Raw genomic sequence first — 565,706 nt, 5'->3', positions numbered from 1 at the left:
TTCTGCCATCACCACGGAGTTGTTTCAAGGTTGGGATCATCCTTGATGTGAAGTGAATGGAAATGGGCTTCTCTGTGCTGGTACTTTTGATGAGATCCTGCTTTCCATTGGATCTGATGGGAGGATAGGGAAGCTGGAAAGGTTTGGTGTCAGGAGAGCAGACATTTGGGAGCTTGTTAAATTGGGGAAGCGGGGGGAAGAATATTGGTTTTATAAAAAGGAGCTCTAAATGACTCAGGATGCAATAAAAGCTCCATTTCCAGCTGAGTAGATTGGGTTACACTTTGGATTGTGGAGTTTGGGGGGAAATAACACTGTGCTTCTCATTTGGGGCTGTGTGCAGGGATGGGGCACGACCTTCTCCTGGGCCCAGGAGGCCTTGGAGGGAGATGAGATCTGGGGCTTGGGGCTGCTCTCAGGATCCCTCCTGCTCTGTGTGCATGCAGGATGGCACAGTGCACTCTCTGGTGGCTGCTTATCAGGGAATGTGCCTTTGATGATACAGGACACCTGGGAGTATTAAACAGTGACTTATAATGGGCCAGATAAAAATAAAGACTCATTTTGTTCTGGCTGTGGCTCACAAGTGGAAGTTCTCATCTCTCCAGCTCTCTGAAGGGGCTGGGAATCCTTTGCTGTGAAACCTTGGGCCACAGAATGGGAAATGAGGAGGGGACTCAGGTCTTGTGTGCTGCTGTTGTGAAGTTTCTTGAGAAACTTTCTCCCTTAGTGATTCTCTGAGGGGGCAGGATGAGACTTCTTGAGGAAGTCTCCTAAACACTGCTCTGAAGTTGCTCACCAGGGACCTGTGATGGGACAGCCATGGCTGTGGCAGCTGTGTGGGGCTGGGAGGCTTGGGAAAGCTGCTTTTTCCCATGGCTTTTCTGCCTGTGGGATAGAGCAGGTGACTGAGACAAGCACCATCCTACAGGGCACCTTGCCCACAAGTGATGTGCAGGGCAAGGCTTTGCTGCTCTCATGCACACCTCCCCTGTGGGTCTGGCTCCTTCAGAACAACTGGCTTTGAGTGTCCTTGGTCACCCAGAGGGGAAAGGGCTGCAGGGAGGGGGGAATGGAGCAGCCTTTGCTGCTTCACAGGGATTGGGAAACCCTCTCAGACCAAACAAACCACAGAGGGGGAAAGGTCCAGCACAGCAGTGTTCTGGAAATGCCCTTTTTGCAGCCCAGGGAAGGAGCATCCAGCTCCTGCTGCCCCTCAGGTGTCCCCAAGATGCATTAAAACCTCAGCTTGTTTTGTGCCTGCTGGTGCTGTAAGGTCAGAGGTCAGGGTGCTTCTGATCCCTGCACACAGCTCTCTGCCTAATTTTCCCTCTTCCACCCAATAACTTGCTTCCAGATTGGTCTCACCCAGCAGCAAGGCAGAGGTTGGTGAGGAGGGGAGCAGAGTGGTGCTGGGGGTGTCCCCAGTGAGCACAGGCTGCTGTGAGAGCTCAGCACACAATGCCCAGGAGCCTCTGCCTTCTTCTGCTTGTGGCTTCAATCCCTGGGTGCTGCTGGGGCTGGGAGGGGATCCTGGGCTGCTCTGCAGGGCTGGGGCATCCCCACGAGCACAGCCAGGGGCTGTTTGCTCTGCAGGCAGAACTAAAGCTGGTGCATCAAGGGGACTTCACTGCCTTTAAGGAAAAGCTGCTTCCCTGCCTGCACCTTCCTCTCTGGAGAAGAACTGAGGTGCAGAACTGCAGGAACAGGACCTATTAGGCATTGCCTGCCAGCCCCCAGGGCTTGCTGATTTAATAATTTTTACATTTAATAGGAGCAAAGAAAGGCAAATAGTCTATGAGGAGACTCCCACAGCACAAGCTATTGGAATAACAGATGGAAATATTATATTTTTTGAAACATTCTTGCTGCAGAGCTGCCTCTTTGAAGTGTGTTTGAGCAGAACACACCGTGCCAAGAACAGGGGGAGAAATTATTTGTGTCAGCAGGGCTGGGAGTCTCAGATGCTGCAGAGCCCCAGCTTGCTGGACCACTCAGCCTTGCCAGGCAGGGGATGAGAATCTGGCAGGACCTGTCCACTGCAGGCAAACCCAGCAGCTGTGCTCAGGTGGGATGGTGAATATGGGCTTTTCCAGAGCTGCTGCTGCCCGGGAGTGGTGCTAATGTCCTGTGCTCACTCACAGCACTGCCTGGCCACATTTGCACTCAGACTTTTTTTTTTCTCCCAGATGATGAATGATTTTGGGGAAGGGAGGAGGATTAAAGGCTGATGGGATTTTTCTCATAAAAGTGGAAGAGTAGTTTTCCCTTCCACCTGATTCTCTTGTTCTCAGAATAAAAAATTCCATGTTCAGTCAATTTAGGGGAAGTTCAAGAGGGAGTGTGGCACCCCCAGGGCTCTGCCTGGGGATGTGGTGCTACACAGGAAGCTGTGAGGAAGAGGTGAAGGAAATGTTGATGCAGGCAGGCTCCACAGTTACCTGGGAGAGGTTTAGGTTGGAAGAAGCTCCCTTCAAAGCATGCAGGAAGGAATAAACCAAGGTCAGGCAGAGGGACAAAGCTCTCAGCTCTGTTTAAGAGGTGAATAAACACTGCTGTGATCTGCAGAAGCTTTTCTTGAGCCCTGACTGTGGAGGAAGGTGGCTCTTGGTGGGTTTGCTCCTGAGATGCTGCTGGAGGGCTGCAGCACAGCTGGGTGCTCCTGACCTCAAGGCAGGTGTCCTGTCCTATGAAAGCAGCATCCTCCTGCTCGCAGGTGAGTGCCTGCTGTCCTGGGCACTGACAGAGAGTGGCTGTGTCACCCTGCAGCAAGTCAGGGGGAAATGTGTGGGAGCGGGACAGGGCAGTGCCTTTTCTAGGCTGTGCTGGGTACACATCACTCTGGCTTGTCCCCAGCTCAGCCTGGCCAAGCAGGACACAGGGACTCCCCAGAAATGTTTTTGTGCCCCTGAGCAGCCTGTCCTTAGGGCTGCTGTGGGGAGTGGAGATGTGTGGATGCTGTGCCTGCAGGGATAGCAGGAGAGGCTGCCTTTGTGCTGGTGGGTTTGCTGAGCTGGTCTGGCTCAACAGGGTGAGCACATGTGGCTCTTCTCCATTCTGTCTGCACAGCAGGGAGCAGCACAAGCTGCTGGGGGCCGTGCTGTGACAGCAGGCTGTGCTGCCATCCCACACCTGTTTGATCTCAGGGTGCAAAGACGTGTGTGTTATGAGCTTGTGATAAAGTTCCTGTGATAAAGCAGCCAAGATGTGACAGCTCCAGCCAGGCCCCAGCCCCTGCTCTGGGATACAGATGTTGGCACTGCTGGTGGATGGTCCCAGCAAAACTTCACCAAGGAGAGTATCCAGGACTTGCAGAGGTATTTGGGAATTTGCTTCCTTTCCGATGGGAAGTGAAGTTTGGGGTGCTGTGAGGGGAATTGGGGAATGAGAGCTGCTTGCCTGTTGTGCCAGCCCCCCATACTGGATCCCCCTTGCCCTTCCTTGGAATAGTGGTGGTGTTTTACACCACTTGATTAGTGGTTTGTCTGGAATCTTCTGTCTTCACTCAGAGCCAGGATTAAAAAACACATGAAAATGGATTTTGGTTGTTTATTAAATCTTATCAAAAGTACAGAGAGTTCAGCAACACTTCTAGCTACCAGCTAAAAGCAAGAAAAGTGGAGCTGAATTTAGCCAGTTACAAAGTCTTTTAAAGCTAAACAGTCCAACAGAGAATTAACACCTGTATTATTTATACTTTTAACCCAATAACCAAATTCCCATGACCCTCAGTGCAGCACCAACTGTCCAGCCAGAAACTAGTGCCTGAAACCATGAAGAAGGAAGATGAGCACTGAGACAGCACCCAAAATCCTCCATCTTGTCCCATACCAATTACTATATAATAAAAACCTCAGATTTAAAACACATCACCATGTGAAAGCACACAGTTCTATTTAACTACACACCTCTGATTTTAACTCCATCACTCAAATTTGCAGCCTTCTCCAAGGCCTCAGGTCAAAAGCAGTGTTCTGCAGGGGGTCAGTGTCAGAAAGCACAGAAAGCTCAAAAACCCCAGGTTTCTGGGATCCAACACTTCCTGAGAGTGGACAGAGGAGCCTGAGGAGTGTGAGTAGGTTTCCATTCCTGGGCTATGGTGCTTGTTAGCAAAAGCTCTGCTGCTTCAGCAGGGAGATTTGACTTGGGTGAGGCTGCAGGGTGTGTATTTGCTCAGGGCTTTCCCTTCCAGCTCTGACCAACATTCTCCCTAAGGAATGAGGAAACTGAGGCACAGGGACACCAATGTGTGCAACATCACCTGTGTCCTGCACACAGCTCTGCCCCAAAGGAGCCCTGCTCTCCCCGTGTGCTCCAGGGAGCTCTCAGGCAGCCGGAGCCGGCCCCGCTCCCACCGGCCTGATGGCAGTTCCGCTCCTAATAAGTTAATCTGATGGGTTTTGTCATGAGCAAAACAAGAAATCACGTTTTTAATAATAAAAAAAGGGTCCTGCATCTTGTTAACATCTGGAGTTCAATCATTTCTGTGCTCAAAACTGTGGAATGCTTCAGCACAATATAAATCTTGCCACTTGCTGTACATGGGCTCCAGATGGGGAGGGAGAGTTCATGTTCACTTGTAGCCCAGATGGGTGCTGGAGCCTGGAGCCTCCAGGGCGTGTGGATCCCCTGCTCCCACGCTGGGTGAGAGGGCTGAACCCCCCAGATGGGCAGGGCTGTAGCTGGAGAGTGGGGGGATGTCTCCCCATTGCTTAAAAGGCTTCTCAGCACCACGGAGTGATGGAGACACAGCCAAACACCCCCATGGGGCCAAAGCTTGGGCATCTCCAGTGGGTGAGGCACAAATCCCTCCTGGGAGCCATGGCAGGGCTGGAGCTGTGTCCCTGAGAGCACCCAGTGCCATCACACAGGACACCCCCCTCTGTGCCCACCTTGTTTGGCATCCAGATAAATGCACAAAACCCTGGGGCAGAGCTGGGGGATGCCTGGCTGTGAACCTAACATCAGGCTGGAAACAAAGCATTTATCCTTGCTCTGCTCCTCTGCCAGCCTCAAACCAGTTCCTTCCCTTTTGCATAATGACTAATTTCCTTAATAATCCCTGGAGGTAGAGTTTTCTGAAAATCGGAGTGGACCCATCACACCAGGAACATTTTGAATGAAAGCAAGAGAATTTATTAATTTATTCTCTCTGGAAGTTTAATTTTCACTAAAAAGACACATGAATTGCATTTTTTTTTTAAACCAAGATTTTTGCAGCTTGAGACCAAAACTCTATCATTTTATAATTTTTTTTTTTTACATTTCAGACAAGCCAGGCAAATTTCCACAACAATATTTTCTGTGCTTTAAAAACAAATAAATAAATCTGCTTTTGACTGAAAAATGACCTGCTGCAAACTGTTTGGATGGAAATTTTTCAAGCAGCCATGGTCAGGGTATTGATGTGAGAAAGGCAGGAGAAGGAAATACGTGCTCAGAGAGTTGGGGAAGGGCTGTGCTGCTTGTGGGGCTGTTGCTGTTGTAGGTGAGGCACAGCAGTTTGGCTTTTCCACATTTTTAGAGGTTTTGGGGATGTCTGGAGTAGAAACACCACAGCCAGGCTGGAGGTTGGGTTTTCTGGGATAACATGAAGGTTTACAGGCACTGATACACAACCTGTGTGTCTGAATCTCTTCAGGAAAGCCACTAGGAATGTTTTTGTTGGGTTTTTTGTGAGGCAGTTCAAGATCTTGCCCACAAAAGTAAACTCTTAATTTCCATTAAAAACAGTTGGCCTAATTACTTTGCCAGCTGGTCTTATCTGTCCCTTTAGGCATTTAGATATCCTTAAAGTGCCTGGCTCCCAGGGGCTTCAGCAGAGAGTAGAGATGTGCCTGCTGCCTTTCCTAAATAGAGATGCTTCCCTGGACCAGGGCTGGATCAGTGTGGCTCTGATGGATGACCTACTGCTCTGACAACCCCCTTCCCCAATTTCCATCTTGGCCTTATTTATGGGGAAATGGAGCCCAGGCATATGAAAAGCATTTTTCTTTTTTTATCGGTTTGGCTGGAACACTCAGCCTGCTGCAGGGTGAAGTCAGTGCTGCTCCTGGTCAAGAGGAGGGTGGGGAAGGGAGGGTCTCAAGGGTGGCTTGCTGCAGGGAATCACAGAATTTCCTCTGCTGGAAGGCTCCCATGGGCATCACCAAGCCCAACTCCCTGCTTCTTGCAGGACATCCCAAAACCCACCTGCTGGGGAGAGAGTTTTGGGATCTGCACCAGCTGAGATCACCTGGGGGTTGACGCTAAACACCTGGTGGGTTTTTAAGAAATGTGTTCCCCTGTGTCAGGCTCAGGGGTCCTCCTTCTGCAGAGGAAGATTTGGGGATCTGCTTTGAAACATGGAGCTGTTCTTAAGGAGGAGAGGTGGTTATTAGCATGGATTGATGCAGGGGTGATGGTAAGGAGAGCATGTGAATGTCCCTTCCTCAAATGGAGGGAAGGAGGATCTGGAGGGGCATGAGGAGGTGAGTGTTGGTTGCCAACACAGACAGACTGATATGTTAGCCTTTGAAACTCTCTTTTCCACCCAAGCAAGCTTGACTTGCCACAAAATAAATGCTTCTATATGAAATATCAGGCCTCTTAAAAAAACAAAAAACCAAAAAACCCCTCCAGTTTTAACTGAAAAACCAAAAAAAAAACCAAACCGAAAATTAAAATATTTGGATTGTTAAAATTTTTTTAAAATTTAAAAACCAAGCTGGATTGTTTTGGTTCCCAGATTTTGGGTTTTTTTCCCTTTTGGCAACCAACTACCCTTAATTTGACAGAGAAAGAAAGAGACTGGCAAAATAAATCCACTGCAATTTATTGATTGGTGGAGGTGGGGGGGATAAATATTCCTTCCTGACCTTAAAGTCAGAAATCCAGTAGCCCCAAATACTAGCAGGATGCTCACCCAGCTGGTTTTCCAGTACCCCAGGACTCCCACCAAACCCCTTTGACTATCTTAGCTGGCAGAGAAGGGGAGAAGATGGATTGGAAATCATCTCCCCTGGATCAAAGCCACTTGAGGCTTAAGAAGCAGAAGGGAAAGTTTTATCTCTGGCTGCCCCAGGGTGGGTTTGTTTTGCTGACCAGGCTGTGGCTCTTCCATGCTCTGATAACCCAGTGAGGAGGAAGGGTCCCAGCTCCTTCCTCAGCTCTTTTAATGGAGATGCAGAAGGCAGCTCCCTCAGTTTGCTTTTCCCCCTGTCGATGGTTGAATATCTGTAGATGTTGTTTGCTAAACAAGAGCGCCAGTGGCAGAGGAATTAGAAGAAATCCCTTCTTAATTGGAAACAGTGAGTCTGTGTATTTTTTCAGTTGTCTATTTTGGGCCTTGTAAAATTAAAGTTATTAACTGTAATGCAGCGGTTTCCAGATTCCCACAGCCCTTTACAATAGTGGGGAAATTCATCCCAGGTCACTGGGAGCCTTTAATGAATACATTAAGGCTTATTATTAAAATAAAGTACTTGCAGCTTTATGGGAGACATCTGGCAAGGCTGCTTGTCTCTCTGAAGGCTCCCTGAGTGTCCTCTCCCGGCGTGCACCACGTCAGGCCCGGCTTTCAGGAGCTGTTCCCCGCACAAGGATTCCCACAGGAGGCTCTGGGAGACACACAGAGCTCTGCTGGATGTGATGGAGAGCAGGCCTGCCCCTGGGGTGTGCCTCCATGGATGTTCCTGTGCTGGGAAGGATGAGGGTTTGACAGGAAGGTCTCACAGATATGGATGTACAGCAGAAAGATCTTTAAAGGTAGAATCTGGAGAAGGAATAAAAATGATAGCAAGTTTTGATATAGAGGAAAAGAATTGCTGAGTCAGTCTTACTGGGTAGCTAAGAGCGAGTTGGAAGGGGCTTTTATGACTCTGAGCAAAGGATAAATCCACCTCAAACAAAAGAGGTTTTTACTAAGCAAAAGGATTTTCACAGACAAACAAAAATGCTGTGTTGCCAGTAGAGAAAAGATCTCAGAATTTTCCACTGCAAGAAAACTGAAAAATAACTTCTAGCTTAAACTTAACATACTAACCTTTTGTGATTGGAAAATAGTAACATGAATATGGTAATGTCAGTAGCTGTGATAGGCTATAGGGAATAGTAAAGGTATTGATTGGTTGTCATTTATTAAGATGATCTACGATGAAAAGTGTATCATGTATTGCAACCAGAACTCGAGGGAGCTTTCAGGAGAACCCACAGCTGTGGCTGAAAAGGTTGTGGGCCGGGCTCTTGTCACCCATGACCCGTGAATTGCTGCATCATTTGGACACAATAAACAGCACTTTAAAGAGCCTGGAGTTCTGCATCCCTCACTTTAGGCTCTGACATTCCTGGAGATGAGCAGGCGCTGCAGGTGTGAGCCCTGCTGGGATGCTCCCTCTCAGCAGAGAGGATTGAAGCTGCCTCACTCACCGGTGGATGAGGCAGAGCTGAGCTGGGCTAAGCCTGGCCAGGAGGAACAGTCTAGGCAGCCAGCTTGGAGCCAGCTGCTGGCCAGCTGTGCTCGCCCAAAGCAGGGCGCTACGACCGAGAAGAGGCTTCGTATCGCTGTGCAGCCACACAGCCACATCCCACAGCTGCTGGAGCCAAATCCTGGGGGCTCAGGGCTGCCCTGGGCTGGCACTGCTGGAGCAGGCACCTCGCAGCCAGGCTGCTCGCGTGCCGGGGCTGGGAAGGGGCTGGAGCGGGCTGGGATCTTATCGCTGCTTTATCTCCATCCTGCCTTGATCCGGCACAGCGCGGGGCCACGTGGCAGTAATTGTGTTAGGAAAACAAACTAATCTCCGAGGGGACACGGAGCAGCTGTCGGGCTATCGGTGCTATCAGGGAAATGGATGTGGCTTGCCAGCTCGCAGCGCTGGAGCAGGGGCCGGCCCGGGGACGCAGGGGGCACAAAGGGAAGGAAAATAAGCCTGGGCTGCCAGGAGAGACTGAAGGAGTGTTTGTGGTGGCATTCGTTGAGAAGCTCTTTGCTTGCCAGAATGTTTGTGAGATGTGGTCAGGTGTGGCAGTGAGGAGAGCCAGGTTAACCCTGGCAGACCCCTTGTCACCATCTGCTCAGTGTCTGCTGTGCGCTCTTTGTCCAAATGGGCAGCAGGTTTGAGGATGGCTCTGTGCCCCAGGCACCCCAAAACCTGTTGCTGATGCAGCTTGCCCATCCCAGGATCGGGCTTGCCCTCCCTTGCTAGCTTACTCCCCTCCTGAGCCCAGCCTGGCACTCCAGAAAGGGTGCAGGGGAGATGGAAGAGGTTCCTGGAGATGCACGTTGGGATCAGGCTGCAGCAGGAGGAGCCTCCCTCTGCAAGATTTCCCCAGATGCAAGGGAGAGGAACCACGCAATGGTCAGGCTGGTTTTGAGCTGGTTCTCTCTCCTGTGAGACCACTGGCAGGAAATTATTACAAAGATCCTCCGAATGTTGTGCTTGGCCCTGCCCACACCTCTCCTCTCCTCTCGTCCGTGCCCGGGTCTTTAGCCCAGGAGCTCAGCCACTGCCATGCAGGGAAACACGGGAAAACTCCCCCAAATTCTGAGTATGAACATCTTTGGGTGGGGAAGGTGGGGAGGAAAGCAAATGGGAGAGAGGCAGGGCAGTGCCACAGCTCACACATGTGCCCCTCTCCCCAAAAAGCTGAATCAATCCCCTGGCTCTGGATAACCCCAAACCCGGGGAAGGTTAAAATCTAGCTCTGAAGTGTCTGGCTCTGACCCAACACAAACACTGTTGTTCCTGGATTATATGTTCAAGAGAAAAGAAAATCCTATCAGAAAGTGATGCCAACAAGACACACAATTGTGTCTTGTATTTAGTCTGTCCTCCATACTCTACTAAGGCTCCAATTGAGATGGACTTGAAAAATAAAAAAAAGCCCAGAATTACACAACTCCCAAAAGTGTTCCTGAAAATAAATTTTTGCCAGGTTCCTCCCCAGCAGTTAATTAAGACTTCTATTAAATGCTGACAGGAGCTTGATAGTGTTATATGTTGCAGCAGGCTCTGTTCATGGTGTTATAATTATGGCAGTAAAACAGTTTCCATTATAGTCCTCCTTTTCATAAGCTCATAACTTCTGAAAACATTTACTTTTCACGTTGAAATTTTTGCATGCCTGGCCTTAACCAGGTGGGATTTTTAAATTTTTTTTTTAACTCTAAGGAAAAAAAATCCATGTAGCCCTTTTTGAGTTATGAGGGAGAAAAAATATGAGGTTTTTTCCACTGGAGTATAGGTGAGGGGGGCAAAGGTAATGACATCATTTTTCTAAAGAGATGGATAGCAAAAGCCTGTGATACCTGATGCTTGCTTTGGAAATTGATAGGCTGGGCTTTGCAGAGTGCCTGGGGCATTTCCCACGGAAAAAAAAAAAAAAAAAAAAAAAAAAACCTATCTCTGATTTTTAAAGCATTGGTGAAGCCAATGGTAGAGCCTCGAGGGAATCCACTTGTCACCCATTAGAAGTGACTCTTGGTTGCAGGTTAAAAATAGAGGTTGGTAATTAATAACTCTTCCCTTCTGGCAACATTTTTGAGGTACTGACAGTATTTCTCATCTCTCATGGGGATGAGGAGTCAGTTCTGAAAAATTTTGTGAACTAGAAAACCAAAGGGTAAGATCTTTTAAGGTCAATGAAAATATTTTTCTTTGATAATTTCAAGCTTCCTGTTTTGATAGGATTTTTTTTCCTATAAGCAGCTTAATTCTGAAGAGAGAAGACCTTTTCAACTAAAGCCCTGGGATGTGTCACTGAAGGAAGTACAAAAGCCAAACAGTTGGACAATTTGGACAAGGGCTTGAGCTTTTTTTCTTTCCCAGTTGAAACAACTGTCCAAACCATTCTTGCCTGCAAAAAGTAAAATGGGCATTTTCCCACTGCTCCCCTTGCCAGGCCCATTGCTCAGGGAGTTTTCCAGCTGGCCCACTGAGTGGTGGGCAAATGGGATGGAGCCACAGTTGCAGGAGCAGCCTGAACCACTGTGAGATCCCCTGGACTCTTGATTTTGTCCTTCTTCCCAGCCACCACCATCATGGTCCCTCAGCAGGGACTTCAAAGGCACAGGGATCCCTTGGGACACTGAACACACAGAGGAGCTTCTACTGCAGCCTCCAGAAGCTTTTAGGATGACTAAAAGTCTGCCTCCTGATGGGGCCTTTAAGCACATGGAAAGTGGGATTTAGGTTCTTAGATTGTTTCTCTGCTTTTGAAATTTGCTTTTTTGGGACAGGTGGTTCTTAGTTGCCAGTCAAGGAAGGACAGCTGGCAGTGAGATCAGGTGGGAGAATGGCTGGAAAGCAATGTTTTGTCCCTTGGTGCACTGACATGCAGCTTTCCAGGCAGAGCCAAGAGAGGTGTCCTGGAGGAGGATGGAGAGGATGAATGGAGACACAGACCTGTCCCTGAGGGGTCACAAATTAAAGCAGGAGTAGATTGACTGCCCCCAACCCTCCTGGTCCTCAAAAGTGGCTCAAGGAGCACTAAACACAGCAATTACATTCTTTTCCTCCTCTCCCAAACCGCTAAACTGGGCTGTATATTTATGCAGGGCTTCACATTCCCCGGTGATGGCTGCGGGGAGTTTCCAAAGGCTGCCTGGGATTCCCAACCCACAGAGGAGGATGGTGGGGACGTGTGTGTGGCAGAGAGGTGGCTCTGCAGGCTGGGCTGGCTTTGCCCTGCAGCGTGCCCCCTGCCTGGGGCTCTGCACAGCCCCTGGCCGGCCTGGCTGCTTTCTTTGGCGTGCTGGGAGCTCGCTTGGCTCTGGCCAAAAGCTGTCTTGACACTGATGTAATCGAAATATCGCTGAGGGAAGCTTATCTGCAAACATGCCCGGCCCTGGAGCCAGCACCCCCAGCCCCAATCACGCTGGGTTGCGTGGCTGGGGTGAAGTCAGCTCGAAATGATGGTGTGTAGGCACGCAGCTGAGACCTGGGGAGGAGATTAGAGCTGGAAAAAGCTGCCTTGACTGCCAGACCCCAGGGGCTTTGCTGACCTGGAGCCTCTCTATTTAGGTTTTGCTCCCTGGGGCTTCCCACAGGGTTTTCCTGTCAAGGAAGAGGGATGTGTACCACACGTGCTACCCAAATATCCTCTCTGGAGCAACTCCAAGGACACCCAAAGGCACAGGTAATGGAAATCTTGGTCTAGGTAGCAGACCCAATGTCCTTGCTGAAGACTGGAGCCAAGGAGGGATGTAGGCTGCTAGGGAGGATTCAGGCCAAATGTACATACCAGCAACAAAAGAGGAAAATTCTCCATTGATTGGGAAAAAAAACCCCTTAAACACTCAAAACTGTTGCAAAAATGGAATGAGGAGAGAGGTGTCAGAAGGTAGGAAATGACACCTAATGCTGCTCCTGGTGAGGGAGAGGCTTGTTCCAGAGACTGAAATTTTTAAAAGATTTGTGAATGCTCCAAACACCTGTGGGTGACCCACACTGTGGGATGGGTCTGTGTCACTTGGTCTCAGGAGGGTTTGTCACTGTGGCATCGGGCTGGTTGTGCCTTGGGTCTGTGCTGTGCTGCACCTCTCGGTTGGGTTCAGACTCCCTTTCTCTCCCACTCACCTGCTCCCTCCACCCCAAGTGTTTTTCCAGACTGCACCAATAATGGGATGTGCAGAGGTAGCAGGGCACGGCTCTGTCTGAGCCCCGCTCGCCTTCGGTACCCCGGGAGGGAAGAGAAGAAGTGGGGGCGGAGGAAGGCTTTTATCCCCTTTTTAAAAGCAGGAACATGGGATGTGCATTAGGCTTTCTTCTTCAGGGAGTATCGCTGCGTTTCACCTCTCGCAGCTGTCCCTCCCCGCGCATTCCTGCACAAACCCCTTTTGTTCGCTGCCCTCAGCCAATACACAGGCAGCAACAGCAGCCCAGATGTTCCCTATCAAACTCAGAGCCATGCCAACAAACTTTGGCACACATGAAAGTGTGCTGAGGAATGGGCCTCCGCAAATACCATTTCTTTTTCTTTTTTTTTTTTTCTTTCCCCCCCACCCTTCTATTCCTGTAAGTATTTTTTAAACGCTAATGGTTTCCACGCCGCGACAGCCGGCTCCGGGCTCCGGGGCCGTCTGGCAAATCCGTGCGCAGGTACCCCCAGGGCCTCGGGGGGCTGGAACAACCCTGAGCCCCTGCCCTTGTGTTTTCCCTGCTGCCTTTCCAAGGCTGGGGCTGCTTTCCCGTGGGTGATGTTTGCAGGCAGTGACCCACAGCCCAGCAGGCGATGCTTTGAGGGGATTTGCTGTGAATTTGTTTTCTCCCAGGACTAGAAAAGCACAATTAAAGGTGCTCTGGGGGCTGAGTGGCCCCTTTAGGCTTGGCTTTACCGCAGTCCCAGTGCTCAGTGGGTGTGTGGAAGTGAATTGGGTTTGTGGTTGGGGTGAGATGCAGTTTTTCCTCATCTCTTTCTCAACATCTTCCCCGCAGGCAATTCCTGCATTCAGCTGTGAGCCCTGGGTCACGGTGCAGACGGGGCCACTGCACATCCCAGGAGCTCTGCTGGCACCACAGGCTGACAGAGATGTCCTGGAGGACCCTGGAGGGACAGCATGGCCAGGACTCAGCTCTACAAACCAGAATCGACCCGGCATTGGCCATGAGCACATGGCTGAGCACACAAATGAAAACCTTGCTCTGTCCACAAGACAGAGAACTGCTTATGCTGAGTAAAACACAACCTTGAGGCTGTGCACGGACATGCTTTGATGTTTTTGCTTCCCTGATGTGTAAATGTGGTTAAAAGTTGCTACTGCAGATCTCAAAGGGTAGAGCCACGTCCCACCTCTCTGGCTCCACTGGGGTCAGTGCCACTTTTGGTGCCAGCCACCCCAAATGCAGCCCTTCACTCACTGGGGTGAGCAAAGGCCATTTCTGGCAGGACAACCATTCTCATCTAACTTCAACAAGAGAAGCCCATTTGTTTCAGCACCAGGGCTCTTCAAAGACAGCTTGAACTACATTTTTTACCCCTCCACTATAATGGCAGTGATGTGTTTTTTCACTCCTCTCTGATGCTGTAAAAATTGAAGCACTTTTGCTCAAATTTAAATTGGAAAAAAAAAATCAAATCTCATCTGGATGAAAACCAGAACTTGCAAAGTTTCCATGGAGGGTGGTGAACCCCTCTCCCCAGCAGTGGGCTTATCTGAGATCATCTACTTGAGGAGTGTGCCAAGATTTCCATCCTGGAAAAAGACCTTTCTCGGAGGGTTTTGCATAAGAAGAGATGGAAGGATCCATTGCACAGTGAATTTGGTTAAGAGAGGAGGACTCACTGAAGGTCCCAGGGGAGGGAGAACAGCTCCATTCCAGCCTGGAGCTGAACAGAGATGAAGCAATGATTGCAGAGGGGTTCAGAAGAACCACCAGATGTGCGGGCGATAGCCTGGGCTGGGGAAGGGGAGAAAAGCAGATTGCACAGTCCAGGGGCAGGGCTCAGCTCTGCCTACAAGGACATGCTCTGATGGCAGCAGCTCCAGCCTGACTGGGTGAACTGGGCTGGGTGAGGGCAGGGGCCATTTCCAGAGACATCCTTCCCCCAGGCTTGTGCCTCTTGCTGTGCTGACAGTGATTCTCAAAAGGCAGTGTCAGCTGCACCCTCTGTATCCTTGTCCTGGCTGTGGACCTCAGAAAATAAATGTAACCTCTGAAAAAAGGTTAAGATAAAGAGGTGGTGGAAGAAAAATGGTCTGAGCTGATGAAAACCCCATCTCAGGCAAGAGGGAGAAGGGGGAAAAAAATGTGGTTGTTTTTCTACAAAGGATTTGTAGGTACTGTTTCTAGAAAATAGGAAAAATTGAGCTCTGGTCAATATCTCTACTTCTCTTCATTAAGGAGTGAAGGCAACACAACAAATTTGCCATTAAAATAGTAGTAAGAAAAATAATAAGAAGAACCATAGCCCCTAAATGATCCTATTTAAAAATAAAATAAAATATAAAATCAAGAGGTAGTTGCCATTTCACATGTGGTCTGGTTTAAATCCTGGGAGCAAGGTGGCCCCTGAGATCTAACCTGTTGGAGTGGAGCCCTGCTGTGTTCAAAGGCAAGGGAGAACCCTTGAATTTGCTTTCAAACTTGGGCTGGGGCCACTGAGGTTTTCTCTGAGGTTTCCTGAAGCCCTGAGAGAGTTGGAGAAGACCAAACAGGCTGTGGGAAAAATCCATCCATAGATTTGCATGGAGGGAACAGTTTAGGATGTGAGGCAGATGCTTGCTGGGTTGTTTTGTGGCTTACACAGAAAGCCTGCAATCTTTGGGGCTTCATATAAAACCTGGAGGACAAAGGTCTTCTCTGGAAATCAGATTCCCCAAATGAGGCCGATTTCAGCAGCTGATCTTCACTTAACACTCCCAAGCCAGATGAAAAATTGCAGACTGCATGGGACCACGTGTACTTTGGAGGGGTTTCCAGTTGCTGGTGCACAGGTGTTGCTCCAGGCAGGACACAGACATGCCCTGCTCAATACAAAAAGTCCATGCTGGACTCAATGCTGGCTTGTTCTCAGAACTCAGGATATGTGTTTGTCCTCCCCAGCTCATCTTCATATCTCTGTCTGTGAGTGCATTGCTACACTGAGCACGTGGACAGGGATTGCAGAGCCTTTTCCCCTGCTAGGAGAGGGGTCTGGAAACAATTACAAGCTGCTCATGGTTAATCACTCGGGTAAATCTTAAATGCCTGTCTTAATATTTTGCAGGACTGAAGATGGCATCTGAATTTTTGCGGTGTGCAGGTTACCCAGCAGAGCATACAGACTTTGACAGTTCTGTGCATGTTTTGGGGGTCTTGAGAAACCCCCAGCTTCTTGAAATTCAGGTACAATTTCAAAGAAAAACTAAAGTGCAAAGGGGGGGTGGGGGGAAGCCCTGAAGTTTGCTTGATATCTGTGCAAATTGTCAGCTCAGTCATGTTCTCATGAACCTTTGCAGAACCTGACCATTTGTACCTCAAACTGAACAAGAAGAGAGTATTAAATGAGTTGAAAAATAAAATATTAAATCCCCTGTGCAAATAAAGGGCAACCAAAACAACTCACAAATCCGGACTGAAGTCAGTCAATGACAAGACAAAACAATAGAAGTCTTCCTTTACTTCCTTAAATATTGAAATGTTTCACTTCAGAATTTTCAGGCTGAAGCAGTTTGCTTTATTGAACATTATTTAGTTTGACGCTTTCTTTTTTATTTTCATTTTCAATAGACCTAAATTTAAAAGGAAAAGAGTTGTGGTTTTTTACATTGACTTTTTAAAAAGATGGAATAGTCTCCAAGCAAACCAGAAGATTTTGTTACTGGTCAAGCAAAATGTTTTTGGTTGACCCAAAATGAATCGAGCTTTCCTCATTATGTTAAGTCTTTCAGTTCAGCTCCAAAACCAGAACCTTCCTCCACTAGAAGAAACCAGCCATCCTTGTTTTCACCTTCCTGCTGCAGCAGTCAGGGGTCTAATTTTGGTTGCTCCCGTTTCAATCTTTATTCCCCTCTGGATGTGTTGAAGGCTGAGCTCTGTGGTATCAGAGTTTGCAGTCAGGGTGTGGTACAAATCTCTCTCCAGCTATCTCGGATACCTCACCAAAGAGCTGCTAAGCCTCCCTGGCCAGCAGCCTGCCTGTCTGCAAGCTTTACAGCTCTGCTTCAAACCCTGCCAGTGACACCAACACTTGGAAACCCTCATTAGTTCGTGGCCCTGGTAAGCCTGTGGGTGTCAGCTGGTGTGCAGCCATGGCATTGTTCAAAAACTAAAGTAAAAACTAAAGTAAACACTCTCTTCTGCAGAAAGCGCTGGGGAAAAAAAAAAAAAAAAAGAAAAAAAAAAATCTTCTACCAACCAACTGATGGGGGAACTTTCCAAAGCCATGGAAAGGAGTTACCCACTAAAGCCTTGGTGAGATCCAAGCATGGCAATCCTTTGAAAACCTCCTCACAGATCCAGCCTTGGCAAAGAGCAGCTCACTGAGAGCATCTATAAACACGTGGGCTTTTATATCTTCTTCTTGTGTGCTTGTTACAGAGACAAAGCATCGACAGTTTGTGAACTTTATTGCAGGAAAGACACAACGTTTCATCCTAAACACTTCCAAATTGTAGCTGGCGTTATCTGCGGGGTGGCTGGGGATGGAGGCAGGAGCTGGGGGGCACAGCTTGGGCAGAGTTTGTTCAGGGTGATGCTGGAGTGCTGCACACACAGTGTGCTGGGCTGTCCCTGAGCAGTGCTGAGGATATCCTGGCTGACCTGGGCTCCCCAGGGATGGGGAGATCCTAACTCTGCACACCTGCCTTGCACATCTTCAGTGTTAGCAGGATGGGGAGGGGAAGCAAACTGGTGCATGTCCTGAGGCGCACGCAGTCTCCAAATGGCTTCCTTGGTTCTTCTGCCTTGTATTTCTTCTCTGAACAAGGCTTCATGGAGACTCTCTTGCTGCAAGGACAGAGGAAAAGTGAGGGCTTGTTTTGCAGACAGGTGAGGTGTTGTCACACCACCAACAGCAGCAGCTCTGGGGCTCTGTGGGAATGCAGCAGGATGGGAGCAGCACCCCCCACCACTCCCTGAGGGTCAGCAGCACTTCACTTGCAGAAGGGAGTTGTTGTGTTGCAGAGCTGGGAGAGGTGAGAGGACAACATCCTCCTTGTGCAGCTGGAAGGAGAGATGTGAACTGGCCATGTGAACTCCTCATGTCAGAGCTACCTGGCACTTGATGGTAATAAAGTGATTTTCACATCATATAACGCTCTACTGCAAATACATCTTACAAGCAGTGCTGCTCTTGGGTTTGGCAGCCATCTGTCCTTCTGTCTTGCCCTGAAAACACAAGAATTTGCCACATAGACTCTTTCAGAGGTGAAACTTTCCTTTTCCACAGACTTTTTCAACACCCAGAGTGGTCCAGCTGTTGGTGCTGATGTGAGTGCCCGTGGGGAGGGTGATGGGGCTGTGCCAGCAGTGGGAAGAGCTGGGGATGGTGTGGGAAGCACCACAGTGACAAGAACAAGGCTGGCAGAGGTGTCAGGAGCTGAATGAAGAAAGCAAAGTCCAAAGCTGCAGAGCAGCCTGAGCCCATGGTGAGTCTGTGGGTCCCCATCTCCTCTGGGGATCCCAAAATCTCCAAAACCTGCATCTCGCTCTCCCAGGGCTTTACTGACCTTACCCAGAAGATGTTTGTTGTTAAAAATACCTGGATGGAGACTCTGGTGGCCTTCAGTCAATTCTCTCCATGTTCTGCTGCCCTGACTCCTCATCTCTAGCCTGAGTCCCTTTTTTCTTCACCTATCCTCCACAGGCCCTGAAAATACATCACCCTGTATCTCTACAGCTGTGCTTTATATATTTAAAGATGATTATCATGTCCTCTCCCCCACACTTCTCTCCCATCCAGACTAAACAAGCACAGTTCATTCTCTGGAGCGTTTAACAACAAGCAGTTTGTTTGATGAATACTCAATTTGTTTAGCACAGCGGTTCTAATCACTCAAGTTATGCCAAAGATAACAAACCTTCAGCAAATTTCTCTTCAAATCTTTAGTTTTATCAACTGTTTTGACAGCTAGAGTATCATTTTTACACAAAGGGTTAGAATGAAAGCAATTGCTTTCTAGTTTTTCTGTATAAAGATTTGAATTACGACTTTTACATTAGGCAATGCAATTAAATGCATTCTAGAATTGTCATGAAATATTAAACTTGGGGTTATGAAAAGAATCATTTTAATGATTCATAGTATCTTTTAAAAGGAATTAGCTGCAAAATATTTCATAAACTCTATAAATATATATACCAATAATTGCTCATTTCCACTGGTTTTACTGCTCAGCTCTGGTTGTGCCAGCCAAAATGGTAAGTCTATAATCTTCAGGATATTTCTGGTACTAATGAATTTTATTTTATTTTACCAGCTTTTTTATTTTTTATGGTGCTTTTAATTAGTCAAGGTTTAATCCTGTTAAGGTTTTTCTAACACAAATATTTTAAGATGAGGAATTATTACACAATATGTTTGTCTGTATGGAAAATTTATCTTAAATACTCAGAGTGACTCAAAAAAATGCCAGTAGGAATTTATATACTTTTAAAAAACATTTATATTGCATGCTGAGCTTCCTTCCAGTTCAGATTTCAGATTTGAAAGCTGAACTTATGTTAAGGTAAAAGCTCAAAAGTTGAAACGTGGAAACACAGGGTGGGAGCCTGAAAAGCTGGGAAGTTTTGAGGCTCAGTTTCAAAGCAAACATGTCACTGTAATGAGAAGTGTCCTGCAAAAACACCCAGCTCTGCACAGGATGCAGAGAGGAGCAGGTTCAGCCTTGCAATGCTGTGGAGTCCCTGTGGCACCATCTCCCACCAATCTGGCTGCTGACAGCCCAGAGTACCCTTGGGATGTTTGCCTCTTCCCTAGAAAATGTGTACAGATCCACAAATCAAAAGATGTTGAAAATCTTTGGTTTATCTTGTTTAAAAACCAGGGAGTTTTATGTCACTTTTTTTCACTCAGTAGCTCTTTAGATAAGTGGATTTTGGTTTCCCTCTATGAAATTCTTACAAAACCAAAAGATTGCCTTGGTCCCAGAAATGACAGTGCTGACTTAATCCCACTTACCAGGCAGTTAAGGGAACACAAACTGAGGAGAAGGAATAGTGCTGTACTTTTTAATTCAGTCTTCTGCTAAGAAATTAAATTCTTCATCTCAGGCTTTGAAGTTTGAGACAGTCCAGCAGAAAATCAACAAAAAAAAATTTCATAGATCTCAAAAGTGATTTTAAAGGACAAATTAAATCCTAGTTATTATCAAGAGTTGCTCCTTGCTCACATAGTGCCATAGCTTATCTGGACATGGTGGTTCTTCCTAAGCCAGCCTGTGTTATGATCTGGTAAAGAATGGAGTAGTATTGACATGGATACAGTGTGATAGATCTTTTTTTTTTGTTAGAAAAATGGCTAAATTGATTTAGGATTTTTTGGCTCTGTTATTTTCAGGATGGTTTTTTTCCCTAGGTCTCTTGAATTATATGCCAGAGTTCTTGGAAGCTCATGACAGGATCTGAAATGAAAGCAGAAAGAAACTCTCCTTCCCTATGCAAGCCTTTCCCTGTCTCACATTTGGGCCTAATCCTTTAGTGGGAAAATGTTGCTTTGTGTTTTACTGTGGCAGTGTGCAGAGCAGTGCAAGAATGAAGTTTTAAACATACATCTAACTCAGGGAGCCCCCTGATAGAAGATCTTATTCGATTCCTAAAAACCCCACAAGTTTTCAGTGTGAAACCGATGCAAATTGATGTTATGCCCTGGTACAAATTGCTCCTGTCCTGGGTTGAAATGTCATCTGAGGTCTGACCCTGAGCTCTGACCTGGGCAGCCCAATTTGCCAGCCCATGATGACATTTCCACGCTGATTTGGGAACTGCACAAGAAAAGATGTTTTTGTGATCTGTGGATGCTGGGCTGCTGCTACTCACCAGACTCCAGGGCAATTAGGCCAAGAGAAAACGGATGCAGCAGTCACGGAGGTCTGCAGCCTGCTCGTGAGAGAGCAGCTCCTGAAGCACAGAAAGATACAGGACTCAAATCCAGCTCCAGATGTAAAAGGAAGGTTTGTGTTCTTCCTGGGGATATCAGCCCAGGAGGTGGAAAAGATGTTTATTTTTTCCTCATCTTGCCTTCAGCCTGTGCTGGAAAAAACTTCACTCCTAGGTGGCAAATGTTCAGTACCATGTTGTGCTCACAGGACTTTAATCAGCCAGAAAACACAGCCAGCCTGTGTTTTCTGAGCATGGCCATCCTCTGTTTTCTGAGCATGGCCAGCCTGTGTTTTCTGAGCATGGCCAGTCTGTGTTTTCTGAGCATGGCCATCCTCTGTTGTCTGAGCATGGCCAGGCTGTGTTTTCTGAGCCTGCTGTTGGTAAATGCTCTGTGAAATGACTTCACTGTGCTGTAATTGTTCCTGGAGCAAGCTGGCCCAAAGGCTGGCAATTAAACCTTGGGCTGATGGAAACTGTTAACAGGGATTGCTGCTTTGCCCATAGCGTCAGAGTTAACAACTCCAAACTCTTTCTACTCTTTCTATAAAACACGTGGGAGCTTTGTGCCTGGAAGATCTGCAGCAATAAAGTGGATGTGGTGCTTCACTTTTGTTTGTGGTGCTAAAACTTTCAGGAAGAAAGAACAACTGAGGTTCAAGATGAGATCTGGTGTTTGTACTTGGTGAAGCACATTCAGTCGATATCTCTGGGTTTGGTATGGCCCATTACTGTGATTTAGACACCAGATTTAGATTCATGATTCTTATATAGTCATCTCCAAGGGAATTAGGTGCCTACACCTCGTTGTAAGCCAACCCTTGTAGGGCTGGCCAACACTGTTCCATTGTAAAATTCAAGCTGACACCTGGTTCTGCCATCTGGATTCCCCAGAGTCTGAGAGCTTTTTAGTCATGGTTGGACTGTGGTTCTCATTCAGATGTCTCCTGAGCTCGGTCAGGCATCCCAGGGAAGCCAGGAAAGGCTTCCCAGGCTTACCCGGGAAGGACTTCCAGCACAAGATAACCACACTCCCCTTCTCCTCTGCTGGATCAGCATCTCTGCTTGGCACCAAGGCTGAGCTGCAGGTGGAAAATGGTGCCACTCTTGTTCCCCCAAGGCACTCAAATCCCATCAGGAACACTGGATGCCTACCAGCTCAGGGAATATTCCCCCCTGAGTGGTATTTACGGGAAGACTTAGTCACGGGAGCTGCTGGAAGCAGCATGAATTGCAGAATCCTACACAGATTCTGGAGCCATGGATTTGCTCAGGGAGGCAGCAGTGCTTCAGAGCTTGACTAATCCCTCACAGACTGGAGCCAGGCAGGGATGTGACACTGAACACATCCCTGTTTACTGCCCATAATTTATTTAATGGACATTATTTAAGTATATTACCTAAGCCTCCAAGGCCATGGCTAAGCCAGGGGCTCGTGTCTTTGCCCCTGCTGGCTGTGCCCCAGTGGGAGGTGAACTCATCCATAGGGCCTCTGACAGGCTTGTAGCAGGCACAAGACTTTAGGATAGGCAGGAAAATGTTTCTTTTCATGGATATTGAGGGATAATGCTGCAAATTGTGGGGTCTTTTCAGGTTATACCTAAGGGTGAAAGCGAGTGTGTGTGCTCTTGTGCACAATGGTCAAAGCACATCTTAATAAACACCAGTACGGCAAAATAATACTTTTCCCTGATGGCCTCCCAGTGCTTATAGATAGAAGAGGGAGAGTGACTTTCTATGTGATGGGACAAGAGGGAGTTTTAAACTAAAAGAGGAGAGATTGAGTTTAGGTATTAGGAATAAGTTCTTTCCTGTGAGGGTGAGGCACTGGCACAGGCTGCCCAGAGAAGTTGTGGATGCTCCATCCTGGAAATGTTCAAGGCCAGGTTGGACAGGGCTTGGAGCAACCTGGTTTAGTAGAAGATATCCCTGTCCATCACAGGGTGAATTTTAAAGTCCCTTGCAGACCAAAGCATTCAGGGAGTCCCTGATTTCCTCAGTGTTGTCACTCTAACTTACTAGACATGCGGGAGCAGGATCTCACCTGCTTACAACTACCCAATTACGAATTATAAATTGCATGGCAGTACGTGTGATGTTCCTTATAGTCTGTCTGCTTTTTTCGGGAGTGGCTTCCCCTCTCCACTTCAGCCTCATTAGCCGGACCCACTGAGCCCTGTTCGTTCACAAGCTGGACTCGATGAGCTCATAAGTCTTTTCCAACCTAACTGACTCTGTGATTTTTTACGGCACTAGCTTCTCAGGAGCCGCGGAGATCCGTCAACTAGGGCAGCTATCCCCGGAGCAGAGACCATCCCCACCCCGCTCTCTCTATTCCCCTCACACCGCCATCTTGCCCGCCCCGCCCCGGCGCCGCGGCGGCGCGAGGCCCCCGGCCGTGCTGTCCGCGGCGTTCGCCTGCGGCGGTGGAACGGCGGCGCGAGGTCCCCGGCGTGCTGTCCGCGGCGTTCGCCTGCGGCGGTGGCACGGGGCCTGCGCGGCGGGAGGAGCGGGCAGCGCCATGGCCGAGGCCTGGGCCGGCTTCTCGCAGGAGGAGCTGCGGCGGCTGCGGGGGCAGCGCCCAGGTACGGACCGGACCGGACCGCGCCGGGAGCGCCTGGGGAGCGGGGGACAGTGGGGCCCGGAGCGGCGCGGAGGAAGAGCCTGGCCTCGGCGCCCCGTCAGCCCCCTCAGCTGCACCTGCCTCCTATCGCCCCTCAGCGCCCCATCTCCGCAGCCTCTGCACTCGCATCTCTGCCCTTCCCCTCAGCCCTTCCAGCCACATCTCTGTCCTTCCCCTCAGCCCTTCTGCCACATCTCTGTCCTTCCCTTCAGCCTGTCCATCTACACACCTAACCCTTCCCTCACCCCCTCCATTCTCACCTCTGTCCCTCCCCTCAGCCCCTGCACGCCTCTGGCCATCCCCTGAGCTCAGCCCCTCCATTCTCACCTCTATCCCTCCCCTCAGCCCCTACACGCCTCTGGCCATCCCCTGAGCTCAGCCCCTCCATCCCCCCGTCAGACCCCTGCGCTATCCCTGCCAGCCCCTCGCTTGCGCTTCAGTCCCTCCCATCCAGCCCCTCTCTCCACCCGCAGCTTCTCTGAAATCCCAGAAATCCCGGGCTTTCTAGCCCTTGTCCTGCACCCAGATCTCTGCCCAACGCTCCTCTCGTGTTCTTAGCCTCCTCTTTGCCCGCATGTCACCGAGCTCTTCCCCATTCTTCACTTTATAATCTGAGTTTGCCCACCAGGCTGGCAGGGACCCTTCCTTAGCCCTGGATCTGCCTCGTCATGATTATCCCAAGAGTCACCTCACTCACACCTATAGTTTCTCTTTTAGGCCTCTTATTCCTCCCTCTCCTCACTTAGGGATAGCGGTATCATTGAAAATTCCTGAATCTTAGGCTAACAGAACATTCCCAGCTTCCTGAGGTTCCCCCACATTGGCTTCCCGTGACACCCTGCCTTGTGTTTGCCTTATTTTGGTTTTTGCTTGCCCAGAACAGCTCTGTCAGAGCCTGTCTTTGATACTGAGGTTTGTTTTCATCCTGTTTCTCCACCGACAGATTTGTACGAGCCCTCACCGCCGCAGCAGCAGCAGCAGCAGCCGCCTCGCCCCCAGGCTGTGCCCAAGACTCGGAAGCAATTGCAGAGGGAAAAAGCCCTCCAGCAGCAAAGCCAGAGGCTGGGGCTGCAGGGAGGAGCAGCCTCTGTCACTCCAGAGCAGCTGCTTTCTGCACCACAGCCCAAACCTTGTCCCCCCCAGCAGCCCGGGCCCACACCTGGGGATCAGAGGCAAAGGGACAGCCAAGAGCAGCAGGAGGGAGTGACACCAGCAGAGTCTTGTAATGGCAGGGACAGTGGCCAGCCCCGCCCCACAAAGCCCAACAGCCAAGTGGAGAGAAAGAAAGTGGAATTGTTAGTAAGTCGGTAAAATCAAGGGGTGGGGTTTGTTGTTCTGTATCGATTCATTCTTTGGTTGTGAAGTCAACTTTTGTGTGTCTGATAGAAGCTCTGAGAGATCAAATCATTCCATTTTCTGTGAGGCAGCATCTGTGTGGCTTGTCTCAAATTCTAAACTCAGAAGGATCCAGGAGGTTCTGTTTACAGAGATGGGCCTTGAGAAGCTGTGGCTGGTGGTTGTGCTGCCTGTGATTTCCCTGCCCAGCTCCAGGCTGGGATCACCTGCCTGCACCTCCTGCACCATGACAGCAGCACTTTGAGAACACAAATTCCTCCTGTGGGTGCAGCTCACCAGTAATACTGGCTGCTCATCTCATTTTTGTGGTGGGAAAAACACAGACTCTGCTTGTCTGGGGTGAAAACAGCTGGAGCTTTGCTGAGAATTTTTTCGCACTGCTGAAAGCAAATGAGGTTTAGCTGCAACAGTTACCTCCTGAATCTGCTGGATTCTTCTCAGCCTGGATGCTTGAATTTAAATCTTACTAAAAATATTTCTGTATGTGAGGTTTTAGGAGTAGAGTGATGAGGACAAATCTGAAGAGATGTGCAGAAACATTTTTTGATAGCTGAGTTATTTGGGTAGTTTTAAAATCAGGCTCCTTGAGTGAGGGCATGAAGAACACAGTGGGGTGGAAAGCAGCAAACAATTCTTTGTTTCTCCTAAATCCTGCCACAGCTTGTGCCCTCTCACTTGAGACCTGGCCTTCCATCCTTTGGGATGGTTGAGATGTAGCCTAGGAAATGGAATCTGTATCAGTCCTTTACTGGTGGCAAAAGCGAATTCTTGTTCTTCCTTGCTGCTCATTTTCATTATAACTCGTACCAACCTTTCATTTGTATCCATTTAATTATTTGGGAGCTGTACTCTACTGCAGACCTGTGAAAGAATCTGTTTTAGGGGGAAAAAACATTTCCAAAAAAGAGGCTGTATTGGTAGACTGAATTTGTAGCAGCCAGTAAGAAACTTGAAACTGCTTCTACCTTGATAGGGAAGCACATCCTTTAAATGAAAAATTCCACCCATTTCTGAAAAAGTGCTCCATGCAGCTTATTTGGTTATGCAGACTTTAGTTCTGATCAGCAGATTTCATCTGGAAATGTTTTATTGGTCTGAATGGCTTCTTGCAGATGATTCTTCTTTCCTCAGAACCAAAACCTGTTTATTGTTCCTTCGACTTTTTTAAGAGTTTGCTTCAGAATATCTGACGGTCAATACGGGCAGCAGGGAGAGAAATGAACTTTCTGTTATTTGTGATGTTCTTGTCAATGGGGCAGCATGGAGAGAAATGAACTTTCTGTTAATTGTGATGTTCTTGTCAATGAGCAGGCAGGAGAAATCCCGATGGGAAATCCTCCAGCAGGAGCAGCGGCTGATAGAAGAGAAGAATAAACGCAAGAAGGCACTCCTGGCCAGAGCCATTGCTGAGAGGTGGGGCTTACTCTTCATCTGCAACCAGTTTCATATCTTGAATTAAATTTCACTTTTTCCTCTTCTCTGTGCTCTGTGAGCAGCTGTGATGGACATTTCCCTTGGATGACAAGTGCTGGTTAAGAAGTTGTGACTAAGCTTTTCACACTTCCCAAGCTGCAGCTCTGTGCACAGATGGAAAAGTTATTACACAGCTGGAGGATTAGCTGAAGTCCTGAAATTGGTTAGTGAGGTCATGTTTGGAAGTTGGGGTGCTCAGCTGCTTGTCCATGTTTTGGTCCTGATTTGTTTTTGCTGGATGTAAGGGGAGTTTATTTGATTTGTAACCTGTGAGAAGAAGCTATTTCTGTTTGGACTTTGGCTCATTAGTGTGTGAAAATGTTGAAAGGAGAAGATGATCAGCTTTAAGAAGGTACTGTTTTACCACCACTGGATGACCAAAAATTATAAAATTGCACATATTCTCACAGTTGTTAGCTCTTGCTCTTCAGGGGATCAGGTTTGATGGCACAAAGGTAGTTTAAGACTCCAGGGAAGGCAAAGTTTGTAGGGAAGGATGTTGGAACAGTTGATAACATTGGATCAAGGACAGTGGTGTGAAGTGTTCAGGCTTGCAGTGCTCTCCCAGGCCTGTGTTATGTTCTGCCCATCAGAGCCCTTGGATAGCACCGGTGAACACAGCCTCTGCTGTGCTAAAGTCCTGAAAATGTCATTTTCCTCTGCCAGGCAGAGATGAAACACAAGAATGTTTATTCTGAGTCACTGCAGGACATCAAACTTGGGTGTGGCCACCAGGTTCGATTTTTCCTCCTGGAAACAAAGCCTGAGGAGAGCCAAGACAGGGAAGGTGACAGCTAAGGAGTTACTTGTGTCACTCAAAGGCCTTCCTCGGGCTCCCAACAGTACCACAGGATGTCTGTCTCCCTCCCCATGCATCAGCTGGTCGAATGAGAGCTGCTGGCACTGCCTGCACACCTAGTCTTGCTTCCAGGCACCTGCCTTGGGTGTAAAGCAGTGCCTGAGAAGCATCCTTTTGCTGGTGGTGATGAATGATGGCAAAGTGATGTGGTGGAAAGTCACTTGGCTTGCTTGGGAGTGAAATCCATCAAAGCCTGTTGCCCTTAGTAACATTTCATTTTCAGAACTTAGGAATGAATGGCCTAGTTGAAAAAGGTTTCATAAGGCCTGATTGAAATCCTTTGTGTTTGATGTAAAACTTTCCATTCACTTCGTTGGGATTTGGCCGGGCCTTTTGGGAATAATTTTACAAAATGGAAATCAAGCTTAGGTTAGGTGACTTTTTGGCCCCTACTAACTGGGCTTCTTTGAAAGGGGATATTTGCAGGGCTAAAAACCCTTCCCCCTCTTGCTTCCCCCCAAGCCATTTCCTGTTTCCTTACACTGAGAACTACTTAGATACAGCAGCTTCTTGTGTGTTTCCACAGTGAAGAAACACAATCCACTTTAGGCACTTTGATTATAGTCATTACGAAATTTTGCTGTAGTCCTTTAATAGCAGGCATTTTAGATCCCTGTGGATGCTAAAAAAGATCAAAAGCCCTGCACCATAAAGGAGAAACCTTCTGAATAGGTCCTAAAGAAGTCAGTTGCTCTGCAAATGAAGTGGGGCCCAATATGTTGAGAAGAGAGGCTTGAAAAGGAAATTAAACAAAAAAATTATCTTCCTTTTGCAGATCCAAAAGAACTCAAGCTGAAACAGTGAAACTGAAGAGGATTCAGAAGGAGCTGCAGGCTCTGGATGACATGGTGTCTGCTGACATCGGGATCCTGAGGAACCGCATTGACCAGGCCAGCCTGGACTACTCCTACGCGCGGTAAGGGACAGCCAGGGAGGAGGGGATGGGGAGCAGCCCTGCCTCAGGGGAAGGGAAAGTGCTGCTTCCCCTCACTGCAGCACTAATGAACTCCTGTCACTGGAATAACGTGTCCTTGAAGTGGTCACAGGCTGGGGGGCTTTCACATCTGGAAGTGAAAGTATGCTTTTTATTTCCTAATTTTTTCCCTTGGAATCTGGGAACTGAAGCAGGTTTTCTGACTGGAGACTGCTGTCACAAGACAGAGGTCCTGCTTTAAGTGTGCAGTTGTCCACAACCCCTGCTTTATTGTTTCAAGGTTGTTTATTTCTTCTCTGGGGGAAAAGAGGTTTTTCTTGAAAAGCCCTGAAATGAAAATCCTGTTCAGGGAAATTTGCTGGTTCATGACAGCTCTGGTCCTGCTGGAATCAATGGGACCAGTTAAACTTAAAACATCCAATCCTGCTGAAGTATTTTTGCAACTAGGACCACAAACTGAAGGAAGAGGGAAGCTTTTAACCCTTCACAATGTGCCTTTAATCGCTCTGGGTGTGATGAGTTCCTCAAAGGCAAGAAATTAATGGGAACAGCCCATTAGCTGTGGGTAAACCACAACATCAGTAGATAAACAGCAGCGTGTTTGTGCAGCCGGTTCATAAAGCAGAAACGTTCACTCGTGGTTTTTGGTTCACCATTCAATGTGTTAAATGCTCATTTCTCCTTCTGACTTCTGCCATACCATGACCACAGGCCAATAAAGCTGGTAATTAGTCTTGAAAAAAATAGCAGTGGTAGCTAAAAAAAATTAAGATTTCTTTGGTGTAATTATCATTTTGAAATGACTAAGGTTAACTGTAGTTAACGTAGCTGACTGCATGTCCTCAAGGGGAAAAACATTACAATGGATTTTAGGTCTAATCTGGTTTCTAAAAACATTAAATGCTCCTGAAATCTTCTTACCCAAGTTTTGGAATAGTGTATCTATTTGAAATGCTTACTGGCTAAAAAGCACAAGCAGCTCTTGACATTAGGAAAGCAGCTTTTAATGGCAATAGCAAAAGGAGATGCTAGTAGGACAAGTGGGTAAACTTCACCAAAATCTTAATGACTTTGATTAATTTAGTAAGTGGACTTTGATTAATTTAGTAGGTGTTTTCTTGAGGAAGTGATTTGGCAATATGAGGTAGATACTTCCAGTGCTGTAGTTTTTATGCATTATGAGCCAAAGCCAATTTACTTTTAAGTGGAGTCTTTTTAAGCAATTTCTTACTATTTGCCTTTTGGTTTAGGGCTAAAACATGTAGCATTTCAGTGGGTCAAAAAGTGCAATATTCAATAGTCCTGGGCACATGCCTAGTTAGCAACATTTGCCAATTGCTGTGGAGTAGAATCTTTGTAAATACAATGTGACTGATAGGTGGGGATTCAGCCCAGAGGTTTAGCTGTGCAGACATTTCCAACATATCATTACAGGTATCTGACCCAGAGAAATCTTGACTTTCTTGAGAGGGAAACAGAAGTGGGCATCTTGTGCCCACAGCAGACATAGCCTTTACAGCTGAGTAAAAATCATGTGGTTATTATATAAAAGAAGATGTTTGGGAAGGCTTTTCTATGTCTTATTTCCTTCTGTTTCACTAAGCATAGGACCTTTCCTGTCTTTCTGTTGCTTTGTTTAAGCAGATACTGGAATCTGGTTTTATTAAAGAGCTGGATTCTTTATTGAACCACCTTACCTATAGCAGTTTTATAACTAATACTGTTTTATGAGTGCTTTGTAGTCAGGCTGCAAAAGCCTTTGTGTGTTCCCTTTCCTGATGAGCAAGATTGCGTCTATCTTTTAATTAGAATCAGTACACAGGTTCACTGATGCAGTGAAAGATGCATCATTAATGTGGACAGCAGCCACTAAAGTGCTAGATATTCTCTGTGTGTTAACTCAGTAAACTTAGAATATTCCCTTTTGGCTGTATTTGTCATGAGAGGAAGTGCAGATTGGCAGGAGGTGAGGCTCAGGACAGATGCTTGCAATAAAATTCTGCATCTGTGCTGATGTCATGTGCTGTATCAGTCTGTCCTGCCCCAGATTTTCTGAGTATGGATATGGGTGGCCAGAAAAGCACATGATCCAAATGTCATCGTGCTCCATCAAGCATCTGTATCTGTGGGGGGGTGGTTGGGTTAGAAAAACACCCGACTGCTTTGTGGTGTTTCAGTTCACTGAGTGGGTGTTCATTAGAAGTGTGAAAACACTGCACTTTCTGATGGGTTCTTTCTACTGCCAGTGATGCATCTCTTCAAACAGGCAGTAAACATGGGTGTTTGTGATTCAATCTGAGCAAGTTAACTCTTGGAATACACAACAGCAGAGCCCCCTGTGTCCAGAGACGTTTCAATCAATTCACTCTGATATGCTTTCTTGCTAACGTGGCAGGGTGTCACGAACAGCTGGCACGATGCATTGCAGAGCACACTGCATTCCAGGGATTCCTAAAGTACCTGTCCCTCTGTCAGGCAGTGAGGTACTGTGAGAATTAACCCTGCAGAAATGCTGGTGGTTTTGCAGGAAACGCTACGACAAGGCCGAGTCCGAGTACGTGGCGGCCAAGCTGGACCTGCAGCACAAGACGGAGATCAAGGAGCACCTGACGGAGCACCTGTGCACCATCATCCAGCAGAACGAGCTGCGCAAGGCCAGGAAGCTGGAGGAGTTAATGCAGCAGCTGGACGTGGAGGCAGATGAGGAAAATCTGCAGCTGGAGATCGAGGTGGAGCAGATGCTGCAGCAACAGGAGGCAGAAGCAGGGAGACAATCCAGCCAGGCACACAGCCACGCTGGGACAGCCCAGGAGAACCCTGCTCCCAGTGCTGTGGGGCAGGAGAGCCAGCAGGCTGAGCATGCTGCTGCTGCTTCTCCTGCACTTTCTGAACAGTCTCAAAACCCCAGGACCAAATCCCTCTCCAGCGTGGACAGCCAAACTCAGGCAGTAAATGTGACCTCAGGAAGCTCCCCAGCTTGTTCTGCCACATGACTGCTGGATGCAGATAAGCCAGCGGTTATGGATGAGGTACTCTCTGCAGGCTTGTAGCTGTATGTTGTATCTGGGCTTCAGCAGTGCCAGTAACATGCACTTCGTTTCTCTTTTCCTTTTTATTGTTTTCAAGTTTTAAAGGCTCTTTTCTTTCCACAAGACGCATTTGGGGTTCATTATCTGCCATCATTCTGGTGTACACTCGTGTCTTACTGGTCTGCTCTTCATGGGCTTTTGTACCTTCCTGAAACAGGACACTTGGAAGTGAACAGGAGGGTTTGTCCTAAGATTTTCAGCTTTTTGGTACCCATGGATTCCTGTTCTGAGCAGTGTGCAAGAGAAAGATACCTAGAAGGGAAACCTCAGAACACATTGTGACAACTGCAGTAGGATGTTTGTGTTCCTTTGTATCCATAAGGGATTAGTTTCCAACGGTTTCTCATGCTGTGAAACCCAAGTGCTTACATTAATTGCCTTCGTAGAGGTTACACTTTCCTGATTGAAGGGAAATTTGCATATTGAGGCAAACTGCAAAGTCAGTTTTAATACCTCATACTTATCACTTTGCCTGTTCCTTTCAGACAATGCTGAATCATGGAGCTGTACATTGATAACACTATTAGCTATGAAATCACAGCTGCTAGGGTTCAACAAAAATGATGGGTTACAGTTTAAGAGTTGCAGAATGTAGAAATAGAAACACACAAAAGAGAGTGTGTTACATTTAAAGCTGTTCCACAGCAGAGATTTTCTCTGTTGTAGTCACCTCGAAGTGCCGATAATTAGCCATAATTAGCCAATAATTCATCTTGTAATGAATAATCCCCACAGTATACTGGAAATGAGCCTATTTTTGTAGAACATGTAATGCATTTTCTTGCCTGAAGAGCAGGTTAGTACCCCACAAAAGTTCAGCTGGTTTGCTCTATTGCTGTTGAAAGGCTTTAAAAAGCCATTCCAGGTGGAGAAAGCCTCAGGAATTAAAAGAGAACACAGGAAAATCTCCCATAGACTAATTGCAGCTGCAAACCACGGGGACTGCAGTCACAATTAACCTCTTGGTACCAGGGAATTGTGGGAATGGTTCCTGGAATACCTGACCTGGACGTGTTGGGTCTGAGTTTATGAATGAGTTGCCGGATGACGCCGCCGAGTCTATAAATGGGACAGTGATTGTCTCTATGGCTTGAACAGTGGAAAAACATGTCACTACATTTCACTTTTATTCTATTAATAAATCAGTGCATCTTGTACGCAGTGTGTTTACTTTCAGTTGTGATATCTGAGACTAATAGAGGGATCCAAGCCTGTTTTTCCACAGGAGATGATAAATGGTAGAATCAGATACGTCCTTTGGCAACTTTCCGCTGTGTGAAAATAAATCCTCAAAAAAGGCTGTTCCAAAAGATGGAAATGCATGAAGTAAAGACATGGCAGGATACAGCTTGGCAGGAATCTTTTCAACTAACTGACTCAGGGCAACAGTGGAAAATCTCTCCTGGTGCCTTTCATGCATGGGAGAAAGTGGGATAAATACTTCTAGAGCAGCCACACATAATTTGGGCTAATTTGAGTTAGATTCTAACCCAAAGTAGTATGGAAATACATGTGAAGCATTGCTCTGTTATTGCTGATACACTGCATTCCCTGTTATTTTGCTGGAAAACCTAAAAGCAGAAGATTTGATGGTATTGTGAGAAAATTGTGACTGACTTCCTTCGCTGTGTCTGCTGTTGCAGGACACCTTGTAGCGTTCTGCTGATGGTTTTCAGGATGGGATACCAGTAAGTGCAGTAATAATTTAATTGTACCATTCTCGTTTCCATCCTCTGCAGCCTTCCCCAGTTGTTCCTCAAGAGATTCAAAGGCCTAGAGGATAGGTCTGTTCCTCATTACAGTTGTGTTCAGCTCGTCGGGGACACACAGAAGAGCTTCTGACAGAAGAGTTGAATCGCAAATGGCATTTACAGAAATCACACAGACACCATTTTGCATATAATTTATGGTTCTCTGGTAGGCCAACATGTGGTTAGAATATTTCTACACCTTGTTGTCACAGGTAAGATTATTGTTTGAACTCTGAAAATGGTGTTCCAAAAAAAATCCAAGTCCAAAGATTTTTTTTTTTGACAACTGCTTAAGATTATGAGTTTCCTAGAAGGGAGTAAGTTTATATGCAACAAAACTGTTTAAAGGCTGAAATATTCTTGTGTACCATTCTGATAGTGCTGGTGCTGTTTCTGCCCGAGAGGGAAGATGCTGTTACAATCAGCAGTTTCTGGTCTCTTACAAGTCCCTTGTTGAAGTTCTGGCCAGTTCTCTCTGCCTTTAACTTCTGAGCCTGCAAAGTGAAGTGGACTGGCTGGAAGCCACGTGAAACAGCCGTGTGGAATAACAATAGCAGCCAGCATCAGGCTGCTCTTGCTGGCCAGGGAGCTGAAGAGTTAACTTGTTTGATCCCAGTTGTGAAGCCTTTCTCTGACGTGTGATATAAACCACTACCGTGGTGTCAGTTCCACTTTGGAAGTTCGCGAATGTTTTGATGGGTGCCAGTGTGCCGGTTTAAAATTCCCCCTGTGCCGGAGCCAAGGAGTCCAGTCCTAATTGTAACAACATGTGTGCTGGTCAGAAATGCCAGGAGATGATTTTGGTGCAGCAAAAAGCTTGGGGGTTTGTTCTTGTTTCTTCTTGAAGGAAAGAGAAATGTTGGAATTGAGGCTCTTCAAGAAAATCCATTTCTACCTTTGTAGTAGTGATGTTGCCATGTTTGTCCTGCTGCCCCAGGTGTGCTGTCCACTTTTGTATCTTCAGAAGAAAGCTCAGCACAGCTCAGGAGTGAGTGGGCAGATTTTTAGTGAGGGCCTCTTGCAGTCTGAGTGTGAAGCACGCTGGGGTTGAACACCCATGGCAGGGAAAATAGAGACGTGTGATGCCTGACTGTAACACTGCTGGGCTTGGCACAGGGGACTCTCCTCTGGCAACGTGGCCATTTCTGTGCTGGATCACCACATTACCATTATGGGAAGAGCTGGAAAACACCAATGTACACCACTGAGAATGTTACAAAGCACACTACAATTATCCGTGTTGCATTTTGGCCAGGATGTCAGGATTAGCACTCCCTCCTCTGTCAAGAAATGTTTAAATGAGTACAGATGGTCATGACTCAGCCTGGGGTTCCCATGGATGTGTGGAGCATGGTGTAAAACACTTGGACAACCCCCAATCTGATTATATGTCCAGCCAGATGAGGCTGGGCTCTCAAGAGGTTTGAGCTTAGGGGAGCTTTCTGGGGAGGGACTCAGGTTCTCCATCAGCCATTTTTCTTCCCAATACCTTCTGTGATGCAGTGGAGTCTTTCCTTTGGGCCTGGATCCCATCTGAACTGAATGAGGAAAAACTACTAAAAGAGAAATGTAGAGATTGGCCTAGTGGTTGGAGGTATTGTGTTTTCTGGTCAGCTGCATTAGGAACAGGCTAGAGTGGAGTGCTCATGGCAACAACCTCTGGGGAAGTTCTGGAGCCCAAGAAAGGGGCAGAGCACTGTGGAATTCCCTCCTTTGCTGGATTCTGTCTAGTCTGTATTTTCTGCTTAGGACAGCAGGATCTGAAGACTTACTGTTCCTAACTCCCTTCTGTCAAGGTTCAAGTGTGGATTAAACACCCACACATGAGGCCTGTAACTTCACCAGATGTGAAATCTTTGAGCATCTGCATGTCCTGGACTGAGCTTGGTACTTCAGTGGGGTTCTGTGTAACAATGTTTTGGGTATCTGTGCTCCTCCTGCACATGCCATAGCTGTCTATAAGGGTTCATGCAGTCACTGAGACATAGCTGAAATGTTTCTGCAGGCCTGATCCATCCCAGAAATCCTAAGTTCAGCACTTTGGTGTTGTATCACGATCCCTTTCCCAATTCCATGGGTATCAGCAGGTGTGGCGTGTAATGGACAAAGGGTTCTGCCAGTGGCAGTGCGAGCAGGGTGTAGAGATGTGGGCTGGTATTATAGAAACCACATGCTTGTTAAGTGCCCTATTTGTGCTGGTCTGCACGGTCCCATTAAAGCGAGCGTTGGCTCCTTTGATGGGGCACAAGACTGGTTTCCTTCATGCTTTCCCTGATTTATGTCCCAGCAGAGAACTCGGACGTCAGCGGGGAAAGACCAAGTAACCAGAGAAGCAGCCAAGCCTCGCTCACCCCCTCGGCATGATAGGACATCAGATCCTTCAAATCCTTGCCTCTGGCAGCCTGTTAGTTACAGGGTTTAAATCATGCCTTTTAAGGCTCAGGTAGAGACACTAAAAAGCTTGGGCCTTTCTGAATTAGGGCCTGGATTGTGTAGTTAGGGTCATTTTCTCAATTAGCTTAGCATAAATCAGTCTAACGAGGCACTTGGGAGCACTGGGCAGGTTTAGTACCTTGTCTCTCCTGCCCCTGTCCTTACCACTCCCACCTGCTTGTTTGGCTGATCAGCCAGTGATTTTATTTTTCCACACTGCCAATGCTGAGCAGTAGGTTTGGATGTCTGAACTGATTTTCACACCTGGCAAGAGGGGAGAACTGGGAGAAATTGCTCTTGGGCAAGCAGATAAAACACCTCTTAGGTGTGGCAGAGATTCAACAGCCTCAGCACTCCAAGCCACACTGTCCTTCAGGGGCTGGGAACAGTGTCCTATTGAATGGGCAGTGGTGGGTGGTGGCATGAGTGCAGAGTTATTTCACCTCCCAGCTTCCTCCTCCATTGAGCCAGTAAAGGAGGAGCAGAGCAAAGGAAAGAGTTACTCCATGAGCTACAAGCTTAGCAATGGTGTCAGATACCAAGTGAGCCTGTGGCTGCTCTGCAGTCCTAAGTCCAGCAGCAACAGAAATGGGAGCCCTTCAGCTGCCTACCATGGAGCTGACCCTCTTGGCCATTGCCTCCACATGGACCACTGTATCCCCAGGAGAACTGAAGGGATGGAGAGCTCTGGGAGTCATTCCTAGGTAGCAGGTACCAGCACCTCCCTGCTGGTGTGACTCCTCCCAGGTAGGAGTTGGGTATCCTGCAGATGGTGTCTCAGCAAGCCATGTTTCCTTGCTCCCTTCCTTTTTCCATGTGGGAGAGAAGACTTTTGTACTGCCACTGCCCTAGGAGGTCATGAGCCATCAGCCCATCAAGGAAACCTCACTGGATGTGTTTGTTGACTGCATTTAAGAGTCCCAAACTGGCTGTCCCTTGGATTGTTAGCTTGGGAAACAAACTCTTGGCAGAGCCATGCTATGAGCCTCTGTCAAAATCTCTGCTGAGCACTCTCACTGCCTTGAGTACACGAGCTAGGTACAGCTCTGCCTTTGCAGGCTTAAGTCATTTTCCCCATTCCAGTGTGGACAGACTGTCCCAAGGAGGGGTTAATCCAATTCAGACATCATTTTCTTCAAAATTTCCCAGTTTACATCTGGAGTAGGTTTCTGAGCATCACCCCAAACCCACATCACGTCTTAAATAGTTCTGTAGCTGTTTAGGTGATGATTCTGGCTGCTGATGGTGCAGATTTCATTGTCTCTGGTGCTGATGGTCTCCTAGAGGTTGTGTCTCTGGCTTGGCTGTCGTGTGATCTGCAGCTGCTCCACGTTTTGGTGGTTTTCTTCGTGGAGAAGATGATACTCTCTGGCGTGAGGATGTGCTCATGAAGAACCAGGTCCATTCCAGGGTTTTCCTAACGTGCTTCTCTGAGTCTCCAAGAAGAACATCCTGCAGCTGTTTTAAAAAGTCATGCCTCATTCTCTGCAGGATTTTCTTCTTGCTTCCAGATCTCTTTTCCACCCCATCTGCTAAAATGCCAGTTGTTTTCTTTTCTTCATTCCTCAAATCAAAATATTTAGCAGTGGACTTTTCTCCATAACATCCCACTGCATCCCTTAACTACTGTGGAGTGTTCATCATTCTCACTGACATTAACCAGTTCTGCAGGAAAACAGCACTGCCAAGCAGGCAGGCTCCACTCCTGGACAGTATCTGGTACTGTCAGTGACAGTCCCCCTGTGAGTCTCTCAGGGATGATGCTTTTGCTGGCAGAACTTGAGAAGCTGTGGAACATACTTTCCTTGGCCTGGCAAATTGCACTTGGGCCCTCATGGTGTTCCTTCTGGCCTCATGAACAAAGCTCTATCTGCTTCTCAGAGAAGGGAGTCACCATTTGCTTTCCAAGGACTAGTCAGCCTCCTCTGCCCCAGCTGCCTGCCACACTGGAGCTTTTCATTACTTGCACCCTTCCAAGCCACCAGTTTTCTTTTCTCCTTGTGTCTTTCAAACAGTTTCCCTTTCTACTTCCAGCAGCTGCTGAGAAACTTCATGGACCCATCTGTCCTCCAGGCCAGGCAAATAAGCAGGGCTCCCCAGAGCCACCAGGCTGAGCAGAAGGTGGGTGAAAATGCTTTAATTCATAGAAGTAAACTCAGTAGGATTTAACTCACAGCCAGTTTTAGAAGCCCACGTCCCTGCTGTTCTTCCCAGGCTTTGTGGTTCTCCATGTTCACTGTTACACCCTAAACACTTGCACTCAGAAATCATTGCTTTTACCTGCCATGTCTGCACCCCCAGAGGTGGCTGGTTTGAATTGGGCACCTCTGGGGAGGTGACAAATGATAACTCAGCTGGGCATTCCTGGGGAGAGCCAGGAGGAGACTTCCTGGGGAAGGCATTTGGGATGGCTGCTATCCTCAAACACATCAAAGGTGCAAATGGCTTTTATCAAGTGGCAGTAAAACTAATCCAAAGCCCCCTTTAATCTGTTTGCCACATATTTGAAAAGGAACTGATTTCAGAAATGCTTTTGAGAGTTTTAAAAATTCTTCTGGACCTGTGTCTTAGAGCTCTTTCCACTCTGGAAACCTGATGCTTTTGTTTCCCAGATGTTCTGGATTCATGACTGAGGGAAGATGGAGAACTAAAACTGTTTCTAAACCTCTTCTCAAATATGGGCACAAATAGTTTGGCTTTTTTTCCTAGCTCTAAACCCCTGTTAAACTCGTGGTTTTTTTTTAAAAAACCCAGGCCATGCTTACAGTAAATACCACCTCCTCAGTCAGCAAGTGAGACATCTTCCCTTTCAGTTGTCAAAAACCCCTCATTTTCACCTCACTAAGCCTGCAAGACACTGGCCTTTTGACCTGCTGGGGTGCTTGCCCTAGTCTGGAGCTTTAGGCCAGTCCTGTTCTGCTGGAAGAAATCGACCTTTAGTGTTTAAAACAGGAGCAAATCCTTGGAAAGATCAGAGGAACTGTAGTCTTTCTCATTTTCTTTCTTTTTTTCTTTTTCTTTTTTTTTTTTTTCCCTGTAGGAGAGTTTAAACATCGCTGCTTTCATTTGGAAAGGGCGAGTGACTTTCCCATGCCGTAATACCCAGCAAGTGTTGAGAGAATGCGGTTACATAAAACCATATTTTTAATACAACCGACAGACTGTCTTGAGAGCTAAGTGTTTTTTGACAGTTTTTATGCACCTGTTAATTCAAAGCTCTTAACATGTGCCAGTTAAAAAGAGCCAGGCACTAAAACATCCACCCTGTGGACGGCCGGGGCTCAGCTGCACACCAGAGCACAAGGAATCCGTGCAAGGTAGAAACTTGGCTTCTCTCACAGCACCAACTGCTACAGAGCTAATTCAACTCAGAGCTTTTGTTTCCCAGTCCTGCTTGGCCTCATAGATTCCTGCTTCTGCTTTGGACCTGAAGAACAGCTGACATTTCTTTGGGTTTCTTCTGTTTGCTTTTCCCACCTATGTCAGAAAGCAAAGATGCCAAAGTTCCTATCAGGGCCATTGTTAAAAGACAATACTGACAATACTTCCCCAGGCTCCTCTGCTAAATTTGTGCCTCCTTGTTTTCCTGATAGTGGGGTTGGTTTTGGTGATCAGGTACAGCCCAGATGGAAACCTGCTGCTCTGTCCTCCGTGTGTCTGCTCAGGTATCATCTCTACTCCACTCCCTGCTCTGGTGGTCTCTTCAGACAGAAGGGAAATTCTCCTCCTCCTATTGTCTAACATTTTCCTTCCTCTCCACTCCTTCAATATTTACAAACTTTCAATGTAGAGATGTTCTCCAGGGTCATTTTAAACCCCCCACAGTCAGGTTCTTCCCTCTTCCTTCTTCAACTTCTCCCCACACTGTATCTGCTCACAATACAACTCCCCAGTTTTAGGGTTAGGTTTAGGCTTAGGGTCTGGCTCTGCACTCTGTGGATCACCCAATGGCCTCATCCCTGTGGAGAAAAGCTTGAAAACTCAGCACCATCTGACATAAAGCCTCAAAAAAGCCCAGAAGGCAGATAAAAACAAGGAAGCCTGAGAATTTTAAATACTTGCAGATGCTGACACAGTCTTTTCTGTGGTAGAAATGACCAGCTAACCCTAAAATGAGTGGCCACTCATGTTTTGTGCCAGTGACTGTGCATTTGGGATGTGTTTCTGTGTAAGGAAGGGTTAGCATGCCACTGCCACTCTCCTGCTGTGGAAATTTAGTCAAGCTTAATCAAGCCTTCAGCTGATAATTGCACTGCCTTGAGGAGATGGGGCCATGGCGGCTTTGGACCTTTCCTTTATCTCAAGGCCAAGAGGCATGAAGAGAGTCTCTGGTGTTAAGCCCAAAACTTAACAAAGCAAACATCAATATTGCTTCTTGCATGTCTGCTGAGTTCCCTACAGGCTGCATTTAGAGATCTGGCTCCCAGTGAATAACCTGTCAGAACAGTGTAAGTGTCCCTGAATGCTGCACATGAGCTTGAACTGACAGGGGGGTTCTTTCAGCAGGAAACACGAGGTGAGGGCTTGTCAGGACAATAGATGGGGCTAGGATTCCACCTCAATAACACTCAGGGTGTTTATTGCAAAATCACCTGGCAGGACAAATCTGCTCCACATCTTGTGTGTGTGCACTGTTCTTTGTGTTGAATTAGCTAGAACATGATATTTAGTGTTTTTGTTGGCTTTGCATTTTACACTGACTGCAGGAAGACATATTATACCCCAGGCATAAATCTTGTTGGACCCCTGTTACCCTGTGACAACTCAGGCAGAGTGGTATGACCATCAGTGGTTTTTTTGCTGCATGGGATCACAAAATTTTAATCATGTCCTAGGTACCCTCAAACTAAATTTTCTGTCTCAGTACTGCCCCGCTTTGCAGGTTATGTGTTGTGCTTATGATGTTTCCTTGAAAAACATGACTGCTGCTGCTGAAAGGCTGCATTACTGTTATTTCTTACACTGCTACTTCAGCAGCTGCTGAGCATGGACCTGACGTGCAGCCTGTGTCTTTTCAGGGTGTACCTTCTAAGCAAGATTAAGGTGTAGCTGGGGTGATCTGATCTGGAATGACAGAACTGGAAAGGATCTCAACACATCCTCTAACTCACAGCCACAGCCAAGTCCACACTGTGAGTCCTCACTGGTAATTGTCTGCCTCCTGCAGATGGAGAATCTGTCTCTCAATGGTGGAAGCTGAATAGAGCCCAAGGTCTAACTGGAAACTCCACCACTTGAACCTGGCTCTTCTCACCCCATTAACTGGGTTTGAGGAGAATGGTTTTTCTCTTCCCAAGGCACAGCCCTTTCTCTGTGTCACCCTTTAAAGCACTTGCACAGCAGGCTCTGCAGCGAGGCAGGGAGTGAAGTATTCATGGTGGGAAACATCCCAAACTCACTCAGATCAGTTGAGATTCCAACAGCAACCGAGCCATCTGTGACTCATCTTCGTGCTTGTGCGTCAGCTCGTGGAGAGATCCTCAGAGCAAGCAAGGCTCTGCTCGCCTGCATGCTCCCACAGAAAGCAGCACCAGGTTCCTGCTGGTTTGTCCTCACGAGGGGACAGGGCTATGATGCAAGATAAGTTCATAAGAAAAGTATGGTGGTTGTTTACTGCTCTGAAACACGCTCCGTTTTCAGCTACAGGAAAATTATTAGAGTCATAATCCTTGCTGAGAGCTGAGCTACTTCTCCAAACAAATTGACTCCATTTCCATCTGATTTAAATTTGAGAGAACTGCTTGTGTCCCAAAGCTGAGTGATTTTATCACCTCTTCACCAGCCCCAGCATATGATGACAGTTTTTCTGGATTGAACCAGGGAATAACTTCGCTGAGAAATCTCCCAGTTTTCACCCATCTGAGGAGCCTTGATGTTTCCTTAGAATCCCTTTGCCCTTAGGCTGCAAAGATGGGTCACTCTGAGGGCAGAACAGCTCTCTAGGGATTGAGAGCAAAAGGGAGGCTTCAGCAGAGCCTCCAGATGAAGCTTGAAGGTAGGAGCTTCTTTCCTTAAGCTCAAAGAATATGTGTCATTTTTAATTTCTTTGAAAGTGTGTGTTTAAACACTCCTGGGGTAAAACATGCAAACCTGAGTTAGGTTGCTAGAAGTTAAATTGCATTGCTTAAAAATGTACAGAGTAAAATCTAAGAGGCCTTTCCTTTGGCATGCTCTTTCTTCTTTGGAGAACTTCCTGAAAACCCCTTCCTTGGAGTGGTGACCATGCAGGGTGCTGGAGCCAAAAAGCATTTTGGCACAAAGGTAAATCCGAAGCAAAGCACTTGAATGCTGCTGCAAATTAATTGCCAGGACAGATGCAATAGCTGATCTGTCCTGGACAAAGATTTTCCCTTTGCACAGCCACGTGCAGCAATGAAAGCAGCAATTTCCACTGATATTTTCTGCCCAAGAACAGATCTGTTGCAGAATTTACATCCCCTCGATTAAAGCATCTCCAAGTCCCAACTGGACAGCTTGGTTCACTCTGGAACATCAGAGTGTGGCTGGTCCTGAGGATCCTGGGCTGGAATTTCTCACTGTCAGCCATAGAGGGAGCCGTGATGAGAGGCTGGGATGTGGCAGGAACTTCAGCACAATAGAAATTGCCCGGTTTGGAAGGGAATTGTGCAGCCCTGGCTGCAGGGAGAGCCGGGCTGATCTTCTCCTTAGGGTTTCTGGCCAGCGTGTTCTGGGGTGAATGGCAGCGACCTGGGTGGATAAAGGATGCTTTGTGCCGTGGGCAGATTGGGATATCTGGGGGAGGGCAGCAGGGAATGAAGCAATTCTGTTTGTTTTGAACCAAAACAGTCCCCCAAAAAAAAAAAAAAAAAGAAAGGTAAAATAAACGAGAAATACTGAGTCAACTTAGGACATGGTGTTTGATCCGAAACACAATGTTCCATTTTAGAGTTTAATTTCATTTTTTTCCCTAAAGTCGGGTTTTTCAATAAAAGCTCCAAAAGGCTCATTTCAGAAACACCTACATGAAGTCAACCCCTTTGCTTTGAAAACACTTTGGAATGAAAAGTTTTGAAGTTTAAAAAAGAGCCTCCTGTATTAGGCTAGTTGGTTTTGTTTGGTTTTTTGGAAAAAGGTGCTTGTCAAATTCAGCCCAACTTTGTGAGTGGTTTATGTCCCTCCAAAATTAAACTCTGCTCAAAATTACTGTTTGCTGCACAAATTCAGCCACTGTATCTGTGGATCTGCCCAGGGCAAAATGGAGCCTGTGATTCAACCCAGAGCTGTTGGAACCAGGGAGGAGAACCTAGGGTGTTTGCACAAAGGGAAGGATTCAGCTCTCAGCAATCAAAGCCGAGGTCTTGCTTCCTTTCCAGGGGCATCTGGAGTCCCCTGGCTCCACGTGGCCAAAATTCCCATTGTCTCCATGAGGAGTTAAAACACGAAATGAAGAAAATGCCAAATGGAGAAAGGAGAAGAGCACGGGAAGAAATTTATTTCTACGACCCATCTTATTTATCTGCTTCCAAGAAAAAAAAATACGAGCATGAGACATGGAAGTTTCTTTTCAGGCACTTTCTAATGACTTGGATGATCCAGTGAAACAAATGAGAGCAGCCAGGAGAGTGCTCTGCTCCGAAAGGGCAGGGAAATATTTGCCAATGCAGCAGCTCTGCAAATGTGTGAGGCTGTTAAGCTCCTAATCCCATGTCTTATTTTTATGAATTTTCACACTAGTGGGATATAATGAACGTTGAACCCAAAGACATTAATTACTCGGGTCCTTTTTTTGAGAGGAATTTCGATGGAGTGTAACGTTTTAAATTACAAGGTGTGAAATAAACTCTACAAAACTTACAGCTTTAGTGGAGGAACTCCAAAATCAAATAAAAATGCAAAACCGCTGATGAAGTCCAATTTACTGTAAAATGCCCTGGATCATGGTGTTCCAGTAATTTTTTTTTTTCCTACATACTTTGGTTAAAATAATTTATATCCGCTGCAGTGTTTATGTACCTTAAGCTTTATTTATTAAAGGATATGTATATTTCAAGCCCAGTTTTAATGAGACATGCTGAAATCTGTAAGGTACAGTGCGACTTTTGTTCTAATCAGCACTAAATCTCTTCTCTTTACTTTTTCTGTGTTGAAAATATTCATGTTGGACGGAAAGGGCCATGCGTGTATATAAATTGCAGAAACATATAAATATATATGTAAAGTAATAAGCAAAATTTATTTCTTTTTTTTTTCTCCCTATCATCAGGGCAAATACTCCACCATTGTTCAGTGTGAGCACTTAAAATCAGGGATGGACTTTATCCTTGCTCTTAGAACGGGACAATTACTTCTTTTTTTAGGCAAATTATGTATTTGCCAAAGATTGTGCTCTAGGTTGGCTGAAAATGTTTGGGAATTCACATCAGCTTGACGAACTGTTTTGGCAAAGGAAGAAAAAGAAGTCCAAGCGTTTTGGCTTTGTTTTCTAATGAAAAGTTTTGAGATTTCATTTTGAACCAACACCCTTAAACTAACGTTAACATGAACATAAAAAAAACTTTGGGAAACTGAGAAACTTCTTTAAATTCTGAATTAAATGGGGCCTTAGGGATGTTCCTTGGGGGAGTTGATTTGAAAGTTTCTTCCTGTGTTTTTGTTCTTGAAAAGAAATAGAAAATATTTTTGCTTAAATAGATGAATTTGAAAACTCTAATGTTTATGGCTGTTTCAGTGTAGCATTAGCAGTTTGAAAATTATATTCAGTTTAAGGAACTTATCAAACTTGAGCCATATTTTCAAGACATTGTAGAAAGCCTGCCTTTCATTGACACCTCAGGATGAGATAAAAGCTATTTAACTGCTTAACCTTTACTGATAGCACTCAAATCTGGATATGAAGCAGGTCATGCAAGTGTCCCATGTAGTCCCTAAACCGCTACTGAAAATGGTACAGTGGTTCCTAAATCCCTTTAAATGTAGTAAATGGTATCATGGGCAGGAAAGTGACTCTCTTTCCATAAAAAGCAGCCTTTGATGAAAAGGGAGAAGTCCATTTTGCCAATTTTCATTTTGATTTAATGAAAGAAGGAAATAGAAAAATCTTTAGATATTCCTGCTGCAAAGAGGGCAAAACCTCTTTGTTTTAAGAGATGCGACAAACCAAAACTTTCTGGTAAAAACCAGCTTTGCTCAACTTTTGCCCAGTCATCTACTTTTCAGAGGCAGTCTGTAAAGTATAGAAGGTTTGATTTCCTCACCTCTGCACAGAGAGCAACCTATTTTCTGATGGACCTGAAGGCACAAGTTCCCAGCAAAGCAAAGTGAAATCTGGGAGCAGAGGTGGGCGACTTCACTCTCTCTGTTCTGTGGAAAACGTTGGCTTTGGAAATGAATGCATTTCTCAGAAGAAAACCCTGAAGCCCAGAAATGGCTGACCAAGGAATTTAAAGGGAGAAATGCTGGGAATCAGGGAGCAGTGTAATAAAGTACAGGTTTGTTCTGTAACAAATTCCAGCACTTGTGAGACTCTTTTAGACATATGGAAGTCCATTTAGGAGGAAAATTGGTTGCAGCCGCTGACTCAGAACCTGTTGGAATCAGTGGAAACATTTCCATTGTCTTCTGTCCTGAAGAAATGGTGTTTCTGTCCTTCCTTCCATCCCTGGCCTGTGCTCACTCTCTGGGCCATATGGATTTCATCTCCCTCAAAGACATGTAAGAGAAGAGGGTTTGGCTGTTTAACAGCACGACGGAGCTGTGTGGACAGGAATGGCTGATTTCTACTTGATTTGCTACAAATCAGGTAACCAGCACCTTTGGAGGAGTCACCTGGGTGCATCTGGCTCTTGTATCCCAGAGCTGAATGTGGCTTTAATCACATCAGCTCGTTAACTGTGCCCCTCAAGACAAGCTCAGAGGAGTGAGGGTCTGCCTTTCTGCAATCATCTGATTCCTGGATTCTGACCATAATTGCCAGGCTATCCCTGGGAAAGAGCACTGGGTAATTGCTTATCTGGATAGTGCCCCCCCACCTTCAGCTATTTCAGACTTTTCTAGTGCTGAACCCAAAGCTGTCTGCTGGGAATGAGTGAACCAAGCCCATCAAGCATTGATCTTAAAGGATCAACTCCTGTTTTTCTTTCTGCAAGGCAGGCTCCCAGGAATGGGGACACAGAAGTGCTCCCAAGCACTCCCTGATGTCACAGGGTGTCACCTCCAGACATTCTCAGGGTCACTCTCTGCCTCCTACCGTCGAGGCCAGGGCAAGTCCCCATGGAAGGGGTGACAACCTGCAGAGAAAGAAATGTTTGAGTTTTCCAGCATCTAGAAGAAAACATTGATATTTTTAGACCAGAGCTCGGCTTGAGGGAGTGTAAGAGAACAGATGGATCAGTTCACCCCCACTGCCACCTCAGACCCTCTATGTGGCCTGGACAGGTCCCTTCCCTTCCCTGTCCCTCATTCCCTTTGGTTCCCTCTGCCTGTCCCTTCTGGTGCTCCCTGTGGGGTAAGAAGTGCCTTGCAGTCTCCTGTTTGTAATGACAACCCCAGTGTCAGCTCCAGCAAAAGTAGATGTGCCATCACAGAAACCTTCCCTGAAACCAGTTCTGGTATCAGCTGGCTCTGCTCTCCTCCTCTCACCACTGAACTAAGAGTTTCGTGGCAATCTTCTCTGGGTATTTTGGACAATGAATGTGTTTCTTGCCATGTAATTAAATTATCCACTTGAGAAAGAAAAAGATGTGGTTTTGTTCCCATTACAAAAACAAACAAACAAGGACTGATATTTATTACAGGCCAAGGCTACTCAACAAGTGTTTTCTGGAACTCTAATAAATTGCTGAAGAAAGTTTACAGCTGAGCCCTAAAGATGGTTTAGTTTTCCAAGGGGCTGGGATGTATTTATTTCCCATTTTCTTAACCCGCAGTATGGTGAACAGCTTAACGTGCTCTTTCCAGGGTTCAGATGGTGTCAACTCAAACCCATGCTCTTCACCCCGAAACAGTTAACCACTTTTTAATTAAAACCACACCAATTATTCATTTGCAAGTTTCGCATTTATTTTTCCCCGTTTGCTCAGCCTGCTATTTGGTTTTGCTCCCACTTCGTTAAAACAGCTTCCAAAAAAAATCTGAAAAAAAAATAAAAATAAACCTAAAACCTCCAGCCACACACCAAACCCAAACAACAGAAGTAGCCAGCAAGGAGCCTTTCAACCAAAGTGAGGGTCTTGTCCTGTGCAGCTGCTGTGGCGTGTCTGTCCTGTTGTGATGCCCGTGCAAGGAGTAGCCCAACAGTTCAGCAGCCAGGGACTCTCACCCTGCTGCAGTTTAAACCCTCTCCTCCCTTCAGGCACATCATTTGTGCACAGAGATGAGTGTGGACAGATGTGGGAGCAAGGCACTTAAACACAAGTTGGTTGTTAAGCACGTGCTTAAGTATTTGGCTGGATTAGCAAACTGGTTTTGAAGGGTTTGCGTTTAGAGAGAGCCCCCAAAAAACATTAGAAAGTTGATTTTTTTTTTCAGTTCATTACTGGGCCTGCCAATGACATCATTCGTTTGCAAGATGAGAAAAAGTGTTTAAACGAGATTTAAAAAAAAAATTAAACAAGACGCAATTTTAATGGCCACTTACAAAGGAGATTTATGGACGTGCATAAAGCTGCTTTCCATGGGAGAGGGACTAAGCTTTTAACAGTTACCTTCCTTTGGATTTTTTTTTCCCTCTTGCAATATAATACCCACAAATATTTGTGAGTTGTGACTGTGCTCCGAAGGGTTAGTCCTCTTCCAGAAAGGGGGGTGGAGGGAGAAAAGAGTGGTGCCAATTTGTCTGCCCAGACTCTGATTATGGGAGGTGGCGGGGTTTTTTTTTCCTTTCCTGCAGGGGAGAGAAGCTGGTGGGACGTTTTCTCTCTCCAGGGTTAGGGATATCTGATACCCAGCCCAAGAGCAGTCCAGCAGACTGAACTTTCATCTCCAGCAGCAAGGGATTTAAAATAAAAAACCCAACCAAACGTTGTGGATAAACTTCTTAGTTAAATTTGCAGGAGATCTTGGACTTTTTGCTGGGGAAAATTAGGGCCATTGGAAGGTCTGATTGTAAGGAGCAGAGTGTGTACATGGCGAAGGGGAGAGAGAGAGAGATCACTTGGAGGAAAGAGGTGGTTTCAATACATCTATTTATTTATTTGCATGCCCTGGGCCCTGCCCTCCTCCCTCCTATCCTGCTATCCAGTGACCCTCGGTGCTGATTAAAGTTCCCGGGTGACCTCTGAGTGCTTTTGTTCCCCTGGCTGGTAATAAAACCCCGGTTAAACGGCTGGCTTATCCAAACCCAGGGCTCCTTACACAGCCAGCTCTGGAGCCAGCTCCAGTCTGAGCCCTTGGCAACACGAAGCTTAGCCCTCATTTAGCCCTGCTGAGCTGGCCTGGGCCAAGGGGGAGTGCCTGAGGTCCTGGTGGCTGTCCCAGTGCCACCAGGTCGCTGTCACAGGGGAACAGGCAAGCTGAAAGTGCCACAGCCTGGTTTCTTGCCTGGCAGGGAAATCCACAGAAGTCCTCCAAGGTGCTGGAGCAATAAACACAAGTATAATCCACCTGCAGGACTGCTGCATATAGGTAAAAATCTTACAAAAGGAAGACCTTATAAAATTGTAGCTTGAACCTTTTGACTAAGTACAACTAACAACTTGTCTATTAAGTTCCCATAAAAAATTATGAAAATAAAAATCAATTTACATAACAGTCTATTCTTATAAGGTCAGTAAGTTGCACCTGCAAAACCAAAAAATCTATGCCATAAAAATCAATACACAAAACATATAAACTATCCAAAAATAAAAAGAAAAATAAACATACACACAAACCATTTACCAACCAACAAACTAAACATCAGTATATTGTTAACCAATTTGACTTAACACAGTGCCTTCTCAGATTCCTATAAAAATACAAGCTATACAATAAAGACACAACTTTTCTACATAAGAAAACTTAAGTCCCATCTATTTATATTGCAACACAGGACTGTGCCCTGTGCTCACAGGCTCACAGTCAGTGAGGAGGAGTTTGTGCTGATGCTTCTGTGGTTTCCTGGTGGAACCTCTCATGGTTTTGAGACACCACAGTGTGTGACAGATGTCCCTCCACCCCAGACTTGGTGCCAGCTCCAGGGCCTGAGAGCCCCACGGCATCCCTGGCAAGAGCAAAGCCAAGGGAGGGGAGAACTGAACTCCAGTTCAGACCCACAACCAGCCAGGCAGGACATTCCTCATAGGCCCTCTCCCACTTGATGGGAAGATTATGGAAAAATGAACCAGAAAAGCAGTTCTGGCCATTGGCAGCTGGTGAATGTGCCTGCCATCTCTGTGGAAAGCTAGGTGACAGCTGTGGAAGCTCTGTCTTGGAATCTAAAAACTGGGACTAGTGCAGACAAAGTGATAAACGAATTTCCACTCTCTCAGCCCCCTCCTCCACTTGTGTTTTATAAATGACAAGGCAACCCAGCTCAAATTGGGTTAGAGGAGGTCTGGGCAAGGCAGGTTGGAGCCCTGTCAGTGAAAACTCCAACCCAGGTGCTGCACAGCCAGCCCAGCTGCCCCTGCTGTGAAAACCAAACCTCTGAGACTGGGGGTACTCCCAGGAGCCGTCCAGATGGGGCTTGGCAGAAATACCATTGAGGAGGAGTTGTCCCTGGCTGCACTGGGCACAGAACTCCCTCCCCAGCGCTTAACTGAGCCTGCTACAGAGTGCCAGGTCCCCTGAAGGTTCTGTTGCTATGAGGGGGCTTCATCCCCACCTTGAGTGACCCAAAGTTTTCCATCCTTCCTCCCCCACACATGGCCAGGGGAGATAGTAAAGAAAAAACCCTCAGCTGCTATCCTGGGGCACATCCCTTATTATACCTGGTGCACAGCAAAAAAAAATGCAATACATGGCCTTGCCCCACCATCCACATGGGGCTGGAGCATGTGTGCAAGTGTTGTCCTGCCTCAGGCTCTAAATCTTGTACAGTGTCAATGCTGCAATATTCCTAAAGAAGTTCCCAGAGCCAAGTATTTATCACCCTCATGAACCAGTAACAAGGCACCTTGCTCTGACTGGAGATGTGATAGCACTTCCAGGAATGATTGTGTGTGATGTGAACTCAGCCTCTGGTTCAAAATATTGAGCAGAGGAATAATAAATCTCAGTGCTAAATTGCTGCCCCATTTAAGCTTTGATTAGACTCTGATGGTCTGTTCACCCTGGAGCTGCTGGTATTAATCTGCATGCTAAACCCTAATTATAAACTGCTCATGGCATTTCCAGATGACATCAAGATGTTTGGGATTAAAAGAAAGCCTGATGTTGAGTTTACAGCTTGGAAGCACTGTAGACTACCTGATCCCCACAGATGTAATAACTCACCTCTGTGTGGGGAGGAAAGAAAAAAGGGAGGTTTGGTCCAGGAGTGTAGCAGGACTTTGGGGGACAGGTCTGGCTCCAGACCCTGATATGTGCCCCCAAAATCTTCCTCCCCCACACCTGTAAAGATATGTGAGATTCACACACATGTTCCTGCAGGTGCTCCATGTCTCCAGCTCCACACAGATCTTATCCAGCCCTGCATAAGTGCAAGTGCAGAAGGGCTTGAGGCCAGGCATGAAAGTGAACCAGCAGGATGGGATGGCCAGGGGAAAACTTTTCAGGGTGAAACAATTCTGGTTTGGCTCCACAGCACTGCAGCATCAAGGAGTCAAGGAGTGGGAATACCACTGGGCAGGGCATGGGACATTGTGGATGCAGGCTGAGAAGAGCCAGAGGCAGAGAGATGTTCTGAATCACTCAGCTTTCTCCTAAGGAGCTGTGGCTGATGTTTTGGAAAAATGTGTGTTGGAGCACTTCCTCTCCAAAGCTGCCGTGGGTTTAGGAGAGGAATAAATACCATTTGTGCCCTCCTGCCCTCTGAATCACCAATCTGAGCTGTTTGCACCCCATCCAGGCCCTCAAGAGAGCAAAACTGGAGGGCATTCAGCATGTCTACAGATAGCTGAGCACCTTGCATGGAGCAGGAATAGATGGTGTGTGCATTTTGGTCAGGTTTTCTACAGGCACAGCCTTGTGCCATAGTTCTGGCTGTTCTTCAGCTCCTGCTCCTCATTGCTCCCCTGCATTATTTTTTTCCTTTAACTTCTAGGATGAAACACATTTGGCAGATCAAAAAAAGGCTCTGAGACTTCACACACTGAAAATGAAGTTGGGGAGACCCAAAGGAGCAAATGCTTCTTCACCTGAGTGCCATGATACAATCAGCCAGCTGAGGACACACACCTGGGCATCACAGGTTTCTTTTATTTAAACCCAAGTGGGAGAAAAGAAACTTAGGATGCCTGAAAGAAAGGGGAGATCTATGCTGGTGAAGGCACATGGTTGTGTTGGATGTGAGGGCATAGCAGGGGAAGGCTTGGCTTTCTCACTGCTTTGCACCTTCCTGCATCCAATAATGCCAACCCCAAAGGGTGTGGGCTGCCCTGGGGCTTCCACAGCTGCTCATCTGCTCTGGGTGTTTCTGGTTGGTTCCAAGACCTTTGGGAGGCTCATCAGGTCCTGTTTGTTGTGCCTGGAAAGTGTCACAGAGACTGTGCTGCTACAAAGCTGCTGTTCAGACAGATGTGAAGGTGAAAGGAATGTTTGAGGGTTTATAACATGCTTGGGCAGCCCACAATTTGGAGCTGGGAACCACAGGAGTTGTCAGTGCTGGACTTCATGGGAAACTTCAAGAATCAAAAATACACTACGTTTAGGGACTTTCTCACTGGCACTGCAGGGTACTTGTGACTTTCTGTGAGAAAAGAAAGCAGAAGCACAATGTGCTGGTCATCTTCAGAGATGCAGATATTTGGGGTTCCCCTTCTTGAAATGCAACTAGGGAAGGGAAAATGGGGGAGTTTGTGGTTTCTGCTTCACTTTCTCCCAGCATTGGACATAATCACAGCATAGGGAAGGTTTTGGTTTTTGGGGGTTTTTTTTCTTTTTTTAGGTTTTGAGCTGGCAAGTTTCACAGATGTCCTTCAAAATGACAACCACTGTGGGAGCAGGAAGGGTTAAACTGGCTGAGGTGTGAGGCTGGGCCTTTCAGCTATGGGTGCTTTACCTGGCAGACTTCTGGCTGTTTCAGGGCTTTGGGGTTGTTTTTTTTTTTTCCTTCTTCTCCCTTAGCAGAAGTGGCTCACAGGCTCCTGCCCTGCTGGGAGTGTGAGCAGAAGGCAACCATTTGCTGGACAGCTGGGAAAGGAAGGAATGGGGCTGTGAGCAGCTTCCAGGCAGGTGCACACTGGGGAGGAAAAGTGGGATGGGGGAAAGGGGAGCTACCTGTTCAGCTTGACACCAGAGCAGTGGTGAAGTAGGAAATTAATGTCTAGTCAACTTTTTGGTAGCCTGTGGGATGTTTAAAGGGTGCCTGCCTTTGCTGCCATGGGCCATCTGTGGCATGGGAATCCTTCCAAGCCTCAGGATTTCCAGAACTGGGGTACCCCATCACTTCTACTTTGGGTTTGATGCTGAGGAAGAGCATCATGAACTGAGATGGCAGCACAGGCACTGTCCCTGTCAGGAGGTTCCTGCAGCACTCATTTCCACGTGGTAGGTGTGCCTTGGCATAGGGCCTGTGTGCTCATAACAGAGATAACTGAGAGATGAACTGCAGCCCTGTAGTGCTCTGTGGCACCCACTGCTCCAGCCTCCCTCCCTCTGGGACAGACAGAGTGGTCAGAGCTCCCCTTGGATTCAGCTTGTCCCTCCCACCCAGTGACAAATCCAGTTGTGTTGCAGGAGGGGTTCAGGTCACATTCAGAACGTGAATCAGGCACCCTATACTGGAATTAAACCATGTGAGGGGAGCACCCAGGACTCACTTCAGGATAAAGCCTCAGTCTTGGAGCTGGGTGCTTCATCTTTCCAGGGGAAATTTGGGCTGCATTCCCAAACCCAGGGCTGGGAAGGAGCATTATCTGAAGGACATAGGGAGACTTCAGGGATGTCAGTGAGGGCATTGCTGAGGGTGGCACAGAGACCTCTTGTTCTGGTTTCTGTGGCTCCTGGTGACACCCCCAGGGCTAAGAGCAGACCCCAGTGCTTGTGGAAAGGGATGTTTATGGCTGGGCCTCTGCAGCACCCACTCAGCAAAGCCAGCTGCAACATCCATTTGAAGCAGATCAGGGAGAAAGAGGGGTAAACCCCAGCTCAGCAAGGCAGGAGGCAGCAGCCAGATACCCGCCAGATACCCGGGAAAGGCAGAGAAAAGGGCATTTCCTGATCAGGGTGTGTACAGGTGACCACCCAACCTGCCTTCCCTGGAAGAACCAGGGTACAGGATGCCAGTACACCAAAGCCAGCCAGATACAGCCTTGCACACCCATGTGAAGGCACAACTCTTCCCCCCATCCAGCATGTGGACATCACAGAAATCCTCCTTCAGAAGCAGCAAAAGTCACTCTGTGCTGCATATACAGATGTGCCCACAGCATTTCGGATGTATGTACACCCCCATGCTTCTGTGCACATGCACAACTTGCCCCAAAGTTGGTTTTGGTTTTGGCGTTTCCACCCAGTACCCACCAGCTTTGTCCACTCCCCCAGCCCCCCAAACTGGGCACAGCAGAGCTCTGCAGCCCTGCCCTGCTCATTTGGGTCTTTGGGACTGCAAAGGGTAAACTGGGACCAGAGTGGGGGGGCCCTGAAAGCAAACTAATGATGAAAATGTCTCCTCCATGCCTGTGCCTTAATTAAATGCATAGAGAGGCTCGGGGAAGCACATCTGTTTTCAATCTGGAGCCCTTTGATGGCATCAAATGTTCTTTCCCCAGATCAGGGGGGATGGAAATTGTGGGCTGGCTGTGGCAGCTCGGAGCCCCGGCTGCAGCCACCGGGAACCTTTCCTGGCCCGCGGCTCCGGCCCCGCTGTCCTGGGGCCCTTCTGCACCAGGGTCCGACGGCCACTACCTGTCCCTGGCCACAGGGGCCACCAGGGCCAGGACACACTGCGGGCACCTCTGCTTGCTGGCCTCAGAAGCTCCGATTGCATCCTTGGGGTTTTTTTGCTTTTTTCCCCCCTTCCTTTCTGTTCTTTTCACTTTACTCCTTTCGCTCTGTTTCTCTCAGTTCTCTGCTGCACTTTTCGCTGCTTTTCCTCTTCCCTGTTCGCACTTTCTCTCCCATTACCCCCGGTCACCTTTCCATCTGCATTTCTCATTTTCGCTCTCTCCCTGCTCAGCCCCGGCGGCGCGCCCACCCTCCCCTCCAGGTGCAGCACCGGCCGGACAAGGGGGGCTCTGCCCAGCACCCCGCTCTTCCCCCGAGGGTCCCCGACGAGCGCAGCTCTGCCACGTCCCCCGCGAGCCGCCCTCCCTCCCTCCTTCCCCCGGTGCCCGGAGCGCTGCGGAGCCGCCCCCGCCGTTTGAAGTGCGGGCGGAGGGGAGGGGAGGGCAGCGCAGGGGCGGAGGGAGCGGAGCCGGCGGCAGCGGGGGCGGAGGGACGGGGCGCGCCCGCCCCAGCGGCCCCACAGCCGCCCTGCGCCTCTCGGCCGCCGGAGCTCCCGGCGCCCCGAGCCGGCCGCCGCCTCTCCCCTCCGGCATGTTTTAAACGCGCTCCCCTTCGGGCTTCCCTCCGCGCCGCCGTCGTGTCCCGTGCCGAGCCGAGCCGTGCCGTGCCGTGCTCCTTGCGCATTCCCCCCTGGAAGCACCGGCGGCTGGGGGGGCGCGGGGGCGGTGGGCGCCCGAGGGGGGCCAGGGCAGAGAAGCCCCGCTCGCCACCATGGCGTCCAGCTATGCCCACGCCATGGAGAGACAGGCCCTACTGCCCGCCCGCCTCGACGGCCCCGCCGGCCTGGACAATTTACAAGCCAAGAAGAACTTCTCCGTGAGTCACCTGCTGGACCTGGAGGAGGCGGGCGACATGGTGGCCGCCCAGGCGGAGGAGGGCGGCGGGGAGCCCGGCCGGAGCTTGTTGGAGTCCCCCGGGCTGACCAGCGGCAGCGATACCCCGCAACAGGACAGTAAGTGCGGGGGCATCCCTTCCATCCCTTCCATCCCTCGCCGGCTCCGAGGGGGCTCCGCTGGTGCTTCCAGCCCAGCTTTCCCCGCTCCCCGAGCCGCCCTTCCCCGCCGTGCAGGGAGCCCCGGGTGCCGGTGTGTGGAAATCCGTGTTTTCCCCCAGCCGCGTCCCGGGAAAGGGGACAGCGCCTGTCGGGTCCCGTGCCGTGTCTCCTGCACCCTGTGGGGAGCCGGAGAACATCCCGGGGAGCAGGAGCGGGCAGGATCGGGTCCGCGGGCTCGTCCGCTGCTTGCCGGGATGGGCTGAGAACGGCGCTTGGCTGGACGGGGCGAGGCGCTGAGCCGTCCATCCATCCATCCATCCATCCATTCCTCCATCCATCCCTCCATCCCACCATCCATCCACCCGTCGGAGCGGGCAGCAGTGCCGTGTTTTGCGGGCACCGGGAGGCTGCTCAGGGATCAGGATGGGTCCGGACCATTGTCCGATGTCCCGCCGGGAGCGCCGGGGCTCGCAGTCAGCCCGGGGGTGCGTGCGGGGCTCCCGAGCGGAGCCGCACATTCCCTCTGCCCCGAGCCCCGCTGCTCCCCGAGCCGGGACAGGGGGCAGAGCCGTGTCTGAATTCCCCCTCCTGAGGAGCCCGAGCTCGGGAATTGCAGTAGCCGTGAGCCAGCGGGATGGGCACCGGCTTGCGCGGCGTTTTCCAAGCGCCGCGTGTTGTTTTCCAAGGGCAGCGCTGTCAGAAAGGCTGAGCGGGGTGTGCAGGGTCGGTAACCCCCCCTTTTAAATGTTAAAATAATTCTGTCTCTGGCCGGGAGTTCCGTGCGGGTCCGGGCTGGCCGCGGCTGCGGGCACGGGCGCGCTTCCGAGGGAGCTCCCCGGGAAAAACGGGGGAAAAAACAACAGAACGAAACGAGAAGTGAACGAAAACGCCAATTGCACTTTTTCGTACGCTTTTCGATTTTTTTGTTGGTTTGGCTTTTTGTTACGTTGGGTTTTTTTGTTTTGTTTTGTTTTTTCCCGGGAGCCGCTCGACCCTCTTTTCCCCGTGGATCCGACGTGCTTTTCCCGGTATTCCCCAGGAAACCGAGCTGGGGAAGGGGGAAGCCTTCCCAAAAGCGGCGCTCGTTGCAGAAGCGCCCGTGGGATGCCCGGGCTCGGCGCGGCCGGATGCGGTCCCGGCGGGGAGGGGAGCATCCTCGGGGAGCGGCTGCCCGAGCGGCTCCTCTGCCCTCCGACAGCCGGACCCAGGGCTTCCAAATATCTCCCTTCCCAGCACCCGAAAAACTGCAATTTCTAGCTCTAAACGCGTGTATTTTAGTGGGGAAAACAGCGATTGTGGCTGCGCCCGATTCAGCTCCTTGTGCCGCTGGAGAATCATCAAGATATCAAATGCAGACAACAATTTTTTTTTTAACTTCTGCTCTGTACCCAGTTTAGTTTATCATATTTTATTCGGATTTACTCCTGATTTACTCCGATTTACTCCTGATGTTGTCCCTTGCCAACTGCGGACTTGTTCGGCATGGAAAAGGGAAAAACTGCGCTTCACCAATACTCACCTTCCTCTTAAAAGCAAGGAAAAAAAAACCAAACAAAAATAAAAAACAGTCCAAGGGCTTTTTTTCTAGCCATCACTGCTGAGCAGGGACCAAACTACAGCTTCAAATAATTTATAAATTCTCTGAATGCTGTAAAAGTTGAAATGCCGTTGCGGCGAATTAGAAAGTTTTAGAAGTATTCTAAAGTAAGCAACGACCAAAAAAGAAAGGGGGGAGGTGTAAATTCTCCCGGGTTTATTGGGCAGAACTGTCACTGGGCTTTCTGGCTCTCTCAGGGGTGCATTTAGCACATCCCAGGAGGCTCCGTGCCTCAGTTTCCCTACCTGCTTCGGGTGTTCTGTGTTGTGCAATCCATGCAGGAAAAGGTCTGTGCTGGAGCTGGGAAGGGCAGCAGAGCTTTTCTCGGTGTAAAATGAGAGCTGGTTCTGTGGAAAAGCTAACACAGGGCTCAGTTACTCTCCATGGTTTTAAGTGAGAAAAGGTAAAAGCCGTTTGAAGAAATTGTGGATTTCTCAAGAACGCTAAAAATGTTCTTCCAACCTGAAGGAAAACCATCTGGCCTGCCACTGATTTCTGTCCCAAACTGAAGTGAAAAACTAAATTATTGTTGCTGGTTTTGTAAACAAAAATTAAGAGAAGTAGTTTGACGCAGAAATGACAGAAGGTTTTATTTGGGCGTTTGAGATTGAAGGAAATATTTTGCCACTATTTTATTTGAGAGAGATTCAGGATAAAACGTTTCTCTGATTAAGAAGAACAAACGTTCCTGGGAGTAGCTGTGACTGTAATATTTACGGGGAGAGCTGTCCCTGGGATAAGAAGTTGAGTTTTCAGCTGTCATTCTTCCCAACTTCAGTTCAACTCCTGGCTCTGAACACCTTACCCTAAAAGCTGATAAACATCAGGACAAACCTCCCCACCTCTGCTGCTTTGCTGGGAAGGCTTTGCAATCCCACTTCCAATTTGTCACAAAATAACCTGTTAAGATAAAACCAGCTCTTGCTGTGGTAGCACAACTCTGGCTAAAGCTGGGATGAAAATGCAGGTCCCAGCTCAGCTGAGGGGATCCCCCAAGTTTCCTGTAAAAAGGCAACGAGCTCCTATTGCTTTTGTGCCCTTTGAGGGTGACAGAAACCTGTCAGTTCCCTGTGGGCTCTGGGGTAATTCTCAATTGCTTGGTTTTTCTCAGATGGGCATTTTTTACTTCTGCTTTTTTTTTTTTTGCTTTGCTTGGTTTATTTGAGGCTCACTGTTGATGGCTCATAAAATGGTGTGGCGAAAGCACGAACAGCAAAAGAAAAATTGTTACGCTGGGATTTCTTTCGTAAGGCGTGAATAAGCCGTGCTTGAGTCCATTACATGCTCAAATTCTGTGTTTTGGGGTTATTGCTGTCCTTTAATCTCTCTTCAGTATAAAAGTGTTGGCACTCAGGGGGCTGACAGGTTATATCAGGCTGATTCGCAATTCAAGGTGAGCACAGGCTGCCTTGAGTCCCCCCATGATTTTTTGTCCCAGTGAGTGTTGTGGCCCCTCCGTACTGCTGCTCCTTGTCAGGAAAATCCCAGGAATCCTGCTGGGACAAGGTGAGTTCCTCTGCTCACCTTGCCTGCTCAGGCAGAAATAGGTGTTATTTCAAGAAAGGACTGACACATTCAGGGAGGATGAGGAAGGCTGCTCACTGCAGCAGGGTTTGGAGGCAGCGGCCGGCTCAGGGAGCCGCGAGTCGCAGGCTGGAAGGATGAGCTGGGGCAGAGATCTCTCCCTTGCTGCCTGGGCTTAAACCCTCAGACTGCTGTTCCTGGCTGGCTGAAACAGGATCCTGAGCTGGAGCACTTTGGGTCTGCTCCCACATGGCTGCTCATTTTGCCTTAATTGCCTCTTTTTAATCAGAACAAGTGAGGTTGTTGCAGGAGTAAAAGAGTGTGTCTAAGTACTGAATTGTCTGTGCTCCTGTGCCTCCCCATCCTTCATAAAATTAAAAAAAAAAAAAAAGTGGAAAAAGCTCTGACACTGCTTGGAAATGTGGAAAGCAATTCCTTGGGCTGAGGATGAAGGCAAGAAGAAGCACCTGGGAACAACTGCAGGGTTTTCTCTGCAAACTTTTATCTGCCTTATCTTGGAGTATTGGCCATCTCTTTTGTTAGTAAATCACAGCCCTTACTCCCAGAAGATGCTGAGTCCATAGACAGGAGCTGTACAACCAAGAGGAAAATTGATCAAACTTAGGACTTTTCTTCCTGTCTTGTCCTGCTGATGGACAGAGAGTCTTGGGGCAGCAGCTGGTGCTGGTGTCCACAGGTTACACCGGGGTGAGCCGGGGAATCCGGCCGGTGCCTCGAACCCCGCGGACAGCGGCAAATCCTCCTCAAGAAACACTCTCCAGACTTCTGAAAAAAGAGAAATCAGCAGATTTTTCTTAGGAAAAGCGAGGATCAGATCTTTATTATTTTTAAGGCGCTTGTTGCAAATGATCTGCGTGAAAAACGCGGTTCCTTGTCGGAAAAATCTTCGCGCGCGCCGATTTTACCGCGCGTATCCTCGAGGCTTTGAAGAGAGTTTGCTTGACTAAAGGTTGAGTAACAGATAACTAACACCCAGCAGTTGTTAGAAGTTTGATTAACTCCTTTCCATTTATGTTCCTTGGGCATATCTATCTAATTTTGCCCTCAGGCTGGCAGATGCGTGGTTATTGCAGCGAGTATCGCGGTGACAGATATTTTTCTGACATATCTGCAGTTTGAAGTGGGCAAAAGTTTTGTGTTACGTAAATTTCTGCAGCTTCTGGACAAAGGTAGAAGATGGAAATGTGGCTCTGCCACAATCTGGAGTCTTAAAAAAAAAACCCACAAGAAATAAATGAAAGTGGTCAAGGTATTGTTATTAACAAAGAAAGAAGAGCCATTTAGAATGAATTGGAATCAATTTAGAGTGAATTTAGAGGCTGGCTCTGTCTGTGAGTGCTTCTCCTTTAGACAGGTGAAAAGAAACTTCTATTTGTTTGTGAATTTCACTTTTTTCTGATCATAATCAGTTTTGCTTCCTGGTTCTCATGGTCTCATAATTTGCTGATGGTATTTGTGTTTTCAATCCATCCACTCAGAGCTTCCAAGTTTTTAATTTGAAAAAGATTTTGCCGAAGGTTTTTACTTTCCCTCGTTCCCCCCTTAACGTAATGAAAACATTTCCATGAAAATTAGATTTTGAAATCTCTCATAAAACTGAAAGGTTTGGTCTAAACTGCTCGAATGCTTTTAATGAACATCAGCTTTCTGTCATCTGCACCGAGTTTCCACTGCTAGCCGGTCTATTTTCCATCTTTTTGATGATGTATAAAGCAGTGATTGCATGGGAAAATATTATCTCAGGGTTAATTTGTGCAGGCCTTACTCACACGAGTCATTGCATGCGACTTCAATGGGCCACTTATGTGTGTGCCAGTTGATGAGTATTGGTGTTTGAAGACTTGACCAGCAGCCTTGAATCATGCAACAAAACTTCTTTTTTTCTTTTGGGCCAGTGGAGTATTTTTGTGCGGGTTTTGCTGTCTGCAGTCAGGAGCTCGATGCTTTTGCCTCTCTTCTGCAGAAGTGCAGAATGCATCCGAATCTGTGATGTGAGGAAGCCTGAAAGGGAAAGAGCAAAAGCATGGACAGAGCATAAGCAGGAGGGGCTGGGAGAGTTGGGCCTTTGACAAGGCAGACGCGGAATTACAGGACTGTAATTCCTTCAAGGATTTATTTTTATTTTTTCCCCCCGGTAACCGGGTTGACTCCCATGGTTTTTGACATCAGCAGAATGACTTGATGGGATTATAGGTGTTTATTCCTGGTTGCAAGTTGTTTATGATATATTTAATCGTTTTTGAAACCCATATTAAGTAGCCCTGAGGGAGCTGTGTTCCTGCTGGGCCTCTGTTGCATAATGAAGTACATCACGAATATTTACCAAGTGTCACAGTATTCCAGACTTGGGCCTCTGTTTCTGGGGAGGATGAATCACTGCCCTGCTGGTTCCCCACCCTGCTCGCCTCTCCTAAAGGAGACTTGGCTTTTGGGGTGGATTATGGAGATTCAAAGTGAAAACCATCACAGGCTGGCTGGAGGAGCTGTTGTCCGCAGCTCTGATGTTTGAACTGCCCTCTTGGCTTTATATGCAGGGTACAGAAAGGTTTAAGCTTCTGCTTGGGTGGTGGAGCAGGTTTTTCGTCTGGTTCCCCCAAGAAAAACCTGTTGTTTGGTCGCTGCGTGTGGGAAATATCTTCAGAATCCGCCAGCTGCTCTGGTGGGAGAGCAGACGGCTCAAAGGAGGGGAGAAATCCCAGTGGGTTTTATGGCATTCTGGAGGGTATGGAGAGGGATGGCAGCAGTGCCTCCTCCTGAGGGGGGAGATGCAGCAGAAATCCAACCTCTTCCTACCCACTGGAAACCTCTATGGAGGCTCTGTGGCACAGACCGTGTCAGTGGGAGCTCACACAGGTACATGTAGGTGCCACCAGCCCTACAATGTAGGGATCTGTCCTTTGTCACCCTGTGTTGGGACAGTTTTCCCGTTGTCCAGTGCCAGCACAGTTCACAGAGCTCCTCAGGGGCTTTTTGGCTATGATTGGTTTGATGGAATCCCAGAATGGTTTGGGTTGGAAGGGCCTTAAAGATCATCCAGTTCTAACCCTGACACCTTCCACTATCCCAGGGTACTCCAAGCCCCATCCAGCCTGGCCTTGGACACTTCCAGGATCCAGGGCCAGCCATAGCTTCTCTGGGCACCCTGTGCCAGGGCTTCCCTACCCTCACAGCAAAGGATTCCATCCATTTTATTCCTTTTTATTCCTGTGTTTTCTTTCCTGCACAGCTGCTGGGCCCAGCTGATCTCTGGAAGATGTTATGTGCTGGCACTTTGGGGGCATCACTTCAAGAGAAGTTTCTTTCAGGTGAGGGTGTCTGGAGGGTTCTGGTTGAGAAAGGAGCAGTGGAAAGCCTGGCATCTGCAGGGATGAATCTGGGAAGGCCAAGAGAGGCCTGATGAGCAAGCCAGGGAGCATCTATTTCAGCTTACATAGCATTCTGGGCTCCTCTCTCACCTCCAGAGGCCGAGAGAAGGTTACACCACTGTTTAAAGCACTGTCCCAGACAGTCTGGATTTCATACGTGCCCGTATGAAGTGAACATTTGCCTTGGGGTGGCAGCCCAGGACATCCTGGTGCCTCGTGTTCCTGGAAGGGAAGGTTAGATGAGAGGCAAAGGGAGCCAGCTAAGCTCTTAACAAATCACTACATCCTATTGCAGCATCCGGTTCATATTCCACCCAAATTTTCCCCCATTCTGGCTAGAGAAATTTTCCTACAGGAGAAACTCCAGCCAGTCAGCAAGACTGCTGGGCAGGGCAAACGTCCAAAGAGACGCTCAGGATCTGGCTGGGACCCTCTCCACGTCTTGATGAGCTGCTCAGGCAGCAAAGCTGCTTTTGCACTCAGAGCTGGAACTCATCAGCAGCTTGGGGACACTGCTTCCTACTCTGAGCCCACCAGCAGATGAACTTCTCCTGTGGCCTCCTTGACCAAAGCAAAATCAAATTTATCCATGGTCCTGCCAGTCTGGGGCAAGGGGGAATTGCCAGCAGCAGCTGCTGAGTGGGCAGGCTGGGAGAAGGAGAATGGGAGCAGCAGGGCACTGGGATCAAAGCAGTGCTGATGGAGCACTGGATGCAGAAGGCAGCATCCCAGCAGCTTCCAGCCCTCTCAGTGTAGGTGCTGGAGCAGGAGCAGTCTGTTTGCTCTGGGCTTTGCAGTTCGTGGCTGCTGAGTGAGTGGTGGGAGAGCTGGGCTGAGCTGCAGCCACACAAGGCCCTCCAGACCTGCTCAGTGCCTCTGGAAATCATCTTCTTTTTTTGGAAGTGTCACTAATACGATCCACATTTGTTTAAAAAAAAAAAAAAAGGGGGATGCTTGCAGCTTTCAAAGAGCTGTCACTTCTCCCCGTGTCAGCTCAGCCGCGTCGGGGCTCTGTGGGGATGGATTGCACTTAAAAGGGAAAAGAGCCTGAGCCGTAACAGTGAAAACAGAGTGTTAATGCTCTGGGCCTGCTGCTGCACAGAACTGACCTTGCTGGTGTCTCTGCAGGCAGCTCATGTCCCCACCATGCCTGGGCTGGTTTCCCAAAAAGCGCTGCAGCACTCCCCACCTTGCGGCCTGCAGCGCCGGCAGCGCTCCGTGCCGATCGGCCTACCAGCAGCCTCGCCTTTACCCCTGGGTGAAGGCACAGAGCAGAGTTTGTGAGCCCAGCAGAACTGGGCTGGATGGTTCCTGTGCCGGCAGTGCTGGAGAAAGCTGGAGACCAGGCTGTGTCCCAGGGAAGGCTGGCTGTGGGCACGGGCTGGTAGCACTGCCTGTCCAGTGCTGCGTCTCCAAGTAAATGCGTTGGAGATCTCGCACTGGAGAGGAAAAAAGCTCTCAAGAGCAGCCCAGAGCCAAACTCTGTATCCTGCTGCCTTTATCATGGCTGCTGATGGGGCTCTGTCCGTGTCTCTGTGCTGTGTGGGTTTGGTGCACACACACCCAAGGCAGCCCCGTGAGGAGGGTGTTTGCTCCCTGTGTTCCCAGGCACTGAGGGCCTCTCCACTTGGGAGAACCACTGGGCAGGTTTTTTAGGGTCAGGTGTGTGCTGGTGCTGGGAGCAGCCTGCCCAGAAAAGGCTTGCACCCAAAATCTCAATTGGAGCAGAAGGGCTTTTCTTCCTCCAAACATCGGAGCAGATGACCCAGCGTGTCTCCTGTTGCTCAGATACTCCTTTGTGTGTTGGCCACAGGATCCTGAGGTCTGTTTTTCTCTGAACTCACTGCCATAACTTGACCAGGATCACCTTGCCATGCCTCAGTTTTCCTATCAATATAACTGGGCCTTAATTAGGAGCTTTGTAATTTTCTGGCTATATGTGTTGTGTAAGAGCTTGGCTTGAACAGCAGTTTGGGAAGATTCTCCTCCTTCTGCACCATCCCGAGCAAACTGCTATTTCATCTGCTTGTCTTTGTGGAGTTAGCATTGAGAACATCCCTTTCCATGATATGGAGCAACCTCAGCAAGGTTTGTTCCTGCAGGGAGCCCTCCTGATGCTCGGGTGCTCCTGAATGCACTCCGTGCTGTGTGAACCCACCCCTGGGCTGGAACAGTTTTCAGGGACAGATTTTTGCACTTGGTTGTGAATCTGCTGAACATCTTGAGGTGCCTGAGCTCTCCACAAGCCCAAAGGATGCAAGGAGCAGCACGTGTTGATCAGCTGGAAGGTCCCCAGAGTGTGTTTGGTGGCAGGCAGTGAAATTCCCATTTGGGATGGTTGGGATGGTCACACTCTTTTTCTTGGCTGTAGCCTGCTCTTGAATGTTTGGCCAAAAAGGATCGTTACTTACAGTTTGTTTCATTTGGAAAACTTCTGATACGTGTCATGGAAACTAGGAGGACTGCTCAGGAATAAGTGCTTGCAGCACTATGCTTGTTTGTGATTTGTTTTTCATTGTTTCTCCTCAGTTTTTTTCTTTTTTAAATCAACTAATCAGTAAAAAGAAACAATCACCTGTGATTTAGGAGAGGGATCTCTCACTGTAAATAATAAATTAGTGTCAGGAGACCAGGCAGACAGAATGGTTGATGAATATCCTGCAGGCTGAAAGTTGTTTATCAAGCCTGTTTGAAGACTTATGACTAACAAGCTCATTTACAGAGCTTGGAGTCTGTTCATGAACCGTTCTCCAGCTGGGAGGATGTGGGAATCATCAGAAAATGTATTCACAAGTTACTCGATCATTTAAAAAAACGATCAAACAAACAAAGACTGGTTTTTGGAAGGGAACTGTAAATTCCTCTTTCCCCCCCACTGGGTTTTCTGAGGCATTCCCGTTAGGGAAAATGCAGGGCCTGGAGAAGAATGCAGAACCCCACGTTGCTCACTAATGACCTATTTTGGTGCTAACCCTCCTGCTCAATGCCCTGCCACCAGCCAAGCCCTGCAGCTGCGGGAGAGCTGCTCCCCCAGGAGCCCTGCATGGATCCGTCCGTCTCCACCAGAGATTCCCAGTGGAGAGATTTGGCTTGCTGGGGGAAGAGGCTGCCCGTGCTCCTCTGGTGAGATCACAGAGATTTCCCCACATCACAGTGCAGTGTTTCTGTGTGCTGCCCTGGCAAGGAGGGCAGCACGGGATCTGCTGGTGTCAAGTGCCAGGGGGGATGAACTGGGAGCAGAGAGGCTCTGTTGGAGCGCTCTGCATCCACGGCTTTTGCAAATCTGCTCGTCTGGCCTTGGACCAGCTCTCCTGCTCAATGCAAAGCGCCACATCTTTATGAGAGGCAGATGTTTTTCACCCCCAGCATGTCCTACAGCTTTGCCTTGTTTGTGGGGGCATCCTCTCGCTGTGCTGCTCTGTTTGGGCGAGCTGTGTGTCAGGGAAGGTGCACACTGAGCCAAAAACAGTCCAGAGAAGAGGTAAAGAGAGCTCCAGCTCCAGTTTAGAAGGAACTAAGAGGTGCTCAGGCTCAAGTATAAACTGATTTCCAAGCCCACCTACTGCAGATGTGAGGCAGTAGGGAAATCCTCCCAGGTCTAGAGAGGATAAGGAAACCTTGGAAGAGATTTCCCTGGGAGGAAACCTTGCTGAGACTTCAGTCACAGATCTGATGGGGACAAAATATCTCAAGGAATAAACAGCATAGAGCTCATCCTACCTTGGGAAGGGAATCCTCCCAAGTTTCAGTGGTTGTGTGACTTTAGTGGGAACTTGTTTAATCTTGAGTTTTATCTGGCTGGAAATTCAGGCTACCTGTGAATTTCTCCCCCCTGTTCCAGGCAAGTTGCTGTGCTGTGTTCAGCTGGGATGCCTGTGGGGCAAGAGGCACCCATTGAGCTGAGGGAAGGTGTGTGAGTGGGGAAGGGTCACAGTCACTGGGTGGGATGATGGAAAAGAAAAACTAGGATGTGATTAGCAGGAAAACCACCCCAGAAAGCTGCCCTTCATCAGTGTGGGCAGGTCCATCTTTGCTTTTATGTGTTTTTGCACATTCTTCTGAGCAGAGAGAGCCGATGTCTGGAGGAGGTTACAGCCAGCAAGTGGAGGGGATGCCTTGTTCTGGGAGGGTTGAAGACCTGGGGGCTGAATCCTGGTTTTCTTGCTTTTTGATGCCAGTTCTCCCTGCCTCTCGTGCTACACTGATGGTGCTGCTCTCCAGGAATCCTCAGAAGGACTTTGCTCTCTGCTCTGCTTCCCTGATCTCCCCTCTGAGTTGGACCACTTTAGATTGTGTGATGTGTCACTGTCCCTTTCAGGCCACACAGTGGTGAGGGCTCTTCCAGACACTTGGGATGATGGATTGGAATCCACATTTCTGTGACTTTCTAGGTAGAAATCTTTCTCCCCCCTGCCTTTAACCCATCAGAGAAAGGTGGAATGAGAGCCAGTGGCTGGGAGCAAAAGCCAGACATGCCTTCAGAGGAGGTAGGAAACGCATTTTTTAGCTGTGAGATGCTGTGTGATCACTAGCAATAACTCCAAAGGAGAGCGCTGGCTGCTGCATCCATGAATGTCTGGAAGCCCTTTTGGAAGAGCAGCTTTTGTCAGCCATGAATTATTGGTCTCACTGGTGGGGTGACTGGGTGAAATGCTGTGGCTGAGTCTCACACAGAAACTGAAGAGCTCAGCTCTGGCCAGGGGACAGAGGATGTGCTGCACAACCCGATGTTGGGATGTTCCTGCCAGGAAATCAGAGCACAGGACCAGATGGAGAGCACAGATCCACTTGGTATGAGTCTGTTTACAGGTTTGAACCAAAACAGAGCGAGAAACGCAACAGGAAAGCCATGTCCTCATCTCTGAGCATAACTCAGGCCCTTCTATCAACCAACTGCCCTTGTTTGTGGGACAATCCCCTCTCCAAAATCCCACTGTTGGGAATACAGAGGTAGGGAAGCCTCTGCAGAGCTGTGAAGGGCAAACATGGGAATAGCCCAACTTTATCTTGTATTTCAGGACCTCTTTGGAGTTTGCTGCAGCTCTGAAGGCAGCAGGTTTTGTGTGTGAATTCTCTGTGTGTGATTTCTGCTGTTTCTGGCCAGGTTGAGGCTCTGAGTGAGCCTTTGAGTAAGATGAGGAAAACAGGGAGAGCTGCAAATCTAATCAGTGGTGGGAAGAGGGATGAACGTGCTCAGCATCCTCCTGGGACAGAGCATCTCTGCAGTGGGGTGAGCTCCCTGGGGGGGTCAGAGTGGCACCAAGGGGAGGGAGCAGAAGGGTTTGCAGGGTTGGGATGATCAGAGCACTCACCCATTCCATGTGTCTGCACTCTGCTGATGCCAGCAGGGAGCTGCCGAAGCAGGAATGCCCAAAGATCTGGAGAAGGGCAGCTCTTCCAGCAAGGTTCAGAAGACAAAGCCCTTGTGAGTAGTTCTCTGTTCCACCACTGAGCATATCCAAATATCAAAAAAACCCTCAAAAATCCCCCCAAAAAATTCTGAAATCTGCACTGAAATACCCAAAATCTGCCAAAATTCCAAGGATTTCTGGGAAAAACATCAGGAAAAATCTAGAAAAAAAATCAACCTAAAAAAACCAGAAAAAACCCTAAAAATTGACACTAAGAAACACAAAAATCCCCTAAAAATCACACTAAAAATGACCAAAAAAATCCTGAAATGTGCACTAAAACCCCTCAAAATGGCCCCAAAATCCAATGAGATTCCAGGGATTTCTGAGGGAAAAAGAACAGGAAAACGGGTAGGAAAAACATCTGGGGAAAATCTGACTTGAAATGGCTGAAAAAGCCCCAAAATTGTACTAAAAATAGCCATAAAAGTCCTGAAATCTGCACTAAAATACCCCAATTCTACCAAAATTCCAAGGATTTCTGGAGGAAATATTGGGCAATGGGCATGGCAGTGGGAACCTTTCTCCACCTCAGTGGTCGATTTTCCAGCAGCCGTGCTCTGTGTTTGTGGACATGTGGTCATGGATGTGCTGCTGGCCAAGGAGTATGGAGCCATGGAGGTTTCCAAATGTGCTCTGTTCCTAGAAGGGACATTGAGTTAAAAATGTGCCGAGAAATGGTTTGGCAAGAGGTTTGGTTTGGAGAAATTGCACTTTCCTTCAGGATGATTAATCACGGGGATGTGGGGGAAAGATCAAAATAATCAAACTGCTTTAAAAACTTTGCTGGGCTGAGCCGTGTTCAGAACTCAGTCTGGGTGTGAAAAGGTGGTCTCTGAATTTGTCCCAGATCCTCCAGGCAGGATTCAAGCTTCTGAATGGATCCTGGTGCCTCCCTAAGCATGTGAAACCTGCTCCAGGCAGAGCCACGCTGCAGCTCCGGGGTGTTTGGTGGCACCATGTAGTGCCCACACACATCTTGTCGTGTGTCACAGGTGAGACAGGGACTGGGAGAATCCTGCAGGTTCTGCAGAGCCCATCCCTGGAGACCACCATGATCAGGTCCTTCTGAAAGCAGGGCTGTTCACCTGGATGATCAGGAGGTGCCACAAGGCAGGAATGGAATAGGATCATCCTTAACTCTCTGTGATGTGGATGGATTTTGCTGCAGGATGTGCACTGGCTGTTAATTCTGTTTTGTGGGATCTTCTTTGTAGGGAGAAAAATGCTTGCACACCTGTTATGCAAGAGAGAGCTGGGGAAAATACCCACCCTGACCTGAGCCAGTCCTGTTGCTTGTTTGGAGAGAGTTGAGATGATTCTCAACCCACTGGGGTCAGGGATGTTGCCACAGCAGAAGCTCCTGGGGGAGCAGTGCTGGTCTTTCCTCTAACAGTGCTGACAGTCACAAGAGCCAAAGAGAAGGGGACCTTCCTACCTAAAAATGTAGCTTGGCACTTCTCAAGTGAGTTGCTTCTATATCAAGAAATGCAGATCCTGTTCAAATGCAGCAGGCAGAGAAATTCTGTCAGTTCTGGCTGGATAGGGGAAGCCTTCTCCAAATTAGAGCAATTATGGGGAAAGCAGATGCTTTGGGTCAATACTTCATTTCTGTGTTTCATTTAAAAGCAGCATCTAATTTGCAGGAGAAGAAAAAAAAAAGAAAAATATATTTTATAAGCCTCAAAAAGGCAGGGTATCTTGTAGTTTGAAATCTTTTTGAAGCCCTGAAGAGGTCAGCTCTGAACAGGATTTTAAAAGAGAGCTGGAAGCCATGGGTTGGTGCCAGTGCTCTGCGTGCTGGGGGAAGGAAGGGATGCTGCTGTGGACGATTTGGGGAGATGCAGAGGGGCTTTTCTGTTATTCTGGTGCCATCTACTGGTCCAAGCCCACAGGAAGGTCTGTGGCAGGGGGAGTGGAACACGGATGGCTGGGGTGGGGTGGCCAGCATCCCCCCAGGAGCGGAGGCTGTGTTCCCTCCCTACAGCTACAACTGATGCTGCACTGCCCATCATCTCCATCTCTGCTTTCTCCACGATTGATAGCTAAAAACCACCAAAATCGGGAGCTTGGTCTGTTCAGTCAGCTCTTGCAGCTCTGATTTTACCAGGAAGGTGAGGGGGGTTGTGTGAAGGTGGCGGTGGGTGGCAGTGCTGCTCCTGCCACTGTGCACCTCCAGGGATGCCCATGGAGCAACCTGGGCTGAGCTCTGCTGGGATTTTCCTTTGATTTGTTAGAGCACAGTGTGAGACTCTGGGTTATTGTGTCTTGTAAAAGCTTGGGCTCACCCAGCTGCTTGGTGTTTGCTGCTGGCATTAATAATGGTCTTTCCTTTTACCAAGCCACCAGGTTTTCAAAAAACTATCAGGGGCTGAATTATCTTCACAATTTCTGTTCAAATGGTCAAAACGTGGTTGAAATCAGCCAATTCCTCAAAAACTGCCAGGAGATCAGAGGCAAAGAGCGTGTTGCATTGGAAGCATTTCCTCTGGTAAGCCAGTTGAAACCAGCTGGGTAAGCTGAGCTGCCCTTCTGGAAGGCACCTTGAGGGATTTGGGATTTGGGGTTTGGGGATGCAGTCTCCTCTCTGAATGCCCAGCTCCTGTGGGAGCTGCTGTGAGCTCTGCCCCATGGCTTCTCCATCATCCCTGCCTCTCTCCTGCTTGCCACACATTCTGGGCTGGCTTTGCTGTCCTGGTGGCCAGGCCAGCCCCGTGTGGCACATCCCTGAGGAGAGGATGCCCTCTCTGTTGTGGCTGCTTCAAAGAGCCCAGGCTCGTCCTCGACTCGCTTCGCTCAAGCTGGGCTTTGAGCGAGGCTCAGCCAGCACAGGGAGCAAGGAGGATGGGAAGCCAGGAGAGAGGAACAGACCTTTGATGGGGTTTTCCAACAGCTTTTCCCTCTTTTTTTATTTTGTAGTTTAAAGGCAAGAACCACGGCAGGAGACCTAATGGCTCAGGAGCAGCGTCTCTGCTCCAGCAAACAGGAGGCATTTCCCTTCCTGTAACCCCTTTGGTCACTATCAGCAACTTCTAAAGTTTTTGGGTTTCAAGCCTTTGACATTATTTCCTTGTTTCCTCTAATGATTTGAGGGAAGTCAGAGCCCTTTCTCTGTGAATACTGGAAGCATGGGGAGTAGGTCAAAGTGAGAAAGGCTTGTCCTCAGTAACCAGGGCTGCCAGTGGGACACCCCAAGCTGTCTAGGCAGTTGCAGGGATTTGGTGTTGATTTGGGGCAGCCAGGCCTGTCTCAGTGCTGGTGGAGCTGTGGGGCAGTGATTGGGGTGGCCATGGGCACCCTTCTCTCTGGGAGTGCAGCAGCAGGGCTCCCAAGGCAGGCAGTGAGGATGGGACACCTGATTTTGGCTATAGGCTGGCCGGTCACCAGGAGAGGGTATAACCCATGCCCAGGACTGAGAGTTTTGGTATTTTATCCTCAGAGTTTGGTATTTAATTATTTACCTCTGTGCCCAGGTGGTAGATTCCATAAAACTGCCAGAGCAACTGAGAAACAAATGCCAGAACAACTGAGGAACAACAGAAGAGGTTCGTGGGAGAAATCTGTGGGTTTTATCACAGCCTGGGCTCAACCAGCAAGAGGACTTGGAGTCAGCTGTGCATAAATGATAATCTTTGGGAGTACTTTAGCTCCCCTGAACAGAGTCCTGTTAGCCAGCACAAAATGCAATATTTGTTTTAGTAACTCATCCATCCTTCATCGGGGATGAGTTTTCCAGCTTAAAAGTAGATTTTCATCTCCAGCTCCTGTAATTCTTCTAATGCTGGGACCTGATTTGGTTGAAATACGACTTTGTGTGGAGACTTGGGGTTTTCTTCCTGTTGGTTTTGATTCAGGAAAGCGTCTCTGTTCATCAGGGGGCACTTAAACTCTCTGCTGAGAGAAGCAGCAGTATGTGAGCTGGGAGTGGTCCGTGCTATGAGCTGGGCAGGAGAGGCAGCAGGATGACAGTGGTTGATGCACTCCTTCCCGTCAGATGTTGGGAAATAAAACAGGATTCCGGGACACTCATTTGATGATGTTGGCTTGGTCTCCCTGCCAGTCGCTGTGTAAGGAGAGTCAATTTAAAAGGCCTTTTTTTTTTTTTCCCTAGAGGACTCCAGGGTCTGCCTTCCAAGCTGTGCCTTCCAGGCTCTGCCCCATAGAAATTGCCATCTGACTTGAGGACTGGGAAATGGCTCAGATTTTCCTGTGCCTCAAGGTCAAGGCATTTCAGCCTTTAGCTCTGTACCTGACTGTGAGTGGCTAGAGCAGCAGAGGGCTCTGCAGGTGGGTTTAGCTGACACACTTTTAAAACAAACCATCTGACTAAGGACAGGCGGTTTCTACCAGCATCCCAGCTTTTGCCTGGTTCTCTCAGTGCCCAGAGCCTTTATAGGAAGATTGTCACTTCCTGCCTGAATGTGCCACGCCAGCACAGCAAGACCAAAGCCTCATCTCAGCATTGCTTGAAGGGCTTTTAATTATCTATTTTATTTTTATTTTAGGCTTCGGATTCTGGGGTCATGCTTAAACCTGGGACGAAAAAAAGCACAACTCTGTCAGTGCTTGTATGGCAAAAGCAGGAGCCTCAGCCAGCTTTATGGTTACAAAAGAGCAGAGAATGCAGCTAGGGAAGGCACAGCCAGTCTGGAACCTGTGTGGATGCTGATCTCCAGCGGGGGCATAGCACAGCTCCCCGAGGATCCAGCTTAGCGTGCGTGAATATTGAGGTTGGTCCTGCTTTGGCTGCTCCTGCTGTGCATGAACAGCTCGGACATGGCAAAGCTCTCCCCTGTCCCCAGTAAAGACTCACAGACACACTTCATTTCAATTCTTGGCCTTGCAGGAGCAGGGGTTAACTGGTGCAGTCTGGCTTTTACAAGATCCTGGAGCATGCCATGGGCTGCAGCTGCCTGCAAAAAGGGCTCATCTTCCCCTTTATTATCTGATGGTGCTGCACAAGTCCTGTGAATGGTTAAATCTGCTTCCAGGACAAGGTAAACAAAGGGTATCTGCCCGATAAACCTCTTTCTCTGTGGGTCTGGGGAAGGAAGCAGAAAAGCTCTTGCCAAGCAGAGGGACGGGAACGTTTTACAACTCACCGAGGCTGTGGCAGGAAAACAGAGCTCAGGCTGACCTCTCTGGAGCCCCCTTTGAGAGCTGGGCTGGAGATTGTTTCTGGACTGTGAGAATCCCTGTCACTTTTTCCAGGTTTCCAGGTTTTTCCTGGTGCAGTGCAGGCAGCCAGTGGTGGCCATTCCCTTCCCCAGGAAACACGGCGTTCATCCCGACAAACACCACCCAGGATTCCCAGCTCTGAGCTCTCCTTTCCCAGAGCCAGAGTGGAAAAAGGTCTGAGGAGTTTGGTGGCAGAGCTCTTTCCTGCTCCTGGGAAGGTGCAGTAATGCAGGGAGCCTGCCTTGTGGCTGAGTTGTGCCGGATCAGGAGGTGATGGAGCTCCCAAACCTCCATACTGTAGAGCTCAGTCTATCCCAGCTGAGCATCCAGCCTGGAGCAATGGGATGTTTCCTTTATATTCCTCCTTAACCTAACGAGCTGTGGGGCTAATGAGCTCAGGGTATCTTTGCAGCTTAGCTTGCTGTATCCCAAACCCTGTGGGCAAACTGGGTGGTGAGTTCAGAGTTGGGCACGGGGCTATCAGCAGTGCCAGAGCAGGCAGCAGCTCCTGAGAAGGGGCAGGAAGGGAAGGGCAGAATTCCCAATCCCCCCGCTGAACCGGCAGCTCGTGCCGAGCATTGTAGCCGAGCGCGTTTGCAGCGTTTTATGGGGCATCATCTGTTGTCATCAAAGCCCGTGGCGAATTCCGTCCTCTCTGCAGCTGACACTAAATGGGGCTTTTGAAGGTTGTAATTTCTCGTTTAACCGGTGCCAGTCGCGAATACTTTGTGTTGAGGAATAACCCCTTAGTGCCAAATAAAACACAGTGGAAGTCTGTGGCGTGTTTTTCAGCGTATTGTTAGTTACAGCCCTCCTGACAGAGCACATTCTATGCTGAAGATAAATGCTTGGGAGTCTCTTGCCAATTCATGTCCGAAAGGGCTTTTCTTGGATGTCCTCCTCTCTGTGGAAAATGCTTTTCTGTTTTTCCAGCAAACATTTAATGAGCTGTGCTTAAAAGAAAAAGAGGGCCTATTTCAGGACCAGCCTGTTGTGCTTTAGTTCTCTCCCAGCTGGTTTGGGGTTCTTGGGGTGCTCTGATCTTTGTTACACCACGCTGCATGGCAGTGGTCTCTCTGTGTAGCAGTTTGGATGTTCCAGGACCTGCATGGGGGATGTTTCAGTCCACCCAGCAGCACTCTGGAGTGTCCCTTGTGCCTGGGATGGAAGGACATTTTGCAGCTGACCTGTACCAGAAAACCCAGGCTCTGTCCAGCTTGCAGGTACAGTTGTTGGCACATCAGGATGCTGATGGATTCCCCTGCAGGAATTGAATTCAGTTTCTGTGACCTCAGGGGAGCATGGGGAGTTGGTGTGATGGGCTGGTGGCCCCTGGCCAGGAGCCTCTGGTTGCTCACAGCTGCTCACTGGTTCCAGCTCAGCATGTCCAGCATCTGGCTGGGCTCTGGTGTTCAGCTGGCCATCCCTGTCCCCTGTTCTGGGAGGTGTGTGGAGAGCTGCATGAGCAAGAGGGAGAGGGAGGAGCCACCTCTGACAGGGAACCACCTGCACCCTTGCTTGTGTGACCAGAGAGGTGGAGATTTCCTAAAAGAAGGTTCTTGTGAGCAGCCAGGAGCAGCTGAGCTTTCCTTCCCAGGAGTGAGGTGGTTCCAGAAGTGTCCTTGAGGGATGCTTCTGGTGAAGCAGAGGGAAAGCCCATCCCGTGACTGCTTCTGTCTCAATCTGTCTCAATCCCAGGCGTGGGGCTGTGGGTCAGTAGGTCAGCAGGAAGGGTCTGCACTGCAGCACTGGGGTGATCTGAGGCTCTGTGCCCTGCCAGCACTGGGAAATGGGGCTGCAGGACTCACAAACACTGGAATGACACAGCTACTCCATGTACCTTTGTACCACACACTGAAAGTGGTTTCATTGCTTGCTGTCATTTTGTTTTCTCTGCTGTGAAGCTCAACATTGTGAATGCAATGCCGGTGCATCCCACTTGTGATTTATTTGGAGGTGATTTGCTTTTTGTCTGCACTCCTCTGAGCACTGCTGGATGTGTTAGGAGCAAAGATACAGTCAACAATCCACCTCTACTCCAGTGCCATATGGAATTTTCATGTGCTTTTTGACCTACTCTAGCCCTGGCACGCATTCTCTAGCTTGCTTTGAGGACCTCTGAGGATGGAGAAATCTCTGTAACTCACACTAATCACCCCTGCACTCCTGAATCTGCTGGAAGGTAATTTTGGTGTGGATGGGTTTAAATCTGCTCTTCCATGCGGTGTTGAATGTGGCCCTGAGGCTAGGCTCTCTCTAAACAGTCCCAAACATTTTTTCTCCAGTAAAAACATCACCTAACTCCCAAAAGTTTTGCTGAGTAGTATTTTTATTATTTGGAGAACATTTTTTCCTACATTTCCATTGCAATTCATATTCATATATCAGTGTTTCTTGGCGTAAAAATACTTTGTACTCGATTTACTTTATTTTTACTGTAATTGTTAGCAAAAAATATTTAATGAAATAATGAAATAATAAATTATTTTGCCAGAGGGTTGATAAAGAAAATCATAAGGCGTTTTCCTGCGTGTGTGGAGAAATCTGTTTTAAAACTTCTCATTAAACATAATGGCATTTCTGGACATGAGTAACACTAGGAAGTTTGAAAAAATGCCCATGCTAACTGGCTTGGGGGACAGGAATTTGCTGTATTTGACAGGCTGGATATGAGAAGGATGCAGCACTGCAAATTCGGCAGCACAGCCTTGCCAATGTGTCTAGACAGCCCATCTCTATGGGGGAGAGAAAAGCTTATTTCTTGGAGCTGCTCCAATGAGACCAGACCACTTCTGGTCTCCTTTATCCATGGAGACTTTCCATCCAGGCTTGGGGTTTGTGCTGAGCTGGCTCAGCCCTGGCTGCCTGGTGGCTGATGGTCCATGGGAGCTGATTTGGGTGAGCCATCCAACCTTCTGCTGCTTTTGAGACGCTCCTGTGTTAGGTGAGGATGTGGCTGGTCTGGCAGTGGGTGTGATTCATTAGCTAGAGCCCTCTAAAGGCTTAAATTGGGTTAAATTTTGCCAGGACAGCAGCAGCTGTCTGCTAACCCTGCACCAGACCAAAAGCATGGTGTTTTGTTGTATCCACATTTCTGCACAGGTCTCCTAAATTGTCCAGTCCTCCAGGTTAGAGTATCTGACATTTCAGGCAGATCAAGGGCAGGAATAAACAGATATCCTGTAACATATTCATCACCTGGAGGCAAAAATTATTACTCCATATTAAGGATTGTCATTTCCAGCATATCCCTTGTGTGCCTCAATTCACAGGAACTCTCATAATCATCATTTCACCTCCTTTTTGAGTTGTGCTTTCCAAACTGCGGTGAACTCTGGAAAGAAAGGGCTTTCCATTGTTCAGCTTTTTGATTTCAGATTTCTGGATGATTGTTCGCCTCTGGCAAGGAACCATTCAAAATACATTCCAAAATATTCATCATTCCAGCAGGCTAAGAAACATAAGATGTAGCAATTTATTAGCTAATGTGAAATGCATTCGCCGTCCAGAAGAGGCAGAGGATGGAGGTGGGTCTGAGCCTGGCTTCCCTTTGCATCCTGCAGAGCTGGGGTGTGGAGCATCCTGGAGGCCATGCTCTGTCCCATCTGCCTTCCTGTTTTTCTGGGTGTCCCTGTGTCCAACAAAAATCTCCCAGACACCAGCAGCAGCCTCCTTGTCCCTTCTCCTTAGAAGAGCAGGTTTTCACTGCGGGCTTGGGACGGAGAAAGTTGTTTTGAAATGCTCTGATCCCTTTGCCTCCTGCAGCAACTCTCAGGATCCTTTATCCCCCACCCAAGGAGTGTGCTCCTGATTGGGATGCTCAACCCGTGCAAAAGGCAGGTGGGCTGGATGCTGAGAGCCAGGCTCAAGTTGTTATTTCTGGACCTTGGACACCGTCGTTTTTCCAGTTGTGAACAAGAGGGACCCATAAAATCCATTAGCGGTAAAAAAATGGATTTCCAAGCGAAGCTTTGCAGCTGCTCCAGTCCAGTTTGCTCGGGAAGGGGTGCTGGTGGTCCAATTTCCCTGAAACACATTTGTTCTTGGATGCTAATGAAAGGGGAGCACAGCCTTTGGAGAGCTTTTTCCCGCGTTCTCGCCGCTGTTTGCACCTCCCTTTGGTCCTGGCACGGCCATTCCGTGCCATGCAGCTTGCAGTCCTGCATGTTCCAGGAATACACAGATGAAATTTCCATTGGGAGCAGTGTTCCTGCCCTGCAGAGGAGCCAGCTGGCGTGTGCATCCCACTGGTCATGGTCAGTCTGTTTGTGCAGGTCCCACGTACCAAAAGCCCTGTCCCAAGTGAATTTCCAGATCCAGTCGGGATGGCTGTTGGATAATGGCACTTCTCAGCAGCCCTGTGGGGACCTGGAGGAGCAGATTCATGGAGCCACTCAGCTTGAGTCAGTCTTTCCTCATGAGGGGAACTTGCTGGGGAATGTTTGCAGGTAGTGTTTGGAAATGAGCCAGCTGAAATGCCAGGCAGTTCATCTGCAATGGATGTATGGATTGGAAAAAATCCCCCCAAAGCAGCTCTTCTTTGTCTTGACAAAAACCCTTTCTTTTTTTCTTCCCCCACCCCCATTTTAATTTTGCACTAGCCAGTTTGTTGCAAAAATATCTGATTTTTCTTACATGAAAGCTTTTCTAGCTGAAGTTCACAAAGATTTTTTAGCACTTTTTCTAAATGCAAGAATAACTTTATTAAAAGCAGGGTGGCCCAGAGTCCAGGTGGGCATGCAGTGCCAGATCTTCACTTCATAGCTTCCACCAGTTCATAATTCATGGCAAGCTATAGGTCTGGGGGGTCACCTCTGTACATAAAAAGAAGGGGACAGTAGGAAAATTTACCAGGGGAGCAGGTGGAAATAATTCCATGTGCCTTTTGCCTAACCTGTAACCCCATGGAGCTCACTCCAGGGGGATGTGAGTATGGAAAATAAATTAATAACCTGTCCTGTAGCAGCAGTGCTTGTTGCCACTGTCTTTGAGGCAGCTTGTGGGGTATATCCAGGTGGATATTGGATATTGGCCTTCCTGACACTTCTGCTCCTGCATGCAAAGTGTGAATTGCACAGTTAAGAGCAGTGGTGGCTCTGAAGGAGCTGGTGTGCTGGTTTGGAGTACACCACATCTGCAGGAAAGGGCAGAGTCCCACAGCTTGGCTTTTCAAGGGAAAGGAAAGGTGCTGGACAGGAGAAGTTTTTATTATGGATGGTTTGGTTTTTTTCTGGAATGAACTGTGGCAGGGAGGGGATCAAGAATGTGGAGAGGAGCCTTTGGGAGTGAGAAGATGTGATGGAGCAGGGTGGAGGTTGGGGAGTTTGGTCTGTGCTGAATCAATGCCATTCCTAGGATCAGGAATCAGCATACATGGCACAGCAAGGGGAGCTGATGGGAAGAGGTGCTGGAAGTCAAACCCTGCCCTTGCAAAGCCCTGAGTTCACAGCTGCTCCTCCAGTGCCAATACTGATCCAGATGTGAAAGCAGCAGTGAGGGAGGGGCTGTGGAGGCTCAGTGGCTCTCAGGAAGGTCTGGAGGTCACACTGGCCCCGTGGCAGCTCAGGGCTGTGCTGGGACATTGGGGCTGTGACACTTTGGGGTGTGGTGGTGACACTGGGGTTTGGCTGGGACACCTCTGCCAGTGCATTCCTGCTCCTCTGCCATGGGTCAGTGTCTCTGGGCTGATCTAAAGAGGGACATGGGGGAGCTCAGCCCCCCTGGATCCCATCTCCTCCCAAGCCTGGTAAATCCACACTGCTGGATCTCCGCCACAGCCTGGTGGTTTGGGCTCTGTCAGTTACAAAGTGCAGTCTCACAGAACATGATTTGCCTCTGGCAGGCTTTTAAATGTATGTGTTTGCTTTTGATTATGTGTTGGGGGTTTTTTTTGCTGTTTTTGTTGTTTTTATAAAATTAATTTTCCAAGGATCAATGCGGTGATGCATATAAAAATTACAATATGTAAAACAAAGTATAAAAGCATACAAGGAATTCCAAACACATAACATACTGTGCCTTGGAGCTTATGAGATCCATACAGTGCTTATTGTATTATGGGAACACTCTGACCCCAAGACCTGTCGGAAAGGCTTGTTAGAAGAGCAGGACTAAGCCATGTGCCTTATGAGCTGTAGGATGCCCAGAAGGAAAACCCTAGTGAATAAAAAAGCAGAACTGTTGCAGCAGAGCTCAGACTGGTCTGTGGGATGTAGGGGGACTTTCCATGGCTTTGTACCAATTCCTGGAGGAGGATGTAAACTTCTGCCCCCACAAATGTTGTTCTCCCAATAATTAACACTTAATGTTAAGTCTTTCCAGGGAGACTCTGGATTTCCACGGGATCATGATTACTCTTTTTTTTTCCCCACCAAATATAATTTCTTCTGTCAGCTCCAGCAAGTGGGAACATTGACATGGTTAGGGAGGGCTCACATCTTAGCTGCTGTAACTGCCCATGTGCTCTGCAGGTTGCCACCAGATGAGAGGCAGAGAACCAGAGCTGAAACCACCCTGAAAAGGAGTTCTGGCTTATGTCTGCCTTAGGATAGGGCTCTTCTCGTGCTGCCCTGTCTGTGGGTCAGGAGCAGGGCAGGTTGGGATTTTAATCCCAACAGACCCACAAATCCAATCCTGCAGACCCACCAAAGAGCAGAGCAGAGCACAGGGAGAACCTCTGCACTCATGTCCCCAGTGCCTGGTGAGTTTGGGTGAAGACTGCATGCTGGAAACTATTTTCAGGAGCTTGGAGGTGTCCATAGACTCTCCACCTGGAAGGTGACAGCCCCAGGAACCTCATTCCAGGGGGCAGGCACCTGGGAATGTCTCCTTTGGCCACAGTGCAGGTGGGAGGACAGTGAGGGGTCCATCCCTGATGCTGGGGAGGCTGTGGCTGTGCAGGACCCCAGCAGGTCCTGGCAGGCAGAGCCAAGTGCAGCAGCAGAGCCAGGACAGGGCTCTCCCTGCTACCCATGCTCTGCAATGTTTGTGTGCAGGCAGCTAAAAATCACCCTGATGGGTTCCACATTGCAGACACTGGGGAGAGGAGCTGCCCTAGGCCCACAGGTAATGCTGAAAATGTGCACATTTTTCTCTTTGGTGTTAAAACTCGGGTTTGAATACCTATTAAAACTCAAGAGTGAAAAATTCAGTGTCACCTTTCTGAAGCTTTGTGCTCATGCACAGAACAACTTCTTATTTATGTGCAAAACTTGAACCTGGCTGTGAGATAATCACCAGAGATGGCTCTTAAAGGAAATGGAGTGTCTGTTTCTTTGTTACTTTATTTTTTTTCTGTGTTCCTGGTGCTTTTAACAAGACTGGAACTCTGGATTTTCTGTGTAATTGAAATAATTTAAACATTAAGATAGTGCAGGAAAAAACCAAATAAACAGCAGAGGTTAGGAAAAAAGCTCAGCTGGTGTTGTGTAAGGAGAGGAAGATGGTAGTTCAAGAATCCCTGTAGTCTGACCTGCACTCACAAGTAAAAGCCTGCTGTTCTCACTGCTGTACAGCTCAGTGCCGCTGCTGTACTGAATACATGACTTAGCAGGCATCTCCTACCTTAACATATTCCATTTCCTTTTAAGTGTTATCTTCATCCCATATTGCCTGCATTTCTGATGGCTGCTGTGGGCTGCTTACACCTTCTCTGTGCAGCATTTGTGTGCCCTGAAGTTAAACCTCGTTTCCATCCAAAAATACTTTCCTTGTGCACAGGAGAGCTGGAGTTCCTTCTCTCCTGGGAGGTTTTAGAAATATACTTGAGGCAGCTCTGAGCATGAAATCCTACCCATTTTTGTCCCCCTGCCCCTCTTCTGTCCCTGTTCACATCTGGAAGGACAGTGGATGCTGCTGCTGGACAAGGAGCTCCTCGGGAGGAGCGGGACAGAAAATCCTGTGAGCCTTGTCTCAAATCAGTGGGGCAGGGCTTTGGCACCGTGTGGGTTTTGTATGTCCCCATTCCTCTGCTGGGAGCCTTTGCTTTGATTAAACATTTTGGGTCTGGATTTTGGAGTTTTTACAACGCCAGTTGACAAAGCTGCCCTGCACCTAAAGTGCTGCGATGTTTTGGAGGGATGTGATGAATCGAAAGCAAAGCAGAGCCTGAGTAAAACTGGGCTGGGAGTGTGTGATGGGCTGCAAACTGGATGGCTGATCTTGGGGAGAGGAGCCTGCCCGGAGCTGGGGGAGCACCCAGAAATATTTCTACACAAGCTTCATGAATTTGAAGTTTAAGCCAAATAAAGGAACTCTGTTCCTTTCCCTTCTATTCTCCCTTTTCCTTTCTTTCTCCACCAATCTGAATTAAACTTTCTCTGGCTTGCAGTGTTTTTTGTGTTTGAAGAGTTTTGTGTTGTTGCCTTTTTAATTTATAGCTTACTATTTTTTTCCACTGTGAGATCATTTGTCTTGTTTGTTCTTAAACCTGTGCTCAAACGTTAGCTTCTTATTTTGAGGGCTTTGATTAGAGTGCAATTCCTTATTTTCTTCCTGGAGTCGTTTCTCAGTTTCCAGTTTCTGTAACTGATGTGACAAATCTTCCCTGCCTTACCGTGCATTGTACTGTGGTTAAGTGTCTCTGTCCCTCCCTTAATTAAATCCAATTGTTTACTTTCGATTCGGATCCAATTAATGAATTATAATAACTGGTTCTGGACTTATTAGAACTAGTCAAAAGTTTTCCAAACTGGCCACACAATGTAAATCCCATCTGGAAATTAGCTTTTGTTCTGACCTGGAATGAATGCAAGTATGCACAAGCATGCCTGCAAACTGGAAATCTAAAATATGTTGTGGTTGTAAGTATTGATGAAAAAAAATACCTATCTTGAAACTCCTGCATAGTAATTTAGTTCTCAACTCTGACTTGGTTTTTTTAAAATTTGTTTATTTATTTTCAATGTGGCATCCCAAGAGCAGCTGCCTGGTGGTGCCCCAGTGATATTTGCAGGCACCGTGCAGTGAGGAGAATAGATTGGAGTGTCTGCAAGTGTGGATCTCCCTCACTGCAAGAGGGAAAAAGAATAGGATGTTTCATGCTGAATCATTTGGGAGCACTTGAAAATGCTTTGGTATACTTGTGTGTGACACCAGGACTTGCATGTTATGGGGGAAAGTAGAAATAACACAGGAAAACACAAATGTGGAAACAGGAAACGTAGTTCCCCAGCCCAGCCTGGAAGGTTGGGATTTGGCAATGGAATTCCCAGATTTTCCAGCACTGGGTTCCAGAGAGAACACACATTTTGATCTCTCTGCAAGGCACATTTGCAGGCTGCTCAGCTTTTGAGAAAGCTGCACGTAATGAAAATTTTTCTGATTAAAAGAACGTTGACGAAAGATTTCTGACCTACCCCAAAAGCTTCAGAGCTGTTTTCCTCTCCTCTGCGTTTCTGCTGACTACAGTCACTAGTGCTGTCAGCACTGTTTAGGAAAGCCATTTTTCAGTGTTCAGTGTTGTTTCCTGATAAAGAAGTAATGGCAGAGAAGAAGAAATACCCTGCTGGCAGGCTGGAGGCAGCCGGACAGCGCTGTGAGCAAGGTGACATTTGCAGGCAGGCTGGGCTTTAGGTGTGTGCAGTCCCTCATTTAGCAGTTTGTAACCAGCATATGGCAAAGCACAAGGATTAACATTTGTTTTTGTTGTATTTGTATGTTGTATTTGTTTTTTCCCCTGCTACCCAAGTCGCTCCAGGAGACATTTGGGTTTTGCACCATTCCAGAGGTGCAGCGACGAGAGATCCCAAAATTCCACAGGTTGTGCTTTGCTGTCACCTCCATGCAGCTCTGTCCTGGAAGAAGGGGGTGACTCATCCCTGCTCCGTGCCAGCCCAGGCTGGGGGTGACCTGGCCATGAGTCACCCAGCACGGACACTTTCCTATTTTTGGGCGCAGTAATTACGAGGTGAGCCGTGAATCACCGCCGGCGTCTCGCTTTACGCCGGGAGGAAACCAGGAAAATTGTGTTAACGTGCTTGGCAGGGGGAACTCTTGTTCTCCAGCCTTTTACAGACTTTGGCCCCTTCTTCTTGCTCCCCAGGGGGATGTGCTCACCCTTCCTCATGTGTAGCTGTCACGCAGGATGGAGCAATGGCCAGACGGCTTCGGGCTCGTGTTCCCTCCAGCCGGGTGTTGGCTGCTGGGCAGAACCTGATCCTTCAGAGCCTGCAGGGGATTCTGAATGGCTCCCAAAGGCTTTCATTGATTTGTTCATATGCTCTGCATAGGCAGGGTTTAGATCAGGAAACAGCATGAAATGGGTAACTCCAAAGGAGCCCCTTTGTGTTGTGTTTGGCCTCTCCAGCAGCTGGTCTCGCAATGTTTGTGGCGTCCAGAGGGACGTTTGTGCCCTGAGGCTCCTGTGCTGTGTGGTGTGGTGCACAGCTATGTCAAAACTGGCCAGCAGAGCCAGGGGGAAATAGCTGAACCCTTCTGAGAAGGGTTTGGTGATGAGTCAAGAGAGGGGCATGCAGGGTTTTTCTCCCTCTGTGCTCTAAACCAGGGGGTTCTGCACAAGCAGGAGTTAAATCCCATCCCTCTGCTCCACTTTCTGATCCTCTGCTTTGCTTCCCAGCACCTGATTCACCTGTAGCCCTGCTTTAATTCCTTTGTTTTTCTTGCACATTCCTGCCTCTGCCAGCCCCTTCCCAGCTTAGCTTTACAGCTCAGCGTGCCTGTTAAAAACTGGTCTCCAAAAGCTTCCTCTGGGATACGGGAGAACCAAGGGCGTGTTTCTGCACCCAGGAATCCCCAGGCTTGGAAAGGAGCCTTCTGGGGATCATCAGGCTGTTGGAAGAGGATTAGGGATGGAGGCACTGTGAACCTGAAGGAATCTGAAAACCCTGCTTTAATTTAAGAGGAATGTCCTTTTGTTCCCAAATGGATGGGCCTGGCTCCAGAGGTGTTCAGGTGCAGTAACTGGTACCAGATGGGCTGTGAAAAGCAACACAAACAGGTGGTGAGGACAACACCTGCAGGCTTTAATTTCCTTGTCAGCCCCTCCCCGTGCCTTACACACCCCCTGGAGGAGAGGGGGACAAGGGAGGGACTGTCACATTTGTCCATGGCAAAAGTGGGACTCTCAGTGGTGACACTGTCACTGGGCCAAGGTGAACAGTGATGAACTTAGAATATGATTCACTAGCTTGTGCATTTTTATGGATTCAGGGTTCAATACACTTTAATGCTGACATGAATATTGGCTCAGGTCCCCCCCAGGGTAATGTGGAATTTTTGGTGACACCCCCACACATACTGGTGGGATCCAGATGTATTGATGAATTTCTGAGTAAATGCAAACCAGGTCAAAAAAATAGTTGCTTTTATGGGTGGTTGTTCAACACCTTGCTGGGTTTGGCAAGGCAAGGAGGATGCTGTAGGGGCACAGCTGCTCCTCCCTAACAGTGTCCAACATGCTCTTACCCCACTAAAAGCAATCCTTGGAAATTTGAAGCCAAGAGAGCAGGGCTTTGAGATTCTTTGCCGTCAGAGAAGATTTCTGGGGTTGTCAGGAGTGGAGAGATGCTTTTTTGCTGCTTTTTAGAGATAAGGAAGCAGAGACCTGGGGTAGCTTGAGAGAGCTGGTACAGGTCTGACACAGTGGAACTGAAAAATAAATGCTTGGGATCACTGCATTTTCCACCTCCTCTCCATGTGGGGACTGGCACAGCGTGGTTTATGTGTGGGGCTGGAATTTTGGCAGCTCCTTCCTCAGCCCTTCCCCTCCTGAAGCCACTGGGGTCGTTCCCCCTGTGGCTGCGGGCTCGTACCTTCCTCACTTTTCCCATCCCCAACTGTCTCTCCTAGATGATCAGCTGAACTCAGAAGAGAAGAAGAAAAGAAAGCAGAGGAGGAACAGGACTACCTTCAACAGCAGCCAGCTGCAGGCACTAGAGAGGGTCTTTGAGAGGACACACTACCCCGATGCCTTCGTACGGGAAGACCTTGCGCGCAGAGTCAACCTCACTGAAGCCAGAGTTCAGGTAATCCCACAGCTCACACCTCACCTGGGGCATCATCAGCCAGGCAGCAAGAAATCCTGGAGGTCTGGGTGGCACACAAGGGGCACCAAGCTCCTGGCTCATGCTGCACTCTTCAGAATTTGTAAAAATTTGATGAAAAGATAAAAGGGACAATAAACAGCCAGAGGCACACAGCAACAACAACCCTTATATACTTTTCCATCGAGTTGGGCAAATACATATTCATAAATATTATGCATATTCAGACATTCCTTTGAATTTGTTTACATGGAATTATTTAGCTTGGTTCGATTCCTGACTCGCGCAGAAATTGTGAGTTTTTCTCTTTTTGAGGGTTGTGTGTCACTTCCTCACAAGTGGTTTGAGCAGCTGACAGTTATTGATCACATCCTTTATTTAAACATTATCTAACCATATAGACAGCGCTGGCTATTTCCACAAATGCTTGAATCACCATTAGCTAGTTCCCAACTATGAGCTATGAGCTGTTCTTATTATTGTCAGTTAGTTACAAAAATCAAACCATTTGTTGTTATTTGACGACAATGGTTACTTCTGCAAAATTTAAAATTACAATGCACAACACATATTTTAATATTTTTCCCAAGGCCAAAACTATAATATATATATTTATCACACTGTCCACTAAATATCATCCATAAATGATGTTCTGAGAATACAAGCTACACAGGGGCCAAAAAAGCTGACAAATGATGCTGTACCAAAAACAGTTAAGAGTGATGACCAAAAAAAAATCATTGTGATTTTAACAATACATTAATAATATCATATAATATATTAATAATAGTATCATAAATAAACCATCATTATTAATGTAATAAATAGAATTATATAGATTTTAACACTATAAATAAATGTGCTCTTTTCCCCCTCCTGTCCAGGTGTGGTTCCAGAACCGGAGAGCCAAGTTCCGCCGGAACGAGAGGGCCATGCTGGCCAGCAAGAACGCCTCTCTGCTCAAATCCTACTCAGGGGATGTGACAGCTGTGGAGCAGCCCATAGTACCTCGCCCTGCCCCCAGACCCACTGACTATCTGTCCTGGGGCACTGCCTCGCCCTACAGGTGAGTGAGTGACCCCACGGACTGCTGCATCCTGGGATTTTTTATTTTTGAGCTTTCTGTACTTTGTGGCACTGACCCCCCTGGAGAACACTGCTTTTGGCTTGAGAAGGCTTCCAAATTTGAGTGAGGGAGTTAAAATCATGGGTGTGGAGTTAAATAGAAGTGTGTGATTTCACACTTGTAAATTTGAGGGTTTTATGGTGTAGTAATAGAAATGGGACAAGGTGGAAGATTTTGGATGTTGTCTCTCTGTCTTTTTCCTCCTCCATGGTTTCAGGCAGTAATTTTTGGTTGGACAGTTAGTGCTGCACTGTGGGTCACAGGAGTTTGGTTATTGGGTCAAAAGCACGAATAATATAGGTGTTAGTTCTTTATTGGATTGTTTAACTTTAAAAGATCTCAGAACTACCTAGATTTGCCTCAAATTTGCTCACTTTTAGCTGGTGGCTAAAAGTGTTGCAGAGCTCTCTCTACTTTAGATTAGATTTAATAAACAACCAAGCCCAAATGAGAAAATTCCTCTCCTTCGTATTTTAGTCCTGGCTCTGAGTGAAGACAGAAGAAACTGCAGACAAACCACTGATCCAGTGGTGCAGATACCACCCTTAACCATGGGCCATGCCAAAAGTGGCCCTCAGCCAGCTCTGATGTATGCACACAGGACAGCTGGAGGATGCAGCAATCTGAGCATTCCACTGGTTTTCCCCAGCTGCTCCCACCCCATCTCTGCCTGTTTTGCAGTGTGGCCCCAGCTCAGCATTGTTGATGGCAGCTTCTCTTCTGGGGGTCTCTCTCTGCAGTTCAGGGAATTTCAGAAGAGGCTCAGGTGGAAATACATGGAAACAGAAGGTTTTCCCTAGTGCATGTGGTTTATAGCAAGGAGGAAACCTTGGCATGGGGCACAGATCCATGGAGGGGAGGTCAGAGCACTTGGGGAGGCTCAGCCAGCACACAGTGGCCAGAAGAGGGAGTTCTGTGGCTGTCCCGTGGCTTGGGATGCCAGGAAGGGCTGGGAACTCACCTCATCCATGTGGAGCAGTGCTCAGCATGAGCTGGTGAGAGTTTCTCTCTGTTGCCTGAGCACAAGTGTGTGTGTGTGAATGCTGCCCTGTGGTTTGCCTGCACTAAGGGCCAGGTGACAGCCTGGCATTCAGTGTCCACCTCCTGTGGTCAGTGCTGCTTAAGGGATGGCAGGAAAGGAGCACGGATGTGGCAAGCCCAGTCTCAGAGGATCTGGGATGTCCCTGCACATCACAGGCCTCCCTGTGCCATTCCTGGCTCTGCAGGAGCTGGGTGTGGACACAAGATCCACAGGATGTGTTGGTTTGTGGGGAGCCAGCTGGCTCACAGGCAGTTAAAAATGAGGTTGAGTGTTTTTTAGCACAGTGGCTTCATTGTTGGTCAGGACCATGAAGACTTTGGCTGGATTTGTTGCTGGTCACTGCCAGCTCCCCTCTGCCTTCCAGGAGCCACACCATGCACAGGACCCCTCTTGCTCAGTCACCTCGACCCTTTTTTTGCTCCCAGCATTGTTTGCACTGTAAGAGCTGCAAACACATGGTCTTCCTGTTTGTTCCTTCAGTTCCATGGGGTCCTCCTCATATCCACCCTGTAAAAAAGAGTCACAGATCCACCCACTGCAGATATGGAAAAGGATGCTTTGGGTGGCCACCAGCTTCACCGTAGAAAGGCCCTTTATCCTTTGGCTGTTTTCTGAGGACTGCTCTCTGTCAAAATGCCTCTTTTTGGGGTTAAGGCTTTCTCCCAGTGAAGTGTTCTTGGTGCAGCATTCTGGGGAGGGGAGATCAGGGAAGGGAAGAGAGTTCCTTCCCCACCCCAGGGAGACTGCACTGATCACAGCACCAGATCCCTACAGAATGCTCATGGCTTATTTCTGCCTCTCACTTTCAAAAAGAGGTCACCCTCCTGAGATGTCATTTACACTGCTAGGAGAAGTCCCTAGGAAGGGCTGTCTGAGGTCTCTTGCAGCTCTTGGGATGTGCTGATGAGAGCAGGGGAGAAGGGACAGCCTTAGGGGTGGATTTTCAGCCCCTCAGCTGCAGGCTGTGCCTGCCCACATCTTCTCCTTGTCTTGTCTGAAGCCAAGATGTTTCAGCAAAGGCATTTGCAGCTGGCACATCAGAGCAGGCTGGAGTGCCCTGCACTGGCAGAGGAGCACAGCAGCTGCTTTGCACACTGTGGGATGCTCAGGACACATTTTCAGGACCCTCCATGCTCCCCAGGTTTCCTAATCCTCCTGCTCATCTCTTGGCAGTCACATTCACCTGAAGGGCTGGGCTGTCACAGCCCCATTAAAGCTTTGCAGTAAGCTCTTTCAAATACTGGACACTGGTGGAATCATAGTGAAACCCTCCAGCCATGTGGAGTGTTTGCATGGCCCTGTGCCCCCTCCCCATCTTCCCAGCAGTGCTGTAGCAGCCCCTGATTAACAATTAGCAACTCCTGGGGGGAGGGCTGAGAGCTGCATGGCCAGGGCTGCTTTTACTCTTAGATCTGGGCAAAGTTTTCAATCCATGTGTTTATTCTCCAAATACATTCAGCCACAGGTCAGCCAAAGCTATTTGCAGATCTCTGCTGTCACACAGACAGCCAAGTAGATACTATTATTTTTTTGAAGTTGAAAAATGTTTTGCTTAGGCATTTTTTAGCATAGGTTCCTAAGAAAACAAGAGTGGCAGCCTGCACTTCCCACTCCAGCAACCTTTGACTCCACGGGCCACTGAAAACCTTATTTGAAAAAAGAATTTTAGGCCTCAGAAACACGATGCTCCTCTGTGTTTCATGAAAGCAGACAGCTGAGGGGAGGAAGGAGATTTTTCTCTGCCTCAGTGGGGTGGAGGGAGGGGGCAACAGGGTGACTTCAACCCGTATTAGACCCTGGAGAGTCTCTGGAGCAACTCTCAAGCTATTCAGAGCCTTCTTGTGCACTGCTCCTGGTGGAATAACTTGATGAAAGAAAGCACTTGTGGAGGTTTTTGGTTCAGCAGGGATTTCACTTGGCATCAGTAAGTGAAATCATCCTCCCCACACCTCTGGGGAGCTGGGAGGCTCCCAGGAGCTCCAGCCCAGCAACCTGGTGACAGTTTACACCCCTGGCTGAAAACTCCTCTATTCTCTAGCTTAGAGTACCCTTGGAGGTCTCCAAATTTCTTCCAGCTCAAAAACATGGGAGAGATGCACCCTGGGGAAGCAGCTGGGCTTAAGTAGCCAGCACTTTTACACCTTGTGGGGCTTTGTAGCCTCTGTGACTCTGCAGGGAGATTTGCAGAAAAAAAAAAAAAAAAAAGACAAAAGAAGGAGAAGAATAAAAGGCAAAAAAAAATCCCAACCCATCTTGATTTTTGGGTCTGTGGATGGAACAGAGCCTCAGCTGTGAGCCACTCAGGCAAACAGATGGAAAAGCCAGCACCAGAGCTGAGCTGGCATCCAGCAGAGAATTTGGGGTTTGCTCCTGAACACCCTGTGTTAAATGGGCACCTCTAGTTCATGTGGGGCTTTTCAGCTGCTTTTGATCTGGGGACCCACGTAAAGGAAATGCAGCAGGTCAAATATTTTGCAGGGTTTTGGGGGAATTGGCATGGGGGAACTGCTTTTCACAGCAACCCCTGGGACACATGGATTAAACAAGTTTTCTAGTGGTCTGGGAAGCAGCTTTGCAGATTTTTGGTAGGATAAGAAAGGAGTTGGAGATCTTTGTTCAGCCTCTGCTGTCGGAAGTCGCAGTTTAAAGGAAAAAAAAATGGTTTGTGTTTTGGGCTTTTTCCTTCAGCCTTTAGGACATGCTCTTTATAATCAGCTGAAGTTTTGAGGGGGAATAAAATAAAGTGGAAATTTTCCTTCCAAAAGGCTGAAACCAGAAAAATCACAATTGTTGAAAAGGGTTTTTCCCAGAGTGTTTCTTTAATGTAACATGTGTTTCAGAAGTGACGTGGTTTCACAGGCTGTAAAAGCAGCAATTGGTCTCATCAAAAAGACATTGCTTCCAGTGGAATACTTTTAAGGACAATGGTCTGAGTGGCAGGCTGACCTCACTGCAAACCTTTTTGGGTTAGAAAAGAGGATGTGGAAATTTTTTCCTGTTGACTTCAACCAGCTTTGGCGCTGGGTGAGTGAACAGCAGTGGAAATAAAGAAATAAAGTTAAATAAAGGGGTGTTCAATAAAGGGGAGTGGTAATTCCCTGCTGACACCAGGAGTGCATCCCACAGGTATGGAAAAACATCAGGGTTTAGGCTCTGCTGGTGATTTCTGACGTGATGTTTCTCTTTCCACCCCTCAGTGCCATGGCCACCTACTCTGCCACGTGTACCAATGCCAGCCCAGCACAGGGCATGAACATGGCCAACAGTATTGCCAACCTGAGACTGAAGGCAAAGGAATATAGTTTACAGAGGAATCAGGTGCCCACAGTCAATTAACAGCTGGGGAGAAGAAGGAGAAGACACAACAGCACCCGTCCTGCTTCGCAACTTGTCTGTGCTGGAAGAAAAAAAAATAAGAGAAAGAGAAAAAAAAAGCCATAAAAAGAAAAGAAAGAAAAAAAAAAAAGAAGAAAAAAAAGCCAACCCTCACCCAGAACTGAACACGGGGAGCAAACTGATCCTGTGAGTGATAAGGTTCCTCCTTCCTTTTGGGATAATGCCACCGTTTTTGTTTTTTTCTTGTTATCGTCGGGTTTATTGCTTCTGCTCAATATACTACGAGCTTCTTCAGTAAAGGACAGTCTCACCCTCGCTGGTTTCCACTTTTGTACGGGACTGCAAAAGGAAACCCCTGCCAGTCTCAGCCCACGGACAAGTGCCACCAGCAGCATGCTGAGATGCAAAGCTTGCTCATCTCCCCGCTGCCCCAGCTCACCCTAGAAGAAGAATTTGTTTGGTCACCGATCTCCATGATATCCACCCTGCCCTCATCCCTCCAGTCCCTTGTGCCACAGAGGCAGCACATTCCTATCAGTCTGCCAGAAGCCCATGAATGCAACAAGATGGATCCCTGCTGTCTTGAGTTGCCTGGAAAAGCTCCCTGGGCTCTGCAGAGCTCCATTGTTTTGTTGAGTATTCCCAGCACTGCTGCCTTGAAAAGCCAAAGAAGAGAGCAAAGCCACCGTGGGTGTGTGAGCAGGGGGAGTGCAGCAGGGGGATCTCTGTGTAGTGCCAAGAACAGGACTGTCAGGACACTCCTTTCTATGCCTTACAGTTTGTGCCACAGGGAAAGGCGTTGTCCAGATGCATTTGTTTTATATATACTGTATATATTTATATATATAAGATAATACATGCAAGCTTGGTTGGTGTTTTTTATTAAACAAAATAAAATCCATTGAAAACCTTTGGGATGTCGTTGTGCTGCATCCAGGTGGAGCTGGTGCATTGAAATTCCAGCCACAGCCTCCCTCACCCTGTCAGAGCTGTTCCCTGCAGCCTTGGGCAGCTCTGGGAAAGGCAGTCCTCCTGTGAGAAACCCCAAAGAAGTGCTACTGCAGGGAGCCACACTCCTTTGCAGATTTTCCCCTTCACAGAGCACAGCAGGGATCTCCTGTGCAGTCAGCCTGGTTCTGGGGAACGTGCAGTGATATCCCCAGGGAAAGTCTCAGCAGGGAATCCCACCAGAGACCCCAGAGCACTGCTCAGTGAGGCTTGTCCTAAACCTCAGCCATTAACCTTATAGCCATTTTCCCTACTGCTGTCCTCCCTCTGGGCTCTGGAGACCTAACTGGGGCCTAATTTATTTATCTCCATGAAGAGTAGAGGAGATGCAGCCCAAAAGGCATTTCCTCCACACAAGCACCCTGAGGAAATCGGGATCTTTCTCGTTGTGCCCCCCACATTTTGGGGGAGGAGGGGCTTGATTTATGACAAATAGCACTTGTGTCCAAATTGAGATGGACTTTGGCATGGAGCATTCCCACTGAGGGCAGCAGAGCTAGTCCAGGATGCAGGCTGGACCATGAGAATGGAGCTCAGTGATGAGAAATACTTCTGGTGGGGTGGCTTAGATCTGCACCCTGGCGTTTGCTGCAGACACACTGGGCATGTGTAGGTGTCTGACAGTGGGCTTTGATAGTCTAAAACAGCATGTTGCAGGAAATGAGGAATAAATCTCTTGAAAGTGTAGGTGAAAATTAAACTGGCAGAGGATGAATGGAAATCCAGCCAAAATATTTGAGCTAGCACAAGGAAAAAAGTCCTGAATCCAAACTGGAGTAAGTTGTGCCTGTGATTGTATGCATTGCTGCTGGATTTATTTTTTTTCCTCTCTGTGTGGGTATTTTTGAGAAAAAAAAAACCTAATTGTGATCATGACAGAAAGCTGGAAGTCACAGGCAGAACACCAGGAAAAGCGAGGCAGGGAGAGTTCAGTGCTTTGAGAAATCCATCATGTTCAGTGTGATCACTTTTTTGCCGTCTGCAGTCTGGAGAACCTAAGGTGTGTAAACCAAAATATTTCTACCCTGCATAGTGCAGGTCTGTTTCCTGGAAAGGCTGACCTGGAACAGAGACTGGACAGAGCAAAAGGAATAAAACAGGGATTTATTGAAAGGATCCACCCGGGGCAGTGCAAGAGCCTGGCTGGGGCTGCACCCAGATCCAATCCAAGCTGGATCCTGGTCATGAGTTTTACACTTTTATAAGTTTGGGTTCATTTACACATTGGGGTCAATTGTCCAAGTCTCAGCCCCTGCCTTGCCCCCTTTCCCTCACTGTTGTTTCTGCTTTTTGGGTACCAGTTGTCCTTGATTCTCCAGCTAGAAAGGAATTGTTTTGTCCCACTCCCCTGTGAAGAGAACTCACTAACACCTAATATAAAGTTTCAGAATTACACACTAAGCGGCAGAGATTGTGCAAAATATAAAAGCTAAAACCCAAGGCATCAGGTCCAGCTCCTGGAGCCAAGTGATCATGTTGGAAATCTCAGGCTGCACTTAGGAACTCACTCCTGCTTCCTGTGCCTGCACAAACACCCAGATTATTGAAGAGTGTGGTCAGAAAGGACCCAGTGCCTTTCAGTAATATCACTCAAAGGTTGAATTGGTTCTTGAATTCCTTAATCTGGTGCTCTCCACCCTCCTTGCCTTGCTGCCCTCCTCCACACCCCACCACTATCCCAGCAGTGACAGCAGCCTGGATGAATTCCCTGTGCTGGCCTGAGCCCTCACCCTGGAGTTTCAGCTCTTTCCTTCAGTGCCTTGCTGGCCTGGGGTTTTCCCCCAGCCTTTTCTTCAGTAGAAAAACCACCCTGAGCAGCTTTTGTTGTTGTCTGTGTAGGGACACCACTTTGTGAGTGATGGAGGGGCGTGAAGCTCCTGGTGCCCCATTACCCAGCTGGGCTGAGATCATCCCCACGCTGTGATGCTCACAGGAAGGGGCTCACAAATGCCTGTGCAAGCCCTTGTTCAGCCTCCTCACATCATTTGAATTGTCTGGAGCAGGGCAGCTCCTGCAGGAAGTTTCTGGAAGCTTCTGCACCTCCAGTTTGGGCTGGGTCTTGCCTTGGCTCAGGCTGCTTGGTCAGGGATGGCACCACATCCTCATCTGAGCTGTTGTCAGTTCAGGTAAGACCTTTACATCCCCTTTGGTGACCCAGCATTCCTTTGTTTGCATGGATTTACTAACAGAGTCCAGCTGGATGGAGAGGCAGCTTTTGGTGTTTGTTTCTTTATTGCTCAGCCAAAAGACAGCGCCTGGTTGTCGATCAAGCCAAAGTGAAATTTTAGAGTTGTGTACTTTAATCTGGTTTTTATTAAACCATGTGCAAATCAAGGGCCTTGTCCTCAAAGAGTGGAGTTCTCCAGGGTTTCAGGAGATTTCCAGTTGTAGCTCTGGGAAGTTGCCATGGTTACCGTGGTTATCATTAAGTTTGGGCACCATCCAGGGGAGAAAATATGTCTTGAGGCATTTTCCTCTTGCCTACTCTGTTTTCCCAGGCTCCCCCTTTCTCAACAGAGGAATAGGTGACTGCTTCCCTCAAAGTGGGAATTCTGTGCATGACAGGGATGGATGATTGATGAGGCTGGATTTCCAGGTGGAAGTGTATCCTGTAAATTATCCCTTGCTTTGTGATGTAAAATGTACAGTGCTTGCACTAGGATACAAATGATCAATAAAAGGGGGAAGAGGCTCCCCAGCTCTTTTTACATCTTCTGTGTCACATGTTGGTGCCCTGAGGTGTCCTGCAGTGTTGGCTGGGGCTGGGAACTCTCTGGAGCTGGGCTTGGGCTCAGGCAGCTGCAGGTTCAGCAGCAGTGAAACACCCCCAAAGGCTCTCCTGGAAGAGAGGGAGTTCAGCAAGAGTGGAGACCCAGCTCCCTGCACCCCACCGGGCTAAGCAGGCACCAGGGGGTGATGATTTGGGGCAGAAGGGGAACACAGGGGTCTCTCCTCAGAGAAGGGAGGTGAGGGAAGGATGGACATTCCCCTGTGTGTGCTGGGGATGGGTGACCAGCAGGGAAGGGGGAGGAGGAAAAGCAACAAATGAAGAGAGAAGGGCTGAGTGCCATCACCTGTGCAGGAGTGACCAGAGCTGGGCTCAGCAGGGAAATCCCTCCACTGCACAGCAAGGCAGGGGGGCAGAAGGAGCTCAGAGGCTCCTCAGGGCTCACTTGTGAGAGCAGGGGTGGCAGTGGTGCTGGGTTTGGCTCCTGCAGATGTGAAGCTAGGCTGGTGTTGGTGAGCTGTGTTCCAGGGCTTGGGTCTCTGCTGGGAGGGGGGAGATGCTGGAGGGCTTCTGCAGCTTCCCTTCTTGGTCACTGGATGATTAATTCAGGTTTGAGCCAGCTGTTGGGAATCTGGGCTGGCATTCCTGTTTTCCCTGCTGCTCTGCCTTCTGACCCTCCCTGGGCAGCTAAATTTCAGCAGGGCAGACCCTGTTAAGGGGAGATGGGTATCTCTGCAAGGCCCTGGGCAGTCAGCCAAGCTTGCATTCCTTGGAAAGCTGATTATTCCCTCCTCTGAAGCTGAAATAATAATAGTATCACCCTCTTGCTTATTATTTCTTGGTTGCCAAAAGAAGTAGGTTTGTAAATAGAATCGCTCCCAAGTCGATTGTGAGACTGGAGTGGTTTGGAGTGAGTTGGGAGGAGCCTTGGGTGGCCATGCAGACCTGCAGCCAGCTCCTGTGAGCTGCATTTGGCCAGCTGTCCATCCCCTGGTCTGGCCCTGCTGTGCTCCTTACCTGATGCCTCCAGCTCAGTTGGGTTTGTGTTTCCCAGCAGGGTCCCCAAGAGCTGTGGCAGGAGCAGGGTGTGCAGCCTCCCCTCACCCTGCAGGTGTGTCCTGAGCACACCTGTGGGGGTCCCAGCATGGCAGAGGCACCTGATGGGCTCCAGAGCAATCCACATCTCCTGCTCACCCCTCAGTGACAGAGGTTTGCTTTGCTGTTCACCCTCCTGCCCCTCCAGTGAGACCCCAGCTGGGCAGGGGCAATGCCCAGCAGCTTATTTGGGTCTCTGCACCTGGGTTTGGGGCTTAGCTCTGCTCCTGGGCTCACCTGCTTGTCTCTTCCAGGTTTTTCTGCCTCTCAGCTGCCTGAAACCCTTCTTTGTCATCTTCTGGTCTCAACAATTCAGCCAGCTGTGGCACAAGTGGGTTATTCTGTGTCTCTGCCTGGCCATCAGATCTGGTGAAATCACATGAAGCAGCAAAATTCAGGAGAACAGAAGGAGTGGGGAAACCCCAGCTCCTTTAACAAGCCAGGAAGGACCTGTGTGTGTCCTACCAGCAAGTGCTCAAGGGGGTTCAGAAACTAGATTTGCAAAAAACAAACTCTCTGGCTGCTGTGGGGCAGGAGGGGCTGCTGGGATCAGAGTGCCCTGGCAAGGCTGGGGCATCATCCAAGAGCCAGGTGTTGATTCTGAAATGACATTGAAGGGTCATTGCAAGGAGTGGCCCCTTCCAAGGTAGGATGTTGGAACCCTGAAACTTGGGAGGTTTGAGCTTTTTGTGCTTTCTGGCACTGACCCCCAGGAGAACACTGCTTTTGATCTGAGCCTTGGAGAAGGCTCCAAATTTGGGTGAGGGAGTTAAAATCACAGGTGTGTGGCTAGAATAGAAGTGTGTGATTTCACATGGTGAAGTGTTTGGAATGTGAAGGTTTTAGAATATAGTAACAGGTATGGGACAAGATGGAGGATTTTGGGTGTTGTCTCTTTCTGTCATCTTCCTTCTTCTTCATGCTTTCAGGCAGTGGTTTCTGATTGGATAGTGCTGCACTGTGGGTCACAGGAGTTTGGTTATTGGGTCAAAAGTATAAATAATACAGGTGTTAGGTCTTTATTTGACTGTTTAGCTTTGAAAGACCTTGTAACTAGCTGAACTCACCCCCATTTTGCTCACTTTTAGCTGGTAGCTAGAAGTGTTGCAGAACTCTCTGCACTTTAGATAAGATTTAATAAACAACCAAGCCCAAACATGAGAAAATTCATCTCCTTCATGTTTTAATCCTGGCTCTGAGTGAATTCAGAAGAAAATGAAGACAACCCACTAACTGAGTGGTGCAGTTACCACCTTTACAGGTGCAGTTGCCACGTTTAAGTGGAGCTGGGAGATGGCTGTGCCTTGTCCTTCCCTGCAGCCTCCCAGTCCCCACCTTGGAGTCCTGAGGACACTGCTGGGATGGGACCCCGAGGTCTCCAGCTGTGAAGACAAAGCTCAAGTGACTTTGGTGGGGCAGTTTGACATTCCATGGCAGGAATGTGCTGTGGGAGTTAACAGCAGGCTGAAGGGTGATAAATGGCCACCAGCACATTATGAGATCTCTCACTTTTTTTTTTTTTAATATTTTAAAATCAGAGTTACTCTTTCCAGTGCCTTGGCCAAATTTTGCTCTCTGCCTGGCTGCAGTCCCTCAGCAGGCTCACACAGACACTGTTTTCTTTTGCTTCCTGCCTCTGCCAGATGTTGTCTCCCAGCCCAGAGGTGGCTCCAGAGCAGGGCCAGGTGGAGCCCTCCTTTCAAAGGGGAGGTGCAAAAATTAGCCATAAACCCATCTTGGGACCTCACCAGGCACCACATTTCAGTGGGCAGCTGATGGCCCAAAAAGCTGCTGAGTGAAGGGGATGAGAGCTCTCCATGGCCACCCCCAAGGAGCAGAGGAGGTGATGAGCTCTCCCCAAGGTGAGAATGGGCTGTGGGGGTTTCTCCCTCCCCAGAGGAGGAGCTCAGGTGGGAGGTGTCCGGTTTGGATTGTTTTCAGTCCAAGTCAGCCCCATCATTTCCTCCCTTCCTCAGCAAAGGGCTGTGAGCCTTGCAGGACTCTCATGGGATATCCTGGAGCTCCTTGCTCGTCTCTCTTGTGAGGGCTGGAGGGGACAAGGAGCCAGGGAACTCTGCCACGTGCCCCCTCCTGTTGTCACCTCCCACCAGCATCCTGCGGGAATCCTCAGCCCATCCTCGGAGGGGTGGGACAGCAGCACCTCCCCAAACTGGCTGCAGGACAAAGACCTTAAATAAAACATGCTTTTTGTTTAAGCCCTTATCTGAGAGGCTAGTACAGCTCCCCAGGCTGGCAGAAGATTTGTTACTGTGGCTTGAGGGCTGTATCTAAAGCTGATTGAAAAATGGAGTTTCTTTTCCTGTGGCAGCTTCCAAGATTTACATATTTGACTTTGTCCCAGATCAGGCCGAGGAGTGGAAATCTCTAAAAATACTGCAAGGAAAATGCAAATATGCACAGGCATGGCAGGAGAGCTGACACGATAGATTTTCCAGCCTTGCTGAAGTGGAACATGTTGGACTTTTGGGAAAAAAACACTCCAAGAAAACTCCAAGAAAGCATTTCAGTGATGTCTGTGCCCCAAGTGAAGTGTCCAAGCAGGATGCTCCACATCCTGAGCTTGGCAGGACCTGGGCTGTTTTCTCTGCTTTGGGCCAGTCCTGGGTGTCTCCTTGGCTGGCTCAGCCCAGGGGATGGATTTTTACAGGAATTGTGCGCACAGACAAAACAGCTTTGGGAATTCAAGGACAGCCCATGTCCCTGCTCCATGCCCATCACCAGCTCTTTTAACATGATGACCTCCCAGTGCTCTCCAGGCTGAAACTCAGGGTGGGAAGAGCCGAACCCCAGGAGAATGGGTTCCCAAAACCACAGGAACAGGGCTGGGAGTCACGGTGAATGTGCTAACTGCTTATTTTGGCAATGCACGATACTTCCTTTTTAAATTATTTTTCTTTTTCTTTCCTATCCCTTTGCAAACCATTTGTCAAGGTGGGGTTTCACTGATGGAATGCAGATGTCCAAGAAGATTTTCAGAGGTAAATGAATTAAATAAATGAATAAAAAGCCATTCCAACACAATGGCTTGCCAGTCACAAGAGGCCAGAGGGGAAGGTCCTGATGCATCTCCTACACCACAGGGTGACTTCTCCCTCCTCAGTCTGCATCTGTGGCCAACCTCACTTCACCAAGGACAGCTTGCTGGCCAAACATGGCATCTTGGAATAATAAATAGCAATAATCTGTCTTTGATTTCACCTCCCCTTTTGCAGTGATGAATGGCTCCCATCACAGCGCGTGGAGGAGAAGCAGCTGCTGATGGGGGGCAGGGTGGCTTCTCCAGGGTTTATTGTTTTAATCATGGCCTGAGTGAAAGTGGCAGCCTGAAGATGAAATATCTGCTGAAAGGAAATCCTAACTCTGGGTGACTCCACTTAGCTCCACGCCTGTTAAGAACTTATTTTTGTTGGACACTGAGGAACACGATTTCGACCAACTATGCACTTAAATGCCACTTCTGTCTGTGTTTGTGCTGTTGGGTTTGCTGTGTCTCTGCTGCCTGTGTTGGGAGCTCTCAGACCAACCTGGAGCCTTCTGCTGGGCCCCTCCAGCCTTGCCAGGTATGGGATTTTTGGTGGCTCTGTGCTGCACTGAGGAATGGAAGCCGTGACACTGAGCAGGCTTTGCCAGCCCAAAGGAGACAAGAGGAGATGGTGGCCATGAGGTCTGCTCCTGTTCCAGGCCAAGGACCCTCCAGGGGGGCAGATGGGTGCCAGCAAACGGGGGGAATGCACTGGGTGACACCTGGGCAGCTCACACCCAGCTGTGCCCATCCCCACCTCTGTCTGTGTCCTTTCCTGGGTGTCTGCAGTGCTCAGCACAACAAAACCCTGCTCTTCCCCAGATGTTTATTTTGGGGCACACAGAACAGAGTGTGGTGCTGATGGATCTGTGAAGGTGTGGATGGATGGACAGCACAGAATTTGGCCTGCAAGGGGCACAGCCATCCCCCCAGTCTGGGCTGCTGCCCGTGGCACTGAGGGAGTTAAACATTCCATGCTGTTGTTCCAACTGGTGCATCTCGTATCCAGGCACCAGGAATATGGGGGAGAACGGTTAAAAATAACCAATCTTCCAATGTTCCTGAAAAAAAAAAAATTAAAAAATGTTCTCATGTGCTCTGCTGGCTGCAGCTGCTGTTATGAAACAAAACATTTCCCATCAACAGCTATTAGCCTTGGAGCCCGGGCTGCAATGCTGTTTATTACAGTAAGAGTGGTTATCAAGAATGGAACAGAAAAATCAGCAAAGTTCTGACTTTCCTGATTTAAAAAACCACTAGTGGTGGCAGGAGGGGTGCTCTCCTTGCCTTGCCTAAAGTGAATTTTGTTACATGTGCTGGTTTTATTGAAACAAACAGGGAGGAGATGCTGAGCTGATTTCTCTCTCATTTTTGCTCACCTTTCCTCATTAGAAGAAAAACAAAACAAAAACAAACAAAGAAAAAAATAAACTGGAGGGACTTACTAAGAGAAAAAGAGGGGGAAAAAAATGTTTTTCCTGGCTAAAAAATGCACGTCCCAAACCTTTCAAGAGAAGACTGAGTATGTGTAAAACTCTTATGCACTCAAATGTTGTATTTCAATGAGCTCTGACAGTTTATTTGATGCTGTGTGATGCTGCCTGTGCTGGTTTTTTCTGAGATGTTGTCAAGGTGTGTCATGAAAAAAGCATCTTTCATTGTCTCAGGAATGCCTGTGTCCATTCTGATGCTGAATGGATCTATCCAGTCATAAATAATAACATTAATTATTATTTAATAAATAATAGCCAGCTAAATAAATGCCAGCTGAGTGGAGGATATCTGAGTACCTGGAAAATTCTGCAAGTAGTAAATACTACAAATACTACTCTCAAGCCAAAGGGTTGTTGAATAGAGGAGCCAGAGCATGTCCTGGTCTCCTGTTGCTGAGGCTGAATTGGGCATGGTGCTGCTTCCTTCCAGAAAAACCTGTGCTGCTGTTTGCTCAAACAAAGACCAAACTCATCCTGGTAACTGCCAGGGGTGAAACATCTGAAGCTGATTTGATTCCTATCAAACCTGCCCTGTTTTTTCAGCCTCAGTGGGAGCTGGAAAACAAAGGTGATGCAGCTCCCAGCAGTGATCCTTCAGGTCAGCAGTTCCACTGCTCTGCTCTGGAACCTTGTTTCTCCCTCCAGCAGCTGCTTCTTGGAAAATCAACCACTAGAATACATTATTTTAATAATGTTGATGATGAATGCCCAGGCTGAAAGGAAGGAACAATTTCAACCCAAAGAGGTTTGTCTTAGGAGGGATATTTTCTATTGGAGATTAAAGAAAAGCAATGCTCCAGATTCTCCCAATGGAAAGATCTCCTGAACCTGCTGGACATGAGGATTTGTTCCTAACCAGCAACCCTGGAAAAGCCCAGGCACAGGGGACCTGCCAGACCAGGACAGGTCACCTGCAAAGCCACCTGCAACACTGAATTAGTGTTTGTGATGCAGCTCATCCCAAATGCTTCCAGTTTGCACTTCAACAGCAGAGCTGTGAAATATTTGGAGCACTTTTAGGCTGAATGATCCTTGTCCACCTCATGGATGTCCTGTAGCCCCACTGCTATTTGCTGGGTTTCATCCCTACTCCAGGCATCCTGCTGTGCCTTTCAGGCTCTCCCTGATGCTGTTGGGATTCTGCAGGGAAGCAGCAGAGTCCCAGCTGGCATCTTCCCAGAGAGGTGATGGGGTGTCTTGGCTTGCAGTACAGGATGTGACCAGCAGTTTGTATTCTATCACCATCTGTTAAACCAGGTGGGGCAGTGCTCTTTATCTTTTCCACACCCCATCCTCCCTCCAGGAGATCTCTCCTGTTAATGGCCATTGAGTCCCACTGCATGACTGATAAAATTCCATCATCCCATTGAGAGATGCTCCAGCCAGGGGGAGGAGCCAAGCATTTCCTACCCAGATAAAATCTGAGATTTGGAACATCACAGCAGCCTTTTCCACTGGATTCCAGAGGAAAACCAGACCCTTCCACATCATCACTGCACCTTTGGAGGAAAACTGCACCTTGTACAGGAGCACTGCTCCAACTGAGCCACATCTGTCACTGCAGGAGGATGCAGCCACCATGGAATGGGACTGCTGCCAACACCCTGCCTGACTGATGGGGTGTCAGGATGGATTCTGACTCTGGCAGTGTGTTGGGTTTGTTTTTCTATTTTAATTTTTCTTAGTAAAGAACTGTTATTCCTATTCCCATATCTTTGCCCTGAGAGCTCCTTAATTTCAAAATTATAATAATTTGGAGGGAGGGGGTTTACATTTTCCATTTCAAGAGAAGCTCCTGCCTTTCCTAGCAGACACCTGTCCTCCAAACCAGGATATGGGGATGGGCCCTCTCCTGGGGCTGGGTCCCACCCTGCCCTTCCTGGCCTGTCACAGAGCAGGAAGGAAGGAAACACATCCCAACATGCTTTCCATCCCCAGGCAGCTCCCTTAGTCCTTGTGTTTAGTTTTATTAATGAAAAACATTAGCAGGGCAATATGTCAGCAGGCTGCAGCACTCCAGGACTCGGTCTCTCCGTGGGGATGTCCTTGAGCAGGAAGGTGCAGTGATCTCCATGTCCCTGATGGCACCTCCTGTAACCCTATAAATCCCTCTCTGATTGCTGAGAGTATGTAAATCTACCCAAAAATGTGATAGTTACCAAAGATGACTGCATTATTGAGCCATAAATCCCCTATCAGCTTAGGGAAATGTCTGGTTCTATGGAGCTAAACAAGTCAGGACAGCTACTTAACTATTCCCAAGCATCAGCCTGTTAAGATGCAGGTGAGGAGCAGCTCAGAGATGTTTTCTCAGCAGTCATTTATCACATTTGTACAAGTCATAAACAGCTCTATGGCTTTTGGCCGTGCCTTTTCATTTCCAGAAACGGAGACATGGCCAGGAGGAGCAGAGACAGGAACATCTGTTCAGGTGCAGGGGGAGGAGTTGGGGCACCAGCAGAAAGGACCAATTTTGTGCTGCAGGCAGGTGGTGCTGTGGTATTTGCAGCTTCCATTTCTGAGGGAAGAGAGATAAATATGTTTGGGAAGGGGGCTGGGATGGTGAGAAGCCAGCAGCTCCAAAATTCCAGTGAGGTAAATGATGAAAAACCATGGACTGATATGGTGAAGTAACAAATAATGGAGTTTTTTGACAGTCTGGATAGGAAAAAAAAATTTAAAAGCCTTTCTGAGCCAATATTTTACCATCCCAGGCTGCAAATGAATCCTTGTCTTGAGCTGGAACAGTCATGAATCTGCCCAGAGAACCAAGGCCAAGGATTTACAGCATCTCCTCCTGTTACCCTCTCCTCCAGCAGCTGCAGCAGGGTGCCTTTTCCCCCTTGGGATTCTCCCTTGCTTCTCACACTCTTTCTTGCAGTGGAGGATTTTTTTTTCCCTGCTAGAGCACAGGAGACACCGATATTCCACCCCAGCTCCATGACCTGGGTGCTCACAGGCTGTGCTGGGCAGCTCCTGGGAGCTGATCCTTCTGCAGGCACTGGAAACTGAGCCAGGGCTGCAGAGCCTCTTTGTGCAAGGACCCCTGGAATTCTCCCTGCAGGAAAATGAATCCAAACATCCCAAAAGCTGGAACAACCCTGCTGTGTTTGCTTGGGGAAGATTTAAATCCCCTTCCCTGCAGGACTGGAAGTGCCAGGATTTGAGCTGTGTGTGTGTTTTTGTTAAGAAAGGCAGGAGCCTTTTTTGAATTGGAAAATGTAAACCCCCTCCCTCCAAATTATTATAATTTTGAAATTAAGGGTCTTTCAGGCAATGCTCCAGATTCTTTTCCAAAGGGCAAAGGGTGGACCTGGCACATGGAAATTTCAGCCCTTTAAAAATGGTGATATAAAAGTAGAACATCTTGCAAATGCCCCAAGAGCTCTAGGAGGCTGATTTCAAAAGGAAGTTTCTCTTGGACAACATGGTCCCTTTGAGACAACTTTTTAGTTTTGAAAGTGGAAGCTGGGTGTGTGCAACAGGCTGTCAAATAGCAGCCAGAAAAACACTGCCCAGTCCTGGGAATATGTGTTAAATGGAGACTCACAGCACACTGCCCCTTGCTCAGTGCCAGTCCCTGGGGCTCCCTGGGAGCCCTCTTGGCATCCTCTGGGCAAGCAGGGCTTGTGCTCTGTCTGGTACAAGTCCTGACTGTGCTGTGTGGTCTGAACCCAAAATCTGAGCATCACATCCAGGCCTGAGCTCTTCTGTGGGGTTGGAAGGAGAGGCACGCAGCACTCACAGAGCAGGATTGAGTGCTTGGTCCAGACCTGTTAACCCAAGCAAAGGAAAAGCCCAGCCTGGAGGATGTCATCAAATTAACAAACTGAGCAGTCCCTCCTCCAAAAAACTCTGCTGGCTTCCTCCCATCCAGCTGGGCTTTACCCTGTGGGCTTCACCCCTTTCCTCAGGGCCGGGGTTCAAGTGACCTACATCTGATTTCTCACTGCCTTCTGATGAGTGTTTTCATAATGCTTTTCTCCTCCCCAGATCTGGGCACCTGCCAGAGCTCAAATCCTTCTGCTCTTTGACATCTAATTTGGTTCTCCACAGGATATTTCCTGCAGGGTTCACAGGAGTCTTGAGAGAGGCTGCCTGACCTTGCAGTGAGAGGAACTGGTCGTGGTGATGCTTTGTGGCCCTGTAAAGGTTTGGCAAGCACCAGAACCAACTCAGCCCTTGCCAGGGACAGCACATCCCTTGGATGATGCCTCACAGAGGTGCAGAAGGACCAGAGAAGCTGTGGCACAAGAGGAGGAAAAGGTGGACAGGAGAAAAAAGAGGGGGAAAATGTCCTTCCAGCTGTGTCATCCTGTCCCCTGCCAGTTGCTGATCCCTGGGATTTGATGCAGGATCGTGGGTCAGTGCCTGGATCTGGGAATGTCTGGAGATGCATGAGAGGGCTGGAAGGAGAGAGGTCAAGCAGCAGCTCTCTGGAGAGAAGATGGGCAATGGGTTAAGGATAGAAATGAGGAAATGGGGATAGGGATGAAGCTGCCTATCTGGGAGGGGGCAGCAGAAGTGGGGACCATGAAAGTGTCACTTGAAGCTGGTTGTGTGGTGGAAACCAGTGGTCAGGAGGGACTGAGGGTGTGGGTGGCACCCAGCAGAGCAAGGGAAGGTGTGTGCAGCAGGGTGTGTCCCCCTCTCTGGGCTCTGCAACCTGCTGGGATGTCCTGGATTGGAGGACAGGTGTCTGCTGAGAAAGGCAGGAGCCTCTCTTTGAAATGGAAAATGTAAATTCCCTTCCTCTAAATTATTATAATTTTGAAATTAAGGGGCTCTCATAGCAAAGATATGGGAATAGGAATGACAGTTCTTTATTAACAAAACTAAAAATTTTTAAAATATATCTAGTAATACAAAAAAATGAAACACTGACAGAGTCAGAATCCATCCTGACACCCCATCAGTCAGGCAGGGTGTTGGCAGCAGTCCCATTAAATGGTGGCTGCATCCTCCTGCAGTGACAGATGTGGTTCAGTTGGAGCAGTGCTCCTGTAGAAGGTGCAGTTTCCCTCTAAAGGTCCAGTGATGATGTGGAAGGATCTGGTTTTCCTCTGGAATCCAGTGGGAAAAGGCTGCTCTGATGTTCCAAATCTCAGATTTTATCTGGGTAGGAAATGCTTGGCTCCTCCCCCTGGCTGGAGGATCTCCCAATGGGATGATGGAATTTTATCAGTCCTGCAGTGGGACTCAATGGCCATTAACAGGAGATATCTCCTGGAGGGAGGATGGGGTGTGGAAAAGATAAAGAACACTGCCCCACCTGGTTTAACAGCTGGTGATAGAATAGAAACTTTTGGTCACATCCTGCTTTGCAAGCCAAGACATGGTATGAGGACAGGGCTGCCCTCAAGTCCCTGGAAGTGGCACCAGGGTCTCGATGAAAAGATGCTGAATTACCTACAGGAAATTTGATTGCAGTATTGATAAATCCACTTGGACTTTTCAGGGAGTGGAATGCTGCTTGTGGAAAAGAGCCCTTTCCCAGCTCTCTGCCCATGCTACTCTTTGCTTGACCTATCCATTTTCTCTCCCCATTTTTGCAGACAAGTGCCCTCCTAACTCTGCCCTCCTGTCCCTGCTGTGTGGCTGATGGGTGACATTATTTTTGCAGGTCTCTGTGGCTCACAGCAGAAGGTACATGTTGGAACCCAGAAGCCTGGGAGTTTTGAGCTTTCTGTGCTTTCTGGCACTGACCCCCAGGAGAGCACTGCTTTTGACTTGAGGCCTTGGAGAAAGTTTCCAAATCTGAGTGGTGGAGTTGGGATCACAGGTGTGTAATTAAATAGAAGTGTGTGATTTCATATGGTGATGGGTTTGGAATTTAAGGTTTTAGAACACAGTAACAAGTATGAGACAAAGTTCTTAGGTGTTGTCTCTTTCTGTCTTCTTCCTTCTTCCTAGTTTCAAGCAGTAGTTTTTAGTTAGATAACTAATGCTGCACTACACAGTTGCACAGGTGTTTGGTTATTGGATCAAAAGCATAAATAATATAGATCTTTATTGGACTGTTCAGCTTTAAAAGACCTTGTAGCTAGTTAAATTCATCTTCATTTTGCTCACTTTTAGCTGATAGCTAGAAGTGTTGCAAAATTCTCTGTACTTTAAATAAAATTTAATAAACAACCAAGTCCAAACGAGAAATCTGTCTCCTTCATATTTTAATCCTAACTCTAAGAAAAACAAAAGAAAATAACAACAAGCACTAATTAAGTGGTACAACTAACCCTTTACCAGTGGTGGGCAGTGGGTACCTCTCCCAGTCCCTGCTTCCCAGGACTCTGTGTTTTCCTCCCAGGTGCTTTTTTCAGCCCAACAGTGTGAAATCCCCACGTGTCCAGGCTTATTTGACCTAATCTGGAGTGGTGTGGGCATTTCTCACTCCCTCCAGTTCTTGCTGTAGTTCACTAGTAATGATTTTTTCTCCAAAACATATGAATGGAAAGTTTCAGATTCATGTGAATGTTCAATAAAAATATTTTTTTATTTTACACAATAATAATCTCCTTACAATTTACTCCAGTCCCACGAGTAAGACCTGTAATGTCTCTAGATCCTCCTGTTCTAGGAGGCTTTGTGGGTGAGAAGATGGAGAAGTGAAGCCCTTTGGGGTATTTAGCCCACCCCTTCCAGCCTTTTCTCTGCCACTTTAGGAGCAGAGGAGGAGCGCCTCTGGAGCGGAGCTGTCTTTTGGTGCCTCTGCTTGTTGGACATCTCTGCAGGCTGTTGACGCTCCTCTCACATCCCAGAGCCTGAGCTGGTGCCAGCAGCTCTGCCCTCTGACATGGAAGTGGCCAAACTCCGTTTTTGGTGTCCCTGGCTCCCTTTGATGTGCTGCCTCACTGCCCCGAGCCTACGCACCCCAACCCGTGCTATTCCCCGAGGTGCACCCCTCTTTCCCAACAGCCATGAGAAACATCCTCCTTGTGGTGTTTCCAAAAGGGAAAATATGTCCTTGGGTGCTGTAAATAGCACAGAGGAATGGTTTCTCATGATCCTGATCAGGCCAGCGTTTCTGCTGCTCCAGCCTCGTGAGCCCCCTGGGCAAATGTCAGCAGAGAGCCCTTCTCACCACTCTGTGGCCCTTCCCAAGCTGCTGCCTTCACACTGGCCTTGAGGAGCCCCTGGGGAGCCAGGAGCCCAGGTGCTGTGAGAAACAGCCCTTTCCTCACCAGTGGCAGGGTGAATTCTGCACATGCCAGATGAATCCAGGACCCCTCATTGACCTCGAGGATGATTGGGTGGTGAATCTGCAGGAATGGCTCTGGGATCCCTTTCCATGGATAGGAACTGACTGCCCCTGATTGTCTGTGCTAGGACAGGTGTCTCACAAGGTGCTGAGCAAGTGCTGGGACCAATATCTGGGGTGGGATTGATGCCTTAAGTTTGAGCTTTCATATTTTCCAGATTCTGTACAGCATTAGTGTGTGACTCTGAACTCCACACAAAGTGTTACAGGTTCTCCTCCCAGCTCAGGCACACAAAACAATCCTTTTCCAGCCCCAGAACCAAGGACACCGCTGCAGCTTCAGCCCCAAAAAGTGCAAACAGCAGGGAATGGAGGAGAGAATCTGGGAGGGTGGGACTGCAGAACCTGGAGCTGGAATTGGACAATGAACCCCAATATGGGAATGGACCCAAACTTATAAAAGTGTGAGAACTCCTGACTCAGAGCCCACCTTGGGTGTAGCCACAGCCGGGCTCTGGCACTGCCCAAGGTGAATCCTTTGAAGGGCTTTTAATAAATCCCTGCTTTATTCCTTTAACTCTGTCCAGAGTTAGGGTCAGGGTGAGGTGGTCCCTGTCCCACCTGGGGACATGGCAGCTTTTGGAGTGTGGCTGCCTCTCTTCAGCTCCACATGGCCGCAGGTTTCACACCTCAGGCACGTCCTGGTCACAGGCTGGGAAAGGTGGGGAAGGAGTGTAGAGCAAACCCATCTCATCCTGGTTCTCCGGAGCTCTACACCTGCACCCCAAGAAGGGCTCCCAGCAAGTCACAGATGCTGCCACATCCCTGTGCTTAGCTCCAATTCCATCCCTTTTCTGAAGGTACAGCCCCATGTGGGACAGGCAGAGATGAAGGAGCTGGGCTGCACAACTGTTGTTGTGACTGTGACAGCATCTTCCAGGCCACCTGTGTGGCAGAACAGACCATCCCAATTCACAGTGCAGAGATACAGCAGCAAACCAGAGGTACAGCTGGCCTGGCCAAGGAAAGCCCAGGGAGCAGTGGAGCCACCACTCCCTCTGCAGGAGGGCATCCATCCCCTTCCAAAGGCAGTGGCAATGTGTTCCCAGAGCACCCCAAGTGCAGGCTGCCACCAAACAAGCCCCTTGCAGGATGCTCCTCGCCTCTGAGGCTGCCCTGTGCACTTCCAGGCTGGCACAGAGAGACAATTGGCAGGGGGAAAAGAAGGGTACTTCCCATATGGAATAGGGCCCCCAGGAATCACCCTCTTCCCAGCCCCTTGGGGGAATGCACCACCAGGGGCAGACCTGGCACATGGAAATTTCAGCCCTAAAGTCAAATATTATTTGGAAGCTAACGACAAACAAAATCTATTTTTGCAGTGGTCTTGTTTAAAACATTTTTCCTTAATCCCCTTGAAATAGCAGTAATTGAAAACGGTTCTCTGCCATGCCAGTGCATACTTCTTTAATTATATCCTGCTCTGCCTGTTTCCAATGAAAGGGCCCTATCTGTTTGCACTTACTGGCCTTATGAAAACCAGGCTTGGGCCCAAGTCGGCAGGCACCCAAAATAAAAAACATTTCCCTTCAGAGGCACCATTTGAGCTCATTAACTTTAATCAGCCCAGAAACATCTCCCTGAGATATCTTCCCCCACCTTGGAGCTGGGGCACTTCCAAGCAGCCCCAGGGGTGATGGTGATGAGCCTTGACATCCCAGAAATGGTGGGACTGGGGTGATGCTGTCACCCAGGGGATGTGGGGCTGCCCCACAGTGCACAGGGTGATGGGTTCAGGTGCTCAGCCCATCTCATCCCACTCCTCCCACCTTGGCACAAGCCCAGGGATAGCAGCTCATTAAAAGCTCAGCCCCAGGCAGGGTTTGGAGCAAGGGGCAGGGGCTGAAGAGCAAACTGAAGTGAGTTAGGGGCCATCACATCTCCCCACGTGGCTGTGGGTGCTGCTGGAGGAGCTGGTACCCAGCCAGTGCCTGCAGGTGAGAAAGGAGGGGAATGCTGGGTGTCTGCTCCATGTGCTTTCCCCCTCCCCTTGTTTGGTGTCTGGGCTGTGCATGGGGTGGGATTTAGGGCAGAGCTGACAGGTTTCCCCTCCAAGCCCCATTTCAGACATTATTTCACCAAAATGCTTCTCACCTGCTCTTTGAGCTGTGCTGTGATTAAGCCTAAGGGAAGAACTGGATCCATCAGTGTTGAGGTCCTGAGGGATTGCTGGGCTTTGATGGCCCCAAGGAGACTGAGCCCCCCCAAACCACATTCTGGGTTGGGAGTCCCACTTCAGCTGAGGCTCAGAAATTTCTCTCTTTCCTGAGAATTTTCTCAAGCCAAAAATTCAATTCTGCTCTTAATTTTCAGTAGAAGGGTTCTGTTTGACACACTTTCTACTGCTAGGGTTTTGGTTTTTTTATTCTCAAGGATAGGATGCCACCCCAGGCCAGGGTAAGTGAGTAATTTTGTGGTTTTATTTTTTCTTATTTTTATTTCAATGGTTGTTGAGCAGCCAGGGATGTAAAGGATGTGCTGGAAGGGAGCAGAAGATGCTGCAGCAGCTCCCAGACACACCCAGGAGGCAGGGGATGGGTCAGGAGCATCCTGCCATGAGACTGGGGGGATTTTCTACCTTACACACCCAAGTATTTTAGGGCTGCATCTGTCAAGGGTCCCAAAGTGCTTGGGTCTTAATTTCCCAGGCTGGTGATCCAGGGAAATCCACCAGCAGGAGATGCTGGCTGCGAATAGAAACCACTGGTACAGAAAATGAGGGGGGAATGTTCTTCTGAGCTTGTTGGCAGGGCATTTAAAAGTAGTTACAGGAGCAGAAATGAGTGATTGCTCACTTTGCTGTCTGCTCCCTGTGCACTTGGAGAGATTTATTGACTGGTAGCAGAAGATCAGATCCCTTCATTCCAGATTGTGTGTGCAACTGAGCACTAATTATGGTTAATGGTTGTACTGAAGTGGATGATTTTTTTTTTCTAGCATGACAGCAAGAATAATATAATTTAGCAATATCCCTACAGCAAAAAAAAAAAAAAAAAAAGGCCAGGAACTGTTCTGAGGTTATTTCTGCAAGCTTTGCACAACAGGCAAAGCAGTGGCAAGAAGACAATGGGAAAAGGGCACAGGCATGGAAAGAAATCAGTCCCACTCATGTGGGACTTGGGATGGGCTCAGCCAACAGAACTGCTCATCCACAGCTCTTGGGGCAGCAAACCACAGAGGAACAGCCCCAGCAGCGTTTCCCATGCAGAGATATTTCTCTCCATGGGCTGCAAGGGGCTGATGTGTTCACAGAGCAGGGAGCTGCCTGTGGGAAGGCACTGAGGGAGGAGTGACAGCCACAAGTCCTCTCCACCCAAAAGCTGCCAGCTCCTGCTCAGGAGATGTGCAGTGGAGACAAAAAAAAGGGGCAGAGCTCTGTAGGTGTGTGCAAGTGCAAGTCCCAAACCCAGGGGATCTGTGCTGCACCCACTGCTGGTCAAAGTGTTTTCCTTTGTACCACCAGGAATTTGGTGCTTTTGCCTCCATACCCATTAGGACCATCTGGGAATGGGAACTGGAAGCACAAACAGGCTGTGGGTGTCAAGGTGAGCAGAACAAACAACATAAAAACATCCTAGCTGTAGGCACGTTGCTTTTGAGTATGTGATAAGGGAAGGTTATAAAATACATAAATACATAAACCAGCTCTCAGAGTTATGGCCAAATACAACTTGGAGAAAGCAATTTACAGGGCAAATCAGATGTGTGGGGGGGAAGCTTCTCTGGGCTGCCTTCCCTGGGGGAACAGGGACTGAGCACCCTGAAAGGACAGACCCGGCTGGAATGAGAGTGTGGATATGGAAACCCAAATGCAAGGTGTTGTTTTGTTGATTTTGATAAAATCTGGGCTTTGAATGGGAAAGGCAGTAGTATTACACCTGCTGATTCAGAGTTTCTCCCAGGTTTCCTGGCACAGCAGCAGGACAAACTGGATCGTGTGTGTGATGTCAACGCCCCTTCAAGCATCTGGACACATTTTACTTTAATTGTGTGTTAAGTAACTCTAAGATATGACTGGAAACTATAAATATTGCCACAGTGACAGTGGGATAGCTTTGTCCAAACCTGGATTAGAGCAGCCTGGATGCAGGAGTCACAAGAGGGAGCTCGAGATGAACTTTAGGGGTTTTTTTAAGGTGTAACTTTTTTTTCCCTATTTACAGGCAAATAGGCCAGAAATGCCCAGTGCAAAGAAAGGTGATGCTCCTTTTTAGCAGCTTTTCCCCCAGAGTGTGAGGACCTGGCTGGACATTGTGCCTCAGAGGAAGCAGCCAGGAAAGCACTGAAGATGCCCAGCTGGCAAGAGCCCATCATCCTGCCAGCCTCAGGAATTTGTAATGGGGGAAAATGGAAATTCTGGGTTTGCACCAACCTGCAGTACCCTGGGTCTCACCTCCACTGGGGCTGCCCCCATGGAAATGCAGCCCTGGAGGTTCTGAGCTGTCTTCTTTTGCACCCCTCATCCCACTGGATGCCCCAAACCTCTGGAAAATTCTCTGCTGAAGCAAGGAAGGTGTTATAAGTACATATTAGATTATTGGCTTTTTGCAAATATTAAAATGAATGCTATGTGTGTAATGTTGGAAAACTCTGCTGTGTGAATATAGTTTCTTTTAGTTCTGCTATGAACAAAATTTAGATATAGTCCTGTGATAAATATATATTTTTCTAGCACTATAGCATAGTGATGTAAAAAGCTTTTGTTCAGGTAACTAACTCAGAGAATGGTTAAAAAAAAAAAAAAAAAAAAAAAAAGATAATCAGGAAATTCTTCACATTCTTGAATTATCAGACACCAGAAGCCCAGGGAAGGAATTTATTGATCTTCCATTTTTAGGGAGAATCGACAGGAGGGAGCCACAAGGAAAAACAAAGGTTGATTTACAGGTTGGGGGGATGATTTTGAATTATGCATGAAGGTCTATGAATATGCAGCAGGTTGATGCATTTAAAGAAGTGTTCTCTGAGTTAAGGAGTGCTCTTGGCTGAAGGCCAAGCACCCAGCCATTATAACCTTTTGCTTTATTGTTTGTCTCTTACTGTCTTTTATTAAACCTTTTAAAAATAACCAGGAAAGTGAACCTCGTTTTTCACAAGGGGATCCTTGCCTTTCCATGGGGCACACGAGTTAAATGCAGTGGTTCAAGCCATGGGTGGCAACTTGTCATTGCCATGGGGCTGGAAGGCAGGAGGTGAGGGTGAGAGCTTTGCTCTGGGGTTAGTCCCAGCCTTCCTGTTCCAGGGGCTTAAACCAGACTCCTTCTGCTGCTACCTCCCTCCCAAGGACAAAGGAGAAAGCACAGGTGATCACCAGGAAATCTGTGATTGTTAAATCCAGGAAGCCTCTTCAGGCAGGTGGGGTCACAAAGCATCCTGGAGCAGTTTGGTGCTAAAACTTGAGCTGCTGGCGTCCTGTTGCTGAACAAAGATTGTTTGTTCCTTATGCAGAAAAACAGGTCAAACCTTGAAATCCCAGCCTGGGACCTCACCAAGATTTGGGGTGCCAAGCAAGTGCCAGAGCACAGTCCTTTCCCTGGGGAGGTCACTGACAAAATCCTGCTCAGGCCAGACAAAATTAAGGGAATAGAAAGCAGCTTATTTATATTTATTGAAGGGCCTTCAGGTACATTTTGGGCAGACAAATCCCCCCAAGGAGCTACACCCAAAATGCATTACAGGTCACAAGTTTTTACACTTTTATAAGTTTGGTCCATTTGCATATTGGGGATTCATCTTCCAATTGCAGCTTCAGGTAATAAAGTCATTTTACCCCAAGTTTGCTCCCCCCAAAACTCACTATTGTTTCCATCTCTGAGGACCTGAGGCAGTGAGGTGTCCTTGATTCCAGGCCTAGAGAGGAATTGCTGTGTCTGACCAAAATGGGAGAGCAATGTTAGAAAGATGGGAGAAATGTTATGCATATGGAGTTCAGAGTTACACACAAAAGAATTGCAGGACTGCAAATACATGAAAAATATAAAAGCTAAAATCCTAAGGCATCACTGGCAAGGCATAAGTCAGAGAAGCAACCAGGGGAGGAAAGGTGTTTTACTGAAGGGAGGGCAGCCCTTGGTACAATTTCCTGTATTTGGGAGCAGATCCCATGGCTTGTCCATGCCTTGCAGCCCCTCTGGCCCAGGAGAACTGCAAGCAGCCCCCTGCAAGACACAGGGATTGCTGGACAGAGGAGAGATGTCTTTGGGACAGATGCAGTGAGATATGTTATCCTGGGGGAGCTGCTCTGTGTGACAGAGATTTCATGGGAGGCAAGGTGGGGTTTTTGTTTGGTTTGTCCTTGTCTGGTGAGCTGTGAAGCTGAGGGTGAGCGGTGCCCTCAGAGCTCCTATCTCCACTGAAACAGCCAGAACAGCTCCCTGGGGAATGGCAAAAGCAACTTTCAGGACAGATGGAAGCTTAAGGAGGGTGAAGAGACACTGTCATATTTTCTTCCCCATCACAAGGCCTTAGCTCCCCTTGGGGTGCTCCATTCATCAACCCCAAACCTACTGGGAACAGTCCTGGAGCCCTTTCCTGGAAGGATTTTGCTCACAAACAAAAACGGGGGAGAGGGGTGTGGAAAAGCAAATGAAATATGGACTTTTAGCTGTGTTCAACAAAAACAAGAGCTGGCTGGGGATGCAATTAGAGCAGAGCCAAGGCGAGGGGAATGTTCTTGTGCCTGGCTTTGTGCTGCTCCAGCTGTGGATTTATTGTCCCTCGACCAGCCTTGGCTGCTGGCAGCTCCCGAGGGCTCTGCCCAGCCTCCACACAGGGTGGTTCTCATTGCAGACTTCAGAGATGCTGGAACAATGCAGCTGCACATCAAAGGGAGGAGAGGATGATCCCTCACCCCACGGGAGCTGTGGGGCACAGATTCCCAGTGCTCCCAGTGCTCCCAGTGCTCCCAGCCTCTGGCCAGTTTGGATCATCCCTGGCTGATGAGCCCAGCTGCAGCTCTCTGATCAAGGCACTGTGCTGAGGTTTATTCCCTTGGGCTACAGCAAGGAATCCAGCTGTTTCCAGCTGTTTCAGCTGGAATGCTCCTCAGGGGAGCATCTGTGGGTGTTGTGTCACATCCAGCCGTGGCATGAGCAGCACAGCACATGCTGAGCATCCCTCCAGCTCCAGTCTCTGAGAGCCTCTCCAGGCAGCCAGAGGATCAAAACTGGAGGGGTTTCCCTCTCTGCTTTGCTGCTGCTCCCAGTGAGAAGGTTGGGAATGGCCAGCCCAGGCCACCAGGACACAGAGCTGCAATCACAGGAGCTGTGCACAGCCCCAGGGGCATGGCACACACCAAGGCACACTGTGCCATTGACCTCCTGCAGCTTCTGCCACTGCAGGCTGTCCCTGATGCTTGGGATTTTAGCTTTTCTATTTTTCAAATCCTGTACTGCTTTAGTGTGTAACTCCAAACTCCATGCAGAGTGTTAGCAACTGTCTTCACATTTTATTCAGACAAAACAATCCCTCTAGACCTGAAACTCAAGGACACCCTACAGCCTCAGGCCCTGAAAAGTATCAGAAAAAGGGAATTATGGGGGAGCAAACTGGGGGTATATCACTTCATTTTCTGAAGCTGTAATTGGAGGATTAACCCCTCATATGTAAATGGACCAAACTTACAATTGTCTGAAAACCTTGTGATCATTGTCCATTTTGGGTGCAGCCCCTCTGGGAGGCTTATTTGATGTCTATTTGATGACCTTTATTAAATATCCACTTTTATTCCCTCAACCTTATCTAGCCTCTGTTTTAGGTGGCCACTCCAAGGCATCATCCCCAGCAGGATTCCTGCTGTGACACCCTCTGAGCATCTCAGGACCTGAGATCTCATCCTCTGAGCAGCCTCAGCCCTGCCACAGCTGTGAGGCAGCCTCAGGCTGGAGGATGGCAGGATTTTGTAGGTGAGACTTTCCATGTGTCCTAGGTTACAATGTAAAGATGTGCCCAGCAGTTTGTATTCTATCACCAGCTGTTAAACCAGGTGGGGCAGTGCTCTTTGTCTTTTCCACAACCCATCCTCCCTCCAGGAGATCTCTCCTGTTAATGGCCATTGGGTCCCACTGCATGACTGATAAAATTCCATCATCCCACTGGGAGATGCTCCACCCAGGGGGAGGAGCCAAGCATTTCCTGGCCAGATAAAAACCTGAGATTTTGGAACACCAAAGCTGCCCTCACCCCCTGGCTTCCAGAGCTACCAGACCTTTCTACAGGATCACTACTTCAACAAGACTACTTCATCTTATCTACCACCCCCCTAACCAGCAGGGTGTCAGGTTGTATTCTGACTCTGTCAGTGTTTTTTTTCTTTTGTACTATTGCATGTATTTTATTTTTCTCTTTTTTCCTATTAAGTTGCATTTCTGACTTGGAGTTTCTCACTGGTTTTGCTTTCAAACCATTACACCATGCTTTTTTGTGCTCTTTTGGACGCTGGGAGCCTTCTCTTCTTGTTTTCTTTTAGCATGTGGCCAAAATTCCATCAAAAGTTTGCAGATGTTGAGCAGAAGCTACCTCTATTGCCATTGGAAATGCTGAGGCTTTGATTTTATTTTTCTCTCTCTCTGGGTATATTTGAACACCTTCACTTTTCTTCTTTTCTCTGCTTTCCCATACCTGCAGTTCTTTTTTGTTTTTCCTTCTCAGAGAGGAGAGAATGCCCAAAATGCAGTTTTTTCTCTTTTGAGGAAAACTGCAGCCGGGAAATGATGAGTCAAGAGGTCCATGACCCTTTTCTGATTCAGTTGCTTGACATTTGTGTCAATCCAGGTAAATTATTAACTCATCCTGCACCTTTATTCCCCTCTCTCTGCCCCGGGATGACCTTTCCTATCCCTGTGCCAGGGCCAGGAGCAGGCTGGCTCTCATGCTGTGCAACACTCCTGGGTGTTGTTTTCTGACAAAACAAATCTTTTATTTCATAGAAATCCTCCTCCAGTTCACAAACAGGAAACAGCAGCCAGTGGGGTTCATTTTCAGTGGTGCTGAGCATCATCCCCAGGAGTGCAGGATCACCTGTGGGTGCTCAGCAGCTCCTCAGATCAATTAGCAATCCAAGGCACGAGCCCCTCAGAGCTCCTCTGTCCCACTAATCAGAAACTGAGGGAGGGGTGAGGCTGCAAAATGTTCCCAATTGTCCCCAAATGTCAGCCTGGCTTGGATGTGGAGAGAAAAGAAAATTTGATGGCCCCTCCAAAAGCAAGCCTGGAGTTGTATGAGAGTCTCCACAACCAGAAGTTTTTTAAACAGGTGAAGGAAACAAAGTGGTCCAGGTCAGTTGGAGCTGCATTTGGAGAGATGGGTCAGACATCCCTTCACATCCTGTCTCCTGGGGAGTGATGAAGGTCTTGGAGGTGGAAGATCTTCCAGCTGATGAGAGCTACTGCAGCTCCACAGTGCCTGGCTCCTCTGCCAGGTACCCCCAAGGGCTCTGAGAGTATCTCCTTGCTCAGGCTTGGAGGTCTGTCCTCTTAAAACCCCTAATTTTGGGGAATAAATGCACAAAAGTGCTCCTAGGGTGGTGCAGGGGCACATCTCTGCCTGAATCAGGAGTTGCTGTGCTGGGGGGTGAGAATGCCCAGCCACAGGGGCAGCAGGAATTGGAGGTATCCCAAGTGCCTGGTTTGGGAGCTCAGTCAATATTTATGGAATAAATATGCTCCGAGTGGAATTTTTGAAAGCACTCCAAGGCTGATGGATGCCTTCACCTGGTGGTGCTAGGAAGGGAAATTCTGGTCAGGTTTAACCATGTGCTCTCCAGACAGCTCCTCCTTAGGATTACTTTGCTTAGGAGTTAACCTAACCCTAAATCCTGTTTGCTCTGACAGTCTCCACAGTAGCTGTGCTTTACTGCCTGTGAATGACAGGCACAGACCTCCTGACACTGAGGAGTGGCTCAGAACACCTGAGAAGGGTCTGAGATCCTTCCTAGTGCTGTGTGTCACACAGGGAACCTGTGTGTTTGTCCACTTGGGTTCCTGGCACAAGGATGTGGTGGTAAAGGCAGGCTGTAAATGTCCATAGGGGGTGGAAAGCTGTAAAATGTACATTTGGAAAAAACCCAAGAAGTTAAAAACTGCAGCTCTGCAGGATTTATTAACACAACAGGTTTGATAACAGCAGCAGCCTTCTCTTGAGAAATTCCACAGGTTACATGCCTGGAAAACATGGTGACTTATTAAATCAGGTTAAATTTTGCCAAGAATGATGGAGTACAACACTTCTGCTCTCCATGCAGAGACCTCCTTGCTTAACAAGTAAATCCCTCTCCCACAGTCACTCTACAGCCCATGTCTGCTCCATCCTTTGGATCTCCTAAAAAATAGTATCTTTTGAGAGGTTTTGGGAAGAGTTCAAGATACTGAACATATCTAGCATAGTTTAAGCAGAAACAGAAGTGTCCTGCCAGTGTTTGTCACTGGGATTATGTGTACTGGGAATAGTAAACAGGAAAACAGCCTGCTTGGGGAGGGGCTTTCTTTGGTTTGGAGCAGGAAAATGCCTTCTGGCCTTGGAGGTGAAGGAAAAGGAAAAGTTTGCTTTTTTTTTTTTTTTTTTAAATCAACATCCAGGCTCCAAGAAATGGGTGGGGAAATACATTTTTCCACCAGCAGCTGCTTGTGCATCCCTTTATCCTGCAGCTCTGCAAGAAGCACTTGGAGGCAGCAGCCACCTTTGGGATCAATTAAATTCTATCAGTTAAAGCCTCTGGACAGTGAGGGGAGGCAGTGATAACATTGGAGAGGGGAAAATGAAGTGATTCATTGATGAGCCCAAACCTCCCATCCTATCAGGTTGAGCAGCTCCCTGGTGCTGAGTTCCCTGCCTTGCTTGGAGACTGGATTAACCAGAAACTCCACTTCCATTTTCCTTTTCCCCCTTTAGCATGGCACATGCCAAAAGCTGCTGACACAAACCTAGAAAACAGCGAAGTGGGCTGTGCTGAGAATTGTTTGTGCAGAGATTTGCCCCTCCTTGGCCTAAAGCATTACATTAAACAGAAATTGTAAAACTGGTGCCAGAGTTTTGCAGAGAAGGTGAGTTTCCCATCTGATTCAGACTAAATGGATATATTTAGTTTCTCCTTACTTTACTTTAAGGATTCAAAAGGCTGTTGGAGAGCACAGGCCTGTGCCACAGTGCTGGGGAACTTTGCTTCTCTAGGGGACAAGGGACAGGGACATGAATACCCCATTCCTGGTTCTCATCCTCAGCCACCACTGGATATTCCCTGGTCCTGGATCCTCCTAAGGTGTCCCAGGGCTGCCATCCAGCAGCAGAGGTGGGTAAAGGAACCAGAATTTTTCTGTTTTCAGTGCCCTGGGCATGTGTGTGCATAATTACAAGAACTGCCTCCCTGCTATCTCATCTCCATCAACACTTTGTTCTGCACACCTGGCCAGGGGTATGTGTGGAGTGGAACACCACAGCCCTAAGGCAGATTGCTGAGGCTTGGGAGGGATTTCTACCCTGTACTCCCATGGTATCACTCACTGCATCTAGCTCTGCACCTCTGAACTGGATTCCTCACCAGAACCAGGGTCAGCCTTACTGGCTGCACCACAGGCATCTGATCCCATTTCTGTGCCAGCCAAGTCTTAGCCAAAACCAACTTGTTCTTTTAGAAAGTGTCCCTGAACTGCCCTCCTAAAAGCCCTAACACCACTCCTGGAATGCTGCCACAGCACCCCTCTAAGTGCAAGTCACTTGAATGCCTGCTGGGGAACTCAAAAAATGCAGAAGCATATAAAGAACATAATATTTGCCTCAGTGCCTTCCTGACCTTTTTTTTTTTTTTTTTTTTTTTTTTTTTTTGTGCTGGTGAGCATCTTTGCAGGATCACCTGGAGAAGGGTCCAGTGTGAGGGACATAGAGCTTGTGCAAATCCCAACACACAAAGGTGTGCAAACCTTATTGACTTTCTTTGTTTGGGGTTTTTTTGTAAACATATCCCTTCAGCCTCTGCAAATCAAATTACAGGGCCAGAGCAGACATCTCTGGTGGATACTTTATTTACCACCCTCTGTTCTGCAGCCCTCTGATGGGTTTTTCTCCTCCTCCCTTGTGGACTCCTTGGTTATTCAAACTGCTAAAGGAGCTTGAATCAAATCTGGGATTGTGTTTATCAGTGACAGGGTGAGGCCCTGATGGGGCTGGCAGCTTTGAGTGTGTCCTCTGCTCCCCTGCACTCACTCTGTGAGTTTTGCTGCCACCCCCATGGCATGATTATCTTTGCCTTTTTCTAAACACTGGTTTTCCTAAAGTCCTCTATCAACTGTGTCTCCATGGCTTCTATATTCTCCATGCCCAGCTGGATTCATTTGCAGGGATTTCATACCTTCCTGCCAGTCACCCCTAAATATATTGAATATCTGGGGGCAAAGCCCCATCCAAAGCCACTCTTATCCCCTTTGTTTCCATGATCGTTTACTCCTGGGAGTAAACATGTTACATATTTAAGATAATTGCAACACAGCCTAAACATACTTAAACTTTTCCCTGAAAAGGTGGGTTTGATTATAATAAGTTCTGGGAAATAATTTCCATAGTCCCTGCCTTTGGCTCCTCCTGGTTGGGTCTGGTCCTGGTTCAGTGGCTTCTGGTGGTCATGGGCTGGGGGGCTTCAGATGAAGTCAGCTCCTCTTCCTCCAGCTGAACTTTTCACCTCTGCTCCTCACTCCTGCTCCTTGGACCCTTGGCATTTCTCCAGCCCAGTTTTGGCTGGTTTGAGATACTTCCTTACTTTTATCAGGGCCCAGTCCTGCTCCTGTCAGACCTTCCCAGCCCCCTTTACCACTGTGTCCTGCACTGATGTTTCAGCCCACAGTCCCCTTTCTTTGTGCCTGGGACCTTGGTACATTGGTTTTGGGGCCATTTCATGCTCTCCCTGCATGGGCAGCCTCCTGCCCAGCACTGATATTGGGAACTTATAACTAAGCTTAAACAGGCTCTGGTTTGCTCTGTAATCAAGTGTTAAGAGCAGATAATTTGCTATACAACAACAGGATTTTGCCTATTGTTTAAGACTGAAAAGCAGGAACTAGTGCTCAAAAAAATGGTTAAAAAAACTGGATCTATGTTTTGGACTATGGCCAGAAGCCTTGGAGCATGGCCAGATACCACGAGGGTCTGTGCAAGGACCAGGTTCATCCAGAGGACATTGTGACCACTTAGCTCATCCAAGACCACCAGAAGACCGACCACAAGCCCAGAACATGAAAAGCTGATTGACACACGGAGCCAGAGCAGGCAGGGACAGGTTATGAATATGCACGGACGATGTTGAAACCTTCATACATATGTATGAGCTGAAGTGTATACAAACACAGAGACTGGATAAACACACCTACTCCAAAACCTTGCTGCTTGTGGAGTCTTTTCTCCACGTTTCTCCCCTGGTGTGGCTGATGGCACAATGCCCCGTGAGCTCTCAAACCCAGCCCTCGTTCCTCGAAGGTGCAAAGTCCTGACAAACCCCTTTTTCAGCAAGTAGCCACTGGGCGAGTGAAGGCGTCGCACATCTGGAGCCGCCCCCTCGCCCGCGGGTGCACAGCTGGAGCGCTCCGCTCGCTGTCCCCCTTGGAGGGAACAACATCTGGGCAGTCCAGCTGGCTCCAGCCGCTCCTCCCACGGCCACTTGTGTAACTGCTGGGGGAATTGAGTGTTTTTCTTGCCTCCCTGCCCTCCTGGCCAAGCTCCACCTCTCGCCCATAACTCTGGAGCGAGAGGAGCCCTCCCTTCCCAATCCCGACCCGGAGCGACAGTGGCTGGGGCTGGAGGTGAGTATTCCCAGAAAAACCTTTCCTTCCCTCCCTACCCCACACCCGGGCACTTCTGAGTTTTGGGATAGTGTGGCAGAATTGATACTTCTTGCGTGTTACTTCTCTGCAAGAAGACAGGAAGTCAAATAGCAAATGTAGCTGGGAAGTGTTCGTGATGTAAGTTAGTTCCCAGCACGCAAAAAAAAACCAAAAAAAAAAGCTTCCCCCCAAAAAATTAACAATGAGCAGCTCGTGCTAGTGCTTTCTTTATTAACAATGGAAAAAGGTCCAGGTTTTATTCCAGCCTGGAAAAGCAGAGTGTTCAGCAGGTGTTGCTTTATGGCTGAAAGTTCAAATAGTTCTGGAAGACTTGGTCGGTTTTAGAAAATACTGTGTCCAACCCCAATTTTTTAATGTTTGTCTCTCTTTCCTGATGAATTGTGCATTGTGTCTGATGGAAACTGAAAGCACTTCTCAGGCCAGGCGAAGTGGTACCGCCCATAGTGACATCCTGCCATGCTGAATTAACCCCTGTGCTAATTAATCTGTTAAACCACAGATTGCAGCAGCACCCCCAGAGCACCTGTGTGGGGATCCTGGCTCTGGAATTGTCCAGCCCAAGGCAGAGAGCCTGGCCATCACCCCTTGTTTTATTTAGTTTTATTTCTGATCCTGGCACTACAAGGGTTAGGATCCATCATCCCCACTGGGAGTTTTGTAGGGATGGATGTCAAGCCAGGGGCTGTTGCCTTTCAAGCCCTGGGGTGGAGCTGCTTTCAACCCTGCAGGAGACACAAAACCATCCTCAGTCCAAGGCGTGCCACACCTGCAGCCCCTCTGTCAGCCTCAATGGCCATGTCAGAGTCAGTGTCATCTTCCTGGGGGATGAGGGACAGGACCCCACCAGAGAGGCAGAAGCTGAATAGTCCCAGTGCATTTTAATTTTTTTTTTCTTCTGAGAGAGGCAGGGGCAGATATCCAAAGATAAAATACAAATATTTGCGAGTCTGATAAGGCAGGTGAATTTAAACCCAGCTTGTAAATAAGGCAGGGAACTGTGGCTCAACTACATATTTTTCAAAGCCAGTTTCCAGGGCAGCTGGAGAGGCTTGAAAGCAGTTCAGGCAGTGCACTGTAAAAGTGGAAAGATCTTTAAAATAAAGAGAGGGAAAAAAGAAAATTATTATTAAGACATTAACTTGTAAGTGAAGGGCCCAGAATGCTGGTAAATGGAATGAGGTTTGGGGGTGGCATCTAGAGAAACTCCCTATGAAGGGCAATGCCTGCTGAGAGTGTGATGATCATCTGTGGGGTTTCTCCCAGGTTAAGCCGTGCTGACAGCCTGGATCCCGGCAGAGGCACAGGGATGAGAGTGGCCGTGGTGGGAGCGGGGGTCAGCGGGCTGGCAGCCACCAAGTGCTGCCTGGACGAGGGGCTGGAGCCCACGTGCTTCGAGCAGAGCCAGGACATCGGGGGGCTCTGGCGCTACACGGTGAGCCAGCAGGGCCCATCCTGCTGCCCTGGGCAGCTGCAGCTCTGCAGGGGGAGGGCTGGGAGGGCTGCAGGGTGCTGAGTGCACTCCCCGAGCTCAGGGCACAGCGCTGATGCGCCCGCGGTGCCGTGGCAGGAGCACATCGAGGCCGGCCGGCCGAGCGTTTACCCCTCGCTCATCAGCAACACCTCCAAGGAGATGTCTGCCTTCTCTGACTTCCCCTATCCCGAGCACTTCCCCGTGTTCCTGCCCAACGCCCTGCTCCTGGACTACCTGCGGCGCTACGCCGAGCGCTTCGGCCTGCGTGAGCGCATCAGGTTTGGGGTGAGTGATCCTGCCCTGCCCACCCTGCTCCCCACTCCTGCTGGGTGCCTTTGGTCACCTTGCTTCACTCCCACCTTTCAGACCACCGTGGTCAGCATCCGTAAGCACCCCGACTTCGCCACCACGGGCCAGTGGAATGTGGTCACCGAGGCGGGTGGCAAGCAGACATCGGATGTCTTTGATGCTGTCATGGTTTGCATTGGCAACTTCTCGGAGCCATCCCTGCCCCTGCAGTGTTTCCCTGGTATGGTATGGGGCTGGAAAGAGAAGATTTAGGGGTTATTGTGGGGAAATCCTCCCTCTCTTTTCTTGCTTCTGCTTTCCAATATTTTTTTGTGTCTCTGAGACCCCAATTTGGTGGGGAAGCATCAGTTCTGTGTGCATGGGATGGAGGGCTGGACCTCCCCGAGTCCCTGGTGGCCAGAGATTGTTCTTGCCATCCAGTTTGGGGTTTTTTTTACACCCAAGAAAATCCACAAATTCTCCAGTACTTCAAAGCTGTGTTTGTTTTCCCCCCAAGGCATCGAGAGGTTCCGAGGGCAGTACTTCCACAGCCGGCAGTACAAGCACCCCGACGTGTTCCAGGGCAAGCGTGTCCTCGTGGTGGGCATGGGCAACTCGGGCGTGGACATCGCAGTGGAGGCCAGTCGTGTAGCTGCAAAGGTGCCACCAGCTGCTACCCCTGGGGAGAGGGACATGGGGGACAGTAGCTCAGTGTGCTGCCATCACAGGGAGGTGGCATTTTTTGGTCAAAAAAATTTTGACCAGAAGTTTTGACCTGGATTTTTTGGTCAAAAATGTACAGTAATTTCACGATTATAAGCCGCATCATTTTGACTAAAATTTTGGTCCGAACCCAGAGTGCAGCTTATAATCAGGTGCGGCTTATATATGGACAAAGAACGAAAAGTTGCTGTTTTAGTTTGGAGGACAGGTGTCTGCTGAGAAAGGCAGGAGCTTCTCTTTGAAATGGAGAATGTAAACCCCCTCCCTCCAAATTATTATCATTTTGAAATCAAGGGGCTTTCAGGCAAAAATATGGGAATTAGGAATAATAGTTCTTTTCTAGGGAAATTAAAATAGAAATACAGAACTACAAAGAAACAAATTGCAAACCTGACAGAGTCAGAGTACAACCTGACACCCCATCAGGCAGGGTGTTGGTAGCAGTCCCATTAAATGGTGGCTGCATCCTCCTGCAGTGACAGATGTGATTCAGTTGGAGCAGTGCTCCTGTACAAGGTGCAGTTTTCCTCCAAAGGTCCAGTGGTGATGTGGAGAAATCCGGTTTTCCTCTGGAGTCCAGTGGAGAAAGGGCTCCCTTAGTGTCCCAAAACCTCTGGTTTTATCTTGGTAAGAAATGTTGGGCTTTTCCCCCTGGGTGGAGCAACTTCCAATGGGATGCAGTAATTTTATCAGTCCCACAGTGGGACTCAATGGCCATTAGCAGAAAATGACTCGCTGGAGGAAGGATGGGTTGTGAAAAGATAAAGAACAATGCCCTGCCTGGTTTCAATGGATGGCCCATTAGCAGAATATCTGCCGTGGAGATAAGGATCACTGCCCCCACCCTCAACAGATGGTGATAGAACAGATACCTTTTATCACACTCTGTATTGTAATGTGTGGCTTATAATCAGGTGCGGCTTATAATCGTGAAATTACTGTACCTTGAAAGCCAGCTGGTTTTCTTCTTGTCTCCTGTTTCACCCCCATCACCAGCAGCCAGGAGGTCGTAAAGGTGCTCTTGCTGCTTTTCCAGTGCACAGCTGTTTGTGTCATGCCCCTCTCAGTTTTTTAACAAAGGAAAAGCAGCAAATTCATCACCTGAACCGTTGAGTCTTCTCTTCCAGGTGACCATTAGCACCTCCCGAGGATCCTGGCTGCTCAGCCGTGTGTTTGAGCGTGGCTACCCCTGGGATATGGTTTCAATCACTCGCCTTAAGACCCTGATCAAAACCAGCCTCCCCGGAGCCCTTTCATGGGGCTTGACCAATTACAAGATGAACAAGAGGTTCAACCACAAAAACTATGGCCTTCAACCAGACAGCAGGTACTTCTTGGTGCTTCCCATGCCGTGCAGATGGGTGGGCAGGGGACGATATTCAGCAGCCAGCATCAACTAATGCCCATACTGAGGTGATCTCCAACAGCGAGGCGAAAATCAGCTGTAGCTCCCTTAAGTGGTGAAAGATTGGGCATGCTGGAAAAGCCCAGAGGAGTTTTCCTTGTGAGGGTCTCTGGGTAAAGAGGAGAGGGAAGGCTTAACGCACAGATAGTTCTGGAAAGAGATGATTTAAAGAATAACTGAGTGACGGGAATAAGGCAGCAGGAGATGTCCATGAATCCCTCCTGCTGTGGGACAGGGTGACATTGGTGACATGTGTCATTGTTTGGAGGTGGTGGGCAGGGCTGCTTGCTCAGAGAAAATGACACCAGGAGGTGTGAGCTGGTCGGCCTGGGCGGAGGAGGAGCAGGGGACAAGGCTTGTTGGTGGTGTCCCACTCTCAGAGCCCCTGCTCTCCACAGCTGGCACGTCCGTGAGCCCCTGCTGAACGACGACCTCCCGAGCTACATCCTGACAGGCAGGATCACCATCAAGCCGGGCGTGAAGGAGTTCAGGGACAACTCAGTGCTGTTCCACAACTGCCCTGAGGAGGAACCTGTTGATATTGTCGTCTTCAGCACGGGCTACATGGTCTCCTTCCCCTTCCTAGAAGAATCTGTGGTCAAGGTGGAAAACAAGCACGCGTCCCTCTACAAGCACGTGTTCCCAACGCACCTGCAGAAGCCCACCCTGGCTGTCCTCGGGTTCCTTAAGCCCTTTGGACCCGTCATGCCCGTGGTAGAGATGCAGGCACGCTGGGTGAGCCGTGTCTTCAAAGGTAGGGGAGCAAATGTGAGCCCTCCTGTGTCCCAAAATGCAGCTCAGGCTGGACACGTTTTATCCCTCCAGCCAGGGAGATCCCAGAGCTAAGAAGTTCAAAGTGGACAAGGGAGCATTTTCAAGGCCCAGACTTCCCAAGTTATTTCACTTCAGCTAAGCTACAGCAACATGAGTGAGGAAAGAAACCCACTGGTGTTTTGTTTGGGGTTTTTAATAAAAATAGTAAGGATAACCTCATGGAGGGCTGGGTCAGAACTACCCCACAGAGATGAGAAGTTCTGGGGTTTCTCTTTGGGATGATCCTCTCTGGGGCTTGCACAGCCCGTCTGACCCCACATCACCTGCCTGTGCCCTGACAGCACACATCTGTAAGAGCAGGAAAAGGTGGGGGTAAATTTGGAATACTGGAGGGCTGGTTTCTGGCAGGATTGTCACTACCGAGTAAATGAGACTTTCCTGCCCTCCCAGGGAAGGGATTCCCACATTTTGCGTCACTGAATGAGTTCAGTTTCCCCCCAGGAGTTGAACTCAGCAGGACACTCTCCTCTCTCTCTTCCAGGCTTGTGTCACTTGCCTTCCCAGTCTGTCATGGAGGAGGAAGTAAATGAGAACAAGAAAAACCAGGTCAAATGGTAAATCATTCCCCAGAGCCCCAAAGGATTTTTGTTGGATTGAGAAATCCCTGGAGTTTTTGGGGCAGCAACAGGGGGGCTCTCACTCTGTGCCTGTTCCCTGAGAGGAGAGGGGAGGATTCCTGGATCCAGCTTTCCCCTTACTCACTTGCAAAGAACCATTAACCTTTGATTTAACACTGATATTTTGCCTGTTTGTGACAGGAAGAATTTAATTCAGGGTACTCAAGGCTAAAGTTTGCTTGGGAGTTGGGGAAGAACGCCAGGATCCCCAGGGACTGAGAGATAAAATGGCAGAGAAATTAATGGTAATAAATGCAAAGTAATTCAGCTAGGGGGGAAAAAAAGCCAACCCCCAACCAGAGGGGTGTACACACAGATTGTCCCCTCTCTCAGCAAGGACACCTGACTCACTCTGAGCAGGTATCTCACACTGGTGTGTGGCTCACAGGCAGGCAAAAGGCTAAAAAGGATTAGGGAATGGATGAGGGAACAGGGTGGTACATAAATCCATAGTTCACTTAAATACCTATAGGAGAGAAGGTATAGAAGAGTGAGATAAGAATTGCTCAGAACAACTCCTGTACAATACCAGGCTAAGTGGATTTCGGACCTCTGAAGGTGGGACATGAAGCTGTGAATTCTGCAGAGAAGGTGAACTGGAAGCAATTCTCCAAGGCACCGTGTATTCTTGCAATATTTGGTGCAAATGAATGTGAGGGGTACTGAAGGGGGCACATGACTTTTCTGCAAAAAGCAAAGAGATTTGGATTTGAGAGATTTTTTGTTTGTTTTGAAAAAGACCCGAAACTGGTTTGCCAAAGTCTGTTAACAAAGATTCACCAAGGGGAAGGGGGGGAACAGGTGCAGTTTGTGGAAAGATTGACATGAACCAGCATCACTTTACAGGTGCTGTGTCCTGGGCAGGATTTGTGTCCAGACAGACACAGGTTCCCACTGCACGTGCATCCAGTCCTTTCCTAAAAAGAACCCAGTTGCATTCCAGCTGCAATAACAACGAGGATGCAGAGGACCTCAGTTCCTCTGAGCCCTGCTGATACCAATCTTTCTCCTGCCTCTTTTTCTTCTCTGATCCATCCAGGTTTGGCCTGACCTATGATGAAGTCCTGAAAACCGAGTGGCTGGTGTACCTGGACACGCTGGCCTCCTTCATCGGTGCCAAGCCCAGCGTGCTGGGGCTGCTCTGCACAGACCCCAAGCTGGCCCTCACCATCTTCTTTGGCCCCTGCACCCCCTACCAGTACAGACTGGGGGGTCCTGGCAGCTGGCAGGGGGCACGGCAGGCCATCCTCACCCAGTGGGACCGTGTCATCAAGCCCACAAGAACACGAGTCCCTGCTGGCTCCTCCAGCTCTTTCCCTTCCCTCCTGGTTGTGCTGGGATTCCTTCTGCTCCTGGCTGCTGTGATTTTTGGTTTCAAATAGCTTCTAGAGCATGTTTGTTTGTTGTTGGTTTTTTTTTTTTGTCCTGAGAGATGTTGTCTCGGGTGAGAGAGCTCCTAAGGTGCCACGGGACTGGGGAAAAGGAATTCAGTTAGATGACAACTTTAATTTGCAACCTGCAGCATAAACCTGCCTCTGCTCCAGCTCAACCCCAAGCACAGCTTTGCAGACCTCACAAGCCAGGGATGGCAGCCTTGCCCAAGTGTCTGTTGCCCCTCTGCTGCCAGGAGCAGAGCAGGAATTGGTGCCATAATTGTGCCTGGATCACACAGGACAGGATACAGTGAGGACAACACCATCAAGTGGTGTGTCACAGGAGCAAAAGTGCCCAGGAATTACCTGGGCTGTGCGCACAGGTCAGGCTGTTCCTTTCTCCAAGCCTAAGCACTGTGACCCCAAATCCCAGCTGGGGCTGAATTGGTGCCTCTTTGCAGGGCAGTGGTTGTGGTTTGTCACACATGAGCCTGTGGGGCTGAGCACTCCTGGCTTTGCTTCTCTGCATGCCCCACTGCTGGACAATCCTGAGGCTTTGTTTTGTGCCTGGAGAGACTGTAAATGAATAAAATCTCAGTGGCTGTAGCAGGAGTGTGCTGCAGATGCCTCTCTGTCCTGTCCTTGTGTGCATGGGAAGAGCTGGGGGTAGAGCCCATGTCCGAGTTGGGGCTGTGGGCAACTCCCAATGCTGGACTCCAGGGGTTTTCCCTGACTTCCCAAAAGGAGCCTGCAGGGTGCTCCATGTCCCACACCCACTCTGTCTGCTGGCAAAGGGAGCATGTTCTGATCTGGGGATGCCAAGGGAACACGAGCCCAGCACAGGCACCACAAAAGGGGATAGATCAGGACAACCCCAAGCCGGAGCAATGACAAGTTACACCGTGCAAGCACGTTCCCTTTGGGATTATCTCTGCATTTTCACCTGGCACTGCCCCAGGGAGGTTGGGAACTTTCTTCCAGTGCATTTAAACCCACAAGGGCGGGGGAATGCAGGTGTAAAGGTCACTCATGCAAGAGCTGTGGCGAGCAGCCTGGACTTCAGCCTTCCCTTCCAATCCACAGCGAGAGAAACTCAAGGGAAATTCGGCCGAGGGCTGAGCAGCGAAGGCACAGCACTGCAAGCACAGCAAGGTTTGGTCCTCACTGCTCCTGGATGCTTTGGCAGGGTTGGAGAGCGAGCAGACAGCTCTCCAGGGGTTTGGCATTCACTGCTGGCTTTGCCTTGCTGCTGCTGGGGGGAGAGGGGTATTGCAGAGAAGCCGAGCCCCCTGAGCTTGCCTGCCTTCTCCTGAAGCCAAAGAAGGCTCCAGAAATGAGGCAGACAGCTGTGGGCATGTCCTGCCCTGTTCCTGCACATCAAGGAGTGGCTCAGGCCAGGCTTATGGATGCCAAAGGGTTTTGGTGGTTTTTTTTTTTTTTTTTTTTTTTTGCTCTGCTCCTCCCTCATTTTCCCCTGGCTTTCTTCAGTTTCCTCCAGGTTCTATTTATCTATTTTTGACACGAAACTGATAGAAAAAGTTATAAATTACTCTTTCTGCAGACTCTGCAGTAGGAGTATTTCTTACCTAATCAAAGTTCATGTGGGTTCATTTTTTCCTAGTTTCTTTCTTCCCAGTCAAGCTGGGTGTAGCTCAGTTTACACGCCCCGGCTCTGAGTTCCTCCCATTTATAGCCAGCGTTTCCTGGGTTTCTTACTTTTTGTATGTCCTGTAATCCCAGCCGTGCTTTCAGAGAGCTGTCTAACTTCTGAATGGCTGTGCTGTGCTCCTGCTCAGTCAGGCATTGCTTTGCTTTTTTCCCTTTTTTTAAAAACCCTTTTTGTTCTCAAGAGATTGCTCTTTAATGGGAAATTAAAAAGGAAAGTGTGAAAACGAGCCAGCTTAGCTGGAGTTGTTTCTTACAGAGGTCTTAGGGGGAGCACTTTGTACAGGCAGAAGATAGCTGCACCTTCTTTGCATGCCCTGGTTTGGGCTGGAAAAGGGAACGGATGGAAGCAGCAGAATAGTGAGATTTAAATGCGCCTCATTTTTCCCCCCGTAGAGGAGGGCAATTCCTGGACCCTCATTGTGGGCTTAGCACAGTGGGAAGGGCAATGAGCAGGATCTTGAACCAGGAGCTGGCCATGCTTTCTCCAGGACAGTTTTCCTTCGTGGACACCTGCCAGAGAAGACCAGGGGTGTTTTGCTGGGGATGGCAAGAAAGGACTGGCATTTGTGCTGATCCCTGGGCTGTGTTTGTGTTCCCAGCTGCTCTCACACCAGCCTGTCACCTGCTGCAGGCCAGCATGGTCCGGCGTGTGGCCGTGATCGGGGCTGGGGCTGCGGGCTTGGCTTCTGTCAAGTGCTGCCTGGAGGAGGGGCTGGAGCCCACCTGCTTCGAGAGCAGCGAGGACATCGGCGGCGTCTGGCGCTACACGGTCAGTGCCTGCTGGGCTGGTCCCCGGGTTTGTCCCCTGCCTTGGGAGCTCTCAAAGAGGAAAGGGTGGCCACACCCTCAGGGACTGGCCCTGTCCCACTCTCTGACTCCAAGATGGAGAAGGAAATGGAGCAGAGATTGTCACCTGGTGCTAGTCCTTGTGCCAAAATGTGGGGAAGAAAAATACTCGTATGCCTTATGGGGAGAAAGTCTTTCCCTGCACATCTGGAAACGTCACCACTGGCTTCACACAGGACTCCAGAGCCAGCAGGAGGGTCAGCGTGTACCGCTCAGTCATCACCAACACCTCCAAGGAGATGTCCTGCTTCAGTGACTTCCCCTTCCCCCAGGATTTTCCCAATTACCTGTCCCATGGCCTCGTCCTGGAATACTTCAGGATGTACGCCCGGCACTTCGACCTCCTGCAGCACGTGCGCTTCCAGGTGAGCAGGGACCCCAAACCCCAGGGGAGAAGAGCCATGGGTAGCTGCAGATACATGGCCAGGGACCAGGCTGGGTTCCAGCCTGCTAGGACCACCTGCTTGTTGTGTCCTGAATGCAGCCTTTAGCCCCATGTTTTAAATAAGGCTGCTCCAACATGGGCTTCCCCCCCAGTGCCATTGCCAGGGGAAAGGTGCAGGGTGGGATTTAACAGCTTCAGACGTGACATGCAGCTCCCCAGGGACCCAGCCTGCTCCCGGCAGCCCCAGCCTTTGACAGGCACATCTCTGATCCCTGACTGCTGTTTTGTTGGGTTTCTGTGCAAGACAACAGTTCTCAGTGTGAGAAAGCGCCCAGATTTCCTCGCCTCAGGCCAGTGGGAGGTGGTCACCGAGGCTGGTGGTGTCCGTGAGTCCCACGTCTTCGATGCTGTCATGGTCTGCACTGGCCATTACCAGGAGCCCTACTTGCCATTGGCTTCTTTCCCAGGTAAGCCCTGTCCCAGCAGTGGGGTTGCCCTCCAGGGTTTCTCCCCGCTCCATGACATCCCCTGGTTGTATTTTCCTCTGCAAACCCAAATCCGGGCAGTGGAAACCATCCAGAATCTCCCATGGAGCGGGGCAGTGTGGGTGGGGGACAGTTTGTGTCCCTTTTTGGCAGGTGGAGGTGAGCTCTGTATGTGGGAGCTAACAGCCATGAAGCTCCCACACTGGAGCAGGCAGGACCCTGACCCCATGGAAATGGTGGGGAAATGAGGAAAAACACCTTGCAAAGATGCAGGCAGGCTTTTCTGTTAGGATTTGCAGAGCAAGACTGAGCTGAGGAGGTACAGCGGACTTCCATGGGCTTCTCAGCTACAAGCAGAGGTGGGAGGGGGAGATTTGGGGATCTGAGCATGAGGATGGGGTGGGTAAATGCATCTGGCAGTAGGAGATGCTCCCTGCTATGTGTCTAGGCATTGAAAGTCGCTTCAAAGGGCAGTGCCTGCACAGCCGGGAGTACAGAGACGAGCAGGAGTTCCGAGGAAAGCGGGTCCTGGTGATCGGCATTGGCAACACCGGCGGCGACCTCTCCGTGGAGCTGAGCCGTGTGGCTGCCAAGGTACAGCTCCATGGTGGGCCACACAGGGAGAGGGAGAGCCCAGAGCAGCACAGGGAGCTTCACCCCAGGCTCCTCAATAAATTCCACTTCTCGTTGAAGAAGCTTTGCAACTCCCCGGAGAGTTTGGGGCGGCTGAGCAGCTTTAGCAAAGCCACCACTTTGTCAAAGCTCATCTGGGTGTCATCTCCAACTCCGTGCTAAGTGCAGCAGATGGGATTTGCCACTCATCATTTTCAAGATGCCTGGGCAGGAGGCTGAGCCCTGCCTCCCTCCCCAGGTGTTCCTCAGCACCAGGAGCAACACTTGGGTCCTCAGCCGGGTCTCAGCCCACGGCTTCCCCCGCGACATGGTCGGCACCACCCGCTTCAACCACCTCCTGGACTGGCTTCTGCCAGCAGCCCTCACCAGGAGGATCAAGTTTCGGAAGTTCAATTCATGGTTCAACCACACAAACTATGGCTTGGCTTCCAGCAAAAGGTGTTTTTTCTGATTGTTTTGTAGGGTGGTCGGGGGGTCTTGATAATACTTTCACTTTTGGGGGCTATCTGTGGAATAGCAAACCACTGGAGGGGAATTCTGACCGTGAAAAAAAGTCATTTTAGGTCTCTCAGATGCTAACACTGCTGCCCTCTTTTCCCCACTGCAAGCTCCAAATTTAAGATGATTATCAATGAAGAGCTGCCGTTCTGCCTCCTCTCTGGGACTGTGGTGCTGAAGCCAAACGTGAAGGAGTTCACTGAAAGCTCTGTTGTTTTCGAAGATGGGACAACCGAAGAAAACATCGACGTGGTGCTCTTTGCCACGGGCTACAACTTTTCCTTCCCCTTCCTCGAGGAGTCTGTTGGCAGCGCCATCGATGACAACCGTTCCCTCTACAAATGCATCTTCCCTCCCCAGCTGGAAAAGCCCACGCTGGCCATCATTGGCCTGATCCAGCTGACAGGCTCCATTATGGTGGGGTCAGAAATGCAGGCTCGCTGGGTCACAGGGGTCTTTGCAGGTAGGAGATGGGGGAGATTCACAGAATTCACAGAATCCACTGAATGACTCGGTGGGAAGAGACCTTCAAGACCCTTGAGTCCAACCCATGCCCTAACACCTCAACTAGACCATGACACCCAGTGCCATGCCCAGTCTTTTTTTAAACACATCCACATCTTCTGGGTGGGAGGCTTGGGGCAGCCTGTCCTGCTGCCCACAGAGCTTAGGGCATATTTCAGCTCCCTGCTAGGCTCTGTGCAGCAGCTGCATCCCTGTATTCCTGCTGCTCCACACCTGGGGAAAGGTGCTGGGACCTTGGGAAGGGGCTGAACATTTCCTCTGAAGGTGCTGCTGGAGCTGGCTGGTTTCTCTCTTCTCAGGCTGGAACAAGCTGCCTCCCCCCAGCAGGATGATGGCTGAGGTTCTGAAGAGCAAGCCAGCAGTGAAAAGGTGAGTGATGCTCCTGCACTCGGGATGAGATGGGTGTTGTATGCCGGGATAGCCTAAGGGAAGGATGGCAGACACAGGAGGGATCTGCTCAGGACACACAGCTCTGCATTTATTATCCCACCACCCACTGGGAAAATGCTCTCCTTTATGGAACAAGAGACCATGAGTTCCTCTGGAGCAGCTGATGACAATACCAGGGCATGCAGCTCGCCATCCCTCTCTTCCCATCTCCTTCGTCCCTCCCTTTCTGCCTTTTCCCTGCCAGGCCTCCAAAGCCATGTCCTTGTTCCCATCACGTCAGGATGGAGGTTTGCTTTCCTCCAGGCTAACGGTGCCATCTCGTGGCTTCTCCCTCCCAAATCCAGGCAGTGGGGACCATTGGGTTCCATCCAGAACCCTGTGTCCCTTTTTGTGTCCCTTTTTGGCAGGTCCATGTGAGCTCTGTGTGTGGGAGCTAACAGCCTGCCTTGTTGGAGGCTTGTTGGATTTCACAGGAGGTCGAGATGTGTCCCCAAGGATGTGGGATGGATGATGATGAATCTCAGGGAGCAGGCTGGGTTGGGTTGGCTCTTGGGACACTGGGAAAAAACTGGGACAAAACAGAGCTGCAGGGATTATGGCCAGGAGCCACCACGATGCTGTTACACAGAAATATGGAAGTCTGAGGTGCAAGGGAAACAAACTTGAGGCTGTCTCAAATTTTCCTGAAGGACATCAGCATGTCCTCCCTCCTCTGAGGGTGATAAGGTTTCAAGCAGAAAAATCCTGAGCGTCCATCCCAGCACAGGAAGCTTTCTGCATTTCCCAAATTTTCCCAGTCCCCCTGGCATTTTTATCACTGAAAGTCTACATCTCTACAGCCAAATCCACACCCCTGAACCTCAGGGCAGGACATAGCGGGGGTACTTGTGGCATTACAATGATGGTACTGCTAAGTTAGAGCTGGTTTTGAAGCCACAGCTATGCTGCAGAGACAAAACATGCTTCTGGTTATCCCCTACCCCAGAGAACTGCTGGGACCAACCCCACAGAGGCTCTTTCAGCGCCTTTGGCTGAATTTGGGGCTGAGAGAGCTCAGCCCCAGAGACTGGGGCTCAGCTGATGTCTGAGCCCGAGGTTTTTGCTTTCCATGGAGCTGGAAACTGAGATAGGACAATGCCATCTGACTTTTATTTCCTCTGTCCCCTCGAAGGAATCCCTCTGAGAGGGAGAACCTGAAGATGAGTTTTATTGGCTACGTGGACAAAATCGCTGCGTGTGCCGGCGTCAAGCCCAGCGTGTTGAGGCTGCTCCTGACAGACCCCCAGCTGGCCCTGGCCATCTTTTTTGGGCCCTGCTCACCCTACCAGTACCGGCTGGTGGGTCGGGGCAGCTGGAGCGGGGCCAGAGCTGCCATCCTGAGCCAGTGGCAGCGCACGCTGAAGCCCTTGAGAACTCGGGTGCTGGCTGACACCTCCAACAGCTCCTCCAGCTGGTGCTGGATGTGCCTCCTGGCTCTGCCAGCAGCTCTCACTGCAGGTCTGGTCTTCTCCAAATACCCCTGGGCCGGTCCCCAGCTGTAGAGGGAACCTGGAGAGCTGCAATGCCAGGTGATCTGGGGAGGGTGCAGAGCTGTGCCACCTGTGCCAGCTGCTGCCAGAGGGCTGGAGATGGCACCAGCAACACCCTGGGGCTGGCTGGTGTCCACCCACCTCCTGCTGATGTGACAGGAGCACTCACCCTGAACCATCCTGGGATGAACTGCCAGCCTTCCTCCCTCCTGCTCCCGAAAATTTTGGCAAGACCTTCACTGCACTGAGCTTTTGTGAAACATGAACTGTGGAGAGCTGCCTCTGTGTCTGGCAACTTTTGGGGCACAAAGGAGGGAGCCCCAAATAAACCTCACAGATCTGGTCTTCGTGGATGGTTTTATTAATGGTTTATTATCAGGCAAAGTGGATCCCGAGCTGTGGCAAAGAGGAGAGTCTTGCCTTTGTATATATACCATCTATACATTATATAGATAGAAGTATCAACAAATAAGAGATGTAAGAAATGTTATATATGCTAATATATCGATATGTAACAATAAATTACACATTCAGTGATCAATCCAAGCAAGCAAGCATCCCTGACATTGCCCATTGCAAGCAGGCTTAGGACTGTAGGGAATCCTGAATTGCTGGGATGGGGCCGGGATGGGGGCTGGGATGGGAACTGGGATAAGATGGGATGGGAACCGGGATAGAGGCCAGGATGGGAACCGAGATGGGGCCGGGATGGGAATCGAGAGGGGAACTGGGATAGAACCGGAATAGAACCGGGATGGGGGCCGGGATGTGGCTGAGATGGGGCCGGGATGGGAACCAGGATGGGAATCCGAATAGAACCGGAATAGAACTAGGATGGGAACCGAGATGGGAATCGGGATGGGGCCGGGATGGAAACCGGGACAGAACGGGGACAGAACCGAAATGGGAAGCAGGATAGAACCGGGACAGAACCGGAATGGGGCCGGGTCCGCGAGGCCCCGCCCTCCGCCCCGCGCCGCCAGGGGGCGCACCCATCCCCGGGAGCCCGCGCGACTGCGGCACGGCGCGGTCACGTGATCGGCGGCGCGGGGGCGGGGCCGGCGGCGCGCGCTATGCGCGGTGACGTCAGACGTCGTTGGCGCCCGGCTTGGCCGCCCGCCATCTTGGCCCCTGTGTGCAAGCGGCCGAGGCGGCGGCGCCGGGAGAAGCAGCGGCCCCGCCGGCACCGGGACCCGCGGGCAGCCGAGCGCCGCCCTGCGCGCCCGGTAAGCGGGGGGGCTCCTCCGCTTCACCGCGGCGGAGCGCGGGCCCGCGTCGCGGCACGGAGCCGGCAGGAGCGGGCGGGCGGCCTGCGCCGCATGGCCCCGGGCGGGGGCGGCTTCCGCCCGGGCGGGCCCGCGGCCGGCGGGTGAGGGGCGCCCCGGGCCGGCACCGCGCCGGGCGGAGCGGGGCGGGCAGCGGCGCCGGCCGGCCGGGCCGGGGTTGAGCCGGGCCACCCCGCATTGGCGGCCGGGGCCGGCCGCGCCCCGGCGGGCACAGCCCGGGCCGCGCCCGGGGCCGGCGGGAGGGGCGGCTGCGCTGGGACCGCTCGTGCGGGGGTGCTGCTTCCTTCTCCCGCCCTCTTCATTGCCCTCCGCTTTCCCTCTTTTTTTAGCGGCGCTTGGTCTCCCCCTTCCTCTCTTCCTCTCTGCTTCTCTCCCTTCCTTTCTCTCTCTGGAGATTGCTGGAGGAACGCGCCGAGCCCTGTGTGCATTAGCGCTCACTTGGCGGCCGTGATTCCTCCCGCAGAAACGCGCGGGGGAGCGCAGCCTTTTCTTGCGGGGTGCTGGAGGCAGGGCGCCTCGCTTTTCCTACTCTGAAATACGCATCCACGCTTCTTTCACGCTTAGCCTACGGTAAAAGGCGGTTCTTGGGTGGTTTGGTGCAGGTTGAGTGAAGGAGGGCATTGTTTGTGCTGCCGGGGCCAGGGTTTGTAGGGGTGGGGTGGTCAGAGCCGGGGGTGTTCTCAGGGATAGCGTTTAAAGGATGGTGAGAGCGTGGTGGGATGACACGGCTGAAATTCAGGCACTTGGTCTGCAGTGGGCATAACCCAGGCATACAGGGATTGGGAAATGTTGAGGCTAAAAGTGGCCCAGATAATTTCCAGTTCGGTCCCTTTTCCTGAGGAAGGGGGCATGCACTGAGAGCATGGTGCTGGGCACTGAATGGAACATCGTGGTTTTTCCTTTTTTTTTTCTTTTGTGCTTCACGTGGGTGTTCTGTAAATATATTCTTTGGTGGAACGCCTTGTTCCCCTGATGTTTGGGGTTAGGTACGTTACTGAAAATTAGCAATATTTCCAGCAGAAGAAACGGGGCTGTAATTTTTAATAAATTTTTAATAGCTTTATTTCTTTTACAGTGAGCCACCTAGCCTACTTGGTGTCTCATCTTAGAGTTCTGTTCACACAAGAAACTGCTTTTGAAGGGACAGGAAACAGGACATGATCTCATTTGTCCATGTATGAGAAACAAAAGGATTGACCTGAAATACTGACTGCCAGGAGCTCTGGGTTCTGAGCTCTGGTGGCTGTCAGGGTTTTTTTTTAATCCTATAGTCTAGAGAATTTTGCTTCTGCATTAATTTAGTGGTGTTTCTGTTTCCTTGAGAATAAAGAATCTCAAAGTTTTGGGAGTTGTTTGAACTGGATGAATGTTCAGTGGAAAGGTGGTTTGATGGTGTGGGCTTGAGAGGTCGCTCTTTAAACTGAAGTGAGAGCTTGGTTCTGTCTTAGGCCACTGCCTGGGAAACAGGATTGAGGCTCTGTCTGCCACCTCAGACTCTGCCTTGGTGTGTGGAGGTGTTCCTTGTACGAAGTTCTTGGCTTTTGTAGATAATAGCCCATGAAATATGTATAACTCACTATACAGTTGCTTCTGTGAGTCTCAGTAATATAAATATTCTGTGTCTTGGCAGTTTAGTAGCAATTTATAATATCTTTGCTCTCATTTAGACTTTCCATAATGGGAACGTTGTTTTTTTTGGTAAAGCAGAACAGTTACATCAGTCTGCAGTTTTAACTTGGGCTCCTGGTCCAATGCTACAGATTTGTGGGATGCACCTTCCATAGGTCCTGTTTGCCTAGGGAAGGAGAAACAGGCCCCAGTGAGCAAGGGAGAGATGATGCAATTGCAGAGGGAGCTCCAGTGTGGGCTTGGGGCTGTCTGAATGAATGCTGGGTGGCAATTAGGGAAAGAATGGAAGGATTCTGTTCTACGGAGTCGACTTCAGCCAGGTGTCCTGCAGTACTGGGAGCACAATTCCTTTGTTCCAGGCTGATTTCCAGGCTAAGGGATATGAGAGCAGAGAGAGGGTAGGAAGCAGAGGCTAAATACCATATAAGGGGTGGTTGGATAAAATGAAGAGATCAAAATCTTGCAGAAGAATTAAAGCCTTGCACAGCGAGCTCTTGCAGAGGAGTAAACCCTCGTGTAGTGAATTGGGGATGTGAGAGAAGGAAAAACACTTCCTTCAGCTGGTGTCTTCAGAGCTCCTACAGTAGTGGAGGGTGAAAAAAAACCCATGAAAATGCAGCACCATCCCACTGGCTGAGGATGGATGTTGGGCTTGTAATGACGGGACTGCTGGTGGTGTTTTACTGGTAGAACCAGTTCATCTTCTGCAGGAAATTTTTCCTTTGCTCAGCTTCATGCTCTCATTGTTTCTTGCATTTGGGTTTTACAAAGCCCCGTAGAAGCTGCCAGGTGGAAGCAGTGTAAATTTAAAGCTGAAATCCTTGTGAGGAGGTGGGAGAAAAATCATACTCTGGGTATTGGTGAAATGAAAATGGAGTGCACAGGAGTCTTAAAAAATGCATCAGCAGAGGAAGATGAAGTCCTAATAAAAATCAGATGAAGACAGCTTTTATGTCTATGAAGAACAGGCTAACAGAAATAGACTGTTTTTATTACAAATACCTCAACCATTACATAACATTCTAAGTAAATGCTAACGAGCTCGTCTGTTACAGATTGCAAACACATACTAAAGGGAGAAACTGTTTAACATTCACATTGTTCATGGTTTAAATTATCTGACACTGTCTTGATGAAGGGGAAAATGAGAGTGCAGAATCAACCTTACGTGTCTTCAGTCTTAAGGATGATGGTGGTAAATTTTAGCTGATGTGTGTTTGAAAATGTGGGCTTCATTTTCAGGGTCTTCCAGCATCAGAGACAGGAATGGCTGCACTTTATATTCAGCTGCAACAAATTCACAAGTACTGCCTGAAGAACTGGGGCATCACCCAGTCCTGGGTAACTGAGAGAAGAGGGGTCTCTTAAATACCAATTTAATCAATGTACAGCTGATTCCTAAGTGAAATGGCAGCCTTACTCAGATTGTACCTACTTGGGCTATAAAATGCAGTTTGGCAGTGGCAATGCTGCTCATTTTTTGCTGCACTGCTTGCTTAAGTTAGCAAATCGAACTTTCTCTGCTTAGAAGATCAACCCTTTTCAGGCTGTCCTCATGAAATCATATAAACCACTACACCTTGGTGTAAAACTCACATTTTGTAAGCATGTGAGTTTTGTTAGATTCTATTGTTTATATATTTTAGCTTAAAATTTCAATCTGCAGTCAGAATTTTAAGGAATGTTTGCAGGAGTAGTGATTTAAGATGTATTTAAACTGATTTGAAGCTTCAGCTAAGGTGGAAGTGCAGCAACATTTGCTTTTTGTTTGAGAAGCCAGTAATTTTCCCCAGTTAAAGACCTGGTGTTGCTTTAGGACTTTTGTTTCAAACTCACCAGATATTCCACTGAAGGACCTCAGTCTTAATATGAATGAATCAATGCTTTCATTGTGAAAAAAAATAAATACTGATGTACAGGGCTTGTTTTTAGTCATGTTTAGGACAGTCTGTGCTTTGTGTAGGTGCATAGCAGAAGTCCTCTTATGGAAAGGAACAACAACATTTTCCTTTGACAGTGCAAATAAGAAAGATGCATTTTAGCAAGAAAAGCTTGCCTTTGGCTTGTGGCATTTCTCAGTGATTGCTTTGCTGGAGTCACCTTGGTTAAGAAGTGTTTTCATGCCACAGATGAAGCTACCAGCATGGACAGAGCTTTGTAGGACACACAGAGCTTTGGATAACAAAAAGTTCCTTGATAAGTATTTTGATAATGTGTTGAGCCTGAATTATTTACTGCATCTTGAAAGCAAAGTGTCAAGGGACATGTGGGTTGGTTGTTTTGGTTTTTTTCCCCTGAGCAGAATAAACAGAGAACCAAGAGCAAGTGAAGATGTTAAATCTCATCTGCAGCCATTCAGCAGATGCAAGTTAACTTCCATGGAAAATGGATTCTGTAGTGCTGACAGACAGATGTATAAAGCTGGCTATACTGATAAGGCTTTTTACATTTAGCTTCTCATCCTTTTTTCCCCTTTTTTTGTGGTCAAATCCAGTCTGAAGCAGAGGTCTGAAATCAACCCTTACTGTAATTAACTGGTGTTGTCCAGAGCTGTTGTCAGCGTGGTGTTGGCAGCTGCATCTCTTCCATGCTGAGCATTTTTCAGTGAACAAGATGTGTCTGTTCCAAGAAATCAGTGAGTCAGAGGGAAAAGCATGTAACCAGAGATCCAGAGGATAATGGGCAGCAGGTAAAAAGAGACTGAGCAGTTGTGAGTTCTCTCCAAGCTGGACCAGACCAAGAAGCAAAATTCTACCACCTTTCTATGTATTGGAGTGACATTTTTTTACTACTGTTGTCAGTGTGGAGCATTTGGCAACCCTGGCTCTCACTATCAATGGGAGTATCTTAAAAACCTTAAAAATGTGCTGTAACATCTCTTTAATAGAGAGAAGAAATTATATTTTTGATGTCCATGAGTCAGGTTAGGAGTATGGTAGAAGTAACAGGCAGCAATGAATTTGGGCAAGGTGGGAAGCTTTTAACATGGTGGCAAGTAGTTTAAGTCATTACATAACTGATTAGAGTAACTGTTTTGAACTTTTTTTTAATAATGATGAGGTTGTACAAGACTACAAAACTGTTTATTCTGTAGAGTCCTGCTGTTAAATGCTTCCATCTTCAAGTTTCCACCCTTCAAAAACAAAAATATCTTGAGAAGATGAACAGAAAAAATTGAGGGGAAAAACTGACAAAAGGGATGAATTTCGGCACATGTCTTCTAAAGAAGAGAGGAAATCCTGAAGGATGTAGCTCTAGAGTAGTTCTTGTGCACTGTCAAAATATTCTGAAGAAGCTCATGAACAGAGGAGCTTGCCTGTACATTATTTCAAAGCAACTTCTAACAAATTTCCAAAATAAAATCCCTAAGATGTAATTATTTCTTATTTAAGGATTAACTTATGAATAGGGGCTTTGGAAAAACAAGTTATGTATAAAAAAATTTTACTTCATTGCAGTTGAGGTCAGGGATATTTTAGAGTTGCAGAAAAGTATGATGTGGAGAGAAATCTACTGCTCAATGTTGTTGTTCCTGGGGAAGAACACTGAAAAAAAAGTATCACTACCTCCGTGAAAAAATATTAATTATTTCAGTGGGGCTTGGAAATTGTGGTAAAGGAGCAGGAAATGGAAGTTTTAAAGAGATTCCTTGAGTTACTCCCAGCAAAAGAATTGTTTAAATTTTTTCTCCTAATCTGTCCTGCTCTCTTCCACTGTCCCAAGTCTACAAGGGGTGGGTGGGAAGGATTAAAAATGTGCCACCAGCTCAGTGAGGGTTTGTAAAAAAGCTTTTAGGGGTTTGTAATTAAAGGGGTTTTTGCAGTGAGTATTAAAGGGAAAAATGAAACAGTGCAAAGATGGGTATTGACTGTAAATGGCTGCAACTTCTGCTCATCTGTTGGGAATCTGGTCTTTTTTCATGTACTTATTGATTTTCTTTCATCAGCTTCCTAAAGGAAGTGTTTTGCACCCACTTATCACTGGGACCTACTTAAGGAGTTGCCTCCTGCTCACCTCAGCTGTTCCTGGTAACTTCCCCCAGGCAGTTCTGCAGAGCTGTGGATTTATCTTTCTCCCCCTTTTCCCACTGCTCAGGAAGAGGACACTCCCCGCATCACTTTGTGTGTGTGTGGGGAGAAGAGGTTTGGATGTTTTTGCCTTTCCAGGCTTCTGCTGGATGGTGAGGTTCAGTTGAGCAAGAAACAACGTGGTGCTTGTGACAGACTGCAGAGTGTGTTTGTCATTTTTTAAGGGATTGTTTGTGATCCTAACCATTAACAGATGCCTTTACAGAGAGCTGCTGTGGTCTGGATAAACTGATCTAAATTAGCTATTAAGAAACCTGGTGAATAGTTGTGATTTTTTCAGTTAAAAATCCTTCTGACAGGTAAGACAGGTCATGGTAGTCTTGTGTACTCAGAGAAAAGTGCTGCCTACCAGGCTGCTGTTTGAATCCTGCACTTGGTAGCAGGTACACAGCTTGTTTCTGCAGGAATTTGCTTTAATTTATTCCCTTATCTTGTGCTCAAATAGGCAGCAATTCAGTTTCTTGAGCTTTGAAGTTTTCTCATTCTTCCAAATAATGGAAATTTCTTTAATAAATGGTTTTGCAAATCTTAAAAATAATTCTCATTTGGCATCTGCAAGTTGAAAAGCTAATTGGGCGAAAGCACTCACATTGTTCTGTTCCCAGAAATAATGAGAATGCATATCATTATGATGCTCTCTTTAATTCTATAGAAACAATTTGGGGTTTTTTTTCTGGCCCTGGCTTCCTTCCAGAACATCAGAACTCCTACCTCAATTAAAAATTCACAATTTATGAAAGTTTCTTAACCAACTGCATGAAACTGGAAAATCAGAAATCTATCTTGGAAACAATTTGCTTAATGCTTGGTGTCAAAGAAGTCAGAAAAGTCTTGTAAAGGCCTTGTCAGGCTAAGAAGAAATAAAACAGCCTACTCTAAAAGTGACCCACAGAGAAATCTGGGATGTTAGATTTTAGAAACTAATAGAATTTTATTGCAGTATGTTTGGTAATCTAGTGAATTATAATTTGTGTCTGAGGATTGTCAGTGCATGGCTGGAGGAACTGTGTTGGGTTGGTGCATTGGCTTTGTCCAGTGCTGCTTCTGACTTTGGGGGAGCACTCACTGTCAGTCTCTTCACTGGAATGTCCTGAAAAATCCTTTCTGGCAAAGAAACTCAGAGAATTTGAAAAGGGCTGACACTTGAAGGAATATTCTAATACAGGAGTTGGTAGTTACTCCTCATTTGCACAACCACACTTGAGCTGTGGTTGTGGTGTTGAGTTTCTCTCCATGGTCTGGTTTGTGTAAAGGAATGAGAAAATGAACTGGACACTTGCAGTACCAGGGAGGGCTGTGCTGTTTTTACCTGATCACTGTATTCCACTGTGGTATTCTCATTCTGTAGTCAGGAGTCTTTTTGGCCTCTAGAAGCTTTTTATTCATGTGTCAGGTTTGCTTTGCATTGCTGCCCTGCTGTGCCTCAACCCAAACTGGGAATTGCTCTGGAAAGAGCTGACAAGTCTGATGGTCGTTACTCTTGGAATCTGCAAGCAGATATGTGGGGAACTATTCTATTAAGCATGATTCCACATAATTCCATCAGCAGTGGGAAGCTCTCTGGACAAATGCAGCCTTACAAAACTGTGGCTGTACAGACAGAACAAGATGTGCTGGAGTGATGTGGTGTGCCTCTACCTGGGTCACTTTGGACTGTTCCAGTAGAGGGGAATGCTGAACCCATTGGTCTAGTGGCACATCCAGGGTTTCTCATCCCCATGATTTTGTGGTGCCTGTGCCAGCAGGTTCACAACTTCAACCTTGAAGTCCCTTCTCTTTAGTGTTTGATTGTGTGCAAATTCCATCAGTCTGTTAGCCTAAAGAACGATTCCTCACGTTGCAAAGAAGTTTGAAAAAAAATGACCAAAGTAAAATTTCCAAACTCAGACACCAAATTAAAATCACTTCTCTCTTTTAAGCCAGTCATCAGGTTTTTTTTTTTTGGCTAAGGGACTTGAGCCTTAAGGTTGAGTCAGGACTCATGTATTTCACTTCTTCAAGGTACTTAACTACCAGAGCAGGATTTCTGTAGGAGTCTTGCTTGCTTAAAAGTGCTGCTGCTTGACGTGGCAGATGTTGGGTTTTCAGTTCAGAATAGTAGAAGAGGTGTTGTTAAAACTCTCTGGTGATACTTTTTCATACATTTTTCATTCTCTAACCTTTGGAAGTTCAAAGAATTACCAGACACAAAATTCAGGGAGTTTGTTAAATTTGGTCTTGTTTGATACTCTGCTTTGAAAATCTATGTTTTTTAAAATCAATTTCTATTTTAATTATAAAGTTATCACTGAAATACAAGTAACAGTATTTAATTATAAAGCTAAACCAGATAGGAGTATTGCATCTTCTGCACGTGCAGTAACTGAGAACTGAATAAAATTCTTAGGGAGGAACTTTCTAATTCCAACATTTTGTTTTAAGAAGAGCTGTATTTATGTTGAGTGCATCTCTAAATTGCTTCCTTAGCTCCCTGTAAAAGGCAGAAGTAAATAAAAGAGATGTCTTGATGAACAGCTTCCCTTATCCAGTAGAAAGATGGAGACCAAAATCAGGCCATTGGTGTAAAACATGGAAGAAAGAGACAAACATTGAAAGCATTGAATTCCTGATAACTGCATAGTTCTAGGTAATATTTAGATAGTGTTTGTCAGGATGCTGGACAACTTTACTTGGTGCTCTGAATATAAACATACAAAAAAAAAAGATAAAATGAAATGAAGACTGCTTTATTTTCCCTCAGAGTTCTTGAATAGCTACACTGGAATCTTTCTGCCTGGGAGGGGATGGGATGGGACCAGAATCTCTCAGTTACCTGAGGTCACCAAAAAAGGAGAAATTAGCAGAAGAAATACCAGAAATTATCTTAGCTGAAAGAAAGCAGCTGTGTGACACATGAAAGTGTTCAGTGGATTTTTGACAGTTTTATTGCCAGTGTGAGTTTAACCTGTCTGTGGCTTTTTAATCCCTTGTTATGTGGACACGTTTAAGTCAAGCTGATTCTGATTGATCCTGCTGATCAAGCTTCTTTTGGCAGGGCTGTTCCACAGGAATACAGTTTCTGTGAAATATTCATGCACCTACAGTTAAATGTATATTAAAATCTATGACTAGAGACAAATTTGAGGTTTGCTGTACTTGGATCTGTGGGGTTTTAGTTATTTTTTCTTTTGTACTCAACGAAAAAAAATCAGAACTGACAGTTAATTTTTTTCTGTGCCCTAGAAGTTTGGTTAGTGCCATGTTAGTTTTAAAATGCTCCTAACAAAAATTCCCTGAGCTGTTGTGGTCTGCTGCTGGTTTTCCTGTTGGAAAGCCAGGATTTAGGTGATTAGTATTTCTCCCAAAAAATCAGTTCACCAAGCTGCCTTGCAGGCTTTCTAAGACAGCAGATTTGCTTGCTCCATAGATTGCTGGTTCAAAGTAACATATGCTTTGTGGTGAAGTTACTTTGAGTAGACTTTTTTTTGTGGGTGGCTAATTTGGGTTGTTTTTCATTGCTTAGCTTAGCAGCTCTATTTAGGCTGTTGTTGGATGTCTGTTGGAATTGATGCAGACATATTTGTGGATGCTCATTCCTGGCATCCACAAACTCCATTTTTATAGCTGCATCTCTGGGATGATGCCCTAAAATGGCTGTCTTGTGTTGTGTGTTTTCCACCTGACATACTCAGTTTTGATACTGTTCTGGAAATACTTTCTTAGGCTTGAAAGAGGAGTTATTTGAAGAGTGATTGAACTCACAAAGCCTGCTTTGCTACTGCTTTGTCTCAGAAGTGTCTTGGTTCTGAAGAGCCAAACTATTTTTTATTTTTTCCATTTGGTGGCTATTAACTCCTCTGTGGATTGTGCCCATCATACAGTTCTCCCACTGAGGTGATGGGTGCAGAAGAGATGGTGATTAAAGGTTTTTCTTGTCCTACTTGGCTGCCAATCTCCGTGGATTTTACAGAATCCATGCAATCAGTGCTTTGTACCCTCTCTCAAGCTGTGCTGGAAACCAGTGAGCCCAAAATCTAGAGATGGAAAAGTGTATTAGTGAGACTTCCTAAGGAAATAAAAACTGTGTAGGTCTTGTTCAAGAATGAATTGTACTGAGTATTAGTGAGACTTCCTAAGGAAATAAAACCTTTGTAGGTCTTGTTCAAGAATGAATTGTACTGAGATCTACCCAAGAACTCATTAAAGATTTGAAGAGCTTCTCTTCTTCTTGTAGGTCACAGATGGAGGTACATGAAAAACAAGCCTGGAGTCCCTGAAGTTTTCCTGCAATTTTCAGCCTACTTGGCAGCAATCTGCTTGAGAATGAACCCTCCTGCAAGTGGCTCTTGGAGGGAAGGGAAATCCTGAATTGAGAGCTTTTATTAAATACTTAGATTTGACAGAAAGCTCTTGGCTACCCAAGTGTTAGCGGAGGTTCTCCAAGCTTGCTTTTGAGTCATATTAAGCTGATAGTGCAGAAGTTCTTAAGAGTTCTTAACAGTAGGATAAATGGCTGAAACTGTTACTTGTTTTTGGAAATAGAAATTGGGCTAAAAGTGTTGATCCCAGAGTTGAAATGCCATCAGGAAGAGATTGCTGATGTGTATTGTTGATAAACATCCATGTCAGAGAAGTGAAGTCAGGCTGTTTAATTGGAATTCCATTTTTTTGTGTGCAACCTCTGTACAAAACCACATCCAAACCCCATGTATTCAGTAATTGCACAGTATTTTGGAGTGTCCTTTTAAAATAATAGGATTCCTTGAGAATGGGTTACAAAAAGCACTAAAGGCTTTCTTGGGCTTGACTCGAGTGTCCTCTGTTTCTTTGTTTAAAATTGGCATTCTCTTTCTGTACTTGATTTAAATTGGTCTTTTTTTCTGAAGATCACATAGTTGTTTTTCAAAAATTAGTATCTAGCTGGAGATTCTGCTTAGGTTTTGCAGTAGTGGGCAGTTCAGTTCTAGAATCTAAATATGCTAGACTTACAGATAAAATGAAAACTTTGAAATTTTTAATGCCACGTTTTTGTGTGCAGTGAATTTTCTTTTTAAATGCTAACACTGATTTGGGAGCATTTGCCTCTAAAACCTATGAAGTATGTGGTGAAAAAGTTTAATTTTTTTTTTTAGTAGTGGTATTTGGTTCCAGAATTTACCAGAACCACATTGTTCAGTGTCCCAGAAACAAAGCTATTCTTAGAAAAGTGAAGTTATGGCTGGATGCAAATAACAGATTTGTGTACGATGGTTTTTACCCTTTAACTACTTTCAGTGTGCTTAAAATAGCGTATGAAAATTGTTTCTGAATTGGTTTCTTGGTTTCTGTTTTGAGAGAGGTGCTAATGTGTCCCAGTTAGGAATAAACTTTCATGTAGTACTTTTTGTGATGTTTCCCACTTCACAGATGGGCACTGAGGCACTGAGAGTTCAGATCTTCAGCTGGTTTGCCTTGAATGCTACTCTGTGCCTTAAGTCATTCCAGTGCATCTTTCTCCAGCTTTGGCCAAAACACAGCCCTTGGAGTAGAGGTGACAGGGACAAGATATCCTTGCTGTGTTGAATAGGAATTTTGAGAATTGTTCCATTATTTTTAATGGTTTAAGCCTTCAAAATCCAGGAAAACTCCTGTACAGGTTACCTGTTCTGATTGAGTGCTTGTATGCTGAAGAGGTGGGTTAAGATGGAAGATACTAAACTGCATTAAAGCTAACTGTAATACTGCTGAAGGAGTCTCTTGGCATGTTACATTAAAAATCAGACCTTTTTTGTCTAGCTAGGGCTTTAAAAATACAGTGTATAAAATAATGGATGGAGAGAGTTTGTCATCTGGACTGAAAAGAATTTAGGAGTTAAGTTGTTAAATGTTTTATACTTCTAACCAGTCAGTCCTCAAAAGGGAACTCAAAATAGGTAATATTTTTACCTTGTGTGAGTAAAACTTTTTTTCTGAAGCAGAGGTAACATCTTTTTGAGGCTGCAGTTGGCCCTAATGGAACACTATGCAAAGTTTGCAAGCATAATAAATTGCATCATTAAATTCTAAACAAATCATAGAGGTGAGTTCTGAAATGATCAGAAGAACTTGGAATTCATTGGAAAGGGCCTTTGTGATATATCTGGGGTTTTGTTTGCTGGGATTTTACAATTAAAAGCATGTTTTTTGCAGTCTGAAATCCACTGCATTCAGTTTGTTCTTGTTCTCAGAGGGTACAAGTAAATGTTCCTTAACAGAGACCAGGATATTTAGAATTTGTGGCAGCTACTTTGTGTGCTATTTTCTGTACACAAGCTTCTGAGTTCCTTGCAGGATCTAAATGAGTCAACCAGTTGGGAGTCTGAAAAAATAGTCTGCTACAGAAATTAGCAATAATTTTTACCCTAAAATCTTCAAGCCACAGTGAAGTTCAGTTAACTTATTTAATGATATTGCAGAGCAGCTGAAACGTAAATTTTTGCTCCAGAATTTTGGGAGCATTGTGCTCTCTGCAGTTGTGAATAATATGACTGTAATCATTCAGAATGAACAGCTGACTTGCTTAAATTTGTTAATGGTGCAGTGAGCCCTGCCAAGTGCCATTATGGCTTGTGCTGTTCTGTCCTTCTGTTGGCTGTCACGGTGCTTGCTTAGCTTGGAAAGTGCTTCTGACATCTTGTGTGTGTTTTCAGAGGGGCACACAGCCTGAACCTAGTGCACAGCAGCACTTCACTTGGAAGAATTTGACTACAAAAGACAAAATATGGAAATGTTGGGCAGCTTGGGAATAACTTGGGGAGGAAAGTGTTGTGTGCACAAGTTAGATGTGTGCCATGTTGAAACACCTCAGAGGTTCTATACACAGGGAGTGATTCCAGTGCTCAGGTGTAGCAGTGTAACATTTACAACTGAAGTTTGGATAGCTGAAGTGTTTTTTTGAAGTCTTGGAGCTGGATAGTTTCACATGGCTCAAAATCCTGCAGTTGTCTCTTCATAGCTGCTGTCAGATGGCACCGAGTGCTTGTTTAATGTGTGACTCGGCAGGATGTTTGTTGAAGGCCACATGGGCTCTTCAGAGGGAGGATTTGTCATCCCTGGCTTGAGTACCTGGTCTAAAGTTTAATTTTGCAAGAATATCTTCTTTGGCAGCCAGTATCAGGTCTAAATGTACTTAAATATGTATTATATATTGTTGAATATATTGACCTGCCTAATTGAAATGATTGATTTTGTGCAAGTCAGACACAGCAATGTGCATTTTTAATAATTGTAAAACATTCAGTTTATTTTTCTGTGTAGAGTAAGTTGGGGAAAACTTATTAATTGAATTTTAATAGTATAAAAGGCATAGAGCTCAGCTGTAATGAGCAGGCTAATTTTTGTAAATTAGATATAAAAAAAGGTGTATTTGGGGAATGTGTTCACTGTACTCTGTTCTTGAGGTTCTCAAATGTTCTAGAAAGCGCAGTTGTCACAATTAAGGTCTGCCCAGGTCTGAAGTCTGTGTTGCTCTGTAAAGAAGAGTGTTATGATTAAGATTTTCTGTGTTTCATCTCTACCAGAGGTGCAGGCTTTGGAAAATAAGACCAAAGATTATCTTATCAAACTGCTTTCTGCTCTGTCTGTATCTCTTGGGGCATTGCTGCTGTTGAGAATTTTGGGGTAAAAAATGACCCAAGTGATCTTATTTTCATTTTGTTTACCAGTTTATAGATTATTCACCATTGTGAAACTACTTCTTGTTTTCAAACTCCTTGTCTGGGGTGAATCTTGGGCCAAAAATTAAAATTCTGGATGAGTTGTTTGCACCTGAAAGAATGTGTGAGCACAGTGATTGTAGTGTATGACTTGATACAGTTACAGGCTCCCCTGAAAGCTGGTTTGCCACCCTGTGCTCCTGGCAATTGCTGCCCAGTACCTTCTCTGATGCTCCAGGATGACTGTGGTGGACTCTGTATCATAAACACATGATCTAAACTCCAACCACAGACTTGGCTGCTAGGCTATCCCTCATCTATCCAAATAAAACTACACTGAGGCCACCAGCTTTCACTGGAAACCAAAGCTCACTGCTCAAATACCTGTACAGGAAAAAAGCCCAGCCAGTTTGATACATGGTTTTAGGCAAGCTTATCTTTGGGGAGTTATCAGCTGAGCAGATTTCAAGCAGCCAGTCACTCTCCAGGCTGCCCCAGTAGTTACTTGCAATTCAACATGTCAGGCTTTGCCCATCAGTGTTATTCATGGCCAGACTCCTGCTTGCAGCCTGTCTGGAGACCTGAATCCAGGCAGACTCGTTCATCAGGCTGAGCCTAGATCACACATGAGGCTCTGCACTGGCCTTTTCTTCTATAAGGAGACTCAGTTTGCCATAAGGTGTTCAGTAAAATGTCTGTGTAAGACCCTGGCAGACTCTTTCCCTTCCACTCTTCTGTTCCTCTCTGTTCCCAGCCTCATATTTATGATGAAGAGTCCACCACAGTCATCCTGGAGCATCAGAGAAGGTACTGGGCAGTAACTGCCAGGAGCACAGGGTGGCAAACCAGCTTCCAGGTGATGCTTTAACTGTGTCAAGTCACACACTACAAACACTCACAGCTTCTTCCAAGTGCAAACAGCTCATACAGTTTAAATTTTTGGCCTGAGTCTGTTTTGCTCGGTGGGCTGGGTTCACCCTGCTCCCATCCCACATTTCATATTTTTAGATGACACATAGAATAACTGTTGGTGTAACACTTGCTGTTGAAATAGCCAAATGCTGACTAATCTGGGAGTTGCTGTCTTGTTCTGAGGGGAGAATATATTTCTTGGCCGTGTATGTGGCCCCATACAAAGCTGGAGATTGTCCCCTTTGCAGCAGTCTGCATGGATTGTAATAGAAAAGCTTCTGGCCCAAGTTATGCTGAAACTGAACCATCCCAAGGTTATTTGCCATCTTAATTTCTTTTCAATCACAGCTTGTAAATTGAGGTAGAAGGCTGAGGAGGATAGAAATGTTACCATTCCTATATCAATGAAATTTCCATGGTCTTTTGACATTGCTGAATATCTGTCATGACCAAGTGAGTGCTTTGTTCTTTAGACTGCTTGTCCTTGCAGACTCTTCTTAATCCATGAGCACCTTGAATGTCAATCAAGTTCCCTTTGAAGATCTGCAGCTCTGAGTTTGACATGGGAGTTTGACCACTGAAGGGTTTGAGCAGGATGTCTTGCTTCTTCTGCCTGCTTTTAGAATGAAACACAAGTCTTTGAGTTATATACATATAACTCTTCTGGAATTCATATAGAAATAGATTAAAAATTGTTGTTGTGAAGAGGGTAGCAGGATTTTTTACTGTTAAGATAAATCAGCTTGTATAATAATGTTCTGTTTGAGTGAATGCTCACTTGTGTTCCTGCCTGGTGATGAGCAGCAACCCTGCAAGTTCCTTCCACGAGCTTCTAGAGAAGTATCACAGTTAATTACTGGCTTCTTTTTCTCAAGGGATGTTATCCTGGGGAAAGGAGGGAGGAGAGAAATGACCTGCTGCACCAGCCCTGTAATTTACTGCTGCAGGAAGAATAGTGCAACTCTTGGTTTAAGGAATTCTCACTTTCCCCATCTGAGCGTACTGTGTTCTAGTTTTGACAGACGAAAAATTCTTACTCTCTGTGTTTAGTCTCTGTCTGCTGTGTTTCATGATGGTTTTAATTGGGGAAAAAAGAAGCAAATTCCAGAAATGCTGTACTGCACTAACTGTTAATTGTGTCTCAGAACTTGGCTTTGGGAGTGGGTGAGGTCATTGAGCTTCCCCAGTGGGGAAGGAGCTGCTGGTGGAAATTCTGTGTGTTTGTGGAGTTTGGGATTGGGATTTTAGTATTCATTTTCTAGTGAAATCATGGATGGTATTTACCACTTTAACAGTGTTAGATGTTAATTAAATGCTGACCCTCCTGATTTTATGACATTCATATTGAAGAGATAGAAACTCTTCAAAATTCCTGGTGTTACATAAGGATAAGGTTTCTGGAGTTAATGCATTCCTTGGCATCCTGCAGAATGCTTAAATGAAACAGTGCTAATGGTGTTAAATCTGCTGTCCACTTGTACCCTGTGAACTCTGACTTAAGTGTTGGCTCCTGTTCAAATTGCTTTACTTGTGTTGTTTTTCTTTACAGGCAGATTTTGAGGAGTGAACGGGAGGTACCAGACTCGATGAGTTTCCAGCGAAATGTCGGAAAAGTCAGGCCAGAGCACAAAAGCAAAGGATGGAAAAACAAAGTATGCAACACTCAGTCTGTTTAATACTTACAAGGGAAAGTCACTGGAAACTCAGAAAACCACAGGTGAGTAAGCTCTCTTTAGAATTGCATTCTTTCAGTTTCATCATTGCTGCAGTGCTAATTAAGAGTGCAGAGTATATGAGCACTTAACCACAGCATGGTTTTTCATAACTGCTTGGTGCAGCAGTGAAGTGGAAGGATTGTGGAAGGCAGCATTCATTAGTTTCTGCTTAGCTGTAAACAGGAGTGTCAGTTGAGAGAGAGCATTTGCAGTCTAGTAGGAAGTAAAATGTGGGTAAATAAAGATGTGCCATTCCCCAGCTGTGCATTTTACTCCATTAACATTTACCATGCTAGAAGTGCTTAATTAAGGAAAAGGCAATGCTCACTTCCAGCTCAGGGATTTGATTTTTGGACATACACTGGCTAAAACTTAAACTAGTATGTCAAATAAAGTGACTGTGAGCCTGCTTTTTCATGAGTCATAGAATGGTGAACCATGGGGGAAATTACGTTCTGAAGGTTTTGAACTTGACTGGACGAAGTTGCCTACATTGTGTGTAAAAGAGAAAAACTGTGCCCAAGCTTGTTGAATTTGAAACAACATTTTTGAAAGTTGAAACTGAGCTGTTTGTTATGATACAGCTTACCCAGGGCAGTAACGTGTGCTTGTTCCCTGAGTTGGTTACTTGGAAGGTTGAAAGTCCTGTGGGGTGCATTGGCTTTGTACTTGTGGTCTGGAGTAAATACAATTTGTAGGAATGTTTTTGCAAGGGCAGCATCTGCCAGCTGAAATCTGCAGCAGAAAAGAAATGGGCTGGACCATAGCGGCATTCCTGCACTCATCAATGTACATTAAGCTCCATAAGAGCAAGAGAATAATGCTTAACATTAACATCATATTATAAATGGCTTCTTTAGCTTTCTCTCACTGAATGTTGTGTATAAAGGTGGGGCCATATATCCCTTTTAATCTCTGGAATAGCCTAACCATAATGACTTGCCGCTCAGAAAGTACTCAGGTTTTCCCAAACCAAGTGTTTTCAATTCCCTTTTTAAAATACTAAATTCTGAAACCTTTTAATTTTTTGATTCTTAACACTCTGAAGTTTTTCTGACTTTCTTACAAAACGTTTTTATGTAGCTCTGCCTAAACAGAGTTGTTAACTTGCACTTTCTGTTCTGGCACGCAGTTGCCGCACGCCATGGATTGCAGAGTCTTGGAAAAGTTGCTATTTCCAGGAGGATGCCTCCCCCAGCTAATCTGCCCAGCCTCAAAGCAGAGAACAAAGGCAACGACCCCAATGTGAACATTGTGCCTAAAGATGGCACAGGATGGGCTTCAAAACAAGAACAGCACGAAGAAGAGAAGTAAGTGAGCACTGAGCTCTGCTGTGATTTGCTGGGCTATTTCTCTCAGGTTTGCCCAAAACTTGAGATTGGCAGGACCTGGGAAGAAATTTGCTACACTACAGTGTCCTCAGCATAGCTACCAGAGAGGAAATAGCACCACTGTTCATTTCTGTGAGGAAGAATCTTGCTAGTAGAGGGGTAGCTAAAAAAAAACCTCCACAAATAAATTGAAAATGTTCTGCTTATAAATTCCATTTGAAGGGAAGAATATTTCCTTGGACATTTAAGTTTTGATGTCTACTGACAGGAAGTACCTCAGCTTGTTAAATAAAATTGTCTTGAAATCCCAAGGAACACTGCAGGAAAATCAGAGAATAGCTTGCAAGTTCATGAGAGCGTGCAAAAATCCACTGAATTGTGCTTGTGCTGATGTATGGCAGGGAAAACTCAAAAATTCTTGGTTTGCATTTGTTTGTTTAAACCTCTGCTTTATTTTCCTAATGGTTCTTAGTGTTTGCACTTTTTTCTTGCTAGAATACTATAAATTCTACACACACTCAAAATTTTCTTATCTTAAGCTCTACACTGTTGTTCCAGTCTCCTCCAATACCTGATACAAACAACAGAAATTGTGGCAGTGTTGATGCACTGTATACCTTATATTAACAAATTTCCCATGCTTAGTGCAGTTTGATGTGCTAGATTTGTTTCACATTTTTACAGCTAAAGAAAATAGAATGAAAGGGTCATAGAATATGCTGAGTTGGAAGAGACCCATCAGGGTCATTGAGTCCAACTCCTGGCCCTGCACAGGAGGAAACTAAATAGAAACTGAGACTTGACAGTTTCTGACTGGAAAGTATTTTAAAGCAGTTTTATTTTATAAAGTAGGTTTGAAATAGGATGTGATTCTCACTACCTAAGTGGAAGCAAGGTTTAAGTGTTAATTCTTTTCATACAAGTTGTTGTGAAAACCACTGGAATTTAGGGACAGTGGTTGTATGTTCCTGGTGCTTGTGAAAGCAAAGTATGAGGCTTAAAGATTTCCTTCCCCATCTTTTCTCTCCCTTTATTGTTCTTTATATACATTCCTACATTTAAATACCCATTTTTGACATCTCTCTGAAAAGCTGTTAGACTTCAGGCATATCATGTTGTGTTTAGCCTTTTATTTTAAACTTCTGAAACTCGAGATTCACTGTTTTCTACCCTGTTTTTACATCTCCCTGTACTTCAAGGTCACTTACACTCTGCCCTGTTAAATCTGTGTTGAGCTGTAGCTTGTTTGACTAAAACAGGCCTTTCCATGGCCGTGTGTCAGAAGATACCATAGTTGATACTCTGTTTACAAACAAATGAATAGCTGTCCCTTATCTGCAGCTGGGAGTTGTTTGTTTTCACATGTATTACTCTGATAAAGGCCTCAGAGTCCACATACAAGTAAAACTAGTGGGGGAGAGATTTATTCCCAGGAGCAGATGTGTATTCCCAAGCCATGAGAAAATTCTCCTAAATTTGAACCATCTGATGTGTTTGCTCAGATCTTAAGATCATTTGTTTGACTACTGCTGTGTTTGTGATATTCCAGTGTGCTTGAAGTGCTGCTGTTTACATGTGAAGTGTTTTATTGTTCCTCTCAGAAGTGTTGCAGATAAAGGTTACATCTTGATAACAGCTTGCTTTAGTTTAATGCCTTTTCTCTTGTATCATTGCAGAAGAGTTCACATGAATGTGTTGTTCCCTGTAATTATGAAAATTATTTTAGTGCTTTCTCGAGTTGTCACTCATTCTGTGGGTATTGCTTCAGTCTCTTTCCTGGATAGTGCAGGCTGTTGTGTATTGATTTGATTAATTCAGCTGAGTTCTTTTCCCTCATCCATATTTGCAGGGCAGTGCTTGGATAACTAAAATTCTAAATGGGCTTGTGTTTGAAACAGAAATGCAAGGAGTAGTTTCTTTAAGAGTCTTGTTCTTGTTCGCTTATGTGACAAAGTACAAGCATGTAAGTCATAAATTCCCCAAAGCCTGCTTAGAAAATGTGCAGCTGTAAGAAAATGCAAGTGAAAAATAGAAAAAAAAAGAACAGTTTTTTTTTTCTAGATTGTAATGCTCTCTTGGAATATGAAAATTGCATTTCATTATCCCTATGAGAAGCTTGTGTGTTTCTGCTCAGCAGTGATCTTTTTAATGGTATTTGCTTCTCTGTCAGTTCTGAGAGTCCTGTGTAGTGCTTTGGATTGGTCACTGCAGAACCCACATGGAACTGATTTCTTGGTGGTAGTCCTCAGAAATTTAGGATCACTTTAGGATCTACTTGAAGCATTTACAGTTGTTTCTTGTCAGTTCAATGACATGATACCACACTGCTGCTCTCTTCACTGGTGTAATAAAGTGATTCTAGACTACAAGATTTGCCCCATAGTTCCTGTTTTATCAGAAGTTCCTACTAAGGAGCTGGAGGGTTAGGCTTAGTTGGTTTTAGACACTAATACTTTGAGTCTTAAGTTATTTGAATATGCAGATTTCAGAAATAGCCTTCATTGAAAGAAGTTGAACAATATGACTGAGTCTGCAGACTAGAAAGGGCTTGTTTGCACTGGAGTTTTTACACTGGACAAAAAGAGTGCTTGTGCCTCTTCATTGTTAAGGTGGTGAGACTGAGACCATTTCGTAAGAGTTAAGGGTCTGGGCTCTAGTTCATGGTACCCATAAGAGTTTTTCATGGTGTCTTTAGCTTTCCTTATCAGCTCCTTTTGTTTGGTAATTCCTGACATGTATTTGCCTTCTTTCTCTCAGTTCATGGTGGTCTTGAAGTGCTTTCCTTTGTTAACTCCCAAGGCAAGAGAACATTAATCTAAATTATTCCCTTCGATGGTTGTAGATGGATTGTTTTTGTGATTGTCCAATACACTTCTTTAGAAGCTGTAATTCAGTTCATGCCTGGCTGCATTTTCTTCCCAGCCATTTTCATTCATTCCTCTCTTTGGGAGATGGAATCTTGAAATAATTAGCTAATTTATTCAATTTTTTAACTGTTACTATAACAACTCCTTTTATGTGAGAAAATGCCTTTTCTGAGGAAAAGTAGTTATTGGTTCTTCAGCTGCACAGCTCCCTTATTTTATTCTCTTGTTTGCAGTAGCCATCCTGACATTCTGTGCTCATCCTCTTGTATTCACAAGTGCTTTTCCTGTCATTCCAGACAGCCAGACGTGCCGCAGACACAGCCAAAACCTGCTGTTCCTGCTCCTCCAGAAGCAGCTCCTGTTGCCAAATCCTGGGCCAACACCAAGCCAGGGGGACAAGACGGTGAGTGCTGCTCAGGGTGGAGGGGCTCTGCACTGGGTACCAGGCTGGGGCTGTGCTGGGAGAGACCCCCACACTCAGCAGTGCCTTGAGGCTTGGCCAGGCCAGTTGGGACTGGGGAAAGTCGTGGAAGCAACATTCCAGACTGGGAAATGAGCCCATCCCCACTGGATTTATCAGCAGGTCTGACTGACTTTTACAAAGCTGATGTAATCACCTTTTTTGAATAGACAGGGAAGTGGTGGTGGCACCATAAAATCTTCAGTGTGGCTGTGGTGAGGAGGGTAAATCACAGTTCTTAGAATACAACAAATTTTGGCTTGGGAAGAACAGCTGTAAACAGGTGGTGGTCATTCTGATCACAGTTTTGGATCATTTTGTGCAAAGTGCATGTAGTTTTGTTTCTGTTTAAACCTGTGAAATAGCACTACTTTTCCCTTCATTTTATAAATTCCTTTGTTATTTTATATCAAAGTGATAGTGTTAAAGTAGTTTTCTTTCTGGGAAAAACATAAAAGGTGTGTTTTGAGGGTTATTTAACATAATTGGATGAAAGGATGGAAAATTGTTTCCATCAATGTGACTCTTAGCTTGAGTGTTTTCATTACAGATGTAAGATAAGAACTAAATATTCGGCAGATTTTTTAAAATGCTTGTAGAGTGAGAGGTAACTTAAAACTTATCATAATGGAGACAGAGAAATGTGTTTTATTCCTTAAGTTTGAAATTTGTGAGCTTTCCAGGGCTATAAAATGGAGTTTAGGCTTTCCAGTTGAAGAAATGAGTTCTTTTCTGAATAGGCATCTTAAAATAATAATATATTAATATAATGGAGGTAATTTTGTAGATATCATATGGAGTTTAACATCCCATATCTAATGATTTGGGCCTTTTTTGCACTAAGAATTGAAAGTGGCAATTCTAGATTCTCCCATTTCTTGCTGCTTAATGTTCAGTGTTTTGCTGTCAAAAATAGAAGTTTTGTTCCTTTAAGCTTTTATAGGATTTCTGTGGAACAAAACAAATGAATTAACACTGATGCAGAGTGATCTTCCTGCAGAAGCTGATAAGATCATCTCCATGACACAGGAAATAGTGATTCGGCTCAGTAGCTTCAAAATGCATTTAGCTAATTATTTCATAGTTACCATGGCAGCTGTGTGCCAAGCCCAGATGGCACCCTCATTTCATTCAATTAATGCAGCTCTGGGTTTGCTGTTTCAAGAAGCAGCACTGGATGTGAATTGGCAGCAGCTGCTGCTTGCTGTCCTGGGTTGGAAAGCCAGGATCCACCTGTTGTGCTCCTGCTTTCCTGAGCTGCAGTTGGCTCTCAGAACCTGCAGTTTGTCCAGCTGCCTCTTGTAAAACTTGAGTGGGGCAAGGCTAAACCCTGCTCTGATCCTCTTGGTGGCCATGGAGAAGGGAAAGACTTATGAAATGCTTCAGCTAAAAGTTGGAGCAAATACTACCAAAATATCTTTGAATTTTCTAACTTCTTCCTGAACTGCTGGCAGCCAGTCTGACTTTTTCAGGTTTGTAGCTTAAACACAGTCAGGGAGATCTCTGGTGCTGTTACTTTGCCATTAAAATGTTGTTGTGCACTGTGTAGGCTTGAGCAGAAAGCATTTTTCAAGTTAGATAGAACTCATGAATGTTGCATGCCACTGGATCTCAGAAGGGGCTCCCTTGCCTGGCAGGTCATCTGGTTAGTGGGACTGGTTTTCTTTCCCATTGAGCAGGTCACTGGATGTAACTGCTTGGGAACAGCAACAGTCCTGTGTCCTTTAAGAAAAAAGTTAATATGGTCTGTAGTGTGTGAAATCAGGATGAAAATTGAAAGAGTTCAAGGAAATTTGTAGACACAAGGATAAATACTGGTATTTGCTGACATACCTTTACAGAGCACAGAGTAAGGAATTTATCCAGTGTTTTAACTCTTAAAAAAGACAAACCAAGCGAATAGAGGCCCACTGGGATCCCTGCATTTTACCTTTGTGAATGATTCTTTCAGAGGTTGGAGAGAACAGAAGTTTCTGTAGTTGTTAAAAAAAAAAAAGCTCATTGTAGGGATTGGGGTGTTTTGGACACCATATACTCAGATCCTTGTGAGTTTGCTCTCCCATAATCCATGGAGCTTTAGAGTAGTCAGCAGTAGAGACAGGTACAGGAACAGGCTGTTGGAATAGAAATCCCCACTCAGATTATTGGTGATTTGGCACAGAAATGCTGCTGATCTAATAGGTCACTATACATTATGTGTGTGGGGAGAAAATTGGTGCAAAGCAGATGCCAGCAAAACCTTCTGACAAGGAAGACAACCTATATATGTTGCTTCTATACCATGTGCAGCAGAAGTCTTGAATTCCAATCTTGAGTATGATGTCAAGGGTTTTAAAAATCAAAGAATGTTGTTCTGATATTTTTCTCATAATGGAAAAGCTGTGGCCTTTTAAAGTCCTGGAGATTTCTTACTAGAATAGCAATTAATCATTAATGTGTTTGCAATTACACAGTTTCCCATTCTTGACTATAGTTTTAGAGTGAAAAGAAGGAAATCTTTGTCCGGAAGGAGTGGGGAAAAGTGTTTACAGAGCTGAGGAACTCCAGGTACACCCTGGGTTAAGTCTTGTTCCATTGTCCATTGTTACTCTAGTGCTTCTGGATTTTTCTCAGCCTCTACAGCTGTGATAGTTGGTCTAGTAAATGTAACAACTTTGGTAGCAAATATGAATCCTTTATATTGCCAGTAAATGACTGTGGCTTTAACATTTAAATGTTTAATTTTCTTCTTTTAAAGCTTTAATGTTCACTTCTAAAGGATGATCAGGTTTCTGTTGCTTTCTGAACTGTTTTGACTACAGCAAGTTGTGACTCTGTGAATCTCTTGCTGTGCAGGTCCACCTATTCCAATCAATAGTTATTTCCAGCAAGAATTCCCTAGTCTGCCGGCAGCTGGGGATCAGGAAAAGTCAGGCAAAGATAAGGATGCAGCTGAAGATGGATCAGGAGCCAACCTGCGACCACAGAGTGAGTGAGCTACAAATTGTTGTGAAATTGGATTGGTTTGTGTGGAACTTACTGCTTGTGCCCTGTGGAGAAGAAACTGATGAATATGTTGTTTCAATCAGCATGCTCCTACACAGAAGAAATGGATATTTGGGGCTTTATGCTGCTTTTCTGTGTTCCTGGTGTGTGGAAAGTAGTGAGTTTAATCCTATCACTTCCCATTTTCCCAGTCTACTCAGTACTGTAGCTGTGCTCTGAGGAACATTTGTTAGTTGCACAATACTGGCATTTTCTTACTTCAGCTGCTGATGCAGGTAATATACCTCTTTAAAGAACTCTCCTAGAATTAACTAATTACACAAATGGTGATCAGGGCTGGCCTTAAGTTCATAGTACTCGTAAGAGTGGAGCCTGAAAATTCCTGCAGAGGAAGTTCAGTCTGCAGGATGCCAGAAGAGTGGGTTGTGCCTTGGAAGGCATTGGCATCTTCAGCTCCTGGATGCAGTGCTCTGACCAGCTGGATCTGTTTCAGCAGTGAGGGATTAGATCTGGTGAAAACAACCATAACAGTGCTGGGTTTACATCTCTCCTGCAAGAAATGTGTATTTCTTCCCCAGATCCCTTTAATGGGAAGGTATTTGGGACTGTGCTTGTTATCAGTGGAAAACAAGATTCCTTTCTCCCTCAAGTTTGGTTTTGATGAGGTTTGATGGACTGGAGGTCCTGCACTGTGGCTGGCACTGCCAGTGATAGGCACTTTAGAAGGCTTGGGCTCTCAGGGAATCCCTAACTCCTTTCCTTGTTACAGGCCTTGATTTGTTTGTCAGGTCCTGCAGACCAAGATTCATGTCTTCTCTTGATTTTAATCTAAAGAATAAATTGTCAGGAAATGGGAGAGGTGTCCAGCACCAAATGAGAGCAGCTACGTGTCTGTTCAGCCTCCTGCAGGCAGTTACAGTTTTGGTCAGCACTGTACGTGCTATATTAAGCCCTTCTTTCCCATCTGACAGCAGAAAGCTAAATGAACTTGGCAAGCAGTCTCCCTTTAGCAGCTGTGCTTCCCAGCAAAGATAAGTGCAAGAACTGTAATGGATACTCAGGAGCAGAGTTTAACACTGCTTAAAGGGTTTGTGTCCCTAAAGGAACATTTTTTACAGTGTGTCTCTGAATTTTTGTTGGTCTCCATTGATCTGAGCACTGCTGCTAAGTTTACTCTGGTGGGGATTTTTGGTCTTAGCCTGTGCTCTGCAGGCAGAAAGTCTTAAAATAATGGAGTGCCTGGCAAAAATGATAAGTCATTAAAATCCCTGGCTTTCCCTGGACAATTTGCTAGACACTCATACCAGAAGTACAGCCCTTATCACTTACCAGGCAGAGATGCAAACCAGACTATACCTGTCTTCACTTGTACATATACCTGTGCATTACCTTTCTTTTTGAGCTGCTTGAGAATTTCCTGGTAGGCCTTTGCTGTTTAGGAACCTTGATCTTTGCCTTGACAGCATCTTCACACTGAGTCAACAGTGGCCCACTTAGCACAGCTAAATCTGTTTTCTTTCTCTTGCTGTAGTCAGTATTATTCCTAAATTGCGCTGTGTTTTGGAAGGTAGAATGGGACAACTAGAGCAGTCCATAAATTTAGCTCTGACCCTTCAGGCACACAGCTGGACCTAGGGTTGAAGAGGATCAGGAAGCAACTTCTGTTGATTCTTGAGTGACCACTGCTTGTTTCAGTAGCAGATAGGAGCAGATGTGTCTGCTGTGTCACCAAGGACTGCGTGGGAGCAACGTGTTCTGCACCATCCCTGGCTGGCAATCTGCAATTTCAAGTCTATTCCTGGCTTTTCTTGTGCTGATTCTGTCCATGCAGATGCTACTAGTTGGAGGGATGGGGATAATAAGAGCAACTCTCTTGGTTTTCCAACAGATCAAGAAGCTAAGGCTCTGGGACAAGAAGATGGCAGCACTACACCAGCAGAACAAAACGATGGCCAGAAGGCAGGAGACAAGAGGGATGTGCGGTTGCCACAGGTCCCTCAGCCCAAGCTGAATGGCCAACAGCAGCCACCTATCTCATCCCAGTACAGAGCAATGATGCCTCCTTATGTGAGTGATGCTTGCATGAACAGTTTTTAAGCAGCAGGGATTGGGTTTTGGCTAGTGGGATTTTCTTACACCCCTTTCTCTCCCCTGCATGGAATTCTTATCAGTTCTGCTGGAAAGGCAGGATTGAAAGCCAGCCCCTCACAGGATGTGACTACCTGTTGCTACATGGAGTTTGAACTTGTCAGGAGTTGATGAACACTTCCAGTCACTTCCCTTTGGGTACTTGAGGTCACCCACTTGTGATATGTCTTGAGTGAAGAGTCTCTATTGCTTTATTTCCATTACTTCCTTAGATGGTCTCAGTGTACTTAATGCAGTGATACTTTTTAATGAATGGCTCCTGTTTTTAATCCCTTTTTAGATGTTTAATCAGTATCCCAGAATGGCATATCCTCCCTCCATGCAAGGTCCAACAAGATTTCCTAATTCTGAGCCTAGCAGGTAAGAAACATACAAGTGGTGGTGGTTTTTGTCTGGGTATGAACTCTGTGACTTAATTTTAAAAAGAAATCCTTTGTACTGAGTATCTCAGTGGGCATTATAACTGCATAAGGACTGAGACTGGTCAGTCTCCCAAGTTTTGCTTATGTGGAACGGTGCCATGGAGTTTGAGAGCTCAACTGCAAAACTTGAGGCAGTTCTGCATATCACAGGATTTTTGACTGTGAAGAGCAGCAGTCACTTGCAGGAACATCTTTGAAACTTCAACCAGTATTTTGCCCATAAAAGGACTTTTCTATTGTTACAGTGAAAGTAGTCAATTCCTGCTTCTCAACTTTAATGCTTGCTAATTAAATTCAAACTCTATATGCACAACAAAACTAATTTTCCACTTGTGTGTTTTTCCATAATGGAGGATAGCTGTGCACATGCAAGAGTAATTATTTGAATTCTGGTAGTTGCACATGTGGATGAGAGTTCACTGTGCTTGAAACAACACTACTGTATATTTCAACTAATGGTCATACAGGCTGACCTTTTCTCTGTCATTTGTGGATAAGTAGTGACAGTGGCTTTTGTTTCTCTCATTTTTTAGAGGCCCAAGGGGAAGGGGCCCACCGTCATGGTGCTCAGAGCCGATTGAACGCCCATCCATTCTCAGTGCTAGTGAGCTCAAAGAGCTTGATAAATTTGATAATTTGGATGCTGAGGCCGATGAAGGCTGGGCAGGTAGGAACATCAGATTAATGGTCTGCTATTTGTATGCTGAATGTTTCTGAAAGATTAATTGAACATTTGTTTATGCATCAGGTGCTCAGAGTGAAGTGGATTACACTGAGCAGTTGAATTTCAGTGATGATGATGAGCAAGGAAGCAGTCAGAAGGAGAAGGAAAGTGGGTGAGTTGGTCTTGCCAATTAGATGTGAAATGTCACTTAACTAGATTTTGGAAAGATTAAATTAAATGAGTGCAAGTACTCATTCCAGTAGTACTAATTCTAGTAATTCCATACTGTATTAAATTGCCTAAACTGCCTGCAGACTTCAGTCAGCTGGGTGTGGAGTAGAATTTATCCTAAGAAACACTGAGGCAAGGAGATAAAGCACCAAATACCTGTGTGGATATGCATTCCGATTTTCTTATTTCTTTGCACATAGTGATGAACAAACACCATCAAAAGATGCCCAGAGTCCTGATGGCCAGAAGGAAACAGAAGAACAGACAAATGCCAAGTCTGCAACCCAGGTTTCCACAGCAGCAGCCAAAGGGCCTTACAGCAAAAGCTCTCAGCTTGATCAGGTTTGTGTGCTCTTCTCTTCAGCTCCTGTGGCAGCAGCCTTGTCAGGAGAGCTCTGACTCAGGTGTCTTTCCAAACTGTCAGGTCAGTTAAGGTTATGAACATGAAGGAAGGCATTAGCTGCTGAAAGCATTATCTGAGCTGTGCTAACTGATCAGGTGCTGCTCAGACAACTTAGCTGCCTCTGGTTGCAGCACAAAAATAGCCTGGCTTTTTATGTAGTGTGTCCTGCCCCACACCCCTGAGGGGTGAGAGCTCTTGCATCAGGCACTGGGGCTCAGCTGACAGGCTCAGTGCTCTTGTCCATCTCTGGAACTGAATGAAGCCAGTGGATAAATAACCTACACATTTTTCATGGGCATGAGGATGTTTTTACTATCATGGTCCACTTTCTGCAGTGCAACTTAGCTGTAATGTGAGTTCACTTCTCATGCTAATGGATAGTATACAGACCATCATCAGCTCACCCATTTTTTGTTTCCTCTAGTAGAGGAATATTACCATCTACCTCAATTTATGCCTGCTACAGCCCTGTTTCCACCCCCCACCCCAGGAAAAGCTACTGTTGGTTTTGAGAATTTCCCAGAAATATTTTCTTGACACCAGTAATAAGGAAGATAGGAAATCTGGGATTGGTTTTACTTGCACTTTCTCTCTGTATTAAAGATCACACTATTCTTTAAGGCTCAATGTTACACTGAGTCTAAAGAAAAATGGTACAGGAACATTGTTCAGCTCTCAGTACATAAAAGTGAAAATGTTTCTGCCCCTTTTTTGTATGCAGATTTGTGATGAATGCAGATGCCTAATTAGCTGCAGTATCTTAATGCAGTAGAAAACAGTAAATCTAAAAGCTTTCAGCTTGGTGTGGTTAGAAGCTTGCTTAACCCTGGTACTGTATTTGACCCAACAGGATCGAGGTCCACCACAGCCTTCTATACATGAAAGAGGTGGCCCTGCTCCTCCTCCAAAATCTATTCTACCACCGGTAAGGAAGATTAGAATTGTCCTTACTTCCTTGAGTTAAATTCTTTAATGCTGTAGTGGAGGGATTTAGATGGAAAAAAAAAAATATGCTTCACACCATGATAAACCTTTCCTTTAACAAGTAAAATGATCATAGTATCTGAGGCTGGCAGGAATGGGACCCCAACACAGCTGTGCTGAAGTTGTGTAAAGCTGAATTTTGAGAGCTTTGTTACCCAGCCCCACTTGGGAACTGGAGAGGACAGGTGCATGGGAACAGTGCTGGAGGGAGGGCTGCCAAGACAGAAGATGCGGAGATGAAGTCCCAAGTGAAATGTGAACTAAAATCTCTCTTATCTTGAGCTACCTTGAAACTCCTTGGCTCCTTGAGGGGCTTTTGTCTGAGATTTAGAGCAGCCTGTAACCAAATCTAAAATATGTTTGTGATCTTGGCTGTTGCTTTGCCTTGATGGTGATGGGGAGGAGAGCTGACATGAGCCCAAGTGAGTCTGTACCTCTCAGGTTGTGAGAGTCTCAACCAGATCAGGAAGAGGGGGGCTGGCTTTTTCTTACAAGTCTTGCTTTTTAAAGATGCCATGCAGATACACTTGTGTTGACAAATAGTTAAAAAGTAATATTTCAGCTGGCTGCTTATGTAACACCTGACTCATTTTTCTCCTTGCAGCACCCTCCTCCCCCTGATCGCCAGATGGGCAGGCAGGGACCCTTTCCCCCTAAACCAGTACCAGATGAAGATGAAATCTGGAAGCAGAGGAGAAGGCAGCAGTCAGAGATATCAGCTGCGGTGGAGCGAGCCCGTAAGCGGCGAGAAGAGGAAGAGAGGAGAATGGAAGAGCAGCGAAAAGCAGCCTGTGCTGAAAAGCTCAAACGGTTAAACGAGAAATTCGGCGTGCCAAAACCCTCCCGGGAAGACCCTCTGAAGGAGAGAGAGAGGGAGAGGGAAAGGGAAAGAGAAAGGGAGAGGGAGCGAGAACGGGAGCGGGAGAGGGAAAAGGAGAGGGAGCGGGAGAGGGAGCGAGAAAAAGAGAGGGAGAAGGAAAAGGAGAAAGAGAGGGAAAGGGAGAAGGAAAAAGAAAAAGAAGAAAAAGAAAAACTGGAGAAGGCAAAAGAACAAGAAGTGGAAACAGAGAAGGAAAAAGAGGTGGAGAAAGAAGAGAAGGAGAATGAGAAAGAGAAAGAAGAAGACAAACCAGCACATGAGGTTCCTGAGCCTGTAGAACCTGTGGCAACACCTGTAACAGAAAAACAAGAAAGTGAAACCAAGAATAACAAGGAAGAAAAAGGTATGCTTGCACACGAGTAGGAGTTGTCCTTCTTAAAGCTGAGTCATGGAGCATAGCTGTTGTCTGGAAGTCTCATTTGCATACCTGATTAACCTATAGACCAGTTATTTTCCTGGCACATTACAGCTGATAACTGTCCTTTGAGCTAAGCCTGTTTGCCCAGCTCAAAGGATTAGGGAGAAAAATGGCTTCTGTGATTTAGGCTGGACTTTGAGGAATACAGAAAGAAAAGCAGGCTTTCTTCTCTTCCTAAAGAAGGGTCAGCCACCTATGTTGCTTAAAAAGCAGTGCAAATTATTTCAGCTATTCTGTTCTTTCAGCAAGCCTAGAGAAGTAGACACAAAGGGCACCTATTTAAGTGGTACTTTTTTTGTACTGAAACTTGAATGCCACAAGAAAACTGTTAGACTGTGCTTGGTAAGGTTATATTATATTTGAATGGGTACAGTTGATTGTAAAACCAAACCTTAGTTCATGAAAAACAGATGCAAATGTGATATGGTGTCATTGGCACAGCACTTCTTAAATCACATCATAGCTGCAACCTAAATGCCAGTGGTTGGTTTCCCAGTGTATTTAAGTTTAAGAAAGACAGAGGTGTATTAACAGCAGTTGTTCTGTTTTGAGGGCTTGTCCTTGATGTTTTGTGCCTTTGCTGGTTTTGAAAACTGAGACTGTGAAGTTAGAGAAGGCAGGCATTTTAGAACATTCTTCAGCTGACATTATGGTGAAACTGTCAGTTTTAAGATTGACTGTTGTCTGACATAGGTTTTTGTTGTTTTTTTTCAGAAGATCAAGCAGTCTTTACTCGACAAGACAGTGGTCGGAACGAGAAAGAAGTTTCACAGGTGACTCATGAGACTGAGCCAGACTCAGGATCTCAGCCTCGTCCTGCTGTCTCCTCAGGCTATTCTAAGCAGTTCCAGAAGTCATTACCACCAAGATTTCAGAGGCAGCAGGTAAAAAAACACTTCATTAAAAGGAGGCTCATTTAAAGAATGCTGTGTTCTGTCTCATTCTGAAGAAGGTGACCATAGGAGTTTCAGAAATCCTGAGTTTTTGGTTTCTAGCTTCTAGAAAATAGTATTGGCAGGAATTGCCTGCCTGAAACACTTGTTGTCACTTGCAAGGTCTGTAAGTGAGCAGAAGGCAGGAGAGGCTTTAAAGCTGGCCCACACTGGCATTGCCCTGGGCTTGCCTGTAGAATCTGAAGTATGATGATTATTTCTGCAGCTTTTCCTGAAAGGCTGTGGCACTCACAGTTGAACTTGGGTCCTGTGGTCTGAGGAGCGCTTTGCATTAATGGCATGCACAAGGTATAGGTTGTTCTGTCCCTCAGCTGCACACCATTGGAACTGTGGCTGTTGTAAATTGTCCAGTCTGGTTTTCTCCCTTTGCTCCTAGCTCATCCTGATGCATGTTTGCAATTAACTTTCAGAATACTTGCTGTTCTGGAGATAATTGTGCTTGTTGTTTCCAAGGGTTATTAGAACTGTGCTCAAGTCCTCATCTTATCAGAAAGTCCTGTAATACTGGTTTTTGATCTGCAGGAGCAAATGAAACAGCAGCAGTGGCAGCAACAGCAGCAAGGTGTCCTCCCACAGTCTGCTCCCTCCCAACCTTCCAGTGGCCCTGTCCCACCACCCCAGCACAGACCCCTTTACCAGCCCATGCAGCCCCATCCCCAGCATTTGGCTTCCATGGGCTTTGACCCCCGCTGGCTCATGATGCAATCCTACATGGACCCACGGATGATGTCAGGAAGGCCTGCCATGGATATGCCTCCTATTCATCCAGGTAATCCTGAGGACATTTTTTGGCTGTTGAATTTACTTGGTTTTGGAGTAGAAGTCTTTCCTTAATCACACTTTGTTTAGTGAATGGGTGGGTTTTTAAGAAGAAATCAACATTATTTTATTGTTTGAGACAAAATGGATTGTAGTCATATGTGACTAAAATTGTCCTATAAGGATGTGTACCTTTGACTATAATGTAGAATTCCAGCTGTCATACTGCAGCATGTGAGTGAAAGTTAAAATGATTGAGAATGTCAGCATTAAACCTTCCTTTGTTCCAGACAGAAAGCTGGCAAGAGTTAGGTTGAACTGAGAAAAAGTGTATTTACCATTTGTTTCATTACATCTTAGCACTTGGCACTACATTGCTTTCTAAAAAATCCCGTGAAACTTTGCTATTTTTAAATTACATATCAACAGCTCCAGAGTCTTAATAAATTTGTGGTTTCAGATTCTTCACCCTAAAAAGTCCTTTTTAATTTGTGGACTGACCATCTGATTTGCAGTTAGGGAAGCTCTTGGGCACAAATAATACAAGTCTGTTGTGTGATGTAATGGAGATCCCTGCCCAGCTAAAGAGCAAGGGAAAAAGGGTATCCTCAGTGGGTGCAAGGAATGAGTGGAGGAAATAGGCTAAGCAGAGATAGTGAAAACTACAGAATTTCTTTGAAATGGTGCAAGGGGGAAAAGCTGGAATAATAGAGTATAAAAAACTGCCTGTGCGTACACTCATCTTGCCTTTTGCCATTCAGATGTTAGAGCAGAAACTCCATCCATGAGTTTAGTGGGCCACAGGCCTGGTTCTTCCCATTGTAGTGAAAGAAGACACCTTTTTCCTTTTGTTGGTACAAGTGTTGAGTGTGATTTAGCCAGTCTGAGGTTGGCTGGCAGGGAATAGACTTTTGGTTTCAACACAGTCAAAGGGAAGGAGATCAGAGAAGACAGAAGAGCATTCCTTGGTATCTCCTTTGATTTTGTTTGTGTTGAGGTCAGTTTCTTTGCTAAAGTTAAATTAGTTTCAATTGTTGAACTTCCCTCTGCCACAGGAATTATGCCTCCCAAACCACTGATGAGAAGAGAGCAGCTGGAGGGCTCAGCAGCCGGGTCAGATTCGTTTGAGCACATGGCTCGCTCTGCGAGGGAGCACAGCGTGCCTCTGTCAGAGCCGCGCATGATGTGGGGCTCAGACCCCTACCCCCACGCAGAGTCCCAGCAGTCCACTTCTCCCCCCAAGGTCTTAGAAGAGCCTGATGATTTGAGGTAAGCCTCAGTTGTGCCACTCTGCAAGTCACACAGGTTGTAAAATGCAGTGTTGACTGACTAGGTTGTAGCTTCACACAGCACAGGAAAGGAGGAGTTGTGACTGGGGGATGCAGAGTGCTTGGTGCTGTTGTACCAAACAGAACACGTGCGTGTTCTGTAGACAATTAGAAAATTTACTCCTTGTTTAGGATCATGAGCCTAGATGAACGGTGTCTGCCAGAATATTTTGAATTTGCAGTTCTGTAGAACATTCCTGCAGTGTTCTCTGTTCCCCATTTGCTCTCTCTTCTCCCCATTTTAGAGACCTTTTGCCCGATGTGTATTTGTTTCAATAATGGTGTGTTAAGTACAAGTGCTATAAAGCAAAAGTCCCTTTTTGGCCTTTACTCCATGGTGAATGGTGAGGATTTTCCTCTGCTTCTTGGAAGTACTCAGAAATTATTTTGGCTCTGCTACCATCTGGATAATACTTGGCAGCTCCATTTAAAATTATTTCCTATTACTTCCCAGAGCAGACATGGATCCTTGATAGAAAATTATTTGATTTGAGTAATTATGTCTGAATAAACTTTTTTTCCCCACATGCTAATACTCTTAATTGCTTTCTGCTTAGGTCTGAGGCACACTTGGAGCAAGAACGAGTTGCTGTCCCTGCCAGTGCTTATCCTGTAGAACACAACCAGTTGGACTCTCATCCAAAGACAGAATTTTTCAGAGAATCAGGAGAGGTAGAGGTACAGAAGTTTCCAAGCAGGCCTTTGGAAGATGTACAACCTCTCCAAACTGACACACCTAACACAGCAGTTAATTTTGAAGGAGTGAGTGAGAAGGTCACACGTAGTTCTCCAGAAGAATTGGTGCCTGTGGGGGAAAGTCACTCTTCATTAAAGAGAAGCATTTCCCATGGTTCAAGTCACTCTCTAAAATCAGAAGAGCAGAGGAGTGAAACAGCAGCAAATATCCCTAAATTAAGTAACCGACCTCTTGAGGCAAAGGAGACAATTGAGAGACTTGAGATTAAACCGAAAAAAGAAATTTTGATCACTAATAGAACGTCAGAAGGACCAAAACCTGAGAAAACTTTCAAACCTAAGTCTGAAACAAGATGGGGTCCTAGACCAGGTTACGGCAGGCGAGACGAAGGTGGCGACAGACCAGTGAGAAGATCGGGTCCTATTAAGAAACCTGTGCTTAGGGATATGAAGGAAGAGCGTGAACAGAGAGAAGAGCGTGAGCAGAGAAAGGAGAGGGAAGGAGAAAAGACAGCTAGTGAAAAACCAGGCAAGCCTGAAAAAAGTGACAAAAAAGAAGCACCTCAAGTGCCACCGTCTCAGGCTGAGCCCGAGAGATCCGCCTCCAGCAGCACTCCTGTGGCTAAGAAGATAACCCAGGACGCTGCCCCAGCACCAGCAAGCCAGGAGAGCAGTCAGCCCGAGGCAGCAGCTAAAGCTGTGGTGCAGCCCCCTGCCCCTGCAGTCCAGCAGCAGCTCCCAGCTGCCCAGGCAGCCACTGGCCAGCTGCCCCCGGCCATCCCGCAGGCTCCGGCCGTCCCGCCGGCCGCTCAGCCCCCGCCCCATGCACAGCCCCCTGCTCCCGCCAGCAAGGAGGACAAGCAACCTGAGAAGGTGGTGAGCAAGGAGGTGGTGGAGAAACCACGCCTAGAAACCAGGCCTGTGAAAAGAGAGCCTGGCTTACCACCTAGGACATACTGGAAAGAGGCCAGGGATAGGGACTGGTTCCCAGATCAGGGCTACAGAGGCAGAGGTCGTGGCGAGTATTATTCTAGGGGCCGTAGCTACAGGGGTTCTTACGGAGGACGTGGTCGGGGCAGCAGAGGCCATAACAGAGAGTACCCACACTACAGAGATCCTAAGCCTAGATCAGAGCATGTGCCTTCAGGCCCTGTTAGGCAGAGAGAAGAGAGTGAAACTCGCAGTGAGAGTTCTGACTTTGAAGTAATCCCCAAACGGCGGCGCCAGCACGGCTCGGAGACAGATTCTGACAGCGAAGTGCACGAGAGTGCAAGTGACACCCTGCTCTCAGACAAAGACAGCATCATCAAGGGCAAGCACCCGAAAAGAGAAGAAAGAGCTGATGGCAAGAAACCGCCAAAGCCCCTGTCCTTCAAACCTGAGAACAATATAAGAGTAGACAACAGATCCCTAGAAAAAACATACATCAGAGATTATGAGAACAAGCCCAAACCAGGATTCCTTCCTAAAGGAGAGCCTTCTAGACGGGGCAGAGGGGGGATGTACCGACGGGGCGGCAGGGATCCCGGGGGACGTCCCCCACGTCCATCCACAATAAGGAGACCGGCCTACAGGGACAACCAGTGGAACCCCAGGCAAACAGAGATCATTAAACCAGAAGATGGGGAGCCTCCAAGAAGAAATGAGCATTATGGTCCTATACCAATTGATAAAAGACCTCCAAAATTTGAGAGGAAGTTTGATCCAAACAGAGAGAGGCCACGAAGACAGAGGCCTGCCCGACCTCCAAGGCAGGATAAGCCACCACGCTTCAGGCGCCTAAAAGAGAGAGAGGCAGCATCCAAAATCAGTGAGGTGGTGACCAGCTCCACAACGAGTGCCACAGTCAATAATGCAGTTAATGAGCCCTCCAACCCTGCTCTGGATGTGTCAGGAAGTAAGACACCAGACTTGTCCAACCAGAATTCTTCAGACCAGGCAAATGAAGAGTGGGAAACAGCTTCGGAAAGCAGCGACTTCAATGAGAGGCGGGAAAGGGATGAGAAGAAAACAGCAGATGCAGCAGCACAGGTTGCTGCAAAGGCAGGAGAAAACGCTGGAGCTCCAAAAAGGGAAATAGCCAAGAGAAGCTTCTCTAGTCAGCGGCCTGGAATAGACCGTCAGAACCGACGTGGCAACAACGGGCCAGCCAAGCCAGGGAGGAATTTCTCAGGGCCCCGGAGTGAAAGGCGCAGTGGTCCTCCTCCCAGAAGTGGAAAAAGAGGGTGAGTACCCAGCCCCTGTGAGGAGGCACACAGGGTGATGGTCTTCTGTAGTCCTCTTGTGGCTTGAAACCATGAGCAGTTAGTTTAGATCTGCAGAGTGGTAGAAAAGACACTGCTGCCTGCACCCGTGGCTCTGTACTTCCTGTTTTTTCTGTTCATGTACAGATGCCTGGAACCTGAAACTGAGGGAAGTGTTCTTGTATGCACAATGCTAAAAAAGCCTGATTTTTAAAAATTACAGTACTGTTTCTGCACTGAGCTATGTTTCTCAAGATTTGGATGCAAGCAGAAATGTTCATGTTCATTTATAAGTTGCTGCATTGCATTTTAGATCAATCACCAAACCCAAACAAGCAGGTTGAGAAATGCTTACCATTTAGACTAAAATTGATGTTTCCATATGCTTAATTTGATGGAAAATTCAGCAGGGCATTTGATATTTCCCCAAAACAGCTTTTGCTTTTGAGCTTCTCATTAGGAGCTGAAGGTAAAAAGTCTGGACCCTCTAAGAAATCCCTAAACACTTACAGCCCTACAGTGGGGTCTGAATTAGGCTGTTGGCTCCATCCTGATGATTCTCTGTGGCTTAATGTTCAAATGTTCTCTTCTGCCACAGGCCATTTGAAGAGCAGGCAGCACCTGTGCCTGGTGTTGATCCCGCCAATGGCAACTCTTTACATCAGGAGGATGGAGGTGTCGCTGCTGCAGGACAGAAGGCCACCAAGGATGCAAGTGGCAAAAAGAGAGAAGAGCCAAAGGCTGGTCCAAAGAAGCCTAAGGAAAAAGTGGATGCCTTGTCTCAATTTGATCTTAATAATTATGCAAGTATGTATTGATAATATCCTAATAATTTTTGATCGTTTGCTAGTTTTGTTGCATATAGAGCTAGATGTTTGAAAACTTTTAAAAAGGGGATTGTTTAAAGCACCAGAATAGTGTTGAGCATTGCTATCTTTGTGATACTAATAATGTATGTGCCTCTAAAAGGTCTTAATCATGTGTTAGGTGTAGATGAGAACAATTTTATACAATCATAACCTTTCATTCCTACCATTCTCCATCACATTCTCATAATTAGTTAATTTTCAAAAGTAAAGGCAGTGCTTATCACTGCTAAGCTTAGACCTGATATCTGGGAGGGCTGTTCATTATTGTTGCTGTGTTTTAATAATTTCCTGGAGAATCTGGTACAGGAAGCTCCAGTTTTAAAATTCTTAAATATGAACTCCTTGCCTTTGAGCTGAGCAGCAGAGCACTTGGCAAGCAGAAGCTTGCCATTGATCAGGGCCCCCATCTGTGTCTGTGGGGAAGTAACTTCCACTCCAAAGCCAATTTGGGCTTGGTGCATTGCACCTGAAGCTGTTGAAACAGCAGCATCTATACCTTTCCTTTTCCTATAGGTGTTGTGATCATTGATGATCACCCTGAAGTGACAGTAGTTGAAGACTCCCAATCTAACTTGAATGATGATGGTTTCACAGAAGTGGTGTCTAAGAAGCAGCAAAAACGCTTGCAAGATGAAGAGCGCAGAAAGAAGGAAGAACAAACAGTGCAGGTACAAGACCAGCATTTCTAGTGGGGAAAAAGCTGCTTGCATTACTGGGAATGTTGTCAAGGGTGCAAAACTTCTTTCCAAAAAAGCCGTATTTCCTCCTTCTAAATGTAACTACTTAGTTATATTTAATATTTAAGTCATTCACATTTAGTAAATAAAAATTAATTTTTATTTAGTCACCTTGGGATTCTGTACATATCAATTGGGCACTGTCAGGCAGGTGGAATTGGCAAGCTGATAAAAAACCATTTTTCATACTTTGATAAAGATTTACCCTATTGCTTGTATATCAGTTGATTCCAGGAAGAAAATGGATGAGAAATCATTGTTCCTGTGTTTAAATCCGCCCCCCTCCCCCAAAGAAATCCTGTAAGGCTGGGTTAATCAGTTTGCTTTTTGCACTCTATAGTTGCTGTCTGCTGGAAGAATAAAATTTACTTCTCCTTACAGGTTTGGACCAAAAAGGGATCAAGCGAAAAAGGCCGAGGTCAGAATTCCAAGCTGCCCCCCAGATTTGCCAAAAAGCAGCAACAGCAGCAGGCAGCAGCTGCAGCTGCACAGCAGGCACAGGCTCAGGCACAAGCTCAGGCTCAGCCTCCCTGCCCAGCACAGTCTCCAGCCCAGGCACAGGCTCCTGTTGCAGCACAAAGCCAGGCTGCAGGAGGGACAGCCAGCGCAGACTACACCGTGTCAGGCAAAGTCCTGCAGAACACCCAGCCTCACAACGGCCTGGGAGCTGAATTATGGGACAACAAAGTGCCTCCTACAGCAGTTCTGAATGACATCTCCAAAAAATGTAAGTGCTAGGTGATGGGTTTGAGGTGGGGGCAAGCAAGCATGGTGTTAGAGAAAACTGGTTGTCAGCTCTGGTTGTCTTTTCACCTGCAGATGGACTCTGCACAGGGAATGAGGGCAGCATACCCAAGTGCAGCATAGTAACCTCCAAAAAGAGGGTTTTGCACTATAATATTAGTATTTCATGTTACTGTCTTCTTGGCTCACAAGAAATGAGCAGCTGTCACTCCCTTAAGGAGTCTGTTTTGTCCACTTGGTGATTGTTCCAGACATGATAATTGCCCCACTTGAAAGCAGCTGAATAGATAGCACATTTTTAACCACTGAATGGGTTAATTAAAGCTTATTTACTCAAGACATTGTAGTTTAATTCTCTGTCAATCGATATATTGATTTGAATGCCTCTAGCAACATTCAGGGTTTTTTTAACTCTTTTCTTAATTGCCAGTGGGACCCATTAGCCCACCTCAGCCACCTTCAGTCAGTGCCTGGAACAAGCCTCTGACATCTTTTGGTTCAGCTCCATCTCCAGAGGTAAGAATGAGGGGAAGAAGAGCAGCTGTGTGTGAAGCTTGCCCAAATTGTATCTCATTGGGGTTGGGTACAGGTTATCCATTTATCCAGGAGTGCAAATACTTAAACTAATGTGTGTAGAATTGCATGAAGTCAGGAGATAGCACAGAAGCATGGTGGTTTTATAATTGCAGCATGGAAAAGTTATAATAACTTTTGATAATAACTCAGCCATTCACAGATTCTATTGATAGATGTTATTCATTGCATTTCCAGAATGCTGCCCAGGTTGCCTGTTTGTGTAAGGTTCAGTAATGTGGACAGAAACAGGATTTCTACAAGGAACTAAAGGGGTTTTGTGCTCCTTAAATTGGAGATGCAAAAAGCAGTCAATGCTTTCTGTTTGTATTATCTGTGGGTATTCCCATGGAATTTACATAGCCTTAAATTTAACATTTAAAGTGCTGTAGTTTTACTTTCCTGGTACTTTTTTGGACTTAATTGTTTTAATTGGCAAGAATGTTGAGACAACTGTTGTAGGAGACCATTTGAACTGCACAAGAGATCTGTAAATACTTTTATATTTCTTACTGTTTCTCTTGAATTAAGTTTTGAACTTCCCACAGAGTATTGTGAGCCTGAATATGAATTGCACTCATTCCTCTTCGTCTTGATGGTGTTTACATATTTCTTCACTGCATTTTTTTTGAGCTCCTTTAACAATAGTGACTTGGAGGAGGAAGTGTACATTCAGATATTGTTTATTCTTGCAAATCTGTTGCAGTCACGAATGTACCTCTGGCAAAAGATAAAAGTACTCTTCCAGTGGTTTTCAGCTAAGCATGTTTTGTGCTCTTCTCTGAGCCATTGTCATTGTACTGATCGTGAAATTTTTCAGAATGGGTTAAGTGTTTGCTTTTTAACCAGGGGACAAAGCCTGGACAAGAAGGTGGAGTTGATCTTGGTATAGAAACCATTCAGTTTGGAGCCCCAGCTTCCAGTGGCAGTGACAATGAAGTTGGTCCTGTGCTTTCTGAGAAGTCCACTGACAAATTACCAGAACCCAAAGAGCAGAGACAGAAACAGCCCCGGGCTGGACCCATCAAAGCACAAAAGGTAAAAGGTCATCATTTCAGTACAAACTTGTAAACTGAAGCTCAGTCAAAAAAGGGTTACAAATATCAGAATGGAATATTTACTGAGTTAGGACTAGACCCATAAAAATTGCATTCCCTTTTTATATTTCCTAAAACAATCAGCAAGGTGGTTCTTTCAGAGAGAATATGCAAGGCAATTAAACAGCATCCTAGCCCAGCAGAGACTGGTTTTGTGTTTGGGGCCAAGGATGGGAGTATGGATTTTTGATAACTTTGTTGGGAAACTCTGGATGTGGTGGAGTGCTTTGGTTTTGTTTGTAGGTTGGGTTTTCTGTTTTTTCTTGAGCTTGCTTCAGTGTGGCCTTGAGAGCTGTTTGGAAGCAGCATTGCAGTGCTGTGTCTGCAGGTGCAGTGGCTCTTCCTACCTTGCCCCCTTCAAGTGATGAATGGTGCCCTGCTTAGCTTTGTAGCCAGGTTTTCAGTTGGTCAGTAGATGAAGCTGCAGAAAAAGAAGTGTTTTGAGGGAAAGGAGCAATGTTAGAGGCACTAGTTTGAGGTCTTCAATACAAATGCACAGATGTCTGAATAATTACATTTTTTGCAGCTGATACTAAATAGTTAATCAAACTTATATCAGCTTAAAAATTAAGTGTTGCTTGCCTTCCAGTGATTTTCTGTTATTTCCACCTCCAGTGCACACAAATCTGTGCATCACCAGCACTCAGCACCAGCTTCTAATTCTCAGAAAGAGAAGGTTATAGCAGATAAACTTGTCTGGTGACTTAGAGCATCAGCTATTCCAGTCCCTCTTGATGTCTGAGATTTGGCAGCAGTCCTGATGTAATTACAAGCCCTTTGGTCTCTCTAGAAGAGTGGTTGTTTCTTTGTGTTGGTTATTTAGGTTTTGGTTGTTGGTTGGGTTTTTCCCCCCCTCCAAAAAAAGAGCTGAAATCTGAAAGTTCAGTCACACACAGAACTAATTTAACTTCTGCTGTATGAGGCACTGAGTGGATATGCTGCAGTTCATAGCTTTCATTGCAGAATATAAAACCTGTTCAACAGAGAAATATGCATTGATTAAAACTGGTGGTGAATGGCAGTAACCCATGTCTCACATACACTGCAGCATGCCTAAAACTGCCCAGTAAAATCACTTTCAGATACTGAACTCCAAAGTTAAATATATATACAGACATCTGCTTGACACTGTGTAGAAAATTCCTTTTTTCTGCTTGTTTAGAGCTATCAAGACTTAGGCAGATTTTGTTGAAGGACACATATGTGACTAAATAGTAAATGCATTGGAGGAAAATATTTTTTACATTCCTTTGAGGTGGCTATAAATCTTTTTAACTGTCTTGATGACAGAAAATCTCAATAAACAATCCTCACCCACCCTCCTCTGTGGTTATATTGTTTACTGTGAAGCCTAAATGCAAGTTTATGTTCAGGACTGGAGGTTGATATTGTTGAATTCATCTGGGCAATGTGACCATACTTGAAACAAAGCAATTTACCTTTCCAAGGCAAAGTGTGAAGGTTTAAGTGACTGAAGGGATTTTATTCTCTCTAAACTATTAGGGGAAAAAAATTATTTGGGGTGAGGTGAGCCTGATGCTCCTGATTGCAGCATTTCAGACCTCAGGCATTTGCTTCTACTGGTTCCTCCCTTCCCTCTGCAAGCCACTCTCTGCTGGCCTCCTGAGAGTATCAAATCCTTTGGGAAACTCCACCTTCCCCAAAACCATAATATTTTAGAGAGTCTTCATCCTCTCCTGAAATAGCTGGTTTGTATTGACAAAAACAATTGCCAGCAGCTTCTGTCTTTCCACTACCAAAGCTGAAGTAACTGGATTTTCAGGGCTGCCTTGAAGGGATTTTTGTGCTGCTCAGTAGTGAAGTGGGCTGAGAGTCTCGGCCAGAAAGGATGTGACTGTTGAAACAGCAGAGCATTCAGGTTCCCTAGGGCCCTTCATTCTGCTGTAATTCAGCTGCACAAAAAACCTGCTGAATTGCAGCAGTGATCCAGCCATGGTGTCTGCAATATAATGCAACACTTGTGTGTAGGTGTTTTATTTTTTCTGGATCCCCTTAGCGATCATTTTCCAGGGAAAAATGCTGCCAACATCCAGAGGTCAAGATAATTTCCAATAAAGGTAGAGTCTTCTGTTCTAGTTTCCTGGGGCCCCATAAAATCCTGCATCTCTGAAAACAAAAATAACCTGTAGATACACAAAGTCATGTGGTTTCTGTATTGTTTGTGCTTTTCTTGTAAGGACAGTCAAACTGACGTTTTGTATTTTGTTTGAACTCTGCCGCTTCACATTAAAGAAATCATTGCTTGAAAACAATAGTTTAGATTCTTAATGTTCAAAATCAATGCATTTCACCTATCACTAGCTTAGTCTCAAATTCCGTATCTGATAGAAAATGCTTCCCATTGGAAAGCTTTGTTATGTTTAGACAATGACTTTTAGCATGTTAAAGTATTTTTGTTGGATAGGACACAGAGAGGAAGGCGTGACTGACAAATTAACACTGACTTAGCTTCCAGACTTGAGCCCGGTAGAAAACAAAGAGTATAAACCCGGTCCTATTGGCAAAGAGCGCTCTTTAAAGAACAGGAAGGTGAAGGATGCCCAGCAGGGAGAGCCTGAGGGACAGGAGAAGCCATCTCCCACCTCTGTCAGGAGCCCAGAACCTGTCACTACAAAGGAGACCAAAGCAGCGAGCGAGCTGAGCACGGAGATAGGAACGATGATATCTGTGTCTGCTCCAGAGTTTGGGACAAACACAAAGGTAAGAGAAATACTGCCAGAAGAAATGCAATAAAATATTACTGAGCACTGTATGTGAAATGTGATTACAGTGAGGTGGTTGGTACTTGGCTGCCTGCTGGTGGTGCTTGGAGCCCACTGAGTAGCAGATAGGAAACATTGGTACTGCTTGAATTCAAAAGTGCCACAGAGACTTGCTGTCCTGTCACACCCCTGAGCACAGACTAGCTTGGAAGTCTGCTCTGCTGAATGGGAGAACTCAGTACTGAGCACTGCTGTGCAGAGTGGCACTGGAGCCTGGTGTAGGCAGAGTGTGTAGCTCAGATCAGTGTGATGTATGCAAGATGACTTCAGCAGAGAAGTCATGTGCATGATTGCTGGTTGAGTGTATGGATGACCTCAAGCTGTGAATTAAGTGCTGTTCTGTGAAAAATAGAAATCTCTAAACTAGGAGAGTGCTAGAGCTTTGGATAAGGCTTGTTCTGTTTCCCTAAATGGTCATGTATATTCTCTTGGCTTGGATGTTGTCTAGATATTCCTTTCAGAACTTCGCAATATTTAGGACTCATCATAGTCCCGTGTTTTCTTTCTAACTGCTCAGCAGTGAGATGGTGATCTGGTATTGGGATTCACTGTTCTGCAGCTCAGTTCTTAGATGTGGCTGCAAAACATCCCCAGAGGCATCTCCTTCCTGCCTGTGTCTTGAGCAAGTACTCTGATTGTCAGCTCTCAAATGTAAAGAAGCTATGCAGTTTGAGTAGCTACTCCTTAATAGTTACACCTGCTTTGTTAAAGGAAAAATATTCCTTGTGGGTTTGAAATAGCAGTTTTCTAAGTGTAAACTCAGGTTGCCTGCTGTCTCAACCATCCTGGTCTTAAGCAGAAATCTTCTGATGGCATTTAGAACTGATCTTCTTTAAGAGTTACATTAAGAGTTGAAGAATATGAAGTGGGGATCACTTCCATTTCATCTTTGTCACCCACAACTAGGAAACAAACCCCAAAACAAAGGACAGCTTTGGCAGCTTTTTGCCAAAAGATAGTGTCTCAAGGAAGTGCTGCTACAGAGCAAGTGTTAGAGAGGATATTTTGTTTAGCATGGAACCAGCTGCAGGCTTAAGAAAATTCAGTGCGGGGATTTCTCATCCTTCCTGACATTTTCCATCTTGTAGGTAGATGTGAGTGGTTTATGTTCATACCAGAAATTGATGCAGTGTCCTCGTGTGAGAATCAGAAGTGTAGATCAGTAAACAGCAGCTTGCTCAGGTGTTTGTATCCTGTGCTTCCCAAAGTCCCACACACTCCTGTGACCAGAGCTCAAGGCAGGAGAAGAGGCTTCTCCTAAGCCACAAACAGAATGGGACGCACAGCTTTGATTACTGCAGACTGACTCAATGTAGTCAGGTAACTCTGCTAAAATCAGCAGAATTTCCTCTCTGCAGTTGTGTTTTTGAAGTATGAGCTTTTCAAAAGGGAAGTGTGGACTTTGTGCCAGTCTAGGTTTAGTTTAACGTGTGTTGCCAAAGTTCTTTGGACTAAGTACTAAAGCACCAAGACTCTGTGTTCTGGAAGGAAGACCAGAGTTGAAAGAAGCTTTCCAGTTTGTGCTGCATGTGAAAATTGTCAATAATTTCCTTACGGGGTGGTTGCTTAAAGAAGCTTTTAATAATAGGCTTAAATACTTGTCTTAACAGCACCAGGTTTGCTTTTAAATTCCTTTGCTAGGAATAGTTCCTGAGGCAGTAGTAAGTTGCTTTTTCTAGGAAAGAAGTGGAAGTTGAAACAATATAGTTACATCTCTTGAATGTCAACCAACAACCTGCAAATTTATTGGATAAGATAACCTTCATCTAGGTTTTGCAGGATTAAATGTGCAATAAATGTCCCTTCTTTTTGAAGAGGCTTTTAAAAGGGGTTCAAATACTGCTCCAGCCTTGGAGTTCTTGTACTGGTGTACATTGCAATTGCTTTTTCTTGTCTTGATACTCTTTCCATTGCTAGTTCATGAGGGGAGAGGTGTTGACATCTTTAACCTGTTGTTTCAGTGTCAAATATTGAAATTTTGGCAAACCTCAATGGCTTTTCTTTTGATAGTCTTAAACATCCCTCTCAGAGATTACTGCTCAGCTTCCAGCAAGGCATGCTTGTGATGTGTTTGGTGATTTAAATGTCTGTAAAAGCCAGCTGTCCTCCCTCAGAAGCTTTGTGAGACTACCCCATCCATTCCAAAATAAATATCTTGATAAGTGCATGTGCATTTAATCATACAAGACTGCTTGAAACTGTATAAATATAAATGATCTCCTACAGTGAGATGTTTAAGTTCAGTCCATAAGTATGATGCTCAGAAGCCATTGCAGCTGTTTCTCTTGGATTTTGCAGTATTTTTGTAGTGAAGGCAATCTGATGTGCAAGTTTCTGAATTGGGTAAAACATCTTGACCCTTGCCTTTTTTCCCAGCCTTCCACTTGAACCTAACAGATCCCAGGAACATCAGTACCTGGTTGTGGACACCAGTGAAGTATTTGGACAGGTAGCAACAGCTGTGTCTTACAGATCATGTCTAAAAGGACACACAGACTGATTTTCTGAAGATTTTGAGTGTATTTCAAGCTCTAATTTGAATGATTTATGTAAATCAGGAACAAATCAAATAGCTAATTAATCTCATAAAATAGCCTGATCCTTTACAGCAAGGTCAGCCCTGAAATCTGCTTTGTTCATCAAATCACCTGAGGTTTTGTCATCTCTTCTTTTTGAAGGAGGCAGTTACAGAAAGTCTGCCTGTTCTTTTTCTTCAGGTTTAAACAATTTGTAGAGAAGTCCTAAAAAGCATAAACCTGAGCTTTTTGCTTTAGCTGTTACTAGTTTATAATGAAGCAATCAGTTGGTTTCTTCAGTCAGATGTACAGGAGAATCACTGCTTTAACTGAATTACAAAAACTTGTGGTGATAAGCCACATCTAACAGGAAATGTTATGGAGGTTATACCAGGAAATGAAGTATGGAGATTAATCTACAATTTCTGGGGTGGTGTTCATGTGGTTACTGCATTGTCTTGTGTGCATGTTCAGCACATAAACCACCCTTGTGCTTCAGCATGGCACATCACTTGTGAGGGCACCAGTGCTGGTACAGTGGGTTGGGTTTAATTCTAGTGAAAAAACTCTTTGTGTGCTGTGAGTTTGCAAATGAAGAAAGTTAGCAGTAGTCGTGATCCATCTCCTTTCATAAGGAATTTCATTGCTGAAACCCTGAAAAAATGCATCCGAACCTCAAAGGAAGTTTAATAAAAAAATGCTTCCTTTTTCTTATGCAGTGATGCATCCTTAAAAAAATCTGGAGCCATTTAATTACTTCATTAGAAGGCCTTTGTGATTAAAGCAGCCTCGTGTGCTTGCCTTGTCCTACCCAGATGAAGTTTGCCTGTTGGAGTCCAGTGCAAATGTGCAGCTTGCAGTTCGGTGGTTGGGATTGTGGGAAGCACCATGCATCTTGTATTTCACCAGTTTAACAAGCAAAAGAAGTAAATAAATGGAGAAAAGAGTTCTCTATTTTCTTCAGAAATTATAAAAATAAATCACTGTGCACATTGTCTTCTCTCACCGTGTTAAGGTTTAGCTTGTTCTGGTCTTTTACCAAAATGAGCTCATCCTTTTTAGAAGGATTCTTTGTCATTTGTCAGTTAGTATCTCAGTGCTCTAATTGCTTTTTTAGAGGCATTGCCACAGGCCTGAGGAGTAAATTGAGTGTGCACTTTTTTAATAGCTTATCGTCCTACTGGTTGGATGCAATTAAACAAGCATTATATGGTTGGTGTCTTCAAAATCATTATGGGTTGGCAAGTCTGGACACTCAATAGCAGTTCTGCTGATTTGTCCTTCAGTTCTTTTGTGGTGGTTGGTTCTGTAAAGGTGATGGAGCCTTTCCTGGGCTTCAGGGATGTAAAACCAGACAAGTAAAACTTTGCTCAGACTATTTGTATCTACAGCTGCAGGAATCACTGCCTACAGCCAGCACTGAAAGGACCCTGTTTGCTGAGCACATGAAGGGCTGCTTAACTGTGACAAATAAGCTTTAAGGAAAGCCTCTGAGGAGACTGGAAACCTCAGTCCTTTTCTTCCTTGAAGTCATTTCCCAGTGCAGAAATCAGAAGGTAGCCTGCACCATCCAGAGAATCTGAGTCTTGCGACTTTCAGAGACAAAACTTCCAGGAAATAAAATGATTTTGCAAATTGCAACCATCCTTTTGTGTTCTTTTTAATCTAGAGGGCCTTTCTTGTCAGAGTAAGAAATTTCTGTATTTATTTAAATCTACAGAAAGCTTTCAGCTAAGATATTTTACATTTTAAGTAGACTGAAAGAGCCTGCAGGTGGCTGAAGCGTCTTGGGTGACAAATGAAAATCGGTTGCACCAGCACAGTCCAGTTTTACAGTGCCCAGGCAATGCATTGCTCTGTGTGTTCTTGCCTTACAGACTGTGTTTTGACTCCACATGTTCACTGAGAGGTTATGAGGCAAACTGTAATCTTTTAAGAATCCTCCTGACCTCAGTAGCAATTCTGCAATAAGGATTGCTAGGCATGACTTGTAAGAAAAAAAGATGTGAAATTCTAAAATCTTCTGTTGCTTGGTGAACTCCTCCTGTAGAAAGGCTGACATCTGTCCAAGAAACTGAAATGGAATTTAGGTAAGGGAGATATTTTAATGGAATTGTTTTTCTTCACAGGAGTCTGTAACAGACTACACTACACCTTCTTCTCATCCTAACACAGTGGCTACTAGCAGTACAAAAATGGAGGAGACTTTGGTGACGAACGTAAGTCCATTGCAGTGATCGTCTTGACTTTGAAGACAAGAAAATATTTTCACACTTCTTTTAAAGCACCAAATAGTGCCTTCAGTGAACAAGTCCACAGGGTTCCTTTCATGTGAACTAGCTGGGCTTTTTCCAGTAATCTTACTCTGAAGGGCATTTGGTTTGATTAGTACCTGCTCTGGAATTCTTCAGGTATTTTCTTGTCCTTTGAACAATCACAGTGAGCTAAAGAGCACAGAAAGTGGAGATGTTTATAGGGACAATTCTAAAAAAAGCAAAGATAGCCATAATGAGGGAGTGTGTTCTTGGCAGCAGTTGGGACTTGAGCCTGGTACCAGTACCAAAGCTCTGTAGGCTGTTGAAGGACTCTTAAAAACAAAGGAGTTTTGAACTGTCACCTGAAATCACAGCAACTGCATGCAAAGGGAGCAGCTGAATGGTTGTGAGAGCAGGCAAAAGGTGCTCAGTTGCTATGGAGATGAGATGTTTGCAGCCCTCAAAGCCAGTGCAGTGATCCTGACTTGTGAGTGTGGCACAGCGATTGAGAGAACCAGCTGGGTTGTGACTTGTAGCAAAATCCAGTTTGTCTTGAGTGTGCTGGGGCATCAGGGAGCTTGGATCTTGTGATTCTTGTTTGAGGAACAGAATTAGCTCAGGGTTGAGTCACTTGTTGATGGGGGAAGGAAGATTCATACAGCAGGATCTGAGTTTTTTATGAAGATGTCTTGTGAATTCCATCTAAAAGTGCTTTTCAGCTTACTGCAGCACCATGTTGAAGCAGTGCTTATTGAACTTCTTACTCTTCTGCTGGCTTTTCTGGTAGTGTTGTGGTTTTTGACTTTGGTGGTTAGTGTGGAAGACTGAATTCTTTTGTTTTAATGATGTCCAATCCTTGTGGATGTTAGAGTTGAATTTCTAACACAGGAATTAGGGGTTCCTGGCCACAAAGGATCTGTGCCATCCCCTGCTTCAAAGCTTCAGATCTGTCTTTTGGATTAACCTTATCTCATCCAGTGGAAGTCCATTAGCTATACTATGAGTAGAGAAAGGAATAGTTGGGAGTAACAGACTGGACACTGCAGTATTTTTGATTCATTTCCTTTAAAACTTGTAGGAAATCCATTGGAGTTTTCATAGGCAAAGATAGCAATAGCATTATGTCAGGTTTATTTCCCTGAGTATCACATCTTTCATCTTTTGAAAGAGAAAATAACTGAATTCAATTATTGGATGGCAAATCTGTTGTAGTTTGTTTCATGGTCCTGTGGTTTTGCAGGTCTATAAAAACTTCCTCTTTTCAGAAACTGCATCCCAGAACTCAAGGTCACAAAGCCCCATGTACTGTATTGGTACAAAAAGAGACAAACCTGGCTTGGGAAGAATTTTTACATATCAGTAAACTGAAATGGTGCTTGACATGAAATCCCCAAACAGACAATTGGTGTTTGTTTATGCAGAGGACATGGACACCTTAAAACCTTAATCTTCAGCCTCTTAGAGAGATGAGAAGCATCTTGGCACCTGCTGAGTGGCCTTTCCTTGCCTACCAAATTTTCACCTTATTTTATCAGTCTCCCTGCCAAATGCTCAAGCCTTGAAGAAATTGTAGCTCACTTGATAAAGCTTGAGCTTTGCTTTCTGGGGCTTTTCTAGTAGACGTAGTTAGAATGTGATGTGTGTTGCCTGCCTTTCAGGTGCCCCTGCCCCACACCCTTCCCCTCCCTAGGAGGGAGACTTTACAACAGAGCTCCAGCCTAACTCCAGTTTCTCCCGCTACCGTCGACCTCACCCTCAAGGTATGTACCACATCCCTCTAAGGGTCATTTTCTTGCATGCAGGGGAAAAAAAGTTATTGGAGAACTTGCTGGTGAACCTTTTTTTAGAGCCTTCCTTTGTTTCCTCTGCTGAACTGCTTTTGCATATAAATGGATGGCTGAAACACGAGACTCTGTCGAAGGATGCATTTAAACCATAAATTTCTAACCCCGTTTTGCATTAACACTTGGCATCTCAACCAATCTTGTCTCCCACTGCCCTGAAAAACCAAGATCCTAGAGTTTTAGCATTGGACCACAGTGCTCATGGCAAACCATCAGAATCTGAGATTTTTTGAGTGTTGAGCTTTAAATAAGTTGCCTGGTTTGGTGTAAAGGCTTCAAGGATTTGCTTGATAAGCCAAACTTGATTTCTTCTTAGTTCTAAGACTTTGGTGCAGTGATAATGTGGTTTTGAGTTGGATGGCTGAAGTTCCAAGTAGTGCCATGTAGATGGTGTGCTGGTGTTATGAAAGGCAGTTAGATCAGCGAGTCAGAATATGTTGTGTTGTAAATGTTCTGTTGTTTCTTGCTTTCCAGTGCAGAGCAAGTATGGGGAATATTTTGAGTGCTGTTTTCCCATTCTGTTGGATTTTGGACTGTGTGCATTGTATAACTCACTAACACAGAGTTGGGCTTTAGCTTTGCTACTGTATTTTTAGAAGTTGTTGGGTTTTTTCTTCTTTTGGTGTCCTAGATCTGCTTTATGGTTGTGACTGCAGGTGACTGAGCCAGTAGAAGTGTTGTTGCTGCTTCTGGTATTAAGGAATAGTGGTGTTTGACCTTAGTTTGTCTTAAGTTTTTAAAAGAAGAAATGAAACTTGAGATTTGGATGCAGAACTAATGCTTGGGAGGAACTTGCTTGTCAATCCCAGTGAGACTTGTCTCACTGGCATGGTTTGACAGCTGCTTGCTTATGTTCTCTACAGATGAGAAATATTCATGTTCTCTTGTTGAATCTTTGCTTTTCTTCTGTTAACACTTTATTTCCTAAAAAAAGTATAACACCTCTTGCAAACAGTGGACCTGCAGAACTGGGGAGAGCACTGTGGAGGGACAAGTAGTTTTTTAAAAGGCCTGGTTTTCTGCTGCATTCTTGTGTAATGAGTTACCCTAATGTGACTTTCTGGCGTCTGAAAGTGTTGTTCTGCAAATAGTCTCTGCCTGTTTGGCAGCTGGAGATGGAGTCCCATGTCATACAGGTAGGGTGTACCTCAAAGTGTGGGACACTGCCCAGCTGCAGAGCAGACTGTGGTGTCTGTCTCATTCATCCTGCATTTCTTTTCCTGTTCTTGGGGCGTTGCTGATTTCTCAGGGGATGATAGATTTTGGACATGTGGTAACAAAATAGGTCAAAGATCCATGTTTTGAGGCTACCTTGGAGAACCCTCTGACTGAAATCTGGAAAGCTATTTGGAGGCAGCTTTGTCCCTGATTTCTTTATTCCAACCACTGGAGCTCTACCTCCTTTTCACAAATGCAGAAGGCAGCAGGCTTGTTCTGAATCACACACTGAGACTGTCATTGTCACAGCAGGCTTCTGGCCCAGGCACAGCCCTGCTCTTCATCATCCTCTTCAGCAGAACCCTTGCATCTTCCAAAAGATACTTCTGGAGAAGGAGAGAGGAAAGCATTTCCTTCATTTTCTTAAAAGAACAAAATGTCCAGGTTCTGCCTGCATAAAGGATTAATCCTTGCCCATCCTCTTGCCTCCATCCCCTGTCACAGAAAGCTGTCTGTGAAGAGACTTGTAGGGAACTTGGCCACAGTTGCTCCCACTGCTTGGCATCATTCTTTGGTGGAGGTACAGGGTGCTCCTGTGGGAAGCCTTGTAGAGATGTTGTTTCCTTGAAGTGACACCTTTAGCCAGTCATCCTCTTAAGGACTTGGCTCTTAGGGCTGTTGTAGGTGAGGAGCTGAGCAGAAGAAAACTCATAGCAATCTCAGACTGAGCTGCTGGGCCCTCTTCATGTCCAAGGTTTCATGTGAGATTCCTGTGTAGGCATCTGGTCCAGAATCTGACACCTTTGGGTTTTCTCTTTCTAACCATTGAGACTTTGGTGTATTCAGGAAAGGCACATTGGGGTTTGTCTCCAGTGGAAGTTGTGGGTCATGGGCAGGACTGTTACTGCTGTGTGAAGGCCCCAGTGATGAAGAGAAGCCTCAAGCAGCCATGATCTCCTTGTTGCCCTCCTTTCTGAGCAGTAAAACTTCAGCACTGTCCCCAGTCTCTAGTTTAGAGCCTGTTATTCCTCCATATCTGGTCTGTAGGTGGTGCTGCACAGGCATTCCTAGAGTATCCATCTCTCTGGCATCTTTTTTTCTAGCTTATGAAAGTTGCTAAGAAGCTTTCCAAAAGCAAAGCTGCTTTCCAAAAGAAAACTTCAGGACTCTGTTATATGTCCCCTAGATGTGACAAAATGCAGTGTGTAGCTTTTGCTATCAGTAGTTTTTCCAGGACATCATGAAACCCAGGGAACATAGAACTTTTTCTACACCTTCTCTAGTCTGTCAATCACAGGTACTTACTCACTTTCTCTCAGTGCTAGTGCAATACACCTGAACAAAATCATTTCCAGCACATTAGTGGTGAGTGAAGTTTGCCTTGTCTATAAGAATCAGAGCCAATTTGGAGGAAAATGTGAAGGGGAAGCAGTACATGATTGCTGGGGAAGATGATCTCAAAAATGAAAATAGGTGACTTGTCCCCATAGGACTTAATGTGTAACTAAGTTTCCCTCCTCCTCCTTTATTCTCTTCAGGAATCCAGAACCCCATTTTCCACATGGGTGTGTATTGATCACCTGTGACTCACTTCTTTCAGTATTGCTCTGCTTTTGTATCACTTCTGAAGCATCTAGACAAATAACCTAAGCCATGTTTGGTCTGTCCAGACTCTGCCTAACTCATGTAAAGCAGGGTAGGTTGACAAGTCTGGCTTTGAGAGACTGCAGGTCCCAGCTAGGGAGGCTCTTTTGAGCAGCCAGTGAAGGTAGATGTCTGGTGAGTAAATATTTGCCCCTTAATATCCACCACTAAAGACAGCACCTGGCCTCCAGAAACCTACAGTGAGCAGTTTCAGCTCTGCTGGCAGAACTTGTTTCCACTGGAGACAGCTGAAGGTTGTGCGGAAGTCCATGAACCATGTTTGAGCTTTTAAATTAGTGAGTGTAGTCTAAACATGAATATTTCTTGTTCACTGGACCCTCAGAAGTGTCTCAATTTAGATTTTGTATGGCATGTCTAATGTAGCAAGAATTAGATTTTATTGGCTGCAGTAAAACAATGGTTGTTTCCACTTCTGGTGGAAGGCTGCTATGTCTACAATATTTAAAGTTTCATCTCCCTTGCCATGCAAGACATAAGCTCATAATTATAGAAATAGAGAAGCACGAAGCATTTTTAGCTTTAACATAAAGCAGCACACAGAGGCTGTGCCAGCTTGTGGTTGCTTCTTGAGCAGCAGCTGCTTTGGAAATCTAAACTTGACTGCTGTCATGTTCACTGAGGTGTGCAGTATCTCTGGTGGTCACTCCAACTGAATGATTGACCAAGAAAGCAAGGGGCTGCTTCATTTAAATGGCCCAAGTAACCTGCAAGGAAAGGACTTGATGGAAATATTTACAGGGGGGTTCTCCCTTTCTTTTGCTCACTGTGTCTTTGCTCTTCATGTCAAACAAAACCAAGCCAAATTAGTGTGAGTGAATTCTCTTTTGAGCATTGGATGTTAAGATGATGAACTGTACACATGGAACAGATGAGCAGCTCCAACTTCAGGCTGTTTGCTTTTTGCATGAACAGAGTTGCACGATTACAGCGACTTCCAAAAGAGGCTGGCATGAAGCCTGAATTGCCTTTTGACTAAAAAGAACTGCTAAAAGAGGAAGGAGGACTGCTTGAAACTTCCTAATAGATGAGGAATTTTTTTTTCTTTTAAATAGATGGAGTCTGCACGCAAAGCATGGGAGAATTCCCCAAACATGGGGGAGAAGAGTTCACCAGTGACCTCAGCAGCGTCTCCCATTGCTGGTGGCAGCAGCAGCAGCAGCACCAACACTGGGCCAAGCACTGGCACTTACAGCTCTTTCTCAAGTGCATCAATGCCTCCTATTCCTGTGGCCTCAGTCACCCCCACAACGTCCCTCTCAGGTACCACATGTCAAAGCAGTAGTGCCCTGTTGTGTTGTTCTTTGCTGGTTTTTGGGATTGTTTAATGGAATGATAAGAAGGTTTGTGCTAGAAATGGAATGTCAGAGCTGAGCAGCAACTCCCCAAATAACCTGTAAACTGACTTCAGTCAGCTGAATATAATACTAAGATGTCTGTCTGCCTTAGCTACTTCCATGGACTTGAAAGAGGAGGTGAACTTCTCGTTGCTTCTCTTCATTTTGTTCAGATGGAGGCAGGCACATAGATTTTGTGGCAGAGGATAATTCTGATGTCCAGCCAAGTTTTACTTCCTTTTGTGCTCTTGCTTTTTAAGTTAAAGCTTCCAGAACTCATATCAAAACCTATTTTCAAAAAGCAGAGCAAATGTCCAGCTGCTCTTCACAAGCAGTGCTGATTGCCACCTTGGTTCTTGGCAGCAAACAAAAGATGCTGTATCTGGTTAAATCTTTCATACCTTGGAATATTAAAATATTAAAATAATCTCCATGAGAGGCACAGCCACTGTGGGTTGCAATGTTTTGTTGCATAACTGACCAAGCTGCCTCCTTCAGTACTTCTGTGTGCTCCTGTGCCTGAGAAGGGACATGAATCAGGGTTGCAGCACTTCCCAAGTGAACTCAGCACAACTGGCTCCATGTTTTTCTTGTGTTTGTGGCAAGAGCTGCATTAGGTTGTGGCTGTCCCAGTTGACCTATGAATGATGATGCTTTGAAATGCCTTAGTTGCATCCTTTGCTTCTCTCCTCCTAGGAGCTGGAACATACACAACCTCTTCACTGAGTACAAAGACTGCAAGCACCTCAGACCCTCCTAATATCTGCAAAGTGAAGCCCCAGCAGCTGCAGACAAGCAGCCTGGCTTCTGCCAGCCACTTCTCCCAGCTGAGCTGCATGCCATCCCTCATTGCCCAGCAGCAGCAAAGTCCCCAGGTCTATGTGTCTCAGTCTGCAGCAGGTAATGGTGCTTGTGGCTGAGAGGCCACACATCTGCTTTTTTTAATTTTGAAACTGGAGAATTGAATTTGGTTCTTCTGGTTTCTCTGCAGTAAAAGCAGAATGATAGAGTGTTCTGTACTCAGAGACTCACTAATTGTCTGAGTCTAAATCTGCAGTTATTTATCAGGAAGTACAAAGGTAGTGCTGTGTTAGTTTGTTGAAGAAAGTAAGTTTGGATCTCTTCATGTATCCCTTTCCTGTTGCAGAATTGTAATTGCTATTTAAGACCAGGAGTGATTTAGTTTTAATTTTTTTCTTAAGATGTTACAGTAGTTGAGAGTTGTGACATATTTTTCTTCAAGGAAAATCCTGTATCTGGTTAACAACCTAGTTAAATTACATGACAGTATAACAAGTTCTTACCCTTCCTTCACCCCAGTGCATTTTTTGGCCAGAATCTGGTTTTGTGTGGGATTAATGATACCTGGTAGATTCTGGGGTGAATTGGAAAAGATAGCAAAGCTTTTGAGGCACCCAGCTCTCCAGTGCTGCTCCTTGTCCCAGGATCTCTGGTAGCTCTTCAGTGGGAAGGACTGACAGTAGCTGCATGACAAAAACCTTTCTGGCAGGGAGGTTGGGAATCAGGTACTAATTGTATTTCTCTTCCTGAGGTACTACAGCTCAAATCCCAACATTTTACATGGATACAAGTCATCTGTTCAATACCCAGCACGCCCGTTTGGCACCTCCTTCTCTGGCCCAGCAGCAAGGCTTTCAGCCAGGCCTTTCTCAGGTATTTGGGCATTCCTAATTCTCCTTTTTCCCCCTCCCTATCCGTATTGCCTTTAAAGTTCTGCTAATGGTATAATGGGGGCAGGGGAGAGTGAGGCTAAAGACTGCAAAAAAGGAGGTTGTGCTTGCCCTTGGTGTCTGTTCTGGTGCATGCAGGCAGTGTTTGCTGGTTTGCCATGAAAGCTGAGAGAAAAAGCTTCCCCTCACAAATACATGGGGAAGTTCATATTCCTGGGAGGTGTTTCTGTGGCCATGTGAGTGCAGGCTTACTCAACTTCTGTCATACAAAATTACATGCAATCTCAGGCAGTTGTTTTATGTGCAGATCTGAATATTTCACTCAGTTTCTGCTGATTGGTTGTGAGGAAAAGTGTAAAATTCAAGTAGAAAATAACTTTCATGAGGGCAGCAATACTAGCTCTGCATGCAACCTTGGGATTTGACATTCTTATTTTGCTTTTCATAATGCTGCACAGATCCTGGCACACTTTTAACTGTTGCTTTTCTAACTTAATTGTAATGTTTTCTCTTTTATACAGCCTGCTTCGGTTCAGCAGATCCCCATCCCCATCTATGCACCTCTGCAAGGACAGCATCAAGCTCAGCTGAGTTTAGGAGCAGCACCAGCTGTTTCACAAGCCCAAGAGTTGTTCAATTCCTCCTTACAACCTTACAGGTAGGTAGCATATGCAAGTTTATTTGGGGTTTTAGTGTCAGAACTACTGAATTGATTCCCTGCAGACTTGTTCTGTGCTCCATGGCTGCCTCATCTTCCTGTCTTCCCCAACATCTCTTCTGAGAACTCTGTGTGCAGATTGTCTGCCTTGTACAGATGTGAAATCAGGGATTAAAAGATGCATGATTGTTGTATCTTTAGGAACCCAGGCTGCAGAGCTGAAAGCATCAGTCTGTCATACTAAGAGAACAGAAAATGTCTCTTCCTTTAGTTCAGCAATTTGTTTTTCCTAATCAAACCAACACTGGAGTCTTGAAGCACTGTTTGAACTTGTAGGTGGTAAAAACCTTACAGCAGATGTTGAGGGGCTGCCTGGTGTGTTTTAGAATGTTTTCTGCTGCAAAAGGTAACTGGTTGTAAAACCAGTATCTCTGCAATGGCACTGACAGCCAGACTCCACTGTAAGGCTTCCCAAGCTTCCTTGCACTTCCTATCAAAACTGCTTCACAGCAGTACAGTTCTGACAAATGTTGTTAGTTCCACTTTGAGAAAGCTGCTTTAGGAGTTTAATTAGAGAGTTTTGCATGGGCTGTAGTTAAACCTGCTTGTTGCAGTGTAGAAGGCTGAGGCCACAGAAGGTTTAATTAACCACATTTGTATCCTGACTTTGGTGCTTGGCTGACTTTGTGGGACCAAATATTGCTTGTCCTGCTACAGCTGACAAAAGCTGTTGCAAACAGTTGGCTAATTGCAGAAACACAATCAGGCTGGCATGTGGTCCAGATTAAATAAATCTGATCACACACAAACATGGCATTAATGGAGTTCTAACAGTGCTTCTCCCACATAGAAAATGTGCAGAGGAGGATCAGCTTGGAGATGCACAAGAGGCTGGTTTAAAACATTACAACCAGAAGTTAAAAGTGAGCTAAAAAAAAAACTTGTGAAAAAAAATTTGGCTCCATTGAAGCCAATCCTCTGCATCCAGTCTGGAAGAGATTTTCCAGTGCTCAGAGGATGGCTGTAGGAGTGTTTTGCAGTGAGGGAAGGGTGCAGAGCATAGCTCCCCCAGGTGTGGGCACAAGCAAACCCCAGCACACAGCAGATGAACAGGGACAGTGCTGTGCTCAGGCATAGCCAGCACCAGGTAAAGTAGGAGGTGTTTTCACATCAACAAAACTCACTTGAACTCAAAAGCATAGAGAGCAGCATTTGTTTAAAAAACCCTTGATTCTTCAGTCTGAAGGTGGCTGCTCACCAAGTTCCTGATGGGAATGTTGAGATAAATACTTCTGCTGGACTAAACCTCTGTGGTGCTTTGCTTACTGGCTTCAGTCTGCTTCAAACAAACTGTAGCTTCCCCATGCTGCTGACACAGGAATTGAATAGCTGCTTAAAATTAAAGGCTGTGAGGTCTTTGGAAACCAAACCACTCATTTGGAAGCTACCATGGTCAGCATCCAGTGATTCTAGCTGCATTAGAAGTTGGAGTGTGGAGTCAAGAGAACAAAGCAGTTCACTTAATGACTGAGTGGGGCTCCTCACACGTGCTTTCCCATCCTACCTTGTAGCACAGCAGCTAAGAACTGGCAGCTTTTCTCTGTTAAGTTATCCAAGGATTATTGCAGTATGGGCATCTAAATGGCTAATTGTGATTTAAGGTTTTACTAAGAAACCTCATTGTTTTTTCCTGTGGCCCTTAGTAGCAGCTGTTATTTTGTTGTGTGCAGAGTAAAATCTGCCATTCTCAGGTGAAAATGTGTTCAATAGAGCATCCTAATTCTGTTTAAAGAATATAAGCTGTGCTTTTCATTTTTGGTGGCTCACTGTTGAGCTCTGTCAGAACTTTTATGAATGTCATTCAAATCTCTTGCAGATCCCAGCAAGCTTTTATGCAGAGTGGTTTGTCTCAGCCATCACCAGTGGTTCTGTCTGGCACAGCCTTACACAACTTCCCAGCAGTGCAACACCAGGAGCTGGCTAAGGCACAGTCCAGCCTGGCATTCCAGCAGACTTCCAATACTCAGCCTATTCCTATCCTGTATGAGCATCAGCTTGGGCAGGCTTCAGGACTGGGAGGCTCTCAGCTGATTGATACACACCTCCTGCAGGTAGGAAATGTTCCACATTTCCCTGTGCAAACCTTCTGCAGTGGGCTGATAACAGCAAATCAAGTCTTGCTCAACTTGGGTGGCAGCAAACTTAAGACACTTGGAGGAGAATGTTCTTTTAATTTAATAAGTGTAACATTAGCATAATCTCTGAATTGAGGCTTGTTCCCCAAATTACAAGGCTTCTTGTGCTTCTGTCATTAATTAAAACTTAAGGTTTAATTTTTCTTAATGGTGATAAAGGGCTGTTCCACCACTTCAAAATAAGAGCTGATCACAAAGTGAAACCTTTACATTTGCCAGCCTCCCATGCTGGGGTTTCTCCTGCACTGCCTGATGCACCAGGGAACTCTCTCCTGCATGCTCCTAATGGGATGGTGTCTCTTGCTCTTCCTAGGCCAGAGCTACTCTCACTCAGGCTTCCAATCTCTACTCCGGGCAAGTTCAGCAGCCTGGCCAGAGCAATTTCTACAACACTGCACAGTCTCCCAGTGCTCTCCAGCAGGTAAACTATGGCATGGTAAATTCCCTACATTGTATTCTTCCTAAAAACATGTTGTGCTTATGGTGTCTGTGGGCTGGGAGTAGAAGGGAGGGCTGAGACAGCCTTTCATTCTTCCAAAATAAAAATGGAATGTTAATAGTGAGGGAGGGGTGCAGCAGCAGCACTGAACAAACTGAATGGCTCAGAAGTTGGATGGCCTGCAGTTCATGTTGATCATTTGTCCCTGGCATCCTTCTCTTGAATAGTTCATTTTTCAGTGATGGTAAATATTTAATTGGCACAGTGCTGTTGCTAATTGACTGAGGCACATGATGCCTTTATGGAAGCACATATCAGGAGTGGTGGAGAGAGAGAGGGGCAAACTCCAGGTGCTTAGTGCAGACTGATTGTTAACAGCAGTTCTCACTGAGCTGGAACCCAGGAGTGCTCACAGAAAATATCTGAGAAGTCAGCAGATAGGTGATCAGCCAGGTCAGTGAAAGAGCTCCACTGATTTGAAGGTTTTTTATTCTTTTGTGAAAGAACTGCTAAATTGCTCTGTGCAAGCATATTCACAGGATTCTGTCTAGTGGTTTCCATCTTCTGATTTGTTTTTTTTTAATTGAAATGGCTTCCAAAAAAAAGCTTGTGATGGATTGATTTATTATAATAACCCATCTCAAACATAGGAAAAGTTGCCAAGACAGAAATCTAGAAGAGTTGTAAAAGATTGGATGTTGTCTGTTGGAAATCTAGCACAGTTTTAAGGACATTTTAGAAGAACTTTCAATGTGTTCAGTTCTGGCTGTCTCTCTGATTTTAATCTGTTACCCTTCAGAACAGAGTCCTAATAAGCCTTTAGCATTTGGGAGTCTCAGCTCATTCTCCTCATCACACTCAGAATATAAATTTGCAGGTAGTGGATTGTCAGACCAAGATATGCAGTAACTCCTGCCAGTCAGGTCACTGCTGTTGTATTTCCATGTCTGTCACTACCACTCTGCTGTTTTCAGCCCACAGCACTCATGGTAAACACAAACAAGGGACAGGCTGTGTGGTTTTAGCTTTGTTCTTAAGCTCAAGCTGCTGGTTGATGAACTCCTGGAAAGTAAAATCTAGTTTTTATCCCAGTGTCCTTTGATGACTAGATTGATTTGAAGTAAACAATTAAGCCAATCCTGTCCTGTCTCCCCACCTCAAACTGGTTATTTTGTTCTGCTTTTGTTTTCTGGGTTGAATTAAATTTCCCTGTCACACAGTGAAATCATATTGAGTGATGTTGGACGTAGGAGATCTCATGCACCTTTGTTTCTGAAAAGCAAAGACCCAAATGCCATTAGAACTGATTATAAAGGAAACTGAGCAATGAATTCTCTTGTTTGCTTGCAGCTCTCTGGTTAAATAAATGACCTCATTAAGCCATTTGTCTGGGATAGAGCTGAAACAGAGCTAATAATGAAGGTGACATGTCTCTATTACTGGTGATTTTGTGCTCTCTCTCCAGGTGACAGTACCTTTGCCAGGATCACAGATTTCTCTGCCCAACTTTGGATCCACAGCACAGCCACTGATTGCCCTGCCCCAGTCCTTACAGCCACCACTACAGCACACCCCACCACAAGCTCAGGCTCAAAACCTGAGCAGACCTGCCCAAGTGACCCAGCCTTTCAGAGGATTGATCCCAGCAGGAACTCAGCACAGCATGATTGCTGCAACTGGAAAGGTAACAACACAGATTGCCACAGCTACAGGACACAAATTCATGTGGAGCACAGCTGTTTGCTGGTTTATATAACCAGCACAGCAACTCACTTTGACCTCTTGCGTCTTAAAAATCTGCCTCAGCTTTAAAAGATAAAAAGCCCAGTCTGGGTTAATGCCTTAGGGACTGGGTCTGCATTTAGCTGAGGATTTGTAGTTGGCTTGGTGCTGGTCCATTTGCCCTGCAGGAGTACCTGGTTTGATAGTGACACCATGGAATAGTAGGGGATTTCATGTAGAAGCCATGTGGAAAACAGTACTGAGGTGATGTTAGAGCAGCAGGGGAACAACACCACTCTGTCAGGGCTGATGGCAGATTCTGGACCTGCTTGAGTTCCTTGCTTTGCTTCTGGACTCAAACCAGAACAAGTTGTTTGGGTTCAAGGGTTTGCAGTGCAAAAAGGGGAATTTTAGGGGCTTCAGTGGATGCTGTATGAGCCATGACCTTAAGGCAGAATTAAACTCTAGTATTATTGCTGGGGGCTGCCTTTCTGAATAGCACAGCATGATGCACATTAAGAGCAGCATTGTATGCAAGACAGGATCTTTCTGTAATGAACAAGGAAAAGGCTGGTCTTGCAACTTAGGAAAACTGAGGGACAGATCCAGTAAGGAAATAAAACAGTGCAAGAAACTTGAGTATCATGGGGGGAATTCTCTCCTCTCCTTTATGTGAAGCTGCTGAGGTAATTGCTGATGAGGGGATGTGTGGAGCTGGCTTCCAATCACAAGGTCTCTTGTCTTAGATGGAATCCCAGCTTTACAGGCACCGGGGATTTTCGGATAGTGTGCAGCACTCGGCAGTTGCAGTCCGCTTCCAGGTGAGCAGTGGGTGACACCCTGCACATGGACACAGCTCAGCTGACTGGCAGGAACAGCAAGGCCCTCCCACCTCAGGGACTGATCTACCTCTGCACCTGAAATCCCTGCAGCTTCTGGCCCAGATTTGGAATATAAAATAACCCCTCAGTCCCGGTGATTTATCAGTAAGAAAAATCTCGGGTGTTAATTCCACATCTTGGACAGTAATGGCAACCAGAATTTCAGATCACCTAGATGGAGTTTACATCTCACCCCAGAGTGTGTATGGTGGTTTTTGCACCGTGCAGTTTTCCAGCTTCATGGGATCTGGCCAAATCTTTTCAGCTTTGCAGTTGTTGGAGCCCATTTTGCAAGCAGCAGCATGTTTCTTGCTGCAGTTGTCACTGGAAAATGATCGCTCATTTCAGCAAAAAATGAGGGAAGAGCTGCAGTGGATTGCTGGCCTTAGATGACTTTCCTGCCCTGCTCTAAGATTCCCATCATGTTGCTCCTAAAGAAAGTCAACTTAAAACAGCCTCTCATTTTAAAGTGATGTATTGTTGCTGTTATGCTTCATGGCCATGTGTGGAAATACACTGTTCCAGAGATTAATTTATTCTCTTGAGTGTGTCTGCAAAATGGCATTCAAGAGTCATTGCTCCAGTTAGTCTGGAGATTGTTTGGCATGAATGACAGCTCCATTTTTGCTGTGCCTTGGGTTTGTTTATTTTTATAGGCCTGGACTATTATGGTGTTTTTCTTCTCAACGTTTTTCAGGATTATTTCTAAATATTTTCTGAGGTACCTGAGATGGGAGTCTTAGATAAGGAGATCTCGACTCCAAAACATATCTTTTTTCTTTTTTTTAGGGCCAGATAGATGAAATGACTCTCAAACCCCCTGTCATTATGCAGGAGGACCAAGTTAGAAAGCCAGTACCATTGCTGCAAGTGCCAGATAGGGCAGGAAAATTGTACACAGAGGTGCTTGTGGTGCTGGGCCTGTCCTAATTATAAGAGACTGTTCTGCAGTCAGGCTTTCATCTCCACTTAAGTGACCTCTTTTCATTGAGGTAAGCTAACAGCTGCTTAGCAAATGTAATTTTTTTAATTAGAATTAACATGTCAGTTGCTGTGTTTTTCAGATATCAGAAATGGACCTGAAGGCCTTTGGAGGTGGCATTGATGTTAAACCTGGAACACCACCAGTTTCTGGCAGGAGTACTACCCCAACCTCCAGTCCCTTCCGGTAAATCTCCCTTAAGCTCAAAATTCCTTAAAACCAGAGCTAGAAAATGTACCTAGTCATGCATGAGCAGCCTTTTCTGGCAGGTATGAGGTGAGGGGGCACTGATACACAACACAATCCTTAATCTGAGCTCATGAGCAGCATTCCAGTAGGTCATCACAGCTGCTGTAGTTAAAAAGAAGGAAATAACTCTGAAATAAAAGGTGAAAAATACTTTTTTGGGTAAGTGAAACTAAACAAGAAGTGTCAAGGAAGGTGTAGTTTGGGATAAGTAAACTGTAAGACAGTTGATCTGAATTTTAGTGTTCAAAGTAAACACTTAAAGGTTTAGACAGCAATTGTGGCAGCAGTTCTGTTAGAGGAGTAAGTGTTGTTGCAAGGTCTCTAAGCTGCTCAAAAGTGATAGTAAAGAAAACAACTCCTTTAAGCTCCCATAATACTGGTGTGTGGAGCTGAGCTGGTGTCCCTGCCACTGGTGCCCCTCTGCTCATTTTGCCAGGAGTGCATCACCCACACCCTCTGCACAAGAACTCTCTGCAAGGCAAGCTCTGTTCCTAAGGAGGGCTCTTCACTCTTCTTTTTCTGCTCACTCCTTTCTCCTTGGGGGCTGCTTGCTGCCCTTCCCCAGATACTCAGTCAAGCTTCATGTAATTTGTGGTGATTCAACACCTTGGAAGTTTTAGTGGAGGGTCATGTTCTCAGCCAAGTAAAACATTTCTGTGAATTCTTGAAGTCTGTTCAAGTGCGTTTTGAAACATTTGACAGCAGGTCAGAGTAGAAGCAGCTGCATGTTCACTGCCTGTTGTGACAAGCTCTGAACTTGCCATGATAGAGCAAAGAGTGACTGCAGGGGAGCAGGGATGGAAATTGCACCTAACATCACAAACATCACAAATGTAACATCAGTGTTTGTGTCATGAGTGCTTGGGGAAAGGATTCTTTCATACTGACATGCCCTGGAATCTCTTCATAGCCTGAATATTTCTGATTATGCTTTCTCTTTGAATTCTGAGGTTTATTGCACATAGAAGCTTCTATATAGAAAAAGTTTCACACTGGCTTTTCCAGGAGATTCGTTCTTCCCCCCTTCAGTGCTGAGTTTCTAGTTAAGTTGTAACTAAGGGCAGAAACATCCTCTGAATGAAAGCAGTTGGTTTTAACTGGAGTTCTTTCCTTTAGGGCCAGTTCTACAAGTCCTAACAATCAGTCCAATAAAATGAACAGCATTGTCTACCAGAAGCAGTTCCAGTCAGCAGCTGCAGCTGTGAGAATGACACAGCCCTTTCCTGCACAGTTTGCACCACAGGTAGGTGACTGGTGGCTTCCTACAAACAGATTTGTTCCTCTGTGTCACCTGGTGGCTCTGACTCGACTGTGTCTCCTCTGGCTTTATCATGGGGAGATAGAAAATGGAATCCTGAAAATGAAATGGCATAAGAAACCTGATGTCAAGATCAAAGCAAAAAAAAAAATTACCTCTCTGTTCTTGCTTACAAGTAGTGTTGATTTTGTGGTGTTGAACTCTGAGTTCTGTGCAAGCTGAGGGTTCAGTACAAGTTGTGAATGATGTAGAACAGACGGTGGTGTGGCTTCCCCAGGCAACTGTAATGCACCTGGTGCTGCAGAAACAGATCATTTGCTTTGGGGGAGAAGCTTTGTGTCTCAGAAGGGTCCCAGTGCATATTTTACAGGTGTAAAGACAAAGCAGGTTTGCAGCTCTGGAGTATTGAAGGAGCAGTTGAGGTTGGAAAGGATCTCTGAGGTCACACAGTCCATACAAGGCAGGGCTGGTGGCAGAGGCTTGATTGGCTTTGGCATTCCAGAGAGCACAGCTTACAGGGTGGTGCATCTCTGTTGCAGGTGACTGGAGCCAGGCTGCTAGGGACATGTAGCCTCTCTATAAAAAGTATTTCAGACAGAAAGGATATTTCTGTCTTTCCTTTTAGCATTTGGAGTGTTTGACTGCAGGACTTGAGATTTGATGTCTGGATTGTCACTGGCAGAAACTGCCTCACCTTGCTGGGGCTGCCTTTCACCAGTGACTGCTCCAGTGCCTTTTGAGGGTCTTCAACACAGCTTGTGAGCAGGGAGAAGTTGTTGGTGCTGCTTTCAGGCCCAGCAGCACTGCAGAGCTGTTCTGCTCTTGCAATTCAAGCCTGTTTCCTTGATACTCATTTCATAGCAGAGTAGCAACTTTTTCCCCTTTAAGATTGTGCCAACGTGCAGTCGAGTTGGCAATTTTCTAATTGAGAAATGTCTCTCTTTGTTGTTTTTCCCCCACTTAGATCCTCTCTCAGCCTAACCTGCTCCCTCCATTGGTAAGAGCCCCATTTACTAACACTGTTCAGAGGCTGCCAGTAGTTCTGCATAGTCAGATGCCGTCTCAGATGAGCACAGGCCTTATGAGCCACCCCCAGTTACCACGTGTGGCCAGAGGTCCTTGTGGATCAGTACCTGGAGCCAGAGGCACTCAGGCCAAGGCTGAACGAGATGTGAAGGTCAGTATGTGAACAGCAGTGCTGTTACCAGCAGTTCAGTCTGACAGCTCCCAGGGCAGGGATGTGTCTGCAAGGCCTGGCTTCAGAAAGTGCCTCTGGACCCTAAGCCAGCAGCCAGGCTCTTAACAGCTGAACACAGACCTTCTCTACACCCTGGTGTTTTTTAATAAGAATTTTAGACTGAAATATTTGTAGGGAACTTCCTGTCTCAAGTGGTCTTTTGTGGTCAGCAGCTGTGGAGCTGCCACTGCTGTCCAAGGCAAAGTGAGGTGGCAGGAGCCTGGTTACCTTTGAATGAGCAGTGAAGCTGCACACCTGGCTGTCAGCTCCTGCTGTTCCAGCCAACTTCACTCCCTGGGGACTCTGGAGAGTCCTTTCCCTGTGGTTTGAAGTGCCTGTGGTACACTCTGGGCTAGAATGCAGTACCTGGTGCTCTCTGCAGAAGAGGGAGCTGCATTTCAGTAGCAGGTGACGACAGTCACCCTAACTTGTTACAGCACTTTGGGACCCTTCAGTTCGAGGCAAACTCTCGTTCCAAGGCCAGGCTGCAGTTTAGGGACACTGCTGGACACTGAGCCTGTTTGCTGCAGAAAAGGAGTTGCTTGAATAGATGGTGCTTAGGGGCTCCTTCATTCCTGTAACCTGTGCACTGAGGTGTCAGCAGGAAGGTGTTGTTCTGGTTATGCCTGGCTGGGGGAGGACTGATAACCCTTCAGTTCCAGGGGGTTGGTTCATTTCCTGTCACCACTTTGTGCAGCTTTTGGATGCCTGCCAGGTGATGCTTAACCTACTGTCCTGAGTGTTCACTGTGGGTTGAATGTAGCCAGTCAGAGCAAATGCTGACACAGTTGTGGTGTCTTGAGTCTCCTGCAGACACTGCTGAGAGCAGTGAGAGTTACTCTGTCCTGCTTGGTTACTGGTGATCAAGTCATCCAGCCTTAACCTCAGGGGATGGCTGAAATTTGGGCAAAAGGTTTCAGGTGTCCATCTGGCCCCAGAAAAATCAGGCTGTTGCTGCAGTACTGCAAATGAGAGTTCACAGATTTGTTTTCTGTTCTGTTACTGCTTGAGTTACTTGGAACAACTACAAAGTCTGAGAGCCAAGGCCTCTTGCTCCAGACTTTTGCTGTTCTGTCTCCCTGTTGTTGTGTGTGTCTGTCACAGCCCTGGTTTTTTTTAAAAAGCAGAAAATATTCAGAGAGGTACATGGAGGTTTAGTGTCTGTGTTGTAGTTGGGATTCTTTCTGTTAAGATACTCCTTTTAAATTTGAAATAAAAGAAGTTTGACTGCACTGGGCTTTATTGTTCAGCTTCCAATGATTGAACTCTTAATGGAGTCTCTGCAGTCTGGGCAGGAGAGCCAAGTGCTTGCTCTGAAGTGTCTGATCTGCACAGTATCAAACTGTAACTGGAATGTGTTCACAGAGGCTGAGTTCCACCACAGGTGCAGGTCAGGGTTGCTGTAGGATTCAGAGAAGGGAAGGCAGGCAGGCAGTTGGTGCTGCCTGGGATGAGAGCCTGCTCAGAGTGGGAAGCAGATCAGGCTTCAGTTGACACAGCAGAGTTCTGAGCCTGGTTCATTCCCATCCCAGCTGGAGGGGCCCTGTGCTCCGGAGGGGCAGCAGGAGTGGCTCTGGGGGCCCAGGCAGGGTCATGCAGACACAGCTCATGGCTGACCTGTGCTCAGGGGAAGCTGCAGCTGGAGCTGCTGTGAGCAGTGTTTGTACTTGTACAGCTCTGCAATGGTGATGGCATCATCAAAGAGTACAAAGAGGCTAGGTGATGCTTCAAACTGTTGTCTCTGATTTTCTTTTTTGGGGAGAAGGATTAGCAAGAGCAAGGGAAGCCTAGGCATGATGTTAAACTACTGCTGAGGAGTCAAGCACCCAGATGTGGTGACACCAGGGAAGCAGCAGGATGGACACTGCCCTTCTAGGAAAGTCTGGTCACTGCCATCAGTCCTTCCCCTTTCATGTGGGAAATACTTGTGAAGTCACTCCAACTCCAGTGCCCTCTCTTCAGTAAACTTATTTTCTCCCTCTCTTAAGGCAAAGCAAAGAGCAGAGGTCCTTCAGTCCACCCAGAGATTCTTTTCTGAGCAGCAGCAGCAGCAGCAGAACAAACCCATAGGAGGCAAAGCCCCGAAAGTGGAGGAGAACGGGAGCAAACCCAGCGAGGCAATTGCCGACTCTGCAGGAGTCTGCCAGGACAAAGCCGAGGAAAAGCCCACTCCTGCTCCTGCTGCCACACCGAAACCTGTTAGAACTGGACCAATCAAACCTCAGGCAATCAAAACCGAGGAAACAAAATCTTAGAGGCTGTGTTCCCGTGGAGGGGGGAGAGGGGAGGGTGGGCGAGGTGTCAGCGATGGGTGGCCCGAAGGATGAAGAGCAGCCTGCTCTCCCTGCCGGGCTCTGAGCAGCCCCTCGGGGCACAGAGGCCAGCAGCAGCTGTGCTGGCAGCTGCTGTGTGTCCAGCTGAGCCCCAGGCTCTTGGGGCTCACACCTGCTCTAACAGCATGAAGGCTGCTTTGGGGTGTGCACGTCCCTCACGTGTGTGCCCCGTTTGGCTCGCACCCGCCTGCTTCCCAAAGCCACAGCACGGAGAAGTAGCACCGGTGGGGAGGTGTTTCCTAGCTGACACAATGACTTCTCTTATTTTCTTCAGGCTCTGATCTTCAGCTGCTATTTATCTTTTTATAAACCCATGAGTATGAGAATATGCAGATCTGAAGATGGTGCTGGGCCAAGTAACGTGTGTTAAGTTTTTAGTGACTTAAGAAGCTTCTATCTTGTATAAACAGAGGGATCCATGTAATTGCCCTGCAAGGTTTAACCTAACACAGTAACACTGGCAGTGCTGGATTTCCCTCTGAAGGTAGTGCTTTGCTGGCTGCTGCTGCTTGGATGACAATTTACTGCATTTAGTTCACCATATGAAAAAGCTACTTGGCCACCTGTGTCCTCTCCACCTGCTGCCCCCCCAGTGGCTCTCACCCCTGGAGTTGAAGGTTCATTGCATCAATAGTCAGATTTGTTCCATTCACCCCTGTCCAGCTGTCTTTATATGATGCGAGTGGTCCCTAAACGGTTTCCAGTTTCTGTCTGTAACACAGCAACGAGCACTTCAACTGTGCCACAAGAATAAAAGAAACCTTATCAGATGAACGAGAGTTTTATCTCAAAGGTGCATTCTTTATATCAGAGCTGCATCGCACCACCTCCTTGCCCACAGTGTGCTGGAAAAGTAGAATCAAGTCAAATAAATGCCTTTTTAATTGTATCCTCTAGTATTCTAGCTGTAGGACAGTACTGTATGATACTTCTGTGAATGTAAGATATCCTGTACCTGCTTATGATATGTAGTAGTGACTGTGCTATACTGGAGCTGTTTTTAATAATGTTATTCTAGAGGTTTTTTTCCAGACAATGATTGAAAAAGCTAATAAAAAGCACCAGGTACCACATCAGTAGCAGAATTTGCTGGTTTTTTCTGGGATTTTTTTTTTCTTTTTTTTTTTTTTACGTTTTTTGGAAGGAAGAGTTGAAAGTCTAATGTGTATAATTTTGTTCAAATGACTGCAGAAGCTGGAAAGGCTGTTGCTGCTATTGATGCCTAGTGAATTGCTATTGGTTATCTTTTTATATAAATATATATATAATTTGAATTTTTGGAAACTAGCTGTGATGTCAACTTTGGAAAAAAGTATCCCACTTGTAGTGTGAGTTGGCATTGTACAGAAATTAACAGCCATATTGGTCTAGAAATGTTAAACTTAATTTTTTTTCCATTTGTACAGGGGTAACGCACTGTATGAAATATGTACGGTCTTATTTACATGGGTTTGATTACAGAAACTAATAAAGTATTCTCTAAATAAAGCCCCTGGCTGCTCTCATGATTGCTGCAGGAGATGAGCAGGGCTCCCAGGGAAGGAAGATGCTCCCAGAAGCTGCTTTGTGTATCCCAGCACTTCCCAACCCTTCTCCAGCCAAGGGCTTGCAGGACTTGGCCAGAAGGAGCCTTGGGGGCTTGCTGGAAATTCCATCTCCAGCTGGTGGAGCTGGGGGTTGTTCAGGCAGGAGCTGGGATGACTCCCAGTTGTCCCTTTGGCCAGTGAGTGGCAGCAGTGGGAAAAGGAGTTCAGGGAACCCTGCCCTGGGCTGGGGACAGGGGGACACGCTCAGCTGGCCACCAGAGGGAACTTGCTTCCTACAAACACCAGGAACCTTCGGTGTCTTGGGCTCTGGGAAGCAATTCCTGCCTGGGGAGAAGGTGCTGGCTGGCTCTGCCTCTGAGCAAAGGGAGGATGCAGCCAGGAGTGGGGGGGTGGCTCTGCCAGCAGCACCGAGTTGGGCAGGGTGACATTTGGTCAGGGTGACATTTGGTCAGAGGTGTCGCTGCCACCCCTGGGCTGGGTTGGGAAGCAGCAGCTTAGGGCCACCAGAGGGGCTGGAGTCCTTTCCTGCCCAGCTTGGTGAAAATGCAGCCATGTGGAGTAAATCAAAAGTGCTGGAATGCACAGTGCAGCTGTGGGCAGCAGGAACCTCTGAGCAGGTACCACTGGGTAAATCACCTTTTTCACAAGGATCTGTATGAGCACAGCTGCACTAAACGCTCAGAAAGGAGGGTGGGTGGGGGCACTGAGTGAATGTGCATGGACACTGTTTCCATCTAGAAATGTGCTATAAAAGTCACTGAGCTGTGGTGATGTTTCCCTGCTTTGAGGTTGTCTTAAAAGGACACCCCAAAAATGGGAACTCATTGACCAGACTGTTCTATTTTTAAGGGAGCACTGCTGAAAGGATTAATGTTATTTCTGTAGTAATAAAGCCATTGGAAGTCAGAGGAATTTCCCACAGTCAGCTGTGGGAATGTACCGGGTTTTGGACTATTTTGTGCTCAGAGCAGAACAAGGGGAGTGTTTCTGCAGAAGTTTAATTAAAGTAAATGCTTGGGGTTTTTTGCCTCCAAATAACCAGGGTTTGATGTGTACCTCTCCAAAAGCCCAAACCACACCAGGTGCCTTTGAGGCCAGGTGGAGCTTTCAGTCATTGACCCCGGTTGATTGAATATTTTTATGACATTTAATCAGATAACTTGCTCCTGGCTATTTACACTGGAGTAGCTCTTGCTTTTTTTAATTTGAGTGGGATTTGGTGTGTAATCTGTTTTCTAGGACTCTGGTCATCAGAAATAATTGTGCTGAACCTCTCAGAAATTAGGGAACAATTTTGTTTGGGGAATTTGATTTCTTTTTCCTTAACAATGTTGAGGCTGTGAAAAGGTTGTAACTTTTCTCCAGGGCAAGAGCCCAGGGGGATGTTAAATGTGACTGGGGCCAGATCCAGCAATCCCCCGGGCTCAGGCTGGCTTCTTGCTGCGGTGTGGGCAGGGAGGGCTTGTTTTCCCAAAGCCTGTTAAGTAAAGCAGTGTATTCAGTGCTGTTCAGCTCCAGCCCAGCTTTCTGGAAATCCTGTGTACATTGGCTTGCCCTCCTTTATTTTCTCACTCAATTAAGAGATGACTTCCCGGCCTGAAAAGCCCTGGCGCGGGAGGGGCGGAGCTGTCTGCCCTCGGTGTCTGGGCCGGCCGAGGGGCTGCTGCTCCCGGGGCTCTGCACAAACCCTGCCTTTCATCCCGGGGCTTGGCTCACCCCCCTGGGGAGCTGCGGGGTGCAGGGGGCTCCAGGCTGCCTCCCACTCTGTTTTGGGACAGAAATGCCTTTCTGCCATCCTTGGTGCCAGGTTTGCTGCCCAGCTCTGTGGGACAAGGGCAGGGGTGATGCGTTCTGACCCCCTGGGCTGAGCCTCGCTGCAGATCCCAGGGACATCAGTGGCCACGGGGACACCTTCAGTGGCCCCAGACCAGGTGAGATTCCCAGCCTGGCTCTGGGCCTGCTCAGGACCAGGAATGGGCCTTTCAGCCTCTTTGTGCAGCTTACCAAACATATCTTACACACACCATCTCACTTTTTATAACCATCGTGTATTTTTCCAAAATAACTCGTGGGGATGATGGACAAACCAAATGCTTCATTGTGCTATGCAAATATACAGTGCTACACTTCAGACAGCAGTGCTGGTGGCAGGAGAACAGCAATGGGGTAGAGCATCTCACTGAAAATCCTTGTAGCTGCAGGTGATCATCACAAGTCCTACTGTGCTCTCTGTTCTTTTCCACTGCTCCAATACCTGGTGCATTGCTGTCAGAAGCTGCCTTCCAAAATGTGGCATTTTCACGCTCAAAGCTTTACAGCTCCCCCCACCAGCACTTTCAGCCTGTAGGTGCATCGAGGGGCACCAGCCCACCACACTCCTTGGAAAGACGAGGTGTGAGGCAGCAGTGCTGCTGGGCACTGTTTATTGGGCAGGACCCAATGCAGCCCCTGTGGTTCCTGCTGCCCCAAATGCCAGAGGGGAAAAGCCTCCTCCTACAAGGTTTCTACAATAAATAGATAAAACTGTGCTCTGGACTGGTGTGGGGAGAGCTGCTGGCCTGGAATGGCCTGTAAAGCTGAAGCACATGGCTGGAAGGGCTGGGTACCAAGAGGCCACCCGGCTGCAGGACGTTCTGCCAGCACTCCTCACCCCTGCTCTCTTGGCTGCCTTTTTTTTAATCTCTCTCAATAAAACAAGGCTTGTGCAATGTGTGTCTGTCTTTTCTGCTGCTTTTGAGCCTAGTCGATGATTTTTGGAGGTGGCTGAGCTCCAGGATGCCCTCGGGCACTGGGAGTGTGGGATGCCAGTGGAGCCTGTGGAATCTCTGCATGAGAGCTCTGCGGGGCGGGAGCCTGGAAACAACAAACCCTGACCCCACAGAGGGGATCGCTGCTCACAACCAGGGAAAAACGTTTATTTTAAGGCAGGATCTTCCTGCACAGCCCTTCTACCACCTGCTCTGCCCAGCCCTCACCATCCTGTTCCAGTTTTGGGGTGGCCAGGCTGGGTGGTGCTGTGACCCATCTGAAACCCACCGAGGCTGGGAGAGGCATTTCCCTGGCTCTGCCAGGCTCTGGAGCAGCGCTTCATCTCTCTGCTGCACTTGAGCACAAGGGGATGTGGCTGGGCAGCGTGTGGCCCCAGCAATGGGGAGGGAAGCAGGGTGCCAAGGCACGCACGAGGGGCCCGGGCGCTGAGCCAGCCTGGGCTCACTCCCGGGACAGGCGGACGGGGTAGGTGACCATGTTGAAGCTGTCCCAGGCGAAGAGCTGCCGCTCGGCAGGGTTGTAGTCCAGCATGCTGAGGTAGCGGAAGCGGTTCTCGAAGGGGATGCTCAGGGCCCGGCTGCTGCCGGTGGCAGTGTCGTAGGCGAAGTTGATGGTGGCGTTGGGCGCCGAGTAGCTGCTGACGGTGTAGAGAGTGCCGCAGATGAGGAAGGAGTTGGCCACCCCCCGCTTGCGGATGTTGGTTTCCCAGGTCTGACGGATCTCCAGCGTCTCGGGGTCCAGCTTGGAGAGGACGATGGCTCCCCGGGCCTTCTCGGTGCTGTAGATGACCCAGAGCCCGGTCTCATCCACCGCCAGGTCGATGTCGGTGTAGCCCCCCCAGGAGTAGGGGTACTGCCCGTGGTAGCCGGCGCCCGGGATCTCCCTCTCGGCCGTGATGGTCTCTCCCCGCAGGTCGTAGCGGGCCACGGAGCGGGAGTGGCGGGGCTGGAAGAAGAGCCCGCCGCGGTAGATGACGGCCCCCGTGCTCTCCAGGGGCCGCGGCAGGATGTGCACCTTGGCGGGGTAGCCCCGGGCCAGCTGCTCGGCCTCCTCGTACTGGAAGAGCTGGCGCACCTCGGTGCCCACGGTGTCCACACGCCAGGTGTTGTCCCGCGTGAAGGGCGCCACGGGCTCGGGGTCCTTCATCCACACGCCGTACTTGCCCGCGATGGAGTCGGCGCGGCCGAACACCATGGGCTCTCCCACCCACACCAGCCGGCCGCAGCCTGCTCGGGGACAGGACGGGACACACAGGGGTCACCGCCAGCCCCTCGAGAGCAGCGGGACGCGGGGCCGGCCCGGCGTGCCCGTACCTGAGTCCTCCTGGCCCGGGCGGCCGAGCGCCGTCTCGTCCAGCAGCCGCGACACGGGAACCTCGCTCCTCTCCGACTGCAGCTCCTGGTAGCTGAGGGGCTGCGGCTCCCAGCGCGGCGCTGCAGCGGGGTCAGGCACAGCGTGAGCAGGGCTCAGCCACCCCCCTCACCGCCTGCCCGCTGCCCCATCCCACTGCAGCACGGCACATCTGTGACCCCTCTCTTGGGCAGAAACTTCTACTATCCCAGATCAGCACCTGAGGGGCAGGCGCTGGGAGGAGGCGGGGTGGGGAGGGAGGCACGGGGCAATGGGCTGCGAGCTCCCAGCAGGGCTGAGCCCACCAGGGTCCCCAGGAGCGGGGGGCAGCGGTGGGGGCAGAGCGTGGGGGCCGCACAGGGACTCGGCTCCCGGCCCCGGCACTTACCCTTGGCGGGGGCACGCAGCGTGTCCCGGCCGGGCCCCTCTCTGCCGGGGGGGCAGCGGGCGGCGCGCAGCCGGGTGATCTCCTGGGCGCTGTTCTCCAGCCGCCTGCCCAGCTCCTCTTTCTCCCGCTCCAGCCGCCCCTTCTCCTCCTCCAGCCGGGACTTGGCCCGCAGCAGCTCGCCGTACGCGGCCTCCAGGCGAGCGGCCGCGGCCACTGGCTGAGGGTCCCGTGCGCCCCCCGGCTCGGCTCCCCGCGGCCCCGAGCCCCCCGCTCCTCGCTCCCGGCTCTCCAGCCGACTCAGGCGGGCGGCGAGGGCGGCCAGCTCGGCGCGCAGCTCGGGCACGCCGCCGGCAGCCTCGGGGCAGGCGGCCTCCACGGGGCTGGCCACCGTGAAGGAGTAGGTGCAGTGGCCGGAGCTGTCATGGGCGCGGCGGAGGAAGGCGGTGTCCGCCCGGCCGCGCAGGGCCACGGAACCCCAAAGCAGCAGCCAGACCCCCAGCATGGCCCCGGCGCCGCCCCTGTGAGCGCGCCGGCACCGGCGCTCGCATTTATAGAGGAAGAGGGGCGGGCGAGCCAGAACCTTCCCGATGCCTGCGGGGGCACCGGCACTGCCCCGGGGCCGCTGGCCGAGGCCGCGTGCCAGAGGTGACGCTGGGGCGGGCGGGCCGGGGGCCGAGCCCCACGGGGGACACTCGGGGCCGGGACCGGGGCTTGAACCGAACCCGCCGGCCCCGGCCCCGCCTCAGGGCAGCCTCGCCCCCAGGGTGGCCCCGCCCCTCCCCGAGCCAGCCCCGCCTCAGGGCAGCCCCGCCCCGCCTCCAATGAGGCCCCTCCCCTCCCCAGTGAGGCCCCGCCCCTCCCAGTGATGCCCCGCCCCTCCCCGGTGCGTGGCCCCGCCCCCGGGCCCCGCCATCGATAGCTCGGCGCTCGGCGCGGCGGGCGGAGCGCCGCGCACTCGATGTGACGGGGGCTCTCCGGTACCAGCCATTTCCCGCCGGCCCGGCCCGGCCCGGTGAGCGCGGGAGCGGCGGGTCCCGTCCTGGGCCTGCCGGGCGCTCCCTGCTCTCTCCTCCAGGCTTCTCCTCCCGGACACGGAGCCTCGCGGCACGGACCGGCCATGCCTCCCAAATTCAAGCGGCACCTGAACGATGACGAGGTGACGGGCTCGGTGAAGAGCGAGCGGGTGAGTGTGTCTCCTGCGGGGCTGAGCGTGGGGCTCGGTGCCCCGGTCGGGTGCCTTGGCCGGGTGTCCTGCAGGGCCCGGCAGCCCGGGGCGCGGTGACAGTGCCATTGAGGGGCTGTGCGAGGGCAGCCCCGCTCCGGGTGTGCCGCACCAGCCTCGCTGCGGCTCTCTCGGGAGCCTGTTGCGGCTCCTCCGGGCTGCATCCATGGCCGGGAGATGCCGGTGTGCTCCTGCCCTTCCGCACAGCCTGGCAGGGACACGGCCTGGCTCTGCTGCCCACGTTGGCTGAAGGACTTGAGTGAAGTCACCCTGTGCTTTAAAACTGATTTTTTCTCCTGTCACCACGGTCCCCTCACATTTTGATACAGCTCCCAGTAGTGGCCTGGTTTGGACAAAAAGATTTAACTTGCAGGGCTCAGGCTGTGCTAAAGCTCGCTTAGGCTGTGGTCAGAAATGCTGCTGCCGCTCCCGACAGCTGTCAGTGAGACCGAGCCCTTGAGGCTCCTCCCTTGAGGGAAGCAGTGGCTGCAACTATTGTATGGTGTTGCAGGTTTGCTTGAGTTGATTGAGCGAATGTGACAGGATGGAAGTGTAGGTGAGCTTCAACATCAGAGCATCAGGCCTGCAGGTGGGAGCCCAGATCTACACATGGGAAAGCAACAAGGGTTGGTACCCCAAGGACCAGCTGCTGGTCCCTGGGCCCACACCTTTAGTGTGTCACCTCCCCCTCCTGATTGTTTTTGACCCTAAGCAGAAATGTCTTTGTCCAGAACATTCAGGCTTCAGTAGGATTGTGGGGTTGGATCAGCAAGGAGGAGCCTTGGGGAGCCCTTTGGGGTGAAACAGAGGAACTGCCAGACCACTCTGCCCTCCAGCCCAAGGAAGCCAATGTGCTCCCTTGTGGTCATCCCTCTTACACCTGCTGCCATCAGATGGTGGAGAAACCACCAAAGTCCTGTAAACCCAGAGTGGATTGGATTTCCTGTGTGGATGGGACAGCCCAGGGTGGCTGTAGGTGATGCTGATGTTTTTGGGTGCAGGGCTGGAGACTCTGAGAGAGTCTCTCTGTAGTCAGAGGATGCTGATTGCATCTTAAGAGCAGGAAATGTGTGTGAGATGGTGGTTGCTTATTGATGAGATGTTTTTTCTGTGTTTGCAGAGGAACCTGTTGGAGGAAGACTCTGATGAAGAGGAAGACTTTTTCTTGTGAGTTGGAATGCAGTGTCATACCTGCCTGCAGCTCTGAGACTGGGGGCTTGGGAATGAAAACCTTTGACTCCTTTGGGATGACCTTCCAGAGCCTTGGCCTTGAGCATGACTAATAGGTGTGACCTTTTGTAAGAGTGAGATGTCCCACGGATCCTAAGACGTGGGAGGGACCCATGGGAGGTATGAAAACAATCCTCTGTGCACAAGGCGTTGGTTCTCTCCTCTGTATCTCCTGGGTCTGTTTAAAAACATGTTTTCATTGTACCTTCTGTCCTGATTACTCTTTTCTGCCTGCAGGAGGGGGCCTTCTGCACCCAGGTTTGGACCCAGGAATGACAAGATCAGGCAGTAAGTTGATGTTCCTTACTGTCACAGAGAGAATAATTTATTCTGGCACTGTGAACTGCTGCTGCTGTCTTGTCAGAGTATTTTTGTGTAGCTCATTATATGAACATTCCTTGTGCCTGTGTTCTTCTAACTGACATGTCCTACCCCATGTGTCCACAGCTAAAGGAAATCTCAGCTTTGATGCAGCCTGTCAAGAAATTGTTTGTTGACTAAGGGATAAGATTACATCACAGGAGCTTATTGGAGTTTCTGAAGCCCTTGCTGTGTTCTGGGGGTGACCTGTTCCATGCTTTTGTGAGACTCGTTCTCTACAGCATTAACCCTGAATTTTAACCTTTCCTAGCACCATTTTTTAAATTTTTGAGGCTTTTTTACCTGTGACATGCTCCTTAATGTTTCAAGAAAGTAAGTGGTCAGAAACACACCAGGACCATGGGTTTTGGGCAGCAGCTGCCCCTCTGGCATCCTCTTCTCCAGATAAAAACCTGATATAGGTGACCTGGAGATGAGCAGTGACTCACTGGGGTCAAAGCAGATGGAAAACAGGAAACCATTACAGCTGGAGGAGGAGTGGGGCAAGAAGGAAGGAGTGAACACTCTGGATCCTTCTCCCATCGAGTCATTTCCTGTTTGATGCTTGTTCAGGGCTCTGGTTTTTCCTGTGAAGGATGTGGTGGTGGTACTCACTCAGAAGTGTGGGGATACTCACAGCCCCCTGGTCTGTGTTGCCCTGTTCCTTTGCTGATCTCTGTGGAGCCAGGACAGAGATCTGTGTGGGGAGTGCTGCCTGGGCATTGTTTAGACTGGGTCATGTTTGCAGCCTGTGTGTGGCTCTTGGTTGTGGATTTTTTTCCATACCAGGAGGAAGCCAGCACAGCTCTGGGATGACTCATTGCCGTCAGCATTAGGCTGTGCTTGTTATCTTGAGGAGTGAAGGGCACTTGAGCTGCACAAGAGGCAGAGGGCAGGTGGCTGCACCCTGAGTTTTCAGGGCATCTCTGTTCCCTCCAGAGTGTGAGGGTGCTGTTGGTAGAGAGGAACTTCTCTTTGGAGTAAGCCAATGTGGATAGAGCCTCCCTTCTAGGGCATGACCTGGAATGAATGAGAAAGCTGAGAATTGGGTTTATGAGTGGGGTCTCACCTCCACAGAGAGGTAGAGAAGGGGTGGTGTCTATCCCTTCATCCTCCTCTGCTGGACAGCACCTGCAGTGGCTGCTGTGTTCCCTGTTGGTGGGAGAAAACAGGAGCTCTTCTCTTCCCATTGTCTTGGCCTGGCAGTAGGCAGCAGTGGCTCCCTTGCAGGAGGTCACTGCACCTGTGGAAAGCAAGAAAAGTGAAAGAAGCATTTAGCCAGGAGTGATGAGACTAATGACGCACACATGATGCTTGCCCATTGCCAGATATTGCCTGGATGTAGTAGATGTGGCATGGAATATGTCCCTTGGGCTAGCAAGGGGCTACATCTATGGAGCATCTAGAGTATCTGTTACAAAACAGAATTTATTTTCTGCTGTCATCAGCATTGACTGCTTTGTTTAATAAGCACTTACACCATGCAATCATCACTTCTTGTCATGGAGATCACTATGAAGTTTCTGATCAGTTCAGCCCTTGTGCTGTAGGATTAATGCCTGCTCTCATACTGAGTCAGTTTTCTTTGTTCCAACAAAGGGTTGGGTGACTGCTGAAAAACTGTAAGAAAAAGGCATTTTAAGGAGGAATTTGAGAATTTGGAGAGCTGAGGCATAGCTGGGCCAAGCTGGGGAGGCCATGGCAGTACAGGGCTGGAGCAACGAGGTGTGAAGATGGGCGTAAAAGGAAACTGGGTGGAGGATTGGGTAGAGGAAAAAGTGATGGAATTGTGGGAGCAAAGGTGTGGAACATGTAAAACGTGAGGGGCAAGACTGGAAAGTTTTCCTAGTTGTCCTTGGCAGGAAAGGGGGATGGATTGGTTCAGGGTGGAGTTTGGCAGCTGAGACCCTCAGGGCCAGCTCAGCTGTGAGGAACACTGCAGACCTTGTGGGGGAAAGAGGTGAGTTACAGTCAGCAGCAGTGAGAGGAGAAAGTGTCAGTGCCCTTGAAGCTGAGCTTTGTCCTTATGTGTCTGGAAGCTGCTTGCTTGGGGTGGACTCTGGTAGTTGAGAGAGGCACTTTGGCTCCCTTTGAGGCCTCCCATCCCCAGGGTGGGCTGGAGCTGAAACACAGCTTTTAAAGGGCTTTTATCCTTTTCCCCAAAGGTACAAAGAACAGGTAAAGGAGAGCTGGTCTCCTTTCTCTGCCTTTGCTTTGAGGCTTTGGAAGGAGTGTTGAATGTGTGCACAAGAGTCTTTTCAAGGGATGCTGGGATGTTCATCTTCCAGCTGGATTTCTTTTATTTGGAAAAGGAGCTTCTCATCACAGACCATCTTTTCAAAAATTCTGCTAAAATCAGCCCCTTTTCTGTACTGTTTGACTCACTTCACTGCTGATGTTTGTGCTTTCAGGGAGCTGTGCCTTGGGTTCTTGCTCATGCTGCTGCTGAGGCTCAGCACAGTGCTGGGGTTTCCCAGGAACCTCTTGGTCTCTGTAAATCCCCCACTGTACCACTTTAGGGGATCACCATTCCCAGCCCCAGTGGCTCTGGCTGGTGCAGGCCCTGAGCAGGGGGAAGGTTTGGGGAATGGTTTGAACTCCTGAGGCAAGAGCTGACTGCAGCTTCCCAGGGCCCACTGCAGGCTGTGCAGTGAACCCCAACCACAGTCCAGGCTTTCATCTGAAGGTGATACCAAGACCACATTGACAGGTATCATTGTTGGATATAATCCTTTCAATGACTGAAAGGCTTCAGGGAGGCATAGACTGCTGCTTTCCTCCCAGTTGGGACTAAGCAGCATCTTCAATCCAGGGCTTTGTGGCATGGTTCAGCACTGTTACCCTGGTTTTGGGAACAGCAGAGCTCTCTGCAGACAGCTGGGGAATGCTGTGCAGCACTGGCCTCCTGCCTCTGTACCCTCCATCTGCCTTGATTCTCCCTCCTGTTCCCTCTTCCCTGGGTGGCTGCCACCATCAGGGGTGTCTGGGTTGTAATTTGCACCAAAACACACACTATTAATATCAGGGGTGGAAAACTGGAGTGTGTCATGGCTGCAAAAGCCAGCTTGGAGACAAGCAGCAGCCTCAGGCAGCACATCCCATGGTGTGTGCACAGTCTGTTTACAGTGTCTGCAGAATGCAGCACTGTTGTTAGCCCAGCACCCTGACCAGCCCAGGCAGGTTTTCAGTACCTAACCCAGTGTGGCCAAAATGGAAAAGCTTATTCCTCCCACTCTGGAACAGCAGAGCACAAGAAAAGAGGAGTCTAAAGCGAGCTGAGTGCCATTGGATCTCGTTGCTTTGATGGTGTAAGCTTGCTGTCCTTATTAAAAGCATCAGACTTGCAGTAATTGGTAAGAAAAAAGGTCGTGGGAGACATATTTCATGTTTTTGTCTTTCTCCCTTTCCTGGCAGGTATTTATTCCACTTTATTTCTCTTGGAAATCTGGCAGGAGTAAAGCACATGAAGTGTATGTGTCAAAAGCCTGCAGCTCCCCAACAGGAAATACACTTTGTATTAGAGGACTCATTCCCTCTTGCCAAATAAAACAAGAAAATATTTTCTTCTTGATGTGACTTGAGTTTCCTAGCTCAGGCATGCCAAGCTAGTGGGAATTTTTGAATTTGTTCTGAAGCTGCTGGGCTAATACATAAGTTGAGCATTTTTCAGCCCCCTCCTGGAGAGGCAGCAGTGAAGGGTGGGAGAGAGCAGAAAGGGCTGGCTTAAGGTCTGGCTAAGGTGCTGTGTGGAGGTCTGAATTTCCCTGCCTTGCCCTCTTCCCTCCTAGTCTTTGCTTTGTTGTTTTGTTGGGTTTTTTCCCCCAGTTGGTGAACCATGCTACCCAAATGCATCTGTGTTCCATGGGAGTCAACACCTCAACATTTGTGGCAGTTAATAAGCCTTGAATTCTTTGTGCCTCCATTCTCCATCTGTGAAGTGTTTTGTTCTCTTGGGGACAGGTGGGGACAGCTTGCCCAGGGTTTGGGCAGGTAACAAGGGCCTTACAGCAGCTCAAATGAGAAGAGACAGGATGCTGAGAAGCAGCTTGGGCAGTAAGGGTCTGTGCTCCATAGCCCTCCCCCAAATGCTGTTAACCACCACAGCAGCTTGAAGTGACCAGCCTGTGTTGCCCCCAACCCTTTGGGGTGTCCCAGGACTGCAGCAGCACCCCGCAAGGCTCTGACCTGCACTGGCAGGGATACAGGTGGTGTTGTACTGCTCTGCAAGTTCCTAGATGCAGCGTAACCTTGTGTGCTCCCACTTGTTAGTTGTGCCAGATTAACTTGGTTACAAATCTCTTGTGGGAGGAAATCTTTCTATTTTCAAGCCAGAAAATGATTTTAGAAACATTTCCATACTGCAAATGTAGAGTTCTGCGTGTGAAGCTGATGTTTGAGGCTTAGAGGTTTTGCCAAGTTGGCTCATCTGGGGTAGCAGATGTTGGTGCTTTTCCTCTCGCCCCGAGCTGTAGCTGCATTGCTGGCAGCTCCAAGCTGGGACTGGCTGTGCCAAGGTAAGGAAAGCCCCTTGCAGAATGTGCCTGCTTGTCACCCAGTGCCCCAGGGATGGGCCATGGGGCTGTGTATCCTGTGGTGGGGGGGACACTTGGCTCCCCAGGGCACTGCTGTGTTTCCTGCTGCATCCTCGGTGCCACCTTCTGAGCTTTGCCAACAGCGGCAGCTCTGCCACTCACCTCGGACTTTGTGAAACCAACAGTGGATCAGAACAGGCTCCTGGGCACGGGCACTTCCTGCTGAGAGGTCTTTGGGGATTATCTGAGCCCTTCCCCTGTGGGTAAGGAGCTCCTGGCAGGCAGTTCCTGTCAGTGTGGAAGGTGGGAGCTGCCGCTGCACGGTGTAGGTGGGTTCAGAGATGCTGCTCCCACAGACTCTGCCATGCAGCAGAGAAGGCAGGTTCTTTTTTTATGCTGTCCTAAATAAAGCACATTTTTACATGTGCTGCTGGAGTCCAGCATGTGCCTTATCACAGCTGTTGACTCAGAAATTGATTTCAGAGGAGCTGCCTGGCTCTTCTGGCTCTGGAAGCCACAGTGGAATGGTACTTTCAGCTCAACCTGAAAGGCTAAGATGGGAAACCCTTTCATATTTAGAGATGTGGAACTCTTCTAGAGCTTTCTGGGGAGAAAAATGCCTTTTAATGACTATTCTACCTGTATTTGGAACAGTGAGTATGTGAGCAAGTGATGTGACTGCTATTGCTGGTTGCAGCTGCTCCTCATCAGCACAGGTGTGTGCTTGGTGAGAGCCACATAGCTGATAGGAGAAATGGGTCAGTGTCAACCTGTGTCTCTAATTAATTAATTAATTAGAGGCATAGTGACAACGACAGAGCTCTGTTTTTGGTTCTGCAGTGCCCCATTCACTGGCCTTGGGTCTGTCTTGGCCCCAGTGTGGTGGCTGTGGGGGAGGATACGCTGTTTCTCTTTGGAGCTATTTCTGTTTTGTTGCCTCCAAGGTCCTGCCCTTGCCTTTCTGGGAACGGTATGTCTTAAGTCATGTATTGTTATCCCCCGGGCCTCAAGAAAATCCTCATTTCTATCTCCAGGAAAATAAATGTGTATTAGCTCCAAAATACAAACCAGAACGGAGCAGTACTTTTCCACCAGGAAAATTTTTTTCTCTTGCCAGTGTATTTTTTTTCTGGAGTGAATAAATGCATTTTTAATAACCCTACTGGTGTGATTTAGGCTACTGAAGGCTACCCACAGAGTTGTGTAACCTATGAGAAGATGAATTATAACTTGGTTTAGTTTATATCAGCCACTTCTTTGCTGTCTTCTTGATGCCCCTGGCAGAGTGGGTTTAATTTAGCAACTCAGTTCCTGGAGGAGGGAACTGATTTAATTTCACCCCAAGTTATTGAGCAAAAGTGTGATGTGGAGTTCTGTGAAATGTAGAAAGATAAGGTATGGTTTTTATACTTCTTCTTTCCCCTTTGTGACCTCTTCTGTAGCAGAGGTGCCCACCAACAGCAATTAGTGCCTTTTCATACTCATTTGTGTGTTAAAGGTGTTAGATAGGGTGTCCCACTTCTGCTGACTTTCCCGTGCTCTCTCTGAGCCCCTTTTGTTCCCTTGCCCTTCCTGGCATTGCCAAAGATCACCTCGTGCAATGAGTCTCTGGCTTTCTCTGCATCCCATCAACCTCTTCTCACTGCACTTTCATTTTTGTAGGTGAGCTCTCAGATCCTGCCAGGCTGGGCAGCTCTGGTGCTCACTTCTGCCTCTCATGCTGCCTCTGCTCTGCCCCAGTGTCCAGAACCAGGTGGATGAAGTCATCGATGTCATGCAGGAGAACATCACCAAGGTGATCGAAAGGGGCGAGCGGCTGGACGACCTGCAGGATAAATCAGGTGTGATGTCAAACACTGCTCTGCTGGCCTGCTCCCCTGGCTGCTGGGCCAGGTTAACCTGGTTCAGTTCTGAAAACACCTCATGTCACACCTGGGCTTACATTTCTGTCCTTCCTGAGCGGTGTTGCTCAGCCTTGGGTGCAGATCTGGCTTTCTGCTGACTCTCTCTCCACCTTTACCTGCTGCTCTGTGCAGAGCCATTAGTTTGGAGGTGTCTGGGTGCTGTTAGTCCTTCAAGCAAAGGTAGATTGGTCTGTCTTCTGGCACTGTCCACTGGCTTGCAGAGCAGGTTCCTGTCCTCAGAGCAGCCAGTACAGAGGGAGCACAGTGGGACTTGTGTGTGTGCTCTGGTGAAAGGTGTCACACTGACCCTGCTGAGGCTTTGGTGAATCATGCTGTGGTTGGGTCTTTTATTAGACAGAACTCATTTGAGTTAGAACAGGTGAGTGGGTGCTCTGACAGCGTGTGCACCACTGAACTGACTCTCTTCTTTCCTTTAATAGACAGTTTATCAGACAATGCAGCAGCTTTTAGCAAAAGAGCCAAGCATCTCCGGAGACAGATGTGGTGGCGAGACTGCAAGGTGAGCAAGGAGGGGAACAGGCAGGGCTGGGCTTGTGGAAGGGGGGTGATGGTGGAGAAGCTCTGCTTCCTAGCTGAAAACATGCTGGGAGGCAAAGGCCTCCTTTCAGGTGGAAGCAGCTACCCCTGGCACCCTGTGTAAGGTGCCTGTGTGCTCCTCTTGCAGATGAAGGCGATCATAGCGATGGTGGTGGTCATTCTCCTGCTCGTCATCATCGGTGAGTGGCTCCACATCACCCCAGCCATGTGTGGCATGGACAGATTGGTGGCACTCTGTGCTGTGAGTGACACCCTGGTGCTGTTGTCCCTTAGGGACAGCACCTGAGCCACTCCTTGGGCTCCACTCTGCCTTCAGTCACCATAAAGGGTGCCTGCAGAGCATCCTGCAAGGCTTAAGGGTGCATGCAGAGGAGCAGGCTCAAACCAAGTCCTGCTGACTGAGACCAAAGAAAGCCAGCAGTGCCCTGCCAACCTTGTGCTGACCCAGGGCTGGCACTGACTGATCCCAAGGTGGGTGGGAGTACATGGAAACGTTTCAGGCTAGGGCAATGTCTTCCAGAAGCATCTCTACATGTATCAGCCACCTTGCCATGAGCCTGCTGTGTACAAATGCTCTTCCCCAAAGTTGATGTGCTGCTTCATTTCCATCAAGTAGCTGTTATGTCTTTGCCATTGGTCCCTTTCCATGCTCTCTGCCTTTCCTGGAGCTCCCCAGAGCAGAGATGTCACTGCTTTTCCTACCAAAAAGCTCATAATGACCAGAGCATGTTTCTTCCAGGCAGGAATAATTGATCCCTCTGCCTGCAGAATGACATGCTGCAGGGATCTAGGCAGCCCAGTATGGCATTGCAGCTTTTCTGTGCCACTGGGTCTGGAGGGTTTTCCTCCCACTGAAGTGTCCAGGGGCAGCTCTCTAACTGTTCTTGTTCCTTCAGCAAAGCCCTTGTGGCCTCTTGTCCTTCTGACACACAGCCTGCAGTGGGAGAGGCAAAACTGGCAGCAGGGTTGAGAGACAGACTGATGGAAAATCCCATCTGGTTTAGTTTTGGGAAGCTGGAAGGAGATGAAGGTAGCAGGATATGTTGTCTAGCATGTGTGCAGACAGCAGATTGCTTTAGCTTGAGGCTGGGAACACACTTCTGCTGGCAACTGCTGGGTGTTTGTCACTGCAGAAATGGGGGGACTCCCTGGCAGGGATGGCTGTGTGCTGAGAGCTCTTTCTTTGTGTTTTGCAGTCCCCATAGTCCTGAAGTACCGTTCCTGACAGGGCAGCTGGAGGCTTCGGTGGAGCTGCCTCTGGGATACCCCAACTGCTGTGTAATTTAAGTGAGATATCTGTATATAGCTTGGAAGTTGTTTTTTCTCCTGGGAACAGGAGGTGGTGGCAAGCAGCCAGGTCTAAGGAAGAGTTTTAAGAACTACCAAACAACCTTTTTCCAGTCCAGTACCTGTTCCTGCTGTCAGACTTTTGTTTTTTTTATAACACAAGATTCAGATCCCACACTGCCTGTTTTGTGGAATTCTGGGTCTCTGATTTGGAGCTGGCTACTTGCCCCTATGGTCTATCTGTATATATGGTTGAGTTGTAATATTAATAATAATAATAATAATATGGTTTGAGCAGCTCCCTACTGCCTGCTCTGGAAGGCAGAAGGGACTCTGTCTTTGAGGCAGAGAAAAGGGGGGGCTAAATGTCTGAAGGGAAATGTACCAATATATTATGAGGAACCCATTCTCATGAGGGCAATTGCAAGGGTGTTTTTCTCTTGTTCAAAAAAAAAAAAAAAAAGAGAAAAAATGAAATTAGGTTTTACTGTCCAGAAGACTTTCTGGTCTTGCCATGGGAATGCACAAGCTCAGTGTTTTCAGTATTGCTGCTTACAGCTGTGACTAAAGACATTCCAGTAAACCTATTTTTGACTGTACATGTGGAGTTTTTGCACATCTTCATCAAGTGTTGGAGGACATTCAGGGCTCTGAGGCTGGGAGTCCCTGTTTCTGTGTGTTCTTAACCAAAAGTAAGAAATGTGTGTAGAACCCAGCAAGCAGCACAATTATATAAAGACACAGCTGGAGAACAATTCTCCTGACACCCATCCACAGTCAACAAGCCCAGTTCATGTTCAGAGCCCTTCACCATGATGTGGTGTTGTGGTCCTGAATGGCAGCTAATTTCGCTTCCTTGTGATCCAGGGGGGTGGGGATTATCCCCAGACATGGGCACTGGGGAGCTGTAGGGATCCCTGAGCTGGAATGAACAGGAACTGAGCTCCTCTATCCATGGGTGGGACTCTGGTGTTCTGGCTGTTTCCAGCCTTGGTCTCAAGTGCTGGTGGATTTCTGTCAGCTCTTTATTTTTGGGAGCCTTCTCCTTTCCAGCCCTGAGCCTGGCACTTCAGTTAAGTCAAGCTCTTCTGGTTCTCTTTTTTTGGTCTTTTCTGATGAGAAAAAAGACTTCTGCTTCAGCTTCTGCTTAGCTGTCCTTAGCTAAGCACATGTTTGAAATAACTCTGGAAAGGGGAAATGGTGCCTCAGAGAATTTCCAGTGCCATGTCCCAGCTTCCTCCTCTGAGCCTGCCCCCAGGACCTTGTACAGTTTCCACCTGAGTGCCTGCCCCATGCAGAGAAGGGGATTAGGAGTGAGCACGGCAGCCTGGAGGGTTGGATGTGATTACAAGCTGGGATATAAACAGGGCTTTTCCCACAAGCTAGGTTTTTCCTGCTGAACTATAGGCTGTTTTTAACACCATGCGCTCAGTGGAAGGGACAAAAGTCATCCTTTGGCTACTCTCTGTCTGCAAGGGACTGTGAGGGTGGATGAGGGAGGGACTGGGTCTGTCTCCAGGGGGCTGCAGATCCCACTGAGCTGTTTGGCACCATGTCCTGCCAACTGGAAAGTGAGTTAATTCACTCCTGCTGCTGCAGAGCTCTGCCAGTGCCTCTGCCTTTCTCCTCCAGCCCAGCCTTGCCTTTGCTGCTGGTGCTGCCACCCACAGCAGGACCTTGGTGCCACAGGTGCCCTGGTCAGAAACATCACAGGCACAGAATTTGCTAAGCAGATTGTATAGATGTTCTTTTTTTCCCCCACGAGGATGGAAAGACCATTAGAAATGTCTGCTCATGGGTGGTACAGAGCAGTCCTCCACATACTCCTTTGGTGTTGTGGTTTTATATTGCAGCCTGGACTGGTGGCAGAGGGAACTGCAGTCAGCAGAAAGGGGTGTTGTTTCCAGCACTGTCTGCATGCTTGGGGATTGGTTTTCACTTAGGAGATGTTATGAAGGAGATTCTACAACAAAAACAACTCCTTCACCCAAACTTTGGGTCTGTTTTACCCATCCCTGCATTGTGCAGAGGACGGACCATCAGCTGCTGTTTTCCACATGATTTCTTTTGTACAGGGAATGGCATCTTTGGCACAAGCAGTGCATTCCTCCTCCCGGCATCGCTGCTGTGAGCCTGTGCTGTGACCCCGGCTCCCCGTGAGGGAAGGGGGGCTGCAGGCATGAGACACGGGTGTGGAGAGGCTCTTGGCTGTGGCAGCTGGGCAGCCTGGGGGGAAGGAGGGTCCCTCCTGAGGAGTCCTAGTGCAAAGCAGGAGTGCTGCAGGGTCTGGCAGTGAGGAGGGGCCTGGAGGCACGGTGGGAGAGCTGGGACTGTGCTGCTGCTCCTCCCAGGGCCCTGCTCCCCACCTGTTTCTGCAGCGCTCGACACGGGCCCATGGACAGAACCCTTGACTCGAGGAGCTTTTGCTACAGCCCCCAGCCCGTCCTGCATTTACCCGAGATGCAGGGCAGGGAAAGCTGCCACAACCCGAGCCATCAGTGCACTGCCCTCAGGTGCTGGAATGGGGCGTGGATCAGTTGTAGGTTCAAGGCACTCAGCGCTGGGGCTGTTCTGGGCACAGCTGTTCCCAAGGGACCGCTCTGGCTGTGAGAGCAAACCAACAACGATGGAACTTGATCGCTCCGACACCGCAAACCTGATGGCAGAAGGCGCAGAGACGCGCCAGAGGTCGGAGGGTGAACAACAACAGTGCTTGGAGCACCATCCCCTTCCCGATTCCCCAGCTGCAGCTGATTCCACTGCAGGAAAAACAGCGCGGCATCCAAAGGCCGGGCTGTAAACAAGGGCCGGGGCCGTGAGGGACAGGTTGCCATGACAACCCGCCCCGCCCTTTGCGCGCCTCTCGCGAGACTTTACCCCAGCGCCGAGAGTTCCCGCCCCTCTGGCGCGGGCGGATGCCTTCCCCATTGGCTGGACGATGCGGGGCGGGCGCGCTCCCCATTGGCCAAGCGCTGCGGGGCGCGGCGGCGCCACGGATGCTGATTGGCTGCTGGGCGCGCATGGGCTGCGCGCGCGGTCAGCATGGCGGCACCGGCGCGGCGGAGCGTCGTGTTCGTGACAGGCAACGCCAAGAAACTGGAGGAGGTGAGGGCGGCGGGACCGAGGTCTGGCCAGCGGGTTTGCCTCTATCCCTCCCTCCTTTTCACCCCTTTCTCCCTGCGCAGGTCACGCAGATCCTCGGGGACTCCTCTCCCTACACGCTAGTGGCGAAGAAAATTGACCGTAAGTTGTTGGCAGGGCCTGGCGGGATGCGGCGGCTCGGCTCGGCCCGGCCCGGCCCGGCCCGGCCCTGCCCTGCTCAGCTCTGCTCCGTCTCTGTGTCCGCAGTGCCCGAGTACCAGGGGGAGCCGGACGAGATCTCGGTGCAGAAGTGCCGCGAAGCCGCCCGGCAGGTCACTCGCTCTTTCCCCTCTCCCGGCGGAATGGGTGTGCAGGGACCCCAGACAGGGACATTGGAGCATCCAAACCGGCCCCTGCTGGCCTCGCTGCTCTCCCGGCACCCGCCGCTTCTGGGTTGTGCTGTGTCCCTCTAGAAGCGGGAAGTCACGGGAGCGCCTTCAGTCCAGGCGCGGTGGCTGCAGGACAAAGAGTTTTATATCTGCTGAACATTCTGGGATGGGTGTCTTGAAAGAACCAAGTGAGGGCTGAGGCTGGATAAAAATGCAGGCATGCTTCTGGAACGCAGGCTTTCCCTTTTCTCGTCCTCCAGGATGGCAGGGACTGTTCAGCTCTGCTTATTTTCCTCCATATGAAACCTTCCCTGCAGTTCTTCAGCGTCTCTGACTTGCATTGGGAGAGTTTGGGTTTGATTGTGTCTGTCTGGTGTGGGTTGCTTTTGAGGTCAGGTGGGAACATGAGGATGGAATAGAGCAAGGGAATGGGTTTGGAGGCAGTACCTTCATTTAGGTCTAATGTTCTCCTTCTCTTGGGCTGTCACTGTAGGTTCAGGGACCTGTTATAGTAGAGGACACCTGCTTGTGCTTCAATGCCCTGGGGGGCCTTCCAGGACCCTACATGTAAGTAGGAGGGAAGCTGTTTCCCCTTTCGTGTGCCGGGGTTGGGGCACAGGCTGGCAGGGTGGGCTCCACACTCCAGAAGCAGTGGGACCAAGGAGGTGATTGCTGCTCTGTGCCCTGCTCTTCATCCTGCAACCCAGGGGCTGGACTGAACTCCTTGAGTCCTGCTCTAAGTCACAGAGCATGAATGCAGAGACAGACCTGTGTTGTTGGCTCTGGTTTCCAATCTGTGGTGCCTGTTCTGGCAGCTTGGGAACCTGTCCAAAGAGCAGGCTCTGTGCACCAAACCTTCCAGCAGGAGTCTGGCATGAGTGCCCCATAGGTTCTTGTAGGGACAGCTTTAATCCAGAAGGTAACAAAGTTATTCTGTGTTTATATGGAGGCAGTAAATTAAATACCTACTGCTGTTTTCACTGTGTCCCCTTCAGCTTAAGAGGTAAGTCTGTCCTTCCTGGTAAATACTCCAGAATGAGTGATCTTACAGCACACTGAGAGGGATTCAAAGGCTATGAAAATTTAAGCAACAGTGTCCCACAGATGCCTGTGTCTCTGAGAGATAATAGCAAAAATTGATCTTCTCGCTTTCCTTCCCTTTCAGAAAATGGTTCCTGGAGAAACTCAAGCCAGAAGGTACTGCCCTCATTTACTGCTCTGTGTGTAATCCATTCCTTTGCCCCTGAAGTGGCTCCATGCCCATGCTGGGGGATCCAACAGGTTCCTGGAGCCTGTTCTGGACATTCGTTCCCTGGGTGTTGTTTTCCTCAGTAGTTTCATCCCTGAGACTCCTGCCTGTGCAGGCTGATGGCAGGGCTTTTGGGAGCATCTTGTTTGTCCTCAGTGTGACCTGGAAGACCTTCTTCTCCGTGTGACTTCAGGGCAAGCCCCTCCACTAATGCTCCCCTCCCCAGCTGTGCCTTGAGTTCAGTTCAGAGTGTGACTGCAAATCCTGTGTTGGTCTCATTAGCATGAGCATTAATCACATTCAATCACTGGGGGCTTCAGTCCTTCCTGGTGCTGCATGCTCTGTTGCTTCCTCTCCCAAATTCACAGCAGGGCTCTGGAGATGAGATCTGAGGCTCTGGCTTCAGTCACAGCAGGGATCCTGCCGAGAACATCCCGGTGCCATGTGGAACATTCCCCTCATCCATGCGTGCCTGGGTGGGTGTGCTGCTCTCCCAGGGAGCAGCAGTTCCTCCAGGGTCCCTTCTGTGTCCCTCAGGCCTGCACAAGCTGCTGGCTGGCTTTGAGGACAAGTCTGCCTATGCGCTCTGCACCTTCGCCTTCAGCAGCGGGAACCCGGAGGAGCCAGTGAAGCTCTTCAAAGGCCAGACCCATGTAGGTGGGGTGTGTCTGGGGAAGGCAATGTGCTGAAGGGGGGAGGGCTGTGCTCTGAGTTTCTAGCAGCTCTGGCTCTGCTGAGGACAATTTTGGTCGCTGAATGTTGGGAACAGGCTTAGGGAGAGTGCAGCTGGTGGGAGGTGGGGGTGCAGCCCTTTGGTCAGTGGTGCTTCCTGAACTCTGCACATGACCTCAGTGTCCTCAGCCCTCCATCTCCCTGTGACAGAGCTGTATTCAGGTACAGTTCTTAGCTCTGTTATTTGGAGAGTTCAGAGCACTGTCAGCATAGGGCAGCATAGTGAGTTTGGAGCTGCTAATTTTGGTCACATCCTGGGGAGGAGCTGGGAAGGAGGACAGCACCCTGCAGAGCCTGTGGTGACTGTAGTGTGAGCTGTGGCTGCTGTGTCTGTTTGAAATGTAAGTGCAAGGGAAGTGCAATCGTTAAGGGCTTTTTGTGCTTTCCCATGCAGGGACAGATAGTGGAGCCCAGAGGCGCTCGGGATTTTGGCTGGGATCCCTGCTTTCAGCCAGATGGCTACAACCAGACGTAAGTGGTGTTTTACCTGCAGCTCTTTATGTAAAGCAAACCTCGGTCAAGTGTGTCCAGAAGAACTTGCTTGGGCATCAGGAAGAAATGTCCTCCTGGATCAGAACATGGTGGGTGATAGGAAACCCCCGGATAAGGGCTTGTGTCACTACAGACACCCTGCTGAGCCAAGCAGGGAGGTGAAGGGGGAGCTCTCGGTGCTCGGGGGATGTGCTGTAGCGTCTCTGCTACCGACACGTGTGGTTTCTGTCCCCTGCAGCTACGCTGAAATGCCCAAGGCGGTGAAGAACTCCATCTCACACCGGTACAAGGCGCTGAGCGAGCTCTCAGCCTTCTTTCTTCAGAACGACTCGACAGAGCCCCGCCCCGCTCCCAGCTAGCGCTGAACCGTGGGGTCTCACCCCACACAGAGTTAGTGGGGTCGGGAAGGACCGCTGGAGATCACCTAGTCGAACCGCCCCCGTGCATGTCACATGCAGCCCCGGCAGAGACTCCCTCGCGGGATGCCATTAAAGCTGCTCCTTTTCAACCCACCGCTGCCTCCTTCTCCGCCCTTTTTGATGCTTCAGCGGTGCCGCACAGCCCAGCGGGTGCGGGCTGTGAAAGCTACGCGGTTCTGATTCGGGGGCGGTGTCGGACCGGGACCGGCACCGGGCGGGGGCGCGCCGGGGCCGCTGCGCGCTCTCGCTGGCCAATGGGGGAGCAGCCGGGGCGGGGACAGCCAATGGGGGAGCAGCCGGGGCGGGGTCAGCCAATGGGGAAGCGGCCGGGGCGGGGACAGCCAATGGGGGAGCAGCCGGGGCGGGGTCAGCCAATGGGGGAGCGGCCGGGGCGGGGACAGCCAATGGGGGAGCGGCCGGGGCGGGGTCAGTCAATGGGGGAGCGGCCGGGGCGGGAACGGCCAATGGGGGAGCGGCCGGGGCGGGGACAGCCAATGGGGAGTGGGCGCGCCGCGCCGCGCAGCCGGAAGCGGTCAGCGCGGGGAACACGTGGGGCCGCGGCGGGAGTCGGGGACGGTCCGGTGCGGTCCGGCCCGCCCGGCCATGGAGCTGCTGCCCCGCACCCCCGCCGAGTTCGGCTCTGCACGCTACTGGGATCGCTTCTTCCGCCAGCGCGGGCAGCGGTCCTTCGAGTGGTACGGGGCCTTCCCAGAACTCTGCCCCGTTCTGCACAAGTATGTGCGGCCCCGCGATAAGGTGAGCGCAGGCTGGAACCCAGCGCTGTGTCCCCTCCGGGCTCCTCCTGGTCGGCGAGCTCGGAGCTTGTTTTGCCTGGAAAAGAGGAGGCTCAGGAATGACCTTACCGCTCTCTACAGCTCCCTGAACGGAGGTTGTAGCTAGCTGGAGGTCGGCTTCCTCTCCCAGGCAACCAGCGACAGGATGAAAAGACATAGACTTAAGCTGCGCCAGAGAGGGTGTAGGGTGGACATTCGGAGGATGGATTTCATTAGAGAAAGGGTGCTTAGGCATTGGAATGGACTGCCTAGAGAGAGGTGGTGGAGTCACCGTCCCTGGAGATGTTTAAGGAAAGACGGGATGTGGCACTCAGTGCCGTGGTCTGGTTGGCATGGTGGTGTTCTCAGAGGACTTTTCCAGTCTGGTTGGGTCTGTGTGTGAGGTCTGACACAGATGTGAAGCCCCCAGTGTGCCTTAGCAAGAGGACAGGAGAGACCTCTGGCTGGCCCTAGTCTGGGGAGCTCTGGGGGTTAAAACACCGGAGTCATTCTCAATAAACATGCAGCACATGCATCACTTTTCTGCCCATGAGACTTTTCTCTATGGACATCTTATCTTGGGCCTTGGAGAGTGAGTTTGCAGGCCCTTGAGGGCGTGGTTTTCACAGAGGGCTCCTAGACACATCTGGTATTTGCTCCTAAAATGGGGGGGGAATGTTTCCAGGGTGTTCTCGCCATCACGTTGCTCTCATGCTGCTGCCCAGGTTCTCGTGGTGGGCTGTGGGAACTCGGAGCTGAGTGAGCAGATGTATGACCTAGGCATGTGTGAGGACATCGTCAACATTGACATCAGCGACGCCGTCATCCGCCAGATGCGGGAGCGCAGCGCCAGCACGAGGCCAAAGATGAACTACCTGCTGATGGACATGCTTCAAATGGACTTCCCTGATGGCCACTTCCAAGTGGTGCTGGACAAAGGCACTCTGGATGCCCTCCTGACCGATGAAGAGGAGGCCACTTTAGCCAAGGTGGATCAGATGTTTGCTGAGATCAGCCGGGTCCTGCAGGTAGGAGGGCGCTACCTCTGCGTCTCCTTGGCTCAGGCCCACGTGCTGAAGAAAGCTGTAGAATACTTCTCCCAGGAAGGCTGGGTCGTGCGTGTCCACCAGGTGGCCAGCAGTGGGGACAAGCAGCAGTTTGTCCTGCCAGTCTTTGTGTATGTCATGACCAAGTTCAGGAAGATCCCTGGCTCAGCAGCACAGATCCTGGAGATCTGCCCTGAGGAGCAGGACAAGCCGATGCGGGTGGAGAGCGCGGAGCGGCTGGTGGCAGCAGTGAAGGACAGGCAGCATTATGCCCTGCTCTGCAGCCAGATAAGCAAAACCCCCTGCAGGGAACAGGTTTCCTTGGATCTGTGTGACAAAGAGAGCGGGAAGCCTCGCTACACGCTGCACGTGGTTGACAGCCCCTCGGTGAAACCTTCCCGGGACAATCACTTTGCCATCTTCATCAGTGAGTACAGCCTGGGCAGGCTGCAGTCAGGTGGTTGCCCTGGCCAGGAGCTGCAAAACGGCCACCCCTTCAGGCCCTGTTGAATGGGGCTGGAGAAGGAAATAACTCACCTGTGTGGGGTTGGGTTGATGTTTTAGTCCTGCCTTGGTGTTGGGATATGTGCTTGCCTTGTGGTGCCAGCAGAGATCTGGCACGGAGCTTGTTGGGCAGAAGGATGCTGCCTGCCCTGCCTCCAAGGTAATTCCTGCCTGGATGCTGGTGACAGCCAAGTTAGCACAATGCAGCTGGGAAGGCATCGCTGCTCTGCCTGGGTGCTCTGGGGCTGTGCTCACAGAGATGTGTCGGCCTCTCCCAGCAGCACCACTCCCTTCCTGCATGCCTGCAAAGCTGGGGCTTAGCACAGCCTGGAGACAGGTCAGGAGCCTGCTGGACACCCCCTTCTAATGAGATGTGGCTTTTCCAACTTCTTGCATGAGCCTGCCCTAAACAGGGGATATCCTGGCTCTCCTGATGATCGCAGTGCACAGCTCTGGCCAAGCAGCGGTACCTCCCTTAAATGTCTTGCTATCCCTGTGGCTCCTCCCTGGGAGGCTGGAGGGCCAGGAGCAGCCCAGGCTGATGGCAGCCCCTTCTGCAGTCCCACAGGGCAGAGAAACCGAGTGGCTCTTTGGGACAGAGGAGGGGCGGAGGCAGCTGGCGGCCAGCGCGGGTTTTGGGCGCCTGCTCACGGTGGCCCTGCACAGGGAGCAGCACTACGAGGGCATGGCCGGCATCCAGGCAGAGCTGTCGGGGAAGGTGATGGAGCTGGCCCCACCGGGCCTCCCTGCCCGCCAGCAGGTGAGCCCCCACTGCCCAGCCCCATGGCTGGGCTTCCCAAAACAGGGCCAGGCTGGCTCTGCCAGCAGGAAAACCCTCTTCTCCAAGGGAGACCAAGCTGCAAGGTGTGAGCTGGATGCCGTGGTGGGTGGGAGGTGGGCCTCAGGTGCAGCTTCCCTCCAGCAGTCTGCCTGTGCTTGGAGGCAGGATTTGAGGTGCTTTTGTGTAGGATTCAATATTAAGTCCTTGCCCTCCAAAACTCAGCATCCCAAGAAAAGCAGAGATCCAGAAACCTTGAAATCATCCCTGTCTTAATACTGGCTTTCACTTCTGTTCTTTCTGACTTCTCCTTCCTGCCCAGACTGCACACATCTGAGCTTTTGTAAAAAATGTTGCTGTGTTTGCTCCCTGTATTCCCTGTGTTTGGAGTGAATCTGGTGCAGATCCCCAGCTCTCCTGTGGCATCCCACCGCTCCTCTATTGTGTTTGTTTCAATCCTGGCTCTGTAGCTATAGTCAGGACAGTAGGAATGCCAAGCTGTCTTCCTGTAGCCTTTCCTCCTTCACAGCAGCCCCTGTCCTCCCTGCAGGTGCCCTTCCTGTCCGTGGGAGGGGACATTGGGGTGCGGGCAGTGCGGCACTGTGGCAGCAGCCCCCTGAGTGGGGACTTCGTGGTGGAGGACGTCAGGGGAGATGGCACCTGCTACTTCCGCCGCCTCGTCTTCCTCCAGAACAGGAACGTGGTGCAGTCAGAGGCTCGGCTCTTGGCCCCCACGCCTCTCCCAGGTACGTGGGGCAGGGGCCAAGGCTGATTATTTGGGGTGACAGGGAGTGAGAGCAATACAGGAAGAAGGTAGAAGTCCTGCATGTCATGCCCCAGAGCAGCTCTGGCAGTGTTTTTACGCAGTGGGTGGGACAGGGCTGGGGGTGGCAGACAAAGCACCTCCATCTCCCCCCTTCCCTTACTGGCTGGTGTCTCCTGTGATTCAGGCCAGAAGAAGCAGAGGAAGGACAAGAAGAAACCCAGCCCCACTGAGCCACCTGGAGCCATCGACAAGAGCTACCTGTGCTGTGAGCACCACAAGGCCATGGTTGCAGGGCTCTGCCTGCTGGGGGGCCCCGACGCCCTCCCAGGTGACGAGGCTGGCAGTGAGAGGCTGTGCTGGGGGCAGGTGCCCTGTGTGCCCTTCCCAAAGCGGTTTGGGGACGGTGGGTGGGATGAGCAGTGACATTGTGGCATGCTGGTGGCTCACTGGGTGCTCTGGGTTGGCAGGAGAGCTGGCAGTGCTGGTGGTGGGGCTCGGCGGGGGCAGCCTGCCCCTCTTCGTCCATGATTACTTCTCGCAGGCCCGTGTGGCCGTGGTGGAGATCGACCCCTCCATGCTGGACGTGGCCACGCGCTGGTTCGGTTTCTCCCAGGGTGACAGGATGCAAGTGCACGTCTCTGATGGCCTGGACTACGTGGCCAAGCTGGCAGCTGAAGGTACCAGCCATCTCACAGAGCATTTCAGCTGCCCCACTGAGCCCAGTGGGTGCCATGCTGGGTGGGTAGCAAAGTCCTGGGCTGTTGTCACCACCTGCTTCCTCTCCCTGCTGTGTGTCACGATCTCCATCCTCACCAGGTGTCTGCAGCTCACAGCCTGTCCTTGCCAACCTGTGTAGAGGACCTGAGATTTGTTGCTTCCCCCAGCACCTAGGGCTTATAAAGAGAAACCCCAGCAGAGAATTCACCCATAACATGGCAGAACGGGTGTCTTGACCATCCCATCTTTGTCCTTCCCATGTGTGTAGCTCACCTCTGTCCCATAGGATAACAGCTGTCTGTGCTTTGTCCTGCAGCACCAGCCCAGTACGATGCCATCATGTTTGATGTGGACAGCAAAGACCTCACGGTGGGGATGAGCTGCCCACCCCCAGCCTTTGTGGAAAAGCCCTTTCTGCAGAAAGTTAAAACCATCCTCAAGCCAGAAGGTAGGAGGGGAGATCTGGCTGTGTTCCTGTGGCCAGGCTGGCTGGTTCTCTGTGGAGTTTGGGCTGTGCCAGCATTTCTCATCCTGGAGAATAGTGGTCACAGCCAGGATTGCTGCATGGCATCCCGTTCTCCTGGTGGGTCCTGCATCTGGGTGTTTCAGTGGGCACTGTTGCAGGAACTCAGGACTTCTGAACAACTAACCAATGTGCTTAAGCAGAAGCTACTTTATTGTTTACATCCTCAAACTACTGTCCACATGATCACACATTATTTGATTAGTGTCTCTGTCTTGTCCACATGCTCTACACACCTCTTTCAGGAAAAATGATTGGTTACAGTCCAGTCCTTCACCACCCTTCTTTATCTAGTTCTTGCAGTCTTGGTATTCTGGTTTTCAGCCTTTTTTTCCCCCAGTTTAGCACAATTTATTTTTCAGTAACCTTGACAAATTCCAGAGTGTTGGATAACTGAAGATGGTTTGGCTGGACCACTGTGGCCTAAGCTGTTCGAATACATTGCTACACCCTGTGACAGCAGGATGGAGAGGGTGGCCTGCAACGCTGCTGGCTCAGGCAGGCTGAGACATCCCAGGGGGGCCAGCAGAGTTTTCTGGAAGCAGGTGTAGGCATTACCTGAGAACAGATCTTGTGCCCACCCACAACCTGTATGGTATCAGGGATGTGGAGTGGGGCTGGAGGTACCGGGGGGGACATTTTCACCAAGGTGGCAGTGACGCCTAGAAGAGCTGGAACAGAGGCCAGACAGAGTTCAGAGGAATAAAATGGATATTTATTGAGAGGCCTCCAAAGGCCACACCCTGGCAGTACCAGTGCCACACTTGTGGCCCTGCCCAGATGGTTCAAAGATGGAAGCAAAAGAGGGCTTGGTCACAAGGTCTCACATTTTTATAGGTTTTAATCCATTTGCATACAGAAGTCAACTGCCCAATTAATAGCATCAAATAATGGAAGTTTCATCCTCCTTGCATGCTTGCTTGCCTGCCCTCCTTATTCACGTTTATGCTTAGGCTCTGAAGTTTGAAGAGCTTGTCCTTGAGTCCCCAGCTGGAATAGAATTGTTTTGCCTTCACCACCTGTGAAAAGGTCCTAGTAACCCTTAATATAAAACTAAATATGTACGCCCAAGCAGAACAGAAAAGCTTAAGGCATCAGTTTCAGGGTGGGTACATGGGCTGCTCTGAACTCCCCTCGCTCTCTCCCTGCTGCAGGAGTCTTCGTGCTCAACCTGGTGTGCCGCGACGCCGGGCTGAAGGAATCCGTGCTGGCCACCCTCAGGGACGTCTTCCCGCTGCTCTACGCCCGCAGCATCCAAGGGGAGGTCAACGAGATCCTGTTCTGCCAGGCGGGCCCCGCGGGCCGGCGCGGCCCCGCCGAGCTGGGAGAGCGGGCCCGGGCCATGGAGGGGGCCCTGCGGCAGCCGGGCCGGCCCTGGGACAGCTCCTGGGCGCTGGCAGACATGCTGCAGGCCCTGCACATCCTCTGAGGGGGCTCTGATGCTGCTCTGGCCCCACAACAGGGTGCCTGTGGCTGGCACTGCCGCCCAGTGCTGGCCTGGGCCTGCTGGAGGGGTGGGAGTGGCACGGGACGTGGTTCCTGCAGGAGGGGTGAGGGAGGAAGGTGTTGTGGGACTGCAGGACTGTGGGTTTGGGTCTGTCCTCGTTGCTCTCCCACTTGGGGAAAAATATCCCAAATGACTCTCCTTCCCCTTCAGTGCAGCTCCTTTTGTTCTGATGGTGCCTCTCCAGCATCCAGCAGCCCCAGCTCTGCTCCAGGCTTGCTTGTGGATGTGTGTGGGTGGGCTGTGAGCTGTGAGAATAAAGTGCTCAGGGGTGCTCTGAGGCCCTTTGTAGTGCTTTGCTAAGGCTCATTTCTGAAGTACCCACACCTCTGGAAAAACTACAGGCACCTCTGCACTTCAAAGGCATGTCCTGGCAGCAGGCAGTTGGCCCTTGCACCCACTGCCCCCTCACCACTCACCCTCCCCAAAATGCATCCCACAATTTTTCCCCTCTTCTCAATCTCTCCACTGAACTGAAACCCCCAAGCTTGGAGCTCCTCTGCCCCAGGGCCAGCAGGGACCCAGCCCTGGGCTCAGGCTCCTGGTCACACCAACCCACCCACCCACCCTGCTGCTGCAGGTCAGCCTTTCTGCAGGCTGAAAGGGCAGCCAGAAAATATCCCTTGGGGTGTTCCCACAGCACCTCAGTCCTGCCAGACAGCTCATTCAAGAGCTGACCTGTGTCCTGGCTGGTTACAGAGCAGCTGACCTGCATGACCAATTCCATTCATTCATCAGAAGCTATTTTTGGGGGACTTGCCTTTCTCCCCTGCAACAACTGGTGCCAAAATGAGCCTGAGACACGGTACCAAAGTGACCAGCTTGCAGACAGCAAGGTGACAAACAGGTGCTTTGCCACTGATCCTGCACCCTCACTCCATGCTCCCTTCTGCCACTGGCAGCCTGAGAGAGTACTGTCTATCTGACAGTTGCTTCCCAAAGAAAACCTTCCCCATCCACCTTTCCACATCCCAGGGAGCTAACAATGCACCAGGAGTAGGGATCTGTGTCCCCTGTGTCTCAGCATCACTGCTGGGGCCATCTCCCAGCTCTGCAGCTCACACACCGTGTCCCAGCAGGGTTTGGGCTGCCCCTCTTTGGCCTCTCTTTGCTTGGAAGAACCAGCTCTCCTCCATCTGTGGGAAAACCTCTGCTGCTTTGAAAGCAGAGTGAGAGAGTGGGTGAGCCTGAGAGTTTGCAGTTCCCCAGCTCCATGGGGCCATGGAAAGCGATGCCTTAAGTTTGAGCTTTCATATTTTCCAGATTCTGTACTGCATTAGTGTGTGACTCTGAACTCCATATAAAGTGTAGGCAAGTTCTCCTCAGTCAGGCAGAAACAGCTCAGGCACACAAAACAATCCTTTTCCAGCCCCAGAACCAAGGACACCGCTGCAGCTTCAGCCCCAAAAAGTGCAAACAGCAGGGAATTGAGGAGAGAATCTGGGAGGGTGGGACTGCAGAACCTGCAGCTGGAATTGGACAGTGAGCCCCAATATGGGAATGGACCCAAACTTATAAAAGTGTGAGAACTCGTGACTCTGAGCCCACCTTGGGTGTAGCCACAACCGGGCTCTGGCACTGCCCAAGGTGAATCCTTTGAACGACTTTTCATAAATCCCTGCTTTATTCCTTTAAGTCTGTGTAACCTCTGTTCTAGGTGGCCTCTTTAGGCATCAAAAGGACACCCCAAAGGCTCTCAGCCCCTGAAGCAGTGGGGACTGTGTGGGCACTGCACCAATGCAGGAGATGGGGCTGTTGGTGCCCAGGATGCACCATGGCAGCTGTGCTGCCAGGAAGCACCTCCCTCTGATCAGCAACCAGGGAATATCTTCATTTTAATTTGCCAGCAGGTTCTACTTTGGGAACTGCTCTGTTCAGATCCCTTCTCTGATGCTTCCTCCCTTGTTCCCCTTCACACAGAGGGACAGATGGGTGCCCTACTTTCTCCCTGGCCTACCCTGCATCTACACAGAGGGGGCAGATGCTTTTTTTAATAAGTGCTTTTGATGGTTCCCAGGCCCAGGAGAGCAGGGCTGGCCTGCTCCTTGGCTCAGATGAAGGCTGACAGCCTGGCTAGGTGCCCTCTATGTCACTCACCACCCAGCCACTCCTCCAGTGTATTCTCCTCCTTCTGTGGTGAGTTCAGGACAGCATGGGGGAGAAACAAGGCTGAAGCTGGAGCTGAAGTGTGCCTGCCCCCATGCAGTTTCTAAAGCTCCTCTGTGATGAGCACTGTTTTGAAAGATGTCTATTATCTACCTAGCTTAGCAATGGCAAATTTCTCAACTAGATCAGCAGTGCTGCATTTACTGGTTTTTTTTAGCTTAGTTTGCAATTCTCAACATAATCTTAATGACATAGGTTTGTGTGTGCCCTTTATTTCACCGAAACCATTTCCTTTCTTCCCCAGGAGCTCATACAAAGGCTGCCTTCATCCCTCCCTTGTCCAGTCCTGCCATTCTGTTGTGCTTCCAAAATGCTGCATAACGCCACATCCTGGTGACAAAACAAAAGCCATCTATTAGAAACAATGTGAGGATGAAATCTCAGCTCATTGCAGCTGTTCTTGCAGCTACTGATAGCCTGGCAACTTTGGTCTGGAAATGAATTTCAGCTGGAAAACTGGAGTGCTGCAAATCCTCTTCTGCAGGTAAAACACTCCAAGGCTGGAGTAACTGACATGTAGTAAATATTCCTCTGCTGGCAGCCAAAACATGCAGCTAATGTATATGTTTGGCAAGGGTGATTCTGTCGAGTGTTTTGGCAATGTATTCATGTTTACATCCCTTACTCCTCACTTCCTCCCCTCGCAGCGTAGGCACGCTGTCAGTGGCGGGATAGAAACAAGCTCTGCCGTCACTTAGCAACCTCCACTGGCACTGAGATGTTTACTTTTTGCCTTTCTGGCTTTCCCAGCACAGAAAGAACCGGGTGTGTAACTCATCTCACAGCTCAGGTGTGAGGTTTTACCCAGCTGGGGATGCTTTGGGCTGGTCCACCCCCTCCTCAGAGCATTGCATCCATGTCCTGCTGCCTCTCCAGCAAACAGGACACTGGGAATTTGTGGGTCAGCCCCAAGTTTCCTGAGCTTGGAAGGATGCAGAGAGGTTTTTTGGCCCAGGGTGGCTGGAGGTAGGCACTTGGAGGCAGGCACTGAGGGGGTGCCATACCTACACCCCATATGGTGTCACAGGAAGAGAAGAGAAAGAGAAGAGAAAGAGAAGAGAAGAGAAGAGAAGAGAAGAGAAGAGAAGAGAAGAGAAGAGAAGAGAAGAGAAGAGAAGAGAAGAGAAGAGAAGAGAAGAGAAGAGAAGAGAAGAGAAGAGAAGAGAAGAGAAGAGAAGACTCCAGTTCCCTCTCAGGAACAGGGTGGAGGTGGATAAAGGACATACTGTCATCAGCTCAAAGTACAGCAAGCAGCTGGGAGAGATTTTGCAGCAACAAAAGCTGCAGGGACTGAGCTCTGGGCTGATTCCCTTCATTCAGCTGGGCAGAACCTTGGCCCCACTGCCTGGGGATGCTGCATGACATGGTCCAGCACAACAAGGCCTGCAACAGCCACTCCCAGAGGCTGGAAGCACGTGGGAATTGTTTTGCCCATGGAATTTTCCCTTGGGAAGCACTTGGCTTGTCAGGCTTTGTGGCCAAGGAAGCAGGCGTGCTGCCAGGCTGCAGGGAGGGAGTGCAGCTCTTTCCTGGGGTGCTCAGGGCTGCAGGGAAGCATCTCTGCAGGCTGCAGTGCAGCACGGTGCCCTTTTTCTACCCTGCAACTCGATGCACCCGACTAAAGAATGCGGCTGGAGGTCACAGGGCAGGAGAGAGGAGACATGGGCCAGGGATTGGGCTGTCCTGCGATCAGTGAGTCAGCAGCGCCCCGGGCTGTGGGGGGAAGGCAGAAGCACATCCTCTTTACATGGAGAAATGCTGCAGCCACCACGCTAATCACAGCTCTGCAGCCACTCTGGCTTTCTCTCCCGGGCTTGAATTCCATCTTTTGCAGCTTCCAGGTCTGAGCTCCGGTCCTGGCAGATGCACAGGCACGATGCTGACTGGCACCTTCATTGCAGAGCCAAGAGGGAGCTCCCCCCTGCACGGGCTCCTTGCCCACAGCTCCTCCTGCTCTGTGCCCATCAACTGCCTGAAAAGCTCTGCAAAAACTCTGCGTTTGTGTCCGAAGCGAGAAGGAGGTGAGGAAGGTGCCTGGAGAAAAGGAACCTGCCTGTTGTCAGGGGAGGGGATGCAGCCTCTGCTGAGCTCTGTTCCCCCCGGGCAGGGCAGCGTGGCTGGCTCTTCACTGCAGGATCTGCAAATCTCCACTCGGCTGCTTTACACAGAACTCATTTCTCGTGGGGGGAATTGCACTGGCGTGTGTTTATGAAGCAGCCTGGGGACCTGGTCCAAATGTCCTCAGTTTTAGTGTCACGCTGCCTGGTTAGGGAGAAGTGTCAGTGAGTGAGTTTGTGGGTTCAGCTGCACCCTGAAGCCAGGCTATTTTTGCCATCTGTTTTTCTGAAAGTCGTGGCAGGACAAGCTTGCTGTCTGTAGCCTTGATCTGAAATGCACTGGAGGCTGTGCGGGTGACATCAGGCCATGCTGTTGGAGTCAGGATGTCACCTTGGGGAGCAGGGCACCCACCCTTCCTGCCACGCCAGGAAAGGTGTTTGGCAGAGGTGTTTCTCTCCTTGCTGAGCCTGGCATGCTGAAAAAGGAAATGATAAATACTGTGGGGCACAACTGAGCACAGCAGGGTAAAACCAGATTGTGTTTAGCTGGTTAACCAGTGAGCAGCACCCATTGCTCTTCCAGAGAACAATTTCTGGCATGGCCCCCTGGCACTGATTTGGGTCTTGTATTTCAGGGTTATTTCTTACAAGAAGCTTTGCAATGGTCTCTGTTAGTAGCACCCCTGTTTCCTTTGATTTAGCCACTCTGAATCTTGGCAAATTCAGAAAGCCAGGCTGGGCTCTGCATGGGGGTTTGGAACAAGCTGCCCAGAGAAGTCAGTCAGGAAAAGCAGAGACCCAAAGATAGGCTCAGTGCCTCTCCTCTCTGCTTCCCTGCACTCTTGGAGTTGTTGGGAAAATGAGGAAAACCTCTCATGATGGCACAAGCATCCATAATGGAATTGTTTGTGCTTTTTCCAGAAGGTGGGGGAATCCATACTTGGCTGCTTGTGGCTTTTTTTTTTTTTTTTTTTTTTTGTTGGAGGGTGGAGACTGGATTTTGTAAGTGATAGAGTTGCAGGGTAAATGTGGGCACTTAGTGACTTAACTCTGCTTCACAAAAAAGTTTGGTTTGGAACTGTCCCAGACTTGGGGGATTAACTCCAACTTTTCCTAATCTTAGTTGTTTTCCTAATTTATTTTATTTTAATTATGGAAGCAGACAAAAGTGTAATTTAAAGACCTCACAGAAAAGGAGATTATCAATTTGAAGGTGTGCATGGTGCTGCTCCCCAGGCACTGTGCCTTTCTCAATCTTCATTTGTCTTCTTGTGGAGATGCAATCCTAGGGCCAGGCTGCTCTTCTACGGATCTTAATTATTTCATGGGGGCAGCCCAAAGTGCTCTGGCACTCAGAATGTTCTTCCCAACTTCCAGCCTCCATAGAAACCCACGAACTGGAGGAAGGCCAGTGCCTCCTGGCATAGCTTGTGGGGAAAGAAATAATCATGCTGCTAATTGGCATAATTATGTCAATAACTCCCAGGCTCCCAACTAGACAGAAATGATGGCAAGGCTTTTCCCAGAGGCTGTGATCTAACTGCAGCAGTGAGGAGAAGCCATCTCCGCCCTACGCTGATTAAAAGCTGTTACTTGTTTCCAGAGTTATGGGTCAGGCTGTTGTAATTTTTTTACACTTACTGAGAGCTCTGGCCAAGAAGTTTTGATAATCCTCCAGATCGTTAGTCTCCATCAGCCTGTGGGATGTTCACAGCTCCCTTTTGTTTTGCTTTTCACGCTGAGCCAGGCCAGTGTGTGCTGTAATAAAGAGGGTAACTTTTATCACTGCAGGACTCCACAGCCTGCCTTTCGGATATTTTCACGATGTGATTGCTGCCAGTAATCGCAGATAAATCTCGCCTCTGTTGTGTGCCTGTTAGCTCAGCCTCAGCGTGCATTTTTAATTGAGCCCTCTGCAGTGACACAGTGACATGGCTTGGACCTCCTGAGCCATACCCCTGCTGCCAGCCCTGCCTGAATCCAGCTCCTCCTCGGAACGTGCCTGACCCTGGCAGCACTCCTGCCTGTGGCTGAGCCTTGTAGACAGGTAGAAGAATTCTAAAAGAAAGGCTTCATAAAATCAGGCCTTGATCTGCTGGGTTAATAGCTGGCTTGTCACTTCTAAGTGCAGCTAAGTTACAAGTTCCCATGTGAAGCTGTTTTGAGAACAGGGGTCGTTAACACAACGATCAAGTTCTAGGGTGGAGGACAAGTGCACCTGTGTGAGCAGTGGGATCTGTCCCATGAGAACCAGTAAAGAAAATACGTAAACAAATTCAGGAATAGAGAGATTTGATGGACAAGTAAAATACCTTTTACTAACCAATGGAGTGATGGGCTTGAAAACTATTAGCCAATTGGAGTTGCATATGAGATCTGTGAAAATTGTATAAAATGAGCTGTGGGAATAAAGAAGTGGCTTTTACTGCATGAAGAACATGGAGCCACAGCTGAGCATTGCCACAGCCCTTCCCACAGCCACAGCAGCAGGATGGGGTGGCCAGTTGGGCTTGGGGCTCCCAGGGGAGAGCAGCAGCATGGTGCTCCTCATGTCCAAATGTCCCAGCACCCAGGTGGCCTTGTCCTCAGGCAGGAACAGAATCACAGAATGGGTCAGGTTGTCAGGGAGCACAGTGGAGGCATCTGGCCCAATCTCCCAGCTCAAGCAGGATCACCCCAGAGCACAGGAACGAGACTGTGTCCAGTTGGTTCTGGGATATCTCCAGTGAGAGAGACTCCACAGCCCCTCTGGGCACTCCGTGAAAAAACAATCCCTAACAAGCAAGCTCTCAGTGATGTCCAGGTGGTAGAAAGACAAATTACTTGTCGGTAGAATTGCCATGTTAAGGTTTAGGGCTCGTCATATTTCAGTTATCTCAGACCCAGGGGGAGGTTACCAAAGGGAAGTAGAAGGGTGTACCACTCCTAGTTGACACAAAGAATGCAGAATTTAGAGGCTACAAGGATATTTGGCAGAACACCCAAGATAAGGAAGACACTAATAAAAACAACTGAACAACTGTGCTGAAATCAGACCCAGCAGGGGCAAATTGTGACCACTGACTCACAGACCACCGACCCAAAAAACCCACTAACCCAAAAGAAAGACTGAGCATGCAGACTAATTAGCATTGGAAGCAAGAGGATCATTAACCAATAGAAGCCAGAACACTAATTAATAAGCGAACTAGATAACTTAGAGCAAATAAACATCAATACCTTGCTTTGTTAAAATCCACAAAAAGGGAAAACTTTCGACACTCATCGCGCCAGCTTTGTGGATTTCCCACCCAGCCATCTTTCTGTGCAGAACTATAAATAAATCCAACCCTTTGACTCTGAGCGTGGACGGGCTTTGGTACAACGGGGAGAAGAAGGGATCTGGGGACAATCGTGGGACAATGGTGGGATAATTGAGGGACGAGCGTAGGAGCCGCACGGGAGGGGGCGTGGCCACACAATGGAGGCCCCGCCCCCGGCCCGCGGAGGCCCCGCCCCCAGCCCGCGGAGGGAGGCGCGCATGCGCACTGCGCCGGCCGTTACCTGTCAGCGGCGGCGGGCGGAGGAGGCGGCGGGATGGAGGGGCTCATCCCGCTCGTTAACCGGCTGCAGGATGCCTTCGCGGCGCTGGGCCAGAACTGCCTGCTCGACCTACCGCAGATCGCCGTGGTGGGCGGGCAGAGCGCCGGCAAGAGCTCCGTACTGGAGAACTGCGTCTCCAGGTGAGGGGTGGCGGGCACGGCACCCCCGCGCCCCCCCAGCCCCAGCTTCCCCCTCACGGCCCGCAGCGCGCCCCCCCTCAGAGCGGCGATGGGGATGGGGAGTGGTGGGGGCGGGGATGGACGAGGAGGGTTTTCTGGGGGCTCCGAGCCCACAGGGGTGCTGTGTCCCCACCGAGGATGCTCGCTGTCCCTCCCCCTGCGGTGCCTCGGGGGTGGCGAGGCGGGCCCTGGCCCGCAGCGCCCGTGATGCGATGTGCGCGCTGCGGGGAAGCTCCGGGGCGAGCGCGATCGTGTGCCCGCTTGGTGTGTGCGTGTGGGTGTGGGTGACCGCTGCCTGAGAGGAACGAGCTGTTTTAGCCCTAAACCCTCATTTCGGTGGTGTACTGGCTCGGGGCGGCTCATTCCTCCCATCCCATCGCACATAAATTCGCACCGTGGGTATTCCAATCACGGAGTCATTAAGGTTGGAAAAGACCTCCAAGATCGTCAAGTCCAACATGCGCATCGTCTCTAACAAATCACTGACAGCAAAAGGGGAAGCCTGACGGTTCAGGCGGTGCCTCTGGAGACGTCCCGAGGTAAACACGGGCTTCACGTGCTGTTTGATGGAGTTCCTGCTGCGTTTGCCTCTAATAGCTGCGGGCTCCCGGGGGGAGGTGATGCTGCGGTCCTAGCCCGGATTATGGGGCCGAAATACTGTGGTGTGTCGGTGATCGGGGGACTTGGATGTGCGGAGATCTTCACCGAAGGTAATTATAAATGCTGTGACACTCCACAAGCCTGTGTGTCAGGCTGCAATAGCTCCTGATCCCCAGTATAAAAATACTGTATAGTTCTTCATCTCCTTCAGAACTGACCGTGTTAAATGTCAGTTCCTCCTCTTTTTTCTCCTTGAAGACTGTAGCAAGCTGCTGGTGTTGATGGTACTGCCGAGTCTCTCGAGTTTGGAAAACATAAATGAGATCCTCAGAAAGCACGATTGGCCATCAAATAATTACTGTTTTCTTTAAACAAATCCTTAAAAAGTATTTTGGTAACCTTTTGACGTTTTGAGCTGTGTCCACAAAGCTGTGCTGAGGGGAAAAAGCACCTTCATTTTTCTCTTCGACGAGGATATTTTGGTCCCTGGGCTCGGGGCCGAGTGAGGTGGGCTGCTGTTGGTGTCTGGATCCAGCTGTGCTGATGGAAGATCGCGCTGCTCCCAGATGTTTGTCGCTGCTGGGCTGCCGGAGGGATGTGCTCTGTCTGATCCGCAGGTGGAGCTGTTCTTTTGAGCCGCCGGGATGTGCCTGGCTGGAGCAAAAGGTGCAAGTGAGCAGTTTGTGCTGATCTGGCCTGCTTGGCCAGGAGGCTGGGACCAGCTGCACGAGTGAGATGTGGGCACTTCTAGGAGGAACTCCGAAGGAGAGCTAAGGGCAGTAACTTTTCACTCCTGTAATTATTCACTGTGCAGTCTGCAGATGCTTCAAGACAGTCTCTTCAGAGAAGAGATTCCAGGCTACTGTGAAACATCAGAATATCTCTGTCACATGGGATTTGATACTTGGATTTTTTCAGCCTGGTTTCAGAGTTCCACATGGTTGTTTTATGTAGTAACTTCTTGAGATTTAGCCTGAACTGATCTGTAGTACCTCCCGACTTGCAACCTTGGAGCCAGTTGCAAAAATGGCATTAAACTGCATTGCTTCAAACCTACTCCATGAGACTCGAGCATGTGTGTTTTGCTTGTGCCTTTCCTCCAGGCTGAGTATGTGTGCTCAGCAGATGTGCCCTTGCTAAGCTGTGAGAACTTGGTTGTGAACCCTCAGAACCAGATTAATAAATATCCATGAGCTCAGAGGAGGATTTTGCTTGTTAGATCAGCAGACAAATGCCTGTGTCTCTTTTGAGTAAGCCCTTGGATATTCCTGTTTTTATGGGATAATGCAGCTGCTCTCTGCAAACAAGTTTGTTTCATCCACATCTGTCTTACTCGGGCTGGTAGAGGTAGCAGGTCTCCCTGCAGAGCCGTGCTGTGCTCATTCTGTTACTGCTATATCGCATGACCTCTGCCAACCATGGGGCCAGCTTTAACTGATGGTAACACAGCTTTGAAATCGCAATAAAACAGTCCTTGCATTGCTCTCAAGTTTGAGCATTAATTCTCATGGCTTTTGTTTCGTTGTTTTGTGATTGTGGGTTTTTTTTTGTTTTGTTTTTTTACAGCATGAATCGTTATCATTAGTGGATTTTGAGCTCTTAGCCTTCAGAGAGACATTGATGATCTCTTTTCTTCAGGAATAGCTGTAACTGGTATGAGGAAGGTATCCATGTGAATGGCAAGGTCTTGCTACGAACATGCTGCTGGTTGTTAGTCTGTATTTGTCAGTGGAGCTGTGGTGAGCTTGGTAAGGTGGTTTTAACTCCAGGATCAGGTTGTTACTCCCTGCTGTCTGTACCCACTGTAGCACTTTGGGTGTTTCAGTCTTCCACAGCATCTTTGGTTGTGCAAACATTACTGGTTTTATTTTGCACTTGGACAGTAGAAACTGGTTTCTAACTTGCAAGTGGTATCAAGAGTTGGGCTGTGCAGGGTTATCCACCATCTCGTTTGCCATAATTTTTCAGAAGGGTTGTGAGCAATCTGGTGCTGGCAGATCCCACAGGTCCTGCTGAATGACACATATCCATCACTGCCTCCAGGGTAGCACCAAGGCCTGTTCAGGTGCACACAGGATCCTTAATGACCCCAGCAGGCAGGGGGTACGGTGGGATTGGTTCACATGTGCTTTGCATTGATGGTGGTGTTGATTGAGCAGGAATTGTGTGACACCCACAGCCACTTGTCTCATTGTAGGCTGGCTGTGAGCCGGTGTTAAATCTCCCAGTGTATCCATTGTTGTGGCTATTTGGATTAGCATCCCCTGAGGAATGTGGAGGGTTTCCTCTTTACCTGCTACTCCTCTGTGTATAAGGAGACAGTTTTCTTTTGGTAGTTAAGGACTGTGTGTGAAGGTTTTTCTCTCAAGATTCTGGTTACATTGAGATGGAAACAGAGATTCCAGAGTGCACCTGAGGACAGCAGTCATTTTCATTTACAGGTTAGACCTTCACATGTTCATAACTGGATCTCACGGTGTGTGTTTGAGGAAGTGAATTGGTCTGAAGAGCAAATGTTCTTCCTACCTCCTTCTGCTTCCCTTTGTATCAGGAGTAAATGTGCCCAAAATGTTGAGGCAGTGTTTGAAGCAAAGGATCTAATGCAACCTTGTGGTAGAGGCTGGTTGGAAGCAATTCAGAAGCACAAAGGGGAGTCAAACAACAAATGCCAGCAGATTGCCAGTGGGAGAAGGCACTTGGCCTCTCTTATTGCTGTGCTCCTGAGCACTTCAGGGCCAGGAGCTTATATGTTGTTTGTGCTTTTCAAATTCGCTTTTGATAATAATAGGGTTACTTAAAAGAAAACTAATGGCAGGAAGCAATCCCTGTAAACTGTATTTGGAGAGAAAGCACTTGCTATTATTTCATCTATATCCAAATGGGTTTTTCAGATAACTGAGGGCACAGACAGCAAGCTACCTTGTCAGGCCCTCCTTCTTCAGCAATCAGAACCTTGTTTTACTCTTAAAAATAGCAAGAAATTAATAATTAGGTTTCCAACTTGAAAGCTCTTCACTTCCCTTCCTGCTTAATAGAATACAAACTGCATGTGGCCAAATAATTGTTTTATAAGCGATGTGAACTTCTGATTGTAAGCCTGTCAGTCATAATCAAACAGGCACTTTCATTTTAAGAGCCCCAGGTCTGATTGTGTAATTCAGCTTTGCAGCTTTTTGATCTGAGATGCTTTTGATAATCTTAGGGCCACTGCATGTAAGTAGAGCTATTTATTATGACAGATGTAGTGATTATTTCTTTTTGAAATTACTATTCCTCGTGTGCTCAGCTCATTCTGTTCTGCTTGAGATGGCGGTTGTGAAAAGACTGCGTTGAGTCATTAGGAGAAGAGAAGGGACTTTAACTCTGGCTGCTAGAGCAGAAAATTTCTCTGAAGAATGTAGACACATATTTAGATTGATGCTTCCTGGGGGAGATGTATTAAGATTGGTGCAGGTATTTTATTCTTTTAGTTACTAGGCATTGACAGAAAAACTTTCTTACAGAAAATCTCTTGTGAAACAGGCATGAAAAAGCTAAGCGGTCAAACTGAATACAAACTGAGATACAAATTGAGACGTGGTGCTGTGTACTCTTTTATAATCTTAAGGATCTTCTGGAAACGAGAGTCAGCCCCTCCTTTTCCTGACTAATTAAGCCATAGTACAGCTTGGAGTACAGTATTGAGTATATTAGCCTGGTTATCAAAATTCCCTGGTGCAATGAAAGCGAGGATTTTCTGGGTATTTCATTAATTAGAAACAGCAGCAAATGAGACAGTGGCTCATTTGGGTTTCTTCCCTGAATAAGTTTTTGAATTTATACATTGAAGAACAAACTGGCTGTGTAGATGGGATACAGATGGCCTGGTTTTGTCCTTAAATTAATTCAATTGTGGACTTAAATTTCTTTATATTTTTTTCTTCAGGTCTTGAGAATTGATATGTACGAAATAAAGGAAATGTGTATTAAAAACCAGACATGGAAACAAATACACTGTTTTTTCACCACCACCCCACATGTAAAGTAATTTCTTTCCTCTAAAGTACTTTGAGCATTCCTCTCCTTTATTTTTGGCATTTAAATTTTGCCAGTTAAGAAAAGCTGTATTCTGCTGTGAGGCAGGCACAGTGTAGGAAGCTCTGACCTTTATTCTGGCATTTAAGTTCAGCGTGTCAGGCAGCTTAGAGATGCTAAATCAATAAGTAACACTTCACTTTTGTAAAGTGTACCTGTGAGAATACATAGTCTTACTACAACTTCAGCATGCTGGGTACGATCAGGCTATTGTAGCATTTAGTGAACACAAGTGTAGTATTTGAAGTCTGTGCTCTAGACATCAGAAAAACTTCAAAACCTTGCAAAAAGCAATGTTCAAAAAAGCCCCAGTCTGGTCTCAAGTGCCTTGTGAGAAATCAGTGCTACAGATTCAGTGGCAGTAGTTAGTGGGAGTTCAATCCATCAAGGTGCTGCAGGTGGCTGCATTCCTCTGATGGTTTTTAAAGGAGAGCAGTCATCTCAGGAGAGGTTTGTGGGGTGGGTTTTTTCTTTGCTTTTTTTTTTTTTTTCAGACTGTAGGAATCTACTTAACTTTATCCAGACTTTCCCGGTTTTTAATACAGAGGCACTTCTGAAAGTTTGACAGAATGCCTGACTCTCTAGACTCTTGTATAATATTATAAATGTTGTTACTCACTGCATTCAGGAAGGGGCCCACACTTGGGTTTTTGTAGTGTTGAAATCAACAAACAACCAACACCTTTTTTGTTGCCTTGCGGTTTCTTGCTGGGCATTGCTGCTGATGGTTCAAGCTTATGGCACTTTCCTGTGTAAATGAAATAGCACACAAGGATTTCCAGCTTAGATGAGTGGATGTTAGCAATGGGATTGTTTGGACATTCACCAGTAAACATCAGGAGTGATGCTGCCATGGTTTGCAGCAGATATGTGGAAGTGTGGGCACTGCTCTCTGCCACTGTGTGACCTCAAACTGCTTTTTAAGTATTACCTGCACGAGTATCCACACATGCCTTAACTGTATGTAGAATATCGATCTTTATTCCTTTAGTTTTAACTTGCTTCCATCTGTAAAGGAAGATGGTAGCATATAATCTTAAAATCAGTGTGGGATAACTGGGATTGTTGTCTAAAACTTGCTGTTGTGCATTTCTCTTGTTTGAGTGATGGCTGATTTAGATTTCTGTGTGGAACCAAGACTGAGCCTTGGATTCTGCTTTGAACAGTGTTTCCTTATCCCAAAAAGGCACCAGCAATAGCTTAGTCATTGAGAGAGATCATGTTTGTGGTTTGCCTTCCCTCAGCTAATCACAGCAAATTGATGATGCTCCTCCAAGTATTTATGGGTTTCTCAAACAGTGCCTGGATTTCAGGCATGGGGGGGAGAGACTTTTTGGCTTTTTCTGGTTTGGTTTCCTTACTGTTTTGGGGGGGGTGTCTTTGAACATAACAAGGCCTTCCAGTAAATAGAAGTCTGTGAATTCCCCATGTTTGCTGTGCTCAGGTGTAATGAGCTGCTGGGAATCCCTTTACTGCTGTGTGTCTGCAGTGTAAAGCTGTAGTGTAAATATGCTGAGAACAGGAAATGAGCATTATTTAACTGTGACCTTGCATCCTTTTCTTCAGCAAGTTGCATCGAGATGAACAAGGCAGCATTATTGAACTAGAGAGGAGCAAAATCCCATTTAACTGGTGCTGGGCTTTGATGTGCTGCCAAGCACTGTTGTCTGTGATAGCCTCTGGGATGTAAAGGAGACTGTAGCTGCAGATAAGAGAGGTTTTCAACCCAAGTGTCTGCTGATAATGTCAGCTTTTATAATTTGTGTGTGGGAGTTAGGCTTTTAATTCAGTACCTAGCATGGTATTTCTGCATCCTAGCTCCTGTGCAAAGTCACTAAGATTTCGTTGTTCAGGTGTGCAGGAGATTTTCTCTGTGCTGTAATACAGATTTCAGCCCTCATAGATGAGATCATCAAAGCCTGAATAACCTCAGGCACTCGGTCCTTTGTTTACTCTGTGCACTGCAGGTGCCTAAAGCCGTGCACAGCTCTAGGGGATGCTCTGAAGCTGCCTGTGTGTAACTCAGCTGCAAAGAACACAGGGCTCTGCATGGCAAGGATGAGACCCACTGAGGCATCTCTGCTGCATGGCAGGGGGAATGGGCTCTCCTCCAGCCCTGCTCATCAGCCAAGCTGAAGCTGCTGAATAAATTTTGGCATAATCCATCAGAGGCAGTGTTGTGCCCTTGTGTGCTCACCTGTTTATTTATTCAGGTGCTAAACAAACGTTGACAGAAGATCCTCAGTGTCTGTCAGATCTGGGAGAGAGGCTGAGAAGCTCAGGAGTCTGGACTGAGACCTGCAGCCTGATGACTTTGTTTGTGTTCTGGAAAGTAGCAGCACAAAACACTCTTGGTCAGACTTCTAATAGAAATTGTTCTTGTGGTAATAATGCAGTTTCTGGTGAGCAGAGAGATGGGAGATCACGGCTGATATTAAATTCCACTGTTGAGCTAAACAGACTTCATGTTGTGCTCAGAGAAGGATAAATAGGCAGGTAGGAAAGGATAAAATGGCTAGAGAAGAGAAACTGTTTGAGAAACTTGGACTTCCAACTTGTTCTGGAAACAATCTCCTTTCCCCCTTCCTTCTGTTGTCTTCCTGTCAATAAATTCATACTCTTTATATTGCAGTTATATATTCCAGAAGTAGTACAGGAATTGAATCCAGTTACAGTCCAGCTCTCCAGAATGGTCTGAAAGGGCTTGTATTGTACCAAAAAAGGTAATTGTGCAGTTTGGCACCTCGTCTACTACAGAAGAGAAATGTATTTTCACAGTGCTTCTGAAAAGTTCTTGGATTTTACTGGGATGTGTCACAACTGGTTGGATACTGTGCTACTGTTTAAAAAGTCTCTATTGATGGATCCCAGTTCAGGAGAGGGGGATTTGGGAGGAAGAGCAGCAGATCGTTTTTTCTGAGTTTTTGGTAACAGCACTGGAATCCACAATATCTAAAAGGTTTGTCCTGACAGAGTATCAAGAGGTGAATTATTTGCTAAATGCAAGTATTTCAGTAGTTGTGAGCTTCATGTAGCTGATATGCCTGGTCTGTTGGGACATGTTGTTTTCTTTCTCATCCTTGCAGTCAGTTTTTTCTCTCTGATTATATTATGGAGAAAAACTTCTTACTTAGATCTTTCTAAACAAACATTCTTAATTGCATTTGGCAGCTAGAAGTGATTGGAAAAAAACCCAAACAGCCAAGGTCTATTTAGAGCACTGACAACAATTTAAAGTGAGTCAAGGATTTTTGTTGTTTGTTTCTTGTGTTGAGATACAGAATCTTTCTGCATTAGTATTCATCCTGAGAATGGATGGGCTTTTATGCACCAACATCCTATGCAAATGAGTCCTTTCCTAAAAGCAAACATATCTGATTAGGGGGAATGAGTTGTCCTGCAAAGTCTCCTTTATTCTTTTTGACACTAAAATTCTGAGAATTGTTGGGCTTTCTTTGTGTTTGGTGCTTCCTTTCTCCCCCTTCCAGCACCGCTCGGAATTGACAGGGAGCACCGTTGGGCAGGAAATAGCAGAAGCTTTTGTAAAATCCTAAAAGGGGAAGAGGAACAAGGGCATTTTCACCAATGGAACGAGGATGATGCAGCAGAGTGCTGGCTGGCTGCCAGGGAGGACAGATGCACCGTGCATACCCTGCCTTGCCCATTGCCTGCACATTGGCAGCGTCCCTCTCTGTTCATCCAGCGAGCCCAGGCGCTGCACACAGAGCACTCTTCATCTCACACTCCTGGCCTTGTGCCTGGCAGGTTTTCATGCCTGTAGATGGCAAGTTTGCAGTTCTGGAAGCATTACTTAGATTTTAAAACTTTCTATCATGTAAAAGACATTTTCCTTAATCCTAGGAAGTGCATTATCTTTCCTTGGATCAGTGAACAGTCTCGCCTTTGTCCTGTGTGGAATGTGATGTGGGGTTCTGTCACTGCTGTCAAAATCCAGCATTAGAGTGCTCTAAGAAGGTCTGTGCCTTCCTAGTCTTGAGTTCAAATAACCTCTACTTTGGAGAACCTGTTGATTCCAATTTTGATTGATGGAAGACTTTACCAATGAGACCAGAGTAATTTTTGGCAGTAATTTTCTCATGGCCCTATGATGTCAAATGGAGGAGATGTGATAACTTCTGGCAACTTGTTGGGCAGAAATGCTGCTGCTACTTACAGAAAGCATCTTCCTGATCCAGAAGTATAATGACAGGGATTTCTGAGCCTGCTCTCTCTGCAGTCTTCTGCATGAAGAGGAAATCTCAAGCTTTGCTTTCTCACCTAAGCACTGGCATTGTTATGGAGGTGGCCAGCTAGTGTGACTGGAATTCCTTAACAGCTTGTTTTAAGTTTTTCAAGGGTTTTTCAAAAATACTTTTTTTTGGTCACATTTAGAATCAACACTCTCTTATTCCCACAGTTGGGTCTTTTTGGATGGACTTTTTTTTACATTGCCCTCTGGATTTTTTTATAGTTGGCCTCAATTCCATAAAGGAGTGGAGGGGAAGAGGGACCTAAAGAGACATTTTAGGCTGCTAGCTGTAGTGCTGTGTAAGATTTTCAACACTTTATTTTTTATTTTTCATAATTCATCCTGTGCTCTTATCTGAAAGTGATAGATAGGATAATTGGGGTGTCCCTGCTTTGCTGTTGAGGTCCAATAGTTCAGCAGTGGTGGTGAAGGACATTGAGCTGGAAAATGGTTTCTCAAAAACACTAGGTTTATGTACCCTGCTTGAGAGGAGGAGGAGTTGAAGCCCTAAGGTGTCTGGATGTTCTGGTTTTTGCATGGGCTGAATGTGTACTTACTGTGCTTGATTGAGCGGGTTAATTAAAATGATCTATCAGAAGGAAGATTTACTTGAAAGAATGGTTGCTGCAAACTGAGACCAAACATGAACTAAGCACCAGCCATCCAAAAAAACATTGGAAAGATCAGTCCAGAGTTTCAGGAGCTGATACATCTGAGATCACTGCAAATCCACAGCCTCTAAAATGCATTTAGCATGCCTGGTAGGCCTAATTAAGATAGATATAATTGGGCTTCAGTAAAGCAGATTAATTGTCTTGTGCATCTTCCTGTTAGGTCATTGAACAAAGCTGTGGGAGACCCTTGACTGACAGACACTGTGCCAAACAAAAAACCATTTACTCTTCTGTAACTAATGAAGGGAGGTGAGGGATCAAGTGGTGACTGACAGCAAGAACTGGGCTCTGTACTTGGAGCTGATGAGGAACAACATATATGGGTAAATGTCAGTGTCATGTAGAAACACTAGTGGGTTATGGAATTGAAAAAGGCTTGTGGTTGAGAGCATCAAAGCACAACAGTGCCTTAAGGCTGTTGAGACTTCTTGAAAATGTGTCCTAGGGTTATCTTTGTACTGTCACTTGAAGGGAAGAGACTATGTGCTTCCAAAGCCACTGAGAATAAATACAGTGGTGTCTTGTGTCAATGATGGCAAATCTCATGGACTTAATTCCTAATGCAAAGTCCATTTCCCATCTCTTGGACGCACCTTGCTTTGTAATCAATTAAAAGTGAGTGAAGAATCTGCTGCTGGATCCTCTGTGGAGTTGGTGAACACAGGAGCAGGTGAGATAGAATGAGCACAGCTACAAAACAGGTCTGCAGATTTGTATTTTTAGCATTAAGAGTTCTCCAGTTACAGATTAACTGGGTGTGGTTTATGGGTTTTTAAAATCCTGATGAAAGAAGTTAGAAATGTTTCATGCCTCCCATCCTCAGGATTACACTGGATCGTGCTTTTTCCTGTTTCTGGAGTTTTTTAGCACTTTGCTTTGAGGCTGACTATGAGAAATGGAAGAAAAATGAGAGCTTTTTGAGTAGTTGTGTTTTCCACAGAACTTGGAGATGCTGTATGCACATGTGTCAGTGTTCCTGTGAAACTGTGTGGTCTCTTGCAGCAGGCATGGTCATTCAGCTGCTAATACGGGCCACAAGTGCTCCTGGTGTGCCAGGCTGGAGTTGTATAAAACAATAAACACTGCTGGAAAAAGGCCCAGGAAAACTTTTGACTTTGGGCACAATTGCTTCCTATTGCAATTAAAGCTATGTTGCATTCCTTGGCAAAACTTGGGAATAAAAGCCTGTGAGGAGTGCTACCAATGCACTGGTGTTTATATTAGCTGCTGATGGATCATGGCCTTGCTGCATTGGAGGGTGCTTTAGGGTCTTGGGGTGGATTTGTGTTAGTGGGAGAACTTTTGTGACATTGCTGATGTTGTCTGGCACAAAAAAAAAGGAATAATTTCTGCTTCTCTCTAAGAGAGCTCTGGCTCTTGTCCTGAGCCTGGCATGTTTCTACCCTTTGTGAAAAATGTGGAGGCTTTTTCTCTGGAGGTAATTCTGATTTTTTTAAACAATTCATCATTATCAATTTGAATTGTTCATAGCTCTTTAATTAACGCAGTTACTGTGTAATTGTTGACATTTTTCTCAGTTATTTGATTTTCTGCATTCCCTTTATGTTTTGTGTGAATTAATTCTATTGGATTGATGTAAATTAGTTACCATTTATCCTGTGTGATGCTGACCATGTAACTCATCAAAGCACAGGACATTTCTCAGCCCTATGCTGGCAAAGACAAGCAAATAGAAGTTACTTTTGTGAAACTACAAGAAAGTTTTAAATGGAGGTGCATCATCATTTTCACTCAAACTGGGGATTCTTCTGTTTTGTTTTGTCCTTTTTTTTTAAATATAAATACTGTTAGTGTGCTAGAGATCTCCTAAATGGAAACTCTTCATGGAAATTCCCCTGAAACACATTATGTGTGTTGTATTTGTGTTTTTCTTTGTAAGCTGCAGTCCTGCATTACAATGAGACCACCTCACTGATGAACCCCTGTCCAGTTTGCTTTTCAGCATTCCCCTGCAGTTTCTGCCCTTCCTGAAACTTCCATTTCTTCAATTAATGAGTGGTATAATTACTTTTTCACCTTAAAACCCGAACTGGCTTGTTATTATAAACTGCTGAAGTGTTGGTATGGCCATTGATAACTTGTTTCACCATACTAAGCTTTTAGCAAGGTAAATTCAAGCTATTATCTGTTCCTTAATGCATTAAACAAACTTGGTAGATACACTTGTCCATATCTCTGATACTGGAAATGAGCAGTACTAGAGAACACAACACAGCTTGTGTTATGCAGTAAGGCAGGAGTAATTTTATAGGGTAAAAATTCTGTAGCCTTGAGAATATTTTGCTCTGGAAGGTATTTAATGATATTCTAAGGGCTGAGTGCATTCCAAGATTGACAAGTTCCTGAAGGGATGTCCTGGCAGACCTGGCTGTGTGCCCCTTATTTGCATTTGATAAATTCAGCAGTGGCCAGGCCTTGCTGCTGGAGTGTCCTGTCTCTGCAGTGCTGCTGCTGAGCTGGTACAGCTGCTGTCAGCACTGTGCTTTGTGCTCACAACGCTCTGAGAGTGAAGATGCAAAAGGAGTTGGAATCTTAATGCAGGGTGAATGTCTCTTAAAGCAGCAGGGCTTTCATTCCCAGCTCGATTCTTGCACAATGTGCTTCTTCTTTCCTGCACCTCCTCATGAAGTGCTCCTGCAGTTGTGCACACAGGTGCCCCTGCCTCTCTGCCCCCACCATGGAAAAGCCTTTTCTGCCCCTTGTTTAAGCACCAATCCTCAGGTATGAATGTTTTCCTAGATGGATTTCTTTGCAGCTGTTTCAACTCTGATGTGAATTTTTTCTCCCAGCTCTCACTAAACAGAAGTTTAGTGTCCCAAGTCTGTCCTTAGAAGAATGTTAGGGTGTGCCATCAGGGCATGGAGGGGCATTGTCCTTTTGGTCAGAAGAAACATTTGAGACCTGCCTCTGTTCATTCCTGTTTCATTTTCCATTTCTTGCTGCAGTTACTTGTATAAGTTGTGGTACCATTTCAAATATAGAACCAGTTCATTCAGCACCACTAAAAAACCCTTTAGCAAATGCTTTCTGTTCTGAGGGAAGGGGAGGAGGAGCTGCATCCTGTCCTGGGGATGTCACAGTAGGCATTTCTGCAGAAGCAGCTATACAGCACTTAATGTGATTCTCTGCAGTGTGGTACTTCCTTGCTTCTCCTAAAGATGTGCAGGCTGTGTTTCAAATTTGGCTTGCATTTCTGTGTGTGTTAATTTTTTTTTTCTTCTTCTGTAAGTAGAGTTTATGTATTTAATTGTAACTTCTAATTTGAGCTGTACAGAGAATGCACAGAGGTGAAAAGCTGAAATTTCAAATGTTAAAAAAAAAAATTAAAATCCCTGTGGGCAGTTGGTTTCTTCCATAGAGGTAAAACACCCATTCAGTGGTTAAATGGTGGGGGAGAATTTTCTCCTGAACTCTCCCTGTGAACTCCATTACCCTCATTCTTTGACTTTTTCTCTCTTCAAACTGTGCATTTGTAGCAGAAGTTTTATGTCCCGCTGCTGCACAGTTTAGTTGTGTGATCACACAGTTCTCCCTCTCTCCAAGCAGGAACCTCTCTCTGCTGTTTGCTTGAACAGAAAATAGTTCAGCCCATTAGACAGGGGTAAAGAATGCCATCACTTTTGGACATATTAAGAGCATGTTCTGAAGGAAAATTGTCATCTTACCTTTCTTTGTAATTTTGCTGTTGAGGAAAGGTCAGTGTTGTGCACACTGGGAGCTGCATTAATGCAGTGTTCTTTATTGCTGAATGTGCTTAGTCTGAAGCAGAGAATCAATAAATCTTTTCAGCCTTTGACTCCCAGAGGATTTTCTTCTCTCCTGTGGTGCTGTAGAGGACACTGGTGTGGGTGATCACTTTGCCCTGAGTGGCAGGTAATTTTAGCTTCTTAATAGGAAAATATATCTGTATTTTAAAAGCAGATATTAAGTGCTTGAAAGTCAGCGTATGAAACTGTAATCTTGATAGGCATTTGCTACCTCCTGTGCTGCTGTCATTTCAGTGCATACAGAAGTATGACCATGTTCCCATTACTATTTTCTCTGTTTCCCCATGAGAAAGTATCAGTAGGTGTTCATTGAGGGGCGACTTTCTCTGCATTAGTAGATACTGAAATTATGACAGAGACCTATCTGAAGGCCCTGGCATCTCTTTAAGCTAATTCCTGTATCCTGTTGCTGTCTCAAGTGTTACAAAGCATCACAGCAGATTTAAATCAGTGCACCTGCTGTTTTTGCAGTATTTTTGCTTTAGGGATTACTTGAATTCCTAATTAATTGTACTTCTGCCTGCAGGTCTGTGTTTGAGTAGGGAAGTTAATGAGAGAGCTTGTGTTTGAACAGCCTCCCCTTTCATGGGGGCTTTGGTTTGCAGAGTAATCACACTGTGAGCACACATTAGCAGGTACTGAGAAAAGGGAACACAATTTAGCTAGAAAATAACACTGTTTCATTCGAAATGCTGGGGGGTTCTGAAGTGGTGTGGGGCACAGCTGACAGCTGGTCTTGTTCCTCAGAGCCTTAGAACTGCTTGCATTTGTTATTTTTATTTTTTTATGCCTGGATGTTGGGTTGGGAAAGAAACCTTCAGGACTCACATCAGAGGTAGAGTTACTGTGTTTCTCTTCTGCCAAAGCTTTGTCACCTGTTGGTGCTTGTGGAAAGAGGGCTGTGCTTTGTTCCTTTGGCTCTTGTCTTTCTCCCCATCCCTCCCAAAGACACTGCACATTGCTGCCTCCCCTTTGCACAACACTTAGGTGTGTAACAACAGGCACCCAGATCAGCTCTGCCCTTGGATGGAAAATTCCTGCCCTAATGCTTTTTGCTGCATTGCTTTTCACCTGAGCCACGGAGGTGAGTTAGCAGTGGTGCTAAGGCAGGCAGGAAAGTGATTCAGCATCCCTTGTCAGGCAGGAAAAATGAGGGGATTTTGATGAGTTTACACTGATTGTGCAACTCTGTTTACCCCTGAATTTTATTCCTCTGAAGATGCTTATTTGAAGGAAACACTCTACAAAGCCTCTCACTGAACCTCATCTCATAGTTTTTCAATGTTTACTAAGTCTGGCAACTGGGGGAGACACTGAGAAAAATGTGTTCTTTTGCTTTGGGTTTCTTTCTTTTCAGTTGTGTAGGGAGTATCCCTGTCTTTGGAGACATGGAGAGGATCATGGGGATGCATAATGATGTGGTGGAAGTGGTGTCTTTGTTTCCTTGCTTGCTTTCTGGTTCAAGGACACTCTCCCTGTGTCCCACAGGACTTGTAGTGCTCTGCTTTCACTCAAAAACTTTGGGCAGATGTGGTGGAGGAGTTATTTGGGGATTTGAACTGGCAGAAGTTAAGTGTGTGAAAGTGCTGCCAGTTTGGTTTGTGCAGAGCTTTGGTGTGCTCTGTGAGTGTTCCTGTGTGCAGATCCTCTTCAGCTTCAGTGTGCAGTGATGACAGAATCATTTAGCTAAATCTGGGCATGGCTTCAGGTGCTCTTACTGTGCAAGGTGAGATGTTATTTGTGGTGGTATTGAAGAGGCTTGGTAATGCCCTGAGACAGTAATTTAGTTTTAATACACATTTGTCTAATATGTAATGACCTACTACTATCTTGAACCAAAATTAACAGCCCTACTTTATAGGAGTATTTGATATAAATCTATCCACACCATTTTTATACAGAGAAGGTTCCAAATTAATCCAATATCTTATGTAACTGCACATTACTTCTGGCTAGTAACTATTTTTTTAATGTTTCTAGGGATTTTCTTCCACGAGGCTCTGGAATTGTGACAAGACGACCATTGGTCCTGCAACTCATCACTGCCAAAACAGGTAATCTCTTCCTCTTTTTGGGGCAGTGCCTGGACAAAGAGCTGATGTACTTCAGCAGGAGAAAAACCTTCTCTAAGAAGACATGAGCAATGTGAAGAAAGATGCCACCAGACTGTCTGGGACAAAGGGCTGCTGCTCCAGAATTGTATGCTCATCACATTTCCCATTGTGACAAAATAACATCTGAATCCTAGAGCACATGATGAACTGGATCCACATCATTACATGCAATGTGCTTTGGAAATTATTCATTTATTCATTTCTTTGATGAACTTTGCAGTTGTATTAGTTAACACACCAAAATTGCTGCACTTCCACCTTTAGCTCTTGCTCCAGTGCACACAGATTTGATTCCACACAGGCTGTTTTCAGAACTTGTCTTTTTTGGTTGGGCTCACTGCACTAAGTAGAGCAGAAGGTGGATTGGGGGAAAACAAGGGTTCTGTGTATTTCTCTGGTCAAAAATAGAAATATTTTTGGGTGTACCACTAAGCTATGAGGCATATTGAGATCTTTGATGAGAATTCACCACTCTGTACTCTTGTACAGGGCACTTGATTTGCTGTGGTGTAGCTCAGTTCCCTGGCATATCTAAAAGCAGCTATGGTTCACCATCATTCCAGCTTTTGGTGTTACTTCTAAACCAATGTAAGCAGCAAAAAGCACTGGTTTGCTATTTACTTCTGCTCAAAACAGTAAAAAAAGAAATGAAATAACATCCAAACCTGCACTGAAAACCAAAAAGTGGTCTTTGAATTTAGGGACTGTGATGAAACTAGAGAAAAAACAAAATTATAGCTGCCTGTAAAACGTTAGTCTGTTCCTGTGTGTGAAGTTTCTGTGTGTATTTCTTTCCTGAAGGTCTTTGCATTGTTCAACAGGAGGGTAGAACTGCAGTCTGCCTGGGCTTCAGGGTTTTTTCTGAATTACTGCTTTTAAACCACAGTTTTACTTTCAGTGCCTATATTTTCTGTGGTGTTTACACTGTGGAAGAGAAAGGAAAAACAGTGGAATTTGGTATTTCTGCATGCTCAGCTTAGAAACTTTAGGATTGTCAAGTGTACTATACACTTAAAATGCTTTATATGTGGTAAATATTATCATTTGTTTGAATTGGAGAAATGAACCCTTGCCATTTCTGCAGATCTGGCCTTTGGCCTCTGACAGATGATGCAGAAATGCATGAGTAAGGCTTAGCTGGAGAAAGTCTTCACCTGACTTTTCCAGCACCATGCAAGAGCAGAAGCAAGAAAAGCTTAGAGCTTTGTGCTGGCAATCCTTTCAGAAAGACTCAACTGAGGGGACCTGTCAGTAAGTGAGAGCTTTCACTCTGACCTCAGGTGAGTCAATACTTCTTCATTGACACCTATCCTAAACTTACCCTGACTGCTCTGTGTTGACCTCTTTCGTAAAATCATCATTGTCCCTTGGTTTAGGGTTTTTCTCTATCTGTTTTTCCTCATTACTATGTTCCCAAAGTTCCACTGGCTTTAGGTAGGCCTCTAGGTTTCATACAGGTACCTTCTCTGCTGAAAATTGGTTCTTCATTATAGCTTAAATAACACTACAAAAACCTTAAAAAATTCAGCAGAACTGAGTTACAGCCTAATTTTGTATTTCCTGGATGTCAAGGTGTATTTCTCCCTTTGGGAAATGCTGTGTAGCTCTTGTTTGGGATTAAATGCCAAGGCCTCTAAAATGCAAGCTTTAATTATTTTGTTACTTTCTTTAAACTTTGTTCCACTGTTGTTGTTTTTGATGGTGAAATTCCAAGTAACTTTATCTTTAAAGTCACCTTTATCTTTGTGAACTAATTTTAAGAAAAGCAAATAAAGAAAACTGCTTAGAGAAGCACAGTGTTCTTTTACAGGAAGCAGATGCTGAGCTGATTTCTATGGAGCCCATAATTATCTAAAATGTTATAGAATAATTAGAGGGCTGTATCAGCTTCTTGTTGCTGTAGTAAACAAAACTAATTTTTAATCATAGGATTTTTCCTGACTCTTAAAAGTAGCTGTTCTTAATCTTGGAGTATTCCTTGGGAGAGGGGGCACTTTCTATACAGGTATCTACCTCTGCAACATTTTGGAAGTGGCTGAGAACAGTTTTGGAATATGAATTTGATTGATAGAGAAGGTTAAAGCTTCATTTGATTTGTTGCACTAAGAGTTGAAAATTAGCAGAAAAGACATTTGTGCACATCAAAGTAAGAGAAAGCTTGGCCAGTCCATGATTAGGGTCAGACATGGCATGGAAGAGTGCAGCAGGAATTGGTTGTGAGGAGTTACCAGGGATCCTCCAGCATCTGAGAGATCTGACACATCTGGGTAAAGGTGCAGGGGAAACATGAAACAACTCAGCAGTAAGAAATGCATCTCTTGAGAGATGTGGAGTATATATAGAGATTTTTTTTTTTTTAGGATTTTGTTTATCTATTTTAAAAGTTCTGTGTAGTTTGTACAAAACTATTTTGGCCTCCTTCAGTCACTGACATGTTTTGGTGGTACCAGTACAATTCCTAAATGGCTTGATGGCATTTGCACTCCACATTCATGCAGATATGTACTCTGCTGAAATATTGAAGGCAAGTACTAACTTTTTAATTAAATATTGCAAGTAACAAGTCAGTCTTTAATAGTTTTGAGTATTTTTCTATTTGATGATGTGAGAAATTATGTGTCTTTAAGGTGCAAATGTTGCTGCACAGCTGACCTGGGATGAGAACTTTGAGTGTGCTTGTGAGCTAGTGGGGTTTCCTTCATTTTTACATTAAAACTTATTTCTTCAACATTCAAAGTTTTTGTTTCACAACTTGGAGTATACTTCTTAGCTTGGTGGGTTTTGGATCTAATACAGCAGTAAGATCAAATAGTTTTTTGTTGGGGTTAATAGATATTTGAAGTGGTGCTGCTGAGTAAGCTTTAGAAAGTAATGACTTGAAATTTCTGAAATCTTGAGAGATGGGTTTGTGGTTTTGTTGCTTTTTGTTTGTTGTTCATTTTGTTGTGGGTTTTATTTGTGGATTTTTTTTTCTTTCTGCTGCCACAGGTTCTCTATAACCTTAGGCAATCTGTTCTTACTGTGCTCTTCTGCCTGTGCAGGTGAGATAATGACTTGATTCTTGGAGATTAGGTAGTACATTGTTTTGGAACAGCAGTGGCAACAAAAAATGTGTGAAGCATTTGTAGTAGGTCTTCTCTTTCTTAAAAATAAATCATCTGCTGTATAAATAGTGTTATTTGTTATTTACATCTTAAATATCCCCGCTCTAGAAGAGTTACTTTCCTCATTTTGGCAACTGTTTTTGGAGCAATTTCAGATTTTCTTCTTGCTTCAGCAGATCAACAGATTTTGGAAATCATTACTGAGGTGGACATTTTTTAGATAAATGAGTCATGTTTACAATACCCACATTTGTTTGAGTTCTGTTAATTAGAATACTAAGTGGAAAGTAAATCATAAGGTTCAAAAGACATTCTGATTTTTTCTGAAGTCTTGCAGATGCTCTTTTCTATTGAGGTTGTTGAGCTTTAATCAGAATTTCTTACATTGTAAGACTGCTCCTCGTGCATAGCCATCTTCTGTTGCCATCTGGTGGCAGAAACAATCCTCTGATAGAAAAAGAAATACAAAAATATTTTAGACTGGTTATTTCAGCTAACACAAATGATCTTAGAGACTTCATCAGCTGGCAGACATTTGGAGGTCTTTAGGGACAAAAACTAGAAAAATGCCACTGTGCCATAGCAGGAAAGAGAAGGGGCTCTTTACAGGGAGGAAAGGCAGAGAGTGGCTGCCATTTCCTAGATCTCACTCTCATTCAGATGATGAACAGGGATGCTGGAGAGATTGGTAAAATTACTGAGATGTGTATCCCAAAAACTAAAAAGTGCCACCAGCAGGAGGAAAAGATGGTAATGATTGGTGACCCGTTCCTGAACCAACAAAAGGTTCATCCCCCAAACAGGACTGACAGGCTGGAAGAGAGACAGTGCTGCTGGTGTGAAAGCTGAATTGAAGCTTGTGTCAGGTCAGAGAGACTGCAGAGGTTCCTTTGCACCTGCAGCCTTCCCAGCTGCTGCTGTCTGTACTGGTAATCTGAGCTAATCCCAGTGGCTGCTGAGGTCTGGCAGCAAGGCTTGCTGGGCTCAGCCACTTGTCCCATCAGGACCCTCAGGATGGGATATGAGCTTCAACTCATGTTGGGACAAATTATTGGTGCCCACAAATATTTTGTTTTACCAGTGGAAGCTTTTGTTTCCTTGATGATGCTCAGTGACGTGAGGAAAGATGGAATCCCCTCATTAAGGTTGGAAAATGGTTCTATATGTGCCCATCTTCATAAAGGTAATAAAGGAGAGTGACAGAAGAATCAATCAAAGGTCACTTTCAGATAAAAGAAATCTGTTAGTGTTATTAACTAACAATCTGCAAGGTATTTGAGGTGAACAGCAGCCACCACAAACTCATCAAGGGAAATAACCCTGTCTTAGCAGTGCAATAAATTTTTTTATTACACGGTAGCAGGCTTGTAAATTCGGGTGTGGTGAGTATCTTACCTTGGTTACAGTAATGATTTTGAAATTACCTTCCTTTTTTTTGGAAAATATCCTAAGCAATCTGAGGAAACATGATTTAACAAGGGCTCCTGCAAGGTGGATGCACAGCTGTTCACAAAGTGGAAGGACAACCCTCCAGGTTGTGTTCAATGTTTTGTGTTACCGATGAGATGACAGAATGAAGTGTGTTTATTAAGTTGGTGTTTGGCAAATACAAGCAAGAATATGAGAAATACTGGTGGGCAGAATTGAAATTCAAATTGCTTGCAAAAGAAGAGAAACCTCCCCAAAGTGGGAAGCAATTCAACTGGGATGTGTTTTTTTCCTGAAAGGCTGGTATTTGAGAAGAAGGTTGGTTTTCAGAAAATGACCTGGTGTTCACATGATCTCTGACACAGCATCACTCACTGATGTTGTGCTGTCACAAAATACAGAAGTAAACATTTGTACAAGATGCATCACAGAAATGCAGTCTTAAAAGGTTCTGCTTTTTGTCAGTCCTGGGAAAGAGAGAGCTCTGCTTCTGTAAATGAGGAAAAACTGCTTGGAGGAGGGTGGTGTGGGGGCTTGGAACTGTAGAAAGCATCATCCATAGAAAAAGGTTGAAAGAATGGAGAGAAATTCCTTGTACAAACAAAATCCTTCACGGTTGGGGAATATTATTGCATGAAAAAATGTTTTTCCTCCTGTGATATGAGTGTCTGCCTTTTAATGAACCATTTCACTGGTTCCTAAAAGCATGGCCTGCTGTCTTGTGGTGGTTACTTTCATCAGATCTACACTGTTTCCATGTTTAATATCTTCTGCTATGATATTCCTGCAATTGTCTGCATTGCCAGGATTTTCTGTTTTGTCTTCAGGAAATACCAGGGAACTTCTATTTCTTGTAACCTTTCTGCATGAAGGGTAGCAGTGGAATAACTCAGTTTTGAATATTTCATCTCCAACTCATTAGAAAAGCTACAGAAATGGCAAAGCAGGAGAGGGATTGTGGATTGGGTAGGACAACAAGGGCTTTTGATACTTCCTCTCTTTTCAAGGAAGCACCATTGAATGATTTGCTATGGTCCAGATTCACTTAACTGCATTTACTTTGTTCGGAAAAAGCTGTCCATCATCAAAGAAAAGGTGAAGTACTTTGGCTGATGATGTTTATTTGCTTGTTTTATAAACACCCTCTTGAAATCAGTCTTTTGGAAAGAGTTCAGAGGCTTTGGGAGATCTTTATTGAATGTGAAAAGTGTTGTTGCTTGAGTGGTATCTCCCCATGGAAGATAGAAGGTGCAGTAATAGCAGATATTCCTTCTGTGCTGCAAACATTTAACTGTTTGCTACAGGCCTGCAATGTATGAACCACCTTTTTGGAAAACTTTCAATCCCTTTGAGTACTCCACACTGGATACTGCCCCCAACTTGGAGCAACTCTGCTTGAAATCAGTTTGGGAACAGTTCTGAATCCAGGTCTGTGATCTTGGTGAATTCCTGACCTCTAGTAACAGATTATTGTGTGCAGAGTAAAATCTTGGGGCTTTGTAAGCTCTTGGGCTCAGCCTGATGTGGATCAAGGATGTTTTCCAAAACATCCCTGATGTATTCCTAAGGGCTGATCCTTGTCACTTGGCTCTCTTTAGCTTAGAGACAAATTTCTCTCAAGTGTTTATATAATTTCAATAGTTTGAGAAAAGCAATGGCTGTTTAGATCTCATAACACTATATCATTGTGCTAGATTAAATCAGAAAGGCATAGGGAGATATAACTGGCAGGAAAAATAAGGAACATTTAACAAGATGTGATCCCATATCACTCATTTGGTTGATTTGTCTAATTTCATCAAAACTGATGGATGATCACTTGTGGATGCTCTGAAGGAGCTATGCTATGGTAGCCTTTACATTCTGTGTTATCTGAGGTGCTTTTAATGAGTCTGGGGAAAAAAAGAAGTTATTTTACATGCAAGGACTGTTTTAATTTTGTATCCAATTGTTCTTAGTGTAACTTCAGTTTTATACAAAAAATACCTGTCTGAAAGCTAGACATCGGGCAGGATCACTTTTTCTTGCCTGGCTTTGTGTCCATCCCCACAAAAACATAAATAAAACATTTTCTTAGTATTCCTGTGTGCATGAAAGCTGGAAAGTGAAGGTTGCATAAAGCATGTGCTTCCCCAGCCTGGCTGAAGGCACCACTGCCAAGGACAGGCTGAGGGCTGAAAGGAGCAGAACAAAGCACTGCTTGTCCCTGGGAATTCTTATTCTTGGCACCTCAGGTTAGGAGCCACCGTGGGGTTTATTCCTTCAGCACTGCTGGCACCACAGGTGGCACCAGGAGCAAGGAGTTTTGATAAATATTAACTCAGCTAAAAAGCAGCAAATGTTTTTATTTGGATTGCTTTGAAGCCTTGTCAGATAGGGAATCTGTCATTGAGTGTGAAGTGGGACAGAGAAAAGCTTCCTTGGCTTCCAGCTGAGACAACTGATTACAGCTGGGCACAAACTATTAATTACTGCATTTAGAAATAATTTCCTGAGAAAATCTGATAATCCACTAGGAAAAAAATCCTAAGAGGAATATGCATGTTTTATGCCAGGAACTATGTGTGAAGTGAGATAAAATATGAATGACTTGTCACCTCTTTTTTTAATTGTGTGTCTATTTGCCAAACTTAAGATGACAAATTTTACAAATGTATAAATTCTCAACTGAGATATTTTATTTTGTGCACCATATTATTTTTCTTTTTGAAATATTTGAATGTTTCTTGGGATTTTTAAAAAACAAAACTCCCATTCATTGTCATTTTGCTGCTGGATATAAAATAAGGTGCTTTTTTATTAGGTACTCTCTTGTTTTTAAAATAAGCAATGTATTTTTTTTTGTCTGAACAAGGGTGAGTTTCCCTGTGCCTCACACACTGAATCTGGAGGGATTATGGTATTGTAGCACAGACAGGTGGATATTTGGTGCTTTCCTCTCCACTCTGCCCTTTTCTGTCAGTTTGTTTTAACTATTTATCATAGGGATTGGTGGTTTGGTTTTTATTTATTTATTTATTTATTTATTTATTTATTTTGACAATTCTGTCAGTAATAGTAACGAAGTGACTTCTGGGGATCAGGCTTCAGTACTGACACATAAGGTCCTCTTTTAATGCATATTCTCACATTTGGTGTTCTCAGCTGCTGTTCTTTGAGTACCAAGCAAGCTCTTTGCACTGGCTGTGGTGGTCTTGTTGCCAGGTGAAGTTTTCTGGGGAAGAAACTATTAAAGGGAACTTTGAGATCAGACCTGGATTGCAGGGGGAAATGAGCTGGGATGTGCACAAGTCTTTTCAGCCTTTCTCCAGTGCTACTGCTCAGAGCTGCTGGGGGCAGGCTGTGAGCTGGTGTCTGGAATTACTGTTTTCTTTATTTCTGATGGCAGCCTCACTATGGAGGTAAACCTCTGTGTTCTGCTTTGAAGGAAGAAAGTCCAGTTTTAAAATCCTGGCATGTGCCTTTGGTCAAAGGTTGCAATAATTAATATCAGTATTTGGATTCAAAAATCCAGACAGGGACTTAGTGTCAAGTTTGGGTCTAAAAAATTATCTCTGATTCCTGGTCAATGCTCTTCTAAGGTAAAACAGCAGCTTGCATGATATTAAAGACTGGGGAATTATTTGTGTTCTCCCACTTGAGCAAAATCACAGCTGTTTCTATAGACAGTTTTGCAAACTTGTAAACATGATTCATAATTAGGCTACAGGAAACTTTTAGGAAATGAGAAGCTGTGTTAAAAACATTAATGTTTTTAAGTAATCTTATTTTCATTTTGAACTTGTAAAAATTTACAGAATTCCTTTACTAAATTCATCTGTAACATGGAGTGTTAGTTTTTGAGGCAAATGCTTAAAATCTTTTATGGTACAGAACCTGAATTACTTTTCCACTTAGGATATATTACAGTCAGATGAGATCAGATGAAAACTCAGAATCTCATTCTTAATCTGTTTCCTATTCTATTACTGTAAATGGTATCTAATTGAATCTTTCACATTGTTCCAGAAGATGATGTGCTAAAGATAGGAGCAGTAAATCATATCCAGTCAATTTGACTTTTAACTGAGCCTTTCTTGTTGAGGGCTGGTTTTCATATGTGCAGTCAGAATAACAATTTCCTGGTAGCCATGATGACCAACTTCTGTGCCCACACATCTGAGGAACACTGGGGGCTAGTGGTGTGCAAGTCAATGACAGTTGTTATTGATGTTCTTGACAGAGTATGCTGAATTTCTACATTGCAAAGGGAAGAAATTCACTGATTTTGATGAAGTTCGTCAGGAAATTGAAGTAGAAACAGATAGAGTAACAGGAATGAACAAAGGCATTTCTTCAGTTCCTATTAATTTAAGAATATATTCTCCACATGGTAGGTAAAATCTTTCTGTTTTACATTTATGTCATGTAAACATAATGTAGCTCTGTGTAACCATCACCTTTTGTATCTGTCTATTCCCTGATCTTCTGGGCTGGAAAAAATTTGGGACTGACTTAGTAAAGACCAGTAATGGGACTTAATAACAAAACTTCTTTTTGGCGCTCTCCAGAGGAATTCCCTGATCTAGAAAGTCTGTGTCTCCCTGCCTTACTGGAAATTTATTGCTTACTGTCACTAAAAATATAGTCAGACAATAATAGTGTTTGAAGTTGCTTTCTGTTGAAGACCCCCTGTATATATCAAAGTTGGTTCCTCTGCTTGCCATCTGCCCAGTTTAATGAAGACAATCTAGAGAAAATGTTTTCCATTGAATCTGTCTTTGATATGGGACAAAAGTGGTGTGTTTGGCTGAAGCACATGGTTTTTCTAGCTACAGAGAAGCTCAACTAAATCCCCTGCCTCAAAGCTTGTTTGTTGGACATGCTGACTCCAGGAGAAAGTGAAAATTTCCTACCTATTGCTCTTGCTTTGCTTTGTTAGGATCAGTCTTTTAGTTCAGCTATGGTTGTCTCGTTTAACCAGACTCCAAATACACTTTTGGTGTTTCCTTCCTAGGAATTGCATTTTTCTCATTTGTCTGAAGGATGCCCTGTTACTGCAGTAGCAGGATGCTTACCCCAAGCCAGGATGCCTCTAGTTGGCACTGTGGCCTTTACTGGGGAAAACCACTTCCTGACTTTTCTGAAGATGTTACAGATTTAAAAACAAAAAAACCAAAAACCAACCAAACAAAAAAAACCCTCAAGAAAACCCCAAACCAACAACATATCCCCAAAGCCCCTTAACAACAGTTTTGCTATATAAGTGAGAGTAACTATTTTTTGGTCATTTCTTAATTGGAGACACAGTTGAAAACATGGTCAGAGAAACACTATATTAAAAATGAAAAATAAAAAAACTGTTTTGCTTTATTTGGAGGATGCAGTGAGAGTGGTCTGTTGCCTGTGCTCCTGTTGTTAGACAAAGCTCAGAAAGCCCTGTTATTTGTCTTAAAGCCCTCTAGGATACAAGTATCATTTTATACCAGTTGCAACATTTCAAATATTAAATAGTACTAATAAATCCAGAGATGCAAGACCAACGTGGAAACAAGTCTTTGCAGATTGTCAGGCATTTTGTTTGAACTGTTAACAACTATTGACATATTTATCTTCCTATAAAGGGGTTTTATGTGACCAGAACTTGTGTGCAGCCATAGATGTGCTGAGCTGTCATGTGTGGTGTGCTAACCAGTTTTCTGATCCGTGCTGTCCATGCAGTCTTAAGCCTGACCCTGATCGATTTGCCGGGAATCACTAAAGTGCCAGTGGGGGATCAGCCTCCAGATATCGAGCAGCAGATCAGAGACATGATAATGCAGTTCATCTCTAGGGAGAACTGCCTGATCCTGGCTGTCACCCCAGCTAACACTGACCTGGCCAACTCAGATGCCCTGAAACTGGCAAAGGAAGTGGACCCTCAGGGTAAGCAGGATTGAATGGCGCCACTTTTTGTTCTCAAGTGTAATAACATAATTGAAAAGAGCAGACCAATTCTTGTGGGAAATGCTATAATGTATATTATGTAGTATAGATGTGTATTTGCATTCTCACATGATCTTCAGCATCACTATGTAACTGTGAACTCAGTATTGTTTGGATATGTTGCTGTAAATGAATTTAATAATGTTGTCACTATCTCTTATGAGCAAGTGCAGCAGTGCTTATCTAGGAATTTTTGTAGTGCTGGGCAAAATAGAGGATGGTGCTGATGGGAGTTCTGGAGACTTACATCATAAATTTTATACAGTTGTGTTGTTGGGATGCTGAGTCTTGGTAAGGAGTTTTGAGGAGCACATTTCAGCACTGGCAGTTATGTTCCCTTCTTTTCCAGACATATCATGACTTGAGTGGGAGCTGTTATTGTGTGACAGCTTTGAGAAGGGCACAGATATGTTAGTACATAATTGGAAGATGTAATTGTTCTTCTGAATCTAAATGATTCCTCAATAACTTTTTTCCTCTTTCTTCCTCTCCTGTCAGGCCTTAGGACCATTGGTGTAATCACAAAATTGGATCTGATGGATGAAGGAACAGATGCAAGAGAAGTTCTAGAAAACAAACTCCTCCCTCTTCGTAGAGGTGAGAATGTTCACCTCTATGTTGCCTTTATTCTTTGCAGTCCAGAAAGTGGTTTGGGTAGGGCTGGTGTTTGGGAGTCCTGGAGATGAACCAGAGGTTAGGCTGGACTTGATGTCTTCCTTGCTTTTGCAGTTATCTATTCAGCAAACATAAAGGTGGCTGTGCTAAAAATGTCCTTTCTGGACCTGGAAAATCCTTGCTTCCTCTGGAATATGCAGTGTAATGCCAGCACATGTCATTAGCCAATATTTTTCTTCTCTGCCAGGTTCCTTCTAACAAAAGAATTTTATTTTTGTTTGCATATGACAGAAGCAAGCACCAGAGCTTCGGTAATCTCACTGTAAACCAGTTTTGATTTCTGCCAGTAATTTTCCATGTTCTGGCAGCTACAGCTACATTTGCTCATTCTGTTAATAATATCAAGAGTTTTGATTCTAGTTATAATTTATTGATGAGACTGCTGTCTCCTCCCATGGAACATGTTGGTCCAGCAAATAATTTTTTTTTTTTGCATTTTGTTAAAGTCATATCATTTATCTGTGTAGGCCTGTGTGTGTATTTAAATTTTATTTTGGATTTTTGTTTATTTTTGAAGTGGTTTCTTTGGGATTCACCAGAGTTTCAGATATTTATCTGTTTGAATTGGTGATTTAAAAGGAAGTCTATCTGTTACATGTAAACAGAATGAACATTTAGACAGTGTTAAGGTTACTTTTCTACTTGTAAGCATGATCTGAAATGCCTGAATTGGAAAGTTTTGTTTGAACTGAGACAGTCTGGTTCTACTGAAGATGAATTCAGTGGTTCAGGCAATAGCTACATTGATTTACCCATTAGTTTTGTCTTGTTTTAGGTTATATTGGTGTTGTAAACAGAAGCCAGAAAGACATTGATGGCAAGAAGGACATAAAGGCAGCTCTTCTAGCAGAAAGGAAATTCTTTCTCTCCCACCCATCCTACAGGCACATGGCAGATCGGATGGGAACACCCTATCTCCAGAAAGTTCTAAACCAGGTAAAACCTGAAGCCTTTGTGGTGAAAGGCAGCTTTGTAATGACAGGACCAGTATAAAAACTGTATTAAAACAGAGTTGGTCACTGAACTTCACTCATCCTTTCCAACTTTCAGTGTTTTTAATTTGCACAAGGTAAAAACAAAACTGTGTATTACATGCAGCATACAAAAGCTTGCTGTGAGCTGTAGTTTCTGACTTTTACTGTTCTTTAGAATACTGAACATGAACATCAAAAATAAGATTTGTTTCCCTCCCTGGAAGTGTACCATGCTATTCCTCAATTGTTACATTTAACTTATCAGTTGCCCAGTGGTTTTTGCCTTCCTACAAGTCCAACTTGATGCTGTTTTTTCCAGCTCATTATCAAATTGCAGCTTTTTGTCTGGAATAGATAAAGACCAGGTCAGCCTGGCTTTGGACAGCAGCTGGAAAGAGCTGGAATGTTCCTGATTAAAGTAGAAAACTAAGTGGTCGGTCTGCTTAATTTTTTACTACAGTAACTTTGCAGCTGTAACTTGACAGCCAGGCTGTGGAATGCTCTGGGCTCACTCAAAGAGACTACTAATGCCATTTATTGGTACCTCAGGGCTAAAGTCTTCATCAGGATGCAGGAACTTGCTTGTCCTCTGCATTTTTATCTGTGTTTAGAATGTTTTGCCTTGTTTTACATCTTGGAAGTTTAGTCCATGTGTCTTAGTTTTGAGACTGAAACACAAGCTGCACATACCTTTCAACTGTCTTGTCTGTCCTGACTCACATTGCTTTATATGATGTTAGCTTTTCTGAGAGTTGTTTTGAATATTTACCTACTTCAGTAGGAGCTGTTGATCTTCTGTTGTAGTACTGTGTGTAGAATGTTAGATATGGGAAGATCTATCTAAGTTCTGTCCTCAAGATACTGGGAACCCTTTTGTGATTTCAGGTAATATTTCAGTTTCTTTGTATCCACCAGGTGGTGCTCCAGGGAAACTCCAGCTTTTGATTTTGTGCCTGTCAGTCTACTGAGCAACTTTAAACTTGAGTTTATATATTTTGGTGTATGACAGTTTACATGTATAGTTTGTATGACTGGGGTTGGGAAGAGAGTTTGGGGCATGGTGGAAGAAGTTCAGTTTGCTTTTAATTAAGGAATGTGTACAATATCTGAGAAATTTATGGCACAGGTAAGTCATGGACAGTGCTGTCCTAACACATATGTGTGTGTGTATGTGTGTATAAAAACATGTTGTCAGTGCTCAGAATCTTCCTTCCCCACATTGCCTTGTGGCTGTAGCATAAAGAGTTGCTGTGCTGAACAAGTACATAGGGAATTGTGGAAAACCCTTAAGAAAAACAGCAAAACGGGAGTGTGGCATCAGCACTGAGAGATGAGGGGTAATTTTAAATTACCCATGGAATATGTGCAGCTTTTTCAGGTGTAGCTAAACAGGTGTGTAGTAACAGGGCTCAGTGAGTGAGAGGATGAAGGAAGTTTTTGAACCTCCTTACAGTGTGTGTGCACCAGGAATATTGGATTGTTCTTTAACAGTCTCCATTGCATCAGAGATCAAAAGGAACTGCTCTGGTAAACCATCACAGGTCATGGCTGATATGGTTGGCAGTCAGAAGGAAATGGTTGTGCTGCTGCTTTCATCTTTTTAACAGTATAAAGAGATTTTTATTTGCTTTTTAGCAACTTACCAATCATATTCGGGATACCCTGCCAGCCTTCAGAAGCAAACTCCAGAGCCAGCTGCTTTCTATAGAACATGAAGTAGAGGTATACAAAAACTTCAGACCAGAAGATCCCACCAGAAAAACGAAAGCCCTGTTGCAGTGAGTGTCTTTTGTCTGCTTTTCCACTTTGAATGGGTTTGTTTTGCCTTTTCCTCCCCTTCTTTCTGATTGGTTTAAATTTAAACATTAGGATATTGTTAAGGAGTCTTTATACTAGCTCCAAAGAATTCTGTTTGATGTTCCAGAACGCTTTATTTATTCTACAATTTCAACAGAATTTTCCCTAAATTAATTTTAGTAATCCTAGAAAAGGGAGAAAGCAGAGCAAGGAAAAGGCACGAGGATGGGCAACAGAGATGATCAAAGGTAAAAAACTGCTTCTGATTGTGTAGACACATTCATCTACCTGCCAAAAAGATGACCTCAAGCAAGGGAAGACATTGTGTTGGAAATTTGTAAGATGAGGAAGCTGGAAGAAGAATAAAGAATGCTTCTTTTTCTGATATAAAAACTTGGCTGTCCAAAAGAACCTAGAGATGGCAAGATCAAAATTAATCAAAGATGGTCATCCTTCATATGTTGTGCACCTAAGACCCAGAGATCTTTGCTGCAGGAGTTGTCAGTCAATATTTGTGTGCTTTCAGAAAGCAGCAAGGCAAATTCTTGGGGGTTATCATCATCAGTTCTGGACTAGAAAGCTTTTTCACTGCTGAAGTCACTGTCTGGTTTGGGTCTCATCCACAAAATAAGTCTGTCTGATGAGACTTTGATAACAGTGATGAACAGAGATGACTATTCATGTGACTTGGAATCAAGTGGGGGTGGGATCACAGCCCTGTCTTGATTGTGATTCAGCACCAAGGAGGAAGGACAATGCTGGTGTTGCGGATTGAACACCAGCTAGCACCTGCTGCCTTGCTGCATCTGCTTCCTTCCTTGGCCTGTTTCCAGGGGTGTTGGACACTCAGTACCTTTGACTTTTCCATGACTGGGAGAACTCTCCTGTGGGTTTTTCTGAATGTTCCTGCTGCAGAGGTCAAAGCAGAGCCAAGTGAGCTGGAGCTTGTGGTCCTGACACATCCCCATGTTAGTACTGGTTCTTGGGCTTGCCTTTTGGCATGGGGAAAAGAAGTTCCTTCCCAATCTCTTCTGAATTTTCCAGCACTGGATTCACAGCATGCTGTTAGATTGTACTGTAGGGATGCAGGGGGGTGTGTGCAGGTAGGGATTCTGTGGATTGGCAAATGGGCTCAATCAGTTGTACAGATACTTTTGGCAATTGCTAAATACGTTTGAATAGGCAGTGCTGGTTGCATTGTACTGAAATAAGAGTTGGTAGTTAATATGCTTAAATTGTTCTGGGTTTTATTTTTTTTTTTCCTTTCCTTCTCTCCTTTGACATTTAGGATGGTACAACAGTTTTCAGTAGACTTTGAAAAAAGAATTGAAGGATCAGGAGATCAAGTTGATACGCTGGAACTTTCAGGAGGTGCCAAAATCAATCGTATTTTCCATGAACGTTTTCCCTTTGAACTTGTGAAGGTATTTATCCATCTTGCTGATGTGCTTTATTTTATTTATGTATCCTTATGTTCGTACTGATAGTAGTGTAGCCAAGAAAAGATCTGTTTGAAAGAGTATGCTTTTAACTGTGGAAGAAAATTACATGAAATTATAAATGAGACATTTGGAGTAATTTTTAGAGATGGATACTGAGACATGCTAAGAATTCTAAAATATAAGAATTAGAATATAATTATAGTCTCAGTTCATACTATATTCTGTGCTCTCCTGTTGTTCTATCACAAATGGCATCTTTCTTCTGGTTAAATGGGGCAGGCAAACAGTTACAGTTGGTAAATTTGACTTGTGTTCGAGTAGCTGGTATCTATTAAAATGAGAGTTATGGAAAATAGCCCTTTAGGTCCCTTCCAACCCAAATCATTCTGGGATGGTTTGACTTGGGTGATGACCCTTTCATTTGTGACAACACTGACTTCTCTTCCAGCTAGCTGGCTTCCAGGAAACTTAAAGAAAAACTTTATACCTTCATGATTGAGACAATTCCTTTCTTAAATTTAACTGAAAGCTCTGGAATGGAAAGGGCAGGATAAACAGATCATAATCACAGAAGTTGCACCACTTTAAGAAACTAGGCTTTTTTAAAAAAAGTGGAGTCTTCCAAATCCTGTTTCTGGCTTACTCTGTCAACTCTTCAAAATCCTTCCAGCTGTTGGGATATCTGGAATGGAAGAGAGTCTGATTTTCAACAATCTTTCCTGCTACCTGTAACCTTAGTGCTAGAGCATTTTAAAATACTTATGATTGTTTAGTGTAATTAGAAATTACTATTTTAACAGCTGAACTTGCTTGTCTTATGGTTGTCAAGGGAGAGGGAATATTTTCTGTTTTGTTAAAACCTTCCCCTAATGTGCTCTAGATGGAATTCAATGAGAAGGAACTGCGGAGAGAGATAAGTTATGCCATCAAGAACATACACGGGATCAGGCAAGTGCTCCCATGTTTTCCTGCCTGCTCACATGGTGTAAACTTCTTTTTGTCCCTGGTAGTTGTTTTACCAGGACCTGAGAGTGCTAATATGGATCAACCATCTCTCAGGAGCTCACATCAGCCAGCAGAGAAAGACCGGAGGCCTTACTGGGCGCATTCCACAAGAATCTTTATTTCATGCCAAGGGTGGTCGAGCAGGTTCTCTCAGAGACAAAGGGCAGACAGTCATATTTATAAGTTCAGGGGGGATTCAAACTACAACCAATATAAAGTTTATACAAAGAACAGCATCCAATATATGTGAGAAGTTCTAAAGGTGAACTGACCAATTACACAAACTAATTTCTAACCAATTATCTTCCAAAGTGTTAGAGTGTGACCAAATTCTTAAGGAATTTGGCTCAGCCTTGGTATCTAGGAAACCTTATCTATTATAGCAAGTTCCAGGGGCCAGGGGAAGATGGCTTTGGAGGAGTTGTATCATCCACAACATGGTACAGGTGGAATATCTGCCCAAAGCACTGCTTACAAACTTTGTTGTTCTCAGCGTTTTGGGAAATGTTTCTTGTTTTACCTGATTGGTAAATTCTCAGATGATTGACACTGGTAGCCATGGTGCTGTATTTGAACTTTCCTTGCCTGATTGCTGGAGAGGTTGTGATTGATCGTAGTGAACTGATAGTTTTGGGTGTGCTTTTATGTTTTATAGTTTGGTTTTTTATCTAATTTATCTGCCAAGGTAGACCTTGGAGAACAGTGTTTGAAAGAGAAGCAGGGCCCAATTGTTTAGAACTGGGTCTGTTGGGTAGCTGTGTATAGATTCATTTACTTTGGAGTGACCAGCTGTGAAATTCCCCATGTTGGACTCTGAGTAACAAAACCTCATTTTCTGGTGTGAGTGAAAAGTTCAACCATGGGATTCTTATGGGTTTGCTGTGCAAGAGATTGTGCATGGAGTGCTTGCAGCTGCCACTCCTCCCTAAGGTTTGATGCACTGCTGCTGAGGCTTTACTGCATTATAGCAGTGCTTCTTAGAGTTCTTGCAGTCCTCTTGAAGGAGTTCCATCTTTTAAGCATGTTTCTATTTATATTCTTATATTCTGAGTATCTTCTTACTCAGAATGATGCTTCCTTTGAGAAAGAAGCAAATTTAGTTCTGTGGAAACCTGTTTGTGTAGGGATTGTTATTACTCAGCTCCAAAAGTGAAGATTAGAACAATTTAGTAAAAAAAAAAAAAAATCTTCCTTTCCTGATGTTTTTATTACTGTCTTACATATTCTTTTATGTCCACAGAACAGGTTTGTTCACTCCAGATATGGCGTTTGAAGCCATTGTTAAAAAGCAGATCGTTAAGCTGAAAGGACCTTGCTTAAAAAGCGTGGATCTGGTGATGCAAGAGTTAATCAACACTGTCAAGAAGTGCACTAAAAAGGTAGCTTGCACATAGATCTGGTAATGGAAGTAAAATGTAATGGTGTAGTACATAATATCAAACCTGTCTTGCATTTTATGCTGTAAGAAGAGATTTCTGAGTCAGTCACTTGTTGGACAGAATAGCACTTCCTCAAGTAATTACAACTTCTGCAAAGCTCTCAAAACAATATAATGGAAAAGTTCATATTTTTAATTCCTTTGTTTTGATTCTTATGGTGAGAGGTGTTTTTGAGTCAAGAGATGCCCTCAACTTCTTCATTAAAATCATGTTTTCACTTCAGCTGACTGGCTGCTTTTGCAGTCTCACCTGTCCATCTGCCTGTCCCACCATCCCAGTGCAGGGTACCCCATAATAGTAAGTACAGGAGTGGTTCTGGGATGTGAGCACGGGTGTGATGAGGTTGTTGAAAAATATCCTCTTGCAGTTTTTTCTGAAAAAAGCAAATTTTTATACCAATGATCAAGTAAAGGAGATATTTCTTAAAACTGGAAAGACAAAGAACATAGAGAAGCAGATTCTCTGGTATCTTTTCAGTAAAGCTTCCAGGTTCTTTTCTCTTTTGTCAAAGTCTGGAGGACATGTCACTTGAATTAACTGTGCAGATGCTCTTTTCCCAGTGGTACTGACCAAATTTACTACTGTATCTTGCTTTTTTCAGTGTTGTTATGTAAAGATGTAGCCACAAGATGGAGCCTTTAAAAAACAAGAAATTTGGAAATAATTTGGAGCACCACTCTGGAATTAGGCCCAGCAGAAAAGAGAGAAATCTCACCCCAGATAGACTGTGTTTCATATGTCCAAAGTGTCTTTTCCTCAGGGGTCCCTGGAGGAAAAGAACAACAATACAAGGGTTTGGGTCTCTCCAGTCCCTGAACAGCAGCAAGGAAAGCTTGCTTTGCAGTGTGCTTAACTTCTAGTCCCAAGCATTTATAATATTTGCTTTCTCCCAGAGAGGAAAGCTGGAGACTGCCCTGTTTGTATTGCACTGAAACCCCTCTGAAGGTGTAAATTTCTATGAATTTTCTGTTTCAGTTGGCAACATATCCAAGGTTGTGTGAGGAAACAGAAAGAATTGTTGCTGGCTACATTCGTGAAAGAGAAGAGAAGACCAAGGATCAGGTGAGAATAAATAGGAGATGTGGCAGTTTGGGGAAGTGTGTGAGGGAGAATAATTCTTACATCCAAAGTACAGTAGGACAGTGAAATATTTACTTTTTTTAAAATAGGCTGCACATTTTAGAGAGGAAGAAAAAATTGCTTCTTTACCATTGAGCTTTGACAAAAACTAGAATTGTTACAGAAGGGTTAAGTAGTGTTGGCTTGTTCCTGTACCAGTGTGGCAGCTTCTTAGCTGGGCCACTGGAGCTGTTTGTGGGAAATCAATCTTGATTAAACAAATGCACACAGGAATAGCTTCTTTCTACTTTGTTTCCAGGTGTTTTTAGCATACCCATCCCATGCACCCATCCCTCACCCTAAGTACAGTGAGGCTCACAAACAATTGTACTGGGAGCCTTGAGGGAGCAACATGCATTCCTTCAAGTTCAAAAAAAGCTAAAAAACAAATAAAAATTCTGAGAAATTTGGTTAAAGCATTCATCACTCAGCCAAATGTTCCAGATCCAGTAAACTGCAAATCTGAGATTACATGTGAGAAAATCCAGTGGAAGTGAAATCAGGAATTATTGGCTGGAGAGTGCAGAATGTGACAATAGAAATATCTGGGGGAGAAGAGCTCAGCAGAGCTCCTAAGCTGTTCTGGACTCCTGGCTCTCTGGTCCTGTCCCTGTGCAAGTTAAGGAGCTGTGCAGCACATCCTTCTGCTTTAATCAGTGCTGCAAATATAGTCATTATAATAATTTAACAAAAAAGTTATTAACTGGGCTTGTACTTGCAGGGAGTTCAAGTCAAAGTCTTCGAGAAAATGCAAGTTGTTTAAAGTAATTCAGTTTTATTTTCCTGTTCTTCATTGTATGCACAGAACAAAGAACAAATTATGGGCTTTTTGTAAATGCCAAAAATTGACCAAATAGGTCATTGTTACGTTGACATTATTTATGATGTTAGCAGTTATTCTTAATAAATCAAAACACTAGTGAGAATATTTTCAGAGGTAAGTAGTGGGGATTTGAGTCTAAGTGAGGCATCTGATATCTTCTGGAAATTGTGAAGAATTTGGGAGTGATGCTATATTTGAGGAACTGTGCAGCAATAAGGTTGAAGAGATGAAATGCCACTATTTGGTAACAATTGATTCCTTCCTTGCTCCCTCTGATTAATGGAAGTCTGAAAAGACAGGGGTGAATTGCAGTCTCATGCATATTCCAGAGCCTGTTGGAGTGTGGGAGGGAACTTTTGCTGGTATCTTAGCAAGTTCTCTGCTGAGTTAGATTGTCAAGATTGAATCAAATTCTTTGTGGGCTACTGAAGGACTGACAAGTGCTAAGTACACAAAGCATTGTGCTGTTTTGTTGATAGCCCATCACTCAATCCAGATGTGCACCCCAGAATGGCTGGCTGGTACCTGGACTGGACATTTTCTGGGCCAGGACTGAATTACTTAGCACTTCTTTGTGTGGTACATAAAGAAAGTGGAGGTACCTGGATTTTAGGTTTAAGGTTTAGGTTCCTTGCTGGCTTGGCTGGAATGCTCCAGATAGACAGAATTTTGCTGAACTTGCAAAATGCAGAGCTGGAGTCTATGTTATATAATTATTAAAATTCTCTCTGCCCATGTATGATTGATCTTAATGGAATGGATAAGGGCCAAGAGAGTGAAAAATGAGGTCTGTTAGGAAAAAAAGTAGGAAGAGGGAATAGGACTTCTGTAGTGTAACTTATTAAACAAGCACAGAAACAGAAGCAGTGGAATTTAGAAAATATTGCTTTTGGCTTGAACAATTATAAAAACAATATTCAGTAATGCAGAGAACTCAAGAGTTCTGGTTTTTTCTTCCTTCCTTTTCTTCAATCTCTCTCTTCTACCTTACCCATCCTATTTTGCTCTTCTGTCTCCCATAATAGATGCTGCTGCTCATTGATATCCAGGTTTCTTATATCAACACCAACCATGAAGACTTCATTGGCTTTGCAAAGTAAGTATATGGAAAATTTGTAACAAAGACACTGCTAGGCTTTTTTGTTTATTTGCTTGGGGGTTTTTTTATGTTCAGAACACAAGTCCTGAAGTGTGACAGAAGATCCAGGCTGCAGAGTCCCATACATGCAGGACCATGTTCTTTTTCAATAGCCACAATGTTGAACTCTGTCCCAGTTGCAGGGGAGTCTTCACCCAGTTCACAAGCCTGGTTTCAGTGAAACTGCAGCTTATGTCTTGGTCTGGAATCGCATGTATTTCAGGACCACAGAAATGGATATTGGTGGTCTCTCCACATTGTTATTAGAGCATACTTTGGGAGCTGTGATTCTGTGTGAAACAGTTTTGCTCAGAATAATGGATGTCACTGAATTGTAAGTGTGCCTGCTGTTTGGCTGCAGAGAATAATAGTAGCAGAATGCCCTGCAGGGCCTGGTTTGACGTTCTCCTCACTTAATTGAAAAGGCTGTGAGAATATTTTCCAGAATGTTCTCCCTCAGTTTCCAGCAATTTGTGCCTCAGGGACTTCATACCAACATTTTGACACTTGTAAAAACACTGAAGATGTCTTCACTCTTTGAAGAACAAATGTTCCTTCAGACACACTCATGCCATATTTGCCATAACAGTGACTGGAATCACAACAGGTTTTGGCCGTGTGACATGCTGGCAGCAGATGTTGGCACTGCAGTAGGTATTTGACTCTGGCCAATTCTAGTTAGCACTGTGAAGGAAGGTCCACATCTTTGGCAGTGTGCCTGGAAGGTTTAAAATGGGGAGTTCAGTAATCTGAGAGGGGAGAAGGCAAAGCTGGGCACTGTTTGTGTGGTTTGAACAACTTTCTCTGGAATTGTTTGCAGGTCCTAGATATTGTTATCAGTTCTCTTGACAAATGGCAGGATGTTGTAGGAATGGTGGCTGGCCTTCTAGAGGTCAAGATAACAACCTGCCTGCTATTTACTACTCTTCATCCTTTTCTGACAGGAAAAAGGCTGCTAAAAACACTCCATGTATATTCATGGTGTGTGTGGTGACCTTGGGAAGTCACATAGTCCCACCTCCTGATCACAGGAGGGTCTGTGCTGAGTTCAGACCAGGCTACTCAGGATTATGTCCAATCAGATCTGGAGAATTCCCAAAACTGGAGATTCTCTAGCCTTCCTATGCTAGTCTGTTCTAATGCTTGCCTTACCTCACTGTGAGAAGACTTTTCCTTGTGTCAAGTTGGAATTTTGCATATTTTATAATACTGGATTCTGGAGTTCCAGGTGTATCTGTAGCTATTTCATTAAGTTTCTGCCCTGGAATAATTCCCCTCATGGGTGCTGCACCTGCAGGCTTCATGGTCCTTGCTGCTGTGTCTTTGCAATTCCCAAGTTCAGTTTCTTGGAAAAGCTGCTTCCTCTTTTGCCAACTGAGATCTGGAAATCCCCAAGTGCTGTGTATGGGGCATAAGCAGGTAACAAGTGACTGTTACCTTAAGTTCACTGGTAAGTTTAAGCAAGGATTTCTCTAGGTTGGAACAGATGGGAAGGAAAGTAGCCTTGTTGACTTCTGCTCAACTAAAAGAGAAAATTTGGATAGCAAAGAAGAATTTAAAATATATTTACTTGAGAGACAAACAGGAGAAAATACTAATTTGAAACTGTAAGTGTATTATTACTACTACAGCAGTTATGTTAGAACTGGTTCATAAATGAAATAAGTTGGGTAGCACAGGGGTTTCTGCAGTATCTAAACATCCTGGACTACAAATTCCCCAGATTCCCTGGTGTTTCCTTTCCGTTGCTGAGCCTTCTAGCCCCTTGTCTCATGTGGCTGCAGTAACAGTCCTGTGAACCTTCACAGTAAGTCCTGTGAACCTTGCTCATAAGAATGAGAGCACAAGACATGACAAACTACCCAGGCAGGTACAGTGCAATGTGAATTGTCTTGAGAGGGATTTAACAATGCCAGTATTTAGAACAAATTTGCATAGTTATAAAATTGCAAAATCTCCGAATATTATTGTTTGTCTTGTTTGGCAGAACAAACAGCAAACTTCTGGGCTTGGGTTTGTGTCCAGTTGGTGTAACTCAAGAACAGCTACATGCTTCAAGCTACATAAAGAGTAATTTGTATTTGAAACATTAAGTAGAGGACCAATTGGTGGGCTATTTCTAAAAGGCTTGAGTTTCTTAGTATGGTGTTAATGGTATAATTAGCTTTTCTAAGGTGATAAAATTAAGAAATCAAACTAGGTATTAGTGCTGTGTCTTCTGTGTGCATGTAATCATAATTTATGTTTCAAAGCTTATCAATCCAAAATTAGATGATGCACCAGGGACATGCAGTGTTGTTTGGTCAAAGGGCTCAGGATGATTGAGTTAAACACAGTGACTAGGCACATGGAATAAATATCCATGTGGATGTCCTCCCAGACTGCATGTGGACTGCTGGTTTGATAGTGGGGTCCAAAAGGCAAGATCAGAATTTGGACAAGGGTTGAGTTGGGTGCTTCATGGATTGTTTGGAGCAGCTCTGTGCACCCAGCAGCAGGATTGGCCACAGGCTCTGGCCCAAGCACACCTCTCTGTCAGAGCAGCCTTTGGAGCTGCTGGCATAGGGATGCTTTTTTCTTCAGTGAATCAATGCCTGGTGAAATGGTATAATCTAATCCAAACAAAACTTCCTGTCACCAGTGAAGTGCTGGTGGCTGAGTAGCCAAAGCCTGCTCTCTCCTTCTTTCCAGCAATATTTTAATTTTGTGGCCTAGCACAAACCGCCACATAATGCAGATGCTTTTAGAATTAATGGCAACTTGTTTGGTTTTGAGACAAGGAGTGTGTTTTGTTTCAGGATTACCAAAGTTCAAGAATTGAGAAAAGTATTTTAAATATGGTTTAATTTCAAATGTGCTCTATTCTTACAAGATTTCAGCTTTGAACCAGCTTTATGATGGCTTCATCCGTTGGTTATATTTACACCCTCAAAGTGCATATAAATATTAGAATAATATCCAAAACAAACTGTCAAGACAAAGCTATTAAGGAGCCTCCAGCAGGGGAGGATTTTGTTGTACTGCTCTAAATAACAGAAATGGCTTGCTTTTTGTCTCTTCTGAATATTTATAGAGGCTAATGTTTCCAAAGTTACCCACATGAGCCATAATTTCTCTGTGCTTTTAGTAACCTTTACCAGTGCAAGAAGGATGTTGTTGGAAAGGAGATGATTGGTAGGAGCTGTCTGCTGTGCATGTCCCTTCTGTCTTTAGCAGGGAAATGTAATCAGGCAGAAAAGCAGTTGGAATATTCACATATATGCAATGATTTTCCTGTGTTTCTCTTGCTGTGTTAATCTAGCTTTCTCTGCTGGAATCAAAAGTAACTATTACTGCTAAAATTATTCCTCAGAAACTGGCTTAGTTCAAGTTTCTTCAGCATAACTCTTTTCCTCTGCTTCCCTTAGTGCCCAACAAAGAAGCAGTCAGGTTAACAAAAGTGCAGTGGGAAATCAGGTAGGCACCTAACAGAGAATGGATAATGGCATGTGCAAGTTAATCCAAGCTGTTTGGTTTTCTTGGCTGCATTTTCTGTTTTAAGTGTATCATTTACCTTTGTTTGCTTCAAACATACATAAATGTGTCCTCATTGCCTTGTTTTGCTAAACTTTTCAAAGCCACCTGACTTCCACTGTTACCATCATTTACTGTTTAGCATTTCTGCTGCTGCTTGCCCTGCTGGTGAGTGTCTTCCCTCCCATGCTGTTCAGTGCCTTGAATCCCTCCTGTTCCACAGTGCTGTTTTGTCATTAACTGCAAACTTGTGCATTTCAGAGTCCCAAATGCTGGTGAGTACTTGCCTGTGTGTGCTTTGTGTCTTTTGCTGCTCCTGATGTGTTCACAGCTGAGCAGCAGCAAGTCAGCAAGCAAATGTGGATTTGCCTTTACCTCCTGTGAGACCTTTCTGCTGGCATCACACAGTTGTTGACTATGTACCATAAGCCTTTCTGAAAATAAACAAAGAATAAGTGGTTGATGCTCTCAGATTAATTGGCATCTTCACTGAGATTCATTAATGAAATTGTTTCTTTTTGTCATGTGAGAATATGGGATTGATTCTGCAAGGTGCTTGGTGCTCCTGAGCCCACGTTCCTTCTCTGCTTTTGTGTGGGCCAGGGGTTCTCAGTACTTGGCAGGATCAGTCCTCCTCTTAATGTGAGATAAAAATAAGGAAAGTGCTACAATTTGGAGATTTCCGCTCACTTTGAGGTTTTTGCAAAGTCTTAAACAGAAAAAAAAATTGTTATGGAATTAGTAGATACTTGAGAATGAAATAAAAAATGGTAAAAATAAGAATGAAATTTTGTATAATTGCTGAACATCTTCCTGATGTTTTCATGTGCAGTTTGGTCAAACAATGCTCAGGAGGTTTCACCTCCTGATCAAGGTTTTCAAATGTGACCACTGAGTACAGATCCAAGTGATAAACTTGAGATTTCAGTTAAGTCTCCTATTCTGTTGCTGCTGTAGACAAGAGTTCTTGGCAAGAGTTCTAGTCATCGTTTTGGGGCTAGAAATTCAATCTCTTCCTCTCACCAAGAAATTGCTAGTTATTTTCAAGATACTTCTTAAAATAATCCAGCAACTTCTTGGATGTGATGGTTCCCCACAGCCTGACCAGCATGAGTGGCATTTTTGATGTAATATATGGTTTGGATTAAAATGAAAAAAAAACCTGGAAGGTCTAAACACTGCAATGGCTTCAAAGAGCAGCCTCTCCCCTCTGAGGAGAGATTTCCTTCTTATCTAGCTGTGCCGGAACATGTGTCAAACACGACGACTGTCATCACTTTGGAGTGTCCCATAAAAGGAAAAGCAACCAATTATCTGGCTCTTGAAGAATACACAAATAAAATGAATGATTTTTTAATTGAGTGAATGTTTTCTCTCTAAAGAAGTGAAGAAAAAGCTTGGCGTTTTAAATTCAATGTTGAAACTTGGTTACTTGTGGTATAAAGGACTTTGCTGAACCTTTTATTGTAGAGATAATAAACAGATGTTTGTAAGTTGATTGTTTGGAGTTGAAAAGAATGAGAAAATGTTTCTGAAATAAAACTTCATTTTTGCAATTTGCTATTTCAGGGAACCAATCTACCGCCTTCAAGGCAAATTGTACGAGCTAAGTTCTGTAAGCTTTATTGTTGCTTTTTCATTTAGCTTCTCAGAGGGCAAAGTTTGTCTCTAACTCATTGGTTTGTCCAATACTTGCTGCTAAACTATTTAATGTGAAGCTGTCTTGTCTGTAACACTTCCTCAACAAAGTGTAATTGCAGTTCATCACCTAACTGCTACTAACCTGCTGTTACCAGTCTGAACTAGTATAACTTAAAATGTTGTAGAAGAATTTGCACAGAATTAATATTTTTATAATTTACCAAGTTTCTCAAACTAAAACGACTAATTGGTGTTTGTTTTATGGTATAACTGGAAAGCAGTTTTTATCTAATGTAAGTGCCTCTATTCTTAGTAAACCTCTCTTTGAAAGGTGAGCAAATAAGTTTCTGGTAACCAAAAGGAAACATTAGCTCTGGTGTAAATGAGTGTGCTGTTTATGGATACAGGTACTGTTCTTGGTGGTTTGTTTATGTCAAGGAATTACTTTGGATAGAAGAAGTGATTTTTATGAATGAAAATATTTAAAACCTTTTTAGCATTCTTTTCATAGCACCAGGAGGATCAATATATCATGGACAGACTCTTTTCTAACCCTTCCACTTCATGAGTAAATAAATACCTGAATGTCTTTAATATTACTAATTAGAATTAATTGTCTAAACTGCAGTTAATTTTATAACAAGTTACTACCAGTTCAATGATGGTAAGGTGTAAGAAATAAATTTCTGCACTGTGTGTATTCTTTGGCAATATCTTTGATAAAAATGTACATTTTTTCAGTTTGTTGACACATCAGCAAATTCAATTAATTATCATTTTAAACTAACTTTCAGTTATGGAAAAAGGTCTAGGCAGCACTAATTTTAGCAACAGTTGAATTGAACCCCTTGGGGAGATCAGTCAAGAAAATTCTAGATCACTGAATTTTCCCAAAACAGTGGGATGCTCATTTGCAATACCTTTGCTTTTCTTTTTTAGTAGCTTGCTTTGGACTGGAGTGACACAGATAACTATTAACTATTTCTGTGTATCTTGGAAACAAGATGAGCACAGCAACACCCTATTTTTGGATAATAATGCAAATTCCTCTTAGCATGTTTTTCTCCTTTTTCCTTTACTACTAATTTATCCTCTCACACTTAATCTTTGGCCTTTTTTGTTTGTCTTTTCTTTGCTACCGCCTGAGGTTTTGACCTGACTCCACAAAGTTTCTTTTTAAGCCACAGGTTAGTCTGTCTTCTCATTTGCTTGAAGTAATCTGTGCAATGCTTGGTTTTACACAGCACGCCAGCAAGGTTTGGCTCCTGAAAGCTGACCCACTCTTAACTGTCTATATGGTGTGCTGAGATCTGTTTTGGTGACTAAAATTCAATGTTTTGAGCTACCCTTCAAGATAAAGCTTTAAAGATGGTGTCATTGCTCCATGTGCCCAACTGAAGTGTGTGAGAATGCAAGACACTCAAATTATAGAGGATTATATATAATTTACAGGAGATTCTGTGCTTTGCTTCTGAGGCAAAATCTGCTGCTGTGCTTGAAGCAGCCCTGTAGCTGGAGAAGGCTTAATGTGAACTGTGAGCTTCAAGGCACTGTCCAGGTGATGTAGAGGTTTGGGTCTGAGGGCTTTGTTTGACCTGCCTCTCTTCAGTGTTACACCAACAATCTGATTAATTTTCTGATTGATTTCTTCTGGACACAAATAACATTCAGACCCCACCAGCTGGCCTGAGCTGTTGTTCTAATAAGTGACTTTTTCCCTAGTAACCCCTTTTTTCTTTTAATCCTGCTTTGTAGCATACTTTACTGTTTCTTTTCTTCAAATCCTGTTATCTTGCATGACCCAGGAAAAAAATGTAGAATTTTTTAAGCAACCAAATGGAAATGGAGACTTGTGCCATGGTCAGTGAGGTGGTCACGAAAAACCTCATAATGAAGCTCTGTTATGTTGAGAAATGTCAGTATTTCTATGAAAGAGGTAGTGCCCATGAACTAACACATTAAAAAATATTTCAAAATTTAGCAGGATGAGACCTGCTGGTTTTGAATTTTCACATTATCAAGTCTAGAGAAGTATTGCTGTTCTAAATGGCCTGTAACTATTTATTTTATAGGTTAATATCCCTTCATGTTTGACTTACCTCAGTCTTTGTTTAACTATATTTGGAAGCATAGTTCAATTTTTTACCCCTGAGAGCTTTACTTCAATAAAGGCTAAATTTTTCTTTAAGCAGACATGATTTTAGGACTTCAGCCACTGTCACTAGTTTAAGTTATGTAATACATTGTGCAGTGGTTTGTAGGGAAGCAGTGTCACAAGATCTTGGTTGTGTTCAGTATCAGAACAGATCTGAGCAGTTTATGCTGGGACATTTGGCAAATCACAGGGAAATTCTATAGTAGGTTTCCCCTCTAGGTTGCAGCTTCTGTAGTGTGAGGATCTTCATGACTGGATCCAAAGAGCCAACAGCTTGTAAGGATATCTCCCTGACTAATTTCTGTAATTTTTATTCTCTGTGTGCTTACTGTTCAGCAGCACGTGCTGTAATGACAGTGACTGGAAGACAGAGTGGTACTGGGAGTTGTGGTCTGTGTTCAGAATTCTTTCAGTGGAGTTACACAACCCAATTTTAATGGTGTCACATTAAAAAGTGCTGCTGCTTGTGTTCTTGTGGGAGTGTCCAGACTCATGATTCTCACACTTATGTTTCTGTCTGCCTGATTTAATGTATCTCACTTAACTTGAAATCCTCCTTCAAATACTTTAGAGACTCAGCAAGTGTCCCATTTATTTAAATATATTTCTTTTACAAATGCCTTATTTGATTTAATGCAGTTAAAGTCATGCAGCAACACATGAAATGTGCTTGTTGTGTCAAATCCTGCTTTCCTGTTTATCCATGAAGCAGTGGAGAATAAGAACAACAAATATGATTTGAGTTTTGGGCAGCTGAACTATGAGAAAATGATTTCCTTCTGGCTTGTTCATGTGCACTCAGAGGCTCTAAGTTTCATTTTTCAGTCACCCAGATTAGGTATCAGGATCCTGAAGGAAGGAACTGTGTCATCTCTTGTTCATCCTGTGCATGGAGTCCAGCTACCGGTCAGAATATTGTCTTCAGTAGCTTCTGGCTGTGCCCATAGTTTTCACCTTCCTGAGGTTCACAGCTCATGTCACTAACATCCTCTCTGCACAGAATGGCATTTAGAAATGTGATAGAAAATAGTGAAATGCATCTCTTAGATACAGCCCAATGAGAAAATGAACTAGTGAGAACAAGAATGAAACACAGTGCTTTCATTTTTCAAGCTGAAGTACTGTAAAACAAAGCTAACACAACAGTTTAAAAAAACTCCAAAATAATAACTCTATCAGAGTTTTTTTAACTTCTAAAGTGTCTTTGAAAATCTTACCTTCTTATTGCCTGAGGAGGAGCACCTCTAAAATATTGAGGATTTGTGGTTTTTATTGAGAATTTGACCAGAGTCTAAGGTGTCATTCAGCTTCTCTGGAAAGTGAAACTCTGTTCCTTAATCTCACTTTTTCTTTCATTACAGCTTGATTCAACATCTCCCTCTCCTTTACATCCAACACTGATGCTGAGTCTTCTGAAAGTGTAGTTTTTTATAGTTAAACAGTGCCTGGGAAACAGGAAAATTCAATGAAGAGACATGAGGCTTAGCACACTAAGCTCATCTTCTCTCTCTTGGTGTCCCCTGGAACAACTTCCTGGTATTTTAGATTGTTATGACTTGTTGTAGAGTCCAGGTTTTAGGGATACAATACTCTGTTTTCTTACAAGGGTATAGATAAACAGGTCTAGAAATTTCACATGAAAACCACACCTCCAGAATCTTGCTGTAGGTTGGTGTCCTGCTCTTCTGCAGGGTTGTGTGGGAATGACAGCTGGATCTAATCCTCAGCACACAGGATTTTTGAGGAAGCAACTGGCAAATTCCTTCCTTTATGAGACAGTGACCAGGGATTGTTTTAGCAAGTCAGCTTGTTTCTGTCCACACCCCCTGATGGTGGCACATTCATGGGGAGGTGTGTTGGACTGAGCATGACACAACCCCTACCTCTGAAGTATCGAAACCTTCAGTGCTTCTTGAATGGTTTGGATAGTTTAGTTTTTAAAATGTTGGCTTGATCTGTTCTGAGACCTCTACCACAAATGCCTTCTTGTTGAATTGAGTAAATTGGACTCTTATTAAGCTGTTACAGAGCCTGTGGTAATGGTGAGGGAAAAGATGGAAAAGGGAATAAACTTCCCCTTCCCTTCCCTTCCCCTCCCCCTGTGAGGTTCCTGAACCTGCTGCTTAGGTGTTCCTGCCTGTTTGCTTCTAGAAACCAACTCTTTATCTTCTCTGACCTCTGTGTTCAAATCTTTCACCTTCCCTGAGCTGTTTCTCCAAAACATTTTTCTCCAAACCAGGTGCTGACCAGGCTGCCTGGGCTTCCTGTGTGCAGACATGAGCTTTATACAGGGCAACATGGCATTTTCAATTGCAGACAGGGTGGTTCCAGCAGCAGCCTCTGTCACAGCTTCTTACTTCAGCTTCTCTGTGGCATGGGAGCATGTGCACATGTGCTGTGAAGGCTTTAGTCTGGTGCACCAGTATAGCTCCCCTTGCTGCAGAACTAACTTCAATGAATGGAGGACCTTCATTTTGTTGCTTTTCCCCAGTTTCTTTCCCCTTTGCTTTTTTATAGTTCAGTGCAGAAAGTAAAATTAGTTTGGTTCCTCAACTTGTCCTGTACTGAAGGCCAGTACACTGACTGTATATGCATGTTATTTGTTTCCTGTTAAAAACTTATTTCAATAAACATCATAAAATGAGCATTTGATGGGTAATCAAATCCTTATCAGTATGTTTCCCTTATAACTTACACTTAGGCAAGCATTCCATGTGTGTTTGTATGCACTGATGCCTCCTCCACTGAGGTCCCCCTCCCTCCATAAACACAAGTATTAAAAGTCCTGACCCACTTTTGCAGAAAGCTTTATGAAACAGGCTATTCCATCTTATCTGTTTGTGCCATACCCTTGAGTCTCTATAGGAATCATATCCATTTCTCTCATCCCTTTCTGTGGCTTCAGAACCAAATCAGTGCTTTCCTAGGGATTTTCTTACAGGCTGAAAACTTCAGCCTATTCTTGGATCATCAGGACTTTTTTTGCTCTGCTGGCCTGGTTGGTAGTAAATGGGAAAACACATTTATCTTCCTTGAAATTGAACTGATACTTGTGAATTATGTGCATTTCTGATAAAATTTCCTGCTTTTCAGGTGCAACTTCTTTGGTTTAGTTATCAAATATAATTCAGTCCTTTACCCTGTGCAAAACCAAAGCTGTTTATTTTTTACATGAACATCCAGGCTGAATAGGAGTAGATTCTGATTCTGAAACTTTTATAGATGGCAAAAATAGATGGGGAGCCATGTTCTTCTTTGGTGAGTCATTGATATTGGAGTTACTGGTCCTGTAAAGCCCTGTGAGAGGAATGCTGTCTTATAGCTTTCTTTAAATTCAAGAGGAAATTCATGTTTGAGCACACAAGCTGGTACCTGTGGGGCTTGTTGAGGGTTCTGAAGGCCTTCTCTGAGCACTTTTTTCTGTCTCAATATTCCATTGGCAAGTGAAAGGTGTTGCTGTGGGGAGAAGAGCTGAGGTTCCTTGCATCTGTGATTGGGAGAGTTCTGTTCTCTTGTTCAGAGCATGATAGGAAGGAATGTATGCTTTCTCATTTATATTGGAAAACAATAAAATGACTGTTCCAATAAAATTGGAAATCTCCATCTCATCTGTAAATGAGTTTTCATGGTTATTCTCTTCTGCTGTGGAGTTGCCTCATTTCTCTTAAGTTTCTGTTGTCCCCCTTTCTCTGTGCATGATGTAGCCCCCTGTTAGTATTTATAGATATGTTCCCATCTGTTCTTTCATCTTTGGCTTGTATCTATTTTATGAAGTTTTGCTTTACCTACTTCCCCCCTGATTTTTATTGCTGCTTAAGGTTTTTTTTCCTCTTTTCTTTCTTCTATCCCTATGAGAAGAAAATGGCTCTCACATGCCTCTCCTTACAGCTTCCTGCCTTAATTTACCTTAACTTTAGAAGACCTCTCCCCTTTATCACTCCATACAACCACTGCTGAAAATTCCCAGTGTTAGAAGCCAGTCACTTTACCAGAATTTAGGTGCTTTTCCTGGTACCCACCTTTAGAGATGTCCTTAACAATTAGACCAGAACAGTGTAGTCAGAGATTAAGTTGTGTGGACCTTCACAATTCATATACAGCAAATAAATACCTTCAAGCTTACATGATCCTTAACACACTCACACTTGCTGTAAGTGCAACATTCTGATAGTCAGGCTTCTATCTTTCTCCAGCCTTCAGACTGAAAATATGTTTTTAAACTTCATAATTTTACTCACTTTGTTACTTTTTTTATTTTTTTGAATACTAGAAACCTGCAAAAACTCTTGAATTTCCCAGAGACTGAAAAAATGCACCTGTTCTTGTTTCATTTAGCAAATTTTTATTTAAAAGAATGAATGCAGCAGCAAAAGTCTGTCAAGTGAGTAATGAACTAAACTTGTACCTGACTGCACCTCTGCATAGGTCATCCGGAAAGGCTGGCTCACCATCAACAACATTGGCATCATGAAAGGAGGATCCAAGGAGTACTGGTTCGTTCTGACTGCAGAGAGCTTGTCCTGGTATAAAGATGATGAGGTAAGCAAGGAAGAACTTCTTTTCCAGTGGGGAAAATCCCTGTATTCATACAGTGTTCTGATATCAACTTAAAATATTTAATCAGTTTGTGTCAACTTGAACTGAGAGATTGTTTTAAGGTTTAACTGTGTTCTTTAAATTTCTGGTTTGGTTCATGGATGATGCTGACTGTCTAAGACTTCTGTTGAAATGCTTATAACAAATACAGGGTGTGGGGTGGGGTATTTTTGTTTGGTTTACTTTTTTCTTCTCTTCCTGTGATTTCCACACATTGCTTTAAAAAAGAAAAAGGGAAAAAAAATCCCAAGCTCTTTTGAAATATTCTGCTTATTGTCCTATCCTTGCTTGGGTTGCTCTTGTACATCTACTGGAAGTTAATAATAAATTGTCTGGGTGAATCTACTTCTGAAAGTAACTACAGCAAAAACAGTAAAAACAGCTATTCTCCAGTCATGTTCTGAGAGGGTGAAAAGCCCATCTGCAGGGTTCTGCAGGTGATTTGTGTGAATTTTCAAATGTAACAAAAAATGCATCTTCATGGGTGGCCAGTAAATCTGAGGTGAGTAATATGGAAATAAAGAAAAGGACATCTATGTTGCTCACCTTGAATATATTGTTAGGCAGCTTGTTTGTTCTGTTTAATGACTTTTTCAACAGTGTGTAAAATTACGCATTTTATCCAAGACTCCAGCCGTGTTTTGAAGGTTAAAACAGGATTATGTGTGCTATCAGATTTATGGTAAAACCTTTGTGAGGTTTTTTTAAGGTTTTTGTAGAAAAATTTGGCTACATTTAAAAAAACCCTAGTATTTCCTATTTGAGTCCCTCCCTTTAAAAAAAAAATATTTTCAGTAAGAAATTAGTGATTTTTAGGGTGAACTAGTTCAATGGATAGAAGAAGCACGGGTAAAGAGAAAGCTTTAAATGAGCCCTAAAACATCATTCCATCTTATTCTAAGTAATAAAACACTGGTTGAGCCCAACAAAACAGGTTGTTGAGGACTGTGCAAATTCATATTCTGTTTAAACTACCGTGGTGTTTTACTGCAGTGGATTTTCTGGAAGCCCTGGGCGGGGCCTGCCATGCATAAGGCAGAGCTCTCCCAAGTCCTGCAAATGCAGGATGTGGAATTCCTTCAGTGATGCTGCTGAGAACTGTGATGCTCAGAAATCTTTATTTTTCCCCCCAGTCCGTAGCTATTTTGGGATAGACCTTAAGGCAGAGGGACAAATTAGATTAATCTTGAATATTTTTTCCCCTGCCCTTTTATTTAAGTTTTAAAGAGCTTCAAATGTAGCAGAACCGGAAAAGCAGGCAGAGGGGAGGAGCCAAGGGACAGGTGTCAAGAGAGGAAGATTTACTCTCAAATTGCTGAAATGGAATTTGAGAAAAAAAAGTGCAGAAGTGGCTTTATGAATTTGAAAATTTGAAGCTGTTGTTTTTTGTGCTTTATCTTGAAGTTACTATAACCTTTCTTAAGTAAGACACAGGCAGCTGTAACTAGAAGAATGTGGCAAAGTGAACACACCTGCTGTGTTTCGTCTCAGGCAATTGGAGGTGCATCCAAGATGAGCTGTGGCAATTTTTTTAGGTAGTTTTAATGTTGCTTTCTTAAATCTGATTTTTGTTTCGTGTGAAATATAAAAAAATCCTGAAAATCCTAATGATGTGTCTTTGTGCTGTGCAACTTTAAAAACAAACAGTTGTGATAATCTCCAGGGGAGAATCACCTCATGAAAGTACTCAGAAAGAAATGGCCAGTGTGATTTCCATATGCATATTTAAAGATAATGTCTCTTAATTGCCAAGCAGTTATGTTTTGAGAGCCATGAAAGTGTCAGTGGTTAATTCAGGCCATGGGAGGTCACTCCAGAATTTCTTAGAGTGGCAAGAAGATAACAGCACAGGATAATAGCAGAGTACTATTCCTTGCTCCTTAAGTATAGATTAGCTGTATAATTTGATTATTCTGTTCTGGAAAAGAGTTTATAAAGTTAAGGTTTGTTTGTGTGTTTTCAGTTTCTTTTTTTTTTTTTTTTTGTCCTGGACCTTCTCAGTAAGACTGAAAAGGCAGCAAGGCTCCTGAGCTGCTGGCTGCAGTGGCTGTGGGGGTGTTTCCCCGCCGTGAGATGCACACTCTGCTGATGTGAGAAGTGATCCCTGTGTTTGTGTCTGGCTGTGCCCTGCGAGGTCGTGGGGAGTTCAGAGCCCCCAGCTCCAGCTCAGGCTGGCCAGGAGCCTTTCCATGGCAGCTGGGGAAGGAGCAGGGTCAGCTCTCACCTTGCTTGCCTTGCCATGCTGAGGAGTTTGTGCCCTCTGTGCCTGTACCCAGCGCTGCAGCAGCTTTATTCAGAGAGCTCTGACAATGAGCTTTGCAAAGCTCCAGTGCCTGCTGGGGCCTCCAGGGCTGTGTACCCCCTCTAGTGTAAGCTGAGCCTGTTTTCTAGTCTGGAATTTGCTCTGAGATCAAAATCACTAGTGGTGGCTTGCTAGTGCCGTTAGAAGGATGTACGTAAATTCCTTTGTGAGGTGCAGCTTTTTAAGTGATAAATCTGCAGTGTAATGCATTTAGAGGCAAGTTGCTTTAGTCAAAGATTTCAGATTTGACTGCATGATACCAGTATTAGAAAAGAAACAATTGGTTTCTTCACGTGGTTTTGTTGCTATCAAACATACACTAGGATTTTATCCTAATGAGAAAGATTCAGTGCCTAAGAATGCTTTTTAGACTTGTAGTTATGGAAATGCCAGGTTGATGTTTGAAAGGTGTGCTTAAAGCAGTTACAGTATTAGTGTGAGAACTAAGGTGGATTAGTTTCTGATCCTGCAGGCAGCAATTTCTGTTTGTAACTTTGCTGTGTGACCAATACCATGACTTTGTGCTTTTCCACTCAAAAGCCAAGCAAGGGAAGTGCTGTGTACTGGCTTTGGGGCTGCTGTAAACAAGTGTAAGATCAGCACACTCAGTGACCTCACAAATTCAGATTTATTTCATAGACTATTCCATGTAATCTTAGCTGAAGCACTATAAGCACACCTACACACAAATTGTTAAGTCTGAGCATTTTAGCTCTCAGTTATTACTATTTTGTTAAGTAGCATTAACTAAGGTTCATTTGAGAGCCAACTTGCAAATCTGAAGTTTGTGAATGAGCCGTTTCTGCATTAGGATGAAATGGACTTTGGGAATGTGGAATGTCATTCTAGCTTGTGAATAAAAATCCTCTTTACTGTAAAGATATGGATGCCATTTGTAAAGTGGTGTAGCATTGTTACAGTGCATGGTCATAGAATGTGATTTTATTATTCTTTCTAAAGCATCCAGAGATTTCACTGTCATTATTGCTGTGCTAAGGATGCCAGGCTGGACTCTAGGATTGGAATTTCTAAAAATGCAAAATTTACATTGATGGGGAAAAGTCCCCTTTAGTCTTATTTCCAAAGAAAATATTTCCATTCTGTTTCAATAGTAAATGATATTATTGTCAACATCCAGTGATGGATGCAGTCCGTATTATAATTTCACAGTTTGTGTTATAATTTCACTATTTGTTCCCAGTTGTAAAATCATGTGAGGTTCAAGAGCGAAATTACAAAAATAAGTGAGGAGGTGGGAGAGTGGAAAGGGGAGAAGTTACTCTGAGGTCTGACATTGTGTGTGTTTACAGAATGAAGTTGCCATTCTGTGGTGAGCAGGAATGTCAGGGAGTTTTGTACAGCAAGAATCGAGCGATGCCTGGGAAGCAAACGGGAGGACAGAACTTGGCTGCGGACAAATCAAACCTGCTGTTAGTGAGCTCGTGAGAACAACTAGGAAAAGAGTACTATAGGAAGCACAGTAAGAATTTCAGCAGTGGGTTTTATTGTACTTCACAGGCAGTGCTGCTTTGACTCTGGGCTTGGTGACTGACCGGCCGTCTGAGGTCCAGAGCGACTCTTGGCTGGAGCTGGTGCTGCAGATGCTCTGGGCTGTCAGAGCGGGGTCCCACTGGCGGCTGTCCCTCAGGCTGGGTTGTCATGCGACTGCCTGTCTGTGCCTGCTGTACAGGTGAGAGGATGTTCTGCACAGCAAGTGTAGACAGGCAGACACATGACAACTCCGTCCAGCCAGTCCCTTGGAGCCATCGCCGCTGCTGTGCAACACTTTGTGCCAGTCCGCTTTGGGGGGCGTTTGTTGGGGGGAACACACATAACAGAATTAAACTTTCAAACATTGGCAGCTGCAGAACAAGAACAGAACTTGATTTTATTCAGAAAAGAAGCTCGGTACATGAGTTATCGTTGTGCTGACACATATCAGGGATGCGATTTCAACAGACTGCTCACGCTGCACGTTTGGAAAAGCAAAAAGAACCGAAGCCACGGTTTATTTTATATGCAATTCATACAGGGTTTTGCCCGCATATTGTACTAGCACATAGTAATTTAACCAGATGTTTTTACTCTTCATGGAAGCACAGAAATACTGAAGTTCAAGATAAAGGATATGTTTATACAGTGCATATTTTCTAGGAGAAGATAAGTACAATAATCTGGGATGTTAAAAATAAAAATCTTTCTGTATAAAAGGAGGCCGCCACTTGCACATTAACCCCATTGTGGGGAATATGCTGGAAGGAAAACTGGTTGCATTTTATATCCATTTTGCTAATATGTGGTAGCTGTACATACAGTATTTTGGTTTGCATGTTATTTAACTTTTGCTTTGTCTCAAAATCTCTCCTTTCTGACAAAATGAATTAACCTCATAAAACTTCAGTAAGTTTTTTTCCGTTAAATATGGACTATACTAGAGGTCAAAAGCATGCAAATAGCATAATTTCACATCACAAGATGTGCTGCTCTGCTGAATTTTCTCTGTACAGAGTACACACAGTGACTAATCCAACTTTGCTGTGACATTTGCAACTTTGCTGGGGTATTGTTTCAGAAGGTATAAAACCCATTGGAACTTTAAAGGGGAAAAAGAATAATTGAATTAATTTTCTCTCCAGATTAAATGTTTCTGGTTTGCAATGGTGTTCTTGAATCTCTGCTGCTCGCTAGTGCCACCATAGGTAGGCAACCAACTTGTGCTTTCAAACCCTTCTCAGACATATCCCATTCAGAATAACAGCCAAGCAATTTTAAATCCAGCCTGAAAACTGATTATAAATGACCAGAGATTCAAAGTGGGGATGGTGCAGAGGTTTGATATTAAACTAATAGTAAATAAATATGGAATTATTCAGGTGTTCTGTCTCTGCTAATTTTGCCATATAGAATAATTTGCATTTTAGTTAATGTACAAATTGACTATACAAGTGAAGTTTATCAGTTATATGAATAAAATTTTCCTTGAACCTAACAAGGTGGAATAAGATGTCTTAAATAAATGAATCAACCACAAAATATAGCTAACTAACTCAGACCTAAAAAATTAATTCCAATACATTAAATACTTTATCTTTCTAAAATACTTACTTAAATTTTTGTAGCTCAAAGTAAAATTTTAAGAATATGCTTTAAGCTGACATTTCTTCCTACCCGCTTGGCCATTTTGAAGAAAAACAAAATTAGAAGTATTTTAAAAATAAATATAATACACTGATTGTTTCATAGATTTAATCAGATTTAACTCCTGCATGTAGTTGCTAAAGAAATGAAAAATCTTTAGTCTGGAAGAAAATTAGGTCTCACTTTCTGTGTTATGGATCTTTCTTGAAATAACAAAGAATTGTATAGTCAAAATCATTGGCAACCTATAGTACAGAATATTGGAACAGCAGAAGTATTAATTTTCTAGAATAGGTTTTCTGTTAACAAATGTCAGGGAGGTTGTGCAGGGAGGAAAATCGTAAGTGGAAAATTTGTGCCGTCTTTCTACTGACTGTACACAAGGAAAATTCATCAAAGAACCAGCAAAAAGCTTTACATCTCAACAGAGGCAAGTTTGTTTTCCCTGCAGTTAATTCACTGCTAGACATGACTAGATTAATATCTCCACCTTATTTTTATTTAAAAACTGAAATTCCTTGAAATTGTAGTTAACTTCCTGAAAGGGCTTAACATTTTTGTGTGCTCTGTCTGCTTGACACATTGAGTCAAGAAAGGGCTTGAGAATATTTCAGAATACTCGTAGCAAAAAAAAAAAAAATCTCATGATTGCCAATATTATATTTACAAAAACTTATATTAAGGACCTGACTTTAAATATTGGTACCTTGGAGACTGAATGATGATACGTATTCCCTCCAGCAGTGATCAGTGGTCTTTATTTAAGGCAAGGCTGTTATTTTTAGATACTGCATTGCAATGCTGTGTAAAATGCAGTGCAGAACTACAGTAGAATAATTCAGGAAAGTTTCATTCTTAACTGTGGCATTTCCTGTCTTTTTGTAGGTTTAAACCTGACCCTTAATAGTATTTCAATTAAGATTTTTTTTTTCTAAATAAAGTACAGTCCAGGAAGCAAAGCCTTTTGGAAGTAAAAGTAAAGTTATGGTCTTGATTAAAATCTGTTATTTTAAAAACCCAACACATTAAAGTTGGGGCTTTTCATTTTCCGATCTGCTTAACAGATTTTGATTGAAAGATTTTAATGAATGTTCTATGTAGGAGCCTGGAATTTTGATGCAGATATTTTGCTATTTTGGTTATAATATTTTCCATCTAGAAATAATACTTGGGTGGTCTGGAGGCACAGTGATAGTACAGGAAGGGGGGCAAGGAGTGTGGGGGGGTGGCAGTGTCTTTATGCTCTGAAAATACAGATGCACTAAATAGCACTGGCAATGGGAGTACAGGGGACAATATGCAGCTTAATGACAAGGCAGAAAGATGGCAAATGACATGGTTTTTTTAAAAAAAAGTAACTAGTTTTTTCACGTTTGGATGCTTATTTGATCTATATTTATTTCTGTAAAGTTAACTGGCTTTGTTAGTTTTCTCTCTTTGTTAGTTTTATTTTTAACATTAAAGGAATGGTTAGAAAAGGTTTGAATTATTTTCTTCCTCTTCCCTATTTAATTTTTTTTGAGTGCACTTAAAAAAAAAATACACTCCCTAAAGATGAAAGAAAGTCTATTATATTGAAACACTCACCTAATTAAATGTTCCCACTGGCCTTAATGTGCATTTTATGGTAATATGTACCAGTTCATACAACAGGCTTAAGCATTGGTATCGTCCTGAATTTAGAGAACTCTCACCATGATTAGTCTGCATTGGGTCCTGCTAATTTTTTTATTCATTACACAAAGTAATATTTGGTATTTTGTTTTTCTTTTTTTTTTCTCTCTTGAAATATTTATATGCAGCCTATTAGTGTTTGTTGACATGCATGTTTAAAGCATCTTGTTTTATAACTATGGAAATCTCTTCTCTGTGGCCATGATCAACTAGAAATTGTTTCAACCAAACCAGCAGTGTTTTAAGAGCCACAGAATCATTTAATTCACTTTGAAAATGTTTTGATTACTGAGCTGAGGTCGATATACTTCCTTATTCATTGCTAACAATAGAGCCTTTCTTTCCATATCTGCTGCTTTGCACTCTGCATTTCCCCCCCCGCCTCCTTTCCAAGCCCCATGCCAAGGGGGCCTCCTCGATCTCAGCCTTACAGTCTAAAAATGTAACTTTGAAGAGTCATGGGTCTATGGGAGGGGAATCACTTCCTAAATCCAGAAAGGTCATTTAAAATAAAGATTAATGCAAATAGTGGACTAGAGATAAGAGAAACACTCGTTCCATATGTTTCCATCGTCCTTGCTTATTTAGCAAAAGTTAACACAGGCTATCTGCAGCACTGTTTTCATGGAGAGCCTATTATTCCCTGGATAACAGTATTTCCTTCCTTAATTTCTAGAATTAAAAAAAAAAAAAGTAACTTTGCAAGTAAGCATTAGAGAGAAAAAAAACAAACTTGCAAATTATTCTATTCCCCTTGAAAGCAAAACTGAGTGAATTTCTTAACAAGGTGTGGAAACATTTTTCTACCGCTTAAGCAAAATCTAAGTCATAAAACTTTTCAGATTTGCTATGCCTAAGCAATCGTATGTAGAGATTGAGAAATATTAATGCCAGTCTGACTCTAGTCCCATTCCTTTAATTTCTTCCTGTTGCTTCAGATTTTCTCTTAATAACCACATTTAACTGTGTGTTGTAACTCCACTTTAAAACAGAACGAGAATAAAAATTGTATTCACTCGTACTATAATGGATTAAACCCCGCTAAGTTAATCCTAAAATAATCTTCTGCAAAAAAAAAAGGAAGAGAGGCTGAATAGCTTACAAGTGTATACATAAATTTAGAAAGAAGTTTTTGGTCAAAAGAAAAGTTTTACTGGGAGGCAGAGGGAAATGACAGTGCTAGTCCTTGCTTTGTGAGCTTTAAGGCAGCCACTCCAGGCACCATCACACCAGCACTCCATGACCAGTTCTCCCCAATAGCTCCTCTATTGATTATCGAAGGAGCAATGGAAAAGGTCAGCATAATATACAGATTTATCTTTTTTTAACTATAAGTGAAGGCTGTCTAAAATACAACACACATTCTGTAAAATTGGCTGGTTATGATACTAATGGCTGCATATTTCTGCTAATTTCTTTTTACAGTACAGCTATTCCAAGCCTTCCTGGCAATAATGAGCACCATATAGGTGGGATTTTTTCCTGGTTGCAGTAGTTAGTTACTACTGTTAACTTTAGGGGAGCTGACTCTGGACTTCGGCTGGTATCAAATTGCAGCCCAGACTTTTTGTATTATTTTGTCCGTGGGGATTTCATTCAGCCGGAGGGTTTTTTTCCCCTACTAGGACAGCTGGAAATTCACCAAAGCAAACTTCTGCATTGGTTTACAAATTCCATTTTTATCAGTGGGATTCAGGACAAAGTAACTTATCATTTTGAATGGTAGAAGAATTATCAGCGATTCAAAGTACACATGAGAGCGGCAACAATCAATCGGTCCTGATCACTCCCATGCAATGTCCAACCAGGTATTGGGTTGGAAAGCTCTTTCTTCCCTTTTATTTATTGATTTTTTTTTTTTCAATCACATCCTGAACTTTAAAAGGTGAATTTTCCTAACAGTCAAAAGTTTTGTATTCTACATGGCAGCAGCCTAGCATGGAGTAGTCAGTTTTTCTATGGTTTTCATTAGCACATCTAGCATAAGTTACTTGCAAAGAAGTTTCAACTGCATATAAAAAACTAAGTACAGTTTTCCCAGAGGGATATAATATATTATACAATAATTTAAAATATTATTCATGCATTCTTTTCTAGTATTTTATTACTTTAAGCAGAAGTAATTTTTTAAAATTGAGCTTCAGATCATAGATCACAAGAGGAGCTATTCAGAGCACATACTTCTAGCAAGCCTAAGAAAAAAAAATATATATACTACTTATATATTTATACTGACAGCTACAAGTTAAAAAAAAATTAAATTTACCTTTTTAGTTTGTGGGGAAAAAAAAGCTTTATTTTAAATTTAAAAAAAAATTAATCAAAAAGAAATGACCGACTTTAGCTTTACTGTTGTACACTTCTCTAGGCAGTGTACCTCTAGGCAATATACCTCTCTCATTTCTTGCATGGCTTTTAGTGCACCATCAGAGCTCCATCTTTCTTGCAGTGATGACTGGAGGAAGGGGGGAGGGGAGTCACCTAGGTTCGCCAGGTCATAGGCCAGGTGTTCTTCCAAAGTAGGCCTTACCAGAATGTCTTCCCCGCTTTATTCTGCAGTCCTCCTTTTTCACAGTGTCCCTTAGCGTTTCTTATTCCCTAGTGTGCAAAACCTGTGAAGAAAAATACTGGATATGAGATCTGAAAGGAGCAATGAGTGTCTTCTCCTTGGCAAGAGCAACTTGCGTCCCCAATAGTCCACGCCGCCGCTTTGCCTTGCCCAGTCTAACCAATGTGCAGACTACTGTACAACAGCATTGTCCTGAACAGGTAGTCTGAACACTGGGGCGACGGAGCAGGATCTCCGGACGCGTCTATTTATTTATTTTAAATCCTCTTTTAGTCTCGGGGAAAAACTGCCTTCCTGCATCACGGGTTGTGCTCGGCTCTCGCTCACACTCTGCAGCACTCACTGAAACACACTGAAGTGCTGTGATTTCCAGTCTTGACGTGGCACATTTGCAGCAGACTGGGGATCTGGCAATGAATTTAGGACCAGGAAAAGGGGGAGGGCTGGGCCTGAGAGTCCATATATGGGATGATGTCACCCTGGGGAGGTTTGGGTATGCACTGTGCCGCTGGTGAGACCGCTAGAATTGCCTGCTCTCAGACATGGGTCTGTGTATAAAATGGTACCAGATGTTTTAGTGTAATGTTAAGCAGTCATTTCATCTTCAGGCCAGATTTTTTTCTTCAACTGGGCAGGAAGTGGGCCCCAGTATGGAAAAGCTGTAAAAAGTCAAGATGTACAGTTTCACTGCAGCCAACAGAGAGCGAGTTAATGTAGACGCAGAATTTGCTCTTTTGTGAAGGCTGAAAAACCGAATTTATAAAAAGGATTCTGCTCGGGAAGCTAGTGTAATAAGCCAGTGCTTATTTTCTTTCTTTTTAATGACTCGAGTTGTGCTTTTCTATTTTGGCATTTCAGACCAAGAAAAGGGCAAATAGGTTCATTTTTTCTTGGAACTGTCAGCGGCATGCAGGCTGCCGAGACTTGAACAGTAATTAGAGTTACTTCCTGAAAGTGAAGCCCCCATGAAAAGTCTGGAGAAATGTTCTTTGTCATAGCCTCTACATGAGTAATTAGTTCCACATGTGGCCTTCCTATTTCCCTTCAGCTATTTTGGCTGGCTGGTTGAATACTTTGCTATAGCTCAAGACTTAAAGAAGCTTTAAAGTTTTCATTTCAAGCATCCACTGTGAAAATAGCTATTTCTGGTGTCATAATAAATTGCTTCTGGTAGATCAGTGCTATTAGGCCTGGCATTGTTTTTCACTGGTAACCCTGCTGGTCCCATTTTTCTTTTAATGGTGCTTGGTGGAATTATTCTGCTGAATTTTATCTTTGATGTTTACCAGATCTATTGAATTTTGCCAACTATGACTTTACCGTAGATTTTAAGATATTCTCCCCACAGGCAACCAGCCTTGTTCTCCGGTAAATTTTTTTTCTTTGTTACTCATTCTGTTGTACTTAGATTGATTTTGTTGTGTGGATTTTGGGTTTTTTTTCCCTTTTTAAAATCTACCTTAGCCCATGGTCTAACACAACAGCTGACAGAACAAGTTAGCTCTTCTCAAGTCGAACCTGGAGGTGATTGTGTCTGGGGCTGGATATGCACTGGATGGAATTGGTGCCAGCAGTTCTTTTTCTGCCTGGAATTCTGAGGCAAATATCAGTATCTTGAGAGGTAGATCTCCACCAACTTCCTGGACAGGAATGTGTGTAAAACTAAACATGTGCTGTGAGCTCTGGTGTCCTAAATAACTTCTGCATGATTTGGTTCTTCCTAGGTGCCGGCAGATTCTGAGAGAGCCGTAGCTCCTAGAGGCGTGCGCAGGGCAGGTTACAGAGCTCTCACTTCAGGGAGAGTGAATGCCACAAACTTGGCTGCTGGGGAATTGGAATTGGACTCTCAGTCCAGTGAAAAGGAAAAGTGACCTTCAGGCTGCTTTGTGGTGGTGGCAGGCCGAGCACTGAGTGTCTGTGTCAGAATGTGCATCCTCCAACTCTCCCATTTGGGTCACAGGGGGCTAACGTGTGTCCAAGCCGTGCTGGGGCTTCTTCTTTAATTAGCAGGGGTAAAGGTTTGGAGAGATTTAATGTTATGTGTGCTTCACTTTCCCAACAAGTGTGTCAGACAAAGTGAGTTGGTGGGCAAGGGCTTCTGAGGATAAAAATGTAACAAGGGAGGAAGTAGAGCACACCACAGATAAACAAGGAGGGCTCCTTGTCTCTGTATCACTGCATGTGTAGGGGCTGGCTTTTTTGTGGTATCCCCACTTGGCACTTGCCTTGTGGAAGAAGAATACAATTTTGGAAAGACTGAGGAGTGATTTTTGTGAGTGAGACCCTCAGTAGAGTAGTCAGATTTTCCCCAGTGAGGAGCTGTCAGAGATTAATTACTGCGTGTGTCACCAAGAGCAAGAAATTATGTTGTCAAGGAAAGACAGCGTTCCAGGGATCTTCTTTCCATACCAGCAGAAAGGGACATAGGCTGGATAAAACAGAAGGCAAAACATTAATGAACCAAGCAGGTTTAGGGCTGAGGGAAGGGAAGTTTGGAGCCTTGCTGCCAAGTGCAGCAGCATTAGTCTGTGACTTTTTCCCGAGATGGTTAAATAGAACCAGAATAGCTCCCCACACCGTGGCCTGGAAATTTGTTCCCTGAGTTTTGTTTCCTGGCAAAAGCAGAGCTTCAAAGCAATGAAGGAAAAGAAGAGGGGGTTTGGGGTGTTCTGGGAACCCAGGAAGTTGCTAAAGCCTGTTGGGGAGAACCTCTAATACAGTGCAAAGCTATTCAGGCCTCTAATGTACTTTTTCTTTCCTTCCTGAGGGCTGCTCACTGCTTATACTCATCTGTCTTAGATGTTTAGACCAAATCCCCCCTTTTCCACTTGATTTCTGTTTGGAGAGGAATAGGCCCAAAAAACCATTGACATTTCCATTCCTTCTGGTACCAAATTGAGACTAGACTTGAAGTATTTGAAATCTTTCACTAAATAGTTCCCCATCTCTACAGTGGGATTTGAACTGCTTCCAATCAGTTTCCGAGTCTGTCCTGTGCTTTCAGCCATCATGGCAGCATCATTGCAGGCTGCTTTCATGGTTGCAGTAATCTCCACTAAGAGAGTCAGTATCAATAATAAACTGTTACCCATAGTTTATAGTAAGTTCCTTCCAAAAGTAGTGATAAACTTTCATTTTTCAGGAGTTTATCATCATGCTGACGTTCCTGCCGTGCCTGTGAACTCAGCCCTGTGATTAAATTATTTTCCACAAGCTGACAATATTCTTTGATTTTTAACTTGGAGGAAACTAATGATTTTGAGAAGTCCAGCTTCTTCATTAATGCTTATTTGGAGGATCACTATGAAAAAGAAAAGAACTGTATTTCTGCTGGATTGTTTTCTTTTCCTGGCAGACAGCAGTGTAGTGCCAAGCCATTCTTCGCACTGAACGGGATGGACACCTTTGAAATGGTCATGAAGTGTGTGGGTAGCACAGGAACTGTGTGATTTTTGTTTGTAAAACATCCCAGACTGCATTTACCTGGTGAAGTGGCTGAACTGCCATTAGTGTGTGTTTTTTGCATTAAAAAGTACTGTAGTAAGTGTCTTTCAAATATTTCATATCTTTGCTTCGTAAAAGCACTAGATACGATCCAGGGAACTCCAGAAGAGTAAGTGGGATGTCTGCAGCTGATAAATGAGTTGAAATAATAGCAGGCAATTGTACATAGCTATTTTTGAAATTCTCAAAGAAAAGGTAAGTCTGCCATGATTTGCTGTAGCTTTTTTGCACATCCAGCAGCAAAGGTTAACCCTTTTTGTCACTCAGTAAGCTAAATGATGATTTAAAAGGATTAAAAATATGTAGGGATAGGATACAGGCAACAGTATGAGCAGGCTGTCTTTGCCATCAGAGCAAAGAACCCCTGCAAAACTACGTCCAGGGTCTGCAGTGGAGCTGAGTGAACAAAGTCAGTAGAGAATGAAATGCCAGTGAGAGTGAATAAATGCAAACTCAGTTGTGTAAGTGCAAGTCTCGGCTGTGTTCACTTCTGTGCAGAATGCTTGGGGCATGGATGAAAGAAGGAAGATAAGGATAATGTAGGGACAGAAGATGTGAGGGTGGAGGAAGCAGCAGCACAGGAGGTGAGAGTATCTGATTCTTGTTTCTGTGGATTTTGTGGCCTTTCTGTTAATGGATATCACTTATGGTTGGGCAAAGCCTAATGCAGTCCTGCAATCCTGTTGTTTCTTGGTCTTCCACTGTGATCAGACTCATTCTTTTAATTTTAAATTTACAAAACAGAAAATACGTCCCTTAGCAATAGTGTTGCTTCTGGCCAATGCATGTAGGCATGATTTGTGCTTTTAAGTAGCTGTGCCCATTGTTATGAGAACATGCTATTGAAGTGTGGTGCTCATTTTCAGCTTGTACCATCATCCTCATATGTTGTTTTTAGCATCATTCGTGGTGTCTGGAAAGACTGTGAGGCTGGCAGGAGTTCAGCAGTGCTAACTGAAGCCCCCTTTGGCTGGGACCCCTCTGTGAAGGTTATAGGACTGCTCAGAGCCACATCTCTGTGCTGCACAGTTTTCCAGGCAGTCTGGCCTCAGTATTGCAGCCAGTGATTTGATCTTTTATAAATTAGTTTAGTACAGCTCTGGATAATGTTCCAGCCTAATGCCCCTCTGTTGTGTAGTTCCTGTAACACACAATGGACTGGTACAAACCACAGTCTCTAAACACTGTATTCCCTGTTCCCAGTCCTCTTCCCTTCCTCTATCCCTTATCACTTGTCCCCCTGTCCTTTCCCTTCCCATCAGACATGGAGTTTGGATGCTTTAGGATATTTACTCTTTCACCTACTCTTTCACCTTTCTCTGCCCAATTCCACATTTCTGCTCTATGTGCTTTGTCTCAAACTTGGTTCAGGTTTATGGGAGAGACAAATGGGAAGAAGGCAGAGCTGGAAGGGCTCAGTCCAGCTATTTTGGATATCTGAGATGAAATTCATAACAACCACGTTCAGGAGCCTGTGTTTCCTTTACCTTTGGTGTGCAGGTGACAGTTCAGCACCTCTGAGGTGGACACCTGTAGAGAGCCACTGCTGATTTCTGTCCTCACAGCTGTGAGGAACTCAAAAGGAGGTTCAACATCGATGCCACTTCTTTTTTACCTCATCAGCAGTTTGGTTATATTCACCCTGGTTGTAAAATGTGCATAATTTTCTGGTCTGTGTTTTTCAATATTTTTTCTACACTTCTAGCCAGTGGTCAAAGTTTATCAATGAATAATCTGAAACACTGGAAAAGAACCAGTGTACTACAGAGCAGATATTTTCATGTACAACTGACTTTGAGCTCACTGTGCATTTTTCAGTTTAAATTGTGTGTATGCACTCATGCTCATATCTAATATAATTTATAAAATAATATGTTATTATATATTATCTGTATTTGAATATCTGAACTGGTATTTGGATAGTAGATTGCTTTGGGGGAGCCATGTGTGCTCAGCACAGTGGTAACAAGTGATTATCATGACTGGCAGTGTTTAGATTGCATATAGGTTATTTCATTCCTGCTGAAAAAGAATAGCTGCCTTGTTGAATTGTTGTGGCCTTAATGGGAGGTATCCTCTCTGCCTGTCATGTTTTTCTTCAGGAAAAGAACAGGATATGGAATAGCTTTGACATTTCCTTAGTCATTGCTTACTCATACACAACACACAATTAGTGGGGATGCAAAATTAGCTGAGCTAAGTTAATTTTCAGAGCGGTGGTGAAGAGCATGATATGCCCTGGATTAACACTGTCCTCTTTCTTGACTGCTGTGATCTCCTCAACTGTGTTTTAGCCCTGGAGCACGTTAGTGTTAAGCTTTTGGACCCTTTATAAAACCCAGATGTGCAGCTGAATCGAGTGTTCCTTTTCCCCACTCAGGCTCAAATGTTTCAGTCAGGTTACCACATCACTGGAATAGCATTGCCTCTCTCACAGGAGATGTCACTTCTGCTACAAAGTGATTGTAGCATTCAGTAAAGTGAAATAACTGCACAGTGAGGGAATGTAGGAGCCCGTTGTTTACTGCTTAACCAAAGCCAGGATATATAATGGATAAACTTGTAGTGGTTTATGTTTCTTTTTCCATTCTCTTCTAGAAAAAATTCCCCTTGAAAAGAAAACTGCCTGGGAGACTGAAAAAAGTGTATACTTCTAGAAGTTTTTAGTTAAAAATCCTGTGTCTTGTTGGTTTAAACTGCTGGTTTTGTCTAATTAGACTTTGGGGCTTGATTTACCCCTCCGAAATATTTTTATGAACATTCTTTCTTCTGCCCAACTGAGAGACAGTTTGTTGTTACTTTTGTGGGTTTTTTTTCTGGCAAAACTTTGTGTTGCAGCTATTTCTATGTTTCAGTAACATAATACACTCTGGGGGCAGATCTTGGAGATCTTTGACTCTAATGAATACCAGTCACGTGAGAGCAAATACATGATTTATTACATGAGTATATTTTCGATAGTAATGCCTGGAGATTTTTTTAGTGGGGGGAAGGGAGATGAAGAAAGAGAAGGATGCAGTTGAAAGAAATTAGTGGCAAAGTGATGTTAACTCTCACCTCAGTTCAAGCCTGTGGTTTGCAATTCCAACATTGTGAATGATCCCAAAACAAAAACATCCATCCTTTTCATATTTAAGAACAATCTTAAGGGAATTGTGTTGTAGAAGCAGATCTTAAAATGAACACCAGCAATATTGCTCAAGGCCTCTAAAACTGAAAGCCATTTCTTCTAGTATTTATTGTCTTTGGCAGGACTATTATCCTCTCTTTATATTAACTGCTGCGTGAATTGTTGTCTTTGTCTTGCCAAAACTTCTGTTCGTAACATAATTTATTCATAGGTTTCTTGCTTTTGATAAAGACTTAACACTAACGAGCCAGGTTGTGGAATGTGAAACCCTGAGTTCCTTTCCTGAGGCTGCGTGCAGCAATCTGTCATTTGTGCTGTGCAGAGGTGCAAACTCTGAGGAGAGGTGACTGTCACTGCTGCAGCTCCATGAAATCCATAACAGAGCAACTCATCCTCATTTATGAAATCTAAATCTTGTTTCCAAAGATTAAGAAGTGATATCCAAGGAGTAGTCGTGTCTTTTTCTGTAGGTGTGAAGATGTAATCACCTACTCTTGCTATCTGATATAATTATGCAGACATAAGCATTTAAATTAGAATTAAGGGCTGACTTAAAAACCTTTTGATTGCTCAGAGATTTTGAGATCTGATTTCTGCAAAATTTTCATTTGAACTGGTGAATGGTAGTGCTCTCAGGCATAACTTACAACCTCCCTAAAGTATTAAATATGTTTCTTGAAGATGTGGGAAACAAAGAGTTAACAGATCAACAGAATGGTACAATTTTTGTTACATTGTCCCCAGTATTTATAGTTGCTTTTTTTATCAGTGTCTCCAAGGCAGAGAGGTTTCCAAATTCCTCATTACCACTCCATGTATCTCCCAATTAAAGAAAGAGAAATTTTTGTCACTTGAGCTTCTGGAACCAGAAGAAAGGTTGTGTCCTGCCTTCATGGCAGTATGTACTGGTTCTTCTTAGCTAACCAAGGGATGATTTATCAGTCTAAAATTCTGATAAAACTGAGTTACTAACTGACTTTCTCTGTTATTTACTTCACCTGTCTGCTTTACAAATAAAGTTTTAGTGCTTTGCCTTGGCTGCAGCTTTACATGCAGTGCAGGAAGATGTGTGTTCATTGTGGCTTTGATAATGTTCTCTTAGCAGTTGAGGCAAGATGTGTTCTAAAAGCCTGTGAGCCTTGGTGTTGGCCTGGTAGATATTTCTTAGTGTTTGACAATATCCAAGTGCCTAAACTCACTGTAGCTACTAACCAGTAGTTTAGGAAAATGTAAGTTCAGTCTTGTTATGTTCACAGTCTTTTCCTTTTCTCAAATTACTAAGTATTTTCAAATACCTGTGTAAGTTCCAGAAGAATGAAGCAATTTACTGAAAGTTTGAGAGATGGAGTCATATGAGAGACTATGGAGAGCTTTTGAAGAGCTGATTGATTTCCTTGTGGATCATGTTAGACACAGGGAATGCTTTAAAAGTATTGGTTATGACAAACACCTCCACTGATGCCTCTTGGTTCACACTCTTCAGAGATCAAAGTTCTTCCCTCTCCCTATAATTGTTTGAAATCACAGTAATAACTCCACCTTTGCAGTACAGAACCCCAAAAGGAAGTGTTCATTCTTTGAAGTCCCTGTTACTGCTTCAGTATGTTTTTCTGGGGCATGGTTCATGACTCTTCTCTCCTTTCATGTTCTTGCAGTGCTGATCTGTGCTCTCTCACTGACAGCACCCATCACTGCATATTGATCTGTTCCTTTCATGACAGTCTCCACAGCTTCATCCCAGGCCTTCCTTTTGCTGATGGAATGACTTTTCCTTGGATGTACATAATTACCCCCTCTGCTGTCCAACTGAATACTTCAACCTAAGATAGCAAATATTTTATCCAAGTCTTTTATGTGTAACACTTACTGAGGATCTGGTCTTGATTGAAAAACAAGCTCCAAAATAGCCAAGAACCCACCCACAGCCCTTTCTGGCTGCTTCCATAGGTAACACCCAAGATCAACTTGCCCCTGTCACTGCTCACATTGCACATCTCTGCAGTGGTTCCCTTTGTGATATGTGAATCCCAGGATATTCTGAGGACTGCCTGAAGTTTGGGGATGAAGTGGACAGCTCAGCTCTCAATTCCCTAAAGGACTTTCTGTCATCTTTTACTCCAGCTGCAGGGTGTGTTTATTAAACATGTCTTTTCCTAAAGCCTTACAAAATCATTCTTTTGGTTGAGCACTGGACCAAAACATTGCCTTTTGTTGGGTATCATATGGGAAATGTGGAAAATACAGAAGAAGCAGAAATTTTATGCATTTTAATGTAGCTCGGTGTATCATTCACAAAGACTATTTATGAGTGAGACCTGAAATTGCAGATAAAAGGTAAAATCAAGAGAGAGGTAGGAAAATGATGAGTATGTGTGCCTGAGATGCTTAAGTATGCCTCTGAAACTCTGCAACCAACTAGGTTGCACAAAGCTGATGAAGCTGAACTTCTTTACAGCTAAAAAAGTTTACATACCTGGTGTATGTGTTAAAAAAAACCCAACAGACTTTGTAGTACAATATTATTTTCCAGTACCTCTCTATGGTTTTTCTGGACTATGTCAACAAGTTTTTAAATTGTTACTAGATGTGTTAGTCTCTAATGCACAGAGGAAGGAGGTTTTCAGATTTTATACCTCGTAGACAGGACTGGATAAAAACACCAGGGATATGTCCTGGGTTATCCCACAGCTTCTCTCCAAGTGTTTGGCATTTAACAAAGAAAATGTTTTATTGTAGACTTAATAGTAAAGTAGTAAACTGAGAAGAGTTGTCAGGTATCCGAGAATCTTCTGGAAGCAAATTTAGAATTTGGAACGGTGAAATCTTAATAAAGCTGAGAAAAAGTTCATTTGAAGTAACTGTATGGAAATGGGAATATCCCATAGAAAGGTTTGTTCATGCAAGTTTGCCTTTGTTTGGGCATGAATTTAATGTGAAGTCTCTGGGATTAGAAGGTGTTGTCACAAACCTTGAATACTCGGGTTTTTTCAACACCCTGAGCTGACTGGATTTTAAGGTCAGCACTCAAAGATGTGGAGGTCTGAAGTGCAGGTGGTACTGAGCTGATGTGGGGGTGTCAGTTCTGTTATGTGATGTTGGGGCACATGATGCTGTACAGATAGTTTTCCATGTTAGCAGGTGTAAAAAAAAGAAATACTTTCTTCTGTATTAATATTTTAAATTTTTTTGTTAGTTTTCTACTGACTGCTTCTTTCCCTGTGTAACATTTTTCGTTTTTGTATGTGCAAATATAAGGAGACACAGAATCAGTAAAACTTCCTTTTCTTCTTTTAACATGTTAAAGAATTCTCAGCCCTCAGTTCTCCATCAGAAATAGACCTACAGACCAGCTAGCCTCTGTGCTCTGGATTTTTCTGACCAGGCACATCAGTGCACAGATGCTGAGCATCTCTTAAAGCAGAGGCTGTGTCTGTCAGGCAGGATGTGTTCATCCCACACTGGTGCATGTTTTCTCAAAGGCAAGATATTGTCAGAGACAATTTTGCTAATTTTTGCTAAAGTTGGCTTTTGCTTCCATCTTGCAACTATGCAGAACTTTAGTGTCTTGTATTTCCAGGGAGCTGTGCTGTGTGGTTCTCGTGCTCACCAAGTTAGTGCTTTTGGCAACATTTTTCTACACAAGCATCCTCTCCTACCTGGACTTTTACCTTGAAAAGGTCTTCCAGATTTTCTATTTCATTTTTGCATCCCACTCATGCCCCTTTTAAAGCCAATCTCTAAAAAGAGTGAAATCCAAACAGTTGTTAACTCATAGAAACAACAAACACATCTGACAAAGAGCAGCTTGTCTTTCATTCTCATTCACTGACATGGAAACTCCCAGAGAGTGGGAAAGAAGGAGCCTCCTGCTTTGTAAACCTCCTTTGGTGTCTGATAGAAACATGGCACGCTTGCCTTGGTGTTTGGATGTCACCAGGAGCTGCTGAGAATGCAAGAGGAAAAAACATAGTTCAGGCTGTGAGGAATAGGAGGAAAAGATGAGTTTTATGTCAACAAAGTCAGAAAAACTTTGGAAATAATTACTTAAATCAGCTAGGAGAGCTGATGGAATGTCATAGTTATGGAGGCTTTTTGGCAGAAGTGGTATTTATTGGCTGGGTTTAGTTTAGCACAGAGAATGTCAACTAAAGTATAAAGATGTTAGTGCTGGAAAACCCTGCTGCAAAGAGGCGTAAAATGCAGCAAGCTGTGAGTGTGCTGCACACTAAACCTGGCATGCCTGAAAACAGCAGGTTCACACAGACACAGGCAGCATCATTTGAGTGTGCATATTTTCTAAATACTGATTTATTACCTAGATCCAGTGGTACTTTCTAGGAATGATTTACCCTAACAAGATAGAGCACAGACGGATTGCAACATTTTCATGCACAGAGTTGTCTCCTAACTCCTGTGCTGACAAGATTCTGCAAGTGGACTTCAGATCCAGATTTGTGGGAGGGATTTCTTCATTGACTCTCTATGAAACATTGCATGGAGGAAAATGGAAACCATATGCAATTCACTACACAGATCTGTTTTTCATTTAAATCTTTTCCTGTATTATATTTTCTGCTAGTAGAGGAGAGGGAAACAAACTGCTAGATGAATAGTATGGAGCTTAAAATGAAAGGAGTGTGGTTTCCTTTTTTTTTTTTAATGAAGAAAAAAATTTGATCAGTAGTATAATTTCATGTAGGATTCTATATAGAAAGAAGATAATTTGTATAGAATATGTTGGAACATCTGTTAATTTAAGTCTTAGTGAATTGAATTGATATCAAAGATCTGTGAAGCTGCTGAGTTGATAGAGCTGTAGCACAGGAGAAGCACCACAATGTAAAGATCTTGATGAACACTGCATGCAGATCTAAAGTCTGCACTAGTGTCTGATACTCTGCAAAACATTCTTAAGCTGCTGTGGAGTTGTGGAAAATTTCACCATCTCTGAGAACTGTGCAGTAGATTTACTCTGAGTCTTAGGGTTTAGATTTTTTTGCCAAGTTTTGAACAGAAGTTCAGTTTTTAAAAGTTCACTGAGACTCTTCAGTGCTGAGGTAGTCCCTTGGTTTTTGCACAGAGTCTGGGAAAAGAAGCACCACAGGACAAATAAAATAGAGCACACTTTGAACAGAGCTGAGCTTTTCCATGTATTGCATATGTTATACTTTAAGTTCTGCTCTGTGAGTGAAAGACTTAACTTGCTTGAAAGGGAAGTTGTGAAGATCTTTAGCCTCTTGGACTTTCTGGAAGCTGTACAGAATGGAACTCTTGAGTGATAATTACCAGGAGCCCAACAATATATGTGTGCACATGGTAAACACCCAGATTTGTCCAGTGATTTCAGGTGTGTTATCTGGCAGCGTGAACAGCATGCTAAGGAATCTTCATTTGGTCAGGGTAGTAGTGAAAATTAACCAAAGCAGATGAATCCCCAGGTCCAGTTTTCTTAGATTTCCAAGGAGAACACCTAAATCTGCTTGAAAAGGAACACCATTATGATAAAGGAACATTGCAGACAGCCAGGAGTGTTTCTGCACCTCCTTTCAGCGTCACAGATTAACAAAGGCTGTTTCAGCTGCTAGATGCCTTTAAAGAGACTTTCAGTGTTTTCATCTAACTGTTACAAGAATGCTGAAGTAGCTTCTGAGCAGTAGAAATGCCCAGATCAGGTGACAGTACACACTTTAAACAGTGAAGAACTGCACAGAGAGGCCCTGAGTTCACAAAAGCCATTGAGGGCCTTTGAGAAAGCCTGAGTGGATCGCGGCTGCTGACACTGCTGGAGTGCAGTTGGCTGAAATCTGTCTTGATTCAATTAGCAGCCAAGACCTGGAGGCACATAAGGGCAGAACCAAAAAGCAAGTCAGAAAAGCCAGGGAATGTTTCTGCTGTTCTGTCAGTGTTGCACAGCTCAAATGTTCTCTCAGAGTATTTGAATTCTGAGCAGGAAAAAAAATGGAAATGTGATTCAGTGGAATGTAACTCTGAATTCCTGCCCTCTGAATGTCAAATACAGGAGAGAATTGTCTCCTTCTCCTCCTTCTCCTCCTTCTCCTCCTTCTCCTCCTTCTCCTCCTTCTCCTCCTTCTCCTCCTTCTCCTCCTTCTCCTCCTTCTCCTCCTTCTCCTCCTTCTCCTCCTTCTCCTCCTTCTCCTCCTTCTCCTCCTTCTCCTCCTTCTCCTCCTTCTCCTCCTTCTCCTCCTTCTCCTCCTTCTCCTCCTTCTCCTCCTTCTCCTCCTTCTCCTCCTTCTCCTCCTTCTCCTCCTTCTCCTCCTTCTCCTCCTTCTCCTCCTTCTCCTCCTTCTCCTCCTTCTCCTCCTTCTCCTCCTTCTCCTCCTTCTCCTCCTTCTCCTCCTTCTCCTCCTGTTAATTATCTATACCTGATTCCTGTATTGCCTCTTTTTTTTTTAAATGGACTGAGATTCCTGTCCTGTGAGAGAAGCTAGAGAGTGTTTTGGGGTTGATGTGGTCAAAACCTTGCACTGAGAGGGGGGAAAAAATGATACTCTCATTTATGTAATAGTGAAGTGCCAAGTGGACAGGAGATATAATCATTGTATCCTTACTGACAAAGCATGTAAGATCTTATTTTGATGACTAAAATATCATATGTAAACACATCTCACTCATCAAAATCCCGAAGAACTCCAACAAAATGATGTTAATCCTTATAAAATATATTTGCCTGGTATAGTTCATTCCCATTTAATGTTTTCTGCTTGCATCTTTAAACTGTAAGCACTTAAAAATATTGATTGCCTCTGTGTGCATCCAAATCTCCATATAAAGATGTGATCCTAAGTTACAGCATTTAGATACTGCTATAACAAAAATATTTACCATTAATGTTTGGCTTGCACATTATTTCACAGAATCTTATTTGGTTTTTAGTTTCTATTGGGTTCCTTAATTTTGGAGGGATGGGAAATATCAAAGTGCTGTCTTTTAGTCTGAAGTTTTCCAGTTAGCTAGGGAGAAACATGTTTTTGTGTGGAAAATTTAGCTGTTTGAATGTATTTGAATTATCTGAAATTTTATTTATATGCTTTCCACCTGTTGAGAAATATTTGTGGTGTTGTTTTAGCTTTCCTTCATAATACAAGCTCCTGTTTTGAAACTTCACATTTGGCATACTCTGAGGTATTGGCAGACTGTTGCCTTGACTAGAAAAACCAGTCATGGGCACTTGAAAAAAAATATTGTTGGTGGTGTCCTTCCCTTCTTGACTTTGAAGATCCTCGAGGCATTTGATTATGTATTGTCAATATGCTGCTGTTTTGGAGTCTTAGTTATGTTTAATATACTGTGCATTCAATTCTAGAGCTATTAATGTTTTGTTCATTCATAGAAGGGCTGATAGAAAATTTCCTGTACAAGAGGACAAGTTTGCATAAATCTCCATGTAATGAGACTATTTCTCCTCATGGCCACAGTTCATTGTCTGCTTATTACACCAGCAGCTTTCTTTTTCTAAAAACTGCACATCTCTTGTAATTGGAACAGAATCATAACATGGGAGTTGAAATGAGGTGATCAGTGACAGGAGACAGAGAGATATTAGAGCATAAAGGCAATATTTAATTACTTGGAGAGGGGTTACCACAGCAGCCATTGGATGGGATAGATTACTCTGCTCATTAACTTCAGTGCCACTCTGCTCCCACAACCACCACACAGCCCCTCCAAACCAACCTGTTCTTACAGCAAGCTGCAAAAATCAATGAAGAAATTGCAGGTGGTACTCCAAAGAGAGGCCTGTGTGAGGTCTGCACAAACCCCTGCTCCTGTGCTGAGACTACACTGTGTATGTGCACAGTGTTTTGTAGAATGAGGAAACCAGAGGGGGTTTGGTTTGATTTGGTTTGTTGTTTTTTTTTTAACAAATTGGTAATTTTTCATTGCAGACTTGGAGACTTAGAGAGAAAATTATCATGATTTGATCATTGTCAAATGATTCCATTTCCATATGAAACTCAGGGAAGAGAAAAGGCAAGGAAGCTCCATAATATATCAGTGCTGGAAACATTCTGAAGAATTAAATGCATTTATTGATAATATGTTGAGAATAAGCAGTATGACTGGAGTGAACACTGAATCAAGATTTTTGCTCTTGTCTTTGTCATAAGCTTATATGACCTTGAGCAAATTATTTCTGCTTTGGGTTCTTTCTCTTATCTGTAAAGCCTTGAGAAGAACTTGTTGAAATGCAATGCAAAGTGTTTGTTTGGGGCTGTGATAAACCAGTAGCAAAAACCAGGTAGTAGAGAATGTTTGAAGTTAGGCAAGAGACACTTAGGGAATTATGCAATGGGCAGTGGTCTATGTGTGAAGGTTGTTTTATAGGCTATGAGATTGAATTCTGTCCCACCAAATCTCCTGCAGTGTCCCCTTTATGATAACTCTCAAAAGCCCTGCATTTGAACAGCTACAGGGGAGAAAAAACTCTTTACATAATATACTGCCTCTGTCTCAGGACAAGAGCTTTACAGAGATCATGTTTGGATCCAGCCTGACTAGAATATAGTCTGTCAGTTAGTGTTTCTGGATCCTTAACACCTGGAAAATTTCCCTAAAACTCCATTGAGCTTCAGTGCCCTGGGTGCGGTTTGGGCCTTGAGTGGAGTCTCCTTTGCCTGAAGGCCCTGTTTTTCCATCTGTGTTTTCAAAACCACATCTCCTGTGTCATCTTTCAGTTTCTTGAAGTGATGCTATCACCATTTATCAATCTCTGACTTAAGGGACCTTCAGTTCCTTCCCCCAGTGACTTTCCCTCTTCCACTATTGTATCTGCAAACCATGATCTCTAAAGAATTGCCATCTGGAAGATTTAATATTGCAATTCTTTCTGCACCCAGTCCCTTTGCTCCCCAGGACCAGTCTAGTCCCACTTAACCATTTAGCCATTAATCCATGAATACTCTGATGGACATCTGGTTTTTATTTTTCCTTTCATTCTTCTGTTGTTTTGTTGCTTTGCACTCATCTGGTCATATAGAAGGAAAAACTGTTAGATTGTGGCCTATCTTTCATAATCTGAGACCTTTCTATAGCACATGGAGTGGAGTTTGGAAAGAACATCCTCTGCAGAAGAACCTGTGGAAATCATGCCTGCATTATTCACCTGCTGCAGTCTAAATCTCCCTCAGAATTTTGCATAAAGGTTATATTTATCTTAACTGCTGATCATAAATGTCAGTATTTTAAAGTAATTACTAAATGTGTCTGTCAAAGGCCAAAAAACTAACGGTAAATTTCTTTTACATAAGGTATGTACATGTAATTAAAGAAAAACATACTCTAGAGCCAGGAAGTCAGAAACAAGGCCTTACTTTGTAGAATTAGAAAGTAACATCAGGGAGAGCTGTTAAACCAGTTGTGTACCCCATTCATAGTCTTTTGTGTAGAATTTGATACTTTGCTTACATTTATGAAGGCCTTGGTGATTCATTCTTTTAATGTAGCTTTGCTACTATCAGTGAATTTTTTTCTCTTGTGTATCAGAAAATGCTTACCTGATTGAGTCTATATTAAATATTTTTGGTGGGATTGATCTGAATTCTTTTGCATAGGTGAATCAAACTGTGTTTCATTTGTTTACCCCTAATTACCTTCCCCAAGATATTATGTGACTTTGTTTGCAGTGATAGTGATATACCTGATCTGAGGAAATAAAAATTGTTCAGTATGGGCTGTGGGAGTAAATGTTCTAGAAGTAGCCTCATCTTGTTAAGATCTGCTAAATCTCCAGGTTCTTATTTCTGTGGACTTTGGGATGTGTTTGTGAAGAAAGGGAAAGTGGAGCCTATGTCAGGAAAGATGCTGAGCAAATGCCATCAGATGAAAGAAGGGAGAAGTGGGGAGGACAACAAGCTTGTGAAGGGGGAGGTGGGGAGGGAGGAGGGCTCTGTCATGGAGATTGTCTTGTGGACTGGTGGCACTACAAGCCTTAGCATGTGCTCTAAGAAAATCCATAAGGAGCCTCCATAGTATTGGCAGTCTTCCAGAAATTTTCATGTGATGGTTGTAAGTTTTATGATAAAAATTCAACTTGGCAACAGCGGCTGAGTACTCCAAGGGTTTGTGGTGCAAATGCAGGTGTCAGATGTCCAAAGAACATCCAAAGGTTGGAGTAGATGTGCTTGAAGACTTTGTTCTCTGGTTAAAAAATGAAGGTGTTGGTGTTTAGTTAACCCTTCAGTCACAGCTGGGTGCTGCTTAGGAAGGAATGTTAGTTCTGTCTTCTGCTGTGTGGAAACACAGATCATTAAATTTGGCACTTGGTGTCTGTTGTACCTGAATATGTTCACCTTGCCCTGGTTTGAGCAGGTGAAGGACACTGAACACTCCCACTAGGGAATTAAGGGTTAGAGGTTCTTTCTGTATATTCCTTAGGTGCTATTCACAGTGGTTTGCTAATATTGTTCTGAACAATATTAAAAATGAAACTAGTGTGCATGTGGGGAAAAATCCTGCTTTGCTGTCCTGTAATTACCTCTTACATCTTCTGAAAATGAATGATCCTGTTTGTGCCTTTCAGTGTGGACGTTATGTATTGAGGACATTGCTAAAGCATGGTTATGTACATTAACTGAAACCTCTCCTTGCTTCCATACTGCTTTTGTAATAAAGTCCCATTTCACTGGAAAAGGCTGCAATCTGCTTTCCATCTCCATTAAGACTCACTGTAAGCCATGCTGTGAAAATTCCTGAAAAAAATTGCAGACCTGCTTACCTGTTTCCAATAGAAATGAGAAACCCAATTTAGCTGAAGTGTTTATTCTGTCTAGTGAAAATCTTGAATTTGCTAAGGATATTTCCTTCAGAACTTTGTGCCAGTTTCTTCCCAATGTCAAAGGGAAAGTTTAAGAATTCTTTCAAGCCTTGGACAGCATGGAAAGCAATCAGAAAAGGAGATGGATTCTTAGGGAGATATCACACTTCTAGTTGTAATCTTCTTAGTGATGAGTATTTGGGGCTAGATTTTAATTTTACTGTGTTCTGATGCTCACTGGCTTACTTGCTCACACAGCTATGAGAGAGTAAAGCACAAACAGTAATTTGCAAAGTTCTATTGGCTTCTGCCCAGTGGTTAAAGGAGGTGAGGGAGCCAACTTTAGCCAAGTAGCAGAAACTGCAGGATGTATGTGACTTCAGGAAGAGTGGCTGAGATCCCTGGCTGAGCTGGCATGGAGTTTTCCTCCATGAGCTCTCAAAGTAAAACCAATGAGACCTGATTATATGGGACCCTTCAATACTATTTTTATGGTTTTTTTTTTAAAACAGAACCAGCTTACTAAGCTTTTGGACATCTGCTTGGGAGCTATGGAGTGAAAGTATCATGTGTGTATTTATCCAGTGCCACCTGCTGAGCCAGCAACTGCAGTGTGCACTGGGTCTCTTCCATGCTAGCAGTTGATGCTCTGATAGTCTCACTCAGGTATAAAGGCTACTTTATGCTGCCTTGGGAGACATGATTCCAGAAATTCTGTTTTTCTTTCAAGTCGTGCTGGGTAAGATTTGTGCCCTTGCCTTCAGCTCAGAGCTTCTGCTTGCTTTACTAAAACAGCTCCAGTAGCTTTAAAGGGAAAATGGGGCTTATTTTATGTGTTACTATTTTCCTTGTATTTTTTGTAAGAGTGCAATGAAAATGCTGTTTACTATAGGTTGCCCTCCAACCCCAACCCCCACCCTTTTAATTGTTTACTTGGAGCTCAGAGAGCACAGTTCATTGTTAGGAAGAAAGAGAATAATTCAGACAACTTGGTCAATCAGTCTACAGCTTGTTTTAATTTTTACACTGCCTCTATTGTGTGGAAAATATGACTTTTATAAGCATGATAGTGCAACCATGAAGTAAGAGTTTTTGCAAATGTTACATCCAAAAAGTGAGTAGGTTTCAAAAATTGATTCTGTACTCTTAGACAAGTCTGTCAGTGAGGTTGTTGCAATGGTTTTAGGTGTAGGCTGTACAAGTATTACAACCAGAAATCTGCATGAAAGGAGCATTGTTTGCAAAGTCAAGTACTCAGAAGCTAGGAACTAGTAGATTTATGGATGTTTGTACAAATGTAATTCTCTCCTCTTGTATGTGCTTTCTGCACAGTGAATGAGGCAGGAGTCCTGGAGAAAAGCAGTGCACAATCACGGAATCAGACACTTAATCACAATGCCTACACACATGGAGCCAATGGAGGTTCTGTGTGCAACCATAAATCTGACACTCCCTGACTCTCAGGTGCTTGATGCTGAAAGAATTTCATTCAAGTTGCAACACTGGTTGGTTTTGGGCATGATTTCCTAACTTTAAGAAGGAAGGAAGGCTAAAAGAGTTTATTCAAGTTTTGAGGTTGGGTGCAGCTCTGTGGATGGAGGTTGAGGGTGAGGGGCTGAGCTTCACAGCTGGTGCAGTTCTCAAGTGTCACAGTGCAGGCTGTGGGAGCACTGCAGTGCTGGGGAGATCAGCTCTCTTTGCCCCAGTAATAAACTCACTGTAACCACTCTCTGTCTGTTAGACCCTCACCCTGCAGCATTGCCACAGGAGTTGTAGGCATTAGGCAGAATGAAAAAATTGTCTCAGTGCAGTAACAATTCATTGTCAGATTCAGGTTTTGTGGTCATGACAAATGCCTAACCCAAGATGTTCTCCTTCTGCATGAAGAAAAGTGAACCAGAATTTAATGGGTTGGAGGAAAAATGTTGTAAAATCTCCTGGATTGAAGAGTTGGTTTGGGTTTGGTTTTTTTTCCTCCTCTGCTGTGTCTTATCTAGAGCTACAGATTTGAGAAATCTTCAAAGATTAATCCACAAGATGGATTAACAATGTGAGGGAGTTAATTTTAGATTAATAGCATGTGTTGAATTTGAAATGATGTTATACCCAGATTGACTCTTGGATAGTTCATCAAGATTTTGGGAAAAGACTAGGTGATTGTAGGAAGGTTCAATTTATCATCTGTAAAAATCCCATCAAATCTGATGGATAATTGTTCAAAAATATAACAGCCTTGAACAAAAGCAGCCAACCCAAAACAACCTATGGCTGTGCAGCTGTTCCTGCCAGCAGTGAAGTGCTTCTGGGTAAGCTTCAGGAACTGGGCACAGTTCATCTCCCTTGTCACCCTGCCTGGACTGCTACATCACAGCCTGGAATTGCCTGTGCTCTTGGACCCCAAGTGGCATTTGTGCATTTAGCACTGTATTTGGGTCACAAAGCTTGCAGTCAAGTGAGCAGATTCTTGGTTTTCGACCCCTGGCTTTTTAATACCTTACCTCAGTTGTGCAGCTCTCATGTGGAACTGCACTGATCAGAAGTGTAACGTGAAACGGATTTTGCAAAACAATAAATTGCAGAGAACTTGAGGAAACAGCTGGTTTTGGTTAGTAAATTGCACATAAAATACAAAACATCAGTAAATGGAAGGTTTGGCCCCGGGAGAGGAGAAGCAGGGTTTAGCCCCCTTGCTTTCCCTGTGCTGGTGATTGGTTTGAGCTCACTTGCTTTTGGCCCCAAAGGGGGCTGTTCCAGCAGCCTGGAATAGCCAGAGCATTGCAGAAGTTCAGTCACAACCTTCGTGTCTGCCTTTGCTGGAGATTGTAAATAGCAAGTTACAGCAGCAGGGAGAGGGAGCTTCCCATGGGAATGCCTCTGCCAGGGGCATTTCCAGGTTTCTGGATCTGCCAACTCTCTAGACCCTGGTGGTGGCCAGAGTGGCATAATCCAGTAGGTTAGCTGGACCCCAGGTTTGAAATGCTTCCTCACAATGGCTCATGATCTGCAAAGGCAAGTGAAATCACCCCATGAAAAACTAAAACTATGAAAAAAAAAACCCCCAAAAAAACCCCAACCAAACAAATCCTAAAAAAACAACAAAAAAAAGAAAATCCTTCTTTTGCAGTTAACACTGAGTAACTAAGTATTCGTGAGGATCACACTGACTATGGTAATAAAATGTAGTTGATATTGAATTAATCTTACCAATTTGATGCATGTGGTAAGGATGATGGCTGCTTCAATCCTTACTGTACCAGAGATGTATAAATGTAAATTGTGTTTTCTGAACTGGAGCTCCCTTTAATGTTGACTTCTAGCTGTGTTGCAGCTAAACCCGTGCCCAGATCCAAGACTGCAGACGCTCACACACAATTAATCTCACAAATTTATGAATGCCAGAGCATGGAGCAAAATGAAAACAACTGGAGGAATGTATAAGGGGAATAATTGGACTGTATCCAGATGTGCATGTGTAAAACATCACTGATTGACTCCTCCCCCATATCCTGCCTGAAGAAAGGAATTTTTTTCAAAAATAAACTGGGGTTATTTGAAAGAAGTTATGGTGTCTGAATGAAATCTAATAGGCAGGATTAGTGGTAATTAGGTACATTCTTTGCTCATTGGTGTTTTGGTTTTGTTTTGGTTTTTTCCAGCTCTTTAAGTATCGCTGAATTTAGCAGATTCTTTGCAGTTTCAGTGTTACAGCTGGAGTTTGCCTCGCTGATTTGAGCTGCAGGATAGTAGTGGAGGATCACAAGGATTGCATTTGTGTTTGTGTGTTATGCATTGAAAAGTTGCTGAGCACTACCAGGCATTTGTAAGTTCTGTATCAGGATATCTTTGTGGTGGAGCTTGGTTAAGAGGCAGAAAGACACTTGAAAGTTTTTATAGAGAGAGAATTTACTAAACAGAAAGGGGGGGGGGAAAGGGGGGGTCCTTTCTTGTCTTGTATCTGCAGAGTGGAGTGGAAATGAAGGCTGCAAACGTGCTGATAGCCAGAACTGGTTAAGTGTCAGGCTCAGGGCTCGCAGCACACGCGGGCAGGGCCAGCATCGTTCCTCTGCCACCGCTGTTTGCTCTTACAGCAGGCAAGGGATGGGGAAGGGAAAGGAAGGAAAAAAGCCTAGACTGGAGAAAAGTCAATTTTTGCTTTACTGCTTTGTTGATTTAAAAAGAAATAGCTAAATCTGGCATTTCCCTAATTATTTTGATGCATTTTTTTCTATTCTTCCTCTTCAATAAATCACACTGCCCACCTTTAAATGCTTGTGTGCTTTCTCAGCACAAACTTTTCCTAGACATTTTGTAACACTTATTTTTCTCCCCAAATTAAAGTAGCAGAAACTTTGGCTGAGTTTCACAAAACACCCTCACCAGCACGCTCTACTGTCTTACGTTTACTTTGGTTCTGTACCCAAGTAGGTTGAGAAAAAAGAAAGAAATAGCATTGAATCTTCCTAAAAGCTGCAATCGATACTTACTGCGGGGAAGGCTCGTAATGTTCTGATTCTTTTTCTAGTCCTTGCTCACACAGCACTGTCCCTGAAGCCAAGGACATGAAAATAAAAAAAATTCTTTGGGGTTTGGACCATGAGACTGTAGCCACCTCCCTCCACTAAAGCCTTTATCACAGAGGGACTCTGTGCCGATTTCTTTTCACAAAATCTTGTTTTGGATTTCACCCTTTATTTTAGCTCTGCTTAAAATGGGGTTGAAGCAATATTACAGTTTGGCTCCTGCTGAAGGGATGGGTTAGAACTTAGGCTTTCTGTGCTTCAAGAAGTGAGACTTTTTTTCCCTCCTCTAATGGAAAAGGACACGCTAAACCGTCCAGGCAGGCTCACAGTGCTTCCAGAGACATAAAATTCTTGCACTTACATTGAAAAAGCACAGAGGTATGATACTGTTTTTACCCAGGTATAAAAGTGCCTGGCACAAATCTGATTTAATAGAATATATGAATACGTTTTTGAGCATAGTGTCACAGTGTTTCCACTAGAATACAGTGATAGATATTTTTGAAAAATAGTCATAGTCCTCGAATAAAGAGCTCCAGAGGTTCATCTGAAAATGCCTTCTAGTTGGAAAGAGTCTTTAGAAAAAACGTAAATTGCAGGGTTGCCACAGCTCGTGGTGTTGCTTCGCTGAAGCTGTGGCAGCTGTGGAGGTGAGATGGAGTTGCCTTGGCAACAGCACATATTGTATAACAGTACCACAGCACCATCAAACCAGTGAGGTGAGAAGTAGTTTAAAAGCATTACTAAATTTTTATGGTTCGTCTGCTACATTTTCAACCTTGTGGTTGGCTGAGTTTACTCAGTGTAGCCTTCCTGGAGCCCAGAAAGCTCAACTGCTGAATCCTGTTCAGTGAAGAAAAGGGAGGGGGGAATCCCCAATTTGTGTTCATTTTTTTTTGCTTTAAATGCTTAGTTCAAGCTGTCTCTATATAAACTGTTTTTTTTAATTATGCTTATGCTCACAATGCAGTTAATACTTTACCTAAACTCATTTTTCTCTCCTTTTTATACCTTCTATTCCAAGCTTTTGTCACTGTTTTGAGTAATGAAAGCAGGAGATATTTAGAAAAATCTATTAAAACTTAGCAGAGAAAGCCCCCAAAGATGAAACTGGTCTGGTTTTATGGTTGCATTACAAATATCGGCATTCAAATGGTGATGTCTTTTGTGATGACACAGGTACTGTGCTTTCTTTCCAGCTTGTTGTTTTCCAGTCCTTTGTGCTTCCCACAGCTGTTTAATTTAATAAAATATGAAATCACTTCCCACCTCACTACTCACAAGGGATATCTGTTGCATGCCCCTCCCTCTATATCATGGATTCAACCAGAGAACTTCAAATCTGTTTTTTTATGAGACCAGTGGTCTTCAAAAGATCTTTAAGGCTCTTTTCTGAATTTATTTACTGACATAGTATGTCTTGGTGGAGAGATTGGTCATGTAAATTTTTCACCTACCTTCACAATTATTGCACTTCTTGGTTAATTTTGACAAAGATTCGGATCACCTTGTGTCTTTTTTTGGGTGGTGATATTTAATGGCATTAATGAGAAACCAGGCATAAAACAGGGGGTAAGTTATTTCATGCTTTCAAACTTAAATCTGAAAACAAAACCAAAAACCCCTTGAACCAAAACACTGTATGAACCTTAAGCTGAGGGGAAAAAAGCAGCAAGAGGAGCAAGTGTTGTGAAAATCCTGCAAATCACAACCACCTGGTTAGAGTAGTGAGACCCATGTAAATTAAAGAAGAACTGATTTCAGTTGCAGTGTTCAAAAAACAAACCTCCAAGACGCTGCCCAAAGCTCTAGTTAATAATTATTGCAAACAGCTTGGAGCCAGCCCAAATTGTCCAGGACTGTTGGATCCTCTCAGGGGTTCATGCATACCACAGTGATTATTGCATGCTTTTCCAAGCTCCATTGTGTGCTCTTGCTCGTGGGATGTGGTGCCTCTAGTGCTGAGCTGTGGAAATCTGTGACTGAGCTGTCTCAGCAGGTACAGTCATGTTTCTGCTCCTTGTGATCTCTCAGTCTATGGGAGCTGGTCTGAAGTGTGCTGGGCAGAACTAAGAAATGGTTTGTTGTGCCTGAAGCTGATGGACCTATAGAATATGTTGTAGAAATTATTCCGAGCATGCCTAAGTGCTGTTGGAGTTGCTGCTGCTGAGCTCTTCAGGATCAGAGGATATTCCAAAGCATCTCTCCTGCTCAGCCATGTTTCAGACACCTATGCTGATAACCTGATTAAAATTCAGAGCTCACTAACCTGGGTGTAGCCCTTTGGAACCAGATCTCTCCCACTTGCAGTTCTTCAGTCAGTTCAGAGCTACCATGTATAGAATGAGACCCTGGTGACAAAGAGTAATCTGGCAGTGCTTTCTGCATTGAGTTCTCTGTCCTTAGCACAGGTGAGGCTGAATTCTCTCTGCCAGTGTTGGTCAGTCTAGCAAAGGATCTTTGAGATTTGTGGGTTTTGAAGACAGGGGAGAAGAAGCTGAAGTAATAGTGATGAGGGAGGAATCTGTCCTTTCAATAGCCTTTAATCCTACTAAACTACCAGGTCTGAGCACTACTTTGTGATTAGCCCATGCAGTTTGTTGTGCAGTTGCACAGCTTTACCCTTCTTTACCCTTCATACTTATTTTCAGTGAGGTTGTATGGAGGCAATCTTACCAACCAGTTATCATTAGTAAATAATCCTCATTTTCCTAACATGACATGGTTTTGCAGCCTTTGAAATAGGGTCTAGCTCCAACTGCAGAGGAGAGTGTATGTTACTGGGATGCTGCCAGATGGCCTCCAGACTTTAATTCATGGTGACAAGGCTTGTCAGCCCTTGGGGCAAGAAACCCTACAAGTATTTTTGCAGTGCCAGTCTGGAATATTCCCTAGATGTTCCCACATTGCAGGTGGTAACAGTCCTGTTACCAGTCCTGAGTTTAGCAGTAGGTTGAGAGAATCTGCATTTCTCAGACCTGCCTACCTTTCTCTGCTCCCACTGCATCATAACCCCACACATTTGAATATATATTTTTACCAGTAATCAGAATATAACTTGAGTTCTGCTGAACCATCTCTCTTCATTAACCACAAGTAAGAAACATAATAACTACAGCACGTTTTTGGCTGAAACATTTTGTTAATTGCTTATGTTAGTAGCATGGGTGAGTGAGCTGGCCTATTAAATATTCCAGTGGTTTTAAATAATGATTTAATTTTTGAAAGGTATTTTCTAGTAGCTGAGGGAAGTAAATTATTGTCTTGGCAGTCTGAGTATAACATATGTACTGGAGCAAAAGCTGTGAGGAAGGGGATCAGAAAACTGGGTAGTATGTCAGGCTGGTAGTTGTCACAGTAATTTCTGTGTTCTGCTCCAAAGATTTGGTTTTTCCCCTGTACATCTTTGAAGGTATTTTTATCCTTTTCTCTGTAGAGAAAAGGCATCACTATTTTTGAATTGTTGATAACCTGCCATTGGGGAATTGTATGGTAGATGTGCTCTACTGTTCCTCTTTTCCATTCATTGGGGGTTATCTTACTCACAGATCAGATCCTTAAAGAAATGGTGTTTGAAATCTTTCTGCCTCTTTGGAATGGCAAATGAGAGAGGCTGATATTTGAACACACTCATTTTGGAAGAGTTCCCATAATACTTTCTTTTGCCTTAATGTTTTTTCTCTGCTGGTACTGAGGGACAGACCAGCATCTGCCCATGGTGTAGGTAGAGTTTTTGAATTTTGTCCTGAATTGTTGTTTGTATTTCAAGTGTTGCTGTCTGTGTGCCCATGGTTGGCAAAGCAACATCTCCACTTCTTGTGGAATACTACACTGAGTAGCTCATGGATTGTCCTGATGGTCACCTTTGTGTATCCAGCTAGAGAGGAATGAGAATATTCCTGAAGCCTCATGTCTCTGAAACTTGATGCCGTTTGCAGCAGGAATAGCAAAAAACCCTCAGAATGTCCTCACTGAGGCTCCCACAGGTGCAGCTGGGAAAGGTGAGGCAGGCAATGAGTGTGGAACTCTGGTGACACTGTCTGATGTTCACCTCAAACACGTGGGGTGGAAGCACTCTGTGCTCTGTGCATGGAGACTGCTGCAGCTGTGTCTGCAGGAGCTTTGACTTGGCTGCCTGGCTTCTGACCATCTTCACTAAGTGACTAAGGCCCTTCTTTTCTGATATGGAAAGGGGACCATGGGGTAAACAAGTATTTCAGGTGCCTTGACTGGAACACATCTGTTCTACTGACTGCTAGAATCAAGATCAACACACTGAAACAGGCTGTCTTGGTTTAGGGCAAAATTTGAGAGGAAACTTCTGAACGGGGTCTTTTTAGAAAGCAGATTTAAGTGGCTCCTAATTGGTTTGGGAAAAGATTTTTTTGGAGAAAAGTGTCAAAAAACCTATTTATTTAACAAGTAAAGTAGTTACAAGCACAAAAAATGAATAATATTAAATAATAAAACCTTCCTGTGTTTTGAAGAGATGGCAAATTTAGAAGTCCCTCTCATGAGCTGTAGGTTGGCTCCTTTAGTCTCCCATCAGTCCCCCCAGTGCTGGAATGCAGCATCCCAGGCCCTGGTGAGCCACAGGTGTGAGCTCCTGGTGTTCTGTGTTTTCAGCTCACAGCAGCTTTGAAAGTTCTAAGAAAAAGAAAAGCCTGAGGAACTTTTCTGCCTGAGCTAGCCAAAAATCTAACTAAAAGTAAAGGAGAGTTCTCTCCTGCTGTCCATCTGTGCTGCAGACAGCACAGTCCATCCAGGAGAAGGAATGCTGAAGCTCTCTATTTCTGTGTTTTGAAAACAACCTCCTCAGACATTTTACTGCTTCTCCTTCTTCCCCCCTTCACCCTCAAATCTGGTTTGAAAAGTGTAAAAAAAAGGGATAAAATTTAGTATTATAAAGTCACCCCAGAACACAGGCTTAGAAAGAAATCATTTGAGTTGATGTACCTTTGTGTTCTGTTAAAGTGAAATTTGTTGTTTTTCCCATTCATGAAGTCACTTAAAACGTGGGAGAGACTGAATATGGAAGGAGAATGGTAAAAAACATCAGTGTAAAAGATGGCAGGGAATAAGGGATGTTCTGGTTTAATAAGTGTGGGACTAATCAGTGGAGATGAGACTATGTACAGTATCTCTTTTGTTTGTTTTTGTGTAACTTCTGGTCAATCTTAGGCCATTGATAAAGGCTGTGAAAATGGACTGCAATTTTCATTGGTGTGAGTAACTTTTCTGTGATCCATCATCTGTTACAAGAGACATCCCATGTGCTAATGCATGTTTCTGAGCATATCTAATGTGCTGTCTGTTTATCTGAATTTTTTCATTTCCCACTTTTGCAATGCCCTTTTATTTTTATTGCCTGGCTAAGAAGTGAGAAGTAAACTCAGGGTAGTGGTTTAAACATTTTGCCAGAAAGACTAGTCTTGTAACTAAAACATAAGATGAAAAGTTAAAAGCTATTATTGGGTTTCTGATTTTACTGTAACTTACTGTAAAGAGATACTGTCAACATAAAATCAGACTTCAGGCTGCAATTCTCTTATCTCTTAGATGCAAACAAAACTTTACCATAATGAAAAAGCTAAGGCAAGAAAAATCTCCCGTTTTGACATTGTGTATGTGACAGCATTTTGAAAAGTAGCAATTCCTGTCCTGAATCAGATCAGTGTGTTTGTCAAAGCAGCAAATGCCAGATGCTCAAGAGGAGCTAAATCTAATAGAGTGCTGCAGCCCCCACAGCAGACGGCTGGGCAGCATTTGGCTCCCTCCCTGGCTTTATGGAACTTTATTTTCCTTGCATGGGTTCCTTCTTCCTTTCCTAATGCAGCTGGGAACATCCATAGGAAAGGATTTCTTGAGTCACACTGAATTCTCAGTCTCAAGGATGCTTGGCATCAGTGCAGGTCATAGCTTAAGTATGTGCTTTGTTTAAAGAAACTTCTGTTTATCAGCTTTCACAGAGGAAATGCAACAGTCAGTGACTTGTTAGATTTCATCTTCTGTTTATATTGGAGAAAACAATATTCACAAACACAGAAAATTCATGTTAAAGCTACAGAACAGTAGGTGGGTGCTTAGAGAACAGGTAGAACGTTGCACTACTGAATACAGTATTGGAGGTTTTTTTTGTTTTAGATTAAAACATCAAATACACATATCTTTGGTTGCAAACTCACTGATAAAAAACTGTACATCTTCCCTGTAAGACTTCCATGTAATGATTAATGTTTATGGAGAGTGCCTAGCTCCATTGCAAAAGACATAAAGATATAAACCAAATACTTGCTGAGCATTGAAGTGCCAGTGGCCAGCAGTGGGTTAAAAATCCTGCACATTTTTGGTAACGTTAGAAGCCCTGATGGGTGGAGTAGGCAATGGGCGTTGTAGTGTGGATGCTTTGCTAACCCTTTGCTGTGCAGCTGCAGGACAAGCACACTGAAGCCATGGCAAAGGGGATTCTTGGGGAGCTCTGCTTCTAAAACCCTTCTCTGTGCAGGACACATTGAGTGATTTCTGCTGCAGGAGGAGCAAGGATTTTAACTGTTTTCTAATCACTGGCTTTTTCTGGTAAATACTGTAGAAAAAGCATTGCAAGAACAGCTTTAAAGAGTTAGGAAAGCTCGTTAGCAACCAGTTGCCAAAATATCTGTTTCTACATACTCTACACAAGTTAGAATAATCAAATTAAATGAAAGGTGGTTTTTGCATCTGGTTTTGGATCTGGAAGTAAGTTGATACAGACAGATTCACTGGACAGTTTAATTGCTGTAATAAATTTGCAGTAAACCTCGTGAAAATAATATTTTCTTTTTTCACTGTGAAGACAGATACATCCCTACATAAAGAGAAGCTGGCTTCCTCCTTTGTCTCATTGTTGACAACTGTAAATTTTCAGTTCAATTTTTGTAATGGGTAACTACACATAAGAAATCCCATCTGTATGAAATACTGTGGAAAGTGTAGGCATCCACAGAGATGGTCAATAAGCTGTGCTGCTAACAGCAGAAACTCTAGCAAGAAATGTCTTTTTCTTGTGCTTTGTGAAAATAGCCTCTGAAGATTCCACACGGGTGCTTTGTGGGAGGGCATTCCACACTGTGGGAGCAGAACGAGTGCCTTTAGGCATCTGAGGTCAAAATGTGGACAAGGACTTCAGACATTTATAGTTTGTTTCTCCCTGCTTACAAAAAAAAATCCTCATTAGTTTAGGGACAGTTTGTATAGCAAGCTTAAGTTGGGATAACCAAGACTTTATTGGCACAAGTCTACATGAAACACAGAATTCTAAGTTCTTCATTATTTCCATCAGGATCTTCTTTGCTGTGTACAATACACAAGTTTCTGTAGCCTTCATGTGAGACATGAGAATTGATGCTTTTCTGTAAATTATTTGCCACTGAAATGATGGACCAACACCCTACTGTACCAAATGGAAAAGATGAGTAGCTGCTCCTGGGCTAGGCTGGTGCCCAGCCAGGAGGGGATAAATTAAGGCGTGGTGCTTTATTTCCCAGAGCCTTGAGCCCTTTGCTTCTGGAGCAGACCCACATGTTGACCAGGTGCCTCTATGGATTGAGTCTCTGCTCAGCTGGACTTGCTCCTCCTCCCTGGGTTTGGTTTGAACTTGCAGTTTATTCCACAGAGTGGAGGTTCTCATGCTGGATGAGCACGAGGTGCTGGTGCCCTTCAGCTCCACACAAACAAGAAGTTGCATCATTCCTGATAAACTGAGTTTTAGTTCTTGTGTTAGAGCTCCTGTCTCATGTCCCTGTCTCCATCACCTCTGCCAAGCTGTGTCTGATGCACCACCCTGAGCACCTTCCTGAGGAGCATGGGACAGGAGCTGGGGCTTGAAAAAGCTCTGGAGAGAAGGAGCTGGTGGATCCAGACCTAGAGCATGGAAAATTGTCTGCACCAGGGTGGAGCAGAGGGGAAAAGAGAAAATGCTTGCAATACAAAAGCCTTTGAGACTCTCAGGCTTTCCTTTTGGTGAAGTGTGGCTGTTGTCTTGAACAGCAGAGATGCTGCTTGCAGTGTAAGTAGCAGAGTAGGAGCAGGGCATAGTTCCAAGGAACTCTTGGGCATTTTAAGTCAGATTTGCTGATTTGTTCTCTCTGTAATTTAGATAAGAGGTTTACACATATCATTGCAGAATTCTCTTATGACTTCAGGCTGTTGATTTAAAGCTGTGACACTTGAGAGAGAGCTGAAGGAATGGGGTGGGGGCTTAACTGAACTTTCAGTTTATACTAGTGCTTCGTTTTTCTTTAACTTAATTTTATTTTCCTAATATCTAGCCATAATAAATTTTAGTGACGTGTAATGTAAAAGAAGGATTGAACACTGGAGCTTTCTCAACATCTCAACATTGCCTATTAATGGGTTTCCCCACCAAGCAGTAGGTCAGCTTTTTCCATGGTGTGTCTGATTTAGTTAAATTAAGTTCTCTACCATGAATCTGTATCCTGACCACTGGTGATGGTGAGGCACGTGTTCTTTGTTGCTTTATTGCATTTGGGAATGCTCTCTGTTTTGCCAGCCCCACACCAATCCATGTGCTTTTGATATGAAAGATGATGCTTTTCCTATGATTTTCTGTCCATCTCTCTAAACAAGAATATAAAGATATGTCAGTTTTCCAGAGGAATTATTCCATTAGATCTTTGTTAGATCAATTAAGTAGTACATAGTTTTGATTCTTTGTTAAAAATTTCTAGCTTTTCCTGTTTGTGTGCCATTACTAAGTCAGTCTACAGGTATTTTAGATAACTGTGCAGCAGTTTCTTCCATAATCTTTTCCTAACCTTATTCCCACCTCTACAGCCACTTTCTCCAGGTCACCATGTGTTATACTTATCAATTGGTCTTTTTACTTTCTCATTTTCATTTTTGAAGTGCTCTGAACTTCTTTATAGCTGTCCTTACTAGATTCTGCTCCCTTCCAGCCCCACCTCCCCTTTGGGACATCAGAGAAAGGAGTGTTGTGATTCTGTAGTTAACAGTTCTTTTTGAACAAGTGCAGAGGAGGCAGTTGAGATGCTCAGAAGGCTGCAGCACCTTTCCTATGAGGACAGGCTAAGGGTGTAAGGTTTCTGCAGCCTGGAGAAGAGAAGGCTCCAGGGAGACCTTAGAGCAGCTGAAGTGTAACTTAAATGAACTCCAAGAGAGCTGGAGAGATATTTTTGACAAGGGCTTGGAGTGATGGGACAAGGAGGGATGGCTTTAAATTGATAGAGAGTGGGTTTAGATCAGGTATCAGAAAGAAATCCTTCCCTGTGGGGTGGGGAGGCCCTGGCACATGTTCCCAGAGAAACTGTGAATGCTCTACCCCTGGAAGTGTCCAGGGCCAGGCTGGACAGGGCTTGGAGCAACCTGGGATAGTGGAAGATGTCCTTGCCTGTGGCAGGGGGTGGGAATGAGATGAACTTTCAACTCCCTTCCAACCCAAACCATTCTATGGTAAGATTTTTTCCTTTTGAGGCAGTGCTGTGGATGTTTGTGTGAGGGCAGTGAGGATTTCTTGAACAGCAGAGTAAGCTGAGAATTTGCAGCCTAATTCAAATCAATTAGAAATGTTTTTTTATGGAACTCAGTGCCTGACACCAGTCAACTTTTGTGCTAAATGATCCACATCATGAAATAACGAAGACTTTTTGGCTGTGTTGTTTAAGCTGAGAGAATTTAGTATGCAATGGTAATAGAGTATAATTATTTTAGATTGAGGGGCATGTTATGGTATATAAAATTTTCCTCCTTTCCAGTGAGCAGCAGAAGAATTCCATAATGTGCTTCTTTTCAAGGTGACCTTGTGTCTTAGTGTTCTGAAAGGGTTTTGAGATTTTGTTTATGCCTGCAGAAATATCAGAGGTCACAGATATCAGAGGTTCCCATCTTCTCTTTTAGGAGCAGGTAGTGCCAGTTTTGTAGGAGTGCAGTGTACAGTTCCAGTCACTTCACAAGCAGTGCCCTTCTCTGCAGAAAGCACCTACAAGTGGTGGTCTTTGTCCACACACTAACTGGCCAGAGCTGTCTTTGCATTTCTGTAGTTTCTAACTTGAAAAACACTTCTTACACCAAACGTCTTTTGCAGGAGATGTGGGAGGTGAATGGGAAAAGGAAGTGAGTGCTAGAAAAAGAAGGGGACTGGGATTCACCTGGAAAGGCTCTCTGCAGCTGCCAAGTGAATTTGATTTGAAACCACAGTTTTGTCTTCTTAATCTAAACTGTCTTTTTCCCCTTCTGAATTAGGTTCTCCCCACCCTCAATTCCAAAGTGTAATTTCAGGGCAGATTGAAAAGCATTTTGGGGTCTTCTGTTTCCATTAGGGAATGTGAATTTATTTCAAATGTAAATTTTCCAGGCTTACAACACTTGGTTTGGGGAGGATTTTTTTTTCTTTTTTGAGTAATGGCAATTAGTTCTGTAATGCATTTATTTAAATATACATGCATTTAGCCTTGTCTATTGTCATGTACTTTTTTCCTGGGAATTACTAGTAATTATATTTTGGTAATGTATTAGTATAATACCCTCATTATTTCAAGCTATTTCAGTATAATGTATTATTAGACATTTAAAACAAATCTAAACTGCTAGACAATCTAGTTTTTGTAACCTTGGGAATATCCTCAAAGGAGCACAGAATGTTATTTCAGCGAAAGGAATGAATTGAGACAATAATTAAAATATGCATTTAGTTTGAGTAATGTAAATGCAAATAATGGATCACAGAAAATCACATTGCTGAATACGATGTTAAAATAGCGCTTGGGCAGACAGAGAACACTTTTAATGAACTTTTTATTTCAGTATTTTATTTCAATACTTTTGAGGCTTTAGAAGGCCAGAGGGGAGCTAGCTGAATTGCTTCCTTTGTTTTACATTGTATTTTTAAAATTTTGTTGCATGGACAACTTTGCAATAAGCTGTCCTCTCTGCTTTGTATCTTTGAGTGTCCTGAAAACAAAATGTTTTGTCTAAAATGTTCTTTATTGCTTTAGAACACATTCAAGGGTGATCTCTGATAACAGAATTAACTGTGTGAAATATATACAGCTAATAAGATGGTTTACATGAGTAAGGCTTAGTTGAATGAATTCAGTTTTCAGAATCCATCGTAGAATCAGCTTTGTGAAAAATGATAGACTTGGGAGTTTGATAGTTTCACTGTTCTAGATTCCTTACTGAAACTGCATTTTGTCCTTCATTTGGAAGTTAGCTATCTTATTTTCACTTGGATTTTTATTGTGACCATGCTGCTTTCCCATGGAAACACTCTCAAAATGTCAGTGTTAGAAAGCAGTTGTAATAGATTTTTGCAGCAGCAGTTCCTCGTTGGTTGCAGTATCTGTAAAAGCTAACGACATGGAGCAGTAATGGAGTGAGTATATCTTTCAAAGCACAAGTAACTAGTAATAGGGGTGTTTTGACATAGTGTTTAAAGAAAAAAAAACCCATGGAATTTGGTTTCCTGCCCAGAACTTTGACTGACTGTCTGGGAATTCAGTGCCGTATGTCAGCGTTATGTAGAGCTGGTGTACGTACACTGCAGTGATTCTTTACAATTGTTACAGTGTCCTGCAAGTTTAGGGCCAGGGAATTGATAGTCTCCAATATTTTGAGTCAGAATTGACAGAGACTTCCACTGTTGAGGAAGTGCTGCACAGTAAATATTTCCCTTTCTTCCAGAGAGGCAGCGATGTTCACCTTCCTTGTCCACATACTGTAAAAATTCACCATTTTTGCAGGCATGGTTCAACTTTTGGATTTCAGTGCACCTTTTTTGTTGCCTTCTGTGTTTGCAATAATTACTTTTTGCATTATAATTGTTTGTGTGGAGTTCTCAAGCTCCTGGAGACTTTCAAAGCCCTCATATCTTTCTGTGAAACAGCTGAGGTTCAGCATGTGTAGCCAGTGCTGCTGAAGCAAAACTTTACACCTTGTTTATTGAATCTTTAAAAATCTTATTTTCATAATATCACTTCAGCAACAATAGCTATCCAAGCTGCATGTTACACATTTTTAGAGCATGATGTAGATAGCTCTTACAGCTATTGTGATCATTGGTAAGAGATTTTTTCTTTAGGAAAGAGCTCCTTTCTAATTGTGCTCTTGGGGAAGCCAACTGACAGTATCTTAACAAAGATGATTAAGTAAATGCAGGTGTTTGTCATCTTAACACAACTTTCAGTCTACACAATGGTGTATTCAGTGTGTATTTCCCTCCCTAAGCAAACAGTGTGGAATAAAAGAGGGTGTTAGGTATGAATCAGAGTAGTAGTTGATTGCAGGAATCCAGACAAGGGAGAACTGGAATTCTTTAAAGATGATGTTATTTTATACAGAGGAGAAATGACATATTTTTAAATGTCACTGCAAGAGAAGACAAAGTTTGGCATTAGTCTGGATGGGAAGAGATATGGAGAAAAGTAGAAAAACAATTAAAAAGACTTTTGAGTTATTAGTAAGCTTTTTATTTTGGGCTAGCCAAAGAATATGACTGTAAGATTCTTAAATCTGGCATTTAGTGAGAACCTCATCCCCCGTGCAAGGGCCAGGGAAGTGCCTCCTCCCAGGTGCTGGAGATACTCTCCTTGCCCAGCTCTCCGTGCTTGTCGCTGCCAGCGATGACCATGGAGTCTGTGCTGGGCTCAGAGTTTGGTGCTGCTTTGCTGAGAGTCAATGTGGCAGCCGGAAGCATCCCAGATGTTGTGTCCTGACTTCAGCCCCCCAATTCCCCCCATGCAGTGCTCAGTGGCAGTCCAGCTTTGTTCCTGGCTCTTGGCTGTGACAGTGCATGATCTGCCTCTGCACAAACCTCTGCCTGTTGCCTCTGACTTGGAGAAACTGATCCCACATGGCTGAGGATGTGCTGTTGATGCCTTGGAGGCTAGACAGAGTTAGAATATAAAGTAGGTATTTATTGAAAGGCCTTCAAGGAGTAACACCTTGGGCAGTACACCCAAGGTAGATGATGGTACACCCAAGATAGATGATGGTCATGAGTTTTTCAGACAGATATGAGTTTGGTCTGTTTGCACATCAGAAGTTAATTGAGAAGTCCAATTACAGCTTCAGGTAATGAAGTCATTTACTTCGAGTTTTCACTGTTGTTCACACCTCTCAGGGCCTGAGTTTCAAGCTGAGAGAGAAATTGTTTTGTCTGAATAAAACAGGAGAACAGTAGCTGACAGGCTGTGGAATTTTAGTTATACACTAAAGCAGTACAGGATCTGAAAAATATAAAAGCTAAAACTTAAGGCATCACTGTGAGTTGGTGCTTGCAGAGTGTTTGTTTGCCTGCTTCTGCTCGGCTGCAAAGGTGGCTTTGGATGATCTGTCCTGGACGTGGCACAGCCTGCTCTGAGCCTGCAGGAGAACTGCCAGCAGTGCCAGGGATGGCCAGACCCCAAGGCTTTGGTGTTAGGGGTGTTATCCTTCACTGAGATTCAGCAAGGGAACGAGGGTGGGCTTGGATGGAGCTGACAAAGGTGATCTTCAATAAATAACCCAAGGTCTCCCACCACACGAGAGGCAGGGACAACACTTGAACAGTCCGTGGTTATTTCAGTTTGAGGATGTCTCTGTCCTGCAGAGGGGTTGCTGTGTCTTTCCCCAAAGTGTGCTACCCTCTGCTGGGGTACCTGCCTGAGTTCAGCACCTGCCAGGCTCTTTGAAGGGAGCACATGGCCAAGGCAGTGGAGTGTGTCCCTCTGTTTCAGGTGGGTGTTTTTAAAGTGTGCTGTGGGTTGACATACTTTTCCTTGGGGTGATGCTAGAACAGGCCCTCTGTTTCCTGTATTATACTGCAAGAGAAGGGAACAGCTGAGCAGCACAATCAAAATTATTTGCAGTGTGTCCAGTGTCCTTCATGGAAGACACTTCTGTCTGTGACAAACTAACATACAGTTATCAGGAAAGAACAACACTTGGACATTTGCATCTGCGGATTAAAACCCATCATATCTGGCAGCTCTCCACACACTTCCCTCTGCACACAGTCCTGATGGTAGGGATCAGGAGGTATCCAGCACTGCCTGGCACCTTGCAGTCACCTTTTTTGATGGCAGTAACTTTGATGGAACAAAGCTGGTGAAGGAGCACAAGTTATGTGAGGAGATGCTGAGGGATCTGGGGTGGCTCAGCCTGCAGAAAAGGAGGCTCAGAGATGACCTTATTGCTCTTTACACCCATGTCAAAGGAGGCTGTAGCCAGATAGGGTCAGTCTCTTCTCCCAGACAAGAGGAAATGGCCTCAAGTTGAACCAGAGGACCACTGGATCTTTGGGAAAATTTCTGTTTTCTTAGATGCTCTACTAACCAGTTTTTTCACATTCCCATGCTCCTGTTTGTCAGGTTCCCTTTTTTTGAGTTGAGTCAATCCCCACCCACATTTCAGTACTCACTGGGCAGGTTATGGACATTCAGAGGTGACTTCTGACTGAGGAGGGTTTGAGAACAGAGAAAACATAAGGTCAGTTTGAGGAGCAGCTTTGGCTCTGAGCTTCAGGAGTGCTTCATTCTGAGACAGCTTCATGGGAACATTCCTGATGAATATTTCTAAGTAGATTTCAATCTAATATTGGTTTCCAAGGACAGAGAGCTACAGGTTTTCCTGTGCATCACTGTAATTATTTTAGCATATCTTTTATCAAATTCTGAAACATACCTCAAAACCCTCCCTTGAAGATTTGATGGCATTATGTGACTTAGCATTTGAAGGTAATGTTTTTGATATGAAGTAGAAATACTGCTGGGTGGTTATGGTGTATTCAGTTTTCTTTGTTTATTAGTTGGAGGAACATCCCCAGGGCTACTTATTTTACAAAAAAAAAATCCCAAATATGTTGTTGTGATAGGGTGGTCAGGTGATTTTATCACTTGTGTTACAATTCAACAGTTTTTCTTTGATGAAATTGATAAGCTAGAATATATTTATACATATGATGTAGAGCAAGGAAGGAGATAGCTTCAGACAGTTGTCTCTGAAGTTAATGTTTTCCATGACCCAAATATCTTGGCTTGATTTTAAAAAAAGAAAAAAAAGAAAAAGCTGAAATGTACCTTTCAAAAAGTGCTGCTATTAAAAAAAAAAAAAAACCACAACTAAGGAGGGGTGCTGAGGGAGAAGTCTTGACACCAGAAGCTCTGTCACAGCAGAGCTTCTCTCGGATGTCTGGAAAAAGTCTTATACTTCTGGGATGCTTTCCAAAATATTTTCAGTGACCATTGCCACAGGCGTGAACTTCTTAATGCATTTTGCAGTAATCTCCAGCACAGTGAAATTGATTGCTGTCTGAAAGCTTTTAATGATAACAAGCAAGCAGGGCAGCCTAAGTGCCATGAGCTAATTTGCCTGTGTGCCTTATGTTGCATGTTTAGAGTCCTGCAGAGACAGATGCATCACCTCAGGAAAATCCTGCTTAATGTTTTTTACAGAATTATGTAATTGCATATTTATCATTTTACATCTTGCAGGAAAGATCTTTTTTTTTTTTTTTCTGCATACATAAAGGATGTAGGGTCTCTGGAGATACTTCAGTTGGTACCCAGGGAAAGGTCTCTGGTGGCTTCCTGAGTTTGAGTTTTTCTAGGGTTCACTTTATAGAAACTGAAATAGATAAAAAAGCCAGAGCAGTTTTAGGAAATGCCTTTCCAGCAGACAAAAAGGTTCTGTACCAAAGGTGCACCTTCTTCATGTGCCTACCAAGGAATGACAGGAAGCTAATAAATGAAAGATGCTCTTTGTACCTTCAAGTTAAGGGCATTGAAGCTGAAAATACAGTGCAACCTTACGGGTTTTTTTATTATCTTAGTATTCCTAATGCAAGAGATCATTAGAACTAGAGAGGTTCATCCAGCCAGACCATCACCTTTCCAGGACTGAAATCTGAGCTGCATTTCAATGCAATTCAAAGAGGTTTCAATAATTATGTTTTTTCTGTAAATAAAAAAAAATCCCACCATCAAAACATGCACACACATATATATATATATAGATATAAACCATATACATATATATAAAACCCACAATATTTTTAAACACACACATGTGTGTGATAATCAGAATTGTTAAGGCAAACAGAGAAGCCTGATCTCACAGAGCCTGGTGTGCCATTGTCCCTCTGTGCCAGCACAGACATGCTGCTCCAAAGCCCTTCATCCTGCACTGCTGCTCCCACAAACCACTGTGGTTCTTGGATGCTCTGCAGAGGTAAGGAGTGAAAAACAAAAACTTGAGCACCAGCAGAGAAAAACAAGCTGTCCTAAGAATGCTTTGTAGCAAGGGATAAAAAGGTCAGGGGATACATTTATCCCCCTCTACCTTTGGAGCAGGCACTTGGCGCATCCAGCAGAATTTTTCCAGACTGTCACTGGTTCATCAGTCGGGGCTTTCTCTGAGTTTTAAATGCCAACATCCCTTCAGTTCAGAGGAATTGCTGGCTTCTTTCCCAGACAAGATTTCCCAAATTCAAAATGACCTTTCAAGATCCTAACTAATAGGAGCTAAACAGAGATTTCCTCTTCATCGGGCCCTTTCTCAGATTGATCCTTTTACTGACAGCACAGACCAGTGAAAGACCAGCCCTTCACTTGTGATAATAAACACCTCTTTTGGAGAGGGGCAAACTTAACACTGAATTTGTTATATATTCCAGGAACTATTGCCCTTGTGTTTGATGCACTGATTATGTAAAGGCAGAGGGGAGTACCGGTGCAATTAATAGATCTCTTTTTTTTTCTTTCTTTTTTTTTTTTTTTTTAATTGGTTGTTTATTTAATGCAGCCATTCAGACTCTGCAATGGGTTGCTTGCACAGTCCCCCCTCATTTCTGAGGGAAATGGGGGAAAGATGTGCAGCAACCCCATGGAATTAGGCAGGTACAGCAGGTTTGTCAGCTCTCCCCAAGGATTCTGTGCCCATCCTCTCTTCCAGGCAAGGAGAAGGAGGAATTTGGGGCTGCCTAGCTCTGAGCAGGCAGGTTGTGAGGTTCTGCTCTGGGGTGTGCTCTAGGAATTCAAACTGCAGCTTCAGCTCCCTGTGCAGCAAAATAGAGACAACCTATCCTGATTTCTTTCTGGGAAGTCTTGAAATGTGGCACAGTAGAAAACTGCTTTCTAAGAACAACCAGTGACCATTTCTTGTCGAAATATTTCAAATGCAGAGTTGCAAACTCTTGTTCTTCTATTTGTGAAGAAATTTGGGCAAAAGAAAAGTGCAGAAAAAAAAATATAATGCTGGTTCTTATGAAAGGAAGAACACACTGGGAAGTGAGCAACAGTCTGTAAAATGAACAAAAAGGCCAGACTAAGGACTGATTTGCTGTTTAGTCCCATAGCTGAATTCTGAAGGAACAGCACAGATATAACAAGGCTCTTAAATTTTTTTAATAATACATTGTGGAAAAACATACCAAAAGATTAGGAAAAATTGCAAGTGCCAGAAGTGTGCATAATTGCCTGAAAAAAGATAGTACAAATGCAAAATACAGAAAGATAACAACTGAAACCTGAAATAACTTGGTTGTATCATGAGATCTTTCTTTTAGCTGTGATTTCAGGTTTGACATTTTCAGCTTTGATTTGTATAAGAAACTCAATGTTTTGACCATGGCAAAAGATAAAGACTTGTAAGACTGAAGGAATATAAGATTTGGTATTTGTGCTCTGTGCCATGTGCTCTGTTCTCCTAACAGCCCAGCTTATCAGCCTGAGCTGTTGTCACATTTTTGTCATGAGTTTTTCAATTTGAAGTTGACTCTAGAAGACTGGAGGGGAGAGGTGCATAGGTGGAAGAAACATGTTCTCATCTGCGACTTATTAAGCTTTCTTTTACAGTGCTTTTCATAAAAAAGTTAGAATATTTAGGTATGCATTGTTTTTTCTGGTAAAGCAGCTCCTTCTTCATTTTATAGACATGTTAGAATTATGTTTTCTACATCTGTACCCAGGAGCATGCTCAGGCTTGAATCCCACTCTGCTAAGTAGGCTGTAATAAAATAACTTGCTTTATTTTTCTTCAGAATTTTGCAGTAGTGTCTGAGAATCTCATGCTTCATTTTTCAAAGCATGCTTTAAAGCCAAGTGTGGTGAAGCAGAGACCATTGTGAAGATGTTGTGTGGCTTTGTCAACTGAGAGAGAAATACAAACTGAAACAGAAACACAGGAAAATTCTCTTGGGTATATTTAAAGTCAGAATATGGTAAATTCTTGGATATTGATTTGAATTCTATGAGGGTTTCTATGAGGCATCTAAATAGTTTTCACTTTCATCAAATACCACAGAGCAGGCTGTTTGCACTGGCAGCCAGAGCTCTGAGGTGTAAACAAGGCTGAGCCTTTCCTTTTTGGGAGTAAACAGGCACAGACCACCAGCAGTTCCTTACACTTCTAGTATTTTTCTTCTTCTTTCTTTAACACAGATCACTCTGGCTCAGCAGGTTCACAAGCCACTGCTTCTTGTGTCTCTGTAGAATGTGGATACTGCTCTGGCCATATAAAATAGTACAGTACTATAGAATATCTTTGCTCTGGGATTATTTTCTGCCTCTGCTGCTTAACTGCTTTGCCAAGTAGTTGCTTGGCTTGGGTGTTCCACCTACAGGTTTTAGAGCCTTGATTACAGGATATTTAATGAATCCCTGCCATCACTGGCTGCTGGCAGAAACAAGGTGGAGCACAATGCCTGTGGGTCAGGTAACTATTATCCCCGAGTATGAATGCACAAACAAATCCAGAGAGCACTACAGTGTCAGTCTGGAAATCTAGTCCAGAGGCAGAAATGCAAAGTTTTTTATCTGCTGTTCTCCAGCTTTATTTTGAAGCTGTTCTTCCTCCATTTATGATTTTAAAGCAGTTCACTCTTTTGCCTCATCAATGCCTAATACTTGTTAATGCCTCATACTAATGGCAGAAGCATTTTGTGCGTATCTAATTTGCTCTCAGTGCACACAAATACTCCTCAGCTGATGCAGAGAATGGATCCTGCTGTAAACCAACCTTTGTTCCAACCTTCCCAGTGTGGCCTGTGCTTGATTTCTTTGAACTTAAGGTCCCCACACAGACAGGTTTTGGTTGGTGTCATGACCCTCCATTTCAAAGCTGGTGTTCTGTAAGGCATTGGTAAGTGGTGAGCAAACCAACTCAATTCTCTTGATGTAGCTGAAAGTGCAGTTGGGCCAGTGCTTGGCTCAGTCCTGTATTTCAGAACCTGAGCACTGTGTGCTTGAATTGTGCTGCATAAACTTTAATTCTGTTTTCTTGTGGAGAAGAGCCTGTGCTGCTGCTGCTGCCGAGCCTTAGCCAGCCTGAAGTGACAAAAGAACCACCTTTGATAACTGGAGGAAGCTGAAGTCATTTAACAATGTCTTTTCTTTGAAGCAAAGGAATTCTGTTATCATCCAGCTTACTGATGTTGTGTCCAAGGTTTCTTTTGCTGTTTTGACCAAGCCTGAAAGTTCCAAAAGCACAGAACGCTTTCTGAAGCGGTTTCTGCCCCTGGCTGAAAATGCAATGGAGTTCATTAGCCTGGAAGTGCTGGCTGAGACCCTGCTGGGGGAAGGGGAGCTGCTCTTGTATTTTTTGTATCCCTTGTGCCATTTTGGACTTGAGCAGTATTTATTTTTAGTACATTTAAACAGTGCAGAAGGAAGGGGCAGTTGTAATATGGCATATTTACATCATGCTGTCAGTTCCTGGCAGCTCCCTTGCCTGTTGGAGAACAGAATTGGTCCATTAAGGATGTGAGTGCTACTTATGCCCACGAGTGGTGAAACATCGTCTCCAGGGTGGGAAGGGCCTCCCCAGGCCAGCAGGTTCGTTTGTTTTTCTAAGGTGGAGTATAGGGAATTTTTTTCATGTCACAGGGACAGGAATGGGCCATTCTACCTCCCACTTTTTCCTTCTTCTCCTCTGCTCTGGAAAAAGAGAGGCGAAGTCTCTACGTGAGATCAGCATGTGCTGGTTTTTCCCCTCATGTCACGCTTAAGTTCTCTGCCCCTTTATAAAAATAAAAATCTATAAATAAGAAAGAACAAATGCTGAGGGGGACAAACTGGACCCACAGTTATGTGCATGTAATCACTCGTCGAAGTGTGCCTAGCCCCATTCCTCTCAGGCTTCATGCATTCCCTGTTTCTTATGCTGTCAGCTTCTCAGGATGGGAAACATGCACAAATAATCCTGGCTGGAGCTTTTTTTTTTGCCCTTCCATAACATAATATTAATTGAGCTTAGGCTGAAATGCTGGGCTCATCTGCTGTTGAATTAGCTCATTCTACATTTCTGTATGTTTTCCGCTGCTTTGGAGGGGAAAAAAATTGCAATGAGTTTTGCTGCCACTCTTTAATGTCCCAGTAATACCTTTCTCCTGGAATTGAGCAGTATTTAGCTCTGATCTCTCCTGTGTGACTCTGTTTGCCTCAAGCATAGGCACCCTGTGATTTCCCTTTCTTGGAAACTGCCCTGTCTCAGCATGTGGGTAGGAGGCCATGTAAATAAATACCAACCACTTCTTAGCCTTCAGTAGGCATTTCCTTTTTCCTGGTGGCTGCAGAAGAAACACTTTCTCACAGTTTGGCATCAAACATTTATATAACTTTCCTGCTTGTGGAATTTTTGTTTAGACAATCAGATTCTTGGTATAATTTTTTTCATCAGTTTCTATTTTTATTCATCTGTGGTTGCTTGGTTTGTCAGTAAATAGTGTCTGTCAGAAGAAACACTTCATCAGAAACTTCTGAAATTTTCAGTAATTGAATAATAAGTCATGATAAGCCTATTCTGTAATACTGAAAAATAAGTTTTAAAGAAAAAATTAGACTTATCTTGGAGTTTTTTCTTAGCTATGATGGAATATATCTACCCAAGTAGAATATATCTGCCCCAAATAATTTTTTTTATATATAACCTGCCTTAAGTTTTTGAAGTGGAATACGAAGTATCTTACATTGCCTTGCAGTCCAGCTTTCAGTTGAAAAAGAAAATACTTGCTTTTGATACAAAATTTAATATATGCTAGAATATTTTTCAAGTGTGTGTCCCTTTGTCATGGCAGCAGAGCTAATACATTGTTATCCTTTTATTTACTATACTAGTTAGGATATAAACAGCAAAATAGAGGATAAGTACTTATAGTTTGCATACATAAGTATTTTTTAGTTCTTTATTTAGGTTGTTTACTATTATTTATTTTTAATTGATAAATTATTGATGTACATGGCTTAGTTTTATTATCTCAGTGGTAATTCTCACTGAGTGGGTGATTGCTGGGGGAACCTCAAGGCTTCAGTCCATACAGATGCCCTGGAAGCAAATATAGATCTGAACTGTGATAAACAACTATAGAGGGGCATAGGACTAGAATCCTTCATGGGAGCAGGTGTTAGATGAGACAGTGATGAGTGTATCTATGTGTCTTCTTCTGTGAGGAATAATTTCCTGGGTGGTTAAGAGAGAGGTAGTTTCAGAATCCATCAAATGTATGTAATACATTGAATTTAATAACCTTTGTATTCAACAAGAGAATACAGTGTGAGTTTGTATCTCAAACAAGAGAAACTCTGCTTTTCCAGAAAGGCTTTTGAAATCTTTTTCCTCTCCTGAGGCCTGCTAGGAGGCTGTCTAGGAAAGTGAGCCTTTGTTGGCCATGTCACAGTATTTTTATAGTTTCACTCTAAGGGCCTTTCTCATCCAGCTTAGTTTTGCAATCTGCTGAAGCTCAGCCAAGATGAATTACATCTGCCCTCACAGAACACACATTCAGCCCAGCCAGGACATCTCCACATCTTCCAGTCCTGTGCCCTGCAAGTTGCTTGGTGTATTCTGGGAAACACATCCAGAGAAGACTGAGTCCTAGTTTGGTTTGTCCCTTTGTCCTGGCCCATGGCATACAATAAACTCTTGTCCCATGCATATTTTTTCCTTGAGCAGTGTCCCAGCCCAGAACACTTCAGGGAGTGCAGTGGTGCTGGACTTCAGAGCTGGCTCTGGTGGCTGGGCAGGGACCAGTCAACCTTGCTTTATGCTGATAAGGGACTCTAAAGGAATCAAAGCTCTCCAGCTTGGGTGATTTATTGAAGTTCTGTAGGGTCATTGGGTAACCAAATTCACAAAAACCCCATTTAGTATCCACTGAAGAATTCCAGGGCATAAAGCCTCTCTGCACTCTGCCATGGGGGCACCAACCTTAGCAGTAAAGCCTTAATGGCTTTTGGAAGTGTTGAAGTGTGCTGTGTAAATACCCCTGTGAGCAGTGTTATCCTGGAGTGCAAGCCCAGAATGAGGCCTTTGAGGATGCCTCTTGTCTTTGGATCCTTCTCTTTAACATCAGGTGTGTTTGCAAAGCAAACTGGAGAGGTTCGCTTCAATTTATCCATCAGTGCACGGACTTGAAGAAGTTTAACACAATGGAAACAGCTAATAATCTCAGGGTTTTTTTGTTCTGACATAATAAATTATCTTGGGAGTATTGCTAGTTCTTAATTGGAAGTGAGAGGAATGAAGAAACCTGGAAAAGGTGAAATTAGAGTGATTGTGCTGCAAATGAGGGTTGTGATGAAATTGCAAAGGAGTTGGCTACAGCAAGAGTGAATAACTCATTCCTATTTGGAGAAATAAGCTGGTTAGATTAGAGTCTGATTTTGTACATGGTATTATTTTGATTGGTTTGTATGGGTTTTGTATTTTTCACTGGCAGAGTGAAAGTTTGTGTGGGTTTATTGAATGCCATGCTTACATAATTAATAATAGCAACAAAGTAGAGATGAACTTATGTCACCACTTACTTCACTTGCTGTGCAGACATAAAAGAGTTCTTTTTTGATCAGACACTTTTATTTTAGTTAAGTCTGACCCTTGCCTTTTTAGAATTCAGAGGAATGAAAAATAACAAATGTAGATGTTTGTGTGTTTGAGGTGAACTTTTTTTATTAGGAAATGTTTTAAAAGGGTCAGTGAAAAACAGAACTGAAACTGAGGTTTCATTTCTCTTGCAGGTAGGTCTATGAAAGATAAGCAGACATTTAAATTTGGGTATTTCCTTATGATAACAAATGTACCAAGGTCATAACAGAGCTTGCTGACATCAGGCTTCTTCTCACACAGTGTTGTTTTAATCCATTTAATTCTAGGAAAAAGAGAAGAAGTATATGCTGCCTTTGGACAACTTGAAAGTGCGAGATGTTGAAAAGAGCTTCATGTCCAGCAAACACATCTTTGCTTTGTTTAACACAGAGCAGAGGTAAGAAAAGGTGCTGTTCTGCAGATACTTCTATCAAATGGGATCATTTTAATAACTGTGAGTGCACTTCTGCTGTTTCCACCATGTTGAGTAAGGTCTTGCTATCCTTGATTTATCTGCTGCTTTGCTGTTGCATAACCATGGGATGAGAGGCTGGTGTCCTCCGAGCCACTCGTGGGGTGAAACAGCTCCATGATGAGTCAGCCAGTCCTTCCTTATGGCTGAATAATCATCTCCTGATCCTATTTTTGTTTTATTTGGCAGTCACCTAGGCTTACCAAAACATTCATGACTTCTGTACCTTGTGACCAGATTCAACTGGTGTAAATCACTAAAGTCATTGCTTTTCACTTTCTCCAGTGGAAAATCTTGCCTGTCACTAATCTTGGGACTCATTTGATTGTTTGTTTGGGTTTAAACACTACTGAATGGAGAAAAATTAGATTCCTCTACTTCTCTAATTAATAAAATCTTTGCTTTTTAGTTTTTACCCACTTTTCTTCTCGGACTCCTCTCTGTTTTAAGTGCTGCAGGTGCTCTATGGAAGTTACTCCTGATGCACAGCCAGTTCAGATTACTGTGCACAAACAATTTCCTTAAACGTTACAAAAGACATAAAAGTGATGTGGAGTTTTTATTTTTTTTTTAACTGAGGAGGAGAGTTGCATTTGTAGCTGTTCCAGTGGAATTGTATTTTAGCAGATAAGGGGCAATTTCTGTAAGTTTTTTTTTGTCAGGCAAATAAGTAAACTGAATTGCAGGGGTAGCATGGACAGATATCCTTGTTTCCCTCTACTGCTAAATTCCTTCACACCTGCTTCTCCACCACATCACCAAAGCTTGGCATTACCTTCAGATATTCAAGATGATGAGGGCTGGATGTAGCTCTCTGCAGAGGAAGCTGTCTCTGCTCCCAAATTGGCCAGGAATAGTGGCCAGAATTTCAGAAGCAAGGAGTGCCCCTCCCTCCTGCAAATCAAAAGCAAAGCACGGGATTTCTGGGCTGTCAAGTTTCTGCTGACCCCAGAAATGTGAGGACACAATGTCAGGCTCAGCCTGAAGCAGCCCAGGAAGGTTCTGCCTGTGTCTGCTGCCACCTCAGCCAGCCTGCAAGGGGACGTGGTCTGCCAGGAGATGCCCTTTGAAAGCATGTCACACACATACTAGCTGGGAATAACATTTCAAATGCTCCACCAGTTGCATTTCTGGAGCACAGAAAAAAAGCTTTGAAAAGCTTTTCATGTTCTTAAAAATACAAATGATCTCTGGATGCTGGAAATGAATGTAATTCTGATGATTCTTGCTGTAGTTATGTGTGGATCATCCCAGTGTTGTGTTTACATCCATCAGGAAAGGTAACTTTGATAGCAACTGTCCATATTAGGTTACTTCCATAAGAAATTTGTTAATTTTAGCTCATTGTTTCTCCTTTGGCTTTGAATATTATCATCATCATCAGTATTAATCACTGAACTGCTGTGAAAATCCAAGAGAAGCATTTCCATTGGCAAGTTTGGGATTTATTTAGATGGTATATAGCTGGACATTGACATTTTCACTTGATCTTCATCTGTACTAGACATCAAGGATTTCAAAATCAGATGTCTAAAATGTTTGCCATGTCTGTAATAACCCTGCCTCTTTGGGATTCTGAGTAGACCCTGCAGCCTCTGCAAGCTGCTCTAAAAACATCCTTACATCCACATGGGCATGTTAAGACATGACAGCACAGCAGTAAGACCACAAAAGACCTTTCCCTTGGGAGAGGCAGATCATGGAATCAGTCTTGCAGCTTTAAGGGAGGCAGAAGTTGTTTTTGAAGAAATATTTATTGAATTCTAATTAAAACAGCAGTTTCTCTGTTACTGTAAACCAGCTGATTTTTGATATTTCTAAAAATCTGCCTCCTGGCACAAACTGATCAAAACAACATTAGTATCACTTTCCACTGAATCCTGAATTCATGGATGTGTCAGCAAAAACAGGAATATTGGTTCTGGAGTAGAGTGATCTGGCTGGGGACTCTGTCCCCTATCCCATGTTCTTAAGGAAACTGAAAAAGGGAATTGATAAAGATGCATTGAAATAAGAATTATTATTGTTGCTTTACTTTGTAGTAATCTGTTGAATTGTGGTTTCTCGTGTGTGTATGTGTGTGAGTGTGGCTTGCTTTTCAAAGATCATGTAAAAAATTAACTTTGTTTCTGGCTTTTTTTTTTTTTTTTTTTTTTTTTTTTTGGTTGGGGGTGGTGGAGTGGTTGCTGTTTTAATTAAAAAAACCTTAGCAACTGAGAAAGAAATCGACTTTCGAAGTCTACCCACTGAGGGTTCTGGTTATGGAACCATTTTGCAATTTAAGATGTAGATCGTTAAAGAACAAAGGCAAAATCATCTGTTCCAGCTTCCATGATAGCACAGAGATTATTTTGGTTTATTTTTTTCCTCCCTCCTCCCCCCCCCACAATCTACAGCATTTTTCGCCCTTACTATGAAATCTTTCTTAATGTTCAATTAAAGTATTTTAATTTTTAAGCAAAAAACCCTTTAGGAAAAGAATTTTAATAAGCTTGTTCTCTTTTTCATTCCCAGCCCCTCACTGCATAGGTATTTGCTCCAGCCATATGTTTCTGATACTGTACATTTCAATAGTTTCCTGGATTATGCACTGCATTTTTTCCACTTATGAAAACCTTTCCAGCCCTGAAATATAGTTACCAGGAAAATACTCATTTCACTGCAAAAACCATCTTGAGTTAGCTGGGACCTGGGGATAGATGGAGAAGGAAACTAACAGTATCTGTCATTTTGATTTACTGCAGAAGTCAACAGTTCTCTGACAGGAATCAAATGTGACTTGGTAATGCAGGGTAAATGGAGACTGTGACGATTGATTTCACAGTGAAGATAAATTCTCATGAAATGAACATAATTGTGTGTTTATGAAAAGGCTGTGTTGTGAAATAATTAAATTATTTTCATGTTACTTTCTAATTAAATCTTTAAAAAAAAAAAAAAGAAGGTGAGGGTGGGAAAAGGAAAACTTTGCCTGAAAATAGTTACAGTATTACTTAAAGAACGGGGAGGTTAGGTTTGTTTTTCTGCAAAGTAAGTAATACATTTAAAGGTTTTGAATGGGCTATTTACTTAATTTATAGACACCATGGAAGGCCTTTGCAATGGACTCCTCTAGTTTCCTTACCTTAGGAGAACTAGATATTAAAACAAAGTAAATTCAAGTGAGTGCCCTGTGATTCCTGGATGATTTCTGTGATCCAAAAATGCCTTTAAGTGACTGAAGTCGAGCTGTGGGTTCAGGCAGTGTGTGTCTAAACCTAAAGCTGTCAAGTGAGTGCTATTTTGTGTTATCCATTTTCTCCACAGGAAACTCGTGGCAAGTCTGTTTTTTTTTTTTTTTTTACACTGGAAAAAGACATCAAATATATTGAGTATTTAAAAATAATGATGCTATAGGAAAAGAAAGAATGTTTGCAGTACTGCTGTGGAGCTTAGTGTGAGGCAGTGTACATGTAGCCACTGAGTGACTTTCTAGGCAGAGCTAGAAATGGAGAAGAGAGGATTTTGTCAGCATCTCAGCTCACATTCAGCAGATTAACCTGTCATGTTGTCATTGCTGAGTGGGTAGGATTCTTGTTCAGAGCTCAAGAACAAAGAAAACAAATTCTGTCCATCCCAGAAAGTTGACTTTCCTTACAGGATTTAATTCCAAATGGTTGATTTATTCTCCATGTATTTCTTGTAAAAATTATTCACTTCTTGGTGCTTTTTCTGTTACCCAAGTACTGTAGTCTTAAATGTGTCTCCCTGAAGGATGTGTGCAGGTCCCAGCTCTCCATCCCCCTGAGAAGGGCAAGCACTCATTACTTCTCATGATCTCGCCCTGTCGATCCATGTGGAACTATTTTGACAGTGTGTCTGTTGTTCTAAAGTCATCTCTTGCCTTTGAAGTAGTGTAATTGCACCTTTTTCCTGATTTACTGGTCAAGAAATTGTTGTATTACTGTATTACAACTTCATTTATATAATACCTCCCTTTTAATTAAAGAAATGATGCTGAGTAAAAAAAGCTGTCTTCATTTGCTAGAAGCAGAGAAAAAGCTTCTTTCCACCTCTTCTCCTACTCTGGAGAGATGAATTCTCTTTTGTAGGAGTAGGGACTCTCCTAGGTACAGGCTTTGGGGGTTATAAGTGATAGTAGGCTGCAGTGTTTGATAGGTTGGTGAATTTTCAAGCCTTACTGGGAGCAGTATCCACAGAGTGAGGAAGGGTTACCTGGTGGAGAGTCCCTGATCAGAAGCTTTCTTCTGCTCCTCTTCAGACTCATTCCTTTCCTCAGAGCCAAAGGGGCAGGAGCAGAGTGTGAAATTCTGCCTTCCTTGCAGAGGAAGATGTTCTCCTTGTCTTCTGCTTTGCTACCCAACCAGGACCCAGATGAAAGTGTTGCTTTCCTCACCTCTGCACTTCTTTGTGACAGAGGGGTGTGAGGAGCGAGTGCAAAGCACAGAACTGGTCCTTTCATTTTCACAAGAGTGGGTTCCTGAGAACAAAATACCCCTCAATAATGCCAAAGCAGTGGGACAGAATCTGCCATCCCTGCTCCAGAGCTGCCTGTCTGTAAAAACAGGTCTTCAATCTGACAAACAGATAAATGTCCAGAGGAGAGCAAGCAAAAGGCCATTTCGAGGGCACACAATAGGGCTGAAAATAGAACTGCCAGATGAGGAATTGTAGCTGCTGACTCCTGAGTACACTCTGTCTGTCAGGAATCATATTGCACAGGGAACTGTGGTGTCTGGCAGGACCCAGGAAATCACACTGTGTACTCACTGAAAGGTATCCCTGCATATTTTGGATAGATGTTGTTGCTCTAGAAGGGGATGGAGCACAAGTCGTTTCTGGGACTCCAAATGTACTAGAGCTTTAAGTACTGAATTTCTGGCCATGGGCAGCAACTGGTTAACTGCTATCCATATATAAGAGAAATTGGGCAAGAGCCAAAATAAAGGGAACTAGTGAAAGGAGACCGGGTCAGAGGAGGTGTTGGATAGAAGCCAGGCTAAAGGAGAAAGCCTAAAATGAGATGTATGTTTAGTTACTGTTTTTGAATTACTCAGAAAGCTAAGCCCCAGGAAGAGCTGGACTGTAAGCTATTCAGAGCCCTCTCTGTTCAAAATGGAAGAGAGAGAATCTGTTTAATTAAAAAGCCCTACAAATTTAATCCAGGAAAAAAGCTGCAAACATTTCTAAACAAACTCCTAAAATGCTGGAGAGTACAATATTTAAGAACAGGACAAATACACAAACTCAAGGAATAGCCAGCCTTTATTGCCAACTGCTTTCCCTTAAAGTAGAAAAAAAGGAAAAAACTTGATTTTTTTTTTCTGGAATATATTCTTTTCTTGTCATTATTGACAAATATTTTTTGCATGACCTATAAAAGAGAGTATGGTGCAGGTATTGACAGCTGGGGGCAGCTTTTGTGTCTGTGTGGCCCCAAGGCAGATTCCAAACCAGGCTTCCATCCCTCACCGCCAAAGGCATCAAACCTTCTCCTCCAGGGACTTATGGAATATTTTAGTGGCAGTCACTGTTACTACTGTGGATTTTGGCCTGTGTGGTGTTAGTTTTGGCTGCATTTCTGTTCTGGGTTACATATAGGACTCGAAATAGTTCATTGCCAAGGCTGGCCTGTATACTGAGCAGCATATCTCCTGTTCATTTGCACCTTCAGGTTGTGGGGGTTGGGTGTGCTTTGGGTGTGTGTGCTTGAAAGGATCCATATGCTTTTAGGAGAGCCCTCACATGACAAAAGGGGGCAAAATCCTAAAGTTTTACTATTTCATGACACTGCTCAGAGATTGTCTCCTTGGCATTTCTGGATATTAAGGAAAAAACAATCTTCAGAGCCATGTGTAATTAATTTTAATTAGCATTCACGCTGGAGTGATCTGAAATGGTACGCCTTGATAGAAAATGTTAGTCATTGCTGTTAACTCAGAGCAGATGGCCATTTTTGTTTCTTCAAAATATATGGTTTGCAGAGCTTCTGGTAGAGCTTTCTTATTAAAAAAAAAAGTTCATATGCTCAAACCAGTTATTGTGCAATTACAGGTGTCCAGGTGTTCAAAATCACAGACTAAGACTAAATTTGAATAAGCAGAGTGTGCACAGTGGAGTTACAAGTTAAATAGATAGAGAATGCAGGATTTCATCCAAGATTACCTTTCCCAATAGCTGGAGTTTCTGGATTCTGTTATTTTCTCCCCTTTTCAATTTAGGTGGCTATTCATTAAACCCATATTCTACATGTTTTTAATTTCCATCAAGTGAGAAATACTTAAGAATTGTGTTTTTCATGGAATAAAGTGGGACCAATGTGCATTTAGTTCTAGATTTCTAATGTTCAGTTCTGCTTCCATCCCAATAGAGGAGATGTTTACAAAAATCACTTTGAAATCCCTGTAAAAGAAGATAATCCTTTATCTTTCAGTCTGTGAGTAGCTTCACTTGTTCAGTGCTAAAGCTAAATACAGGTTTGTGTTCTTTGGAGGATTAAAGTAGTTTATAGGCTCAATTCTGAAAATTGTCGCTAGTATTCTTGCTGTGTAATGACTGTTCTGTCTCCTCCCACACTGGCAAGAATAAATGCATTTTTAATTAATCTTGGTTTGTATTTTCTCTCTATAAAAAGAAATTTCATGCATACCCAGTACAACTTTGTCTAGTGAAATCCAGATCCAACCCAACCTAAGAGCTCCTTGTGCACATGATTATATGTGAGTATGCATTAATAGATATGCACACATGCTAACTGGGTATGTAATGTGCTTGCAGTGGTTGCCCTTCAACATTTTCTAGGTTTGCTGGAGATAAATATTGAACCTTATCTCAGTATTAAGAAATTGCAAGGGATATAGTTTATGTTGATGTGCAGCAGTGGGGTGTGCTCAAAGAGCACATTCTGATGTGCAGCCAGCATGGAGGGAAACCCAGTGCTGTTTCACTGTTCTTTCTGGGGGATTTTCAGGTGTGTTATTCACTCCCTGGTCCTGGACTGCAAAAATTTGGTTTACAGGCAGTCAGACCTTCCTTAGGCAGTGCTGATAGCCCAGCTTCAGGGTGGGTGGAAGAGAAATCCCAGTAACTCACAGCTGGGTCAGTCTTCAAACTTATCTGGCATTTCTCACTTTCCTCTTGGGCGCTTTCAAATACCTTAATCCAGTCCTGTTAGGATTCTTTTGTGATGGGAGGAGTTCAGGAAACACCTATGGACATTTCTGTATTAGGCCCTGAAATATACAGGGAAAGGAATCAAGAAATCAAGGTAAAATAAAAGTGAAGAAGTTGCTGGGCAAGCAAAGTCCCAGCTGGGTACTCCTGATTTTCAGGTGATGGACCTGGACTAGAGAAGAGTGTGGAACCTTTCTAGAACTGGAAACAATGCTTTTAGTCCAATTGTCTGTTCATCCCCATGAGCAATTATGTTTTATTTTTGGTAGAAATGCAGTTCCAAGCTGAGGTGTGTTTATCTAGAGTATAATAGAATCTGCAGGTAACAAATGGTAGCCTTTTGTGCTTTTCACTTTAGGAATAAATGCAGTATTATCAGTATTAGGTTGATTTCCAGTAATGCCACTATAGTTACATTTTCATGTATTATGCATGATACTAAATTACAGTGATGAGACTCCAGGAGGAAGTGGAATAGGTAGATGTGGTAGATGTATGCAGCTTTGTAGTTCCCTTATTTTTGTGTTCACATTTAAGACATGTTAAATGTTCAAGGGAAATACTGCTTGCAAATGGTACTTCTAGGCATGGTCCCATTTTCTATATCTCTCTTGTTTCTGCAGTCCCTTAGATTTACAGATGCCTGAGTATCAACAAGATTGGTATTGAGAGTTCATCTTTCCTGGCATCTTTATTCTGTCAGAGCTTTGATGTCTAACATCCCATTTAGCTGCTCTAGAGATGACAGTGAGAACATAACTTCACAGTATTCCATATGGAGAACGTAGGTGAGGCTTGAGTAGTAACTGTTTCTGTGCTGATGTCTTCAGCAATTTTAAGAAGTGGAAGAGAGAAGAAAACAGAAAATCTGAATTGTTTTCAAGAACGTTTTTACAGCTTTCCATTAGACGCCAATGGATTCCTAATGAGTAAAACATGTTAATGTGTTTTTGTAAGATTCCACTGCTAAGAGGAAAAGGACACACTCTTTTCAGAAGTTACTGAAGGCAGGCAGGGGCAGTGTTAGCAGCAAGGAAAGCAGCTGGGGAGACAAGCACCCCCTTAGCTGCCCTGCTGGAACAGTGCTGGGAGCACTCAGGGTGTGCATCCTTCAGTTCCTCACACGTGCTGTGTCCTTGGCAGTGGCAGTGAAGTAGAATGAGCTACTTTAAAAAAGATCTCTCAGGTCCTGGGAGATGTGCAGACATGAGCTGCTGGGCCATGAGGTGTCCCTAGCCCCAGGAGAAGCCCTGGCACAGAGGCAGAGTGCAGGACTGTCATTCCCACGTGTTCGGAGCCCTTGGCTGAAATCCCTGCTCGCACAGCCACACTGCTTGGAGCAAGCCACAAAATGCCAAAAAGTGTAATATATAACATGACAGGCCTGAAAAAATGTTTTCACAAGCTGGTGTCATGTTGTTTTGCTCTCGCAGATAAGTGTTTTTGGAACTTCCCTATCACTATGTTTTACAGCCTTTATTTGCTCTATTGTTATTTTTAGTCATCTTTGCTGAGAGTACCCTTTTACCATTTTAGCTTCCTATTTCTTCAAGTTGTAGCTGCTTAGTTATCTTAGCCAGAAAAGCTTATCTCAGTAAAAGTTTCTCCTAATAATAAATTAAAGCATTTTTTCTCTGACAATTTCATTATGCCTTTTTTTTTTAACTGACTTCTTTGTTTTGTTCCGTAAATGTTGACTTGGAGTTCCACAATATTGCAAATTGAATAAAATTCAGGTGTTTGATCAGTTTAAGGTAACAGTATCTGTTACATCATCTGGGCTGTTATTTGCCTTAAGACAGGATTAGTCCTTTTGGAGTCAGGGAAGAAAAAGGATTAATTTTAAATTTTTCAATCAAGAAAAGAATCCACAGAGCTTTCAGCTGTTCATCCTGTCAGGGGCTTTGGCTAAACTGTGGGATCAGGCCCCTTAGTGTCTCTTGGTGACCTTTGGGGCTGGTTTCTGTGGGAAGGAAATGCCCTGCTGGCACCTCCAGTCTGGGTTTTTGAAGGGAGTAGGGCAAGCCTGGGGTGCTGAATGCTCAGATGTAGCCTTTGAATTTAGTGAGAATTGAGTCAGCAACATAAGGAAATAAATCTGAGTATGTCCTTTCTTCTTTGCAGTTTTGAATTCAACCAAAAATACCTCATTTTGCTCTCTTCAGAGTGAGTCTGCTCTGGTTGCTGTACTGTGGTTTCATAGGTGATAATTTAATGATTTGGTGTCATGGCTGCTTCATGCTCAGGCTCAATTACACTTTTTAAACCTTTTTTTCCCCTGTTTCCTGAGACTGCCCCTAAAAAGCAAGGCTGTGAGCTGCCTGGTGGCATTGTTGGTTAAGAGAGAATCACTTCTGTGAGTGGGAATTAGATCAAGTCAGTTGTGTTCCAGCAGTGTGGCAGTGAAATCCCACCAGTCCCTGAATGCTAAAGAAATTTGTCTAAGCAGTGACAATAATAGCTTTATTTTTTTACTCTATACTGAATTCAGGTTTTTTTCCTCCTCTAAATATGTGGGAGAAATGACCTCTGTAGTTTTATAATGAAACCAAAGGGCCCCTGGTCATTGAGAGTGAAACAATCTCCATCAACCCCTCTCCTCCACAGCATGCTAAGGGAAGAAAAGTCTGCTTGGGCTGGAAGATTGATCCTTGTGCAACTGTTAAGATCTAGCAAAATGTGGGTTCCTAACCCTTTTCAGCTAAGCTCGTGGCCTTTCCTAAAAAGATTGCTGGCTGACAAATTTACAGTGATCTGGTCTGTGTATAGAATTGGAATTCAGAAACTAATGGCTAAACCATAAGGGGAAAATCTTTTCTGTTTATTGAAGAATTTTCAAGTACCACCTTCCTATAAATGTATTTTTCCTCCTTTCTCTTTTCTTCCATTAAGTGATTCCCTGTATTTATCTCATTATGTCAACTACCTATAAGAGGTTTTATTTAAACATGTCCCAGTTTTCTTACAATGATGAGAGACATCAGAGGGGTTTTTTGTTTGTTCAAAAATATCTTGATTATTGTTGCTGTTTTTTTCCTCTTTTACTGATAATGTCTAAAAAGGGTACAATATGAACTGAAAGGACTTAACATGGGAAGAGGTTGCATCAGTGATGATTTTGGTATTTATTGGTTACAGCAGCAGTCCATCACAAGCTGTGCTGTTATGTTGGCATGTCTTATGTGTCCTCTTCATCACAACGCCCTTTTCCTCCCTAAAAGTGCTCTGTTTTAGCAAAAGCAGGAAAATTGATTTAAAGTAGTTTCATGGTGCTTTTAGCTGATTATTATTTCCAGAGCTGTGCTGTAGCATTCTAAGATATTTTTAAGTACTCCATGTAATTATTAAACAAGCACCTGTCCCATAAAGTCTGTTGTCCAAAACAATTACCGAGTAATTTCTGATCCCAAAGGATTTTTAATTTAAAATGCTGTGTGCATGATAGAGAGTAGTAAAATGCTGGGTTTACAATGTGCTGCTCTTTGTTCTAGGAATGTTTACAAGGATTACCGTTTCCTTGAGCTAGCCTGTGACTCCCAAGAGGAGGTGGATAGCTGGAAGGCATCTCTGCTACGAGCCGGTGTCTATCCTGATAAATCCTCAGTAAGTTAAAAGCTCACTGCTTTGCCAGTAGCTGCTCTGTTTGAGTCAAAAAAAACAAGTGTATCATCTGGGAAAACACAGTGTCTGCAGATAACTCAAGAAAGAGCAGCCTTTTCATTGTACCAGTCTGTGGTAATTCCAAAATATTCATAATGAAGTATTTTAAGACCAATTTGTGCGTCAAACCTCAATGTAAAAAAACCCAAGCAACCACAAACCAAACCTTCCAACATGTTTTTCATTGGATCCATGTAGTAAAAGCGTTGAGCAATTTGGGGTTTCCTGAGCTTCGTTGTTTCTATTAATGTTTTCTAAGGTAAAGATGTGCTTTGAAGAGTTTATTCCCTCAAGCTCTGTATTACAGAACTGACAGAAGCATTCCAGGCAATCATGTATGTTTATTTTACTTATTCACTGCATCATTTTTTGTGTATGAAACACATGCTAAACCTTTCCAAAGGCAGTTTTACTCAGCTAATCATCATGTGGAGCAAATTGAACAGGATACAATAAAAAAGCCTCTATTAATTTACTAGAAATGACAGAAAGTTGGGAAACAGAGTATGTCCAGCTACTATTTAATATTTCTTGGACCTAGATCTCTTGATCTTTTACTTCAATGTGAAGGTTTGTGGAGGTGTATCCAAAAAGAAGGCTGACTAGCAGAAATGCCTGGTGTTTGAGCCTTTGAAAGTTTCTGTAATGCACAGCTCACCTGTGTGTAGTGAGTGCTGGATGCCTTCAGCTGAGAAATGGTGCTTTCATTTTGAATGAATTTGCTCTTCTTCCTGATTGTTTTCCATGGGAAGGCCAGGTTCCTGGAGTCCAGAGTCTTGTGCTGTCTTCTCTCTTCATGGTTTTCTTCCCTTATGGTTGTTGTGCCTGCATGGCTTCCAGTACAATTCTGTGTGCATCTCCTCCAGGAGCTATTCATGCAAACAAGCTCAGCTGCTTCTTTTCATACAAAGTTTCAAGACTACCATAAAAAATAAATAAGAAATTCTTGTACTGCTGGATTCTCCAGTTATTATAGAAATAAACAGTGATGATGGAAATGGTGATGATTTTTTTAGAGAATAGTGCAAATATGCATTTAGCAGGAGACCTACCAGGTATCTGAGACTTCACCTTTAAAAAGTAACAGTGTTGGTGACTTTTCAGTATGTTGCCTGTTCCAGTAGACCAATATGCTCTATTGCTTTGTTTTTTTTCTTGCTTAGGTTTTAATGATGATTTCACAAAAGCCTGCTGCTGCTTCTGGTTTAATCCTTTATTCTGTGATGGTTTGATTGTATTGGTATAGCTGATACTTTATTCATAAACAAGACAGACTAGTTGGATTTCTGAACTTTTCTTCTGTCTTCCTGTCTCTCCCTTCCCCCTAAAAATACTTGGTATTCAAAATATGTTTACAAAGAATTCTTGGTTTTGTTTAAAGTTGGTCTGTCAAAGGAGTCTTAGATGCAAGATGAGAGACTTCCTTGAAAGAAGTAGAAGGGAGTCAAAATACACTTCTCCTTTGAGCTGGAATTATCTTTACATTATAAAAAGAATAAATATTATTGTTCCAAATGCCTGTAGTTTGAAATTCACCCAGTAGTTTATCAAGCTGTTCAGTAAAGATGCTCCATGCTACTCTAGGCCTCCAAAACTTTATTCCTAAAGGACCAGAGGTTCAAATGTGGACTGTGAGTCTGCTGTTAAGAGTTTTGCATTTTGCAGAGCAAAATCTCTAAGGCCTCAGGCATCTTAGAAGATCCAATGGATCCTAAATAAAAATGAGCAGTGTTTTATGAAAATCCTGTGCATGCTCCTCAGTTTCTCACCTTCCTCTGACAATAGAAAATTGTTTTAGAGACACCCCCCAGTCTTTTGTTGTCCTTCAGAGATTCAGAGACTATGTTTTTAAGTAGGAGGGATTGCCAACAAATGGCAGCAACTTGAGTTTACTCCAGTGCTTCTCCCCAACTTTGTGATCCAAGAGTTAAAAAAGCAAAGAGGTGCCTTAGCCCCTTCCCAGACCGAGCTTCTCGTTCTCTTGTACCTGTGAGGCACAGCTGGGACTCTGAGTATCCAGGACTTTGGCACCAGCAGTAGAACTGCTGCTTAGAAATGAAAACTCAAGGAAAAGTAGAAATCTGGCACCCATTAGAGAGATGTGTTCTGAATTCCCACCAAGGGCAAATCTCTCAACTAAGAATATTCATTTTTCTGTTGATTTTTTTAAAGTAGTGCTACATACAGTGTATTTGCTGCCACTAACATGGAATCTCTGCAGCTCATTTAATCCTGTAAGCCAAAGTCCAAGCTTCTAGATTTATAATCTTTCTTTTTGCCTAAGCTAGCCTCATTAATATTTTGAAGGCCATATATCACCCCTTTCCTTCATTTCCTTGCTTCATTTTGCTTGTCTTCCCTGTCCCTCTGTGTGTGTGGATGCACAGAGTGAATCTGTTCCCATGTTCACTGTCCCATGAATTACCTCTGATCAGCCCTGGACATTGCTCTGTGAGCCCCTGAATTCTTTGCACTGTGCCAAGTCACCTCCTTCCCACAATCCATTTGCCTTTGTCGGGCCGTGGGCTCTGACAGCCACCCAGATAGCAATGAATCAGTGTTTTTATTTTTCCAACCCATATGCAAGTCAGCTTGCTTGATATAAATCATCCTGTGGCCAATTCACTTTGAAATGGGATATCCATTTACCAGCTGACTTTACTGCTGGCTTTCTGGACCGATGCATCCAAACCCCTCCTTCTTTTTCTTTTTTTTTTTTTTTTGTTAAAAAGTGACTACAACGTTGTGACTAACCTTTCCAGACTGGATTTCTCAACTGGTGTAGGCTGGTGTTTATTTTGGCTGGCTTCCCACTGTATAATATACACTGTTCATGCCAGCTCATGGCAAAACTTACAATTAAACCAAAATAATAGCCCAGATGTTTGTCATAACTTGCTCTGCACACTTTACCTTGTTAGCACCGCCCATTCCTTCTCCCCCCACACCCCCCAATGCCATCTCCTCCTTATTTCTATTACTAATCTAAAAATTCAATATTTGCTTTTTAAAATGCTTTGGATCTTGAAACTTTCCATTTGCTGGCAAGTTGTAGGGAATGGCTGTCATGGAAGGCTCAGCAGAGATGTTTAGTGGCTTTGCATACTGGAAGTTCAGTGTTCCCAACACATGAAAATCCCTCTGGCTGCCATCCCATCCCTAGATCACTTCAGGTCTCATTTTCTTCTCCCTTGTATTTGTATCCACCGACTTCCCAGGAGCTGCTCCCGATTCCCGGCGAAGGGAGCGAAAGCGGGATCAGAATGTTTGTGTAGTGAGGAAAAGAGCTCTGCTGAACATTTGTGTCCTTTGCACATGTCCTGTGTTCCCCTGGAAGCTGTCAGACTGCAGGATTCAGTGAATGTTTCCTGAGTCAGTTCCTCATTTGCTTTGAGCCATTTCCAGAGCTGTTCAATTTAGGCTGAATGCATGTAAAATAAATATAACTAATATTTCTTTTTTTCCCCTCTTTCTTCCGTGCTGCATCCTGCAAAGGGGAGCAACAAAGTAAGTCGTTTGTCCTTTTACAAAATCCTTTTGTGTCCTGTCTGAAGGACTTTGTGAGGAAAATTGGTTTGTCTTTCAGTTCACACATGCCTGCATGCTCTTAAACAGCAAAATGTGATTTAAAATGTGGGTGCAAAAGTGCCTTCAAGAAAAAAGTATTACTGGCTCTTTGTTTTAATTCTGGAGAAAGAGTGCTAAGTGTTGCTGAGCTGTTTTTAAGGAGGTTCAGTAAGAATGATACAATAAAAGTATTGGGCCCAAAGATTATGAAGGTATAGTAATAAAGACCTTCTGAGGAAAGGTTACTACAGTCTGATGAAACTCATTACAGCTGGGTTTTTTGACCATACATCAAAGCTTGTATTAATGGGCAGTTATAAAAACCCAGCACTAAAGTCTTAAATAACAGATTTGCTGGCGTTGTTGGCTAAGCTGAACTAGATCAGTGTACTGGCTTTGAAGGTGCCTTAAAATGGATGGAGGAGGGTGGGGTCAACATTTGACTTGGCTTCTAGACCCTTGATGTGTTCCAGCTGGACAGCAGCAGAAGGGTGTGGGGTGTGGAGAGGGAGAGCTGAAATATGCGTGGTAGGGTTTTTTTTGAAAGTAAGCAGCACATAAAAAGACAGTTTTGCTGATGTTGATCTGATAAACGAATAATCATGCAGTTCCCAGGGTTAGGACTTTTTAATGCCATTTTTACTGAGCTTGAGAATGGAACTTGCACATCTCACACTTTGGAATAAGATGCAGAGAGAGTTTGTCATACCTCAGAAAGGAGTTATATGGCTTTTGTGACTTTTTTTTTCCCCTCCTTCTTGCTTTGGTGTATTAACCCTTAGGAAGATGAATCTGGAGCATCACAAGATGCTTCACAGCAAACATTGAATATTGCCTGTAGCATCTCTTTGTGAGCTGGAAGCTTTCTGGGGTATTTGGTAAAGACCCAGGTGGGTTTTAAAGGTTTTGAATGCTGGGGAATTTTGTCTACTTTTAATTTTTGTATTTTTAACCAGCTTTTGACCACTCCTGTCTCCACAGTGGCTGAGCTCAGAAGCACCAAAAATACTCTGTTTTGTTGGCCTGACTGAGAAAAGGTGCTCTTAGTGCTGGGTTGGGAGGGGTTAAGAGAACTGGTGTGTTGATGGCATGGAGAGAGGGACTTTGCATAGGAGGTGGTGTGAAATGTAAATGTTAACTGTGTACACTAAAATGTCAAGGTAGTGTTTATAATGTTTCCTTATGACACGCTGGCTTTAGGCTTTGCTGCTGCAGTGGATGCTGCTCTGATCTCAGAGGAGACTGTAGATGCTCTGTTAAGGGAAATGGGGATAGATGGGACACCACTGAGCTCTTGGGGCTGGCACAAACTGAGTCTGGAAGTTGGGAATTGCATGGCCCAGCCCTGTTCTCCAGAGCTGGGAGCTGTGGGGCACCCAGGGAGGTCAGCACCAGAAGCAGCTGACAGATTTCAGCAGGATACCCATGAGCAGGGAGAGGAGAGACCTGCGAGATGTGAGGATTTGGGAGCTCTTAACTCTTCCTCACTCTGAGCCAGGGGCAGTTCTTCTTGCTGTGGGTTCAGAAATATTCTCCATCTGGTCTGGGTTGCCAGCCAGAAGATAACTCCAAAAGAAATCTCCAGGAAACTATCCTGATCTTTCTCTTTGTTCCTTGTAAGGATTCATGTCTCATCATGTGTGTGTCCCCCTTCTCCTTCACACAGACCATTCCTGCTGCAGCCTGGATACCACATTATCCCAGTTGGACAGGTAGGACCAACCTGCAGCTGCCTGCAGAGGCTCAAGCCCCAAAGTCTTGTTGAGATTTCTGTACCTAGTGGAGGTGGAAAATGACACAGATAAACCTGAGAGGTGACCAGAGAGTTTCTGAGAAGAGGTCAGGAGGAAGAGTGGAATGGCAGCTTGAGAATAGTGACAGTGTCTTGGAGCTTCTAATGCAACTTTATGCTGAAAAGCTGCATAATCCTTCCTTACTGTCCTGGCACATTTTCCTGGGTTGCTGGCAGAGCTGTAACCCTCCTCCAGTGCTGCCCAGTGTGCTGTTCATACTCTGGATCCTGTCACATGTTCACATGTCAAGATCCTGTACTCACCCATCCCTTCAGACTGTGGCTGCTTTTATACCTTTAGCTTTGCACTCTTGGACTTACAAAAGTAAACACAAACATTGGAGTAATGAGTCTGTAAGAAAAAGGGGGAGGAAGGGAAGTGAAAAGGCTTTATAATCATCAGCAGACTACTAATCATTTTTATTTTTACTTTTTATTGTTGCACAATCATTACTGTAAGTGAGATTTCTCACATGGTTAAAGATAAATATATCTTCAGAAGCTTTGTTGGATAAAATCTGTAAAAGGGTCGTGTAGAATGAGGTAATGGAGACCTACCTCATTCAGCAAGCACATGTTGGCAAGCTGCATTTTGCTAATATTAACACTGAACTCCACAGCCTTGCATGGGGAACGAGAGCAGAATTGTCCAGAGCTGTGCAGAGTGCTGCAGCTTCAGCCCAGCTACTGAAGGCAGAGGAGCTGAGAGCCTCTGACTGTCTTAACCCACCACTGTGTGCTGCTCACCCTGTGCAGCTTCTTTACCCCCATTTAAAAAAATCCCCTCAAAGCAGCCCAGCAGATGCTGCTGTTTGAAAACAGTATCCATACCTGAACCATTCTCCCAGCATCCATCTCCACGTGCTTCTAACGTTGTTGGGTTAAAAGGGTAGATAGGTGCTGGATTCTTAGGAAAGTTGGATTCTGAATCTCTGTTCAGAATCTCAAGCAATAAAACAGCAGCAACAGAAAAATCTCAAAACCTTCAAGTGCCACTTTTTAATGTAAAAGTCACCTTTCCTTTGTCATCATTAGCCAATAATTTCTACTTGATTCAAAGTACCAAACACTTAAATGCTGAGCTTGAAAAACTTCAACCTGGAAAACCAAAATCTCTTTAAATTATTTTTTACAGCTAGTGACTACAAGTTTCTTACCTTCTTATTATTTTGCATTGCTGTGTTTGCTGATATTCTTTACAGAATGTGTAGAACTGAAGTCTATAAACTCCATAATCACATCTCAGTGGAGTTGTCACAGTGCAGATAATGCAGCGCATGCAAACGGTCACTGAATATAAAATCAGTGTAATTTACTTTGAGTTTTCTCTTAGGAAAAGCAGAATCCCCCTGAAAAAAGAAGGGAAAAAGAAGGAAAATACTCTTCCTCTTAGTTCAGTTTGCCTGTTAGTCCTTCAGATACTTTTTGGTGATGTATTGATGGCTTAAATGGAAGTCCTTCTTAACTCTCCCCACTTTTAAAAAGTTGTTATTTTATTTAAAGGGGAGTTAGTGTTACTAAACCCAGATTCCAGATCAGCTACTTCATTAAGGAGTCCAGATGTTCTCCTGTCTCTTGAGACAGTCCTGGAAAATGGGAACGTAGTGAGGTCAGGATCCTCATTCTCCCTGCATATATGACAACAGTGCTCTCAGTTCAGGTGCTTTGTGCTTGGCTTTTCCCTGTAAATGCAGGTGCAGTGCCAGAAGTTGGAGGTGTCTTGCACTGGAATAAACCTCTTGTGCTTTCTTTTCAAGTCTGGCCATGTTTCTGAAGGGGCTTCAGTTCCCTCCCAGACATAATTTGGTTCCTGGCTGCAGTGATGCTGCAGTGCCCTGGCCAGATTCAGGCTGGAGGTGTGTGGTTCTGCTCTGGGATTGCTCAAGTCCCTTCTCAGGATAAGTCCCTAAAGTAAAAAAAGTAAAGACTTGTTTGAGTTTGTTGAAAAGCAAACTGCTGATATGTCAGTGTAGTCAGAAGTGTAAACTCTGCATTTATTGAGTTTACTTTTTTTAAACTAGTATATTTTAGAAAAGAAAGGCATTGAATTCTAGGAAAAGAAGAATTCACTGCAGTTGGGACTAAAGGTGGCTTCATGCCAACTAGGTTTAAAAATAACTTTTAAATGAAGTGTTAATTTATATTTTTTTTCAAGTGGAAAAATGCCATAATTTTATAGACAGTGTTTCAGTCATTGCTTCGAACAGATGAGTTGGATTTTACAAGGAAGTGCCGGTGTAAAAGAGCAGCCCGAGGGGGTGCGAGTGCATGCGCACAGCTGGGTCCAAGGCACTCCAAAAGCCAGGGAGGAAAGGAAATGGCAGGCTGTTTTCCAGTCCCTTTCTCTCTGCCTCACTGCTCCAAGGATGTGAAAACATGTTTCAGATGAAAGCTATCTTCTGCTTCTCCTAAATATTTACTACTTCAAACAAAAACTAGATGAATCCTTGTTCTCCAAATGTTCCCGAAGAAACAGAGCAGCCTTGGTTCATATTCCTGTAAAAGAACTGCTGTCCTGAGAGAGTTAAAAATGTCCAGGGGAGAAGAGATTCACAGGATTGCATCAGTTGCAGGGAGTGTAACAAGATGCAGGCTGATGTTCTGAATGATTCCAAACCCAGTCTCGGCAAAGCTGCTGGTCAGGGTCGGGGGTTCAATGGCTGTCACAGGGTTTTATGTTCCTGCTCTTAGCTGGGGCTGCTGACATTAAGCAAACTCCAGGAAATTTAGAAATGAGCAAACATTTTTTATTTCTGTTATGTATTCACGGTGGGCTCTTTACTGTGCTTTTGGCAAGGCATCTGCATACTGAAAATATTTTTAAATTCTTCACTTTTTATGGGGCAGCGAGTTTTTGCACTACTTCCACTCCGCTGGGGGATTTTGATGAAACTCTGCAGAAAGGTGAAAGCTCTCTGGCTATGAAGTTTTAGGTCATGCAGCATGAATGTTAGCCTCATTCTGGACATTCAGTGAGGCTTGCCCTGGGGAAATGAAGGTGGCCAAACTCTTAGGGTGCTTTCCCAGACCTGGTGAATGAGCACTGAAAGTTGGCTGGAGGAGAGGAAGCTTCTGGGCTCTGCTGCACCAATCTCAGCCACAAAGCTCCTTAGGAGCCCAGGCTGGTACCTGCAGCTGGAGTCCCTGTGGCTCAGGTCTTGGCATAATTGTAGGCAGGAAGGGCAGGTTGCTCCTTCACCATATGGGATCACCCCTCAGGGGGACTGAACAGAAGGAGAAACACACAACTATGACAAGGTTTTGGGACAATCCTAAAATGTCTTCCTTGTCTTCCAAGTCAGTAATTGCACAAAATAGTAATAGTAATAGTAATTAGGAGTAAATAAAAATAGGAAATCTTTTTTTTTATGCCAAAAGTGTCACCAGCCTCACTCTTCCATAGCATTTACAGTGTAACAGGAAATGTCATCATTGGACATGAGGGTGGAGAGCAGCTGGTGAGCAGCCAGAGACTCCTTTTTTCTCATCTAGAAGGGAAAACGATGAAAAACAAGGAGAAACTGAATGTTGCTTTCCCTGACTCTGTTTTGGACTAAAATGAAGATATGCAATGCCTACTCTGACACATAGTTCATCCTGGATTTCTTTAACCATCTCTACCCACCTTTTTTTGTGGAGACTGGTTTATAATTACAGTAATTTCATGATTATAAGGCGCACCATTTTGACAAAAATTTTGGTCTGAGCCTGAAGTGCGGCTTATAATCAAATGCGGCTTATATATGGACAAAGAATGAAAAGTTACTGTTTTAGTTGGGAGGACAGGTGTGTGCTGAGAAAGGCAGGAGCTTCTCTTTGAAATGGAGAATATAAACCCCCTCCCTCCAAATTATTATAATTTTGAAATCAAGGGGCTTTCAGGCAAAGATATGGGAATTAGGAATAACAGTTCTTTACTAGGGAAATTAAAATAGAAATACAGTACTACAAAGAAACAAACTCCAAAGAAACAAAGTCAGACACAACCTGACACCCCGTCAGGCAGGGTGTTGGTAGCAGTCCCATTAAATGGTGGCTGCGTCCTCCTGCAGTGACAGATGTGATTCAGTTGGAGCAGTGCTCCTGTACAAGGTGCAGTTTCCCTCCGGAGGTCCAGTGGTGATGTGGAGAAATCCGGTTTTCCTCTGGAGTCCAGTGGAGAAAGGGGCTCCCTTAGTGCCCCAAAACCTCTGTTTTTATCTTGGTAAGAAATGTTGGGCTCTTCCCCCTGGCTGGAGCAACTTTCAATGAGATGCAGTAATTTTATCAGTCACACTGTGGGACTCAATGGCCATTAGCAGAAAATGACTGGCTGGAGGAAGGATGGGTTGTGAAAAGATAAAGAACAATGCCCTGCCTGGTTTCAATGGATGGCCCCTTAGCAGAGTATCTCCTGCAGAGATAAGGATCACTGCCCCCACCCTCATCAGATGGTGATAGAATAGATACCTTTTATCACACTCTGTATTGTAACCCAAGACAGTTGCCGACACCCGGACGTGTGGCTTATAATCGTGAAGTTACTGCACTCTCCATGTGCTGAGTCAGAATCAAGGCCCATATTATGGGTGTCAAATCCTCCATTCTGGAGGCTGCATTCTTTAGTTATGTAACTCTCCTTCCATGATGTCATGTGTTCCTGTTCTGTGGTCACTGCTCAGCTCCTGTTTCCCAGCTCCACTGTGGCCTTTGACTGATGTCTTCCCTGTTCTTCTCTGTTTGCTGTATGATATATCAAGTGTGCCGGTTTTGGAGAATGGTGATTTCCCACTAGGAAGAGCTGTCTGTGGACATGTTGAGGTGTCCGATTGTAGTAGTTTAGATTTCCTAATTTTAATATATTTATTTTTTGTTGTGACATAGGATTAGGAGCAAAACCAAGGTAGGTTTAAAATTCAAAGGGTGTAAAGAAAACTTTATTAGCAACACAAATAATAAATTCACAATAGAACCTTTAGACCACCCCTTCTTCCCTCTCCCACACCCTTTTCTCCTTTTTAACAACAACATACAGAAACACTTTAGTCAGTTATCAACTTAAAAATAATCTTTTCAGTTTAGTTTAGGGAGAGGAGATGAGAGGAGCCTCATGCAGTTTTTTGGTGACTTTCATACCTTTGTTCCTGAAGCCCCTGTCCCTGCAGCAGAGAAACAAGTGATCTCACTCTGTTTGCTTTATATTCTTTTTTAAACTCTGCTCTTCCTCTTCTATAAGCAAGCTATTTATAATTAAAAGAGAGAATTACATACCACTGTATGTGCTACTGATTTCAGGTAACACATCATATTACTGAGGCAGGTAGAAGCTCATTGGTGGGTGGGTACAAAATTACCAAGAGCTGTAACACAGTGTCAAGCCCCTATCAGACCCTTTAGCAGCAGATATTCCATCTTCCTGGTTGCATTTGCTGCACAATGTTATCTTGACCTGTTCAACAGCTGAGGTTGGCAGCAAACCTGAGGGCCTTTATGGAAATCAGATAAAGAAACAAACCCCTAAGATAAAGTCTGTGAGAAAAATTAGTCTTGTGCAATGTAATTTCTGTTCAGTTGTAGTCTGGTTTAGTACTGTTTGATTTCCAGATCTAGATATTCTTCCAGTAGAAGCAGGAACCTTCTTGTAGTGAACAGAAGCCTTTCCAGTCACAGGCCAGTTGTCCCTAGCTGTGTTTTGTTGGCACTGTCTACAAATATGTAGTTGTTCATGACCATGGTCTGGAAACAACTGCTGCACCATATTTCTAAATTATAGTTATTAAAGGTTATCTGGCTGATTCAGACAGCAAATTCTCAGAAGTAGTGTGAGTGAGGTTGTGCTTAGCTCTCCTAAGGACTGACCTTAGCTCTGCTTAGCTTAGCTTTTAGCCACTTTTGCAGCTGCATACAGGGCAGGCATCCTCAAAAAAGCTCAGCTTCTCTTTCAGATCACCCATGCCCCAAGATGTGACTGCAAACACTCAAGAGATGTGTTCATGTCAGCTCTGTGCACCAAGGAGCTCTGTGGGCACAGTTCCTTGCTGTTCCTCAGCTGAGGCCTTTCACATAGTGATGGTTTGTCTTGTGAGAGCAAAATGCAGCATTGTCTGCAGTCCTTCACACCACCTGTGTTGCCCTTGGTGTGGTGAAAATCAAGGCTCTTGCTTTAGGAAACTTCACCTTCAGTTGTCTTTATAGTTTGAAAATATCAGCTCCCTCTTTTTTATACACTGGTCTGCAGAAAATACCTCTTAATGTGGTGGGTGAATGTGTGTGCTCAGAAATGGTTTCATTTCAGCCAGGCTGGAAGATGGGCATGGGGAAGTCAATGGCATCACTTCCAGAGAGAGAATTTCACCTGTTGTGACTGGAGGTGTTGTCCTTAGTGTTGCATGACTCAGGGGACTGTTTGGGTTTTTCCAGTGCTTTTTTTGCAGTCTGATTAGTGTTCTGCTAAAATAAAGTTCTCCTTTCGTAGAACCAATCCTGTCTTTGTCTCTCTGGGGCTGTGATTTCTGCCCCATGTCCCAGTTCTTTTATTGAGCTCCCTCTTCTTTGTACAGTTTCTTTTGTAAGCCCCAGCATGATGCCTTCCCAGCAGCTGGCTTTAATATTGGGAATAGATACTATTTGTCTAGAAGTTGCAGTTGCAGACCAGGATCCCATTTTACAAACTGAGAGTAAGAACTTCCTGGCAGTCCAAGAATGGCATGACAGAATCAATGAATTATTGCAGGACAATCAATAAATAATAAAGGTTTGTCACTAGCACTAGAGTGCTTCCAGAAACAGGGTTTTGGGGCACACTACCTGTTTGGCACTGGTCTGCCTAGCAAAGGACATTTGTTCTTTAAAAATACCTTGCTCCAACATCTTTTGAGTATGCAGGATTTTCTTTCTGCCTGTCTTTTAAATATAAAGGGGATTAATCCTCCTGTTCTGATTATTTCCCAGATCCTTTTCAGTTCTTCTCTGAAATTTGACTCCTGTTGATTTAAGTGTCCATCCGTACATGGTGGAACCACCTCAGCTTAGAGTATGATTGAAAACTGCTCAAAAGTGTGTGTTGGGTCAGTTGTTCAAGTGATAAAATATCAATAATCCTTGTGCAGTATCCTGGATGTAAGCATGCATATGAAGTTCTCCCTCCTTTTGTGAGCCCAAGACTGTGTATGTATTTTCCAAGACCCTGGATAAAGTCTTTGTTCAGGCACACTGGATGGGCTTCCTTTAATGTATATAACCATCAACATTTTCCCATCAAAATTCTGCTCTTTTCTGATGGGTTCTTTACTGGGGAATTCATTTTTAGGAGTCTCTGTTTAGAATAATCAATGATTTTTCCTTCCAAGTCTGGATCTCTTGGCTGTGAACTGCTTCACTCTTCATTGACAGTGGGTGCCTAGAAGTGCCAGGTTCTTAGATAATTGTCTTTCTGCAGTAAAGCAAAAAAACTCAAATTTCCAGTGGAGTACTTAAATACATGTTTTCTCTTTTGAGGCTCTCAGTGTGACCTGTTCCTCTCTCATGCATTGCTAGTGAATTTTTTTTCAGGCAAAGTCTTCCTGTCTATGCTCCTTTTAGTTGTATCTTCCATTTGGGATGTTGGAATGGTTTACTTGCTCTAAAAGAAGTTCCTTATATCTTATTTGCAGCTGCTCATGCTTCTTCAGTATTGGTGGCCTTCAGAATGATGTTTCATAGCTTTTTACAAAACATGTTTCATCTTATGGACAAAGACATTAAGCTATAGTCACAAATACCTGAGAGATTGTTACAAATGCCCCATTCCTTCCAAATTCAGCTGACAATGGAAAATTACAGTTCAAATATTGGTGATGCTACTGCTTTTGTTGCTGAGCATTTGGGTAAAAACACTGCTTTACTATGGTAACTTCTCAGCCTCTTGGGAATGACTATTCAATGCTTTCAACCTTCTATTTTTTTTCTTGACAATCTTCTGGCTATATCCTGGAAAATTTCTGGAGTCTGCTATGGCTCTGCAGCAGCTGAGAATAAACTAAAACATGTTCTATCCACTATGTAAAGGTATAGCTTTGGGCAGGGGAGCTTTCCAGTGCAAAATAAAATGTTCGTGTTCACACTTAGACTAAAAGCTCATCAGAGAATGAGATAAAATTGCTAAGAAGTTGCTCCCAGGTTCCCACTCCATCCTCTTGGATATCTGCAAAAACTAAGTGGTTTTGCTACAGAACATAATCTCTGCTTGACACAGAATGTTTCTGTTAATATTTCTACTTGGAATTTCCTAGCCAGTCCAAGCTCAGACATCACAGTGTTCAGATTAGGTTGTTTGTTGGAAAACACTGTAATATCTTATATTTTTATGAATTTACTGAGTTTGAAGTCTCTTGCTGGAAGGTATGCTCAAAAACACATAACATACTTCTAAAATGTTATGCTAATTAAAAAAAAAAAAAAAAAAAAAAAAAAGAGAGAGAAGAAAGAAAATAAAAGAGCCAAACCTCTTCCCAGCCCAAGTAGTTCTACATTGCAAAGTATGCCCATCCCTTCTTTGGATAGAGGACTGTTCTCACACACAGCCCAGCCTGTTGTGTCTGATAAGATGCTCCAGGGAGAGATGCAGTGACCTTTCCACTCCATGTCTTTGGATGTGGGAGGGCAGAGTATTTGAATGTAACATTTAGTTTAAACCTGCAGAATGCATCGAAATCCAGGCATTTATTTATCTTGAGAGAGCACCTGCATGTAGCCAACAGAGGAGCTGTAACAAAAAGCATTTTTTCCCCACTCTCTCCCAGTTTGTGTTAGACATGTCACACAAGAGCTGGAATATGAGGCAGATTTAGCAAGCAGCCACAGCAGTTCTTGCTGGTTTTTGGGTTTCTCAAAAGGATCTGTGCTCTGTAGGTTGTTCTGCCAAAGGTTTTATCATGTGGACTGAATATTGTAACAGAACAGACAGCAGCATCTTCATGTGTTTTTAGACATGTTATTTACTGGGGTTTCCCTGAAGAAAGCTCAAGGATTCTTTCCTTATGAGTCACTAACGAAGTGATTGTTTTTATATAAACTTTCCTTCAGCTGGTTAGAGTTGGAACACAGTGTCTTGTGCTCTTTCTGGGGTCTGACTTTCCTCTTAATTTCTTTTAATGGTTGTTCCTGCAGCCAGCAGGATGGTTTGAACCTCCTGGCTTTCCCTCACACTCTGAGTTCCATAGTCTTGAAAATCACTGTTCTGGCCAGCGGACGTGCTGGTGGCCATCACTGCGTGTGTGGAATTCCACTTCTCAGCTTTCTACCTTGTCCTGCTTTTTCAACTCTGCACCTTCCTTGTGGTTTAAGGGAGAACGTGCTGTTGACATTACCCAAACTGGAGTTTGCATTTCATGTGCTGAAATGAAAACAAAATTTTAAAAGAACCTCAATAGTTGACTTCAGCGGCATAAAGGTTAAAAGCTGGAAAGTGCTGTGTTTCCATAATGGAAATCACTAGAGCTGGAGAGACACATCCCTTCCCTTGGCTGAATCCCTCCCCACCCTCTTTCAGTGGCTGCAGCAGTGGTGCAGGGTCACTTTTAATTACCTCCCTCCACAGCTTTTGAGTTCAAGCCCAACTGATGGCGCCAGGGGCTGAACCACAAGGAGATCTCCGGGCAAGCCGTGCCTGTGGCAGCCGCCTCGCCAGGGAGATGCTGTGCAGCCCACTGCACTTCCTTGTGGGGTTTTTTTATTACATTTTGCATTTTTGAGCCTGAGACAGGAGCTGTGTTAAATCTACTAACTCAGTAGTGTGCCCATACGTGTGGAATTCTAGGCTACGCTTCCCAACTTCCATTCCCTGAGCTCACCTCAGATGTTTATACTGTGTGTGCACATGTGTGTGCACATGCAGGTGTCTGACTTCCCAGGTAACTTACTCTGGATTTACACATCTGTTAACTTCTTTAATACTTCTTTAACCCAAGAAGTATGCAGAATTCAACAAATCTTTTTCATAACCCAAGATTGGATTTCTTTATTTTTACAGGAACAGGAATGGTTTAGCTGGAATGAAAATGTTCATTCCACTGCACCATTAGCTACAGGCAATCTTCAGTTGAAGCCTAGCCCATTTTTCATGCTAAAGCTCTAGTAGTTTGATCATTAATCAACATGTAGGATGAATTTCTGGAGCTGAGAGAGCTTGTAATTTAAGATGAGCTCTTTTTTGTTTTTTTCTTGTGAAAGGAAGGTAGTCAGGAAAAAAAAACAGTAGTTCACCTCTCTCTCACCCCTTTCTCCCATTCCTCTTCTGATAAACACCCCAAAACTTTTCATGGGATGGATATGGAGTTTAGCTGGAGTAGCAGATCCTCAAGTGTGTCATTTGATCCTCCAAAAAATCTAAAGCAACCTTCTGTTAGACAAGATCAGTCTCTGACATGGTCACTGTCTCAAGTGTCCTTAGTACTGATAGTCTATGTCCAGCTTGCTTTCATCACTTTAAATGTTCATTCTGGGCTCTTGGATAAAGTTTTTCCTTCCTTCCTGCATTACATGGAAGCTGTAACCAGCAGCCCATGGGAGCATCAAGATCTGTAGTCAGCTATTTACCTGCCTTTGCAGCTGCCTGCTCTTCTGTCACAAGGTGAAAACTCAGAGGACTCATCCTCCAGTTTGGAGACAGCAGTGGGAAAATCCTGCTTCAAAAGGCAGGAATTGTTTCCTTTCACTGCTGCTCTGCTCTAGTCTGACCAGGCTCCCTAAATGGCTCTGCACACACCTGTGCAACATGCACTGCTTCTCCAGCCACATGAAGAAAGTGCTCAAACAATGATCATCTTACCCAAAAGCCTGAGAGAAGTCTTCTCCAAAGGCCACATTTCCACTTTTTCCAGCTCCACTATGCATCAGGAGCATCTTTGGGTGGATCAGTGAGTGCAAGGCAGTTTTTGGAGGGCACCATCCAAACTCCTTCCCTCTTTCCTCCCTTATATACTCCCCAGCTTAACATGAGAGCTGCTGCAGAGCCCTTTCCAGCTTGAAGGCAGGGGAGTATGGTTTGGAACATGGACAAGGATCTCATGGGGGAGGAAGGGAGAGAGCCATATAGTTCATATAAGAAGCAGAGTTATTCCAATTTAACTGTCCAGAGCTCTCAGAGGCTGCACTGCTCTACCCAGGGGAGGCTGAAAAGCAGTTTCAGTGCAATGAAAATAAAATACTCAACATACAGCTTCATTTGACTGTTAAGGAAATAGCCCAGCAGCCCTGGGAACAGGGGAAGTGTCAAGTGTTATCTGTCACCAGGAGTCTCCTCCATCAGTGCCCAGTCCTGTACAAAACAGTGTTACCTCTGTTGGATGTGCATTGCTCAGAACAGAGAGCACCAGCACGTGGCCTCATCATAGCAGAGGCTTGGAATCATCTGATGCTCAGTTGGATGTGCCTGGCCTTTCCTTTCCATTTTTACTGCCAGCTGATGAGCTCCCTGTCCCATGCAGCAGCTGGCATTGGTCTGTCAGCATACAGCAAGGATTTGATCCTGTTTCTGTTTTTCCAGTCCTTGAAGTTATCCATGATTTCCAGGACAGTGTGCAGTCCCCCATTGTGTTGACACTACCTCACAATTCTGTCTAATGGGCAGAATCAAATTTAATTGGCAAGTTTATGCTATTTCATTTCAGTAAGACCCATCCATTCAACACTTTGATAATTAAATCCTTCAAGGCTGCTAGTTCTTCTTTCCACATTAAACAAATCCTTCAAGGCTGCTAGTTTTTCTTTCCACATTCTTATAACTTATAACTTATTTATCTGTTAGAGAGTTGTTTTACTGCACTGTTCTTTCATTAATACTCATCTTTATGAGCTTATTTGCCAGTCTTCTAAGAGTATCACTTTGCTGAACCAACGATCTGTCAAGTTTTCTTTGGTCAGAAAAATCAGTTAACTTACTGAGTTTGGCATGCCCTGCCATCTTTATTTTTCTTTTTCAAATTTTATTTAAGGTCTCTGTTTAGAATCATGTTCAAAAGCCTTGCATATAGTCATGGTTTGACTAACAAGCCTGTGCTTGCATCAATTTTCTTCTCATTTTGATGAGTCTGGGTGCTGCACTGGCTGTTGCACAGATCCAAGGACCATGCTGGTACCTTCATGCTGGGATTCTACACCCACTCCATGGGCAGTAGCAGGAGCTGCTGCATTGCTGAGATGGCTGGATATGGGTGGATATCCATGATCATTTCAGGGGATTCTGCATAGTTTCTTTCACTGTTGTTGTTGTTTTGGGTTGGTTTGTTGTTTGTTTTTTTGTTTTGTTTTGTTTTGTTTGGGTTTTCTTGTTGGGGTTTTTTTTGGTTGTTTTTTTGAGGGTAGCAATTTATTCCCTCATTGGGTCCATTCACATCTCCTGCCCTGGTTAGGAGAGAATGATGATTTTGCAGTAAGGTTTGTCTCACCTGAGAAAGCTGGTGCAAGAATTTTGTTTGTGAAAGTGTGGTCTGAGGAACCCAATGGAAATCATCCTGTCAGATAGGAAGCTTCAAGGCAGAATGGCTCAGGTTTTCCCCTGCTCTGGGTGACAGAAAACTGCCTGTGAGTGCCAGTAATTCACAGTCCTGTGACACAGCATCTTCTCCTTTGACATCAATGAACTGCATCCTGAAACAGCCTGTGGTTCCAGACCATGGTCTTTCTTCTCTGCTTCCTTTGCTGCTTCCCTGGCCATTGGCTGGTTTTTGTTTAGAGATTCTTTCATTTTTCTACTGGTTCAGTTCCCATTCCTGTTCCATATTTCCCTCAGGCAAGTTGATCTCTTGGTGCTTGTTTCCTTCAGCAGTGGTTCCTGTGAACCTTGGATCACATCCTTACAGATTTTCTTGCCACTAACCCATGGCCCTGCACTCCCACATCCTATCTGTGTGTGGGTGAAAGAAGGACATGCTTTTGTAGGCAGCTGAATTGAAGTTGTGCTTGTTCATGCTGAGGTAGGTGTCTGTCTAATTCTAGACAGCATTAGGCACAAATAAGAATTGTTTAATGTGGAATATGTAATTATCAGTTGGAAAATCTGCACACTCTCAGATGCCTTGTCAACACTTCATGCCTCAAAATGTGCAGTGTCCAGCAGCTGTGGTGTCAACCTTTGCTAGGCCATGCTGAACATGTGAAACATCAGTAATTTCTGTGTTTGCATGGGATCTTTGTTTGCTGTGATTAATGGTCCACTAACAGTGTCCACTGCAAGTTCAGTGCAATGTACAAAGTGTCTTTGATGCCAGACATTCTACAGTGCTGTGCAGAAACCAAAGTTAATAGTTGTAAGCCTGAGAAGACTGGAATGTTTTCAATTTACTTTTAAACAAATGACTTTATTGTGCCATTCTCACATGGGAGTAAATTCCACAGCCTTAGTGCCACATTAGACAAAACTTTTTTACCTGCTGGTTTCTGTTTATACTGGGAGAAAAGAAATTAACCTCAGTTAGGAGTTGGGGGGAATAGGACAGGGCTATTAAACTCGGTGGGAATTCTGGCAGGGGTTTTGCTGGGAGCAGAGTGGGATGCAGGAGTACAGGATGTAGCTGAAGGATGATTTGTGGTGCAGTGTGGAGTTAAGGAATTTATTTTTTTCTTTGTGCCTGAAAATCAAAGTCATGAAGGGCACCTGTAGGAAAAGCATTAAAACTGGTTTTGCCACTCCAGAAATGTTAGGAAATTGTAGTCTTAAGTAAATGGCAGTGGATGGTGGGAGGGAGATTCTTGGTGACTGTGGATGGGGATGGATTGGGCCCAGCTCCTGGAAAGAACATTTCTCATGTAAGTAATGGGGGTGTGCATCCATCCAGGAGTGACAGCTCTGACCTCAAGGAGACAAAGTGTCTCTGAACTCACCACGTTCTTCTGTAATGGGAAAGATTTTCACACTGGCACAGGGAAGTTCTGAGAGACTTTAATGCTTATAGACTGGACTAATACCATGACTTAAAAACATGAAATGTGTGCAAAATGCCTAAGCAGGAACATGGATCCATCCAGCATTGCTCCAAGTGGGAGACCCTTTCCTGATAATAAGTGCACTGTGATCTTCTGGTAGAAGATGAAATGCAGAGTCTATTCCAGTGACTGCTTCTGATTGAAACATGAGTGTACTTTAGGTAGATAAAATGCACAACCCATTCCAGTGACTCCTTTTGATTGAAACATGAGTGTACATTAATTATGAACAGAACCAAGAACACTGGATGGTTTTTTCAATTGCTCACTTGGCATTTTCTGTACTAAACCTTTTTCTTACAAGGCTTTTGTTTTGTGCTTGTTACATGGTTTTATGGCTTTATAAATCCATATGCAATCAAGAAAAGGATTTGAATTTTGTTTTGACTAGTTTTTGCTTTTACTTGGGCTATCTACAGTTCATTAGTATTTTATGTTATGCATGGAAATCCAGATGGAAAAAAAACATAGGTTTAAATGATGCTCAGATAAATGCAATTGCAAAAATTGGACAAATAAATCCCCTCACCTGAAAATATCTTTAGAGTCTGTTGTCTTCCTCAGGTTTTTCTAACCTCCATCTGGTCTTTTCCAAAGTAGCAGCTCCTCTCTGTGCAGTGTTTTCCCATAAAACTTTACATCAGTTAGAAAATGACAAATGCAAATGGTGCAAATAATTTTGCAGTGTCCTCAGATCCTTAAGCCTTTGCTGCCACTTGTTTGGCCTCTAGAGTAGGATACACCTAAAGGTGATGCAGAATGTGGACGGGGAAAAGAGTCTGAGAGTGATTTCCACTTCAACTTGTGAGGCAGGGAAAGTCTTTCAGCTTGGTTCCTTCTCACTGTATGGGCTTTTTCCTATGAAAGAAAAAAAAAAAAAAAAAGGTGTATGTTCACCATTACTGGAACAAATCAATGTGTGTATAGCAGGTGACAGGTTTTACTCATCCTGAGTCAAACCTGAGATTAGGAGTGGCACTCCCACGGCTGGGGAGTTTGTGGGGGCAGAGGCAGGGCCAGTCCTTCCCAGGTGATGCCTGTGCTTTACTTCCACCAGCAGAACAACGATTTTGCTCAAGTTTGGATTTTCCAAACATTCAGAATGTATCTCAGAACTTGTTCTGACCCAAGTCCTATTCCTGTGGTGGGGAAGAAGCTGTGCAGGGAGGATAGGATTGTTAAACCTGAGTGTTCCTGGGCAGCAGGTGCCCAGCTGGGAATCCTGAGTGTGCTGAGGAAATATCACCAAGTCTGAGGCTGTGTTGGGTTTCCAGGCTGGGCAGAGTAAGGAGCAATTCTGTGCTTTTGCCTAAGATTGCTGCAACTCTCTGTAAGCCACTGGCTTCCTGGCCATCTGGAAAGGCAAGCTTCTCACGTGCACAGTGTCTTGGGAAAAAAGAGGAGGAGGGAATGTGCTGGGCTGGAAGTGTCTCATCCCCTTTATCACCTCCCCAATGCCTGTCTGCAGCAGGGAAATCACCTGTGCTTCAGGGGGGCTCCCCAGGCTGTCCCAGTCTGGCAGACTGGAAGGGAACACAGGGCTCTGAAGGCAGAGGCTTTCTCAAATGAAATGATACTCGAGTCTTGCCACGAAGGTCTTAATAATCCATGAGTTTTAATGTGGCCATAAGGCTATAAATTCAGGGATTTTGACCTCAAAGTCTTTGAGTATGTTTAAAAATAGCTCACCCATCCTCATTTTATCACTTCATATACTCTGACACAGTTTTGGAACCTGCCTCCATCCCATCTAGCAGGGGAACACTGTAATTAAGACTCAGTTTTGAAAGGCTGTTCTCTCTTAGCTTAAGGCAGAATAAGGCTTTATGTATTTTGCAGGAGATTATAAACAATTCATTGGCTAAAATTAGCAGTAAAAAGGGAGCCCCAGCTCTTTCCTGCCCTGTGGTTTGTACCACAAAGACTTAGTGTTTTTAAATCATGACAGAGCTCTCTAAAAACCTTGAAAGCATATTATGTATGTGTCACTTTGGCTCAGTCAGGAATAGTCTCACCTCCAAGCCAGAAGGCCATGGGTTCAAATTCCATGCCCGCCCTTGGATAGAGCTGCAGTTTCATTGCAGAAAACATTCAGAACCGTAGGGGAAGAAGAGGGAAGTTTTGTGTCTGTAGCTCCACTGTGAGCCATTCAGTCTTTGGGGTGATGCATTAAACCAGGGCTCTTCCCCCAGCTTTGCTCAGCAGGCACAAACCCAGCAACAGGGGAGGGGGAGCCCTACTGGGGGTGGTGATTTTTTCTTTTCTTGACAAAGCAGTTGTAATCCCCAGGACTGTGTGTGTGAGCTACTGCTCCTCATCATGCTGCCACGAGGACAGGGTTTCCTTGGCACTGTTGTGAAGAATGAGTTTTGACTTTACCTTTTGCTGCTGATCAGTGCCAGAAGGGCACTAAATAAAATAAAAGCAATAAGTCCTTTTGAACTGAAAATGCCATAGTAGGTCAATTTAAATTGCAGAAATAACCAACTGAAGTTCCAGATTAGGGTTGTTTGTGGCAACTGCAAAGCCAGGTAATTTTAACTGCAAAGGTAAACTCCATATGGACACAGTCCTGATCGCTGATGTCCTTTACCTGCCCCACAGACAGGAGGTCAGAGTGATTTAAGCTTTAAACTTTATAGTTTCATTGTGGTTGTGCCAAAGGGAGTGTGGTCTTATAACATGAAGTGTTTATGTTTGTTGCTTACAGACATGTGTGTTAACTTACCAAAATCTCACCTTCTCTTAAGCAAAATCTATTTTTAGGAGTAAAAAAACCCCGTTCTTTCATTTTATAGAATACATAGAAGGGGTTTGTCATAGTTGCACAAAATGGAAGCCATGTCATAAATGCTATGTATAGCATAGTTGCTCACAACTCACTTCTTACCCTGAAAATAATTTTACCCAATAATTTTCAACTTTTGTGTTTGTGGCATGGATCCAAAATGCTCCTCTATGGATGATTTTCTTTTGTTTAGAAATATTTATTACATTTCAGTAAAGCACTCAATGTTTTAAATTCCTCCTCTGTTCTGTTTTGAGGCTTTTTTGCTACAGGAATGTTGCAGGTCCCATTTTTGCTCCAGCTTTAAATGGGATCTTAAATGGAGAGTGTGGATATGGTGATCACTAATGCTCTGCTGGGGTAATAGTTCCTGCCAGAATTTGTAGCCCACTGTCACTCTGGAAAACCCACTGATGTGGATGAGAACTTTGAATCTTTGGACCTGAATTATCAGATGAAATGTTCTGATGAAAACTCTGGCCAAGCTATGCTTGGGATCTGATTAACATCTGGGAAAGGCAGATTTATCAACATAAGATGCTGGTGGTTCTTATGTGTCCACTTACTAAATTAGATTAAATACATTCCTCTTTCTTAGTAATTTTTTTTTTTCAGATAGGCAATTACTGAGGGTAATACAAGAGACTATGAGAATTGGGCCAAGAAGTGGAGGGATAATCCATCTTGTCCTGGCAGGAATGTTGGCTCATTTAGTCACATCTGGGATGTGGGTGGGGTGGTCCCTGCTGTCAAAATCCAGGGTAAAAGGTGGGCTAGGGGCTTGTCCACAAGACAGATCTCTGTACTACAGTCTGGTCCATGCTGGGAAAAAAAAAGATTGAGAATCCTTCCCATGGAGCCTGGCTGAGCAGTGCTGGCTGAATGTGAGGCAAAGGGGAACGGAAATGGTGCTGCTCTGGAGCACAGGGATCCAACTGTGTGAAAGCAGTGTGGGTGCTATTAAAATGCCATCTTCCTCTCCTTTCCCCTTTCCTTCCTCCCTTCCTCCCCCTCTGCTGTCAGCCTGGCTGAGGAAAAGTCAAATAACGTACGACTGTGTTCCTTGGCATCACCACTGCAATTTCCCTTTAGGGGCTTCAGACTTGAGAATGGGAGGTTTTAAATCTTGCTGATTCGTGCTATTCCAGCGAGCATATGTGTGAGGAAAAAGAACAATGCCAGTTCGAAAGAGAAATCACAAGTGAGAAATCATTGCTGCTAAATCAGGTGTTGCAGAGGCCAGTGGAAAATTCAGACACTAAGAAAAGTAGGAAATTACTTTGTTTAGAGCTGGGAAGGTTAATGAGAATGAATTAGAAAGTTCTCTCTGTGTATTCAGCCTCTAAGGATTTGAGCAAAGTTAGAGGGATTTATTTACTGATTATCCAGACTATACAACTGGCAATAAGATTAAGTGAGGAATTTTGGAACATGCTGACATTTCTTGTTTGCATCATTTACTATGGAGATCGTTTGTCGGTGCTGCACTGAGTTTGTGGTGAACCAGGGCTTAGTCTGGCCCAGCAGACACAGATCTGGTACTTCTCATGGCTCGAGGGATGTGGGGGTGAAAACAGTTTAATGTCCTCTTTTGTGTCTCAGAGAGGAAACATCAAGTTTGTCTAGGTGCTTATCAGGGGAGAATTTCAGAATATTTTCCTAGAAACCATTAATTATGGAAAAGAGCAGAGTTATAGGGGCCACATTGCATTAGATCAAGTAAAAATAAAAGACAAGGTTGTAATTTATAGAGCCCTGCACTGGATGCTGTACAGAGCTGCCCCCACTGCAAGGCCCCTCCAAGCCCATCCCTCCCAGCATGCACATGGATCTGCTGCCCTCCTCCTCTTTCTCCTCCTCCTCTTCCTCTTCTTCCTCCTCCTCTACTCACCCTTACTTCAGCCAGGCTGCTGAGTACCCAGAAGGTACCACCTCAGCTGGAACAAATGAGGAGGGACCATGGAATAGGAGTTCAGTACAGGATTCATTTAAAACAGAATTATGATTTTAATTGATTATTCTGGGTATCTGCCACTGAAATGATCACATTTGGTGAAAAAGGTGCAACTCTTAGACACATGAAGTCATAAACTGCACTTGTAACATGTCATCTCAGGCAAAGTATTTCACTCAGCCCCTGGCTGTGCACTGAGCACATATTGCCCCATTTTAATCTTGAAAATAAGAAAATTCCTTGTTCCTAAAGGAATCCTTCAGCTGAGCCTTGTGCAATGTAGCTGGAATAAGGAGAATTTTGTTAGTGACCCTCTCTTGCATGGTTGCTGCTAAGTAAGGGAGGTAAATAACAGAGAAGAGAGGCAAGGTGTGATTTCAGTCTTTGTGTAAACACTTCCCTGATCAGCCTTGTGGATCAGTAATTTTCTTGCTTTCTGTTTTCATCATCTTTGGTAGAAACTCTGGGACTTGTGTTTGTTTTGGTTCTTAGGGGACTGCATACCACAGCCAGTAGCTTTAATCCTTTAATCCTCACATGTCCGGCTGATGCCTCCACCCATTGATTGCCTCCTTTCTCAGCAAATGATCCTACTCCCCTCACACTTAACAGCCACTCCTGGATCAGGCTGCTGTCTCTGGGAATGTGCTTCATGCATTTGGTAACAAATCCACAATAAATTCCATCCTGAACATCATCTGAGCCGATGCTTACGCTTCGAGTCATCATCATCATCATCATCATCATCATGACTTGAATTCCAGGGTAACTCACCACTTTTGGACTTCCAATATCCACTGACATCCTTCTACACTGAAATTATAGCAGATATCATGCCAATAGTATCTCATAGCTGAGATTTTTTTTTTTTTCTGATGCTCTCTTATAAACATGGGGCATTTCATGTGTTGTTATGACAAGGAAATTCTTTGACGGAAAAGTTTGCAAATTCCAAAGTAGTATTTGTTTTATAAACAAAGGTGCTGTTTTCCTTATGCCAGCCTCTTTCTGCTTTTGCTTGTCCAGCAGTCTGTTCTGAAAGGCATGAAGCAGCTGTTGGCCCCCAGTCAAAACTTGCAGTGCAGGGAGGGTTATGTAAAAGTCCTTTGTGTGAGAGATGTACATGGCAGCAAATGGTGAAATTGGAGTGCAGATTCTTTGGGGGGAGAAAACTATTATTCCCACAGCAAGGTTTTAATTTTTACTTGATCTTTGCAAAGAACAAAAAGTAGAAGATACTGTAATTTTTAATTTTTTTGGTTTTTGTATTTTCAGAAATCCCTCTTCTTGTTGCAGTGCTGTGGGTGATTTCACAGCATTTTGCACCCAGTAGCTCCTGCAGGATGGAAGGGATATGAGAGGTTGCCTATTTCTTTTTCTCCAGGGAAAATCTCTATACCTAGGTCTTTTCTGAGGGATTCTGCTCTAATCCTTGGAAGAGCTTTGCAGCTCTCCTAGTCCATCTATTTCTGTGCTTCACTGTTCTTACCATATAATACTTTCCAAATATTTATTTGATATCTTTTTCTGTCTGCGAAGATGATTACCTCTGCCCTTCCACAAGTGATTTCTTTTGAACTCATCAGTCCCAATTTATCTTACCTTTTCCCTTGAGGTAATATTTTACAGAGCCCTGAACCATCTTCAGTGGCTTCCTGTGAACACTCTCAAAATGTTCCTTAAATTTCTGGTGGTGTGATAACCAGCACTGGACGCACAAATCTTGTACTGATTTCATAATAGCCAGACATTATTGACTCATGCTCTGTTTCTATTGCACTGTGGACACAGCTCCTTTTCTGCTGAGTTGCTCCTTAAGTGGCCATTCTCACATTCTATGTTTAAAAATTATTTATTCCTGCCTAAGGCACTCCATGGTGGGATTCTTGGGGTGGCCTGTGCAGGGCCAGGAGTTGGACTTGATGATCCTTGTGGGTCCCTTCCAACTCAGGAGAATCTGTAAAGTCAAACACTCTCTATTCATAATGAATTCATCTAGATTTGGAACCTGTTCCTCTAGGTCATTGTGAACTCTGGTGCTGTCATCTGACTTGCTCACATTCCCTTCCAGTTTCTTCTCATCTGTATGTGTAATAAACCCAGGCTATAACCCACCATCCTGAGCATTAAGACTTTAATAAGCACATTATAAACCACAGCCCATATGAAAGTCCCCTTGATCCAGTTCTCCAGTTTGCCACAGAGCCACTGACAGCTTTTCTATGCAATGAGCATCCAACCAGTAACTGCAGGGAAAGCACACTTGCATCAATGAAAATGTCATTTGAGATTGTGTCAGGAAGCTGTACTGAAGTCTGAAATGTGTGGTATCTGTGTTAATTTTATAGCTGGAAGATCTGAATCCCTGCTCTAAAAGGAGATTGGAATGATTTGCCATGATTAGTTACCAACCTGTTAAGAACTGTCAGATGAAAGTAAGTCCAGATTTCTTGGAGTTCTGGTAATACATCGTTCCTCTCAGTCTCACAGTTCCAATTCAGCTTCTTCATAGAATAAGGCAGAGAACCTGACAAATTCTGAATGTTTGGGATGGTTAAAGCCACGCAGGTACCTGGGGAGCAGTGTGTGGATTCAGCAGGAGGATTTATCTAATGGTCTGTACTGGGCAATGTCTGTAACCAGAGACAAGAGTTGGGGTAAATGTTGGTTTAGGCTGATCCAGGGAGTGAATTACTTGTGAACCAACTTGCACTGGGGTGTATCATTATTCTGAGGGGTATGAAGTGAGAGAGATGGTGTATATGAGAGAAAGGCAGAGAACCAACTTGCACCAGGGTGTATCATTCTTCTGGGGGGTTTGAAGTGAGAGAGATGGTGTGTATGAGAGAAAGGCAGCATAACCTCTGCTTGGAGCAGTTCAAGGCTGCTGCTGAAGGCACAGCAGCTGAAAGGGACAGCCTGTGGGTGGCTCAGGGAAGGGAACAGCAGTACAAAGTCAGGACATGCTGAAAGCATGGAAGAGAGTGGCAAAGTCACCCTCTGTGAGGGAAAAGGACAGCTTCCAAGCTACCCGGGAAGTGTTCTTTTTCTGCTGCTTGCTTTGTTGTAAATACACAAAAGTAATGTATTGTCATTTACTTGTGGTTCCTTCCAGTAAGAAAACCTCGCTGTGTGAAGCCATCATGTGGTTTCAGCAGTCCTCTGGCAAAAGGCACGCTATGTACAGCTGAGAGGATCTTAGCTAAATTATATATCCAGCATCAAACTGCAGTGAAGAGAAAATCAATTGTAAAGATTTAGGGAAAAGCAGGGGGGTAAGGACAACTGCAGTGTGCTGAGTGTTGGTGCATTAAAGAAAAAACTTACTTGGACAGGGATACATAAAATAGATTTTATATGTATTTTCAGCAGCTGTGAATTAAAACATAAATACAATCTGGCTGGCATAATTAATTCTCAGGTGGTCGTCGTTGTTAGGAACTTGGACCTGTAAATGAAAGAGCTGAAAGCAGCTTTTAAATGAGCAATTTCTTACTGCAGCCATGGGCATATTTCTCACTGTACAGAGCACTGCTTTGCTGCTGCTCTGATTTTTACCCTTGAGTCAGTCACCTTCCAGTCTGCTGCTTCTTGGTCACTGTTAATAGAATGCCTTTTTGATTAGAGAAAATTGCTTGATACACTTCTCTAATGAAAATGCTAGACAAATGCTCCTTCTTGGAACTGACATCAGGAATGTTATACAAGACATTCTTAAATATGTTGGCAGCTGCCCTGAATGTAATGAAATCATGGAAATTAGAAGTATTGCTCTCTCTGTGTGGCCAGCTCAGGACTGTTTTCAGTGTGTTACCCAGTTTTGCCGTGAATTTCAAAAGGAATCACTTTTCATTAAGTTTCCTTGGGACATTCTTGAACTTGCTTCTAATTTCTACAATCAGAAAAATTACCCTGATATGCTAAGGTATTACTCCTTTGTTTTGGATTGCACACAGTTCCTCAGGCCAGCACCAAACTAAATCATTGCTCTTGCAGCAGAGAGTTTACAATCTTCAGAAGATCGATAACTTTTCTGGTAGAAATGATGAAATCCTATTCCCACTGCAGCCAGCAGTAAAATTCCCACAAACTTAAGTGGTTTGGATTTCACAGGCAGTTTTTAGTCTGCTCTTATATGACACATTAGTTAATCCTTAACACATTCTTAGTGCAGAAGGTGTCTAAATGCAGAGAAGTTCAGAGCTGCAGTGGTGCACCTTGGGTTTCAGTGGCACCTTTTCATGCAGGGATCACAGAGCAGCTTCTGAAAGGCAGGTGAGACCCACAGCAGGGTGCAAGGGGTTGATATTTTAGTGTTCTGAGGTGCAGAGAGCAGAAGGGAAGGATGTCTTGGGTGTGTGGAAGGGTGTATGGAAGCACCACCTTACCTTCCCTTCATCTGTGTTTTTTTCACCTGTTTCTTCTTTGTAGCCTTGGTATGTTTTCATCACATGTTCTGATTTAGAGTTTTCCCAGATTAATTAATTTCCTTTACCTGTTTTTTAGCACTCTAGCTTCTTCCTTAGCTTCTTTGCTGGAGGTTTACAGAACTCCCTAAAGTAATTGCATTTGCATTCCTTTGAAATACTGATATTCCATTCCTGTCAACAATTAATAGCAGTATTAAGCAAGAGTCAAGTGACTAAAAACTTAATCTAGATTCATGTGCTGTCACTTAACACTTGGTGTTGGATCTGGTGAGTTCTGGGGATGAGAGCTGAAAGGACTGGAGCTGCCTTGGAAAGGAGGCATGGAAACCTGTTTGCACCTTCTTTGTTCTCCTTCCCTGCTCAGCTGGGCCATTCTGTTCACAGTGGTTACAGAGCTGGCAGGGTTTGCTCCTGTGTTCTGCTTTGGGTTTATTCACTGAGCACACTTTCACTGCAGGAGCCTTCTGTAAGAGTGGTGGGGGATCAGGCTGAGGGATGGCTTGCACTGAAGGTGGAGTCACTGTGAGGCTCAGAGAGACAAGAGCTGTGAAAGAATGGCCTGGAGGTGGGATAGAGCATCTCTGCCACTTGTGGTGCCCAGCCTCACCAGGAAACCTCACTTGTGGCTGCTGCTGTTGGCACAGAGCAAAGAAAGCTTTCTAATGCTTGGAGGTGTCCTGGAGGGCACAGAAATCTGCTGGCAGCACATTTCCATCTGCATGATGCGATGCAAACAAGATGGTTTCTGGCATGAAAAGCCTTCAGTTGAGACATCAAATCATTAGGAATGCTATGGCCAGAAGCTTTCGTAATAAATTACTGTAAAGTCATGAAAGATTGATCTTTTTTGATTTCAGAGAAAATAAATCAACAGTATGAAGTCAGCTCTGTTACAGTTTCAAGCAAGAGACTATTACCCTTTGCCTTAAAGATCAGAGACAAATTACTATTTTTACTTTACATTCACTTGATGAGGATAATGATAAACATCTGTCACTTTGCTGCTTAGCCAGTTAGGAATCTTATTGCAATCTATAATTTAAAGAGTGAAAAAAAAATAAAAAGGAAAAAAAAAACTCAAACAAACTGCACTTTATGTAGGCAGCAAAGAAGAAAAGAAAGAGAATAGATGTCAAATACAGGGGAACTGGAAAGGGGGCATTTTTGGTCTGCAGTTACTTGGCTAAAATCTGCAGATGTATGATAGATGTATGATTTTTTATTTATTTGGTATGTCACAGGGAAAATTACCATTCATTTTTCTTTAGACATGGAGGCTAAGGAAAATAGTCTTTGCACTGTGACTTTTGGCTATATGCAGTTTATTAACAAAAAGATTAAGGCTTGTAAGATAGTGGATAGCATTGAAAATGCTGTTTTCATCAAAAGCTCTTCCAGTGTCCTCCACAGTCACAAACTTTTTAGGAAATACTGTGATTTATTTTTTAAGATCAGCTGCTTTTCCAGTAATTCACCCATACTTTTGAAAGTTCTTTTACAAACATTCAGTTTTATTTCTAAATGGTACACTGGGTCTTATTTTTTAACAAAATATAACTTAACACATCACAAACACGCTGTTTCATTTAGACTGGACTGACCAAGTTGAAAAGGAGACAAGTGGTCAAACTGCCCATGAGCAGGAGCACACCCTGCACCAGGACATGGACCTAGGAATCCCTTCTTGACCCAAGAAACCTCTTTGGTGACATGTGTGCATTTTTAGCACGAATGGCCTTTCTCTGGTGGGTCTGACACTGATCTCAGCTGCTCCAGAAATCTTTGGAGCACCAGCCATGTGCCAATTTGAGCTAAAAGCTCTGTTGTAAATGGAGCTGTGCTGGCAGGGCTCTGGCTGATACACAGCTCGTTCTCCTTATTGGCTTCTTCAGTTTTTGCAAATGCTTTGTGTTTCTTTATGTTCTTCGTCTCCAAGGCCAGGTTGGATGGGGCACTGGGCAACCTGGTGTGCTGGGAGGTGTCCCTGCCTGGGAGTGGGGTTGGAATGAGATGAGCTGCAAGGCCACTTCCAACCCAAAGCACTTTGTGATTCTGTGATTTTATGCTTCTAGGTACCCACAGAACAGATTTAGATTTTATAGTTTGTGCTAGTAATGCTCTGGCAGTCGTTTTCAGGGAGAAGTATTATAGCAGATTTTGGGGAACGTTGTTCTTTCTATTCTCTGGGTAGAAATTCTGTTCTTTTGGCGTCTTCAAGTCTCAGACAGCAAAGGTTACTTTTTTTATTTTTTAAGATTTTCCTATATCTCCTGTATTTATACAGGCCAGACTGAAGCAAAGTATAGGCCTTTTAGCTTCCAGTTAAAGTTCCTGGTATTTAATTAGGTCAGCTGTTTACATACTAAGAAGTTTATTTTCTGTCCAATGAAAAAGAGACCTCAAATATATAATCCAGCCTTGGGCATTGGAAGCAAGGGTGCTTTTGCTGTTATCTTTTATAAACCCTTTGTTTATATAGGTGCTGTTCACATCTAACAAGTCTGAGACTGAAGTGCAAAATTTGTCAGAAATCAGTCTCAAATAACAAGGGTGGATTTAACCCACAGAAGGGTAAAATTCAAAATCCAGACTTGTGGTGCTGCTTTCTTGCAAGGGTCCAGCTGGCTGAATGTGAATGGTACAAAATTTGATAAAAAGTATTGCAGTAATTGATCTGAGATAATTTCTTGGTGTGACATTTACCACCGTGCGTCTTTGTCCAGAAACTTTCTTTAACATAAAATTGCAAATCTCTGTGGAAATACATACAGGTTCTTTGTGCAAAAGGTCTCATTGGTATTAAACTATAAAGGTCCAAATTTCATGATGCTGAGCACTAATGTTGAACAGGCCAAGAAATGATATTTTAACCTGTGGATAGTCTTTGTCCAAGTTGTGTTGCTGGATAATTACAGTTTAAGTCCAGGGTTTTTTCCCCCAACATATTTCAAGTTTACTGCAATCTGAAAGGCTTTTTTTTTTTCTTCTTTGTAGACTGAAACTGAAGAGAATGGCCAAGCAGATAATTTTTCAATGGACCCCCAGCTGGAAAGACAGGTGGAGACAATTCGAAATCTTGTGGACTCCTACATGTCTATTATTAACAAATGTATCCGAGATTTGATACCGAAAACAATCATGCACCTCATGATCAATAATGTAAGTAGCAGCCATGGCTCTAAATTAGTTCAAGGTGTCTGTCAGATCTCTCACTCTCAAACACACCTCTGGAATACAGCAGGTTCTAAAGAGAAGAGTAAATACCACACTTGTAGACAAAATATTCCAATATTCCATGGTGCTTGGCAGTTCTGCAGCCTTCTCAGAGGCTGGCACACTGCCTTGAGTGCTTCGCCCAAAATCCTAAAGACTGAATTAATTTACATCTTAATCAAAACATAAGTTATTATTGAAAGGTGAATCAAGGTGGGGTGGTTTTGTTTTGGTTTTTGTTTGATGTGTTGCTTTTGATATAACAGGAAAAGGAGTTGGGAGCTCCATGTGGGCAGCCTGTGAGAGCAGCAGAGCAGAGTTGTGCTTCCTCAATTTTCAATCTGCAGGCCTTTGTCACGGGTTCATAAAGCAGTTCTTATTTTGTTTGGGTTTCTTTATATTTTCAGGTTACCATTTTCAAGGAATAAATCTGCAAGCTTTGGACACTGTTGTTTAGATAAGCAGATGTGGTTGGTTGATTTATTGTGTGTGTCTTTCTTAGATCTGAAGATTATTTGGTTAAAAAAACGGCTTTGAGATAGCGTTGTTTTTCCATTGCAGTGGGATCTCAGCCTTCACATCCTGGCTGAGTTCTGAATGGACCTTGTTGAAAACTAAGCTTAATACTAGTGCCACTACTGCCATATAAATTACTAATGGGAAGCACAGCCCCTGCTAGTTGTGAGCAGCACCATTTCTGAGAGGTCATCAAACCAATCAGCCTTTACAAGTGCAATATGCTGTGAGGCAAATGTGATTAGAAGGTAGCATTTACTTTTGACTCAAAGCCACCTCCAGCCTTCATCTGATGGATTTCATTAGCCCTGTGGAATTTGTGTTGCACTTAGGAGTTAGGTGGTTGGACAGGAAATTTCAGTGGGATTTCCTGGTACATTTAATATGAGCAGAATTTTTGCACAAGAGCAAGAGATTTTTCATTAACTTCTTTGGGTTTAGGGAAGTCAGGATCAAAGTAATGCTCTAGTAATGGTTGAGTTTTTAACAAAAAACCATGGGAGCAATGGAACTGCCCTTTTTTCTGGAAATCAGCCATGCTCTAGACTTCTTAATTTGAGTGTATGTCCACACTGCTCTTTCCAGATCATTGCTTTGACTTAGCCTATCTTCAGTGCCTTTGGAAAGGCTGGAGTTTAGCTTTCATTTCATAAACAGCAGAGCTCAGTGAGCAGTTGCTTTTGAAAGCTTACATTAAATTTTCTGCCACTCACCTCCTCATCTGGAATAGTTTAGGGGTCTCTGAAGTGTGTGCGTCCCTCCGAAGTCGATCACGGGAAGATTTTGTGCTTTCAGTCTCATCAGCTGTTGGGGACATTGAAATAGCACACAGAAATCACACACTTAAAATATCAGCTCCCCTTCAGCTGACCTCATAGTCCCAAGCTGCATTTGGGCTTCCTAGTGAGCTGAGGCCTACACCTCCATCCTAGAATTTAAATTTGTGATGAAGATTCAAAACCTTTTAAAGAGCTCTGAAGAACGACACTACAAGCATTAATGAATTTGTTTCTGTACAGCATAGGCAGTAAAGTACCATATTGAAAAACAATAGGTAAAACAGCAATTTTAAAAAATCAGGGCTATTGAAAAGAGAATGAAATGGTTGAATCAAGAGTCCTGAGCTCTGCCAAAAGGTTGTGCAAAGATCTGGAAAGGAGTGGAGCTGTGATGGAAGGTGGGTCCTGTTAAGTTGTGTGTGTGTGTTCCTTGGAGTATTCAGAAGTCCAACCCATCCACCAGGAGTTAAATGAAAACACCCTCCTTCCCCACTAATGAACATATTCTGTATTTTCTGCTGCCCCATCATGTTGCCTCTCAAACTCTGGAAACAAATTGATCCCAAGGAATTTGTTTCCATGACAATTGCAACCTCCCAAGTTTTCCTAGAACTTCCTTTCCACTTTGTGGGCCCATAAACAAGTACTCACAATTCAAGGAAAGTATCAGATTCAAACTTAGTGTACAGAAAATAATTAGATGCTGTGCCTGAGCATATTTTGGGGCCTAAGCCTGGATTATTGTATTCCAAGTGTATCCCTTGTTCTTCCCCTAGGGTGGATGTTGATTACCTTAAAAGAAAATACATTTACCACACAGAACTGCATTGAGTTACTATTACCAGTTCAAACATGCCCAAACAAAACACACATACACAAATTTGTATTTCATGGTGCCTTGCTATCCTGGGTTATACAAGAGGGGTGGTCTTAAGAGTAGTCAGTGTATGCTTCATAAACAGTGCTGATAGTGATCTCAGCTGAGGAGAAAAACTCCAGAGGACTGGTTCCTGCCAAACTGCAGGTCAAGGAATGGGTTGTGTTCGCATTTGAGGCAGTGCCATGTGTTCTCTTCCCTGCTGAGGTTCCAAGCCCACCTTCCCCCATGTCAGAGTGCCAGGGCACATTTGGGGCACTGGCATTTGGATGCTTGCTACGGTTCAGCTTTGACTGCAGGCTTGATGTCTGTGAAGGAAAACGTTTTAATTCCTGTGAGTCTGCTTTCCAGAAAGGAGCAAACATGAGTAAGCATCACTTTCCCTTCCATTTCCAAGCTGGAGAAAGTGGCTCTGGTGGAAGATCTTCCTCTGTCTAGTACAGCATAGGAGGGCAGGAGCCTGATCCAAGAACCATCCTTAACAGAGCAGTCTTCTCTTTCCAGAGGAGCTCAGGGATTTACTCAAATCCTCTGCCAGTGACAGACAGGGACCTCTCATGATAATTGTCACAGGCTGATTTTTTTCAAACAGATATTTGTGGTTTAACAATGCGTTTACAATCAGCTCTGGCCTTAATCTAATTTTAGGACTTCTTTTTTTGAAGTGATGCCATTCAAACGCTCATTTCATCGAGCAGAATGTGATGCTGTTTAACTGTGATATCTGTTTTTAATGTGGAGTTTTTGGCAATCACAAGGAAAGTAGTGTACTCTGGCTCTTGATCAGTACCATCTACTGGAAAACAGCATGAAACTCATGGAAAAGTTTTGCAGGCTTTGTAAAGAATTTGTGCATCTCCTGTCATACGTGAATGGGAGATGACAGCCAGGCAATATGGTTTTGTTTCCCTGTGAGCTCTGTCCTGGCTGCCTGCTCATTGCTGGTGACCAGAAAGGGTCCCTGCTCTGGCTGACTGCTCTCACTGACCTTGTCTAAACACACAGTGCCTTAGTCTCACTGGCAGGGTTTAAATCCAAAAAGTAGCACAAACCCATGTGCAAATGGAGCTCAGGTTTATGTAATCAGAATCCTGGGAATGTATTATCATCAGTATCTCCAGCTCAAAAAAGTTTTATGGAGCAAAGCACCAGATGAGAAATAGATCAGAACAGCAACAAAAGTCTCCAATGCAAGGATTTAGTAGGTCAGCAGTTGGTCTATTTACCACAGTCTTATATTTAATCAGAGTACCTCTAGCTTTTTATGTCTCTTAATGTGGCCCAGGTTTCCATAACCAGGGCAGGCATAGCAGGAAATCAATATAGTAAATTAGATTACTTGGAGACTTCTCCCTTCAGTTTGAAAGTGTGTGGATGGGTTATTCAGAATCTGACAGACTTGCTGGAAATGAAAGACACTGTCTGCAGAAGTGTAAATTTTTCCTAAGAAGGTAATTGACAGGTATGTCATAAAGCCTGAAAATTCCCATTCCCTGGGGAATTTATATCTGATGCTACTGCCATTTACTTCCCAGTCAACCCTTTAGAAATGGTCCAAAATGCCAGCTAGCTCCTGGGAGCTGTTGGGAAACCTGTTTGAAATGAGCTGTAAGCAGAGGTGTCACCTCAGAGAGGCAGAATTGCAGTAGAACTGGTGTAAGGTAGTAATTAATCTGTGATTAAATCTCCTCCTTCCATCGATCTCCCCCTGTATTTGCTCAGCGTTGCATTTTCCATAGAGATTTTTGTTTATTTCTTTGTTGGTTTGAATTTTATTTTATTTATTTTTGTCTGATAAAATAGGTCAAAGAATTTATCAACGCAGAGCTGCTGGCTCACTTGTATTCCTCTGAGGACCAGAACACTCTGATGGAGGAGTCGGCGGAGCAGGCGCAGCGGCGCGACGAGACCCTGCGCATGTACCAGGCCCTGAAGGAGGCCCTGGCCATCATTGGGGACATCAGCACCAGCACTGTCTCCACCCCTGCTCCCCCTCCTGTGGATGACTCGTGGCTTCAGCAGGCACGCAGGTGAGGAGCCTCCAGTGTGGATTGCCACGGAATTCAGGAACAGGGAGATGGAGTTGGCATCAGGAGCTCCCTCCCTGCCTGTCTCGTTGGGAAGACACTCCTCCAGATCTTAATGATATCTGTGAGGAAAATCAAAATGATTTCCCATATGTACCTGTTCTGTGGGTATGTTTATGTGAGCACCAGGCAGGATATTTGCCTTGCAAAAGACCATCCAGTGGACTTAGCTTCTGTGATGCTTCAAATGATTCCTTAAGTTTAGTTTTCATATTTCCCAGGTTCTGTACTGCATTCCTGTGTGACTGAACTTCATATAAAATGTTAGCAAATTCTCCCCCCAGCTCAGTCACACAAAACAATCCTTTTCCAGCCCCAGAACCAAGGACCCCCAAAAAGTGCAAACAGCAGGGAGTTGAGGAGAGAATCTGGGAGGGTGGGACTGCAGAACCTGGAGCTGGAATTGGACAATGAACCCCAATATGGGAATGGACCCAAATTTATAAAAGTGTGAAAACTTGTGACTTTGGGGTCCATCTTTGGTCCATCTTGGGTACATTTTGGGTCCATCTTGGGTTTAGCCACAGCCAGGCCCTTGCACAGCGAAGGTGAATCCTTTGAAGGGCTTTTAATAAATCCCTGATTCATTTATTTACCCCTGCCTAACCTCTGTTCTAGGTAGCCTCTTTGGGCATCACAAATAGCAGCTGCTTCTGTCACCCCAGTTGTGTATCCACTTGGCCTCCTTCTGCAAGCTGTTATAATAATAATAATTCAGCATCTCAGGCTCCATGTCCTAGAAATTCCACTTAACAAAACATTATTAGGGCTTAAATAATAAAATCCATTATATTTACCTCTTTGCTTGTATGTTGTCAGTGGGAAACACCTGAGACTTAATTGTATGTGATCCTCTGACACTGACAGCAAAGGAAAATGCCAATAAAAACCATCTGTCATGTTGAAAGTAAAACAAAATACATCAAAGAAAACCCCAACCCCCTCCTTACTAAACTTTTAAAATCTCTGCTATTTCACCAGATCACCTCCTCCAAGTCCTTCAACTCCCAGAAGACCTACACTGAACAACCCCCCAACCAGACCTTTGTCTGGCCGAGGACCTGCTCCTGCCATCCCATCTCCAGGTCCACAGTCGGGGGCTCCGCCAGTCCCGTTCCGCCCGGGAGCGCTGCCTCCATTCCCCAGTGCTGAAGGCCATGGAGCACCTCCCCAGGTCCCCTCTCGGCCCAGCAGGGCTCCTCCCAGCGTGCCAAGGTAAGGAGCTGCCTGTTCTGCTGCTGCCATGGTTCTGTCCCTCTGGCATGGCACACCCTGCACGCGCTGTTGTGGAGAAAGTCTCGTAGCAAAGCAAAACTGGGCGTTCTCTACACAGTCAAAGGTGTTTGATGGAACCAATTTTTGGCACATTCTCTGTTTGAAAAGATAGGAAGATTTTTTTTATTGAAAAGAATTCTAATCAGTGAATTGGAAGCCCCTGATTTGCTGACATTAAGAACCCCAGTTCTGGTTGTGTTGTACCCTCATGAGGGCTCAGAGAAAGGGAGAGGTCACCAACCCCCACCAGGAGAGGGGCAGGGGTGCAGCTCCCCACTTCTGCCCTTCTGAACCCTCACCAGAGGAAGGAAAGGCTCTCCTGGTACAGAACAAGAGCAATTCTTGTAGAACCAGTGGAACAAACTGGTAGGAGTCAGATTCTTGTCCTGCAAAGCCAGTAATTTCCAGCCAATTGCAAACAGTCCCTAGCTGTCTGACAGAGTACATTATATGGTACCAAGCAATTAGTTAATTAGTTAAGGAACAAGATTATCTTCAGTGCATTATTTCCTTTCCTTCCCAGGGCTTTGCATTTATCAGGAGCTTTGCATATTGTATAATTTTCTATGGCATTAACTGCTTTTTTTATATAAGTTATATGAATAGAATGTCCTTAATGTTTATTTTCACAATGATGTAATACACCTAATCACTTATACATATATATATTAAAACCTCTGATTCTGAGGGATTCGTTAACATTCTAAATTATGAGAGGCGTGGGCAGATAAGGCAATGTTGGAACAAAGGGGTTTCTCCATTTTTGATAAATTAACTGTTACATTGAAAGTACTCACAGTTTGGGGAAAAAAAGAGCCAGCTAAATAGGAACAAAAATAAAATGTGCACATTTTCAATTTCAAAAATGCTAATTGAGAAGAAAAGCTTTGGAGGAGAATTTTCTTTTAAACAGGTGAGATCTGTCGTAGTTGTCAGTAACTTAAATTTGAGGCTCAGTGTTTCTAATATAATTACCCTTTATAACAGAAGGCATAAATAAATGAGGTATATCAAAGGAATGAAGTATTTTAATATATTTGCTATGAAAAGGGCGTTGTTGCATCAATGCCCAGCCATGAAACACTTTTTCACCTTAGTGGATATCCTGTAGCTCGCAGCAGGGACCGCTGGGGAGAAACCTGGAACTGCTGTTCCAAACTTTGTGATGGAAGGGAAGAAGTCTGGGAGAGCCTGGGGCTGAGCCAAAGGGCTCTGGCCCTGCTGTTTCCTCTGTGCCATCAGAGGCCAAATCAATGAGCTGAGGTGCAGTTTTGCCAGCTGTGCTGCCAGACAGAACCATGGAACTCCTGTCCCCTCACCCGGCGAACCTGCGCGTCTCATTCCCCTGCCCGCTGTGCTCGTGCATGGACGCTGCTTTCCAGGGGGTGGCTTGCCAAGAGCATGTCTGATGATCATCTTTTTCATGCCTAAGTGATAGGTGGGATGGAGACCAGAAAGGAATTTTCTAGCATTCAAAAGACACATGGGTAAGCAGCCTGGGAGCGACTCAGTGCAGGAGCGCCACTGGTGGCATGAACAGCAGTGGTGGATAAAGGAGGTCAGTGATTTGAAAATCTTGTCGCTGGATACAGAATTGAATGTGAGACTGCCTGACATTTTTGTGGAAAAAAATAATCTGCAATACACATCTTCTGGATTGAATCCTAGTTCTCTCTTTTAGAGCTATGAAAGCCTCAGACAGAAAAAAATTTCAAGTGCTAAAGAATGAAGGAAGGGTTTGCCATTGTGCTGAAACTTCAGGTTTCTCCTGCTGACTAAACTGCAAGGGAGGAAATCCCAGGGAAGGGGCTGCAGGGGAAATCACCTGAGGGGGACGGTGTGGCCAGCTCCTGCCCTATTAAATGTTTCTTTGGAGCCCTGGAATTTCAGCTACGCTCGGTCTGGTTTTAATAACAGCCTTTGCAGGATCATAGGAAATTGACTCAGAAAATGGGCCTGAGATATTAAAAGGGGGAAAAAAGAGTTTTCAGGAAGAGTTCTTGCGGAAACTTGAGCTTTTTCTGTGACTTATTTTTGAACTGAGGCTCTGTGCTCTGACTGTTCCACCACCATTTTCTGCAGTGATTCCTTGAAGTGTTGGGATCTGTCTTATCTAGGGAAATAGTTCAGCTTCCTGAGAAGAAAGTAGTATTTTTAAAGTTTATCTCACTTTCCAAAGGAGTTTGCTGTTGCAGCTCCTGTCTCCGTCACATGGAGCTCAAAACCCTGACATGCTGAAGAAGGACAAAGTTTCCATTTTCTCCTGTTCTGCCTAAAGATAAAAAGATGATTTTCAGGGGTAAGACTTGGACCATCCTAGTCCAATGAGCAGATTAGCAACATTTGGTGTGGAAAATTTGGCACTTTACCATGAGATACAGCCCCTGTCTTTGCAAACACAATTTTTTTCTTCTGTTTTATTAGCATTTAATCAAAGGAATTGCACAGAAATGTTGAGCTCTCGGCATTTTCTCACTGTTCCTCCCTTGATGTACAGGGAAAGGAAAAGAGTTAGGAGAGCAGGAAATAATTTTCTTCCCTGCTTTGCTCTGATTCTAAAGCTGGTTTGGGTTATGTGCTCTGAATATTTCTGTAAGGAAACAGAAACTATTTGCATGATACATGCCTCTTTTAATTAATCCCACTTGAGGTGGGTGGATCTCTCCCAGCAAAGCCTGTGAGTAAAGGCCCCTGGCTTTAAGGGCTTGATGCCAAAGCATATATGATTTGTGAAATATTCCCCACTGCCAGAATCTGGATTATTCCCCCTCTCATTTAAAAGGCTTCAGTAGTATTTTGAAAGAAAATGCAGCTGTGTGCTTGCTTTGGTAAGACAGCTTTAAGCAGGCACTAGAAGCACTTCAGCTTACCCTGATGTGTGTTTGCCTGCCTGTGTGGAAAGCCTGATCCTGACCAGTTTAAGTTCTACTGTGGAGGCTTGATTTTTAGCTTTTAAATATCCTGAGTGGGAATCTCAGCTTTGCCACAAGGAAAACAATTGAATTGGAAAAGTTTTTTCTCCCGGCAGCAGAGCCCATGGCGTCTGTGGGGGTGAAGGGTTCTGCCCTTTTCTCACTGAGTCCTGCCCTGCAGTGCTACTGGGGACTCACCAAGGCTTTGGGGAGAGAATTCACGTTGTGCTGCTCACACACTGTCCCTACAATTTCCTTCCACCCACATCCAGGCAGCAGGGAAGGGCTGGTGGCAGCTCTGCAGCTCCCCTTTGTTATGTCACCAAGGCTAATTCCATCCCCTGCTGTTTTGGTAGCTGATCTACCTTGTAAGCCATCATTACATATTTCTGCCAAACTGGCACAAAAAGGTACTTTTACCTGACAGTAATTGCAGTTAGAAATTTGCAGACAAAGTCAGCTTTAGTGCAGAAAGCATTACTGCCTGATGTCTCCAGCCCACAGGCTCCCACTCAGCTCTTTGATTGCCAAATATCAACCATTCACCAAGTTTTCTCTGATGGATTTTTATGGATTAGAGTTCTTTGAAAAGATTTGATGAAATGTCTAACCCTGTGCGTTGAATGATAAGGGGATTCTGTGCAAAAATTGCACATGATCCTCTGAATAAAGTCTGTCATAGTGCATAGGCATATAAGGCCAGAAGGGTTATCCTGCCTGAGCCTGGCAATCTTCTTTCTCCTGAAAGTTTGACCTTGCAGCCTTAAAAGCTTACTACTGTATTTTTTAATGGAATATAAACTGTAATCAAATAGTCGTTGCACCAAATTCTTCTGGCAGGATGAGTGAGAGCCCACCTTAGAGTGTTTGCATGCTGACTTGGATGATCTTAATCTGAACACCCAAGTAGGAGAGCACAGCTCTCTCTCCTCTTTGAATGGATCTTTGGCAGAAGTTGCATCCAAAGAGTATAGTCTGCAATTAGGATTGTTTCATGCAAGCAAAGAGACAAAAGTGTTACATGGACAGAATTCAAAATCCTGCTGAACCTCAGGAGAAAAGAAAGCCAAAGAATAATTTAATTTCATTCTGCATCTCATGTCTGTGATCAAAAGAATATACAGCTACATGGGCAAAACCAGACCCCTCCCAGGGGGGGATCCTGCCCTTCTGTAGTCAGGATGTTTCCAACTCTGCCTGTCCAAGGACCCCAAAATCACAAGACTTACGAGAATATCAGTTATTATTTCTGTGATTTCTGCCCAGAGAAAAGACAGCCCTGTGTAATTTGTTACCAGTCTAATGGACATTTCTTGCTGAAATGCTCACCCAGTAATATGTTACTTCTGTTGCTGGCTGCTTCAAGCAGCAGCAGACGCCATTTATTTTCTCTTATCTCTTAGAAAGAAGCTCTGCATTTTCCCCTCCTCCACTGGGTCCTTTTTCACTGTTTTCCCTTTTTTTCTCAGCCTTTCCCTCTCTGTCCCTTTCTTGACCATCCAGTTTGCTTCCTCTTTCACCTCCTCCTTTCACTTGGTTTCTTGCCCAGCACATTTGTCTCCCTTCCCCATGTATTCCTTCCTTTCCTTCCCACCATCTTGTCTTGGTTTCTTTCCAGCTTATCCCTTCCTTGCCATCATTGTAAATCTGTCACCTTGCATTTCTATCTTTTAGAGTTTTTTCAGACAGTTTTCAAGCCACAGAATGCAACATGTGGCAATCTTTCTTAACAGCAGCCTGGTGGCAGTGGCTGTGACACCCAGCAGCACCCACGAGCTCCACTGCTTGGGGCAGTCACACTGCCAGGTGCAAACCTGGCTCTTCTTGCAACTTTGGTCATGGAGTAAAATCAAAGAATAGAATCACAGAATCGTTTGGTTTGAAAGAGACCTTTGAAGGTCATCTAGTACAACCCTCCTGCAATGAATAGGGACAACAGAAGCCCTGAAAGGAGGAGCATTCTACATGAGGATAAGTGTTGGAGGGCTTGGCCAGAAAGCAGGTCCCAGCAGTTTGTAAAAACATGTAAAATGTCACACTACAGCAAGTCTGGTGGTTTCATTGTGATTCTGCAGTACTGATCTTATGAGAAATTTGGAATGGCATTTGCACTGAACTGATTCTTCGGCTGCCTGAGCTGTAATGCCATGAGAGATACAGGAGAGTCTTCACTTCTGCTCCTGCAGCCTCAGTGACTGCTGCCCCTAAAAGGATGGCTCTCTTTTAGATTGGCAGTAGGATTTTTTTACTGCCTTTTTTTACATTCCTCTCCCCCAGATGACTGTCCTGAAGATGGAGGAAAACAAAGTTCATGGGATGCAGACATTCCAGCCTGGGTGCCACGTCTGCTGCCACTAACTTAACTTCTCTCAGCATCTCCCTTCATCAGCCAGAGGCCGACTGTCCTTATCTTCAGTGGCCCAGGAATTTTCTGATGGGCAATTCATCCTGGCAGTTGAACAAAAAAGAACCTGAAGAACCACTTGTTCTGCACAGGGTTGAGATTTGATCTGTCTGCATCTCAGGTAGCTGCTATCTTCTTGAGCATTGTTCCTGAGCTACTTGCTCCTGCCTTATTCAACAAATATTTTTTAAAACAAAGTGACATTCTATTGGGATTGTTGCAAGTCACTTTAAAAGTTCAGCAAAGAGGATCTGGCAGTGAAATGGCTTTTCATTACTCTCAGTAGACCAGTCTTATGTGATGGGGAAGGGTAAGTAAGAGATGCAAGAGGGGGGTAGACACAAAAACAAGGAACCCGAAAAGCATTGAAAGAAGAGATTCTGGAATAAAGACAATGTTGCAAGTGCAGACCTCAAACATAGCAGGAGAGGCAGCTGAATGAATTTCAGTGAATGCACTGAGTGAATCTCAGCAAAAATTTGAGTTTGGTTTTTTTCTTTCTTCCTTAGCATTTTCTCTCTCAAGATACTGGTAATAGAAGGAAGTGGTTTTATTTTTAACATCTCCCTATTTAAAGAAAGAAAGTAGAGTCAAGCAATAGCAGTTGTTTGACAGAAACACAGGAACCTGAAGATGTGTTTTGTCCCAAGAAATGACTCAGTTTCATAAGGGAGTAGTTTAACAACAGTTGCCATGAAGGCATTGCAGGATTAGAGCGACAGTGTTGAGCAGGGAATTCCTGTCTTGTCTGAAAGAGTGGGCGACTAGCAGTGCATTTCTAGGCTGCCAAATGCTAGAAGAGAAAACATCTGAGAGTAAACAGAGAGAAACAGTGATTATTTGAACTTCCTGCACCTGCAGGCATCTTGAAAGGCTGTCTTGAAACTCTCCTGTCCCCCACGAGCTGTACTGGATCAGTAGAGAATGAGGGCACTCCATGGCTCCATTAGCAACAGTGCTAATCCCATTAGCTGGCATCATGGACAAGAGGAGGTGCAACTCCAGCTGGAGGTGACAGCCAGGACATTTGCTCCCCTTCTTGCACCAAGGTAAGTAAAGAGGAGAGAGGCACCAAGGCAGAGGAAGGTCAAAGCTGAGTAGGAAAGCAGAACAGAGATGTGTTCAGAAGTGGGGTGCACGATTCACAGTGATGGCAAACAGTGCAGCTACACACAGACCAGCACACAGGTCCTGAGCTACTGGGAGAAGATCAGATGTTCTTCCTGCTGATTTTGTGGCCCTTCTGTTGTCATCTTCCATGCACAGAGCAGCATTCTGAACGTTCCCACTTGGCACTCCTACTTTCTCTTCATGGCCAGCTGTGACCCTCTGGACCATCCTAACCCAGGGTTTCTGAAAGATTGGAACAGTATTCCACAGATGAACTGCACTCTTGCTTACTTGCCATGTTCCCTGCTGAAGGGCAAACAAGAACACTCATTTTTAAAGAATAATAGTCTGTCTCGATCGCTCTGTTGAATTAATTTTGTGTTTATTCAAGCTGAGCTTTTCATATGACACATTAATTCCCTAAAATGACTGATTTGAAAATGCAGTGTTCACATAAACATACAATCTATTTGTATGTGTGTATGATGGACATTAATTTATTATGGTCATATAGAAAACGTAGCTTGAGTTGTAGATAATAAATTATTCTGCTGGAACATCGTATTTTGGACCACTTTGCCTCTGAAAGGAATATCTGTATTAAGTTAAATCACACACAGTGGAACCTCACTAACCCTAGTGCTTTCAAACAGTGTAAGCCTTTGAATTAATAGAGATTTATACTGCTGCAGTGTAGTGGTGGCCAGTGGAAGGACACATTCTTCCCACTCACTCTTTTCTTTTGTTTCTTTCACTTGAAAGAAATAGATATCTGATAAAACAGCATAATCTAATAACCTTAACTTGCTTATATTGAACAAAAAATTCTTCCACTGAGAGAGCACTGTGCTGCTGTGTCATTTGCAGTTTTGGGGTTCAGCTGTAGGGGCAGGCCCTGGCAGTACAGTCTGAGCACACCCTCTGTGCATTTTAGAGCCTGAGTTCAGCTGGGGAGCTGCTTCAGAGCTGCCAGCCACCCCCAAAAGCTCTGCTCTGTGCCTGGGGGCTTCCCTTCCTGACCTGCCTGATGATAGTGATCCTGTGGGCAATGCTTACTGCAGACATTTTGTGTTTAACAAAAGGACATTTTCCAGCACAGAAACAAATCTGAGCAATTTTCACTCTCTTGGACCATTACTGTGGGATAAGGAACCATCTCAGGCAGATATTCCCCAGCCCTTTTTTCCTTTCATCACCAGTCAGTGCGGTTTCTCATTTCCCCCACAATCACCATCTCCTCCTGATCCCTGTCTGTGATTCCTGCTGGACTCCTCCTAATGTCATCATCCTTTTCCTGCTTTTCCTGCTTTGTTATCACCTGTGTCACTAGGATCAAGTGCCTTTCCTCCTCTTGGCTTTCCCACTTCCACTCCAGATCCTTGTGCCTGAGTTGATGTCAGGGAGACTCTGCAGTAGCAGTGCTGCTCTGCTGTAGTTTAATTTAACTGAAGACTAATTAGATCTACAAGCTGTGCCTTGCCTCTGTTTTTCAAGCATGATGGGTACAGTAGTTTCACTTCTGGTTCGGATTGTCCTCCAGATCCTGATGCTGATGGAGGTTGAGAGATGCCACATAAAAGTTAGGTAAGAATAGAGGGTGTGGGTCTCTCAGGATCTTACTGAAACAGAGAAAATCAGAGAAACAGTACAAAAATAAAATCAGTCAAAACATTATAACTTTCTCAACACCAAGCTACTTAGTTCTCCAAATAATCACCCAAACAGGAAACCAGATTTACTCCTCACCTGCAGTAAGTCACTGTTTACCCTCTTACTGTATCCCTCACATCCAGGTTTGTTCTGTCACCTCAAACAAATGTACCTGCAGTCAGCCCTAAAGCTGCTCAGAGATTTGAAGTATTTTCTTGTTAAATTCTACAAAGACGATGTCACGTATCAGGGTACTCCGAGAGGGCTGAGTTATAGGGAAAGCAAGATGCTGGAAAAGGGAGAGAATAATGGGCTTCTGTTCACAGCTTCAGATCTATAGGATGTGTCGTAAAACCGAGTTCTGTGCATGCCTTCCACAAGTGTTCTCTGGTGGTCACAAGCAAGCAAGAATGTCAAGTCTAAGTGGAAATGAAAGCCTTTTATTTCCAAGTGCTCTGGCTGTGCTGTGAGAAGCCATCTTTGAGCGGGGCCTCCCATGGTAATTACAGGCATGCTTTACTGAAAGCACATTTTGTGCACTCCGTGTGGGGAGCGATAGGGCGTCTCGAAAGGCAAGGGCTCGCAGAACTCCCATATGTTTCTGATCGAATTTTAAGTCTAGACTTGCTTTATTTAGTTTCTTTTGCTCTGCGTTTGCCTAGCTAAAGCTTTTAGGAGTTCTTTTAAAACTGAAAACATGGGAGGGGGGGGTGTTGCTGCTTAGGTTAAAAATAAATATAAAAACTTTTCCTTTTTTAAAAAGTTTTTGCATGGGGATAAGAGCTCCCCTCCGTTCAAAACCCCACTGAGCTCTTCAAAGGAGTCTCTGCAGCAACATCAGGGAGTTATTAAATACATACTTAGTCCACGATTTTCATTGGTAAATTCTTTATGTCTGCTTAATGTGTGCTAGTTAGAAGAACTGATTCTTTTTGCAGACTCGTTTACTCAACCCCGGGGGGACCTATGATCTCCTGCCCCTTTAGCACTAACTTTTACAAACAGTTTCCTTTTTTTTTTTTTTTTTTTAAAAAAAAAGGCAGCAAAACAAATAACAACAACCCCAAAGACACAGCCCCAAAAGGCGACAGTGAGCAGGCGGCTTTCCCGCAGCACTGCGGTGCTCGGAGCTTTGGGCTCTGCCCCGCCGGCCTCAGACTAAACAGCGAGCTGGGCTTAGGCGCGGATTAACTCCGGGCCCAGCAATGGCAGCGATTGCGGAGCAGGGCTCGGGGGAGAAGGGCTCGGCTTTCCCCCCGGCAGGGCTGCGGGCAGGCTGCAGCTCCCCCTGCCGCTCCCGGCCCCGGCTCGGCCATCCCAGGGAGCCTCCCAGCCTGGAGAGCCTCCCCTCGCTCGGGGTGTCCTGGAGCTGCCCTTCGGCATCTCCGGCTGGCCCAGGCTCCTGCACAGCTCTCAGCCACTGCTCCGGTGTGAGGGAGCCCAGGAGAGGCAAAGGACACAGGCCTTGGCCTCTCCGCTTGGTTTTGGGGTTGGAATTCCTGTTAGGGGGTGCAAAAAGGTCTGAATGCTATTCCCAGTGTAAAAATGGTCACAGAATGATTTGTCACCTTGACAGGGAAATCTAGGACTTCAGGGCTTGTTCTTTCCTTCACTTGGACTGGAGCTCCAGCTCGTGCCAGTTGATCCTGTGAGGTCTCTTCCCCAAGCTGAGCCCCTTTGCTCTGCCCACAGTCCCCCTTCCTCCACTGCAGATATCCCAGCAGAGTGTCAGCAGCAGGGCTGCAGGGAATTGGTGCTGCTGCAGCTCTTTTCCCAAGTGCTGCCTTTCCCAAGCATTGCCACTGCTTCAGGAGGCACCTTCAGAGCATCCCAGGCACATGTGGGAGCATCCCCATCCATGGCTGCAGGGTCCCCTGGCTGAGCACACCTGGCTGTAGGTGTGGCACAGGGAGACAAGGATGCTGTGGCTCAGCAGCAGCTCCTCATCCCAGGCTCCCTTTGGGGTATCAGTTCTCCTAAGTGCTTGGTGCCCTGCAGTGGAAAGAGCCAATGGGGAGTTTTCTGTTCAGGTCTGCATTGGGCTTGAAAGGAAATTCAAAATAGCAGTCAGTGTTCAGCTCTGGTGCAAGGAGGAAATGGGGCTCCGACCTGATTTTGGTTCAGGTTTGGTTTGACTGATTATATCCAGGAAATCCTCCCACTGTGCTCTCCAGTTTCTGATCCTGCTGTGTTAAACAGCAATTTGGCTAAATTGCATTATTTAAATCCAGTGGGCTGCATTTAACCTGGTATTAAAATGCATGTTTGGGCTTGTATCTTTTGAATTTGATATGAAGACAGCTGTATGCATTTTCCCTTGTTTGTCAATTGTATACACATGATACGATGTTTTCAGTAAGCGCTAAACAATGCAATGTGAGGCATTTCAACAAAGGAATAATTTAATGCAACCCAGCAGAAATGCAGAGCCTTAGAAGTGGTTCTTTATGAAACTACAAATTTTGGAAATGGGTCCAGAAGACCTACACTGGAGCAACACAAGAAACAATAGTTAACACAGTAACATTTTTCCTGTAAGAAAAATACACCATGAAGGAATTATAGTTTGACTATTTTTTTTTAGCTTGTTGATTTACTTGAATGCTTCAGTTGGCATATTTTGTATTTGTTGCATGGTAGGGATTAAAATTCTCGTTTCTTCACCAAAAGAGAATACTGTCGCACAAGATGCCCTTTGAGCCAAACGAGGTTTTTTTTGTCAAGTGTAAATTTGTCTCACATATTTTGTTCCAGTTCAAAGAAGATTAACACATTGTTACATTCTTTTCATCTTCAGTTTAGTTTTAGCAGAATGAGACACAATTCCTTAGTAATCTTCTTCAGAGCCACAACTGTCCCTACTTGCACAGGTGGAGGATGGGTTAGGAAGGGCTGCACAGTTTGTTGGGGCAAATTATTAATTTACTATTATTATTATTATTATTATTATTATTATTATTATTATTATTATTATTATTATCAACTATTAATGATCTCTGCTGGAGCTGATGGGAACCAACCTCAGCTCCCACCTTGCTCAGAGCCTGGGTGCAGCCATGAGCTCTCCTGGTGATCTGAGCTGGGTTAAGGAATAGAGAGAGAGAATCTGGTACTTCCTGCTGAAGAAAGGGAGCAAAAGCACCCTGGAAGACATGGATTGGGATCAGTGCAGCAGCAGAGCACTGCTGGAGGGTGCTGGACAGCTGGTTAAGGCAGGAACAATCTCAGGATGTTTATCCAGCACACAGCAGTGCCAGGCAGGACTGCCAGCTGGTGCAGGCAATTGTCAGCTCAGACTCTGCATGGGCCTGGCTTGGAAGGCCCAGGTGGAATGCAGCATCAACAAAATATTCTTGGTAACAAAGCTGATGGAATTACCTCCACACAGCCCTGAGGACCTTACTGCACACAAAAAGGTAAAGTGTTGCACAGCAACCAGAGGGACTCTATGGCTCCAGCAGAGTTGGGGTGTTATCCTTGGATGAAGGGAGGGAGGGATAAGTGCCAGCCTGGACTGCAGGTAGAATGTGCTTGGAGATCACACTGCTGCTAACTCTTGCTCTGGGGTCTCTTATCAGAGGATGACACAGTCCAAATTAAAATGCAGGGGTTTGCAGTGCACAGGAAAATTGAATGAAGGCACCTAAGTCTTCCCAAAAAATCTGTGACTCCATAGCACTTCCTGAAGTTGACAGAAAAATGCATTGTGGTAAATTAATGAATCTAGCCACCCTGGCCATGACTGGCATTTTCAAACCTGGTCATTGATATAAACCCTCAAAATGTGCCTCAGATTCAGGCACATTCATAGGGCTACAGTTTGCCCAGGTGTGCAAGAAGCTTCAGATCTTCCTGCTTCTGCAACGTGGACCTGAAGTTGCTGCAGGCTGTTTTCCTCTGCTCTGAAATGTGCCTGTAACTCTGCTCTGTGACTGTCCAGGCTGGGACTGACCCCTAAAACCAGGGAATAACAATCCTCTCCTGCTGGTTTGCGTGGCAGTGGTGTGTGGAGAACCCCCAGGCTGCACACAGTGATGGGTGAGAGGGTGAAGCATGGCAGACACAGCAAACCCATTTCCTCCTTCCTTCCTGTGCATGCTCAGGGGTGTCTCGTGTGGCAACAGCACTGTTGTGTGTATGAGCACGTGCATGTCCATGTAACAGCAGCCAGAGGGGCCAGCTTTGTGCTCAGTGTTTGTGCTCATTGTTTCTTCTCTCTCTCTCTCCAGTCGAAGACCACCCCCTTCACCTACTCGGCCCACTGTAATCCGCCCGTTAGATTCATCCCTGTTAGACTAAAAGGAGTTTCTGGCATGTCACTCGTTGTTAACCAATCTGTGGAAACAAATTGCTTGGTAACTGTCTCAATAACCAATGTATAGTCGCATGTATGGACATCTCTAGGCAAGTAACCAATTTTACTGCTGTACTCTGTCCATTCTTCTGAGGTCTTCAATGTTTGGGGAAAGTCTGTGCTGCCTTGACTTTTCCTTCTGCAATAACTGGTGTTAGCTAACTACTGACACATATCTCCACCCAGACAACTGTGCTCACAGTCCTCTACAGCAAACAGAGGGCTTGACTCTGTGTGTGTTTGTGCATGTGTCAATTTGATCTGCTGCTTTTTTTCCCTCTTACCTGAAAGGAAACTTGCTTTTATTTGTACCTTCCAGGTTTTGTATTTTCTCTTGTAATGGCTAAACTGGGCAAAGAAAAGCCATGTGGTTTCTTACCAAGCTCTTCTGAAGGCCCCACACTTCCAGGCCTCTCTTGCAAGAGGCTTGCTTCTCCTATAAATTCTCCTTATCCAAAATTTAGTTTTAAGGAATGTTGTTAAACGAGCAGGGTGTGTGTGGGACAAGGCAAGGCATGTTTTGTTTTATTTCCATCCTGGCAGCTGCAGTGCCAGGTTGGTCAGGTTGGTGAGGAGCAGGCTGGGCTGCCCCAGCTCCCTGGATGGGACAGGGTGGTTTGGAGGGCTGGAGTGTCACAGAGCAGTGTGTGCCAGCTTCCTTTGTCCTGTGCCAGTGCCTGCTCACACTCCTGGGAAGCACTGGAGGGGAGTGAGTGCATGGAAATGAGCTGAGTGCAGGATCCAGGGAACTGAGCACTGCTTTTGGTCCCTTTGTGACCCAGGAGGACACAGAGTTACAGATACATGCACAGCTGGGCATGGGTGCCCTTCCTCTGCCTGCTGTGGGAGCCAGTTCACACAGCTCCAGCCTAGAGCAGCTGAGCTTCCCAAGGGCCAGGCTGGGATGTGAGATATTTGTGGTATTTTCACATGCCAGTCAATAAAATATCCCTGTGTCTCCTGTGTAAAGATTTTCTTTTTGCATTACATGGTCCTTGCACACACCTTGGTTTACTGTTGCTTTATCCAGCAAAGTTCTGGGAAGTGCTCAGCTGTGCATCCTGGATTATTTTAGCAGCTGCTCACTTGCAGAGCTCCTCTCTGCCTCTTGTTTTGCACGTTATAAATGAATGCATTATAAAAACCTTTTGTCTTAACTGCATTACTTCACTTTAAACACTTAGGGTCAGTGTCACCCTTAAAGCTTAGAACTTACTGAGTTAACAGAATGAAACTAGAGAGGAATTTGGCCTTGTTCCTTCAGAAAATATGAATTGCTGCTATTATGGTTACAGATCCCTAGGCAAAGCGATTGGTGGTTTCCAAGGCCTCCAGTACAATCAGTCTAATAAATGTATTTATTAGGACTGCTTGTAAGGCTCCAGCATACTGTAGCCCCATGGTTAGGAAGAATCCAATCAAAGAGCCACAACAAATGGGGATTTAGCCTGTTAATTCCCAGGCTGCTGATTAGCTGTGCTCACCAGTGCAGCAAATCATGTTTCAGCTTGCAGGAGAGAGAGGAGCTTGGGAAAGCATCATGATTTGTATATTAGCTTCACTTTAATTTCCTGTCAACCCCACACTTGTGACACACACCTGGGGAGTCTGGAGGTCACATCTGATGCACACTGAGTTTGTCAGAGCACTGACATCTTGGTGACCTCAGCAGACTGCTGAAGTGGCTGCTGTTGGTTTGGGGAACAGGTCCACATCTCCAATGCCAAGTGCACAGAATCAGCTTTCAAGGAAAAGAAAAGGCTGCAAACACAACCACAGTCATACTAATTTTTACTACAAAAAAAAAAGCATTTTTGATGATGATTCTTGTCTTCTACAGAGCTTTCTACTGCTTAGTGCTCTCTGCTGTAACCTGTGCTACATCTGTTGGATATATTTTTGTAAATAGCCCATATTGCCTTGCCAGCACTCCTGTATATCCAAACAGAGTTTATCAGAATTTTGTTACTGACTGACAGCTGCCTGCTGATGGAAAGCCAGGTTTAATGCCACAGAGGCCACTGATATCAGTTCTGATGTCAGAATATCAAATTCTGGTACTCACTTGGTGATAGAAGGCCAGGTTGGATGGGTCTTTCAGCAGGCTGGTCTAGTGGAGGGTGTCCCTGCTCATGGCAGGAGCTTGGAACAAGATGAGCTCCAAGGTTCCGTCCAACCCAGCTCATTCTAGGAAACTGCAAGGCCATGGTCTGGGTTTATCCCACCATACCCCAAGGACTCAGCTTTAGTTGTCCTTTGTTCAGTGGGAAGAGCATCACCTCCAGGAGGTGACTCAGGCCAGTGTGGCTGCATGGGACACAAGGGCAATGCTGGTAAATCAGGAGCCTCAATGACATGACACAGATCCTGGCCTAAAAACATGCTTTTAAAGGCTCTCTGCTTGAGACTCCCTAATTTACTTTAATGGCTGTTTCTGCCAAGCATAAGGAAGTAGGTGGCACAGCTGAGCACTGTCCTTTACTCTGCCCCCAAGAACCTATTTTCCAGTGGTAATCCTGAATTGTAAATAAAGCTCTCAAGGGTGGATTTACCCAAAAGAGGAGGAGGAGACAGGGAGGCGTCAGCACCATCTGGTTCTGTGCTTGATGCTGAGGGTGCACAGCCCTCCTTCCTCTGCATCCTCATTCAGACTTCATCTAAATCTGGCCCTGTGCCCTAAATGCAACACTTTAGGTGTGCAGGTTAATAAATAACAGTGAGCACGAATCCAGGCCTTGATGATTTCACCTCTTCTTGCGTATGAGAATAAACCACATAGAATTGTTTCTAGGAAAACCACTTAAATGCTTCCCAAGAAATTGCCACATCCAATTGAGTAAGCACTGTCCTCCAGCCTTGGCCCACTTCCTTCTGCTGTAGAGTGCCTGGAATGGATTTGTTTGTCCCACTTAATCCTGATGCTGTCCTGTCCATCCTGTCCCTTGTTCTCGGAGGAGCAGCCTTGGCAGCAACTCACTCCATGCCTGAAGGAAAGCAGGACAAGCACCTGTGGATGTGCCAGAGGGACTGAGCACCTCTGCAGACCCACTGAGGTGGGATGGGCCAAGTCTGAACTCAGTGTCTGAGAAGCACAGGTTGCTCTGCCTTTCTCTGATTCCCTCTGGCACAGCTCTGATTGCCAGGGCATGGTGGAGCAATAGTGAAGCAACACTGGTGTTTCTGATCTTACCTAAGGTACACAAACATCTGGGTGGTGCAGCTGCTAAGTTTCAGGAGGGTGCTCATCTAATACTGCATTTAGGCTGAGCCTGGATCTCTGCCTAGAGAACATTTCCACCTCACCCCACTGTGGCTGCCCAACAGCTGAAGAGCTTGTGCGTGCTGGGAACAGCTCTCGGCCTTGGATATCAAGGGATCTTGTGCTAGGGTGAAAAAGATTGTATGTTCAACAAAAAGGCTTATGTACATAGTTAATGTGTGTTTATTTTATTGCTGATCTTGTTGCACTTTCTGAGTAAGCCTCCTAAAAGTAGATTATTTATTATATTAAAGAAGATACATTATAGGTTATGGCATTTCGTGTTCCAGTATGACATAGAAAATATTATCCTCTCTGTTCCACACAGCTCCTCTAGCCATGATGTGTACAGCATATTGACATTCCTGACTAGTTCTGTCCTTCTGTCTTAAAGTAGCCCAAAGCTGAACTGAGAGCAGACCTGCTTTGTCCCTGTGCCACCAGGGAGCCTCCTGGCGCACTCCTGGCACAGCTCCTCGCGCTGTGGCGCTGCCCCTGCTGCCAGGCCGGTGCAGAGCAGCTCCCTTGTGTCAATGAATGTCACTCTGCCTGTCTTTCCTCTTGCTTTGTCTGCAGGCGAGCTGATGCCGACGGCTCCTCCCGTCCCGACAGCCCTCCACTCTTGCTTGATCTATGATTTGTCCCTCCTTGCCAGCCCGTTGCTTTACTGCTGTCTCTTTACTTTTCCAGGACGGGCTAAACGATGACTTCTTTTTTGTAAGAAGCAAACACTTAATTTCTTTCTGATTTTTTTTTTTTTTTTGCTGTGTATGTTAATGCCCTACTTGATGTGAGCCAAAACATCTGCCTTTGGTTTCGTAATCTGTAAATGGTTCCTGGTGTTGACCTTTGAGCACAGCGAGTGGATTCCCGAAACCGTGGTCATTACTGAGCATCACATACACCTGCTGTAAAAATGTTATGCTGCATTTCTGAACCTGAAATAAACTGTAATTCTTGATGGGCTTTTATTATTACTTTCTGGATGTGTATGAGTGGTGTCTTCTGTGTCTTGCACCATCATCTCAGCATTCCACAGTGCCTCGGTGGGGGCTGCAGGGAGGATTTATTGGAGGTGTTGTTGTGCTGAGATCACTGGAGATGTCATTAAAGGGGAGATGCAGCCCTTTGGGAAGCATTCTGCCTGTTCCCCTGCAAGGGGCTTGGAGTGCTGCAGAGATATTTTGCTGGGAAATGGATGAATGTTTTACAAGCAGTACCTGGGATTCACTTCATTGCTGAGGAAAGCACGTTCAGAGGAGTTTCAGAGCTGAGCAGAAGGCCAGACTGAGTCCTCCAAAGCAGGAGCTGGAGTTAAAATGTACCCAAAAGGGATTTCCCCCTAAAGGTTGTGTACAAATGAGCAGATGTCCTGATTACTCAGTTCCTGCTGCAGATCAGGATGAGTCAGTCAGTGCTTGGAGATGGTCTGAGGGGCACAGAGAGCACAAGAGCTTCCTGTGGGAACACCACAGTGCCTGAGTCCTTAGGTTTTGGGAAAAGAAGGAACAGAAGGTGGGATGAGCACAGCAGGAACATCCCTGCTGTATCCTGTACCAATGGGAGATTTACTGGTCCTTAATGGCCTGGCTGAGGCAGTTTGTGCACTGCCCCTGAGGAACAGCAGTGTCCCCATGTCCCCTCTGCCTGGGCCATTTCAGTACCCTTGGCTGAGCCTGGTTCCAGGAATGCTGGGCAGGTGGAGCTGAGTGCTCTGTGCTGGGTACCAACAGGAGCAGCTGCTCTTTGCACTGGGCCCTCACTGCCAGGGGCTCTCCAGCTTCATTTTTAACCCTCCCCAGCAATGTCCCCTCCAGACACCCCAGCCCATCCACCCCACAGGCACCTTGTTTGATCATTCCTCATTTCATCAGCACCTCACAAAAACTCTCCTCCAAAAGCAGTGCTTGAAGCAGACAGTGCTGAGAATTTCAAAAGCTCTTCCAGAGGGTGTAATTTGCTGCAAGAAAATTAGAAAGCCTGTGACCAGTGACCTGCACACCTGGGGTGGGATTGTTCTGGTTCTCTGGAACTGGCAAGGCAGAAGGGAGGCGGTGAGGATGAAAGCCAGGCTGTGCTGAGAGCCAGCTGATTCTAATCTTGCTCTTGCTCTTTTCCTTAATATGCATGTTCTGTGCCTTTTTCTCCTAACCCATTTTATTAAGATAATTTTGTATATGAGTCATTTTATTGTATCTTGCCCTTTTGTTTTAAATCTCCCCCTCTCCCTGTGATTTTTGGGTTATTTTTTGGTTTCTTCCTAGGCGACCTCCACCAGCTGTTCCAGGAAGATCACCCTAACACACACATTTCTTTTGTGTTACATGCAATGTCTTTTTTTTTTGTTTTAAATCCAAAATTACCTTTAATTTGCACTAGCCTATTTGTAAATGAAAGATTTTATTTTCAGATGTCAATGATAAGCCTGGATGTAAAGAAAATAAAATTCTGACTACAAAAGAAGTTCCCTGTATTTATATTGAAGGGTTAACTCACTCCTTCTTATATGGAGACATTCTTACCTTGTGGGAGAAATTACCTGAGTTCTGTGGAGGGAGGGATGGACATTCTGCTGGAGTTCCAGCACTGAATTCATTCACTACCAGGATTGCTCCATACAAATGGCTTTGGCTTAGCATTAGCAGGAAGAACAGCCAGCAGAGTTCCAAAACATGTCCAGTGCACCAGCAGCAGCACCTGGCTGAGCGGAAACTCGAAGGAGAGGATTGCAGCAGTCTCTAGACAGTCTCCAGACTGATTAATCTGCACAATTATAAATAAATTGCAGCTGTTCTGACCATCTTCTTCAAGCTAAACCTCTGAATTCCTTGCAAGCCAACCTCACTGGAGCCTCTGAGCTCAAGCAGCTGTAAGTAGCTACCTCTGGCATTCCAAATGTGTCTGTCCCTGTGGGAAAGAGAAAATCTGGGATTTAGGTGATGTGCTTATTTTGGGTATCAGAGAAGTCTATGGAGAGTCAGTCTGAAAAGAAGGGGGAGCTGATGGGTTGAGCTGGCCATTTTTCCTCACAGGAAAGCAAAGGGGGTACCTCACAGAGCATGCAGGTAAGTCAGGAGGCAGCACTGGGTGCTCGACTCCAGCTTGGTGTTCCAGGGGCCCAAACAAGATGATTCCTGACAAGATGTTCCTCCCTGGTGATGGTGAGAGGGAGGTGCAATGCTGCTGCTCGGGATGGTGGCAGGGGAGGGGATGAGTTCACTTTGTGTGTGGAGAAGGAGCCAAATGACACCCAGCCTGTGCTTGTTTTCAAGCCTGCTCTGACGCAGCTTTGCTGAATTTGGGCAGTTCCTCTTGTTGCAGCTGATTTAGGTCCTGCTGACCTCTAAAATATCCAAGGAGCTGCTGAACCACCTGCATGAGCTGGTAAATACCAGACACTGAGTTTGCTCAAAATAGAAAGGGATATAAGCCTAGAAAGCTGTAGACTTACAGACATTTTTCCTTCTTCTCACTTAGACTTGGTCTTTTGGTAGAGCAAAAGAGAGAAACAGCAATGCTGTAGTAAAAAGTGGAGGAACCCCAAACCCTGCTGCATCTTTGAACTGCATGTGCTAAACTGGGAGTTGCTGGGACTGGGTGAGGTGCTTCCCACACCCTGAGGTAGGGGGAAATGGAGACCTACAGTTCCAGGAAAACCAGAATGTCCAAGAATGGAGTAGCTGAGGGTGGCTGTAGCTTTCGCCTGTGGAACCCATCGGGTGCTGAGGCAGAAACACCTCAGCAGAGTTCAGGAACTGTGCACTTCCAGGACTACTGCAGAAGGAACAGTGTTTGTACCTGGTGAGCTCTTGAGGAGGTTCTGCTCATGCCTGAGGTAAGAGGGAAGGGGGGACAGCCTGAACTTTACAAGCTGCTGTTTCTCCAGGTTGTTCAGAAATCTGTTCTGTGCTGGGGGAAGCTCTCCCTGCAATCCCTCTGTGCTACAGCACGGAACCAACAATAGATGAAAGGTGGGTGATATTTTAGCTTGATGGCCTGGCCCACAGCACCCAGCCAGGAGCTGCTGCTGGCTCCATGCATTGGGCTGGAAGGCACAAACTGGTTGCTTGGGGCATCTTGTGGTGGTAAATCCTCCACACAAATCTTTACCTTCTTAGGAAATATTTAGTAAAAAATACATGGGACTCCAGATTCCGTGGGTTTATGGCAGTTGTTTCTAAAATCTCGGAATTAGAAAGGCACAGGGGCTGGTGTGCTGGGAAAACCTGGCACATTCTTTAATATCAGCTCACAGGGTGACTTTCTGAAGAAGCAGTGTCACCTCATCTGTGCTGTTTGCAGCCTGCCCTGGTGTTCACTCTGCAGCCAGGAGGAGAAGGACAAGGATGCTGCACCAGTGACTCTAGGAGGCAGTGGATGGGTCAAGACCAAAACCCTGTTCCGGTTTCCTGATCAGTGTTAAGCTTTGTTCTTTGCAGGATTCCCAGATCCAGTCCCCCTGCCAGCACAGTGTGGGTGGCTGACACTGGCCTTTAAAGCCCTGCAGCAGAACTGGAGATGGAGAATCCAGCTGGCACGTGTCAGCAGCTCCCCCAGGAGCAAGGCTGATCCCCAGCCACTTCACAGCCACTCACATTTGGCCAGCTTCAAATCAAAAGAAAATGTCCCATGGAAGGACTGATCTCAGTGGACTGAACCTTAAGGGAAAGAAACTTGGAATGCAAAAGAACATTTAACTCCTTAGAGTTGGTTGCTGAAGTGTTTGTTGACATCAACAGCCAAGGAGCCATTTCTTGAGTCTCAGAAGGGCTTTGCTCAGATAGCAAATGCCCAAAGGACATCCAGCTTTACTGGATAGGTGTAGAGTTATGGCAAAATCCCGTTCTGTAGAGGATACTCTGACCTCAGGTATGCAGACATACCAATAATGGCCATCTATACAGCAGCTTAGATAGCAACAGTACTGCAGAGCACGTGTCCTCAGGAAGAGGTCAGGGAAGTCCTGGGGAAACCCTGCCTGCCCTTTATGTGTCCTCCTGTCCTCTCCCTGGTTCCCTTTGGCATTCCTTCTTCCTTCAAGGTCTCTTTGTGCATCCAGGCTGTGGGCTTCTGCTTTCCCAGGTTAGGGTGGGCAGGGTGTCTTTGTGGGCAGGTGAGGGGAGGGCTGAGCCTTTCCCCTGGGGCTCTCTAGGAACTGAGAGGCTGTGCTAATCCAATCCTAGAATTCTGTTCTGTTCTAAGGAGCTGGGGCAGAGCAGAGGTCTGGGGCTGTGGGCAGGGCTGGGTAGGACACAGTCTACATCCCCCTGGGGCTGGTGGATGGAGCTGCTGCATCAGAGTCCCCAGATCTGCACAGGTGACCACGGGTGATCTGCACAGGTCCCTGCTCCAGCTGAGGGGAAGGTGCCAGCCTGTGCCCATCTCCACCACCTGAAATGTTTGAGTGGTCAATGCTTGCAGTTTTCCTAACCCACAGCTGCTTTTGACAGTGACTTTAGGGGAAAATATTTGTCCATGGAGCAGTGGATGCAGCAGAAACTCTGCTTTCTTTGTAGCCTCTGCTGTGACAGCCAGGGGCCAAGTAGACGAGACTGGATTTATTTTTCCTTTACATTCCAGCCTGCCCCTGTACCAATGGGCTCTGTGAATCTGTTTGGCATGGCAGCATTACACTGGCATCAGCCCAGTGTCAGATGGGACATCGGGGTCACTGAGCAGCTTTCTGGGAAACCTCCCTGTGAAAAAACAGTCTCCTTTCTGCAGAGCTAAAAAATGTCATCTTGACTCTGAGCATCTGGCTACTCTGTGCTCCCTGCGAGACCGGAGTGCGGGCTCCAAGCTTCTACAGGTTTTAATTAAAAGCAAAATGAGATGTAGTGGTTGCCACGACGACAACAGCAACATTTAACACTTGGCAAGAGCAGTAACAAAGCACTGGAGGTGTTGGGGACTCCGCCGGGGGTTGCTCATTTCCGAGAAAGCCCAAGGAGCACATGAAAAGCGCCTGCTCGCTGGGAAGGGGAAAAGCGAGCAGAAAGCTGCACTCCTGCAGCTTTTCCAAAAGAGAAGGTCTTAAACAGCGGGGCGATGCCAAATTCAGCCCTGGGAGATGGGGCTGGAGCAGGTGTGGGCATCCCTTCCCTCCTCGGTGCCGGCTCTGTTCTCCGGGCTTGCGAGGGATGGGAGCAGGGACAGGAAAGCGCCGGGGAGGTCCCGGCCCGGCTCCCTGCCCTGCCAGCTCTCCAGCGGCTCTTGTTTGCCGGGAGCGCCCTCTGTTGTGGTGGGAGCGCTGCCGGACAGACGGACACGGGACATAGGGGAGAGGCGGGACCTCCACCTGGCATCTCCCCAGCACCCACGGGGGCTGGGCTCAGCTCCATCCCTCTGCCTCGGGGTCTGGCCCTGCAGCAAGGCCAGATCTGCCTCTGGAAAGCGATCAGGGATGAGAAGCAGGCGTGATGCCCTCTCATCCTCTCACTTCCTAAGGGATTTAGGGTGATGTGGTGTCTGGTAGTGGTATGGCGCTATTCTGGCACGCACAAGGGCCGGGGTGCAGGTGAGGAGGGCTCTGGCCCATTCCAGCCGCCCTCATGCCCAGCCCCGCAGGTCCATCAGCATCCCTGCCCACAGCGGCCACAGCAAGCTCTGCCCTCCTGCCCTCCCGGCAGTGCTGGCAGTCCCCAGCACACCCTGAGGGTCCTGGGGCTGAGGCTCTGTGGGACACATCCCCCTGGAGCCCCAGTCTGGGGCTGCACAGCCAGAGCCGACTCCTGCACCCCTGTGCTGCTGCAGTCAGCTCCTTCCTTCCCCAAACCCACAGAAGCCAGGTCTGCAAACAGCTCTGAGGGGACCACCAGCGTGCTCCTTGTTGCTGTGTGAGAGACTTTATTGGCTCAGGTGTCCTCCCCCAGCCAGGACGTCGCACTGCTCACAGCAGAGGGTCCCCCTGGGCCAGGCCTACATGAGGAACCTGGAGAGGTCCTCCTTGATCTCAGCCTCATCCCACGGCCCGTGGATGTTGTCCTTGAGCAGCTGCAGGCGGATGAGGCAGTAGGGGCAGAGGCAGGAGATGGCGAGCAGCAGGGAGGCGAAGAGCACGGCGCCCACGCTGGATACCGTGGCCAGCCCGGCCAGCGCCGCCAGCGCAAAGAGCACCGTGACCCCCACGTAGCAGCGCGGCGTCCGGGCCTTCAGCTTCTTCTGCAGCATGGGCCACAGCGCGAAGATCTGCATGGCGAACGTGACCATGACGAAGGCGTGGAGGGCGCGGGGCAGGCGCGAGGCCAGGCACACCGAGGCGAAGATGGCCATGTTGAGGGACAGCGTGCTGGACACGATGGCAGCGTTGGCGCCGTAGTCGAAGAAGATGAGGTGACCCAGGAGCATGAGGGCCGACATGGCGTAGATGGTGTCCGTGCTGATGGACTCAGTCAGTGTCTTCAGCACGGGCGAGAAGCCGTAGGTGAAGGCGACGAACACCAGCGTGCTCTTGAGGTCAGCCCAGCGCGTCCGCCCGCTCGCCCAGCGCCCGGCCCCGCCGTCCACGGCATCAAACAGGACGTAGCCGAGCAGGGAGGACACCAGGGCCGCTCCAAAAAGCCCCTGCGGGCTCAGCATCCCGGCGTCCATGTACCACCAGGTGAGCACGAAGACGCAGACGCTGCACAGCTGCTGCACCACCGCTCCCGACTGGAACACGACGGCCTGGTACCGGTACTGCCGGGCGTGCACGTTCTTTCGCAGCTCCTCCAGGAACCGCTGGTCCACGTAGTTATCGGGGAAAGGCTGGCGCTCGTACAGCACCTTCTGCCACCGCCGCCCGGGGACCGGCTCCATGGCCCGGCACGGACGAGGGGTGCTCCGCAGCCCCGGCCCGGCCGCGCCGCCGCTCCCGGAGCTGGCGCAAGGGACGCCGGGGCGCTCGCGGCCGCCACCTCCCGGCCGGAGCCGCGGGAACTCGGGCCGGACACGCGGGAACACGGCCGGACCCGCGGGAACACGGGCCGGGCACCGCCACGCCTGACAGGGGTCACCTCCCCCCCGACTGCGCTCCCCGCTCCGTGTGAGCTTCAGCAGCTCCTGGCGGTGGGTTCAGGCCACACTGCAGCTCCACGCTGGGATCTGCTCATCCCGAGAGCCACAGGTGCTTGTCCCACACCAGTGCGTGCTGGGAGCTGTCTCATTTCTGCCTGGCCCCACGTCCCGGAGGGATGCTCCTGCCGTGGTGCCACACCGTGGCGAAGGGCTGTCCCCCTCAGCCCAAACCCAGCCGCCGAGAAGGGCACAGCCGGGCGGTGGGATTTAGCCAGCGCCTCTCTGTGCCTGGATGTCCCGGTGCGTGCCCAGCCTTGCTGCTGGGAGCATGACCCCAGCCCATGCTGCAAGCCCCACTCCCTGTCCCGGGCCAGCCAGGCACCTGCTTTTCTGGCCAAACCAGGCTCCAGCAGCCAGGTCAGGAATGTGGGTGTGATGCTACAGGGCGCCCTTCCCCTGCAGCTCATGCCTGCTCACAGCTCCTGCCCTGCCAGAGTGGAGCGGGAGGAAGAAAGCAGGGCTGGAGGTGCAGCTCTGCAGGGACATCCATCGCCACGCCAAAGGCACTCAGCATGTGCAGCAAGGGGACAGGGGCGTATTAAGGGGGGTTTCACAGAGGCCAGAGGTGTTTTCCCTCAGTCTGTGTTTGCCTGTGCTCAGGTCAGAGCCTTCCCAGCCCTGGAGAGGTGCTCGGTGCTGAGCAGCTGCTTACTTTGGCCTCAGCCGAGAGGCCTCAGCCTGGGGCAGAGCAGCCCCGAACAGTGCCCTGTTTGTGCTGTGGGCAGGGGCATTCATGGCCCTGCTGTCACAGGCAAAAGAGCTCTGGGTTGTTTTCACCCCAGAGCCGGCCACAGGAGACTCTCCAAACAGATCCCACCTCATCCAGATACGTGCAGAGCAGCAGGTAACGCCCACACTGCTGGTGTGCCTTTGGGGGCCTCAGGCTGAGCCACAGCACAGTGACATCTAGGAAGTGCCACCTCCCAGCCCCTGTCACTGCACTTGCTCGGCAGGGCAGAAGCAGCTGCTCACCTTGTGCAGGTAGCCCATGCCAGCAGGCTCCAAGCCAGGGTGGAGCTGGACTCAGTTTTAGCTGCCCGCCCTAAAAGCCCCCAGCCCCACACTTTGCACAGAGTCCAGCTGCAGTGCCTCCATGTGCACAAGGCAGTGCCCACAGGGACAGGGAGTGCTGCCAGCTCCTGTGATTGCTGCATTGCCTCGGTGCCCAGGGCCTGGGAACTTGAGATTTTGAATGAAATGTCCTTCTCCCAAAGCCATGGAGTAAAGCTGGGGGGTGTGAGAGGAAAGCTGGGAGGGCAGAGTGCCATTCTTGCTGCTCTGAGAAGTGCCACGACCCCCACAGAAGAGGAATGGGCATGGGCAGGGCAATGCTGTGCTCTCCCTGTGAGTGGTGGCACAAGTTTGCTGTAACCTGTGCCTTGGCTCTTGTGCACATCTGTGATGTTTTGGGGACCAAGAAGAGCAGGCTGGGCTGGAACATGAGGCTGCTTCCACGTGGTCAGGTCCATGTAGAAACCGCAGTGCAGTGAGTAGAGGTGAGGGGTACTTTGAAATCTCTGCTGTGGGCCAGCAAAGCGCCCTTTGGAGGCCAGGAGAGGTGGGAGGCTGGGGCTGTGGGTGACTCACAGCGCTCCTGAGCCACGCTGGGATGTGCCAGCAAAGCAAAACCCCTCTGCGAGATGCCAGCACGGCAGCTGGAGCCCCCACGGGTGCCCACCCGGACAAGGGGATCTCTGTGGCACTGGACCCTGGGCAATGCCGGGACCACAGGGCTGTCACCCACCTTGTGCTTGGGGTCCGCAGCAGGGTCCGGGACGCAGCAGCTGCTGCTGCTGTGCTGGCACCGTGTCCCCGGGAGGGGACAGCCTGTGACTGCCACGTGTGGTGGCACCGCCCACGGTGCAAAGGGCGGCCGGCCCGGCTGCCCAGGTGGCCCAGACTTTGCCGCAGGGCAGTGACTGCTGCTTGCACAAGTGTCCCCCACAGGACACGCCACGTCACTGTCACCAGCCGGCCCTGCTGCTCAGAGGGGACCTTGTGCCATGGAGTCATCCCTCAGCCCTCCTGGGAACTCTCCTGGCAGGGATAAGCAGTAGCTAAGGTCAGGAATACAAAAGTCCTTTGTGAGGCTCTAAATGGCCACTCTGGGTTCTGTGCCTCCTCACCTCACAGCTGGGTGTCCCCAAGTGCCACTGGCCTTTGGAGAGGCCTTTGGAGAGGCTGTAGGATGGTGAGTGCTTAGAGCTGAAATGCAGGGATGAGAAGCTGGGTGCCATGGCACCACAAACTCTGTGTGTGCTGAGGCATGGCTCGGCCCTGCCCTTTGCAAAGGGACCCCACTGCACTTTGGTTGTGTCTGCTGGCTCTGAAGGTTGGAATACACTGCTAAAGTTGTTTGGAAGGAAGGCTGGAAAAGGTGACAGCCTGGGACTGAAATAGATGGGATTGATCTGGACCTCCACTGGAGATATCTGAATATCAAAGTATGGCAGGCACTGCACCCCCACCACTGGCTCAGAGCTGCCTCCAGGTGTGTCAGATTCCCCTCAGGATGAGACCATCACTTGTGCTGCAGAAACAGGCTTCAAAAGAGCACACTCTGCTGAGGGTCTGAGCTGGCCTGAGGCAGCATGGATGAGAGGGGATCCTGCAGCTCTCCCTGTCCCTCAGACAGGGCTCTTTCCCTGCATCCCTGTGTGTCACCCCACAGGAATGATACAGCACAGCTATGGATCTTTCGGCCTCGTTTCTCTGCCAAGCCATCCCCCAGCCTTCCCCTTTGACCCTGGAGCCAAGCCTTCCCTCCACAGGAATGTTTTTCAAGGAGGGGGGAGGTTGGCCCAGCTCCAGCTGCTGCATTTTTCCATGACCAGAGATCATCTCCTGCCTTAAAAGGCCCCATGACACAGGCTGGGCCTGCTCTCCTGCAATCACCTACTTCAGGATTGTTTGGATTCCATTCCCAGCACAGACTGGGATGACAGCAGCCCATGCCTTGCAGCTGGGCTGAGCTCTGGGGAGGATGCTAGGGCAGACAGGGCTGCTTCCCCTGGGAGCTCTGCAGGGCCAGGACATGGAGGAGTCTGGTGCTGCTCCAGCTCTCCCAGGCATCTCCCTTCCTTGTGTGCAGGTCAGATTTCCTGAGCTGAGATGAGGAGGTGCCAAGGCTGCTGGAGAAACCCTGCTCAGAGCTGTGCAAAGCAGTCCAAGAAACTGGGATTGGGTGTGAGAAGCCCACACTGGACTGGTATCTGTCAGGGCAAGGTTTGGGATTTGCTGAGCCTTTTGCAGAGGGGGAAAGATGGGAAGGCTGAGGATCTGGGGCAGGAGAGGTGTGATGTGGAAAGACACACGTCTGCAGGATGTGACCTCTGCAACACACAGCACGTGGGGGGGCTGTGAAACTGAGCTCCCTCGCTCCAGGCATTCCCTGACGGTCAGCATGGATCCCTGTGGCAAAACAGCCTCCCCACCACCCACTCTGGGCTCTGGGAAAAGGGACAGGCTGGCCCAGCCCAGGGCCTGGCCCGCTCCAGGGCAGTGGGTCAGCAGGGCTTGTTTTGCAGGGGAACTCCATCAGGGTCAAGCTGTCGCCTAGTAAAGATGTTTTTGCTTTTTAATCTGCTTTAAAAAAAAGAAAATCCCTAGGAATCTACAGCCAAAAATGACATAAGCAATGTGCTCTGCCAGTTACAGAGTGCTGCAGGGTGGGATGAGTGCAAACTTCAGCTGTTCAGATAAGTTCAGCTCAACCTAAAGCCCTATGTGGTACCTCTCTAACACAGACATGCAGGCAGGAAACCAGACATTGGGGATAAATAATAAAAACTCCTGTGGGACCTGAGCGTGGGTTGCCATGGCAGCTGGAAGGTGAAAACTGAGATTTGGGAACAAGGAGGGTCTTATGGTCCACATGGGTGCCTCCAAGACCTGGCAGAGCAGGGCTGGGGCTCCACAGCAAAGCTTTGCCAAGAGGTTTCTCACTCTGTTCCCCCTTGTTGAGCCCTAAATGTGTAGTGTAGGGATGGGATGTGAACTGCTGACCCAGCTCTTCCACATCAAGAGCTGCAGGTGGCAAAACACTGAAAAACCCAACTCCCAGAGGGTAAAAGCAATGTCCCTCCAGGGCGTGGTGGCTGGAGATACAGGGCAGCTCCCCAGCACCAACTCTGCCCTGCCCTGAGCCTCCTTCAGCAGCCACTTCCCTCCCCTTGCAGCTCTGGGACACAGAGTGAAAAGTGTGAAGGGACCCAGAGTTCCTTAACAAGGTTTTTAGTGTCTGCCATGGAGATATTTTTGTTCTATAAATGGGGAGGGGGATATTGGATGAAACTGTGTATGAAAACACTGGTTTTTCTAGGAAATGTAGCTGGGGAGAAATTTGGTGTGCACACGTCAAAAAGAGGTTACAACTCCCTGTTTCAGCCTGATGTGCTACAAGAGGATCCTCCTCTGTGCTCACCTTCCCATTTGCCTAGTGAAGAAGTAAAGAAGCTTTTGTTCAACACAGCATGGCCCCAGTCTGGAAACACAGGGATTTCCCAGGAGATATCTGCACCAGGAGCCCTCCCTGCCCTCTTTTCTTGAGCTTCTACCTGGAGCTCCAAGCAGGAGGGCTCTGTAAGAGCAGTGATGTGGGGGCTGAGGAGTGTTCACATGTGCACTGCTTCTCCCTGCAACACCAGCTCATCCTGCCCCAAACCACAGGGAGGGGGTGCCTGTTCTGGAGGATGAGAGTCCCTGGGAAGTGGCACTCCTGCTGCCAGCCACCCCCCTACCCCTCTCCCTATTTTTAAATATCTGGGGATGGAGCCAGGTGGGAATTTCATTTATTTCAGTAGTGGGCAGAAAGGGGAAGGGAAGTGGCTGAGCCTGTGGCATTCCCTGTGGGTGCCTGGTCAGCCCTTTGGGCCCCTCATCCCCACTCTGGGATCTAGCAGAGATGCTGATATCTGTGTGGGCTGTGCCACCCTCCCGTGTTCCAGCACTGCTGCCCAGGGCTCTGAGCACCCTCCAGCCCCGGGGATGTGTGTGGGGGGGTGGATCTCAGGTTTGGCTTTGTGCTGAGAAAGCCAGCGATGCACTGACCTGCTGGAGCAGGCCCTGTGACATCCCCCACTGTGGCTCTGACTTGCACAGGGCCGTGGAGGAACTAGCCCCAGGCTGCCCCGGGTGCTTTCCCAGCCCTTCCTCTCACCCAGGGGGAGAGGGTGAGGAGGGAAGGGGAAGCTCCAGCCCACACTGCCCTCCCAGAAATAAAGGCTGAAAAAAGCTTTACACTTGCACAGCGAAGTTTTGCTGTTTCGCGGTTTCTGCAGTGAAATTTCATGTTTCTTTTCCCAGGGGAGTTCAGAGAGCAGCTGCTGGGAAGCACCAGGGGCACCACGGCCTCCACCATGGCTCACCCACTGCAAGCCCCCACTCCCACACATTTCCATCACAAGAGCAAGAATGAATTTGGATTCTTTATGTCTCAGCTGTCAGCCCCATTGGGCTTTCCCCATTCCCTCAGCCCCATCACATGGCAAGAGAAGGTCCCCAGTGGCTGACCACACTTGTCTTCTCCAGCACCAGGGCTCTGCACTGCTGTCACAGCCCTGGCAAAGTGCTGCTGAAGCTGTGCCTGGAACACCAGCCAGGCAGGCTAGGATAAGGTGGATCCCTTCCCCAGGAAGCTGTTTTCCATCCCTTCCCAAGCACTGGCTGTAGGAAAGAGTCTTTGCTGTCATGGAGAGGCTCTGTGGTTCTGCAACAGGCCCAGCAGCTTCCTGCTGCACCCTGCCTGGGCATCCCTGCTGGAGCAATAATTTTATCTCCTCTTTCTAGGCAAAGTTAAAATTTAGCCACATGAAATGAGAAACTGAAATACAAATGTTTTCAGAAGTGACATTCCCACCTCAGTTCATTTTCTTCCTCTTACATGAAGTTTTGAGTTCCAGGCTGTGAGCCAGTGAAGAGAGAGCTCAGAGCTAGGTGAGCAGAGCTGGACCTGGCTGTGCCCTGCGAGAGCTGCCCAAGGGGCTGTCACAGGTGCTCCTGGCTCCACCCTGCTTTTGGGAGCTGTGGCACTGTGCCACCTGTGCTGGAATTGAGGGCTCTGTCGGGCAGGGCTGCTGGCTGGAGATCTGAGCAGGGGCTCTGCTGCACCAGGTCACGCAGCCCCAGCCGGTGTCACTGTGTCCCTGCGCGGCGCCAACCCACGGTAATCAACCCTAAGCACGTTAATTAACCTGCACAGAGCGCTCAGGTGACCCTGCCTGCGGGCACGGGCCGTTGGATCAGCCGGGAATGTGCCCGCGGGACTCTCCCGGGGCACATCCCGGGATTTCAAGGAGTGTGGGAGCGGGAATCAGAGCCCGTGCAGGGGATGTCCCCATTTGGGAGCGCAGAGGCACAGCCCATGTGTCACAGGCAGTTTGCTGAGTGATGAAAGAGCCATTACCTGCTCAGCTGGAGGTGGAGTTGCTCCTGTTTGTTTTTCCACAGAAAACGATTCCAACCTTTATTTTTTGCACAGCTTTCCTTTCGGTGCGAATCACAGAAGGTATAAACGAAATTGAGGGGTTTTTACAAGCGTTGTGCTGGTTTGCTGGATTCTCTCCTGCAAGTGGTTAACGGTTCATCTGAAGTCAGAGGAAGGTCTCTGAAGCAATCTTGCAATTTACAGCTTTTCCTTTACCAAGTAAGAAACAGCCAGGAAATTAAACAGGAAATTGTGTCTGGAAGGAACAAAAGTTGTGTTGTCAGAACATGCTTATGAAAGATTTACTTTATTTTAACCAGTAAGGAGCCAAGATCAATAGCCAGAAGAGGAAGGAGTTTGTGTGAATTAAATCACACGTGAAAAAAAAATAGAAAGGCAACACTTGGGAAAACAAGCAGCCTTTGTAAGGAGCAGATAGGGATGAATGGGAGAGCAGGCTTTGCCACTGCAGCAAACAAATGCTGCGAAGTGCTGAAAGGCAAAGGCCCAGGTTGTACCCCAGGATCAGGTGTCTCCCCAGAAGTCAGTCCTAAAATGCCCAAATCTCTGGGGGTACTCTACAGCCAGGCCTGTTGGAGTGAATGGACAAGCACTGCCCCATCACTGTGCAGGTAAAACAGCAGCACCTTCTCTTTCCTGCTGCTTACAAGGTGTCCCTTGGGTGGCCTCCTCCAGCTTTCCCAACCTGGGGTGCCAAGCACCACAGCCCAGGTTTTATTCCTGGTCAGCACAGCGATGTTCCCTGCCCAGGGGATTCAGGATGAGCTCAAATCCAGCCCCAGGACTTCACAGGAACTGCACCAGCTCGCCTTGTCCTGGGGTTTTCCATGAGAAATTTGGCTAAGAGCAAGTTAAAAAAACCCCTGCTATAAAAATGCAGCACTTTTTGAGAGTCCCACACTAATATTTGCTCTCTGGTAACCCCACAGGGCCACTGGGGTTTGGGTTAATTAGGGGGTCTAGTTGGGAGATTGGGTAATCTGTCATTTTTTGACTCTCATATTGCTCATCAGTGGTTGAGAAACAAGCTTAGCAAGCACTGGTATGTGGGTATGGCAGAGGTGGGGACATCAAGACCCTGTCTGGCTGATCCAGGCTCTTTTTGGGGATGCTCATACCTGGTGGGGACTGACTCAAAGGGGCTTTTTCTCCACGGTCCCAGCACAGTAAAGCTTCCCCTGAAACGTGTCCTCTGTGACAGCTCTTGGGCTGTGTTTGGTCGAGGCTGTGCTCACTCCCCGCTGGTAACGGGATAACAGCATGAGGGAGCTGTGCCAGGAGGGAGCAGCCCCATGGCTGAGCCAGTGTGGCTTCAGAGCCTTCTCCACTCGAATTCCTGTCTTGGGAGCACAACCAAGGCTGAATATGGAGCCAGGCCCAGCCATACCCCGTGGCAGCGCTGAGGCAAGAGCTCTGGCTGGCAGTACTCAGCAATGGGTTAATGATTATTTACCAACTCTTCCAGCAGCCAGCCCAGCAGCTGTTGGAATTTCCAGTGCTTCACTGAGGGATGCTGTGGTCCTGGCCATCCCCTGCAGGTACTCTGTGGCCAAGGCTGTGTTGCTGGGATGGGCAAACCCCCGAGGCACCCCCAGCCCCCGTGGGAGAGAGGCACTCCAGGACTGGTTCAAACAGCAGCAGGAGGGACACGCTGCTCCCACCCCTCTGGGAATTCCAGAAGGGCACAGAGCCAGGTGTTAACGAAGGTACAAAGTTACAGGGAAAGAAGACACCAAGATTTTCCCAACGTTTTCACTGCTGCTGACTCCAGCCGTGCCGTCCCGCAGCTCTGTAAGGGCCGGGTCACGAGGCTGGAACTGCTCTAGGGAAAAGAGCAGCTGTGACTGCTGCTCTGGGATTGCCGTGATTCACACCCTCGCTGCGGGCTGAGCTGTCCTTCCTCGTTCAGAGTCCTGACATGTGCACGTTTCCAGCGTGGCATCCTCCTGACTCACCCACCTGCCCCTCGCAGGGCTCCCCGGGCCGGGCCTGGCTGCTCGCCCTTGCTCCCCCGACCCTGAGGGTGTTTTTGGCAGGAGTGAGCCCCAAGGAAAGTTATCCTGCCTCAGTGTGAAGACCAGCGCTGCAGAGGGGCAGCTTTGGGCCAGGTTATCCACAAAAAACGCCTCGTGTTTTGGTAACAAGTGGTGTGTTCTACCAGTCCAGTCCTCTCTTCTGTCCCAGATTCTACCTGGCCTGTATTCCCTGAGCGTCTCCCAGGAGCAGTCCCTGCTCTGCGCCCGCTGTCACGATGGATATAAACGTGCTCTGACACACCTCGAGTGCACGGCGTGAACCCGGGCCCCGCTGCCCCTCACGGACCCCTCACGGCGCCCGCAAAATGGCGGCCGGAGACGCCTGGAACTACAATTCCCGGCAGCCCCCGCGCGGCTTTCCCTCTGCGGGCCTCAGCGCTCGGCAGCCTGCAAAGAAGCCTGATCAAAATAATAAAAAAAAATTAACAGATGTCACGTGGGAACGCCAGTGCTCGAGATGTCCCTGGAAACGGAGGCAGCGGCGCTCCTCAGGCGCCTAGCGGCCGGTGGTTTGGCCGCCAGCCATCGTTTATCACTATGGCGATTTCCCTTTAACGGCTTGTTTGCCGCAGACACCTCACAGAGCGGGGCCTTTGCAGGGGCGGGGAGAGGCGAGCCCGCCGCCCAATCGGCGAGGCCGGGAGGCGGGGCCAGCCAGCAGAGCGCTCCGGCCATTGGTTGGCGGCGCGGAGCGGGTGACGCGCATCCTTCCAGCTCAGCGCGTGAGGCGGTGAAAGGGGCGGGGCGCGGGGCCCGGCCCGGCGGGCAGTAACGGCCGCGCGCGCGCGGGGAGGGGCTGTGCGCACAACGGCCGATCCCCCTCAGCGCCTCCCGCCGCGCGTCCCGGCGCCGCTGCCGCCGCCGCTGCCCTGCCCGGAGGAGGATGCGCCGCCTCGCCCCGGCCGCGCCAGCCAGACGGGGGAGACGATGAGGGAGCCGCCCCGCCGGCCTCTGGCGCTGGGCTCCTGCCTCCTGCTCTGCGTCCTGCTCTGGTGAGTGCCGGCCTCTTAGCCCCGCCGCCGCCGGGCACCCCGGGCCGCGCCCGCCGCCGCCGTGGGGACGGGGCGCTGGGCAGGCACGGAATCGGTGGGGTTGGGAGGGAGCTGTGGGGGTCACCTGGGGCAGGTGACACAGGTGGGTTTTGAGTGCTCCCAGCGAGGGAAACCCCACGGCCTCCCTGGGCAGCCTGGAAGGTGATTTTGGGCACCCGGGCTGTGTTCCCGTGCGTGTTCCCGGGAAGGTGGCAGCTGTCGGGAGGCGATTCCCGCTGCCGGGAGCGGCAATGGTCACCTGAGGGCTGAGCGCCCACTCCGAGGCTCCGAGCTGCGTTATTGTCTCACCTGTGCTTTTACCGGAGGCATCCGAGCATTCCCGGTTTCAGGCTGAGTTCTTGCACTATGCTCTGGGAGATCACGGTGCCTTATTCTTGAAACCTTTTTGTCAGGAGCAGTGTTAAGTTAAATCAAACGAACTCTCTTTTTTTTTTTTTTTTTTTTTTTTGCATTGATTATGCCTTTGGTGGTGTTTTTTATAGTGATTACCTCAATGCTGTACTTTGTTCCAGCATCTCCTGTTTGCTTTTATTCAAACTTCCTCTAAGAGATGACATCTACTAACATTTGTATTCTAGTAAAATGTATTTCTGTATGGTAAGTTCCAACCTTCTTAAACTTTGGCCCTCTTTGAACTCGGTGAGTCACTGTTTGAGAACTGATAGCCAGCTCGATCAGCAAACTGCAAATATTGCAAATGGAGCAGCCACACTCTGCTGTATTACTACAGTACAGTTCCTGTAGATTGTTCAGATAATCTGCTTAAAAAAAAAAAATCATGCTGAAGTTCTGCCTTGTCTCACAGCTGGGTGAAGAGTGGGAGCCCAGGCATCTCTATTTACACAATCAATTGCAAATCTGGTGCTGACGCTTGTGTTGCTGTGTTTGGACAGTCCTGAAGCAGCTTTTTGGGGTTTGGAGACAAAAGCAAATCTAAAAAGTGCTTGAAAATTCGGTTGCTGTGTTTACATTTAGCAAAATTTAAAACAGAAAAACTCCTGGCTGTGGGGGTTTGATCAGGTGAGCTGTGAGCCTCATGAACTGTCTCCAGACAGATTTGCTTTTATTCCATGGACAGGGAAGTTTGTTCTGGCAGCAGGTTTTAGTTGTATAACTAGGTTTCCTATAGGAAAACAGTTCTTGTTTCTTGCTTGGAGTGCCTTGAGGGCTGATAATCTATTCCTGCCTCCAGGTAATTTGTTAGTGAAAGGAGTTTTTACCTTAATGATCAATAGGTCGTCAGGTTAATTTTTTTGTTGCTGTGTTCTTAGTCTGCTGTTTCACCAGGACTTGACTTTGTGAAAAAAATTCAGGCTTTTTTTTTTTCCCCCCAGGATAATTCCATATTAACAAGGGACTATCATGTTCAGCTATCTTGTTGGAATGATGTATTTGTTCTGTAAATCCCTGACAGCTTCTGTGTCGTTCTTTGGTGTGGTTAGGAGGAAAACAGAGCTGCTCTTACTCTTCAAAAGAGATTTCTCTTTCAAGCAGTGTCTTAATTGATCTCAGAATTTGCATTGGAGTACCCCAAAGCTTTTAGAGTTTAAAAAAGAAAGGTTCACCTTGTATGTTCACCCTGCTTGTGGTTAGGAGCCAGAGGATTTATTTAAATGTTGGGGGATGCAACTGCAGTTTCCTGGTCTGCTGTCCAAATATGAATTCACATTGGAGAGTTTGAAATCCTGTCTGCAGGATGGCCTTGGGACCTGGTTTAATTTCAGTGGTCATGTCAGAGTTGTAATTAGAAAGTCCTGAAGTCTGTTGGTTCATTTATTGTTGGTGTACTACAGAAGTTGGTAAGTTGTGTTTTATTTCACTTCTTACTATAAAGAAAATCAGCACCTTTGTTCATTTCAGCAGTTCAGAAACTTCAAGTAGCAAATGGAAAGATTTGTTTTATAAACGTTGGGTTTTTAAATTTAGTTGTTTTGAGATGTAATTTTCAAAGGACTTGGTGCTTGTAGGAAAGAAATTTTTCCTCACAGGTGAAACTGGTCAACAGATGATCAAATGGAACCCCAAAAGTCAGGGGAAAACCCATGAGATAAAACCACTGCTGAAAACCCTTGGGGCTGTTTGGACTTCTTGCCCTTTTTATTTTTAACCTGAGCTTTTGTTTTCTTTCTGAGTAGCTGTTGCTTCTTTCTTTGAAACTAAGCTTAAAATAGGAATTTTTAAAATCTCTCATCATGCATTTTTAAGCTCACCTAAGAAAGTTGGTTCAGTGGGGAAGTACTGATTTGTAAAAAATTAAATGGGGGAGAAAATTATTGATTTGAACTGGAAGATGTCATCCTGTGCATTAAAACGTGACTGTGTTTTAGGAGATGCACAAAAAGGCATGAGCTTGAGTAGGGATTTGTTAGCCAGTGCCTTTTCAGTGAAGGGGATGTGATGCTCTTTGGGTCAGTTATCCATACTTGAGGCTTTCTGAAGCTGCACCAGCCACACCTCTGGCAGACCTGAGCAAAACAAGATTGTTCCAAGTTTCAAAAGAGCAGGATGGCTTTAGGGGAATACTTCAGATGGAGGTATGGCTCAGGAATGTAGTGCTCCAAAAATAATAGGCATCTATGCAGTTAGGAGCTTCCACTGTGCCTGACAAGTGACTGCTGTTGTCCTGAATTCAGACATCTTAATGCTCCAGTTAATCCCTTTGTGTGATGATCAGAATATAAAAATACGTTTCAAACTTGCAGTTCTTTGTAGTTTGCCAATATCCAGAGCTGAGTAAGTGGAGTGGGTTTAGAAGCTTGTAGGATACCAGGACTATCTGAAGTGAGACCAGCTGTGACAGCTGTTTGAAGAGTAACCTGTATAAATTATTCTGACATCAGCTTTTGCCTGCCATGAACTGCACTTGCAGAGTGTTAATTGGGAGTTGAATAAAGAAATCATGCATCCAGTAATTTCTCTTTCTATCCCAGAAAGTTCACTGCCATATCCTGACCTACTTAGCTTTTATTAACTCTGCTACTTGGATTTACAGCTGTGAGTAAGAGGAGGATGGGGGTCAGTGCATGTACACTTCAGGATCCTTCAGTGGTACTTCTGTGAGTATCCTGCACCAGGAAATGCCTTGTGGCAAAGTGATTTAGACTCAAGATGTGCTGGTTTTGATGGCAAACCCCTGGCCTAGGAGTTCTGACTGAAATCCACCATGAGAGCATGCCCTGAAAATGGTGAAGGTCAGGTTGGGTCGTTGGCACAGCCAGGAATGAAGCCTGGCTTACTAAGTACAGTGGGAAGGGATGCTGGTTTTTATTCACACCTGTTAATGTGTAGAATAACCTGGATTTTAGGGAGAGAAATTATTTCTAGTTTGGGTTTGCATTTTCAGTTCTGTCTGCCTTTGAAGGTATACTTGTTGTAAGCTGTAACACACGAGGAGCTCTGAAAAGCCAGTGCTGGAGCAGCACTGTGGTAACAACACCGGGTTCATTGGGTGCTGCTGTTGCTGCTGCACAGGTGAGAGCTCTGCAAATCCCATTAGGGATCACACCAGTGGAGCTTTTGCTGATGGAACATTTATTTGCCTCGTTATTGACTTGTGGCTCAAACCTAGAGCTGGCATCTGTTAATAACAGAAAGGTGTGAGAGGTTTGTGTTCTGGTGTGCCTCATTAATGTACCTCTTACCACTGAAATCCTCTTTTTAGCACTGTGCCTTCATGCTCTGGATAGGACTGCCAGAGTAACTTGGCTATGGTGGGGCTCAGAATTTTATCTGCTGATTCTCCTCTTGTGTACTTAAATCTCTTCAGGAGGCTGATCCTAAAATAAACACTGTGTGTGTGCATTTTATAGCAGGAAGAAATGAAATTATTTGAGCACTGGTATAATCAGAGCTGTTGTTCCAGGCATCTGATTTCAGAATGGAAAGTATGTTCCTAGGTATGGAGTATCTTGTTTGGAACTGTCTTTGCTCTGTGGGTAAGGTTGGGACAAAAGCTGCACTGGAACTCTTGGACTCCTAAAAATGAAAATCGAATCTGCCCAGCTTACAGCCTGCTCAAGTTGGAGGTGGTACATACAAGCAAAACAAGTGCTTGGCTCAATCAATTATTGAATATTTTACCTTCTAAAATTGTTTGAAAATCAGTGAACTGCTTTCATGCAGTATCTTCTAAAAGATTTGTCCCAGAAACTTCAAGTTAGTTTGTTTGTTATGCAAATGGTGTACTGAAGTGGCCTCTAGCCCATCACGAGGCTGCTGTGTTGGTGTAGAAGACCTTGCCTGTTGCAGTGAAATGTGCCTCCCTTGAGCACTAAATTTGAACTCTTTCTGTCTCTAACCTGCTATTAGTTCTCTTTCACTTTGATGTTCTTGCTGTGAGTCTTGTACAGAGTCGTTTTTTTCCTTGTCTTTAGCTTTCATTACTAATCCAGCTTTTGGGAAGCTGTGTGCCTCTTTCAAGGGGAGGACGTGCAGTGTCTTTCAGAGTTCAGTCTGGAGGTGCTACAGTCCTCTGCCTGGAGAGGTGTGCCAGGAACAGGTTAACCTAGAACTGTAAATCTAAAACTTTCTTGTAGTTGTTGGTTAAAATACTGAGCTGCTATAACAGACTCATCCCAAAACCTGGGTGAGTGAAAATGTTGATGTGGATGACAGACTGGACTGGAATATAAGCAAAAGGTTCTCACTGTTCAAAAATGAGTTCAGGTGCCCAGAGGAATGACTTGGCTTGGCTGGATTTTGAAATGGCAATCAAGAGAATGCTGAAATCCCTTACAGATAAGAAGCCTGTTAAAAATACATGATACACCTCTGGGAGTCAGGTGATGGTAGCTTTACAGTGCTCTAGGCTGAAATTCACGTTGCAGCAGCATCCCCCTCCTTGGCACTGTGCTGAGCTGTGCTGCACTGAGGGTGGGTTTTCAGCATGAGGAGCTGGAGCAGAGCAGCTGCTGGTTCTGAGACTGCTCTGGCTGTGCCTGTGTGGACAAGCTCGTGAATTTGAGCAATGAGGGAAGTCTTGGTGTTACTACAGGTTCTAAAAGCCTTTAGGTTTACTCACAGTGCATGGCTGTTCTGTTTTCCTGTAGTCTTTGTGGTTGCTATCAGGTTTTGTGGTGGTTTTCTCTGGAATGGGTACTCTTCCCCAAACTCTTGCATCAGAGCAGATGACTAGAATTTGAGAATGCAGGGAGCTTCTCATAAGCTGCAATCTTCCTTCACTATTGCAGAAGTCTGTTTCCAAGGAACACCAGGAACTGCCTGTTCCTCTGGGTGCTTCCAGTGTGACTTCTGCCCTGCTTTAAGTGCCTGAAATAGGACACCTGGATACTCCTTTGGAGAAAGAAGAGGTTTGTGTTTGTGTTACAGAACCTGTATTTAATGTCCCAGAGCCCTGTGAAGGTGCTCTCACCTCAGCAGCCTTTTCCAGGAGAGAATGGGAGTAACCCTGGGAGCACTGCAAACCAGGATGAAGTTGGTTTCTGTTGTTTAACTTGGGACAACAGTGGACAGTGATGAGCAAATAGTCCATTCTCCCTGCATCTTCTTGGCTTTGATATCTGAGCAGGCCTTGGCTCAGAGCTGACTTTCTACCCCTCCCTCAGGATTTACTGGAATGTCTCCATAATCTCCAGATCAGAGCAGAGGGTGCAGATTCCTGTGTGGCTGAAGGGGATGCAGTAAATCAGTTCAATCTGATAAAGTACCTGGTGCTCCTGGAACCTCCTTTTGCAAGCTTTGCATGCTAATGGTATTTAAAATGCTGAAAGCCCTATTTTAAACCAATCTCATTGTATGCAGCTCTGAAATTCAGTATAGTCAGAAGGATCTTTGTGTTGGGCTCCTCTGAATGAGTGAAATAACTGTTTGGAGAGCACATTCTTTGCAAAGTGTGGGCAAGCTATTAAAAGCATAATTGCAAAATACCAAAATACCACAGATTGGTAAAGGATTTGCAAAAAAAGCTCCAATTTCAGATATTTTGGGTTTGGTTTTTTTAAAGCATATGAATCAAGTTAGTGGTAGGAAATGAGGTGATACCAGTGCCTTGCTTAACCTAGATCTGTAGTTTTAGTTTTCAGCATTTTTCTCCCTTAAAGATCCATCATAACTTTCAAAATTATCTTAATAACACATGCTGCTCTTCTGTGGTAATAAATGGCTTCCAAATGATTGGTGCTTTTTGCTTGTTTGGTGGTTGTTTTTTTTTACTTGTATTGAAGAAGATTAATGGTTCTTCTTTGCATTTATCAAGATGTATTTCCACTTCACACTCAGAAATGAGTGTTGTGTCTGGGGAGGTTGTGCTGCAGCAGTTCAGTGTCTTGCAAGTGGCTTTCCTCCTGTGACTGGTTGAAATAATGTCCTGCTCTTCATTTTCTGTGACATTTACTTTGTTCTGCAGGCTCTTTTAAATAAAGTCCCCCTGGCTGAACTGCTGGGAGTGAAAGATTGATTCCGTGAAGTTTCTGGGGAGAGAGGGAGGATTCTCTGCCTTTGCTGTTTTTCCTGTGTTGCCAGTGGTTGCTGCTGACTGGAGAGTTTGGTTGTGGATCTGCTGAGCTCCTCATTCCTGCAGAGCCCTTTTTTCTCTTTGTCAATTAGCTGGTGAAAGCAGCAGTCACAGACCTGTAGGACTTGTTCACAGCAAAATGTATTTTGCTGCCTTCCTTGCCTTTCACAGCTTTGTTTTAAGCTCATTAATCTAAAATCAATTACTCTGTAATGAAGGAGGTGATGTTCATCAAACAGGTGCCTGCTGTGCTGGCTCTACCCCAGCCCAAACCCTCCTCTTGAACAGGCCAATCTGAAGTGGCCTGGGAATGTTTTGAGTAGGGAATTGTCACGTGGCAGGGGACAGTGACATCTTCATTCTCCTTGGCACATCTGCACCTGTTGGTAACAAAACCCTCTGAGATCTGTGAGTGATTGCCCTGGAGGGAGACTGTTCCCTGGGCTTGGAATTGCTGCACTGGGGATAAATTCCTTCTGTTTTCCCTTTGCTTCAAATTCCTCTGTCTTGCAGGTGTCAAATGTAAACTGTTCTCAGCTGCTTCACTCTCCAGTGTCCAGAAATAGCTTTTGTTTTGGGAGAATTCATGAAATTGTTTGGAGGACAGGTGGGTTTGAACTGAAGCTGTTTGTCAGTGTTGTATTGACTCTTTGGAAAGGAAAGCCTAAGCTGTTTCACTGATCAAATTGTAGAAAAACTCCTCTTACCTTCATATTTTGCAATTTTTTTAAGCTGTAAGTAGTATGATTAATTTGTCTTACCAGTTGTGTTTTCTACTTGATTTTTATGCCTGTCAGACCAGTTATCCATAGCTTCCCTATCTGATATTTTTCTGCAACCTTCTTTACAATTACTTGAAGAGTTTCAGCCAACTCAGGAGTGGATGGACTTTCACATGAAACCTACACTGCAATTTCAAAACCATCTGCACTTTTGAATTTCAGTGCGTTCCTTTTGAAAAGCAGAACATTCATCAGCAGACCATGGCCAATTTGTGTAGCAATGAGTGTAGTGAACCATGCAGATAGGGGTGAACTGCATTTCTGCTTCAGTGGTCAACCACAGCATGAGCCTGCCCTGAGAAAAGTAAAGATTCCCCCACCCACCCCTGCTGCTTTGTCTGAGCTTGCAGCCTTTGCTTTTGGGTTTGTGCACATTAAGCTGGAAAGTCCGTGGTGTATTAGAGAAAATGGCTTTTAAACTGCATTAATGATAGGACAAAGAGTCATGCTTAAGTTCCTTTGTTCTTGATGAGATTTAATAGCAGGTGGTGTTTTGAGTCATGCTTACAAAAATGGAACTGTTGGAAACTTCTGTATCCACGTAAGTCACCAACTGTGGGCTATGTGGAACAATCTCTTTGTTTGAGGATCTATCTCATACCTGAGACAGTGTCTCTAGTGACTGATCTCATTTGGGCATTAAGTCTGCTCAGTTCTGAGTCAGCATTAACGTCCCACTCCACTTTCTTGGTCACAAGAAAGGGAAAGATAGATTAGTATGTGCAGAAACTGCTGTACCTCCACTGGGCCTACACTGCAACTCAATTAAACTCAAGAGGAATCTTGCTCTCTGCAAATTAACACTTGGATTCTCATCTTTGTTGGGTTTTTTTAATGGTGAACAGAGGTGCTGTGCCATTTGGTAAATTATTTTTTATTACAGGGTCTATCCTTTCAGCTAAAGAAGCCTGTTGAATTAATGTGCAAAATGTTAAAAGTCAGAGAAAAAAAACAGAGCTGGTGGTCTTGCTAAGGTTATTAAGCTGACTTGTCCCAGAGTGGCTGGTCTCACCTGGGTTTGTGCTCTGAGTGCTCTGACAGAGTTTGCTGGCAGTAGTTGAGTGATACATCCTGCTGCATGCCCTGCTGCAGCAGGGATCAGGTTTTCCTGTGGCTGCATGCACACGCACAAAATGAATTCTCAGTCCCCTCCCTAGCTCGCAGGGCTTTTGGGAAACTTGAGGCATCATGTTGGAGTTGGGGAGTAGACCAAGAAGAATTTTGGAAAATAAGTAAATAAGACACAGATCATGTCAGAGTAACTTAAATCTGAGCTGCCAGACTGCATTCTTCTAAAAGCTGTGTGTGTAACCTTTTAAAGCCTGACTTCTTGCATGAAATCTCTCAATAGATTAAGGCAGGAAATACATGCCCTCTGTGCTTCTTGTGCTAAAGCAGTTATTGGTGCTTTTGTGAGGGTAGACCTTGTGTTTTAAAATGCTGATTCACAGCCCTTGAAATGTTTCCTTTTCTGCACCCAAGGAGTTCTGCTGTTCTGAGCAGCTTACCCGAGGTGCCCCCCAGAGTGGAAGCAAAATAAGAAACAAATGTGTGTGCCTGTGTAATGAAGGGGTGGGATGATGCTCTGTAATATTTGATGTTTCTGGTGTATTTTTATGAAGAACCAGGGAGTCCATTTATCTCTAGGGGAGGTACTGGAGTTAGGAGCATGAGAATTTCACCATGAAATAATTGAAACCCCTTTTCAGAAATATAAATGCCTCAAAGTATTTGAATAACTAATTTTTCAGAGTGAGAGCTAGGTACTAAGGTCATAGAAGTCTGGTAACATTACATTCATGCTCTGAAATACCCTGTCCTGTGCATAGGGTAGGACAAAGGTTTGGTGGAAAACTCAGTGCAAACAGGGAGGGGAATTTAAGATGTGTGAGAAGCTTGTGCCTAATTCTCAAGTGAGATGTGAGACTTTCTACCTGCTACAATATGTGGTTATTACTAATTTCATAGCTTACATTTAGTTTATTTCCCAGTAACTGCAGCTGCTTCTGGCTGACTTGAAGGCTTTTATTTAGTACAGAGGAAAGGTGCTACCTTAAAGAGAAGAGGAATTACTGAGGTGCTTTGGGGCTGAGACAGAGGTGGAGCACCTTATTTGCTCATCTCCATGATAATGTCAGATCCCACAAGTTCCTTGTGCACTGTCTCTTCTGTGGAGAGAGCCACAGAATATGTATATATATCTATAATATTCAAATCCACATTAAAATTTTAGTGCTTGTCTGTGGTCTCTTGTTTCATGGGTTCCTTCTTGGTGGAGGAATCTACACTGCATAGACTTCCCAATAAAGTTGATATTTAAGTTTTGAAGAAAGCTGGTAATTCAAATTGCAAGCAGTAGTGATCCCAGTTGTGTAAGTGAATAATGACCTACTAATAATCTCACTGTTGTGATTAGTGTTAAGGCTGTTTTATTTCTCAAAACTATTGTTAGAAGGTTGCTGCTTACAGGTTTTCTGTGCTGTAGATCCATCTCTCCTCTGAGGAGAAGGTGGCTCTCTTTTTTCAGGGTGATGTTTGTGTGTGTTTGCAGGAGGTCATTCTGATCACTTGATTGTTATGTAAACACTGTTTCCTGAATGGAAAATGTTTGTGTTTAAAGTGGTGGATAACTGATGTTCCAGCATTGTTGAAGACTCCATAAAAGCTCAGTTTGCTTTGTATTCTGCTGGACTTGGTTGTAATCTGCATTGAGCCTCCAAGCCTGATAGTTCACTGTGCAGATGCTCCCTAGGATGTGAAGGGCCCAAGTATGATAAGAAGGGAAAGATGCTGCTCTAGTACAAGTGTTTGTAGAGGCAATGGCTGCTTTTCTGCAGAAATAAATCCATTCCTACTGACAGCTAAAGCTGTTAGGAAAAAGTACAAAACAAACCTCATGGGAGGTTTTGCATGGGGCTTTTTAAAAACGTACGTACTTTCTCTAATTTTCTTAAATGTGCTTGGTGATGTTGACTATACAAAACCTTCTCAGGTAGGCTTTGTACAAGGCATTAAGGAGATTTCACTTTTTAGTCTGTGATTTAAGTTTTTGCTTAGTAATAGTGGTTGTTAAAAATATCCCATTACTTTGTGACAAAGGATGTTGATTCACATTGTTCCTAACTTGCAGTAACTTAGCTAATTTATATCAGTTTTTGCTGATGTGGTGACACTCCAGGATCTGGTTTGGTGATAATTTTTCTTTGGGAAGTAGTAAATTTGTGCTGTTTTCTGTTGCTGACTTCCAGTGAATTCTCAAATAGATTTTATGAATGAGTATCCATGAACTGTACCTGTGTTTTTTCGATGCCTCAAGGGAGCAACTGAAGAGGATTGAGGGAGACTATGCTGAGGGAATTCTAAAATTCATTTTAAATAAAGCTTTTTGACTTTTTCTTTTATAGGCTACCTGTTTGGAATGTCTTTTGTAAAGACAGCCTCTCATCAGCAGTGCAGTATGCTTCAGGTGATGCTTGTGCCCTGGCCAGTGAGGATGAAAATGTCCATGAAAAGGTATGCTGGATTCACCATGTGAATTACTCACTCTGACTAAATACTGAATTCTAAAATAAGGTTCTTCTTGGCCAGAATGTTTAATGTATTTAGTTATTCTTTGAACTGTGGTATCTTCCCCAGGTTTTTATTTTCCTTTACTTTATTTGCTGCAGTTATGCAACAATTCAGGTGGATAGTTTGGGCCAAGAGGAGGAATACATAGTAAAGCTACTGGTGCCTTTTTTTTTTTTTTTTAATTTGGGGGCCAGATGTGAGGAGTGGGCATCAGGGGGAGTGTAGAGCCACAACAGGAGGGCTGGGTAAGTCTAGGCCACATTATGCCAGTTCCATCTGTGTTGTGTTAAAAACAGTGTACAGATGATTGTTATCCTAAACAGAAGATTTAAAGTTAATTGATTCAAGTCACATTTATCACTTTGTATTCCTTCTGTTCAATAAAAATTAAGAAGGCTAAAACGTGTTTCTGAAATAATAAATAAACTGTGGTCCCTTTCATTTTTACTCTATTCAGCACTTCAGGTTAATTGAGTGTAATTGTCCCACCCTGATTAACTCATGACAAGTTTCTGTATCTTGCATTGCACAGTGAGTTCCCAGGCTGTTGAGTCAGAAAGTCATGGTAATTTCATTTATTCATTTATTTACCAGGTACAGAATCAGCCCTACTCTAAACATGGATGGTATTGATATGTTGGTTTTTCTGTTTCCTCCAGCAATCTGTAATAGTACTAATCACAGTCGTCATTCCAAAAAAGCTTTTACATGCCACAGTAAAGTTGGAAAATGTGTGCAGAGCATTCTAGCTGACTCCAGTGGAGAGCTGCCTGACCATAAAAAATCCCTGTAAATACTGTAGGTTTCTTAAGCATTTCACTAACTAGGGTAGCTCTGTTTTTTGCCAGCTTGTACAGCCAAATAGCACTCAGTCCTATTCTTCTGGCTGCCTAAAAAAAAAAAAAAATCAGCTTGAATTTAATGTCTGATGCAATAATACTGAAAAGTTGAAGTAAGCTTTGAGACTGGGAAACCACTGGTGGATGATTCCTACTCTGCAACATTCTTCATTTCATTCTGTTAATGTGGCTGCATTGTTGAACAAATTTCTGAGCTTAAACCCAAAGATGTGAAAGCTAATGTTAGACTGTTTTCACTTATTAAAAAAAATCTCTTGGGTGAATGAGAAATCCTAAGCAAGTGTCTATTACTCCTAATTAGACTGCTGGAGCTGTCCTGCTCCAGAGGAGCAGCTCTGCAGCCCTTGATCAGTTGTCTCTTCCAACCATTGATGCTATTTCATCTTAGGGACTGGGATGTGAGCCAATAATATTTGGGGGAAAATGTTGCTCAGTTGTCTCCAAGGTTTGTCAGCTCAGATTTGTAGCTCCTGCTCTTCAGTGGATGCCTTAATTCTCTCCAATTAATATCATGTAGAGTTCTATAATTCAGCTGCCCATTTTGGGTCTCAACACTGGCACTTGCAGAATTTGGCCACAGGGTTTTAGATAATCCTTAGACAAAAATGGGTGTAAAATTCTACCATATTTCTTGCCATGTTTCAAAGTATTGCTCAAAAGCAGCTTGCATATTTTGTAGTGACAAAGCTTGAAAGGTAAGTGTAAATTCTTGCTAGTTTTATTCTGGTGGGTATAAAACTTTTCTCCCTCAAGTGTTGGTACTTTTTTTGTGAATTTTTAGTTGTAGAAGAGAAGGTTGCTTGGAAAGGTTCTGGCACATTTGTGTAATTTGTGTAGTTCTGCTGATAAGAATGCTACAACTGAAATGTGCCACGTGTTATTTTCTAAGGGTTGTCTGATGCAAGTCAGCTTAGAATTTTCTTTTTCTTCTCTTTTGGGCAGCAGGGAGATAGGGGAGGGTTTGTCAATATGGGAGGTCATAGCAGTATGAGGAACTTTGCAAACAAACTGAATGATTTAAGACAATGCTAAAGTGAAGATTTAACTGAATTGTTTTAACTTGCTGTGGTCTTTGTGCAGATCAGATTTTAAACACAGATGGGCAGTAGTTCTGAAGATGAATGTAGCTCAATTTCTTGCTGGTGGAAGAAATGCTGTTATTCAGTGATGGCTGCTCTGGCTGAGCATGGAAGGCCTGTGCCTGCAGACTGGCTGATTTTTATCATTGTTTAAATTTTTGTATTATTTTACCTTCAACATCCCAGGGGGAAGAGGCTGCTCCCAGCCTGGAGCCTGAGCGTGGGGACTCCAGTACACGGGGTTACTCAATGGAAGAGCTGCTCAATGACCTGACAAAATCTGACCAGGCAAGGCTTTTGTTTCATTCTTGGATTTCAGTCTTTCATTTTGGTTATCTAAAGTTCATAGTGACTATCTCTCACGTTTCACCTGTACACTGGGTTACTGTCAGACTCATGTTTCCAGTAAAAGAGTAAATGTGTGAGCTAACAGACCTGCATTTCCCATGTGCATAAATAATGAGTAATTTAGTATTTGGAGGTACTGACTAAAAACTTTCCAAGATAAATTAAAATTGGATATTGTAGGTATAGATTTCCATTTATAAATAAAACATAAAAACTTTTTTTTCTGAGATCTTTTATATAGCTCACACTTGGTGATTAGAGCAATCCATTTTAGCTTTGATCCTTCATGGCTTCTATCACTTTCATTTCCTTAGTTAAAATGGGAAGAGGGTTGTATTTCAGCTCTGTGATACTGTTAAGTTAGTCCTTGGTGTTAAATGTTGCAAACCCACTCTTAAAGATTATTTATTTGATTGCTTATTTTTGTTTTGTAGATTACAAGATATACATAGGAAATACTATAGAATATTTATTTCATGGTTTGGGTGTTTAAATCTGTTTAACCTTTCCTGACCTCTTCATGTTTAGTGAGAGGACTTGCAGTAATGTAGCTATTGACAAGAGACTTTTGTACAATAATATTTCCTTTTGCTGCAGGGGTTAATCTGACCTGTTTCAGTGGTTACATGCTCTGTCAGATTTACAAGACCTTATTTTGAGTGCACTTATGAAAACTGAACACCTAGAATAAATAAGACTCAAGACTGCTGAACACTCAAAAATGAAAAGTGATTTATCTCTGTTCACTTACAGCATGGAACAGGCTTTAGATAATTTTGGACCTCCATTGGAGTGATGAAATTAAAATGCTTACTAAAATTTAGTTTAGGATGAAAACAGTACATTTGATTGTGATGAAAACATGTACATTTGATTTGTCATGCAAATAGAATTGTTTCTTTTGCTGCAGTATTCAAGCTGCTTTTCTCATGGCAGTCTCTACAGGAATGCATCATTGCACAGGCCTGTGCCTGTGATATTTTTACATGATCATTGCAGACTAAAGGACAGTACTGCAGCTATCCCAGAGTAGCACAAAATGCTTCCTAGGTGTAAGAAGAAACAAAATTGATTTCTGACAGAAATCTGAACTGATAGAACTCCATAGCAGATGTTACCTTGTGAATGCTTTTCTTACTCATGTGTTGAGAAACGTGTATTCACCTGGAATGTTTCTACAGACAACAGAAGTAAGTGAAGCAAGCCAACCTGAAGTTGTGAGTCCATCTTCAGTAGATGTAAATGAAGCTTCCTCCAGCATAGTCCCAAGCACTGAAAACACTTCCAGTTCACCTACCTCAGAGATTCCTCCAGTCTCACAGCCCGAGTAAGCTCCTACAGTTTTGTTGTTTTGCTCTGAGAGAATCACTGACTCTGCTCTTGTTGAAGTGTTTAGTGGGGATAAGATGGGATTGCTCCCCACAGTTGTTTTGCTGGTTTGGGATGTCAGTGCTCATGGAGTGTGCCCCCATTTCCTCAGTGTGTGGATAAACAGTTATGTACTTGCATGAGGTGCAGCACTATTGCCATGATCAGTTTCTAAGCTGCTGCTCTGGAAAAAAGCCAACGTGCTTAGATAATCTGTACTATAAAAGCCCTCAGGGCTTTACCATTAGGATTTCTGCCTTCACAAATGTGCTTTCACATCTGTGTCAACAAGCATTGAGGCTGCTTCAGCAATGGCCTCTGCTTTCAGTTAAGGAAGAACTCTGCAGAATTTTATCTTGGGACTTAAAAACAATGAGTCTCAAGTTCTGATAATAAGAGACTTTTGACAAAACAGCAAATTCTCATATTTGCAGTTTAGTTCTAGTGCTCAGTAGCGTATTGCAGAGCTACCTCTGCTGCAGGCATCTTTCTGGAGTCCATGTACTTTTTGTTTCCCCTTTCTTGTGGGATGTTGTGCTATCAATTGTGAACTGCAGCATGGAAATTCATTTGTGCATCTTCCAAGGATTTTCACAAAGTCCTGTTGAGCTTTTTGGTGAAGTAATCTTGTTCTGACTGCTGATAAAGGTGAAGTATTTTGTTAGCTAAAAATTGAACACCCTGGAAATGAAGGAGACTTGTCTTTGGTGTTTTGAGTTCTTTAAGAGTTCAGTTTTTCTACTTTACCAAATTTTGTTTCTTTACCATAGAAAAAGTATGGAAATTTTGTTTGCTTGTTGAGCTTGCCTAGTCTGCCAGGGCTAGCACGTAAACACATTTTGGTACTTGATCAGTGTCTTTAATTGGAAACCTTCCAAAATTTGCAGTTTTTATAAGGCAGAACTGGAATGTAGCTTCAGCCTGTTGTTTTTATAGCTTTTTTTGACTACTCCACTGGTTTATTTATGTAATGTGTTGCAAGTTCTACTTTTGTCAGGTCCTAGAAGGAGACAGGATGTTACTTTCTTTGAAACATTCAGCTTGGTGTCTGGTAATTGTTGGAAATTGTCTGGCTGCCATAGCTGGGGAATATTGCAGTGGTGAACTCTGAAGACTCGAACTGTGAAACAAATGAAAATAGAAACTTGGTTTGGAGCACCTGATGGATGAGTTGATGCTGGGCAGTGGTGTTGTAACACCAGTGCCATTTACAGGAAGAAAAGGCAGACCTGGTGTAGAGAGAAGCAGGTTGATCCATTATTTCAAACTGCACTTCAGCTCTCAGTAATGAACAGATTGTTACCCAACCCAGCTGTGGTCCAGCTCCATCCTTACACAAGATCTTTAAAAAGACCCAGTTGCATTTGTTATCTTCAGACATTTTTTACCTTTTTGCTGGTTTAGATACTGATTCCTGACAGTGTAACAAAATCCAGCTCTCTCTGGTGTTAGTGGTCTAACATTTCAACAGAACCTCTCAATCAAAATATTTTGAAAAGAATTTTATCCTTAGCAAATTTCACTTTGTAGTGAATAATTTTTTGAACAGCACTGAGTGTAACTTTTCTACCTAAGTCTAATCTGAGGAAAAATTATTGAAAAATAATCTGGGCTCTTTCTGCCTGGAAGTAAGGAACCGGCTGTGCAAAGTGAGCTTAATGTATTTTAAAAATTAAAGCAAATCAAGGTACCCAGAGGAGAGGGAACACTGCAGTTTTTAGACTTGCCTTCTTTCAAAATTAGTTCCTTGGGGCCAGTCAGGTACACCCTGAGAGCAAGCAATTTTCAAGTTCCTTCTTGTCCCATTTTTCATTCAGTTGATAATTATTCACACTGTCACCTACCCACTGAAATGGAGAATATGTGGAGCTTTTCAGTTTTGTGTAGTGGTCAGCTTAATCTAGTCAGTAAAGAGCTGCATGCAGAACCAAACACTGTGCATGTCAGATGGAGGCATTTTGGAGCATACAGGGTAAATATTCCCTGTTTGCAGCTAGTAAATTCTTGTATTCATATTTGTTAGATTTTGCTGCATAGCAAAAAGTCTTGGAATACCCATGAGTTTTGTTTTATACCACAGGAAATTTATCATGTGAAAGGTACTGAAATTGTCTCCCTGGGTTGGTTGCAGCTGCTCCTGTTGATAATTGTAGCAGTCAGAGAACCAAAAAGATCCCCTTTTAAGTTGCTGACGTGCTGTTTGTGTTTTGGCAGCTCTGTCATGATACTGGATTAACCTAGTTTGCTGCTTCCATTAAAGAAAGCTTATGTGGAAATTTAGAAAGCAGAGTAAAGCTTTTCCTTAGATGTGGCTGTAGCCTGGATCAGCAGGAAAAGCATCCCTGTGCTGGAGAGGAGAGGACAGGCTGAAGTTACCACTTGAGAGTTACTTTGTCCATCTTCTTCTCCCCACTCATTCCATCATTCCTGAAGAGCAGATGGGAGGCTTTCAGTTTGGTTGGTGCCTCAGGATTTGTCTGAGCTGTGCTCAACCTTCCTGGGAGAGAGAGCAGGTGAAGCAGTGTGCAGCTGAGCTGGTTTGGGCTGTTGGTACAGCTTGGATAGTGGTCTGCTGGCTTATCTGATTCTTATTACACCAGCAAAAAAGGAATAAATCAGTAGAAAGGAAGTCTGGCTGGCTCTGCTTTTCTCCCCCTCCTCCCATCCTCCTCTAGTTTTAGCCAAGTTCTGTTCTGACTGCTGCCTCTTGACTTGGGAACACGAGGAGCTTTTAGTGAGGGAAGTCAGTCGTCTCAGGTTTGTTTCCTTTGTTGAAAGGGAAAAGAAAATTGCTGGCAGCCAGGTAACTAGAAAGGTGTTGTTAGTCTGTAGTGATGCTGGGAAGAATTATCCATTGCAGTGTTTGCTAAGGTGATAGATGAGAGTTCTGGGAGATGAGAAGCTTATTGTGAGTTCCTTTCTGGGACAAACAGGCTGGAAAAGGAAATTCTGTTCTTTATGGGTACAGCTGAGAATGCAATTCCACAAGTACTGCGTGCTTCATTCTTCTATTTATTATTTCTGTGAGACTGTTGCTATATTAAAACTTTCACATATCTTTGTGGTTGATTGTCAGGGTTCCTTGTATGATGAGAAGGCTAAAAAAGCATGTTGTTTGTTTCCCTTCAGTGCAATAGAGAATTCCCGTGCTGATATCCCTGTAGTCAGCTCTAGTGAAGCTGAGCAGTCAGAACCTGACTGTGATATTGGTGGGACACTTGAGGCTGACCCTCAGAGTGAGCCTTCCTCTTTTGTCAGTCCACCAGAGAGGTGAGTATCCAAGCAGGTTGTGTGTGGCTCTGAATTCTTAAAAGGGAGTTGTTCTTTTCTGTGCTGGCTTTGCAACCGACATTTGCACGTGCTTGCTTATCTACATAGTTGTGTGTCTGCAATACTGCATGTGGCTGACCATGTTCTAGATCCTGATACTCTTTAAACTTTCAGCCTTGCAGGCCAGCACATAGAGAACATATCATCTTCACATGGCAAGGGAAAGAAGACAAAATCAGAGTTTGAGTCCAAAGTTTCAGCAGCTGAAAAGGGGGCAGATGAGCAAAAATCTGCTCTTAATGCTTCAGAGAACTTAAAAAGGGAGGTAAGCAGTGCTGGTTTCCCCTCAGTACACACAGGAGTAATGCCCTCTGTTTGGTTATTGCCACTGGTAAAATATCTGGTGTGTTTTTATTCTGTCCCAGAAGTGTCCCTTGTTACAGTGGGATATGTAGCTGGCCAGGCCTTCTGTACTTAACCTTATGACATTTTTCATACTCTGGTTGTGAGGTACTTCCTAAAGCTTGTTTTGTTTTAATAAGACTCTCTTTCAAATCAGAATGACCAAAGCCATGGCAATACTATTTTTTGCTCATTTAGGATCATGTTTAAACTGTCACTTGGCAGCCACCTTTAAAATATTGTCTAGAAAATAACCTCTACACTTGAAATGTCTGCCAAAAAATGTTCACTTGTCTGGTGGCATGCTGAAAATGTTTGTACAAAGGAAAAGTGAAGAATTGAAATGGAAATGTACAGTTTAGTTGGCAGGGTTCTTGCTTGGTCAGGCAAATCCAAAACCTTATTTCTGAGATACTTAAAAATGCTTCCTTTAATGTTTAATCATTCTACTGGTTTTGAGATGTTCAGAAATTCCAGGGAACCTCTGGAATTCTGTTGTGACAAGCATTATTGTTTCAAGAATTTTGCTACAGGGAAACCTTTTTTCATTAGGAAGAGGAAAAGCAAAAATTGGGGAGAAAATGTAGGTGTTGGAGAAGTAGGCTTACATTTTATTTAAAATGTGTTAGCTTAGCCACAAAAATTGCCAGTATTTCAGTGAAATAATCTGTAATTGAGAGGAAATCATCACATGTTTTTTCTGGCTTATAGTCTTGCTTACATTGGCTCTAAGTTGTTAACATGGGTGCAAATGATGTCTCTGCCCTTGACTTGATCAGAGCATGCTTTGTTTTTTGAAGTTCATCTTTGTTTTCATTGTTGGTCCTGAAAAATATTCACAATTAGTGGTTCTTTCTTTTGCAGAAAGACTTTAAGAAGACAGGAGAAATTGACCCTACATCAGTAATAACTCCAAAGGACCCTGGAGACATTCCAACATTTGATGAATGGAAGAAGAAAGTCATGGAAGTGGAGAAAGAAAAGAGTAAGTTCAGGATTCATTAGTTTGGTCTAAATACAGACCACTGTCATCTCCTACTAGAGCTGAATAGAGAGACTGTCTCCATTTGGAATGCAGCCTGGAACTTCATTTTTCTGCTAGACCTACGTAATTAATAGCCTTCATTATGTAAAAGCAGTGAGCAGAAGCTCCCTGACAGTGCAAATACTGCTTGTTTGTGTGGTTTGTTATAGTAGCAATATTTTCTTGTTCCTAGGTCAATCAATGCACCCTTCTGCTGTTGGTGGGCAGCATTCCACTAAGAAGGTCCAGAAAAACAGGAATAACTATGCCTCTGTAGAGTGTGGTGCCAAAATTTTGGCAGCAAATCCAGAGGCAAAGGTAAGCATTTATTAATTATTAGTGCACATTATTTTAGTGTACTGCTGTGCAACAAGTAGCACAAAGTACACTTAACACTGTTGTGAAGTTTTCATTCTGTGTTCGGATTTATTGGGATTTCCATTCCTAAAAATAGGATATAAACAGTGATCATTGCTTTTTTTTAAGAAGGATTGCTATAGAACTTGATGTCTTTTTAAGTGAATTCAGAAAATGGGAGCAAGAGTCTGCTTCCTACAGAAACTGAACAGAGTTATATTAAAGATCTCACCACAGTAAATAATCCATGATTGCCCCAAAGTGTGGCATACTGTGTCCTGGATAATTGTCTTGCTCAGAGTGTTGTAAAACTTGATACTAATCTACAAACCCAATTTCAAATTATTGTTGCAAAGAGGGGAAAAATTCTTGATGCTGTTGGTATCTACCATGCCATTTCAAATACTGATTTTTTTTCTTTCTACAGAGCACTTCAGCTATTTTGATGGAAAACATGGATCTTTATATGCTCAATCCTTGCAGCACTAAAATCTGGTAGGTTCCTGAGGTTCATGTTTCTGGCAGGAGTGGTGACAGTTTTCCATTGCTGGGGACTGACCTGGCTTTGGTGTGCTGCTCCTTGGCAGAATTAGCATTTATTTATGTATTATGTCTTCCACAGAAATCTAGCTCTGGTATTGAGAAGTAATGTTAAGGTGATATTTTATTGATCTTAATATGTGTAACTTTTGCATAAGTATCTTATGGCATATAAAGCCACTTGAGCATTCAGATAAAGATTCTTGGTTTCCTTCCCTGACTGTCACATAACTGTAGGACAGGTGAACAGAATTTGCCATATATTAATTGGTACTTCAGGTGTGATTTGAATTATGTTTGCTGTCCTGAGCTTTTAGTTCTGTGACTTGATGCCTTTGAGTACAGGATGGATAAAGCTCTTGTAGCTGCAGGTGCTACCTGGAGTTATCCAAGTAAATGTTCAGAAAAACACCACCAGTGATTCTTATGGCACAGCATTTTTGTATTGTCCTTATACCCAGTGATAGATGTGATAAGGAGGTGAAGGGCTGAAGATTGTAACTGCGGGAGGAAAAGTCTTTTATTTAAAAAAAATTTTCTTTTTGTCTTTAAGGTTTGTTGTTGAGCTCTGTGAACCAGTGCAAGTAAAACAGTTTGACATTGCAAATCATGAATTATTCTCTTCCACTCCTAAAGACTTTCTGGTGTCAATTAGTGACAGGTATGTTACCTAAACTCATTCTTTTGCATGAAAAAATGAAATTGTTATTAGATGCAAACCTTTATGATGCATGATCTGTCTGTGCTTGTTATTATGCAAAGTGTAATGTCATGTGAAGTCACATGGTTTTTCTTTGTATGTTGTCAGTTCCTAGCAGTTTTCTTCCTTTGCCACCTTAAAAATGAAAAGAAGAAAGCTGTTGAAGAGCAGAATTTATATAGCAACTGGGTAGTAGATAGTAGATTATAAAATTCCTTAATAAAATGCTAGTGAGGTTGTGGGCTCTCCCCTCCCTTGTCCTTCAGACCATTTTCACATGGTTTGAGCTGTCTTCAGTGCTGAACTTGGTCCAAAACCCTACCAATTCTTCAAAAAGAAAAGAGTAGTACACTATTGAGAAATTGGAAGGGGTGACAGTGCTACGGGTTGGCCAGATGGTCACTTAGAGGGAGGCTTCACAAAGGTTTAGGCAGTGCTGTGCCCCCACTGCTGTCTGGAGTGAGCAGATAATTCTGGTCTGTGAGTGAACAGCTGTTCAAAGGGCATCAGAAAAACTCCTTTTCTTCTTGGATGCCTAAAACAGGTAAGGTTAGAGCCTTAGATCCTTTGAACACTTGTTCTGTTGTGCAGTTGTAGCTCTGCTTTGCTCTGCTTGCAGTAATGCAGCCTGTCAGGTGTTGTGTTCTTCACTGTTCATCTGGGGGGGTTTCAGTGATTGGATAAGTTTGGGGTTTTGTGCTCCAAGGGCTTGCATATTGCTGTCATTGTGTGAAGCTCCTGCTGAGGTTTTGGGTTGGGAACATTGCTGCTACCTTGCAGCTGGAAAGAACAAAATGTATTTCTGCTCTGGAAAGGCATTAGGAGAAACTTAGAGAAATATCTGTAAACAGTGAGTTCCTGCATTTCATTACCTGACTCCATTGTTTCCTTTCTAGGTATCCAACAAACAAATGGATTAAATTAGGTACTTTCCATGCCAGAGATGAGAGGAATGTCCAGAGCTTTCCTCTGGATGAACAGATGTATGCAAAATATGTTAAGGTAACTCAGTACTGCAAAAGCATCCATGCTTCTCAGGGAAGGAAGGGTTTGCTGGGTTGCCTCTGTAAAACAACATCCCAAGAAATGCATTAGCAAAGCCTGCCTTACCATTAATTACCCTTGGTTAATTGGTGGCCCCAGCTGGGGTTGTCTGGGTACTAAATCCTTGTCACAGTTGTGACATTATTACCTTGCTCACTTTGGTAATTGAGAGGATCTTGGGAAGCCCCTTGGGTCCAAGTACATACTTAAATGGTGCCTGAATTAAGGAAAATCCAGACAAAGTTCTGTTCTGTTTGACTTAACCACCTGTCCCCTGAATGTAAGATCAGAAGAACCTTGACCTATTTTGTTCCTTGGCTGTACCTGCTTTACATATATACATATATCTGTATCTGTTGAGATATATATGTATATATACACACACTGCACACTCAGGCTCTGCAGCACAGATCAGAACATGCCTATTTCTTGAGATTTGAGTACCATGTTGTGCTGCACACTTTAGTGAATCTGAAAGTGGAAGTGGTTGCATCTTGGTTGTTATTAATAGACTCCAAGTGCAGTTGTGCAGTTATTTAGTCATAATTCTGATTCAGGCAAATTATTTATGCTCACTGCTACTGCAGCATTGCCATGATACCTCCACCTTCAAAACAGTCTGCATTGAGCTATCTTTATTTAGGAGGCTCAAAGGGAATAAAACTCCATAAATAATTAATGTGGTACTTGAACTTGGATTAAAGCTTCTGTGGAAATACTGGGTTGTGGTGAAGATTTTAATTCAATAAAATACAGACCTTTTAAGTGCTCTTCAATGATATGTTACCTTCCAATTAGGGTATTGCCAAAAAAAATATTAGTTTGTGTTCCTTAATTATGCTTTGTGCTTTTATGAGGAAGTAGCTGTGAATGATAATTGTCTAACTTCTCTACCCAGAAATTCTGCATGAGTCACAGAATAGAGATTTCATTTATTTTTAATTCTGTTTTCTGGCTGAATTAATGCCTTAAGGTAGCTGCCATTGTCACTGGAGTTGCAGAATTCCTGTAGATGCTGCAGCACTTAATCCCTTGGTGGATGCAGTGCTCTGCCTTGAATAATACAGCATGGTAAAATTTCCTGAGGTTTGTTCTCATAATGTTTTCACTTCACAGTGCATAAAGTAAGCAAGTTCTAAATATGTCAACAGAATGAGTCCAGAATATTTTAAAAGTTAATTTTTTTAAGTGGCTTACTAAACTTTTCTCAGAAACAATGGGATTTTTGCTTTTGTGGGATTATTTGTTGTGGTCTCACTTGCAGATTAATCCAGTCCTTCAGTGATAGTGTCTGCAAAGTGGTTTAAAAAATAATTGTAAATTAATTTAAATTAAATAAATACCAGTGTATAGTTAAGGTTGCACTAGAAATCCACAGCTGTCTGAAGCTCCCAAGTCTGTCATCAGCTGTTCTATTTCTTGCAGTTGTGCTTCCACAAATTGAATTATTTTCTAGTGAGTTGAAGCAGCAGCAGTACATACAGAGTGCATGCTACATGGGTTTGTTTTTCCTTTTGAGTCACTTTCTGTAGTCTGTTCTTTAAGGGGAAAAATACACTTAGTACATTTAACACACTTCAATATTCTATCTGCAGTCATGCTGCCCTGAAAAATTGAATAACTTCAGTTGCTTAATACAACACTTGTTGCATGTTACCTTCAGTCTGCGAGGTACAAGGGCTAAGTGGAATCTTGCTACCCGAGGCAGATGAAGTTGTTACAAATTAATCCTCCCCAGCTTGTCATCTTAGGCATTGATAGTAATGAATGAAACCCAGCAGGACTCTGTAGTTGCCTGTGGCATGTGTTCAGCCTTTGTACTGACATCTACTTTTTTTTTTTTTTGTTTGTTTGTTGTTTTTTTTTTTCTCCTTTCCTCTCTCTCGCTTCAGATGTTCATCAAGTACATAAAGGTTAGCAACCTCTTCTTGTGGAGTGATGGATGCATGGGGCTGGGGGTGTTCTCTGCTCGACTCAGCTCTTTAATGCATGGCAAGAATAAATCTGTGGGCTTTTCTGCTGTGGGCAAGCTGCAACTCCCTGGAGTGAACAAAACTTGCAATTTCAAGATTGAATGTTTATGTCAAGTGAACTGTTGGCTCTCTGGGTTTTTGGAGTTTTATTTGAAGTACCTTTTATTCTTTAGGTGGAGTTGATATCACACTTTGGATCAGAACATTTTTGTCCTTTAAGTCTTATAAGGTAATACTTTGTGTTTTGCTTGGTCTTTCTACCTCCTTGCAGTGAAGATTAGTCTGTTTTTAGAATAGTTGGGCAACAATTCCAATTTTCAATTGCAGTTACTTGTAAGTATTGTGGATTGAAGTAGTTGCCTGACCTGCCTGCTGTGTAGTGTCCTTCCTTCATGGCTGTTTAAAGAAGCTTTGAATCTTTTTATTTGCTTCTCCAGTATGTGAGGAACAGTTTATATTTGCAGGGAGGAAGGAGGAAACAGGAACCTTGAGCAGCTGTAGAGCAGGACATGAGCATTTCAAGGCTGGCAAAGCAGCACAGGGAAGAAGTGGTGAACTAAAAAGAGCTGTTTGGAAGCTGCTGTGTTGTTTGGCACCACAGGTGCATGCAGTCAGTAATGCTTGCAATAGCTGAGTAGAAACACCTGTGAATGTGTAATTCAGAGTACCATCAGCCTCTGTACTGCTCCTAAAAACCAGGTTTTGAACCTGGGACGTCTCTGGTGTTAGAAGTCAAACCATATTTTTAGTTCACAAGACTGCTTTAAATTGGATTGATTTGATTTAATTTTGGCAGGAGAGAATGTGGTGTGTGAAGTGAGGTAGTTCTGAATAGATAGATATTCCTAATATTTAGATATTCCTAAAGCAGGTCAAAGGTAAAACTGCAGAAGAGGTGTAAGAGTTCATGGAAAGCCAAAGACAAAGAAGTCTAGTTTGAGTTGGAAAGGAAGAAAAGACTCATACTAAAAGAATTAGTATGAGAAACAGGATCTTTTCAGTTCTTTGTAGATACAACTTAGAGAAAATAAATAAACATCTCTGCTGCTTGATCTTAACTACAGCTACTGTATCTCATTCACTTGTTGCATGAAGGTAATACTGCTCATCAATTGTCACATCGTTCCTAATATGTGTAATTTTTATTTTAAAACTTTGGTCATAGAGTGTTTGGTACTAGCATGGTTGAAGAGTATGAAGAAATAGCTGATTCTCAGTATCAGTCTGAACGACAGGAGCTGTATGATGAAGATTATGGTAAGCAAATATTTTTGTGCATTTTTAGCCATTCAGACAGCCCTTGTGCTGGTCTTTGTGGTGGCTCATCACTTCCTGTGTGTGATGAAAGATTTGACTGTTAAATTTACTTGTTGACAGTGTTTCAGCATTTCTGGGTTTTTCCAACAATCCTTTGAAGTTTTAAATAAAGTGTTTAAATGTAGCTGTGTAGAGGGTTGCTTTCAAATAATAGCAATAAGTCTGTTTCACTTGGCAGAATAGACAATTTCTTCATGTGCTGACAGTGGGAAAGGATTACTGAAATAAAGGAGCTCACCCAGAACAGTTCCATTCTTAGTGTCCATTTTAGTTTGTAATATCTAACCTCAGGCTTTCTGTGGTTTTATTTCCACCTTGTCAAGTCGACATCATTGAGTGACATGTTAAATCTTGAGTTTTATGTTCTTTGCCAATGACAGATTAAATTTTAAAAGTCACGAGTTGTTCTTCTTCATACACAGATTATCTGTTGGATTATAACACAGGGGAAGAAAAATCTTCAAAAAATCTTCTTGGTTCTGCTACAAGTGAGTATGATTTATTAGAATCCTGTACTTGAAACAAGATTTGCTCATTGAAAATGGAATGAATTTTGTCATGTAACATCTACAGCTTTCATATTCTACTGAAGCAATTTGTGATTCTTCTTTTGTTTCATAGGAGTAATTAAAGTTTGGAGTTAGGGGATTGTTCTTTGTGTTCTAAAAATGATTTTTCAATTTGTAAGGATATCTGTTTTGTGGAAACTTGTTTTCTGTACTTAAAGATTCTGACTACTGAAGGTTGCATAGAGCTGTAAATAGCCAGTACTAAAGTGTTGTGGAACCTTAATTATTTGGAAGTTGGAAATCTGTGTTTAATTAAAATGCTTAACTTATGGGAAACAATATAAAGATTTACTTTGTACAACTTCAGGGGGAGAGAAGGATGGAGAATACTATTTCTGAGAAGGGTTCTTGTAAATACTGTGATTTATGTTCTTCATAAGGACTGTGTATTTTTTGAGAAAACTAAAGGTTCTTCTGTCTCCTCTCACTTTTCCAATTGGAAAGCCTCCATGTGTAGGGCTTGCTTGGCTGAGAATCCTTGAATATTCAGTTTTAATGGTATTCTTCACTGCTGAATTATTCAGGGTAGTATCACCTCCACACATCATTTCCTGAGGAGCTCTTGCACTGAACCACTGTTCCTTCTGTCCCAGCTAATGAAGATTTGTTATTCTAGTGTAGATTTTTGCACTCAGTTAATGCTGTGTGGAGTCAGGCTTTGCTTTCATCCTGTAGTGGATCATAGCTGCAGAAATCTTTTATACTTTTTCATAGAACATTGTTGTCTCCTGAGAATAAGGTCATGGCTAGAAATATTAATAGCTTAGAAGTTTTCAAAAGGGAAATAGATTGTGGAAAAGGCAGTTTATTTCTAAATGTGTGCCTCTCACAGATGAGATAAAGCAGTAAATTCCCCCTGACACTGTTTATCTCTTATTTGTGGCTTCTGAACTTTCTGTCTTCAAGCTGTCTTGGTGATGCATAGTCACATGATCTGTCTGCAAGGGCAGTATTACAAGTTTATATTCACTGAGAAATGCAGTGACTTTCCATTTAATTTTTTAGACTACTAAAGGTAAGATTAAAAGATTTGAAACACTTGTTGCTGATGGTGCTCAGCTGTCTCTCTAATGCACTGAAACATTGCAGTGACCAGTATTTAGTTCTGGCTGGTGGGTTTTGTTACTGAGGCCTTTTCTCCCTGTCAGGGTGGTCAGTGCTCCTCTTTTGCGAGGAGTAGAGTTTGTGGGTGTTGTTTTTAGTGGATTTTTTTAATATGTATGTAGACAAATGTGACAGGTTTCCATTTTGAATCTTAAAATTAGAGTGAGGAAGAGGGAGGAGATGGAGGGTTCTCAGACATTTAATCTCATAAGAAGCATTGTGCAGTCTTCCCAGAGTTGGGACCTTTGAGGCTTGCTGTTCTTTCTCCTGCCATTTTCCCACATTGTGAAGTTTCTATACCAACTCTGTATTCTCCTGCATTTTCTCATTTTTCCTAAGAAACCATCCATAGCTCAAGTTTAGCATCTTTTGACTCATGACTTTTTTTCATTACACAAACCCAGATAAACTAATATAAATCAGGAATGCAGGTTCTGACATGTTCTGGAGGAAAGGCAGAACCAAAGTTTGGAGCAAGACTTCCTGGAGCCCAAGGAATTGGTCATTGCTACTAAAATGCCTCTCTAACATGATGACCTTGGCCCTGTGACACTGCCATATGTTGGTGGCTGAGGGAGAAGTGGGCAAAATGAAGCCAGCTTCTGTGTGTTTACATTATCTAGTGCTCTTTACCTGTTCCTCAGCTTCTAAATGAGCCTGGCAGTTACGTTTGTTATCATTTGTGTTTCATACCTGTGCTGATACAGAGTTAAACCCTCTTGGAATTCACTTCTGTGAATGCAGAGGGGAGAGGAACTGTTCTACTTAACAGGTCGTTAAAATAAATACATGTGTAAGCCAGATCTGTGGGTGTTATGGTACAGGTTTTCAAATGCAGGTTTCTGGCTTATGCACTTAGCTTTAAAAGCAACAGCAGCCTCCTGTGTAATAGAACAACCAAATATTATGTCCTTACACTTCATTTCAAGCAAGTATTGCAAAATAGCAAATTTCTCAGTGCTGCTGATCTCTGGGCCCTCTGAGAGTGCCCTTGCTGAGTAGTTGTTGTCTCTTGTAGATGCTATCCTGAGCATGGTGAACATTGCTGCCAATATGCTTGGAGCCAAAACTGAAGAGTCATCTGAAACTGAAGGTACTGTAATTTAGATGAAAAGCATTCTGGAAAGTTTGCATTTCTTTGTTAAGTTTGGAGTTTTTTTGTTTTTTGTTTGTTTGGTGAGGAGTTGAATGGTTGCTGATGGTTTAAGTTACTTTTTCACCTTTTGTGGCACACCTGATTAGTGTCAGAACCTAGTGACTGTGAAAAGTGGAACAAAGGTGCTGAATTTACTGAGAAGAAAGCCCATACAAAGATGACATGTTTGTTCAGCTTTATTTGGAGATCTTTGCTCTGTGTTATCCAGCTAAAGTTGTAAAGTCCAAACTTGCTGCTTTTTGAGTCTGTCCACAACATACTCGTAAACTGTCAGCAGCATTTCATTCAGATAACTTTGGATAACTTGCAATTAATTTGGTAGCACAGCTAATCATAAAAAACCTCACCAGTAATAAACCCAGACCTCAGAATTTGTTGAAAACAAAGATGGTTCTTGAATTTCCACGTTCACATTTTCCTCCTTCCTGCAGCTGGGAACAAAAGTGTGTCTGAAAATGTCACTGCCACCCCTGCAACTTCAACAGCTGCACCAAGATTGCCTGAACCAACACCTGTTCCCTCACCAGAGTAAGTGATTGCTCTTGGGCTTTTTGTAATGTACTCCAGGCAGAGACAAATGTGCCAGTCTGCAGTCCTTGGCAGTAGAGTGCTCAGGTATGGCATGCAGGCTTAAACAAGGGAAAAAGCAGATATTTGGTAAAATCTGTAGTGTGTGGTAATGGCACTAACCAGAGAAATTTAGTGTTAGTTTCTGTCTGTTGTAGCTCTTAACATTGGACTGTGTTTTGTTTTGACACAGAAACTGGCTTAGTATTGGTCTAGGTTTTGTGGTCTCCTGCAAGGGAGACTAATTAGGAATGTAAATTGTATTGCTGAAACTTCATTTAAATTACATTGACAAAATTCTGGTTTAGCAGCTTATGCTTTGGTAGACTTCCCTTAATGTAAGCACGTTTGCAAATGTACAGAGTGAGCTTGAGAAGTTCTATATAGGAGTCTGTTTTTCAATTGATTACAATTGCTGGTAATTAGGCTGCTTAAGGCCAAGACTCAACCTCTTAAATATTAAGACATGACTTGTGCTGTATTTAGTGGCTTTGTGGTTTTCTGTGCTGAGGAAAGTCAGTGGGAATGTTGTGATTCTTGCATTTGAGGGTTGCACCAGCAGAGTGAGATACTTGCTGTGTAAAAATGGGGATTTGAACTGGGGACTGTTTTCAGGGCTGAGGGAAGGGGCAATATCTAATTGAGAACTTGCTGTTTAAGAGGCAGGGATTTAAATAATTTCTTTGCTTATTGGAACTGAAAATCATCAGAGAAAATGATATCTTGCAGAATTTGTCTTAAAACTGGCCTTTGGTCACTGCACTAAGCTTTGCTAGTTTTCTGAAAGACTTTTCACAGTCTTCTAGAGCAGGGATGTAAAACTGTTGAATTAATGCCTTGTCTTTAACTGTGTTGTAGACTTGTTACTACAGATATTCCACAGATAGAGAAAGAGCAGTTAATGGTGGATTTGACTAAAGAAAGCCCAATTGTTCAGCTAATGCAAGAGTATGAAGAGGATACAAGCCAGTCCACAGTAACTTTGCTGTCCAGTGATGAGCAGGAAGAGGAAGCAGCAGCTTGGTTTGAAGGGGAGACAGAGGAGTACTGCTGTGACATGGCAGCAGTGTGCTGCATTTCCACCTTCTCTGAATACCTGTTCAAGTGGTGCTCGGTGGCAGCGGCCATACATCGACAGCACAGTAAAACTGGAGCTGAGGAGAGGCCACCTTACCCTGTGGATGTGCAGCAGCCACAGCCAGCTTTGCCAGAATCTGCCCAGACAGCAGCAGAGGAGCCTCTGCCTGAGCAATTGGACAGCAAAGCTGAGAAAACCCCTGGCGCTGTTGTTGCAGTTGACTTCAGTGCAGCCCATGAGGAGATCAGTAATGAGACCACAGAGTCCATTGAGCTGGAGCCAAGCCATCCTCAGACTGTCTCTCAGTCCCTCCTCCTAGAAGTCACTTCTGAAGTGAAGCCATCCCCCACAACAGACATGGTGTTGGAGCCTCCAAAGGAAGACTCAGGCCAGGTTGAAGCAAGGGCCACTCCCCAAATGGATGTGCCAGAGCTCAGCACTGAAATGGAAAAGGCTGAGAGCTCGGTTGTGGAAGAGAGCACCGAGACCAGTGTGGCCACTGAGGTAAAGGAGATGGGCACAAGAGAGACTGTTGCTGCTCCAGTGATTGCAAAGCCTACAGAGACTGTTGTGCAGCCTGAAAGCACAGTGGACATGGCAGCCAGCGAGGCTGTGGAAGGAAGGGAGAGCACTCTAGAAGTGCAGAAAGCTGTGGTGCCTCCTGTGGAGTCCCCTGTGTCTGCAGAGACAAAGGAGGAGGAGCAGGCAGCAGAGGAAGCTTTGTTGGCCATTCCAGTCTCAGGGGGGCCACAGAGAACAGCCACAGATTTCTATGCTGAGCTGCAGAACTCCACAGAGCTGGGCTATGCCAACGGGAACCTTGTGCATGGATCCAATCAGAAGGAATCCGTCTTCATGCGCCTCAACAACCGCATCAAGGCCCTGGAGGTGAACATGTCCCTCAGCAGCCGCTACCTGGAGGAGCTCAGCCAGAGGTGAGGCTGAGGAGGGCTACTCAGGGTCCAGCCTGGCAAGTTAGGCAGAGGGTTAATCACAGCTTAAAGCTTTAAACTGAGGAAAGAAAGGAGCTAAGCCTAGGTGGCTGTTGGAGTTACTCTGTGTGAGATGGGGCTTTTCCCTCTTTGTATTTCAGATAAAATCCTGTTTGTTTTATTGTGGGTTTTTTTAAAAGGATAAAGTGTTTTCAGGATGTAGGCACTCATCCTGTCCATAGTTCTTTCTACAAAAGGGCACATCCTTGTTACTGTTGAACTGAATGTCACACACCTACAATGCCTTTATTATTAAATTGTTTCCACTTAAAGTACCCTGTTATCTGTAGTAACTCATGTTGAATAAGTGACTGTGGAGAGGGAACCAAGAACTTCCTGTGAAGAATGTCTCTGTGTGTTAATGTTTGTGGTGTTCCTTAGCTACAGGAGAGTGGGGAAATATACCCATTTCAGAATTGGTTCCAAGGAAGGGACTCACATTTATATTTACTGTGCAGAGTGAATTCAGTAAATTAGCACTAAGCTTGAAGGTGTTGAAATAGATTTGACCCTAACCTTGGGGAAAAGAAACAAAAGGCACATCAGTTTTATTTGTGAAACTTAAAAAGCAGATACCACTTGATGTTTAAATAAAGCTCTTTGGGCAAAGAGGTGGTTTTTGTTGGCATAGTCATGTTTTCTGAAGACAAGTCTAAGCTGAGGAGTTTTGTGCACTAATATTTCAGCCTTAAACACTTTTTGTTTTAGGTACCGAAAACAAATGGAAGAAATGCAGAAGGCTTTCAATAAAACAATAATAAAACTTCAGAACACCTCAAGAATAGCAGAAGAGCAGGTATGATTTGTTTGGTGTGTGTTGAGGTGTTTTCCTAGTTAGAAAGGCTCACTTTTAATGAAGAGTTGCACAGAGGTGCAGAAATCCTCTTTCAGCTGAACTGTATATCTGTCTTCTAAAAACATCCATTCCACACTTTCCTGTTTTTCTCCCTAAGAAGAATTTTAGAAGAATTAGAAATTTAGAATTTTAGATATGTTCTCAGTTGTTTCAGAATAAAGCCATTTTCAGCTCTGGTTTCTGATTTTGTACTTGAAGAGATCAGTTGTCAGCTGATAATGGCTAAACTCCTCAGTGTCTTTGTCAATGAAAAAGTTATCCAGGTCAGTTCCAACCCTTGTTTCTTGGTTGTAACTGCACTCAAAACAATCTTTTTGAACTTGGTTCATTTTTCATATCTGATTTAAGGTATTGATAGACAGTTTCCCTGCTGTTGAAAAGACTGAGCCTGTGGGAAGGCAGAGGAGTACAGTAATGGCTTAGGCCAAATCTGCATTTAAAAATGCAGTGCATGTAACAAAAACTTGACTTCATTCTTTAAAATGTGGATTTTCCCTGCTCTGCTGTCTTGGCTTTCCTGAGCAGCTGTGAAATAGAGCAGTAACTGCTTTGCTAAGCATTCCCTAAAGCAGCTGTGGCATAGCAGACTTGATCCCAAACTGTCTGCAAGTTTCTGAAGTGCAGTCCCAGACCTGGAGTTTCTTCATTTGTGAGCAGTGAAGAAAATGTTTCGTTTGTTGCCTTTTCTGGGTTGAGTTTTGGGAGTTTTTGGAAGAGTATTGATGCTAGTCAGTCTGAGGTTAGTTTCCCTGGTGTTTTGCTCACTTCATTAAATTCTCATAAGACTGAGTCCTGTCAGGGCTCTTCCCAGGGAGCTGGGAAGGAGCTGCTTCTGGCTGGTCTGGGCTCCTGTCCTTGCTGTGCACCAGCCTTAGGCTTGAGCTGTGCCTGGGCAGCTGTGTGTGTGTTCTGTGGCCTCCTGACAGTGACTGTGTGGAGCTACCTGCTCACTCTGCCCGTGGTGAGGACAGCAGAAGTCTCTCTAGTGAAATGCACTTGGCATCATGTTAGGAAATGTTAGCTGACAAATAAAAATGTTACGTGAACACTGTGTTGAAAACAATGCTGGACAGGTTGTGTGGCTGCTGAGTGCCTTGCTGTGTCAGACAGAACACAAATTCTGTAGCCATGATTGCATGTGACAATGGGAACCTGGCCAGTGACAGCATGCCCATGACTCTGTTCACCACAGGATCAGCGTCAGACAGAGGCAATCCAGCTGCTACAAGCACAGCTCACCAACATGACCCAGCTGGCTTCCAATCTGTCAGCGACTGTGGCCGAACTGAAACGTGAGGTAATCACAGGAAATAGATGTGTAGACACATCTGTCTGAAGAGACCAGAGTCTTCAAATGAAGTTTTAAATTGTCTGTAGTGTTGCTTTCAGCCTAGTTTATCCTAAACTCCTAGCTGCAGATTTGAGTAACAGAATAATTTGAGTAACAGTAATTTTGCTGTCTTGTGCACAGCCAAATTGGTCATGGTTACTGCAGCCCCACTAGCCCCCATGATTGCAGTCTGAGCCAAGGCACCCTTCTCCTTCTCCAACTGGCTATTGTCATCTTTAGACATTAGGGAAATCTTGGCAGCAATATTTAGGAATGTTTTCTTTCAAATGTTTATGTTCTGCCTGGCTAGCTTTTCAAGCAGTACCATAAACATGCTCTTTTATATTTTGTGCATGTTGCCAAAGGCCTCCCCTGAGCTAACACTTGGTGAGACTCCTCTTTTAATGCCTGGCTGGCTAAGCTTCTGTTTGAGTGCAGTGGTCAGTGAAACCACAGTGATTATAATGATATTTGGTGAAGTACTGCAGTGTCAGCTGATAAAAAACACAGTGCAGATTTGCCATATTGCAAATACTTTGCTGTATTGCATCCATGTCAGCTGTGAACCAGAGAAGTTCCTTTCTGAGCATGTTTTTTTGTGGGAAGTGTATTGTTGTTTTCAGGGAGGTTTGGGTGCTCCTTGCAGGGGGTGGCAGCTCCTGTAGTTATGCTAATACTGGAACTGTTAGGGGAATCCTGTCCTGTTAGCAATTGGTGGGATTCAGCCTTCACTCCTCAAATGCTGCACAGCCAATAGACTGCGTCAAACCTCTGAAAAATTACTCAAATATGCTCAGGTGTTTAGTGAAATTAAAGAAAAGTGAGTTGAGAGCACAGCATTTGTCTTTTAGAGCTTAAAACACAAGAATGGCAGTGTCATGGAATGGTTCTGTCTTTAACAGCTGTCTCAATTCCCTGCAGGTTTCTGACCGCCAGGCTTACCTGGTGATCTCTCTGGTTCTCTGCCTCATTCTGGGCTTGGTGCTTTTTGTGCAGCGGTGCAGGAGCCCTTCTCAGTTCTGTGAAGATTACCTCTCAAAAATTCCCAAAAGCAATCACTACCCTAGCCCCAAAAGGTAATGTATTTGTTTGAAACTTAATTGTACTTACAGGTTTTATTAATATTTCTTAAGTCTGCTGGCACTGGCCTATCTGCTTTAATTCTGAGTTTTCTTTCTGCACACTCAGAATGGATAGCAAAGGACTCTCCATTCTAACACTCTCCTAGGAGCATTTTGGGGCTACTGCACTTGAAACACGTGCCTTGATGATAACTTGTAGCAAACACAGTACCCTGTCTGTTAGCCAGTCTTTCCTGGCTACCTCAACAGTTCTGTCTTTCTTCCAAGAATGGTTTTTAATGAGAAATGCACATGACAAAGTCCTGAGAAAAATGTGTTAAAAAAAGCTTTCTGGAATTTCCTAGGTGTTTCTCTTCCTATGATGATATGAATTTGAAAAGAAGAACTTCCCTTCCACTGGTCAGATCCCAATCTTTTCAGCTAGCTGGTAAAGAAGGTATTATTCATATCATACATCTGGTTGGTGGTGCTGCTCTTACTGCTGCACAATGTGTGTGTGGTTCATGTATGTGTTCTGTAAGATAAGGTGGTTTGTGAACCAGTTACCAGATACTAACATCACTGTGCTGAATTATGCTAAAACCTTAAATGCAGCTTTTGGTGCAGATACTCTGCTCTGCAGATGGCTTTTTGGGGTTAGGAGCAATCAGTGCAGGCACTCAGGTCTGCAAAGCAGTGAAGCTTGCAGAAAGTACCTTTTTTCCTTTTCTCTTGGAAATGCCAGACATGGGAAGTCTGAGTGCCCTACTTTTCTGAAGTCCTGATAGCCCGTGTTTGAAACTTGGCAGGTATTTAGGATTCAAATTTAGCAACTTCAGTAAGAAAACTTAGACCATTTATCTTGGCTTGGGTACGAGAAGTGATCTGATCTTTGCAGTATTCGTGGTTGATTAGGGACAACTGAATTTTGATTCCTAGGCCATGAGTGTCATGCAAAAGCAAGTGTTGCAGGTCATAGTAACTACCAAGTGTGCTGCTGACACAGCTCTTCTGGGTGCAGCACACTTGCTTCACAGGTTTTTGTTCTGTGAATAAAACTCCTTTAAATCTCTTGAGCTGGCATGAGCACTAGCTAAGGCCCAGACTGGTTTTTTTTAGAGGGAAACTTTTCCCAAATTTTCCCTGCTGATCTCAGGTCATTGTGAATATCTGCCTCATTGGTGGGTGCACATCTGTGCTGTTAGGGGCAGGCTGCACATGGAATTCTTGTTCTTTGCACTTCTCCCATGGCCATAACTGTGAGAAAGCAATGGGTTTTCAAGTTTGTGTCACTGACAGCTGCCATGACACACATGGGAATTTCTCTGTGTGCTGATTCTACTTCTGGTGTTTGTGTTGTGTCCCCCTTAACTTACAGAGGGAGAGGGAAAAATGTGCCTGCTCAGTGGAATATTTTGTCATGCTGCTGTTTAGTTGGGACTGTGTTGCTCTATAGCTGGCAGTGTCAGCACTGTTGAGTGTCTGTTCTGTCTCTTACAGTGGATTCAGAGGATCTGTACATTGTGGAGCCCCTGAAGTTTTCCCCAGAGAAGAAGGTACCATCTCACCCTATGGGGAGGGAGCTGTGGGGCTGAGGTGTTGGTGCTGGCAGGTGGGGCACAGAATTCACACAATGTCTAGGTTGGAAGAGACTTTCAAGAGCATAGAGTCCAGCCTGTGCCCTCAACTAAACCATGGCACTGTCACATCCAGGGATGGTGACTCCACCACTTCCCCATGCAGACGATTGCAGTACTTGATCACTCTCTCTGTAAAAAAACTTTTTTTCCTATTATCCATCCAACCTAATTTTCCATTGACAAAGCTTGAGACTATGTCCTCTGTTTTGTTAGTGCTGCCTGGAGAAAGAGCCCAGCCCCAGCTGAGCACAGCCACCTTTCAGGGAGCTGTAGAGAGTGACAAGGTCACCCCTGAGTCTCCTTTTCTCCAGGCTGAACAAGCCCAGCTCCCTCAGTTGTTCCAAACCCCTCACCAACCTTGTTACCTGCTCTGGATGTGCTCGAGCACATCCTTGTTCAAGCTGCTCTCCCTGCTGGTTCTTAGGCTTGTCTTGGATGCTCTGCTTGCCTTCCAGAACCTCACCATTTCTTTCTTTTTCCACTTACGGTTTCAGAAAAAGCGTTGCAAGTACAAAAGTGAAAAACCAGAGACTATTAAGCCGACAACAGAGCCCCTGCACCCGATAGCCAACGGGGAGATCAAAGGAAGGAAGCCCTTCACGAACCAGAGGGACTTCTCTAACATTGGGGAGGTTTATCACTCTTCCTACAAGGGCCCTCCCTCGGAAGGGAGCTCCGAGACGTCGTCGCAGTCGGACGAGTCCTATTTCTGTGGCATCTCGGCGTGCACCAGCCTGTGCAACGGGCAGACCCAAAAGACAAAAACTGAGAAGAGGGCTCTCAAACGGAGACGGTCGAAAGTTTCAGACCAAGGGAAGCTCATAAAAACTCTGATACAGACTAAGTCGGGGTCCATGCCAAGCCTGCATGACATAATCAAAGGAAACAAAGATATAACAGTGGGAACACTCGGTGTCACGACAGTCTCTGGACACATCTAAAGCTAGCTGAGCTTCTCGAACAGGAGAGTGTTTGTTCGTTTGAGAACAGTCTGTGGTATTCTGGGGGAGGATAGTGGGAGACGAAGAGCTCGACTCATTGGAAAGTATTCAGAAATTTGGTTTCTGCCTTTTTAAATAGATGGGATTGTGTCAATCTTGGCTATAAGCTGCAGCTTTACAAGGCTGATAATTTCCTATGAGAACAGCTTGGGGAGGGAGGGCAGGGTTCATTTTATAAAGGTTTTTTTTCACAGTTCCTGGGGCAGAGATTTTTTGAAACCCAGTTTGTTGGGTGGAATAGGGATAAAAGCCTAATCCTCTTCCTTTAGCTTTGTTCCTATTTCTTGCACCTTCCCATATTTATGTGCCTTTTGTCTATTTATAATGCCACTGGAAGAGGGGAGATTCAATTGTTTGTCATTTGATTTATTTTGTAATTTCTCTAGCTTTTTTTGAAGATGCAACACTACAGTGCTGTAAAGGGACATGTGTTGGCCTTCAGCTGGACTCAGTAATGTGGACTGGATACTGTAAAAATACCAAGAGATGGACTTGCCTGACTAGATTCTTGTTTTGCAAACTCTGTTGAGGAAAATCTCTCACCAGGGATGGCAGTTGTTTACTTGCACCTTCAGTCACAATCGGAGCTTACTCTGATGTGCAAAATCAGTGATGGTGGCTCTTCAGGATTTCCTGTGATGGAATCTGAGGCTGAGGAATGCATTTGTCACCTGAATGGCCTGCTGCAGCTCTCTGGAGGAAGTGCATGAGGATTGCTCCCTGCTGTTGTGCTGAAGAATGTGAGGCTGCATTCTTGGAGTTTGCCAAGCCTGGGAGTCTGAGCCTTGGGGCTGGCTCACAGCAGGTGTTTCCATAACGTTTGCTTTTGTATTGGCTAACAAATGTGCAGTGTTGGTATGGCTGGTATTTCATACTCAAGTGTTTTTTATTTTGACTGTGACTGTGTATTTGGATACTATAGGATGTGTGGTTGCTGAGCTGTTGAGTGTGGTTCTGAGTGAGTGGCACAAAAGGTTATTCCTTTTGGCAGGTGTTACAGGTTCACGTTGTACAAACTAAGTTAACTTATTGAGCACTTTTAGTGGTACCCTTTTTAACAGATCTAATGCCTTTCCTGGGTATTGTATGTAATGTGACTTATTTAAAGCCTTTGTTTTTTGCTGCTTTCTTGTTAGTTTATGAGTACTTTAAAGTGATGTACTTTCAGAGTTGATCTGCACAATTAGCCAGTCAGAGCACATGAACCGGACGTGTTGAACATGAATTCAGAAGGATGTCAAACCTTGATGAAGAAAATTCATAACACCAGAGTGCAGCATCCAATGTTGTGGAGCAAGAGTATGTAACTACAGAGCTGTAGTGCCATTAGAAACTGTGAATTTCCAAATAAATCTGAACACTTTGTCTTTCATTTACTGGCATTTTTTCCTTTGAAAACAAAACTTGTGGCTTACATTCTTTGTGAAGGGCTGATCTTAAAATTTCAGTCCAGGACTAGAACTTGGGATCCTTTGGGCTGTAGGAAGGAGTTCATAGACTTGTCAGCCTAGATGTGTTTTTCTATTTAAATAAAGAAAAGTGTGGGGGAGTGGATTCTGAGGGCTGAGTGGTGCTTTGTCCTAAAGGTCAGGAATTGTGGCCCTGTGAAGCTGCTGGAGAGGTTTCCAGCAGGGCAGGTTACAGTTGCCCTGAGGGCTCCCTGCATGTGGTGGCTTTCTGTGAGAAGAACTGCATGACATGACCTCTTGATACTGTGAAGGATACAAGAGGTCCTGAAAGGAAACTTGAGAGAGTCATTATCTCAAACCAGAGTTTTCAGCTTGAAGTTTGCCCCTTACTGATTGTTCCCCTCTGACTCATTTCTGTCGAGCCCAGCAGGACTGTGTACAGTCAAATGCCAAGTTCACAGGCTGGCCAGCGTCTGCTTGGCAGAGGAGACCTCCCCAGCACTGAGTTTTCACTTGAGTGTCTCAGGCCTCTGCTTCATCATGGCACTGTGATGTTAAAAAAAAACCTGAATGTGGGGTTTGCTGAGGGAGGGGAGTGTTAGGTGTTTTGGAGGGGGGAAAGAATGGGTTTCTTTTATTTACTCTTTTCTCTTGATACATCACTTGTTAGAAGCACGTGTACCTTCATTGCCCAGGCCACCACTGGGCTTTTCAGTAAGAATCACCTGAAGCTTGATGTGGCTGACTTCTTAAAACAGCCCCTCTTGACACTCAGGCTATGAACTAAAGGCTCCCAGCTCTGTACTGTGCTGATAAATGAGGCTGTGTCAAAATCCCAAGCACAAGTTCGGGTTTCCAAGTTAACAGTTGCAGATGTGGAACCCAAATGCATTCTAAACCAGTCCCTTAATACCCTGCTCCCTCTATACATGTTAAAAACTGGGCCTGACTCAGGGCTGAGCGTTGATGCATTCTGTGGAAAAATACCAGTGATAAAGCTGGTCTTGTAATAAACATATGGGAAGTGTCCCATGGGAATGAGGCATCTGAAGGAAACTACAGGGCCAGTTATGCTTTTGCAGATTTGAGAGTGTGTTCTGGTAAGAGATTAGGGATTGAACCACAGCTTCCACCTGCTGCAGCCTCCCTGCTTTTAGTGATCTGTAACTGCTTTTTTTTTAATTACAATCAGATTGTTATTGCCTAATGTTTTCCTTTCATGTGGGCTCTTGAGTCATTTTTTACTTTCAATTTTATTGATGTCACGCAGTCTAGCTTTCAAAATTTGCTTCTTTGGAATCGAGTGTCTCTTAAATTGGTTATAGACTTTATGTAGGGATAACAGTTTCTAATGAAGGCAGTTTATATATCTCACATTTCTGTGTGACAGGGTTATGCTATTGTAAGCAAAGGTTGGACAGCTGTTGGTGTAAAACACCCAGAAGCCAATGTGTGTGCTGGAGTGAGGATGGTGTCCTTGGACAGGTCCTGAGCCCAAGGTCAAAAAAATCCGTAATGCAAAGGTTTCTGTGTGAGGGTGGGTGGGTGCAAACACCCCTTGTGCAAGTGAATTGCTGTGTTTGTTTAGGTTATATGCATTAAATATCAGTGGAAATCCAGGCTTTTTTAAAGATGCAGACTCTACCAGCTGTGTGGTGATGTAAGGAGAAACCCCAGATCTAAGGTGGTGTGTGGCTTGTGCTTTTGCCAAGTTACAGCACGAGGTGGAACAGCTTAGCAGGTTTTCTTAATGAGGTACAAACATGTTCCACTTCATTTGGAACAGAGAGGTGGAGAGCCCTGCCCACAGAGTGCTGTCTCATCTCCTGGAAACCCTGAGTGTCCAACAGCAGCAGCTGCTGCAGGTGCTGCTGAGCTTTGTGACAGCTCAACGAGAGCCTCACCTCAGAGCTCCTCCAGATAAAAGCTTGATGCCTTGAGTTTTAGCTTTTATGTTTTTCAGAATCTCTGCTGCTTAGTGTGCAACTCTGAAACTTCATATTAGCTGTTAGTGAGTTCTCTTCATAGGGGAGTTGGACAAAACAATTCCTTTCTAGCTGGAGAATCAAGGACAACTGGTACCCAAAAAGCAGAAACAATGGTGAGGGAAAGGGGGCAAGGCAGGGGCTGAGACTTCATAGCCTGGGGCTGTGCTTGGATAATTGACCCCAATGTGTAAATGAACCAAAACTTATAAAAGTGTAAAACTCATGACCAGGATCTATCTTGGATTTGATTTGGGTGCAGCCCTGGCTGGGCTCTAGCACTGCCCAAGGTGGATCCTTTCAATTTTATTCCTTTTGCTCTGTCTGGTCTCTGTTCCAGGTCAGCCTTTCCAGGCAACAGGCTCAGGTTGGGAAGGAGTGCTGACACTCATCTTTCTCACTCAGCCCTTCTCTAATTGAACCAGAATAGATTTCAAAGAAGTTTCCAAGGAGGCTTCTGCTGCCCTCCTGCAGTCTGGTATTGAACAGGGGCTGGGAGCTGCAGCTGGCTCTGATTCTGCTGCTTTCCATTCCAGTCACCAGGACCTCCCATAGCAGCAGGATTGCTTTTGGGAGGCAATGGAGAGGAACTGAACTCTGCCCCTTGTGGAGCTAGAGATGGAAAAGAAACATTTGCCACCTTGGGGCTTGTTTTTCTCCCTTGTTAGATGTGGTTGGAGGCTCTGTCCAGCTGCAGGGCCCTCTGTGAACTCACAGCCTACAACACTCCCTGTCTGCTATTTCTCTTTTCCCAAAAAAATAACTGGAAGCAGCTACTGAAGCTTCTAGGAGTTGTAATGATACAGTTACAGTTTGTCTTGAGTGAGCTGAGACTGGCTGCTCCCAAGAAGTAGAACTCAAGTGCAGACCCGGCTCCCCTGGCCAATAACCACTGTACCTCATTTCCCTGTACTTACCACAGGCACAAAAGAAATGAAAGCAGCACAGTAACATTTTAATTATTCTTTTTCTCATCTGCTTTGGCTCGTTGGATTCTCTCTCACCTCAGGACAGAGCCCTCTTTTGCTGAATTCAGGGCTGCTTGTTGCAATCATGGGGGAAGGAGAGGACAGAGCACCTTGCTCGCTAGAAGAGGGGTGTGTTAAGCACTGTAATGCCAGGCTGAGCTGTCAACAGTGGACTTTAAAACCTGTTCTTGAGTGTGAATATCTGAATGTCCTTGCCAGGGCTTTACAAATGCTCCTTGTAAGGAGGGTGGCTGTTGAGGAAATGAAAAGCATCACCCTTATTTGAGAAACCAAACTGTTAATAAGCACGTAATAAAGGAAACAACACGAAGGTGTCAGTGCTAACTGCAAAGACTGGGTGAGTTCTGGTGCCTTCCACACCCCTCTGAGGCTTCAGCAGGTGGAGGTCCTCTCACAAGCATCCACACCAGTGTTCTGTCAAAAATCCATCTTTTTGTTCACATTCCTTCAGATTTGGCTCACAATTAGTGGCTCCATGGGAGGCTTTTTATTGTGAGATGTAAGAGCTCCCTGCTGTTGGAAATCATCCCTCTCTTTACAGGTTTTCCACACACTGTCCATCCCTCCCTGCCAATCTGCTCTTGAACAGACAGATTTGAACCTCCTTTCTGTCCAACAGTTCCTGCAACTTCTTCCAGAGCCTCTCTGGAGTTGGGAAAGGACTTGTAATGTAAGTTCCAGGAGTGTCTGTAGCTGTCCAGAGCTGTGTGAGCTCTCAAGGGAGCCCTTGGACTTTCCCTGCTGGAAGCTCATGTCCAGCTGAGGAGCCTCTCAGTCTCAAACTTGTTTTCTTTCTAGCACAGTGTTTTCTACCCAAACAGCCTGATCTGCAGTCTTTGTTTCATGCACTGTTTCCTTCTGGTTCAATTCTCCATCCTCATGATGTTGAATCCTGTGTTTTTAAATGTCAATGATTCTCAACTTTCTCTGTTTCTCTTGGGTGTGATTCCTGCAGCCCTGTTGGCTTTCAAGAGTTGCTCTTTAACATTTCCACTAGTCATTAGTGTGATAGGAAACATTTGTTAATTGCTTCCAGAGAGACTGTGTTCAAAACATGGTGAGAGCCTCTCCTACACAGAGCTTTGTTTTGAGTTTCGGGGTTTATTTTCTGTCAACTATTAGATCTGGATCATTGTCCAAGTCCTGCTTCCTTTGGGCTGTTTCAGGCAGGTCATCCTTCTGTCGCTAAATCCTGCTCCTGACTGATTCTCTGCCACCAACTTCAGCATAATTTTGTGTCTTGTTAATAAGAGCTCCCACCTCTCCCCTGCGGCTGAACTGGGGATATACAGTGTTCTGAGCAAATCCTCTTTTGCAGTCTGTGTAATGTTTTTTGTTGGTTTGGCAAAGGGGAACAATTCTCTGATGACGGCTATGGAAGGTGTTTCCGTTGGAAAATATTTCTTCCTGTTCAAATGACATAATAGGGCTGTGGAAACAGAGTGTACAGATTGGTTCAAGAGGGGTTAAGGTCGTGGAGGCAAATCTGACCCCCTTTTGCCCTTCTTATGCCCTGTTTTCTGTCCTTCCTCATGTTAGGAGGGCTCAACCTTGTCTAAATTCTGGCTCTAGGCCTTCTAGCAAAATTGATGTGACTGAAGTGCCTGCCTCCAGCAAATTGTCCTGCCATAATTTCAGTAGCCCTGTTATATCCTGTGTCATCTGAGCAGCAGAAGCCAGCAGAACATAAAGCCTGCAGGCTCCAGAACCTTTTTTATGGACTAGAGAACCTGTTTTTTTATGGACTGTGATCCTGATGGGCTGTGCAGACACAGCCCTGCCTGGCACCATCTTCCAGTCAGTGTCTGTCCTTGGTGGTGTCTGAAGGGGGTGACAGGAAAATGGAGAGTGGCAGCAGGAGCAGCACAGCAGAGGGGGAGCATGTTGTGCACTAAACATCTTTTGAAGGTAAAATAGCCCCAATCTTTGGTTTGCCACCACATGAGCAGGCTCTTGATCTGGGCATCCAAAAAAGAAGGTGCAGCTGAAATGGTTTCAGCTTGAAATGGTTTCCTTGTCTCTCCCTCTCACCCACCCTTCAAAACATCTCTGTGAAAGTGGGAAGCAGTGGGTGTGGAGTAAGAACACTTGTGACATTAAGGGAAACTGCTACTCTCTCCTCAATCCCACCTCAATACGCTCTTGGCATTAACACAGTGTCAGAAAAATGTGGAAGTGGATCTTCTCCACTTGTGTGAGCCTCTCTTGTAATGGCTGTGGGAGGGGATGGGGACCTGTCCTTGAGTGGCTGCTCTGGGATAGAGACAGGAGGACTGAGCCAGGGTAGGCGTGACCAAGCTTGAACATGTTAGAGTTGGATTTTTGTTGCTTTTGTGTCTTTTAAGCCCAGAAGTGTGAGGAAGAGCCAGATGGGTTTGTTGAATCCTGTGCTGTGGCTTGCTGCTGGAACAAAGGGCTGGTGAATATCTTCAAAAAAAAGTAGTGGGGTGTCTGATGGTGCAAAAAAGATGTTCAGTTTTGTGGTGCAGTTTTGATGTTCAAGATCAAAGCCTGTGTATTGTGATTGCTTCCTTTAGCCACAGGAGACAGATCTCCCGTTTGCTCTCGTGTTAAGCATTTCCTTTTTTTAACACTACCCCATACAAATACACACTGCAACATGGGGCTGTAAAATGTAGGGAAAAATGTTTATAATCTCTGGAAATCTGTGTGAAAATCTCACTGTCCCCCCTTAGAAATCTGCCATAAGTGAAGAATGGAAACTGAGGAATGGAAATGTCCCTGTCTCTCTTCCTCAGGATTTTGTAAGGAGCTCCTAAGAGTGCTGCATGGTCTGGATTCTGTGTTTTTCCTTGGGAGGCAGGAGGGCAGCACCTGAGCCAGGCTGTTTAGCTGGAGCAGCTCTGCTCGTGCTGCACGGCGTCTCCCTGTTCTCACCGAGGCTTTTCCAGCAGCAGGAATGAGTCTGGGCGCTGTGCCCGGGATCCTGCCCTGCGGAGCTGCCAAGGAAACGGGAGAGCCAAGGGATGCTCAGCGGGAGGGGATGCAGCGATTCCCCTGCATCCTGCTGCCGGGGAGGGCTCCTGGGCTCCATCTCCCCCTTTTGCTGCGGGATGCCGGAGAGTTTCTCATTCCTTTATTTCGGGCAGCGCGGATGGAGCAGCCCGTGCGTTTTTGGGGCGCTGCTGCGGCCGTGGCACCGCGGAGCCCTCGGAGCGGGGCTGTGGGAGGAGCGCCCTTCCCGCAGCCCAGGCGGCCCGGAAGGGGCTTTGCTGCTGATGCTCGAGGCTTTCGGAGCGGCAGCATCCCCGCCCGGTGCTCGCCGCCGCAGGGATGCAGCCGCACCAGGGCAGAGCTGCCCCCGGGGTTCGGGCTGTGCCGGGCCCGGCGGGGTTCGGGCACACCAAGGATGATCCCAGCCGGCACGTCCGGCCCCTGCCGCTGCCCCCCGTGCAGCAGAACCTGAATTATTACCCCCAAATCTTTTGGGTGGATGGCTGCGCTGATGCAGGGGCTCCCTGCCCCCCGGCTCCTCCCGTGGCTCCTTTCCCACCGCCGGTTCCCGACAGGAGGAGAAAGCCTCGGAGCCCCAGGGAAAGGAGGAGCGTGGGATCCCTCGTGATGTTCCTGCTGATCCTGGTGGCTTTCACCGGAGTGGGGCTGAGCATATTTAAGATTTTTCACCTGGAGAAGGAGGTGGAAGAACTCAGAGAGGTGAGGTCTGCCTGGCTGGGCACAGGTCCCTGGGGAAACGGGGGAAAGAAACTCTGGGAATGATGTCTGAGATGCTCCCCAGGGGGCAGGGTGGTGGCATCTCGGTGTCTGCTGCGACAGAGGAAGGGGGTGGCTGTCCCCGTGAGGGACTGATGGATCTGTTCCCTTTATGTTATTATGTTTATTTTGCTATTTATCCGTGTTCCTGAGCGCTGCCAGGGCTCTCCCTGCGCATTTCTTTGCACTTTGCAGCTCCCCATGGGCACCCAGATTTAGGCTCTGCCCAAGGCTGCTCCTGCTCTCAGCCTAAGCCAGTGTCCCTCTTGTCTCTTGACAGTCGGCCAGCGCTGAGCACACCCCTCCAGCCTCTCAGAAACTCACAGGTGAGTCTGTGCCTCAAGCAGCAACCCGGTGAAAACGAAACTTTCCACCAGAACCCGCCAATTTTTCTAGATTTCATTTAGGAGAAAAGATAAAGTGTTTCAATTTGGGTGGAACAATTTAAAAATTGTGGTTTGAACTTCCAAACGATTGCTTCTCTTTTGCATTCCATGTTAACGTTATAAGCGAGAATATTCTTTTCAAAAATGGCCAAGTCAGAAAGAAATTTTTAGGCCTCTTGACAGTTTTTCTAGATCTGAAAAGTTGTATTCCCCCCTTGAGAATTTTAGTTATTGAATCAAAAAATATTTGAAATATCAAAATTCTTGGGAAAGGGCAGTCCTGGTTCTCATCAACTCCTATACCAGTAAATTTTCCCCTTTAGGGGAAGGGGAGCTGTAATTTGAACTGGATGCTGAGAAGCTGAACAGAAATAATAACCCTGAACTTGCTGAGGGGGGCTGGATAAATAAATAGAAACAGGAGAACAGTGTAAAAGAGAAGAGGGAGCGGAGGGGAAAATTTAATTGGCTGGGGAAAAGAAAAGGGTGAAATTAGAGAACAAGAAGTGAAGGGATGGAGTGGAATGGGATCCAAACATCATGTGGCCAATGTCCTTCCTCTCCCTGTGCAGGGCAGAAGGAGGAGCCCCCGAAAAAGGAGGTGAGGAGGGCAGCACATTTAACAGGTGAGAGATGGGGATGGGATAGAGCTGTGGTGGGATCAGGGGTGGCAGGGATGGAGCTGTGGTGGGAGGAGTTGTGTGCCCACCTCACAGAGGCTTTCCTTGGGTGACACATCTGCTCTGAGTGGAAATTTGCCCTGCAGATAAAATCCTCCCCCTCATTGATGCTTCTCAGTGGCTTTGGTTTGGTTTTTGGGGTGTGCAGGGCAGGAGCTGCCACTGGGGGCTGGTGTTGGTGAGGTGTGAGGCCAGGGAGGAATTTCCAGGATTTGGAGAATATTACCTTGTGATGTGGGGTCTGACCTGAGTGAAAAACACACCAAGGAATGTACTTATGATTTACTAAAATATGGGTATTGATATAATTGATACCCAGCTGTGACAGACAAAGACTCTAACAGTTTAGAGTTAGAAAGTAAATGTTTCATTCAGCACTGGGCAGCTGCGTGGGGTCATCCCCTAAAACCCACTGCAAAATCACAGGTGACTCCAGAGTCTATTTATTTACAAAAGTTTTAAATATTTACATATTCATAACACCACACCTCCCATTCCCCTCTTCCCATGGTAATTAGCTCGAATGGCAATTAAGCATGTGTGGTTTGTTTTCTCAATTGGGTCTGTGGTCTTTTTTCTTGTGAAAAAGGAAGCAAGAGTCTTCCTCGTCCTGAACTTTCAACCCCTCCCATAGATGACAATAGAAATAATCTCTGGGAGAGCTCAAATTTATTCCCTTTGTGACTTTTGAATTGGTTTTGAAATGTAAAAGATTTAAAATTGTTTGTTTTTCTATTTATCAGTTTTTCCTTTTCTCATTGCAAACCCAGCTGAGCAAACAGAGCAATTCATCATTTAAACTCAAGATAACCATCTCAAGTCTGGCTTCCTTTAACTGACACTAACTCTTTATTATTGCCAGCAAGGCCTATCTGTCTGCTTTAATTAATTCCAGCAAACCTATCTTTTAGCTAAAATCCTACTTTTTCTAAAATTAGTGTCTCAATTACTGTGAAAAATGAGGTTCACTTTCTTGGTAGATTTAAAAAAATTTAATAAAAGGCAATAAGAGACAATAAAGCAAAAGGTTACAAGGGCTGGGTGCTCAGCATCCAGCCAAGAGCACTCCTTAACTCAGAGAACACTTCTTTAAATGCATCAACCTGCTGCATATTCATAGACCTTCATGCATAATTCAAAATCACACCCCCAACCTGTAAATTAACATTTTTTTTACTTTTTAAATTTTTTTTTTTCCTTGTGGCTCCTTCTTGATAACGGAGATCAATAAATTCCTTCCCTGGGGTTCTGGTGATCATCACCCCTGTCTTCATCCAGATAGGATAATCCAAGAATGTGAAAAGTTTTCTGGTTGTCTTTTTACCATTCTCTGAGTTAGTTACATGAACAAAAGCTTTTTACATCACCATGTTACAGTCCAAGAAAAATATATATTTATCAGACTACTATTTCTAAGTTTTGTTAACAGCAGAACTAAAAGAAAATATATTCATACAGCAAAGTTTTCCAACATTATACATACAGCATTCATTTTAATATTTGCAAAAAGCCAATAATACAATATGCAATATTATTTATATATGTAATACAATAGAATATATACTTACAACACTTACCACCCTCTTTTTTTTTTTGGGTCTTGTTCCCACTCCCAGGCAACCCAGCCCAGCAGGACCTCCCTCTGGAGTGGGAGCCCATCTCTGGCCATGCCTACACCAGTGGCATCCAGTACCAGGAGCGGGGGCTGCTGATCAGCGAGCCGGGGCTGTACTTTGTGTACTCCAAGGTGCTGTTCCGTGGCACTGCCTGTGACAGCCAGCTCCTGTCCCACGTCGTGTACAAGAGGAACCCGGCCTCTCCTGGCAGCCTGGTGCTCATGGAGGACAGAGCCACCCACTTCTGCACGGGGCAGAGGATGTGGGCCAGGAACAGCTACCTGGGGGCTCTCTTCAAGCTCAGGAAGATGGACAGCCTGCATGTCAATGTCTCCAAAATCGCCCTGGTCAGCTTTGAGGAGTCCAAGACTTTCTTTGGCTTGTTTAAGCTTTGAAATGGAGTTTAAGAGGCAGCCCCTTCACACACACACACACACACACACACAGAGGGATGTGTGAGGGCTGAGTGCTGCCTGGGCACAGCGGCACCACAAAAACCATCCAGGAGTTGTGTTTGGGCTTCAGCACGAGGGCATCCAAGCACCTTCTGCACCAGCCTGAGCAGAATTGCAGAATTGCACATATTCTCCTCACAAAATCCCCACCAAACCCAGAATGTGGCGTGCTGAAGAGCTCCCTCCTGAGAAGATACTGCTGCCCGTGATGTCACAGCCCTGCTGGGGACAGCTGGGGGGTGTGGAGAGGTGTGTGGGTCATGCCACACCACAGACAGTGCTGTGGGGATGAGCAGTGGGAGTTGCTGCTCCCCCCAAGCCATGGCTGCCCCTGCCCAGCACTGTGACTGCTGCAGCACAGGCCCTTCCCTCCAGCTGGCCTGGGATCGGTGCTGTGCTCACTTTGCGTTAAGTTATAGACCCTTCCCATCCCAGAAGATGCTCCCCAGCCACTTTATTTAACTCATCCCAAGTGCCTTGCAAGAAGCACACCAGCAGTGCCATGAGGACTGTCTGCCCCAGCTGATGCAAAACCAGCACAGTGTCCCAGAAGTGACAATTTCTGACCAGCACTGGGGTTTGAGGTGAAAGCAGCATCTCAATCCCCCTGCTGCCCTTTAAGCACACGAGGGCTCTCCATGGTCTGCCACCCCCAACAGATGCAGGTGGTGACATGCTGGCACCTGCCAATCCATGACTTCCATGCCATGAGATGTTCTGTCCTCAGGAAAACACAGATGGCAAATATATATTTTTCTAGTCAGTGGTGCTGTCCTCTCCTCATTTGGTGCTTCTGCCATGGCCAAAGCACTGCAAAGCCAGGGCTCAGCACCTCAGTCCTCCTCCAGGAGCAGAAATCTGGGAGCCTCATCCCTCTTTGCTGCTGGCTTGGCAGTGTGCAGGGCCCTTTCCATGAGGCTTTGGAGCTCCAGCAGTGAAACATTAGGATGTGGGGCCTGGGGAGGTGGGGTGTGGGCAGCACTTTGCCCATCAGGAAGGGGCTGATCTCAAAGCTCAGTTTAGAGCCAGCACAGCAGAAGTGCTGCTGTCCCCAAAGGCACCACCTGTGTGACCTCTGGCCCCAGGAGCACTTCTCACAGAGAGGTCTGAAGGACAAGGAAACAAAGTGGTGTGAAAAAAAAAACCCCAAATCCTATTTGTTCATCCTGGTGTCAGGTCTGTGGGGTTCCAACCCTGGGGCTGTCACTGCCACTGCCACCAGCCAGGACACAAAGGCTGCAGCTGTGTCCAGCATCACCTCTGCCCGTGCTCCTGCCTTCCTGCAGCTCTGCTCTGGGTCTCGGTGGATGTGGCTCTTCAGCAGCCTGCAGCATCTGTTTCTATTTTCCTGCTGCTGCTCTCAGCTTGGTGGCCTGTGGTTTGTGTTGTCTGCTTCAGAGAAGTTTATTTTGTAGAAATAGGAAGTTTATTTCTTCTCAGTGGCTACTGCTGTGCCAGTGAGAGGAGAAAACTGCACCCCTGTTCATGCAGCTATTACTGATGCTTCCACTGCATTTCTCAGGGTGGAAAACATCTCAAGAGGAGGAAGTTTAGGGATCTTCTGGCTTGGTTTTTTCTCATCACCCTTGCCCCTGCAGATGTCAGAGGGTAAAACTGCACAGAGCAGAGATGGAGCTGCTGAATTCACTCTTAGGAGGGGATGAGATCTGTCCTTACCCAAAATGCCAAAGGCACCACAGAGCTGCATGTTCCAGAGGCAGTGGCCAAGGGGGTGGCCAGTGTTGGGTGAAGGGTTCTGGACCTCCTGAGGTGGCCAGAGCTGCTGCAGGATCAAGCTGGGGCTGCCAGGCTCTCCAGTCAGTGGCACAGCTGGCAGTGAGACGTGGTTCTGCTCTGTGATCCCTCCCTCAAATATCCCCAAAGCCACTGCTCAGCTCCTGGGCTCTGAATTCACATTGGCAGCAAGGCTGACCTGGAACAGAGACCATATAGAGCAAAAGGAATAAAATAGGGATTTATTGGAAGGATCCACCTTGGGCAGTGTTAGAGCCCAGCCGGGGCTGCCCCAAATCAAATCCAAGCTGGTCATGAGTTTTACACTTTTATACATTTTGGTTCATTTACACATTGGGGTCAATTATCCAAACACAGCCCCAGGCTATGAAGTCTCAGCCCCTGGATTGCCCCCTTTCCCTCATTGTTGTTTCTGCTTTTTGGGTACCAGTTGTCCTTGATTCTCCAGCTAGAAAGGAATTGTTTTGTCCAACTCCCCTGTAAAGAGAACTCACTAACACCTAATATAAAGTTTCAGAGTTACACACTAAGCAGCAGATTTTCTGAAAAATATAAAAGTTAAAACTCAAGGCATCAAGGCCATGACAGGATTGTACAGTCTCAACCTGCATGGGCTCAATTCATGCAGCCAGTCAGTCATTCACAGGGCTGCTTGTGTCCTACTGACTTTAACAAATCATCAGCTCATCCAGCTAATTGCCATTCCTTTAAACAAAGTTTTGCTAATTGTTACCATGGAATACTCAATGAGTATTTAATGCTCAGGCTCAGGCCCTCTCAGGCTGAGAGAGTTGGGGTCATTCAGCCTGGAGAAGTTTCCAGGGATATCTCAGAGCCCCCTCAAGGGGCTCCCAGAGAGCTGCAAAGGGACTTGGGACAAGAGCATGGAGTGACAGGAAAAAGGGGAAGGGCTTTAAACTGCAAGGCTGTAGGTTTAGATGGGAGATTGGGAAGGAATTCTTCCCTGTGAGGGTGAGGAGGCCCTGGCACTGCCCAGAGAAGCTGTGGATGCCCCATCCCTGGAAGTGCTCAAGGTCTGGTGGGATGGGACTTTGAGCAACCTGGTCCCTGCCATAAACAGGGGTTTATGTTGGAGCTGTCTTTAGGCCAAACCATTCTGTGATTTTTAAGAGCTCTTGGGCTGTATTTAAAATGTTTTAATAAACATAAATTATTGAAATTTAATTTGAACTTACCAAGTATTTTGTTCTCTCCCCAGCAAGGGAAGGGTCTGTGCACAAGAAAGGATATCCCATATTTGGATGTGAAGCTGCCCAAATGGGGGCTCTGCAGGGCAAATATTTATTCTGTTTTGTTGGCACAGAGATCTGCTTGGCAGAGATCTGGCCTCTCTTGTAGCTGATGTCTATTAGATGCTGTATCCTATTTACCTGCCCTGCTGGAGGAAAAGGGAAACCAGGTTCCAGTGCCTCACAAACCTTGTGCAGGCTCAGGATGTGCTGTAACCAAGGGGGCAGAAGGGGCTGCACCACAGACTTGGCTTTTTAATCTCCTTTTACCTTCTTTTTTACCCAAAGCCAGCCCTGGGCTCTTTGAGTTTCTGTTACGATTTCCTGTGTGGGGTCACTTCTTCCAGTCCAAGGAGCTCTGGCAAATTTTCACCAGGTTGGAAGGAGCATTGTCTAGTGGTTAGAGACAAGAGAAAGGGAAGAGCGGTACATTCAGATTTTGCTGTTATTCTGACACATGGGTGTATTACATCATGGTTACAGAAGTGGGATTTTAGGCATGACTAAGTGACTGAGGTTCAATGCAGACCAGAGGATGTGATGAGTAAAGACAGAGTTATCTTGCTGCAAGGTGAGGCAAGTTGAATGTGAATATATGGTTGATTTTCATGACTTAAAATAAATTAAAAAAAAAAAAAAAGAGGAAGAAAAGCTTGACAACTGGTTGCTGATTGGGGTAATGAGGTGTTCTGTCCCAGGAGTTGTGGGACTGCCCCTGCCAAACCAGCAGCAGCTGTGTGAGCAGGCACAAAGGCTTTCTGCTCTGGAGACTCACAGGTTGGATTGGAAAGAAACTGCTCATTCCTCTGGGTAGCAAAGAGAATAAAAGCTCCATGTGGGATTTCAAACCACAACATGCTTTCCTCTCCCTCAGCTGCCTCCCCATTCCTCAGCATGGTCTATGAGAGAATCAACTTCTCTCTCCCCTTAGAAACCATTGCAGATATTTTACATCTCCCTCTCTTTTCCCCATATTCCACAACCAGTTTCCTTCAACAACAGTTGGAAAAGTCTCCCTGTCCTGATTTCTTTCGTTGTTGGGGATTCTCCTGGTTGCCCTTGGTCAGGTCATTCTTAGGGACTGAAAGCAGGTCACTTAATTCCCTGGGGCCTTCACCTTGGAAAGCTGGCCTGGCAGGACAGGGGAATAGCTGGCTTTGTGAGCCACTGGAATGGCTATCAGGACTGGAGTGCATGTTCTCCTCAGCTCTGAGCTGGGGAACATCCATTTCCCCTGATGTTCCTCTCTCCTCACTACTGTGAGGTTTATGTCAACACAGTGTCTTGGTTTGAAAGACTGGTGTCTGCTAGGAAAGGCAGGAGCCTCTCTTGAAATGGAAAATGTAAACCTCCTCCCTCCTAATTATTATAATTTTGAAATTAAGGAGCTCTCAGGCAAAGATATGGGAAATAGGGATAACAGTTCTTTACTAGGAAAAAATTAAAATAGAAATACAGTAATACAAAAAAACCCCAAACCCAGCACACTGCCAGAGTCAGAATGCACCCTGACACCTGTCAGTCAGTCAGGGTGTTGGTAGCAGTCCCATTCCATGGTGGCTGCATCCTCCTGCAGTGACAGATGTGGTTCAGTTGGAGCAGTGCTCCTGTAGAAGGTGCAGTTTCCCTCCAAAGGTCCAGTGATGATGTGGAAGGGTTTGGTTTTCCTCTGGAATCCAGTGGAAAAGGCTGCTGTGATGTTCCAAATCTCAGATTTTATCCAGGCAGGAAATGCTTGGCTCCTCCCCCTGGGTGGAGCATCTCCCAGTGGGATGATGGAATTTTATCAGTCCTGCAGTGGGACTCAGTGGCCATTAACAGGAGAGATCTCCTGGAGGGAGGATGGGCTGTGGAAAAGATAAAGAACACTGCCCCACCTGGTTTAACAGCTGGTGATGGAATACAAACTCTTGGTCACATCCTGTGCTGCAAGCCAAGACAAGAGGCAAAATATGTCAGAGAAAAAGGCATCAGAGAGGAACATTTGGGCCTCCTAACGAGATTCCTGCATGAAGAACAGGTATCTGAGATTTAACTTTTGCTACAGTCCTGAAAGAGAAATCCAAACCATGGAAGATCAAGAATGCACAAAGGAGAATGGAATTTTCTCAGATTCCCTGCTTGTTACCAGCAGTGAAGGACCAGGATGAATCCAGCACATTCAGTGGTTAAATTCCATTGTTGCATTTGGTTTGAGTGAGGATGGGTTGGCTGACTGTTTTTTTTAACTTGAGCAGCAGAAGGGAATTGTCATTTTGCCTTAAATTTCCCCCTCATATCCTGCGGAGACCCTGCTTGCTATGCTGGAGGAGGTGACTCACATAAGGCTGTTGATGGAAAGAAGGGGATGGTAATTTCCTAATCCATTTAGAACCATCCTGAGGTCCTGTCTCCCTGCCCTTGGAGAGTTTATTTTGTCGCCATGTGCATTTTATTCTGCACAGGGGGGTGTTAGTGACAAGACAGGGTGAGATCCATCTGCCAGTCTATGCATCAGCATCTCCAGAGCCCTTCAAGTCACAGATCAAACATGTTCCAGAGCTGGTGGGATTGCAGCGCTGTGGGAGAAGTGCCAGTGCTGTGCACAGGATCCCTGGAAGGAGCAGAGCACCACATGCACACGTTCCTGCTGCCATCAGACTCTGCTGTGGGCTGCTGGTGGCACTGGGAGCTTCTGCCTCCAAGAGCTGACTCCTCTCTCCTGCAGGACACTACCTGAAAGTCCTGAGCAGTATTTCAGCCAAAATTGCCCCACTCACTGCCATCCTTTATCTTCCTGCAGACAAAAGCAAGCAAAACCCTGGGCCTGGTGCTGGAGGATGCACTGAGGGGACAAAGCAGGAGAACATGGGGACATGGCAGACACCTAAGAGTGCTCTTGGGGACTCTGAGGCTGAAGCATGCCAGCAGCCATACAACCACTGAATTGTTGGGAAAAAAAACCCTCCAAACACTAAAAGTGGCACCTGGCAGCAGCACTTTCGTTTCTGCGCGTTTCAGTCACTGCCTGTAAGCCCTGGGTTTGCAGGACACTGAGGAGGAGCTGCCTGACTTCCTGCAGTGCCTGTGCTGGGGTCATGCCCAGCACCAGAAATGTGTGTGGAAATGGTGACAGGGCTGAGCTCGTCCCCTCCACCAGTCTGCAGCCACCGAGGGAGAGAAAACAACATTCTAGGAATGAAGGACGTGGCTTAGAGAAAAGAAATTCATGGTTTCTGTCTCAAACCCTTGACTCTCCAGGAACACCACGTAGACAGCAAGTGCTGCTTCTTTGTACAGCCTTCTTTGGAAAAATGACCTTTTTTTCCGATCAAACTGCTCTCTTTTGTTTTCTTGCAACTCTTTTCTAGTGGTTTGTGCCCTCTGTAAGTCTGGTACCACTGTTGAACACTTTGCTTCTGCTCTCAGGGTGTGAAAACCTCGTGCAGAACCATTGAATCACACGCTAGCAGAATCCATCACGTAACTGGTTTGGAAATTCAGTCTTTCTATAACCGCTTTTTACTCATCTCATTCTTTACTTCTAATTTCCTCTGTGTCAAAGAGAAAAAAAAAATGCTACCCCTCCCCTGAAGACCTACTTTTTAAAAGTGCTATTTCCTGTGGTCTCCCAAGAGCACACTGAACACAGAAATGTGAAGCATCTCTGTGCTGTCTTGATGGGTGTAAAAGGGAGCAGTTGGGCAGTGAGATTCCGTGGTGACTTCCAGTAAACCCTCAGCCTCACACGGAGCTGCTGGGTCACCTGGGCAGGTGTTGGAGCCCAGAAACCTGGGAGTTTTGAGCTTTCTGTGCTTTTCTGACACTGCTTTTGACCTGAGGCCTTGGAGAAGGCTTCCAAATTTGGATATGACAGAGTTAAAATCACAGGTGTGTAGTTAGAATAGAAGTGTGTGATTTCACATGGTGAAGGGTTTGGAATTTGGGGTTTCTAGAATATAGTAATAGGTATGGGACAAGATGGAGGTTCTCAGGCCCCCATCTTCCTTTTCTTGTTCCTTCTTCTTCCTTCTTCTTCATGATTTCAGGTAGTAATTTTTGGTTGGACAGTTAGTGCTGCACTGCAAGTCACGGGGGTTTGGTTATTGGGTCAAAAGTATAAATAATATAGGTGTTAGCTCTTTATTGGACTGTTTAGCTTTAAAAGACCTTGTAACTAGCTACATTCACCTCAATTTTGCTTGCTTTTAGCTGGTAGCTAGAAGTGTTGCAGAACTCTCTGTACTTTAGATAAGATTTAATAAATAACCAAGCCCAAACAAGAAATTAATGTTTTTAATCCTAACTCTAAGTAAAAACAAAAGAAAATAAAAACCAGCCACTAATTAAGTAGTGCAACTAAACCACTATAGGCAGGGTCTGTTGGGAATCCCTCCCTCCTTCCCCAGGCCCTGCCAGGGCTGCAAATATGTTTCTGCCAGACATGCAGGTGGAAATGCCTTTTTTGCCCCCTCTCAGCATCCCTGTGTGCTGAATGGGGCAAGCAGGGCTGAGCCAGGTGTGATGCACTCAGACTTTCACCTGGAGTGTGCAATAGGAGAGAGACACCTGCTAGCTGCACACACCTCTCTGTGCTTGAAATTTCCAAATTGGCCCCTTGTGTAGGCTGAGCCCACCCAGCCACTCTCACTGCCCCTCCTGAGCAGCACAGAAAATATTGGAAAGGAAAAGGAAAGGAAAAAATGGGAAAGGTTCATGGTTGGGATAAATGCAGGTAGAACACTTCCCAGTTACCCTCACTGCCAAAACTCAGCTGGGGGTAACTAATTTATTGCCAGTTCAAAGTGGTTTGGATGGTGAGGAACAACGACAAAGCAAGGCCTTTCACACACCTCCTGCCCATTTTTTTCCCTTCATGCCTTCATTCCCAGCTCCTCTGCCTCTCCCTTGGTGGCTGCAGCCAATTGATAAAAAAACTCTGCCATTCCTCCCTCCTCCTGCATTCCTCTGGATCCTGGAGAGGCATTAGTGAGAAGGAAGGTGCTGGGATGGGGCACACAGGAGGCTCTGGAAGTGGCTGTGGAGGAGACAAGCAGGGCTATGCTGGCACGGTGGATGATGTGTGGCTAAGCTGTTAGAAGCTGTAGGAAGTGGTCTGTCACACTCATTATTCATTAATAAATCCTATCTATGTCTATGGACAGGCATTTTCCTCCTTAAACAAAGCAAACCTGCCCATAATACAATAATGCAGCCAGCCAGGGCAGGTAGAAGTGACAGCACTTTAGGCAGGACCCTTAAATTGTATTTAAATGTGCAAGGAAATGAAATGCAATTGTTTGGCAATTGATGTAATGTTTTTATTTCCTGTCTTAGTGAGTCCCCCAGCATCACACTTCAAGCCTGGAGGACTTATATAGGGACTTGTGTTTGTTTTGTGGCTCTGGCTGGGGACACCTGAGCTGATGGAGATGCGTCATGTGTGTTGAGGAGAGGGTGGTGGTCTGAACTCTGTCAAAAGTCAAATTTTTGTGCTAGTGGATGGAAAGGAAAACCTGGATTGAAACTAAGAAATGCTTCTTTCTAGTAAGGAACAATTCAGAGCAAGGAGGGAGAACCAAACAGACACAAAAGGTTTCCCTTCAGTACCTGGTACTTTGGGGACACTGACCCTCAGTGTGCCCTTTGTGAGTGACATTTTCAACAAAGGGTGATGTCTTAGGGGTTGAGCTTTTCTATTTTCCCTCTATTTGCAATCCTGCAGTTCTTTAGTATAACTCTAAACTCCACACCCAGTGTCAGCTGCTGTTCTCCCATTTTGGTCAGACACAACAATTCCACTCTGGAATCAAGGACACCTCACTGTCTCAGGTCCTCAGAGATGGAAACAAAAGTGAGTTTTGGCACAGAGCAAACTTGGGGTAAAATGAAGGGTTACCTTCAGGGTTACCTGAAGCTGTAACTGGAAGATTACATAACTCCCAATATGCAAATGCACCAAGCTTATAAAAGCGTGAAAACCCATGACCCATTGTCTATTTTGGGTGTAGTCTCTGGGTGGGATTTGCCTGCCCAAAATGTGTCTGAAGGCCCTTCAATAAATATAAATAAACTGTTTTTTATTCCCTTAATTTTGTCTGACCTCTGTTTTTGGGTGAGCCCAAAAAGGCATCCAGGGGAGCAGGGCACAGGTGTGTCCACACACATCAGCCATGCAGTGAACCAAGGGGCTGGAGGGGATTTTGAGGGGAGGATTGTCCCAGGATTTGGAACCATGCTGGTGAACACATGGCTCTGCCTGCAGGTTTTTGGTGGCACAAGGAAAGCTGAGCAGCACGTGCACCATTAACCCTGATCTGTCCCAGTGTCCTCCCTGTGTCCTGCCTGCTGCCAGCAGGAATTGTGACAGCCTCAGCTGCCTGGGCAGGCTGGCACTGTGACACAGGGGTGTTCCAAAGCAGCCTGGAGACAGCGAGGCACAGCTGATTCATCAACATTTGCATTCTGCAGAGGATTCTTCATGGGGAGGGTGAGTCACACCTGGTGCTGCTGAGGGGGACAAGGCCCATCTTTCCACAGGGACAAAGTTCATCCTTCCATGGGGACAAGGCCCATAAATCCATGGGGACAAAGTTCATCCTTCCATGGGGACAAGCCCATAAATCCATAGGGACAAAGTTCATCCTTCCATGGGCACAAACCCCATTATTACATAGAGATAAAGTTCATCCTTGCATGGAGACAAGGCCCATCCGTCCATGGGGACAAGGCCCATCCTTCCATGGGGGCAAAGTTCATCCTTCCATGGGGACAAGGCCCATAAATCCATGGGGACAAAGGCCTTCCTTCCATGAAGACAAGGCCCATCCTTCAATGTGGACAAAGCCCTTCCTTCCATGGGGACGAAGTCCTTCCTTCCATGGGGACAAGGCCCATCAATCCATGGAGACAAGGCCCATCCTTCCATGGGGACAAGGCCCATCAATCCATGGAGACAAGGCCCACCCTTCCACAAAGGGTGGACTGCTGGACTCTTCCCTGTCCTGGAGAGCTCCACATGTCCTGCTGGGCCCTGGTGACCACCCTGGCTGCTCCCTGAGGGTGGGAGGTGATGTCAGAGCATTCCATGACCATTCCATCTCCTGGTGGTGGCAGGGGTGGGATGACACATGCCAGCACTCTGCTCTCCTTGTTGGTCCTGCCTGCCACAGGAGGCTGGACAGGGACTCCCCAGAGAGCTTTTCTCACCTTTTTCTCCTATGGCTCAGTGCCAGAACAGTCCTTCCTCTGTGCAGTGTCTCTCAGGCAGGGAAAGCCTCCTCCAGCAGCCCAGGAGGAGGAGGAGGGGATGTGCAGGAGGGGATGAACAGCTCCTCCTCATTCCAGACACCTCTGGGGTGACAAAATTCTTCCAGCTGTAGGTGCACTGTCCCCAGTGATGCCTCTGCCACCTGGAAGGGAGAAAATCAGCAGCAGTGGTGATAAACAGCTCAGGGTCAAATGGCACATCAGATACAAACAGAAAATGTTTCTTCTTTATTTGGTGGAAAGGCAGCTACAGGAAACCAAGCCACGTTGGGCAGGAAGCAGAGGTTACTGAGGACAGGGCCAGGACAGCCAGAGGGGGTTTTGTGCTTCTGGTGGTGGTGGTGCTGATCCACTGCTGCTCCAAAGACCTTAATTCTCTTAATTCCCACTTTAATTCCCTGGCAGGAGAGCCTCACAGGGCTTTCTGAGGGGCAGCAGGGCTGATGCTCTGCTGAGCATCCTGCACCTCCTAGGCACGGCTGGAAATAGCTCTGCAGGGAAGAATCTGAAACTCATGGCAGCTTATGGACTGCTGTGATAAAAAATGTATGGAAGGCTGAGGAAAGGAGGCTTAAAGGGCACTGTTTAAATGAACACCCTGCTCTACACATGGAAACCTGCAGACTGAGATGTGATTTCTGGAGGCAGGTACCAGATGTAAGGGTCCCAAAGCGGGATTTGGGAAAATCACACCCAGACTGCTCTGAGAATGTCAAGTGGGAAGCTGAATTCAGACTAATCTTCAAAGTAAAATGCCCAGGAGACTCAAAAGTAGATCAGGATCCAAAGAAGTATCTGCTGAGTTCAGAGAAGTTGGAGGTGGCTGTTGCCAGTATTGTGTTACTGGGATTATTCACCAGGTGTCACTTCCAGCTGTGTCCCTGAAGAGCTTTGGACAAATAAGGTGACATTAAACTACTCAGGGACTGGAGCTTTCCCAGCTCTTTTGAAGATTTGTCACACAGATCTCTTGGGACCAGTGTGGAATGAGTGTGATATGAAGTGCATCAAACTGAAAGTTTTAGGTTGGCTCATCAGCAGTGATGTGAAGGCAAAGGGCCCAAGCACAGAGAAGAGAAATCCTTCAATACCTGGATGATTTTCAGCCTTCCCTTGCTCTTCCTCTGCTGTTGATAACCCATTTAACTGAGATGTCCTTGTCAAAAGGTGGCTCACTGCTCTCTTTGCGGCTCAGCATGCAAAAAACTGCCCCCCAAAAAGTCAGGGATTTCTAACAAAACTGTCACAGCCTTGGAAAGGACAATATTGTTTGGGGAAGCAGCAAAAGCAGGAGGAGTTTATTGAATTTGCATGGCAAGGTTTTGGTAGCAAACCCTTGGTAGTTAAATTCTAGTTCACAATTAACCATTCTTTGGAAAAAACAGAGAAAGTTCACAATTAACCATTCTTGGGAAAAAATAGAGAAAGCTTATACCCTTAAGATGCACTGGTGAAAACCAGCCTGATCTGGTGTGAAATGAAACACCTGGTTGTGATTTCCTTTTTGGTCCTTAGGGGTATTTACCAGGACCAGAGAGTGCTAATGTCATTTAGCTATCTCTCAGAAAGCTCACATTTAGCCAACAGAGAAAGACTGGAGGCCTTACTTGATGAGTTCCACAAGAATCTTTATTTCACGCCAAGGGTGGTCGAGCAGGTTCTCCCAGAACAAAGGAGAGACAGTCATATTTGTAAGTTCAGGGGGGATTGAAACTAAAGCCAATAAAAAGTTTATACAAAGAACAGCATCCAATCTAAGTGAGAAGTTCTAAAGGTGAACTGACCAATTACACAGACTAATTTCTAACCAATTATCTTCCAAAGTATTAGAGTGTGACCAAATTCTTAAGGAATTTGGCTCAGCCTTGGTATCTAGGAAACCTTATCTATTATAGCAAGTTCCAGGGGCCAGGGCAAGATGGCTTTGGAGGAATTGTATCATCCACACCTGGTGATTAAGCAGCCTGAGGAATTCTGATTTGCTCATTGTCCACACCTGTGTGGAGAACAAGGCACAGCAAAGCTTAATTACCTTGATTGGGCAAATTAATTAAGTGGGGTAAGGTGAAGTGAGAGGCAGTTCAGTTCTGCTGTGCTCTCTAGGAGGTAAGGGTCTGGTTTTTTGTCTTTTTGCTTAAAACTGTAGTTTAACATTCCTCTTTGGGTCAGTGTGCGGGCTAGAGTGTGCTGTGGGTGTTTGGAAGTGGCCTGGCTTGGTGCTAATTCACCCCTGGTTGCTGAGACAGTGCTTCAAAAGGAGACTTGGAGTCTTAATAATGCACTAAATATCTGTTTGTGGGGCAAAAGCTTTTGTGTGGCCCAGCACTGGGTGGGTACCACGTTCCCAGTGATACCATATCTGCAGAGCTCTTTGGGACAGCTGGTGAGGCTGAGGCTGGACAGACTCCAAAGGCAGCAGAATCCCAGCCAACAAGGAATGCTTTGTGTCCCTCCTCTGCTGCTGACACCTGGAATGCAGAGGGGTTGGTGCTCTAAAATTCTCCAGTCCTGTCTGGGTTGCCCACCTGCATAAACAGTGCAAGCTGTGACCTTGCCCAGTGTACAGCTCCATCTTGTCCTGTTTGCAGGCCTTGGGACTATAAGATTTTCAGGCCTGTGGCCACAAAAGATATTTTTCATTTTTCTGCGGTCACAAACCAAAACACGAACTTTGAATCTCGCATGAGAGCGAGCGAGGCTCAGCTCACTAGCAGTCACACAGGGATCAAACAGTGTTTACAAGAGAGGAAGCCACCTGAGAAATCACCCTTGATGGTTTTACTTGATGAGAGAGCTCTGCTTGAGCACTATCACTTCCCTGGGCTGGCACACATGGGCCAGAGGGGCTAAAGGGTGTGGGCCCAACATGGGCACATCCAGGGTAGCATCCTCAGCTCCTGCCATCAATCTATGGGGAACAGGGACCATCCTCAACTCTCCTGCCATCAATCCACGTGGAACTGGCTGAGCTACACCGAGCTGGATGGAGCTGTGGTCACTGCTGTGTGAGGTAAGGGCAAAGAGGGGCTCTGTGGAGGGGTTCCTGCTCCAGGGTGGGGCTGGCTGTTGTGCCCTGGTGTGTTTTGGGTCCTGCAGTGGTGTTGGTGGACACCTCTGTGCAGCTCATCTCAAACTGCTCAGCACTGTTGGATTGCAGTGTAGTGCAAGTGCTTCCCCTGTGGAAGCTGATCTGGGGAGATAAGTTAAAGGCAAGCCTTTCCATCAGACATCAAAGAAAAAAACCCCTCTTTTCCACCACCACCACGTTTGTTCCATGCCCTGGTGGAGGGAGATGAGAGGAGGCAGGAGGGCTGAGTGGGTAGAGCTGGAGGCTGGTGCTGGCCCAGGGTCCAGCAGCAGCCCAGGAGTGCTCTGTAGCCTGCATGGGAAAGAGAACAGGAGCAGGTTTCACAAGGACTGGGGGTCCCCCAGTGCTCCAGCACTGTTTGTGAGCAGCCCCTGCAGAAATGGGTCTTTGAATTTGTCCTGTGCCGTGTGCTTTTATCCTTCCCCTCTCTGTAGTGAGGCTGGAAAAGAGCAAAGTAGCTCTGTGTGTTTATTGATGAGCTGTGGGAGATGGAAATGCAAAGCCCTCTCCATCACTTACTTTGAAATTATTATTTTTTTAAAAAAGCTGTTGTGTCCTGCCCTTGGTTGCTTTGAATGTCAAAGGCTGAGCATCTTCTTGACAGAGAACTCGAGGCTGTGTTGCCACAGTAGATAAATGTGCTTGTCCAGAGTTACCGAGTTTGGATAGTGGGAGTTCTCTTCCCATAAATACCTGGGAAGATTTTTGGAAAGTTTTGAGTGAGGAAGGTTCACTCCTTGCAGTGCTGTCTCCGTCCTGTAATGCCTCATGCTCCCTTCCGTGAGGAGGTGGTTTCTGCCACTCCTGAGATGCAGTATTTTGTTTCAGAGCTGTTATTTTTATGTGTAAAATAAGTGGGAGAAACACCATTTCTCTTTTCAAAGCCCTGTTCTGCTCTAAAATTCCTTGCTTAGGTAAAAGCATTACATCTGCCCAGGCTTAGTTGTTTGCTCTTCTGCCAGGGGATGCGTGTTTGTCACCAAGCGTGGGGACAACATCGTGTTTATTTCCAAGATAACAGAAGACTGTTCATTTAAATACGTGTTTGAAAACCACATTAGAGGCTGATATGTTGGTTGATAAAGGGAGTTATTTTTACTTTAAACTGTTGCAAAATCCTACCCCAAAGGTGTATAAGTCTTTGTTCTAGCTGGAGTGCGGCTGTTAGAACAACAAGATTCTTGTGATGATTTTTTGCACTTTGTGGGGTTTTTTTTGTGTTTATTTGCAATTCCCGGTGAGACTGCTGCCGGTGCCAAAGGTGTGGGGAGAATGAATGCAGCTCATTTGGGTGGCACTGCTTGCTGTGCCCGAGGTGGCACCTGGCACAAAGAAACCTGCTCCATTCGTGCTGCCCTGGGCTGAAGGCTGCCAAAGGGGAGGGTGAATTCTCTGCAGGAACACTGGGAAGGGCTCTCCGGATGCCAGGCAAGCAGGGAGAAAGGGAAGTGCTGGTGGAGCAGAACCAAGGAGCCCAAACTCTGATAAAGGGGCAGGCACAGGGAGAGGTGCAGGCAGCTCTGCGTGCTCTGCTGATGCCATCAGCCTTCCAGATAAGTAGGAAAAAGCCATCCCCCCCCGGTGGTTCTGCCTCTCCTAATCACTTGCATCTGCATTTTAGAGCTGCCCACATCTGTTTTATATCTGCAGGCAGCGCGGTGAGAAGCCACCCTCGCAGCGCTCCGTGACTCACGCTGTCCCCCCCTGCAGGAAACCGAGCTGTGAGCGGCTCCTGCTCAGCTTCACAGGGGCTCCCACACCTCCCAAAAGCTGCTGGCAGCAGCTGCAGGGCATCCCCGCCTCCTCACAGCCAGGTGTGCCCGGAGATGGAGCCGCAGGAGATGCAGGAGCATCCTCCTCCTCCTGCGGGCTCGCCTTGGCACGGAGCTGCCGGGGATTCCTCCCGCAGGTGGCTTTTCTCTTTCCTGCCTTGAGCTGGGCTTTTCGAAGCCTTTGAGGGCTGTTCTGCCCTGTGCCCCGAGCTTTTCCTCTGCGGGAGCCGTGTCTAACACGCTGTCACGCAGGGGCACCGTGCTCCCGTGCTCAACGAGGCGAGGATGCCCTGGGGGAAAGCCTGATGGGGATAACCAGGGCAGGGTGGGAAGGCTGCCTCTATTTTGGGATTATACACACTCGAAATAACCGGAGAAAAACAAGGTAGGATGTGGGTGCAGAGCCTGATGTGAGTCCTTATATATAGAGGCTCTTGCTTTGTAAAATTTTTTTTAATTTTTTAAAATTTTTTTGTGTGTCACCGGAGACTTCTGCTTTGCTTGGTAAAACAGGGGGAGGACAGGATTACTTTGGTCATTCCTGGTGATGGAATCCAGCTGGTGATCCCTGGTGGATTGGGTGTGAACCCTCAGTCATTGCCATGTGCTTCCCCCACCACCCTGGGGAAATGACTCTGACATAAGATTGAGTTTGCTGGAGGGCGGACAGGCTCTCCTCATTCCAAAGCGGAGCTGTAGAAACACAAATTAAAGCTGAAACTGCCTGTTTGGGTACTCTGAAGAGTCTGTCAGGGTGGTGTGAATATTATTTCCCAGCAAGATGTCTCAGTGTTCAATGTGTCCCAAGCTCTTTGAGAATTCAGCGCTGCATCTTCATCCCACCAGGGGATGACTGACAAAAGTCCAAGGTAGAGCGTGGTGATGCCTGGGGCATGCCCTGCGGGACACAGCTTTCCCAGGCAGCAGTTTCCCTTTGAAATGGGTATTAAGGTGTGCACTGGGGACCTTTCAAGTGTCTCAGACCGCAGAGGGGAATACAAACTCTTTAAAGCTGTTCAAGTCCCAGGCCTGTGCTGTAATTCTTGGAGGAAATCCCTGCAGGACACAGGGACGAGCAGAGCTGAGGTCCCTGCACTGGATCACCAAGTGATGCCACTCTGGAGGGATGTGCTTGCTGAAATCTCCCATTATTTGGTTTCCTATCTCTCCTGGGTGCTTTTCATTGCGGACTGGCAAAGTCAGTGTTCTCAGGGCACTGCCGTACACAAATGTTAATTAGCTGTGCATCATCCTGGCTGCGTGCTCCCTTCTCTCGCCACAAGGCTGAGCTCTCAAAAATGCCCAGGGCGCTGGGATGCTCTGAAATAATTTGGTTTGTGGCATCCCTAAAGGTCTCAGGTGAGCAGAGCAGGGTGGGATGGGATTTGAGGAGTTTCCTTGTTTCATTGGCAGCTCCTTGGGATCTCACAGGTTTGTTGTGAGTGTGGACGGGGACACGCCTTGGGTTTGCTGTGACAGTGCGGATGAAGGGCGGGGCTGCTGGAGTTCGAGCACACACCACTAGAGGTCTGTACAACCCAGGCTGTGACAGGCAGCGTTCCCAGCTGCGGGACTGTGACTTTATTGAGTTGTCGGGAGCGGAGCTGAAATCCGGATTATAAATTTCAGCACAGAAGGGTGGCAGTGAAGGAGAGGCGTCGAGGTCCTGCAGGGCAGAGGGGATGGGGCATGGCCAGGAGGCTCACAGGAGCCTGGGGCCAGGATCATGTCACCATTTCACAGTGCTCTGGTGCCTGGAGAGGCTGCTAGAACAGAGGTTAGATGGAGTTAAAGGAATAAAGTAGAGATTTATCAAAAGCCCTTCAAAGGATTCACCTTGGGCAGTGCCAGAGCCCGGCTGTGGCTACACCCAAGGTGGGCTCAGAGTCACGAGTTCTCACACTTTTATAAGTTTGGGTCCATTCCCATATTGGGTTCATTGTCCAATTCCAGCTCCAGGTTCTGCAGTCCCACCCTCCCAGATTCTCTCCTCCATTCCCTGCTGTTTGCACTTTTTGGGGCTGAAGCTGCAGCGGTGTCCTTGGTTCTGGGGCTGGAAAAGGATTGTTTTGTGTGCCTGAGCTGGGAGGAGAACTTGTAACACTTTGTGTGGAGTTGAGTCACACACTAATGCAGTACAGCATCTGGAAAATACGAATGCTACAACTTCAGGCATCACTCTGGTGAGATGTGTTCGCCACCGTGGTCAGAACTCCCAGCAAGGAGCTCCTGCAACTGCAGTGAAAGCTGTCCCTGGCTTTTTTCATGGCAGAAGTGTCTCTTGAGGAGGGAGAGGAGGAGGAGGAAGGGGCACTCCCGGGGTCTCTCCTCTCGCACAATTCTCTGAACCCACTAGAGGGCAGCGAGGCTCTGTGAAAGAGCAGGGTGGGGAGAGCTCTGCCATCCCTGCTGTGACATCCTGCACCTGAGGCTGGATCCTGCTCCCCAGCACTCCTGGGCAAAGCTGGTTTTGCTGCAGCCTGGGCTGGGGCAGGAGCAATCCCTGTTTCCCAAATTCCATCTTCTCCGCCTGTGCTCTGCTGACACCTCCCATCATCCACCTAGATGCTTCCTGCTCGGTTCTGTCAGGAAAATCAACCCACAAACACCAGAGGTTTATGTCCAAAAAGGAGACAGATGAGTCCTGTAACTTTATTCAAATAAAGGAAGAGGCCATGGGGTATTCCCCTGGAATGTCTCAGATTTTTGGAGGACACAGCCTCCTTTTTATCCCAATTTCCCATTTCCATTTCCCTCTCTCTTTCCTCATGGGCTGAAGCACTTGAGAGGCACAGACTTCCCAGAACACCTGATACCTGAGATTCCCCTCTAATGTACAACCCTCCCTTTTAATTTTTAATTAATATAGAATTAATGGTTTTCCCCCATTGCTTCTTTCATTATCCAGTTCTATTTCTCAGCAAACCTACAGTTTTTTTGTAAAGTCAAACATCTTTTTTCCATTCATCAATCAGTGGCATCCTTCCCATTTAATCTCTGTGCTGGTCTGATCTACCAGCAGACCCAGAGTTAGTTTGTAAAGACAAATCCATCATTCCTCTCAGTTCCATCCCTACACCAACCCAAACTGCAGCACTCTGCTGTAGGGAATAGTGAGGTTGCTCCCAGGAGGGACAAGCAGCCTCTGAGCATGGAATATCTAATGTTTGGTGTTCCTTAGGAGCTCAGAGAGCTCAGGGTGAAACAGCCCGAGGCAGAGTGGGCTGTAGCTGGAGGATGAGCCTGAGGGAACTTGGGGAATTGCAGGGGTGATGATGAGGGAAGGAATTACTGAGCAAAGCTGACCCCCTCTCCTGCCCTCACCTTTAAAAGAACATTTATCTGGCTTTTCTTGCAGGGCTTTCAGGAAAATCCTGCCCACAGATGTCTGTGCCCCATTAGGGTGTTGCTCAATGTTTGTCAGCGTTTGTGAAGTGTGGAGCAGACCCTGTGTCTCCTGGGGATCGTCTCTTTTTGTTTTTTCTTTAATTGCAGTTGGCAGCACATGCTCTTGAAAGTCTGGACAGATAGCTTCCAAATGAATTGTTGAAACCAGGATGATGAATTGTTTAAATCGGGGTATTGGACAATCTCTGATGTACCCCTTGAGGAAACCAAATAATGCCCTTTGCTGTTGCACCGGATTTTGGATCCAGAAAATACATTTGCCAGCTGGTGTGGGAAAGCATAACGGGAATGGAGCCCAGGAAATGAATGTTGAGCACTTTGTGACCCAGCTGAGAACAGAGATGGAGCCCAGTGGAGGCAGGGCTAAGGCTCAGCTGCTCGCTGTGCCCACAGCATGGATGTGTGTCCCTGGGCAGGCTGCTCACACAGATGTGTTTTTATAACAGAGTGTAAATGTGGTAACTGTACTACTTAATTAGTGGCTTGGTTTTACTTTTCAATTTTTTTTTAATGTTTATTCAGAGTTAGAATTGAAAACACAAAGGAGACAAATTTTTATGTCTTTGGGTTTGATGGTTTATTAAATTGTATCTAGAGAGAGTCTTGCAATATTTCTAGTTACTAGCTAAAAGTAGGCAAAATGGAGGCTGGAATTTAGTTAGTTATAAGGTCTTTTAAAGCTAAATAATCTAATAAAGAATTAATAGTTATTTATATTTTTGACTTGATAACAAAACTTGTGATCTGCAGTGCAGTACTAACTATTTAACCAAAAACTGCTAATTGAAATTATGAAGAAGGAAGAAGACAGAAAAAGATAATACTCAAAATCTTCCATTTTGTTTTACATTTATTATGACATTCTAAATTTTTTTAATTTAGAACTGTTCAGTATGTGAAATTACACACCTTTATTTTAACTACCCGCATTTGACTCTAATTTCTTTACTCACATTTGGAAGCTTTTTCCAAGGCCTTAGGTCACAAGCAGTGTTTTCTAGGGGGTCAGTTAGAAAGCACAGAAAGATTAAAAATTCCAGGTTTCTGGGGTTTATCATCATACATTTTTATAACTTCAAAGCTCTACAGCTGGATGTGTTTGGCTGCATGACAATCAGGCTTTTAAATCTCTAAGCCCTGGGTTTCCTCCCAAGGCAAGCAGATGTGTTTGTTGTTAACAGTGTCTGTGCTGTGAGTGCCAGACCACCTTCTGCATCCAAAACCAAGAGCCAGAAAAATGGCACCTCTGAGGAATAGATTGCAACTGGATGAAGAATTAACTGTGAGAACAGGAGAGACCTCCTCAGGGCAGCAGAGATAGAAAAATACTTTGGTTTTGTGGGTGCTCTGGGGCAGGATGCCCCTTCCACCACTGGTGCTCCAGTGCTGACCAAGCCATGATTTGTTTCTCACTGAGCAGAGGGAGGTGTCACAAAATGCCAAAAGAGTTCAGAACCTGCCATCCTTTTGCTAGGTGCCATCTCCTTTTTCTAATTTGCCTGAATCCTTTTGGGCTTTCTTCTTGTAGAAACCTCTGCCCAGCTCCTTAGCCTCTGTTTTGCTTCCTGTGCCTTGTCTGGCTGCGCTTCCAGCTTGTGAAGGAGCAGAGAGAGCCCAGAGAGGAAACAAGGGCAGCCAAGAGCACAAGGAGGACAAATGAATATATTCTGTGAGTGGTCAGAGCTGTATTTTCTGGCTCCCAGATGAGGTTTTTCAGTAATGAGCGAGCTGCTACCATGGGGATTGGGCATGGCTTTGACAACAGCAGGCTCTGGGGTTGCAATCCTTGATCAGTGTTTGCAGCTGTGGCTTCTGCTTGGTTTCCAGTTCAAGATGAATTTCCCATCTCTGGACTGGGGGGTCCTATCTCAACACCCCCCCAGTTTTAGTGTATTTGTTCTGTCATTTTGGCTGCTGCCTGTGGGTCCCCAACAAGCAAATCTTGGCAAGGTGCACTTTGTAGCCAGCTGGGACTTGATGTGTGGTCTGGCCTCATCACTGCTGAGGTGGCAGCCTTGTTGGAGATATTGGGAGAGGTCTGGAGTCACCCAGGATCACAGTGCCTTGCTTTGCCACCTGTGGGTGAGGTGACCTCTGCTTGGAGATGTTGATTGTTGCCTGGAAAGGCTGACCTGAAACAGAGATCAGACAGAGCAAAAGGAATAAAATAGGGATTTATTGAAAGGATTCACTTTGGGCAGTGCAAGAGCCTGGCCGGGGCTGCACCCAAATCAAATCCAAGCTGGATCCTGGTCATGAGTTTTACACTTTTATAAGTTTGGGTTCATTTACACATTGGGGTCAATTATCCAAGCACAGCCCCAGGCTATAAAGTCTCAGCCCCTGCCTTGCCCCCTTTCCCTCACTGTTTCTGCTTTTTGGGTACCAGTTGTCCTTGATTCTCCAGCTAGAAAGGAATTGTTTTGTCCAACTCCCCTATGAAGAGAACTCACTAACATCTAACATTGAAGTTTCAGAGTTGCACACTAAGCAGCAGAGATTGCGAAAAACATAAAAGCTAAAACTCAAGGCATCAGATGACAAGAGAAAATCCTTCCTGGGGGTTTAAGATGAGATCAGGAGCTGGAAGTGGGAGATTGGCACTCACCAGCTGACCTTGTGAGGCCTTCCCAGCTGTGTTCACAGCTGTATCACTGCTCCCTAAACTTGGGGTAACACCCAGCCCTGCCAAAGGCTTGTTTTACAGCATGGGGGATGTTGGAACCCTGAAACCTGGGAGTTTTGGACTTTCTATGCGTTCTTACACTGACCCCCAGGAGAACACTGCTTTTGGCCTGAGGCCTTGGAGAAGGCTCCAAATTTGGGTGAGGGAGTTAAAATCACAGGTGTGTAGCTAGAATAGAAGTGTGTGATTTCACATGGTGAAGGGTTTGGAATTTGAAGGTTTTAGAATATAGTAACAGGTATGGGACAAGATGGAGGATTTTGGGTGTTGTCTCCATTCTGTCTTCTTCCTTCTTCATGATTTCAGGCAGTGGTTTCTGATTGGATAGCTAGTTCTGCACTGTGGGTCACAGGGGTTTGGTTATTGGGTCAAAAGTACCAATAATATAGTTGTTAGCTCTTTATTGGACTGTTTAGCTTTACAAGACCTTGTAAGTAGCCAGATTCAGCTCCATTTTGCTCACTTTTAGCTGGTAGCTAGAAGTGTTGCAGAACTCTCCGTACTTTAGATAAAATTTAATGAACAACCACGCCTGAATGAGAAAATTCGTCTTCTTCATGTTTTAATCCTGACTCTAAGTGAAGACAGAAGAAAATGAAGACAAGCCACTAATTGAGTGATGCAGATACCACCTTTACAGGTGAAAATGCAGGGTTAGAGCCAGCCACGAGTGTGCAAACCCAAACCATGCCAGTTGATTGAGTCTAACCCTTAACTGCCCTGAGTGCCTCTGACATTGCTGAAATGTGATGCTGAGCAAGTCTGCATGGGCTCCCATCTGAAGGCAGCTGCTGGCACCTTTCTATTCTAAGCTTGGAAACTTATTCTTCATCCTGCCTTGCACTAAGGGAGAAGCAGCTGACACTCCCCATGAACCAAACACTGCAGCCATTTCTTGGCCAGTCTGGTGGATTCACTCTTGCTCTTCAGAGACTTCTTTCAGCATCTAAAAATGCTTTAATTCCTCTGAGCGTCCTTCAGGCAAGCTCAGAACCGTAGCTTGTCCCAGCAGCTGAGCTGCTTGGCTGACTCTGATGTGGTTTGTGGTTTCGTGTAACATTGCTCATGTGGCCCTCCTGTGCTTTTGATTTTCTGAATCACCAGCGAGTGCACTTTCACAGGCAGGTGTGAGCCTGGCTCAGATGATGTGTGTAAATACCCTGGGGACAATCTGAGAGGCTCAGCTTCTTCCAGCCTGACCTGAGGGGTCCCTGTGCCCACAGCAGGTGTAGATCCATCTCCAAAATTTGACTCCGCAGACAACCTGTGGCCTCCAGGTGCTGCTGCAGCCCCAGGGACACCCTGCCAGGTACGGCCTTTGTGCTGAGCTGCTGGGGTCTCCAGCCACCCACCAGGGTGGGATGGAGCTCCCCAGGAACCTTGGGTAGCCAATCTCATCCTCCACTTGCCAATTCACCACCTTTTCATTGCTAAGTTGCTGCAAAGCTTGAATTTTGACAAAGTTTCCTGGTGTTGACCTGGCCACAGGATGGGAGCTTTGGAGGTGTTTGCTCTGCTGGTGGCTTTTCTGTGTGCATGAAGTGAATAAAAGGCAGGCATTGGTGTCCCAGCCTGCCAAACCAACTCTGGCACAGCACTGGGACATGGTGTGAACCTTTTTTAACCTTTTCTGCTAAAACACAGCCAAACAAACAGTGGCAACTTAAAATTTAACAATGTAGAGCAAACCTGTCGGGAGCCCTGGTTTCTCTAAATTTGTTGTGTCAGAGCCTGGGTGCAGGTGCAGTTTGGAGCCACCACACTGTTGCTGGTCCACACCCTGAGGTGCCTCACTCAGAAATGCCATGTCCTGTTACCCTGGGCTGTTCTGCAGCTGGGTTTGGTGCATTTGCAGGGAAGGATCATGAATCACAGCCAGGAGGGGCCTCTCCCGACTTAGCAGGGTGATTATGACAAATGTGCCATAACCACACTGATATAAAAATGGGATGTGACTAAGCTGGTGAAGCAAGATGCTGATTAGAGTAGAAGGAACATAAGAACAGGAGCTTGTGCACAGTGGGACCCTCCCAGCACACTTTAATTTGTAGTTTGTCTGTCTCTTGTGCTGTCTCAACTGCATCTTCATCCCTCTGAGTTTCCAGCAGCAAGAGGAGCCTTCAGCAAGGCCTGACCCCAGTAATTAAAGGTGGAAGTTCCTCTCTCCTCTGTTGAACAGTAACCAGAGGCACAGGATGCTCTTTTGGCAGTGGCAGAAGATGTGCAGGGTGTTGGAGTGCTAGTGGGAGGATGATAGGAAAAAGGGTGCCCTAGATGAGAAGGGGATTGCAGCTCTGCTCCAAAATAGCACACAAGGAAACATAAATTGGTCAGTGAGAGGCACAAACAGAAGGGATTTGTGCAGCTGGAGGTGAGAAATAGAAACTGGTGATTGAAGTCACCCAGAAGCGAGACTCAATCTGAGAAGAGATTTCTTATAAAAACAGGAATACAATTAAAGCCTTTTTTTAGAAAGGTGAATGTTTTACTTTGTAAAGATCCTGAGAGGTTTCCCATAAAAACTGTCACCTGGAGAAGAGGTAATGTCAGAACTCAAACCTGGCTTGTGCTCCCACCCTAACAGACCAGAAACAGGCAATACTGGAAGCATCCTCTGGAACTGAAGGGTCTCTTTGGCCCTTCCAGAAAGGAAGTGATGTTGTTCTATGGTATTTTCCTCCTGCCATTGAGTTCATAGGCCTCTGCTGCCTGCCTTAAAGGAGGGGGGTGGGGAAAGCCACAGGAAGCAAATCAGCCAAATCTTTGTAGCAGATCTAGGGGCTGGACTCCTCAGTTTGCCAAGGCTTTCCTGTGAAGTCTTATATTTTGGTTAGGTCAAACACTTATGAGACTCTCAGAAATTGGAATGTCTGTTTGTGTCTGCCTTTTTGCCTGGTACATAGGCGCCCTATGCCCCAGTTGGCAAATTTGATTTGGAAGTGCAGAGAGTTTGCATCCCGATGGATTTGGTCGTTGAGACCTCCGGCCTGAGCAATGTTCAGATCCGTCTCCCAGGGCCTGGCCCGTTTCTTTTTGTTGTGTTGTGCAATAATGCATTTCACTTCCAATATCAGAGGCTGGCAGCGCTCTGCAGATCTCTGAGAAAGGTCACCGAAAGTCAGAGGAGTTTCACAAAAAACATAGATGAAAAGTTGACTCAGATTCACTGAAATGAGCAAAACTCTTTCCTCTTTTTCTTCTAGCATTGTCTGTTTTTTGTGAAACTCGCTGGTTTTGCTGTGACCTTTATCTCTTGCTCACTTGCAGGAGGTTTTGTTTTGGCAGGCACGGGGGGAAGGACTTCACTACAGAGCTTGCAGCTCATGCTCGATGCTGAAGGAAGGATTGAGATTTCCTGTGGCAATCCTGTCACCAATTACCAGCCTCTGCTGTTGCTGGTGCCCCTTGGGCTCTGGGTATCCTATCCAGAATCCTTCCCCTCAACCATGCAGGGTGGTGAGGATTTGCCTCTTCTGGGATTTCTTACCATCCCACCAGATGTCACAGTCACTTAGGACTTACGAGCTGTGGCCTTGGTATGAGTGGCAGCATTTGGGGGCTGTTCACCAGCCTGAATTTAAGGATTTTCCTGACCTCCAGCTGCAGGGCCAGGCAGACACACTGCTTGTTTGGTTCCTGCATCCTTTTCTCCTTTCATTTCATCTTTTGTATGTGTAACTCAGCAGCGATATCTGATCAGGTATCGAGAGGCACCAGTGCAGAACAGAGAGCACTGAGAGGTTCTGATGCTGCAGATATTTTTGGGGAGAGGTGATATTTGAAGTAAGAAGTCCCAGCCTCAGGTGACTTTGGGGTGCTATTAATAGCCTGTCAAGCACAAGAAGAGCTGGTGGTGGCTCTGCAGACACCACTGAAACCAGTGGTGCCCTTGCCTTGCCACTGCCATCCCAAGAGCCTGGGGAGCTCAGCGAGGCCCGATGACACTGCACTGCAGAGAGGAAAGCATTCCCTCCTCACACATCTGCTTCCCCTTCCCAAAATCCCAGATGGACATGTGTCAGACCTGACTGGGTCTGTAAAAAAGCTTTCTCAGAGTGGGGAGGGCTGGCCATCAGAGGAAAATGTGCCAGTGCTGCAGGATGGGCAGTGGCAGGGGGCTTGGTTCTGCCCAGACAGTGTGGATTTTAAGGAGAAGTGAATTTAGGGGCAGGCTGTCCAAGGTCAAAATGAGACCGTTTCGGTGGTCTCATTTTGGTGCTTTGAGGGCTGGAGATGAGTGAGCTCCACTCCAGCTGCACCTTTCCTAGCCCAGGAGGGTTCTGCCCATGGGAATTCATCGATTTTTGGCTGCAGGAGCAGCCCAGAGCTCTGAAACACTGCTAGGGTTCCGAGCCCAAGTGGTGTTTGTGTGCTGCAGCCATTCCCACCTCTCCAGGCAGATGAGGTTGGAGCTGCTGTGCCTCATCATAGCCATGTGAAAGGAGGGGAACCTGGCTAAGGCCCGTGGGTCACTTCACCATCAACAGATGCACAATCCCTCAAGGATGGTCACCAGCCTGAGCACAGCCCAATCAATCTGCTCAGTGGGATTGGGTCCAAGTGCATGTGAGCTCCATCTATGCTTTGTGCAGGCCTGAAATCAGATGGGAAACTGGGAAGAGAAAACTTGATAAAAACGTGACTTTGAGAGCATCCAGCAAAGACTGTGGAGAAAGTGCAGCCTAAATTCTGGAGTAAATCCAAAGAAGTCTCTTTGAAGCTGTACCTTCTGACTGTATTCCTACATTATTTTGAAGGCTGATGAGGCCTGGGTATCTGGAATGGGTGTTCAGATGTTTCCTTGGCTCTGTGTCATGTCCTTCCCATGTGCCAAGGCAGAGAATTCCTTCCTGGAGATGTCCCTGCTGTGAGAACACGAGACTGGCCCTCTCTGAGTTCACCAGCTGATGGGATGAGGTGCTGTGCCTTCTGTGGGTTCAAACAGGGATCCATGTGTAGGCAAACAAGCAAGAAAGCTACCTGGATTTATTAAAACTGGGATTAAAGTCTTTGTCCATCAAACTGGGGTAGAGCCTGCAGAGGAACTCTCAGGATTTGGGGTGCAGCTGGTTTAGGGTGCCTTTAGGTGCAGTGGATTTGCTGAGCAGCAGGAAGTGTGTGTTTGGCTCTCCTTGACCATGTGGGTGCATTCCACAAGGGAAAACAACTCCTGGTCAGAAAAGACAGGGATTGCTGAAAGGGCAATAGGAGTTGCTCTACTGGGAGACAACCAACCATGGCAAAATGGGGTTTTGGCATGGCTGGAGGTAAGGGGTGCTCCTTAGGGCTCCACCTGATCTGCTTTTCCTTAATCCCCCTGGTGCTGGTCAAAATATGCCTTGGATAGAAGTTAGGAAACCGCTTCAACATGGAAAAGAACTATAGGAAATAATACCAGGAATGCTGAGACCAGAGGAGAAAAGGGTGAAACTCAGCAGTGAGTAAGAATGAAAAACTGCTCTTTAGCAGGAGCCTGATCAGTTAGAAAATACTGAGAACTATGCAGTTGTTGGCTTTCACTATTATGTATTGGCTTTTACAAATTATTATTAATCAACGATTTTGATATGGTGCAGTTTGTAATCACTTTTTACTGCTTTAATAATCATCTGCCGACTACACTGTGTAGCTTATATATTTATAGTGAGATAAATATTTATTCCAATTAAGACTTTCAGAAAATACCAAAGTAGAGACTGTGTTGTGTGTTGTAATGCTAAATGCTTTTTTTTTAACTAACTGACAATGGTAAGAATAACTCACATAATTATGTGAAATAGCTGTGTTGATTTAATGTATTTGTGGGGTATCTTATCTGAATGATAACATAGAAAAGAACCAGGAAAATAAACACCAAAGAAATAAATGCAAAGAGGAATTTACTACTGTTTAGGCTAAAAAAAATGGCTAAAAAAGACAAGGAGGAATTTGCTAATTTACTCCAGTTGTCAAGAAGTGTCAAACCACAGCACAGGGCTTCAAGAAGAAATAAAATTAATGCAATTTTATCTACAGGATGGCATGCACTTTAAGAAGAGTCCAGGGTGGAACCAAACAAAACAATTCCCAGCACAGGAATGTTAGACTATGTATAATGCTCATGAATATGCATTTAACCAATGTAATGACAAAGTGCATAAGAAAAGTGTTTTAAGCTAGCTGCTAAGGCAATGCACCCAGACCTGTAAAAATTCCTTCTAGCCCTTATTAAACTTTTAAAAATTTTAAAGAGTGAGCGTTGTTTCTCACATCATTAATCTTGCAACCCAAAGTGCTTGTTCCAAAGCTGATGTCTAGCGGGCTGGCCCTTACCAAACCCAGATTTTTTTTTTTTTAAATCATCATCTTTCCATGTGTTTTCTGTTTACTCTGAGAAGTTCTCCAAACTCCCTGGCAGCGGCTCATTCTCACATTGCTGCTTTCTGCCGAGTTTATTTCCCATGGGTGCCTTCTCCAGAGCTCAAGTCAGAGCCAGGAGGTCCTGCTGAAGCTGAACCCACCTTTCTGTTTGCTGGCTTTTCAACAGAATGGCTTTTAAACAGAATTTCTCATTTGGAGAAATCTCCTTGTGGGCTTCATTCTTTTCCCACTTGCATCCTCCTTTCTGAGGTGTCACTTGGCTTAGTTCATTGGAGTTATTCTAAACCCCCTTAATGTGAGTAAAATCAGGAGCAACTCTTTTATTTTTAAATACAGCTCTGTGTATGTAGCAACTGCCAATTATCAAGCTTGCTCCTAAAGCCTCTGATTTTAAAAGAACCACTGGAGAGTTCAGGATTTCACTTTGACTAAGACTGTTTTTCTTTTTATGGGAACACCACAAAGACTCTTCTTTTTTTGGTACAGTTTTGAGCCCACAGGTGCTGGGATAGCCCCAGTCTGTTTGTTTAAATTCCTGTGAAATTCTGCCTCCAAGGTGAAAGGGTTAATAGCATGAGTGTTTGTTTCTGTTTCGGGACAATGTTTATAAGCCAAAGTACATGCTGGATGGACCTTGTGTTTTCCTGATGCAGACAGGGAAATCATCCAGAGAGCTGGTTTACCAAGGCTGACTTTCTAGTAAGTGTTTGTTGTTGAAGTTTCCTGAAACTGGAGTCTTATGGTCAGAAAAGGCTGATTTTTTTTTTTTCCCTACAGTAAAGTCTAAACAGGTTGAGCTTTCTTTAGCAACAGAATGTGAATTGTTCAGGGTTTCACTTGGCAAAGCAGAGGCTCTTTTTCATAGCTGCCAGTCAAATAGTGACAAATTGCAGATAAACTGGCAATGCAGCATGATAAACTACCATGGTATGAAACCAAGTCTCTGCTCAGGCAGCACCACTAATAAATTCCTTGTGGCTTGATATTAATTACGTGGTCTATCTTATTACAGATAAAGAAATTGAGCTGGGTGTGATCTTAATATTAAACCAAGAAACACACTGAAACTTGGACTTTATCAGCAGACAATTAAACTGTCATCCTTGTTTACTGTAAGCCTTCTCTATTTTCTTTTCTGGCAGAAAGAAAGACTGTCAGCACTTGCTCATGCACATGGGTATTTACCTGGAAATAACTGCCGGCTTCAGCTGGGGAATTCTGGTTCTGGAGGTTTTTGGGGCCAGCAGAACTGAGGGTTTGGATAGATGAACCTGACTAACTGCAAGATGTTTTAGGGGTGCTACCACAAGCTCTCCTAGCCATCTCAGCCTGGTTCGGCACTGGGAGCAGTTTAAACCCAAATCTTGTGCTGAAATCTGTAGCCCTGAGCTCAGGTGCCTCTTTGTGCCTGCTCCTGAGAGAAGAGCAATTCCTTTCCTGTCTTGTGGGAGCTCAGCAAATCCAACACAGATCTGGTACCCTCAGTGTCCTGGGAGACAGGTACAGTGAAGTTTGCCCTCCTACAAACAGGTACCTGAGGGTGAATTTGGAAAAAAGCAGTGGTTGAGAAATGCCTGTAGGTTCTACCCCTGCCGTTCCAAGCAAACCAACACAGCTGCTGCCTTGCAATGGGCTTTGTGTCATTTTTCTGCCTAAATTGACAACCCTTATCCCCAAATTTGACATACAGAATCCACATGCTTGTTTGAATTATTCACTCCAGTGTGCTCCGGCATTTGCTTCCCTCACACAAGAACCATGGGGATTTTGACAGATTCAATGTGTCTCTCATGATCTGGCTGAGGAGTAATTATTGACAGAGCCAGCTTGCTCAGCTCTTTTGTGGCTTTTTGTGGCACCTCTTCTTCCAGAGTGGTTCAAAGCTCCTGGATGCAGAGCTGCCCTGGTGGCACTGAGAGCAGGGCACTGGGAGAAGGTGGGTGCTGCCAGGAGGAAATGGCTCAGGAGATGTTCCTGGGGCTGGCAGTGGGTGAGACCCAGACTGACAGACTGACATCCAAACTGGTGGTGGCAACACCAAAGAGAAATTCCAGCTGCTGCCCAATGGAAAGAGGATCTGACCTCTCTCTGAGTGCAGATTTGACTTCTTGCCTGAGTCAGAGATGACTTGTCAGTTAATTCCTGCCATTTGTCACCTTTGATGAGGTCATGAAATGGCTGTCAGTGTAGGGGAAGCTTAGTTCTGGCTTCCCAGGTTGTGGAATAATTTGTGTGAAAAAGTGGCTCCTGACAGATGCACTCTTTGAGGGATGTGAGACCTGGCAGCTCTGCCTCCAGATGGGGAGTAGTTCCACCTGCTATTTCATTCTATCTATGTTTTTAACTCTATGTTTGTAAGTTAAATCTAATATTCTGTCTACAGAGATAGATCTTTACTTCCCTGTGTGTATTTATCTGTGGATGCCAAGGGGCTGCTCATGTCCTTTGTGCCCCTGGTACAAAGTCTGGAAAGACTGGTGCTTGCTAACACAGGAGGCTGTTTTACCCCTCTTCCTCCTCTCAAGCTGGGCTCAGGCACAGCCTGGACACATCCCAGCCCTGTGGCTTGGGGGCAGATCCTGCATCCCATACAGCACAACTGTAGTTGTCAATTCTGAATTCCTGAATTCTGCTGAGCAGAGAAGGAAGCTGGAGCTGCTGGGACCCTTCTGGCTCTGCTCAAGAGGTTCCAGCTCTCCTTGGTTTTCCAGTTCTGTGTGTGTATAACTCTGGGTTTTTGCAGATCACTCAGAGACAATATTCCTGTCCCAAACATGCTCTGTGCAGGCAGGACTTCCTTTCTGTGACTGGGGTGGTGGTGGGGTTCAGGGTACTGGGACCTTTGACCCTTAAAGCAGTTGGACTTAAATGTCCTGTGAGGCAAGAAGAAACATTTCCTGCAATGCTCTGTTCTGTGGCAGCCCAGCAGAAATGCTGTGCTGCTGTTCCCCAAGGCCATCTGGGGCTGCAAGTCTGGCAGAACTGAGCTAGAAACAGTGTCTAAAAACATCTTAGTAAGTCCAAGGGAGGCATTGATGGCTTTGCCAAAACCAGCACCCTTCACCTTTAAATCAAAATCGGCTGATGAGCCAAATTGCTTTTAAAGCAGGAAGCTCCCTACAGATTTATTGCCTTTGTTTAAATATTTATGATTTAACTTCCTTCCGCAACACATTAATCTTCCTCTGTACAGTTGCAATCCTCTTGATTTCTTGCTAGTAACAAAGATAACTGTGATGATTATGTTGCTGTCTTGGTAGGATTTCCTGGCTAATTACTAACTGATTCAGCAGGAAAGGGAACGTTTGTTTTTTCAAGTTTTTTTTTTTGACAACTTGGATACTGCACTCGCTTCCCACATGCAATTCCTTAGAAAAGAAAGTCATCTTGTTGTTGTTTTAGTTTGGCAGTGTTCTGAAGCTCAGTTCCCCTGCACCAGTGCTGTGCTGCTTATTGGGGCTCTGGCTTTGCCTGGTGTTCCTCATCCTAAACCTCACACACAAGAACTTCGTTGTTTGCCAAGCCTGCTACCTTGTGCAGGAATATTTTCTGTGTGGGTCTTCCTGATTCCACTTTGCAGTCCAAATTTGCAGACACCTTGGGAGGACAGTGTTGGCATGTGAAAAAGCAGACTCCAGCAGGATTGGGAGGGTTGTGTGATCCCTGCCTGCTGGTGGTGAAGATGCCTTGGAGGGGCTACCTAGAACAAGATTAAGAGAATAAAAGCAGGGATTTATTGAAGGCTTTCAATAGATACACCTTGGCAGTCAAAAGCCTCCAGGAGGGGCTGTACCCAAGATGGACAATGGTCAGGAGTTTTCCATACAGATATGAATTTGGTCCGTTTATACATCAGGGTTAATCTTTCAATTACAGCTCCAGGTAATGAAGTCATCCATATCCAGTTTGCTCCACTCCAAGTCCCTTTTTATTTATACTTTTTGTGGCCTGAGACAGTGAGGTGTCCTTGAGGAATTGTTTTGTCTGAATAAAACATGAAGACAGTAGCTAACACTCTGTATGGAGTTTAGTGAAGAAGTACAGGGTCTGAAAAACATAAAAGCTAAAATGCTAAGGCATCAGAGAGGTGATGGTGCTGTCCCCCACCCCAGCAGTGGCCAAGCCACTACAGTTGGGCTGGGAGCACCCAAGGGAGCCTGGCAGTCAGTGCTGATGGCTACACTGATCCACTGCTTAGCTGGGAGCAGGTATTAGTGGCTCCACATATTAGTGACTTGCTTCTTTTTTTAGTTCTGTCTTCACTCAGAGTCAGGATAGAAGTACAAGAGATGGATTTTCTCGTTTGGATTTGGTTGTTTGTTAATTCTTATCTAAAGTACAGAGAGTTCTGCAGCACTTATAGCTACCAGATAAAAGTGAGCAAAATGTCAGTGTATTTAGCTAGTTATAAGGTCTTTCAAAGCCAATTATCTAATTAAAAGCTAACACCTATATTATTTATACTTTTGACCCAATAACCAAACATCTGTGACCCTCACTGCAGTACTTTCTATCCAACCAAAAATTACTGCCTGAAATCATGAAGGAAAAAGGAGGAACATCCTCCCATGAACGTCCATCTTGTCCCATACCTATTACTATATTCTAAAAACCCCAAATTCCAAACCCTTCACCGTGTGATATTGCAGGCTTCTATTCAAATCCCACACCAAAGATTCCAACTCCATCACTTAAATTTGGAAGCCTTCTCCAAGGCCTCAGGTCAAAAGCAGTGTTCTCCTGGGGGTCAGTGCCAGAAAGCACAGAAAGCTCAAAACTCCCAAGTTTCTGGGTTCCAACAAGCAGGAATCCCACAAGTGGGCCAGGTTCATTTCTGGTTTTGTAGCAGCAGGGATCCCCAGGGGCACAGGAGCTGATAATGATGAATTCTCCAGCCAGGAGCAGTGGGAAGCTGGTGGCTGCATCTTGGGCCAGATCTTCCCTGTCATGGCTTTTTGGGTGCTGGTGGAGTTCTTGGCTTTCCTGAGCATGGTTATTATTAAACTTTGCTAATTTTTTGTTGTGGAGTAACATTCAGAGGGTGATGCTTAAAGTGCTGGGAATCTGGCTAGAGGAGCACCAGGGCTACATCCCAGGGAAGGGTGGAGAACTTTTCCCATGCACACCCTTGCAGTTCAGGGGAGGGTGGAAATCTTTCACAGTCAGCTCTGGGCTGTGGTTTGGACTGTAATTATGTGTAATTCATTAGCTGTTGATACTATTTGGTTCTCTTTAGGCTGCCTAAAAATAGGAATTAAAAGGATTCATTCCTATGAATGAATCTCATAACAAAGGATTTGGTAATAGGGAAGTTAAGAAATAAGTTTGTGAGGGTTTAGGCTATTAAAGCATTTACTGCCTCTGCTATCTGCTAACAAAAATGTGGGTTTTTCCTAGTACAGCACTTTCCTCGGAAATGAGTAACAAAACGCAAAACCCCACAAATATTTGCAAAACAAAAGCAGTTGCATCACTCTGCCCATTAACAGAGAGGGTACTAGAGGATGTCACAAAATATCCAGGTGGCTGGATGAGAATGTGGCAAATGAAGTTTATTTTATTATTATTATTATACCAATCATTGCAAAGCAAAGTGTGTGGGGAATAAGGGCTTGATTTAGGCACACAGAAATCGAAATTGCAATTGGTTCTTTCCTCTCTGGAAGGCAGCTGGAGTCCTGCTGAAAACCTCACTGCAGCTCTCAGTGGGAGCAGAAAATGCAAACAGGGAGAATTTGGAGCAAAGTGAAATATAAATCCGTATTTAATATAAAATACTGATTTTAAGTGAAATAGAAACCCAAACATTGGTGATGCTGGTGGCAGTTCCAGCCTGAGAAACTGCAGGAAATGCAAAGATGGACAGCTGGGCTGGTGAGCTTTCATGGGCAAGGTGACTCCTCAAAGCTTCTTTGTTTAGAAAGAGGCAATTTTGAGTAGAGAAGGAGGAGAATTTATCCACAGATAATTGAAATGTGCTACAAGCAAGGGTGAGTGAAACACAGGTGCAGAGGCACAGGGTGAAATGGTTCAAGTGAGCCAAAGGAAGTGGGGTTTTCACAGCACCCCATCCCAGTCCAGTGAATATTTTTGAGGCCAGAAATGTACCTGGTCACGGGGGTTAGTTGTATTTGTGGCTGACTTAAATTTCTCAGCTTGGGAAGTCAGCAAATTTTGCTTGCTGGGGTGGATAAAGCAGGGTCCTGTACTAATCACAAACATTTTTATGCTTTCTGCAGACCCCCTTTTTAGCAGTGTCAGAGGCTGTTGGGTTAGACCAGCTGTCCTGGCTGTGAGTGTGTTTATGTGTAAACTGAGAGCACTGGGTCAGTGACTTTATGTGGCCAGCTTGGGATGGATCTCTTGGCTTCTTGGGAGAGGTTTAATCACAATACCTCCTTTCCTCTGCAGGCACTTAGAACTCTGAGCAGGGAAACATTAGCAAAGGTTACAAGAGCGCTACCTAAAAATATTAAGGGAAAATCAAACCAAATCAATCAAACCAAAAGTCATGATAAGCATGTTTTATCACTCTAAGGACTCCAGGGAAAAAGAGGAGTTGGTCTTTCAACCTGCTACCCATCCTCCTTCTTGGCATGGAGCAGGAACCCTGAGATCCAGAGGCAGAGGATCTTGTAGGAGAGAAGCTGAGGAAAGCTGAGCATCTGTTCAGATCAAACCACAAGAACTTTATCAGATGCTGAGAGGAATTCCCTGCTAATTAGCCTGCAGCTTTTTTAATGCCTGGTGTTTTGCAGGGATTTCTTTCTGAGAGGCCCCCTTTAATGCTCAGTTGTTTTCTGTCATGTTTTGTTGCTGTCATGCTTGGATTGCATAGGATGTGTGTGGGCGGAATGAGAGGAAGAGGAAGGAAGGAAAAGCTTCACATAGCTTTTTGTGGTTTCACCCACAAGACAAGCAAGATTTCCCCTGTTTGCATGATATCCTCTTATCTTTGGGATAATAGATGCTCTTTTTGGGTATGGTGGATGTTCTCTGGTCCTGTGAGCTCAAAGGTCATTCACCATACCTCAGACCCTGCATCTGCTCTCAGAAGGCAGCCCCAGTGTTCTGGCAGTTTTCCATATATTCATGACTCATGGAGAGTGTGTGCATTTGGTTGTGAGAGGTTCCTAAGAAAGGGCTGAAGATGTCACAGGAACCTGTGATTGACTGGAGATTTCATTGTTTCAGTGTGTTGTAGAACACTAAGAAATGGTTCTTGCATGTGGGCCTCGATATAATTTCTTGTTAGGAAAAGCACAACAACACTTTGAGCTCAGAAGACCCACAGAATGCTGTAGGTACGTCCTACCAGTGATATTCCTCCTAAAGCACTTGCTAGATGAGGTAAATGAGATTCCTCATCCCAGCACCCCTTTACCGTGTGATCCTGTGCACGGATAGAAACACACACAGTGGTCACCAAATCCACTTTATCTCCCCTTCCCACCAGGGACTGACCTGCAGGAGGCTGAATGCTCTACCTGAGAGATGCCTGAGACAACAGTGCAGGTCTCCAGTGCAGGGACAGATACTTGCACCTGCCCTTCCCAGCTGCAAGCCAGGCTGGGGTGCTTCAGTCAGTCCTGCACTTGTGTTCCAGGTTTGACTCCACTGCCTGGTTTGAAGGAAGGATCTGGGTGATTCTTGTCACTTGGACTACTGGAGTCATAGTGAAAAGGGAGGTGTTCTTCCCACCAACAAGCTGCTCACAAATTCCAGGGTCTCTGGATGGAGCAGCAGAGGGAGACAAGGGAGCTCCACTTGAGATGCAAAGTTTTCTTCCAAGCTGAAATCTCTGAATTGCAAGGGCTAGGGAGTGCAGTTGTGAAGGAAAGCTGCTCAGGTTTTGGCCAAATGATCACACAGCGGGTGGAGGGTGATGTGCAGCCTCACACACTCTTCAGAGGATGGTGTGACTCTGCCAGCGGAAGATGTGCTGCCTCCTAAATCTGTGCAAGAGCCCCGAATGTGGCTGAGGCATGTGGCTTGCACAGATCTGCTTCTTGCCCTACAAATAATTCTTGCAATGATATTGAAGAGGGCAGGGGGAGGACTTGGCTTGCTCATCTCACCTGGCTACTGGAACCCGGGGAGCTGGGGTGTTGTTTCTGTCCTTTCCAGCCTTCCTACACTGGCTATTTGCAATATGAGGGAAAAGGCTTCTATTTTATTATCTTTGCTCTTCAGGTTTTTGCCCAGCATTCCCACCTAAACAAGGAATTGTCAAGTTACCATTAAGAAAGGTGGTGATAATACGGAAGGACATAGCAAGGTGCTGATTCACTCTAGAGGGAATGTGATCTTTTATTAATGACTTCCTGATGTCTTGAACCCTTGTATTCAGGTATTAGTCTTAGCTTAACTAGTATTAGCCTCCCACACTTGTGTAAAAAATCAGCTGACTCAAATGCTTGTGTGATGACTTCTGCTGTAAAAATGCTCCCTCCAGAAATCTGTAGGGGCAAAGAAAGGAATTGAGCAGGGAAATCTTCATTCTTTATATGTATGTGAGTGTTTATTCAAGTGGCTTGCATGCTGCCAGCAGCTCAGCTTTTTGTGTGATCAGTGATTGTCTCTTGACATTATTCTCATAGACAAGATCATTTTCTGTGCAGTTGTTCAGGACTGGAGCGTCCCTCATCCTGCTAATATGATGATTGTCATTCTTTTGCTCCGACTGTTGGGTAAACACATGTTCAAAATGGCTTTTGGGAAGAGCATGTGTAAATATTTCAGGCCTACAGTGGGAAATGCAAGTCAGCACAGCATGTATTGGAGAACAAATGGATGGCATTCAACCAGAGGAGGGGAAAAATAAGGTCTCTTGAGAGAAGCTGAGTGAGCCTGATTGTTCCTTTTTGCTCTGCTGTGAGTGACACATCCACTGGAGTCCATGAAACATTGAGAGAAGTATCTCAGGAGTGAAAGATCTAAGATTAAATTGGCCTTGAAGCTCTTGTGAGGTAAACACAAGGCTAAGCCTTGATCAGTGTGTGATGACCTCAGAATCCATTTCCTGGTGCATGGTACAACAGCCACCTCTGAAATCACCTTCTCTAACATGCTTATCTTGGAGAGAGGAGTAGAGGGGCTGAGATCAAGTTAAGCCATGAGTTATTAGAGCTGACAGCCAAAACTGGTGCCTGTTGTCACCTTGTGATCCTTCTCCTGCTCTACCTCTACATCTTTGCAGTTTTATTTTTTATTTCAGAAGCATTGCCTCTTACTGACTGGAGAGAGGCTCTAACAGTTGTTTCTTGTGAATTTGCTCTTCTCACTGGTGTTACCAGCACAAATATTTACAAGAATCTATTGCTGCACATGCAGATGATGCTCTTTTGAGAGTCACTTCTGCCTTCCATTTCTCCTCTTTTCTGCTGAAGCTGTCAGGCACTCATCCTGACAGACTTGGCCTTGTGGTTTTCCATCCAGACTTCTCTTGGCCTTGAGGTTTGAAGCTTTGGGGTGCTGTGGTGTCCTTGGCATGCAGGTGTGTGATCTGCCTGCAGTGTGACACTGCCCTGGCATCACTGTGCTTGCTCTGACCCTCCTTTAGAGATCTGCTGTGGTTCATATTCCAGGGAAATCGTGGTTAACTGGAGAACAGCTGTGACAGCCTTGAAAAACATCCTGTCACAGAGCAGAAATCTTATATTTCTACTCTCTTATTAAACGTGGGCATTGAAAAGAAACACTTTTCCTTCCAGTTTCATCCTTCCACTGCTGAGGTCTGCTGCCTCTTGGTACTTCCCTTTACTACCTGAATTTCTGATGGAGAATTTCAGAACAGTCTGTGCAAGCAGAACTTTGGAACTATTCTCTTTTCGTACTTTTTGATTTTCAAAGAAGTTTTGTCACTGAATGTCCTTTTGCAAAGCAGGTGAGATGGCACAGCTCAAATAAAGGAGTTGCTCTGGTCTCCTAGGCATGGATCTTTTCTGTTGTTTTCGTCATCTGAGGAAAATTACAGTAATTTCACGATTATAAGCCGCACCTGATTATAAGCCACACATTACAATACAGAGTGTGATAAAAGGTATCTGTTCTATCACCATCTGTTGAGGGTGGGGGCAGTGATCCTTATCTCTGCAGGAGATATTCTGCTAATGGGCCATCCATTGAAACCAGGCAGGGCATTGTTCTTTATCTTTTCACAACCCATCCTTCCTCCAGCCAGTCATTTTCTGCTAATGGCCATTGAGTCCCACTGTGGGACTGATAAAATTACTGCATCCCATTGGAAGTTGCTCCAGCCAGGGGGAAGAGCCCAACATTTCTTACCAAGATAAAAACAGAGGTTTTGGGACACTAAGGGAACCCCTTTCTCCACTGGACTCCAGAGGAAAATTGGATTTCTCCACATCACCACTGGACTTCTGGAGGGAAACTGCACCTTGTACAGGAGCACTGCTCCAACTGAGCCACATCTGTCACTGCAGGAGGGTGCAGCCACCATTTAATGGGACTGCTACCAACACCCTGCCTGATGGGGTGTCAGGTTGTACTCTGACTTTGTCAGGGTTTGGAGTTTGTTTCTTTGTAGTACTGTATTTCTATTTTAATTTCCCTAGAAAAGAACTGTTATTCCTAATTCCCATATCTTTGACTGAGAGCCCCTTGATTTCAAAATTATAATATTTGGAGGGAGGGGGTTTACATTCTCCATTTCAAAGAGAAGCTCCTGCCTTTCTCAGCAGACACCTGTCCTGCAAACTAAAACAGCAACTTTTCGTTCTTTGTCCATATATAAGCCACACCTGATTATAAGCCACACTTTGGGTTCGGACCAAAATTTTAGTCAAAATGGTGTGGCTTAGAATCGTGAAATTACTGTACCTCATCTGAGGTGGATTAATGTCTTCTTTAATAAATATATTGATGAGAACAATTGATAAACTGTGCTTCCCCATAAGATGGAACCTGCTGATGACTCTAGCTTGTCAGGGAATGCAATCTGTCCCTGGGCAGGGGTAGGAATCACATTGCAGAAGCACAACCTGCCTGTAGAGGTTTCATTGATTAAAAAAATAAAATCTACCTTCTTCCCATGGAAAATATGACAGTTTAAAGATGCCCATTTTTGTCCTGCACTGAGAGGAAACAATCTCAGAACTATTTGTGGAAGTGGGATACCAACAGTTAATTGAAAATTGCCTAGTCCTCAAGAAAAATGTTATCACGTTATCTCCCAGCTGGAGCCTTTTTCTCATAATTTGCTCCAGGGAATGTGGCATGGGGGAATTTGCATTTAGGAGAAATTCCTGGAAAGTCTCACGCCAGTGCTACTGCAGAGGAGGCTGCGATGCATTGGTCTGCTCATAAAAATGAAAAAGTAAAGAACTCTTGGACGACAGCCCTGGTGTTTCACCCAGGCCTTTCAAGTTGATGTATCTGGATGGAAAATTGGGCTAGAATAAAAGCAATTTGAGAAACTGTTGCTTGTATTTATTTATTTGGAAAATCTAGCCAGAAGCGTCACTTGTTTCTGAAATAATAAAAAAAATATACAAGGCCATAAAAATTGATGTTTTTTCTCAAGAAAAATGGAGCATTTTATGTTTTTTCCTGAAGAAAAATGTTCCCTTGGAGAATTTGTCCAGGCCTAAACCTGCATTTACCAAGGGGAAGTAGAAGAGAGAGCCTGTGAGGGATATGTTTTTATAAGCATTGTCCAGTTCCTTGGATTGTGACTAAGTCCAGGTGGCATGAAAACTTCTCCATGGACCACCCACAGCTGGTAGGGAAACACAGAGCCTTTGCCTGCCTTTAGTGGGAGGAGGAATGTGCTGGTTGGAGGCTCTGAGGATGAGCAGCGGGATTGGAGCTGTGTGTTGACAGAACAGCTCATAGTTCATGCTAATGGTGCAATTTTGCTCGGGAATGGTTAGAGCCAGACTTTCAGAGTGTCAGCCCATCTGAGCAGGATGATGGATGTCTACCAGCCCTTGGGACATAGTAAGAAGTTGAAGTAATTCATTTTTTTTCAGGGACTGAGCACCCTGGCTGAATTCAGCGTGCCAGAATCACTAAAGAATGTTTCTGCACATGGGAATTCGGGTTTCCAAGCGGAGGTGGTTTCGTTGCACAGGAACCATTCCCAGCTTGATTTTGATAAAGTTCCATTTGCCTTCAGGGCATTTTAACCAGCATAAATGCGGCTTAACTTTTGTCAAGACTGAGAAATGTTTTCTGCCTTTGGGATGGTAGTTAAAATCACTGGGCATTCTTTAGGCTCTGAGGATGACCCTGGGTGATGCTCACCTGGAGTGAAAGCCCCTAAAGGGTATCAGTGGTCAATTCTCAGGGCAGCTGATGCTCTTGGGGTAATGAAATCATTTAGGCTAGGAAAAACCTTTGAGATGGAGTCCAGCTGCTGCCCTAACACTGCCAAGAGGGAATCACAGGGCCCTAAAAGGTGAGAAGTCAGTAACAGCAGCAGCATCTTTGTAGGTACCCTCTTGTCTGGGCACTGAAGTTCAGATACTACTCAGGCAATCAGAGATTAATTACCTAAGGAAATCAATTTTCTTAATCAGAGCAAACAAACTACTTGACCTCGTTTTTGTGTATGCTTTGGTGTCTGTGCAACACCAAGGGAAGAGTGCAAGGCTTCATTGGGACTTTGGAATGTCTTTCGGAATTAGCAGCAATGGGGAATGAGGCATGTTTCCCCTACTGGGTTGCTTTTGGGAAATAGTGTTTGCTGTAAGATAGAGGATAAGAAGAAACAGCTTTTTCTCCACAGCAACAGATGACTGCATTTTACAAATCCTGAGCTGATTCTGTGCCAAATATCAAGGCAGAATTCAATTCTCCTTCTATGTCAGATTCTGTGAGGGGAGCTTGAAGGAGGAAAGTATTTTAGCATGCAAGAGAATTGCTTCAAATTTTTGTCCATCCTCTCTTTTTTTGAGTCAATTCTTTGTAAAAGTAGGAATGACACTGTTTCCCACGGGTTTGACTTCTGGGAAAGAGGTAGAGGTGCAGATGGTTTCTTTTTAAAGAAAGATGGTTTCTTTCTTCTTTTGAGGGCTCAGCCTGGGAAAAACATTTTCAGTTTTTTAAACCTGGACCACCTTAACAATCTGTGCTGAAAATCAATGCTGTGAGTTGTCCTGAGGCAAAACTTTCCCAGGAAACCAAACAGGTTGTGTCCAGGCCTATCTGAATTTTTTGGCTATCAGGGGACAAAGCAGACCTGTCCAAAGGCTAAACTTGTCCAAGTTCTCTCAAGTGTGGGCTGGGATCACAGCCAGGGGGTTCCTGAACTCTTGCATTGTCCCAGGGCTGTTGGAGGTCGTGTTGCCATGAGGTCTGCATGGTGGGGCCCATCTTTTATGCTGCCTAATCCTTGTTGCTGTCAGGACTCTGCCAGAAAATGATGCTCCGGCTCTTTTTGGACAAGCCACCTGCACCAGTGCTGTGCCACATCTGCTTTGTCCATCTCCAGGCTGTCCTGTCCTTCCCTGCCCTCACATCTAGGCACAGCTCACAGGCTTGCAGAGTTCTCTGCTCTTCTACAGACAAGTATAGCAAGTTCTCTGAGGACAGGAATAATTACTCCAAATAATTACTCCTTTTTTAGACAGTCTTAAATCAGTGGAAGCTGTCAGTGATTAAATAAGATCAGGGTTGTGTATTGAACAATGGGGAGGTGACAACTGACCACTGACCCCACAGCAAATGATCTTTTGGCTGTTCTTGTGTGATGATGCTTAGGGAAAAACAGTATTTTTAGGGATAACTGGAAGTTATAAGTGTGTGAAGGGAAGCTGAACTGAAGGGACAAAGGTAGCTTAATTTGGGTGTTTCCTGAATCTTATATTGCTAATAACTACTTTCCCATGTGGTTTTATTTTTGTTCACTTTGTAAGTGGAATTTACTGCTTCTATCTTTCTTATTTTTTAAAGAAAGAGAACCTTGTAAGAAACATGTTCTAGTGGCAAGAATAGTCCCTCTGTTTTGTGCTATTTTATCCAGTTTATTGTGCTGTTTTATCCAGTACATTAGTTTATTATCCTTCCCTGCCCTCACATCTGTGCACAGCTCACAGCACTTGCAGAGTTCTCTGCTGTTGTGCAGACAATTACAGCAAGTTCTCTGAGAAGAGGAATAAAGATTCCTTTTTAGTGGAAGTTTTAAAGAGTCTTAAATCAGTGGAAATTGTCAGTGATTAAACAAGATCAGGGTTGTGTATTGAACAATGGGGAGGTGACAAATGACTACTGACCCCACAGCAAATGATCTTTTGGCTGTTCTTGTGTGATGATGCTTAGGGAAAAACAGTATTTTTAGGGATAACTGGAAGTTAGAAGTGTGTGAAGGGATGCTGAACTGAAGGGACAAAGGTAGCTTAATTCAGGTGTTTCCTGAATCTTATATTGCTAATAACGACTTTCCCATGTGGTTTTATTTTTGTTCCCTTCATAAGTGGAACTAACTGCTTGTGTCACTGCTTACGTCTTTATTTGTCAAAGAAAGATAACCTTGTCAGAAACATGGCAAGTGTGGCACGAATAGCCCCTCTGTTTCGTGCTATTTTATCCAGTTTATTGGCAAAGCACTAGGGTTTCTAAATAAGGATCATGGTTCTGAAATGAGGCTCTTCTTGATCTGAATGCCAAAGAAAAGGAGCATTTTTGGAGCTGGCTTAGACGGGCAGTGTCCAACTGTCTTCTTACTTCTAACTCTGGATTTTCACATCACCTCTGTGCTTCCTTCTGCCCTTCCTTCTGCCACAGGCTTCCCCCAGCTGAGAGATGAGGAGCTTTTCATCTTGGGCCAGTGCTCAGCCCGTGCTGCTGAAATCTTTGCAGAGCACTGCCACTTGAATGAGCAGTTTTGAATTTTCTCTGGTCCAGGGCTGATAAGAATTTTAAAAATTGATTTGGAAGTGGTGGTGATGATCACTGCTCAGTTTGGCCATTTGTGATTAATGCTGCTTGTTATATCTTGGACAAAGGATGTTGGCTATGATGTGTCCTTCTGTTGCAATATATTTGATACTAGGGCGTTTTATAAACATCATCTTCTAAATATGTTATATTCTAAATATAAACCCAAATATTTGTTAATGGCTTTCTCATGATAAGATCACAGGGATAAGAATATTTTAACACAGCAGGCATGAATCATTTACTTTGGATTAAATTAAAATAACATAGCCCATGGAACTGAGCCTCTCCCTAAATCTAAAGGTTTCGTTTTTCCTGTTGGTCTTTTGCCAATGAACAGAAAATTGTTCTTTATTCCCTTGTGGACCGACCAATAGAAATTTTTAAATAGCTGGAAACCAACCTGCCCCATCACATGTAAACCTTTTAACCTGCTTTTGATGTAGCTTCTTCTGTGATTTGTTTGTGGAAATAGGTTTTTGTCATATTTTTAGAGTACATCTTTGGAGTCGTGGGTCTAAGGAGGAGAATTCATTTTGGGATGAAATCAGTGAACCTCCCATTCACCATGGTGGAGGGAAAAATAGGTAATAAGTGGTGATTTGTGAAGAGTATTAGGAGGCCTCAAATGCTGCTCTCCTTTATGGCCTTGTGCTGTTTCAACACTTGGTGGTTTCACAATGGGTGGTGAAAAAAGGAAAAAAGAAAATATCCAGGATGCATTTGTTTAGCAAAGCTTCAAAGAATGAGGTCTCAGTGGAATAAGCATTTTTTTGGTTCTTCCAGGCTTTCCCATAAGCATATTTTTAACTTCTATCATTCTCTAGAAAAAGAATTTTGTACCTTAAATATCAAAATATCTAACAAAAAATAGTTTGAAGGAGAGATTGGGAGACATTGTTTGATTAGAGAGGGGGTAATAATGGAGGCACATAACCTAGAAATGAGCTTTGTTGTGATTTCAGATATTTTTCTAGAGGAAAAGCTTTAATTAAGCCATAAAACTAGAACTTAATGAACCAATTAACCAGCCTGTGGTTGCACAAAGTTAATTGAGGCAATGTCATTCAAGGTAGTGAGTGTCATTAAATTGACCTGATGGTAAATTAAAAGAATTCTTCTAATGATGCACTCAACCAACCACATTTTCCAGCCTCAGTGGTTTGGGAGCATCACCTACTTGGGCATTCCCCTGCCTGTGTGTTTTGCCCTCTTGTCTTTTTGGGCGCATTTCAGATGCCACTCGCTCAGCACGGTGCTAGAGCAGCTCTTGCTTGTTTGAATTTCTCACCACAAGGATTTTAAGGCTGTGGCTTGTGCTTGGCAGGGGCCGTGCTGGCAGCCTGAACATCATCTCCAGTTGATGCTTAAAGAGGCTGCCTGGCATAGAGGCTAGACAGAGCTAAAGGAATAAAGCAGGGATTTATCAAAAGCCCTTCAAAGGATTCACCTTGGGCAGTGCCAGAGCCCGGCTGTGGCTACACCCAAGGTGGGCTCTGAGTCAGGAGCTCTCACACTTTTATAGATTTGGGTCCATTCCCATATTGGGGTTCATTGTCCAATTCCAGCTCCAGGTTCTGCAGTCCCACCCTCCCAGATTCTCTCCTCCATTCCCTGCTGTTTGCACTTTTTGGGGCTGAAGCTGCAGCGGTGTCCTTGGTTCTGGGGCTGGAAAAGGATTGTTTTGTGTGCCTGAGCTGGGAGGAGAACTTGTAACACTTTGTGTGGAGTTCAGAGTCACACACTAATGCAGTACAGCATCTGGAAAATGTGAAAGCTAAAATTTAAGGTATCACAGTCATTCTGAAAACTGGGTGCTTTCTCCTCGCTGAAGCAGGACAATTCTGTGTTCTCTTGAACCTCAGTTATGGGGCACACCTTCTGTCATCTGCTTCGAGTGGAGTCTGCTGTCTTGTGTTTTCTTGTGAGCTGATTAATGAGAGACTCTCAAGATGATGCCACAGCAAGCAGGGCATCCAGAAAAGGGCAGGCTCCCTTCTGATTTATCTGTGTTTAGGAAACAGATTTCAAATTCCTACAAATGCTTGAATGGGATTTTCATGGATCCCCTACTGTGCTGTGTGGAGCTCCCAAGCCACTCGTGCACAGACACATCTGGCTGGCTGAGGGCTGAATACTGAGTGCTTGCATTTCAGAATTCCCTGCTTTTGCTGCAGTATTTGTGGTTCCTTGGACAGGCATTCCCAGAAGCTGCTGTCAAAACTAGTGAAACATGAACAGAATTGTGAACAGCAGCTGTCCCACGGTTTGCAGCAGTGACCACAGCACTCAGTTCTAACTTGGCCACAGCAAAGAGATCACTTAAAAGTTCTGTGTCCAGTACCACTCCATCAGATTATTTCATGGTCACTTTTTATCCTTGTCCCTCTCTTTATTGCCTTATAGCTGTGGGGCATTGCACACAGGCAACAACGAACAAGTTTAATAAATTGAGCAGCAGCTACAATTGACAAGGAGTCTCTGTGGTACTGAGCAGGCTTGCTTGATTTAGTCCTGGCTTTGATCCAAGCAAGGTGAGAGCTGCTTCTCCTCTCCAAATTGGCCAAACTTAACACACTGAAACAGAAATAGTTAGAATTATTTTCTGTAGCAATCTGTTATCTACATGACAAACTACTCAACTTAGAGCTACTACCTTCTTTTATTTTTGCATATTATTTTTGGCATTATTTTTAGGCGTCCTTATACCTCTGACCAGTACTTCCCTCAGCTTTAGCAGTTTTGACACAGAATCTGCCACTGCCATCTACTACTGCAAACGGCATCAAATACGTCTTTTAATCTTCCTTTTAGCTAGACTTGTGGTAGCTAAATGGGTGAGCAATGAAGTGGGGATGGAGGAAAGGGGAAAAATACGTGACTAGTAATGTTTGACCTTTGTCAGGGTAATCTTTCTTACTGAATTGTTTGCTTACTGACCTTTTTTCCTTCTGGGCTGTGTGAAATCCCCATTTATGGTCCCATTTGTAACAACTCCCCCTTCAGCTGGCTGTGTGATGGATGGCGTGTCCTGCCCCAGCAGTGGGGATTTCTCCTGCTCTGCTGGGGGATTGCTGTGACTCAGCAGGAGAAGCAGTGCAGCTGCAGCAGCTCTGCAGCATTCCTTGGTTCTAAAGCTTTTTGGGGGAGCAGCACCACCTGAAAGTGTCAGCAGTGACAAAACCTCCTCAGGTACTGGAATCAGGGAGATATTTCACTTTTTCCCCAGTGATAGTTCACATTTTTTTATAATATAAGGGAGTCACTGTCACCCAGCCATTTATTTACAGGTAGGGTTTTGTGTGCTGAGGATCTTCAGCTGCTGACTTAAAACAAATGAAGTTTATTGCCTGTTTCCCTGTAGTTTTGCCAGCAGGTCTGGTCCAAGCCATTTTCCCCCTCTCTCTCTCAGTTTCTGGGGGCTAAAATCTGTTTATTCTACCGGACAGGGCTTTGTGGGGCTCATTAAAACTTGTAATGGGTTTTTAGACCATTGGCTGGAAGATGGAAAAGGCAGTGGGAAATATCCTGGCAATTATTTCATTGTGAGAGCAGAGGAATCAGTTGAAGAAAGCTTTGTGTGTGTACCAAGATGTTTTGCTGGGGTGAATCAAGTGCATGGTTATCTACCCCAGAGTTACCATTTTCATCACTGGCCACCACAAATGCCCCAAGAGAAAAGGGAAGCAAAGCTTAGGGAAGCTGCTGAGTCATTCTGCAGGGACATTGCTTTTTGTTGTTGCTGTCCTGGAGTTAAATTCTTCATTGCTGGTGACTATTAACAGGTGGCCAACAGCTGGGAATTTTGGGGCAGCCTAATAAGAGAAATAAGAGTGTTTCACTCATGTAGGCACTGTGCTCCTTCCCAGAAGCAGAGAATTCTGCTGGTAGTGAACCTGAGGCAGAAAGAATTTGCTCTGGATCTGGACTGGGGGAACCAATTTATTGTGGTTTATTCTGATATGTGGAAACTTTCCTGGCAAACTCCCCTGTAGTATTTCTGTCTTTGGGGTCGCTTGGAGTTCCCTGAGGTTCAAGGCCTGCATGCATAACTCTGGAAGAGGTTCAGTGGTGATTTTCTGCCTTTCCATGGCTGCTAAGCAAAGGAATTTCACTTCTTCTCTGTATTTTTTTTTAATCTTGTAGAAGGATAGAAATAACAGAGTATTTTTGCTTCTTGATGCTGGTATCATTATTTGCATTCAAATGAGATGAAACCAGTAGTAAACAGGAGAGAAATTCTGGCTGTGTTAGGCAGAATGCAAGACTAAAACACCATAATGATCATTTTGGTGCACATTTTCTTGTTGTGGTGGGTGATAACACACCAATTTAGCTAAGGCAGCTCAGTCTGTCTTAACTGCAAATGTGCAAAAGTTGCCTCTGAATTTGGGGAGTGTTTGGGGCTGTCCTTTCCTGCTTGGTTTTCCTGGGCCTCTGCTATTCCCTCATCTTTATGGCAGTGATAGAGGAAGAGCTTTTTAGCCATATTTGATGATGAGTGCCCAGGTGAGAATACTTGAAATGGAGCTCCCTGAGTGCTGAACCTTCAGAAAATCAGCATCACTGTGGTGTCACCAGCAGAGACAGGTGGAATGCTTCAATTTCCAAATATTGGAATTTTTCCAATTTCAAAATATTTCCATTTCATATGTGCTAATGAGTTTGGAAAATGCTGTGAGAGTGTTTGCTCAGCCAAGGGTGATTCCAAGGGAAATCCCAGAAAACTGGGAAATTTCTACAGAGGTTGAGAGGCAGTGGTGCTTGCACCTTGTCTCTGATGGTTTGAGGCTGGATGTTTGGCTGCTGCACTGTAAATCTGCATGGACTCTTGGCTGGTGGCAAATAATCCAAATAGGCACAGGCTCCCTCCCTTCCCTGAACAGCAACATTTTTTTGTATTTTATGACCTGCAGAGCGATCATTTCTTTAATCTCTGATGCACCTGACATGTCTCACATGGCTGCAGAGCAGGATATTCTTGTGGCTTCAGTTTCAGGCAAAGCATCATGATTCCTGGTGCTACCAAGCTTTCCCATCTAGGATGTTCTTGCTCCTGGCAGGTGCCTGGGGGGAGAGGGAGGAGACAGGAGCAGATAGGGATGCATCAGCTCTTCCTGCCCTTCCTGTATCAGGTGATGAATGGCTGATGTTCCTTCCTCTTCCTTGGAAGCAAAGCAAGAGAATGTTTGAGCACTTTGACAGCCCCAGCTCTCTGTTTATGAGCTCTTAATTGCGTGATGTCACATGTGGTTAGCATGGTTTAGGAGAGGGAGTCCTTCCATCCTGCCACAGCTCTCTTTTTCTTCAGATATATTCTCAGAAAAGAAAAAAAAAAAAAAAAAAGGTAAAAAAAAGAAAAAATCCCCCTAAGCTTGGAAACTCCCGTTACTGAACCTCTCTTCTCCCAGCCAGGATCTGTCCCAGTTCTGTGAACTAACAGAACTCTCCACCTTAGAGTCACACTCTGAATACTGCCTGAGGTTTGCAGAGCTACTCTAAATGAAACCAAGGCATGAAAAAAAGTGCCTTCCTTCTGTTGCCCTGTTCAGACTTCTTGAAAAGGAGACAATCTCTTAGTGGGAAGAGCAAAATCATTTTTTGTCTTCCCTTATTCCTCCAGCTTTATAATTTACAATGCCCTCTTTAAAACCACACTTTTGCTTGACACAAATCACTTCTGTGTAGGAGCTCTGATTTTTTTCATTCCAAGTTATTGCTTCCTCCTGCTTATCCCACTCTTTCCTTGGTCATTTCCTGCCATGTGTGTGACAGAATCTCTGGTCAAACACTGGTGTCCTTGTAGCTTGCTGGTTTTATAAGATGGAGAAGAGATGTCCTCATCTGTCACCTTCCCCTGCCACAGGGCAGGGAACAGAGGAGGGGAAATCCTTGCTCTGGTGTGATGCTCAACAGGCAAAATTGTTGATTTGCAGCTCACCACATCCTGAATAAAAGTGGGTTTGGAAGCACATTTTGTTGCATTTTAGAGTCCTCCTTTCTGCCCAGCCACCACAGTGGGATGCAAATGCCAGAGCAGACCAAACTCTTTTAAAGTTTTAAAGCAAAGCTCTTCCTATCAGTGTTTCAGTGTGTGCCTTGTCCATCCTGAGAACCTGATGGAGCTTTGGGGCCCCTTGGCAGCCTCTCCTTCAGCCCTCCCTGCTGTGCTGTCAGGAAGAACTCTCAGAACCACAGCAGTGTTTGCTTTTTGTGCATCTGAGTTTCACTGTGCCTGGCTGTACCCCACACCCAGTCTTCCTGCATCAGTATTTATGCTTTTAAAATTTAAAAATGTATTTGTTTGTATTTATGGTCATGAGGGTAAAGCTAAGAGTTAAAGGTGAGATTGACACTCAGTGGTGATTCCCAGCTGGCTTTAGAATAAAGCAATATCTGCTCCAATAGCACAGGCCAGGCTGCTCTGCCAGCCCTGAGGAGTTTCCCACTGTGGTGCAGGGCAGTTTCAAGATGACTTTTGAGCTGAGCTGGTGCTGGAGTCACAGTGAAACCTGTGTGGTCTCCTTACCTCCAGTCCATCACTCATTTGGTTAATTCTTTCTGATGTCCCAGGTCCCCTGGCAAACGTTGCCTTTGAGGAAAAGAGGGAAATAGGCACCACTGTGGGGTGCAGGAGGTCACTCTGTGCTCACTTCTTGCTGTCCCCTGTGCAGAATTGCTGAGGGGGGCACTGGAGCTGGCAGGAGCTCACCCAGGGTGTTATAAATGGCAGTAAAGTTATTGGCATTTGGTATTGGTTTTTGCAAGTTATTACTGATCACAAGAATTTTAATACAGGGCTATTTGTAACCCCTTTTAAGTGCTTTAATGTAGTTTAATGTGTCAGCTTTTGTGTGCACAGTGGAGCTGATATAAATAATAGTGTGATAAACATATACATTAATTCAGGCTTTTGCAAAATATTAAATAGAGGTTGTGGAATGCTAACTTTTGCAGGACACTTTTATTTTTAACTGACTGACAATAGTGACTTAGATAAGTTTGTGGAAATAGCTAAAACTGTCTGTTTGATTAGGTGACGTTGAAGGAACCACACAGATAACAGAAAGAAAGGATGTGAAAAAACTCCTGCTACTGACCCTGTGGCAATCATTATCAATAATTCCATTTATTTTATCAATAATTCCATCTGGTGTTGTAAGAAAAAGGCATATACATTGTGAGGAAATTACATATAAAATTTTTGACTCCCAAAAATCAAATCTACACTATTGGATGAGTCAAGGGTTGAATAAAACTAAAAGAAATCCCTGAACGTGTGAAAGAACTCACAGGAATGTTTGAATATGTATAAACCTCATTCATATGCATGTAACCAATATAATGAAAAAATAGATAAGAAAATTGTTTTAAGTTAACAGTGTGCTTTTGGTAGTTTGCACAGCAACCCAGCACTGGATATTGTCCCTTTTACCCCTTATTAAACTTGTGATAATTTTAATGAGTGAGTTGAGCATTGCTTCTCACCCAGAGCATCTGAAGAAGTGCCAGTAACACCTTAACTCTTCAAATCAATGCAGTAAATAGGTTTAGTCTGGTTTATCATTTGGTGTGCATGATGGATTGAATGCTTCTAAGTCAAGTTTTGAGACAAACAGCTGGGCTGAGCAAACCTCTAAAAAGAAATAATGAGTGTTAGGTTGGTCTGTTGTCATTGCTGGAGAAAGGACACCCTCTTCATCCTGAAATCCTCATATTGCAAAGTACACTGGTCCCCTGTGGGTCAGGCAAATACTGCTGCAATTAAATTCTAATATCATATAATTCTACATAATCATGTTCTATATAATTCTAGAGTATGTAGGAGTAAGGCACTGAAGTATCTTAATCCAAACCTCATTCTAAAATCACCAGTGGAGACAAAGTCTCTTCCTTGTTGTTTGTCAATGTAATTTTGAAGTTGGCAGCAAAGAACTGAAATCTGAGCTGAGGGAAAAGCTCAGCTTTGCTTGCTCATCTTCCTTTTTGCAAGTTCTGTTCATTTGCAGAATTTTTTGAGGGTTGTATGTTTGTATCCCAGCTTCAACCCTAACATGGGAAGGGCTGGCACAGACCTTGGGGCTCTCCTTTGCTGGCCCTGAAGAGCAGCTGGTTACAGGCATCACAAAAATCAGTGCTCAGCTAAGAAACGGCTGCTGGCCTTGTGCTGTCTCTATAAAATGGCCACTTCTACAGCTGTAGGCAAAAAAACCTCTTGGATCTGAATGCTTGAACAGTCTGGTGTGATTTGATCCTATCTGGTTCTGAATTAACTCAAAGACAATTCCAGGTTGCTCTCAAAGGGCTGTTGCAGGCTCAAAGGAAGCCAGTGGATGTGTGGTACAGAATGATCCTATCTGGGAATAGCAAACAGCCTAAAAATGCCTGCTGAAGGGACTCCACTTGGCAAATGTTTGTGAATTTGGTGGCCTGCTCAAGTCAAACACCGAGAACTCCTGGTCAGTGCTGAGCATTTTCAGTTCTCAGATAAATGCTAACAGCTAACCCTGCTATCAGTGTGGAGGATGTCCTGGCACAACCTGCAGGTGTGTCTTAAAGCAGGCAGGAGCAGATATGTGTGAGCTTGTGAGGCAAAGGGAAATAAGCCTGGAGTTAAACTGAAGAATCCAGCTGCAAGGTTCAGTCAGTGGGAAAACAGTCCTGCTGGAGGTAGTTCCACTCATGGCCAGCTCAAGAAGGGAATAATTTGTAAGAGGTTTGGCACATTCACAGCTGATCCCAGGCTCTTGGAGGAAGGGAGGAATGCTGTCCCAAGGGGGTGTTTCCCATGGTTTGTTTGTGGGAAAGGGCTGTGGTGGCTTTTTATAACCTGATGCAGTGTGAGCAGACCTTTGTAAGGACCTTTATGGTCCTGCACAAGAGCTGCAAATCTGTGTCTGTGGTGTCTGGGCCAGAGCCCTCAGATCCTTTGGGGCAGAAATGAGCAGCAGAGTCCAAGCTGGGATCATTGGTGTGGTGTGGAGGGTCAGCTAAATCCTGCCCTGGTGCTGTCCTGGTCCAGGGAGAGAAACCTAAGGATGGAGGGGTGCAGGGCCCTGGTGGTCTGAGCTCTGCTCTCACTCTGCTTTACAGGAAGAAGGAGATGGGAGAAATGGTGTGAAATTGTTGTGGTCACATTTAAATGTGAGGTTTGGAGTTTCACTACAGCCTAATGGCAACAGGAACTTCACTGGGCTGACTCACATTGCTCAAAAAATCCACTCTTGTCTACCCACATATCCCTGCTCAAAGGAGGAGGAGGTCGTGCTGCAATCTTGGAATTATCCCAATGAAACCCCATTTTTTTGCACTTATTCCATCCTTCTCACTGCTCTGTTGTTTGGAAGTGGACTAGTTGAAATGGGCTTTATTGAACATTGTTGGACAGCAGAAATTGCTGGAGGGATGTGTGGTGATCTGAGCGGTGAAAACAAGGATTCCAAACCTGTGGCAGCTTACACAGCTTGTGGCTGTAGGACAGGCTGGGTGGGATGGTTGGAGAGGGACTAACTGCTTAACCTTTGGAATCCTGGCTGGGAGCCTCAGGAGGTCACACCAGTGAGGGCACTGGAGCTCATCATTTGATTTTCCAGATGAGTAAACCGTGGCTGATGCTTTGTGTGAAGTTTTGTTAATGAAAAACCTTCTGTAAACTGAGCACAGTTGAAATGAGCATAGGTGAAATATCTGGGGCAGAAATGGGATGTGAATGCTTGGATAAATCTGGGCAGTGCAGGAATCCCTGGGAGTGTGCCTGCAGGAGCAAAGGAAGGTTGATTTGAGAGTGTGTTATGAGCTCAACCAGCTGGCATTTCTGGGCAGAAAGAGACACTGTGACCCTGTGAATACAATGTGTGATCCCCCCAAAGCCCAACATTCCTGCTCTGGAAATTCAAGATGGGTAAGGCCCCTTTGGAAGCAGAGGGCTGACATTGCACAATCTGTTTCTGTGCTGTCATTGCTCTGTCCCTGTTTCCACCTTCTCGTAAAAGTTCTCACTGTTGAGCCATGCAGTTATCTGGACTTAATTTTCTTTCCCCATAGGCCTCTTGAAGCCTGGCTGTTGTATAATTCCTCTTGTAGATGAGGTGCTGCTCTGTAAAACAGTGTTGGGCTGGTGTTGGACACTCATCTCCAGCCTTAGGTTATGCTTCACCCCACAGTTCTGGGAAAGCACTGAGCATCCTTAGGGCTCTGGACTGTCTGGTGCATGTGACAGGAGCTTTTGGGGTGCTCATCTCTTTGGTCCAGCGTGATGGCATCTCTCTGGATGGGGCCCTGGGGACAGTTCTCCATCCCTAGGGCTCCAGCTGTCACTGTTGATGTGTACTGAGCCCTGGTGCTCAGCTGCCCATCCATGGTTACCCATCTTTTGTTTTTTTTTTTTTTTTTTCCAGTTTGCTTCCACTGAGTTATTTTTCCCCAGCTAATCAGTGGTGCCAGCTGACAGAGGATGTCCCCTCCAGGTCCTGGTGAATGGCAGTGTAGGACAAAGCCACAGCAGTGTCACCTGTGGTCAAGTCAGCGTGCTGGGAGTGCAGCAGGCAGGCACAGGGACAGCGTGACCCAGCCCCTGAGGCTCAGTGCTGGGCTGTGGACCCCCAAATTCTCCTCTGTACACCAAATTCTCCTCTGTGGATGTGACTGGGGCTTTCCCACTAGAGGGCAGTTTTATCATGCCTGCACTTCCAGAGGATGCTGGTCCCACTCCACACTGTTCTTACGACTTGCAGAAATTCAGATGAAAGCTGTGATCAATGTTTAATTAGTTCAGCAGCCACCAAGTGCCTAGTGAATGATAAAGCCATTGATTTGGAAATACACTGCTTGAGCTAAAGCAGGTATCAAGGCACAGGGTTTTTTTGGGGGGGAGCAAGCAGCAGGTGTGTCACAGTCACATGGGAATGAGTGGGGCTGAGGTGTGTTCTGCACTGAGAGCAGGCACACAGCTCCTGGTGGAGATAGAGCAGGTTTGTGTCATGGAATTTGAATGTAGTAGTCATAGACATATATATATATAGAGAGAGAGATCTGTATGTATGTTCTGGAACTTGACAAAGAAAATTGTCAATGGAAAAGACAAAAGTTCCTTACTAGGACATCAGCTGACCTGGAGGTTTTGCTTCTCAGGTGAAGAGTGATGTACTAATGGGCACTAATATACATTAATAGACATTAATCAGTAGTGTCTGACTGCACAGACATGGCAGAGCTGAGTAACAGCCATGACTTCAGGCTGACTTAATGCTGCAGACCTCAGGGGAAGCCCGAGGACATGTCTGCACCATGGGGTGTGGCTGTGTTGGGAACACCACACTCCATTCTGCTGACAGGGAGAGGATGGGAACTGAGCTTCCCAGCTAGTGAGGAGCACAGGAACAGTTATGATCTTGTCCTGTAACCCAAATTTGGTCATATTCTGATATGATGTCGTTTCCCAAACACTGAAGTTGGGCTTGTTTGCTTCTGCTACTCCTCAGCTATGCATGCATACCATGGAGGGAATGTTCCCCTCTTCCTTCTGGGTGCCTGGAAACACACGGGGTTTTGCCTTCCTGAGATCTGAGCTAATGAGAGATGTGAGGAATCATAGATGGTGACCTTGCTGGGAAGCTCCACAGACAAGATTTCTTGCTTGTTTTTTGTAGTCTCGTTTTACTTGCCCAGGCCATTTGTCCCTAAGCCAGGCACAGCATCTGGAAAGAGTAGCTGAAGTCATGCTTTGTGTCCCATTTTTCCTGGGGTCAGGAGTTCCTAGGTCTTTGGCTTACAAAGCCTTTCCAGCAAAGCCCGGTCCAGACACTGTTACTGACATATTAGTAAGTCTGTGTTTCCCTTTTCCCTCTCTATTTATGAAGACCCCAGGGAACAGGGTCTGAATTCTCCTCAGTGCCTGGCCTGGCTCCAGTCTCTCACTTGTTTTCAGGAGACAGCAGAGCCTTTTGAGTCACAGATTTCCTTCTCAGCCCTGGAAGTTGCCTAATCCTACCAGAATCCAACAGAGTTGGGTGGTGGCAGCCTGCTCTAGGTGCAGGACAAATGAGTATGAGTCAGTGATTTGCCTGAATCTTGCTTGTATTGGGATCTCTGGCTGTGTGTTGCCTGCCAGAGCTCTCTCTACCTGATCCATCCCTCCAGGACAGTCAGAGCAAGTTTCCAGTTTTTTCATTCCAGGAACAGAATGATTGCCCTGAGTGGGGCTCAGCCCACGCAGAGCTGAGTGAAGCTCTTGTCCTCCAACTTTTGCCAGGCTCCAGTTCCATCTGTTGGCTCCTGGGTGCCATCCCCTCTTGGTGGTGTGTGTGCCCCTCTTCTGGCAGCTCTGGCAGGGACAGGAGGACAGAGAACAGTGGTCTTGGAGCCTCTCTCTTCCTCTGCTGTTCAAGGGACATTTCCAAACCAGCTCTTCCCTCTGACCCTTGTCTCCAGGAGGAAACACAGCTCTGTCCTGATCCCTTCCTTCCACCCTTGTGGGTTTGATCCAATGAGCTTCTGCAACAAGCTTAATTCACATTATTTTGGGATCTCATGGTGCTTTTTGTTTGTTTTGCTAATTGTTTCATTTTCTAAATGTTTCCAGACAAACTGTAGGCAGCTTCCTGTCAACTAGAGAACCCTCTGTTCTCCTCATCTGCCTCTCCTCTTTCTCAAGTTTCCCATGAGAAGTTGTATTGCTGGTAGGATCATTGTTTTTCTTTATTGTCTTTTTGTCCTAGAAGATTTTTCTCTGCAGGTCTCTGTCCAGTCCTTCCTTTCTCTGCACTGACCCAACCCTTTGAAGAACTTTATTAACAGCTTTTTCCCTTCTTCAACAATTAGGAGCAAAATCTGTGGTTTTATTGTTCTGTGAGGTTTGACTAGAAGTGTATGGGCAAAATCATAGTTAAATACCATTTTGTGGTTGCTCTGATGAAAAGTGGTTTTTGATGATATTTCTTGATGACTTGCTCTCTGGTTCATAACTCTGTTTCTGCTAACCACCACTCTTAATAGGAGCAAACAGACTCTTAATTCTGCTTGTCTCTGGAGGATGTGCTGGAGCTGCCTCTTCCTGCTCAGTTAAATCCAGCTCGTGCTCTTGCCACTTGAAATCACAGCTGCTCATCATGTCAGGGGCAGGGGGCAGTGAGGACCACATCCTTTAGATCCTTCAGGGCTATTATTGGATGGTACAAGGATCTGAGAGGATTTTCTTGGGCAGGACGATTTCCTTAGTCTGGTCCTGCACGTGGGTTCCAGGCTGTCTCCAAAACAGAGCAGGAGCCCACCAGCCTGGCAAGTGTTGGCAGAAGGAGCTCTGTGGGGTTGTACAATGTGCTCTTCACCTCTTATTCCAGTGTTTCTATTCTACTGCCAGTGTGGGCTTTTTATAATGTTTCCTCAGAACACAAAGATAATGAACTACGTTTGATTTTGACATGGAGCGATACAGCCTGTCATATTTTTTGTTTTTCTTTTTTACCAAGTGATTGGGCAGAGGCGCAGTGACTCATTCTGACTCAACTGAGGTTTTTCAGAAGAGGTAAGGCAGGATGAGGCCTGAAACCTGTCTCACCTCCTCGCTGGTGTGTGTGCAAGATCAAGGGACTGTAGTGCCGTATTCTGAGAACTCTTTCTGTGAAGCCCAGCATCCCAAAACACCAAGGGCAGCCTCAAACCCCCTGTTGCAGCTGGCATTGTCTCCAGCCTGGTTCTCCAGCGCAAGGAGCTGCAGTGAGCCAGCCTGTGGTACCTGGCTGCACATCCTGAGCTGGAAAACTCTGCCTATGGTTGGAAGGAATTGTTTTTCGCATCAGAAGGTTTTTGATTTTCCTCTTCCCCTCTCGTACCCTTTGCAAAGGTGACCCAGAACGTGGTGGCTCTGGGAGAGTGGCAGCTGGGGCACTTCATCTCATATCACTTTCCTGTGCTCAGCCCCACCACCATGGAAAACAACAGGGGAAAGGAGACTTTATCTCACAGTTTGCACAACAAGAACCTCTGGAAATAGCCTGGAAGTTGCTGATTTCTCTTTTGCAGTGAACTTTCCTAGTTACTGTATGTACAAGACATTCCTTGATTCGATTGTTGCCCATCTTGTATAAATGCTTTTAATTAGAGTGAAACTATTTAATTCTTCTGACTCAGGGATTTTCTTTTGTAAGAAGACAATTTCCAGTGATATTTAGCTGTCCCACAGAAAATGGCACTGTTGCTGTTCTGTTCTCCCTTTAGTCTTTGATTATTGTGCCTTTGCCACAAAAAAAAAAAAAAAAAGCCACTGTCAGGTGTGTTGGCTTTAAAGATTCCATTAATTTCTCGTTTAAAAAAAACAAAAACAAAAAACAAAAAAGGGGAAAGACTAACAGTAAAAAGCACTGGCAGTCTTTAGTTATGCAACTCAGCATTCCTGTGGGGTTTAGTCTAAATAAGGCTGCAGGGCTGCGTGGAGATTTGGGAAGAGCTGCCAGTGATTTATCAGAAGAGGAGGAGGAAGCTGCTGGTCAGGTGAATTTGCAGAGCAAAAAGCTGTTTCCTTCTCAGCCATTGCTTCTCTTGAGCACAGCATTCCTCTCTCCACAAGCAATTCTTACCCTCCCTGCTGGGGTGATGTAAATATGTCCCAGAAATGATTCTATTGAGAAAGAAAATTCAGTTGATTGCCTTGAAATAGTAAATATATTGGCCCCAGGAGAGACTTCTTGTTTTCTTCCCAAGAGAAAGGTCAGGGAGGTCCAGGTGGGTCCCAAGAGGGTTGTGCCTTGTTTGGGTTATGTCTGTTGTCCATTGCAAAATCACCAAAGAAGTGGATCAAAATTCTGAATTTCCCCATCAAGTCAGAACTCTCAAGTGTTGATGTTAGACTGAAAGCTGTGAGGACAAACCCATGCATTTTAAATTCCTGACCTATTTTTGACATTTCTCCAGGTTAAAAAATCAGTTTTGGTTAAAATACCCGAGTCAGACTTGTATATTTTCTTGTAGTGGAGTATTAAGTACAATCTTCCTGGGAACCTCTTAACTCCTGAGTTCCAGTCTGGGATTATGCTGCTGCCATTCTAGCTTTTAATAGAGTTTTGTCTAAGGGGGCTTTTGGCTCCTGCAGCTGTATACACAGCTTGAGTCCATTAAAAATTGTATAAGAAATACAGTCCTCTAAAGAGCCTAGACAGGCTAATTTTTTCCAGACTGCAAGAAAAGTGTAGCCCTGCAATATCTAATATTGCCTGGAAATGAAATAGCTCCAACACAGGTCAGCAAAGGGAAATATTTTATTAGAAAGGAGCAATCTGACCAAAACTTCTCTTTATAATTACCTTCACAGAAATTCAAAACTGTATTTAAAAATAAAAAAGGGGAGGGGGCAATTTGATTTTTGTTGAAACTTCAGTTTTCCTGTGAGAACTGAATTGCCATTCTATTCTATCCAGCCTTAAGAGGGAACACATCAGTTCTCCTTCGAAGAAAGATAAGCAAAACAAACCACAAATTTAAAATGCTTAGTGCAGTGTTGAATTGCTACAACTTATGCATGCTCTGCCAGCTACCTGCTTTTTTCTTGTCTTCTGGCTCTGTAATTTTATAGGCTGTGTAATCCTGACCCTACCCAGATCAATGCCAAAGCTACCACCAATTTCCTTTGAGAGAAGGGATTTCACCTGCTCTCTGTTTTAGTGGTGGTGGTTACAATGCATCTCAGCCATCACAAAACTACTCTGCAGTGCTTTTCAGTTCCTTCTGACTCTGGTTTCATGTTTTACTGGTTCTGAGAGAGAAAGTCTCTAAGGAATCCCAAGAGTAAATCCGAGACTTATTCTGTATTTCATACAGAAAACTCTAAATGCTCCTGTTGGAGTCGTGTTAAGGAGCTCCATGTCTCATGGGGGGCTGCCCTATTCACAGGGAAGTTTTTGTTGTGTTTTAGCATTGCTGGTGGGAGGTTTGGTGTTAGGGAACTGCTGTGGGTTCAACAATTTAATGTCCTAAAGTCAGACAGATCCCTGGCTGCATGAGATAAGATCAGCGAGATTTTCAGGTGAGATTTTCAGTGTCCTACTCAGTTATTTTCTAAGGTGCAGGTTTTTTGGAATCTTCACACCAATTCTGTTGTGTGGTTCGAGACTTTGCTGAAATCCTTGCAGCTGTAGAAGCCAGGTTGCTTGAGGCATCAGCTCTCAGCAGGAGCTGGGATTTGGGAAATGGAAAGGAAGGGGCTCCACCTTGCTTTAGAGACTTCCTTCTGCCCTTGTGAGTGACTCACATCAGTGCCTCTCTAAACCATCAAGAATATCTCCACGTTGATAAGAGAACACAAATAACCAAGGCTTGCCAATTGTTTTGGGCTCTTTAGACATCAAGAGTAACCAAACACAAAGTCTTGCCTTCAGAGGCTCCCAGGGTACTGAAATTGGGGTGGCCTGAGGAAGAACCCAGCCCCTGCAGAGTGGGCAGCAAAGCACACTTGTTGTTAGTCCCCCTTCTCCACTGTTGAAGTTTCCTCCAAGTTTCTGTCACCTGGGCAGCTATTTTGAGGCTGAAACGCTGCTTGAGGTTGAACAATTTTGCAAAACCCATTCCCTGAAAAATATTTCAGCTTCATTCACAGAAAATCAGCCTTTTGGTGCTTCGCATTCTCCTCACTGTTCAGCTGCTGGTGTCCCTCTGTACCTGCTCTTGTCTGTCTCCTTGTTTTTTTTTTCTCTGAGAGCTGTTTTTCTGTCTCTGTGAAATCCAGAGCATTATAACACCCCACAGTCCCTGCTCTCCTCCCAGCTAAGAGCTGTTAACTCTCCAGTAAGAACCATAGAAAATGGTGTTCAGGTATCAGCCAGAGCTTTCAAAAATCCCAAAGGCATTTTCAGGTGGAAGTAACTCTTTTCAGGGAAATAGGTTTATATTGGCACAGGTATAAAAGAGCCACTTCCTTTCCTGGGAGATGAGTGCTTTATCTTGCCATGACAGAACCACAAGGAAGTGAAAATTCAAGCTGAGTAAATAACTGTGATTAATACGGGAAAGAGAGCGTTTATTTACCAAATGTGCACACCATGGACATGTCCAGTGCGGAGGAAGAGGGCTGTCCTGCAAGGCTCCAACCCACACAGCATCCTGCCCTGCTGGCTGGGGGGATGTTCCCAGAGGGGAGCAGCATATGCACTCCTTCCCTTGCAGCATTCTCTGGTTTACAGAACATTGCATCATGTTTATCTGCATGATGTTTATGCATTTTAGGACACTGCACGATGACATAAATTATTCTGCAAGCCAGCTTTTATTTTTAGTCCCTGCAGTTTCCCATGGGAGCTCACACAGTGTGTGTTAGTATACAGTAAAGCAAAACATTTCTATTAGTTTCTTATAAATTTGTTCCTTGAAAAAAATAATTGGCTGCCCTTGGATTTGTGCAATGAGGAATCTTCTTGTCACTTATCGTTGTATGTCTATCTACTGTCTCTTCTTCCTGTAGTAAAGTTTTCCATATGGAAAAAAAAATCCTTCTTTGTCTAATACTCATTCAACTTCTAAGCCTTTTTTTTTCCACTTGCCCCTCTCTTTGCCTTACTCCAGTGTATCTTCCATAAGGGTAATTCCTAATGTTCTGTTACTTCTCATGAGTAATGACCTTGCCTTCAGTGTTCTGCATGAGGACATTGGGTTCTCCTTTCCAATTAATTCAGTAACTCTTGCCATGTGTGTGCACTGGCAGCTTTTCTCCCCCAGTTGTATTCCACAGAATTTACTGATGCTGAGTTTTGGCTGCTGGTTTTCTGTTTGCTTACCCTGGCCCACAAGAGCCCTCTGTGACTCTTCAAATTCACCTTCAGGTTTCACTATTATGAATATTTGAGCAAAATTTATCATCTCACCCATCACCCTGAATTTCATTGATCTGCAATGTGAGGAGCACACATTTCACCTGCTGAAATTAGAATATCAAAAACTTGAAACTATTTGAAAACCTTTGGGATAGGAGACATTTTTCATCTTCAGCCTCTGACATCTTATTTTGTTGTCAGTGTCTTTTCAGAGTTATCCACAACAAAATCTCAAACTAATTTTTGGTATGGGTAGGTGTATCTCAATAATTCACAAATCTCTCTGCTTATTTGTCTGTTGTAAAGACTTCTGAGAGGTTTTTTTTTAGTTTTTGAACTGTGTGCACACACATCAAGTTTCCAGTATTAATAGGTGATTAACAATTACTACACTTTTTCTTGGAATTTCATCTTCTACTGGGAAGTAATGGGAAATGGGAATACTTTCCAATTAAATGCTGTGTTCAGTTAAATGTCAGCCTGCTAGACTAATTGACACTAATTTCCACTGTCCAACTCTGCCCAGAAGAGAACAATCTGTTCCCTCTGCAGCTCCTGTGCTGCTCAGGAATTTCCTCCTGCCCCTCAGATGCCTATTTGAATTTGGGAGAAAAACCCCATGCACACTTTTGTAAGTAAAGCAGAAAGAAATCCAAGCAGATTGAGAGCATTTGTCTGCATCCTCTCAGCAGTTCCTGTTGTACAGCCAAGTGTCTGTGTCTGAAGGGAGTCTGTCTCCATGTCTGGACTGTGGTTTTGCCATGTCATTTCTCTTCTACATCAAGTGGTTTTCCCTTTTTTATGGGCTCAAGGGCAGAGAGGTTGCCTTGGAACCCTCAATCTCTCAATGCTGCCTTCTTTTTTTTTTTTTTTTTTCCCCCCCTCCCTTAAAGGGGAAAATCCTATAGAGGTGAGTAGGATAAAGTGCACACTGGAGGGGAAGTGTGGGGATGTGGAAGAGCTGCTGGGGGTGTGGGAGAGGGAGCTGACATTGCCAGTGAGGTTATTGAGGAGCAGTGCTCCCACTGTGGGGTATGGGGGTGTCAGGGATGTGTGGGAGCTGGGCAGGAGCCACCAGGAGTCAGGAGGAGCTGGCTGGGAGGTGCAGCCATGAAGAGCTGTGCAACCATTGGGATGCACAGGCTGTGCAGTGGCAGATTTTTCTGATCTGTCTGGTCAGAAGAAATTCCTTTGCTTACAGATGTCTCCTGAGCAGCTGTTTGACTTAGACTGTTCAGAAGCAACCCACCTGCATTTTTTCCTGAGTGGTATCACCAATTCAGGACCCAGAAATAGCAGGAAGAAGCATAAATAAATTCCTTCTAGTGGCTCATTTATTTTCTATTTGTCAACAACACAAATGTTTCCCCTGTACCTGCCTGACGTAGATCCTGAAGAGAGGAACAAGTTTGGGTTCCCGTGTTTAGTCTGTCTTTAACTTCAGATCAAAGATGTTTAATTTTAAGGGAAGAGCTTCTTAGCTACCAACTTCATTTTAAGATCTGGAGCTTGAGCTCCTGTCACAGCTCATGTTATCACTAGAAATGAAAAGTGTGCCTGGCAGACTCAGCCTGACAATTTTTGATTCTGATGGAGAACAGGATCTTGCTTGTTCTTCTCTGTAGATCTTAAATATGTGCTTCTGTAGCTCAAATTACCTGGGACTACTCCATGCAACAAAAGAGGGATGAGTAGGGGTAGAAGAGTATTCAAACAAGCAAATAACCACGTGCAGGAAAGTGAATTATTCTCCAGATCTTTTTGTGAGTGGGGAAAAAAGGTAATGAGCTGGAGGAGATGTCTTCTAGCAACAAGAATGGTGAGGCACTGTCATCATTCATCCATGGCAGCTGCTGAGGCTCCAAAGTCACAGCTTTTCTGAACAAACTGCTTGTACACAGAGCAGATATTCTTATTAGCACATAAAAGTGCAGCTGCAATCTCATCTCTTTCATCCTCTCAAAGGCAAAAAGATCTTTTTGTCCTGATTTCATTCCAGTAGGAAGTTCTGAATTGTTTGGTTTGTCTTGTGTGAGACTTTGTCAAAACTGCTATGTCCTGGTATCTTGGTGCTTGCTTTTGTGAATCTGTAGTGCTGTCCTTTCTTGCTATTTCAACTTTTGTTGCCATTCCAGCACAGAAGAGAGGCACTGTGTCAACAGAACATTTCCCCTCCAGCTGCTGGGCTAAGCCCAAGCAGGTGTGCCCACACACACTCCCGTGTTTGAGCTGGGAAATCCCCAAATAAATTGAGAAGTGACAGTGCAGTGAAAAATCCTGGCATGAGTAAGAATGTCAGAAGAGCTTTTCTGGTGCCTTGGTGGTGTTATCAAGCATTTCATCATCAGGTAAACACGGGAATGTGGAAGGGAAAGAGATAATGAAAATATTCCTGTGCAGGGAAAGTGGAACTGCCACAGTGCAAGCTAAGCAGTGACCTGGGAATGAGGTGATCCTATCCCCACCAGGGATAGGTGCTCAGCCTCTTTGGAAAGAAAAGTGTGAGGCTGCATGGTGCTGCAGGGTGCAGGGTGGAATGAGCTGGAAAAGCTCCTGTGAGAATTCCATGAGCTCAGAAGTGATGTGGCAGAGTGATGAAAGAAAGGTCCCAAAAAAACATTGGGAAAAGGCCACTTCCACCTTGGTCTAATCATCCACTGTCTCCTGCAACCAAAACTGCAGCAAGGACCACAAGTGTGGCTGTGATTCACCACAGCTCCTAAACAGGTTTCTTGTTCTCAGATTTGCTCTTGAGAGCAATGTTGGATTTGTCTTTACAAACAAGCTCTGGGGCTGTTGGTAGATAAGACCAGAACTGAGAGAAAAAAGGAACAGTGGGAAGGATTCCACTAATTGAGGAATGAAAAAAAGAAATTTGTCTTTACAAACAAACTTTAGGTTTGCTGATAAATTAAATTGGATATTGAAAGATGGGAATGGGGAAAAAACATGAATTCTATAAGAATTAAAAATTAAAAGGGAGAGTTGTACGTTAGAGGGCATCATAAGTATCAGGTGTTCTGGGAAGTCTGTACCTCTCAAGTACCTCAGCCAAAGAGAGAGGGAAATGTAGCCAGAAAACAGAATATAAAGGAGGCTTCATCCTCCAAAAATTTGAGATCCCAGGGGAATGCCCCATGGCCTCTCCCTTTATTTGAATAAAGTTACAGGAATCCTCTGTCTCCTTTTTAGACATAAACCTCTAGTGTTTGTGGATTAATTTTCCTGACACTCTTCTTAACCCTTCTACCACATCAGGAATTAGCCCAGGCTTCCACCCATCAAATGTTTAACACTTCATTGGCACGAGAGTCAGGGAATGCTCCAGCTGTTAAACGGGGAATTACTCTGGAGGCTTGCCCACCCCTAATTATCTGGTTTCTAGCTGGGCTTGAAGGCTGATGATCTTTGAATTGATTATCACACAGAACCACGGTGCAGCCAATGCAGCTCAGCTCCAAGGATAAAGCACCTGGGGATTGCCAGAAATTTAACAGGCTGTATCAACCACACAATACCCAGGACTATAATTTTGAAGTTGGATCCAGTTTTCCCAGGTGATCAGTGGTCAAATTCTGCCCTGACATTTCAAGCAAGACCTTTCTGTGATAATGCCACGTGGAAGAGATGTTCTGGAGGTCACAAACACAGCAAGTACTGAGCTACTTGGGAATACCTCTAAGGAAGACTTGTTTTTCAGAGATATGACCAAAGTGGTTCAGGCATCAAAAGAGTTTGTGAAAACAAGCTTTAGGTGTGCTCAGCCAAAAAAATCTAGGAGTATGTGTGATTTTTCCTGGTTGTATTTATAAGGGGTTTTTTGTTAGCCAGATAATGTACTAGTCTCGGGTGTCCTCTGACATTTGCCAAAAAAAAAGAAATGGTTTTCAGTTTCAGAGTTGTGATTTGGCAATGAAATAAATGGGAGAGGGTTCCTGTGTTCTGCTGTTTTCTTTGGCTGCAATGCTTTACAGACAAGAGCTGAGCAGTGCTTGGGGGTGGGTATTCAGGCTCTAAGCTTCTCCTATTCATTGCTTGTTTTGGTTGCCTTTTTTTATTTGTATTTTATTCAGTGTCCTGCTGCTGGCTATGCCTGTGTTCTTGACCTTTATAACAATGTAATCACTTTCTAGTGCATAACATCCAGCTCATTATGAATCCTTAGGAGCACTGATGGAAGTAAAGGCAGAGCTGTGCAGATCACCCTCCAGGGAACCTCTCCCAAGCTAGGCAGAAATGGGAGCAGCACCACTGTGCAGTATTTGTATTTCTATTCTTTTAACAACCTCCTAACTCGTGTTACCCTGCCCTCACTTCAACATCAGTGATTTTATCCCTGCAAATCATCTTGAGAATTGTTCAGAGTTACTGTGTGAGGTTTTTATCCTGCTAATATTTCCTGTTTGAGGGTGCGCTCTATCTGCAGCGTATCCTCTTTGACACTGACTGAAAAAAAATCCATTCCTCTTTTTCCTGTGCCAGGAAAAATAATTGCATCATAGATCCTCTTCGGTTTTCCGCATGCTCCGAGTTTCAGTTTCTTTTTCCGTTTGGTTTCTGGATTTGATGCGTCTCAGAACTTTTTGCAACGATTGCAGAAAGGATAGCAGCAAATATGACGTATCTGTGCTGAAGTTCACCCAGAAACTTCTGGTTTTTTTGTTTACAGTCAGTGTTGGCACAAGTGTTGGCTCTCAGATTTCTTTGGATCTAAAATAAAAAGGGATCTGAATGAATCTCAGGATTTTTTAGTGTAATTAGCTCTTTATTCTGCAACAGCTTGAGTGGGGATTTTGAAATGCCCTGCATGGCAAAATGTTACCCAGCTGGAGAGATGGCCAATGATGAAAACCAGAGTATTTTGGTATTAAAAGGGATTATTGGAAACACACTGCTTGTATTAATCAAGTATTTGCTGGGTGCACAAGTCCTGAATGAAAAAGCACCAAGTGGACTGTATTCACCACCTTCCCCAGTAAGCTCGGGAGGTAAAAATTTTAAACACATCAAGGTGTTGATCACCACCAAAGGGCCTGGTAGCCGGTAAGAAATTGATTGAAAACCTTCCCAGTTTTGTGCAGTGACCCCTTGACCAGGCTGGTACTTTCCAAGCATTTTGGTGTTCTTCCCGCAAGCTTCCCCATGCCCACCCAGGTTGTGTCACATTGTGGGAGAAGTGAGGGTAGAAAACTGCTGAAGTCAGCATGAAGGGAGTTTTGTGTTGGTGTCTGTGTGGATGGCTCATAATACTGTATTTCTCCAAATGTCCACTCTGCCAGAGCAGGCATTCCTGCTCTTGAAGGAGGTCTGGCAGTAGAAAGTGGGAGGGTTTCTCTGTTTCTTCTGTTTTCTACCATTTCTTTGTATTTGTGCTTTGGTTGTTGAGCTGGGCCTGGCAGCAGCTCTGTGCTCACACATTCAGAGGTTGGACCACACTCTCCAGGTACAGAAATTCAGGGAAATGGGGGCACATCATGTCCCTGGGGAGAGCAGTCCTGTCCCAAACTCACATGTGCTAAGGAAAGGTGAGATTTGTCCAGGGCTTTTCAGACACCAACACCTGGTGTGGGAAGTGAGGAGATGGGGCTGTTGTGCCTCACCCTTCCTTTTGCTTTTCCATCCATCTCCTCTGGGCTCAGAGAGATCTGCAGCCAAAGAAAGCTGGAGATTCATCCCAGCAGCTGGATTCAGATCCATGAGGGAAGGGATGGGGATTTACAACTTCACTCACGGACACTGAGCCAAGCTGGTTGTGCCAAGCATCCTGCATCTGCTATCTGCCATGATCACCTTGCTGTGGGCTAGTAGGGAATTTATGTCCTACAACCCTTTTTCCCCATTATCTGTCGTTAATTCATAAAGACTTCAAGTCCTTACACTGCAGAAGCTGAGGAAAGCAATATTAAACTTCTCATCTGAGGACCACATTCCTTCTGTTTTGGGGAATGTGGCTGTGCATTAGAAATGCAGGCAGTGGAAGCCAAGTGAACAGAAGGGAGTGAGGAGATTGGAGAAGCTGGCTTTGTTTTGCAGCATTCTGCCAAGGGAATTCCCTCAGATGCTGTAAGAGCAGAGAACCTTGGGGTTGCAGTTGGTGATGTCGTCCCGAATTACTTTCCTAGGCAAAAAAATTCTAGGCTGAATTCTTGCTGATTCAGCCTCCCCTTTTCCCTGAGGTGTTTCCTAGGACTGAATAACAGCAGAAACCTGAACTGTTGGGTTGATGCCAAGAACTCCAGGGAGCAAGGAAATTTTCCCCTAATCAGTGCTGTGCATGCAGCCTGGGGTGACAAAGCACAGCTGCACTGGGGACAAAACACAGAATGACCCTTCCTTCCCAAAAGGATTTGGCCCTTCCTTCCCAAAAGGATTTATGTGTCAGCTTCCCTGTGCTGCCTCCACTCATGTACTCAATTCTTCACTCTCCTGGCTCGAATGCAACATTTATCTCTGGTTAGGTCAGTGAATGTGGAGATGTCACAATTGCCCTTTGAAAAGAGGATGGCAGGAGCATGAGAATGAATTGGAGCTTCCATGGTGCTTTGTGATTAATTGGTGATCAAAAGTGATGGAAAGGAGACAGGTGAAAGGGCAAGGGTGAGTATCTCAAAAGAGGTAAGAGAAGCTAGGGAAGGAAACAGCAGCTCTAGTCCAAGGAACAAGTACAGAGAAAGTCATGGGCAGTGCAGCAAGAGTTGTGATATGTGAGAGGCAGGTGTGCAAAAATCAGCAAGGTAATTGAAGAAAAGGAGAAAGATCTTGGTCTTCTTGGGGTGGAAAGATCTCAGGGCTTTGTGGTTTCTGCCTGACCCTCTTGGTGAAAGAGCCAATTTCAGGGGGTCAGTCTGGAAACTTGCCCTTTCCAACCTTCCTGATTGCCAAAGCCAGGATGAGAGAGTCTCAAAACTATTGCCTTCCTGTGGGTTTATTCCCTCCCTTGAAGCTACTGCCAAAGTTCTTCCCTTTGGGTATTCCTAACTGGAAAGCTGTGGACATGACCTAGATCTTCCCATCAAGATGTTCCCAAACCAGGAAGGATGTCACAGTTTCTCACATCCCCTTTTCCTTGCATCACCCTTCAAGACAGGAGGAGACATCCAATGCTTCCTTTCCCACAACAGAGGTGCTTCTAACACTTTGCTCTTAAGGTTTTGTGTTACCATGAAGCATTTTGTACCTTTCTAATGTCTGCACACTGCAGAGCCCCATGAAACCAGCAGACACCATCTGGGCTTGGATCTCTGTGCCACACAGAGCCTGGGCTGATCAGCCTGAGATCTTTGGTCTTCTCTGCTGAGGTCTGTGCTCTAGGTGGGGGAAAAAATGCAGCTGAACTTCCTGAAGTTGTACTGAAAAAGTGAATATTTCATCAGTTTGGCCTTTCAGATGAGGCAGAGAGAAAACTGGTTGACTTGTGCATGGCTGCAGCAGCAGCAGGTTGGGTCTGTTTGCAAGGTCACTGAGTCCAGAAAGCTTTGAGGAATGTAGAAGAGACCAAGGGGCTTTGTGGTTTATCATCATGCTTGCTAAAATACCAGGGCTGCAAAATTATCTGGATTTTTTTTTTTTTTTTTGTGTGTGTGTGTGTTATATCCTACCTTCTTATCAATTATTTGGGGATAATGTTAGAGAGGAATCACAAATTCATGAAAAACACAATTCAAGAAAATCAGGATGAGTCTTGATTAGAGAGATTAATTTCAGCAAGGAACTATGAAGTGCTAAATCCAAACTGGGTTTGTGTCCAAATATGCCTTTAGACTCCAGAATATGAACGGCATGGTTTGTTTTGTCTTGATTAAAATGAAAATCAGACCTGCTTCTTCAGAACAGATTGGTGCTGGTTTTCATTTGTGAGGAAGAGCTGTTGGCTTAGTGAGAGAAGTGGATTGCTGGGAATCTGGGAATAGCCACAGTGAGGTTAAAACTGCCAACAAGTTTAATCTAAAAAAAAAAAAAAAAAAAAAAGGGCTGTGGATGCTGGCCCTTAGGTGGAGGGGAAAATCCTAAGTATTGTCAGTTCTAAAGGTAGGCTGGGATAGCACACAAACATCTGGCTGAGCTCAAACTGAGTGGGAATATCAGATTCTGGAGACAGAATTTCAGCCAGAATCACAAAGCTTCAGCTTCATTTCAGTTGTAAATGACAATGTTGTTTTTTGTGGTTTTTGCTATTATGTATTAGCTTTTGCAAACTATTATTAATCACAGTGATTTTGATATAGTACAATTTATAATCACATTTTTAACTGGTTTTTTGATATAATTTGTCAGCTTTTGTGGCCAACGCCCTGGCCATGTGTAGCTTAGATATGTATTAGTGTGATAAATATATACTGTATTTTAGGCTTTCACAAAACATTTAAATAGAGATTATATAATATTAACTTTTGCAGAATGCTTTTATTTTTATAACTAACTGGCAATAGTAAAGATAACTTAAATAACATTGTAAAAATAGCTAGAACTGTCTATATGATTAAATTACATTGAAATATGAATTTCAAATAAATTTAATTTATTGAATAATTGAATATTTGAATATTATCTGCACACAACATCAAAAAAAGATGTGAAAAAGACTTCTGCCACTGACCCTGAAGCTATCAATAATCCTCCATTTGTCATTGTGAAGAAATAGCAAATGCATTGTGAAAAAATAACTCCTAAAAATCTAATCTACGCTATTGCACAGCAAGTCAGAGGTCAAACAAAGCTAAGGAATTCTCAAAATATATAAAAGAACTCCAAAAATTATTTAAATCTATATAATAGTAATGAATATGTGTTTGATCAGTGCAATTATATTATATATATATGAAGAAAATTATTATAGCTGATGTGCTTTTTGCCATTTACCAAGCTAGATATTGTCCCTTTTATCCCTCATCAAGCTTTTTAAAATTTTAAAGAATAAGCCTTTTTTCTCACAATTTCCATGAAGGAAGAAGGTATCATAAAGAAGAGTGATGAGCCTCCACAGCTGAGCAAACACCCCAAGCAAGGGGAAATCCAAAACCTCCGTGAAATGCAAGGGCAGAATGCATGATTCAGACTAGTTGTGGATAAAAAATGGAAATGAAATATGGAAAGAAGAAAAATGAGTAGTGGAAGGAAAAAGAATTTGGCCTCATAAACAAGGAGAACAGCTGTGGAGAAAGCAGAGACTTGAAGGAAGTTGAGGTACAGTCCAAATCCTGAATTAATGCCTTAACTCACTTTTCAGTAAGATATATGAAGTTAATGTTAGAATCTGCAGTGAAAATGTGTGGTAAGGTAAATTTAACATATGGGATGGAAGAGAAATTTAGGCTAATTGCCAAGAGAAGTTTAGGCTAATTGCCATATGATGGTCCCTGAGTGAACTCTTCTCTTGGCCACTGAAAAAAATGGAACTTGAAATTGCAGATGGATTTGAAGAGATTTTTTTTATTAATCTGTAAATTTGTAAACAGAGAAGTAGCAGATACAGTGCCTATCTTCAAAATTGGGAAACTCTTCTGCCCTGAAATTTATACATTTCCTAATTTTCTGCTAAATGTATCAAATCTTGGCATGGAAGAGGAAGGATGGCTGAGGGTGAGGAGGCAGTGGAAGGGGATGAAGAAGAAATCTCCACACAGACACACACAAGGGCAGTCATTTCAGAACTAATTCTTTATACTTTGCAAAACAATTACTCACAAATTAAAGGCTAATGCTATGGGCATAACCAAGAGTCAAGCAAAATGTTGATCTGTAAGATCCACAAGGATCTTCTCTTCAGAAATAATCATGGAAATTACAAGATAAAGATGGGATTGAAGCTATATTTATTTAGTATATTCCTTGGTTGTATAGAAATTTGGCCATGATGTTTGCAGATGGTGCAGCTGGGATTAATGGCATTATGTTGTTTAGAAAACTCAGTTATGTTCCTTTGATCTGAGGATTGAAGGCAACAGCATTGAGTGTCCAATGGCTTTTTTTAGGATAAAAGGATGAAACTTTTGCAATATTGTGGGAATTTGTGAGAGAGGATGGAGTAGGAGAGAAAAGAATGGATTGACTTTGTGACTCAGATGTAAGAAGACCTTAAAAGGCTTTAAATCCTTAGAGACAAATTCCAAATTTTAGTGTAACTGTCGAAGCTGTTTGAAGACCCTCTTTAAGTACTATGTCCAGTTTTGATCCCTGATAGTTGAAATAAATTAACTGAATTACCTGGAATGGTGCAGAAGGATTCCCACGATAGTCAGCTCAGCCTTCAGAGGTTCATTTCCAAGAAATAACACAGAAGTGGGAAATTTTTGTTGTTTAAGCCTAGCCAGCTGGTAGATTTACAAAGCATGCCAAGTTTCTCTATAAACATATATAGAGGGTGTTTCCTTCAGTTTAAGCCTAATCTTGAGACCAAAACTAATAGCTTGTTAATAGATGGAGGTGAAAATTGCCAAAATTTTTGTAACCATTCTGAACAGCTTTCTGGGAGACTTGTAAGGCTGCTCCTTAAAAGAGGAGATAATCTGAGAGTAATATTAGAGTAAGGGGTGGAAATTTTAATGGCACCAATCCTTGGATTACCAAGAGAGCTGGTGGTGGTAAGAAAGGGATGGAGGGTACTTAACAGTTGTTAATTTTTGCTAATACAACTGTGGTGTGCTCTGGGGTTCTGTTAGTCACCCACTGAAGTCAGGGGGTTCCTGTTTTTCTCCCTGGTGCAAGCTGATTTCTGCATCTGGTGCCAGTAAAATACTTGGGGTGACCACTGGAGTCGGGAAGACTGCAGTGTGCTGGTTCTTCTGCCGGAATCAGAGGCTCTGATGCTCACTGGTCTGCCTTACTCATGCACTTCTAACTTGGCAGATGGCCATATTGCAGAATAAAAGGGAATTTTTTGTCTCCGAGACTGGCGCCGACTGCAGTGTGGAGCACAGACACATCCCAGCCACAAGCAGGGAGCTCCACCTGAAAATTTCCCTTCTTTTACCAAGCAAATAGAGAACATTTTTTGTCTCTAAGCATCTCTTAAGCTGGTGACTGGAGGGTTATCTTTGGGCTAGTACTAAGAATGGGGGCTGTTTCTTGGAAACTCATTGTTTGCAAGTGGTGGAAAAAAGGAGGACTTGAGTCTCAAATCTCAAAAATGTGCTCAACTGCATAGAAAATATAGTCATCCTCTGGCTTCATCACATGCAGTCTTTCCATTTGAAGGATTTCTTACTTTCCCTCTCTTACTGTCTCTTTTCTGAGGAAAAGAGAGCATGAGAAGCAATGCTGAGACATACTGTGCATTTCTACTCTGTCCTTGCTTGGTAAATCCCTGTGTAAGTTACTTCCTTTTTCTCCAACCATGTAAAATAAGGAATTGAATTATAGCCTGAGGAATGTTGTCACTCAGTGCTTTTCCCTTGCTAACCTGTTGAATACAGGCTTCAAGAGAAAAGCAGCATTTCAAGAAGAAGGGCTCCTCAGCCTCACTTATTTAAGCAGATGATGAAATTAGGATTTAATTATTGTGTTTTATTGAGCATAATTATGAGGCAGCCCGACTCTTTATGTGCCTCTTTATGACTAATGCCTTACTGCACTGTGTGAAGGAGTTGGCAGGAGATCCAAATAATCACAACAAATTGCGCAGGGCGGTTGTGCAATAATGCACAAAGACAAGGATGGTGACAGACAATTCCAGCTCTTCTCTAGGCCTCTATGGAGATGCTGCTGAGACTTCTAAACATGCATTTATTTATTCTCTCATCCCCATTGAGTCTGTGACCTTTCCATAGCCTGAAATAAAAGAGAAGTGTCTTACAGAAATGAAACAAAGAAAATGGAGGGAGCGTGATTTTCATGTGGCTCGAATGATCTCATTGCTGAGATGAGGGAGAGCACTGCTGCTCTGTTGAGGCATTTGTGTGCATTTTGCTGACTCTGGTGGGTTCAACTTGCCTGTCTACCAGTGCTGTCCCTGCCACACTCTGTGTCCCTCCTCAACAGGACATGGGGAATAAGCAAGATGGAAGAGTTCAAGAGATAAGAACAGGGAGGTCACTCCCCAGTTAGCATTACAGGACCAGATCTGACCACCAAATCAGGTTAATTTATTGCCAGTTAATTACAGAATGAGATAGTGACAAATAAAAACAAACTTCAAAAAAAAAATTTCCTCCTGCCCCACTTTTCCGAGGCTCAGCTTTGCTCTTGACTCTTCTCTACCCAACACAGGGACAGCTCCTGCTCTCCTCTCTCTGAAGCTCCTGCATCCCTCCTAAGGTTGACCACAGTGCCTGCAGCAAGAGAGATGAAGTTTAGACTCCCTTTGGCAATGCCAAGGTCCTGATCTGAGCTGCTCTTACACTTTTGATCTGCACAAACATTTCTGGGATCTCTCTGTTCCAGCTGTCACAGACTGCTAACCACTCTCAAAGGCAGGCAAATCTTTAACATTTATTTATAAAATCTAAAACTGTCACATCTAAAATCTAAAAACATTAAATCTAAAAAAAGTTATATCTGAAATCTAATGAGCTGTGTCCTTAGGAAGGTCCTTACAAACTGCATCACAGTTTGTAAATTTGCTTTCCCTTCTCTGATGGGGAACACCTTTGAAGGTGTCACACCTTTGTGCCTTGCAGAGAAGGCCAGGGATGGTGCTGGGCTGGAAATGAGGCAGAAATATTCAATTCAGAAATATTCAACCTTCAGTTGCAGGACAGGGTATTTCCCTGCATTCCCCTGAAATCTTTCTAAATGGAGCAGTTGTCAGCCTGTGTAAGATATAACAGCTCTGCTGAGGCTGTTGCAGAAGGACCAGGCCTTGCAAGTTAAAAACTGTTTGGTTTTTTTAAATAGAATTTTTCTTGTCCTCACCAGGAAATGAGGGTTTTTTGCACCATCTGACTGATGGCCCTGCGTCGAATAATCTCTCTGCAGCCAGCAGTGCTGGGAAGAAAGCTGTGAGACACGCACAAAACAGAGTCTGATTAAACATCTCCTGGCACAGATTCTTTGCTGATTCCCAGACCAGCTCTAGGCCTGGAGGAAGTTCAGTTGTAGGGATGGATAAACCCGTGACTGTTTCCCCTGGATCTGCCATAATTTCCTTGATAATCCCTTTGTTGCAAACCAAAATAGGATTTTAGGATAATGGGTTGCCACTATTTCAATACCCCATGCTTAAAGCTGGTTACAATCTTAGATAAGTGCTTCTAAAATTTAGCAGCAGTTATTTGTGTATGATGGATTTGAGCCATAAAAGGCAAGGTGAAACAGAGAATTTAGTCATGTCTGTTTGGTATTGTTTCAGAGCCACCAGCCTTTTTAAAAATAAACCCTGATGGATGCTCCAAAAAGGCTTAAAAGTACAAGGTGGTTTCCAATTTCAGTTGGCTTTTTTCATCCCAGCTCTCTTATGTGCTGTCCTGCAATCCTAGTCTTAGTCATTCCATCGGGGGGTGTGAAGCATTTGAGACATTTTCATGCTGAATAAACCCAAGACATGAGATTTAAACACAGAAAGCTTCTGTGTTTGAGGTGAGGTGCATTTCTCTCTTTCAGTGCCTTTCAAGAGTCTCACCATCACTTGTTGTGCTGTTTGATGCTGTTATTTGTTTTGGTCACAAACTTTGAGGAGCCAATCACTTGGGAAGTTTTTGGTGGTCCCCAAGTCTCACGTGCAGTTTCAGAGAAGCCATCTGATGGTGAAGGGAGGAATGTAACAAATCTCATCTCAACAGGATCTGAAAGGGGAAGCACTCGGGCTGTCTTGCTGAACTTGCTGATTTTTCTGTGTGCCCTAAGCAGCAAGTCTCTTCTCGAGAAGAGAACAAGAACTCTGGTGCAAATGAAACGCAGCCAACTGGAAGGACACCTGTGCTAACTTGGATGCAGAGTGAGCTGCAAGCAAATGCCTCCCCACAGGAGTAACTCTTGCACTGTTTCACTCTGGGTGAGACCCTGCAGGGATCAAAACCCCATCCCTGCTGCCATTAGGAATTGTCATCCCCAAGTTATCCCTGTTGGCACTGCAGTACCATGTCTGTGATTCACATCTGTCCTGTGTTTAGGTAGTCAACCCACAATTAATTGTTCCAGACTGCTGTGGGCTTTGTTTATTGAGGAAAAAGGACATTGTGTCCCAACCTGTCCTAGTGTAAAGGACTAGCAGTGGGGTATTTCTTTCTTTCTCTCTCTCTTTTTTTCTTTTTTTTTTTTCTTTTATTCTTTGAAATTATCCCTATAGAGCTGAATCAGGGAAGGAGGGAGGTGAAATTTTGAGATCTGGCAGTGCAAATGGCTCGAGGAGGAAGGATTCTGCTTGATCAGGGACTGGTATGGTAGTGGTTTTGGGCTGTTTTTTTATCCTACCTGTGCCACTAGGACAGACTCCGCTCAAACTACAAGTGAAACAGGCAGCTGCCACTTCACATCTAGAAAGGTGTCACCAGTGTTTGGGTGTGACATTGCGGTTTGGGGTTTGAGTGGGATGTGGAGGTGGCATTAAGTACTTTGACTTAAAATTTAGTCTAATTTTAGGTGCCCGAGAATCAGTTTAGCAGAAGGTAGGCTCTGAGGTGTATCTTTACTTTGTGTGTGTGAATTAATGTCTGTATTTAGAGCTGGGCTAACAGAGCACAGGTGTGGTTGTTCTAAATCAGAGACCATTCTTTTGTTTGTACATGCTGAGTAAGCAGGTCTTTGTGCCTGAGAAGGATCTTTGTGAGCTATGTCAAATTAGAATGGGTGCTAGGAATGCTGCAAAAGAACTGAAAATTAAAACTAGCAGTGGCCACTGTCCATACATCAAATTCAAAGCAGAAATCTCTGTTGAATACCTCAGACTGCACCTGTGTGTTAAATTACTGTGAAGGCTAATGGGTCAAGGATTCACAAACTGGGAAACACAGCCTTGGATCTGCCACTGCATCTTTGACTCTGTTGCAAACTTTTATTCACTGCTCATATTCTTGCTCTGTTTGCATGCTCTGGGACCTTACTGCCTTCAGGGCAAGGATGAGGATGTTCCTTAATTTTATTTGTTGGAATGTAAATGATCTTTTCATCGAACCTGCAGCTATGGATCCATGAAGCTGTAAAAATAAGAGGCATCTCAGAGAAGGAGGAATTTACCATTAGCAGCCACTTATAAGAGGTTTTGGTTTTGTTATTTGCTCAGTAACACATAAATATGTTGTTTGTGGAGGGATAAAGCAAAATGATCGAACTGTCCTGAAGTAATCTGTGAGTCTGCTCTCTGCCAGCTTGTGCCCCATGGATGGTCCAGTTTCTGTGGCAAATACGGACAGACTAAATCTTCCTTTCTTACTGGATCAGATCCATCCCTAATGATATTTGATGATATTTGCTGTGCAGCAAATGAGACTTGGTGCCCTGAGAATGTGTGGTTCATCTGCACACAGATACCCAGAATTATATTCAGCATTTGCTAAGCAGTTTGCATTCTAACATTTCCTCAGCTTTGAGCGCTCGAGCTGATGACATGAAAACATTAAAATGTTAAATTAGCATTAAAATATTTGGTTTGTACCCCTGTGTTAACACTGTGTTAAGGTTTGACACTGGCCAAATGCCAGGGACTCGCTCACCCTCCCCTGCCACAGCTGGACAGAGGAGAGAAAAAAAAATTAATAAAGGGTTCATGAGTTGAGATAAGGACCAGGAGAAAACACTCCAAGGGCAAAACAGGCTCAGCTTTAAGGTATAAAGTGAATTTATTGCTAACAGTGTCATGAGAGGATAATCAGAAGTAAAACAAGCCCTTAAAACACCTTATTTTCCCCCAGCCTCTCCCTCCTTCCCACCAGCAGCACAGGGGAAAAGGCATGAGGGTTTTGGTCAGTTTGTCACCCCAGATTTTCTTCTGCTGCTCTGAGAAAGGAGTTAATCCCCTGGGAGACCATGGGGTCCCTCCCATGGGACACAGTTCTCCATGAGCTTCTCCAGCGTGGGTCCACCCTCATCCAGAACTGCTGGGCTGTGAATTCCCCCATGGGCACACAGCCCCCCAGAACTGCTGGGTGTGAATTCCCCCATGGGCACACAGCCCCCCAAAACTGCTGGGTGTGAATTCCCCCATGGGCACACAGCCCCCCAGAACTGCTGGGGTGTGGGACACTCTTTCCATGGGGTTCTCCTAGGACAGGGATTCTCTTTGATGTCACCTCCACTCTGGGAGGGGCAAGCAGGAAAGCCCCAAGAGGACACACATCTCCAGCTGAGTGCCTTTCCCCCTCCTGTAGGGTCTCTCAGCTGATGTGTAACAGCTGCAGGCATTCAGAATAAATTGCTGTCTACTTCAAACTACTTTCCTAGGAATTTGTAGGAGGTAGATTTGCAGAATCCCCTGTTTGTGTACTTTGCTCATCTAGTTCAGCCAAGTGGGGACAGACACACAGAAGTGTTATAGGAGGAAAAACTGGGAAACTTCGAGTCTTTCCAGCCTCAAGAGATCATGCACAAAGGGAAATAATGGCAATATATTGAATGAGAGGAAAAGGAGCACTGCCTCGAAGAGAAAAATAATGTGAATGTCTTTACTGCAAGGCACTTGGGTCTTCTCGAAGCAGCTTGAAATTCCTGGTCTGCCAGTTTTGAGTGCCACAGCCAGAGACAAGAAGGCCAAGCTCTGTGCAAGATGTGGTCTTTGTTGCTGAATATTACCCAAAATTGATTAATGTCTAGGCTAGATGCAGGGTGCTGCAGGGATTGCATCTTCTGCATATTCCTGGCTGCACCTGAAAATTAGACATTCCTCTTCTTCGCACTTTCTCATATTTTTTTAAGGCTCTTTGAGGGGGAGTGGGACAGTGGGTCTTCACCCTATCACTGAAGTCCTGGCTCAGGAATCAAGGCAGATGTGCTGTAATTCCAGATCTGTTTGAGCCCATCCAATTTCACGCTCGTCACTTAAACACCTTTGTTTCCCTTTGAGCTGGAATGTGAATTCCTCTTTTCTGTACTTAGAACGGAAGGGCATTTTGGGCAGAGACCTCATGATTCTGCAGTCCTACTCACCACAGCCTTTCTACTGAAACTGCATCAATAATGAACAACTGGCAGGGTAAGTGCTTGTTACTCTGGCTGCCCACAGGGTGGGGACCCCTCCAGGCACATCACATTTCTGTCCCACCAGAAACAGAGCTGGCCAAGTGAGACTTGAGTTTCCTGTTTAATCCAACAAGCAGAGCTCAGAGGAAGTATGCAGGTGAATTCCAGCCATTCTGGAATTCAGTTCCAATTCCTGAGCATTCTTTGTAGAAATGTCTCCTGCTCTCAGCTCTGCTCTTATGTTCTTAGCACTGGCCCAAGCTCATCCCAGTAGAGTCAGGACAGCTCCATTTTGAGCTGCAGTACCTAAATAGGATTCCAGGAAAAATCACTGAAGTAATGGTGGGAGCCATATCCTTCCTGCATTTCTTTGAGTACTCTTAAGAGTAACTGAGCAATTATTCAATAGCCACTAGTAAAAAATTCCTCTTGTCCCCACCCTTAGAAGCATACTTAAATTCCTGCTCCTTTTAAAGTTATCCAGATGAATTGTCAACACAAAGCTAAGGATGACCACTGCTGAGGGCAGGGTAGTTTCCTCAGCCCCCACATATTATGGCTAAGATGATGTTGCTGGGCTGGATTGATGTACTCTGTCTCCCCTGTTTACGTAAGAATTACTATAAACAGTTAGAGATAAATTGTTTATATGGATTTATATTAGTGTCTAACCCAACCCGTGTTTCCAGTGTCAAGGCTGTTGTGAAACTATCTGAATTTCAGCACATAAATAACTTATCTTAAAAACATATGCATAAACATGTTGGCAGCCAGAAAGGTATTTCCTTATAGATCTTTATCAACAGTGAGAGCAAACTGTTTTGCTTAAACTGGTGATAAGTGATTTTATAAACCAGCCTACAGTATATGCACTTTTATATGTTTTGATTCCTTGGTGTCTTCCCTTTCCTTGTCAGAACCCAGCTGTGTATCAGGGTTGAGATTTGCACGTGTTGGTTCAGCCCAGAAGGGTTTGGATGTCTTCCCTGTGCTTGAAACATGAAAGTCTTGGGAGTCTGAAGCACCTTGTGGCATTTTCATGTTCAGAATGAACAAAATCCACGGTGATTTGGACCAAAATCTGGTGTAGGTGTGGTTCCTAGGATGGTCTTCTTTTCAGTGCTTTCTCAAAATGTCTTTGCTGTTCCTGTGCAGGTACTTGGAGGCAGGAGCTCCATCCCAGGGGATGAGCAGGGCTGAATTCATTTTGAGGCTCATCTAAGGGCTTGTACCTCTCTTGTCTGGGGTAGCAGCTTCATTTGAGCACATTCTTTGTGGAACCTCTCAAATTGAGGGTGAGAATCAAAAATTCTTATCTCTGAAAAACTTCTTATTTCTGAAAAATTCTTATCTCTGAAAAAACTTATTTCTGAACATTGGTTATGTCCTTCAGGGAGGATTGGGAGCCAGAACATCCCATGGGCAGCACTGAGGGCATTCAGGTGGCAGAGAAACAAGGTCTGCTCTTTATCCAGTGCCAGGATAGAACTGAGCAGTTCTGGCACAAAGGAGGTAGTGTTAGGGTAGAAAACACACATATTAATGCATGAATTCAAAGGGAAAGTAAATATGAGTGTATAAATCTGATTGTTAGTGGCAGGGCTGGAGCAGAGTGACTGCAAGTCACCTGAAGTCTCCCCAGCCACACAGACCTTACCAGAGGGGTAAGGTGATGATGATTCCCCGCTGGGTTTTTGTGCCAGGTACAGAAAAACCAAAGAAATCTTTCTGAAATCAGTGTGAACGTTGCTATTAATGTTCAGCACTCTTCAGTCTGTAATGCAGGTTTCACAGAGCAGTGTGTTTAGCAATGCTGAATTTTATTTTAGGGTTGGGATTAAATGAGTGAGAAGGTGTTTTTTGTTTGGACTTAGGTGTTTGTTAGTTTTTATTTATATTATAGTTTTATAAATTGTGAGTTTTACAGTACTTCAAGTCAATAAACTAAAAATGGTGCTTTATTTTTTTAATAAAGTTTTTTAAGGGGAATCTGCTTAATTAAGAAATGTTGCCTAAATTATTTTTACTTTTAACTTAATAACTAACTACTTGGGCCATAATGCAGAATTTTTAATCTAATTACATAATATTACTCAAACCCATGAGAATAAGGTGAAGAAAAAGGACTAGTCTGTCTTAAAACTTTTATTTTGTTTTATATACATTACTATATTCTAAAACCTTAAACTTTAAGTTTTCTACCATGTGATATTGCACACTTCTATTTAAGCTACACACTCATAATTCCAGTTCCATTATTCAATTTTCTTTTTCATCAGGTCAAATGCAGTGCTCTCTTGGGGGTCAGTGCCTGTCAGCACAGAAAGTGTAAAATTCTCAGTGACCAGGTTTCCAGCATCACAATAGAGCAGGAAATTCCTGCTCCCACTGTCAGGGGATCAGTGTGTGGCTGAACAGCAGATTTTGGTGCATGTGGTTCTAGATCCCCAAATATTTGGTCTCGTGATGTGTTTCTTCACAGACGACTAAGCCACTATAAATTGTCATCTCCTCCACATAAAGGGGAACACCAGATCAAAAGGCATGTGTATGCTGAGAACAGAAAGCTTATTAAAGTGTCCAATTTCCAGAAAAGATTTCAACATCAGTGACATCAAAGAGCTGTGTATTCCTCAGGGCTAGAAGGAGTCTGAAGGCTTGGGCTGTTTCTCTGCAAGTGTCTCTGCTCTGACCATAATCCACCTGTTTTGCACAGGTGGTATCAGCCCAGCTGGAAAGGGGAATCCTTCCAAATTTCTGTAGTTTTGTCACAGCAGGGCTGGTGAGTACAAGACAGAGTTCAGTGGAAATCCACTGCAGGGTTTAACTGAGCTCCAGCTTCTGGAGGCGCTTCTCTCAGAGCTGTACTTATTTCCAGCACTAGATCCCAGCTGCAGGTTCCACAGTCCAAAGTTTTTCCCCAATGCCCAAGGGGTAAAGGCTAAAGCTATCTCTAATTTTTCATTGTGCACTGTAAGATTTTTTCCAGCTTTTTCTCAGAAAGAGTTGTGCCAAACAAGACTTAAATGTTACAGATTCATCCCTAGTTTCCATCCCCACTAGTTTTTCTGTTAAAAAAAAAAAAAACAAAAAAAACCAAAAACCAAACAAACAAAAAACAGAAAAGCCTTTCCCTTTTCTTAAAAGTATTTAAATACATCCCCAAATTTCAGTGCTGCTGCTCAGACAGGTGTTTAAATGACTGGCCAGACCATGAAGTGCTGTTCAAGTGTTTCCCTCATATGAGGAATGACCTGTCCCTGCTTCACTTCTCTTACATGGGTGTAGACTTGCTGTACATGACGGGAAAGTTCAGGAGGGAAGGATGGGAAGAATTTGCACAACCCTTTAGGAGAAGGGCTGCAGATAGAATTCTCTTGATCTGCAAATATTTATATATTTTTTTAAAATCTCATGTGATGAGGATCAAAAACCAGTGGTATTACTCACCCTGATGTAAAATGCAAGTTCCTGGATTAGCTTTATATTTGGAATTTGAAAGATCTTCCCATCATTCAGGCCCAGCTATACAGTTATGACACACTTTTGAAGGAATTTGGGTTTTTTTCATTCTTTTCAAGACATCCCCCCACTCTGTAAATTCCTGGGCTACTTAGCACAAAAGTAGCTAAAATTGGAGCTTGCTGTTGTTTTCTTCTCTTCAACACCTTCCAAGCATCTCAAAAGTTTGTGTAGGTTTTACAAAGTTAAATCTCATCATGGGGTCCATAGCAGGGAACACTTACATGTTTACTTAATATTGCTATAAGTTTTAGATGGTTTACTTGATCTTCTCTGATTGCTAATCTCAGATACTCAAAAATTTTGATAAAGACCTCAAATACTGGGAAAGCAGGTATAAAATGAAAGCAGGTATAAAATGAAAGCAGGTATAAAATGAAAGCAGGTATAAAATGAATGACCCAAAGCTGGAAATGCAATCACCAGGGAACCTACAAGGATGGAGCTGGGGGGAAGGTGTCACCTGTGAGAGCAAGGGGTGAGCTGGGGACTGCAGGATGGAAGAGCATCCAGCTGACCCCTCTGACAGCATGGTGTAATGGAATACATTATCTAATTTTTATACTGGGAGTGAGTCATACCCCTGTGACTTCCCTTCAGTGGCTCTTCTGTGAATTGTTTACTTTGCAAGGACAGGATGTGTTGCCTCCAAATCCTTTCTACTTTAGAGGTTTGGCAGAAGGGGAGGCAGCTTGCTGGCTGTGTCAGCAGATGTCTTGTGCAGCAGCAGGGCCATACCACAAAGCAATTTCTCCCAAAACCAGTCTGGAGCCCCCTTGTAGGTGTTTATCAAGAAGTCCAGGAGCAGATGTGTTTTCTGCATTGTGCAATAAAGGCTGTGGTAGCAGCACCCAGTGACTGCTGTGTCAGCACTGGCAGCTGAGGTGATCTGGGGAGGGCTGGCATGAAATCAGAATTTCTTCTTCACAGGTTGAAGTTGTATGGCAAAGGAAAAACGCTTTTGTCTGTTTCCATCTCAAATGAGATGAAAAGTGGGATTTGCCAAATTTCTGCTGGGAGAGCCATTTGGTGTGAAATCCCACTTCAAAAGACCTGAAACAGAAATGGGTTTTGCTCTTGAGCTTGAGAAAGTCCAGGGATCCATAGCAGAGGCAGGCGTCCAAGGGGGCCAGGAGAAGTGGTGGGTGAGCACTGTGGTAACAGCACAAGAGGCTGCTCCACAGTCATGCTTCTGGCACTTGGGTCCATTCCTGGGATATTCTGAATGGACTGTTATCTTCAAAAGAGAGAAAAAAATGATAATTGAGTCCATACATGGTGCTCTCTGGGTTATTTCCTCAGAGAGAAGAGCACTTTATAGTCCATGATGAGGATGTTTGGATGCAGAACCTCAGAATCACAGAGTCAGTTTGGTTGGAGAGGAGCTCTGAGATCAGCGAGCCCAGCAGCCCCTTGTCACCCAGGCCATGGCACTGAGGGCTGTGCCCAGTCCTTAAACCAGGGACAGTGACTGCACCCCCTCCCAGGGCAGCTCATCCCAGTGTCCAGTCCTTAAACACCTCCAGGGACAGTGACTGCAGCACCTCCCAGGGCAGCCCAGCCCAGTGTCCAGTCCTTAAACACCTCCAGGGCAGTGACTGCAGCACCTCCCAGGGCAGCCCATGCCAGTGCCAGTCACCCTTTCTGTGCAGAAATTCCTCTGAATGTCCAACCTAAACCTCCCCTGGCACAGCCTAAGGCTGTGTCCTCTTGTCCTATCACAAAGAGCCTGGGAGAACCAAATAACCAAACCCCACCTGGCTCCAGTCTCCTTTCAAGCAGTGACAAGGTCACCCCTGAGCCTCCTTTTCTCCAGGCTGAACAACCCCAGCTCCCTCAGCTCTCCTCGTTGGACTTGTGCTCTAAACCCTTCACCAGCCTCGTTGCCTTCTCTGGACATGCTCCAGCACCTCCTAAATTGAGAAGCCCAGAACTGCACCCAGAACTCAAGCTTTAGCCTCACCAGTGCTAAGCACAGGGGAAAAATCACTTCCCTAGTCCTGCTGGCCACACCATTCGTGATAACAGGCAAGGATGCCTCCCCTAAGTCCCATGGTCAAGTTCCATCCGGTGTCTGTTTGATTCATTTTCCATGATACATAATGATATAGATCATCACTGTCATCATTCCTGCTTGTCTGCACTTCTGGTGACCCTAAGAAAATCAAATCATCTTGCTGTGACTTTCTTCCCTTTCTCCAGAGTGCTGGTGGTCCTCTCCAAGTGGTGTTCTGCCTGTTAGACCAAAATCTGTGTTGATGCAGGCTCAAGCAAAGGTGCTGAACCCAGCCCAGTGAAGAGCACAGAGGAACCTGGATGTGGCTGGTTCCCCACAAATCCTCATCACCTGCCATGGTGAGGCAGCTTTTGGTGTGCCTGGGAGGTGGAGAAGCTGTGTATGGTGCAAGCCCTTCTCTAATCTGGGAGAGGAGAGCAGAAAACCAAAGTGCTGTGCCTCAGCTGGGGTGTGTGACTTGCCACCAGAAACCTGGCTCCTGTTTGGGCTGCACCATTAAACCTCCACTCAGCTGTGAAACAAAGACCTGCTTCATTCACCTCAAGAGGATTTAGGATAGAGTTAAACAGGTAAAAGCTGTTGTCACTCTGCAGGGATGGGAATTACAAAGTTACACCTCCTGTTTCAGCAGTTTTGAGCTTTCCATGTGCTTGTCTTTAGAGCTGAAATTACCAATCTGTAATTTGTGGTGCCAGACTGAATTTATTCCCTGGAAAAATCCCATTGGGGCAGTTTATTTTTGCCCTGGAGGCATGGGTGTGTTGTCCAGAGGAAAGGCTTTTAGAGCTGTCATCATCCCTCCAGGACCAAAGCCAGATTTCTTAGCTGCGACCTCCTTATCTGCATACTTGTATTCCACTGAGCACTGGAAGTCAGAACTAAAATTAATGATAGTTCTGCCTACACAATAGAAGCTACTCTGTCAAACTGGTAAAAATTCAGTAGTTTGCTTGAAGCAACCCAAATTAAAGGTTTTGATTTACCTTTCCTCTGTGGTTTGTGAACAGAGGGACAGCACCATCACTCATCTCTCTGATCCAGTGGAGTTTCCCTTGGTTTTGAGACACAGGCAGAAACCACTGTGTCTTTGGGCAGTTCAGAAACGAAATCAGAAATGTCATAATCAGAAATGTCTCTGCCTCCTGTGCTGGTTTGGATGTGCTTTGTGGCACTTTCTGGATGAACTTCCAGATCATCCTTGAACAATCTCCACCGACTACAGAGAGTGTAAAATACTGAGGTGTGGGGTGATGGGTGGCTGTGGCTGTTTGCTGAACAAAAAAACGGCTGATTATACTGTGGTTAGTTGTAGTCAAGTATTTATTTGTTTAAAAATCTGATTCTTTCTTTTTAAGGATTACGTTTTGGCTAGCCCCTAAAGAGACTGAAATGTCTCCTTCAAGCGCCATTTGCATCTCTGTGCAGTGCAGCAGGCTTCTGACAAAGCAGAAAAATCCCCTAGTCCTGTTGAAAAAACCACCACTATTTTTTTTTATGGTTGAAGGCACATGACTATCTATTTATACTGTCAATCTCATGATGCATTCGTTTTCTTTTAAATTACGTATGCTTCCCATAGATTTGAAAGCACATTTAATTAAAATGCATCGTGACAAAAAGAAACAGACTACTTTTTCACAGCCCTGCACCTTAGTGAAAAGTCTTTCCAAGAGGCAAGTCCTGATTTCAAAATGTTGAAATAAGAGGGGTTTTAATGTAAATTATTGATTTGATAGTTCTGCATAAGATTTTTTTTCAGAGAGGCAGCGTTTCCATCCTGAGGTGTGTGGAGTGACATCTTTTAGATCTGCTGTGCATTCCCAGGGGTGAGGAGAGGAGGAACATTTAAAAGTTGAAGGAATCCAAATACTGGGATTTGGTTCATGCTGGCATTGATTACTAATAAAGAAGGGCAAGCAATTAGTGCTGGCATTCACTTGCTGGTCATCAGCCATAATCTGCCAATGTTAATTTGGCTTTTCTCCCTGGCCAGGCTGGAGAATGAGAGTGTGAGTGATGGCACTCTGTCCTCCAAACCTGCTGCTGCTCTGCCAGGGCCCAGCTGTGGCTGTCAGGTTGGAAATCCTGGGTCTGCAGCTGTTCATGAGGCCAAATCAGCTGTGAATTCAGAGATTCTGCTCCAGGCTGCAGCAGGAATTTGGTGCTGTGAGACAACAATAATTATGGAGTCAAACAGTGCAGCTACTCCATGGAGTAGATGCACTGTAGTCTCTGGATTTCTTTTAAGGAAATTAAACTTTCAGGATCCAATGCTCAAGCCAAAAGACCACGTGCTACTATCCAGCAGTGCCAGACTGGAATGGGCAGGGACAAGCAGGAACTTGCCACGTGTGCAGATTCCAGTTTTACAGCTGGTGCTCTGGCACCTGATGCTGTGGCTGCCTGTGACAGAGATGTTGCAGGGGCAGATGGGAATGGACCTTGGGAATCTTTGTTCTAGCAGCATGACCCATTTAGCACGTTCTAATGTCTCCTGATGAAAGGAGCTGGAGATGTGATGTCAGCACTGGTGGGTGCCTGGGGGTCTGACCAGGAGAGCTCTGCAGGTGATGGACCCCAGAAAAGCTGAGGCTGAGCCAGGGAGACACAAAGGGAGGGTGGCACCTGCATTTTGGGAGGGAGAGGGAGAAAGAAATAGGTGTGGGGGTCCAGCAAGAGAATAAATGCAGGAGACAGAGCCTGGGACAGGGGGATGGGGAGAGGAGCTCTGGTGGCTTCAGCTCCTGCTGGATGAGCACTTGGAGAAAGATGTGTGCTCTGCACCAGGGCTGGTCCTGGAACATTCCACCAGAGACATCTGGCACAGCTGGCCACAGGCTGGGACAAAGAGCCACAGGCTGGGACCCAACAGCCACAGGCTGGGACTAAGACCCACATATTGTGACCCAGGCAGGCTGGTGGCCCAGCAGCCCCAGGTTGGTGGCCCAGCAACCTGGACTGTGCTGTCCCTACCAGACCCCTCTCTGTGCCCCTGTCCCTGCAGAGCCTGGAGCTCCTGGTTTGGCTCTGGGCTGCTCAGGGCTGTTCTGTTCTCATCCCAGGAAGGACTCAGCTGTGTCTCTGCCCACAAGTACAGGACACTGCTTCCAGCTCTGCTGCCTGAGTGATCTTTTCCGCATTGAGTAAAAGAGAGCAGGGGCTGCTGCACTGTGATGATTTTCTTCTCCTTAGGCTTAGCTGATCATTGGGGTCTCTGAGCCAGATGTTCAGGCCAGCTGTTGCAGGGTCTGGGATTTTGCTGCTCTGATGTGCAGAACAAGATGTTCTCCATCCCCAGCAGACCCTTTTGGGCTTGCTTTGTCTCAGAAAGTACCTGGGGAGTGGATGGGTGGTGCATGGAGCTCCCCTGTGTGCAGTGCAAACAATCTCACTCTGTGCTGACACTGCCAGGCTCTGGAAGAAGAGGCTCTTTAGTGAAAGCAGACAAAGGGTAGAGAAATGTGTCAGTCAGTTATTTTTTCAGCCTGTATCAAAGAACTGAGATATGCTTGCGGTTTGTAAGGGTGTTTTTCGGTTTTTTTCTTTTTTTTTTTTTTTTTTTTTTATTTTTAATTTCAAATTAAGGAAATCAACCAAGCAATGTAAGAACTAAAGTATAATTTTAATTGGTAACAGCTTGTATGAAACAGAACACAGGACTGCAGACGTGTCTACAAAAGCTTAATTCTACACTCTCTGAAGTTACAATACATAGAATATAAAATAACAATAATAGTAATAGTAATAATAATAATAGCAAATAGCACTCAAAATGGTCTCAGTCCGCCCCAAGTAATCATTGCTTTCCATCCAACTTCTCAGTTGCTTTGCTTTCCCATGAAATCCTTCCTCAGGGCTGTGACAAGCTGGAAGGAATGGCAGTAGTCACCCACAGAGGTCTGGGAGGCAGGAAAGCAAAAATCCAGATAAATCCCAGATAAATCCCAGGCTCCCTGTGCTGGGGGTGTCTGGACCATGGATTCACGCTGCTCAGAAAGCCTGACTGGCAAACTCCCTGTGCTCTGAGCTACGCGTGAAGATGGAGCTTCCCTGGTGTGTTTCCCTTGCTAGTGGCAAGGGGCTGAGAAGATTTCCTGGTGTAGTTTCTGAACCATTTTGTCTCCCTGCTTCACTGGCAGGCTGTGCAGGAAGGATATAAAATACCTTGTCTTTATGTAGCACCTCTTGTTAGAAGGGACCCAAGGGACTGGCAGGTACCCAGATGAAGAGTAGAGCTCCTCCCCAGGTCAAAGCAGACTGAAAATAGGGATTTGTTTTTCCAGAGTCTCAGAGTCAACCCCACAACACACTGAGATTGTTTTTCCTCCATCTTTCACTCACACTTTGTGTCCATCAGCAGCCATCCATCACTACCAAAGTTTGCTGGTCATTGTCACTGCAGCACCCATTCCAGCAAACTGAATTTCACCCAAAGAGAAACTGCAGATTCTTCATCCACAACCTGGAGGAATAAGGGAGGAGCTGACTCAGAGCAGAGTCCTGCTACATTTTAAACAGTCCCCAGTAAGTCTGATTCTTTAGCAGGTACTTCAAATTGTTGTCGTTTTGCTCGAGGTGCAGCTTATCTCCCTTGTTCAGCAAAAAGGGTCTGGCAAAATTTATTGTGCCATTCTCATATCCCAGAACATTGGTGAGCGTGGTGTTTGAGTCTCTGAAAAGCATCAGAGATAAAGGCACTGTGGTCGTATTCTTGCGGAAGAGCTGAGCGTAGATGAAGTACTTTCCCGTCTGCTGGATGATGAGGTACTTCCCTTGGTCCTGCACAACCCCCTTGCAGTTGTCTGAGTACCAGATCCAGCTCATGTCTTCGTTACATGTGGAAGAGCCATTTACTGAGGAAAGCACAGACAAAGCAGTGTGGTGATTAATTATGTCCAAGGATAACTGTTGGGAAGGGTGAGGGTTTGACAGGAAGGTCTCACAGATATGGATGTACAGCAGAAAGATCTTTGAATGTAGACTCTGAAGAAGGAATAGAAATGATAGCAAGTTTTGATATAGAAGAGAAGAATTGCTGAGCCAGTCTTACTGGATAACTAAGAAGGCAAAGGGCAGGTGAATTAAAAGAGGCTTTTATGACTCTGAGCAAAGGATAAATCCACCTCAAACAAAAGATGTTTTTACCAAGCAAAAGGATTTTCACAGGCAAACAAGAAAACCAATGTTGCAAGTAGAGGAAAGATCTCAGAATTTTCCACTGCAAGAAAACTGAAAAACAACTTTTAGCTTAAACTGTAACATACTAAGCTTTAGTGATTGGAAAATAGTAACATGAATATGGTAATATCAGTAGTTAGGATAGGCTATAAGTAATAGTAAAGGTATTGATTGGTTGTTATGTAATAAGATGCACAGCAAAGAGAGAAATAGAATGCTTTGTAACATGAATGGAAGAGAGCTTCAGGACACACAGCTTGCCTACAGCCATCAGCTATAGGCTCACCCACCACCCACAACTATTGTCGGCTTTCTAATAAATATTATCTACTTGTTATTATAATTGTTATTGATCATTCTTTCTGAGTTTGCCGACTTCCAGGAAGGGCTAGAAAGGTCTCTCAATCTGCCAGGACAGCTCTGTGGCTTGGAGGTGCTCCCTGCCAGCACAGCTTAGCGCCCTGGAGATGAGGAACCTTCAAGACTTGAGGGTTGGGTGTGAGCTGGTCTCAAAATAAGAAACAATTCCTAGGTGGGATTTCAGCTGGATCTGAAGATGGTGAAGATTACAACAACCTTCTTGCTGGCTGCTGTGGTGACAGCCCTTCATGAGGGGAACAGAACTTTTTCATTGAATTAATTAAATCTCTCTGAAGGTCTCAGCTACTCTGCAGGGCTTGTTTTAGAGCTGCCCTGGGGTTTGCATAGAGAGCTGGTGATTTACACCCAGCAGCAGTCAGTCAGTCAATCTGCTGAGCCCTGTGGGGCTGGTTTTGGGGAGGTTTTTGGGGAGGTGGCTGCTGGCTGCCAGCCCTGGGGATCTGTGTCACAGTGCCCTGGGAGCTCTGCCAGAGCTGACCCCTGTCCTTAAACAGGCACCAGCCACCTCATGTCACAGCACAAGGAAGCAGGTCTAGAATCTCCATACTTACAATATCCATGTGCCCAGCATATGCCCCGTGCCTGTGGAAAGAAGCAAGGCTTGGTCAGTGTTTTCTCCTGGGATTTTCCATCTACCAGTGAGCTCAGTAGAGAAACATTGTCATTACAAGGGCACAAAAGCATTCTCCCAGGAGGAAAAGTTATCTTTCTACCCACCACTGCAAACACAAGCACTGGGCTGTTACGAAAAAACAGATGTTTTATAACAAAGTTTGAAATGCTTTAATTTTTTACAAAATTAAAAAAAAAAAAAAAAAGGACAGCCAATCAGCAATGGCCTGATAAAAGTTCTACATTCCTGTGGGGTGACAGGTTTTCATTCCATCCCTGGACTCAGCTCTTTCAGATGCTCACAAGCGATGACTCTGTGGGAAAGGACTTGGCTTAAAGCTAGTGCACAAACATAGCAAGTGGAAATGAAAAACTGCACAGCACTGTGCTAATTCACCCTGGTTAAACCCATGAACCTGTCCTGCTGTGCAGAGTGGTTTGGAATCACTCAGGCAGATAAAATCAGCACTGTCTCACCACATAGGAAGAACAGGGAGGACAGCTGCTGAATTTTAAACCTTCCTCTCTCTAACTGTTGCACATGCTGTCACCTGTGAGGTGACAGGTTTTCTGATCCAGCAGTGAGTTTGGCAGTGCCTTTCCAGCCTGGAGAAGGAGGTGTCTGTGTGGGTGCCCCGATGGGAAATTGTCATTGGCAAGAGATTTAAAGAGATTTCATTCTCTTCCCTTGACTCACAGCTTGGGTTTTGCTCATGCAGCTCATGCTCTTCCTACAGCAGCTCTGTTTTCTCTCTGGCAGAGCCCAAATTCCAGATTTGGGATCAGCTTACAGATACAGGGACCTGATACTGCCTCACAATGCTCACAGCTTAATGAATGCAAGCTCTGAAATGCTTAAATGTGCTGTTGGAGCACAGCCTCATTCCTTCCTTAGGAAGTTGCTGTCCTGAGTGCTGGGGAAGTTGTTGGCTGCCTTGCAGGGAAAGGCTTTCATTGCAATTCCTGCTTTACCCAGTTAATAGGAACCAACAGGAGTGAAAGCAGTCCTTTCACTAGCTAAAGGAACTTTTACTAAAGTAACTTTCCTGAAAAAGAGAAGGGAAGGAGTGGAATATGTGTGAATATCTTGTGCTTGTTGCCATGAGAGGGATGCAGCTGTGGCTGCTGCTTCACAGCTCCCAAACAGATGATGGAAGCTGTGGGTTTGGGGCTGAAAGTGGATTAAAATAAATTAATTTGTTTGGGGAGGTTTTTTTCATATTTTCCTGCTATAAGCTGCAGAGAACGTTCCTCTCTTGTAGGAATTTAGCAGAGTTCATATTTTATATTTAAAAAATCAGTGCCCTGTAAGATCAGCCCTCCAAGGGGTCCCTGGCATCATTATGCCCCGAGCAGCTCCCAAACCACGAGAACAAATTTCCCATTCACTTAACAGAAGGCGACTTTTTCTTTGTGTCTTGCCCTGAAGAGCTGGAACTGCAGGGAGGTACATTACAGAGAGATGTCTCAGCCTGGAATCCCAGTTTAGTTCTTGGCTCTTCCAGGACAGAGATTCGCAGTTTGGATAGCAGAAAATGGAAAACTGGCTGATGAGTCAGCTTGGCTCATCCTGTATTTCTGATCAGTATTGTGTGTGCAGTTAGGAAAAGCTCATTGGGATTAGCTCGTGAAATGCAGAGCTAAACTTGGTTCAGTAACCGGGTTTTAAGCTAGATTGTAAAAACCAAATGTGAAAATGCCTGGGGAATCACCACAATTTCTCAGCCCCACTTGTCCCTACAGAGCATCGCCACTTGCTATCGCATTGGAACCGTGCACATCATTGGTGCAGAAGAGAATCCAGAGAAACAAAACCTGGCTCTTTTTTTAAGCTTAAGGAAATGAAAGGGAAGTGCTGAAGACATTGAGGAATTGGTGGGACAGTAAGGGATTGGCAAAAACATGATCAGCTGAAATCCTGGAAACCAAAAGCATTAGGGCTCTACAAAAGAGGAGAGAATTGCCAGGTTGGAGTTAGCTGATAGCATCAACACAGCACTGTTACATTAACAGGAATTAGGAATACTGCACTGCAGAGTTCAGAATTCTGCTTTGTCCTTACCTGCTGGTGGTAGAGCAAGCAGAAGATGATGGGAACCAGGGCTAAGATAACCCAGACAAAAATGAGAACGTAGGAAGCCCCTCGGAAGCCCCACGTGGATCTCCTGCTCTGCACAGCATTCCCGTTCTCCAGCATGGATGGTGCTCCCATGGTGCTGGACATTGAAACAGCTGGAGGAGCTGGAGGTGAGGACGAGGATGCAAGCAGCACCTCAGCGTGCCGAGGAAGGCAGTGCCGGAATTCCCGAGCTCCGTGTTACCACGTCGGGACATGGACGGGATTTTATACTGGCGATTTCCCCACACTAATAAGCCAAGAGGAGGAGCCAGTGGGTTTCATCATCATGAAAGGCAGTGGCTTAGCACTTCCTCATGAAACTTTCATTTGGCTCCTGGCCCAGGAAGTCTGAAATGAAACCAGCAGCAGGCTCCAAAATTCACCTCGGAATAGCAGCGCTGGGTGTCAAGGGTGATGGCCCTGCAGGAACACGAATTTTGCTGGATGAGGCATGGAGAGGTGAGATGCCAGGAACCTCACCCTCCCTGCTGGCCCTCCCTGGAGATGCTACTACTTGCTTTTTTCTCCCCCTAGCCAAGGAGCTGACAGCAGATGGGATCTGGTTCTGATTTTGACAGCAGATCCGAGCGCTGGTGGTGGAAGGGCATTTTTCCAGTTCCCCAGGGATGTGATTCACGGCAGCAAAAGTGAAACTACAAAATTTGTGACGCCACAAATGGAACAGCAAATGGAATCTGACTGCCAGACTCCACTTCCCTCTGACACCACCCAAGGAAGAGCAGAAGAGTTGGGGTTTTGTAGATGGCTTTCAATTTGCAAGGTCTTCCTCAAATAATTTTTAACTTTTCCTTTTCTAGAATGTTTCCTATCTGCTTCTTGGGTTCCTTGTTGTGGGAGCAAAGCTGCAATTAGAGTGTTGTGTGCAGAAGGCAAAAAAAAAAATTAAAAAATTAAACAGGCTTGAGAAGTAAAAAACAAATGTAAACTAAAAATATTTTTTAAAAACCCTAAAATTACTATTTTAACTGTCAACCTCGAAGGTAATTTCTATTTTTAGATTCTGTACATTCTTTTGGGTTCTCTTTTGATACGAAAAAGTGCTCTTCATTGAGTTTATTTAGAAAAGAAATTCTGATGTGATGAAGATGTCACTGAGAGATCTCTTCCAGCTCTTCTGCTGCACTCCCTTTCTGGGGTTGGAATGCTTGAAAAAGGAACTTTATAAACTTTACTCTTGGCTCTTCTCTGCCTCTTCCCAACCTGGGAGCGAAACCTCAGCTCTTCTGGCTGCATGAAACCAAAATTAAATATCTGTGTGGTGCTGGAGGCAGCTGCTGCTCGGGGGTGGCCCTGGCAGGGCACCCTTTGGGGGCAGCTTTAGGGCAAACCATGGAAAGGGAGAGCCCAGGGCAACCTCGAGGTGACTTTCCTGTGTCACCCCCCCCACCCTGTGGAGGTTTCCTGCCTCACTTCACACCACTGATGTCAAGGAGACAAGGTACTTTCCACAAATTCCTTCCGGAGGAAGTCATTTAAGGACTTGGCCAGTGTGGGGAGACCTTTTTGATCAAACACGGAGCTGTTATTGCTGTCACAGATAGAGGTCAGGGCAGAAAATGCCAGTCCTGGGATGCAACATTTGCCAGTTGTTTCAATAAATGCAGGGTTTAAATGGGAATGATCACACAAGGGCAGGATCATAAGGACCACAAAGGATCTGGAGTTGAATGCTTCCAAATATTGAACAGGCTGGACTCTGCCTCGAGTTCAGCTGGTATTATATTTGTTTTATATTAATGAAAGCATCTTACATTAAGCATGGATACAGCTGCCCACTGTTAAGGGGCAGCACTGGAGGGCAGTGGACTGTAAATCTGCTTTTCCATCTGTTATTTGTAAATATGCTGGCAGTGCACGGTGGGGAGAGAGCCCTGGCACTGCAGCCCTGGGCCAGTGATGCCACAAGCCCTGTGCAGGTCTGCAGGAGCCCTGGCAGGAGGCAGCATTTCATCCTGCAGGTCCCACCAGCCTCAGCCAGGCTTGGGAGCAGTGAAATCACTGTTTAAATTAAGGCTAATTCTCTCTCTCTACTTGCAAGAATATTTATGGCTGCACCTCAACTGTATTTTCTCTACAGCAGTTTTTGTTCAGCCAGTGTTAAAAAAAAGAAAAAATGGATTCAGGCTGAGCAGGGCAGAAGATGCAGTCACAACCAAATTTGGGCTCATCCTCTTCCTCATTTCTCACACTTCTCAAAAGCAGCCTCAGCTCTCGGAATGGGATTTTGCAACCAGTGTGTAAATTGACAGGATGCCCACTGTATGTTGTTGTCCTCCTTCCTTTTCTTTTTTCTTTTTCTCCCTCCTCACAGCTTGTTAGGGATGTATGGAAACAAATTCAGTGTAGTAGCAGTTGTGCTCTGCGTGAAGGGACATGGCTCAGTGGTGGATCTGGCAGTGTTAGATTGATGGTTGGACTCCATGACATCAGAGCTCTTGTCCTAAAATTATTCTAAGGAGCAGGGTATGACTCTTACCTGCCTTTCCCCTCTTACTTCCCTTTTCTGATATCTTTAGAACACAAGAATTTGGCAGGCTTCACACTGGCAGTGCCACAGCTCAAAATGAACACGCAGTTAATTTCTGGCTTTGAATTTCCATTGTGCTGGAGTGCGTAGGTGCAGGTGTTTGACTCCCTGCCAGCTTCTCAATCCAAAATATCTGCTCAAATGATTGCAGGAGGTGTCATGTGCTCTGCTGTGGACCTCACTTCCTCTGCCTAAACCCAGCCCTGGGGACTTGTGGTAATGCCTCAGGCACAGACTGGAAGCAGCAAATTTACCACTCATGTTTTCAGGCAGGAACTTTCCAGGGCTCTTTGTGGCATTGTGATGACCTTCTCCAGCTCGTTTGTCACAGCCCCTCTGCTCAGATGCCACCACACTGTGCCTTGCAGCCTGTCCTCTGGGCAGCTGCTTTCCATAGCCTCACAAATACCTGCATTTCTCACCACCAAAGAAGGTGGTGAGTGTGAAGTTTGTTTGAACCCTGAGCTAGGTTTCTCCAGTCCTGATCAGCTTGTTTTCTGTCAAAACAAAGATTGCCCTCTCTTTGCTTTGTGGTGCAGCCTGCACTGCTGTGTGCTTGTGGGAGGGCTGGCCCCTTTCCAGC

The 565,706-nt window shown here is 45.3% G+C and overlaps 13 protein-coding genes and 1 non-coding gene across 35 annotated transcripts; 11 read left to right on the top strand and 3 right to left on the bottom strand.

Annotated features, from left to right (window-relative positions):
- Nucleotides 1-22,997: 22,997 nt before the first annotated feature.
- Nucleotides 22,998-31,986, top strand: GORAB (golgin, RAB6 interacting). Of its 2 annotated transcripts, none has more exons than XM_033067745.1 (5): nt 22,998-23,080; nt 24,062-24,413; nt 25,786-25,887; nt 27,582-27,722; nt 30,268-31,986. In XM_033067745.1, the coding sequence occupies exons 1-5, from the start codon at nt 23,017-23,019 to the stop codon at nt 30,731-30,733; spliced, it is 1,125 nt and encodes a 374-aa protein (XP_032923636.1). In that variant the 5' UTR covers nt 22,998-23,016; the 3' UTR covers nt 30,734-31,986. The 2 variants fall into 2 exon arrangements, with proteins under 2 accessions (XP_032923636.1, XP_032923635.1); XM_033067744.1 differs by having other exon boundaries at nt 24,062-24,425.
- Nucleotides 31,987-53,769: 21,783 nt separating this feature from the next.
- PRRX1 (paired related homeobox 1) lies at nt 53,770-88,740 on the top strand. Its single transcript, XM_033067607.2, has 4 exons — nt 53,770-54,010; nt 82,957-83,132; nt 84,035-84,216; nt 88,516-88,740. The coding sequence occupies exons 1-4, from the start codon at nt 53,770-53,772 to the stop codon at nt 88,652-88,654; spliced, it is 738 nt and encodes a 245-aa protein (XP_032923498.1). The 3' UTR covers nt 88,655-88,740.
- Nucleotides 88,741-118,969: 30,229 nt separating this feature from the next.
- LOC117000270 (dimethylaniline monooxygenase [N-oxide-forming] 1) lies at nt 118,970-125,835 on the top strand. The gene is made up of 9 exons (XM_033067781.2): nt 118,970-119,060; nt 120,366-120,534; nt 120,670-120,858; nt 120,940-121,102; nt 121,379-121,521; nt 122,712-122,911; nt 123,388-123,743; nt 124,305-124,377; nt 125,480-125,835. Exons 2-9 carry the CDS (start codon nt 120,409-120,411, stop codon nt 125,820-125,822), a joined length of 1,593 nt encoding a protein of 530 aa, XP_032923672.1. The 5' UTR covers nt 118,970-119,060; nt 120,366-120,408; the 3' UTR covers nt 125,823-125,835.
- A 601-nt stretch (nt 125,836-126,436) lies between these two features.
- Nucleotides 126,437-133,314, top strand: LOC117000269 (dimethylaniline monooxygenase [N-oxide-forming] 4-like). Of its 3 annotated transcripts, none has more exons than XM_033067777.2 (9): nt 126,437-126,965; nt 128,081-128,250; nt 128,504-128,692; nt 129,017-129,179; nt 129,646-129,791; nt 130,069-130,268; nt 130,439-130,791; nt 131,153-131,222; nt 132,415-133,314. In XM_033067777.2, the coding sequence occupies exons 1-9, from the start codon at nt 126,437-126,439 to the stop codon at nt 132,782-132,784; spliced, it is 2,190 nt and encodes a 729-aa protein (XP_032923668.1). In that variant the 3' UTR covers nt 132,785-133,314. The 3 variants fall into 3 exon arrangements, with proteins under 3 accessions (XP_032923668.1, XP_032923670.1, XP_032923669.1); XM_033067779.2 differs by lacking the exon at nt 126,437-126,965 and adding an exon at nt 127,672-127,838; XM_033067778.2 differs by lacking the exon at nt 126,437-126,965 and having other exon boundaries at nt 127,672-128,250.
- A 602-nt stretch (nt 133,315-133,916) lies between these two features.
- PRRC2C (proline rich coiled-coil 2C) lies at nt 133,917-202,534 on the top strand. Of its 13 annotated transcripts, none has more exons than XM_033067765.2 (36): nt 133,917-133,998; nt 149,889-150,056; nt 151,187-151,364; nt 154,549-154,655; nt 157,548-157,679; nt 159,586-159,764; nt 160,126-160,205; nt 160,801-160,934; nt 161,016-161,103; nt 161,363-161,504; nt 162,416-162,490; nt 163,154-163,772; nt 164,565-164,731; nt 165,323-165,569; nt 166,615-166,828; nt 167,445-169,808; nt 170,425-170,633; nt 171,209-171,363; nt 171,814-172,159; nt 172,607-172,692; nt 173,599-173,787; nt 176,316-176,567; nt 181,275-181,364; nt 183,059-183,160; nt 187,120-187,327; nt 188,098-188,301; nt 188,954-189,075; nt 189,614-189,750; nt 191,627-191,861; nt 192,259-192,366; nt 193,850-194,068; nt 194,853-194,927; nt 196,052-196,155; nt 197,335-197,461; nt 198,441-198,653; nt 200,702-202,534. In XM_033067765.2, the coding sequence occupies exons 2-36, from the start codon at nt 149,942-149,944 to the stop codon at nt 200,966-200,968; spliced, it is 8,289 nt and encodes a 2,762-aa protein (XP_032923656.1). In that variant the 5' UTR covers nt 133,917-133,998; nt 149,889-149,941; the 3' UTR covers nt 200,969-202,534. The 13 variants fall into 13 exon arrangements, with proteins under 13 accessions (XP_032923656.1, XP_032923659.1, XP_032923657.1 ...); XM_033067768.2 differs by having other exon boundaries at nt 164,562-164,731; nt 171,290-171,363; XM_033067766.2 differs by having other exon boundaries at nt 164,562-164,731; nt 188,963-189,075.
- Nucleotides 202,535-204,621: 2,087 nt separating this feature from the next.
- On the bottom strand, nt 204,622-207,747 carry MYOC (myocilin). Its single transcript, XM_033068110.1, has 3 exons — nt 207,101-207,747; nt 206,676-206,795; nt 204,622-206,588 (listed from the first exon to the last, which is right to left on the bottom strand). Exons 1-3 carry the CDS (start codon nt 207,600-207,602, stop codon nt 205,804-205,806), a joined length of 1,407 nt encoding a protein of 468 aa, XP_032924001.1. The 5' UTR covers nt 207,603-207,747; the 3' UTR covers nt 204,622-205,803.
- A 269-nt stretch (nt 207,748-208,016) lies between these two features.
- Nucleotides 208,017-218,792, top strand: VAMP4 (vesicle associated membrane protein 4). The gene is made up of 7 exons (XM_033067592.1): nt 208,017-208,283; nt 209,443-209,489; nt 209,790-209,840; nt 216,185-216,285; nt 216,789-216,868; nt 217,034-217,085; nt 218,103-218,792. Exons 1-7 carry the CDS (start codon nt 208,218-208,220, stop codon nt 218,129-218,131), a joined length of 426 nt encoding a protein of 141 aa, XP_032923483.1. The 5' UTR covers nt 208,017-208,217; the 3' UTR covers nt 218,132-218,792.
- A 2,385-nt stretch (nt 218,793-221,177) lies between these two features.
- Nucleotides 221,178-224,648, top strand: ITPA (inosine triphosphatase). Its single transcript, XM_033067590.2, has 8 exons — nt 221,178-221,298; nt 221,379-221,436; nt 221,542-221,606; nt 222,157-222,230; nt 222,829-222,860; nt 223,450-223,565; nt 224,039-224,115; nt 224,375-224,648. Exons 1-8 carry the CDS (start codon nt 221,236-221,238, stop codon nt 224,493-224,495), a joined length of 606 nt encoding a protein of 201 aa, XP_032923481.1. The 5' UTR covers nt 221,178-221,235; the 3' UTR covers nt 224,496-224,648.
- A 462-nt stretch (nt 224,649-225,110) lies between these two features.
- On the top strand, nt 225,111-231,457 carry METTL13 (methyltransferase 13, eEF1A lysine and N-terminal methyltransferase). Its single transcript, XM_033067354.1, has 8 exons — nt 225,111-225,311; nt 226,054-226,801; nt 227,439-227,638; nt 228,207-228,402; nt 228,607-228,750; nt 228,890-229,099; nt 229,456-229,587; nt 230,817-231,457. Exons 1-8 carry the CDS (start codon nt 225,159-225,161, stop codon nt 231,089-231,091), a joined length of 2,058 nt encoding a protein of 685 aa, XP_032923245.1. The 5' UTR covers nt 225,111-225,158; the 3' UTR covers nt 231,092-231,457.
- A 7,455-nt stretch (nt 231,458-238,912) lies between these two features.
- On the top strand, nt 238,913-405,691 carry DNM3 (dynamin 3). 6 transcript variants are annotated; one of them, XM_033067350.1, is made up of 22 exons: nt 238,913-239,111; nt 254,516-254,589; nt 263,404-263,553; nt 264,882-265,085; nt 265,644-265,742; nt 266,596-266,756; nt 268,430-268,572; nt 269,880-270,015; nt 270,914-270,981; nt 272,279-272,417; nt 273,453-273,539; nt 275,445-275,515; nt 278,965-279,013; nt 281,893-281,898; nt 287,292-287,405; nt 342,212-342,321; nt 353,061-353,172; nt 356,725-356,736; nt 384,696-384,860; nt 388,890-389,116; nt 390,155-390,388; nt 402,754-405,691. In XM_033067350.1, exons 1-22 carry the CDS (start codon nt 238,966-238,968, stop codon nt 402,821-402,823), a joined length of 2,577 nt encoding a protein of 858 aa, XP_032923241.1. In that variant the 5' UTR covers nt 238,913-238,965; the 3' UTR covers nt 402,824-405,691. The 6 variants fall into 6 exon arrangements, with proteins under 6 accessions (XP_032923241.1, XP_032923239.1, XP_032923237.1 ...); XM_033067348.1 differs by having other exon boundaries at nt 281,881-281,898; XM_033067346.1 differs by lacking the exon at nt 281,893-281,898 and adding an exon at nt 280,640-280,669.
- Nucleotides 390,659-390,745, bottom strand: LOC117000518. The gene has a single exon (XR_004418806.1). It is a non-coding gene; the product is annotated as a small nucleolar RNA SNORD86 (small nucleolar RNA).
- A 7,269-nt stretch (nt 405,692-412,960) lies between the features above and the next one.
- PIGC (phosphatidylinositol glycan anchor biosynthesis class C) lies at nt 412,961-413,984 on the bottom strand. Its single transcript, XM_033067353.1, has one exon. It carries the CDS (start codon nt 413,932-413,934, stop codon nt 413,056-413,058), a length of 879 nt encoding a protein of 292 aa, XP_032923244.1. The 5' UTR covers nt 413,935-413,984; the 3' UTR covers nt 412,961-413,055.
- A 9,549-nt stretch (nt 413,985-423,533) lies between these two features.
- SUCO (SUN domain containing ossification factor) lies at nt 423,534-461,557 on the top strand. 2 transcript variants are annotated; one of them, XM_033067638.2, is made up of 24 exons: nt 423,534-423,665; nt 434,384-434,492; nt 436,675-436,776; nt 438,018-438,163; nt 441,334-441,474; nt 441,649-441,799; nt 442,741-442,861; nt 443,094-443,218; nt 443,685-443,752; nt 444,351-444,458; nt 445,394-445,499; nt 447,434-447,454; nt 447,688-447,743; nt 448,680-448,771; nt 449,254-449,319; nt 451,523-451,597; nt 452,092-452,188; nt 453,086-454,240; nt 455,006-455,093; nt 456,346-456,450; nt 457,405-457,559; nt 457,910-457,992; nt 459,045-459,100; nt 459,679-461,557. In XM_033067638.2, the coding sequence occupies exons 1-24, from the start codon at nt 423,601-423,603 to the stop codon at nt 460,123-460,125; spliced, it is 3,738 nt and encodes a 1,245-aa protein (XP_032923529.1). In that variant the 5' UTR covers nt 423,534-423,600; the 3' UTR covers nt 460,126-461,557. The 2 variants fall into 2 exon arrangements, with proteins under 2 accessions (XP_032923529.1, XP_032923528.1); XM_033067637.2 differs by having other exon boundaries at nt 423,535-423,665; nt 457,910-458,001.
- Nucleotides 461,558-467,792: 6,235 nt separating this feature from the next.
- Nucleotides 467,793-472,372, top strand: FASLG (Fas ligand). The gene is made up of 4 exons (XM_033067789.1): nt 467,793-468,243; nt 468,581-468,626; nt 469,259-469,312; nt 470,983-472,372. The coding sequence occupies exons 1-4, from the start codon at nt 467,863-467,865 to the stop codon at nt 471,375-471,377; spliced, it is 876 nt and encodes a 291-aa protein (XP_032923680.1). The 5' UTR covers nt 467,793-467,862; the 3' UTR covers nt 471,378-472,372.
- The last annotated feature ends 93,334 nt before the right edge of the window (nt 472,373-565,706 follow it).

The sequence above is a fragment of the Catharus ustulatus genome, chromosome 9, assembly GCF_009819885.2.
Source record: "Catharus ustulatus isolate bCatUst1 chromosome 9, bCatUst1.pri.v2, whole genome shotgun sequence".
NCBI lineage: Eukaryota > Metazoa > Chordata > Aves > Passeriformes > Turdidae > Catharus > Catharus ustulatus.
Note: the sequence above shows the minus strand (reverse complement) of the source record. Positions and strands in the feature narration are given on the sequence as shown.

What these genes read in the sequence shown, in the direction of transcription:
- GORAB (XM_033067744.1), top strand. Translation starts at nt 23,017, where the DNA reads ATGGCCGAGGCCTGGGCCGGCTTCTCGCAGGAGGAGCTGCGGCGGCTG. An exon ending in GTGGAATTGTTAGTAAGTCG is followed by an intron (nt 24,426 to 25,785) that starts GTAAAATCAAGG and finishes GTCAATGAGCAG; the next exon opens with GCAGGAGAAATCCCGATGGG. An exon ending in GCCAGAGCCATTGCTGAGAG is followed by an intron (nt 25,888 to 27,581) that starts GTGGGGCTTACT and finishes TTCCTTTTGCAG; the next exon opens with ATCCAAAAGAACTCAAGCTG.
- PRRX1 (XM_033067607.2), top strand. Translation starts at nt 53,770, where the DNA reads ATGGCGTCCAGCTATGCCCACGCCATGGAGAGACAGGCCCTACTGCCC. An exon ending in TCACTGAAGCCAGAGTTCAG is followed by an intron (nt 83,133 to 84,034) that starts GTAATCCCACAG and finishes CCTCCTGTCCAG; the next exon opens with GTGTGGTTCCAGAACCGGAG. An exon ending in GGCACTGCCTCGCCCTACAG is followed by an intron (nt 84,217 to 88,515) that starts GTGAGTGAGTGA and finishes TCCACCCCTCAG; the next exon opens with TGCCATGGCCACCTACTCTG.
- LOC117000270 (XM_033067781.2), top strand. Translation starts at nt 120,409, where the DNA reads ATGAGAGTGGCCGTGGTGGGAGCGGGGGTCAGCGGGCTGGCAGCCACC. An exon ending in CCAGTCGTGTAGCTGCAAAG is followed by an intron (nt 121,522 to 122,711) that starts GTGCCACCAGCT and finishes CTTCTCTTCCAG; the next exon opens with GTGACCATTAGCACCTCCCG. An exon ending in GGTGAGCCGTGTCTTCAAAG is followed by an intron (nt 123,744 to 124,304) that starts GTAGGGGAGCAA and finishes TCTCTCTTCCAG; the next exon opens with GCTTGTGTCACTTGCCTTCC.
- LOC117000269 (XM_033067777.2), top strand. Translation starts at nt 126,437, where the DNA reads ATGCCTCTCTGTCCTGTCCTTGTGTGCATGGGAAGAGCTGGGGGTAGA. An exon ending in TGCAGCACGTGCGCTTCCAG is followed by an intron (nt 128,693 to 129,016) that starts GTGAGCAGGGAC and finishes TTTCTGTGCAAG; the next exon opens with ACAACAGTTCTCAGTGTGAG. An exon ending in TGAGCCGTGTGGCTGCCAAG is followed by an intron (nt 129,792 to 130,068) that starts GTACAGCTCCAT and finishes CTCCCTCCCCAG; the next exon opens with GTGTTCCTCAGCACCAGGAG.
- PRRC2C (XM_033067764.2), top strand. Translation starts at nt 149,942, where the DNA reads ATGTCGGAAAAGTCAGGCCAGAGCACAAAAGCAAAGGATGGAAAAACA. An exon ending in AGCCAACCTGCGACCACAGA is followed by an intron (nt 157,680 to 159,585) that starts GTGAGTGAGCTA and finishes GTTTTCCAACAG; the next exon opens with ATCAAGAAGCTAAGGCTCTG. An exon ending in CCGTCGACCTCACCCTCAAG is followed by an intron (nt 183,161 to 187,119) that starts GTATGTACCACA and finishes TCTTTTAAATAG; the next exon opens with ATGGAGTCTGCACGCAAAGC.
- MYOC (XM_033068110.1), bottom strand. Translation starts at nt 207,602, where the DNA reads ATGCTGGGGGTCTGGCTGCTGCTTTGGGGTTCCGTGGCCCTGCGCGGC. An exon ending in GCTGCGTGCCCCCGCCAAGG is followed by an intron (nt 206,796 to 207,100) that starts GTAAGTGCCGGG and finishes ACCCCGCTGCAG; the next exon opens with CGCCGCGCTGGGAGCCGCAG. An exon ending in CCCGGGCCAGGAGGACTCAG is followed by an intron (nt 206,589 to 206,675) that starts GTACGGGCACGC and finishes GTCCCCGAGCAG; the next exon opens with GCTGCGGCCGGCTGGTGTGG.
- VAMP4 (XM_033067592.1), top strand. Translation starts at nt 208,218, where the DNA reads ATGCCTCCCAAATTCAAGCGGCACCTGAACGATGACGAGGTGACGGGC. An exon ending in TGTGGTGGCGAGACTGCAAG is followed by an intron (nt 216,869 to 217,033) that starts GTGAGCAAGGAG and finishes CTCCTCTTGCAG; the next exon opens with ATGAAGGCGATCATAGCGAT. An exon ending in TCTCCTGCTCGTCATCATCG is followed by an intron (nt 217,086 to 218,102) that starts GTGAGTGGCTCC and finishes TGTGTTTTGCAG; the next exon opens with TCCCCATAGTCCTGAAGTAC.
- ITPA (XM_033067590.2), top strand. Translation starts at nt 221,236, where the DNA reads ATGGCGGCACCGGCGCGGCGGAGCGTCGTGTTCGTGACAGGCAACGCC. An exon ending in AGTGGCGAAGAAAATTGACC is followed by an intron (nt 221,437 to 221,541) that starts GTAAGTTGTTGG and finishes CTGTGTCCGCAG; the next exon opens with TGCCCGAGTACCAGGGGGAG. An exon ending in GGCCTTCCAGGACCCTACAT is followed by an intron (nt 222,231 to 222,828) that starts GTAAGTAGGAGG and finishes CTTCCCTTTCAG; the next exon opens with AAAATGGTTCCTGGAGAAAC.
- METTL13 (XM_033067354.1), top strand. Translation starts at nt 225,159, where the DNA reads ATGGAGCTGCTGCCCCGCACCCCCGCCGAGTTCGGCTCTGCACGCTAC. An exon ending in ATGTGCGGCCCCGCGATAAG is followed by an intron (nt 225,312 to 226,053) that starts GTGAGCGCAGGC and finishes GCTGCTGCCCAG; the next exon opens with GTTCTCGTGGTGGGCTGTGG. An exon ending in GGGCCCCGACGCCCTCCCAG is followed by an intron (nt 228,751 to 228,889) that starts GTGACGAGGCTG and finishes CTGGGTTGGCAG; the next exon opens with GAGAGCTGGCAGTGCTGGTG.
- DNM3 (XM_033067346.1), top strand. Translation starts at nt 238,966, where the DNA reads ATGGAGGGGCTCATCCCGCTCGTTAACCGGCTGCAGGATGCCTTCGCG. An exon ending in CTGGAGAACTGCGTCTCCAG is followed by an intron (nt 239,112 to 254,515) that starts GTGAGGGGTGGC and finishes TAATGTTTCTAG; the next exon opens with GGATTTTCTTCCACGAGGCT. An exon ending in CCTGGTATAAAGATGATGAG is followed by an intron (nt 287,406 to 342,211) that starts GTAAGCAAGGAA and finishes ATTTAATTCTAG; the next exon opens with GAAAAAGAGAAGAAGTATAT.
- PIGC (XM_033067353.1), bottom strand. Translation starts at nt 413,934, where the DNA reads ATGGAGCCGGTCCCCGGGCGGCGGTGGCAGAAGGTGCTGTACGAGCGC.
- SUCO (XM_033067637.2), top strand. Translation starts at nt 423,601, where the DNA reads ATGAGGGAGCCGCCCCGCCGGCCTCTGGCGCTGGGCTCCTGCCTCCTG. An exon ending in CCTTGCAGCACTAAAATCTG is followed by an intron (nt 443,753 to 444,350) that starts GTAGGTTCCTGA and finishes TTTGTCTTTAAG; the next exon opens with GTTTGTTGTTGAGCTCTGTG. An exon ending in CACTACCCTAGCCCCAAAAG is followed by an intron (nt 457,560 to 457,909) that starts GTAATGTATTTG and finishes GGAATTTCCTAG; the next exon opens with GTGTTTCTCTTCCTATGATG.
- FASLG (XM_033067789.1), top strand. Translation starts at nt 467,863, where the DNA reads ATGCAGCCGCACCAGGGCAGAGCTGCCCCCGGGGTTCGGGCTGTGCCG. An exon ending in AGGTGGAAGAACTCAGAGAG is followed by an intron (nt 468,244 to 468,580) that starts GTGAGGTCTGCC and finishes GTCTCTTGACAG; the next exon opens with TCGGCCAGCGCTGAGCACAC. An exon ending in AGCCTCTCAGAAACTCACAG is followed by an intron (nt 468,627 to 469,258) that starts GTGAGTCTGTGC and finishes CTCCCTGTGCAG; the next exon opens with GGCAGAAGGAGGAGCCCCCG.